A 576,716-nucleotide genomic window follows, 5' to 3' on the forward strand; every position below is an offset into this window, starting at 1 on the left:
ATGTCCTAGTACATTTATTGCTGTCTGTAATATATCTGGAAACTGTCTTAGACCTGATATAAGTTTCTCTCGATTTTACAGGAGTAAAGTTATTGGTTTCACTGACTGAGTTCTCTGTATCAGCCTGAGGCCTGTAGCATCTTGTTACTGAACAAAGGCACTCATACTGTCTTCTTCTCTAGCTCCCCAATTTGTGGGACATTATCTTAGAATTTTTATCATTGAATTGTCTCCATTTTACACCAGGAATTCTCTCTCAGATCTGAATTGTGATGTGCCACAGGAATGAAGAGTAGTGTTTAGGTATGTTAAAGCGGGATTGTGGGGGAGGGTTTGGAGCAGAACACATTTTAACAACCAGTTCCCATATCAGGTCTGTCTCTTTCACATTTCTTGATCTTTTTATGTAGCTGAACAGTAGTTATATTTGGCAGCTACTTTATATATAAAAACTCATCTTACCATTAGTGGGAGAGAGTGATCCTATTTGTTCTTTGTTGACAAACAGTGCTTGTATATAGAAAAGCTTTTTTGCTCTGCAGTAGTTGTAGTATAAGAATGTGTGTATTCTTATATCTAAAATTACATCCAGGTAGTGATAAGTGTCTCAGAGACAGGAAATTCAGTGTTATAGTTAAATGAGTGTGCTGGACAAAAAGTTTTCCACTTCCAGACCATTGTGTGTTGGGCCAGTATTTATGTTTTACTGATGGAAATACTGCATATGTTGAAAATTGTCAATGGAAAGTGTAGATTCTGGATAGCACTATACCTGCAATCACAAAAATAATGTTGTACTATATAGTTATCAGGTATAATTATTTATTTTGATATATGAGTAAAGTATCTGGTGTTTAACAGAGCTTGATGGCTAAAGATAAATATCTTGACTCTTTATGGGGTTTTTTTAAGGTCATTGGCAATTAGTTTATGCCAAAATTGGGAGAATGCAACTGGCAACATTGCCTGTATAATAAATATCTGCATGACTAAAAAATTCACTCCTCATTTGTTACCAATATAGGTTTCTTTGTTATTTTAAAAAGCCAGTGTTTTTACTTAGTTTTTGTTTTTTTTTGTAAGACTCTTTGACTCATTTTGTACTGCTGGAAACTCAAGAAATCTATATACTCTGTCTCCAAAGCTGTGCTCACTTCTGTCGATGTTGTTTCCCTTATTTTTGGTCATCAAAATCATCACCCATCATTCAGATAAAATTTTCAAAAGTTTGGTTATCCCATTTTTTGGATGCCAAATTTTAAATAACCATAGCTTTCATTGACTTCAGTTTGAGTTGTGGGGGAACTGGTCAGATTCGGCTCTTAGCAATACTTTTATAAATCCAGAATAACTTCATTGACTTCAGCAGAGTGAATGAGATCAGAATCCAGCCTTAAGCCAAACACACAAAGTTAAACAAGTTACATTAGGTGTATTGTATTACATTAGAAAACAGAAAGAATCTATATGTAAAAAATGGTTCCTCACTTTTTGCCCCGACAACAGTGCAGTATTTTTCATAGCAATATATATAGCTATAAATGCACAGTAAATACCAAATTGCTAGTAATTTATATCTACGGGGTTTCACTTTGACTTGCCTACCAATTGCTACAACTGAGTTAAATTTTTTTTTTTTTTTTTTTTTGGTCTGGTTGGTTGGCTGAAGCTCCTTACAGCTGAGAGATCCCTCAGCCTTATGTTACCTGTTGAAATCTCAGGGATGATTCAACACATTCCATGCATGACACATATCATTCATTTTCAATATGTCCGACTGTCAAGGCTATAATAATATTTATCAGTTCAATCACATCTGAAAACACTCCCAGACCTTGATTTAAACTACATTCTGTTTCAGAGATAGCTGCACTTCAGGAGTAGGTGAGTATTGCTTCAATGGGGCCTGATCCTCTGCAGTACTGAGGTGAGAGTGGTCAGCACTGTGACACCGCACCCCGTATTCTTCACAGTGATGTCATTATGATATGATTATGACGTAGTTATGATGCATCTTATGCAAGATAAGTCATGTAAGATGTCATTGGAAAGGTTATGATTTGCTGAATATGATTATCCTATTTGTATGCATGTATCATTTTTGTATCCGAAGTTATGACTATTGACTATGTATCTATTTCACATGTAGCTATTCCTGGGCTACGCTCACTAGACAAAAGGCTCAGGCTAGATGGCTGGCTGGCAAGGGCCCATTCAAGTTAATGAGCCAGTAGAGAGAAAAATAGGCCTTAGGAGAGCCTGGGGAGCCTTCCTCAGGACGCTACAGACGGCCTCCGAGTAATGGCTGCTGTGACGCTACAGGGACATGAGACCAAGTCACCTGGTGCTGGACTCCAAAAGCTATAAAAGGCAAGGGAGTGGCATCATCGTGGTTCTTCACTGACTCCCCCACCCAAGAAGACTCCTGGAAACACCTAAGGAACAAAGACTGAACTGGGGGAAATGCTGGACCCAAGCTAAAGGGAAATTTAGCCTGTGAATGGGACACCTGAGGATTCCAAGCTGTAATCAAGTACAGCTTGCCCCTTAATAATCTGCAGCCTGCTTGTATCATCATTTAGGGTGAGAATTTGCTATTCATATCCAATCTATGTAGTATATATTAAGCTTAGTTTGAGTTTTTTGTTTATTTGCTGGGTAATCTGCTTTGATCTGTTTGCTCTCCCTTATAATCACTTAAAATCTATCTTTTGTAGTTAATAAACTTGGTTTTGCTTTTCTACAACCAGTGTGTGGGAGTCATAACTCGGGGCAGAAAGCTGTTATATATTCCTCTCCACATTGAGGGAGAGGTGAATTTCAGGAGCTTAGACTGTACAGTTCTCTGTGCAGCGCAAGATAGTATAATTTTGGGTTTACACTCCAGAGGGGGTGCATGCCTGAGTAGCTGGGAAGTACCCTAGCTGGAGCCTTCCCATGCAGCAGCTGGTCAGAGCATCTGAATGTAACTGCTGCTGGGTGTGTCCCTACCTATATTTGTTCTGGTGAAAGTGCAAGCTGGTGCCAGGAGAGAGCTTGTCAGCTTGTCACAGCAGTACAGTGTAAATGGGAGTCCAGGCTGGTGGGACGAGGGGCTCAGTGGTACCCCAGTTCCAGTTGGCACCCAGGGGGAACCCATCACAAGCACCTCCCAGGACCAGGTCCCCTATGACTGGCTAAATTCTGCTCTCATTAACCCTGTGGAATCCCATAGTCTTAAAATTGTGCACAGAGTCAATTAAAGTTCTTTGGATGGGGGTCATAGAGGATCACAAGCTAAATATGAGTCAACCATGTAACACTATTGCAAAAAACATGAACAGCATTCCGAGATGTATTAGCAGGAGTGTTGTACGCAAGACATGAGAAGAAATTCTTCTGCTCTACTCTGCACTGATTAGGCCTCAACTGGAGTATTGTGTCCCGTTCTGTGAGCCACAATTCAGGAAAGTTGTGGACAAATTGGAGAATGTCCAGAGAAGAGCAACAAAAATGATGAAAGATCTAGAAAACATGACCTATGAGGGAACATTGAAAAAATTGTTTAGTCTGGAGAAGAGAAGCCTGAGGGGGACATGATAACAGTTTTCAAGTACATAAAAGGTTGTTACAAGGAGGAGGGAGAAAAATTGTTCTTCTTAACCTATGAGGGTAGGAAAAGAAGCAATGGGCTTAAATTGCAACAAGGGCAGTTTAGGTTGGACATTAGGAAAAATTTCCTAATTGTCAGGGTAGTTAAGCACTGGAATAAATTGCCTCAAGTGGTTGTGGAATCTCCATCATTGGAGATTTTTAAGAGCAGGTTAGACAAACACCTGTCAGGGATGGTAGAGATAATACTTAGTCCTGCCATGAGTGCAGGGGACTGGACTAGATGCCCTCTCGAGATCCTTTCCAGTCCTACGAGTCTATGAAATCTTCAGGATGAAAGGTGCAATAGAAATATAAAATAATTGTATCACTATTTTCATGTTACTTAGTACAATTTATGCATACACTGGACACCGAAGGATATACTTTCATATATGCTCCACACAGAGTGCAGTACAAGGAAGCTCCAGAATGCCAAACACTTTCTAAGTGACAAGCTGATGTTATTGTGCTCTGCTTGGGAGGCTTTTTGTTAAGTCTGTTTTTAATATAATATCCATTGGGGCTGCTTTCCAGAAAAACTCATTCACTTCTAACCTTTAAACCTGAACTCTTATTTAAAAATCTTTAAATGGTTTAATCTGTGCTGATTGCCATCAGCGATACACAGCTGCTCTTAACCCCTTGCTCCTACCACAAACTACTGGCATCCAGAGCTATGTCCAAACTTCCCACATAACAAATCTTGAAATCACAGCCTTGGACCCAGGGCGACGGACCTGTCTGGTTTTAAGATTAAGTTAGATAAATTTATGGAGGGAATGGTTTAATGGTAAAACATAGTAGTCAAGGAAAACCAAGAAATGGTAGGTAAATTGTATAATGGCTGACAGGGGTCAGGCTGGAGACGCTTGCCTATATGCTCGGGGTCTTACTGATCGCCATATTTGGGGTCGGGAAGGAATTTTCCTCCAGGGCAGATTGGCTGAGCCTCTGGAGGTTTTTCGCCTTCCTCCGCAGCATGGGGCAGGGATCTCTAGCAGGAGGGTTTCTGCCAATTGAAGTCACCTAAAACAGGATTGGGGACTTCAGCAGCAGAGTCCAGGGAAGGGGTAGGGACGGTTTTATGGCCTGCAGCATGCAGGGGGTCAGACCAGATGATCATAATGGTCCCTTCTGACCTTAAAGTCTATGAGTCTATAAAATCTCAGGGAGGCAAAGCAGTATGGAGAGATCAACAACCTATATTTTCTCTAGTAGAACAAATATTATTCACTCTCTGAAGATGATTTTTTAGTTTAAGATCATGAATAATATGTTGCTTATAAAATATTCGCATCTAGTACATGCCAATAGGATGGTCGGTGCTGTACAAGACATAAGAGAAGACTCTATCCATGTTTGAAGGAGCTTACAATTTCAGTAGGTGTTTACAATGGAAAAAATTGTCTCAGTCAATAAGAACACAAGAATGCTGTGCAGTGCTTGACTCATAACCATACACTTGACCTTCAGAGTAAATCAAAAAGCCCATCTTTCTGAGCACATGTTTAGGGTAGGTTAAGTGACTAGGTGGGAGTGCAGGGCTTTTGTGGAAATTCTGAGACCTGGAGAGATTTTGTTTGGCAGTGTTTTCCAACTTGACTCATTATTTTATGTGAGTGGGGTTTGCTGCTGTTTTGTTTTTTATTGTTATGAACTGTGTTTTTGATGATGGCAGAGCACCTGAAGCCTGGGAATAGGTTTGTTTTATTTTGTTTCAGTTTAAGTACCTAGAAGTGAATAATTCCCAATTATGAAATTCCCTTCACTCTAAATAGCTGAGTCTTTATGATTTACTTGATAACTATGACTATTTCTCAATAACCATACAGCATTCAAATACCTATACTTTGTCTGATGGCCATTAAAATCAACTCAAAGCAGAGGGATTTGTATACTCTTTTTTCTGTGCTGTGATGGAGTGCTGCGCTCCATACAACCAAAACAAACTTTGCTGCTTTAACTTCCGACTCCCTCTAACCAATGGTTTTCAACCAGAGGTATGTGTAACCCTGTGGGTACGCAGAGGTCTTACAGGGGGTACATCAACTCATCTAAATATTTACTAGTGTTACAACAGGCTACATAAAGCACCAGCAAATTCAGTACAAATTAAAATTTCATATAGACAAAATGAGAGAGTATGCAATTTTTCAGTAATAGTGTCCTGTGACACTTTTGTATTTTTATGTCATTTTTAAGTAAGGTGAAAGTTGGGGTATGCAAAAGACACATCTGACTCTTGAAAGGGGTACAGTAGTCTGGAAAGGTTGAGAACCACTGCTCTAAATCCTTTCACTCTGCCTAGCACTAGATACTGTTGCACCTCGGCTGAGTTCTGGCCAATTTTGGCGCTTTGCAGCAGGTAATTTGCCATTGTTGGAGAGAAACTGAGTCAGGTTACCATGTGATTTGTTTGCTTATACTATGTACAAGTTTTTATCTATACTCTGTAACTGAGCCATGTTACTCCTCAACAAAGATAAACCCAACAGCACGCAGGCAACTTGGTAAATCCCAGCTCAGTCACCATGAACCATCACCAGGAACAGCTGCCCTTATACTGTTCAAATGCCATGGAACCTTCCCTTCCTGGCTGCCCTCTCACTCACCAGTCAAGAACGGAAGAGCAGCAGCAGATTCACCACACTGCCCCTGCTGACCTATTACCACTCAGTGGATTCATTACAATGTTAAATATTATTTAATTACAAACTTTCTCTCAGCTGCAGGAGGGGTCTTCCTCAAGGGAATCAATAAGGGGAAAGTCTTGTGATTCAGACAAATTAGAATGGAACTCATGAGATCTGAGTTCAATTCCTTGCTCTACCACAGACTTCCTATGTGACCTGAAGAAAAATTGCTCAATCTCCCTGTGCCTGAGCTTCCTATCTGTAAAATAGGGGTATTATTTATTTATTTAGAAATATTCTTTCTTTCTCCCTTTGTATGTCTTGTTTATTTAGATGGTAAGCTCTTTGGGAAAGGAACTCTCTCTTACTATCCGTATGTACAGCACAAAGCGGTCACAATCTCAGCGGAGACATCTGGGCACTTATTCATACAAACAATTCATAAAAAAGGGTCAGGAAGAGCAGGAAGAGATATTGAGAAGGCTGGAGTTAGGTTAGTGACAAGGTGAGGAAGATGTCAGAAGCTGAGGAAGCGATCTTTGTTGTGGGCATACAGACGGGGATTTCTGGAAGCTGTAGTTATTCAGAAAAAAGGGATTTATAGCAGCCAGTTATACCAAAGGGATTAGAGGAGGAGGAGCCCATTTCAGTTTAATCCTAACTCTGTTATATTGGTGATCATCACACCTTGGGCTAATGAACTTTTTGGATATCAGCCTTGAATTTTATTTAGCTCAGGCTATGGTTACCAATTCATAAACTCAGGTTATTACTTAGGTATATTGTAGTTATAACCCTAAAACAGGAATAATTTTAGCATTGCTCTTTTGTTTCATGCACTCAGACCATCAACTTTGTGTCACTTCTTTATTTCCTATTGTAACTACACCTCTACCCCGATATAATGCTGTCCTCGGGAGCCAAAAAATCTTACCATGTTATAGGTGAAACCGCGTTATATCGAACTTGCTTTGATCCAAAGGAGTGCACAGCCCCGCCCCCCTGGAGCACTGCTTTACTACGTTATATCTGAATTCATGTTATATCAGGTCGCGTTATATCGGGGTAGAGGTGTACTGACGTCTGGAGTGTGTAGATCACCAGCAAGGCTAGCTTTAAAACGGAGACAGACTCCTTTGCAGCACAATGCAAAGATGCCAGAAAAAACACCCTCACATCTTGGGGAAATATATAAAAGCTGGAAACCAACTTAGGATGTGATTCACTTCAATGGCAGATAAGAGTGCTCAGTACAACTAGTTCTGTTTTGTTTATTTTTAAATTTTCGTCCTGATTCTGCTACCTTTGTCACATTGAATAAAGCCTTACTCAGCAAATAGTCCCACTGAAATGTGACTATCCATGCACTGAGCAAGGTATGACCCAGCGTGAGTAAGGGTGGCAGAATGGAAACATGCATTAATTGATATGGTACCAATGATTAAAAAAATGGTTAAATAAACTAGCACCAGTAGGCAACTCATGGAGGAAAAAAAAAAAGCTAAATGGGCTCAAAACCCCCCAAAAAATCTAGAAAGAAAGAAGCTGTTCAAACTGGGGGAGAAATTGGTCCACGGAGGAACTGACCAAAATAGGCACAGAGCCTAGAACAGTGTTTTTCAAACTGGGATCGCCGCTTGTGTAGGGAAAGCCCCTGGTGGGCCGGGCCGGTTTGTTTACCTGCCCCGTCCGCAGGTTTGGCCGATCGCGGCTCCCACTTGCCGCGGTTCACTGCCCCGGGCCAATGGAGGCTGCTGGAAGTGGCAGCCAGTAAGTCACTCGGCCCGCGCCGCTTCCAGCAACTCCCATTGGCCTGGAGCAGCGAACTGCGGCCAGTGGGAGCCGTGATCGGCTGAACCTGTGGATGGAGCAGGTAAACAAATCGGCCCGGCCTGCCACGGGCTTCCCTACACAAGTGGCGACCCCAGTTTGAGAAACACTGGCCTAGAGGACAACAACTGAGGGACTCTGGTGACAAGGTTAATTCTTAATCACAATGAAACTGGCAGATCCTTGGGCCCTGTATTCCATGCCAACTCTGCAATTTATAGGCTAGACCTGCCTCACTCTCCGCGGGACAAGAGCGGAAGGCAACTCATGGCCTGATTCCCTCTCTTCTGGAAACTTGAGGTTCCGCTTTTACATGGTGCCTTGTAAATCATTGTCCAGTCTAGTGAGTGTAGCAGGGCAGGTTGTTCCCAACATTCAAAGCTTACAGATTTAAAATGGACAGTGGAATTTTACACCCTGCCACCACCACCCAAATAAAAAAGTCATTTTTGAAAATTATTTCTTGCCAACAAATTTACTTCCAATAGTTTGTAGTAGTCAAGCAACCAAAAGTTATGAATATAAATAGCATTTAATATTTATTGTTTTGGCCATTAAGTAAAATATTGTCATTGCAATAATATTTTAGAAGACTATTTATCAAATAGCTAATAGATTTTTCATATGTGTTTTATGTCCTCCAGCTTTGGGAAGTGCAGTTTGACAGCAAAAATACTTGGCTTCAGAGTCTCACAAAAACTTCCCTTCAACAGGGAATGGCATAAAAACAGTAAGTAAAATATTTTAATTAGAGATATGTGGGTTATAAAATAATCTACTCTAACTATACTACTAGAATAAATACTTTGTAAACACCCTCAAATACCCTTAATTCAGACTAGGTTGGTTGTCTCAGTTTTTCTGCTGTCCAGCCCTAATTTCATGAGGTGTAAATTAAAAAGACTCAGCAATTATCTGCAGCTGCATCATAACATATACTTTTAACAGGTGTACAAAGACATAAGATTAAAATAATAATACACACCATTTATATAGCACTTTACTTCTAGGAAGTGCTGTGCAAACATTAATTCATACAAACAACACCCTTGTGACAAAGGCAAATATATTACTATCCCTTTTCTGCAGATTTGAAAGCAGTAATAGAGAGAGAATAAAGCCAACATTTTAAAACTTTGGGTGACCAAGGTTATGCAGCCAAATAAGTGGCCCAATTTTCTGAGGCAATGAATATACACAGGTGTCCATTGACTTTTAGTAGGAGTGGCTGGCGCTTAGCACCTTGGAAAAATCAGATCACTTATTTTTGGTACCTATATATGTATTTAAATGCCTCTCCATAGATACCTTCATTTGAAAATGTTCACCTAAATGACTTGCCTAGCAAGTAAAGCAGTGTCAGGGATTTGGATTAGAACTTTGTAATTTTTTGCTTTTAGGCCTCTGTACAGTCTACTAGACAACATTACTCTCTCAAACAATTCTGAGGTGGACTTGCTGGATGTAACGTAACAGTGTGAAAATAATTATAATTCTTACTTACTATATACTTAGCCTTTTCATCTGAGGATTTCAAAGTGCCTTACAAACTAATTACAAATTAATTCTCATTGTTCCATTACATCATAAGTAAGTATTATGATCCCTAATTTACAAATGGCAAAACTGATGCAGAAAATATGATCTCCTGAGGTCCTTCGAACCCTGATATTCTATGATTCACTTAAATTAAGTGATTTACCTCAAGTCACACAGTAAGCCAATAACAGAGGTGGGAATAGAACCAGAGGTTCTGACTATTAGTTCCTGCTTTTACTGTTAGAACATATTTAATTCTTTCACAACTGTAGCTCAAGTAAACCAATGATGTTGACATAAAATAGTTTAGTCTGCTGAAGACTGTAATACTTTGGTCTAATTCTGGTTGTTGCTGGGTGGTGGTTAGTGGCTTGTGATATGCAGAAGGTCAGACTGGATGATCTGATGGTTCCTTCTGGTTTTGAACTGTATGGCTCTATGTTGGAATTGTGTGAGAGCCTGCTGGAGATGAGCCCAAGGGGTATATAAAAGAACTCCAATAATTTGAATAAACAGTCTACCATCGAATCTTTATACAGGATCCCTCCCAAAAATATTGTCTACTCTCTCACTGAAGTGCCTACATGTTGTGCCAAAGCAGCTCTGAAGAAGTCAACACCCTCTGTCAACAAGTGAGGGAGAAAAACTGTACTGAGTCCAGTTACAGAACTTCCTCGTTAACTGTACTGAAGTACTATTCCAGTTGAACTTCATTACTGAGATATAGTAGTGAGATGTGAAATGAGAGAGAACAGAATTGACGGAACATAAAAAGGACAACTAGGGAAAAAAGAGACAAAGGGAAACATACACTGGGATGGTGGAGAGACACTATTCCTTGATATTTAGTGTCTGGCATTTATCTCCCCCAGCACACACTTCACAAAAGAACCACACCATGTTGCTTGGGACAAAGGCCATGTGTACATAAAGGGCTATGCAAATTTATGGTTCAACATAAGAAATAGTAATATAGTTAAAAATACATTCAGCTTCCCCTCTAGACGTCAAAACTGCAACGAAACAGTCTGCATAAGCTTCTGTCAAACAAAGCAGTTGTTTAATTTTAAACACATAAGTAGTCCTACTGACAGCATGTCACATACTTAAGTGATTTGCTGAACTGGGCTGAAGCGGGGCATACGTGCTGAATCTGGTCTACAAGAAAGCAGTCCCTTTGTTTTGATAATCAGCACTTTTCTATACAAATCTGTCATGTAGAGCAGGTCACCTACCTCATATACATGATTAGTGGTAAAAATACCATTTTCCCTTCATGACATTTTTACAATAGCATGAAACATTTTTTAAAAGTCATATTTGCTGAATGTCTGAAAAGGTTTACCATTAAGTGCCAGATGTGTATATGGGAAGTACAGAAGCATTCAGTATTGTTTCTATTTAATGCAACGCAAAATGAAAATTAAACAGAATTGGCCAGAACCAGCAGAAAAGCAACAAGAACTTATAAATGTTGTATAGAGTCAGGAATAAAATGATCACCCTCCTCTTAATTACACAACAAGCCTGAATATAGAGGTGATAGTCCTTTGGAAGGCCTGGAAAATAGGAAGAAACCAGTCATGATGCAGTGACAATATAATAGTGAATTTATAATCCATACTAGAGATTATTTCTGTAATCCAGAGAACAAAATAACCCACTCCAGAGCTCTGGATAGGCTGAGAGTTCAGAGTATAAGCAACCAAGACAGCAGTGGTTTTGTAGGTTCTTCACAGAAGTTTAATTATCACCTCAGCTACTGTCTTATTTCATTTGTTAAAAAAAAAAAACAAGGGGGGAACCCTATAGCCATAATAGAAAAATATAATTAGATACACATTTTCAGAATGGTACATGGGTGTTTAGATTGCTCTGTTCACTGATCTGAGGGGGGTTTCCACATCTAAAACCCAATGTACCACTTAGAAAAATGACCCTTTAGTGTTTAATACGGAGTGGAGTTTAAGCAGTAGTAACAGGAACATTTACTAGGCTAAGGTATAGCCATTACTAACTGACTGTGCTCCTATACTATTGGCCTGATTAATCAACTTGTAATTCATGCAATGTCTCCATGTAAAGGTCAATATCTGATAGCATATACCACACAGTCACCACAATTATTTCCTATTCTAAATGGATTAGGTACCTGGATGGATAGATAGGGTGGATAGGAAACTGTGATGGTATCTGTTGGAAAATACGGACATCTTAATGGTAATTGGAGAAGTCAAAGTACATTTTAAAAAGGAAAATACTATGTTAAACAAAATAGAAAATAAGTTAAAGATAAGGAGGGAAGGCAGAGGCAATGTCAGAACACAAATCAAAAGGGAAGGATAACAATTTTGAAGCCCTTCAGAGACTAATAAACAAATGCTTATGAGAAAAAAACTCCATCAGAGAGTGTAGGGATCACAGACAGCAGCCTGGTAAAGTAACCACTGCTTCCAAGAAAACTATAATTGTCATAGTAAATACTGATCTTTATTCTAACCTTGCCTTGTTAAGTTAGAATCCGGATCAGGTGTTTGATGAATAGTTCAGTGGGTTCTTTGCAGCAGGAGTCCTGAAGAGCAATCAGATATAAGTTATTCCCTCTCAGACCTTTCCGGGGCTGAGGAAAAACACCTGATCTTTAGTAGCTGACTCAGTCAGGCCAGGAGACTTCATTACTTTAAAATAAGCCTATTTAAGGGTAATCATACAAGAAGGTCTTGAATTAGAAAGGGCTATTGAAGAAGACAGGCGGGAGATACTGTCTAGTTCATTGTTGTAGGATGTATATTAGGGAGACTACTGTCTGGAATCCAAAAATGTGGTGACTGTGCTATTTTCATTACAGCCACTAGAAAAGTGACATACCAATCCCAGGAAGGGGCTTTTTCTTTCACCCATTGTGTCTGTTCTCCTGTGCTGACTCCAGGTTTTCCTCAAGTTAGGGAAAAAAGTATATGCCCTCTTGATCCTTTCAGGTGGCACATCCAGGTATGATATATGGTCATTATAAATTATATAGAATAAGAAACACAAATATTTATTTTTATTTAGTTAATGTAAATACCCAACAACAATAATCCCTGTGATTGATACTTGGAACCAATTATTTGGTATTGCTGAGTGGTCGATGGGGGGGCGGAGAAGCTCCCCAGTTTTGTTCAAGACCTCAGCTATCTCCTATGTCTTGTTCTTCTTTCAGGTGTTGCTCTCCACTCTAATTTACTTTTAAAGATAAACATACTTATTATGTCCTAAATCAATGGTGACAGGCTACTTTGATTTCCAAATTCTGAAGTAGACTTTAATAATTCAATGCCTACTAAATTCTTTCAACACTGTTTGCATTCATTTTCAGGGATGTTAGCTATTCCACATCAGCTGTGGTCTCTGTTTAGGAACAAAGTTAATGCTGGTTATGAAACTCTTTATGTTGGCTTGTAGGCAGCTCAGGAACACAAAACTGAGCTTTACCAGGTGTGGCCACGGTCTTCTCTTCAGCTTCTAAAAGGCCAGTAAGCTTTGCCTGGGGCCAATTTCAGAATGACAAGCAAAGTGTTCCTGGGTCATTTCACTGGGTGAGTAGTAACAACTTAGCAGATGAATTAACACTCTACAGGATACCAAGCGTGATAACTGCATGTTTTACCTTTTAGCTAGGAAGAGAAGGTGCCAGATCAGTAGCAGCTGGTACAAAAGATGTGACTTGTGAAGCAGCTAAAGAGAGGGGCTGTCAACACCTCAGGCAGAGTGTGATGGCTCGATTAACAGTCTTGTTACAAAAACTTTGTGACATGCTGCCATTATCTGCTGCAGGGAAAACAAAACTAGTCCTCTATCTTCCTACTGTTCAGTGTCCAACCCAGAGAAAGGATGTACTCAACATTATCTGTAAAGTATGGGTCAACTAAAGTTGCCTGTTCCAAAATTTTTTATAGCAATCTATTCTCTGCTAGTCTAACATTACTACTATCAATGGGCTCTTCAAATGCTCTCTTGCTACCATCAAAATAATTGCATAGAAATCTAATCAGAATGCCTGTGGGACTAGACTTGCACTTACTGATGTTGTGTGTGACAATTTCAAAGATTTTCAGTAAGATGATTATTGTGCTTATTTAGATTTCAGCTACTAGAAATGAACAATAATTTGCCAGTCTGATATTGTGTATATAATAGTCATTTCCAGCTTTATTTTTAAATGCATATATATTTTGCTGGTCCAGAATTCAAAAATATCATTCTAGGATTTTCAAGCATTGTTTATGGCCTAATAAATGGCATGGCCACTGTGACCTTTTTAGATATTTTTAGGCTTTTCCTGGGTAGCTTCAGAGCTGATTAATATTGCATGCCAGGCCTACTAGATATTCTGTATTCATCTTAATTTTGTCACAAGAAATAAAGGAACAGTTTCAGAGAGAGATGAAACATGATGACATTTGCTATCCTTGATAGGTTTTGACTAAAAACTTATTGCAAACTGGGATCAAACAATAGTTTTTGTGCTGGAGTAATAGTAATGGCTATAAACTATTGGCTGTTTTGTAATCAGCATGGTGTACAAAATATTCTGCTCCCTATACTTGTTAACATTAGGCAAAAGCTATAACCATGTGCTCTATAGATTCTTGAAGATCCAGGTTTCTTTATGTATAGGCCTCAATCTCCATTTAGCAGTTGGGTCCAGTTTACATTAAGCGTAGACTCAACAGGGAACAATTGGTCCTGTTGAGAGGACCTCAAAAATAGGCTAACTCAGGGTGACTAGATGTCCCAATTTTATGGGGACAGTCCCAATATTCTGGGCTTTGTCTTATATAGGCACCTATTACCCCCTACCCCAATTTTTCACACTTGTTGTCTGGTCACCCTAGGCTAACCAATAGTTAACCACTATAAATGAGAGAGCTTTCAGTTGCACACAGTTAATGGAGGGCCTCAAATGCTCATTTTAGAGAAGAGAAATTGATTATATTTATGTATGACTTGTATTACAGTAGTGCCTAGAGGGACCAACTGAGATCAGCCTCCATTATGGCAGTTGCTATACAAACACAATCTAAAACAGCCTTTGCCTTGAATACTTTATACTCTAAATAGACGAGATGGAAGAATGGTGAGGGAAAGAATATAGTAGATTAAGTGACACTGAAGTTCACAAAGAAAACCTGATGCAGAGTAAGGAATTGTTCCCAGATCTCTTGAGTCCTAGTCCAGTGTCTTAGCCACGTAACCATCCATCCTTTCTAGCAACACTGCCACAAAGATTTTCTAGGGTACAGCATTTACTAGCTCTATGTGCACAGAATCAGGTTTATTTTTCCTCCCTTTTGTTTCTGTATCTAAAGAAAATGTCATTATTTTGGAGTAGCTCTTGGGGAGTTGGAAATAACTAAGGGGCAGCATTCTGGGCTTGTTAATTTTTCTTTGTTCAAGCCCTGTAGCCTGAAGCCCCTAGAGCAGAGGTTGGCAAACTACAGCCCGCAGGACCCTCCTGCCCAGCCCCTGAGCTCGTGGCCCGGGAGGCTAGCCCCCAGCCCCTCCCCTGCTGTTCCTCCATCCCCCGCAGTCTCAGTTCACTGCGCCACTGGTGCAATGCTCTGGCTGACGGGGCTGCGAGCTCTTGCTGGGCACCGCAGCTGCAGAGCCGCGGCCTGACCCGGTGCTCTGTGACCAATGAACTGCACTCAATGTGCCTGGGTTGAGGGGTCACCTTGACCAAGCCACAATCTGACACAGTTGGATAAGAGAACCTAGATAAGGCAAGAGGGATTTTTACCTTCTGCTAGGAGTGCCTTCCTAGTGGCAAGGGCTCTGTTAGAGGTTTAGCATAAAGGTCAGGCAGCTGAGGGGCTGGATGGTGCAGATGTGTCTTTGAGGTCATAGACAGGATGGAGGGAGCACTAAGATGGCTAGAGAACAGCAGCCTCGCTGAAGGAAGTCTGGTGAGGCCTGCCCTACCCAGCATGAAAGCTATAATCACTTCAGCTGGGACTGGTGGTAGACCCCCTCAAGCAGACGAGACAGTACTTCCTTTAGAGGCTGGACATGGACTTGCCCAAATTTTGGATTCTGCATAACAAACTGTGAGTGGGAAGCAGGGAAGTGGCTAATACTAGAACACATTCCCTCTTGAGCTGCTCACAACCAAGAGAGGATGACTGAGGTTAAGACTATTGCTGAGACAATCTGGGTGGTGTGGGAGACTCACCTAATAAATATTGCTGATTTTATTCATTGCTGGCTTTTCCTGTGTTTATTTTGTGTCACCTTCTTCTTTTCCCACCACTCCCTTAAAGCTGTCTTGGTTTTAAACCCTTGGACTCAGTGATTATGAGTGGGGAAATATTGCCTATCCAGTGTGAATCTGGAACTTAATGTTAAGAGCTTTAAAAATGATCTTGTCAGTAAGATATCTTGTCTTGCAAGCTCTCGCGTCATTGCAAAACTGTATTTAAGTACTGTATTAAATCAGTCCCCAATGCCTTGGTACCATCTACAAGTGAAGACCACCTGTCAGTAATCTACTTCGACAGAAAGACTATATCAAGCTCCGTCAAACACATCAACCCAGTAATGTGCTTGTAATGAGAAGTTTGAAGCCAAAAAAAACCTAAACATGTCCTCATTGCATGTAGATATTCCAGGTTAAGCTACCAATTTCATAATGTATATTTCTGCCATATTTTCTATCCACGACTTTGTTTAAAACTTTATTATTCCTGTTGGGAAACTACTGCAGGCAGTAGGAATCTTGCCATTGACTTTAATGGGAGCAGGATCAGGGCCTAACCCTGCCCTCTGCAGTGGGCAATGCCACTCATTTAGCCTGAAAACCTCAAGAACAAGCTTTGATAAGGATTCAGTGGTACAACTGTTCATTAGAATGAACATGAGTTCAGATGGGCCTCCTGTCAAACTCTCTGTCAAGTACATATTTACATACATCATGATGAATATACAAGTAAAGTTTGTCCACATGAATACCCTGGAATTTGCTCTCACTTGTGGTCTGCCCAATCTTGATTTTTGCAACTCCAGGACACAGTCCAACAGAGAGCTGTTTTCTCTGTGTTTAGATGGCAGAGAATCTGCTGTTAGCAGGAAAAGATGAAGAACACTTCAATTTTATGGCCAAATCTTCTGGTCATTGTTTTTGTTAGTATTTTTTTAAACTGATATATGTGACCAGATACCATGATAAATATTCATTATTCATGCAATAAATCAATACAGTATGTAAGTTAAAAATAAACAGCTCTCTGTATCTTACAATGAATTTTTAGATTTCTAAAATTCTCTTCAGTTAATTTCTTGTGATTGCCAGGGTAGTGACTGTCAGTCTATGGGGATGTCTTACACTACCACTGGAAAGTGGACTGGGGCTGAGCGCGTGCGCGCACACACACACGTCAACTGGAAGCCAGCACCTGTGCTCAAATGAGTTGTCACTCAAAATGTGGGATATTTGAGAAGTATGAGGAGGATAGCCTATATTTGCATTATTATATCAATCCCAGTATTCTAATGTGGGCTGAAGGAAATAGATCATGTTAAATTATCGGTTTTGGTGACCATAGGTCACTTTTATTATGAGAAGAGCCCATCTGTTCACTGTCTTAGAAAGCTAAACAATGTTCTGGCAGAACTTCCATGAAATGGATTATTTACTTTGGCAACTCGTACTATTGTTTCTTTCTAAGCATTAAAGATTCCCATTTTTGGCATCCAAATGGAAGTATTTCTCTTCTTTGACATCATGTGAGCACTGTGCTATTATTCATGTGCATTTAAATGGGACATTTCATTAGTGGACAATCAGAGAAGCCCCAATATGGAAGTAATATTACATCCAGCAACTTACATGCAGCACAGTTTGTTCAGCATTCTGATTGCTTTACTTGCTAACAGTTGCAAAGCAAATTTCTCTTTCCCATTTTTTTTCTCTTCAAGGCAAATATTTTGCAACTAATCTTTTTGGTTCAAATGTGTCAAAACTGATGGAAGAGAGTGCTGTAGGCTATGTGATTTAAAGAGGCTCTTGATTCATTTATGTACTTCTTATAAAGTTTCTATTTTTAATCATGATGAGTATGTTTTGCCACTCTTGTCATACCAGCTCAGAGCTCTAGTTGAACTTTTCCCCTTTCATGGCTTTTTCTTCTGAAATATCTGTGAGCATATTAGGTTTTTTGTTTTTAAAACCCTAGTGTATGTTCAAGTACACATTTAGATTAATGCATTATGACTGTAGCACGTTGTTCACTGTCCTCAACTTTTATCAGCCATGTTCTGCTCTTGGTTACACCGAAGTATAATTCCATTGACTTTGTAACTGAGAAGAATTCTGGCACATTTTCACTTATGTGCTTGTACTCTTACAACTTATTGACCCTATCTTTGGTTGCTGGGTACAGTAATAGACACCTAGCTTCTAAAAGAGCCCTTATATTGAACTTAGAAGAACCAATAATTACGACTTCTGCTTCGTATTCACTGAAAACAGCTGATTGATCAGCACTGCTGGAAAAAAAAAAAATCAAGCCCCTTATTTAGTTTCCATAAATATGGATTTGGAAGCCTAACTTTAGATTCTTGTTTTTGACAATCTTGGGCTAAGATTCACGTTCCTCTGAAGGACATGCTTAAGTTAAGGGTAAAATCCTGATCGAGGTGAACTTGGTGGTAAAAATTCCTATGGACTTCAACAAAACCAGGATTTGGGCCTCAAATTCTGAGCTTGTGTTCATGCAGTAGTAGGAAGCGTGTGTGTGTATATTGCAGCTCACTTTATGGCTTACTTTCCTTTTTAGATATACGGTAACTTCACAACTCCTGCTGTTTCCCCATCATTTCATCTCTGGATAACATGTTTATAGTGCAAATGCTTAGAACTGCATTTTGCCTCAAGATTAATGAGACTGGATAGCATATAATAAATGCCTGTCTGATACTGCAGCAGGAAGCATCCCTTATGTTTGCTGTATAGATTTGACTTTCAGTTGTATAGAGTGGAGACCATATTCAATAACACATTTGGATATAAATGTTTTTTTCATGGAACATTTAGTAGTACATTCAGAAAGGCTTTGCCTCCTTTTTAACTTTCAAAATTGGAGAATGTATATGAACTTGGGGAAATAAATCTACCAGGTACAGTAATGTGCATTCTCTTTCCCACAGCTATAGAACTTCCCTCTCACCCTAACTTTTAACCAATTACATGCCCTCCGACTACAGACTGACTCAGTCCCTTCAAACCAATAAAAAGGCTACCACACATCACATAATCCTATTTTCCAATCTCCATTTGAAGCAAAACTCATGTGGAAAAATTCAGTTTGGTTTGAGTAAGGATTTCATTTAAAATAATTTCAAAAAAATAAAGTCAGCTTGAAAGCAAATGCTACCTACTATCGATAGCAGTATTATAGAAACTTGAAATATCTTTTCCTCTGAAAATAGTGTGTAATGCTAAGGTTTACTGTCAGACATAGTAAATAATGTAGTTTCTTTTTCTACAAATGACTGGGCCTAGTCTGCATTCTTTTAATCCTTAAGCAAAACTCCCACTAACTTCAATGGATTTGGATGACTATCTTCTCAAAACATTAATGGCATAAAAATAGAGAAGCAGACCTATTTTCAATGGGACTCAAACCATCTTTTTGTTCTGTATGACCAATCAGTTGCATGAGCAGATGAGCAAAGAGGATAGATGTGAAGAAATGGGTAAGCTAACTACCTGACTAGCATGCTCAAAATAATGTTTCAAATGCTATAATTCACTTTATTTTTTCCATCCAAACTACGGCCTTGTGTTCAGCCATGGTAGTGATGTTTCCATTGATGCTCTTATTTCACCCATCACTGTCATGTCTGAGTGCTTTGCACGCATTACATCTTCCTGTTTCTTGTCACTAATAATAGACAGAGTTTGGCAGACGGAGAGCTTATTCTGCAATGAATTTTTACAGCAAATGCATCCAGATGTTAGCTTTTTTAAAAAACTTCTTTACTTGTCCTTCATAACATTTTGTTTTGTTCCACTTTTGGCTTTGCTGACAGCTGTGTTTATGGCAGTAGCCTCATGCAAGGACTTCAATATTGATGCAATAGCCCTCTGACTTGCTGAATAACATCTTCCTTTCACTCATATATGATTATGAAGAATGTGCTGTCATCCTGAGGTTTAGATCATAAATCCGTCAAGAGGGGAAAGTGCTTGGCCTATTTCAGGCCTAACAAAAGGTCAATTTTTGGGGGGGATGCATTCTCTTTACTGGTGTACATAAAAAGGCAGCTTATATACCAGTATAGATCCCAATTGTAAATCATATTTTATAAACAGAGGTCAGTAATTGCAAATGAATATTTAACACAGTGACAGCCTTCAGCCCATGCAAATTGTGTGGTTGCACAGAGCCCCTATCACATGCTATAATATAGCTCTTCCCTAACCTGCAGCTTCATTCTAAAATCCTCACTGGTCCTTTCTTCAGCTGTTTGCCATCTGTCTGTTCCAAAGAATTCCAGTCATAGCTCCCCTGCTTGGTTGCACTCCTGATCCCCCTTTGTACCCAACAGGATTTTCAGTCATCAAGGCTGCTTAAATATAATCATGGAGGCTGGTTGCCATGCTAGGGCAAAGCAAATAAGGAATCAGCCAGATGCCAAAATCAGGGGAGGTATTCTGCATTTACACTGGTGTAACAGAGCAAAATGTAGCCCATTTCAATGCTCAAAGATGACAGAGGGAAGGTGGTGTGGGCAACCTTTTTCTTTGTGCCTTTTATAGAGGTAGATGGAATCCAGTGTGTGAGAGTGAATGGGCTGTAATAGGAGGTGACGAGATTGTCCATTTCAGCAACTGTGGGGTTGCCAAGATTAAAGGTATGTGTGTTAATGGGGAATATTGGGGCATTGCTGCATATTGGTGCACTGCTGCAAGAGCAAAATGAAGGTTGTCTATGCAACCTTAACTGTGCATTTCCTGGTTTTGTGAAGGTTGAGTTTTGCTCATCTCAGTGTCCTGCAATGGGATGACGAACTACCCAGCAACAACTCTGCATTAATGTAGCTTTTGCCAGTGAAGTTCCTATTTTTTTTTTAACATGAAAAAATATGTTGTTGGTAAGAATTAGTAGTCATGTAGACATCTCATGTCTCTAAATTTGCATACCAAGCCTGCCAGTCTTCTCCCCACCCCACATCTCCCCATTAGGAAGCCTGTTGTACTAATTTAGATGAACCAGCTGGACCAAAAGCGTTAAAGCAGTTAACATAACCCTGTTACTGTCCAAGTTTAGATAGCTTTAAACAAGGTTCAGAGTTTGATATACAGAGAGCTCAGCTTGGTTAGTACCATGGTAAACACACCATTAAACATCCTTTTAACCCTTTATTAAAGATACAGAAAAGGAGGAAAAACAGTTAAAGCATTTGAAATGTAAAGCACTAAGTAAGGCTTTCATTTTCACAACACCCCTTGTTCCCTTCCATTTTAGCTGGAGAGAGTTTTTAGAAGGAGGGGGGAAAAGACACCCCTAGTCTCTTAGATGGTATCTAAGATGGTGATAACTGCCCATTTTGAGGAAAAAAGTTAGTTGAGATAGTAATAGCAGTTCCAGCCTATTATTGTTAAAATCTGCTCCCATTTCCTATGACGACAAAACAAGATGCACACAAAAGGGGAAAGAATAGAATAGCAAAAGCAACTTCTGTCTCTGGTATAGACTCTCACTTGCAGCCTCACTGCTTTGGGAGGACGGGGGGGGGGAGAAGAGGCCCACCACATGGTCTTATCAGCTACCATGACACCTGACAAAGTTGTACCAACAGCAGACTGTTTAGGGCATTGCTTTTTAGCTGCCTCTTTCTGTTTGCAGGCTTACCGCAGCATTGCTTTCTCAGTTCCGTACTGCTGGACTGTGTGTGTATATCTTTGGAAACACATTAATCTGCCCCAAGATCAGAAGTTGCCACTTGCCCAGGCCCACCCCACCCCTCTCCTAGAGCTAGTAAAATACAGATTTCTCAAATAACCAATACACAGTACCCTTCCTCACTTCCCACCCCATCGGCAGACAACCCCTCCCCCTGTTCCTTTGTCCCTCCATCCCTGTTTCCACTTCCCCTCACACAGTCTTCTGTCTCCAGCTCCTCGCCATCCAGCTGCTGACTATTCTGCTGTGTTCACAATAAACGTATCAATAAAATAAAAACATTATAACAGACTACTTATTCAAGCTTCAGATCATCACGACGGTCCCTTCTGGCCTTAGTCTGATCTTCTGCACATTGCAGGCCATAGAACCTAACTCACCCCATCCTCTAATAGACCCCTAATCTCTGAGTTACTGAAGTCCTCAAATCATGATTTAAACACTTCAAGTTAGAGAATCCACCATTTACATTAATTTAAACCTGCAAATGACCCGTGCCTCATGCTGCAGAGGAAAGGGCGGGGGGAACCTCACAAACAAGCAGGATCTCTGCTAATCTGACCTGAGGAAAATTTCTTCCCAACCCCAAATATGGTGATCAGTTACATCCTGAGCATGTGGGCAAGACCCAGCAGCCAGATAGCTGGGAAAGAATTCTCTGTTGTAACTCAGAGCCTTTCCCATCTAGGTCCCATCACCGCCTGTTGGAGATATTTGCTGCAAGCAGTTGCAGATCAGTCTCATTAGACCATCCCCTAATTTCAAGTCTAAACTTGATGGCCAGTTTATATTCATTTGTTCTTTTGTCCACATTAGTGCTTAAATTAAATAACTCCTCTCCCTCCCTGGTATTTATAGCTCTGATCTATTTATAGAGTGCAATTATATCTCCCCTCAGTCTTCTTTTGGATGGACTAAACAAGCCAATCTTTGAGTCTTCTCTCATAAGGTAGGTTTTCTATTCTTATCCTAGTAGCCCTTCTCTGCACCTGTTCCAGTTTGAGTTCATCTTTTTTTAAACATGGGAGGTCAGAACTGCACACAGTACTCCAAATGCGGTCTTACCAGTGCCTTGTATAAGGCCTTGTCTACACTACGAGAGTAGTTCGATTTTACTTAAATCGAATATTTGGAATCGATATTGCAAAGTCGAACGTGTGTGTCCACACTAAGGACAGTAATTCGACTTTGTGAGTCCACACTAACGGGGAAAGCGTCGACATTGGAAGCGGTGCACTGAGGGCAGCTATCCCACAGTTCCCGGAGTCCCCGCCGCCCATTGGAATTCTGGGTGGAGCCGCAAATGCCTTCTGGGTAAAAAAAAAAAGGGGCCAGGGTGCTTTTGGGTAACTGTCGTCATCCGTCCATCACTCCCGCCCTCCCTCCCTCCCTGAAAGCGCCGGCGGGAAATCATTTCGCGCACTTTTCAAGTCATTGACAGCGCGGACGCCACAGCACTGTGAGCATGGAGCCCACTGCAACCATCGCTGCAGTTGTGGCCGCTCTCAACGCCTCGCAGCTTATCATACAGGTTGCCCTGAGGCAGATGCAGAAAAGTCAGGCGAGGAGGCTACGTCAACGCGGTGATGACCTGAAGTCTGAGAGTAGCACAGACCTCTCAGAAAGCAGGGGACCCAGCGCCGAGGACATCACGGTGGCAATGGGTCATGTTGATGCTGTGAAACGGCGATTCTGGGCACGGGAAACAAGCACTGAGTGGTGGGACCGCATAGTGCTGCAGGTCTGGGATGAATCACAGTGGCTGCGAAACTTCCGCATGCGGAAGGGAACTTTCCTTGAACTTTGTGAGTTGCTGTCCCCTGCCCTGAAGCGCAATGACACCCGGATGCGACCAGCCCTGACTGTCCAGAAGCGAGTGGCCATAGCCCTCTGGAAGCTTGCAACGCCTGACAGCTACCGGTCAGTCGCGAGCCAGTTTGGGGTGGGCAAATCTACCGTGGGGGTTGTTGTGATGCAAGTAGCCAAGGCAATCGTTGATGTACTGCTGCCAAAGGTAGTGACCCTGGGAAACTTGGAGGCGATCATAGATGGCTTCGCAGCGATGGGATTCCCAAACTGCGGTGGGGCCATAGATGGAACTCACATCCCTATCCTGGCACCGGACCACCAGGCCAGCCAGTACATTAACAGAAAGGGCTACTTTTCCATGGTGCTGCAAGCACTGGTGGACCACAGGGGACGTTTTACCAACATCAATGTCGGATGGCCGGGCAAGGTTCATGACGCTCGTGTTTTCAGGAACTCTGGTCTGTTTAGACGGCTGCAGCAAGGTATTTACTTCCCGGACCACAAAATAACTGTTGGGGATGTGGAGATGCCTATAGTCATCCTCGGGGACCCAGCCTACCCGCTAATGCCCTGGCTCATGAAGCCCTATACAGGTGCCCTGGACACTGAAAAAGAACTCTTCAACTACCGGCTGAGCAAGTGCAGAATGGTGGTGGAGTGTGCTTTTGGACGTCTCAAGGGGAGATGGAGAAGCTTGCTGACTCGCTGTGATCTCAGCGAAACCAATATCCCCATTGTTATAGCAGCTTGCTGTGTGCTCCACAATCTCTGTGAGAGCAAGGGGGAGACCTTTATGGCGGGGTGGGAGGTTGAGGAAATTAGCCTGGCTGCTGATTACTCACAGCCAGACAGCCGGGCGATTAGAAGAGACCAGCGGGAAGCGCTGTGCATCCGGGAGGCTTTGAAAGCAAAGTTCCTGAGTGAGCAGGGTAACCTGTGACTTTCTAATTTTGTGTACAGAGAAGCCTTCACCCCACTTCCAACACACGTTTCAAAATAAAAATAGTTCTACTTTGTTAAAGCACACCGTTTTCTTTAATACTGTTTTCGCGGGAATTTTTTAAAACTGGGACGCAGACTGTGGTGCGGAGCGGGTGTAGTGTAGTCGCGCGAATGCAGCTTCTAAACTCAAGGACTGACAGGCTCCGCTGCGGTGGGATGGTTCTTTCAACGGAGCCTGTCACCCCTCCTGATACGGACTGTGTGTATGGGGGGTCTATGTGAGTTTGTGGCAGGGGTGGGACGGTTACAGATCCCCTGCTGTGTGGCTCTGTGATCCTGCCTAAGGACCGCCGCTTAAGATCTCTAACTGCCCTCCCCTGACACAAAGTCACAGAGCAACCCACCCCCCACCACATAACATGAAAAGAACCTCCCAGACTAACCAGGGTAAGTAGTCACTGCATCACTGCACTATGTATGTGCCCTGCTGCTGTGCCTGCCCCCTACTATGTACCCTGCCAAAGGTGACTGTCCTGTCCAATTACCAACCCCCTTTCCCCCCCCTCCTCCAAAAGAACATGATGGAAACAGTAGTTAACAGAAACATATTTTTTATTATCAACTACACATGGGACTGGGAAGTGAAACTTGGACGGGGGCTTGTGTCAGGCGGGAAGGAAAGAACTTGTCAAACTTTGGGGAATGAGAGCCTTCTGCTGCTCGAGCTCTCTGCAGGGGTGGAGTGAGAGTTAGCAGGGACTCTGCCGCCTCTCCTTCTGTGCACTTTGGGTGAAGGGAGTATGGGACTTGGTGGCGGGGGAGGGCGGTTAGAGATGGACTGCAGCGGGGCTCTGTCCTCCTGCCTCCGTTCCTGCAGAACATCCACAAGGCGCCGGAGCGTGTCCGTTTGCTCCCTCAGTAGTCCAAGCAGGGTTTGAGTCGCCTGCTGGTCTTCCTGACGCCACCTCTCCTCCCGATCCATGTTGGCTTGGTGCATTTGGGACAAGTTCTCCCGCCACTGGGTCTGCTGTGCTGCCTGGGCTCGGGAGCAGGCTATAAGCTCTGAGAACATGTCCTCCCGTGTCCTCTTCTTCTTATGCCTAATCCTCCCTAGCCTCTGGGAGTGTGATGACAGGCTAGGTTGTGAGACAGTCGCAGATGGGGCTGTGGGAATGGGAAAAAGGGAGTGAATTCCTCAGAAAGATAAATGTAGTTGTGAACAAAGAACATAGTCTTTCTCTGTGAACAGGACCATGCACAGCACCTATCACATGCGCACTCAGCACAAGGTCGAATTCTCGGCCTTCGCATTCAGTGTCTGGGGTTTTGCAGAGCACTTTTGAGAACCCTGTCAGGACAACGGAATTGCTCTTGCACGCAGACATGGTAAGCCGTAGATTCGTGGCAGCTTAAAACTTTAATATTAGCAATGGCCTCATTTCACATTGAAATCAATGTCGGTCCCTGCTGCCAGCAATCCGGCAAGCAGGAAGTCTGCTCCTGTCCCACACCCTCACGGCTGTCCCCGGGAACGATCCCTTTCGGCTGACCCTCTCCCGCCTCCACCGCGTGGCTGCAAACCAGCGGTTACAGTTCTGTAAAGGAACGGTAAAGCAGTCCCAACACTAACATTCCCCTACCTCATTCAAAGCAGGTCATCATGAGCGACATCACCCTCATGAGGATCTCTGAGAGCGACAGACAGAGAATGCTCCGGGAAAGCCTTCAAAGACCAGGGCCGTATGCCGCCATGCTGTGCCAAGCAATGATTCCAGAGTACTTGCTAGTCTCGTGGCGCGGCAACGTGTCCTACTACGGAGGACCCAATAAGGCCGCTCTCCCCAAGAACCTAATGCAGCGGATTTCAAATTACCTGCAGGAGAGCTTCCTTGAGATGTCCCAGGAGGATTTCTGCTCCATCCCCGGACATATAGACCGCATCTTACTGTAGCTGCAGTAGCAGGGACTAAACAGTAGAGCGGCTTGGGCAGGACAATCATGCAAAACCGGACATTGCTAGATTTTTTTCAAATAGTTGCACTGCCCATGACTGAACCGTTAAGTTAATCAAACTAATCATGAGAAACCCATTTTTTAAATTGTTAATAATCATGTTCTGTTACAAATAAATGTTTAGATGTTTACAACACTTACTGGATGATCCTTCACCAGATTCTGTGTCTGGGGTAACGGCTGGGGAGGGTTGGTAGGGGATCTCTGTAAGGGTGATGAAGAGATCCTGGCTGTCGGGGAAATCAGCGTTGTGAGCGCTGTCGACTGCCTCGTCCTCCTCATCTCCTTCCTCATCTTCCCCGTCCGCTAACATGTCCGAGGATCCGGCCGTGGACACTATCCCATCCTCAGAGTCCACAGTCAGTGGTGGGGTAGTGGTGGCGGCCGCACCGAGGATGGAATGCAGTGCCTCGTAGAAACGGGATGTCTGGGGATGGGATCCGGAGCGTCCGTTTGCCTCTTTGGTCTTCTGGTAGCCTTGCCTCAGCTCCTTGATTTTCACGCGGCACTGCGTTACATCCCGGCTGTATCCTCTCTCTGCCATGTCTTTAGAGATCTTCTCATAGATCTTTGCATTCCGTCTTTTGGATCGCAGCTCGGAAAGCACGGACTCATCGCCCCACACAGCGATGAGATCCAAGACTTCCCGATCAGTCCATGCTGGGGCCCTCTTTCTATTCTGAGATTGCACTGCCATCAGTGCTGGAGAGCTCTGCATCGTTGCCAGTGCTGCTGAGCTCGCCACGATGTCCAGACAGGAAATGAGATTCAAACTGGCCAGACAGGAAAAGGAATTCAAATTCAAATTTTCCCGGGGCTTTTCCTGTGTGGCAGTTCAGAACATCCGAGCTCTTACTGCTGTCCAGAGCGTCAACAGAGTGGTGCAGTGTGGGATAGCTCCTGGAGCTATTAGCGTCGATTTCCATCCACACCTAGCCTAATTCGACATGGCCATGTCGAATTTAGCGCTACTCCCCTCGTCGGGGAGGAGTACAGAAGTCGAATTAAAGAGACCTCTATGTCGAACTAAATACCTTCGCGGTGTGGACGGGTGCAGGGTTAATTCGATGTAACGGCGCTAACTTCGACATAAACGCCTAGTGTAGACCAGGCCTAATAGTACTACACTTCTGTCTCTACGGGAAATACTTCATCTGATGAATCCTAGCACTGCATTAGCCTTTTTCCTAGCACATCACATTTGTGGCTCATAGGTCTTGTGATTAACCAATACACCCAGGTCTTTCTCCTCTGTCTCTTCCAATTGATAAGTCTCCAGATTAGAGACTAACAACAAGAATTTTTGCTATATGTGCATGACTTTGCACTATTAAATTTCATCCCATGTCTATTACTCCAGTTTTCAAAGTCATCCAGATCTTCCTGTGTAATATTCTGGTCCTCCTCTGTATTGGCAATACCTCCCAACTTTAACACATTTGCACATTTTATTAGCACACTCCCACCTTTTGAGCCAAGGTCATTAATAAAAATGTTAATGAAGATTGGTCCCATGACCAGTCCCTGAGGAACTCCACTAGTAACCTGCCTCCAGCCTGACAGTTCACTTTTCAGTATGACCTGTTGTAGTCCCCCTTTTTAACCAGTTCCTTATCCACCTTTTAATTCTCATATTAATCCCCATGTTCTCCAATGTAACTAATTTTCCCATATGGAATTGTATCAGATGCCTTACTGAAATCCAGGTAGATTAGATCTACTGCATTTCTTTTGTCTAAAAAGAATGAGATCTGGTTAGTCTGGCATGATCTACCTTTTGTACCATGTTGTATTTTATCCCAATTCCTATTTACCTCTATGTCCTTAACTGCTTTCTCTTTCAAAATTTGTTCTAAGACCTTGCATGCAACTGAGGTCAAACTATCACCTTTTTCCCCTTTCTTAAAAATCAAAACTATATTAGCAATTCTCCAGTTGTAGGGTATGACTCATTTATGGATTCATTAAAAATCCTAGCTATTGGGCTTTCAATTTCATGTGCCAATTCCTTTAATATTCATTGATGGAGATTATCTGGGGCCCCCAGTTTAGTCTAATTAAGCTGTTTGTTTCAGTTTCACTGCCACCTCAGGTGTGGTAATTTCTACTTCCATGTGCTCACTCATTAGCCACCCTGCCACTACCCTAAACTCTTCCTTAGCCTTGTTAAAAACAGATCTCTAATCTCTACTCCATCCTCAGTGTTTAGCAGTCCCACTTCTTTCCTTGTTCTCTATTTAATATGGCTATAGAACTTTTACTTTTGGTATGGATTTCCTTTGCAAGATCCAACTCTGCTTGGCTTTTCACAGTTCTCATTTTTCCTACACTTTGACCTCCAAGCAGTAACTTTCCATCCCATCTTCTATTCTTTGTAGGCCCTCTGCTTTCTCTTAGTAAGCAGTTTGAGATTCTCATCTAATCTGGTTTGCAATCCTTCCCTGCAATTTTTCCCCCCCTTGCTTCGGGAGTAGGCAGAGGCAATGTTGGGGGAATGGGGGACAGCATGTGTTGCTTTGTTTGTACTGAGCCTGCTCAGTACAATCTGCTGAAGTCACTGCCTTCATTGTGCCCCTCCCCACTATCAGCAGCTAGAGGTCATCTCTGGAGCAGGCTTCAGATAGCTTCTGCTACTTTGATTTAAAGTAATTAGAAGCCTCCTCCCTATTGAGAGCCTTGAGTTCTGAAGTCCAGTCCAGTCCCCTCATTCCCTTAATTTTTGAAGGTTTGCCTTTTTGAAATCATGGACCCTAGTTGCAGATCTATTTTTCTTTATCCTTCCATTTAGTTTAAATTGAATTAGATCATGATCACTCAAACCAAGGCTGTCCACTACAAGCAGTTCTTCTAGGAGGTCCTTCCTACTAACTAATACTAAATCTAAAGTGTCATCACCTCTTGTTGGTTCAGTGACTATTTGGTGAAGAAATCTGTCAGCTATCACCTTCTGGAATATCTGGGCCGTATCTTTATTAGTAGCACTTGTTCTCCAAGTTGGATCTGGGAAATTGAAGTCTGCCATAATCTCACAATTACCAGTATTTATTTCACTCAGAACATTAGAAGTCTCTTTCATATCCAGATTAGATTATGGGCATCTGTAGCGGATCCCAAGCAGTAGCCCAGTGGAGCCTCAGTTATCTTTCTTCCCAAAGAGATGCTGTTTTATCCATTCCATCACTTCTAATTTCTTTAGAGTCTACCTCATCATTAAAACAACAGAGAGTCTGGTGGCACCTTAAAGACTAACAGATTTATTTGGGCATAAGCTTTCGTGAGTAAAAACCTCACTTCTTCGGATGCATCATTAGTATACAATGTACTCCACTACCCTTATCTTTATTTGTCTTTCCTGAACAAAAAAGTGTACCCTTCAATGCCTGAGTTCCAGTCAGGACAACATACATGGTAGAATAGTAATTTTAATATCTGGTTTTACTTCTTGCACTAATAGTTCTAGTTCACCCATTTTTTTACCCTTGGATCTTCACATTGGTGTACAGACATTTTAGTTTCTTCTCAGTTTCACCCAGATTCCTTGCCCAATTAGGTACAGTCATTCTACTGCCAGTATCACTTACTTGACTATTAGTGTCATTGGCACTTTCTCCTGCCTTCTGTTCCTTTCTCCATTACTGTATCTAATTTGATTTTTCTTCTCCATGCCTGTTTCTAACACTGAGCAGATTAGATGAGCATCTGTCTCCCTGAACTCCTAATTTAAAGCTCTTTTAAGGTGTTGTGACAAGCTGCTTACCAGAAGTCTCTTTCTCTCCCTACTCAGGGAGAGTCCAATTCATGAGAACAGTCCTGTTTGTGAATGCCTCCCAATCATCAGATCTCAAAGCCTTCCTTATGGCTCAGGCAGTGGTGCTATCTTGTCTCACCTTCACTCTCCTCCTCTAGGAGGAAGTAGAATTCTACTGAAGATCACCTGAGTCTTTGTTTAAGCATCTTCCCCAGCCTGGCATAGTCTCCCTTGATGTGTTCCAGGGAGAATCTAGCTCTATCATTTGTTCCCATGTGAAGGGCAATCAGTGGATTCTTTCCTGCTCCCATTAGGATCCTCTTCAACCTCAGGTCCACATCCTGTATCTTAGTACCCTGCAGACAACATAGCCTTCTGCTCTCTGGATCAGGTTTGTTGACTGGTCTGTCTATTCTTCTTAGTAGGGAGTCACCAATCACAGACCTGTCTTTTCCTGGGGTTGGTGAGAATCTTTGATCTCACTTGCAATCTGCTGCCAGTCATCCTCTAGCCTCCTGGGGCTCTGAACTCTGACTTTCTTGTAGAACTAGCTTCTCTACTGCCTTGCCCTCCCACCTGTTGCAGCCCACTGTACCTCCTCTTCATTTCTCTACTTGGCAGACCTGTTCCTGAGCTCTATTTCTCCTTCACTAGCTTGTCTTTTCCTCTGCCTGGTTTTCCTAGTCACATGCTTCTACTGGCCACTTCCCTCACCCAGCAGCCTTCCCTCTGAGTTCTTCAATCCACTTGCATCTGCGAGACTTGAGTTTTCCCTTCAGCCTCCTCTTGCCTTCTTTCCATCATCTGCTTGAACCCCCTCCAAAACTAAACCTTAGTTTCTACCTGCATCTCCCATCCTCCGATCTTCTCTTCCATCAGGCAGCACTTCATACAAATTAAACTTTTCAGGTACCCACTCCAGGATAATGTACATGCTGCAGCTTCCACACCCAGTCATCTTCATAGTCTCTGCCATTCCTTGAGTCACTACTTCTGCTGCCTCTGTAGCAGTCAGCCTGCCTTCTTAAGTGCCTGTTGGGGGAGAGAGAAGAGCTAGGACAAGAAACCCACATATAAACTAAACAAGAACAGCACACACTCCCTCCCCTGAGCTCCCTGTACAAACTCCCACTCAAACTCCTGTTTCCAGCTCTGTTTGCTGGCCTCCTGTGCCATAGCAAGCAATGACAGTTAAATCTTTATTGCACAGGTGTACAGAGATTGAAACTAGAAGTGTCAGAAGCAGGTATTCACCAGGACAATGGCATAGGCACAGTCTCTTGAACTATCCAGGCAACCATAAAATGGCTGCCTAGAAACCATCTCACAGCAGTAAAGAAAAAATAATAAATGCACTGTAATCCTTCCAGATTACACATTTACACAAATTAAATAAACAGTTCTTAAATGTGGTTTTCCATTTCAGTTCCCCAAAAGGCTTAGTGGGAGCCATGCACTAGTTTGGGTAACACTCAGATTGAGACAGTTTTGACCTATATCATAATAATTTGATCCCTACTGCTACACACAAAAAAAACAGCCACCTGGAAACTTTTGAAAATGGTACTTGGGGGGGGGGGACAGGGGGTTATATCTATGCAACACCCAGCTCAAATGACCCAAAAAGTTTGGTATACTAACCCTGCCCTGCACCCTCTTGAGGCACACCACATTTCAAAAGAATCTGACTAAACAGGTCACATTTAGAGGACTTCAAAAAGTTCCACCATAAAATAGAAGTCATGACATAACTTCAGTTATAGTGGACCTGCTGCCCCACTATATGTTTCTAGCCCTGCACTGTCTATGGCAGAGACTAAGTGAATTTTGTCTTTTTCAAAGGAGACCATAGGGACAGATTCTCAGGTCTGGCCAAGTTGCTTTAAGCTATCTTTGTGGTTCACCAATCCTGGGGCTAGCTGGGGATTGATCCATTTCTCTGTATAACTTGAAACAGCTTCAGGGCTGCTGTGCATTATTCCTGGCTGCCTACAGCCCCAAGAAGCTGTTCTGGCAACAGAATTGCTAGAGTGCAAAGGCACCATGGTGACATCTCCTTTTTCCAGTTAGGCTCCCTAAGCTATAGGCTGTGAAGAGAGGCAGTGTGCAGCCACTTTCATTCCTGTCCCTCATATGGATTTCTTATGAAGCTGAAGGAACCTCATGTAGCCATTTAAATTGGTTTTCCAGCTGCTGTATTCTAGTATAGAGCAAAGCCAGGGTGTAGATCTGGCCCTACATGCTATAGGCAGCTTTAATTGCTTTATATCCAAATACAATTAATAGGTGATCTTAGCACCAAAGTTCAGATCCAGATTCAAATTTCCCAAAATGCAGGGGTGTTTGAATCCAGGATTTTGGTTTGGGCAGATGGCTAAAATAAGTGACAATTCTAAAAGAGGAGGGGGTGAGGGAATGAAGACTTGTAGAGGGTTATTTCTTTAAAAAGCTTCTTCCCCCCCCCCCCCCATTTCATGAATTGCTGATTCTATGAGAGATATATTCAGATAAAACTCAATTGAAGTCTGTGTAAGGATAGAGGAATAAGCAGAGTAAGAACTTCAATATTTGACACATAGTGAAGTAGAATGAAAGAACCTGGATGGTTTCTGTGAATTGAAATTTTGGTTATAGGACCAAATGAAGCCTTCAGTTATGTATGCACAACTTATGCTAGTGACATGTAACCAATGGCAGAATTCAACAGTGATGTTTTTGGAGGAAGACTGTTTTAGTTATAAAATTCCAGTATAAACACAGCATTCAGTTACATACACTGTTGTACTGAAGAGGTGAGATGAAGTAGAAACCACAAACTATGACAGAGCACTCATCAGAACTCCTAGTTTACAAAAGCAAAACTGAGATACAAGTAAAAGAATGCTGTAACAGATAGGGACAAACCAATAGGAATGGCAGTTGAGAGAAGCAGATGCTCAATAGTGGACCAACAAAAGGGCTATTGTGTTTTTATTGCATTGTCTTATTTCTTAGAGTACCGTACATCTTGAAGGCATATTTAGTTGCCAGTGTATTACTTTAGTTTGTTACATGCAGAATGCAAAACTTGTAAATTGTTATACTTACGCTAAGTGTTGCATAACTCATCTGTATAGGTCAATGTTAGCTGTAAATAAACATTGCTTTTGACAGATGAGCTATTGTGACAGAATGAATTTGAGTGATGTGGTGATTGCAGGCCATATCATTAATAATACAAAACACAGTAGTCCATTAAAGAAGCAGTTTCCCTGATGGTATCCACATTTCCTCAAGTGATTGTCACTCGTATTTTTAGTTCCTGCATAGTCAGTTTTGTTGTAAAGAAATGGACATTGAAAACACTAGATTTTCAAAATAAGTTTCTTCATTACACTCGCAGCTAAATTAAAAAAGAAATGGGTAACATTCAGTACTGGAATTAGCTATCCTGGTAAGGCTTAATGAATATATGCAGATGATTTCTTTTGAACAGTAGAGACATTTGAGAACCAAAATCAGTTTATAGGTCTAGTTAGGAAAAACCTGCCATGAATTCCCACTGATTTTGTAAAATATAAAACTTCCAATCACACCACAATTTTAAACACCAAACATTCATATAGGAAATGCATTATTAATTCTGCCTACATCAGTTTCCTTTGCTATGGCTGAGGTGTCCGGTTTTATCCTAAGAAAAAAGTTTTATATTACATGCAACTCATTTTCTCCATTTACTAGAATTGTAGACTGAAAGTACAAGTGGCAATATCTATGTATTTTCTCTCATTTACCAAAGTCTATGACAGGCTAGAAAAATGTTCTCACTTATAAAAAGGAGGTAAGTTGATTTTACAGTGCAAGATTAAATGGGAAAGCTCTAGCTAAATGGTAAAGTATCTGAATCTTGCTGTTTAAACTGAAATGAGGGAACTTTTACCCTGATCCTAAAAGCAAACAATTAATTGGAATACACTAAAATACTAGTATGTACTATACTAACAAATAGCTCAGTTCATCACAAATCAAAAACCCAAATCCCCTTATTCTCCACTGAAATACAACCCCCTTATGGTGTTAAACATGGTCTCTGGAAGACAAACACTAAAAAACATTTTATGATGGGAAGTGAATTAACACAGCAGAGGCAATTAACATAGGCAGAATATAACTACCCAAACTGGAATTGGGAAGCCAATGAAATCACAGCCCAAGTTGGGTATAGCTGCAAAATGGACAGGATAGCAACACTTGCCAGAAGTTGTCTGACAAGAACTAACCCACAAACCTCTGAAAGAAACATCTCTTGTCCCATAAAAAGGCTTTTAAAGAGCTATTGGAGACCTGACACTTCCCCATCCACACAAAGGGGATCCCCACACAAAATTCTTCTTTACGTCAATAATCCAGCAAGTCCTTTCAGGCAGAGATTTTCAGACAGATTCTTTACACAGCTCTGGCCCTTTTGTGCCACTCAAGTAACTCCCCTCCTCCTCTACAGTGCCAAGCAGAGCTCTGCTGCAGGACAGAATCTCATTCATAAATTTTCAAGTTCTTAAACTGTGCTCAGTTCTCAAAGTCAAAGGATAGATTTTTAGAAGCTTCACATAGTTCACCTCTCTGTAGGAGGATCTAAAGTGACTGGGCTGAAAAGCATGCGTGAGCCTGTGTTGGAGAGAGAGCATACAGGATCAGATTATGATCATGAGGCTGCCATGGAGCACTGAAGCTGCCAAGAAGTACACAAGTGCACATGAGCCCTGCCAGTGTTAACTAGCACTTTAGTCCAGTGCAAGGACTCAATATTAGGCCAGTTACCAGTTCTAAAGAACTGGTGTCATGTTCCACTAAATTCACCTTTGAGAAACATGAGGCTGAGTGGTTCCTTCTCACACAGTCTCAGCCATAGAAGCACTTGTTGAGTCATGGATGGGGCTGCTTGTCTGGTCCTCCTCCAATTTCTTCCTCACTGGCAGTATCCCAACAGGGAGAGGTGAGCATGTTTATAAAATGAAGGAGATTAATGTGCTGTAGCTGTGACAAATTATTGCTATCCTTCAAGAGACAAATCAAGGAGATTATATCAAAATGTAATTATAGCTCTATTTTGCAAGCACTTTGGCTTCTGATACGAAGCCACTTTTAAAACAAAATGATTTTGGAATTGCTTTTCTGTGTAACTTGCTAATAGGAACAAAACATTCTCTGATTTGCTAAATTTGGAGGATTTGTTTCCAGCCTGGAAGATTGGCCTGACTAATGTAAAAATTAAAAATATCTAAACAAGTACTTCTGCCCATTGCAATAAGTCCATGATACCTCATAGTTTGAGATCATGGTCTTTAAATATTCATAGAGATGGGCTTTATTCCTGATTCTTTCAAGTGTAATGGTCAGTAGAGAGAATGACTTGACAGAGTACTCCCAGGGAGACAAAGCCATAAAATTGATGAACTAGAAAATACTTGTTCTCTAGATGGAAATTGAGCCAAGACGCTCAGTTTAGATTTAGATACAGAGACAATCTTCCCCAAATCTTGAGGTAGTCTAGAACTGGGGTTTTAGTTTGGGTCCGACTGTTAGCATTTTTCAGGGTGCATGAACACGAGTTTGGTGTTTTCCTTTAACTTAGTTGGGGATCTTTAACTTGACCCTCTTGTGACATTTCTTTAAGATGTATTATAAAAATGTAGAACAATCTTCTATGAGAAATGTATGGTGGAGAATCATCTGGTATTTGCAGGGAGATTAACTAGATCAGTGGTTCTTAACCTTATTTTGATTGGGCCCCTTCTTTGGGTCTAATCATTTATGCCTCCCCCTCCCCCCCCCCCCCCCCCAATCGGACATGTACTACCACCCAGCTCTGAAGGCAGAGCAGAGAGCAGCAGCTCCTGGCCAGGCACCCAGCTCTGAAGGCAGTGCCATGCCAGCAGCAGCACAGAAGTAAGGTTGACAAAGTGATCATCAATATCACTTTTCACAGCAGACTTAGCACCCCATTGCCATCCTTACTTCTGCGCTGCTGCTGCCACCTCAGGATGGACAGCCAGAGTCCCACCACCTCCAGGGCGGGAGGGGGTGGGGGGGCAAAAGAGCCTGAGCCCAGGTGGTGGGACTCCAGGTGTCCCCTTTATCCCCACCTCCCAGGTGGGCACAGCCATTTTGCATGAGCCCCAGCCACCCACAGCTCAAAAAAAAAAACCCACCACACACAGCTCACGCCTCCCTTGGGAGGCCCACCCCATAGTTTGAGAATCACTGAAGTAGAGGATTTAACAGGTCTTTTCCATCTTGAGAAACAGGCCCAATCCTCAAAGGCCACATCTACATCTGAGAGTTCTCGATTATATTTCGAGTTAGTTATTTGGTTGTAGCCAACATGAGTCAGTGCATCCAAGCATGATACCTACACATGTTTAGCAGATTTGCTGTTATACCCCACATCCAGGCTATACTTCATCAGTGTCTTCTGGGCATGCATCTCAGACTTCCTGAAGCGGATTTCTGGGTTTGACGTGTCCCATAGTTGGAGGTTCAATCCATTATAAAGATAGGCTCAGTCATGAAATTCAGATTTACAATTTGCTCCAAAGTTCCCTAAATGTAAGATGTTCAGATCCTTAGGTTAGCTACATTTATACTAATTCCTCAGCTTCTTTTCTGTGAATCCAAGAAAACTAAATAAAAGATCACACTAACTTTGAGGGCTCTGAAATATGACAATGTCATGTGATCTGGCAGTGGCCATCTTTAAGACATCAGAAAGATAGGACATAGTAGTCCAGGAGCTCCTATAAACACTGCAAGTATTATATGTTAATATGATAAATAACTAGAGATACAGCTCATGCAAAAAGGCCATGGCTGCAAGAACATATTTTGGATACCTAGAAGCTCAACTATATACACTATATCACTTCATAATCCTTAGAGGAGACAAAAGGGTTATTTGATACAGTGTAACTTAAAAATTAAACATTTGCTTTTGCTAGTCTGTAGATTCAAAACCCAACAGATGGGAGGGACCAAAAACAAAAGCCATGATTCCAAAGTATTTCTCCAGCCCCTCCCTATCATGTTCAAGTATATTATGTGTAGCTTTGAAGTGTCATCTGGACTTTACTGGGGAGGAGAGGGATTGTCTTGTTTCATGGTAGATAAAGTTTTAAAAAGTCACTAATTTTTAAACTACTATTTTAAAAAAATGGTCTTGGAAATTCTAGCTCCATGTCACAACTACCAGTACTGTGTAATTTCTATACAGTGCTGGACACATGGGATCAGGACTATACAGGATAATGAAGGAACTGGCTACATGACCAAATGACTGCTTGATATAGAATGCAAAAGCCCTTTTGCAAATTGGGACCCTGACCCAGCAATGGAATCCACTACCATGGACACTTACTGGATTCTAGTTAGGCAGCCAGCATCTGTGTTGTCAGATCCCATTGCAGGATTGGGAATTTAATGCTTAAATCATGACCATTAGGCCATTGCATAACTATGAAGTGAATTGCAAAAATGTGTGAAGGACTTATTTTTTTCAAATTAAAACACCAAAACCCTACATGTTCTTACTAGTTGGTTCATGTCCACTATGGATTGTGTAGTGAACTAAGCATCCAGCTTGTAATATGTAGGCTCCCTGGAACCAGAGATTCAGATTTGGCCAGGCCAGAGGCAACTCAGCTTTTTATTCTTTTGAAGCAAAAAATGTATGCATTTTAGTTACTGACAGAGCCTAAATCCCTTAACTCCCACACTTTACCCACTAGATTATGCTGCCACCTCATTAGATTTTCAATAGCTACTAGTTACTAAGAGTGACTATGAAAACAAGTACAGCAACTATGTGTGGGCAGTAGAACTTGTTTTATGAAGAGACGTATTCTTGGCTAGAAGACCATCAATCCTGCTCTTGCTGGAAAAGAGCCTAGGCTTCTTTAACATTCACCTAACAAACCTCCAAGACTTTGTTTTATTCTCATTTGAAGATCATCTGGACCACTAATACTTGCCCACAGGAACTGCACAGCCAGTATCAGCTTTGGGTGTCCAGTCCGGTAGCCTCAATTTGCATATAGGTGCATCAGTGTGTTACATGAGCAACAATTGCAACATCAAGCCTTTAGATAGAAGTCCATGGAAAGCTGAACTCTTGTTCCTTTGGCTCAATACCATTAGTGCCACCAAAAAATATAATGATGAGTAAATTTTATATTGGAATTGCATTTCTCTGTAATAACTGGTGGTGTTCAGTCTGAGAATATGTTCCACTACAGAATATGGGCCAGGAGGTAGATATTAATTCTGCTTAAGGATTTACTATCTTACATAAATGGTCTGATTAAACAGCTCATCAACTACATGGCAAGAGATAAGCTTTATAAATGGTCTTTATCCTACTAATTCAGGCCAGTGTTGTCAATTGAGTGTGAGAGATTTACAGTACTGTGTTTGGAGGCTGATTTAACCTGACCCAAACAGTTAAGATGAGCAAGTAAAAACTGAGTTAAGAAACAAAATTGCAAATTATATTAGTGACAAAGTTCCTCCTCTATCTTGGTGGGTCCTGCGCTTATTGGCCAATTTTCTTGCCTCAGAGATTCACCATGTGGGTTGGGGAACAGCCCAGAGACCTTCCCCTCTGGAAGAAGGCACAGTCCAGGTCAATTGGGAGGTTTGGGGGGAACCCGGGCCCACCCTCTACTCCTGGTTCCAGCCCAGGGCCCTGGGGACTGCAGCTGTCTATAGTGCCTCCTGTACCAGCTGCATGACAACTACAACTCCCTGGGATACTTCCCCATGGCCTCCTCCAAACACCTTCCTTATTCTCACCACAGGATCTTCCTCCTGGTGTCTGATAACGCTTGTGCTCCTCAGTCCTCTAGCAGCACACCCTCTCACTCTCAGTTCCTTGGGCCTCTTGCTCCCAGCTCCTCACACACACACCACAAACTGAAATGAGCTCCTTTTAAAACCCAGGTGCCCTGATTAGCCTGCCTTAATAGATTCTAGCAGCTTCTTAATTGGCTCCAGGTGTCCTAATTAGCCAGCCTGAACTGGTTCTAGCAGGTTCCTGATTACTCTAGTGCAGCCCCTGCTCTGGTCACTCAGGGAACAAAACTACTCATCCAGTGACCAAAATATTTGCCCTCTACCAGACTCCTGTACCCCACTGGTCTGGGACCTATATTTTTTTACTTTACACTATAGTACTAATGATGTAAATGTTAATTCTGAGGCACCAATGCTTTAAGGCCTGTAGGCAGCTCAATAGAAAGAAAATTGTATGCACAAGTCACCTTTTAAAATAAAATATCCTATCAATAATAGCCCAAGATCCTAGCTCACAAAACTTGTACATCCCACCTACAAGAAACAAACCCCATAAACAATAAAATGAAAGGAAACAAGCCAATGAGTCTAAACTAAAAATAAGGGTACAGCCATCAATATCCTTTACATGTTTATATATTTATAATACTTTGTACTTCCATAGTGCCTTCCTTTCAAAGATCTCAAAGTGCAGTGTTTACATTAAGTTCATAGCAGCCCTGTGTAGTAGTATTATCTCTATTTTACAAATGGGAAACTAAGGCATAGCTAGGATAAGTGATATGCCTATTGTCACAAAGTGACTAAGTGGCCAAAACAGAATCGAGGAGTCCTGACTCTCTGGCCCTTGCTCTATTTATTAGTGTCATAACTATAAAGGGAAGGGTAACAGCTCCCCTGTTTACAGTACTATAAAATCCCTCCTGGCCAGAGACTCCAAAATCCTTTTCCCTGTAAAGGGTTAAGAAGCTCAGGCTGGCTGACACCTGACTCAAAGGACCAAGAAGGGGACAAGATACTTTCAAATCTTGTGGGGGGAGGGGGAGAGAAGAGAGAAAGGAGGCTTTTGTTTGTGTTCTTTGTTTGGGAAGTTGTTCGCTCTTGGGACTGAGAGGGACCAGACATCAATCCAGGTTCTCCAAATCTTTCTGAACAAGTCTCTCATATTTCAAACTTGTAAGTAAACAGCCAGGCAAGGAGAGTTAGTTTATCTTTGTTTTCTCAACTTGTAACTGTACCTTTTACTAGAGTGTTTATCTTTGTTTGCTATACTTTGAACCTGAGGCTAGAGGGAGGTCCTCTGAGCTCTTTAAGTTTGATTACCCTGTAAAGTAATTTTTCCATCCTGATTTTACAGAGAGGATTTTTACTTTTTTCCTTTAATTAAAAGCCTGCTCTTTAAGAACCTGATTGATTTCTCCTTGTTTTTAGATCCAAGGGGTTTGGATCTTGATCCACCAGGGAATTGGTGAAGGTCTCTCAAGGCTACCCAGGGAAGGGAATTAGCTTTGGGATGGTGGCAGCAGACCAGATCTAAGCTGGTAGTTAAGCTTAGAAGTTTTCATGCAGGCCCCCACATTTGTACTCTAAAGTTCAAAGTGGAAAAGCAACCTTGACAATTAGACACACAGCTGATTTCTTATAGTGTTTATATAGCTGCCTTATTGTATTTAAATCAGATCAGTTTTTTCATATGGCTCAGTATGATGGTGCACACTCACCTCTTGTGAGCACCTCCTGTCAGGTATACACCTGCACACTCACTCTCTGCTCCTGGCACCCCCAGTCAGCTGTTAACCTCATCAGGCAGGTCTTCAGTGGCTCAGCCCTCCAGTCTAGTCACAAACTGTCTAAACATATGAATGAAACCTTTTCAGGGTAAAAGGTCCAACAATGACCCCAAAGAGGGAAACTTTCAGCCTCATCTCAAGGCCTGTTTAAATTCTAGTCCCTTTCTTGGGCTTTTAGTATGAAGTTTTATCATCTTCTGGGGTCTTAGGCCACTTCCCCAGTGAAGGGACCCAGACCCACCCACTACTCCAGGTCCCAGCCCAGGGACCCTACAAAAAGCCACATGCTGAGTCCTTTAACTCCATTGATGCTTCTATTCCCTGGGCTACTTCCCACATAGCCCCTTTTCTTAACTTTTACCTCAGGGTTCTCTGTCTTTTCCCTGCTTGAGCAAGGTCTCTCCCAAGCCTCTTTACCTGTGGTGTTTCACAGCCATCTGGTCCTTTCTCCCCCTTCTGGTCCCAATCAACAAGTGAGCTGCTTAACCCCTGCAGCGCCTTTTAACTAAGCCTGCTGAGCTCTGACTGGCTGCTTCCATGCAGCCTTTCTAGGCAGGGCTGGAGGACCCACCTTTACTGCTCCTTTTCTGAGGCAGGGTGTGGTAGGACCATGACGTTTTCACCCCTGCACTCAGACATCCTCTGCCGCTGAGCCTCCCAGCACTGAAACTCCCACCCCAATGAGCCTCATTCCCCTGCACATGCACCCTGACAAGCCCCTCACACCCAGACCTCCACCCCACTGAGCTCCAACAAGCTGCATCTGGACCTGCACCCCACCAAGTCCCACTCCCCCAACTCCTGGATCCCCCACTCACATACCCCCTGCTGAGCCCTGTCCCCTGACACTCAGACCCCCTCCCTCCCCACCAATGAACCCCAACCACCTTCACCTGGACTCACCTGCAGAGTCCCATTCCCCCTGCACCCAGAACCCCCCAAAGAGCCCCTGTACATCCAGATCCCCCCTCACCTGGACCCCCCCCACTGAGCCACGCACACCCAGATTGCCCCACACAGGACCCTCTCACCCCACAACTGGATCCCGCCACACTAAGCCCCTCCACACTTGGATCCTGCCAGGCTGAGCCTGCTTACCCCATACCTGGATCAGGGGCCAGGCCTGGGCATGCGTGCGAAACTCTGTCGCTCTCTTTTGCTATCTTGGTGCACCTAGCATGGAGGGGAAGAGGCCTGGGGTGTTTCTAGGGCAGGCCCAGCCCTTGCACTGAGTCAGAGTTGGGTGCAGCCTCAATAAGTCTGTGTCCTGGGGGGAGGGGGCTGCGGGTGATATCCACTTTACTGACAAATAAAATATGCCACATTTTAAAATTTTGTGTGCAGAATTTTTAGTTTTTTTGGGGGGGAGTAGATTTCTTTTTATTTTTGGTGCAAAATTACCTCAGAAGTAGATTGTATGGCTACAGCAGCTTCGTGCCTTTGGCCTGGTCCCCACTAAGTCCCCACTTCGGACTAAGGTACGCAAATTCAGCTACGTTAATAACGTAGCTGAATTCGAAGTACCTTAGTCTGAACTTACCGCGGTCCAGATGCGGCAGGAAGTCTCCCCCCGTCGATGCTGTGTACTCCTCTCGGCGAGCTGGAGTACCGGCGCCGACGGCGAGCACTTCCGGGATCGATCCGGGATCGATTTATCACGTCTTAACCAGACACGATAAATCAATCCCAGAACATCGATTGCCTGCCGCCGGACCCTCCAGTAAGTGAAGACAAGGCCTAAATCCTGTTACTCTAGTATTTTTTAAGAAGACATTATATAATTAGTTGCTCCTGAAATGTTGGGCTAACGTGTTAATAATAATTCATTCCCATAGCAATGCTGGTAGTACCTGTGTAAAAATGCACATGTATACTGTAGGTGGTGCAAGTAGCAATATCTGTAGTTAAGGTTGCTTGACACTTTTTCCATTATAATATCCTGGTTTTGGTTGCTTATAACTTTACTAAAATTTAACAATTTGTAGTGAAATTTTCCATGCTGAGTGTTTGCCTCACGCTGAAATTAAAAAAAAAAAAAAAATCAGCAAAACCAGCTTAACTGTTTCTCTGAATGAGGTTAAGGGAAAATATGCTTTTCTGCCTATCATGTTTTCTAGCCTGGTTAGGCAGCTAAGAGCATTTTCCTCATGTGTACACTGCAACCGTCAGGCTTCAGGAACCAGAGTGAGACCAGGGATATAAAGTTTAAACCAGAACTCTCTATTAGTTACACGACAAGATAGCTTCTACCAGGGCCATCCTTAGGATTTATGGGGCCCTATGCAGTATTATTAAACTGGTGCCCCTATACCCAACGGCAGCCCGGGCTCATATGTGTATTTTAGATAAGGGTGGTCTTTTGAAGGATTTATTTAAAAAAACTGCACCTCTACCCCGATATAACGCTGTCCTCGGGAGCCAAAAAATCTTACTGCGTTATAGGTGAAACCACATTATATCGAACTTGCTTTGATCCGCCAGAGTGCGCTGCCCCGCCCTCCCCAGAGCGCTGCTTTACCGCATTATATCTGAATTCATGTTATATCGGGTCGTGTTATATTGGGGTAGAGGTGTATATGTCTGAAGATCCAAGCATTTAAGGCTAAAGATGAATACTCAGATTGTGCAACTAAAAATCTATGCAAGGATTTTTTAGAGATGTGATTTTATAATCTTCAGCAAAACACTAAATATTTTTAAAGCAAATTTTACACTAAGGTCCTGTAGACTGACATGTTCTGAGTAAATATTACAGTTATGCACAACTGTTTTTGTCAGTAAATTCGGAAACTGACAGTATATACCTGGGGGTTGGCAAATGCCTGTTAAATGGCTTCATTACCACTTGAATGGCTCTTTAACAGTTTCAGTGTTGTGCTAATAGGTCTGGCAGGCTGGAAGGCTTGTTCACTTTTAATTACTAGATCACCTCAGGAGGAAGACTCATCAGGCTGCAGCAGCTAGCTGTGGTGGGAGTCTGCAGGAAGGGTCAGAACAGGGATAGGAAGAGGTGGGAAGGTGAACACTAAGACCCCGGGATGCCCCAAGTTTTCAGGTGCCCTACGCAGCTGGGTATGCTGCTTATGACTAAGGACGGCCCTGGCTTCTACAGACTCTGAGCATGCAGACCCTGAAAGTATATCTATACTTATGGTGGCATATAAAGTACAAGCACTGCATGACCAGCAACAGGTATGAATAACAGCATATGTGGTGAGGCATAGCTTATGTGACTAGAGTAGAATGCTGTACATGCCTGAACCTTAGAGTACATAGGTGCTGACTCCGTGGGTGCTCCAGGGCTGGAGCGTGCCCGGGAAAATAGTAGGTACTCAGCACCCACCAGCAGCCCCACAGATTAGCTCCTTCCCCTCCCCCCCCCCCAGCGCTTCCGGCACGCTACAATCAGCTGCTCAGCGGCGTGCAGGAGGCACTGGGGGAGGAGCGGGGGAAGGAAGAGGTGAGGGGAGGGGGCAGAACAGGGCGGGAAGAGGCGGACTTGAGAGAAGAGATGGAGTGGGGGCGGGGCCTGGGGCGGAGCGGAGTGGGGATCCAGCACTCCTGGGGAAATCCCAAAGTTGGCACCTCTGTTAGAGCATATACCAGGGGTCTCAAAATCAAATGACCATGAGGGCCACAATAGGACTAGTGCATTGGCCCGAGGGCCACATCACTGACACCCCCCTCGCTGCCCCTGGCTCCGTCCCCGCTCCACCCCTTCCGTGAGGCCCCTCCCCTGCCCCGTCTCTTCTCCACGTCCTCCTCCAAGCAGTTTTAATAAAATATATACACTCAGTAAAGCTCCCCCCCCCCGCCCACTGCACTGGGTTGCACCACCACTCCACCCCTGCTCTGCCTCTTCCAGGGGTGGTAGGTTTGTAGAAATGTTGGTGGTGCCCACAACCTGCCCCCCCCAAACTCCACCCCACCTGCCTAAGGCTCTGGGAGGGAGTTTGGATGGGGGAGGGGGTCTGGGGTGCAGACTCTGGGAGGAAGTTTGGGTGCTGGATGCAGGCTCCGGGCTGGGATAGGGGGTGGGGGTACAGGCTCTGGGATGGAGTTTGAGGATAGGACGGGGTGCAGGGATGAGGGCTGTGGGGCTGAGGATGAGGGGTTTAAGGCATTGGAGAGGCTCAGGACTAGGGCAGAAGAGCAGGGGAAGGGCAGCCTGCCCTGGCCCTAGTGGAGGGGGGAACTAGGACCCTGCGGCAGCAAGTGATGCCAGAAGCCGGCAGAGCGGAGCGGAGTCAGCATGAGCTGCAGGCTCTGGCAGGCAGGGCCGGGGAACAGACCCAGCCCCAAACGTTAGGGAGCAGCACGCGGGGAGCTTAGCTGCCACATAAAATAACTGGGGGGAGGAGGGGAGGTTGAGGGGAGTTTGGCGGTGACAGAAAGTAACGGGGCGGGGGCACGGGGAGCTTGGCGGGCCACAGGGAAATGTTCTGCGGGCCGCTTGTGGCCCGTGGGCCGCGTGTTTGAGACCCCTGGCATATACCCTACATGGCTCTCTACACACCCAAGCAGTGCCTCCCATATCTACACTGCTATGTTTAGCAATGTAATGTCCCGCTGCTTCCCTACTGCAAGACCCTTTCCCTGCTACTGCCCCCTGCTGGAGCCTTTCCCCTCTTCCTTCCAGCTGCCGGAGCCTTTCGCTGCCATGTGTAGTTACTCACGGCAGTGACAAGCATGGACACAGTCTGCATTTCACTGCGACGTATACCTACACATTTCCTACACACCACTGCAAGGCTTGAGTGTGTCTGCTTCATGTGAGAAACCCCTCCCCGTTGGAGGCCTTCTGGTGACTAATTTTAAGGAGACTGTATCATAATATACTACAGTGCTCATGTTAAAAAACTGTTTCATTGAGAAGCACTGGAGCAGGGACTGAAAATTTGCAGAGGGGAGGGAAGGAGGAGGCGCCTTTGTCAGGGAGGTGTCTTTTTCCATCCCTGTAAAAATTTGCCCAAATTTAGCCAAATTATAAGCCTCTGAACATCCGTTTCCACATGCTCGGTAGAGGCGTGTTAAAGTTTGGCATCTAAATTCTCTAAATATTCTATCTGCACTGCTCCTATGTGCCAACAAAACTGCACATGTGCCGTCCTCTTGAGCAACTGAGCGTGTTCCATCCCTGAGCTGCGGGAGCTGAGCAGCATTTTCCCTGCAATTGCACCTTGTGGGTGCCAGGGGGTGGTGCTTGGCTCTGAAGTGAGAGCAGGGAGCCTGCCTCTCCTATTCTGCTGGTGTTCCCCCTACTGGGGCCCAGAGAGCAAGGAGGAGAAGCCAGAGGAAGGTTGACTGGCGAATCAGGTTGCAGAGTTTTAAGCTATATGAAGCTCCACATCTGCTGCTCTACAGAGAGAGTCTAGGATGGAGTAATTCCTGCCCCATATTCCTTGATGAGAAAACTAGAGTTTAAAGGCCTTCGGTGATTGTATAGATCCTCCTGCAGAAAGATGGAATTTGGGACTTCAGATCTATTATGTAAAAAATGAGCCAGAAATAGCTTTAATAAAATTGTTGATGAGGATAGCTTTACAAATCAGAAAGAAACACAAATGTGTTTTTTAAATTCCATTCAATCTTTAATAAATGCAGGTCAGTATTTTCTACTCAAATTGAAATTATGAGTATGGAAAATCCAAAAAGGTTTGGGATTTAACCAGACCCCTTGTCTGCCCTATGTGCTATGGCTAGAGCAGGGCAAAAAATAAATCATATTTTCCTTTCGTTGCACCTCTTTCTGAGCACCTCTTTCTGGTCTATGAGTAGATGACAGTTTTTGAAGGTATTATGAGCAATTCTTGCACAGCAAATTATTCAAAAGCAGCTTGTTGTGAATATTTGTTTTATGAGCTGTTTGGCTTTATTGGGCACATAAGTCATTTGGTTTGTTTCTTTTTCCTGGGTGTCCTGTGTCATGTTTGCAATTACAAATTAAAGATTCACTTTAATAATGAGTAAACTTATCATCTGAGGCCCCTATTCAGGAAAGCACATATGCATGTGCTAATTCTAGTCCCTGTTCAGGAAAGCACTTAAGCATATGCTTTAAGTTAAGCATCTGTTTGTCTCACCATTCCATGGGCTTCAATGGGACTTTGTGCTTAAGTCCTTTCCTGCCTATTGAGCTATCCTAATCAGAATAGTCACAAAATGCAAACATAATAGCGGCGAGAGCACTACTTAAGCAAATTCATGTAAAATTCAAATATTAATGGGAAAAAATGTTGCAGTGGTTGCCCAGCTTGACACTGTGCCATAAAACTCTGCATATTGTAAAACCCAGCCTAAATCAGTCCAATGTAGCTCTACAGGAAGCCCAAATTCACTTGAAATGTCACCGAATTTAGTCGAGGCTTGCCTAAAGGTTTGCAGCCCTGTTAATGAACATAGCTTGAATTTGGAGCTAGTATCACAATCCAAAACAAAATGAGTGTCATGTGGTTTGGGGATTTGTAAGGAAAGCTTGGCACAGCTCTTCAAAGGAATTGCTTTGTATTTTAACTGCAGAAGTGCAAAACTTGGACACACTTAGTTACAACAGAAGAACCTATTCAGGAAAATCTTTCTTGTCCAAAACTTGCCATGAATTCAACCCAGGAATATTGATCAAAAGCCCAGCAAACAATTAATTGTTTTTTTCAGGACCAAGATACCTCACAGGTTTATTTAATACTACAGATCTTTATAATTGTTAATAATAATTATTATTAATTATTATGCTAAGCTCTTTGAGGTAAACTATCTCTTTCTGTGCATGTTCAGCACCTGGCATGGTAGGCACCAGTCTCGGTGGGGGTCTTAGTCTTACTGTATTACAAATGTTTCATAATAATTCCTGAGGGTTCTGCACACTAGATTTTTCCCAGGAAATTTGGAATTCAAAAGGTGATAGGAACTGAATAAGATGATCAGACACGTACTGTGTGACTTGAAAGAAATACTTAATTTATTCAATAAAATTTCAGATTATTATTCCACCATCTCGCTGAGTTTTTATTTACCAAAGATTCATTCTTTCTGTCTGCCATTTGAATGGATTTGCAATTAAGGCCTTTGTTTAATTTCCTTAAAAGATCATTCCTGTTTATACATCCTCTGCAGTTCCGTTTTTAAATGTAATTGCTTCTAAATCCCAGAGGATATTAATAGTAGCCTTCACTGAAACCTTTTAGTACTAAGAATCGTGATTTAAACTAGCAAAGTAAAAATTGAACAAGGAAAGTTAGACATAAGTCCAACTGATCTGAGGGCTGATTCTTTTTTCTTGCTCTATTTATACCACTTAAATCTGCAAATAGGGTCCATTTCCAGCAAAATGCCTCCATGACCTTATAGCTGCAAAAGGTGATGTAGCCTGGCACCATAGACATTATGGGGACAGCACTGAAAGGACTCTCTCTGCAGTAAGTAGGTACAGAATTAATTAGGGGGAAAGTTATAGGTAACCTCTCTTTTTCTGATACTCCACATCCCTGGACTTCTTGTATGCTCCTCCTTACCCTACGTAAGCTGTTTAGACTGAGGGAGTTATTTACATCCTCAGGGCTAGAAGTACTTCTGTATATAGCGCCCCTCAATGGGGAGATAAATGATTTTTTTCTTCAATGCCTGCTGTTTGAGGGGCGGGGGAGTTCTCCTAGGCACAACAGCTGGAAAATTGAGATAGAAGGTTCTTTTCCTCCTTATTGAGAGGCCATGGAACCCGCATTTACTGTTTTCCTCTGAGATAGATGAAAGAAGTGGTAGTCTTTGGCTTATTGAGAGGCACAACGTTCTCTGTTAGGGAGAAGTGACATCGGCTACACGTACCCTTTACATTTCCTTTCCAGTTGCCTGAGGGCTTGTCTACACTTGAAATGCTACAGTGGCACAGCTCCACAGCTGCAGCTGCGCTGCTGTAGCATTTCAAGTGTAGACACTACCTATGCTGACAGGAGGGATTCTCCCATTGGCGTAGGTAATCTACATCCATGAGAGGTGGTATTAGATCGATAGAACGACCTATTGCTGTCTACACTGGAGGTTAGGTCAACTTAACTACACTGTTCAGGGGCGTGGATTTTTCACACCCCTGAGCAACACAGTTAAGCTGACTTAATTTTGTAGCGTAGACCAGGCCTGAATGTCGGTCAGACAGGGAAGAGCCCACTTCCTCATTTCGGGCATATGGGAATGCATACTCATTGCCTCCATCCACACAATTTCCATGGGCCTCTCTGGAGGGGGTAGTAGCCTTGGTGGTTCCAGTTTTCAGGACTTTTTGTGAACCTCCTCTTCCATTCTGATTCATGTGGAATTATCCCCTGTAATCTTTTGTGGAAATAAACCTAGGTACACAGAGATACAGCAGTAATGCTATTTAATAACAGAACTCCAGCAATCCTTTCTATACTCTAATTCCAGCAGCACTTCTCTAATTACAGTAAAGGGGCACCTCATTGCATCTTCCCTCCAATACTTTATGCATCCACCAAGAGCTAATAAGCATAAACCTCTGTAGATTTGTTCTTAGTTCTCATATATTATTATAGTCCTGTTCTTATAGTTGTTATAGTCCTGATCTTCTTGATTGGAAGACAGTCCCATGAAAACACTGCTTATCCCTTTATATCTGAAATCGTGTTAAAGAGTTACGATAGTCAAAAGTTTCTAATGAACTACCATGACATAGTGTTGTTTTACCATATTGTGCTACGCTGAAGTCTTCGTGGCTTTGTGCAACATTTTTTCTCCATAAAGAACTTGCTTTTGTCATTTTCTGGTGGCTTTGAATGTCCCAGAATGAAGGGCAGGACATATTTATCTTCCCTGTCTCTGCCTTTGCTCTGCTACACTGGAAAGATACATCCAGACTTCTTCCAACAGCTTTTTATTTTGTTTTTCCTGATCTTCTCTTGCATTTTGAGGCCCAGAGCCTGGGCCACACCAGAGCAGCATTTAGAGTAGCTCAAAAGGATGGGGTGGCTTTCAGCCCCTTTATACTCCCAAATTCTGGCCTGTCTCCATGTTCAGCCAGGCCCCTGGCACAGCTTAGAGCAGCAAAAGCTACTCAGTGTTACATGAGGCTTCCTATGGCCCCAAGGAACCATTCTGGCAGCCAGGGATCATTGATGGGGCATTTCAGCTACTTCCCTTTCCTCTGGACAAACCTCCTGTTTTGGAGGCTCAGAAAATAAGATTTTTCTTTATGCAAGGGGTTTGTTTAAGCTGGCTTTTCAACTGCTTTGTCCTGCCCAAGTCAGCTAACACATAGGGGAGAATGGGGGTCCTAGTCTCTGCCTATTTTAGTATCTTTTACCCTTTCCTTTTTGAAGCCTCTCTGTAGTTCTTTTCCAAGCACTTTCTTTTCAGTCTGGGAATGCTTGTAGACTCTGCCATGTCATAACTTCTTCACTTTGCCTTCTGGCTTCTTTTTCACAGCATCGCTTTTTATGCTTTGTACTCTTGCATAAACATATTCCAGATGGTCTTGAGAGACCTTTTTCCTCTTCCAATTCTGTTATGCCAAACTGTCAGGTTCATCTTTCTCGAGTTAGCATAATCTTCTCCTATGGCCATTTTCTGATCCATCTGGACTTATTACACATTGGCTGTACATCTGCAAATGCACTTCCCTTCTCCTGTGTTGGATTCTGTCACTTGAGATGGCCTGTGTTCCACAAAATGGGGTTTTGTTTGATTTTTTTGTTTTTGTTTGTTTGCTTCTTTGTTTTTTGGCTGTGTTTACAGCATTCTTTTCCAAACACCGTCATCTTCTGCAAGGTTATTTTTTGAGACTTAAACTGCTTGGACTCTAGTCTTGCTTGTTCATAGCATACACACAGGCTGGTCATGGCGTTCCATGCTCTGGGCCTCTAGCTTTGCTAATTCCATAGCTCATCCAATGTCCAGTTTGGGGTCACTAAGAGCTGTCCTACGATTAATGAACAAATTGCATAATTTTTATCTTTACCTCGCAATCTGTGTAGACTACATGGAGCTACACAGGTGGTGAATTATAGCTAGGGCTATGATTTAGTCATGGAGGTTGCGGAACTCATAGAATCCGTGATTTCCAGAGACCTCCGTGACTTCAGGGGTGGGGAGTTTCAGGGTCCCCCATCACCCATGGGGCCAAGAGCTGCAGGATACCTCCGCCGCCTCTGGTGGCGGCTGCAGCTCCCGGCCACCAGGTGAGGCGGGGGAACCTCTGAGCTCCCGGCCTCCAGGGGGCAGCAGGGTAACCCCTGAGCTCACAGCCACTGGGGGCAGCAGGGGAACCCCTAATCTCATGGGCAGCGGCGGCAGGGGAACTCCTGAGCTCCTGGCAGCTGGGGGCGGAGGGGAACCCCTGAGCTCCAGGCCGCCATGGGCCCCAGAGCTGTGGTTAGTGGGGGTACCCCACAGCTCCTGGCTGATATGGGAGTCAAGGACACCTCACAGCTCCCGGCCCACATGGGAGCTGCAGGCGGCAGGGGTACCACCACCACCCCGCAGCTTCCAGCTGCTACAGGCAGCTCCTAGCCCCTGTGCAGCTGCCCTCCTTCAGGTGGTGTAGGGATCCTCAGATCCCCATTTTGTCCTGGATATTTTTAGTAAAACTCACGGCCTGGTCACGCCGTCTGTGAATTTTTCTTTTTTGCCCATGACCTGTCCGTGACTTTTACTAAAAATATCCGGGACAAAATCTTAACCTTATTTATAGCTATGAAATTTGCTAGTGCAGAGACAGCACTGCCTGCTCCAAATAACAGCTCAGTCCCTAGACTGATAGACTCGCTGTGCTGGAGTTTTCTGGTAGTGTGGGCTTTCAATGGCCTCAAAGGGACACATTGTTGCACACGCCTCTGAGTTCCTTTTAAATTTGAGGATTGAATTAAGGTAAAAACTGAAACAAAAAGCCATTTGAAACCAAAAGGAAGATAAGTGGCGAGCAAATATTGACTTCCTTTTTCCCCCATATACCTGATATTTTCTTCACTTAACTTCATTGGGACATTGTAGCTAGGCTTAAATGTGTATGAGTTGGAAACAGGAACTACGCCGTGTCGCCAACCTCCGAGCCTCTCACATTTTGTTGAGAGAGCAGAACAGCTGAGGGCCAGATAATACGTTTTAGTTTTTTGAAACTAGTGAGACACTTTACATAATTAGCATTCTGAGACAACAAAAATGCTGAAAAAATATAACTATGAAATGCCCACCCTTTAAAGTCAGGTCACTGTGATTTCTGTTTTATTTCTTTTCCCCTTTCTTCAATTCCAGCATGATTTTAGCAACAAATCATTTAGCTGATTTTTAATTAGATATTATGATTCCAATTATCATTCAGATAAGGCTGGAAAGAAGACTTTGTACCTTTATACAGATATATTTCCACAATTTTAAAAGCCATTGACTCCATTCACCTCATCAGGATACAACATTCAATTGTGCCTTGAACAGATGTCAAAATGGCAACAACTGGAAACAATATGAAATGAAATGGGGTAAGAATGGGCAAATGGGTTATCTAAGTGATTTGCATGTTTGCAGTATCACTAACACAGTGGCTCTCAACCTTTCCAGACTACTATACCCCTTTCAGGAGTCTGATTTGTCTTGAATACTCCCAAGTTTCACCTCACCTAAAAACTACTTGCTTACAAAATCAGACATAAAAATACAAAAGTGTCACAGCTGAAAAATTGCTGACTTTATCATTTTTACCATATAATTATAAAATAAATCAATTGGAATATAAATATTGTACAGTACTTACATTTCCGAGTATAGTATATAAAGCAGGATAAACAATTTATTGTATGAAATGTTAGTTTATACTGACTTTGCTACTGCTTTTTATGGAGCCTGTTGTAAAATGAGACAAATATCTAGATGAGTTGATGTACCCCCTGGAAGACCTTTGCGTACCCCCAGGGGTACATGTACCCCTAGTTGAGAACCACTGCTTAACCAGCTAGTTAGAAAAAAACGTGAATAGATGGGATTCCTACTTTGCAGTTGCATTAGGATTCCTGGTGGCTCGAGAGATGTTATACCTTGAAATGGTCACTGACCCTCTAGGACCTGGCAAAAATATAGTGCATTTCCCAGCAAAGCTAGGATGCTTTCAGCATCTCAGGTATCCTGGGTCTGTCTGTCACACTCCTGATTCTCTCTACTGTGTTTTAACCACAAAGATAGTTCATTTTCCTTTTACAGACTACTGTATAAAATTGACTTTAAAAGATTACAAGCAACCCATTACTTCTATTACCTTCCTTCTGTTTATAGTTGTTCTAGGAATCCTGGCTAAAGCATTGACCACATAAAGTATAGTTCACCAGAGTAAAGAGGCAAGAGTAAACTGTGACAAGACTAAAAAGAACAAAGGGGCAGAGAGTATTTAGAATAGCCAATACTCAATATTTAGCTGAGGATAATGTATGTCTCATCTGTATCTTTCTTCCCTTTTAACCAGTTCCATTATTGCATACAATTAACTTTTCTTTTCTTAAATGTTTCTTTTTAGCTTGTAACCTTCTCATTTGGAGATAGACATTGCTCTTCATCCTAATTCTCTGAGTCCCTCTTAGCCTGAGAATGTGCTCCATCTTGCACTCCAATGGGCAGATAATTTATTCGGTGGAATCCGTCTTACTCTAAGTGTTCTGATTCAGCAGGTCCACCTCCAAAGCAAGAGACAAACATTTTAATTCTCTACAGCCTCCTAAATTTGGCTGGGATTGTTCATAGAATTAATTCAGGGATGATTTATGTAATTGCATTTGAGGGCAGCAGACAGAACTCACTTTTTTATAGTCTCAAGAAATAGAGACTATAAAATGTTTGAATTTGCTTTTTTGTTTTCCAAACTCTATACTCAGAAAATCAGTATCAAATGATAATTCTGCACTTTACACACCAGTCTTGTTTGTTTTAAAACGTAGTCATTCCTTACTTAGTCCACAACTACATATCCAGAGACTTCCCAGATGCAGTATGTGAATTACAGAAAGCTGCTGATGCTAACTTCATGGCAGACAACTACAATCAGCAGGAAAGTTTGTGTGGAATCACACAGAGGTGCATCCAGGGAAACTGCAGAGCTGCCCAGAGAAGTTGCCTCCCTCCTATGTCTCAATGCTCCCTATTCTTTCAGACAAATCTTTCCTTCTGGGCCACACAATGCACTTTATCATTGGTGCTATTTTTCATGGCACTTTGGGTTTCAAATGTCACAGTTCTCAGGGTAGCTGCACCTCTGACTCCTCCTGGTCTCTAAGTGTACCCCCATTCAGGTCTCAAGCCCTGAGCTGTCACCTCTCTCATGGTTAAATCACACAGTTCTTCTGCTCTCAGACTAAGCTTTGAGCTGCAGTCCCCTGGTACACCTGAGCAGGTCTGACATTGGTTCAATACCTGCAGTTCTGCTGCTCCCTCTGGCAGCTATGATCAGTGGTATCCAGTGACCGGACAGCCTTCTTAAGGTGAAGTATTACTTATTTAGATCCAAAGCATTTCACAGAAAAGTATCTTAAGACAATAAACAGATTATATAGGCATGTCTAGCTTACCAGATGTCTATCCAACTTCCACTTGGGGATTTTGGTACGACTAAGCTTCCTACAGACACCCAAAGACCTCTAGCGTCTGGTGCCATAATCCTCTCCTTAAACTCACAAACCAGTTCCCTCTTGCTATCTTGGGCAGTGTGAATTTTAAAAGCTGCTCAGTCTTTTTATCATCCCCCTTCACAGCAATCAAGTCATTCTTTAACTGTTACAGTGCTCTGATCTTTTAGCTCTCAGCATTGGCAAAATATGGCTTGCAGCTTAGTTGGCGATAGGCTGCAGGATACTCAACGCTGATATCTCTCCCCATTGTCTCTCAAGTATGTGCAGTGATGTTCTGATCTGGGAGCTATTGTCTTCTTCCTGGTGACAGTGTCCATTGATTTAAAGTAATATAGGCACATAAAACCTGCCACTCACTCTAATATAGTTATATAGTCTATCTCAATAACTAGGGCTTTTTTATATGAACACTTTAGGTTATTAAACTTTGTTGTGGCACAGAGGGTTCCCCCCACATCTGTAGTCCGACCTGCCCCAATTATCCTTAGTTAGTTATAGCAGGGAGATCATCTTTGTGGGCAAATGGCCCCTTATTTTCTTTCCTTGACTGATCTACAAAACAGATCTGTCAGCCAGAGAGATGCCAGTTATCTTCAGCCCATAATCCCTTTAAAATCTTTCCCAGTTCACTGGCACTCACTCAGCCTTCATTCCCAAAAGACTAATAGCTATGTTTAGTACGTTAACTTTTTTATATATGAAGCCCTTTTCCTCAGCATCCGGATGTCTTGCACAAGATAAAAAAAAAAACCTTCATAAAAAATTACAATGGATTGGTTTCTAAGAGCAAGACACAAAGGGCCAAATTCTGCCCTAAACCATATATTAATGGGAATGTATATTCTTTGTGCGTACCTGGGGGCAGAATAGCAATAGCCCCATATAATACAGTATCACGATTGCATAGTGTAGAGTTACTATTACTGTACAATTCTATAAGGAGATCTTAAGACAGCCTCTAATTTTGCACCCAAAATCAGTTGCTGGCTCAATTAGACTTCAAACTGCCTGATTATGCACATGAATCAGATAAATATCTAAATACCACCTTTGTGCACGCAAGTGATTGTAGTGCAAACTTGGAGCATGTTTAAGAAAAAAATTGGCTGAGACACAGCAGTAGAAGCAGTGTTTGAGGAGAAACAGCAGTCAGAGGAATCTGGTAGGGAACTTGCACACAAAACTATTTTGCTGGCTGGCGTTTTGCAAGTGATGTGCACCATCTGTGAGATACATATCAGCTGCACTTTGCTTTTTCCAGCCAACATCCCTAATCAAGAGCTTACGTATTTCTAAATAAATTAGACTGGGAATATAGCAATATGTGTCAACTCATTGCTATTCCAACGAGGAAAAAGCCAATCCTGGAGGCCAGATATTTGTGCTCTCTAGGAGTCCAGGACAAGATTATGCAAAACTGTTTCTGGCTCATCCCTACTGCAGTGCTAGGCTTGCAGAAGGAAGCCAATGGCCATAAATGAATATCAAATCTAGGTATTAGTAGGTGCTGCTGTTGTGTTGCTATTTTTTTAAGGTACCGTACCGTATCTCAATGGGCTTGCATGCTACCTTCACCACTAATGAATAAATAACTATTAATTTGATAAACAAACCTAATGGTGGGCAAAATGGTGTAATACGGAGATATTTGCCAAATGCTATTTGAACATTGACTGTAGTTCCTATCGGTGCATTTGTTTTGACATTTTGTTCAATGAGAACTGACATACTTATTAAAAAACAATCAAATATCACTGAGCATCAAGCTGAATCCAAAATAGCTGCATTCTCTCTAGAGAATGGTCAAATACAGTTGGAAAGAGTCGGGTATCTCACACATCATGTTCAGAGGCCTGTGCATATTTCGGGGTTTTTTGCACTTAACATGCATTGGCTTTAAGATTTTGGAATGTCTCAACAAAGAGAGTCTTTGGGGCTTGTTGTATTAATTTAGATGGAATATATGGGTCTAAATTGTTAACATGACCCTGTACCTGTCCAATCATTCAACAATTTTAAACAAGGGTCAGGATTTAGAATACAGAGACCTCAGCTTGCTTAGTACCATGGCAAACAGCATTAAAAAAAATGTTTGAACTTTTTTATTAAAGATACAGGAAAAAGAAGGGAAAACAGTTAAAGCATTTGAAATGTAAAGTATTAAGTAAAGCTTTAATTTAAAAAACATCCCTTGTTTCCTTTCCCTTCAGCTGGAGAGAGTTTTCTGAAAGAAACTCCCACTGTCTGACAGTCTCTTAGATGGTATTAAAGACGGTAATAACTGTCCTTTTAGGGGACAGGAGAAGTAATTAGTCAAGCAGGGCTGGAGATATTGTTAAAATCTGATTGTTCTTCTTCTAAGACAAAACAAGACAAACATACACAGAAGGGGAGAGAAAAGAACACCAAAGAGAAAATACAACTTCTGTGTCTGGTGTTGACTTTTACTTGCAACCTTACTGCTGGAGAAACACAGGCATGGCACACAATTGTATCAGCTAATCTGAGATTTGGCAAACTTGTTCTAGCATCGGGCTCTTTGTGGCATTGCTTTTAACTGCCTCTGGTCATAGGTGACATCGGTGTTGCAGGATATTGAAGTCTTAGCCAAATCACCCAGACTCTTATTAAACAAATAACCCAGACTCTTAAGGCAAAAGGAGAGAGATACGAAAGAGAAGAAATAAGGTGGGGAAGGTAAAAGGACACATGGAGGAGGGGGGTGATAAAGTCTCACATCCCAGATGGTGGTTGGGACTTAGCCAAAGCCGGTGGAAGTCATCTGGATCCCTCTCTCTGGCCCGGCCTAGTCAGGATGTCTCTCAGGGTTAGGATGATGAAGGCCCAGCAGTGTTACGACAGAATCAAGGAGACGACGCGGTGGTTAAGCTTGCTCCTTTCTGTTCTTTCAGTCAGCCAGCATCCCCCTACACATCTTCCATATTTTCCCCCCTCCCCAAAGTCTTTTTTTAGGGACCCCGGAATAGAGTGATGGGTGGAATAGCACATCCCCTCACTATTGTGGCCACCAATAGGCCTAATTTCTGACACTCCAATTTTGGTTCATTGACTTCTGAGTCCACACTTCTTTTGTTTACCAGGCATGATTTTAACACAGGTCTTGAATTACACCTCTACCCCGATATAACGCTGTCCTCGGGAGCCAAAAAATCTTACTGCATTATAGGTGAAACTGCATTATATCAAACTTGGTTTGATCAGCCAGAGTGCATAGCCCCGTCCCCCCAGAGAGCTGCTTTATCGTGTTGTACCCGAATCCGTGTTATATCAGGTCATGTTATATCTGGGTAGAGGTGTATATCAGTAGGTGTCACGTTGACTGGAGTGGCTCGTGACCGAGAGTGCCAACCTCAGAGCAGACTGTCAAAAGCACGGCAAATACCCCAAACTCGTGGTATGTTCTAATAATGAGATTTCATCAACCCAGTAATAAATGCAAACTCCTGGATCACTGTAACAATCTTACTGTGGAGTCATAGACAGTCCCCTTGGGCTCTCTAGTCTATCTTGCAACCCAGGCAAACTGGATTTAGTCATACGTGGTCAATTATACCAAAAATCACAAAATATTCAGGTTGCTTCCTATCCCAAAAGACCAGTTACTTACCCCTGATCAATTTGTACCTTAGTTCTCACACCAAAGATAACGCCAATCCTATAGTAAATTAAATAAGGATTTATTAACTAGGAAAAAGAAATGAGAGAGTTATTTACAGCTTAAAACAGACAACATATGTACATAAATGAGTTTAGTGTATGGTTCCAAAAGGTAACAGAGATGTAGCAATCTGTCAGCAATGATTGTCCTTTTAGGACTAACCCACATTGACTCTGGGGATCTCTGCCTTTTTGTTTCTCAGCTTCAGCCCTTATAAGAGTTCAAACAGCAAAGAAATGAAAAATCTTCATGTCAGCTATCTTTATTTCCCTTTTCCAGAATTCAAATTGATGGGACGTGCTTTCTCTAACCTAGCACCTTCATGGCAGTAAGAGGCCATTAAACCAGCTTTTGTGCTGTGATGTTCCACAATGGCCCACTTAATTTTGATAGTTCTTCTGGATAGGCGGGGGAACAACTTTTCCTGCCTATGTTCACAAGTTCAGAGCAGGCATTTTTACAATTATAAAGCAAAACTTACTTATTACCTTATAGCACAGTTTACAGAGATTACAAGTAAGATTAATGCATGCAGCAATTTACAAGCGTTTCATAGAGTCTAAACACATTCTTAAACGTTCAACGCCTATCTTAAACAATGCTAACACATGGGTGAGCTGGTCTGGTTTCCAGCTATGAATTTGTCAGTGCTTGGCAAGAGCTGACATCTGGTTTACAGGTGTCATAGTAAGCCTTTTTGTTTAAGCTAATACAGTCTTTCAGTCTCCCTTTTGTACCTTCTCCCATCAACATTTATTATGAGATTTTATAAACTTTTATTCACTTTCCCACAGTTAGGCTCATAAGATGGGTAAAATTGTAGGCCCAGTTATTACAACAGGCCACATAACCACATTGTCACCTTCACCCCATGAAGCTGTGTCATAGATAGTCATACTGAGAAAAACTGATCCCTAGTGAAACTTCTCTGAAATCAGAGGAGTCAAACCCAGGATGAATTTGGCTCATTGGCCAAGGTTTCCAAGACAGCCAGTGACTTTAAGTGCTCCAGTTTTTGTGTGCCCAACTTTTGGAGCTTTAGCACTATGTAGGAAGCCAACAATTATGAACTTTGAGAGGAAGGGTGGTTGGAAGCCAATTCTGAATCTGGATACAAATTTGCAATTGGCTATTTCTATAATGAGCTGGCTCAAAAGACAAGGTATGGACATCCTCAAACTTTGATGTTCAAAATTAGGATCTGGAACCAAATTTTGCAGTTTGTGGTTATCTCTGATTGTATCTGCATTTCATTAGGATGATAAGACATGAATGTGCAATGCCATCAGGTTGGTGCTATTCGGATACAATAATACAACATTGCAATGCCTATAATAAATTTGGGGTGCCTTTTCACTGCAAATGGAACAGACCTGTGAAAATTAGGACTGCCTGTAAAGTTTTGGAATGGTGGTAGCTGAACTATAATTACCTCTCACACTTACAGATGTTGCAGGAGCCTAAAGTAGACCTTGCATCTTCCTGGTATAGATGTCATTATTATTTTTGGGATCATTCATAATGCTAAAAAGGTCCAAAGCTAAGATAAAGCTGTAGCTAGGGGGACATAGAGAAGAAGGCTTAAGAATTTCTTGGACTTCCCTCATACAGGTCTCTAAGTTTAGACTTGAGGCATTATCCTTGGTTTGATATTGAGTGGTTGTATAGACAATATATGAGAAAACTGATGTCATTAGATGAAATAGTGCCTGAAGAACTATTTAGATTTTGAGCCAGATCCTCAGCTGGCATAAATCAGCATAGCTCCATTGAAGTCAACCAAGTTATGCCAGTATACACCACCTGGCCCAGTGGTTTTATTTTAGGTGTTTAATATGAAATGTACTATATTTTTAAATTTTTAGCGCACCCTGACTGTTTCTATTAGGAAGGGAAGCTAATAAATGGGATTATATTATCTATTTTAGAGGTAAATACAAATGTGAAGGTATAATAGAAGCAAATATATGGAGTGGTCATATCGGGGGTAAGGCTGTGTGTGAAAGAAAACATATAATAGGTTTAACTTGCTGCACTTACCACCTTTCATGTAGTTCCTTTAAAATCAGATGATGAAGATGAGAAAGAGGATTTGAAGTGGCTTGATCCAGTAAGGTAATTCTCTACTGTATTCAACCATTCTCATAACAGTTTAAGAACCTTTGCATCTCTTTAATAAATAAGTCTGTTTGTAAGATATACCATATTACAGAGGGGGAAATGCTAATTATTTAATAGTGTGTAATAATAGTGCTGCTTCCAGTAGCCCCACATTAATTATTAGTCATCTTTTTTTTCATTTTTTTTTTTTCATGAATTATACTATGCTGTTTTGAACAGAGATTGCTTCCTCTTTTGGATTTCACAGCTCTCCAGGGTACAGTAGAGAGTGAATCAGTTATGCCCAGCATGCAAACATTAAACAAACAAGAGAGCCATAGAAGTTATTTTGGTATTCTCTTGATTGATGGCATCATTTCAGCAAAATATCCCATGTGGCGAGTGCAAAACTCATCTGTGCATCAGGTTTTAAATTGGACCTATTGTAAAAGACAGTAGGTATGTCACACATACAATTTTGTTGCAGGGTATTGATTTGTGTTGGGAAAGGATGTCAAAGATTTTATGTGACTCAAAAAATACTGAGGAAAAGAAAAAGGAAAATAATAATAGTACTTGTCGCATATCATCCAAAGTTCTCAAGGTGCATTAATGAAGTTTCACAATACTCCTATGATATAGATAAGTATTACCCTCCTCATTTACCTAGCTGGACACTCAGGATAAAGAGACTTGCCCAAAGTAATGCTACCTGTGAATGCCAGAGCTGGTAGCATATACTAGCGGTCCATACTTCTGTTCCTATGATCTAATCCAGTGGTTCTCAAACTTTTTTTCCATGGACCACTTGAAAATTGCTGAGGGTCTCGGTGGACAACTTAATGATCTTTCCAAATGTCTTTTGTACCGTTAGCTAACTATTGTAAAACACTTTGGATAAAAACGCTATATAAAAAAAACCTTAATAATAATAAACTTTTTTTGTTTTACAAATAAAAGCACACAACTCTTATTTTAATATCAGTAGTCTCACCTTTCTAATGCAATAGATGTGCCCTCTCTCCCACACCACAGCAGCCTCCAAGCTGGGGCTGGGAAGAAAGTGGGGGGAGGCTAGGAAGGAGGGCCGTCTCTTCCTGGCAGCCGCAGCCCTGGAAGTGGGGAAAGTCGCCTCTTTCTCTGGCCACCACAGCCCTGCATGTCCCAAATTCCCCCCACCCCTTCTCACCCCACTGCCTCCTCCCACCTACCCCCTATTGCCCCCCCCAAGGCCACCACCTCACCTTACCTTCTCCAGGGTCCAGGCACCTAATTAGAGGAGCCACACCTGTGCGGTTCCACTAATTAGGTGGGTGGCCCTTCATTCTCTTGTGTGCAGCCGCCCAGGTGCGCACCTTAGAGGGAACTATCTGCAGACCGCCTGAATGGAGCTCATGGACCACTGGTGGTCCGTGGACCACAGTTTGAGGACCTCTAGACTAATCCATTGGTTCTCTACCTTTTTGAGCTCAGGACTCATTTGTAATAATTGATGGCCTTTCAGGACCCAGTAAATAGTCTGGGGGTGGAGGCTCGGGCTAGTTTCAGTTGTATCCTGCCACATGGGGGTGGGGGGGATGCTGCCTGGCATTCACCACACAGCTACAGCTCCTGTGCTGTGGGGTTGGCAGGGCTTGGCTCTCCATTCTGGGTGGAGCACTCTGGGGTTGCAGCGCTGCTCAGGTTTGGCCATGCACCCCTGACTCGACCAAATTTGTGTGAGTGGAGTTGTGACCTGGCTTATGGGATTGCAGGGCCTCGCACTCAAATTTGGTGTATCTGGTCTCCTGCTATCATGATGGCTGGGCTAAACCTGAGTGGCACTGGGACCCCAGTGGTTGCAGTGTCTGCAGCAGGAGGCGAGCCTAGTCAACAGTGCCGTAACTAGGCATTTTAGTGCCCGGGGTGAGCAAGCATATTTGTGCCCCCTACGAGAGCCCTGCATGGGACTATTTTTTTAATTCTGATCCCGTCTTGCCCCACAGAACCCACTCGCTACTGCTCCTGCATTGTTTGTTATATTTTTATCCAGCTCCCGCTATTATGGCAGCGGGTCCTGGCTGGACAGCGGCGACTGCTGGCCAGGTGCCCAGCTCTGAAGGTAGTACCGCCAGCAGTAGCAGCGTAGAAGTAAGGGTGGCAATACCATGCCTGCTCCAGGGCTCTACCCCCTACCATTTTTTGTCATTTTTCCACCACATTTTTCCACACTCCCACATGACTTTGCACCCTTGGTGGCTGCCCTGCTCACTCAGCCTTGCTAGCCACGTTATGGCCTTGCCAGCCAGCCATGTGGGACAGAAGCCACAGGAGCTGCCCTATGACCCTTTGAAACATTCTGGCAATCTAATTTTGAGTCCCAGCCTACAGGCTGAGAAAGCCTGATCTAATCAACAGTCTTTCATAAATGTTAACACAGCCTTTAACTTCCTGTACACTCTTGGGATACTTTCCCTTCTGTAGTAATGAGAATTATTGAAAATGATTAGATCTATATTAACATCTTAGAGTGTACATGAACTTTTTGATGATCAGTCCCTCGTCAGAAATAAAAATGACTCAGAGCAGATAAACCACGGACGCATTCAACCTTCACATATATTTCATCTTAAAATGCAATATATGATTCTGAATAAGAATGACCATATTGGACTTTCTTTAATTCTATTTTTTAATTTTATAAGATGACTAACTGTTGCCAAATTGCTTTTCTCTATTGATACTTCTTCAGTTTGGGATAATGGCTCTTTTTCTGCTGGCTCTAAAATAGAAAAATCTTTATGAAATCTAATGAAGACCTTTAAACAGATCTACAATATCTGCCTATAATGAATCTAGCAATGGTGGTGTTACTCATAGATCAGTTATACTTGTTTTATAATAATCTCAGTGACCTTGAAAGTTCAGCTCTGTGCCTGATCCATTGTGTGCTCTGACTAAAACCAGCCATTAAATATTTAATGTCACTACGCCTTTCTGAAATGATCAATTGTTATATCAGTTATCTTTTTCTCCATGTGTAAATTATATGTGGCATTACCCAAGATACAATCTGGACACACGGACAGCTGTGTCCCCTCAATTCCCCAAACTGGGGTGCCTTTTACACTGCTTTGCTGTGAAAGCAACCACATCTGGTCTGCTCACACCCAGCCTCCAGCATGTAAATCACTCCCAGCTATACTGTATGAGTGCTATAGCCAGCCACTTATGAATTACACTGCAGGGCAACACCAGCAAATGTGTGTCTTGTACTGCCCAGCACGTTCCTGGCACATATAAAGTCCATCATTTATCAATAGAAAATGATATGCACAAATCTTATCCCAAATGGAGTTTCCCAAACACTTCAATCCAAACACACTGGTTTAGGTAAAACAACAAAACACATTTATTAATTTCAGAAAGATAGATTTTCAGTGATTGCAAGTAATGAGGCATACAAGTCAGAATTGGTTTCAAGGAAATAAAAGGTAAACGCAACACCTAATTTAACAATCTAAGTGAATACAAAGTAAAGGTCTCTCTGACCACATGTTCCAGCAGTCTTACTGCAGGAACCTCTTTCGGTCAGATCTCCCCCATCCCCAGTCCAATGCTGCTGCCTTTGTTCTTAAGGTGTTGATAGGGTTGCCAACCCTCCAGGATTGTCCTGGAGTCTCCAGGAATTAAAGGTTAATTTTTAATTAAAGATTATGTCATGTGATGGAATCTCCAGGAATACGTCCAACCAACATTGGCAACCCTAGGTGTTGATGATGCTATGGGTAGAGAACAAGGGAGAGATGATTTGGGGTGTCTGTCCTCTCCTCTTATTGTCCTTTCTCTTTGCAAGAATCATCTCCAGCTGATGTTCAGGAGACAGAAAATCTGTGTGGCCAGGAAACTTAAACTGCTTCTTTGTCAAAATGTAGATTTTCTGCCCACACCCTCTCTCATGATGAAGAGTGGCCACTTACTCTGGTGATGGTCCATTTGATCTCGTTAACACCTGGCTGAGGCATCGGCTAGCCTTTTGGAACTGCCCTCCAGAACATGTTGGAACATGTCTTGGTAAATTACACAGTGGAATCCTATATCTTTACAATGCTGCCACACATATTTTACCAGGACCATAATAATCAGCAACTCATGAGTTTTCAAAAGATACTTAACACAGTATGCTTTGTACACAAGTTAACATTATCTTGTAAAAGGGGTGAACATAGGGGTACAAACTGTCACAACATAATATCAATCTAATATTAGTGAAAACTATTATATATAACCATCAAGCTAAGTGGTATACATATTATAGCTGGAGCTGCTAGAACCACCTATTATTGATGTTGACACTTCCCATTATAAAACCCTGGTTTTCAGTTGCTTATAACTTCAGCCAAAATGTTTCAGCTATTTTGGAGAATAAGGCTCATGCAAATATGTTGTTTTGCCTATGTTAAAAAATTCTAGCACCCCCATGTGTTGGAGCAGGGACTTGAAATTTGGTAGAGGGTGGCCTGTGTATCAGGGATGAGGCCTTTTGCCATCCCTGTGAAGATCTGTCCTAATCTGGACAAGTTATATCTCTTTGGAAAATCTCAGTTCTCACATGCTCAGTAGAGACTTCATAGAATGTCACAGCTAAAAACTCTGACAATTCCATCATCACTGAGCATGCTCCAGCTCAGAACTGTAGGAGGCTGGACAGAATTTCCTCTGCAATTGCAGTTCTTAGCTACAGCAAGCCAGGACGGAGATGGGCACCAGAAGTAACAGTAGTATTTCTGTCTCTTCTGGGCTCTCAATGACCCCCTTTCGGTATCCAGGCAACAGGAAAGAAGTAGTTGCCTGATTCAAAAGCAGAGGGTACAAGATCCAGAGTGGGGAGAGCAAAAGGAGTAGATTGGACAGGGATCCCAGGGGTGGGAACACCTCACTGGGACTGGAGACTGGCACTGGCTGGCAAGGAGACTGTGACTGGGAGCTGGGGATGGAAATGGGAGGGGAGAATGGGAGCCGATGAGTAAGGCAGGAGGAAAGACTGAGATCACATGAGGAGCTGGCAGGGGAGACTAGGACTGGCTGGGCAATGAGTCTGGGACTGGGAATGACTGATGTGTGGGGAAAGGAGACAGATCTGATGATGAGCCTGTGGGCAGGCGGACAACTGGGACTGTCTGGGCAAAGAGCTGTGACAAAGAGCTGGGGAAGATGATTGGACAAGGAGCTCAAGAAGGGAGACTGGGACTGGATGTCAGTGGGCATGGAGAAAATGGAGGGGAGGAGAAACAAAAATGGACGAGGCACTGGAATGGGGGGAACTGGGATTGAGTGGGCAAGGAAACTGCAGACAATGAGATGGGAGGGACTGGGAATGGCTCGGCAAAGAAACGTGGACTGGGATCAGTGGACGTAAGACTAGAATTGGGAGCTGGGGGGATGGATTGGAGGGATTAGGGGAGCCGATGGGGCAAAAGGAGTCATATTTATAAGGCGAATGGACAGAAGAATCTGCGTTCACTGGAGAACACTCCCCTGCAGAGCCAGGAATGGAAATCCTAGTTTCTGAATTTCACCATTCCTCTGCTGTCAGTCAATACCTAAGAAACCCATTAACTTAAGTGACAGAGGTCTCTGCAGTGGATTTAAAAGTGCCAATGCTTCTTATGAACCATGTGGCTATCAATATGCTGCTGTATGATGGAATTTCTGTTTTCCAATTTGCTATTTTTAAAACCTAGAAAATTACACAGAAAAAAACCATCTTAAAAGAACATTATTAACATTAAGGCACAACCTTAATTCAACCCCTTGTGAGTATGCATTATGATACAGTCTTCAATTACATGATCACATACTCTTTTTTTCCCCACAGGCCCCCTGCCAGTGGCTGCAGTAATAGCAAAACTGTTGGTTAGGTAGTATGCAAATAAAAGAACCAAAGAAAAATGAGGAGGGAATCAGTGCTCCTATATAGGCAGCATAATTAGTTATTCTGTAGCAGCACATTTACCAGAATCTTATACCTTTCCAAACTGGCATGCAGTTTTTGAAGCAGCAGACGTATAGATCCTCCTCCTATTCTAAAAGCAGAGGCAGCTCTCTATTTGATTTCTCTCATGCCTGTTCTCTCCAGCGCTTCATCAGAGGTCACCAGATGGTTTAAGTTGCTGTTGTTCACTCTTCCCTGTTTCAGCAGGGATGAGAAGAGCTACTGATAACAGGTGGGGAAGGAATAACATAGAAGGAAAGCAAGGTATTTGGGATGAGGAAATGGGATTAGGGTTGACCAGTTGAAGTATCGTACTTAGACAGATGCTTGGAGACCTGAGAGTAGGACACAGGATTAAAATGGGACACAGTAGGCAGTGGAGAAGGAGGGGAGCTGTGGAGGGAGAGGTCTTATTGGACCCTGTCTATTTTGCCTTTAAATAAGTTAGGGTTACCATATTTAAAAAATAAAAAAAAGAGGACACTCCACGGGCCCTAGCCCCGCCCCTTCCCTGGCCCCACCCCAACTCCGCCCTCTCCCCGCCCCTTCCCCAAAGTCCCCACCCTAACTCCCCCTCCTCCCTCCCAGCCACGCGAAAAGGGCTGCCCAAGCGCTACTGGCTTCATGGTTTGCCGGGCAGCCTCCAGACCCTGCGCCCCCGGCCAGCGCTTCCCCAGCGCAGCTGGAGCCCGGGAGGGGAAGCGCCCAGCCGGGGGTGCAGGATCTGGAGGCTGCCCGGCAAACCATGAAGCCGGTAGCACTCGGGCTTCGGGCAGCCCCTATGCCTACGGACCCTGCGCCCCCGGCCGGGCACTTCTCCTCCCCGGCTCCAGCTGCTCTGCTCCTCCCCAGACTCAGACTTTGGCTCTGTTTAAGAGCCAAGCTGCCCGAGCCAGCGCTACCGGCTTCGGGCAGCCCCCTTGACTCCGGACCCCAGCCGCCGGCTGGGCACTTCTCCTCTCCGGCTCCAGCTGCTCTGCTCCGGCGGCGCAGGGTCCGGAGGCAAGGGGGGCTGCCTGAAGCCGGTAGCGCTGGCTTGGGCAGCTTGGCTCTTAAACAGAGCCGAAGTCTGTGTCCAGGAAGGAGCAGAGCAGCCGCAGGAGAGGAAGTGCCCGGCCGATATTTTTCCCGGACATGTTCGGCTTTTTGGCAATTCCCCCCGGATGGGGGTTTGATTGCCGAAAAGCCGGACATGTCCGGGAAAAACCGGATGTATGGTAACCCTAAATAAGTTAGCAAGGCCCTGACCAGGGAGAAAGAGAAAGCAACAGGAGTGGAAGGCAGGGCCGGCTCTAGGCACCAGCTTCTCAAGCAGGTGCTTGGGGCGGCCGCTCCGGAGAGGGGCGGCAGGTCCAGGTATTCGGCAGCAATTCGGCGGACGGTCTCTCACTCCGCCTGGGAGTGAAGGACCTCGCGCCGAATTGCTGCCGCAGATCGCGATCGCGGCTTTTTTCAGATTGCGATAGCGGCTTTTTTGTTTGTTTGTTTTTTTGTTTTGTTTTGGCTGCTTGGGGCAGCCAAAACCCTGGAGCCGGCCCTGGTGGAAGGGGAAGAAAGTTCAAGTTGGAGAGCCAGATATGGCTCAGAGCTGTCAAGAAACAGTATCATGATAGTGGATAAGAGAGGGGAAGGAGGATAAGGTCAGGAACAGGGCAGAGCTGAAGAAAGAAAGGACAGTGTTTATCATAAAGGAAGTTGGCATGGCAATAGGATTTCCTGCAGAAAATCAGAGCACAGCAAGAGCAAAAGCGGAGGTGAAGAAGGCAAATTCAGGGCTAAAGCTGGCCTTAGTGGGGAAGACAAAGAGATATGTGATAGGAGCAAAGTAGTCTGGTGTAGAAGACAGGTAGTAACCAAGGGATTAAACAGGTGGAGGATGCATAGGGAAGTGAAGAAAGATTCACGGCAGCAGAGAAATCATAGCAGCTGAAAGCAACAGAGGAAGACCAAGTCAAAAGAGTGACCGTAATGATGAGCAGGAGAGTTGGCACATATTGCCTTTGATGGTCTCGCAATCAGTATTACAAAATGGAAACTTACTAGAAAAATATGAACATTGGTATGACAGTTCCTCATCATGACTCCATGTCAGCAAAATACGTACAACCTGCTTACATTCCATGGGGCTAAAACATGTTTGTAATATTAAGCACTTGCTTAGAGGCTTGATATTCAAAAGTACCTAGTAGTGTTAGGTGTCTAGTCCCCATAGGCACCTTACTCTGCTAGTCACATTTGGAAATCTCCTGAATAGGAACAGTTTGTTGATCAGGGCCTATCTACTGACTTTGAAATGGGCCTTTTAACTGAATTTTCTCATTTTTTGCTTTATCCACCTTTAAGCTCGAGCTCTCGCCAGTTCCCGTGTGCTCCAACCTTTATGGCATTTCAGTTAATTATGTGTTTTTGGTATCCATGCAAACTTTGCAAATGCAAATGATTTACACAAAAGGCTCTGAATAGCTCTTTTGGAACCATTGTAGACGATTGTATAAATCTGCACCTTTTTCAAAGTGATATTTTGACACAGTGGATTTCAGCAGCTGCTCCAGAGCCTCTGTGGTGTATTGTGCGAAACCTGCCTGCTGTACTTCATGCCTCATTTGCTTTCATTTGGCATTGTGTATATTTGTGGAATAATCAGTAAAAACATATCGTGGTTAAAAATGTTTACAGTTCTGTCCTCGGGGGGATAGCAATAAGAGAGTCAGGGCAAAAAACAGGTCATTTAACACCAAAAATGGCACAAGAATGCCCTTCAACCAGGCCTTGTGAGGACCTACGAGAAACATGCTGTTGAGAAACAATTTGGCTTCTGGCAGATTTTCATTTTTGTTTTGTTCCTAATTTTTATACGGGATTTTTTTATATACTGGATATTTGCATGAAGACAAGCGGCCAACTTCTGCTCTCATTTACACTAGCATAAATCTGGAATTCAGCAGAGTAACTGTGAATGAAAGACAGTGTAAGAAAGAGCAGAATTTTGCCCCCTATCTATGTTTCTTCAGGATTCATCTAATACCTGCTGTTTATTCCTTACCTGAAATCCCAGTATCCCAGACTGGATTCCTGGATGTATTTCAAAGTGGTTGTCCTGGGTGTTAGAGTGAATTTCACCCATCATACATTGCACATTGACTGTGGAAGCAGCCTGGTTTGCACTGACCTTTAATGGAAACTCCTATAGTAACTTTTTTAGGAAATGGAGGAAGCAGAGTTCATTCAGAAGAACATGGTTCATTCCCAAGTTCTGCAACAGATTTCCTGTTGATACTGAGCAAACCACTTAAACCTTTCGGTAGGTATGCCACCTAGATCACAGAGGTGTTGTGAACTGAAAAGAGCTGTGGTTAGAAGGTATTACTGAAATGCAAAGTGTCGTTATTTGAGAAACAGCAAAAGAGATTCCAGTTTTTTATCCAGACCATCAGAGTAGACAAAACAAGTTGGTACAATATGCTTTTGCAGCATGTAATTTTTTTAAGAATGTGCTATATGAGATGCTGTTGTTACCATGGTTACAGTATCCATCTAGGGAAATGTATGCCCTAAAATGCCATTATGAAATAAAGAAAATATAACTAATAGCCTAAAAATACAATGGCATGTGTTTTTTAGCATGGCAGGATTTGATTTAGTTTTTTGTCGTTTTGTGACTCTTAATACTTACGAAAGTGATAGACTGAAAGAACTAGCTAAAAAATGCTAGTGTGACCGGATAGTGTTTGGATGACCTCTAATGAACATCTAAATGCTTCTGGACATGGTGTGGTAATTCAATAGATGACATTCTTCCCTAGGTGTCACAACGGAACCTGTGGACCAGCATGGGTTCTGGAGTACTGCACTGCTGGAAGAGAAATCAAACCAAAGCCCTTTCCACAAGAATGGGAATATTAAATCCCAGTGTCCTGGCCGCTAGGTGAAATCCCGCCCCCCTCCCAACCTACAGGCAGGGGACATGGCGGCAGTACAGCCTTTCTACACAATTGCATGGGGTGAATAGGTCAATGGATCCACATAATCATGAATTCTGTGATGGTGATGGTATGGTTATTTATTAATTATTTACATAGCAGCAGCACTTAGAGACCTCAGTCAGGGATCAGGGCCTTGCTCTCATAGGCATTGTATATACATAAAGCAAAAAGATGATGCCTCTAGCTTGCCTGCATCACTGTTCCCCTTGTCTTCCTACTCAATTCCATTGTTGGTCACAGGTGGTGTCAAGAGCCTTGCACTGGTCTTCAGCACTAGGGTGAATTTCTCCCTTTTGTGAATAAACACCAGGATTTCAAGCCGATGTGGGGACTGTGCTTGACTTCTTGTTAGGTAAACTTGAATGTGTAACATGAGCATTTGTTTTTTATAGCAATGAGAGGTGCACATGCTGGAAGAACATGTATTTGCAATATATACATCAGAAAGAAATTGGGGTAGAAGCCACATGTCTCTAAAGATCTCCTATGCTACCTACAAGCTTGTACCTGGCATGATGACACTTTGGAGACGGTCAGTATTTGATAGTTCAAGCTAAACAATTTTTTAAAAGGGGAATACGCCCAAAATATGTAATAATGATCATCAAAACTTAGGAAAAAATCATAAGCTGGAAGCCCTAATTGTATTTGTCAACTTGCTTCTGTTATCTGAACACATTATAACATAAGCAAAGAATTTAACTCAAAGAAACTCTGCCAGTTTCATTTACCAGCCCTATAAATTACACAACCAACGAAATGCAATGAGATCAAAGACTCTGAACTATTTTCTCACACATGAGTGAGTGGCTGCTGAGCACATTGATGACACAACAGTGTTGAATAATTAGGACAATATAGAATTCTAGAAATGTGGCACAGCTGACAATACTGGAGAGAGGAACCAGTGAACATTCCATGGGTTTATTTTACAATGGAAAGCGCATGTATGTATAAATCCATATTTTGTAAGTGCGCTAATGAATTTGCTTTATAACCCTATCAACGTCAAGAACCTGGGGGCTAATTTGTTCATGTCTCTCATTTTTAAAATCTGTAGCATCTCTGTAAACTGAAAGCTAGTCACGGCACTGGGCTATAATCGAAAAATTTCTAAACTACTCTATATATCCGCGATAGCTAGCACAACCACATTACTAATAGAAGTGGTCAAAATAAAATTGTTAAGTAGTTTACTGTATTAATATGATTTTTGACTGAAACTATTCAAATTTACTTTCCATTAATCATCTAGCTTATAGAATAGGGTGAGTATTTTGCAAATATCCACTCGTATCTATGTATACTAATTTCAAAATAATTTTTGAATAAATATTTGACTTTTTTTTTCATGGTGGGCCTGATCCAAAACTCATTGGGGAATCTTTCCTTTGACATCAGTGGGCTTTGGATCTGCCTGTAGTTGCGCAGCTCTGTTTTCTAAAATAGACTTCCCATGCACTCTTATCAACAATGATATGTCAACATGGCTCTGTGCACACGGAGATTGTCAAAATACAAAGTAATGGCAAGATTGAAATGTTTATATTTAAAGCAAATATCCATGGGCAACATCATAGCTCACCATACATCCCTGGGTTGTGGAGTAAAGGTGCAAGCTTTCCCCTGCCTGGACAACACACATTGCAGCCCTTTATGGGGCTGTTACTCCTTCTGAGTGGACAGGGCTGGGGACTGCAGAGAGTTTGGGCTCTATGCATTTCATGTGCCAGCCTGCACAGCTGAGTCAATGCAGAGGGTGTCAGTCTATTATTGCGATAGGTCCAGAAGCAGGCTTGTTCCCTCCTGCAGTAAGGACAGTAATTGAGAATCACAATTCCCTCCCCCTCCTTGGTCTGCACAACTATACATTGCCCCTTATTTATGACAGATATAAACTGACAATCTACCCCCATGTTTTCACTTCAGACTCGTTGACTTTCGTGCCATGTTTCTTTAAACATATAAACAAGGATATATATTCTGCTAGGCAGACTGTTGGACAGCATGAAAATGACATGTTGAACTAGTTTTTTAATATATAGCATTTTAATTCACATAGTAGATCACATGGGATGGCTTAGTTTAATTAATACCAGCATTTTTATAGTTCATTGAACTTACCAAGTGTTATATCATTGCTAGGTATTACGACTAGCATTGGGCGAATAATGCATGATGAATTATCTGTTTGACATATGTCACCCTTTTTGTTTGTGAATTGTCATTGAAAAGATTGTGATTTTTCTCAGATTTTTCAAAACTACTCATTGAATAACTTCTGTCAGTGATTCTTAGTTTGCCACTTATTTGTGAGCTTTGAGTGTTTGATACTGGCAATTGTAGCTGTTTTGACAGTCATGTAGGTCACACGTTATGATGGATGAGTATAACTCGTAGATTATACTGCAACATAGCCTGGTCTCAGACTCAGGCTCAAACCCCCCTTCTATCTACACACAATACTGTCTGACTCAGGCCTGGGCCCCAGGACCCTGCAGGGGTGCAGGGTTGGAGCCCGGGTCTCATGGGGGCTTGGGCCCAAATGCCATTGTTTTGCAGTATGGATGTGGCTTGGGCCCTGAGAATCCACCAATACTATCCCACCGTCCCATGGGCTAGTGTTCTTTGACTACTCTTCAGATAGGACAATCAACTCCCAGGACACCCCTTGTTCAAGTTTGACTCTTCCATTTCATTCTGACTGCTGATCTGGAAGCACATTGAACCTTCTCCTGCATTTTCAATGGCTACCGGCCAGAAGTACTTTGCCAAACACGCTGCTTCCTGGGCACGGGAGCACTGCCAGATTTTGGTGAATCTCAGATTCAAGGCGAGCAAACTATTTTAGAAGAAATAATTCCAGGGATAACCATGAGTTTCAGGAAATAGCGAAGGAGCTGGCAGTATTGAGGATTCACCAGACCAGTCACCAGGGCAGGGAGAGGATTAAGCAACTCCAGACTGACTACTGGAAAGCCTCAGATCAGAACCGCACCTCTGTGAACTCATCATCCTCCTGCCTCTATTACTAGGAGTTTGACTGGGGTTTGGGTACTGTGACAAGAACAGAGCCACTAGAACGTCACAACAGCCTGGTCAGCCAGGATGGCAACCTTCTAACCCCTGAATCCAGCATAGGATTGGAGGGAAGCCAGCAGGCGCCAGATGAGGCTACCATAGTGACTGCTGCTGAAACAGATCCCTGAGGGGCTTTGCCATGGGAGCAGCTGCAGCACATCCTGGGTCCCTAGTCAGAGGAGCTTTCTGATGCCCTCTGGAGAAGCAGCCTGTTGCAGAACCAGCAGCGGAAATAGAAGAGGCAGAAGTTGCCCCGGAGCCTGATACATTTCTGGCTCCGTGTTTGTTTTTATTAATGTAGTAACGGGAGTGATTTCTGATTTATGAACCAATGCAAAGTTATAACCAGCCAAAGGTACCAGCATTTATCCGCTAATGGTAGATTCCCCATCAGTGGCTGAGGGTCACCATCACCATCACAGCCACCGCATGGAATTCAAAATGGAGATTGGGAAGCGCAACCAGGGAAACAGGCATTTTAAAATAAAAGTTTTAATAGAAACTCACACATTATTGCTGTGACGTGCCTGGGTGTTAAAAATATGAACCTTATATTGCCTTCCCTGTTACTTCGCTGCTCAGCATCAGTCCAATGGTTTAATGAGCTACCTGTATACAGGGAACTGTACGGGGAGGAGTAGGAAATGTTGTTGTCCTTTTACAAATGCAGTCCATTCAGGCTAAATGTAGTCTACAGGTGATGAAATCATTTGTCTGAAATACAGCTGGGAGGAGAGGTGTTGTATGCAATCCAGAAATGTGCCGGGGGGTGGGGAAAGAGTGGGGTTGTGAAGTTATTTGCGAGTATTATTTGGCAGCTCGGGCACACTCCAGCAGAACCCTGGGTCTCCTTACAGTCATGGATCATTCAAAGAGGAAGTAAAAAGCAACAAAGAGTCCTGTGGCACATGCATCTGACGAAGTGGGCATTCACCCACAAAAGCTTATGCTCCAATACATCTTTAGTCTTTAAGGTGCCACAGGACATTTTGTTGCTTTTTACAGATCCAGACTAACACAGCTACCCCTCTGATACTGAAAGAGGAAGTGTTTCCGTGATGAATTTATGGTTGACATTCTGGCCAGAGCCAACAGGAAGCGGAAAGGCACAGGCAGGCTGCAGAGCTTGAGGACAGAATTGCAGCATGGAAGCAGACACTTGCATTGCAGTTCCTGGAACCAGAGTGTCGTTTGAGGTAGGAAGACAAAGCACAGCAGAAAGACCTGTTTCACTGCAGTCTCCTGCTCCACGGCCCGAGTCCCCTCCTTGGTACCGTGCGCTGCAAACCAGTAACTCTTCAGACAATTCCATGTTTGGGTGGCCCATGCAATTGAGACTGAACAGCAGCTGGACAGGGCAAATCGACCCCCTGCTGTCCTCCACCCCCATCCAGGATCCTTCTACTCTGCATACCCCTGTGATGACCACTTCCCCCCTGCATGCTTTCACATGCATGCAGCAGTGCCAAGTGCATGCTAAACACACAAGAAAGGGAAAAGAGAACATGCCAGACAACACACAAAATTAGGGGATTGTTTTGATGGCATTGGTTTCACTGTTTGCACTGTTCAATGTCTGGTCTATATACTTCTTTATTACTAGTTTTGATGTTGGTTTATGAGTGTTGTTTCAGTGTTCCAGTGGCAGCTGGACTGCCTGGCAATGCTTGAATATTGTTTTTCTTTTTTGTAATTCATCCATGTTTCACGAATAAAGGCTTTTATTTAATTTAGACCGTTTATTGCTGTCACTACATCACATCATACAATTGTGTATTTCAAATAATAAAGATAAACACATGTTAAGGCACAATGGGGAAGTTGTATCCAAACACAATCTCATAATCCCTCAATATATCTATGTACAACTATCCATCATGTAAATGAATAGCCTCCTCTTCGTAGACCATCATCTCAGCCATAAGAAAAATTAATAATCAAACCCTGCCCCACAATCACTATGTGACAATACCCTCATTTCATTCCGTGATGTGATAGTACCTCATGTTCTGTAAGCATTGCTATACAAAAACTCAGAAAGGTACTGTTCTCCCTCTTCCATTGGCCCATGAAAGTCAGCATCCCTGATTTCTGTTGCACTGGTGCTTCCTGCTCCAGCTGAGATAGGTGCACTTTCTGGCTGAGTGTACCAGTTCATCAGTCCATTCCTGTCAGGGTCCATTCAGAAGAAAATGGCTCACCTTTGGATTCACAAAGATTGTGAAGTGCACAGCAATAAAGTGAACACCATTGATGACACTGGAATCTAAATGGGTCTGTAGACAGCACCAGTGAAATTTCAATCTGCCAAACACACATTCAACCACCATTTTACACATACTGACTGTGTAGTTAAATCTTCTTTTGCCAGATCCTCTGAGATCAGGGTATGGTTTCAAAGGCCAAGGCAAAATGGGGTGTGTGGCATCCCACAGAATAACAATGAGGACAGTAACTCAGTTTATCACAATGTCATTTGGTGGTAGTAGTGTCCCAGCCTGTCCATGACTCAATCAACAAAAAAACATGTCATCATGAAATTTTCCAAAGCAGCCCATGTTGGCATCATCGATCGGCCTACATGGTCCACAAAGGCCTGCATAATAATGGAGTCATACCTTTTGCAGTTTGTGTACTCGTGCTCCTTGAGGAGGGCACACTATGAGTACATGAGTCCTATCAATGGCCCCGAAGCAGTTTAGAAATCCCATTCTCTCAAAACAGGCAGCTGCTTCAGGGATATTGTTTATGCCTACCACCTTTGGATAAATCACATACCTGCTTGCCTCAGAAACCTCTGCCACCACTTTGCCTACAGTTAACTTTCCAAAGCCAAAGTGATTGGCAGTGGACCTTTAGCAGTCTGAGATAACCATCTGGAAGCTGGCTATAGCAACCTGCTTCTGGACCAATCTGGCAGTCCTCAAACATGTGTTGTGAAACTAGGTGGTAAGTATGGTAGTGTCCTGGCCAAACTGTAAATGGTGTAATTACATACCTCCTCCCTAAATTCTCTATGGAGTTTCAAATTGAAAAGAATGCAGCTTTCTTTATGTGAAAGTTCTGGACCCACTGCTGGTCATCCCATGTCTGCATGATGATGTGATCTCACCAGTCTATGTTTGTAGCCCTGCTCCAGGGTTTACAAGGGGGGGAACAGTGGCTATACTGTTCAAATCTGCCATGTCTGTATTGTCCTCTTCCACCTGCTCCATTAGGTGCTATGGTGGGTCAGAAAATGTTGCAAAAATGTCCACCAGGGTCTCATGGACGTTCTGCCCTATTCATGAAACAGGAGTGAAAGAACAAGCAAGAGAAGCTCTTGAAATGGTGAATCCTCCATGTTGCTGGCTCCAGTTGCCAAGAGCATGCAGATCAAAAGGACTGCTCAGCAGCATGTGTTGGTGGGTTGTGACAACTTCCTCTGACATTGCACCACAAACAAAAGGCTGGAATGACCAAATTTCAGGAGGGCGCTAAGAACTCTGGGATATGGTTCGTTGAACTTGTGACTGCTGTGACAAAGCTCCTCCTCTATCTTGGTGGGTCCTGCGCTTATTGGTGGATTTTCTTGCCTCAGAGATTCACCATGTGGGTTGGGGAACAGCGCAGAGACCTTCCCCTCTGGAAGAATCCACAGTCCAGGTCAATTGGGAGGTTTGGGGGGAACCCGAGCCCGCCCTCTACTCCGGGTTCCAGCCCAGGGCCCTGTGGATTGCAGCTGTCTATAGTGCCTCCTGTAACAGCTGCATGACAGCTACAACTCCCTGGGCTACTTCCCCATGGCCTCCTCCAAACACCTTCCTTATTCTCACCACAGGACCTTCCTCTTGGTGTCTGATAACACTTGTGCTCCTCAGTCCTCCAGCAGCACACCCTCTCACTCTCAGCTCCTTGCGCCTCTTGCTCCCAGCTACTCACACTCACACCACAAACTGAAGTGAGCTCCTTTTAAAACCCAGGTGCCCTCATTAGCCTGCCTTAATTGATTCTAGCACCTTCTTCTTCATTGGCTCCAGGTGTCCTAATTAGCCTGCCTGCCTTAACTGGTTTTAGCAGGTTCCTGATTACTCTAGTGCAGCCCCTGCTCTGGTCACTCAGGGAACAGAAAACTACTCATCCAGTGACCAGTATATTTGCCCTCTACCAGACTCCTGTATCCCACTGGTCTGGGTCTGTCACATATCCCTCCCCCCTGCTCAACACCAAGGGGTTGGGAAGCTTGGGACGCCAGACAGTGCACACGTGACAAGCCATCGGCGTTGCCATGACGGCTCCCTGCTCTGTGTTGCACACAGAACTGGAAAGGTTGGAGGGATAAGTACCATCTGGTCACCCTTGTATTCTTCTCCTTGTTCTGCTGCATCCATTGAAGAGGGGCCTGATCGGTCACGAGGACAAATCTGCGCCCAAGCAGGTAGTAGCGCAATGTTTCCATGGCCCATTTTACAGCGAGGCATTCTCTCTCCACCACTGCATATTTTTGTTCCCTTGGAAGGAGTTTCCGACTGAGGTATAGAATTGGGTGTTCCTCCTCCCCGACCATCTGTGATAGAACGGCCCCCAACCCTACTTCCGATGCATCCGTCTGCAGGATAAACTCCTTGGTGAAATCAGGGGCTATCAGTACGGGGTTACTGCAGAGGGCAGTCCGTAGGTCTGTGAATGCTTCCTCTGCTGCGTCAGACCACCTCACCAGATCAGGTCCATGGACTTTCACTAGGTCTGTCAGGGGGCTTGCCCTTGTGGCAAAGTGGGGGATAAATCATCGGTAATACCCCACTACACCTAGGAACGCCCGGACTTGTTTCTTGCGACTTGGTCGGGGCCAATTTTGGATGGCCTCTAACTTGTTCACTTGGGGTTTTACCAAACCTTTTCCCACAATGTAGCCAAGATATTTGGCCTCTGTAAACCCTACAGCACACTTGGCAGGGTTTGCTGTAAGGCCAGCTCGCCTGAAGGTATCGAGGACTGCCTCCACCTTCTCCAGGTGGGTTTCCCAGTCTGGGGTATGAATGACCACATCGTCCAAGTAGGCAGCAGCATAACTGTTATGTGGGCGTAATAGATTGTCCATGAGGCGCTGGAGAAGGTAGCTGGGGCCCTATGTAGTCCAAAAGGGAGGACAGTATATTGAAAAAGACCCTCTAGTGTAGAAAACGCAGTCTTTTCCTTTGCGTCTTTGGCAAGGGGAATCTGCCAGTACCCCTTTGTCAAGTCTAGGGTAGTCAAGTACTGGGCATTACCCAGATGGTCCACGAGCTCATCTATGCGAGGTATGAGGTACGCGTCGAACTGGGATACGTCGTTTAGTCGCCGGAAGTCATTGCAAAATCTTGTGGTGCCATCAGGTTTGGGCACCAGCACAATTGGGCTGGACCACTGAATGTGGGATTCTTCGATGATCCCCAACTCCAGCATTTTTTTTACTTCTGCTTTTATTTCCTGCCTTTTTGCTGCTGGCACCAGATAGGGCCTCATTGTTACTCTGGCCCCAGGGTTCGTGACGATGTGGTGATATGTCTCGGTTGTTCAACCCGGTTTTGTCGAGAACACATCTTGGTTCTGGAAGATCATCTCAGACACCTCATTCTTCTGGTCTGGTGTTAAATCGGGAGAAACTCTCACCTGTTTGGAAGGCTTGTTTTCCTGGGTTAGGTCTTTTTGGACCGTTGTGCATGCTTCTTGTGCATGCCAGGGTTTCAGAAGGTTAACGTGATAAATCTGTTCTTGTTTTCTGCGTCCTGGCTGCCGCACCTAGTAGGTTATTTCCCCCACGGGTTCAACCACCTCATAGGGCCCCTGCCATTGGGCCAGAAGCTCCGAAGTTCTCAGGGTATATATATGGAGCAGCGTACAGAGGTCCTTCATTAGCTTCAACATAAATGGGGTTCCTTGATCGGTTAATATCTCCTTCGGTAGCCCCATTCAGGCAAAGATCCCCACCAGCTCTTTGGCTATAGTTTTAGAGGCCGTGTTCCACAGGGGGACGGCTTCTGGGCAGCGAGTAGCATAGTCCAAAACAACAAGTATATATTGGTGGCCCTGAGCTGTCTTCTCCAGGGGTCCCACTAGGTCCATGGCTATTCACTCGAAGGGGACCTCTATGATGGGAAGGGGTACTAAAGTTGCCCTCAAGTGGGGACGGAGACTGTGCAGCTGACACTCTGAGCAGGAGACACAGTACCTCCACACTTCTTCATGTACTCCGGGCCAGAAGAACTGTCGTAGGACTCGTGCCAGGGTCTTTTCTAACCCCAAATGCCCACCAAAAAGATGACTCTGAGCAAGACTTAATACAGCATTCTGGTGTTTTTGAGGTACTAGAATCTGCTGTACCTTCTGCCCCTGTACTGGTGCAACCCGGTATAAGAGATCCTTCTTCATTATGAAGTAGGGTCCTGGTCCCTGGGTTTTCCCTTCCACGGGGACCCCATCTATTTCAGTCACCTCCTTCCTAATGTTGTCATACCTTGGGTCTTCTGCCTGGTCCCGTCCAAAATTTCCTCTCCCGGGGCTAATCTGCCCAAGATCTAGGGGCCCAGTCTCTGTTGCCTCTACTGGTTCAGAAGCATTAGGGTGGGGGTCAGACTCAGGTGCTTCTCCCTCCTGCGTGGCTTCCTTTTCAGCTGCGCAGGTCCGCCTACCTACGAGAGTGACCTTCTGGCTTAGAGTCAGTATTCGGGTTCCCAAGGCCTTAGCTGCCCTTCTTTCCCTTTTTGTCTTTCTACCCTATCTGGGAATGGAGAACAAATCTGGGGATATTTCAGAAAAGATTGGGGGTTGACAGTCAGCTGTGGATGCCTCACCAATTTTAGGGTCCCCATCTTTCTCCAATCCCCCTACTGGGAGTAAGTTTCCAAACCCTGGGAAGTCCCTCCCTATGAGCGCCAGGTATGGGAGTTAAGATCTACACCTGCTGTTACCTCAGTAGTGTTCCCTTGGATCTCGATTTTTACTGGGATGGTGGGGTAGTAACTAACTGTCCCCTGGATACATGTTATCCCCGTACGTTTAGCCTGCAGCAGCTGACTACGCTTCATGAGCTTCCCTGAGATAAGCGTGTTAGCACTCCCCGAATCAACCAGTGCCGTGGTCCCTACCCCATTTAGTTTCACTGGTCTGGTATACATATGTGGGGTTAGTGAGACCCCAACAAGGTGGATTAGGGAGCATGGATCTGCCCAGTTCCCCAGGTTACACTGCATAGGCTCCTCAGCATTGGGACACTGTGCAGCTATGTGTCCCCACTCCCCGCACGCATAACATCTGTATGGAGCCCTAGGCGTTCCCCGGTCTCTTGGTTTGGGCAGTCTAACATCACGATCCTCTTCTCCCTCAGTGCTCCGACTCTTTGTAGCCTCTGATGGGCCTTCAGCCTCTCTCTTTTTCCACCTGGGCCCTCCTGGTGGCCCAGTCACCCGAACTGTAGGGCTTGGTGCTGCTAGTTTAACCCGGGGTGCCTCTTCCTTAACTGGTCGGGTCAGCTCCCTCGCTGTCCTTCGCCTCTCTACCAGGGTGACAACCTCGTCATAGATGGAGGGTTCGTTCTGGCTTACCCAGGCACGAAGGTCTGGTGGTAGTCCCCTCGTGTATCGGTCGATGACCAGAACCATTAGTATCTCTTCCGGACTCCAGGGCTCTGTTTGCAACCACTTTCCTGCAAGATGGATGAGGTCATACAATTGGGACCGCGGGGTTTTGTCTTCCTGGTACCTCCAACCGTGATACTGCTGGCCCCGCACTGCTGTCGTTACCCCAGATCTGGCCAGGATCTTTCCTTTCAGCTGGGGGTAGTCTGCTGCAGCCTCTTCAGGCAGATCATGGTAGGCCTTCTAGGCCTCCCCACACAGGAATGGGGCAAGGATGCCAGACCACTGATCTCGAGGCCAAGCCTCCCGTAGGGCTGTCCTCTCAAAGGCCAGAAGGTATGCCTCTACATCATCCTCCCATGTCATTTTCTACAGCCAATGGCTGGCCTGTATGAGCCGCGTCCCATCATGGCCGCGATTCAGCTCTGTAAGGGACTTTACCTGATTTACCAGTTCCTGCAGCATAGCACGGTCTTGAGCAGCCTGGTCCATCAGCAGGCGATTAGTCTCTTGCTGCAGCCGCACTGCCTCCTGTTGGGCGGCTGCCTGGACACGGATAGCCTCCTGCTGGGCCACCATAGCTTGTATCAGTGCCCGCACTATGTCATCCATTGTGGTGAAAAAAAAATAAACCCTCTGTTTTCTTTTTGTTTGTTTGTTTATAAAATCACCCTCCTTCTTCCGCCGCGCTGTGCACCCCAAGATCCCACTACTGACACCAGTGTGACAAAGTTCCTCCACTATATTGGTGGGTCCTGCACTTATTGGTGGATTTTCTTGCCTCAGAGATTCACCATGTGGATTGGGGAACAGCCCAGAGACCTTCCCCTCTGGAAGAACCCACAGTCCAGGTCAAATGGGAAGTTTTGGGGGGAACCCGGGCCAGCTCTCTACTCCGGGTTCCAGCCCAGGGCCCTGTGGACTGCAGCTGTCTATAGTGCCTCCTGTAACAGCTACATGACAGCTACAATTCCCTGGGCTACTTCCTCATGGCCTCCTCCAAACACCTTCCTTATTCTCACCACAGGACCTTCCTCTTGGTGTCTGATAACGCTTGTACTCCTCAGTCCTCCAGCAGCACACCCTCACCCTCTCACTCTCAGCTCCTTGCGCCTCTTGCTCCCAGCTCCTCACACTGGCACCACAAACTGAAGTGAGCTCCTTTTAAAAACCCAGGTGCCATGATTAGTCTGCCTTAATTGATTCTGGCAGCTCCTTCTTAATTGGCTCCAGGTGTCCTAATTAGCCTGTCTGTCTTAACTAGTTCTAGCAGGTTCCTGATCACTCTAGTGCAGCCCCTTCTCTGGTCACTCAGGGAACAGAAAACTACTCATCCAGTGACCAGTATATTGCCCTCTACCAGACTCCTGTACCCCACTGGTCTGGGTCTGTCACACTGCATACTGCAGTGTGGAGTCTAGAGCCCCGGTGTGGAGCCTGGACTCAAAAATTGTTAACCTTGGGGTCATCAAACAGTGTGGACAGTCAAGCTCTGGGCTTTCAAACCCAGAGTTGGCGGACTCAAGTCCCACTAACCCTGGCCTTACATTGCAATGTAGACATTCACCTAGAATCATGTTTCCGATAGAGATGCTCACTATTACAAATTTTACATTTGCTTTCCACAGATATTCTGTAACATTTGCTTTAATAACATTTGCTTGTGACCTTATTATGCTAGGTACTGTATAGATGTGGAGCAAATGACAGTCCCTGCCTGAAGGAGTTTACTGTATAAATGAATATGGCTGATTTGGCAAACATTCTTGTAAGTGAACACAAAGAGAGAGTAAATACAATCCGAGCAAATTTGTTTAAAAATATAAATGAAAATTCCTGGAAATGTTTTGCAATATGCATCCAGTCTTATTTATCAAATATACATTGCAGTAACCCAGTGTTATGCACATACATGTAAAATATACATTAATATGCATTGCAAAGTATATTGAAATTATGCTAAATGGACAATATATGGAGATATCTTTTTTTTAAAAAATCTTTTATGTGGGGAAATTAAAACGTGAACAAGGAAGGAGAAGGGAGAAGGGCACTTGACTTCTGCAGCATTGTGCGGCCACGTTGGTCCATATCAATAGCATATCCCAAGATGTGTCAGTCAGCATAGGAAATCAACTGAAAAGTGAAGGTAAATCCAATCTTAAAACAAATTTCACTTTTGAGGTTTCTAAAGTGTTATCAGTAAAATCTGGCAAGGGCTAGAAATTATTATTAACGGGAGAGTTTTCCTTTAAGGAAAGAAATGATAGCTGCTAGGTAACTAATTACTGCTGGCTAGGCTGCAAATAGGCCAGGAGATTATGGAGGATCTGATGAGTTGGATACCTTAGGTTTCCTGCACTCTGATTAACTATCATATCCCTCCATCTTGGAGCCCCCAGGAATGGAGTACAATTTCTGGTGGTTCAGAATTTCTCTCCAAGAAAAGCACCTGTACCTGAGTGGGTGTGGATGTGAGAGTGGGAGATAAATGTACTCTCCTTACCTTGAAGTGTATCACAAACCAAACAGCCAGCTGTGGCCTACCTACAGCTGTTTCCCTGCAAAGACTTTTAGAATAATATGTGCAATTTCTAACCCTTTCTTGGTCTGCGCCAATGCATTGTTGGTGTCAGTACAGAGAAGACTTAAGTCTGGGGTAGCAGAGCTCTATGAGACATTGGTATCCTTCCCACTATTGTAGAAGGAGGAAAAATAATGTTTCACTTGTGTGCTCTTGCAGTGGGAGGTGTGGGGATATCTGTTGCAATTCACTGGGGATCATCACTGCAGAAGTTACAACACAGCAGTTCAGATGAGGATACAGAGGCACATACAAAAAAGGCAATGAAGCTTGAAAACCTTCAATACATGTATCAGTGAAAAAATACATACTGAATTTTAACAGGAACATGGAAAATGACAGGAAATGTAGCATTTTGATTTGGATGAAAAAGATTCTTCCCTGGAACGACAATAACTCAGTGCTATTGAGTGGAATTCACTCCACGGGGCAAGTGAAGCTTTAAGGCTCCAGGACTGTCCGTCCATGCAGAGGAAACAAACATGAACTCTTGCTCTACAGATTTTGGGCCTGGTCCAGTTCCCATGAAGTCAATGGCAAAACACCCGTTGACTTCAGCGGAAGTAGGGCCAGGAGCCTGGTTAAGACCAGCATAAAGCTTACATTAATCTATAACCCAGCCTACTGCCTGGCCTATTTTATTCATCCTGTATGACAATGTAAAAGAAGTATTTATATGTATTACGATGATTAACTTCACTTACAAGAATGAAAAGATTTTTCTTTTAAAAAAATCCATTTCCCTAAGTGTCTGAAGTTTCAATTTCCAAGGGGATGTAACAATATAAAATACTGAACCAAAAGAGTTCAAAGCCTTATTCTGCCCTGATTTACACACAGTGCAATTCAAATGACTTCACTGTGGTTGCACAGATGTACGTCAAGGCAGTTATGACAAAAGTATCTAATTGTTGTGTATGTTCTAGTATAGTTTGCAGATGCCATGTCGGTGTGTATGAAACGTGCACACACATAGTAACAACACATTAGTGTCTCATCATTACATCTTAAGATAGATAAAGAAATAAAATATTGAAATGCTATACATTAAAATACCAATTATTCTGTTACAGCAATAATGAAGCACTTATAATGGTCTAGCTTATATAGTTGTCTAGATATGGCACTGACTCTAATAATGGAAGCAAAAAAATTATTATCCTTCCAGCAACTGTATTAACCTCTCAGCAAAAGTATTAACCTCCTAGCAATTGTACTCCTAGTTTTAGCTATTTTTTTATTAAATATTTGGGGGAGGGCAGGCAGAATACCATCAATGGATTAAGGAAAAATTATGAAGGTAAGTACAGAATAAAACCATCTCATTACATTTGTTCATTGTTTTATGTCATAAGAAAACTGGAAAAGAGAAACAAGAAACAAGGTATAGGAAACAAGGGGAAAATGGCACACAGAGCATAACATGTCACACAGAAGAAATACCAGGCAGAGTCAGGGACTTGCCATCATACATAATACAGTCTCCAGCAGTGTTCCATCACTCCCTTTAATAAAGCCCCTTTTATTTATCATCGTTCCATAGTTTCTGTCAGTCTAGCAACTGTACAAATAGAGATCAAATGTAATCAACTTTATGATTTTCTTCCCTTCTTTTCTATGCTAGTCTTTCAAGACCTGCCAATCTAGCTTTTTGTCTTGGGAGAAGTAGGTGATTTCCAGTCTTGTAGTAGAAGATATTTGTCAGTACCAATGAAGAATCCATATGATAGCAGCAAAATGTCAGGAATAGATAAAAGGAAACATTCAGTCATTGTTAAAACTTGCTTTAAAAGTCAGATGATTGGTTCCTGTAGAATTCTTGTGCCTGTGACCTTGAAAAGGGGGTAATTGAGTAACAATTAATTCCAGCCCAGAGCCATCTAATCCGGTTGCAACAGATTAATCAGGTATCATTGTCAAAAAGAAAGAAGAAAATAGTTTTTAGAACCGTCAGAAGGTAGCACCTTCAAGAGAAGCTGACTCGTTTGGTCAGGAGGTTGTCCAGCAGAGTGGAAAGGTGAGAAACTGAAGAAAGAGGTTCAAGAGGACAGAGGCTTGTCACAGACAAAGAGCAAGACTTCAAGAGAAACAGACTGGCTATAGAATATGGAGAAGAAAAGGTCTACATTGGTGACAGAACAAGTTGCAACACTGGAGAAGGAGACTCTTCCATATATCTGAGGTACTTATATTATAGTGCCTGAGCACCTCTTAGTCATTAATGTATTTAACCTCCTATCATCCAGATGGGGAGCTAAGACACAGAGAGACTAAGAGACTTGCCCGAGGTCACATAGGAAGCCTGTGGTGGAGCCAAGAATTGAATCCGTGTCTCTTGAGTCCCAGCTACTGCCCTATACGCTAGAGCATCTTCCCTTTCTATTGGGAACAAAGCAGAAACTACTGGGGGGGGGTCTGTGGCCTGTACAGTTCTATACAGAAGGTCAGTCTAGATGATCATAAAGGTCTCTTATAGTCTTAAAATTGATGAGCTAGATTCTCCAGTCTGCCAAGTCTCCTTTGTGGTGCTCACCTGGCTCAAAATGGCTGTAAAATGGCCAGAAATGGCCAGTGGAGAATTCTCACTGCACAAGGGAACTCTGTGCTGATGGAGGCAGCTTAGCCTCCTCTAGCAATAGCTGCTTCCACCATCCCCTGGTGTATGGAGAGGGAAAGAGCGTGTGGGGGAAGCATGACAAAGCCGTAGAAAGCGCCACTACACCCAATCCTCCATTGTTGGAAGGTCACTGAGGGTACGTCTACACAGCAAAGAAAAACCTGCAGCAGGCCTGTGACAGCTGATTTGGGCTTGCAGGACTCAGGCTGCAGGGCTATTTCATTGCTATGTTGACTTCCGGCTCAGGCTGGACCCTGAGCTCTGGGACCCGCTGCGGGGTCCTAGAATCCAGGCTCCAGCCCAAGCTCAGAAGTCTGCATAGCAATGAAACCACCCTGCAGCCCAAGCCCTGTGAGCCCAAGTCAGCTGTCACAGGCCAACCACAGGATTTTCTTTGCTGTGTAGACGTACCCTGAGGGATCTTCAGAGGCAGGAATTAGAGATGCCACTGTCTAAATTAAATTGTAGCTGGGTAGCACAGGTTCAAGAAGTCACAGGTGGCTTCCTACAGCACTCTTCTTATACGGAAGCCAAGCAGAGATCAGACAGGGTGGAGAATCCCACTCTTTGAATCCATGGAAATTATGCAGAGAACAACTTCCAGTTAAGGCAGACTTAGTACAGCTCCTAAGGGAGGAGCTCCATTTTGGCTCATCTGGTAGAACTGCTGTGCTTACATCATAAGAGTCCTACTTTACTTCTTGGCTCTGGTCATGTGTAGGAAACAAATCCACTTCACATCCAGCATCAGACTGGTGGGAGATCCCACTGAAGGATAAAGTCTGCTCTAATGTCAAGGCATCTGCTGGTAAACACAACAGAGTGAGGGATGGGATGTGGTCCTAAATGATGTGGCAGGTTGTGAAATCAGAGAGAAAGCTAAGACCTTGACAAGGAATACAGTATCAGCTGGATAACAGGTTGAGAACTTCAACACAGCCCATGAGAGTTACGTGCCCAATTCTCAGTGGAATTCAATGGGAGCAGAGTGTCCAATCCCCATATTTTCCTTGGGAAATCCTAGCCAGAGAGTGCTTGCAGGAGGAAAAGAAAGAAGATAGAAGTCTTGGGTGTATTGTAGTTCCCCATTATGATATATTTTACAAATAAAAATATTGAAGATCTAAAATACGTCCTGAAGCATCTATAGAACTTGTGAACAGTTCTACCTACAGAGCACCTCCTGGGGTGCTCCCAACCATTCAGAAAAGGGAGAGGTGTAGGGCACAACTGGCTAGCAACAGTGATCTATAACATTACAAAATCATGGCACGTTTGCTGCTTTGAACTCAATTTTTAAATATTCTTTATCATAGTCATATCTTTAATTATCAAGTGACAGATATCAAGGAGATGGTTTCGTTACAATAGAGGTATCCGGTCTTCCTTCATCATTTAAAAAAAATGAAATCATAGACAGATCATTAAATGTAATAATACAGCAATGAAAAAGATAAAGGGGAGGACATCTGTCTCATGAAAGATTTATATTTAGTCCTTAACAGTGGCTTTTTCCCCCCTATAGTTCTGCAGATCAGGTCATCAGAGAAGGAAAGGATTACATGAACATTTGCAGTAGGATGTGCTGTTATTTAGGTTTGAAACTGATGAAATGTGAAACATTGATGAAGATGAATACAGATGATGAGTACTACAAATCACTGCTGTTTGAACCCTTTTTGATCACAGTCAGCAGCTAACAATTCCAAAAGAAACTGGTTACTTTCTAGAATATTACAGGTTGGCATGGAAGTGCTTTCTGTGAACTCACTCCAGCTCTTGTAAATGATAATCATTAGAAATTGACCTGACCTAAAACTCGAGATTCTGACAGTCCTGAATTTAGGAGAGTCCAGGTCCGGATTCAAACTTTGCAGCTCAGGCCCATGTCTAATAATAATAAATAGTTAAAATTAATATAGAGCCTTTCACCACAAAGGGCCTGTTAATGCTTTAGAAAATGAACCTACTTTAGTACAAATTATATGGAGAGATCCCTTCATCCACACTGAAACACAGCCACCTTTGGATTAAAATTATAACATCATACAGCAGCCCTATACAACAGTTTATGATAAGAAGTGAAGAATACCTTTTACAACTGAAACAGCAATCGAAATATTAAATAGGCCCAATGTAATTATTTGATATGTCAGTTGGAAAACATCAAGGTTAAGCAAACTAAACCTACCCCTCCAGACTATTCTGCATCTTATTTACTGGTAGTCTGAATGATGACGAGTCCGTTCACACAGACGTTCTAATCACTTCTCAGAATATGCAAAAAATGCACACAGAGCAGTATGCATTCCTCATTCCTAAATTATTTCTTCACATAATCTCAATACAGTTACTACCTGCCAGGCGTCCCCGGATGCTGACGTCCAGCCTACATTGTAGCCTGGCATGGCTAACTCAACTGCACTTGACATGCAGCAGAGTCTGGGCTTGTTAAATGCTCTACCCTTGCCCACTGTGCCCACTCTCCCCCCAGCTTGTGGCACTGCTGTTACAGCAAGAAGATAAGACTTCGTGTGTGTCTGTGTTCTGTTCTGTTTGGTTAACTATGAGGTAGTGTTGGGAATGGAGATGCATGGATGGGACCTAGAAAGGGGATTTAAAGGTGCCTCGATGTTTTGTCATGTTAATTCGTGAGAATTAGGGTTAAGATGATGGTTTAACTTTGAGAGAGAGTTTCATAGTTGCGGGATTTGGATACTTTATAGGCCCTATAAAAAAAATCTATTGATGATTCAGGTGGCAGCTGGCAGGCATTGCCCCTTATATGCGATGAGAAACAGATGGGTGCATTATTTCTTTTCAATAAGTCTTTTAGTGATACTTATAGGTTATCAGAAGGAATGGCTCAGAGGTTGGGGACCCATAATGTATTTAGTATGTGTGAGAATATGTGCCTACGGATGCTTTGACTAGAGCCCCTTGGCACTACTGTAATACAAACAATACATAATAGTAATAATAATCTATCCCTTTGAGATACAAATCTCTCTTGAATGGTCATCTTACACTCCGTATATTGTGAGAGATGGGTTGGGAATAGTATGTAATTAAGTGTGATAAGAGTGGATACCCATGTAAAGATGAGAGACTCAGGAAGAGTGCTTGCTGCTTAGGGCTGCTAATGAAGGAGGTGATAATTTCAAGATGACTTTTGAAAGTTTAGGTTCTGGAAGATCCTGTTTTCAGTAATGTATTTGAGAGGTGGCACAGATCGATGAGTGCAGGATTACAATGGTGATGATAATGGGTGGGAGATAGAATTGGTAGTGAATTTTTCAAATGAGGAGAGTGCTGTGTTGGCCCCTAAATTCCCTCATTTATTGCTTTGCCTTTACATCATGGTTTACAGAAGATCTGTGGTGGATTAAACTAATTGGGAGACAGCTAGCAAACTGATACCAGAAGACTCACTTTGACAAGTTAGGTTTCAGAGTAGCAGCCGTGTTAGTCTGTATCCGCAAAAAGAACAAGAGTACTTGTGGCACCTTAGAGACTAACAAATGTATTTGAGCATAAGGTTTTGTGGGCTACAGCCCACTTCTTCAGATGTTACAAACTTAAAGAATTTTGAAGCTTTACATGGTGGCTGTGTGGACATAAAGAAAAATTACCTCCACCATCATATGCGCTATTTGAGGATTCGTGGGACTTGAATCCAGGTCTGCAGGGTTCTAGGTAGGCAGTACTTCCTCCGCACTGCCGACAGCCTTGGCATAGGTGTGGGCACCCTGGGAGATCAGTCACTGGGAGACCAATCACTGATAGAGATGATGGGCACCCTCTCCCAAGATTTCTGAATGGCTCAGGCCTACTATTTATGTCTGGAGGGAGTAGCAGGAAATTGTACAACAAGGCAGATCTTTGACCTCCTACTGAGATAGACTTTGCCTTGTTCTCGCCTTCTTGCTCTGCCCTTCTGGTTGCTAGCTTTTGACTCTGGCCTGATTCTTGGCTCTTGTTCCTGGCTATTGACTTTGGCTTGACCCCTCAGGCCTGACTGCCTATGGCTCTAACAAAGAACTGACTGCCCTGGTTCCTGACACACTGGTATTTATTATTTAGTAGTCATTCGTTACTATGTTGTTCGTTTCTGGTTTTAGTGTCATGAATTTATATTTAAATGTGAATTTTAAAATATCATTTGGGCGTTCAGCACTCTGGATAGGCAGTTTTTGACTGTTACAAAGTGAAATAAAGAAAGACATATATGGGCCTGGTCCAAAGCTAAGCAAAACAGCTAGGAGCCTTTCAACTGACTTCAATGGGCTTTGCAGGAAACCCTAAATGGATAGCAGTAAATCTGTAAAGAGATATGAGGATAATGATCCTTATCATAGAGTGAAGTTGTCCTTTTTGCTTTCAGGCTCTGTTTATATTTCCTTTTTTACTCCCCCCCCCCCACTCCCCCCGCATTGATTTCTGCGTCCGAAATCAGGCTTGTTGTCATTCCATAGGCTGTGGCACCAACCAGAATTTACCGAGCTCATTTCCATTGCTAGACATAAACATTTAAGACCTCTGAACTGATGTTTACTTTTGAGCTTTTAAAAATGCAAATGATTTACAGGAGCTAAGTTAAGCTGTAACACTCAATTCAGATTGTGTAATATTGTATTTGCAGGCAAACAAGAGTGAGTCCATCTCCTTTACAGGCGTTTTGAGATCAGAGTTACTGCTCAGCCTTAAGGGCTTGTCACTGTAAACCTTCATTAAAAATGAAAGGATGTCTTATTCAAAATGGCTGATTTGTCAGCCAGCCTTCAGAAATCTACTAAAAGCTTCAAACCGTGGCATCTTGGCATAGCGTCATACTTTGGCACTTTATTCTCTCTGGCTATGTGCCAAACTCCCATTAATGCCAATGAGAACTCAGCTGGGCACTCATCAAGAAGAACATTAGGGCCAGATCATGCCATCCTTATTCAGGCTTAGTGCTTTATGCCATAAGTGACCCCAGTAAAGTCAATGGGAGTCCATCAGGGCCTCTGTGCTCATTTTCAGGATGTGTTAGGGTAGCATTGTCTCACGGTCTGAACAGAGGAAAAACTTTCCAGAGAAGTAACCTGGTCTTACTGCCCTATCCCAACTTGCATAACTTTGTCTGCCTAAAATCAAAAACCAAAAAATGTTGGAGTTTTTAGGTTTTTGGCAATGGAAAACAGAATCTTTTTAACCTAAACCAAAAACATTTGCAGCTTTTGGACAAAATTATTGTTTTTTCTTGTCAAAAATCAAAACAATGTCAGTCTGTGGTTTTTTTAGTAAACCCCCCCAAAAAAAAACTTTAAAGAAAAATTTTGATGAAGGTAAAACAATTCATTGTTATCAACATTGTGTGTAGGGAGAAGAGGCAGTAAGAGAGAAATGTCCTGACCAGCTCACCTGATTTCCCATAGGAACTTCTGCCTAAAATCTGATAGTCCAATAGGGCCTCTTACATATAGTGCTGTGTGCTGTTAGCAGGCTTTTACATAAGCTTTCAAATGGCAGTGTTGAGATTATTAGCACCCTATCAAGGTAACTGTTGAGGTAAAGTAGCCTTGGGTGGTACAGGTTATTTTAATTTTATGGGTCAAATCCTCTGATTTGCAGTAGCTGAAGATCTGGCCCTGTGTCCATAAATAATGTGAAGCATCTAGAGGGTACAAAGATGAGCTCCGTGTATATAAATTAATAAATTTTGCTGAGTTTCACACAAGCTGTAGCTGCCTTTCAGTGATAAGTAAAATGATCCCTATATGTGGTTTGTACAGACAATGGACCACACCCTCACCTGCTGAAATTGAGTGTCATTGGAGTTATGCCAGTTTACACTACTGAGGAAGCTGAGGATCTGGCCCAGATATGTCAGCTTATGTTTATAAAGACCTTTGGAGGAAGGTGCTATTTAAATCTATTCTATTATGATTTATCATAGAAGATGACATTAGTAATACCTATGGCATTAGGGTTACAGGACACCCTTGTTAAATACAACCAAAAGAACACTTCTACATTTGTCATAATGTCTCACCTGCCCTTCCTTTTAGTACCTCAGTAAAGTAAATACCTCCTCCTTTTCCCTCTGTTGCTGCCAAGGGAATAGGAACAGCCATTCATTATTAGCCATCAGAACACACTGACAACAGGGCAGTTATTGGAACTTATCCGTCAAGAGGTTGTGCATGCTAACTCCAGTTTTATCCGTGGCTATTTTATCCGTGGCTTGGTTTAATTTGAATTGATGATGCTAATCAAAGCAATTCAAATGTCAAATACTTTTATGATTAACTGCTCACAAATAGCTGCAGAGGCATACAAGTTATTCATAGAAGTTGACTAGGCCAAGATTTTTAAAAATGATTAGTGAGTTCTATATGCCTTAATATTTGGGTGCCCAACTTGAGACACTGTAAAGCTATGAAGCGACTTGATTTCCAGCAAGTGCTGAATACCACCCTTTAACTCAGGGCTACTTAGGGTGTCTCTATTGGGACACCCAAAAACTAAAGTGTTCAAAAACAGCTAGTCACATCTGAAAATCATGGCTTTGATTAATCATTTTAAATGAGTAACATTCCAGAAAATCATCTTCTTGCGGGCAATTTGCGAAGGCTGGGAGGCAATAAACATTCATATAAATTATTAGAAATGATTTGAGCAGCTCTACTTGCTGAAATTCGAAATTGATTACAATGTCAACTTCAGCTTTCTGTCTCAAGTGTTCTCCAGTATAAATGCTATTTGATAGTTAATAACCAGAATGTGTCTTGGTTACACCCTGAAGGGCTGTATGAAGGCAATAATTTTCACTAGAAAAAAAATCAACATTTTCTAATAATTACCACTCAGTATTAACAAAGATATTGCACTTGTCCCTGTACTTAGATAAAGAAATAATTGCAGTGAGGTATCTCTGATCTCCCCATAGAGTAAACACTAGCAACACTTTCACACACACCACTACAACAAAGAGCCATCAAAGTTGAACAAATATGTAATACATTTCTTGAAATCTCAGCACTTATACACTAGGGCTAGATTTAGCCCAGCAACTAAGGGTATGTCTACACTATGAAATTAGGTCGAATTTATAGAAGCCGGTTTTATAGAAATCGGTTGTGTACAGTCGATTGTGTGTGTCCCCACATAAAATACTCTAAGTGGATGAAGTCGGCGGACCGCGTCCACAGTACCGAGGCTAGCGTCGACTTCCAGAGTGTTGCACTGTGGGTAGCTATCCCACAGTTCCCGCAGTCTCCGCCGCCCATTGGAATTCTGGGTTGAGATCCCAATGCCTGAATGATGCAAAACAGTGTCGCGGGGGGTTCTGGGTACATGTCGTCAGGCACCTCCCCCTCCGTCAGAGCAACGGCAGACAATCGATTCACGCCTTTTTACCTGGGTTACCTGTGCAGGCAACATACCACGCCAAGCATGGGGCCATCTCAGCTCAGCTCACCGTCACCATATATCATCTGGGTGCCGGCAGACATGGTACTGCATTGCTACACAGCAGCAGCTAATTGCCTTTTGGCAGTAGACGGTGCAGTATGACTGGTAGCCTTCATCGGCGATCTGGGTGCTGGCAGACGTGGGGCTGCACTGCACACAACAGCAGCCCCTTGCCTTTTGGTAGACGATGGTATATTACAACTGGTATCCGTCGTTGTCGTACTGCAGTGGCTGTCAATCATGGGCACCTGGGCAGTCTCGATGATGATGGCTATCAGTTGTAGTATGCTATTTTCTGCCAAGCGCCCAGTATTTTCTGCCAAGCACCCAGAAGATGCCGAAGGCTATCAGTCATGCTGCACCGTCGTCTGCCAGCTTACGATGTAAAAAATAGATTTGTTCTGTATTCATTTGCTTCCCCCTCCCTCCGTCAAATCAACGGCCTGCTAAACCCAGGGTTTTGAGTTTAATCTTTTGGGGGGCCATTCTGTGTGACAGTTGTTTGTGTTTCTCCCTGATGCACAGCCACCTTTCTTGATTTTAATTCCCTGTACCTGTACGCCATGTCGTCACTCAGCCCTCCCTCCCTCCTTCCCCTGGTCCGTCAGATACTAGTTTCGCGCCTTTTTTCAGACCAGGCGCCATAGCTAGCACTGGGATCATGGAGCCCACTCAGATCACCGCGGCAATTATGAGCACTATGAACACTACACGCATTGTCTTGGAGTATATGCAGAGCCAGGACATGCCAAAGCAAAACCAGGACCAGCCGAGGAGGCGATTGCAGCGCGGCGATGAGAGTGATGAGGAAATTGACATGGACATAGACCTCTCACAAGTCACAGGCCCCAGCAATGTGGAAATCATGGTGTTACTGGGGCAGGTTCATGCTGTGGAACGTCGATTCTGGGGCTTGGAAACAAGCACAGACTGGTGGGACCGCATCGTGCTGCAGGTGTGGGACGATTCCCAGTGGCTGCGAAACTTTCGCATGCGTAAGGGCACTTTCATGGAACTTTGTGACTTGCTTTCCCCTGCCCTGAAGCGCCAGAATACCAGGATGAGAGCAGCCCTCACAGTTGAGAAGCAAGTGGCGATAGCCCTGTGGAAGCTTGCAATGCCAGACAGCTACCGGGTCAGTTGGGAATCAATTTGGAGTGGGCAAATCTACTGTGGGGGCTGCTGTGATCCAAGTTGCCAGGGCAATGAAAGACCTGGTGATATCAAGGGTAGTGACTCTGGGAAACGTGCAGTCATACTGGATGGCTTTGTTGCAATGGGATTCCCAAACTGTGGTGGGGCCATAGACAGAACCCATATCCCTATCTTGGCACCGGAGCACCAAGCCACCGAGTACATAAACCGCAAGGGGTACTTTTCAATGCTGCTGCAAGCCCTGGTGGATCACAAGGGACGTTTCACCAACATCAACGTGGGATGGCCGGGAAAAGTACATGATGCTCGCGTCTTCAGGCACTCTGCTCTGTTTCGAAAGCTGGAGGAAGGGACTTTCTTCCCGGACCAGAAAGTAACCGTTGGGGATGTTGAAATGCCTATCGTGATCCTTGGGGACCCAGCCTACCCCTTAATGCCATGGCTCATGAAGCCGTACACAGGCAGCCTGGACAGGAGTCAGGACCTGTTCAACTACAGGCTGAGCAAGTGCCGAATGGTGGTGGAATGTGCATTTGGACATTTAAAAGTGCGCTGGCGCAGCTTACTGACTCGCTCAGACCTCAGCGAAAAGAATATCCCCATTGTTATTGCTGCTTGCTGTGCGCTCCACAATATCTGTGAGAGTAAGGGGGAGACATTTATGGTGGGGTGGGAGGTTGAGGCAAATCGCCTGGCCACTGATTATGTGCAGCCAGACACCAGGGCGGTTAGAGGAGCACAGCAGGGTGCGGTGCGCATCAGAGAAGCTTTGAAAATGAGTTTTGTGACTGGCCAGGCTACGATGTGAAACTTCTGTTTGTTTCTCCTTGATGAACCCTCCGCCCCCCCACCTGGTTCACTCTACTTCCCTGTAAACCAACCACCCCACCCTCCCCTCCCCACTTCGAGCACCGCTTGCAGAGGCAATAAAGTCATTGTTACTTCACATTCATGCATTCTTTATTAATTCATCACACAACTAGGGGGATAATTGCAAAGGTAGCCCGGGATGGGTGGGGGAGGAGGGAAGGAAAAGGACACACTGCAGTTTAAAACTTTAACTCTTATTGAAGGCCAGCCTCCTGATGCTCAGGCAATCATCTGGGGTGGAGTGACTGGGTGGCCGGAGGCCCCCCCACCGTGTTCTTGGGCGTCTGGGTGAGGAGGCTATGGAACTTGGGGAGGACTGTTGGTTACACAGGGGCTGTAGCGGCGGTCTCTGCTCCTGCTGCCTTTCCTGCAGCTCAACCATATGCTGGAGCATATCAGTTTGATGCTCCAGCAGTCGGAGCATCGACTCTTGCCTTCTGTCTGCAAGCTGACGCCACCTATCCTCTTCAGCCCGCCACTTGCTCTGTTCATCCCACGAGTCAATCCACCACCTCTGATCTCGTTCATATTGTGCTTTTCTGAAGTCTGACATTGACTGCCTCCACGCATTCTGCTGTGCTCTTTCAGCGTGGGAGGACATCTGGAGCTTCGTGAACATATCGTCCCGCGTCCTCCATTTTCTCTTTCTAATCTTCACTAGCCTCTGTGAAGGAGAAACATTTGCAGCTGGTGGAGGAGAAGGGAGAGGTGGTTAAAAAAGACACATTTTAGAGAACAATGGGTACACTTTTTCATGTTAAATTTTGCTGTTCACATTACACAGCACATGTGCTTTCGTTACAAGGTCGCATTTTTCCTCTTATAGTGAGGGCCTGCCGGTTTCATGTGAGAGATCACTCACGCAGTGCCAGGCAACAGATTTCGGCTTGCAGGCAGCCATGGTAAGCCACAGTCTTTTGGCTTTTTTAACCTTCTTAACATGTGGGAATGGTTTCAAACAGCAGCGCCCTCATTTCCCATATCAAGCATGAATTGGGTTGGCCATTTAAAATGGGTTTGCAATGTAAAAGGAGGGGCTGCGGTTTCTGGGTTAACATGCAGCACAAACCCAACTAACCCCCCCTTCCCCCCACACCCAATTCTCTGGGATGATGACTTCACCCCTCCTCTCATCGTGTGGCTAACAGCGGGGAACATTTCTGTTCAGTAGAGCAGGAACGGGCACCTCTGAATGTGCCCTTAATAAAATCGTCCCATTTCAACCAGGTGACCGTGAATGATATCACTCTCCTGAGGATAACAAAGAGCGATAAGGAATGGATGTTGTCTGCATGCCAGCAAACACCGGGACCATACGCTACAATGCTTTGTTATGCAATGATTCCAGACTACGTGCTACTGGCCTGGTGTGGTAAAGTGTCCTACCATGGCGGACGGGATAAGGCAGCCCTTCCCAGAAATCTTTTGCAAAGGCTTTGGGAGTACATGAAGGAGAGCTTTCTGGAGATGTCCCTGGAGGATTTCCGCTCCATCCCCATACACATTAACAGACTTTTCCAGTAGCTGTACTGGCCGCGATTGCCAGGGCAAATTAATCATTAATCATTAAACACGCTTGCTTTTAAACCATGTGTAATATTTACAAAGGTACACTCACCAGAGGTCCCCTGTGTGCCCTCAGGGTCTGGAAGCACGCCTTGGGTGAGTTCGGGGGTTACTGGTTCCAGGTCCAGGGTGATAAACATATCCTGGCTGTTGGGGAAACCGGTTTCTCCACTTGCTTGCTGCGGTGAGCTATCTACATTACCTCCATCCTCATCTTCCTCGTACCCCGAACCCTCTTCCCTGTGTGTTTCTCCAGTGAGGGAGTCATAGCACACGGTTGGGGTAGTGGTGGCTGCACCCCCTAGAATGGCATGCAGCTCCGCGTAGAAGCGGCAAGTTTGCGGCTCTGCCCCGGACCTTCCGTTTGCTTCTCTGGCTTTGTGGTAGGCTTGCCGTAGCTCCTTAATTTTCATGCGGCACTGCTGTGCATCCCTGTTATGGCCTCTGTCCTTCATGGCCTTGGAGACCTTTTCTAATATTTTGCCATTTCGTTTACTGCTTCGGAGTTCAGCTAGCACTGATTCATCTCCCCATATGGCGAGCAGATCCCGTACCTCCCGTTCGGTCCATGATGGAGCTCTTTTGCAATCCTGGGACTCCATCACGGTTACCTGTGCTGATGAGCTCTGTGTGGTCACCTGTGCTCTCCACGCTGAGCAAACAGGAAATGAAATTCAAATGTTCGCGGGCCTTTTCCTGTCTACCTGGTCAGTGCATCTGAGTTGAGAGTGCTGTCCAGAGCGGTCACAATGAAGCACTGTGGGATAGCTCCCGGAGGCCAATAACGTCGAATTCCGTCCACACTACCCCAATTCCGACCCGCAAAGGCCGATTTTATCGCTAATCCCCTCGTCGGAGGTGGAGTAAAGAAACCAGTTTAAAGGTCCCTTTAAGTCGAAAGAAAGGGCTTCGTCATGTGAACATGTCCAGGCTTAATTCGATTTAACGCTGCTAAAGTCGACCTAAACTCGTAGTGTAGACCAGGCCTAAGAAAGGCTGTGCTATAGCATAGAACAACTATATGATTTCATTACTGTGTAGCTTCCAGTACTTGTTGCAGTGTAAACATTGTGTGGAACTTGTTTGAAAGCTATGATAGCAATTAAATTCTTTTGTAACTTTAGAATGCCAGGATCCTCACATCACCAAGGAAAAGTGCCACAACCACCCACAGAAAGATGGCATTGAACAGAAACACACAAAAAAAGAAGGTGTGATAGACTTGTATTTTGATTTCTAGTATAATAATTCTGCTGAAATTTCTTTGAGTTGATTGCAAATAGTCCCAACTTTAAGTGCTTTCTCCTTCAGATGTTACTGTAAGGTAGTATGTGACCTTTTAGGTTATTTATGATGTGAACTGAACTATCTTTAAAATTGTAATCTTTCAACTGTCAGCACATCCTTGCAAAGTTCAACAGATTCATAAATAATGGAAGCTAATATTCCCCTGCAATATTTATGTAAATTGTAAAGGCAGATATATGTGAGCTGGAAATAAAAACATGATATTTTTTCCATTAGTATTACTTAAGGTTCAGGGGAGACCAAATTTCAGGAGTCATATTTAGAAAAACTTTATATTTCCCACTATTAATAACCTATTTCTTTATTTTAAGAAAGTGCTTGCAGCTCAGGTTGAGCACTGAAAAATGCCAGAAATGTCTACATTGCTGTTTTTAGCACCATAGCATGAGCCTGAGTCTATAGACTTGGGCTCTGAGACTCACTGCTACACAGTAAAAAGCAACAGAGAGTCCTGTGGCACCTGATATCTGACTTGTGTCCATTTATCCTTTTATGTAGTCACTGTCCAGTTTGGCCAATGTACATAGCAGAGGGGCATTGCTGGCACATGATGGCATATATAACATTGGTGGACGTGCAGGTGAATAAACCGGTGATGTTGTAGCTGATCTGGTTAGGTCCTGTGATGGTGTTGTTGGTGTAGATATGTGGGCAGAGTTGGCATCAAGGTTTGTTGCATGGATTGGTTCCTGAGTTAGAGTTGTTATGGTGCGGTGTGTGGTTGCTGGTGAGAATATGCTTAAGGTTGGCAGGTTGTCTGTGGGCGAGGACTGGCCTGCCTCCCAAGGTCTGTGAAAGTGAGGGATCGTTGTCCAGGATGGGTTGTAGATCACTGATGATGCATTGGAGAAGTTTAAGCTGAGGACTGTAGGTGATGGCCAGTCGAGTTCTGTTGGTTTCTTTCTTGGGCTTGTCTTGTAGCAGGAGGCTTCTGGGTACACATCTGGCTCTGTTGATTTGTTTCCTTATTTCCTTGTGCGGGTATCGTAGTTTTGAGAATGCTTGGTGAAGATTTTGTAGGTGTTGGTCTCTGTCTGAGGGGTTGGAGCAGATGCGGTTGTACCTCAGTGCTTGGCTGTAGATGATGGATCGTGTGATGTGTCCGGGGTGGAAGCTGGAGGCATGAAGGTAGGCATAGCGGTCGGTGGGTTTTCGTGGCCATCACTTATTTGTACTGTGGTGTCTAGGAATATCAGGAATGGCAATATACAAAAACCTGTAGGAGAACACTTCAACCTCCCTGGCCACACAATAGCAGATGTAAAGGTAGCCATCTTACAGCAAAAAAACTTCAAGACTAGACTCCAAAGAGAAACTGCTGAGCTTCAGTTCATTTGCAAATTTGACACCATCAGATCAGGATTAAACAAAGACTGTGAATGGCTATCCAACTACAGAAGCAGTTTCTCCTCCCTTGGTGTTCACACTTCAACTGCTAGCAGAGGACCTCACCCTCCCTGATTGAACTAACCTCATTATCTCCAGACTGATTCTTGCCAGCATGTTTATACCTGCCCCTGGAAATTTCCATTACATGCATCCGACGAAGTGGGTATTCACCCATGAAAGCTTATGCTCCAATACATCTGTTAGTCTTAAAGGTGCCACAGGACTCTCTGTTGCTTTTTACAGATCCAGACTAACACGGCTACCCCTCTGATACTGCTACACAGTGTAGACATACCCAGAGAGGCTAAATGACTTGCTAAAGCTGACACAGGAAATGTGTGGCAGAGTAGGGACTTGAACCTGAGTCTCCTAGGTCCCCACCTAATTCCCAAACCACTAGACCTTCCTTCCTCTGAAGTTCACAACATGATCACCAGTTATAAATTGCACGGTGCATTTGCATTTAAATGTTTTTTTTAAACTACAGTTGTCACTTCAAATCCAGTGCTAGGGCAGCCAGATTGCTGAAAGGTGATTTCTGTGAGTCACAATGGCAACATGACAGCTCAGCATAAGAAGCACTGAGCTCATTTTAAAACTGTTGTGATAAAGGTTTAACAGTTATTAAATGTGCCAATATTTTAAATATTGAGCATGCATGTTTTTCTTCTGGGGTTGAAATCAATATTAAAGCAAGTTGAAAATTAGATAGTGTCACATGGCGTGGCAGGAAGAGAATAGCCCACAGCTCTGTATGCTCATTTCAGGGAAATTCCACAATGGAAAGCATGGCTGGGATCACCTGTAGTAAATTAAGTAATTCCTTTGGCCCATTTATCAGAGGTTGGTGCTCCGTGGAGCACCAAAGTTAACTAGCACTGGTAGTTAGTCATGCTTTGTGGGAAGGCGGAAAAGCTAACTGAAAAACTAACTGAAAAACCCCCTCTTCTTGATTGGCTTCCTGGGTTACTCAAAGCAATGTTTTTAGTTAAGTTCATTCAGAAACCAGCCTGGAGTAAACCTTTTGAACTCTTCATTTTGAAGCTCCCGCCATAAGAAGGTTTAGGGTTGTTTTGACTGAGTATTGCTCAATGGACTTTCCAACCCTGGGGCTGTTGGTCCCACACTCAGTCATGGCTTTCCTGATTCTGTTACATGTTCCCACACTAGTTTTTTCACAGTCATCCATTTTCAATAAAATGGCCAGCTCCAGTGCTAGGCTCAGAAATACCAACTGCAATTAAAATCTTCTTTAAGCAAATATATTTGTAACTTTTCCTCTGGTGAACTTTCAGACCACTGGGCTGAGCAAAGTGGGCACCATTTTCCTTTCGGGTCAAACAATTGAAGAAAGCTAATGTCTGCTGTTGTGAGAGGCTACCGGTGTGGTGCTTCTGCTTTCTCCTGTTGATATCACTCGGCTGCGTGCGTGTGTTCCCTCTGTGTGCTGCCCCAGCTCTGCGCAGATAGCTGACACAGCAGACCCGACGAGAATCCCCAATAACCACAGAGTCTACTAAGATACAAAGGCACCTCGGCCAGGTTTATTGCAATCTCGGACACAATTGCAGTTCCCCGTAGATTACTTAGTCTACCGGGCATACTACTAATAGATGTCTCTTGGCAAGGACCCGGCTCAGTGGCGGGACTTTCCACTGCCCCCGTGGCCGGACAAAGACACCACCCCAGGGACACATTCTTATACACAAGTACAAACAAGTTACACATCACTCCTGATGTATTGAGGTGCAACCCCTCTACGTAGCAAGGTACAACCCCTCTATGCAGTAAGGGGCCGCCTCGCACCTTGTACCTGTTGGTTCGATCAAAACATCTCTATCCATCATTTTACCCTTTTGCCCCTGTCATTGGGATGGGTCGGTCTGTTCCATGTTATCTGTGGAATGTTCCCGTATGGTATGTCTTGGTACCATGTTTATACTATAACTATGCTAAATGAATATGTATTTCTGCAACATCAGCCCTTTCCTTGCCAACTTCTGTGAGCAGGGCCTGCCTTTTGCTCACAGCTTAACTTTGCTTTCTATGCTAGCAAAGCCTTGACCATTACTTTAGTTTGGTTCAGGCCTCATACTGGGCCTTCATTAGGCCTTTACTATGTTGCCTTCACTTACTACATCTGCTGCTTCCGGACTCTCCTATAAGTTGCCATACTTTTTCACTTTCTTAGCTTTAATGTGTGCCTGTTAACAATATGCTGTTGAAGTCCCGTTACCTGAAATCACTCACTGATCTTGAACCTGCTTCACAAGGGCAATTGTTCAAAAATCAATCCTCTAACATTTCTAAAACAGAACAAGACTGGCAAAATAACAAATGTTAATGGAACTAGCTACAGACCTGAATTTGTCTTCCAAAGTAATGAACGAATACCAAATCTGGTTAGACTTGTAATCTTTTAATGTTACTGCTACATAAGATATTGCCAGTAAGTTTGTTTGTTTGTTATATTGGAGTGTACAGAGCAATCAATCATCATATACTGGGAATGGGCGACAGGGGATGGATCACTTGATGATTACCTGTTCTGTTCATTCCCTCTGGGGCACCTGGCATTGGTCACTGTCAGAAGACAGGATACTGGGCTAAATGGACCTTTGGTCTGACCCAGTGTGGCCGTTCTTATGTTCACATTGAAGAACAGTTAGGATTCCAAGCAATAAAGAAATATAATTATGTAGGGGCAATTATATCCTCAAGAACTTTCGTAAGAAAGGTAAGGAATGAGAAATTTTACAATCTTTTTTTACGAGGACTTGATTTTTTTTATTTTGACGCCATTTGAAGAGTGCAAAGTTTCACTTACGTTTTGATTCAGTCATTTGGTGTTGTGAGTGCTCAGTACTTCTGAAAATCAGGCCTTATGTCTCAAGATGATGACCTTTTTGAAAGTTCAGTCTCAGCCTTTAGATGCCCCAGTTTACCTATGTGTAAAATATTGCCTACCTCAGAAGTGTGTGAGGCTTAATGTTTATAAAGCTCGTTGAGATGCTCAAATGAAAATGTTACAGAAGTGTCAACCTTCTCTCCAGAACTGCAAAAAAAAGTTCGATCTGCTCTGAAAAAGAGGAAATCCAAAACATTTGCTCGCTTTCAGATGGTTATATGGGTGAATGGCTCCCTGAAAGGAGACGTGCTGGAACTAATACATAATGACTGACCTCAGGTACGAGAGTCTTCAATGATTGCTTACTAATACCATGACTCTTATTTTCGTTTTGTTGCCCTGACCTTGTTTGAGACCTCATAATATGCTCAGAGTGTGATTTCATCTTGCTTTTCACAGTTGTCAGTTATCAGTATCTATGGCCCTGTTATGTCACTGTCAAATAATCTTATCATTTTTACACTCTTTGTGGTACCATTACAAGGTCTCCTGCTAACTCTCACTGTCCTCCACGTACTTATAGATGCTTATTTCCTTTCAGCTTTACTCTTCTGTTGGCCTGATAAGTGTTTTTATTTGATTTACCAAACTAAGTCCACAGCTAACACTTTGATAGAAATGGTTCTGTTATGAAATGATGATCAGTCTGCACACCTTAAAAAAGAGGTGGATAAATATCTTCCATGGGTAAACTCCCTTCATCATAAAGTCTAAAACTGATAGTATTTCTTTCATATCCAAGCAGTGCAAAACAATTGAAAAGCATGGGTCAGATTGTGTCCGGCACTTGCATGGGTGCATATGAGGAAGGACCCAAAAAGCCCAAAGGAGACTGAAAGGGACACACAGCAAAGAGTTAACATTAGCATCCTAAATAAATCCCTACTTGGATAACACTCCTTCTCTCATGAAAGGCACTATGGTATTTGTAATGAATATTAATGGTCAAAATCTCAGTTTTGTGGGTCAGCTTTGAAGTGTCAGAGTACCCTCTAACATCACATTGCAGCCTTGGTTTGGTATAATAAACAGAGCCTGTGTCCTCTTTGTTTTTTCCTTCTGTTCCTCCTTCTGGGGGCCAGGAGGAGGTAAGGGGAGGAGGGAGTGAAAAATGACCTTGATGCAGATGGTGGAGATGTTGTTGTCTTGGCAGGTTGCCAGACACTTTGTTCAGAGTCTTAAGATTCTGTCCTATTTAAAATGGCCTCTGTCACCTGACAGTGGTTGGTGTCAACTGACTCCTGTGGCTATTCTTGTATTATTCAACAGGCCAAACCTTACTTAGCTGGAGAAAGCCAATAAGATCACAGTCCAAGATAGTATGGCTGCAGAATATACTTTTATCCAAATCACATTTGCATTTAGAAAATGCCTACTTTTCTTTGTTTGGAATCCCACATCATAGATCAACCTCTTTCACAAAATGAAACCATATTCAAAAGCTTCTTTCATGTGAAGGCCTGAGTCTTCTCTCAGACCAGTGTGAACAGGCATAACTCACTTGAAGTATTGGTATCCCCCAAATCAGGCCTAAAGGCTTAACTTCATTTAGGGTTGCCAACTTTCTAATTGCACAAAACTGAACACCCTAGCCCTGCCCCTTCCCCAATGCCATGCCCCCTGCCCCTTTCCTGAGGCCCTGCTCACTACATTCCCCTCCAGCAGTGGCTCGCTCTCCCCCACCCTCACTCACTTTCACGGGGCTGGGGCAGGGGGTTAGGGTGTGGGAGGGGGTGATGGCGCTAACTGGGAATGCGGACTCCAGGTTGGGGCCAGAAATGAGGAGTTCAGGGTGCGGGAGGAGGCTCTGGGCTGTGGCAGGGGGTTGGGGTGTGGGAGGGGGTGAGGGCTCCGGATGGGGGTGCAGGCTCTGGGATGGGGCCGGGGATGAGGGGTTTGGGATGCAGGAGGGAACTCCGGATTGGGGAGGGGCTCAGGGCTGGGACAGGAGGTTGGGGCTCGGGATTGGGGCTCAGGCTTACCTCTGGTGGCTCCTGGTCAGCGACACAGTGGGGGGCTAAGGCAGGCTTACTGCCTGTCCTGACACCACGCTGTGCCCCAAAAGTGGCCAGCAGGTCGGCTTCTAGGCGGAGGCACAGCAGGCTGCTCTGCGCGCTGCTCTCGCCCACAGGCACCGCCCCCGCAGCTCCCATTGGCCACAGTTCCCAGCCAATGGGAATGAAGAGCCAGTGCTAAGGACGTGGGCAGAACACAGAGCCCCATGTCCCCCCACCACCACCACCTAGGAGCCAGACCTACTGGCTGCTTCTGGGGCGCAGCATGGAGCCAGGACAGGTAGGGACCAGCCAGCCTTAGCTCCACAGCATCGCCAAACAGACTTTTAACGGCCCAGTCGACAGTGCTGACCAGAGCCGCCAGAGTTCTTTTTCGACCAGGTGTTCCAGTTGAAAACCAGGCACCTGGTAACCCTAACTTCATTGTGCATCTTGAGTGTTGTACATTTGTATCTTATTTTTAAATCTATAGTTTCACTGTTTGAAAGAGGCTCACACAAAGATGAATTACAGTAAACAAACAATAACCCATGTCTCTTTCCTCAAGATCATTCCTGTATTCAGAAATTAAATTGTTGATTTCATGCAATTATTCTTGAACCCTTGCATTTAAGTATAACACTCTGTTGCAAATCTCAAAGCACAATTATCATCATTCTTCCAAGATTTATTTTCTTGTGCAACGAATAAATTAAAGAAATCAATATTTTAAATGAAAAATCTGGCTGCAAATATATTTTAATTTAAACTTTTGCATATCCAAGAAGCTCTTTAGTCCTTGCTAACTTATGGTTTCTTTCAGTTAGAAAAGAAATGATACAACTTCTGTGCAATATGTTGCAAATCTCTGAAAAGCTGACATTTTTTAAATTGAATCTGCCCTTTAGTTCCTAGAAATAAATGCTATAATCCCCTCTCCTTCCCTTGGCTGAATATAGACAGAAAAGACTTAGGCTGTGTCTATACTTCGAACACTACAGTGGCACAGCTGCAGCTATACCAATCTAGTGCTGTAGCGTAGATGCTTCCTACAGCAATAGAAGAGGTTTTCCCAACACTGTAGTTCAGGGGTCTCAAACAGGCGGGTGGCCCACGGAGTTATTTGCTGAGGCCCACCAAGCTTCCCGCCCCCCTGGAGCTATTTCCTGGGGCCGCCAAGCTCCCCTGACCCGCCGCACCCTCAGCGCACCACATCCCCACTCCTCTGCCTACCTCCAGACATTTCCCGCCGCCAAACAGCTGCTTGACGGCGCTTAGCGCTTTCCAGGAGGGAGGGGGAGGAGCGGGGAGCCGTGCACTCAGGGGAGGAGGCAGAGAAGAGGCGGGGCAGGGGCGGGGATTTGGGGAAGGAGTTGGAATAGGGGTAAAAGGGGGCAGAGTTGGGGTCAGGACTTTGGGGAAAGGGTTGGAATGGGGGCGGGGAAGGGGTTTAAAGAAGTGGGGCAGGGGCGGGCCCTCATGGAAGGGATAGATTGGGGGCGGGGCTGGGGGGGTTGTATCTTTAAATGAAAAGGTGTCAGTGATGGGGCCATTGGGCCAATGTACTCATCCTCGTGTGGCCCTCGTGGTGATTTGAGTTTGAGATCCCTGCGTAGTTAATCCATCTCTCCAAGAGGCAATAGCTAGTTTGCTGGAAGAATTCTGTTGACTTAGCTGCCTCTACACTGGGGGCTGGGTCGGCTTCACTCCGTCGCTCAGGGATCTGAATTTTTCACACTGCTGAGTGACATAGCTAGGTGAATCTAAATTTTAAGTGTAAATCAGGCTTTAGAGTGAGATTCTCCATTCCTTCGAGTCTGGGTTCAGCACAAGAACAGGAAGTTGAAGGGGTAAAGCTGGCTTTAAATCATTATTGTACCCCCTGTATTCTCAGCACTGCTTTGGGCCAGCATAGCCCCTGGGGTAAATCAGAGCAGCCTTAGAGCAGGTCTAACTTCCATACTAGGGGCTATTGAATAGCCACAGCTCTTCATCACTCAGGAAATCCCTTTATGTTAGGGGTAATCCCAGGGGCAGTTTCCACCAACTTTCAAGACAAAGGGGGCAGAATATGACATAGGGTTATATTCTCCATCTGAAATATGAGTTTGGGGGGTTTATTTGTTGTTTTCCTGGAAATTTTTTTGTTTCCATTTACTCTGGTATAAATCAATGGAGGTACAGCAGTGTGAAAGAGAGAAGTAAAGTACTGTTAAACTACAGGCTGAGAGAGACATACTGACACTGATAATCCCAGCTCCTTAGATCAGGGACTCTCAAATACTATAAATTTGCACAGTGCCTAGCATGAGGGTTTACTCTATACCTTTCCTTTAAAAAGGGTGGAGGATCTCTAAGACCTGGATGGAGTCCTCCATTTCAGCCTCACTTTAACTCTCCTCACTTCCGCATCATATCCACCATACTGCCTCCCTAGGGAAATGGGTCTGCCAAGTATATGTTTTTTGTATTAAAAAGAGGAGAAGGTTGTAGTTGAGGGAACGAGTGGAGGCATGAGGCAGCAGGGAAAGGATCACAGAATCACATTTTCATTGCGGATCACAGAATTACATTTACAAAGTAAAGATAATGCTCAGTGATTATCACAACCAACACTGCCATGGAGATGATTAGTTAGTTCACCTCAGATAGGGGTGACTAGAATATCAAGCTCAACAAAACGGGGCTGGGCTGCATGAAAAGGTTTTGGACCATCCCTGACTCTGGTTTGACATGGAGATGATGGGAGGAAGGACTCACCTGGCAGTCTCATGGGGGCAAAGGGCAGGGTGTCAACTGACACAATATATGGCATAAGTCTTTTTTTTTCAACAGGAAGGGTTTATTACAGAAAATAGCTAACACCATGTATACAAACAAATAGGTTTCCACAAAGATTGAGTGCCAGCATTGTCTCCTTTGTTTACTGGGTGTCACAACCAGGATGAGGGCAGTCAGATCTAGTGGTTGGAGCAGGTGACAGGCAGAGTCAGGTTACTGGTGAGTCATAGTCCAAGATAGGCCAGAGGGTGAACAGTCAGGTGTCGGGAGTGCTGGCTGAGATCAGGTTACCAGCGACTGGGGACATGCACCAGGTTACAGACTGCAATCTGATAGCAAAGTTGAGGACAAAACAGGGTTGGAAGTCAGAGTCTCTAGAGCCTATTGCAAGCAGGGTCTGGAGCAGAGGCAGGCAGGCAGTCTGTTGCTCAGACTGCTCCCCTTCATGGCGGATGTGATTGCAGAGCCATTGGCCATTATCTTTGAAAACTCAAGGTGATCGGGGAAAGTCCCGGATGACTGGCTAACGTAGTGCCCATCTTTTAAAAAAGGGAAAAAGGAGGCTCCGGGGAACTACAGGCCTGTCAGCCTCTCCTCAGTCCCTGGAAAAATCATGGAGCAGGTCCTCAAGGAATCAATTTTGAAGCACTTAGAGGAAAGGAAAGTGATCAGGAACAATCAGCATGGATTCACCAAGGGCAAGTCATGCCTGACTAACCTAATTGCCTTTTATGATGAGATACCTGGCTCTGTGGATGAGGGGAATGCATGTTATTCCTTGACTTTAGCAAAGCTTTTGATACGGTCTCCCACAGTATTCTTGCCAGCAAGTTAAAGAAGTATGGGCTTGATGAAAGGACTATAAGGTTGATAGAAAGCTGGCTAGATCATCGGGTAGTGATCAATGGCTCCATGTCTAGTTGGCAGCCAGTATCAAGCAAAGTGCCCCAAGGGTCGGTCCTGGGGCCAGTTTTGTTCAATATCTTCATTAATGATCTGGAGGATGCCGTGGATTGCACCCTCAGCAAGTTTTCAGATGACACTAAACTGGGAGGAGTGGTAGATATGCTGGAGGGTAGGGATCGGATACAGAGGGACCTAGACAAATTAGAGGATTGGGCCAAAAGAAACCTGATGAGGTTCAGCAAGGACAAGTGCAGAGTTCTGCACTTAGGACAGAAGAATCCCATACACTACTACAGACTAGGGACTGAGTGGTTAGGCAGCAGCTCTGCAGAAAAGGACCTAGGGGTTACAGTGGACGAGAAGCTGGATATGAGTCAACAGTGTGCCCTTGTTGCCAAGAAGGCTAACGGCATTTTGGGCTGTATAAGTAGGAGCATTGCCAGCAGATCGAGGGATGTGATCATTCCTCTCTATTCGGCATTGGTGAGGCCTCATCTAGAGTACTGTGTCCAGTTTTGGGCCCCACACTACAAGAAGGATGTGGAAAAATTGGAAAGAGTCCAGCGGAGGGCAACAAAAATGTTTAGGGGGCTGGAGCACATGACTTATGAGGAGAGGCTGAGGGAACTGGGATTATTTAGTCTGAAGAAGAGAAGAATGAGGGGGGATTTGATAGCTGCTTTCAACTACCTGAAAGGGGGGTTCCAAAGAGGATGGATCTAGACTGTTCTCAGTGGTACCAGATGACAGAACAAAGAGTAATGGTCTTAAATTGCAGGGGGGAAGGTCTAGATTGGATATTAGGAAAAACTTTTTCACTAGGAGGGTGGTGAAACACTGGAATGGGTTACCTAGGGAGGTGGTGGAATCTCCTTCCTTAGAGGTTTTTAAGGTTAGGCGTGACAAAGCCTTTGCTGGGAAGATTAACTGGGGATTGGTCCTGCTTTAAGCAGGGGGTTGGACTAGATGACCTCCTGAGGTCTCTTCCAACCTTGATATTCTATGACTCTATGATTCTACTAGCCCCACCTTACTCTGGTCTGTGGGGTACGCTCATGGGTGGAGCAGGAAGAGCAGCCTGCATTGGTTCAGGAAACCCCATAATTTCTAATGAACCCTGTCAAACCGTGGGGGCTGGTTCTGATGATGCATGGTCTATATGGGCATGTAGTGTCACTGCTTCTCCCTGTGAGCATGCGAGTTGCTCACATAGGGTCTGTGAGCTGCACCACCTGAGCCCCCACTTTTGCTCACTCACTTCCATCCTCGTGGAGGGGTTCGATGGATTTGTGAAGGGCCAAAGATGGTCTAAGTAAACTCTCAAGACCGGGACAAAGGCAGTCAGACAAGGAGTCAGTCCAAGTCAGGTACCAGTAGATCAGAATCCAAGACAGGCCAAAAGGCGAACAGACATACATCAGGAGGCAGGCTGGGGTCAGGTTACCAGGAAATCAGGTTATGCACCAGGTTACAGACAGCAATCTAATAGTGAAATCAAGGACAAACCAGGGTTGGAAGTCAGTCTAGGGTCTATTGCAATCAGGGGTCTGGAGCAGAGGAGCTGTTGTTGCTCAGACAGCTCCCCTTCATGGCTTCCTGGTTTAAGTACTGGTATCGACCAATCTGGGGTTCTGAGGGGCTGCCACTGAAGTCCTGCTGGGTGGTACTTCCTGCTGAGCCTAGTCTTTCAGGGTCCTCTCATAGGAGCCCAGTCTGACCCTCCTATCATGATGTGGGGTCATCAGCAGCCCAGAAGTCCAGTGATCCCAGGTCCCATACTGGGGGGGTCACACCCTGCATGAAAATCTTTAAAGCATATAGAGACCCTGAATGCAAGTAAACATATCATTATATCACCAGGTGACAGGCCTCTTGATGGAGTTTGGAGAATAAAGGAATTTATCTTAAGACGTATATATCCTCAACTAGTCCAGTATTGCCAACTCTTTCAACTTCATCTCAAGTGACAGGATATAGAGTGTTCTGGAGCTCATCTTGCAATGACATGAGATGCTCCAGCCCCTTTGTGAAGTTCAGCCCTGCTGGAAGCCAGCAATCTCTCCCTTCCACTTGCCGTTCTCATAGCAGGGGAAGAGGGTAGCAAAGAGCCCAGCATGACTCCACTCACTTCTCCCTACCCCTGAGAAACAACAGACAGGATGGCACTTCTGCTCCTCCCCACTGCAGCATCCAGTCTGGGAAGGGACAGGAGGGTGATGAGCCCCTGGAGCCAACCCTACTGGTTTGAGATAGAGGACATGAAAGGAGATCCCACTGTAACTGCCTAGCCTGTGGGGTGAGGTGAAGAACTCTAAGAGGAGCAGAGGTGAGGTTGGCAGGACTGAATTGGGCGGTTGGGCTCTGATGGGGTTGGGAGAGCTGAACTGATAGAGGGGTGGGGGTGGGGGTGCTCCCAGGTCCTGGGAAGAGAAGCCCCAGGGGTTGCAGGAGGTAATTAAGAGTAATTAAAATAAAAATGAATTATTTTTAGCAATTTGGACAATTAATTGAGACTCTTTTAAAAAAAATAATTTACTGGGTAATGTACATATTTATGTAGTTATTACACAAAAGAATGATTTAAAATTACTTTTGAAACACTTTGTGACTGAATTGACTATTTAAAAAAAATTAGGGATTAGAAAAATAATTACTGTGCTGAAATATAGAAAGCACTGAAAGGTGGTTGATGTTGTAAAGATATTCTTGCGTGTAAAAATCTTTGCACCTCACATTAATCTTTACTGAAAAATAATTGGAAAACTTGATACATCAAGAGAGCTTTGTGTTTTTTGGATGTTCTTTTTCCAGCTTCATTTTGTAGGCCTTGTACCATATATTTCTATATATGTGTGAATTAGGTTTTTCCATCATATTATAACTTCATCACATGATAGAGCTTGCCATTGAGTACTTATGTTATACACCTTTACAAGTACTTAACTTAAGTACTCCCCCTTTATATTTAAAAAAAAAAAAAAAAAAAGTGCAGGTTATAAAGGTTTTTATAAAGGTGCAGGAGCGCCCTCTACAGGCCGGTGTCTCACCTTGCCGCTGGCCCCCATGTCCCTCCCAGACCCCGGTGCCCCTTCTCTCAGGGTTCTGCCCCCTGCAGTACCCCACAGCCTCTCAGGGTCTCCCCTCCCCAGTGAACCCCAAACCCCCTACCCCACCTCGCCTCAGTCTTTGGCTACTGCCAATCTCCATCTAGCCTCTGCTCACTGGGGCAGACTACAGTGTAATTGCCACTCATCATCAGCAAGGAGGGTTTGGACTTGCTGCCTTTGCCTAACCCTGGGCTGCACCTCTGCAACCCCAGCATCTGCTCTAGGCCTTCAACAAGGCCTGCAGCCTGGGGGTTTCTCAGGCTGGAGCTCCCCAGCTCCTCTGGCCTTTCCCCAGCCCTGCTCCACTTTACGCCAGGTACCTGTCTCAGCTCCCAGACAGCCCAGTCCTTCTCTCTCTCCAGCAAGAGAGACTCTAACTCAGCCTTTGGCTCACAGCCTTTTATAGGGGCAGCTGTGGCTTGATTGGGGCATGGCCCCAGCTGTGGCTGCTTCCCCAATCAGCCCTGTCTTCAGGTTCCCTGGGGCAGCTCTTTCCCAGGGCTGTTTTAACCCCTTCAGGGCCAGAGCGGGTGACCACCCGCTACAGTCCCCCACAGATTTATTTGCTTCCCTGCAGAAAAATGACTTTCTGACAGGGAAGCTGCAAGAGCAGTCACACACCACTCCTTAGCAGTGCAGGTACAATGTTTCAGGTACCCAGAGCAGCCAGCAGAGAGGTAAATCACCACAGGGCTGGGGACACCCCAGCCAGTGGCTCCTACCCTGAGCCAGGATCAGCTGCTAGTCCCGGCTGGGTTGGGGGCAGGAGAGTACAGGACTTCCTCTTCCCCTGCAAGGTGTGGCTGGGGCTGTGTCAGACCCACCCCTAGAAACCTCCCCCAGCTGCAGGCAGCTCAGCATCCTTCTCTGCTTCCTGCCCCCATCACTCCTCAGCTGTGGGGGGAGAGGTCACTGTACGGGGAGTTGCTTCTCCATCCACCCAACCCCTGTGCATCCGGACCTCCCATATCCAGACATCCCTGCCAAGCCTCGCCCGGTACATCCAGAACCCCCATAGTCCTCCATACCCAAACCCCACCCCACTGAACCTCAACCCCTGCATCTGGAGCCCCTCTGTGCCCAGACCCCCTGCCTCCAGATCTGCACCCCTGGACCCAGACCACCCCCACTGAGCTCCCTGCACTCAAACCCCACCCTGAGTCCCCACCCCCTGCACCACCCTGAGTCCCCACCTCCAGACCCCCATGCCACTGACCACCAACTAGCTGCACCCAGATCCCCCCACCCCCAAACTTCTCCACTGAGCCCCAACAACCTTCACCTGGTATTAGGTTATTGACATAATCTGTAACCATATTGATCATTGTTGCAACCACTGTTATACATTTGCAGCAAATATTGTACAAAGGTTGTCGTGTGAGGTGTCTATGGGAAGGTTATGATTTGCTGGTCATGATTATACTGTCTGTATGTGTGTATCATTTTTGTAGTTAAAAGTTATGAATATTGGCTATGTACTTGTCAATGTGTTTTGATGCCAAGAAGCCTTACTAAAGCATTTGGCCAGCTTCTTGAGAAAGGAATCTGCAAGCTAGGGCCCAGTCAAGAAACACTTAACTGACAATAGACCTTGGGAGACCACAATCCACATAAGAAGTCTTCCTGGGGATGTTCAAGATAGCATGTGGGCAATGGCTGCCGCCTGTAAAGAACTAAGGCTATGGCTACACTGGCGCTTTACAGCACTGCAACTTTCTCACTCGGGGTGTGAAAAAACACCCCCCTGAGCGCAGCAAGTTACAGCGCTGTAAAGCGCCAGTGTAAACGGTGCCCCAGCACTGGGAGCCGTGCTCCCAGCGCTGTAAACAAATCCCCTCGTGGAGGTGGAGTACCTGAAGCGCTGGGAGAGCTCTCTCACAACCCACACTCGCACTTCAAAGCGCTGCCGCCGGAGCGCTCCCATGGCAGTGCTTTGAAGTTTCAAGTGTAGCCAAGGCCTAAGTGATGCATGGACATGTAACTTGCCCGTGTGACTACAAACTCCATTTTGTGGTAATTTTCCACAGTAAGAACAAATAGGTTTTCTTAACCTGGAAGAGACTTTAAAAGGCAGCTGCCTCATCTCCATCAGGTCTTCAATCCTGCTTCATACCTCTGGAGGGATTATGCTACAAACTGAAGCTTTGAACAAAGGACTGAATGGCCCATCCCAGCTGTGGATGTACTCCGGAGACTTGATTTGAACCTGCAGTTTATTCTATCACTGCTGCAAGCCTGAACCATGAACTTTGCTTTTACTGTCTGTAATTGATTCCATTTAACCAGTTCTAGCTCTCATCTATATCTTTTTCCCTTTATGAATAAACCTTTAGATTTTTAGATTCTAAAGGATTGGCAACAGCATGATTTGTGAGTAAGATCTCATTTGTATATTTACCTAGGTCTGGGACTTGGTCCTTTGGGATTGGAGAACCTTTTTTCTTTTACTGGAGCTTTGGTTTTCATAACCATTCATCCCCATAACGAGTGGCACTGGTGGTGATACTGGGAAACTGGAGTGTCTAGGAGAATTGCTTGTGTGACTTGTGGTTAGCCAGTGGGACAAAACCGAAGTCTTCACTGTTTGGCTGGTTTGGTTTGCCTTATTAGTAAAGAAGCTCCAGCCTTGGGCTGTAACTGCCCTGCTTTAAGCAATTTGTCCTGAATTGGCACTCTCAGTTGGGTCCCACCAGAACCAGGATTGTTACACCTGGAAGCCCCTGCAGAGTCCCATTGCCCCGGCACCTGGAACCCCCTGTAGCGGGGTAGTCAACCCGCTCCTGCCCGGAGGGGTTAAGAACAGCCCTACAGAGGGCTGTGGCTGGGGAAAGACTGATTGGGGAAGCAGCCTCAGCTGGGGCCATGCCCCAATTAGGCCACAGCTGGCCCTAGAAAGGGGCTGCTAGGCTGGAGCTAAGTCAGTCTCTCTCTAGAAATTGAGAGGGATGGGCCTGGCTGCTGGGATCTGAGCAAGGTACTCAGAGTGGAGCAGGGCTGGGGGAAGGCCAAAGGAGCTGGGGAGCTCCAGCCTGGAAACCCCCCAGGCTGCAGGGCTTGCTAAAGGCCAGAAAAAGTACTGGGGTTGCAGAGGGCAGCCCAACGGTAGGCAGAGGCAGCAGGTCCAAACCCTCCTCACCGATGATGAGTGGCAATTATACTGCGGTCCGCCCCAGTGAGTGGGGGCTAGACGGTGACTAGCAGTAGCCAAAGACTGAGGCGAGGTGGGGATAGGGGTTGGGGGTTCCCTGGGGAGGGGAGACCCAGAGAGACTGCAGGGTACTGCAGGGGGCAGAACCCCAAGAGAAGAGACACCGGGGTCCAGGAGGGACACTGGGGCCAGTAGCAAGTGAGACATCAGCCTGCAGAGGGCACTCCTGAGTGGACAGAGCTAATTCCCAGAACGACCAGCACTAGGCGCCGCACCGATGAGTCTGTGCATCGCTACACCCCCCAGTGAGCCTTTGTGCATCCAGATCCCCCCACTGAGCTACCTGCACCCAGATTGTCCCACAAAAAATCCTCTCACCCCACACCTGGATCCCCCCCACACTGAGCCCCTCCAGGATCCTGCCTGGTTGAGCCTATCTGCCCCACACCTGTACACCTGGTGCAAAGGGGCATGGCCCCAGGTTGTTTGTTGGACAGGCCCAGATCTTGTGCTGGGTCAGGTGCAGCCTCACTGCTGAGTCTGTGTCCTGGGGTGGAGGAGCTGCAGGGTGATCTTCCACCTTCGTGCAGCAAGTGGCCTCTGCTCTCCACTGCCATGCTGGAGCCTCTGCATTTATTTATTGACAAATAAAAGGTGCAGAATTTTAAAATACTATGTGCAGAATTTTTAAATTTTTGATGCAGAATTTTAATTTTTTTGGCACAGAATGCCCTCAGGAGTGCCACTTAACCCCTAAAATGGGTGAAACGGCATCTCCATTTGAGCAGCCAGGGAGAGGCATGTGTTCCTTACAGGCTGACTTTTCAACCTAAAATTATCCCACTCATATTCTGGAAGAGTAGAGGGGAGTTCAAGTCAAAAGACTAAAATTGATGATTTGATATTGTTAAATATCCTGATTTGTGGGGCCAATAATGATTTTAAAAATCTGACTCATGATTTGTGATCCCTTGAGGCTGGCAATAATACTGCTTGTCTAATACCACTGCCACAAGCTCTGTTGGAAAATCTGCAGGATTTGGGAGGTTATTTTTTGAATCGTTATTTTCAATAAGGGACAATATACTGAGTTGTAAAACCAGCAGGGGGACTAGGAAAATATTCTAGGGACAGTCTCAGTTTTCAGAGACATGTGATCACCCAGTCTGTAGACCAGAAGAGCCTACTGTCTGCATATGGGTAAAAGATTGCTGCGAAATCAGCCTGTGTTGGCCTGCACCCTGAAAGGAATGATTCTGAGAAGCTGAAAATGAAAGAAAGGCTAAATGCCTTGAGTTTAGATTAATCAAACAAAGAAAAACAAATTTGATACTTCCTCTCAAGGGCAAAGTACACGTCTCACTCTATTACAGGTTAGAACTGAGTCTGAGAATAAAATGATTATTGTGGTCTGCGCACAAGGCACATATTTGAAAATAAAAGGCAAAACAGTTATGTAACAACATGCAGCACTGAATTTAAAATAAGGATGCCTAGACTTCTGCTTTGGGCTTATTTGCACACTTAGAAATGGAAAGAAAAACTGAAAATGGTAAAGATGTACCATATGTTATCTTGGTCAATGTGACAGGATTTACTAAACCCTTTGAGGCCCTCCGGAAGGTCCTGTGGTCCTGCCACACCCTGTTCCATAGAAGAGCAAAAGAGAAGTCCTCCAAGCTGCCTAATGTGGTTGCGGGGAAACAGTCAATGACAAGTGCAGAGTCCTGCACTTAGGACGGAAGAATGCCATGCACTGCTACAGACTAGGGACCGAATGGCTAGGCAGCAGTTCTGCAGAAAAGGACCTAGGGGTTACAGTGGACAAGAAGCTGGATCTGAGTCAACAGTGTGCCCTTGTTGCCAAGAAGGCTAATGGCATTTTGGGCTGTATAAGTAGGGGCATTGCCAGCAGATCGAGGGACATGATCATTCCCCTCTATTCGACATTGATGAGGCCTCATCTGGAGTACAGTGTCCAGTTTTGGGTCCCACACTACAAGAAAGATGTGGAAAAATTGAAAAGTCCAGCGGAGGGCAACAAAAATGATTAGGGTGCTGGAACACGTGACTTATGAGGAGAGGCTGAGAGAACTGGGATTGTTTAGTCTGCAGAAGAGAAGAATGAGGGGGGACTTGATAGCTGCTTTCAACTACCTGAAAGGGGAGTTCCAAAGAGGATGGATCTAGACTGTTCTCAGTGGTACCAGATGACAGAATAAGGAGTAATGGTCTCAAGTTTCAGTGGGGGAGGTTTAGGTTGGATATTAGGAAAAAAATTTTCACTAGGAGGGTGGTGAGACACTGGAATGGATTACCTAGGGAGGTGGTGGAATCTCCTTTCTTAGAGGTTTTTAAGGTCAGGCTTGACAAAGCTCTGGCTGGTATGATTTAGTTGGGAATTGGTCCTGCTTTGGGCAGAGGGTTCGACTAGATAACCTCCTGAGGTCCCTTCCAACCCTGATATTCTGTGAGCATGAATTGTGTGCCTGGCTGAGGGAGCTACAGGACCTTGGACAGAGCAGTGCTAGCAGAGACCGCAAGGAGCAAGAAGCAGCTCCAGGATGGCTGCTGGACTCAACCAGAACAAGGCCTTGGGGTAAGGGTGAAGAATGTGCTGAGGCCATGGGGACATGGCCCAGGGAAGCATAGCAGAGATGCAGTTTAGTTAAAGTGATGTGGCGGACAACTGCTATTGATTCTACAGGATCCCTGGGCTGGTCCCGGAGTAGTAGGCGGGCCTGGGTCTCCTCTTTTCCCCATTAGCCATGGGGAAGTGGCCTGGACCTTCATGTACCCCAGAAGGGGAACTGAACTCTTTTAGTGGCCCAGCGGGAGAGCTGGGGCCCAAAAGGTCCAGAGAGGGTGAGGATATTGCCTCTGGGGGGAAGCCCTGGACTATGGCTTGATAACAGGGCCAAGATCATTGATACTGTGGGACTAATTAAGGACCTGAGCCCAAGGAAGGCTACAGGGAGAGAAGGTGCAGGCACATGCACTCTGCCAAGAGGGCACTTGTGAGATATGAGTGCCACCCTGTTACAGTCACTAATACAATTCTATTTGAACAGACTAGAATAAATGTCATGTATTTCTATTCTCTGTAGCATCTTTCATACAAATGTATATTCCAAAAGTGGTCTGCAGAGTTACCCTACTATTATGTAACTGGAAATTTTAGTATGATGACACTATAGAATGTGGAATTTAATCATAAATAGTAATTTTATGCATATCAATGATTCTTAGACTTGAATTTCTATAGATGTGAAGCAACAAACTTTCTGTGTGTCACACATAGGAGACTTATATTGTGTAACTAATGGCTAACTAGGTAATACAGTAGAATCTCAGTTACAAACACCAGAGTTACAAAGTGACCAGAAGTACACCTCATTTGGAACCAGAAGCAAACAATCAAGCAACAGCAGAGACAAAAAAAAAAACAGTAACAGTACAATATTGTTAAACATAAACTACTAAAAAGAAAGGGAAAGCAGCATTTTTTTCTTTTGCATAGTAAAGTTTCAAAGCTGCATTAAGTCAATGTTCAGTTGTAAACTTTCGAAAACAACCATAAAGTTTTGTTCAGAGTTATGAACAACTTCCATTCCCGAGGTCTTCGTAACTCTGAGGTTCTACCATATAGGCAAATTTGCAGCTAAAGTGTAATTTTTGTCTTCATTTCTCTTAGCTCATGTGTTCAGTAATGTATAATACATATTAATAAAGTTATCTGTGATACAATGTTGAGGAAGTAAATAGTCTCTTAATGGGGAGAGAGAAAGTGATTAAATGTAGGGAATTAGAGAGTTAAAGTTCTCAAACACGATCTATAACAGATTCCTTCAGACTGAGGAAGTTCTGTTGTCAAGGCAACTGTAATCACACTATTAGAGTAGTTTGGTCAAGGGTGTCTATTTTAAATGTGATCAATGAACATAAATAGCCTATATCTATTTGACAATTAACAGAAGTACAACAAGGCATTTGTTTTATATCCAATAAGATGATGTATTTTGTCAGTATGCTGAAAAGCCAATGTGAAATGATGATCTTCAAGGAGAATCAAAATATTATGAGACCCAAGTGTTCACAAGGCATGATTAACTGGTAGTTAGCAGTTATAAAGAAAGCATAGCATATTCAAGTGACTTTAACCTAACTATTGAAATAAATGGTTAACTATATCATACTATTAGTGGTTTAAAATCAAGCAGATGAATCGAGTGATTTATTGTTGCAAAATTAACTCAAAACTAGCTTTGCATCAAAGCCTTTTGCATGAAGTATATATACGAACTTTAAAATGGACATGTTGCAAAAGAATACAGTGCTGAAAAAAAATGCAATTGAAGGGATAAATGGAGATGTGCCAAATAAGCCAAGGACAACACTTACAAGAGGCCAATGCTGGAGTAGATTTTTGACGGTACTCTGAACTTGCAGATTTCTTTTTTAAAAAACAAAAACAAAAAAACCCCACCCTAAATGCAGAATAGATATGGCCCAAGATGTTTTGCATACATTGACTTTAAAACCCATAAAGGAGATGTTTTGTTTTATTGTTGCTTGGTGAGAACTGCACACAACTTGCATTCTGGGTGGGTAATATCAGATCTTCATAAGAAGAATTGTCTCCACATTAGCTTTTGTAATGAGACCAGTTCCCTGGACCACACCAACTCTTCATCAGAAGTGCGGGTTGCTTTCTGATTGGCCTGATTCTGCTTTGCCAAGAAGAACCAGCCTGCACCATCCATGAGAAACTAAATGCCTTGAGGACTTCTTCACTTGTGGATCAAAACTGGAGCTGATTGGAGATTAACACTCATATATGGAAAACTTTTTTTTAAAAATCAGTTCTTTTCAAAATTTCCCACTTATTTTTTCTATGTAAAACTAAAATCTGAAATTTTCAGTTGTTTTTATTTAAACAGTTTTTGGTAAAGTTTTAGTTATGATTTTTTGGCTTTGTCATAATGGGAAATTTCAGACAAAAAAACATTTTCTTCAGAAATTTTTGTTTTGGTTGAATAGCCATGTCTTGTCATCGATGTTTTGACAAAAGAATTTCAATCAGCTTTTGCCAAAACTCCTAGATCAAAGGGACTGATAAGAGAGGGTGCCCCCTGTGGAATAACAATGAAAATCTTGTTATGGACATGCACCATATTTACTTTGTTTTTTTTTTTTAATATTCTTAGGGAGAATGCTGCAAAATCCAGGAAGAACAAGAATATAAATGTTATAATATTTAAAGCGATCTAAACTGAATTTTCTATCTGTCTTGGGAAACAAGTCACTGCCAATGTCAAGCTGAGCTGGAGAACACACTTTCACCTCAGTTCAAATTGTTAAGTAACAAGGTTTTTTTTTAACACAAGACTCTGTTATTTTTCAAGCGTAATGCTGCTCGTAAAGTATGCACCTAAATTACAGTTCTGCAAATGATTTAAGTGTAAGACTTCTGTTGGTGAGACAGAAAAGCATTTGAATGACACAGGCCCTCTTCTTCAGTAGCTTGAAAGCTTTCTTCTCTCATCACAGAAGTTGGTCCAATAAAAGATATTATATCACCCACCTTGTCTCTCTAATATCTTGGGACCAACATGACTACAACAACACTGCAAACATGCATTTTCATTGACAAAATCTTAAAATAAAAGGAGAAAGAGGTCTGACTTGCTTTGTAAGCTAAGGACTTTTACCACTGTTTGGACAATTGTTAAAGTGGCATAACAGCCTGCAGTACTTGTATATATCAGAATTAGAATAACTTTAAATTATGTTTGGGGTTCTGTGGGGGGGGGTGTGAGATAGTGATATCTGTATATATAAGGGGAAGTCTTGCTATGATTTACAAGTTCATTTTTAGTAATTAACTGTATATAGAATTTAGACCTTTCTAAATTCTAACTTTAGAGTTATATTTGGTTGAACTGTGTCACTACAGACCATAATTTGTCTGGCATATAAATCTTAGCTGAAAAATTGATAAGGACTGAATATTGAAGGATCTGTTTTTGTTCTGGTACCAAAAACACTTGCATCTGTTGAACTAGGATAGATTTACCTATGTAATATGTCTGTGCAATAAGACTGATTAAATGATCTGACACTATCTCATGATATTTAATTTAACATGGGATGTTAATACTTTTGAGCTATTGTAACACATTGCTTTGTGTAATTTCTTGGATTTAATTCTATTTTGGCTAATGGAATTCTACACATGATCATTCTCACGTCTGGATCTTTACTAAGTAGTAGAGATGCAAAGAACTAAAAAACATGATGTGGATACTTAGTTCATATTTAACTAGTTTGTATTTTATATCATATTCTCACAGTAATGAGTTGGAAGAAAAAGCGGAAACAATGTGTGCAGACTTAAAAATGCAACTATATTTTAAAGCCAAGTATTTGAAAATTAGTTCCTCCAGCATTTACCGGCTAAAACTTGGATTCAGGTTTCTGTGTTTCCTGTCCAAGAATTGATGGCATTGTCAACATGCAGAATAGTGCCAGGTGAGGAATAGAGACAGTGCAGAGAAACCAACTAAAAATGCTTCAGTATTATTACTAGTACATAGTTACATATGGCCAGGGGTAGCATGGCGTGAAGAGGGATAAAAAAGCCTTGATGGCATGAAAAATGTGGGCTGGCTATGCAAAAGAATAAAGCCTTTCAAGCTGTCTGAAAGCATTACATGGCTCTACGTTGTTATGGCATCATAGTGGACAAGTCTGCAGAACAGAATTCGTGAAGTGAAAACAAAACCTAGGTCTTGCTCCTGCTGTAGTGAGAGCCTTGTTACTCCTGATTTATTTCCTTATAAAAGCTTCAAGGCACTCTTGGGAAGTGAGCCAATGTACAATAATAGGGTGACACTCGGGGTCTAACCTGCTCTCTAGTTTTGTGGCTAACTTAAAGCAGAGACATTTAAGCAGAATCTTTCAGCGTAGAAAACACAGTGCAGCGCTACATGCTATGTGTACTAATAGGGAAAAAATGTGTAGTAACTTGCTTGAACATGTGCAGCTGTAATAGCATAGCATTTCAAAGTATTATTCCTTCAGATTTGTTATGTTTAATGTAGAAATTGGTCCTGAGCTGCAAAGTTCTTTAATTTCCCAGAGTTAGGGGTGATTTTGGTTTAGGCTCAGCAAAGGCTTTATAGAACAGCACTCTATTGACACTGCAGGGTAACAAACATACTCTGTTCCCTAGAACCCGATCACCACATAGATCCATTCTGAGCCTTGAACAAAATTTCCACCCAGTCAGTGGACTATGTAGGAAAAGAGGTAAGGCCACAGGGTGGGAATCACAGAATATTAGGGTTGGAAGAGACCTCAGGAGGTCATCTAGTCCAATTGCCTGCTCAAAGCAGGACCAACACAAACTAAATCATCCCAGCCAATGCTTTATCAAGCCTGGTCTTAAAAACCTCTAAGAATGGAGATTCCTAGCTAGGTAACCCATTCCAGTGCTTCACCACCCTCCTAGTGAAATAGTGTTTCCTAATATCCAAACTAGATGTCCCCCACTGCAACTTGAGACATTTGCTTCTTGTTCTGTCATCTGCCACCACTGAGAATAGCCTAACTCCATCCTTTTTGGAACCCCCCTTCAGGTAGTTGAAGGTTGGACTTCCCTCACTCATCTCTTCTGCAGACTAAATAACCCCAGTTCCCTCAGCCTCTCCACGTAAGTCATGTGCCCCAGCCCCCTAATTATTTTTGTTGCCCTTCGCTGGACTCTGTCCAATTTGTCCACACCCCTTCTGTAGTGGGGGGACCAAAACTGGACACAACACTCCAGGTGTGGCCTCACCAGTGTCGAATGGAGGGAAATAATCACTTCCCTCGATCTGCTGGCAATGCTCCTACTTATACAACCCAATATGCAATTGGCCTTCTTGGCAATGAGGGCACACTGCTGACTCATATCCAGCTTCTCATGCACTGTAATCCACAGGTCCTTTTCTGCAGAGCTGCTGCCTAGCCACTCAGTCCCTAGTCTGTAGCAGTGCATGGGATCCTTTCTTCCTAAGTGCAGGACTCTGCACTTGACCTTGTTGAACCTCACCAGATTTCCTTTGGCCCAATCCTCCAATTTGTCTAGATCTGAACCCTATTCCTACCCTGCAGCATATCTACCTCTCCCCCCATTTTAGTGTCATCTGTGAACTTGCTGAGGGTGAAATTAATCCCATCATCCAAATCATTAATAAAGATGTTGAACAAAACTGACCCCTGGGACACTCTGCTTGATACCGGCTGCCAACTAGACATCAAGCCATTGATCACTACCAATTGAGCCTGATAATCTAGCCAGCTTTCTATCCACCTTATAGTCCATTCATCCAATCCATACTTTTTTAATTTGCTGGCAATAATACTGTGGGAGACCGTATCAAAAGCTTTGCTAAAGTCAAGATATATCACATCCACCGCCTTCCCCTTATCCACAGAGCCATCATAGAAGGCAATCAGGTTGGTCAGGCATGACTTGCCCTTGCTGAATCCATGTTGACTATTCCTGATCACCTTCCTTTCCTCCAAGTGCTTCAAAATGGATTCCTTGAGTACCTGCTCCATGATTTTGCTGGGGACTGAAGTGAGGCTGACCGGTCTGTAGTTCCCCAGGTTCTCTTTCTTCCCATTTTTAAATATGGGCACTATATTTGCCTTTTTCCAGTCGTCCGGAACATCCCCTGATCGCCACAAATTTTCAAAGATAATGGCCAATGGTTCTGCAATCACATCAGCCAACTCCCTCAGCATCCTTGGATGCATTAGATCTGGACTCATGCACTTGTGCACGTCCAGCTTTTCTAAATAGACCTTAACCTGTTCTTTCACCATTGAGCAGGGTCGGCTCCAGGCACCAGCTTCTCAAGCAGGTGCTTGGGGCGGCCGTTCCGGACAGGGGCGGCAGTTCCAGGTATTCGGCGGCAATTCGGCGGACGGTCCCTCACTCCGCCTGGGAGTGAAGGACCTCCCGCCGAATTGCCGCCGCAGATCGCGATCACGGCTTTTTTTAGATCGTGATCGTGGCTTTTTTTTTTTTTTTTTTTGGTTTTGGCTGCTTGGGGCGGCCAAAACCCTGGAGCCGGCCCTGCCACTGAGGGCTGCTCACTTCCTCCCCATACTCTGTTGCCCAGTGCAGCAGTTTGGGAGCTGACCTTGTCTGTGAAGACCAAGGCAAAAAAAGCATTGACTACTTCAGCTTTTTTCACATCATCTGTCACTATGTTGCCTCCCTCATCCAGTAAGGGTCCCACACTTTCCCTGACCTTCTTCTTGTTGCTAACATACCTGAAGAAACCCTTCTTGTTAACCTTCACATCCCTTGCTAGCTGCAACTCAAATTGTGCCTTGGCCTTCCTGATTACACCCCTGCATGCTCTAGGAATATTTTTATACTCCTCCCTAGTCATCTGTCCAAATTTCCACTTCTAGAAAAGTTGGATGACGAAATAATAAAATATTATACACTTGCTGGAAATCAGGGATTTGTTTGACATGGCCCTGGTGACTTCTACCAAATGTGTGATTGATCTCTTAACTTACATTAATCAATATGCCTGGTAAAGTTTCAATATTGGGAGCAGACAGCTCAAATTGGAAGATGCCAACCCTACCCAGCAAATCTCTTCCATTCCTGCAGGCCACAAAGCAGCAATGGCATTTCTGACAACTTTTTCTGTTGCAAATGATGGCGGGGGGATTTGTGTATGTACATAGAATTCTTTTTCTACCTCACAGCACTTCTTAGAAAAGGGGTGAGCAAACTGCTAGATCCGGCCCATGAGCCGTTTTAAGCCAGCCCGCAAGCCGCACCATGGGGCTTGGTCCCACTCCAGCCAGGGCGTAGGGTCAGGGCCACACCACGTGGCTCCCAGAAGCCACGGCATGGCCCTACTCTGGCTCCTACGCACTCCGATGGGAGCTGCAGAGGTGGTGCCTGCGGAAGGGGCAGCATGCAGAGTCACCTGGCCATGCCTCCACGTAGGAGCGGGAGAAGGGACATGCCACTGCTTCCAGGAGCCACTTGAGGTAAGCACTGCTCAGAGCCTACATCCCCTGAGCCAATCCTCAAGCTCCAACCTCCTGCCCCAGCCCTGATCCCCTTCCCACTATCCAAACCCCTCGATCCCAGCCTGGAGCACCCTCCTGCACCCCAAACCTCTCATCCCCAGCCCCACTCCAGAGCCCCCAATGGATGGCTAGGAGTCTTTATGGAAAGGCAACTCATGCCCCACCTCTCCCCCCAAAATTTCCTAGCCTTTGGCCTTTGATTTCAATGGCAGCATTGTCTGGGTGAAGACTGCAGAATCAAACTCAGTGTTATTTGTCCATATAATATGGTTTCTCTTTGTACTGTGAAATGTGAAGTTTGCCTTGTAAAGAGCCTTTAAACTTCTAGTCTCCGTGTGCTTGTGGACACGTTCTTGTACTCCTGCCTCTTATTGTCAGCTTTTTGTGTCACTTCACTTGAGAATGAAAATTCTAAGTGTATCTTACTGCTAATGAGGCAGAATACTGCGCTTCTGATCCCTATTGGTTTTGCTTTCTAACTATCTAAATAAACCAGGCAGGCCTAATAAATTGGATAAAGGGCATTGATCATGTCCCTGGTTTTGTGGTAAAAAGAACAGTCAACTAATCTGCATACTAGAGTTGCTTGTACCTTTAGGAAAGCAATGACTTGGGAAGGGAGGGGGTAAAACTAAAGCAAAGGATTTTCTTTCAGCAATTGAGTCTATTATCTAGGAATTGTTCATAAGATTTTTATTTAGTTATATTTCTAAATATTAAGCAACAGTATTAAAGCTGCAGAGAGTAGATTCTGGTCCCCTTACTCTACCTGCAGGGGAAAGTTGCCAAATAGCTTAGTAGCAATCCAGGAAATCATCTTTCATAAGAGCCAATGATATGGATTATTGTGAATAGAAATATTTATAGGGTTAGGGTTTTTTTTTTTATTATTTCTTAAATGAAAATGGGGACATGGAAGGGTGAAGGGAAGGGTTGGGCAGTCGTATGGAATTACCATTTTCTGTACAACCTAAACATCTAAAGATTGTGCTAGTGCACAGGAAGCAGTAAGTGACATGGACTAGTCTGGTTTCATTGTCAGCACTGAAAAAAAGTGCAAAAAACCCAGCAGAAATGGTGAAAAGTTCATTAGATTTCAAGCTGTTTTAATAATCTAAGGCATTAACACGGGTGTAAACCATTCTGCCAGTTGGAGTCAGCAGCAACAAGGACTGGGTTCAATATCTAGGGGGTCCTTTTCAATGATGAAACAAAGAGGTGGCTTAAGCCCCCGGCCCAGTAAATTGGAACAGTTACGCACCACCCCGGGCACCTTTAAGAGGCAATACTTGCCCTCTCTCCTGAACGTAGAAACTTTTATTAAAAGGAGGGAAGGAACCTGGCATTAATTTGGGGAAATGCCACAAGCAGGATTCATAAACATAAAACCATGAGCAAAACACCCACCCCAGAATACCTTGGGCAGTGTCTTTTGCCTCAGGTTCTTAAGTCCAGCAAGCAAAAGTTCCTTTAACATGCCCTCCCTGCTCCCTCCACCACCCCCCGCTCACAGTGGTTGTCCTGGGTCAGTGAAGACCCAGAGTTCAGAGGTGCATCAGCATGAGCTCACCTCCCACCCCAGTAAGGGGGAGGGCCCACATTGCTTGCTGGCCGCTCGCTGCCTGCCACTCTGCACCCTCTGGGATGCCTTGAGGTCCCACTACTTAACACAGCTCTCAGTGATTTCAGCTCTGTGATTTTAGCTCTCAATGATTTCAGCTGTTAGTGGGGAAGCCTCAGTGCTCGTGCAGGCTGGGGAGTCTCTTGCATCAAAGACACTGTCCCAAAGCAGGCCTAAGGCTTAGGCCTGGTTCTCAGTGATTTCAGCTCTATTGGTCTACAAGACTCTCAAGTGACTCTTAGATTCATAGATTCATAGTCAGCTCTTATTACACAGTGGAGGGAGAAAGAGTTAAATGGTGTTTAGGGCCCTTTGGCAGGTGCCACACCACCAGATACAAGTACCCATCCCCACCTTCTCTCACCTCCACTGGCCTTTGGCACCCAGGAGCAGCGCCAGGGTTTTTGGCGCCCTAGGCAGGGGTCCTTCCGCGCTCCCGGTTGTCGGCGGCAATTCTGCGGCGGGGGGGTACTTCTGCACTCCCGGACTTCGGGGCACTTCAGCAGCGGGTCCCAGAGCGAGAGAAGGACCCGCCGCAGAATTGCCGCCGAAGACCCAGAGCACGGAAGGACCCCCCGCCGCCGAATTGCCGCCCCCCCCAAATCCTGGTGCCCTAGGCAACCTAAATGGAAGTGCCGGCCCTGTTGGCATCCTTGTCCCCTGCCTAGCAAGTGCAGTTTATTTGAGGGTGAACCCCTCAATCAGGGCATACCAAGCACAGTTCTGTTGCCCTTGAGTCAACCAACAAGGATAACAACCCTTTAGTACCTCACCCGCAATAACTGAGTGATTTGTGATCCAACACCAGCCAAAAGTGATCATTTGGGCAGAGCAGCCCCATCATGCTGAGCACTTAGACAGGGTGGGTGTGCCCATGCAAACAAGGTCGGCTCCTGAAGTCCTCTTCCCCAGCTCCTCACTAGATGTCAGGGGAGAGCTCATTCAGACCCTGCTTATACAGGTAAGGAAATTTAGTTTGATTATTTTTAAATGTTTAATCTTTGTAGAGAGGAAAGATGGCCCAGTGGCTAGTGTACCAAGCCTGGCAGCATTGCAGAGATGTGCATTGCCAGCTGGCAGGAGAGCGCCACAAACTCATAGAGGTGACAAGTGGGAGGGCACCCAAATTTCTCCCTGCTTCCTCCCCATGGCAGAATGTGGGGGGAAGGGGTGAGCGGTGATGCACAGATACTGCTCATCCCCCCCTCAAGGAGCACCAAAATACAATTTTTCCCAGAGCGCCATTTTTCCCTAAGGCCGGCCCTGCCTCTCTCTCTCTCTGGTAAATCCTCAAAGTTAATTAACTCCTGTTTATTTCAATGGGAGCTAGGAGCCAAAGCATCTTTGAAGATCTGGGTCTTAGTCTCTGTGTCTTAGTTCCTCATCTGTACAATGGGGAAAAGAGCCCTTCCATACCTCACAGGGATGTTGTGAGGATAAATACATTAACAATTGTGAGGTGAACAGATACTACAATAATGGGGAAATATAAGTACCAAAAATAGCTAGCTAGATTGTATGCCTACAAAAAACCTCCACAATAATTACCTCATCTTATCATGGTGATCATAATCATCTCTGTTACCTTGTACTTCCCCCTTGTTTGTCTTTCAGCTTATGATTGTAAGTTGGTTTTGTTGTTGTTGTTGTGGATTTTTTTTTATGCAAGGACTATCTCTTCTATATATATTTGCATAGTGGCTAGCACAATGGGGCACCAGTCAAATGCAATACAAATCTCTTTGTAAAGTGTTTTTGAGATGGAGTGATGGAAAAACTGCTATATGAGCTCTATTATAATTCTGTTCCTTGAGCAGCAAAATCTCACAGAAGAAAATAAGTTCTGGTTAGGCAAAGAATACAGGATTGGGCCCATTATTTTTAACCTGCTTATTCTTATGTGATTTATAACCCTTTGTATCCTTTTAAAGGAATCTGATCATTAGTGCTTTACTATATGTTTGTTTAACTTCCTTTCTCACTTCTATAGGTATAAAGCTATAGCTATACTATAAACTAGGGCAGTGATTTCCCCGCTAGTGCACACATACTCACTCAGTGAGAGCTAGCATGAGTATATCTGTGTAGCCGCAGTAGCACTGAAAACAGTGGGTATGTACTTGGCATGGCTGAATCACACCTCTGCTGCTGCTACCCATTCTACCACAGCTACACTGCTATTTATACCCACACTAGCTCGATGGGCACTAGAATGAGTATGTGTACCCAAGCAGGGGAATCACAGCTCTAGCTTGTAGTGTAGACATAGCCTAGTGTACTCTGAAGCAAATTTAAACTGCTAGTCGTGCAATAAATATTATTGTTTTAAACATAATCTTACAGCTGGATTGTCAAAGACAAAAAAAAATGTCTTAACCTTCAGCTGAAAAGGAGCTATGAAACCGCTGACACAAGCGTCTGCACCATACTTCTCTGTAAAATCTTTTTTAAAAAAGAGCCTCTCTCCAGCTCTGAAGGCCTTCTGAAATATCCAAGACTAAAAGAAGACTCTGCTCCTGACAACATTAAAAATTATGACTTTTTTCAGTCAAGGGAGTATTTCTAAAATCCTTTTAAATATTAAAACAATTTTAAGTATCAAAGACACTGTATTTTGTCACTGAAAACAAGCGCAAAACAGTGAGGGAAAAGGTCAGTTTTCTCCACATTTTGTTACAGCAAACAGAATGGTGGAAGGGAAAGGTCATTAGCAAAATGTTAAGTTTGTTTTAAAATTACTTTTCTTTTAATAATATCCCATGTGTAAACCTAGGGCCAAATTCTGCTCTGTGACATGGATGTAATCCTCTTCGACTATGGTATAAATCATTTCACATCTCCCATGGAAGTCTCTGGACTAAATTCCGCATTGATGTAAATGGTAATGCAAGCGCAATATGAGTTCAATAAATAGGTAGAAAGGCGTCTGTAGGAGAAAAGCAACTAAAGCAAGGGCTATTTTATCTTACATCTCTTATTAGTTGGTTTTTTTCTACTACAAACCAACTTTCCACCTTTGAGGTGTGTAAATTTCACTCATTTGCACACCCATATAATCAGATCAATGAAGGTTACACGGATTCACTGCTTCATCCATTGACTGACATGTTACACCTCACATGTAACAACTTCATTTACATCACTGCTGCAAGCACAATCACCTGCCAAATTATATTCTGGCATCCCTAAAAGGCACATGCGTTTTGAGCACTGGTAACCATAAATATAGGAGGCACTGCTATCTAGTAGATAGGGCATCCAGCTCGGAGTCAGGAGACCTGGGTTCTGTTCTTGGATGTGTGAACTTGGGCAAGTTGCTTCACCTCCTTGTGCATACCCACCTTCTGTCTGTTTTGATCCTGGCGCTTCAAAAATATGTACAGTACGTGCTTAACTGTATGAACTGTGAATTGACTTCAATGGGACTACTCCCAGTGCATAAAGTAAGCATATACATTAAAGCTATGCAAGATCAGAGCCTTAGATTGAAAATTCTTTGGGGCCTGGACTCTCTCATTCTGTTTCTGTACAGTGCCTAGCACCATATGGCCCCAAACTTGGTTGGGATTTCTAGGCTCTACTGTAAAACAATGATAAAATAACCAGGTTCAAAACAAAATCAATCCCACTTCACTCTATGCTCCACATACTCTTATTTTCCCCTGCAAAACCTCATTTTGCATCTTTGTCACACATTTTAATGTTCATTCATTATCACACTTTTGGGCTTGGAGGGTTGATGATGATGGTGATGGCAAAAATATAGTTTTGGTTTCAGGTTACTCCATTTATAATCTGGGATTGTTATGCTTGTGTTGTCCGACAAAAGAAAACATAAGATATTTAAAACAGATTTTTTTTTTGTTTTGGTTGAAACATATTTTGCTGTCCCGCTGATGGGAAGCCAGCCCTCTCAAATAGGCAAACATTGCCAATTGCAAAATCCAGATGCTCTAGAAGTCTAAAGCTCCATACTTTCATTCAGTAATGCAACTTGCTTGTCTTGATGTTTGTTTTTGCACACATGCATACACACACCTTTTTATATATAATATAATCAGTGTAACTGAAAGTAGTAGTGACATATCTAGTACATTAGATATATGAGAGAAAGTGTGCTTCCTTTTTATTTTTAAAGGCTATAAAACATACAAAAATGATTATAAGAAACAAGAGCAAACAGAAAATATATCCCACAGATAAGACATCAGAGTTTGTCTCTGATATAGCACTGAAAGACTAGAGAATTTTGAGCTGCTCCTGTGTAATAAAGCTGACATTTTAAAAACAAAGCTAAGCAGTGGATTAGTTCTTCCATCTTCGTTTTCCCTGATGTCTCACATATGCCCTGTAACAAACATTACTAAGCTACAAAAGAGAAAACCTGTCAAAAGAAGCCACACTAGGTGGGGGCTTAAAGAGAAAGCTAGTAGGTTAAAACAAAACAAAATCTGAGAGCATTTACACAGGGTTCTGGTGGGATTGTACTCAGGATGGTTAGCGTAGTGGTTGTGCTGCTGCCCATGTTACCATGGCTACACTACTACTTTTAGTCTGAGAGCTCAGTTGAGAGCTAGCACCAGTATGTCTACATGAGCTGGGACTCACACCCCAGCTCATAGTGTAGATGTCTAAGCTTCACACCCATGTTATTTGCTTATAAAACTATGCTGTGGGGTTCTTCCCCCACATTTACTATGCAGAGATCCTTCTAAGGATTAGTCTCACCTCTCTCACATGGAGAAGGGTCAGACACCTCTATTCCACTTTTTCTCCCTATTCCTCAACCATATGGAGCACCTTCTGTGGGTCTGGGTTTCTGCGTCTGGGGATAGGGAGATCAGGGCTTGGCACTCCATGTGGATTCCCCGAAAAGGTAATACATAGCCCTTAACATCTCCAAGGGCAGGAGTTCTAGGGGCTGTCCATAAATTACATAATGCGTTTTTTCAAGACCCACCCATCCCTTGTAACACTGACACAAGCATGCAAAATTAAGGATGTACCCACCCCCCAATGCATTATGTAATTTATAGCTAGCCCCTTAGCAGTGTGGCTCGAAAGCAGCTGCACTTCCAGGGAATGGGGAAAAGCAGTATGACACAATGCCCTGCCCTGTCCTGCCTTCCAATAGGCCTCCAGAAATCTTGAGGGATCCATGGAGCTTCAGAACTAGACCTCCACCCCTTTCCATAGAGCAAATCTTGCCCTCTCAGAAGAAGATTTTGAAAGAAACTCTGCCTCCTTTTGGCTCTTTCCCGTAGATTTTATCTTGGGAGTGCACAATCCAGCCCTTAATTCATTAATTTAAAAAAAATTATATCACACATATCCTCCAATTAGGGCTCCCCTGCCTGCTAAACTGCTTTTCATTTGTTTCATAACAGTGTGATGAACGGAAATATTATGGTGCAGGAGTCGGGAGGTATCTGTGTCTGTCAGATGTGATGCAAAGAAGAGAAACCAGTGTTCTTTCAGAAGTGCCAGCTTTTGTTTGTTGTTTTTGAAGCTCTGAAATAATAGTTTATTTGCAGGAGAAAGAGTTGTTCTATTTATTATGGTGAAGCTTTAGAATGCAAGATTTAGGAATGCCTAATCCTTTAGAACAAGATTAACTCACCTGTGAGCTAAAGAAAAGTCGCTTTGATGAAGTGAGCACAGTGTCATGGGAATAGGTTTATAACTAAGGCCCTACTTGAATTGTGAGGTGATTGTCAAATAATTGCGTCTGAATTGCCGCCAAGACATGGAAAATTGTGGAAAAGTAATAATGGACCTTTATTAATTGCAGTAATTTGGAAAAAGCCAGAGAAGACCTATTTGTTTAAGAAAAATTTGCTGTAACAATATAAACGCTCAAGTATTATGCTTTGCCTGCTATTTTTTTTTTTTTTTTTTTTTTTTTGATAACCAGACATTTTGCTGCAACTATATTGCAGTCATTAATGACCCAGCCACTGTCAGCTCAGCTAAATGGGGTTCTTCTGCACTAATGGGGGGGAAAGTGTGAGGTGCATACCTCAAAATGTATGCAAAATTGTGGTGGGGAAAGCACATTGAAATCAAAATTATGGTGGAGGCCTAATAGTGCGGGAGCCACAATATCACAAATTAAGTAGGGCCTTTATTTATAACAGACCAAATCCTCAGCTGGTGTAAATCTGAATAGTTCCATTGATTTAAATGTTGATCTATATTAGCTGAGTATCTGGACAATTGTTACGTTTACCTACACATCTCATTCCAAAGGATCCCCGCTTGTTTTACAAACTATATGCATAACTGGCTTCACCATTGAAAAGCAGTCACTTCTGGGGTGGATGGCAGCAGCCAGATGTTCAGCTAATGGCAGGGGTTACAGGGAGTAGAAATTTGTTAAGGATAAATCCTTACTCTAACAAATTATCATGGGCTCCTAATGTCCAGTAGTAAAGTAGAACTTAGCTTTCAGGGTCTCATGTGAAAGACCCACACAGAGTAAACTGCATGGAACTCCATTTCTGTGGCTCAGAAACAAACGGTTGAGCGGATCCTGTCAGGTCCGAAGAGTTGGGATATTTTAAACTTGATGTTTAGACTATGAAACTATTCCCTGTGGGGACTGAGTTAATCTTTTGATTTTAATTGCAAAAAAAATTGCAAGGTTATCCTGAGGAATGAAACGTAGTACTTGTCATCATTGTGCTTTACTGACCTCCTAAGAGCTAATAGGACTTAACCTCTCTATCACAGAGGGCAAAACTGGACCCTAGCAGTCCCACTAATACAGCCTGTCACTGGGTGTATATACCACATCCTGGCCCAGCAACCAAGGCATTAATGCAGGTACTGCCAGCCCATGCTGATTGGCAGCCTCACAGCAGCTGGGAGGACAACAGAGCTGGAAAGCAGAAGGGGTGGGCAGCTGCCAGAGGAGCAAGCAAGGCTGGAACTCCTGTCAGCAAGCTGTTGAGATGCTGTCTGTTCCCTTCTCAGAGTGATAACAGGCTGAGAAGCCTACAGAAACCAAGGGAGATAGGAAGAAGCTCAGGGCGCAGCTGGAGTTGTGGAGTCCTGATTCTGCCTGTCTAACTTAAGGGTGCTGCACTGGAATCTGGTGGAGTGGGTGTTCCTGGGCTCCCCTACCAAGTCCCTGAGAGACTTAAGAACTGAGGGGGTTTCCAGACCCCCTGGTCACCAGGAGCAACTGACCCCACCAGGAATAAGGAAAGGAAGAAAATCCACACAGTTCAGTGGGACTCAGGAGTGAGGGACCAGAGCAAGTGAACTCTGGTGCAATGCTGTGCCTGGACAGAGGGGGCACTATTGTATTGACACCCCAACTCACACAGCACTTTGAAAAGTGCTTCTGAAGAAAACTGCAGAAGACTAACAATTAGTAGTTATATCAGGCTAATTAAAACTAGGGGTGTGCACATCAGTCCGTTAAAAATTAGTAAATTACTTCAATCAAACTGAACTCAAACTTCTGTGTCCAGAAGTTTCAGAGCATTCTTGGTGAATTGAAGGCTAGGACTATAACAGCGTTTAAAAGAGAGGTTAAGTCCATTAATGGCTATTAGCCAGGATGGGTAAGGAATGGTGTCCCTAGCCTCTGTTTGTCAGAGGGTGGAGATGGATGGCAGGAGAGAAATCACTTGATCATTACCTGTTAGGTTCACTCCCTCTGGGGCACCTGGCATTGGCCACGGTCGGTAGAGTGGATACTGGGCTAGATGGACCTTTGGTCTGACCCAGTACGGCTGTTCTTATGTTCTTTCACCAGGCCCTTCTCTCACAGTGAAAATGATGGGGGTGAGTACCCCATATAAGCTCTGAAGGGGTTAATGTGGGCCTAACAGGCCAATTAACATACCTGGCAGCACCTGTGTGAAAGTGAAAGCCAGGCTTACTTGATGATGAAGCCCAACTGAGTGGTGGTGATAGAGCCAGGAAGTTTGTAGCAGAAAGCAGCTGTAGGGAGAGAGTCTACAGTTGCTCTTTGTGGGGTTAGAGGTAGGAAATGGTCCAAGGAGGCAGCAAAGAATCTGAGGAAGTAGGCATTGGCTGCCAGCTATGGGGTTGCTGGGCTGGAACCCAGAGTAGATGGAGGGCCTTGGTTTCCCTACTAGTCACCAAGGAAGGTGGGGTAAAATCCCTGAGGTAAGGGGCATGAGGACCCAGAGCCTGGAGACAAATGGAAGACTTGCTTTACGGTCACTGTACCATAGTTTGGTTGGACTTTATTACCACGGAAGGGGTAGATCTAGCAGGAAGGCCAAATTATGAAAAGAGAGACGACCACAGCAATGGAGTGACCATCAGCAGGGTGTGCCATAAGGGAAGACAGTCACTATGCCACGCCTGGTCACAAGACTTCTGCCTTGACTGAACCCCCTTTACAGTGACACACACTTCCCTGCCCACAACATTCTATATATGGTGATCCACCTTGGTCAGCTGGTTGCCTGTGGTTACTTCTGAAGGGGTTACTGCTCTGTTTTGGAGACTGGGGGATCTTGTGAGATTTCCTGCAATTCTTTTGTGGGTAGTTGGCTTCAGATAAATATCTGAAATTTTGAGTTCTTAGCAAATCTTCCTTTTGAAGCTCGCTTATCAGTAATGACAGCCACATGGTAAACTTCTACCAATAATATGGAGAGAGAACATAAGAATGGCGATACTGGATCAGAGCATCTAGCCCAGTATCCTGTCTTCCCACAGTGGCTGGTGCCAGATGCTTCAGAGGGAATGAACAAAACAGCAATTATCAAGTGATCCATCCCCTGTCGTCCAGTTCCAGCTTCTGGCAGTCAGAGGCTTAGGGATATGTGGAACATGGGTTGCATCTTATTGACTCCCCTCAAAGAATTCTAATAGACTGGTAAGGTATGATTTCCTTTTACAAAAAGACATGTTGACTCACCCCCAACTTATCATGTTCATCTATGTGTCTGATCATTCTGTTCTTTACTGTAGTTTCTACCAATTTGCCTGGTATTGAAGGTAGGCTGACAGGCCTGTAATTGCGAGGATTGCTTTATAACACCAACATTTTTTTAAATGCTCCTCTTAGCTATCCTCCAGTCATCTGGCACAGAGGCTGATTTAAATGATAGGTTACATACCACACTTAGTAGTTCTGCAGTTTCATATTTGAGTTCCTTCAGAACTCTTGGGAGAAGAGTCCTCTGGTCCTGGTGACTTATGACTGCTTAATTAATCAATTTGTTCCAGAAACTCCTCTCCTGACACCTCAGTCTGGGACAGTTGCTCAGATTTGTCACCTAGAAATGATGGCTCAGATGTGGGAATCACCCTCACAGCCTCTGTAGTGAAGACCAATGCAAAGAATTCACTTAGCTTCTCCACAATAGCCTTGTCTTCCTTTAATGCTTTTTAGCACCTCGATTGTCCAATAATCCCGCTGATTGTCTGGCAGGCTTCCTGCTTCTCATGTACTAAAATAAACTTTTTGCTGTTAGTTTTTATGATTTTGGTAGTTGTTCAAATTATTTTTTGGCCTGCGGATTATGCTTGATTTGCCAGAGTTTATGCTCCTTTCTATGTTATTCAGTAGGATTTGACTTCCAGTTTATAAAGGATGAGGGTTTTTTTCTCTATCTCTTTTACTCTGTTTAGCCAAGGTGGCACTTTTTGGGTTCTTACTGGCTTGCTTTGTTTTGTTTGGGGCATACATTTAGGTTGGACCTCTATTATGGATTTTTTAATTAACTTCCATGCAACTTGCAGGCATTTTACTCTTGTGACTCTTCCTTTTAATTTCCATTTAACTAGCTTCCTCATTTTTTGTATAGTCCCTCTTCTTGAAGTTAAATGCTACTGTGGTAGGTTTCTTTGGTATTTCACCCCCTGCAAGGATGTTTAATTTAATTACATTATTACCAAGCCATTCAGCTATATTCACTTCTTGGACCAGATCCTGCGCTCCACTTCAGACTAAATCAAGAATTGCCTCTCCCTTTGTGGGTTCCAGGATTAGCTGTTCCAAGAAGCAGTCATTAATGATGACTAGAAACATTATCTCTGCATCCCACCCTGAGGTGACACATACCCAGTCAATATGGGGATAGTTGACCTCTCCCATTATTACTGGGTTTTCTGGTTTTTGTACCTCTCTCATCTCCCTGAGCATTTTACAAGCACCATCACCATCCTGGTCAGGTGGTAGGTAGTATATTCCTACTGCTAGGCTCTTATTATTCAAGCATGGAATTTCTATCTATAGAGATTCTATGGTACAGTTTGAGTCATTTCTACTATATTTAAGTAAAGTAAGATTAAGATTTTTATTATAGCTGATTATATGCTTTTTTTCACATATAGTACCACTCCCCCACCAGCGCAACCTACTCTATCATTCCTATGTATATTTGTACCCTGGTATTACTGTCCCCGTGGTTATCTTCATTCCATATTTAAGATTGTAACCGCTTTCCATTGTATACCTGATTAACATGCATAAACATTAACACCTGATTAATATGGTACAGTGCTGTTGTTAATGCTGAAGGTACCCCACAAAATCATTAAGCAAGTGTTAAGCTTTTGTGGGGTGAGTGTGGTCAGGGAGAGTTACAGTTATTTGAAGTACATTCCGCCATATATTTTTGAAGTGCTGTTTTCTTTTGAAAAATGATACTTCTGAAATGGCATCATAAGGTTCCTTGATTGTTGTCTCTGACTCCAGATAAACATCCACAAAGCTACCTCACTATCTTCCGTCCAATTCCTCCTGAAAACTCTCTTTGCCATGATGCCTATAAAATTTTTTGACAACGTTTAGACTGCTGATGTGCTGAGACCATTGACTATCATGATGACCAATGTTGTCACCTCTATCTGGCTGTGATATGTACCTCACCTTGCCACTAAAAGGGTTAACCGGAGCTGTAGAGGTCAATTAAGGCACCTGGCTGCACCTGGAGGGTGGGCCAGGCCCAATTAAAGATGAGCCTATTGCCGGCCCAGAGGGGGGCAACAGGGTTCGTTGCCCAGTGTGCACCGCACCAATAGACACACCAGGGTAGAGAAGCAAACCAAGTTTATTCGAGATCTCGAAAAGGCACTAGGAGACCAGCATGTCTCAAATCAAGCGCAGCACAGACAAGCAAGTTTTCCCTTTCATATTCCAAGCTGTTTGTGTGTAAGCCTTTGTTCTGTTACTTCCTCTTTATCCCTCCCTCCTCGAGCAGTTACAGTTAGAAAGGTTCCCGTTCGCATGCTTATCTTTGACCTTGCAAGCTCTACGCACTAGGCCCTTCCCTCCCCCTTTTCCCCCGCATTATCACTAAAAGTTTTGCTAGTGTGAACGAAACTGCAGCTGTCTGCTAGAAAAAGCTGACCATTACATTTCTGCTCCGGCCTGCTTCAGCATTAGGCTGTTAGCATGTAGGTAGGTTAAAGTTCACAAGATGGAGTTACCATGGCTCACTTAGACCCAGAGCAGGGAGGTTTCATCGGCACTTATGGCCTTCCATCCCCCCCGAGTTACCTGGTAGCTATGCCTAGTGACACCAACAATCCCTCCTTTGAGAACACTCAACAAACCTTTGGCAGAGTTTTCTCATACTCTAAAGACAAAATGCGATTAAGCTCCATGCAATTGGGATCATCAATGAGAGAGTATAAAGGAACCTCTGGGGAATGGGAGGTACAAATCTTATGTATGAGCACTTTACAGCAAGCGAGCAAAAGGAAAAGGACAAAACATATCACAACACCTGTAAGCAAGATGCGAACAATGCCTCCCCCTAGTCCTCCTAGACTAGGTAACCAACCCCAAAGGGAATCAAAAATAGTGGGTTCCCCTTCCTGGGCCTTCCACTGGTTCAAGGTCTGTTCAGCTGATAAGATATGCTTGTTAATATCCTGTAAAAACTCTGGGACATAGGTACAACATTCTTTTCCAATAAGGGCACAGACCCCGCCCCGTGAGGCTAACACATAATCTAGGGCCTGGTGGTTTTGTAGGGCTAGCAATCAAAGCTGGTACAGCTCAGAACTTATGCTTTTCTCTATGGCCAGGGTATCATTGGCAAACTGGTTGAGAAATTTAGATAGTCTCCTGTAGAGTTGGGCTAGCCGTCCCACCCCATAGGTAGGGAGGAATATCATCCCAAACCTGTCTCCTTCTCCGATGGGTTCAATGGTAGCTCTCAAGGACCGATAGTATCTAGGGCAACCTGAGGGAGCCTGGGTTAGAACACGGAGGGGAGAAGCGAGATAGCCTTTGTAACAGCTACCATGCCAACCATGAGGAAGCCATTTATAGGCACTATTACCACAAACCCAGAATGCTTCACCATAACTAGCCTTTCCATTGTTACCTTGTAGGTCCCGTAGGGTGGCTTGTGGATAGGGCAAACAATGCAGTGCCGATTTGCCAACCGGTGGCATTTAGTAAAGGAACAGTGAGACTTATACCAGGACCAATATAAAATCTACATGTACTAATGCCTGCAAACCAGGTATGATTACTTGTACTGGCTTGCTGAAAACATATGAGACCAGTGGGTGGAGAGCGTAAACGAATGGGCTGGGGCTTAAGAGTGTTACTATAGTGGGAAGTCCAAGAGCCATTGTGTAGGCCATAAGGAGCTTCCGCAGTACAGTTAGATCGCAAACTTAAATTGTCAGAGGTGCTGCTGCTGGTAACCATCCACCTTTGACAAAAGTCTGACCAATTTTGGGGAACTACTCTCCAGGGCAATCCAGCCGAATGGTGGGGAGTCTGGGCACATATCCAACAGTGGGAGAGACTGAACTCACGGGAAAAGGCAGTTTTCAGGGCCTCATAGGTATTGGTAACCATATCTGCAGGGATGGCTCCCCATCCTGCATGCGATGTGGGTGAAACAGTAGGTAACAGAAGGATTGCTTCTGTGACAAAAAGGAATGTTGTGAGAGACCCTAAACCTGAACCCATAGTATAATTATTATAACCCAAATGCCCAGAAGATAAGAATTATTGATACCAAACAAATCAAGAAATAAAAGGACCAGGACCATAGGCTAGGTCGGCCTACTGTGAATAGATAGAACCAATGCTCAGGGTTTTTGCGGAGAATGCGCTGTGGCTGTTCAGAGAGATCACCAGGCATTCCCAGCTACCCTTACTGTTTTTTGAATAACAGCTTAAGTCCCAAATCATCGCTGGCAGTCTTCTCTGCAGGCTGAACAGTCCACTGTTCAGGAGTGGGTACTGCTTTCAGTCGAGAGTGATGAATCCAGTTCTTGTGCCCTTCGACCTTTGCTGCCATGTGGGAGACAAGCAGGACGGTGTGGGGTCCCTTCCACTTCTCTTGGAGAGGTTTGTCCTTCCAGGTCCGAACAAGAACAGAGTCACCAGGTTGCAGGGAGTGGACAGGGGCATCCAGCAGAAGAGGCTGTGAATCTTTGGTGTATCCGTGAAGAGAAGAAAGAACAGCAGACAGAGAGCACATGTACTGAGACAAAAAAACACACCCCATTTCCCACTCTCCTGCCAGAATCAGTGTATCATTCAGAGGCCATGCCCTTCCAAACATAATCTCAAAGGGACTAAGCCCTAACCTGCCCTTGGGGAGAGCACGAATGCAGAGTAACATAAGGGGCAAAGCATCAGGCCACCTAAGCGAGGCCTCCTGACAGACCTTTGAGAGGTGTCGCTTGAGTGTCTGATTTGTGCGTTCCACTACTCCACTGGCTTGTGGTCGCCATAGTGTGTGGAGCTTCCAGGGGATTTGCAGAGCACTTGATATCTTTTGAACAACTTGAGATGTGAAGTGTGTTCCGTTATCAGATTCCATCCACTGGGGGAGGCCGAAGCGAGGAATGATCTCCTTGACAAACTTAAGAGCCACCGTTTTGGCAGTGTTGTTACGACATGGGAAGGCTTCAGGCCATCCACTGAATCGATCCATCAAGACGAGGAGGTACCTGTACCCTTGGGTCCTGGGAAACTCAGTAAAGTCTATTTGTCACACCAATCCTGGGCCTGGGGTAGATTCCAGAGTGGCTGGCAACACTGCTACTCCTGGTTGAGGGTTATTCTTTTGGCAGATTAAACATTCAGCCTGTACCTGTGATGCTAGGGGTTTAAGTCCAGAGGTTAAAAATATTTATTCATAAGCTGGGTAAGAGCCTCTCTGCCTGCGTGGGTGGTTTGATGCAGTTTTTGCAACACTGGTTGGATCAGGCCCTTGGGCAGGAGGATTTTTCCCTCCGTGGAATAAAGCCATCCCTCCTTTTCCTGGAGACTGAGACTGTCAGCCAGGTTTCTGTCATCATGGGAGTACTGAGGAGCTGCAAGCTCACCTACTGATGGGATGAGGGCATGCATTTGGGCATTCTCCTCGTTGGTGATTTCAGGATAGCAGCGCGCTTGGCTTCCCTGTCTGCTCTGGCATTGCCCTTGGTTACATCTTGATCTTCCCTTTGATGGGCTTTGCAATGTACCACTGCTACTGCTGAGGGGAGTTGTACTGCCTCTAACAGCTGGAGAATTTGAGACCCATGCTTAACCGGAGAGCCTTGGGCTGTTAACATCCCTCTTTGCTTCCACAGACCAGCGTGAGCATGCAATACCCCAAAAGCATACTTTGAATCAGTAAAGATATTAACCCATTTGTCTTTTGCCAGCTTGAGTGCATGAGTCAGGGCCACTAGTTCAGCAAGTTGGGCAGATGTCCCAGCAGGTAAACTTTCAGCTTCCACGGTATTATGAAGTGTCACAACAGCATAACCCACTCTCCTTTGCCCATCTACAACAGTACTACTGCCATCAGTATACCATTCCAAGTCAGCATTTGGAAGTGGTTGATCTTTTAAATCTGGGCGGCTAGAGTATTGTGCATCTATGATTTCCAGACAGTCATGTTCCTGCTTTTCTGTCTCTGGTAGCAGGGTAGCTGGATTAAGGGAGGGACAGGTTTGCAGGGTAACTTCAGGATTCTTTAACAGTTTTGCCTGGTATCGAGCAACCCGAGCCTGTGTGAGCCAAAGACCACCCTTAGTATCCAGCCAGGCTTGGACCATACGGGGAATATACACTTGCACAGTTCCTCCCAGTGTCAGTTTTTCAGCTTCCCCAAGCACTAGGGCAGTGGCTGCGACCGCCCTCAAGCATGCTGGCCACCCCTTTGCAACTTGATCCAGTTGTTTAGAGAAATATGCCGCAGGACGTTTCCAGGCACCTAATAACTAAGTAAGCACTCCCAGGGCCATCCCTTTCCTTTCATGCACATACAGTTGGAATGGCTTAGAGAGATCTGGCAGACCTAGGACTGGGGCTTCCATCAACTTCCTTTTCAAGATTTTAAATGCCCTGTCCGCTTCTGGGGACCAGCGAAAGGGGTCATGATCCGCTCCCTTAACACATTCATTCAGAGGTTTAGCCCACAGTCCATACTCTGGGATCCATATTCTGCAAAAGCCTGCCATGCCCAAAAATGCCCTGAGCCATTTGCGGTTGCTAGGGATAGGAACTTGGCAGATAGCCTCCTTTCTGTCATTTGAGAGCTGCCTCTCTCCCTGCCTTATGTGAAATCCCAGATACTGTACTTCTGAAAGTGCAATTTGAGCCTTGCTTCGAGCTACCCTGTATCCTTGGAGTCCAACAAAGTTCAGGAGACTCACAGTAGCTTTGAGACAAGGGATTAGACCCACAGCAGCAATTAGCAAGTTATCTACATATTGCAGGAGCAGGACTCTGTCCAAATTATTCCACTCCTCCAAGTCTCTGGCCAGAGCCTGGCCGAACAGAGTGGGGGAATTTTTAAATCCCTGGGCCAATACTGTCCAGCAAAGCTGCTTTTTAACCCTTCTGTTGTCCTCCCACTCGAAGGAGAATATCTCCTGAGATTGGGCGTTGACTGGAATTGTGAAAAAAGCGTCTTTTAAATCTAGGACCGAGAAATGAGTATACTGTCCCCCTATAAAGGCCAACTGTGTATACGGGTCAGGAACCAGGGGGTGCAGAGTCTTAACCCGTTCATTGACTGCCCTGAGGTCCTGTACCAGCCAATACGTGCCATTGGGCTTTTGCACGGGTAGAATGGGGGTGTTCCAAGCTGACTGGCATTCTCGTAGTACACCGTACTCTAGGAACCAATCTATAGTCTCTTGCAGTCCCTCTCTGGCTTCCCTCTCTAAGGGTATAAGCCCTATTTGCAGTCTCCAAAATCTGAGCCATAGACATTCCCATTAAATCCTCCTTTTTCTGCAGTTTCCTTTTAATATCAGGGGCTGCACGGCTGGTAAAGATACCCTTTATAATTGCCTCAGTTGCCTGATCATCTGGGTCTGCATTAGTAGTTTGCCTGATGGTATCCCAAATACGCTGCAGGAAAGCCACTGGACTCTCTTTTGATTCCTGGATTAACTCATAAGGCTTTGCCCAATTGTTATGTCTGACAGCTGAGTGCCGGAGCCAAACATAAGCAGCTCCTTATAGGAATTAAGCATCCTCAAATCCCTCTCCTCATTTGGATTCCACCAGGGGTCCGCTATGGGGACAGTGATCTCAGGCAGGGGCTTGCCTTCTCTGTCCTCATTATGCCTTTTCTGTGCCTCTTCCCTAGCCTTGGCTATAACCTGATTCCACTCCATCTCAGACAACAAGGTTCTCATCAGTATATTGCAATCATCCCAGTCAGGCTTATGGCTTGCTAGACACCCTTCAAAGATTGAAATAAAGGTGCTTGGATTCGTGGAGAATTCCCCTGCTTCTGCCTTAAAGGCAGCTAGGTGCACTGGGTTAAAAGGAACACGAGAGTACACTGGCACAATCTGGGCTGCGCGATCCTGTGTTCCTGGACGGGCTACCACACTCTCAGTAATCAACTGATACAATCCCACCAAGGGGGTACTCTCTGGAGCCTGTGGGGGTGCTGGAGCCGAAGGGGACACCGATTCTGCCATTACAACTGTGGGAGGGTTCTAGGGATTAGCAGCAGGTACTACCGAGCCTGTCGGAGTCAAATGGCACTTGTGCAAAATATCAGGCCTATTTCTTAACATCATAAACGTATACACATAGAGATGTTCATTCCATTTACCTGTTCGCTGACAAAACAAAAGTAACTGAAGGATTGTGTTGTAATTAAGTGATCCTTCCGGTGGCCACCTTTCCTGGCATTCTAGCTGATCCTAAGGCCAGTCTACTGTACAGAATCTTTTTAATTTACTTCTAATCAACAGATCCGATCCAAACACTTTCCAGTTCACCAGAATGCATTCTAAGGGTGTACACCTTGCTCTGCCTAGAGTACTCTGTCCCTGCACCATACTCTAGGGAGACACTGGGCGTCCCCAGGTCAAAACAGGTAAAGTCCCAAGTGGACTGTTCCTACCTTATCCAAGGGTCCGGTTCCTCACCGTCACCCGCAACTGCTTCTCCACTATCCGTGTGCATTGCACCGTTGTGCCCTCCAGGGTCGATCACACCACATCTCAGCCGAGGCCCCCGATGAAGTCACCGGTGCGCGCTGGGCGTCGGTCGTCGCCGTAATCTGTCGGCCGCCAGGAGGGATCCGGGCAAGGCTAAATTTCAGCCTCGAGCCCCACGTTGGGCGCCAAAACTGTTGCCGGCCCAGAGGGCCCCGAGGGGGGCAACAGGGTTCGTTGCCCGGTGTGCGCTGCACCAATAGACACACCAGGGTGGAGAAGCAAACCAAGTTTATTCGAGATCTCGAAAAGGCACTGGGAGACCAGCATGTCTCAAATCAAGCACAGCACAGACAAGCAAGTTTTCCCTTTCATATTCCAAGCTGTTTGTGTGTAAGCCTTTGTTCTGTTACTTCCTCTTTACCCCTCCCTCCTCGAGCAGTTACAGTTAGAAAGGTTCCCGTTTGCATGCTTATATTTGACCTTGCAAGCTCTACGCACTAGGCCTTTCCCTCCCCCTTTTCCCCGCATTATCACTAAAAGTTTTGCTAGTGTGAACAAAACTGCAGCTGTCTGCTAGAAAAAGCTGACCATTACATTTCTGCTCCGGCCTGCTTCAGCATTAGGCTGCTAGTATATAGGTAGGTTAAAGTTCACAAGATGGAGTTACTGTGGCTCACTTAGACCCAGAGCAGGGAGGTTTCATCGGCACTTATGGCCTTCCATCCCCCTCCGTGTTACCTGGTAGCTATGCCTAGTGACACCAACAAGCCCAAGCTGGGAGATTAGTATAAAGAGAGGAAGCCCAAACTTGAAGGAGGGTTGCAGAGGGAGAGGGAAAGAACTCTTCTCTCCAGTGCCAAAAGAACTGCAGAGAGACCAGCAAAGTCAAACAGGAAGCTTAGGGAGAGAACGGGGCCTGGGACCCACTCTTCAGTAGAGAACTCTGGGAAAAGCTCAGGAAAGGGATGGAGAAGCCACTGTGGTGGAGCAAGATGTGGTGATGAGCCTTGACAAATGGGTCGGACCTAATCCTCTAGAGACGAATCCCAGGGAAGCATTCAGATGAAAAAAGGCACAAAGATGAAACTTAAGAGGAATGAAAATTTGAGCCTGAGGAGGGCAGAAGTTGGTTTAAGTTTGTATTCTTCTTCGAGTGCTTGCTCATGTCAAGTTCCTATTAGGTGTGCGGCGTGCGCCACGTGCACTGCTACCAGAGATTTTTTCCCCTAGTGCTATCTCTAGGGGCCAGTCCTAGCGCCCCCTGGAGCCCTGTTCTTATGCGTCGGCATAAGGGGAGCTGCCAGCCCAGCGCCCTCTCAGTTCCTTCTTACCACCCGTGATGGTTGATGGAACATCTCTTGCAATTGAAAGCTTCCTAGTGGTTATTGGACTTATTCTTGACTTATTCTCTTGTATATAGTTCAGACTTAGCTGTAATTACTTAGATAGATAGGTGTCCCATTTTGGGATGACATCCCAGGGATGGGGCATGCCCCAGTCCCTGGGTTTCAAACTGTGCTGCCTGGCATAAGCCCTTGCCAGTTAGCAACCCACATACAAGCTGCTTAAAGTGCCTCGGGGAAGCTCACATCAAGGACAGGTGCAAGATCTGCAAGGGCTTCAGGCCATGCACAATTAAGGACAGGGACATTCATTGGAAGGCCCTGTTCACGGAAGTGGCTCTTATGCCAGCCTTGGAGCTGGGTCTCTCCAAGTGTTGTGTATTTGGTTGTCGTGGTAATAGAATCTTGTTGTTGCTATGAGTTAAATTATTAGGGGATAGCCCGGCCAGTTCTGGCTGGTTTTTGGTTAGTTCAGTGTGTGGCAATAAATGACTGCTTTTAAGGTTAACAGGTCTCTGTGTCTCCAGTGATTTCTTCCTAAAACTGTTGCCCCCAAGGATACAACTACGTGGTGACAAGGATGGGATGTCTGTGCTGCCCCAGCAACAGAAGGAAGTAGAAGTTATAGTACAAAAAAATGCCTTTTTGCTGCTGGAAGGGGGTGAGAACTGGCTTGTTTGCACTGAGAGTGCAAACTGAAACTAAAACCATGGCTACGCTTACAGGGCCAGTGGAACCTTTTGAGGAGACTATAGTGCAATGGCATGTATATACTGAGCATTTTGATCTTTTTGTTATTGCAAATGACATTACAGAAGAGAAAAAAGTGCTAATATTCTTGCATCAGAATGCTGGCCTAAGGACCTGGTGTGTCGACACTGTGGCAAAAAGGGAAATATTGAGTGTGCCTGTAAACAAAAGAAAAAGAGGCCTGTGTTCTGGCCGACCAAAAAGGGAAATCTGCATACTGTAGAGCCAACCGAGGATGACCAAGGAGACACCTCATCACAAGAAGAAGAGCCACTCCACATTTTGTCTTTGGCAGTGGGCGCACATGAATGCTGGGTAACCCCGTTGTTGGACGGCAAACCTATATACTGTGACAAAGTTCCTCCTCTATCTTGGTGGGTCCTGCGCTTATTGGCGGATTTTCTTGCCTCAGAGATTCACCATATGGGTTGGGGAATAGCCCAGAGACCTTCCCCTCTGGAAGAACCCACAGTCCAGGTCAATTGGGAGGTTTGGGGGGAACCCAGGCCCGCCCTCTACTCCGGGTTCCTGCCCAGGGCTCTGTGGACTGCAGCTGTCTATAGTGCCTCCTGTAACAGCTGCATGACAACTACAACTCCCTGGGCTACTTCCCCATGGCCTCCTCCAAACACCTTCTTTATTCTCACCACAGGACCTTCCTCCTGGTGTCTGATAACGCTTGTGCTCCTCAGTCCTCCAGCAGCACACCCTCTCACTCTCAGCTCCTTGCGCCTCTTGCTCCCAGCTCCTCACAGTTGCACCACAAACTGAAGTGAGCTCCTTTTAAAACCCAGGTGCCCTGATTAGCCTGCCTTAATTGATTCTAGCAGCTTCTTCTTAATTGGCTCCAGGTGTCCTAATTAGCCTGCCTGCCTTAACTGGTTCTAGCAGGTTCCTGGTTACTCTAGTGCCGCCCCTTCTCTGGTCACTCAGGGAACAGAAAACTACTCATCCAGTGACCAGTATATTTGCCCTCTACCAGACTCCTATACCCCACTGGTCTGGGTCTGTCACAACACATGGAACTGGACACTGGTGCAGCCGTCTCACTGGCCTCTGAGACTGTGTATAAAGAAAAGCTACAGCATCTTCCGCTTAAAGCAACAAAAACAATGCTGAAGACATATACAGGAGAACCTGTGCCCATGTTGGGCACTACTGATGTTAAGGTGGAGCTCAATGAACAGGCTGCTAAATTGCCACTGTTTGTGGTGAGAAGTAATTACTCAGCCTTAATGGGTAGGTCTTGGCTTAAGAAGATCTAGCTTAACTGGGCAGAAGTGCACTGAATGGCTAAAGAAGCAACCAGTCTGCCCGCTATACTAAGGAAACATGCTGCTGTTTTTGGAGAGAATCTGGGAAGTATGAAGGGAATCACTGTAACATTGAACATTAAACCTGACAGTCAACCAAAATATCTGAAAGCCAGAACTGTGCCATATGCCATCAGGCCGAAGGCTGAAGAGGACCTGGAGCGCCTGGTCACAAATGGAGTCCTAATACCAGTTACCCATAGCCCATGGGCAACTCCTATTGTTCCAATAGTGAAGAAAGATGGCTTCCTCCGGATTTGCGGTGATTTTAAAGTCACTGTCAACCCGGTGTTGTGTGTAGAGCAATACCTGCTTCCCCGCATCGATGACCTCTTTGCAGGCCTGACTGGGGGACAAAAATTCAGTAAGCTTGATCTGAGTCAAGCGTATTTACAGATGCACGTTGATTGAAAAGTCCCAAGAGCTGTCGACTATTGTGATGCATAAGGGGCTTTTTCAATACTGTCGCCTACCCTTCGGAATAACATCTGCTCCTGCCCTGTTCCAGAGGGCTATGGACCAGATCTTGTGTGGCTTACCAGGAGTCCAGTGCTATCTGGATGACATCCTGGTCACTGGAAGGAATGAGGAGGATCACATAAAGAATTTAGAGGCTACCCTACAAAGACTGGAAGAGTATGGCCTACGAGTCTGCAAAGACAAGTGTGAATTCTTCCAGCCCTCTGTTGAATATTTGGGACACATCATTGATGCTACGGGTCTTCGTAAGATCCCGGCAAAAGTTAAGGCTATTGTGGAGGCTCCCCCTCCTTGAAATGTTAGCCAGCTTCGCTCGTTTCTAGGACTATTGAACTATTATGGAAAGTTCATCTCACAGTTAGCCACACTGCTAAAACCACTTCACAAACTCCTTGGGCAGAACAAGGCCTGGAAGTGGACTGAAGGCTGTGATGTTGCATTTAACAAAGCTAAGGGTGCATTCCTAAATTCTGAAGTTCTGACGCACTTTGATCCCTCCTTACCCCTACAGTTGGCCTGCAATGCATCCCCTTATAGAGTGGGAGCAGTTGTGTCACACATTATGCCTTCGGGAGAACAGAGACCTATTACTTTTGCTTCATGCACTCTAAGCAAAGCAGAAACTAACTATGCCCAAATCGAACATGAGGCATTGGGAATCATTTTCAGAATTCAGAAGTTTCATCAGTACCTGTTCGGATGGAAGTTCACTCTTCTCACAAACCATCAATCCCTAACTTCCATTTTTGGACCCCACACAGGCATTCCCCCATTAGCTGCTAGTCATATGCAACATTGGGCATTGTTGCTTTCCACGCACACATATGAAATCAAATATCGGAAATCCACTCTGCACGGCAATGCTGATGGTCTCTCAAGACTGCCTTTGCCAGTCAAACTTCAAGATATTGCCCAGAAGGAAATCTTTTACTTTGAACAGGTAGAAAATACACCCATCACCGCTACTCAGGTAAAGAAAGCAACTCGAGTTGACCCAGTATTGTCCCAAGTTATAGACCTGGTGATGTACGGAACATCTTGACGAACCTCTCCGGTCTCACCCGACCTTGTTACCTACATGTCCAGGAGGACAGAGTTATCGATCCAGTCTGATTGTTTGTTATGTGGAAGACGTGTCATTATCCCAGCACCACTGAGTTCACAGATGTTAGAACAGTTACATTCCGGTCACTGTGGAATAGTGCACATGAAGGAAATTGTACGAAGCTATTTTTGGTGGCCTGGATTAAACAGTGCTATTGAAGAGAAGGCAAGAGCTTGTATGTCATGTCAGGGTGTGAGGAATGCACCCCAGTGGGCACCCCTACACCCATGGGACTGGCCTGAAAACCCATGGCAACATATTCACGTTGACTTCACTGGCCCCCTTGAAGGAAGCATGTTCTTGCTGGTGGTAGATGCCCATTCTAAATGGCCAGAAGTCTCTATAATACAGTCCACTACTGCAGAGAGTACTATCCAAAAACTACGAGGACTCTTTTTGGCGTTTTGGTCTGCCAGAACAACTTGTGAGTGACAACGGACCGCAGTTCGTCTCTCAGGAGTTTCAAAATTTTATGAAGGCAAATGGGATACACCACATCACTTCAGCACCATATCATCCATCCACCAATGGATTAGCTGAAACATTTATGCAGACAATGAAACAAGCTTTGAAATCGGCAAGGGGACAATTATCCATTCAAAAGCATCTGGACACCTTCTTACTATCCTACAGAAACACACCTCATGCTACAACCACGGCATCCCCAGCCTTTCTAATGATGGGACGACAGCTGCACACTTGCTTTGATCTGCTGAAACCTTCTGAACCCCAACAAATTGTGCAACATCAGCAGCAAGATCAAGTTCTCAGGCATGCACCCAGAGCAAAAGACTAAACCTTTAGCCCAGGACAGCCAGTTTTGGCTCGGAATTATACTTCTGGAGCTAAATGGGTCCCTGCCACTGTCATCGCTCAAACAGGGCCTGTTTCCTACATATTCCAGACTGCAGAGGAGCTCACCTGGCAGCGACATGTAGATCAGCTGCTGCCAGGTCATACCAGTCCTCAGGACACATCTTCAGTTGAGTTGCCTGACTTCACCACTTCCAGCGAGACACTGAATCAAGAGTCATCTGTTCCTGACTTTTCCCCTCCATTATTGCCAGCAACAGAGATACCCGTCTGCCCGGAATGAGCTGATACTACATCCTCACCCATTCGCCCGACGAACCCTGAGCCCATTGCCAGGCCTGCACCCAAGACACTTTCGGGTGCAACAACACCAGAAGTCCACCATAATCCACCTAGAGACAGAAGGCCTCCTCAATGGCTGGATCTTTAGCTAGGGCGAACCCATGGTTATGGGGCAAAATAATCCCTGGGGTTTAGCCGGGAATGGAGGCAGTCTACCCTCCTTCTCTAGTTTAGTGTTTGTTTATCTAGGGAACGTTCTTATTAAGGGGGGAGAAATATGTTGTGTATTTGGTTGTCATGGTAATAGAAACTTGTTTTGCTATGGCAACTGAGATTATTAGGGGATAGCCCAGCCAGTTCTGGTTGGTTTTTGCTTAGTTCAGTGTGTGGCAATAAATGGCTGCTCTCTGTGTCTCCAGTGATTGCTTCCTAAAACTGTTGCCCCCAAGGATACAACACCGAGCACATCACCCTCGGTGTAGAGCGCTCCCCCAACACAATGTCCTTCCTGGTTCCACTCTCCATCCCTGTGCTGACAAAAAGGCACAAGAAACAGTGTGCTGAAAGAGGGCACTCTCCAGTGCCTCAGAGGGATAATTGGGGGAAGGCTGACAAGGTGAGACCCATGTTGGGCCATTTGTTCTCCCCAAAGCTGTGGGTGGCAGTGGCGGCACCACCTAGGATGCTGAGCCTGGTTCAAGACCAACCACCAACTCCTGGGAGCAATTGGGGCATCCACCTATGAGCCCTATCAACAATGGAGGCTTTAGAGGTGGCGAGGAACATAATATATCTCCTGATGCACCCTACATCCCAGGAACCTCAACCAGCTCCCTTGGAATTGTCAATAGTGGCCCCCCATGGTCTCTGACCCGACAAAGGTCTCCAGCTTCACCGCCCCGGTCTCTGGCTTCATGTCATCAATCTTCACATCCATGGCAGCAATTGCCAGCTTCCCAGTCGCCAGCTTCCCAGTCACCAGCTTCCCAGCACCAGTCCCCAGAGCCACAATGCATATCTTCGGTAGCATGGCAGTGGTCATCTGCTCTATGGCACCAGTGTCTGTTCTGATGCCATTCCCTAGCTCAGGGCTGGCTCTAGGCACCAGCAAAGCAAGCAGTTGCTTTGGGCAGCAAATTTGCAGGGGCGCAAGATTCCAGCATGGGAGCTGAGAACCAACAGGGGGCCCTGGGAGCTGTAGTTACTTGGTTAGCTCCCTGCCTATAGAACCAGCCCTGGAGCAGGGAAAGAACTACATTTCCCAGCATTCCCTTGGCCTCAATTAACAGGAAAGGGGGGGGGAAGGACTGTGGAACTGAAACCTCATGCTGCAGCTTGCTGTGAATGGTAGGGACAGAGCCAGCTCTTGCTTTTCTGCTGCCCCCCACCCCAGCCCTGGGCTCCCCCTGCACGCCTGTGTTGCCCCAGCCCTGGACTCTCCCCCCCTCCCCTGCTGCCCCAGTTCTGGGCCCCACCGGCACCCTCCTGCTGCCCCAGCCCTGGGCTCTCCCCACACCCGCACCTCCTGCCTCCCCAGCCCTGGGCTCTTCCCCCTCCCCCGCATCCCCTGCCACCCCAGCTCTGGCCCCCATCCGCACCTCCTGCCGCCCCAGCCCTGGGCTCTCCCCCCATCCGCATCTCCTGCCACCCCAGCCCTGGGCTCTTCTTCTCGCCCCAGCTCTGGCCCCCACCTGCACCTCCTGATGCCCCAGCCATGGGCTCTCCCCCAAAGAAAGAATTGGGTGGACTAAATGGACAGTGCACCTCTCTATCTGAAGCCTAGCAAGGGAGTTCCCACTAGAATTTAAAATGAAAAGTAAGGGAGGGGAGGTTCTACTGGGACCTGGGCAGCTTTAGATACAGTACCAGGCACGTAGGAGGATTTACACATCTGAGCCATGGAAGCAGAAATTGACTTTTCTTTTCCAGATTTAGCTAATATTCAGAAAGGGAATCTAGCACCTGCCTTCCAGATTTGAACACCCTCAAAATTCATGAGTGCTCAAGCTCAATTTGGGCAGCTGTTACTTCATTTCTCCCAAATCCAATATACGGATCCACGGTAACTTGCTGTAGAAAAAGTAGAATGAATTGAGCAAGAAATGCTTCCCAGTGGTTATTAGGACTGGAATTGCTATTTTCAACAGCCATTGCTTTTTTTTGTTTGTTTTAGTTTTAGTTTTATTTGTTTAAAAGGAAGACAGTGATATTGGATTGGCAAATTCCCCATAGAAACAAAGAATGGAACAAAAGAATAATAAAGACACCTCAACTTTTCCTCATTTATGTAGGACAGTCTTATAATATGCATCCAGATATCCTTCAATCACACAAGCTAAAAATTGTTCCACTTTACTGCAGTTCTGTAACCATATGGGAACCAATCCTGTCTGTGTTCTGTGCACATCCAAAATTCCTGCTGAATGACCTGCCCTGGGAGCGAGTTACCAGTGACCCAGGGCTGGGGAAGCAGGAGGATGCAGTTGAGGGGGAGGGGGAGAGAGCCCAGGGCTGGGGTGGGGGGCAGCCAAAAATTTTTTTGCTTGGGGCAGCAAAAAACCTAGAGCCGGCCCTGCCCTAGCTCCCCATCACAACCAACAAGTGGACATGGCAACAGCTCCACCATGGTCTCCGAGGGAGGAATCCTTATCAGAGTCCGGGAGCGAATCTGTCCCTCCCTTGAGGAGGTTCTGGCATCAGCTTTATGCGCTGGACTTCAGTGTGGGTCTGTCTCTGGACGGTTGGCCACCAAGGCCAGTGCATTGGCAATACTGGAATCTGTGGGGGTTCCCTTTGATGCCAGGACTTTACTCCCAGATGTGATCCTTGGTGGTCTCAGAGAGGCAAACCCCAGTGCTGCCCCAGCTGGTACCGGACCCCAGTAAGGACTCTGAACCTGGTATTGAGACCCCAGTGGTCCCAATGGATGCAGCCCCATCAATGGAGGAGGAACCAGCCCCGCCTGCGGTGGTGGCCTCTTCCTTCATCCCCAGACAAGGCAGTTGCAGGGCCCACCAACCCACTAGCACTGGATGACTTCAGGGCTCACCAGGACCTCCTCAAGCAGGTCACTGCAAATTTGGAGGTAGAGGCGGAGGAGCTCAAGGAGTCCATGGACAGCCTGTTTGACATTTTAGCTGCAGCGGCCCTCTCCAAGATGCCCCTACCAGTACACAAGGGAGTATTGAAACTGATTAGGGCACTTTGGCAGACCCCATTTTTCCTGCCCCCAACCTCAAAAAGGGTGGAGAAAAAATACTATGTCCTGTCCAAGGGATTTGAATACATGTACTCTCACCTTCCCCCAGGATCCCTGGTGGTTTCAGCTGCCAATGAGCAGGACAGATGGACAAGCAAGTGCGATCCCCAAAAATAAGGATGCAAAGAGACTCAATTTGTTTGGTAGGAAAGTATATTCGACAGCGAGCCTACAACTTTGAATCTGCAACCAGCAGGCATTGCTGGGGAAATACAACTTTAATATTTGGGAGTCCATGGCCAGGTTTAATGACTCCCTGCCTTAGAAATCGAAGCAGGAATGCTTGGCCATCCTGGAGTAAGGCAAGACAGTGGCCAGAGCCTCGCTTCAGGCTGCCTTAGACACAGCCAATTTGGTAGCCACATCTGTGGCATCAGCAGTGTCTGTGCAGCGCAGGTCGTGGCTGCAATCTTTGGGCCTCTCTCATGAGGTGCAGCAATCAGTCCAAGACCTCCCCTTTCAGGTCAATGACTTGTTCTTGGAGCAGACGGATACTAAGCTGCATGGCTTGAAGGACTCTAGGGCCACGCTGTGCTCTTTGGGCCTGTACATGCTCCAGGCCTCTAGAAGACACTTCCAACTGCAATCACCTCCCCAGGTGGGAGATGCCTACTGACAGGCTGAGGCAGTAAGAAGTCCAGAGAGATAGCAAGGGATGGATCTGCTCACTATAGGGTCACTGGGCTGGAACCTAGACCCAGAGACGATAAAGGGTCTGGATTCCTTTATCAACCACCAGAGAAGGTAATATGAAGCCCCCTGACACAAGGGGATAAGGATTTTGAAAGCCCTGAGGAGAGGTTGAAAGGACCAGAGTTGAGGCCCAGCATTTGGACCAAAGACATTTTGTAAGGACAATGAACTCTCTGTTGCCTCAGAAGGGGTGGAACTCAAACATGACTTGGCTGGAGCACTGAGTCATAAGATGAGGCTGACCACCTCAGGGCTGGAGCAGCTGTTGGCAGGGGGCACTAGGGGAGGAGAGCCTCCTATATCACAAGGGAGGTGGCAGGGCGCTAGCATAGAGGCCAGTCTTCTATAGTCTCTATCTATTGTCTCTTATTTTATATTAGACTGTAAACTCTTTGGGGCAGGGACTGTCATTTGTACAGCAGCGAGCACAATGGAGTCCTGGTCCATGGCTAGGGCTGAATGAAGTAGCAACTGTCTTCTGCAGTAGGTACTGTTTCTTCAATAACTGTTTTCTCAAAAGAGCAGAAGGCTTATGCCAATTAAACAGAACTGAGTACCTACATAATTTAATTTTGTTTATGTCAAATGTCATCCCAAAAATACTGTCAGAGCTATGTACTAAATTCTGCCTTTGCAGACACCTCTGCAATCCCACTGAAATAAAACTCCTGTGCAGTCATTAAATATTGTTATATTTATTTCCCAGAGGAGATGGGAAACTGTAAAGCTAAATAACTTGCCCAAGGAATTGAGTGAGTCAGTAACACACCTGGGAATGGAATTACCAGTAAACAATTACTCCTATTTTCCTGTAATATTCACTAGACCACACTGAAAACTTAACTTCTCCTCTGCTGATTCATCTGCAGTCAGTGTATATATAAAGGTGTGGCCTCAGTATGTCATAGAGGTCATTCTATACACAATGCTGATTCACTCTTCTTCTTTGGGCTTAGTCAGTATATAGATCCAGAAAAGAGTGCCAGAGCCGCTCAGAGTGATGGCACTGATTCAGACTGAACTATAATGCTGTTGCCACTAGGCACTGTAGTCTATTGGTTAACGAATGGATATTGACTTCCTTTGAAATCCGCTTCAAATGTATTTACTTTAAGGCACAGCAATCTTTGATGATGATAAAACACAACTCAAGAGATGTATATCACAAACATTCTATCTCAAAAGATAATTCACTTTGACATGGTTTTTAATAGCTAATTTTGAAGTCTGACCTTTTTTTTTTTTTTTTTACTGAGTGTAGGTCAACAATTTTTAGGAAGACTGGATGGCTCAGGAGGGTGGTAATGGGATATAAAGACTTTTATGTTAAGGACACTGGTTCCAGTCCAACCTAGGGTGCATCCTGCAAAGATGTATACATGAAAGGAGTTGGGACATGATCCTACAAAGACTTGCTTGCTCTAAACTAAAAAGTTAGGTCAACCCAGCTATGTTGGTCAGTGGTGTGAAAAACCCACACCTCTCAGCAACAGAGAGAAGCCGATCTAACACGCAGTGTAGACAATGCCATGTCAAGAGAAGAAGTCTTCCATTTACTAACTACCACTTCTTGAGCAGGTGGATTACCCTGTGCCAACAGTAGAACCCCTCCTGCTGGTGTAGGTAGTGGCTGCACTTGAAGCACTACAGTGGCGCAACTTAATTTAGCTATGGCTTCAGGACCACATATTGCACATAATGTGACTACTCACAGTGTCTTAAGTTAGGCATGTGTATAAGTCTCTGACAGGTCAGGGCCTATGTCAGAAAGGACCAGAGCTGGCAAAAATAGGGGGGGGGAAATATAAATATTCTGGCAAATAAAACCAGCCAATTTACGTCATTGTTAATGACACCTTTTTAAATCATCAGTCTATGTACATCTAGGTGAGCAAAATGTTGTTCACAAGAATGCTTGTTGAAAGCAGTGTTACAAATACTAGTCCGAATAAATATTTGAGAGGGATTTCACACCATATGGGTTCCTCTGGCTATTATGAAAAGCTGTTCTTTATATTCACAGAGATTTATTGACAAATTCTGGGTAGTGAACAAATGTGGAAAAACCATCACTCTTTGTCTGTCTACTCCAGGAGGTAAAGGGAAAAGATGGGATAGTTTCAAAGGGACATTTAGTGTCTGAAAATATACACACTTGATCCATGGCAAATCCAAATGCAGGAGGTGCCAGTAGGCTCCTAGCAATAAGAATGGTTCTGGTCATTGCAATAGCAGTAGTCAGATCCCTAAGAAGAAACTAAAGAGTGCTAGCGTCAGTGTGTGTCTGATGCATTCATCATGGGTCTTGGCACAATCTTGTATGCACGATTTGGGGTGAAAACTTGCATTGATTCTGCAGCACACATACAAACATCGTGCTCCAGGATCCAAAACAGCCCAATGATGCTGACCATGATTGTCAGGCAGCTTATGAACAAGAGGTGCCAACTGGTGTGCGCTGCGGAGCAGATCAGAGTAACCTGGAGTAACACACTGATAGGTTTGGCTGGTAGACATTGCTGCTTATCAAAGAGTGGGGTCATGTATGTTTGTCTCACCCATGATGAGTCTGCTGTTCTGGAGCTCTGGAATAGAAAGCTTGTTTCTGTTACAAATGCTGTGGCACCATCCATCCATTGCTCCATACAACTCCTGTATCCTGGCTCTCTTTCCCTCTACATACATGCACCCAGCCCACTCACCTAAGGCAATAGGTCAGAGCTCCTCTCTTCAGGCATTACCCTGTATTGCTCCCTGGCTCAGTTTCCTAATACCACAGTCTGACATGTGTATGTACTCCTCACCTCTGTTTTCTCCTTGCAGGACAGAAACATTCAAAGCAAGCAAGAGGAGCCTCATGACAGTGACCAGGAGTTCCCCTAGTCCCCTGCCTGACTATGTATTGTGCCCAGAGATGCGTTGTGTTGATCACCATATCACTTTTGGGTGTCTGTGTTCAAGGCAGTAAGGACTGAATGTTGCCATGCAATTTGATCTGTGTATGACATTCTCACTGTGGTGGCTCATGGGTTTGGGAGTATTTTTGTTTGGTTGGTTGTTTTGTTTTCCATTTTGTGTTTAAAATCTTGGTGTTGTGGCCTTAATTTTTATTGGGTTTTGTTTCCTTATCCAGGTCTGTTTCCAACAGGCCATCAGGCCTCTCCATGAAGCCCAACAAATTCCTTCCTTCTCCCACTTCTTTCAGTGGAGCCCCCATAGGCTCTTCTCGGAAAGCATGACTGCTGGATGCTAGAGCAATAAGGAAGAGGTAAGTATTTCCTGGGGGCTGTTTTGGGTGGGATGGGAGGGCCTATACCATATTTCCCTGATATCCCTGTTTAGTCTTTTCAGCTTTCTGGATAGCTGGAGATCCTCCACCAGAGAGGCCCAGAAAGCTCAGGCAACTCATAATTAGGTGAGAGTGCACATGCTGTGTTTGTGTCTTGGAAAACAAACTGAAAAATACAGTCTTTATTTACTCTTCTATCTTACAGATGTTATCTATTGTGCAGATAAATTAACATTTGTCATCATCATCATCATGTTCCCATTATGCCCCTGGTGTTTAGGGCAGGAACGAAGCTCCTCCACTCCTGTCTGTTTGCGGCAAGTCTTTCAATGGTTCCCCAGCTGTGCCCCAGGTTTTTGAGCTCGGCTTCCACAGCTCTTCGCCATGTTGTTTTCAAGTAGCCTCATTTTTACTTGCTTTCGTATGTCCATCTTATTGCCTTTCTGATGATGGAACCAGTTTCCGTCCGAAGCACATGACCAATCCATCTCCAACACCTCCTGGCAATGCTGGTGCTCAGATCTTTTTGGCTGCACTGTGTCAATAGATCTTGGTTTGAGATTATTCTGGGCCAAAAGATACGGAGGATTTTTCTGAGGCAGGTTGTATGGAATGAAGACAGTTTGGACATGCCATACTTTCTCATTCCCCAGCATTCTGCACTATAAAGTAATGTTGAAAGTACGCAGCTCTGATAAATCTTGAGTTTGATTTTGGTGTTGTATTTTGATGATTTCCAGACTGTATTTAAGCTCCTGAAGGTGTTCCTGGCTTTATTGATTTTGTTTTGGATGTCCTGGCCTGTTCCACCATCCTGGCTGATGGTGCTGCCCAAGTATGTGAATATTTCTACATTGGTGAGAACATAATCCTCTATCCGTACTGGTGATGGTGCAACTGTCTTATTGCAATTGATTTTGAGTCCAATTCGCTGGCTGAATGTGTTGTCTAGTTGTTTTTTCTTGTATATGGTGTTAGGTATGTGATAGGAGAGCGAGATCATCTGCAAAGTCCAGGTCTTCAAGGGATGGGAAGGGTGTCCATTTAATGCCTCTTGGCATGTCTTCTGTTGTACGCCGCATTACCCAGTCAATGGCAATGCTGAAGAGGATTGCAGACATGACACACCCTTGACGTACTCCTGTTTTGACTTCAAACGTTTGTGAGGTACTTTAATATTAAAGTGATTAGGGCCATATCAGAAACTAGACAGGGAACCCTTTGTCTAGCATGACTGCTTTGGGGAAATAGGGTTTGTGGGGGAAGAGGGTTGAGCTGGCGGACGCAAGCCATTGTTAGTGTCTGCCTCGAGTGGGGTTGGGGTAGATAAGCAGAGATGACCCGCCTTACACTTGCTGAGCTAGCTCTGCCTGTACCTTTGAAAATCCCAAATGAGTAACTACACTCTTAGCCATGCCCCTGTTCTGGGAGAACTGTGGGAGAAGGCTACATACCTTCGCTAGGAAGAGGAGGGTGAGTGCCTCTGCTGTTAGGACAGGAGCGGAAGTTGTGCTCTCCCCCATTCTAACCTCTGCTCATTTAACAATGGAGATGATATTGTCTACATGCCTCACAGGGGTGTTTTTGTGGATCAATGTTGGTAAAGCACTTTAAAGATGATCTATAAAACAAAAGAGGAGCGCAAGTGAAATAGTGGCATCACCAGAGCCATGAGAGAGGAAGGAATATTTATTCAAGAATATTTAAAATATTTTGTTTAACTTCAATAACCGACTAACATATTGGAGAAAAGAAGCCTTTATTAAAGTTTCAACAGCCTCAATCTTTCAATGCATGTCAGAGCTCAAAATAAACATTCCTGAGACCTCCCAGAGTACATCCATCAAAACCTGGAAAAACTTGATATTGTTCATATATTTCTAAGCTTAAAAAAATCATAAGGAAAACATTTTATTTGAGAACTTTTTGACTGCCTTTGTACATCATAAAGAAGCGAAAAAAAGATCACAAGCCCAATTTTGAACCGAACTTTTTAGGTTACATTTGACGTTGCACATCACTTGTCACAGTGATATCCGCTTAGCATAATAAAGCAGATCCAGGAGAGATTTGTCATCTGGGCTTAGCCTCTCCTCCCTGACCATTAACTGCTGATTCTTCCATTGCTTAACTGGACAATTTTAGAAGTCTCTTCATGTCACTGCCATTCTATTATCCTAGCCCCCTGCTGAGCTGATCCATTTACTGTACTTGCAGATGCAGAGCTGCCTCCTCTCAGGTACTGAGTTCATGAACTGGAGCCAGCATGAGACCAGAAACAGAAAAGTGATAGAGTTTTAAAAGGATGTAAAAGGGGGGCAAGCTGAAGGTGGAGGGAGGATAGAAAGGTGAATGTTTGACAGGTTTTTAACAAAGAATAACAATAAAGATCTGAAGAGAGAGAGTATAGAAGGGACAAGGAAAAAAGGCTGGCAGATAGCCATGGCTTCAGGGTGGCAATTAAGAATCAAGAACAATGGGGCAGAGAAGAGGAGGGAACAGAAATGAGGGGTATAAATGAACAGATATATTAGCTACTAGCAATTGTGCATTACAGGTGAAATCCTGCAGTAGGTTCTTAGTCTGATTCTCCTTTCACACTTGCTTTAGACCAGTGTAATTCCAGTCTTCGCTCTGCCAGAGCAGACTACAGGATCTGACCGTGAGTGCATTATATAGACCTTCTGCTTATGAGATCTGAAGACTACCTAGCTGAGATTGTGATATGCTGAGACACTTAGTTGGATTACAGCAAAGGTTATGGGTCATGGAGTGGGAAGGGGGAGTAGTTTTCAAATGCTTGATTTTTTCATACCTAAAATAAGGTGTAGTATTTAGAGTAAGAGATATAGGATGGGTTTTATTTTTTGTTCACCTTAACCTGTGAGGAGTTTCTTGATGGTCTGAGTCCATTCTCTTATACCAGACTCTCACGATCAGTGTCTTTAAGTTGGCGACATGGAAGGTGCTGAAACACCACCCACTATTTTACATCCAGAGGGCTCTTTGTAGTGCACATAATGGATCAAATCATGCCTTCAGTTAAACTGGAATAAACCTTTAGTAACTCCACTGGAGCAAACGGGCTTACTCTGATTTTAATTATTGTAAAGACAGCAGAATTTGGCTTACTCCGTATAATAATAAGGTATGAAATTAACAGCCTAACAAGTGGATGCAAGCAGTGTGGGCATGTTAACATTACCATGAGAATCTTCACTTAAGCATTTCCTAACTTCTTTCTGACTAAAAATTTGCAGTGTACGCAGTGCGTTAACATAGGGCAATGATCCCAAACTGGGGTTCGTAAAATGTTACAGTGGTTTCTCGGGGAAAAAATTCCCTAATGGCAGATAGAGCTGTCCCTAGGAACCCCAGACACCATGGGGCCAGCAGCCCGGAGCCCCTGGACTTCCAAGAGCTAAGCAGATCAAAGCAAGCACATCTATCACACTGGGGAGATTTAAACTTCAAGACTCCTTATAAGAAATGGAAAGGGAGGTGGATATTTTTTGCTGTTTTTAAAATTAAATAGGCAGCTAGTATTGTTTTTTAAATTATTATGAAGCTTTGTTGTAACGTGCGTTGTTTGCCTGGACCGCTCAAGACCTGAATGCTTGTGTAGGAGGAACTCTTTAAGTTGGCTTCTTAAATACCTTCATGCTTGTTTCACATCTGATACTCCTTGATGAAACATAGGAGCCTTGTCTTATAACAGGCTTATTCAAAGTGATACTAGCTATGAAAGTGAGATCTTGGAAGAGTGTTGCCATTTTCATAATGTAATAAAAATACTGTAATGATAAATAATAATTAATAATAAATAGTGTGTAATAAGCATGACATAAAAACAAATTTTATATTTCCAAGATCACTGCTTTTATAATTTATACTCAGGTAAAGGAGAAAATCCCTGGAAATATTCATTTTTAGGAGGGGGTTTGCGAAACTTGACATTTTAGTGAAAGGGGTTCACAGGTTGTTAAAGTTTGGGAACCACTGACATAGGGTGTCCTCTTCTTCCCCCCTCCCACCAGTAAGAGCAGTTGAACAGGTGGAGGCATTCACACTCTGAGGAGGACACGTCTCAGTCACCTTCACTGATTAGAGCACCAAGGGAGGGCAGCTTTAAACTCTCACCAAGGCACGATAGGAGCCCTGCTAGTGGAGGTTTCCCAAGTGATCTGGGCTCAGTTCTTGGCTCTACCACACACCTCCTGTGTGATCTTGAGCAAATCATATTAATTTCTGTCTTTAGTCTCCATCTGTTAAAATGGGGATAATGCCTCCCTTCCTCGAGTGTTTTGAGGATAAATACATGAATGCTTCTGGGGTGCTCAGATACCCTGCTGAAGGGGCCCATGTGCAAATTGCTGCATCTCCTGGGAGCCCTAATCCCTTTTTGTAGGATGCACCAGCTGGCTCTGAACCCTCTCAGTAGAGCATGGATTGTGAGTAGCTTGTGCTCATTCCCCTCATACAGTGGACTTTCTGCAAACAGCACCCCGTATCCCAGGTTCCTTCAGTAAACTCCAAGCAATCAATCAAATGCACTGTGTTGAGACTGGCACACTTAGAGAGACAGAAGAATCCCCATTTCTCCAGTCAGGACAGTAACCATTTAAGTGTACAGTGTTAGGAGGGTATATACACCAAGAAGGGAGTCGAATTGTTAGGGCCCTCCAAGAGGATATAAAGAGTAATGGAATGAAACAACCAAGGGGAAATGTAAACTTCCCATTGGTGAGATTTGTTATACTAGGGAAATAGTGGAAACCTCATAGCTGAGCCATTTCAAAGGAGTCTGCAGGCTATTCTGCACTGAACACTCCTGCAAGTGCTCTGGGATGGCTTATGTTGACTCCTAGATCTCTTCCCTCTCTGTGTTCTAATCAAGCCCCCTCCTCCTATATCCCTGTGGCAAGGTCTGTGGAATAATCCACATCAGCACAATCACTTATTTGGCTTTCTTCAGCCTATATAGATAAAGCAGTTCATTTTGTAAGATTACCAGCAGGATTAATGTCCCGTTATATGAACACAGCAAACAAAAGTATAATAAAAATATTAATTTAAAACTTTCAGCTCACACTTGAAAGCATTTCATTATGTGGATTTTTCCCCTCTACATATGTTGAAAGCCTATTCCATAATTTTATACATAAATTCGTGCCTGTTTTGGCAAATCTTAGTTAACTTTAGGCAGAACAAGTTCTTCATTACTCAAGAGCCATAGTATTCACTTATTGTAATCTTAGCATGGATATTTTTAGTTTAAACAAATTGCAGGATTTTTGCTGGATACACTGAACAGCTTTTGGGGGGCATAGAGCACATCTCCCAAATGGAACCTCTGCATAAAAGACAAGGTATTGAGGTGCTTGGCTCAATTGGCACATTCATGGAAAGGCAGCACTTGATATAACAACTCCCCAGTTGCATTTCCAGAGATTAGGGGAAAAACAGGGACCCACAACATAGCTAAACATGTGATGTGGGGCTTGCTGTTTGGCAGAGACCACAGGAAATGCCACATCAAGCACTTGGAAAAGACAGGAATGTGGCCAGCTAACACTGCTAGGGTGACCAGACAGCAATTGTGAAAAATCGGGATGGGGTTGGGGAGTAATAGGCGCCTATATAAAACAAAGCCCCAAATATCGGGACATCTGGTCACCCTAAACACTGCTCTAATATTTGGAATGGTTTTGGGAGCCTAACTCTAGGCTTTTATTTTTGATAATCTTAGCCATTGTTTGTTTTTTATTCGGATCTTTGTTTCCGAGGGAAAACATGGATGTGGAGATATAGATGAGGGTGACCAATCCATTTCACAGATTGGAACACCAAAATGAACAAGTAAGAACAAAGCAACAGAGGGTCCTGTGGCACCTTTGAGACTAACAGAAGTATTGGGAGCATAAGCTTTCGTGGGTAAGAACCTCACTTCTTCAGATGCAAGTAATGGAAATCTCTAGAGGCAGGTATATATCAGTGTGGAGATAACGAGGTTAGTTCAATCAGGGAGGGTGAGGTGCTCTGCTAGCAGTTGAGGTGTGAACACCAAGGGAGGAGAAACTGTTTCTGTAGTTGGATAGAACAAGGTTGTTTTACTTATAAGCGATGGTACAGTAGTAGTTTCCTGACCAATGCAGCACATTCACACTGTCTTATAATACAATAACAATACTTTGTTGAGAGTTTTGGATAAATGTGTCTTACCAACACTAAGGAAGACTTATCTTGCTGGGGTGTGGTATTGTTCCGATTGCACAACTTACTAAAGTGAGGCACAAAGACTTGTCCAAGGCCATGCAACCAATAATCGCAGAGTCAGGAATGAAACCCAGGGGATAGGTCTCCTATTTCTCTGCTGTAACCACTACGACTGGGATTTTCAAAGGAGCCAAAGTAAGTTAAGCAACTAAATCCAATTGACTTTCAATGGGAGCCGAATACTCATTTGTGCCTTTGAAAATCTTCTTCTAGGTTATTATATTTCCTCTGAGCAATCTCACTTCCTCAGGAAGAAGAGTCCCAAGAATATTGGAAACACAATACTTTTGAAGATTTTTATGTATTTGGTTCAATCAGTGACAAAGCCCATTTTTAGACTGGTACAACCAACTGTACAAAAATCCATTAAGCCCTTAAACCAAATGTGAGTTGGTTTCATTATGTTCAGATGTGTTGTGGATTCAAACAGTGTCAGAATGCTGATTTTTGTGCTTATGTCTTTCAATTTCCAAGACTTACTGTAAGTATCTGAAAATGTGGACTTAAATACTTCAGCTAATTCCTTTGTACAGTGACTACCATTATTGCATGATGATCTCTCTTCGCTGTCCCTGTTGAAGAATCAGCTAGAGAAGAGTACTTGAACCATGACAAGTGGTAATTATTAGGGTCCCTAGGCCAATTTTGTATCTGCCAATTTGTCTATAGTAGCAGTTGTCCTCTGAATGTAACTTGTAATATTTCTGATGGAATTTATAGATTGTCTTTCATAAACTGAATTAATAATTCCTGGAATTCTTTGCTAGGATTAATATATTTAGTTTTATGTACCTTTGTATAGAATATTACCAGTATCTGGGATTGTGACTCTTTTCATGTCACTTACGTTATGCTGAGTGCAAGGAAAGCATCCCAAAATAAGGGGGTCCAATTTACAATTTTAATTAACATTAAAGCTAATTTCTAGTGCAAGACAAACCAAAAACACATATAGTTACAGAGAACAGACTATCAATAAAGCTAAACATCACCTTTCTGAAAATAGTCTGCTTCCTTGTGAAATTTGCATTCAGTGTCACCCACAGGTGTGGCCATATGAAAAAATGTAACATCTGAAGTAAAACTAACAATATGAAAACACTCTAGTCAGTATGTATGAAATTATTAAAGGATGGTTTTGTAAAAGCCAAGAGCTTTCAGGAGCCGCTAGGTAACAATGTCCATCTGTTCATATTGTGAATTTTTATATGATCTCTTCTACTTAGCTAGTTGAGATTTTTAGCACCTGCTCTACCAATAGGAGAGTTTCACTGGAACTGGAGTTAGTTTTACAATGCTTATGCAGTTTCAGTTTAGCAGCTGAATGTAGCACTGTAACAGGGCAGGACTCACCCCTGTGGCTCCTCCTGCTGGTTGTCCAGGGAATTAACATTTCCAGATCAGGAGCGCTCTCTGCAGGCCAGTGTCCCACTTGCAGCTGGGCCTGAGTCCCTCCTGGACCCTGGTGCCCCTTCCAGGCCAGGGTGCTGCCCCCTAGCAGTACCACCCACAGATCTGGGTCTCCCCTCCCCGGGGAACCCCCACCCTCTATCCCCACCTCGCCTCAGTCTATGGCTACTGACAGTCTCAATCTAGCCCCCATTCACTGTGGCAGACTGCAGTGTAAATGCCATTCATCACCGGCAAGGGGGGTTTGGACCTGCTGCCTATGCCTACCCTTGGGCTGTCCCTCTGCAACCTTTCTGGCCTTTAACAAGGCTTGCAGCCTGGGGGGGGGGGTTCCAGGCTGGAGCTCCCCCAGCTCCTCTAGCCTTCCCCCAGCCCTGCTCCACTTTAGGTACTCTTTCTCAGCTCCCAGGCAGTCAGGCCTTTCTCCCTCAAGAACTAGAGGGAGAGTCCTTCTCAGCTCCTGGCTTCACTGGCTTTTATAGGGCCAGCTGCAGTCTGATTGGGGCGTGGCCCAGCTGTGGCTGCTTCCCCAATCAGCGAGCCGTTAGCTCGCAGCCCCAGCCCTCTCCCAGGGCTGGCTTCAAGCCATTTCAGAGCAGGAGCAGGTGACCACCCTGCTACAAGCACGAACACCAATAATTGCTTTTCTAACTTGTCCCTGGACTCTTTTCAAAATGCCAAGAGATGATCAAACCCATACCTCCTTCCACTTACCCAAAGCATTTACAACAAGGTCAGCCCTGTCATGGAAAAGTATAGGGGAAGGTGTTCTGTAGGAGGAGGTAGTCAGAAGAACTCCCTTGTGGAGTTCCTCCCTGATAATTCTGTCAGGGGAGCAGGAATTGTTTCCCTCACCACCATCACATAGGCTGTGCGTTTGCCCTCCAAACATGTGAGTGTGGGGGAGGGAGAATCAAAATGAGGCCAAGGCCATATCGGTAAATACCATGTGCCTTTCATCCTCGACATATACCTGGAGCCATTCTACCAGGCACTCCTTTTGGCCCAGGCTGCCTTCAGAAGACAGAAGGCTGCCTGGAGAAGACTGTATACAGACAAGAAGAACAGGAGTATTTGCGGCACCTTAGAGACTAACAAATTTATTTGAGCATAAGCTTTCGTGGGTTACAGCCCACTTCTTCGGATGCATAGAATGGAACATATATTGAGGAGATATATATACAGAGAGCATGAAAAAGTGGGAGTTGTCTTACCAACTCTGAGAGGCCAATTAAATAAGAGAAAAAGCTTTTGAAGTGAGAATCAAGATAGTCTAGTACAGACAGTTTGATAAGAAGTGTGAGAATACTTACATGGGGAGATAGATTCAATGTTTGTAATGGCTCAGCCATTCCCAGTCTCTATTCAAGCCTAAGTTAATTGTATTTAGTTTGCATATCAATTGAAGTTCAGCAATTTCTCATTGGAGTCTGTTTTTGAAGCTTTTCTGTTACAAAATTGCCACCCTCAGGTCTGTTACTGAGTGACCAGACAGGTTAAAGTGTTCTCCCACTGGTTTTTGAATGTTGTGATTCCTGATGTTAGATTTGTGTCCATTTATTCTTTTGCGGAGAGACTGTCCGGTTTGGCCAATGTACATGGCAGAGGGGCATGGCTGGCACATGATGGCATGTAGCACATTGGTAGATGTGCAGGTGAACGAACCCCTGATGGCATGGCTGATGTGATTAGGTCCTATAATGATGTCACTTGAATAGATATGTGGACAAAGTTGGCATCGGGCTTTGTTGCAAGGATAGATTCCTGGGTCAGTGTTTTTGTTCAGTGGTGTGTGATAAGTATTTGCTTCAGGTCCATTACAATCTACATATCATACAGACTATGCTGAGAGACTGTGTCACACACTCTCAAAGAAAATGCGAAACCACCTGACCAGCATCCGATTCAGCAAACAGGGAAAGATTAAGAATGAGCTCTCAAAACTGGATACTCTCATAAAAAACCAACCTTCCACACAAACTTCCTCATGGATAGACTTTACAAAAACTAGACAAGCCATTTACAACACAAACTTTGCCTCTCTACAAAGGAAAAAGGACACTAAACTATCTAAACTGCTACATGCCACAAGGAGCCACAACAGTAGTTCCCTTAACCCACCCAACAATATTGTTAATCTTTCCAGCTATACTCTTAGCCCAGCAGAAGAGTCTGTCCTATCTCGGGGCCTCTCCTTTTGTCCCTTCTGATCCACGAACATGATACAGTTCTGCGGTGACCTAGAATCCTACATTCGACGTCTCCGACTCAAAGAATATTTCCAACATACTCCAGAACAGCATACTAACCCACAGAATCCTCCCTACCAGCACTACAAAAAAAGGATTCTGCATGGACTCCTCCAGATGGTCGAAACAACAGACTGGACTTCTATATAGATTGCTTCCATCAACATGCAAAGGCTGAAATTCTGGAAAAGCAATATCACTTGCCCCATAACCTCAGCCATGCTGAACACAACGCCATCTACAGCCTCAGGAACAACTCTGACATCATAATCAAAAAGGCTGACAAAGGAGGTGCTGTCGTCATCATGAATAAATTGGAATATGACCAAGAGGCTGCTAGACAGCTCTCTAACACCACATTCTACAGACCATTATCCTCTGATCCCACTGAGGATTACCTAAAGAAACTACACCATCTGCTAAAAAAAACTCACTGACAAAGCACAGGAACAAATCTGTACAGGCACATGCCTAGAACCCCAACCAGGGGTATTCTATTTGCTACCCAAGATCCATAAACCTGGAAATCCTGGACGCCCCATCATCTCAGGCATTGACACCCTAACATCAGGATTGTCTGGCTATGTGGACTCTCTCCTCAGGCCCTACACTACCAGCACTACCAGCTATCTTCGAGACACCACTGACTTCCTGAGGAAACTACAATCCATCAGTGATCTTCCAGAAAAAAAACAACCTGGCCACTATGGATGTAGAAGCCCTCTACACCAATATTCCACACAAAGATGGACTACAAGCTATCAGGAACAGTATCCCCAATAATGTCACAGCTAACCTGGTGGCTGAACTTTGTGACTTTGTCCTCACCCACAACTATTTCACATTTGGGGACAATATATGCTTTCAAGTCAGCAGCACTGCTATGGGTACCCGCATGGCCCACACTATGCCAACATTTTTGTGGCTGACTTAGAACAATGCTTCCTTAGCTCTCGTCCCCTAAAGCCCCTACTCTACTTGCGCTGCATTGATGACATCTTCATCATCTGGACCCATGGAAAAGAAGCCCTTGAGGAATTCCATCATGATTTCAATAATTTCCATCCCACCATCAACCTCAGCCTAGCTCAATCCACACAAGCGGTCCATTTCCTGGACACTACTGTGCTGATAAGCGATGGTCACATAAATACCACCCTATACCAGAAACCTACTGACCTCTATACTTACCTTCATGCCTCCAGATTCCATCCAGGACACACCACACGATCCATTGTCTACAGCTAAGCTCTAAGATACAACTGCATTTGCTCCAATCCCTCAGACAGAGACAAGCACCTACAAGATCTCTATCAAGCATTCTTAAAACTACAGTACCCACCTGCTGAAATGAAAAAACAGATTGACAGAGCCAGATGAGTACCCAGAAGTCACCTCCTACAAGACAGGCCCAACAAAGAAAATAACAGAACACCACTAGCTGTCACCTTCAGCCCCCGACTAAAACCTCTCCAGCGCATCATCAGAGATCTACAACCTATCCTGAAAGATGATCCCTCACTCTCACATATCTTGGGAGACAGACCTGTCCTCGCTTACAGACATCCCCCCAACCTGAAGCAAATACTCACCAGCAACCACACACCACTGAACAAAAACACTGACCCAGGAACCTATCCTTACAACAAAGCCCGATGACAACTCTGTCCACATATCTATTCCAGTGGCATCATCATAGAACCTAATCACATCAGCCATGCCATCAGGGGTTCGTTCACCTGCACATCTACCACTATGATATATGCCATCATGTGCCAGCAATGCCCCTTTGCCATGTACATTGGCCAAACCGGACAGTCTCTACGCAAAAGAATAAATGGACATAAATCTGACATCAGGTATCATAACATTCAAACACCAGTAGGAGAACACTTTAACCTGTCTGGTCGCTCAGTAACAGACTTAAAGGTGGCAATCTTGCAACACAAAAGCTTCAAAAACAGACTCCAATGAGAAACTGCTGAACTTCAATTGATATGCAAACTAGATACAATCAATTTAGGCTTGAATAGAGACTGGGAATGGCTGAGCCATTACAAACATTGAATCTATCTCCCCATGTAAGTATTCTCATACTTCTTATCAAACTGTCTGTACTGGGCTATCTTGATTATCACTTCAAAAGTTTTTTCTCTTATTTAATTGGCCTCTCAGAGTTAGTAAGACAACTCCCACCTTTTCATGTTCTCTGTATGTGTATATATATCTCCTTACTATATGTTCCATTCTATGCATCCGATGAAGTGGGCTGTAGCCCTCGAAAGCTTATGCTCAAATAAATTTGTTAGTCTCTAAGGTGCCACAAGTACTCCTGTTCTTTTTGCGGATACAGACTAACACGGCTGCTACTCTGAAACCTGTCACATTTGAAATATCCCCTCCAATCACAGATTTGGTTTTGGGGAAGGAACAGGGAGAAACCCACCTTTACGGATTGATCCACAGCTCACAGAAGTCAATGGGAGTTTTGCTGTTGATTTAAATGGGCTTGGGACCAGGCCGTTAGTGAAGATTGTTTGTTTGTTTGTTTATTTTGTTTTTAACATGTCTTGATTATCTTTCCACTCAACTTTAGGCTTAGACTACCAATCACTTGATAAGAACAAGTTTTACTTACTACAAACTGGGCTAGATTTCTGTTTTGCCTTACACCTTGTGCAGGTAGAAATTCATTTTATTTCAGAAATTCCTAGGTCCTGGAGTTACTTTTCTAAGTAGACATTGATTGCAAATTACATACACTAGGCTCCCATGTTCTCCTTTTACTTCCAGTACATACAGTAGCTGATTGTGATTAAAGTTAAAAGCCTGATTAAAATGAAATCTTGCCCAGCATTGAGATTGATGCTTTCAGTGACTAAAAATTGAAGTAATAGAAACCAGGATTCAAGCACTAACTGCTTCAGGGTTTGGGGAAATAATAGCTGTCTTTGCAATTGAAGGTTTCTCAATCCTGTGAGGGTTTACAGCACCAGCCCCTATAACTCTGCTTTCACGTTAAAGAAATCAAAATGTTGTTCTCCAGCATCAGCGTGTGCAATCTTCTGTGTATCCAATTGTACTTCCTACAAGAACTGAACAAAAAACAAATATTTGTAAAGATGACTAACAGTTCAGCGTGATTAACCTAAACAAGCCTTTCAGGAGATCTATATGAAACCACTTAAATTTACCTGCTGTGTATATATATGCTGGATGTGTGCTTAAGTCAATGTATTACTGTTACTTATTGTTTCCAGTGGCACAATATGCTAGGTGCTTTCTAAACATGAAGAAGGCACAGTGCTTTCACTGTACTGTTTACAATCTAAGAAAAACCATATAATGCAGATATGATACATTATTTGTCACTTATTGAACTTTTCATTTATCAGGCATGCCTTTTAGTTTTCATACTTACTCCCCAGACCAGAAAAGCATTTATATACATGTACAATGTTAATCAGCATATGCTTCAAGTTCAGCAGATGGTTCAGTGTTTCACTGGGTCAAGACATTAGAAATCGCTTGGATAAGCCAATTTTCTCCAGTCCATTAGGCTAGATAAAGCTAAAAGATCTCAAAAACACATCTGCAATGGAAAAGTCATAGAGTTTCATTCACCATTGCTCTCTACAAGGAGCGGTCATTTATAGCCGTGTAAAGGGGATGTAAAATGTTACCTAATCATAATGGCAGCATTTTATACCCACTTTGTACTGGAGTACACGATTGCACAAGGTAGAGAGCCATAATAAATCAGCCTCATACTGTACAACAAAGGGTAAAGGATCAGAACACAAATGCATGTGGGAATACATTGAGTAATATAATTTAAAATGAGTTCCTAAATATTTACATAGAGTGTCTCCAGAAACTCCTTCCTCCCGTTCATGATCACATCCCATTCCTGTGGCATCTACATCAGTTGTTTATGTGGAAAATGAACATGTCAACAACATATATAATATACAATATTTGTAATTGTCACAGGATACTTATTTATTGCTAAGGTGAAAGGAGGTCATCAGTGTAATTGCCACCTGGCTTCCCACTTGCAATCTCAAGCAAAGTTATATTTAAACTAATTTCAACCTAGAAACTACGTTTTGGTGAGCATCCTCTTTGTATACCTGTTTATCCCGTTCTTCTGTATACAAATGTTGTTTTTATACTGTAACAGAGTTGCCTCATTTCTAGGATCCACCCCAGACCACTACGATGAAATATCCTCTCCCATTTATGGTACAGACACACCATTCTGATGAGAAATTAATTATCACCAAAGAGTACCTCCCATATTTGTCACATATGTTTTAAAATTAAACCATATATTTGCAGATTTCACAAAACTTGTTTCTAGTAAATATAGTGAGGGGGAAAGGGCTGATAGAGAGCCTTGGAACTATTTGAACCTACACCTGCTGGCAGTGTTCCCTAAGGAACCGCACATCAACTAGTGATGGTTGGAGCTCAGTGCACTCAGATGACAACCCTGACACTGACCCATTCCCTATTCTGGGAATGATACAAGAGCCAGATATCAAAGTTCTGCACCTCCTGAAAGCTCCCCAGCAACGGGAATTTTCACCAGCCAAATGTAGGTATTTTCTGACTCCTTTAGGCTAACAGAATAGTACAAAGAAACAGGGCTGGCCTTACCATGAGGCGAACTGAGGCGGCCCCCTCAGGTGCCAGACTGAGGGGGTGGGGGCGCCACTAGGACCCAGAATGTAGAAAATTGTGTCTTCTGCTAGTGCATATGTATTCTCTCTGCTCTAGATGCACAGAGATGATGGAGTGCTGTGCTGGAGGAAGGAGGGCACAAGAGACATAACAGGCAGGCAGGAGAAAAGGTGAGAGGGAATAACAGAAAGCAGCAGGAGCTGCAGGGGGAGAGAGGAGGAGGAACCTCTTATGTACCTCTCTAGAACCCCCAGGAGCCTGGACTGATTAACACCAGCTTCTCAGGGAACTTCCTGTTTCCTGCTGCCTCCCTGAACCCACTTGAGGAGAACAGGCAGTCAACTGAAGTAGTAAGAGCCAGTTAAGCCCTTAAAGATGCTGATATCTTCCCTCACTCAGGCCCTGCTACCAGCCTGCTTATTTGTCCCCTTCAATTGAGTGTTGAGAGCCACTATAGCTGGCACAAAACAGCAGTCATGATTGAAAGAAGAAAATGCCCCTCTGGGGCAGCATTCAAAAAAAGAAAGAAAGCAAAGGAAGCTTTTCTATCTAAGCAGGAAGGAGCTCTCCTGAGATACACAGACACAAATGTTCACGGTGAGCCTTCCAGACCCAGTGAGGATGTGAGTGGTGAGGAGATGCCTGATCTTCCAGTTAGTCAGAGTTCGGGTGACCTGGCAGCTACTGCAGCATCCATATCTCCATCTCAAATGGATGTAACCATGCACATTCCTGAAGAAAAGTGTAGATCAGAGAAGAGTGTGGTGGAGGCACAAGAAACAGCTGCTGCTGAGTTTAGTTCCTTAAGTCTAGATGATCCAGGACTGTGGACCCACTTGAGCAGTAGCCTGAGGGACTTCTTTGTACTGCATGGGCCACAACAAGTGAAAAACTTCATGTTCCCCAAAGACAATGAAAATAGAAGTTTCCATCACATTACTGGCATGAAATCCCCAACGATGACAAAGTGGAGAGGCCATGGCGCAAAAACCCAGAATGCTACATACTGTTTTTGTTGCAAATTCTTCCAGTTTAACGTTCCAGCCACATTGGGTTCTACATGAACAAAGGACTGGAAAAATCTGGTTAGAAATCTGGCATGCCATGAGAAGGCAGCAAATCACCAGAGAGCATTCCATAGGTAGAAAGAGCTTGAGAGGAGACTAAAGTTAAAGGCCACCATAGATGATCAGCATCAAGAGAAGATTGAATCAGAGTCTCTTTACTGGCAAAATTTTCTGAAAAGGCTTATTGCCATTGTGAGAATGCTTGCTACCCAAAACCTAGCCTTGCGTGGCACTTCAGATCAGCTGTATATGCCAAACAAAGGTAACTTCCTTAAAATTGTGGAGCTGATGGCTGAGTTTGATGCTGTACTCCAGGAGCATCTAAGAAGAGTCACCACCCAAGAAATGTACACACACCACTACCTTGGAAAAACAATTCAAAATGAGATCATACAGTTACTGGCAACAAAAGTCAAACAGAAGATTGTGGCAGATCTGAAGTCAGCAAGATATTAGTCTGTTATTCTGGACTGCACCCCTGACATCAGCCATACAGAACAAATTACTTTAATGGTGCATATTCACAGAACCTAGTGAAAATGTCCCTCCAATGATGACTGTCAGAGACCATTTCCTAGAATTTATTGACATTGATGATACTACAGGAGCTGGTATGACAAATGTGCTTCTTAAAAAGCTGGAAGATACGGGAATTGCGATAGCTGACATGTGAGGTCAGGGCTACGATAATGGTGCCAACATGAGAGGAAAGAAGAGAGGAGTGCAGACACAGATTTGAGAGTTAAACCCTGGAGCTTTTTTTTGTCCCATGCAGTTCTCATTCATTGAACTTGGTGGTCAGTGATGCAGCCTCAGCTTCTAGTGAGGCTGCTGAATTTTTTAATGTAATTCAAAGCATCTATGTATTTTTCTCTGCATCAACTCATCGATGGCAAATTTTGAAGCAACATCTGGGAACATCCTTTCTGACACTAAAACCTCTGAGTGCCACACAATGGGAAAGTCGAGTGGAGGCGATAAAGTCTATCAAACACCAAATTGGGAAGATAGATGATTGCGGAGTTGCCATTATGGAGGATAATGCTATGACAGGAACTGTTCGTGGTAGAACAGTGGCAGAGAGAAATGGAATCACCAGAAACATACATAACTTCAAATTTCTGTGTGGTTTAGTGTTGTGGCATGACATACTGTTTGAAATAAATGTAAGCAAAATACTCCAAGGTGTTGACCTTGATATATCTGGAGCAATGGAACAACTGGACAAAGCAAAGTCATACCTACAGTCTTACCGGTCAGATGAGGGATTTCAAAACATTCTGAAGAGTGCACAGAAGTTGGCAGAGGAACTTCACACTGAAGCTATTTTCCCACCCATTCAAGAATACAAGAGTCACCGAAGAAGAAGACATTTTGATTACGAGGCATGGAATAATCCCATAAGAGACCCCAAACAACAATTCAAAGTTGAATTCTTAAACCAGGTGCTAGACTGTGCAATACAGTCAGCTGAAGAATGTTTCATGCAGCTCAAGGAACACAGCAGTATATTTGGGATATTGTATGATATTCCAAAACTCCTCACTATACCTGAAGAAGACCTACACCAGCAATGCAGGGCACTAGAGACAGTGTTGACACATGATGACATGCGCGATATTGATGCAAGTAATTTATGTGATGAACTGAAAGCCCTTTCAAGATACATTTCAGCAGGTTCAATTCCAAAGACTGTTCTGGAATATATATGCACAAATAAGATGACCACCCTCTTTCCAAATGCTTTTGTTGCTCTGCGCATACTTCTAACACTTCCTGTAACAGTTGCCAGTGGAGAATGCAGCTTCTCCAAGCTCAAGTTAATAAAAACACATCTACGCTCCACAATGACACAGGAGAGGCTGGTCGGCCTTGCAACCATCTAAATAGAGCATGAGCTGGCCCAGACCGTGGACCTTCAGGAAGCAATTCAAATCTTTGCAACCAAGAAGGCACGGAAAGCACCACTTTGATTATTCAAACAGATAAAAATGCCAGTGTTTACTATGCAGACAAGGAAAGTTACATTTGCTGTTCAGGCGTTTGAAAGTTAAGTGTTACTTAAAATTTTTGAACAAGGCATTTTAAGTTGTTAGTTCTTCTTTATTGAGGTAGGTAGCAGAGCAGTACCATGAGAGGAGTAGAACAGGAAGAAGGCAGAATTGAGACCTTTCAAAGTTTTGGCCGAAGCGAGAGGGCATCATTTGAGCTTCCTGCCTCAGGTGCCAAAGTGTTGTGGGCCGGCCCTGCAAAGAGAATAAGAGGCACCAGAGAATCAGACAAAAAAATTTAAACAGTGATGACTAACGTATCTTTCCTTCTCAATTACACTATTTTTACTCTTCTGACGGTGTCATTTCACTAGCTCTCCTGTCCGGCAGCCTAGGCTGGACACAAATTTTTAATGTAAAAAACAGGCAGAAAATAAAATACTTAGAAAAAAATTCATCCACATCTTCATAATACTTTTTTAAAGAAGCAACAAGACCTTTCTTCCCCTCTTTCATTTGCAGGTCATTTGCAAGCAGGGCTCTCCTTCCAGGCTGATGGATGGTCAATCTGACTTTAAAATTGCTATGGCCAGGGGCTTTAAGATGAGTGACACTTCCTGTGTGCCTCTATTCGACAATACTGATAGAGGTATTAACAGTTAGATCCTTATTCAGGGTGGGGTTTGGGGTTTTTTTATGGGGTTTGCCACAGAAGGGGTTGAGTTAAAAATGGAATGAAACCCTCAGGATTTGGCATAATATGTTTGTTGGGTACAGGCAAAATTAACTAATTTAATCAGCACTATGTGTTATATATAGATATACTAACATTTTTTGTCTGTATGTAGCACCTTTCATTTGAACATCTCAAAGCAGCTTACAAATGCTAATTAATACAACACTCCTCCCATGAGATAGGCATTATTATTTGTTATGACACTGTTTGCAGATGGATAAACTCAGGTAAAAAGCAACAATACTTGCCCAAAGTCATTCAGTGAAGACTTAATCCTGCTGCGGGAAGAGCCAAGAACAGAAGTAAGGAGTCCTGACGCCCAGTCACCTGTTATGACTATTGGACACACTGCCTCCCTCCTTCCTTTACTTGATATGGTCTACTTCATATGTCCCTAATAATAAGCGGTGAGGCTAAAGATGCCCAAAGGAAGCATCTCCCATTTACAAAAACTAAATAATAGAGCAGAATGACAATCTTGCAGAGAGCGCTGGAATGTCAAAGGGAAATAAATTAATTCTTAACTATGCTAATATTACTAGGCAATGTTCAGAGACACTGGGCTTTTAACATTGAATAGATTATACAGCATTATCAACAAAAATGTCTTACATGGGTGAATTTCTGCTTTAATTATATTTCCCTCTTTTATTCTCTTTGTTTTCCTGTAGTTTGTCTGTCTGTCATATGTACATATACCCACACTGTAGGTTTTTTGTTTGAAACTTCCTAGGTTTAAAAAAAAAAAAAGGCAGTAAGCACATATAATTAGAACTAGAACTTTTTGGTCACACATGCATGGTAGAATGTTCTGTCCCATGCATTGTAGGAGGTCCCCAAGAGAGAGATCTTCTCCTGCATACCTTAGAAGCTATAGAACTCCTGCTACATCTACACTACAGCCAGTATCGACATTCTGAGATCGATCCACTGGCAGTTGATTTAGCGGGTCTAGTGAAGACCCAACAGACTGACAACAGATCGCTCCCCAGTCAACCCCTGTACTCTACTGCCAAGGAGAAGAGTAAGGTAAGTCGATGGAAGAGTTTCTCCCGTCAACCCCCCGCGGTGTAGATCCTGCGGTAACTCGACCTAAGATACGTCGACTCAGCTACTTATTTACACAGCTGGAGTTGCGTAGCATATGTCGACTTACCGCAATAGTGTAGACATAGCCAAATACATCACTACTGTGAACCTTACCAAGTCCCTAAGAACCTCACTGCTTCTGCAATCGTTGTTATATCTGTGCAGAGTGTCATAAAATCAGAGGCGTTTCTCATGTGTACAAGAGTCTGAAATGCACATCCAATTGCAGGATTGAAGACTACAGCCCTAATCTTATGCAAATTCATGCAAGTATTCCCTCAGTGGGAACTTAGTCTTCTTTGGAGAAAACAAACATGTCAAAGAAAGACACTAAAAACATAAAAATGTGAATGTTACCCACCTCCCCATCACCCAATCCTTTCCATGCAAATAGGGATATGAGCAGCAACTAGTGGCAGCTGTTTCAATGAGCACAGATGCCCTATATAATGAAGAGGCAATGTTTATCCAAAGATGGTAAAAGCACCTTCACTTATGTCTCAGTCCCAGCACACCACAGACTGCCCATGAACATAGCAATTGGTTCAGATACAAAAGATCTCTATTATGCATAGCACAGATGTAGTGACAGCTGATGGCATCAGCAGAGGCAGGCAGACAGATAGCACAATTGTAAAATAAGTGGATAATAGGAACGCAGCTCAGGATCCCAGGAGAGAGCGAGAATTCATGACTACTGAGGTGTACAGAAGGAGAAGAAATGTTTACCTGCTTTGAAGGTTACAGGAGATTTAAACAGGATTGGGAGCTCTCTCACTGCACTAACCAAGGAAGGGGGGAGCTGATGGGGAGCACTACTTACCAAAGCCAGGAAGGGGAAGGTCTCCCTCTAATTTTTAGCAGAGGAGGGAAGAGCTGCATTCTCCCTACTACCTTTACTTTAATACCTTCCTGACATGGCAATGCTTATGGATAGGCAGCACTGTGATGTATCATTTCTAAGAGTGGCACGTAATGTACCTGTGCATGCCTTCCAGCTCTGGAATAATTCTCTCTGATGCACATGCTGTTAAAAGTGCAATATGCAGATTTCATTCAATCACAAAAATTGGGAACACAGTAAAACAAACAGGGATCCTATCCATAGCAGACATCTAACACTTTCAGACACTGTTTATGTGGGCACCATTCCCCAACCTTCAGTTATGCTTGAACAATAAACAGGACACATGCCAGTGCACACAAGTTCCAGTAGATGCAGAATGTCAGTATGATGTCAGTAGGGTACCCCTGTCACAAAGTATTCATATTATGTTTGTCACTAATCCATCTTCCATATACATATGGTCTCACAAGGACCAAAGGCCACCAATACCAATACATATTCCACATCTATGTGCAAAGTGAAAAGGATACAAGCTAAATCTGGTTTTGGCAGCTTTAACTTGCTTCTCTTTTTAATGCTGCTGCTGGAGAGAAGCATATTCAGGTCTCAGTCCTAAGTCAGTTAAATCAATGGGAGTCTTTCCGTTTACCTCAGTGTGGGCTTTGAATTAGGCCCTGAAAGAAGGGATTTGATCCTAACCACACCATCTTCTTTGAGGTCTTCAACCACTTTTTTGACAGAGAAAACAAAAAATGAGCAATCCCTGTACATTGAATTTTGGCCCTTCCATCTCCCTACTCTCTTTTTCTCTCTCTCTCACACACACACACACACACCCCTTCGCCCCCTTGGGAGTACAGGGTGGCCTTTCTTTGAGAGGATTGCACGTAACTTGCACCCATGTACCACATGAGGCTTTTGGGCCTATACTGTACAATCATTTGCCAGACTTTACAAAGGTGCAGATAGACCAGAATATCTTTTTCATTCCTGAATTATTACTGGCTCAAATGTCCTGAATAGAGATTAGAAATACCTGATTACATTAACCTAGGGAAAGACTAGAATCAAAATCTGTATTCATATTTCAGAAGAATATTCCTCATGAAAAAGCAAAAACTCTCTCTTGCTCATATCCAGCAAGTACTGGGGGAGAGGGGGAGGGAGGGAGGGAATTAAACCCAAATTGGGGATCTTTGAATCCAATTTAATGTCGGTTCTATTTGAAACATTATGTAGTCATCTAGGACTCATCTCCTAGGACAGCAATACACTTGCCTCATTGCCAGGCATAAACACATAACATGACTACTTTTAATGTTTGCTCTGTTCCCTTTAAAATGCTAATAATCTCTGATTAAATTCCAGCATATTGAAACTCAGTTCATATTACCTACAGATTACCTGAATTCAGATACAATTGAGGATAGTCATTCATTGGCCTTATTTAAAGATCAAGGAGGGTTGTCCTTCAAATCTGTCCCGCAACATGCAAATGCATCATTAAAAATGTCTTAACATTTCTAAGTAGATTATAACTTGAGGGTGCTTCCTGCTGCTGAAGTAATATGTCATTGTATCTGGGACTTAATAAACTCCATAGGTCTGATCCTACAAACACTCTGTGACCAGAATTTCCACTGCAATCAGTGACTGTTTATCCTAGTCTTTTTGGCAAAAAGAAAAATCCCATTGTTTCTACTTCAGTCCAAGTCCAACAGCAGTAGCAATGCTGGAAGCACTAGAGTAGTCAAGGCTCCCATAGTTCATCAAAGTCATATACACCTGTTTATCAAGTTGTTGTGATTATGAAACATGCTTGACCACCTAACACATCTCTATGTGACCGGATCCAGAGGCTTGACTTTTTTCCTGGCAAGTAGAGAACTAATTCACTGCTTAGGTTTTGTCTTCACAGCTGAACAGATGAGGATAATTACAGTGAGTTAACTACCGCCAGATTCTTATCTCCCTGTAAAATAGTAGTAGAGACAAACTCCTGTGAGGTAACTAAGTGAAGTCAGCACTGTACCCCCTGCCTGTGGTTGACCTTGCCTAGTTTACCTCACAGTAAAACTACAGTGCCTTGTCTTTACTAAGATTTTACAGCAACATAACGAACATACATTAGTTATCCAGCAGAAAAACACACCTTTTTTCTAGCAGTGAAGACAATACCTTACACGCCTCTCACAGGTGTACAAAGCAGATTAAGAGACAGGACTGGAGAATGAAAGGACAGTCAAGTTTATCCATAAGAACAGCTAATTGGTAAGCAGAAGAAGAGAATGCAAATCTCCATATTAAGTGTTTATACATAGAGTTGGCTGAATATTTGTTGCATATGTAGCCCTCTTTTCTGTTCATGAATCATTTGTGAACCAATCCAGATTTCTTCAAATATATTCATTATTCATAAACTGAAAGGCTTAAGGAGGGCTGCTGAAAATGCAAATATTGTTAGAGGTGATACAAGAAGTTGGGAATTTGGTTTATTTACGGTGCTACTGGTTATTTCATATTATTATATAAATGGGGCAACTGTTTCTTTTGTGATTTATTGTCTTTTTAAACATTTGTCAATGTGCCTGGAATGCTCATATGAATGCCTTTTGTTGATTAAATCTAAATAAATATTTGTCAACTAGTTCATGCGGCATATGATCGGTGTCGGTCCACCTACCCGCTAGGGGCGGTGGGGAGCTACAATGTCAGTGGCCGGCCTCGGTCACACCTCTGCCACTGGGGAATTAGCGGTGGGAAGGACGCCAGCTAGTGTCTGTAGCACACCCCTCAGGCAGGGGAGCGCCAGCAAAGGTCCCGGCGTGGGTTGGCCGGGTAGGGGAACGCAGGCCCACCCTACACCACTGCGTTCCAGCCCAGGGCCCTGACAGTGGCAGAACGAGGGTCCCGCCACTGGGTCAGCGGGGTCCTCCCGCTACATAGACTCACCATTGTGCAGCTCTGTCCCTGGGCTACTTCCTACCCAATTGCTCGTCCGAATCCCTCTGGTTCTGCCAGGGCATCAGGGTAGTCCGCTGTTGGCAGCTCCAGCTCCCCCTTGGGCTCAGGCTCCTCCAGCTCCTCCTGGTACTCGACTGCTCCCAGCTCCAGCTCCCCCTCTGGCTCCTCCAGTCCCTCTGGGTACTCAGCAGCGGGCAGTCCTGGCAGCCCCAGTCCTTCCTCCAGGTGAGGTTCCCACTGTCCAGGGCCTCCCCTGGCATGGAAGCAGGGTCTGAAGGGAGCGGCCCACGGTCTGCGTCTACCTCCCTTCCTGGTGCTGCCCTGACTGAGCTAAGGCCCCGCCCTTTATACTTCCTGTTCCACCCCTCCCCTTCCGGGGGGTGGAGCAAGCTTGGCCTGGCCCCACCCATTCAGGCTGAGAGAGCGGCCATTTACCCTCAGGTTCGGAGGGCAGCCACCCTGGCTCCCTACAGGGAGGGATCAGTTGCTGGAGCTCTCTCTGCTCCCTTCTCCCTCCGTCCTTCCCTGGCCCTCCCCTGATGCTGCTTGCTGCTCTCCTTGTTGCTGCCGCTGCCGCTGCTGCTGCGTGAGTGAGTGAGTGAGTGCGGAGGGGGGGCCTTGCCGACCTGCCCCCCCCCCCTCGCCCTCGCCTCCGGAGGGAGAAGCATCGGCCCCCCAACACCAACACCGATACCATCTGGGGGCCCGCCTGCCTGCTTGCTTGCCTGCCTGGCCGGTTGCCCGGCCGGCTGACTGCCGCTCGCTGCTGCTGTTGTTCCTGTGTGGGAGCCGCTGCCTCCGTCGCGGAGAGCGAAGAGACTGCGTCCCTGGTTCGAGAGATTATGGAGGGGGTTGTTTGAGAACTGTGTTTCGAGTGACTTTGCCATCTTTGCTCCTGGGGTGGTGGTGCCCCCGGTCGCGTTAGGAGTGCGGACGGACCTGAGCCTCTCGCTCGTGATTCCTCGGAGTGGAAGCCGTCGCTTGCCAGAAAACTCCGAGGTCGACTTGGGAGCCTGCTGTCCCGTCCCCCATAGCGGACTGTTGAAGGGAGCGCGGGGGGGGTGTGCGGTGCCCCCCCCTTCGTCCATCTGCTCCCCCTTTGCCACCACCCCCACCGCCGACAGCTGCCGACGACCCCTCCACCGCCCCGCGTGCCACCTGGACCTGCTTTTCGCCCCTCGGCGGGGCTGTTTGCTCCCCCCGCCTCTTCCATCGTCCGGGACTGTTTACTTGCAGCAGTGAACGGCAGAGCCTGCGCTTCGCGAGCGCTGTGGGTGCACCTTTTCCCCCGCCCTGGACTTCTCCTGCCCCCCAACTGCGTTTAGCTGGTGGGATCCCCTCCCTGTAGCCCCCTCTGTATTGGTTGGCCCTACCCTACCCCCCTCCTTTTAAGCCCCTTCGGTTTATTTTTTTGGTGCCCATTTCCCCCCCCCTCAGTTCCTAGCCTGCTGGCTGTGTTCCCGGCCCTGTCCTTGGGCTGCGGCTGGCTGGAGTTTTTCCTCCTACCCCTCCTTGTCCTTGGGCTGCAGCTGGCTGGACATTCCATTCTGTTTCTGAGCCGCTGCTCCGGTGCGCCCCCCCCCTTTCGCCCCCCCGCGCGCGCTTGTGCCCCCGTTTTGTTGCCCCCCTTTTTTTGCACTGTTCACCACCCCCTTTATTGTTGTTGTAGTCCCCCCCCGCCCCAGTGCAGCCGGGGGAGCCGGCTTTCTTTTTTGGCACTTGTGCCCCACCCCTCTCTTTTCGCTCCTGTGTGCCCTCTCCATTGGCACCCTCCTCCCCAGTCTGCAGTCTAGCGGGGAGGAGTGGTTGCTTTTCCCCCGTTCCCCCATTACCCACCCCGGGGGCGCCCTCCTCCCCTTCCTGTAGTTTTCTAGGAGGGAGTGGTTAGCCCCCTCCCCCTTCTTCCCCGCTTTCCCTGGCCCGTTTGCTGGACCCTCCTCCTCTGTCCTTTGCTTAGAGGGGCGGAGCAGCTGCAGGTTGTAATGGCAGGGGACTCTGCCCCTGTCCCTTCCCCTGCCCCTGCCCCTGCCCCTGAACCCCCGTCTGCCCCAGTGGCCGGCCCCTCGGCTGGCCCTGTCCTGGACACCGCCGCTGCCATGGCTGCCCCCTCCACCGGCAGGAAGGGCCAAGGGAGGAAGAAGGGCAAGGGCCCCGCCCGTGGAGCCAAGCCTCCTGCGGGCGGGGCTGCAATCCCCGCCGCGGCCCCGACACCGGCCGCGGCCCCTCCCTCTCCTGCCGTCCCTTCCACCAGCTCTGGTGGCGCTCCACCTCCGGCCCCCAGAGCATACGCCCAGGTGGCCGCCGCCTCTTTGCGTGCCGCCTCACCGTCCGCCCCGACCACCGCCTCCGGACCCATCCCTGGTGACCGCGGCCCCTTCCCCTCGCTGACGAGGAGGCACGGCGTCCGTTGCCACTTGGTGCCTGCCTCGCCCCACATTGAAACGTATGTGCGGGCGTTGGCGAGGGTGGTGGGGCCTACGGCCATCGTGGCGGCCTCCAAAATGTATGGGAAGGCCGTGTTCTTCCTGGCGTCGGAGGCCGCCGCGCAGGAGGCGGTGGAAAGAGGCCTGGCGGTGGGGGGCGTGTTTGTCCCCTTGGAGCCCCTGGAGGACCTGGGCGTACGGGTGCTCTTGACCTCCGTCCCGCCCTACCTCCCCAACGCCGCTCTGTTGCCTGCCCTCTCCACCCTGGGGAAGCCCATTTCCATTCTGAGCCCTCTCTCGTTGGGCTGTAAGGACCCCGCCCTCCGGCATATCCTGTCTTTCCGCCGGCAGGTCCAGCTCCAGCTGCCGCCGGCGGCGGGTGCCGGAGTGGCGCTCGAGGGGTCCTTCCTGGTGCCCTACCGGGGGGCCCATTATCGGGTCCACTATTCAACGGGGGAGGCCCGGTGCTTCCTCTGCCGGGCGCAGGGGCATGTCCGGAGGGACTGTCCCCTGGCCCGGCATGGAGGGGCGTCCGAGACCCCCGGGGCCCGGGAGGGTGCCGGCCCTGTCATCGCCGGCAACCCTAGCGGTTCGGACACTGCTGCTGCCGCCGCCCCTCCTCCTTCTGCCGCGGTTCCCGCTCTGGCCGCGGAGACGGCCGAGCGGGCGGGCCTTGCCGTCGCCGACCCTGGATCGGCGGGGCATGTGGAGGAGGGGGCGGGGCGGCTTCCGCCGGCCGCGGGGAAGGGCCCGCCCCAGGGGGAGGTTTCCCTCCCCTCTGCTGTCCCTCCGCCCCTGCCGCCCCGAGCCCCGAAGCCATCGCCCTTGCCCTCTGGCCCCGCCCCTGCTGACCGGCCCTCCACCTCCTCTTCCACCTTGGGGGGCTGGGTGACCGTCCGGGGGAAGCGCGGCGCCCGCAGGTCGCGGGCTCTCTCCCTCCCCTCTGATGAGGAGGGAGAGCAGGCCCCCCGAAAGATGCCGCGGGGGGCCGACGTTGTTAGTTCTGTTTCCGCGCCCCCGGACGGTGCCCAGCAGGAGGTGCCGGCCATGGAGACCGTGGATGCCGTGGCAGCGGCTGGGGAAACTTCTGTCCCTTTTGTTGGGCCCACGCCTGAGGAGGCTTCAGCAGCGGTTCTCCCGGCCCTTGCTCCGTCTGTGCCCCCCGCCGCCGCCGCCGATGTCGGGGCGGCCTTTGTCCCTGTGACTGGCGGGGAGGTGGCCGGGGCCGAGGGGACCGCTTTCGCCTCCATTTTCGATGAGATCGAGGCCCTGGGTCTGACCCCGGTTACCCAGGGGGAGGACGACCCTCCGCCAGCGGGCCCCGATCCGGGTGCTGGCTTAGTCCCGCCCCCTTCTCCTGCTCCCGGTTCCTCGCCCCACTCTGCCGCTCCCGACTTAGTCCTGGGAGAACCCTTAGCCCTACCTGCCAGCCCGGCCGCGACTACCATCTCGTGCACGGCCGCCGAGCCCCTCGGGGCGACAGCCGTTGCTGAGCGGCCGGTTCCTGCCCCCGATCCTGCCCCTTCCATCGTTCCTGCCCATGAGGCTTCCCCTGTCCCTGCTGCCTCCGTCCCCTCGGATGCTGACCTTGGCCGAGGGGAGCCGCAGTCTAGCGGCTTGGCAGCGGGAGATGAGGAGCCCGTTCCCGCTCCCGTCCCTGATCCTGTCCCCTCTCCTGCCCAAGTCCCTGTTCTCGCCTCGAGCCCCGCCCCTACTCCCGCCCTTGCCCCAGATCCTGTCCCCGAGGTGTCTCTTTCTGCCACCTCTGGTGTTACTGCCGCCCCCGGGGTTGTCGCATTTCCGTTGTCTGCAGACAACCCTCAGGGGGCGGTTTTCGTGTCTCCCCTTCCTGCCACTGTGGGGGCTGTGTTGTTCCCTCAGCCGCCCTCTCCTTTGCCGGGGATGGGGACGGGCTGCCCGGCGCAGCAGCGCCGGAACTCGGCCCCTTGTATGTCCGTCACTGTGGGCTGCGAGGACCCTTCAGGGGCCCCGCCGGAGGATGGCGGCGGCTTTGCCGCTGCCTCCCCCTCCGCGCTGCGGGATGAGCTGCGCCTCTTTCTATCGGATTCCCGTGGTTCCCAGGGTAAGGTGCAGCTCGCCCTTCAGCGCTGGGGGGACTTCCATCTCGTCCTCCGGGCCGTGCAGGCGCTTTTGGGGGAGGGGCGGGGGTCCGGTCGGCGGGACATCGCGGCCTATCGGCGGGCCCGCAGATTCCGCGACTCCCTTTTGACCTTAGGAGTCGAAACCGGGATCTTGCGAGGCCCGCTGGGGGCCGATGGTCCCTCCGCCCGTGAGGATCTGCCCCAGCCCTCCGCATGACAGTTACCACCTTTGCATCGCTGAACACTCGGGGCTGTAGGGTGGGTCTCCGCAGGAGCCAGGTGCTCTCCTTCCTTCGGGAGGGGGGGTACTCTGTGATTTTCCTGCAGGAGACCCACACGGCTCCGGCCGTCGAGGCTAGCTGGCGGCTGGAGTGGGGAGACGGGGTTTATTTTAGCCACCTCAGCGCCCATTCGGCTGGGGTGGCCACCCTGTTCTCCCCGGGGCTGCGGCCTGAGGTACTGGGGGTCGCCGAGGTCGTGCCGGGCCGCCTGCTGCACGTCCGGGCCCGTGTGGAGGGGCTGGTTCTGAACTTGGTCAACGTTTATGCCCCGAACGCGGGCCTGGAACGAGTGCCTTTCTATCAGCGGGCGGCGGCCTTCCTCGGCACTCTGGATTCTCGCGAGTGCCTGGTCCTGGGCGGGGACTTTAACACCACCCTCGAGGACCGGGACTGCTCCGGGCTTGAAAATTCCCAGGCAGCCGCGGGCGTCCTCAGGGAGATCGTAGACCATCACTCCCTGGTGGACGTCTGGCGCGAACACCACCCGGACGACGACACCACCTTCACCTATGTCCGGGTGGAGGACGACCGGTCGCGCCACTCCCGGTTGGACCGGATCTATCTGTCACGCTTTTATCTGGCGCGGGCCCATGCCTCCAGCGTCCGGCCGGCCCCGTTCTCGGATCACCATCTGGTGACCGTGATGGCTTCTCTCAGTTCCGAGCGGCCGGGGCCGGCCTATTGGCATTTTAATAATAGTTTGCTGGAGGACGTGGGCTTCGTGGCATCCTTCCGGGAGTTCTGGCTGGCCTGGCGGGGGCAGCGGCGCGCCTTTCCCTCGGTGCGGCGGTGGTGGGACGTGGGGAAGGTCCGCGCGCGGCTCTTCTGCCGGAACTACGCCCGGGGCGCCAGCCGGCGGCGAGATGCGCTGATAGGGCAATTGGAGCGGGAGGTCTTGGAGCTGGAGAGGCGTCTGGCCTCCGGCCCCGAGGATTCACCCCTCTGCGCGGCGTACCGGGAGAAGCGGGAGGAGCTCCGGGCCCTGGAAGACCACTGGGCCCGGGGCGCGTTTGTTCGATCCCGCATCCGTCTCCTTCGGGAGATGGATCGCGGCTCCCGCTTCTTCTACGCCCTGGAGAAACGGAGGGGGACCAAAAAGCATGTCACCTGCCTCCTGGCGGAGGACGGCGTCCCCCTCACGGATCCGGAGGAGATGCGTGACAGGGCCAGAGCCTTCTACGCCGCTCTTTTCTCCCCGGATCCGACCGACGCCGAGGCCCGCAGGGTGCTCTGGACCGAGCTCCCGACGGTCAGCGCGGGCGACCGAGACCGGCTGGAGCTGCCTCTTTCTCTGGCCGAGTTCTCGGCAGCCCTCCGGCTCATGCCCACTAACAAATCTCCGGGCATGGACGGGCTGACCGTGGAGTTCTACCGCGTGTTCTGGGACGTCCTCGGCCCAGACCTCGTCACCGTCTGGGCCGAGTCCTTGCAGGGCGGGGTCCTCCCTCTCTCGTGCAGGCGAGCCGTGCTCGCCCTGTTGCCGAAGAAGGGGGACCTCCGCGATTTACGAAATTGGCGTCCCGTCTCGCTCCTCAGCACAGACTATAAGGTCGTAGCGAAGGCCATCTCGCTGCGGCTGGGGTCCGTGCTGGCGGACATGGTCCACCCCGACCAGACCTACACCGTCCCGGGCCGGAGCATCTTTAACAACCTGTACTTGGCCCGGGACCTGTTGGAGCTGGGACGTAGGGATGGTCTGTCGTTCGCCCTCCTGTCTCTGGACCAGGAGAAGGCGTTCGACAGGATGGACCACGGGTATCTCCTGGGCACTCTGCGGGCGTTCGGTTTCGGGCCCCAGTTTGTGGGCTTTCTCCAGGTGCTGTACGCTGAGGCGGAGTGTCTGGTCAAGCTCAACTGGACCCTGACCGAGCCGGTCAGCTTCGGGCGGGGAGGACGGCAAGGGTGCCCCCTCTCGGGCCAGCTGTACGCTCTGGCGATCGAGCCCTTCCTCTGCCTCCTCCTTCGGAGGTTGGCAGGGTTGGTGCTCCGGGAGCCGGAGCTGCGGCTGGTCCTGTCGGCGTACGCCAACGACGTGCTCCTCGTGGTCCAGGACCCAGCGGATCTGGTGCGGGTGGAGGCCTGCCAGGCCGTTTATTCGGCCGCCTCCTCCGCCCGGGTCAACTGGGTCAAGAGCTCTGGCCTGGTGGTCGGGGACGGTTGGCAGGCGGGCTCCCTCCCACCCGCGCTTCAAGCCATTCGGTGGAGCGCGGGTCCGCTGCTCTATCTAGGCGTTTATCTTTCCGCCACGCATCCTTCTCCGTCGGAGAACTGGCTGGATTTGGAGGCCAGGGTGCGTGGGCGGTTGCGGAGATGGACGGGACTACTCCGGTGTCTCTCCCTGCGGGGGAGGGCGCTGGTGCTGAACCAGCTCGTCCTGTCCATGCTCTGGCACCGGCTCAACACCCTGAGCCCGGCCCCGGAACTCCTAGCCAGGCTCCAGAGGATAGCCCTGGAGTTCTTCTGGCCTGGACTGCACTGGGTCTCTGCAGGGGTTCTGAGTCTTCCCCTGGAGGAGGGGGGACAGGGCCTGGTCTGCCTTCGTAGCCAGGTCCATGTCTTCCGCCTCCAGGCCCTGCAGAGGCTCCTTTACGGTGCGGGTAGTCCGGCATGGGGCACGTTAGCGCACGCCTTTCTCCGCCGCCTCCGAGGACTCCGATACGACCGGCAGCTCCTTTTTCTTCACCCGAGAGGTCTTCCGCGAGACCTCTCGGAGCTGCCGGTCTTCTACCAGGACCTTCTCCGGACCTGGAAGCTTTTCTCGGCGACCAGGTCCACTGTGGCCACCGAGGGTGTAGATCTCCTCGCGGAGCCCCTGCTGCACAATCCCGATCTCCGTGTGCAGGCGGCGGAGTCGCCCTCGGTGAGCCGGAGGTTGGTCCTGGCGGAAACCACCAGGGTCGGAGACCTCCTGGACTACACCAGAGGGGACTGGGTGGATCCCCGCGTGCTTGGTCGGCGCATGGGGCTCTCCACCCTCGCGACCCCTCTGCGTGTACTTCAGGAGGTGGGCGCTGCATTGTCACCTCTTGCTCTCGGCTTCCTGTGGCGGGCCCTGCGGGAGGGCGCTCCCCGCCCACCCCTCACCCCGGGCCCTCCGGACCTTTTTCTCGGGCCCTTGTTCCGTGAGCCCCCCCGGCTCCCCCGTTCCCATAATCCGAGCCGGCTGCACACTTTGCAGCCGGTCCGGTTTCGGACCGCATCCAGAGACCACCTGTACACGCTCGTGCTCCACACGTTGCATCACCTCACCCTCGTGTCCCGCCCCGACACCAAGTGGAGGGACTATCTGCTACCTGTGGAGGGTGAGGAGCCCCGGTGGGCCAGCCTTTATTCCACCTTAGTTCCAAGGCCCGCCGGGGACATTGGTTGGCGGCTCCTTCATGGGGCCGTGAGCACGGGCGTGTACTTGGCGCGGTTCACCCCTATTCCTGAGGCCTGCCCATTTTGCGGCATTAGGGAGACCCTGGCGCACGCTTACCTTGAGTGCGCCAGGCTGCAGCCCCTTTTCCGGCTTCTCCAGAACCTCTTGTTGAGGTTTGGCTACACTTTTCCCCGCACTTGTTTATTTATGCGCACCCTGTCCGTGGCCCCACTAAGTCGCGGGACCTCCTCGTCAACCTCTTCCTGGCCCTGGCCAAACTCACCATCTATAATACCAGGGAGAAGATGTTGGACGAGGGGGTGCTCTGCGACTGTGGGGCCTACTTTCATACCTCTTTGGTCTCACGTCTCCGGGCGGAGTTCCACTGGGCAGCGTCCGCTGGCTCCCTTGCCACCTTCGAGGAGCAGTGGGCGCTGTCCGGGGTTCTCTGCTCGGTGTCCCCATCTGGTTCCCTGATTTTGAACCTATGACCGTCACCTCGCTCCCTGTTTTTTTTATTAGTTGTCCCACGTAATCATTTGGTACTGGGTCCAGTGGTCCCTCCCGCTAGGCTGAGGGAGGGGCCTTTCGTAGTGGGCGGCTGAGCCCGCCCACTTCCCGGTTCGCCAATACGGCTCCCTACAGGGGGAAATTAATAATTTGCAAACATCTAATTTTGAGTATTTATAAGGTCACATAGTATTGTTTCTGCTTCATGACTGGATGGCTAAAACATTTTTAATAGCAGAATAATAAATTACAATAGTGAATAATGTGTCTCTAAATAAACATTTGGCCCAAAATTTTGGAAACATTCAGGTTTTGTGAATAGTTTCATAAATACTCAGCAGCTAACCAAATAATTGTGAACAACAAATAATGTGACTGCATAAATAACAGCAAAACAAACTTGCCACTCTTACCCATGAAGATATGTAAAAATCACTTACTTATTATGATAAACCAGCAGTAATGACAGGACCTTGTTGTATTCCAAAATGGAATGTTTCCTTGCTTATTTTTCCCATCGTGTTTGACTACTTGATTTTCTTGTTGAATAACTTGCAGACTGAGAGCATTTGCTACCATACCTACAGATTTCACATTTAGGCCCCAATCCTGCAAACACATGTTTAACGTAAGTAGTACCATTTATTTCCAATGGGACTACTCACAAAAGCAAAACTAAATACATGCATATGTGTTTGCAGGATCAGGGCCTCTATTTTTATCTTTTTCCTGGCAAAAATCCCAGTGGTTTCATTAGGAGCAGGTTTAGACTAAGACATGATAGATAAATTGAGTGATTTTAGTGTTTGTTTATGTGGCTGTTTAATGTTTTTTCATCAGTCATTTCTGCTGCCAGCATAGTTATGGAAATAAGGTTGATCAGCTAAGTGCTGATGAACCAGCAGAGGGAATAAAAAAAAATATTACTTTTACCTAACAGAGGTCCTTAATAAAAATACAGATTTTTTAAAAAATATAATTATAGGTGTCAAAAGGATACATTTTAAAATGAAATGTGAAAACCATATACTTTCGACAATAAACATTTTACTGCAGAAGTGCCACTGATTTTAAACTAACAATAAGGTCAGGATGTGCCAAGAACATTCAACATTACAAAAGATACAATTCTACTCAATATACCTGTTGTGTAGGTTTGATAACATTTAATTGGCTATGGTATGTAGAGAACTTAAGTCAAATTTTACACCTAATTTGACACTAAGCCTATCAACCTTTTATTTGTTTTCCAAATATCAATCAAACTTTTGTCAAAATAATGAATTACAGTCTGAAAGAAGAGTTAAGCTCAATATATAAAAATAACAAAAATGCTGTATAATGCAGAAAGTATTTTTTCACTCTCCTCGTTCTTGAATATGATTTGCTCTGTAATTTTCATATAAATTACTTTCCTGAATTCTGTTTGTCTGGCACACATTGTACTAGAAGATGCTACACACATGTGCAGCTAAAAATGTTTAAATAAAAAGAAGTAGGATCAGAGCTGGTCAAAAAAGGAAAATATAATTTTTGTAAAACCAAAAAACCCTCATTTCTGATAAACAAAACATTTCTATAACCATTTGGATAACGTTTTTGAAGTAAAAGTTTTTGAAGTAAAAGGCATAGTTTTTAGCAACAAACAAAAATGTTGACAGTGACAACTGTGCATGATAAATTTGGCTTTCAAAAATGGATCTTTTTTATTAAACAGCTTTTCATTGATCCAGTTCTATTATTTGACAAACAGTATTTGATCATGTATTTAAACTGTATTGTAATGTGTACTGTATACCTTAATTGGGGCACTTCCTGACTTTTGAGTACCAATACCAAAAGCTTAATTTTTCTCTAACTGTAGTTTTTTGTTTGAAACTTCCTAGGTTAAAAAACAAAAAGGCAGTAAGCATATATTTATTAGAACTAGAACTTTTGGCCAGACACTTGTAGAATTCCCTGTCCCATGCATTGTTGGAGGTCCCCAAAAGAGAGACCTTCTGCAAACATTAGAAGCTACAATACTCCTAAATACATCACTACCGTGAACCTTACCAAGTCCCTAAGAACCTTACTTCTTCTACAATTGTTGTTATATCTATGCAGAGTGTCATAAAATCAGAGGGGCTTCACATATGCACAAGAATCTGATATGCACATCCAATTGCAGGATTGAAGACTATAGCCCTAATCTTATGAAAATTTATGCAAGTATTCCCTCAGTGGGACTAAATTGGACTACTCACATGCATAATAATAATCATGTTTGTCAGTGTTTTCAGGATTGGGGCCTAAGTGGGTATCAGGAAAACAGGCAATTATTTTTAAAGGATTACTTTTAAATGTTCTTTGTTTTTTTAAAAAAAGGTAGTAAAGATTTTACTTATTACATAGAAAATTCAGTTCTTTGAAGTTATTGCACCAATTTTGGAGATTAAATTCACTTATGGAAATGTGAAACAGAATTTTAGTCCTGTTGTAAGGGGTATCTCAGCATGACCTTAACTACAGTCACTTTCAATACTGACATAATAAGCCAGCTATACTTCTCCTTTAGTCACAATCAACCCCCCAACATAAAGCTATTAGAAATAATCAAACTTAAGAAAAATAAGTCAGAATAGAAGTAGTACATTTGTTTGACCATGCCAACTACAATAGAGAGCCTATGCCACTAGTGTAGACACATCACATGTTGACAGAAGGATTTTTTCTGCTGCCATAGTAACACCACTTCCCTGAACAATGGGTTCACCTGTTTGTCACAGGGTAACTGACTGGTAAAGCCCTGATTTACCGGGGCTTGTTTCATCTTGCTGAATGAGTCCAGGCATAGCCAGTACCATCAATGTATAGAATGATCTTACCCTGAAGCCTGACTTCAATGCTGACCAGCAGAGAAGGAACCCAGACCCCTAGCACAGCACCAGATGTTTTCCCCACAGGGAGAAGGGAATTTGTTTTATGCTTTAGTCAAACAAGTTATTGGGCTTGCTTCACACCCCGAGCAAGAAAGTTGCAGCGCTGTAAATTGCCAGTGTAGACAAGCCCTTAGATTCTTTTGCAAGAGGAAGTTGCCAAAAGCCTGCTATGTCATCTCACTCTGAGGATATTTTGGCCTCTGATACAAAGGTCATTTCTGGCCAACTATAGGAAGCAAGTGGAACATCTTCTTATTAGGTTGTATGAACCCAAAACAAATGCCATTGATCTTTTACACTGCAACCTTTCCCGCATATCAGTCAGGGATTTTCTGGAAATAACTTTTTTTTTTAGGAGTTTGGACTGTCCCCAACAATGTTGAGGAACTGAGAGACGAAGTGAGTTGCAGATGACACCACTCTTATTTTGTTCAAGTTTCCTAACTCTGTGAAGACCTGTGGAGTACATCTCTTGTATATAGCTCACCTGTTATCAATGTGTAAGGGGATCGTTGGCCCCTTACTGAAACTTAGTGGGCTTTTTTGCTTGGCCATCACCCAGTACCCAAAGAAAGGGAAAGGGCCAATGAGAAATCAGAATCCTGAGACTGACAGTCCCCAAGGGCAATGGGGAAAGGCCCATGCTCCAGGTCAGCCTGACTGACAGGGCAGGCAGGTCAGTGAGGGAGTCAGGAGGCCAGGGGTCCCATTTTCTCGCCTCGCTCTGGGGATTGACCTCTCTGTGCCATGCTCCATCGTCCCCACAAATATGTTTGGCGCAAGGCCCACAAAAGGTTAATCTGGCCCTGCACAGGAGAGGGGAAGGGGAGTCCTCAAGGTCAGGCGGGCCTCAGGGTAAAGGGAATTGGAGCGAGGACTCAGACCCTTTCTCTAGCCAATTCCACTGGGGTAGCGTATAAGCCAAAAAAGTTTCCCACAATAGCGGGACCATTCTCCAGCTTACAAATGCAATCAAATCTTTCTACTAGATGTAGCCCTTGCACTACTGGCTTTAGATGGAGTGCTGAATCCTTGTATTTTTCATACTATTTGTTGGAGAATTTTCTTTTCTTTCTCCAGTTTCCCTTAGGAACTGGCTACAGACATCCTATGTTGTGTTACTGGGTGTATGTGTAATGCCAATATACCCCAGTTGTCGGCGGGTGGGATCGAACCTGGGACCTCAGGAGCTTAGTGCATGAGCCTCTACTGCATGAGCTAAAAGTCACATGGCCGTTAGCTAAGGCTGTCTGTCTCTCTCTCTCACACACACACACACACACACACACACACACACACACACACACACACACCCCACCCCACCCCACCCCACCCCACCCCCGAGGTGTGTGGATTTCACATGCAGAATCTAATCAAGTCTTTTCAGATGTCACTGGAAAATGTGTACATTTCGGAGGGGGGTGAGCAATGAAAATTGCCGAATCATCTACCCTTCATACATTTAGATTGATCTTTGTCTGCTGTAGTGGTGTTTGTTCCATTGAGGCTACTTCCCATAGGAATATAGACTCATCTGCCAATATCACTCCTCCCCTTTATTATTGCCAGTATTTTTAGTCACCATGCTATTACAGCAATAGCCTATATTATAGCGTCTTCTCCATTTGGGCTCTTTTGCTGGACATGGCTTCCAACTGTGCGTTGTCTCCCACAGCTTTTTTATTCCTTCCCTTTTGATCTACTGGTACTTATAGTGTGAGCATGGCCCCACTTCTCTTTTCAGATTTATTTTTCTCAACTTCATGGTGTAATTTTTATCTGGCATCATGTCTCTTCTGCTGCTAGCATAAAAATTGTATTGCTGATGCTTTATTGCACTCTGACGTGAGTTTTAGCTTTCACTAGTGAGAGAGCTGGGTCTAAATGAAGAAGCTCTGACAACTCACTGTCTCTTAGAACATATTGGTTCTTACTTTAAGGCCACATATATATTATATATAATTGCTGAACAGAAATGTTGTTATAAAAGTCTCTGCTGTTTCTCCCTTGTTCTTGGCATCACCTACTAAATTTGGGCCTTTCATAGGTAGTATGTCTGGTTATTAAATGGGTATCAAATGCCTCTTTCACACTGGTGTAAACTTTCTTTTCTGTATCACAAGGGTAAAACACATAGAATAGCCTCTTAGTATCACCTCTGCAAATGTTAGGGCATGTATCTGATATTCTTATGGCTTATGTATTACATTAGAAGCCATCCAGAATCTTTCAACTATTTTGGATCCAATTAACTCATCTGCCAGAGTTTCCATAATCAGTCTTCTCTAGCATAAGCATTTAGATTATTGGCTCTGTTGTTACAGCTGTTGTGAAACACCAGTAGTTTCTGGGCCTTTCAGGCTGCTGCTATCTTGTGTTTGCTATGGAGATGAGTCTCTCCCTTTTTCCATACTGTTTAGTCAGCTCTACAATTTTCTTCATTACAGTTTCTGTTTAGGATCCTTTTGCAGCCTTCATCCTTGATCTCTGACTTTTTCTTACCAGTTCCTACAGTCTTTTTCTTTCCTCTCTTCAGCTAGATTCCTCCCAGTTATCTTTTCTTGTATCCAAACTTTTCCTACTAACTCGCCCCTTCTGGCAGTCTGAGGTTTTCTTTTCTGTTTTCCCTTGTTGGAAAAAGGGATTCAGACCCTTCTCACAACATGGTTTGGAGGCAGAGAACGTAAGACACAGATGCTATGCTTTGAGGAGAGAACACTTGAGATTACGTACGCCTTACAACACTAGCTGGCCTTTTTTGCAAACTGGAAGATCAAGAGTGTTATGGTTTTAACATAATTTAATTGACTGAGCTGATGGAGGGAGGGAAAAGTAGGCTGTGAGCAGCAGAGACGCCAAGGATGCTGATGGATGGGAAATCCCAGGAAGGTTGGGTATAGGGATGGCAGGTGAGAGTGTGATGTTGAAGATGATGAGGTGGTCAGAGAGGGAGCAGTACTTAATTAAAACAGGAACAAGAGAATGTCTATTTTGAGGTATGAGGGAGTTGATCTAGATTTGCAGATCAAACAAGGAGGTGAGGGTGAGGAGGTGGGCAAATAAGGAGATGGATGGACATCAACATGGAAGCTGAAGTCACAGAGATGAGAGTGGAAGATTGAGAAGAGCAAAATGAAAGCTCAGAGTCTATTTCAGAGGAAGATAGAGGGTTTGTCATTAAGGGGCATGGTAGATGACAGTTATACATAGGTGGAGAGGAAGAAGAATGTTATGGAGATCTGAGAAGGGAAATAAGTGGAAGGCAGAAGGGGGAAGTCCTGGATGCAGCAGGGGCTGGAGAGAAGTGAAGCCTATCTATCCCCTCTCCCACTAATAAACCTGTGATGTTATACCCCATATTATTCATATAAATATTGTTATAATATGAATATGGCATAACTAATTTATGCTTTATGCAAGATGGGTCAGGTGAGGTATCATTGGAAAAGTTATGATTTACTGAATGTGTTTATCCAATTTGTATGCCTATATTATTTCTGTATCTGAAGTTAGGAATATTGTCTTTGTAACAATTACAACTGTGTGGGTATGAGCTTGGGAAATGCCCACCAGACAGTAAGCAATTAGCCTTAATGGGCCATTAGGAAAAGACAATGAATCTTCAAAGATGTGGATCCCCCATCTCCCCCAGAGTTCCTTCCTGTGGACCTTGCAAATAAACCTTGTCTTATGATTGCCCTGACACTGCAAGGTCATGTGATAGTGTCACTGTTGTGGGGTGGTCACCCGCTCTGGCTGTAAATGGCTTAACCCCCAAACCCCCCTTGCCTGTGATGAGTGGCTTGTACACTGCAGTCTGCCCCAGTGAATGGGGACTAGATGGTGACTGGCAATAGCCTGATACTGAGGTGAGGTGGGAATAGTGGGTGGGGGTCCCCTGGGTGAGGAAACCCAGAAACTGTGGGAGGTACTGCCAAGGAGCAGCCCCAAGAGAAAGGGGCACTGGGGTCCGTGAGGGACATGGGGCCAGCGAAAGTCGAGACACCCCCCAACAGAGGGCACTCCAAGCCTGGAGAGCTAATTCCCATACCGGACCAGCAGGAGGCACCACAGCGGTGAGTCTTGCTGTGTTACAGTCACCTGGTACAAAATATCACCTTGGACGCTGCTGGTACTTTTCCGCTGGAAACAAAGGAGTCCCACCTTATGTGAATTCTATTTAAGGATGGGAAGCAAGGCAATCGGGGCTCTCCATTTGCCTCCTGACCCGAGAAGGAAGACTGCTGAAAGCTCCTGAAGAAACCAAGGAACTAAGCTAGGGGAAGGAAAGGGCTGAGTCCAGGCTGAGAACAGGGGTCTAACCTGTAAAGAGACATAACTGGAACTCTGAGCTGCAGAAACTCTACAACCTGCCTAAGCAACATTTAGGGTGAGCAATTACTGTGTGTAACCTGTTTCTTTAGTGTATTAAGCTTAGTTTGTGTGTTTTGTTTTATTTGCTCAGTAATCTGCTTTGTTCTGTTTGCTATCCCTTATAATCACTTAAAATTTACCTTTTGTAGTTAATAAACTTATTTCTTGTTTATTTCAAAACCCAGTTTACCCATTCATATGCACAGTTCCCCCCCCCCCCCAGATATCTCTCCACATTGAGGGAGAGGGTGAATTTTTGTCCGCTTGCACTGTGTAAATCCTTCTATACAGTGCAAGACAATATTTGGGGTTTATACCCCAAAAGAGGTGTGCACATGCATGCTGGGCAGTCCCCAAGCTGATCTCAGTGTCTCTGTGTCCATTTGCAGCTGGGTGTGTCCCTCCCAGTGTGTGTGTGCGTGCCGGAGAAGGCTTGAAGGCCTGGCACAGCTAGGACAGGGTGAGGAAACCCAGGCTTGTGGAATAGGTGGAATGAGTGGGACCCCAGCACATCAGATGGCATCCTGAACGGGGAGAAAGGGTCCAACCCATCACAAAATCAACATGATCTTTTGAAGAAAACTTGAAGGCAAAGGATATAAGAGAAGGCAAGGTTACTGTAGAGAGGGCAGGTGCAGAAACGGTCAAAATAGAGGATCCAGTTTCAGTGAGAACAAAGAATAAGCAAAAGATTAAGATGACATGGATGGTAGTTACCTGCATGGAAGTGATGTAGGCACTCCTTGGAGGAGGCAAAAGTTTAATGAGGGAGATGGATCTGAGGTTAGAGGGGAAGGCCTGGAGGGGCAAAGGTGATGGTGGGGAAGGGTGTGAGAGAATGATGGGGGGCAGGGATGAAGGGAGGACCAGCATCAGGACAGCTGTCACTGGATGTGAGCAAAAGGAGGAAACAAAAGTACAGATGAGAAGAGAGGGAGAAAGGGCTGGTGGGAGTAGTAGAAGGGAATAGGGAAGAAGCAATAACAGAGGAAGGCAGTAATGGTAAGCCATGATGAAGGCTCAAATCAGAGAGTCAGGTGGAAGAATGATTAAATAGTTGATAACTGATTAAGAGGAAAGTTAGTAGTGAGTCAGAAGTCTGTAACTAAGCAGATAATCTCATACTCAGCTAATTATACAATTATCTGGGTAGATAAATATTCATTTTATTGCTTCTAAATGTCAGTAAAAACACACATGTATTACATAAGATCAGATTTAAGTTTACATTTCTAAAATTAATACCATCTGGAGCTGAGTTAATAACTGATTTTTTGGTTCCATGGTTGAATCCCCAAAATAGATTTGGGGTTAAACTACACATTTTGTTTGACCCAAAACACAATTTTGTTTTGACTTTTCATTTTGTTACAATTCTGGATGGTATTTTTACCTTTACAAAAAATCTAGCTAAATTTTTAAATATCATTTCCAAGCAAAGTCAAAACATTTTGTTCCAAAAATGTCAAAAGGAACAGTTTAGACTTTTTTTATTTTTATTTGACCAAAACTATTCACTGAATTAAACCTGAATTCATGAATAATCTGTTTGACCAAAATTGCAATTTTTTTTGGTGAATACACTATTTGCCAAAAAAAGAATCACCGATCTCTAGTATTACTTTTAATTTAAGGGCTGTGTTATTTTAAGTTTTTTCCAACATCATATACTATAAGGCCCTGATCTAGACTGTTGCCTCTGAGGGTTATGGCAGTAAAGATGATGATGATGATGATGATGATGATGATGTCTTTGGTCTCATATTAGGGAGAAGTATAAAATGAAAGGTTGGATTATTTTTCATTTATAATTTATTGTATTCAAAAATCCCTTCTAAATTTTTTTTATCCAGGTTAAATAATCCCAAAATTTCTCATAAGTAAATGTCAACACACTGTACTGTACCTCTTGGATCAGTTCCCAATTTATAGATAAAGAGACAATGTAAACCAGTTTCGGGTGCCAAATTTAGATTTAAAAAAGCAAGTGTGGGGAAATGGTTATTATGGTTAACATTAATCTGGGTGGAACAGGGTGGCCTGGCCCTTTAAGCATTGGGAGGCCTGGAGCCAGCCAGACCTGTTCTGAGGTGGAGCCCTATTAAGAACTGGTTGCAAGAAGTTAGGTAATTGCCTGGTGAGTATCTGATTCCTATAAAAGCTGCACAAGCTCAGTAGAGAAAGAGAGCTACAGATTGGTCCCTGTGGCAGGTTGGCTCCCAGCCAGATACCCTGTAGGACAGTGGTCCCCAAACTTTTCACAGTCATGTCCCCCCACCCCTGTCTGTGTCTTCCCGCTGGAGCCGGGAGTGGTGCTGCGGCCAGGGACAGCTCCAGCTGTTTTGCAGCCCCAAGCGGAGGAAAAAAAAGGGGGGGGGAACCAATTGAGCTGTGGCCGAAGTGCCACCGAAGAGGAAGGGAGTGAGTGAAGCAATAAGGGATGGAGTGCCGCCCCTTTCTATTGGCTGTCCCAGGCACCTCCTTCCTTAGCTGGTGTCTGGAGCGGGCCCTGGCTGCGGCTCCTGGGACAGGAGGCCAAGGGGGCTGAGGCTGTGGCCACAACTGGGGGCGGTCTGGGGCCAGGAATGGAGCCATGACTGGGAACAGAGTTGTTGTCAGGGACTGAGGCTGGGCCTGGGAATGGAACTGAAGCCAGGGGCTGGGGCTGCAACCAGAGTCGTGGCTGGGGCCGGGAGCAAAGCTGCGGCTAGGAGCCAGGTCATGGTAAGCTGGGGGCAGAGCAGGGATGGGTTGCGCTCTATCCCCCCAGGTGGGGGCTGGCCTGGGCTCTGTTGCACTCCCACCCCCCCCAATGTTCCTCCATGTCCCTCTAGGGGGGCATGCCCCACAGTTTGGGGACCACTGCTGTAGGAGGACTGGTGAAGAGCTTCCAGGAGCAGGGAGACTCTGGGAAGGAAGCCCTTGGTCAGGGGAAGTGACCTGACTTAGCTGTTAAATTCATATCAAATTGTTTATTTTGGGGTTTTTGATGAAGATTGTCAATGTCACAAGTAAATGAAGCCCTGAGGAAAAAGACCTGTTCCAGACTCTGGGTGTGGTGTCAGTCCTTTCTGGGCTGGGGAAACAGGCCAGCAGCCCACATTCATATATATGACATATGAGATAGGGTTAATCAGCTCTCAACTTGCTAAATAAGCGTCCTGTCCTCAGGATTGCATTGATCAGTTAATAAGTCCTTGTGATGTGTTTTAGCTGAAGAGGTGTTGTCATGGTGTACTCTGCTGGGAGAGTTGTGTGGGTGGAGTTTCTCTGAATTCATTCAGAACTGGAGTTACTGCTCTCCTGCTGGCAGATTTGAATTAATCTTACTTAATAAGCAGTTTCCATTTGGGATTACTTGCCGCTGGAAGTTTAAATATTCTTCCAAACGTGACAATGAGCAGAGGTGTGTCCATGATTATATTTTGGTTAGTGTCAATAAGCTTTTATTTATGCACACCTGTGCAGTTTTGTGAACCTAAACATGAGTACTATATTAAAATGATCCTGCAGACAGGTGGATCTACTTAACCCTAAGCATGTGATTACTCTTATTGATTTCAGGGGGACTGTTCACCTGCTTAGAGTTAAGTAGATACTTAAGTATTTACGGGATGGAGGGTCCAGTTCATGCAATGGTGGGCAAACGATAGCCCATGGGACACATCCGGCCCTCGAGCTCCTGCTGGGGATGGGGGTCGAGGGCTTGCCCCGCTCCGCATGTGCCGTGGCTCCGTGCAGCTCCCGGAAGCAGCGGCATGTCCCCCCTCCGGCTCCTACGCATGGGGCAGTCTGGGGGCTCCGCACGCTGCCCCCGCCCCAAGCGCTGGCTCTGCAGCTCCCATTGGCTGGATGGATGAAAGGAAAGATACTCCACCACATTAGGTGGTGAGGAGGACACATGTGAGGGCATGCTCTTCTCCCTGGCTGCTAGAGATGAATGGGCAGAGGCAGATTAAGATTAGTGGAGTCCTAGGTACAAAGAACATTTGGGCTCCACCCCTGCTCCTCCCTTCCCTCCAAGGCCCTGCCCCTTGGCCTGCCCAGAAGAGATGTCCAGGGAGCTCAAACCACTGTGGAGAGCCCTGGACCCTCCACCTGCCCTGGGTGGTACAGCCTGGGGGGCTGGGACATGGACCAGGGGCTGCTCTCGCCCCCTTTGACCCATGGCATGTGTAGGGTCTGGGGCTCCCCACAGTTGCCCAGGCTCCCTGGGTGACTCTTACCACAGCCTAGGGCAGTGGTCTCCAAACTGTGGGGCACAGAGGAACGTTTGGGGGGCGTGGTTGGATCTGGGTTAGCCCCCTGGGGGTGGGGAGGGAGCACCACCCAACCCTGCTCTGTCCCCAGCTCAGCTCCAGCCCCACCCCTGCCCCAGCTGTGTCTCTGTGTCTCTGCTCCCAGCCACAGCTCCAGCCCTGCTCCTGACCCCCAACCGTGGCCTCTGGCTCCCACTTCTGGCTCCCAGGGGAAGTGGACTGGGTAAGCGGGGGTGGGAGGGAGTTAAGGTTTGGTGACCCCCCTGGCCTAGAGATAACATGTGTCCCATTTTAGCCCTGGACATCCCGATTTTGGGGGCAAAACTGGGCATTTGTCCCATTTTCTCTTGTCAACTGCTGATCACTTGGCAAGAGCAAATGGAACAAATCCCCAGTTTTGCCAAAAAGGGTCTTGGGGGGAGAGGGAGCGAGTGGGGGGCTCAGAGGGGGCGGGAGTGGCAGGGCTTGGACCAACTCTGTGCAGAGGAGGGGGCTTGCGTGAGTGGCTTGGGCCAGCTCCGTGTGGGGAGAGGGGAAAGGGCCAAGTACGCACAGGGGAGGAGAAGGGAGTGGGGAGGAATATGGTCACCCTACTGCAGGCTCCAGCTTCCAGCCTGGCCAGGGGGCAGGGCTTCAGGAGAAGAGGAGAAGCAGGGCAGCAGATGAGGGAGAAGAGGAGCAGAGGGTGGGGCCAGAGTTCCAGCGCTCCTGAGGGCCCCCCAAATTGGCCAGGGCCACTGGGAACAGGTGGTAATCCACCACTCTGAATGGCGTGCTTTCTCCATAAAGCTCAATAACTTGCAGACCAAGAGCTTGCACCCGGTGGCCAAGAGCTGTCTAGCTGGAGATTTCGGGAGGGTCCTGGTTCGGGAGGAGCCCTGCTCTGGTAGGGGAGGTTTGGGTGGAGAGTGGTCAGTTCATAGAGGGGTCTGATCTGATTTGGTCTAGGGAAGCTTGTGTGTGTTGGTTCTGGTAAGGGATGTGAGTCTGGTCTGATTTGGAGGGTTGGTCTGTTTTTTGGGGGGGCACGGTAGGTCCTGATCCTTGTTTCTGTATCTCTCTGCCTGCAAGGAAGGACAAGCAAGATTAGTATGAATAATGATGCTATAAATAAAATGTATTGAAGTTCTTTGTAATTTTTATTTTTAAAATGTGTTAAAGTTTTAATCCACCCCAATTTCATACAGAAATGTAATTCAAGTCCTGGTAGTATGAGAAATATGAAGGTTGAGTGTGAAGGTTCCTTTTTAGTGGGGAACATGGCTTTTGTTAGCTTTTTTTTACCCACCGTTTATTTTTTTTATATATATATAATTTTACGTACACTTGTGTGTATTTTCTTTGCTCTGGGGCTACCATTGCAGGTACCCTAGTGGCAGCTACCTCCATCTGCAACTTAAACTTGTTAAATTTGTAAATCTGTGCAGCTCTTACAATCATTCCCCATGGGGGCCCACAAATATGTTTGTAGGGGAAAAACTTCTGTGTTTAACATCATCTGTGCGCCATCTTTGAATGCCCAAACAACAACTAAGAATCCATCTTGGCTGCCCTTCTCCCCCCTCCTCGGGTATGGTTTCCTGCCCTTTCTACCGAAAGGCGGGAAACCAAGCAATCATGTGACTTGTGATCTGCCCAGTAACAGCAGGGCATATAAGGGCTAGCACATATAAGTGACTGCCCTTTTGAGAGGCAGAGTTTGGAGGTGCTGCTGTTGCAACTGTTGGAGAGCACAGCAGACATCTCAGCTCTCCAGGTTGCCTCAGAGGAGTACGCTGAACACTGTGCTCATTCATCGGAGTGCGGGAGGGTAATTCTGATTTGCATGCAGAGAGTGTCACCAGCTGCCACTCTTTCACTGAGGACAAACACACACCCATGATGTCGCAGGGGGAGTACAAGCCAAGTCATCACTGGGGCAGAGCTGTCATCACCTGATCCTGAGGTCCACTCCTTACCTGTGGGTTCCACCTACCTGGATGGAGTCCGGAGCTGTCCTGTTGTCGTGAGGGTCCTCAGAGCAGCAAGACATGGTAGTGGTCCATTGATCCTCCATCCTGTTACCTGGGTCCCGTCCTAGGGGAGGGAACTTATCCTCAGTCACAGTCAGCATACTACCAGTCCTTTACTTACCTTTATATCACCTGTTGTGGGGATCCTGTTGATTGTTTAATGAATACCTTGGTTGTTTACACCCACATATCCTAGTTGGTTTATTTTTTTAAGGGGCTAACAACAAACCCCGATGATAGATGTGGGTAGGGGGACGTTCCTTTAGACTGGTTCTCTGTCAACCTTACTAACCAGTCAACATGTTTGGTGGCGGGACCACAAAAGGTTAATTTGGTTCTGTGGCCAGCAGGTGCGTGCTCTAGGAGCTGCTCTGAGGGAGCTAGGTAGAATGCCCAATTCCTTCCTGCCTCCTTTGGGCCCTGGGGCTGTGCAGCACTTCTGTATCCCACTAAGAGTCCAACAGGCACCCACAGTAGCCTTCAGATATTGATGGGAAATGGGACAATGTACCTTGGTGCTAAGAAGGATGCATGTATCCTCATTTTGCCACTATGTCAGCATCAGTATAGTAGTTACCTCAGGACCCTAAAAGTACATCATCTCCCACTCTGTTGCTGCTCTCAGGGGAAGATTGAGAAAAAGTTGTTCAGCCTACTGTGGGTACTCCACAAATGTGTGGCCACAAACAGTCACTTGTCCTAACTGTGCTTTAGACCATTCCTTTAAAGAATAGATCATTTAAACCTATTTTGTATTTAACCTATTTGTATATATTCATATGAGGATGTATATAAAACACAGCAAGTCTTTGCATACACTGGGTACTCAAATATAAGGAAAAAAATAGGAAGTATGGCAAGAGACCACCTTGGCTTAACCAGGAGATCTTCAATGATCTAAAACTCAAAAAAGAGTCCTACAAAAAGTGGAAACTTGGTCAAATTACAAAGGATGAATATAAACAACACAAATTAGAAAAACCAAGGCACAAAATGAGATCAAACTAGCTAGGGACATAAAAGGTAACAAGAAAACATTCTACAAATACTTAGAAGCAAGAGGAAGAGAGAGACAGAGTAGGCCCATTACTCAATGAGGGGGGGAAAGACAATAACAGAAACAGAGGTGCTTAATTACTACTTTGTTTTGGTTTTCACCAAGAAGATTGAGGCGATTGGCTGTCTAACATAGTGAATGCCAGTGAAAATGAGGTAGGATCAGAGTCTAAAATAGGGAAAGAACAAGTCAAAAATTACTTAGGCCTGGTCTACACTACGGGTTTAGGTCGACTTTAGCAGCGTTAAATCCAATTAAGTCTGGACACGTTCACACGATGAAGCCATTTCTTTTGACTTAAAGGGCCCTTTAAACCGGTTTCTTTACACCACCTTCGACGAGGGGATTAGCGATAAAATCGGCCTTTGCGGGTCGGAATTGGGGTAGTGTGGACAGAATTCGATGTTATTGGCCTCCGGGAGCTATCCCACAGTGCTTCATTGTGACCGTTCTGGACAGCACTCTCAACTCAGATGCACTGACCAGGTAGACAGGAAAAGACCCGCGAACGTTTGAATTTCATTTCCTGTTTGCTCAGCGTGGAGAGCACAGGTGACCACGCAGAGCTCATCAGCACAGGTAACCGTGATGGAGTCCCAGGATCGCAAAAGAGCTCCAGCATGGACCGAACGGAAGGTACGGGATCTGCTCACCATATGGGGAGATGAATCAGTGCTAGCTGAACTCCGTAGCAGTAAAAGAAATGGCAAAGTATTAGAAAAGGTCTCCAAGGCCATGAAGGACCGAGGCCATAACAGGGACACACAGCAGTGCCGCGTGAAAATTAAGGAGCTACGGCAAGCCTACCACAAAGCCAGAGAAGCAAACGGAAGGTCCGGGGCAGAGCTGCAAACTTGCCGCTTCTACGCGGAGCTGCATGCGATCCTAGGGGGTGCAGCCACCACTACCCCAACCGTGTGCTATGACTCCATCAATGGAGAAACACACAGGGAAGAGGTTTCGGGGAACGAGGAAGATGAGGATGGAGGTAATGTAGGTAGCTCACAGCAGCAAGGAAGCGGAGAAACCGGTTTCCCCAACAGCCAGGATATGTTTCTCACCCTGGACCTGGAACCAGTAACCCCTGAACTCATCCAAGACCCTGAGGGCACACAGGAGACCTCTGGTGAGTGTACCTTTGTAAATATTACACATGGTTTAAAAGCAAGCGTGTTTAATGATTAATTTGCCCTGGCAATCGTGGCCAGTACAGCTACTGGAAACGTCTGTTAACGTGTATGGGGATGAAGCGGAAATCCTCCAGGGACATCTCCAGAAAGCTCTCCTTCATGTACTCCCAAAGCCTTTGCAAAAGGTTTCTGGGGAGGGCTGCCTTATCCCGTCCGCCATGGTAGGACACTTTATCACGCCAGGCCAGTAGCACGTAGTCTGGAATCATTGCATAACAAAGCATGGCAGCGTATGGTCCCGGTGTTTGCTGGCATGCAGACAACATCCATTCCTTATCTCTCTTTGTTATCCTCAGGAGAGTGATATCATTCACGGTCATCTGGTTGAAATGGGGTGATTTTATTAAGGGGACATTCAGAGGTGCCCGTTCCTGCACTTCTGAACAGAAATGTTCCCCGCTGTTAACCACGCGGTGGGGGGAAGGCCTGAAGTGATCATCCCAGAGAATTGGGTGTGTGTGTGTAGGGAGGGGGGGAGGCGTGGTTTACTTGGGTTTGTGCTGCATGTTAACCCAGAAACCGCAGCCCCGCCTCCTTTTACATTGAAAACCCATTTTAAATGGCCAACCCAATTCATCCTTGATATGGGAAATGCGCTGCCCATTCCCACATGTTAAGAAGGTTAAAAAAGCCAAAAGACTGTGGCTTACCATGGCTGCCTGCAAGCTGAAATCTGTTGCCTGGCACTGCGTGAGTGATCTCTCATACCAAACCGGCAGGCAGAGGAAAAATGCAACCTTGTAATAGAAGAGTGTATCCATTGTTCTCTAAAATGTCTTTTTTAACCACCTCCCCCTTCTCCTCTACCAGCTGCAAATGTTTCTCCTTCGCAGAGGCTAGTGAACATTAGAAAGAGAAAACGGAGGACGCGGGACGATATGTTCACGGAGCTCCAGATGTCCTCCCACGCTGATAGAGCACAGCAGAATGCGTGGAGGCAGTCAATGTCAGACATGAGAAAAGCACAATATGAACGAGAGGAGAGGTGGTGGGCTGAATGGCGGGATGAAAAGAGCAAGTGGCGGGCTGAAGATGATAGGTGGCGTCAGCTTGCAGACAGAAGGCAAGAGTCAATGCTCCGTCTGCTGGAGCATCAAACTGATATGTTCCAGCGTATGGTTGAGCTGCAGGAAAGGCAGCAGGAGCAGAGACCGCCGCTACAGCCCCTGTGTAACCAACAGCCCTCCTCCCCAAGTTCCATAGCCTCCTCACCCAGACGCCCAAGAACACGGTGGGGGGGCCTCCGGCCACCCAGTCACTCCACCCCAGACGATTGCCTAAGTATCAGAAGGCTGGCCTTCAATAAGAGTTAAAGTTTTAAACTGCAGTGTGTCCTTTTCCTTCCCTCCTCCCCCACCCATCCCAGGCTACCTTGGCAATTATCCCCCTACTTGTGTGAGGAATTAATAAAGAATGCATGAATGTGAAATAGCAATGACTTTATTGCCTCTGCAAGCGGTGCTCGAAGTGGGGAGGGGAGGGTGGGGGTGGTTGGTTTACAGGGAAGTAGAGTGAACCGGGTGGGGGGGTGGAGGGTTCATCAAGGAGAAACAAAACAGAAGTTTCACACCGTAGCCTGGCCAGTCACAAAACTCGTTTTCAAAGCTTCTCTGATGCGCACCGCGCCCTGCTGTGCTCCTCTAACCGCCCTGGTGTCTGGCTGCGCATAATCAGCGGCCAGGCGAGTTGCCTCAACCTCCCACCCCGCCATAAATGTCTCCCCCTTACTCTCACAGATATTGTGGAGCGCACAGCAAGCAGCAATAACAATGGGGATATCCTTTTCGCTGAGGTCTGAGTGAGTCAGTAAGCTGCGCCAGCGTGCTTTTAAACGTCCAAATGCACATTCCACAACCATTCGGCACTTGCTCAGCCTGTAGTTGAACAGGTCCTGACTCCTGTCCAGGCTGCCTGTTTACGGCTTCATGAGCCATGGCATTTAGGGGTAGGCTGGGTCCCCAAGGATCACGATAGGCATTTGAACATCCTCAACGGTTACTTTCTGGTCCGGGAAGAAAGTCCCTTCCTCCAGCTTTCGAAACAGACCAGAGTGCCTGAAGACATGAGCATTATGTACCTTTCCCGGCCATCCCACGTTGATGTTGGTGAAACGTCCCTTGTGATCCACCAGGGCTTGCAGCAGCATTGAAAAGTACCCCTTGCGGTTTATGTACTCGGTGGCTTGGTGCTCCGGTGCCAAGATAGGGATATGCGTTCCGTCTATGGCCCCACCACAGTTTGGGAATCCCATCTCAGCAAAACCATCCACTATTGCCTGCACGTTGCCCAGAGTCACTACCCTTGATATCACAAGGTCTTTCATTGCCCTGGCAACTTGGATCACAGCAGCCCCCACAGTAGATTTGCCCACTTCAAATTGATTCCCGACTGACCGGTAGCTGTCTGGTGTTGCAAGTTTCCACAGGGCTATCGCCACTCGCTTCTCAACTGTGAGGGCTGCTCTCATCCTGGTATTCTGGCGCTTCAGGGCAGCGGAAAGCAAGTCACAAAGTTCCATGAAAGTGCCCTTACTCATGCAAAAGTTTCGCAGCCACTGGGAATCGCCCCACACCTGCAGCACGATGCGGTCCCACCAGTCTGTGCTTGTTTCCCGGGCCCAGAATCGGTGTTCCACACCATGAACCATGAACCCAGTAACACCATGATTTCCACATTGCTGGGGCCTGTGCCTTGTGAGAGGTCTATGTCCATGTCAATTTCCTCATCACTCTCTTCGCCGCGCTGCAATCGCCTCCTCGGCTGGTCCGGGTTTCGCCTTGGCATGTCCTGGCTCTGCATATACTCCAGGACAATGCGTGTGGTGTTCATAGTGCTCATAATTGCCGCGGTGATCTGAGCAGGCTCCATGATCCCAGTGCTAGCTATGGCGCCTGGTCTGAAAAAAAGGCACGAAACTAGTATCTGATGGACCAGGGGAAGGAGGGAGGGAGGGCGGGCCGAGTGACAACATGACGTACAGGTACAGGGAATTAAAATCAAGAAAGGTGGCTGTGCATCAGGGAGAAACACAAACAACTGTCACACAGAATGGTCCCCCCAAAGATTAAACTGAAAACCATGGGTTTAGCAGGCCGTTGATTTGACGGAGGGAGGGGGAAGCAAATGAATACAGAACAAATCTATTTTTTACATCTTAAGACAACGGTGCAGCATGACTGATAGCCCTCGGCATCTTCTGGGTTCTTGGCAGCAAATACTGGGCGCTTGGCAGTTAGTGTACTATGATGGCCTTCAGGCCTATTGCACGATCTGCTGCTCAGGGAAGACTCTGCTAATGTGCGATGATCCAACTTGTAATAGGACGGTTACCAGTCGTAATACACCATCTACTGGCAAAAGGCCAGGGGCTGGTGCAATGCAGCCCTACGGCTGCCAGCCCCACAGCTGCCAGCACCCAGATTGCCGATGAAGGCTACCAGTCATGCTGCAACATCTACCGCCAAAAGGCAGTTAGCTGCTGCTGTTGTGTAGCAATGCAGTCCCACGTCTGCCGGCCCCCAGATGACATATGGTGACGGTGAGCTGAGCGGGCTCCATGTTTGCCGTGGTATGTTGTCTGCACAGGTAACCCAGGTAAAAAGGCGCGAATCTATTGTCTGCCGTTGCTCTGACGGAGGGGGAGGGGCCTGATGACATGTACCCAGAACCTCCCGCGACTCTGTTTTGCATCATCCGGGCATTGGGATCTCAACCCAGAATTCCAATGGGCGGCGGAGACTGCGGGAACTGTGGGATAGCTACCCATAGTGCAATGCTCCGGAAGTCGACACTAGCCTCGGTACTGTGGATGCGGTCCGCCGACTAGAGCACTTAGAGCATTTTATGTGGGGACACACACAATCGGCTGTATACAACCGATTTCTATAAAACCGGCTTCTATTAATTCGACCTAATTTCATAGTGTAGACATACCCTTACACAAGTTAGATGTTTTCAAATCATCAGGGCCTGATGAAATGCATCCTAGAATAGTCAAGGAGCTGACTGAGGAAATATCTGAGCCATTAGTAATTATCTTTGAAAAGTCATGGAAAACAGGAGACATTTCAGAAGACAGGAAAAGGGCAAATATAGTGCCCATCTATAAAAAGGGAAATAAGGACAACCAGGGGAATTACAGACCAGTCAGCTTAACTTCTGTACCTGGAATGATAATGGAGCAAATAATTAAGCAATCAATTAGCAAACACCTAGAAGATAATAAGGTAATAAATAATAGTCAGTATGGATTTGTCAAGAACAAATCGTGTCAAACCAACCTGATAGCTTTCTTTGACAAGATAACAAGCCTTGTGGATGGGCGGGGAGCGGTAGATGTGATATATCTTGACTTTAGTAAGGCTTTTGATACTGTCTCACATGACCTTCTCATAAACAAACTAGGGAAATACAACCTAGATGGAGCTACTATAAGGGGGATGCATAACTGGTTGGAAAATCATTCCCAGAGAGTAATCATCAGTGGTTCACAGTCATGCTGGAAGGGTATAACGAATGGGGTCCCACAGGGATCGGTTCTGGGTCCAGTTCTGTTTAATATCTTCATCAATGATTTAGATAATGGCATAGAGAGTACACTTAAAGTTTCCAGATGATACCAAGCTGAGAGGGATTGCAAGTGCTTTGGAGGATAGAATTAAAATTCAAAATGATCTAGATAAACTGGAGAAATAGTCTTAAGTAAATAGGATGAAATTCAATAAGGACAAGTGCAAAGTACTCCACTTAGGAAGGAACAATCAGTTGCACACATATAAAATGGGGAATGACTGCCTAGGAAGGAGTACTGTGGAAAGGGATCTGGGGGTCATAGTGGATCACAAACTAAATACGATTCAACAGTGTAACAGTGTTGCAAAAAAAGCAAACATCATTCTGGGACATATTAGCAGGAGTATTGTAAGCAAGACGCAAGAAGTAATTCCGTGCTGATTAGGCCTCAGCTGGAGTATTGTGTCTAATTTTGGGCGCCACATTTCAGGAAAAATGTAGACAAAATTGGAGAAAGTCCAAAGAGCAACAAAAATGATTAAAGGTCTAGAAAACATGACCTAAGAGGGAAGATTGAAAAAATTGGGTTTAGTCTGGAGAAGAGAAGACTGAGAGGGGTATGTGATAACAGTTTTCAAGTACATAAAAGGTTGTTACAAGGAGGAGGGAGAAAAATTGTTCTTCTTAACCTCTGAGGATAGGACAAGAAGCAATGGGCTTAAATTGCAGCAAGGGCGGTTTAGGTTGGACATTAGGGGTATGTCTACACTACGAAATTAAGTCGAATTTATAGAAGTCGATTTTTTAGAAATCGATTTTATACAGTTGATTTGTGTGTGTCCCCACTTAAGACCATTAACTTGGCGGAGTGCGTCCACAGTACCAAGGCTAGCGTTGACTTTTGGAGCGTGGCACTGTGGGTAGCTATCCCACAGTTCCCGCAGTCTCCACCGCCCATTGGGATTCTGGGTTGAGCTCCCAATGCCTGATGGGGCAAAAACTTTGTTGCGGGTGGTTCTGGGTACATGTCAGCGCCCTCCCCCTGGCCCCCCGTGAAAGCAACGGCAGACAATCGTTTCGTGCCTTTTTCCTGGGGTCCCGTCCACCGGATCCGCTCAGCCCGCTGCCTGCCTGGATGATCGGAACCCCAGGCAGGCAGTGGGCTGAGCGGGTCGGCCCGCTGCCGGTCTGGGGCTCCGTCTGCTGGCTCCTGCCAGCCGGGGTCCCGCTCAGCCCCGCTCAGCTGGCAAACCTCAGTGAGGTCGATCAGGGGTGCCTGGACAGACATGGCTATCCTCCTCTTAGAGCACCGAATGGGAGTGACTCCAGGTCATTCTCTTCTTTAAATTTTGTCTCATAGAGATTCAGTCCTGCCTGGAATATCATGCGAGCTGGAGGCTTCTGCCTCAGGCTGCTCTCCCAGCCGGCATTACCACGCAGTCGCACCTACCCCTGCCTGCCCCTTGTTCCCATGGCTCATGAAGCCTGGACAGTAGTAAGGAGCAGTTCAACTTGTGGAATGACAAATCCAGAATGAAGGATTGCACTCTATGGGCCACGTTAAGATTATTTCAGAGTCCTAGATAGCATTAGTCCCGCTAAAAGACTTCATGAAAATTTCCCCCCGCCCCTAACTAAAATGTTAATTTATCAGAGCAGCTGAAAGGGTAAGGAACCCAGGACTATAACTGAGAGAGAGCTTCCATATTATTTAACTCATAATTGATATAATTCAAAGTAAAATTTCACAGCGCGGTCTGTTCCAAGACTATAAATGCAGGAGGGGAGTCAGAAAAAGGAACAGTGACCTGTTTCAACCAGTAACATTTTTTGTGTTAGGTGAACGTGATCACCACTACACTACAGGGCTTTCATGTGTTAGGTGAATGTGATAACCACTACACTACGGGGCTTCTCTTTTTTTGCCACACACGTTGCCAAATGCACAGGAATGTTTTCTCTAGCTACAGAAGCAACCTAATGCAATGTCTATATCTATGGACTTCCTGCTCACAAAGCGATCATGCCCCCGCCCAAGGATGACACAGCGACCTGGCTCGGGCAGGATTGCTAGTGAGGCATAATACTTTTGCCGTTAAGCAAACACAGCAATACTTTCCTGGCCTCTGCCACTGAATGCCTCCATGCATTACGCTGTGCCCTATCAGTGCAGGAGGACTGCATGAGCTTGGAAAACATGTCATTGCAAGTGTATTTTTTTCACCGCCTAATCTGCGATAACCTCAGGGATGGAGATGATAGGGGGAACGTAGACACATTCTGAGGAGACTGCATTGTCACCTGTGCTGCTGAGTGCTGCTGAGTTCGCCACGTTGGCCAAACAGGAAATGAAATTCAAAACTTCCCGGGGCTTTTCCTGTGTACCTGGCTAGTGCATCTGAGTTCAAAGTGCTATCCAGAGCGGTCACAATGGAGCACTGTGGGATAGCTCCTGGAGGCCAATACCATCAAATTGCGTCCACACTACCCCAAATTCAACTTGGCAATGTCGATTTCAGCACTAATCCCTTCATCAGGGGAAGAGTACAGAAATCAATTTTAAGAGCCCTTTAAATAAAAAAAAAAAAAAAGGCTTCGTCGTGTGGACGAGTGCAGGGTTAAATCGATGTAACGCTGCTAAATTCGACCTAAACTCGTAGTGTAGACCAGGGCTAGGAAAAACTTCTGAACTGTCAGAGTGGTTAAGCACTGGAATAAATTGCCTAGGGTGGTTGTGGAATCTCCATCATTGGGGATTTTTAACAGCAGGTTGGACAAACACCTGTCAGGGATGGTCTAGAGATAATACTTAGTCCTGCCATGAGTGCAGAGGACTGGACTAGATGACCTCTCAAAGTCCCTTCCAGTTCTGTGATAACAAGCAGATTTAACAATAGGTGTGCTATCTGTCTATCCTCTCCTCCCCTCCACCCTACCTCCTTTGGAGGTCACCACAGCTGGGGACCCTGTCCCTCCTCCAAACCCTCCATCCCTGCCAGGTATGTGTGTCTGGAGGAAGGGGGGAGGAAATAGGCGGGGGGGGGGGGGGGGGGGGAAACTTCACACAAGTGAAAAAGCCTTCAAGAAACTTAGTAGCAGATCACTGAAACTGTTAAAGGGCTATTCAAATTGTAATGAAGCCATTTAACAGGCATTTGCCAATGCTCAGGAAGCCTTTGGCTACATTCAGCTGGCTTTTATATTGTAGGAAAATATGTTGTTGGGGTTAAAAACAGTTTCCAAAGGACCCATCCCTTATTCTCTGAAACGAGCAGAAGTACTTTTGACTGACCTGGTTCAAGGAGGAGCTGACATAGCCATCAAGAAACAAACTCACTGGCTATTTTACAACAGAAAATCTTCAAAAACAGACTCCAATAAGAGACTACTGAGCTGGAATTGATATGCAAACTAGATACAATCAACTTATGCTTGAATAAGGACTGGGAATGGCTGAGCCATTACGAACATTGAATCTATCTCCCCTTGTAAGTATTCTCACACTTCTTATCATACTGTCTGTACTGGGCTATCTTGATTATCACTTCAAAAGTTTTTTCTCTTACTTAACTGGCCTCTCAGAGTTGGTAAGACAACTCCCACCTGTTCATGCTCTCTGTATGTGTGTATATATATCTCCTCAATATGTTCCATTCTATGCATCCGAAGAAGTGGGCTATAGCCCACGAAAGCTTATGCTCTAATAAATTTGTTAGTCTTTAAGGTGCCACAAGTACTCCTGTTCTTTTTGCGGATACAGACTAACACGGCTGCTACTCTGAAACCTGTCTTGATCTAGTCGTTTTATTCAAGCCCAGTTTAAGCAAACAAATCTGGCAGGGAATTCTGTGTAAGAAAGGTTATTAAACTACTGCCTTAATGCAGGCTGCTAATGACAGACACTTTTCAAAAGGAGAGATTAGGCCTCAGTTTGGCACAGGTAGCCTGGCTTTTCATCTCTCTATACAGTATACCCAGAACTCCTGACCACGCAGAGGAGAATTGATCTATAGCTGTTGCTTGTTCAGTTCACTTGAGGAATATTATTAGTGCTTTAGGTGAAAAGGGAAGAGGGTCTTGCAGGGGAGGGGGCAGCAGGGTGAGGAGGTGAGCAGTGAAACAGCTGCACAGCAGGTGGGGGGGATCTAGCGGGGGGAGGAGGAGGAGGAGGAGAGGAGAAGGTGGGTGAGTCGCAGGCGGGCAGGGGATGAGGTGATCGGAGGGGAAGACCTCAAGGTGTGTGTGAGAAGAGGTGAATGGTGAGTCAGTGTTGGGTGGGGCTTGGGGCAGAGCAGGGGTGAAGTGTGGGTTGGCCTGTTGGCTGAAGGGGTGGGACAAGGAGCTAGCCTCCCACAGGGGAAGTTTCACCAACCACCCATGATTACAAGAGTGGACGGGTGGCTGAGGTTCTGTGGCCTGCAATGTGCAGGAGGTCAGACTAGACCAGGGGTCTGCGATCTTTCAGAAGTGGTGTGCCAAGTCTTCATTTATTCACTCTAATTTAAGGTTTCACGTGCCAGTAATACATTTTAATGTTTTTAGAAGGTCTCTTTCTATAAGTCTATAATATATAACTAAGCAATTGTTGTATGCAAAGTAAATAAAGTTTTTAAAACGTTTAAGAAGGTTCATTTAAAATTAAATTAAAATGCAGAGCCTCTGGACCGGTGACCAGGGCAGTGTGAGTGCCACTGAAAATCAGCTTGTGTGCCGCCTTTGGCACACGTGCCATAGGTTGCCTACCCCTGGACTAAACTATTATGATGGTCCCTTCTGATAGTAGTCTATAAGTCTGAGTCTATGAACAGGGAGGATTCTTTTACTTGTACTTTGATTCTTTAAGGCATTTTACAGGGACATAAGCTATGATCTACTCATAGGTTTCCATTCTTCATGGTCTGAAAAATCCAGTCTACAGTACAAAATCACACTTAGAAGTTTTTTAAAACTTGGCTGTAGTTCAACTGTGTCCTAACACTTTGACCACAATGTCTGGGCAGAGTGAAGTAATGTCAGAACTATGTTTAGAAAACATGCTTTGTCTTAACTTGTCAAAAGTTGCTTAGGGAGGGACAGACTTAAGGTGGTTAATTTCCAATTCATTTTTGGATACAGGGATTTAAAATATTTCAATGTACCCTTCATGAGAAAATCAGGATCTGCTAACTTATTTTAAAAAACAAAAACCTCCAGTGTAAGGGTTCTCTTGAGTATTTTCATTAATTGCTTATACTTCCTTAGTTTTAAGTGCAAGAGTGTATGTAGATGAATATAAATATACATACTACAGTGGGGTTATTCACATGAGTAAAGCTAGGTAGGTGCCTCCATTCCTCCCCCCCCCCAAGATTGGAGTCTTTGTTACCCAAGTTTCAGAGTAGCAGCCGTGTTAGTCTGTATCCGTAAAAAGAACAGGAGTACTTGTGGCACCTTAGAGACTAACACATTTATTAGAGCATAAGCTTTCGTGGACTACAGCCCACTTCTTCGGATGCCTACAGAGTGGAATAAATATTGAGGAGATATATATACACACATACAGAGAGCATAAACAGGTGGGAGTTNGAAAATCAGGATCTGCTAACTTATTTTAAAAAACAAAAACCTCCAGTGTAAGGGTTCTCTTGAGTATTTTCATTAATTGCTTATACTTCCTTAGTTTTAAGTGCAAGAGTGTATGTAGATGAATATAAATATACATACTACAGTGGGGTTATTCACATGAGTAAAGCTAGGTAGGTGCCTCCATTCCTCCCCCCCCCCAAGATTGGAGTCTTTGTTACCCAAGTTTCAGAGTAGCAGCCGTGTTAGTCTGTATCCGTAAAAAGAACAGGAGTACTTGTGGCACCTTAGAGACTAACACATTTATTAGAGCATAAGCTTTCGTGGACTACAGCCCACTTCTTCGGATGCCTACAGAGTGGAATAAATATTGAGGAGATATATATACACACATACAGAGAGCATAAACAGGTGGGAAACTGTTTATAAACTCCCACCTGTTTATGCTCTCTGTATGTGTGTATATATAACTCCTCAATATTTATTCCACTCTGTAGGCATCCGAAGAAGTGGTCTGTAGTCCACGAAAGCTTATGCTCTAATAAATGTGTTAGTCTCTAAGGTGCCACAAGTACTCCTGTTCTTTTTTGTTACCCAAATTACTACTAATACCTTAAGCACTGATCCTGGGGCCACCTTACTGTGCACCATACCTCTCAAATGCTCCTCATTTTAAGGAACACTACTCATTTTATTCTCCAAGTTCCACACAAATTAGGGGTCTCCTCTCTTTTACTGGTGAAAGCTGTTTATATAGGACATCTTGTATCTCAGATTAAACCAAGTTGTGTCCAGTGCAGGGAAAGCCAACCCTTTGAGTTTCCTGCAGGGATAATTGTTGGTATTCATTCAATCTCGACATACTGTATCCCACATTTGGGCCTTAGAAGTTGGAGGGAGGTGATGCATGTGAACTAGTATGACCAGACAGCAAGTGTGAAAAATCGGGACAGGGGGTGGGAGTTAATAGGAGCCTATATAAGAAAAAGACCCCAAAATCGGGAGTGTCCCTGTCCCCCACCCCATCTAGTCACCCTAATCATGTGAACAACTTTAGGGAGGAAAGCTGGTGTCACAGTTTCAGGTTAATTGCGCCTTTAACTCCCTGCTGGGGTTTTCTCAAGGGCTGCCCCCGCTGGCCTGGAGCCTGCTCCGCTCCCGGGGCAGGAGTTCAGCCTGCAGCTGCACCGGGCTCATCCCCACGCAGGTGAGGCTGCGTGACCCAGTGCGCTGCTCGGTCTCTAAGGACGCGCTCTCGCTGGCCGTGTTGTTGGCCAGGGCCCACCCCGCGCTCCCAAAGCGGCCGGGGTTAGTTTAAGGGCCGAGGCGGCACCCACGGAAAGTACCGGCAGGGAAACGCCTCGGCACTAGCCCCGCGACAGGCCCCCTGCAGGACGCGGACCCATTCCGCTCCAGGGCGCCCCGTGCGCAGCGGCGCCGGGCGCGTCCCCGCGGCGGCAGGGGCGGGGCCGGGCGGTTGGTGCGGTTTCCTCTCTCCCCTATAGGTGTTGGCGGCGGCGGTGACGCGCTCGCGCTCGTGGCCGCGCGTACCCCCCTCCCCGGCTGCGCTGGTGGCGGCGGCGGCGGCTCGGCTATGGCGGACCTGAGCGCGGAGCGGCTGTGCTCGCTGCCCGGCAACTGGAGCTACGGGATCAGCCAGGGCGGCCGCCTCTTCTTCATCAAGTGAGTGCGGGGCCGGGCCGGGCGGGGCGCGGGGCGTTGGCGGGGCTGGCGCTGACTGACCCGGTGTCTGTGTCCCCCCCGCAGCGAGGAGGCGAAGAGCACGACCTGGCTGCACCCGCACACCGGAGAGGCCGTGATCACCGGGCACCGCCGCAGCGCAGGTAACGGCCCCGCCCGCCCCCCGCCGGGCAGCGACCGCCTGGGGAGCCGCCGCTGCCTGCGAGTGCAGCCCCCCAGCGCCCTTCCCTCCTGAGCCTTCGCCTCCCCCCTGCCCCAGCCATTTCCTCACCCCCACCCCACCCTTCTCTTCACCCCACACCCGCCGCTGGCACCACCCCCTGGAGCTGCCTCACCCCCCTGCTCTGTTCCCCCCAGGCCCTTTTTTCCCCCCCCCCCCCCTCCCCCCCCCCACCGCTGCCTCCTCCCCCGTCAGAGCCCTCACAGCTGCATCCTCGCCCCCAGACCCACCTAACCTCCCCCCCCCAGCAGCGCTGCTTCCTTGTCCCTCCTTTGGAGACCTTGGCACCTAAAGAGAATTACGATAGGTGTATTAGACATGCCTAGGGAGAGCCCACTAACTATAGTCATCTAGAAACCCCCCCCCCCGCCTTTTTCCAAGCTAGGCTGAGAGCGTGTGCGTGTTTCTAAGTGACAGAGAGTGGCATGGGTAGGAGGAAAAGGGGCTGAAGCATGAGGAGTAATTTGGGGGTGGAATCCGTCTCCTCTGTGGCTGCTGTTTGCTCCTTTCGGGAGAAACAGCAGCAGAAGGAGGTGCTGGAGGAGGATTTTCAGCAGACGCTTTCGGAGACCCAGAGCCGAACTCTCTCTCTGCTGGAACTGTACGCAGGCTGCAAATGCCATTGGGAGGCTGTGTGTGTTTATAAATGCAGTTTTCGTTCGTGTAAACTATGGGGGAGAGAAGAGGAGAATCTGCAACTGAGCAAGTTATTGGAGTATTCCTCTTTCATGTTTGCATTCAAGAGGTTCTTTATTTTAAAATATCACCCAGGATTATTGAAAAACATTGACTGTGCTCCCTCCCTTTCTTCTTTTCCTATGAGTTGGGACCAGTTGGGGGAGTGGGTTTCTTATTTTAAATCTCCCTACACTTTTATCTGCAGTGAATAGTTGTGAGTTATAACCATGAGCCTTTGAAATGCAGGAAGTAGAACCATTGGTTTCATGCTCTTCCCCTGTGTAATTAGCATTCATATTAACTGAGAAATTATCTTAAATCCACTATGAAGGGGTAAAGCGGCATATGTACATGAGGTACATTTGCTGTTGGACATTGCTACTAGTCACACATGAATTCCTTGTTAAATAACTATTAATGGCTCTATTGAATCATTGATGTTTTATCCTAATCACTTAAATGCTTGATTTTTATTTCTACTTTCTTGTTTGCCATTATCCTCTTTTAGAGGAAACAGTTTTGTTATGCAGTGTTCAGGTATTGATCTAACAGGAGAGTTATTGGCAGGTAAACTTAAATTTTCTTTTAACATTAGTGTAAAGTATTTTCTGTGTCATATCATGTACATATGATAACAGATGCAGTATCATGTACAAAACAAACCTCTATCTGTATTTTCCGTTTTAATGTGCATGTGTTCATTCATTTTCCGTATGTAGACAGAATTTTGTAACTTATTTTGGCTGATTTTGGTTTTGTAACCTAAATTGAAGTCTCTGTCTTAAGGAGGGATTGTGACCAAATAACCGATGTACATGTACTTTTGCAAAAAAATAACATCATTCAAATATTTCACACTGTTAGCAGGGGATTGTCTTCTTTAAGAGTTGAGGTAGTATCTACTTTGTGAGAGCACCAGTTATGAGAGACTTGTTCTTTCTCCATGTGATGGCCATTCCTATTTACACTGGAGAGGCATCCTGTTGGTCCATACTTTCCCCTAGTCTTTTATAAAAAGACTCTAGATTTTCTCTCTCTCCTCCCCCCGCAGAGACTGCAATATATCATGGAGTGAAAAAGCAGACTAGAGGGATAAAGAAAACAGACACATTAGACTGGATAGTTTTGTCTTAGCTTTGAAAATGAATTGTTTAAAAAACCCAAAGCATCTTTAAATAGTCTTTATTCCCTTAAGTCCACACAAAATCCCCACCTTTTACAGGCTCGGGGGCAGATATTAAAAGGCATTTAAGCACCTAACATGTAGGTAGAGGGACTTTCAGGTATCTAATACCTTTAAAAATCTGTCCCTCAAGTTATTCTATCAAGATTTTACTTCTCTAGATGGGGCTTCTGCCTTGTTGACTCTTTTGCTTAGGAAAGTGATACTCAACAGAGGGAAAAAATAAGTCACCTCTTTTCCCCCCTAGATGTGAGGTAAATGTATTTTCATGCAGTGTCGAACAGAGTTGTAAGCGCTGCAAGAAAGTTGATGTGTGTGTCTTAGAGTCAGTATTTAGTGATGTACCTATGCTAATATAAAATATTTTCTGTTGTGTATTTTAAGAGGATATCATGCTTGTTAGGGTGCATGTGACTTGTGCGCACTGCAGAAGTTTGTAAATTGATTTGCTTATATCTTTACCTTATCAAGTAATTTGGAACTACTACTTTTTAAGATTAGGCCTGCAACAATTCTAATTATTGTTTAAAGAGAAGGAACACTTCTGGGTTTACATCTGTCCTTACCTGAATTACTACTTCTGAAAATGCTAATCTAATTTCACCATTTATATTGCTTGCACACTACAGGGAATGGTTTAAGCCCAGACAATTTTTTTGTTGACTCTTTTTATATAATCTTTAACAGTTTGAATTTTGTTTCTCTGTGTAGACAAAGGTACATATTGGCCAGGTATGCACATTGCTGTAACTCTGTACTACTAGTCTAGCCTATAAAACTTATGATGTATCACTTCTTGTTTTCTAGACTTACCCACAGGTTGGGAAGAAGCATATACTTTTGAAGGTGCAAGATACTACGTAAAGTGAGTTGAATGATAGTTTGTCAAGATATTAAAATTTGAAATTTCCTAAGTGTGGCTGTATATTATTCGTAGTGAGTACATTTTAAATCAGGATTAAATACAATGCTGTGAATAATCACTTTAAAAGGAGTGTGCACTGTACTATAGCAGAGATCAATTTTATTTAGTTTATTCGACATTGTGACAGTAATGATTTCTTGAACTTAGTGTCTAGATTTTTTTTTTTTTTTTGAGCATTTCAGGTGCAGATGGAAACCATCATATGTTATGATAGCAAGAAATGGCTGGGCAATTCAAGATATAGCCTGAGTGTTTGTCCCTCTTCCCCCCCCCCCCCACTTTTTTTTTTTAAAGTCCAAAGTAGGTGTTAGATCTGTGCAAACTTCTTAAAACCTTTTCAGTGTGAAGTGAACAGAATATTTTACATTGCACCCCCCTCACAACAAAAACAAAAAAACACAACAACCTAAAATATAGAGGAGTGTTTCCTCCTCTTCTGTTCAAGCTTAGGCACTCCAACAAATTGTAAACATCTTCAGACTTATGAAAGCACTTCTTAGTATGCTGTGGTCTCATATACGTTCCTTACTTGCATTAGTAATGTATAAATGGGACAACTCTTATGAGTAAGCACCACTAATGTAAGAATGGTAGGCTACTGCCCATTTTTCTACTATTCTTTGCAGTTTTCTGCCATGAATGTTGGGGAAGGTGATATTTAAGTTGTGCCAGATGGCAAGTGATGGGTACAATATAAATGCTTGTATTGATTTGACCCACTGTATACATCTTTTAGAACCGATTTTGAGTTTTCTGATTTTGATTGTAATACCAAAACTTGCAATTGAAATCTGTATCAACCTATATTAAAAGGCCTAATTGTTGATGGACTGTGACTTGTATTTCTAAGCAGCTTGATTGTCAATATTAAAATCTTCTTTCCAAAGGCTACTCTACTATAATGCATTCATGCAACTTTAGGTAGAAATGCTATAAAATGACGTGATAAAGAAATAAAATGTTTAAAATTGCTCTGAACTGTGTCAGGAACCTGCTAATTAAGAACCATGCTGTTCATAGTGAGAAGCACATTTTTGCAAATGTTCAGACTTACAGCTCTTGTGGCACAGGATGTTGTTAGAAATGTTATCCGAAGTACACATTGCTGATAGTACTTCCAACACCAAACAGTTAAATATTATACTTACTGCATCTCTGAGAACATATGCTTCATTTTACTGCAATGTGCTTGACATGTTATAGCAGTATAGTAGTGTATCAGCTTGTACTTTAAAATGTGAGGGATGAAGAATGATGTTCTTGGCTTTAGTTTGTGTTCATTGTTTGTAAATGGAATATTTGAGGCTATTTACACTTTTACACTACAATTTTCCTACCATTCAGCTCCACCAGCGTTAGCAACTATGAGTAGTAGAGTAGACAGGGTACCTTAACCAGTCTTGTCTAACTTGTGCAGTGCAAGTCTGGATATGTTATAATGTGGCTGTCTGAGCCCAAACTATACTTGTGCTCCCACAATTGGTGGAGAATAGGGGTTGTTAGGTGGGGAAGGGAGGTGCTAGTATGGACAAGATCATAATGTGAGGCAGTTTTCACTGTAACACTGCTCATGTGAATATTTTATGTGGATACATTGTTTTGATACTCTAAAATGAACTAATCATCTTAATGACTATTTAACACTTAGAACAATAGTAGAAAATAAAATATTAGAATCTTGTGAATTATTATTAAATAAGAAAATAGGAAAAAGACAATTTATTCCACCTTTGTTCCCAGTTAAAGGTTGTAAAAGAGAAGATGATTCTAAGTTATATTTAAACAGGGAGTAGATGGAAGTTAGTGGAAGCTCTGTGTTGGTGTTTTTAGCCATGCACTTGTGTAAATTTTCTCTATGGTATGCTATAATGTATTCCAAGAGAAAATAGGTGAAAATATTATTTCTGTGTTAGGAAACTTGAATGTAACTTTTGAAATGTGATTTCAAATATAGTGGTTGAGTTAGAACAGAGGTGGGCAAACTTTTTGGCCTGAGGGCCACGGTTCCCCATTCCCGGCCAATGGGAGCTGTGGGGGATGGTGCCTGCAGGCAAGGGCAGCGCACGGAGCCTTCTCGCCCGCCCACAGGGGCTGCAGGGATGTGGTGCCGGCCGCTTCTAGAGTGGCATGGGGCCAGGGCAGGCAGGGAGCCTGCCTGAGCCCCGCTGCGCCACGGGCTGGATTGAAAGCCTTATGATGAGCCGAATCAAGCCGTAGTTTGCCCTCCCCTGCGTTAGAATATTGAATGAATTTTTTTGGAAATACTGTGTAATCAAATTGAGGTAATATAGAGGAGAATACGCATCAAGCAAATCTTAACTACGTGCTTTAGGACTGGCATTAAACAAATGTCTCAGATTACATTCTGTATTGAAATGTGATTATTCAAAGAACATTTTTTGTTGGGGTGCATATTTTCATTTTCAGAATTAGTAAAGTTTGTTCCATTTCTATTTTAGATTTTCTGCTTGGCTTTGGATCTATGCTAATTTTAAAGAACAGATAGGTAAATAGAGTTCTGTTTGCTCTGGGTAATGAGGTTCTGTCTGAAGAATTTGAATAAGATTTATTTAATGAGTTGGGAGTAGGACTTTGAACTGTCTTGCAATTTGGGTTAGTAGAAGAAATCTAATACTGAAACTAAGTAGCATGGTAGAGGTAGAGGCTGTCTCTTTTTACTGTGGAATGTCAATGGCCAGAGCTCATTGCTAACTGAAAATAATGTTTTTCCAATCTCTTAAGTATTTTATTAGTCTACTTCATTTATCAGTTTGTTGTGTACTTCACTTATTTAGAACAGCTATCGTGGCACTCCACGAGTGTGTTGAATCACATGTCTTTTTCATGCATGTATTCTTTTTTCCTGAATAGACTTTACGTACTTATGTACATAAAAGTTGTAAAATTAGATATGTATGCAGTCAGCTCTGCTTCCTAGTTAAAGAAAACTGAACTGTTAAGTAATTATGAAGTGAGACATGGCTTGCATGTAAACTACAGTTTGCCTTATTCTTTTTAGTAATTGTACACTTCTCTCTGAAAAACACTTTCACATGTAACAATTGTTTGTAGAATTAATACTTCCAACTATAACTTGGATTTCATTTAAATTATCTCACTTGTTAGGTAAATACTTTCACATGGTATGTTCAAACAAGTTAAGATTAAGCTAGTATGGAGAAATTTAATTTGCATAAATGAGCTCAAATTGTGGCAGTGAGTGCCATAAAATACCAGTAAATTTAGGGATGGGGAAGCAAAATTATTGATTGAGCTAGTTGTATATCTTTGTTAAGAGCTGATTACAGCGCTGGAAAGTGAAATGTTCTAGAATAGGTAGTGGCAGTGCAAGCTTAGATATTACAATGCTCATACAGATAACTGCCAATATGCCTCGATATTCCAAAACAAAATAAGGTTTACTTTTAGGGATGCAAGGGATGTTCAGTCTGTCTCAATTCATTCTTGATTGTGTGCTGCTGAGACATCTATCTATACCAATTTGGGTAGTGTAAGGTGTCAGTCTTCCCTTGCTGAGAAATGCAGGTGCCTGTACGTTAGAATTTGATCTGAGTCTGCTAACTTATTTTATATGACCTCCAATTCCTCCAAATACCATCAAATGTGACTTCCAGAGAGAATAAAACTTGAGTTTCCTTTAAAATCTGAGAGGCTTGCAAAAATTCCAGAATTTCATCAGAAAGTTTTTTTTATCTCACTCTTGGACTTGAGTGTTAGATGTCTTAAGATTTGAGATTCGGCATATTGCAGAAACATTAAAGTTTTGGTGTTAAGCTACAGAAGTGCATATTATGTGTAATGCTTCAGGGATGGTAAACTGCATGGGTCTGTGCTAAGAGTTGCGTTGCTGCAGTAATCCCAGTAGCTGAAATCATAGGGTAGGTAAGTGCTGAGGACTTGTCTACACTTTTATAGCACTTCAGTGTAAGCACTACCTATGCCAACAGGAGGGATTCTCCCATTGCCATAGGTAATCTATGTCCATGAGAGGTAGCAGCTAGGTTGACAGAAGAATTCTTACATCAGACCTAGCACTGTCTACCGGGACTTAAGGCAGCTTAACTGTGCTGCTCAAGGGTGTGGATTTTTCACACTCCTGAGTGTACTTATGCAGAGCTAATTTTCTAGTGTAGACCAGGCCTGAGTTTTCATAGACTTCTAAGTAAACACCATTAAGATGAGTGAGAATTTTAGTGATGGTAGAATAGTATGGCTTGTAGACTCACAAGACAACAGTGCATTAGTTTCTGTTACCACTGCTATAATTGCAGATGAAAACTCTGTGATGCAGCTGGACCTTTGATAGTTGCAACCGGTTAGAACTTGCCTGAACTACACCTCTACCCTGATATAACGTGACTCGATATAACACTAATTCGGATATAACACGGTAAAGGGGGGGCTGCGCACTCCGGCGGATCAAAGCAAGTTCGATATAACACGGTTTCACCTATAACACGGTAAGGTTTTTTGGCTTCTGAGGACAGCATTATATCTGGGTAGAGGTGTATTTTCTTTGACCTTGTCTAAACACAGACATGCACTGGTTCAAGAATAGTGCTTTTTAAAAAAAGGTTTAGTTAAACCAGAGCAGAAATCCTGTGTGGGTATACTTAAACTGATTTTAAATCTCATTTATATAATTTAGCTTGCATTGGTAAGTACATCTCTGTAAGCAAAGTTTAAAATCAGTTTAACAATGTGCACACAAGGCTTTGCACTAGTTTAACTAAACTGTTTTTTAAAGAAACCTCTTTAGGCAAACTGGTGCAAGCTTCATGTAGACAGGGCCTTAAATTTGCCTGTCTTTTCTGTAACCCTCCTGCAGTTCTAGCGGCAATAGACTGGGTGGGAGCACTAGTATGCACTAAATCAGGGATTCTCAACCTTTTTCTCTCTGAGGCCCCCCTCAATGTGCTATAAAAACTCCAGGTCCAGCGGTGGATGGCTTAGGGCAGGGGCCTTGGGCATAGGCGTAGTTTGACTTCTATTTTGGGGGTGGGGGGCAGGGGCCAGCAGTCCAGGGAGGGAGTGCCACTTCCACCTTATCAGGCCATCTGCCTGTCTGGATTGGGGGGGGGAGGGGAGGGGAGGGTGGGCTGCAACCAAAAATTGTAACTCAAAGATGGGGAGCTTAGCTAGAAAAGTTTGAAAACAGCTTAGGGTGCAGGGTGGAGGTGGCTAGGGGTTGTGTGAGGGCAGGGGGTTAGCTCCGGGCGCAGGGAGGGGGTAGGGGCTGTGTGCGCACAAGGGGTAGCTCAAGGTGGGGAGAAGGTAGCTGGGGGTATGTGCATACAGGGTGGCTGTGGGTGCAGGGAGGGGGTGGATGTTACTGTGTGCGGGCAGAGGGGTAGTAGCTCAGGGTGTAGGGAGAGGGGTACTAGGGGCTGTGTGCTTGGAGGGCTCCCCTGCGGTCCCTGTTCCCGGAGGGGTCTGCCAGCCACGGAACCGGGTCTTCCAACCTGGGTGGAAAGGGGGCTGGGGCTGAGGAGCAGCTACAACCCAGCGCACCAGCAGGAGAGGGAGGAGGGAATGCTGCGGCTGCCTGCTCCATGGCACCTGCAAGAGCAGCAGCTGCCCCGCACTGCTTGGTGTAACAGCAAAAACAGCAGCCAGCACATTTTCCCACCAATAGCAGTTACCTGCTGAGCCTGCTCAGTTCGGGTGAGCATGCTCAGTACAACCTAGATAGGAAGTTCTGCCAGGGAGCTGTTTGCCACTACATTGACTCTGGCTTCCCGCCTCCAACCTGGCCAGGGGGTGGGGGGGAAGGTGTGGCGCTGCCCCTGGGACTGCCGTGCTCTTGTGCTGTAGTTTTTTTTGGGGGGGGCAGTGTCCTCTATGCCCCCAACTCTGCCCATGGGCTCATGGCTTTTACCCCACAGGGAGCAGCAGGGCTCAGGGCTTCAGCCCTGTGCCTCCTGGCTTGAACCCCGCAGGGGGCGCTAGAGCTTGGGGTCTGGATTTCAGCCACGGGGCCCTGTGGATCCCTTGAAAGGGCTCGTGGAGCCCCAGGGGGCCGCGGACCACGGTTTGAGAACCGCTGCATTAAGTGGTAAGGGTGCATCGCACAACTTGGAGCTCAATGTGACTTGTAAGGAATTGCTCTAATTAAGCAATTAATGGCCAATCACTGATTTGACTGCATTGGTGTTTACCCCGGTGTAGATAGGCAAGATATTATAATCCCAAGTTGGACAGAGAAGTTGTACCAGTGCAAACTGAAACATGTAGAGATTTTGCATGTCTGTGCTTAGGGTTTGTACCATACAGGTACATTGGTGGGTACAATCCCCAGAGTAGATGGATACTAAAATTCAGAAGGATAAGGGACTATAAGTAAAAAGGATTGTCCTGTATGAAGCCTAGTCTGCTCTTAAAAATTGGATCCATTTAGTTACATTACTCAGGGCTGTGAAAAATTTCACGCCCCGAGCACTATACTTTAGGTCAGGGATCGGCAACCTTTGTCACGTGGCCTGCCAGGGTAAGCCCCCTGGCAGGCTGGGCTGGTTTGTTTACCTGCTGCGTCCGCAGGTTTGGCTGATTGCAACTCCCACTGGCCGGGGTTCACCACTTCAGGCCAATGGGGGATTCGGGAAGTGGCACGGGCTGAGGGATGTGTTGGGGGGGAAATGGAAGAAGGCTCAGGGCTATATGGTTTGACAGGGAAGTTTTAAAATTAAAACAGAAACTGTGCTAGTTTGTAACTGATGGAGCTTACTACTGTTCCCCTTCCTGTCCCAGCTTCGCTTTGCTTCTTAAGTTCAGTCTCTGTCTACATTGTGACAATTAGCCATGTTAATTAGAACACTTCAGTTAATGAGACCATGCTACCCGTGTGTGTACAATATCTAGTGTATTACGGTCTAGATTGGTGGCCTTGACCACTACTAAATATATTAAAAAAACAAACTACCCAACAATTAATATTCAAACATACCTCAGAGATATTCCTTGGTTCTTTCTCTAGTGGGTGGAGTAATGAACATGAAAATCAAGAAAATAGTTGTACTCTGGCCTTCGCTATACTTGTGAGTTACAGCGCTGTAAAGCTGCCCACAGCGCTGTAACTCACTGACCGGTTACACTGGCAAGGTACGTACAGCACTGTATCTCCCTGGATACACTGCTGCAGGTCCTCCACGTCCCCGAGAAGCATAAGAGATACAGCGGAGTGGCTACGACTCTCCCCTGTGAGTGTGTACCAGGAATCAACCTGCAGCGCTGTACTGATCACCTTGTCAAGTGGCCAAAATCCTCTCCATTGTTGTGACTGGCTGCAGGAATGTGGAAGTGCCGGTTTCAAAGCTCGTACCACAGAGAAAAAGCACACAGTTTGCGGTTTGCTTTGACTGAGTGAATGAATGAGCAGGGGGACGGAACTTGCAAAACAGAGTGCTGACACACTCCAAAAAGCACACTCTCTCTCTCCACACTCTGTCACACTCAACCCCCTTCCCCCTCTCCCCCATTTTGAAAAGCACATTGCAGCCACATGAATGCTGGGATAGCTGCCCATAATGCACCGCTCCCAGCACAGCTGCAAACGTTGCAATTGTGGCCACGCCACTGCGCTGGCAGCTGTCAGTGTGGACAGACTGCAGCGCTTTCTCTACTCAGCTGTACGAAGACAGGTTTACCTCACAGCGCTGTACAGCTGTAAGTGTAGCCAAGCCCCCTATGTACACTGTGTGACGTAAAATGTCTTATTCATAGTAAGGATTGCCTTGAAAATTATATGAAGAAAATAAACTAAATACCTGCTGCTATTTCTTATTTGCGTGTAAAAATGCAGTATTCAGTATAATCACATGTGCTGTAAAAGCTAAACTTCTCTCTATAGCATATTAAATTCACTGTCTTCTTAATATGAGATTAAAATTAAATTAAATTAATTGAGAAGATGCTTAAGATACTGAAGGCTGCATTCTATTAGCCAATTAATAATCTCATTTAATCAAGTTTAAATGGCTCAGTAGTTTTTGTAAACGGTGATACTTCAGTCTCAACCTCAGTCTTAGCTGTTTTTGAATTGGTAATGAGGAGGGTGAATATGCTTTGTTTTCAGGTGCCCTTTTTGTTTTGGTATTACATCTAAAAGGAGGATAAACAGTGAAGCAAATACTGATCATAACTTTGTGTGGGTGGCTAGTGCAGTTGTTATGACCACAGTGATGCATTGATTTTTCCATTAGAAAAATATAAATCTGGACTAATTTGCACACCAGTATTTCTGTTGAAGACCGAGAACAGGAAACTAAAAGGGAAGAAAAACCTCTTTGGTGCTTAACTAGTATTGTCAACTTTTTCCCTAGTTTTCCAGTCAGTTCTTTCAGGACCTTTCTTCCCCTTTTCCCCCAGCCTCCATGCCTCTCTGGAAATCTCGGTAAATTTTTCTTACTGAAATGAAGTACTAAAAGAGCTGAATTGGCAGTCCAGAAACTTTGGAATGTTTTAGAGTAGAAAAATATTTGATGTAGTTACTCTTCAGTGAAAACTTTTCAGATCCAAATGTTAGCCTTCATCCGAATGCACACTTTAAATTTTTCACTTTAAAAGCATTTATTGCTTTCTAATCTGAGTGTTATGTTTATTTATTGCATTGGGTCAGAAACCAGAATCTGTCCTGGTGCTGTGATAAGCCTGCTTTTCCTGCATGTGTTCTACAGTGTGTTAGCTCTTGTTATAATGAATTAATGTCCGTTATACCAGAGGCACAGTTTGGTTCAGGCTAAACTGCCGCGTCTGTCTGTGTGAGCACCAGTGAAATACAGGGATAGTACCTAGCTGGAAAATGAGCCCCCAAACCCTAGCTGTTGAGATTCCTGCCACGGTGCTGTCTGTATGTGATTATCTGTTGTTGTGTTTTTTGTATCCTTTGTCAAGTAAGTGTCTAAGTTTGAATATTGTTTGCTCTTCTTCCCTCACTGTCTCCTTCAGAAAGGAGGTGAGGGGGGATGGGGGGAAGAAACAGCGTATTCTCACTCTCCACCCCAAAGAGTTGGAGGGAAGGTGGTGATGAGGTGCAAAGGCACTAGTTATTTGTGGACTGGGGGAAGGAAGCACTGCATCAGTTCAAATCTGTGAGGTTATCTTTGATACCTAAAAAATGAAAGTTTAGATTAATAGAAAATTGAAAGCTTAAACACCCCAACCAAATTGCCAGGGAAGACTTGCCAATAGGAGTAGGTCAGTAGATTTTTTTTTTCCAAGCCCTTTTAAAATATTGCTCTATTATGTTGTGAACCCAACCAGTATTGGCTTAAGTGCAGGAGAACCGGGAAATTAAATCATTGTCCACTTTTAAAGTGAGTGAAATGCAAAAAAAAAAAAGCAAACTACAGTGTAAATGTACATTTACTTCAAAAATAACATTTATTTCAGTTAGCATACGCATATTTCAATGTTTGTACATTGTTCTTTAGGGATCAAGGTAGTTAAGTCGACTTACATTATATGAATTTTGTTTTTGAATCTGAGTGTACTGAGCAGTTTTTCCTTTGTAATATCTTAACATCAGGGTATCACAAGGATAATTTAAAAATATATGTAACTCAAGCAAATGCTAGCTAGCACAAATCCCTACAAATAAGATGTCTTTAGATTGTGTTAAACCTACATCCTTTGGGCATATAAAATTGTCCAAGTGTTCCATTCAAACCCAGGAAGTCCCTTACTGGAAAAAGGATAATTTTTAAAACAAGATTTTGAAAACTTGTATGGCAAACATCCATTTTTAGTAATGGTAAAGGAGTTTGTGAAAAAAAGTTCCAAAATACTTATGATTAAAGATACTTTAGTCACTCTTTATATGGATTATTTTGTCTAGAACTACTTGAGGATTATTGGTAGGCAGAGATACTTTATCCAGCAATCCACCCTTAATAAGTTAGCTTATTGCAGAATCCATTTACTACCAGAGTTAGCAGAAAGAAGCACTTAATGACTATAATTTTGTATGTTAGCTGAAAACATTGCAGTATGTCAAACAGCACAGGAAATATCTTGATATTCAAAGATATTTGAATATCAAATAACCAAGAAAAATATTCAATAAATATTTTGATTTAAAATACCATCTTCAAAACCTTTTGAGTAAATAATTTTAAAGCAGAAATATTCATTTAAGATTTTCTTGTATGCTTTGCCATGTATTTGACTAAGTAGAACCACTAAAAATTGTGCTGTATTTCTTGCACAATCAGAACATAATTTCTGATACTTTAGCTGGTAGTTCAACCCAGATGAAACATTATTCTGTAGCTCATCTTGTTGCAAATATTTTTTGTCCATAGATTTTTACATGTATTAAATGCAGTATGGGTCCAGGAATTTTTATTTGTTTAAAATGGTCTTGGAGAATAGAATGTCTTTCTGAACGTATTCATAAAAAAAAAAAAAGTAGCAACTAACTTTCCTGTGCATCTGATTTAGAGGAAGAAAGTGTATAGACCAAAGTATAATGCAATACATTATATACCAGAGGTAGTCGATAGGCGGACCATGGGGCAAATCTTGATCGCCAGATGCTTTTGAACGGATTGCAAAAGCTTTTTATTTACTCGTGTTTTTTATATTTTCTCTGGAATCTGGACCTTGACTATACATTGACAAAGAAATTTGGATCTTGACAAAAATAGATTACCCCTGTTATATATGAAACACCAAGCAGTGTTGTTTTTAAAATCCATTAACTTAAAAAATGAAGAAGGGTCTGTTGTGGTTAAGATAGATGTGGTTTTTTTTTTTTTTTTTTTTTTTTCCGGGTAGCGAGGCCCAAAACTAATGTTTGTTGCTGTTAGTTTTGCTGACATTTAAAAATTTATTTTAGGAGAAGTTATAAAGAGAGAGAGAGAGAGATAATACAGTTCCACTAAACACTAAAATTTCTTGGTTCTGACCCTTAGTGGAGACAGATACGGAAGGTAGTTATAGAGAACCACCAACAAAAATATATATTTGAGCCATCATTTTCATAATTCAGAATAAGTTTAATAGCTTTCTTAACAGCATAAAGATAAAATAGGTTAAATGCATATATAACTTTTTTTTTTATGGTAAACATCCAATAGGGAAAAAATTCATTAGCCTCCATATTACCTTCTAACCTGATTTGAGAAGCAGTTCTTACAGAAACTGATGAAGATTCTAACTATGTCCAATTATCTATACTTGAATTATTAATTGATCAGTGTTTGAGAAAATGAACATGTTTTTACACTGAATGTTCAGAGAGGATTTGGCATTCAAATTAGAATCCTCTTGTTTATATGATAGAAATAACTGTTCAAAAGGCTTGTTGAATCAAATATCTAAGAATATTTTCTTAGTGTCATAATTAACTATTGTATTCAATATCTACATTACAAAATCCAGCCTTGACAATGGGAAAAAACGTAATTAAAATTTGTACCTGTAGAGATTTGAACTGGTTTGGAGTCTTATAAACTTAAGCTAGTTGTCTAAGGCACTACTACCACTTTTACAAAATTTAACACTTACCTCAACTTTCTTTTTCAAGGTTCTGTTTTATCCAACTATCTCTAACTTCTCCTGTTTCCTCCTTCATTGAATTTCAAGGACAAGATGTGACCAAAGAAATGTTACGTGGTTGATCCACTTAAGGCAGTACCGGTTTCTTGAGATGATGGTCCATTATACATAAAACTGACTTGCCATTGATCTTCCTGTCTTCTTCTGCCATAATGCATAAAACCCAGGAAAAAGCGTATGATTGACCCTTCTTGCTTAGCAGTCCTGGCACAGACTCTCTCTCTCTCTCTCTCATTCCCCCCCCCCCCCCCCGAGAGAAAATGTTCCTTTACCTCTGCTTCAGACTGTCTGAGTACAGAATTAGGCTGGCAGCTCAGAACCACAGAGGTTCCACTGCAAAGTGGCTGTGGTGCTCAGACAGGGAGGCTACTCTGCCATGTAACCTAGCTGAGAAAAGGTGACCAGATCTTCTCCTTCAGTCTCATCCTTTTATGCTGTTCTTGTATTCAGCAAATCTAATATTTAATTGAAGGGATTTCAGGAAATTTAAAACAAACTCTTCAGCAAATTTTACATTTTCTTACAATGTTTGCAACCCAAAGATTGCAAAATATTGAATGTATTTAGAGAATCAGCAGATGAAACTGACCAGAAACAAAAATGAATTCTGTATTGTGTTCAGCTTGGACAATAATACCAGATAGTGAACAAACAGCTTAAAAAGTGAAAAATGCAGTAGACTTGAAATTTTCAGTTTTAATAGTATCTGGCATTAGGAGTACTGCAGGTAAAATGACTTATTTCTGTCCGATTAGTCCTCTGGTACCTGTGCATCCTTTCATTTCCAGCAGTGGTTTAGTGCTGTGCTGGGAGAACATGTATTAAGAGGTGTTGAACTGTCTCATATGAACATTGTTGTGTATCTTTTTTCACCAACCCCCAAATTACATGGAATTGGGTGGTATAATTTTATGCATTGTAACTTAACCTGAGGTCTCTTCCAACCCTGATATTCTGTGATGCTATGAATCACTGTTTAAAATCAGAACAAAAATTAGTCTTTCATACCCTATAGGAAAAAAATAGTGAAGGTTTCCAGATGGTGTCCTTGAGTCCCATATCTTGGAAACCTCCTGAGCAGTAAACTAGAGTTTCCAGTTGCTTTGTTGGCAATAAAAAAAAATTAGGGTGAGATCCAACATATTTCAGGTGAGTGTCAGACCTGTCTAACTAGAAATGCAAGCTTTCCAATGCCTTTGAGCATTCCCATTGTGCTTTGGACAACAAAAAGTCCTCCTGGATTAAAACACTAGTACTTTCCACCGCCCTTTGAATTTCTGGTTTGGGTCCTTAGTTTTGGTCGCTGCAAATAAATTCATGCTGATGAGCTCACAATTTAGAATTGCAGCTGGAAAAGAATTCTTTTGTGATTTTATAGGCAGGAGTTTTTGTTCATCACAAGAATTTTGTGAACAGTAAAGGGGATCAGAAGAATTCTGTTGAACCAAGCAGTGGCTTCCTGTGAGTTTCCAGGTGGAGCTTAAGTTTAATATGTAAAGCCCTAAGTGGTTTGATCTTCAGCTGAGTGTGCACACCTGCTGCAGTATGACCTAGGGAAAGAGTCAGTTGGCTGGAGAGCTTGGGCTAATAGCCTTCTGGTTTAAACAAGAGGGAGTTAGGGCCAGGAGGGTGTGGGCTCGGTGAGGGATCCTCTGCGCTATAATTTAGTTTACCCCTTCTCTTATCATTCAAAAGAAGTGGGATTTGTTAACCTTTAGGGCAGGCTGAAAAGCACATGTACGTACCTAAGCTTTTTAATGATAGGGGAGAATGTCATTTGGTATAAATATTTTAATCCGACTTGATTTTTATATGGTAGCTCATTGCACAGCTTCTACATTCTTATTGTAGGTTTTATTTTATTAATGAAAATAATGCTCAGAGAAGTTGAGAATAGACCCTTTAATGAAATCCAGATAATCCAGAATTAGGGCTTTCATTTAATGCTTCATGCAGTGTTGTAGCTGTGTTGGTCCCAGGATATTATTGAGACAGAGTGGGTGAGGTAATAACTTGTATTGGATCAACCTCTGCTGGTGAGAGACAAGCTTTTGTGCTTACACAGAACTCTTCTTCAGATCTGGGCAGTGTACTCGGTGTGTCACAGCTAAATAAAGTGTGGAACAGACTGTTTAGGTGAGTGGCTCTCAACCTTTCCAGATTACTGTACCCTTTTCAGGAGTCTGATTTCTCTTATGTACCCCCAAATTACACCTCACTTAAACTACTTGCTCACAAAATCAGACATAAAAATACAAGTGTCACAGCGCACTGTTACTGAAAAATTGCTTACTTTCTCAATTTTACCATATAATTATAAAATAAATCAATTGGAAATAAATATTGCACTTAAATTTCAGTGTATAGTATATAGAGCAGTATAAAAGTAATTGTATGACATTTTAGTTTGTACTGATTTTGCTAGTGCTTTTTATGTAGCCTGTTGTAAAACTACGCAAATATCTAGATGAGTTGATGTATCCCCTGGAAGACCTTTGTGTACCCCAGGGTACATTTACCCCTGGTTGAGAACCACTGGCATAAGACATTAACACATTTCAAGAGACAATTCAAGATAAAGTGGTCTGTTAACACCACTTCAGTCATAGTAGGGAAAGGAGAGAAGAAGAAAAAGCTTTGGGGGGGCAGGAGAGAAGTTGTTATGGATTGTTGCAATAAACTGTAAGTTCAGTGTATTCAGCCCATGATTTTTAGTATCTAGCAGAGTTATGAATTTAGGATCCCAGGCTCGTCTTTTGGAAGTGTTGTGTCCTCAAAGGAAACCTGCACAATGCCTAAAGTCATAAGCCCCACTCCTCTCAGTTTCTAGGTGGACATTTTCTTTGCACAGACCTAGAGAGCAAATTGTTTCTGTGATGTGGGTCAACAATTTAAATCAGTCAGTTTTTACCCAGGGTAGTGCGTGGCACCCGCTAAGTCTTTGGGAGACCCAAATTGTGAATGGTTTTTAAGAAAATGTTCACTTCGCTTGTGTAGGTATGCAGTCTGGAAGGATTACAGTGCACTTTGCCCAGTAAAGGAAAAGGAGGGTTTCTATGCAGCCACTTAATGCTTGTCTGGATACTTTGAGGGAATGTGCCAATGCTATTGCCCCTGGTGAATGTCCCACTGCAAACGTTTCTAGTCTAAACCTTTGTACGCTATGCCGGGGTGGCCAACCTGTGGCTCCGGAGCCACATGCAGCTCTTCAGAAGTTTAATATGCGGCTCCTCGTATAGGCACTGACTCCAGGGCTGGAGTTACAGGCGCCAACTTTCTAAGGGGCCGGGGGATGCTCACTGCTCAACCCCTGGCTCTGCCACAGGCTCTGCCCCCACTCCACTCTTTCCCGGCCCCTCCCCTGAGCCTGCTGTCCCCTCACTCCTTTCCAACCCCCCCCCCAGCCTCCTGCATGCCACGATACGGGGGTGCTGGGAGGAGGGGGAGGCGCTGATTGGTGGGGCTGCTGGTGGGTGGGAGATGCTGGGGGGCTGCTGACATATTACTGTGGCTCTTTGACAATGTACGTTGGTAAATTCTGGCTCCTCAGGCTCAGGTTGGCCACCCCGCACTATGCAATAAAGATTGTCTAAGTTATAATATGTTTTTATTTTATTGTAGAGTGGATAAAAATCAATGATTTAAAAAAAATAAAAAATCTTTTTTTTTATTTAAATCAGTTTTTTTTGATAAAATGCTTTTTGAGGGAAAAAAAATCTAAAGATAGATGCATTTATAGCTCAAAGATATCTCATCATGGCATAGGGATTATAATTCTGATTCTATAGTATGAGACAATATGTTCATGTAATGTTTAAGAAAAGTTTTATAAATGAGTTCCAATAGTTCATGGATTCGGGACCCTTATGGAGTTAAATTACAAGCATTAAAAAAATGAACTGGACAAGCACTATCTCCAGCTCATTTTCTTGCAGATATTCTCAATACTTGGTTCAAGGGTCAAACCTTAACTGCTGAATAAGAGGAGTTGGCTATGACATGGACATCCAGCAATCATCCCTCTGTAATGTCAACTGTAATAAGCTTCAGAGCTAAGGATGAACCATTCAAGAAATGTATGTTTGCTGCTGATGTTTTAAAGAAAGTCACACCAGCGAGCTGGTGGAAGTCACTTAAGCACTTGGATGCAGAGACTGTTGAAGTGATATCACCTTTAACAGCATTAGCTTCTTCTGCCGGTGTATTTTATTCCTTTGGACTAATTCATTCCAAATTGAGATATCGTTTGGTACCTGAAAAAGCAGGAAAGCTTGTTTTTCTTTTCCAGATTATGAACAAACAGAAAAATGAAGATGACTGAGTTAGCTGCAGAAGCCAATATTTTAAGTTTCTCATGTTGACCTGGCTGACATAGTCCATTTAATTTTTGGTTTTGTTTTTTAAAAATTCATTTAACTATTTTAGTTAATTTTAACAAAAACAAACCTGATTTAAAAAAAAACTTGAATGTTTAACTAAATTCAAAAAGTCATATGCTTGTTTTGATAAAATATTATGTTTGCTGTTGGAAAAAAAATCCTCCAAATATTAATGATTAACCTGTTGAATTGGAGATAGTTCACCTCCCAATGACTTCATAAATATCTGCTTCAGTTTCCTTTGGTAAATGAAATAACCAAACAATCATTCATTTTCTGATATAGCTGTAAAACTAATCTGAAAAGTTTTCAAAATAAATTACTTTAAAAATGTATAGCGTGTACCTTCTAAAAATGAAACCTACATCTCTGAGTTGTGAAGAATATCTATTAAGGTTATAACAACCAACAAGAATGCACTTTTATGTAGAAATCCATGATTAAATCAAGTCTTCCTGACTAGTGATTTAAATCAAATCCACCCTGTTTTATTGTGAACACAGCAGAGTAGTCATCAGCTGGTGTAACCAACATTTTTATCAGGTAATGAGGACTGAGAGGGAGGGGTAGGATAGGAATGGTGAGAGGGGTTATGGCTGTGGAAGGGGCAGGAAATTGGGGTAATAGGCAAGCCTTGGATTGGTTGTTTGAGAACTTGTATTTTATTAGCTCCTTTTAATAGTGTCAGACAGAATCTTTGAGTGAGAATGAATGGGTTGTAAAAGGAGATGAAGAGCAGCTTGTATGTTTCAGCAACTGTGGGATTGGCAGAGTAAAGGTATGTGTGTTAATGGGGCATTTTAAAGCATTCCTGAAAGAGGGCAGAACCTTTCTGCATTTCCTGGTTTTGAGAAGTTTGTTTTGCTCAGTATAATGTTCTTCGGGGGGATAACATACAACCAAGCAATGTTGATCCCAGGTAACATAGCTTTTTGCCATGGAATAGCTTTATTATTGTAAACCATTAGCATAGACTCAATTTACACTTGAATTTTTTTACACTGGTTTCAAACCAGGTAAATTGCAATGGGACAAATCATGCTTCATTTGTGTAAATTTTGTCTGATGGGGTTTTGTACCAGTCAAATAGCTACACCAGCCACCAGAAACCCAGGGCAGACAGAGCCTCAGCTAGTGGTCCATCAGTGCTTTTGAATAGGGTTCATTCTTCTAATATACTTGGCTTTCTTACTTGACTCAAATGGTTTGGCCCTTCTTTATCATTTCTCTGTTTCAAAGTCTGAATCTGCTTTTCTGAGCACTTGCTACTACATAAACAAGGTTTTCTATTTTTCACAGGAAATGTTAATGTCTGCCACTTTTCTGTTCCTTTCCTCTTTGACCTTCTCTCTCCTTCTTAATATATGCTCTGGGAACTCCTTCCTCCCATTTCACCGTTACTTCTGTTTGCTTCTAGCTCTAGTAACAAAACTAGCATTAGACATGATTTCCCTCAATTGGACAGCATGCCAAGCTTTCCTAAGGGGGAATTGTAAATACTGTGAGGTCAGTTCAGTAGTATTGTGCCTGTGGCAAAATCCTGCAGCCTAGAATGAAACTTGCAGTATGTTCTGCTGTTCTAATTTAGAAATGGCTCAGCAGACACTGTTAAATATTGCTAGTTCAGGATTCTAGCTTGCTCACTAAACTCACTCTAAGAAATTGATGAACTTAATGGAGGCAAGAATAATTAGCTAATAAATAAACAAACAGATGTAGATACAAATTTGTTCATATATTTGGAAGAGCTCCAATTCTTGTATGATACATGACTTTAGACTGGAAGTTTCTTAGGGCAGCGACTGGGTCTGTCAGCATGATGTCTAGTATGGCTTCATCACAATATAAATATGTAGTAATAGACAACCTGCATCCCCAACTTCCCTCTCTCCCCCAAAAAGAGAGGAATTCTATTTATGCAAGAGTCCTTCATCCACTTAATTTAAAAACAATATTTTCTAGTCCCATGTGCTTCATACAAAACCCTTGAGGACCATACCACTCCCATCTCAGCCTATGGCAGCCATTCTTCTGAAGATCATACAGAACTAATCACTGTTGCTTTTTAATTGGCCAAATGATCCTGCAGATATAAGTTAATCATATCCTGCTAGGGGCTAACTTGGTGCTTTTTTCTAGCTTTATGGAGAGATGAACTAGGGTTTGGTAATTGACCTTGGTCTTCCACTTTGTGGTATACCATGAGATTGGCTTAGTTCAAGGATATATTTTATTTGAATTTTAGTCTTGTAGAATTTGGAAGTCAGAGTGCCCAGTTCTTCTTTAACTTTCATAGTTGCATCTCTGTTGTTCTTGCAGCTGAATCCATGTAGCAGAGTAAATTGGGCCTGATCTTTAAGTGCTGTCTGTCCTCTAGAATGGTGATTGAACAAGTGGGAGAGGCTTAAGTGTTCATGTTCTGTTGTCCAGTACATTAACAGACCGAGTTGCACTCTTGCCTGTTATCTCCAAAAGTGTAAGATGATGTGATAATGACAGTGGGAGAAGTGCATAAAATTATGACTTTAATATCTGAACAGTTGTTGCACTGTTTTTAAATTGAAAATAAGCTGTTTTTTTTTTTTTTTAAAGCCAGAAGAAAGGTAAATGCAATGTTTATGCTTCCAGGAGGTAAATGTGCAATACTTTATTGGAAATATTGCAATATACTCCAGGTCTCTCCCAACATGCCTGTAGCTTTTTCTCTGCAGTTTTGTGAGAGACTTCTATGATCTTAAGATGAAGAAATATGATTATCAGATGGTGGGTTTCAATTTTCTTAATGGATTAAAGTATTGAACTCCTCTATAACAGGCTAATGGGATGGGAAGGGATTAGTGCAGAACTAGAACTAAAACAGTTTTTAAATATATGTGGAATAAATCATTTTAGTGAAATTTATCAGACTTGGACATACATGGCCAAAGGTTCAAAGGCGTGGGCTTATACATAATAATTACCTTCTAAAGGTGGCGTGTTTAAGGCTGGAATTAAAACTTTGTAAAGTAGACAGCTCATTCTGAAGCAAGGGATAAGTGTATTCTATACAGGAAACCACCAGGGTACAGAATAAATATCAAACACATTAAAAATTGTATTAAGAGTTTTACTACTTCTGAGCTGCATGCCGTTGAACTGCATATTTTGGTCTTCCCATGTCTGTGTGCATGCAGACTAGGTTCCTTTTGGGTTCAATTTTTAAATGAACAGATGAATTGTAAAAATAAAAACGTTGTCCTAGTAGCATCAGTAAAACAAGAGGAAATAAAACAGTAGAAGGTAAATGTTATTAAATCAGATGAACAGCTCTACTCCCAGCTGTCTATTAATCTGTTATCCAAAATAGTCAAATTTTAGCAAATAAGCTTTTCTTAAAAAAGTTATCCCATGGCTGTATGTATTGCCATTTGGTTGTGATGGGAGTTAAATGTGCTTGACATCAGAAAAGATTTACAGTGTGTGGTTCATGATTGATTGTCTTTTCCTTTACACTGCCTTGTAATAGATCAGTTGAGTTACTTGAGCATCAGTCTTTTTTGTGAAAGCTATAGTTTTAGGGTCTGATACTGTAAATATTGATGGATGTGCATAACTTCAATCAGTGGGACTGCTTGAGTGAATGATGTTATGGACATGCATAAGTATTTGCAGGATGAAGCTCTAAATGTAAATTCTGCCATTGAATGTTCTAAGAATTGTCAATAATGCTGTGATTGGGAAATTTGCAAACAGATTGTAGTTATGTTCTATGAAATATAAATAATTTGTGGAGGCTCTTTTGAAAAAGCAGGGACTTCTAATCCAACTTGTATCCTTTGCATCATTATAACCTTTTAAAGGAATGCTGATGCAGTTAAATTTTTCACTTAGGAAGAATGGTGCAGAGCTGCTGTTTAACTTGTAGTCTGAAAAATTGTTGCCTGGATTTTCTGTCTTCTGTATGATATGCAACTAAATGCCTGTCAAAACACTAAACTTAGATGAACTGAAGGAGAAAATGACTTGAGGGTAGGGTTTTCTGAAGACAAAGTGACTATTGTTCTCCAGATCTTAAATTGTATTTAATGGAGGTATATTTATAAGTGTAATCAAACTAAAGAGCATAACTGATAAAGATGTAGTTTTGTGTATCTTTATGTATGTGCGTAATACAGCTGTATTCACCTATATCATCAGTTCTCAACCATGGTTCCAGGGCCCTCTGGGGGACTGCAAGCAGTTTTCAGCGAGTCCACTAAGCAGGGCTGGCATTAGTCTCTAGGGCCTGGGGCAGAAAGCCGAAGCCATGCTGCTTGGTGCTGAAGCCTGAGAGCAGCTTACCTGCACTGGGCCCCCTGTGGGTAGGACCCCACACAATTGCCCTGCTTGCTAACCGCTATTGCCTGCCCTGGCTTTTATATGCAGAAAAACAGTTGTGGGACAGGTGGGCTATAAATTTTTTTATAGCATGTTGGGGGAGGGCGGGCTCAGAGAAAAAGGTTGAGGACCCATGACCTAAATAAAATTAGTGTCTGACAAATTATCAAGGAGGTCAGCTGTATATTTTTTTTTACTCATTTAATGTAATTTTGGAGATTAACATATTCACACTTGGTGTGGATTAAATAGTTCTTATAGGCTTATAGATCTATGAAGATTAGCTAACCAAAGTTTTACTGACCCTCAGGTATAACTGTTGACAAGAAGACAAGGCTGTTGTGAGCCGTTCATGTTCTCAAAGTGCAACCCAAAATGGGAATTAATTTTTATATTTTATTCTTTAAACTAGTCTAAAGTTATGAGGGAATGATTGGTGTAAAAATGAAAGTGGAACATGTTGGGGAAATTATTTTTATCCATAAACAAAATGTCTTTTTGTATATAGAGAAAATAAACCAGAAGTGAGATGTCTAAAATCAGTCATAAAGAAACTAGAAAAATGTGGGATATCTAGACAAGTACCTGTCATATTGTTAAATTAGTGTTACAGGAAATAACTGATTTTTCCACAGAAATAATCTTTCTTTATTCCCACAGGCACTAACATTATTCTGAACCGAAATGCATGCTTTTCCGAAAAGGATCGTTGTTTAAAAAAAATAAAAAATAAAATCTAGGGCCACTAGCCATTGGTCTTAGAGATATTGAGTTTTGTTGGCTGCATTCCAAATTGCAGGGTATTGAAATTGTAAGAAAAGATGCATCAAGAAAACGAGGTTAGTTTGTTGGCTTGATGCATTTTCAAATAGCTTCAGCTACTCTAAGACTGTGTAAAAAATATGAAAAATATTTTAATCTCTTACTTCACAGAACTTGTTAATAACCTAGCAGGTTGGCTTTTGTCTTTATAGAAATACAAAACTTTTTTTGAACTTGCATCCAGGGCCATATTCTCTTCACTTCATCTTTGGAAGGGTTAGTCTCATGCCTTAGGTTGTACGTTCTCTTTTTTTGTACAAAAATGTCATGCAGAAATATTTATGGTTCTTGCAGCTTGTTTCCTCTGTGGAACATCTTTTGAGAGGTCCCTTTCTTTACTACCCAACTGCCCAATCTTTTTCAGATCATTCTGTTCTTATGTTCTGTGGAGCACCGGAAAGAGCTTTTCCAGACCATTTTATACCATAATTTGAGAACCACTGAAATAAAGAATGAGTACATGTATTCCATACTGATTTGCTCAAGATGTACTCTGACTAAATGGGTATAAGCATCAGATCTGACATACTTAAACTCTTCAAAGTTACAATTTTAATTCTAGCCAGGATCAGCTCAGCTCTTCATCCAAATAAAGATAGCTGAAATGAAGTACAGTGCACTTAAGTTTCTTTCAGATGACCTCTTTAAAAAAAAAAAAAAAAAAACAGGTCCTATCTGACATGTGAAGTCAGATCCTATAATTCTTCACATTAGAATAACAGCCTGCTCTGCTATCTTTAGTCAATTTGTGTCTTCCCTGTGCTCCATGCTGTTGTGAGCTGGCTGTCACTTAGCTGCCACTAAAAGGAAAGCTTTGTTGCTTTGGAATAAGAGGTGTACAGGTATAAAATGTTTAATATATTAACAAGTAACCTTCTGTGGTGTTTAGATGCTGCATGTGATTATTAGAACTAGGAGCACTGGCTGTTGGGAGTCTGAACAGACAGGAAACAAGAAGGAGGGGGGAGGAGTGGAGGAGGCTGGGAGAGTTAGAGTGTGCAGCTATACAGCTTGGAAAAGAGACTTCCACTGTAAAGTTCTGTTGAAGTTGTTAATACTTTGCTTGGTGGATACAACACCTTCCTCCTCTTTTGAGATAGGATAACTGGTTGTGGGAAAGGAAATGTGACACATTTTGTGTTAGTATTACAGAGGCTACTTAAATTATCCAGATTAACATATGAATTTCATATTTGTAATAGTGAACTGCTTATCTGTCTGGTTTGGAATTCAGGCATAATATCACTTGCTCACTAGATGGGAAAACCTGATCCCATACTGAAATCTTAAAAATCAACAGTGAATTGAATAGTAACTAATGCTGTTTTTGATTCACTCTTAGAGTATCACAAAGTAAAGACAAGACTTCCTGAAGGCCCTGACAATAATATAGAGAGAGCTAAAGAAATATAGAATTAAAGACAATTTACTAAAGAACTTTTTAAAGAAAAAGAACTAATTAAAAGATAACTTTCATGGAACTAGTAGATGTGTATCACAGCTGAGATAACTAAATTGTTTTGGAATAGGAGTTCTTTGTGGGCGAACCACTCCAGTAAATAAGCAGGGGGTAGAGGAGATGGGGAGATCATGTCTGAGAGAAAACAACTTCTTGAGGGGGGGAAAAATAGATTTTAATGAAAGACTGACGTTGGTGTCTTTCCAAATATTCAGAGGAGGATTGGCCTGCTGTGCCAACAGTCAGAGGGGATGGGTAATATGTGAAGGGAGATCAGGGATTTACAAATATTTAAACCCATGTGGTTGCTTTACTAGGTTCAGAGAGAGACAACTCGTTAGAGAAGTAGTTCTCAAACTTTTGTACTGGTGACCTCTTTCAAATAGCAAGCCTCTGAGTGTGATGACCCTCCCCAATAAATTAAAAACTTTTTTTATATTTAACACTATTACAAATGCTGGATGAAAAGCAGGGTTTGGGGTGCAGGCTGACAGCTTGTGACCCCCTGAGGGTTCCTGACCCCCAGTTTGAGAATCCCTGTGATAGAGAGCCAGTTTGGGCTTTAGTAGAGAATATACTGTAGCAGTTTGCTGTAGCTTTATCAGATGTTTCCAGGACTAAATAACATGGTTAATGTTAAACATTTTATATTCTGTATGTTTCCCCTTCTGTACCTTTTACATTTTTTATCTAACATGGATTTGATCAGACTTCCTCTTTGTAAGAGATCTTGTTATTACAAAGGGGGCTTTATAGGTTTTTGTTATGGAAAAAAGGACTAATAAATGAAGAGATCTGAGGCCAGTGGACCAGTTACAAATATTTTCCTATTATCTCCTAAAGTAGTTTGGCACCAAAAGGGAGCAAGGATAATAAGACCAGATAAGCATTTAAAGATAATTCACTTGAATGGATGGATTGATTTCCTTTTTCTATAAGGTGTAAATATTGGCATTCTTTTTCTAGATTTTAAAGCATTTGCCTGGGCTTTTGGTAAAAGTTAATAGGAAAAAAAAAAAAGGGGGGGGGGGGAGAGAGGAGGAAGTCTTCACCTGATACTAACAGTATTGCAGGGGAATCTGAATTTTTTTTGACTTCATGTTCTGTTCATTCTTTACACACTGCAGCTACTGCAAAAGTATTGAACTTTTGCTGGCTGGTTGAAAACAAGCATAACCATTTATTTACACTTGCATATTTGAGTTTCTTTGCAAAATCTGCTGTTGCATTCTCAATTTTTTTTTAAAATAGTGCAATATTGTCAGCTTTGAAAACTGCTTGCACTCTTTATTGAGTGACAGTGTCCCACATGGGCTGCAGTAGTACAAGTTTCCACACTTTCCTACTAGTGTGCCTTACCCAAAGAGGAGATATCTAAGTATATGACTGTATAATGGAGCTGGAAGTATACACATAACTTGGGCAGCTCTGATTAAGCTAGCATGCTAAAGTTCAGGTGTAGCCATGGAGGGATGGGCTAGTCACCCCAAGTATGATTCTGTCTGAAACCGTAGTATGTACTCAAGTGGCTAACCCATGCTGCTGCTGCTGTGTCTATTTTTAGCATGCTAGCTTAGGGTTACCATATTTCAGGTCCCAAAAAGAGGACACTGCTGGGGGGAGGGGAAGCTGTATGGAGAGGGGGGCGAACTGGGAGGGATATCTACTGTGGGGATACTCAGTGGAGGTGAGGGGCAATGTTGCTCCCTGTCACAGTGGGAGGGCAGCTGGTGCAAGCCTAGGATGTAGCGCCAGCTGTCAGTCAGCTCCTCCCTGTGAGAGCCCTCCCCAGGGCTGAAAGTGGGGGCCTGGGTGAGTGGGATTCAGCAGCTGTGGCTTGCGGGGCAATAGACCAATTAAATGCAGAGGAACCACCAATCGGGAAGCAGACCAATTGGGGCTCTTGCTGAACTGCAACTTGTCTGCTCTGCAAAAATGTTGGACGTTTCCTGTTTTTAAAATTCCTCTCCCTTCCTCCTCTCCTCCCTCCCCCCCCCCCCGACTGAGAGGTGGCTTAAAAAATATGCTGTGGCTGGGAAAACCTGGATGTCTGGTAACCCTATGATAGCTTGATCATAGTTAATACAGGTATGTCTACCTGAGCGGGAAATTAAACCTCCAGGTTCAGTGTAGACATACTGTAAGTCAAGGTAGAGAGATCAGTATAGTCAGCATGTCCATTCAAACCAGTCTTCGGAACCTTCCAAACTACTGCCAATTAGTATGAATTGTACTGTGTATTTTCATGTGCACACTTGGTTAGGACTGCCAACTTCCTTTCACATACACCACTGAATATTAGTAGTTGTTGGTCACTCAAAATCGATGTGTGCTAGCTTGTTAGAGGTAATGGCATCTATCACCTTTCTATGGAGCTTCCAGTCCAATAATTGTAGTGGTTTCTTTATAAAACTGCTTGTTTTAAGAAGTGTGGGGTTTTTTTTTTAGGAAGAATGTAAGAACTACTCTTCTTTGTATTTCCTTCTAAAACGAATATGTCTGGGGAATTAGTACTTTTACAGTTTTATTGGGGGAGTTACATTTTTGTTAATGAATATATTAAGTGCAAACTGTTTTATATTCTATCACTTTGTGTCATTCTCACTAGAGAAATGAGAATATATATCAGTAGTTACCAACGATGACTAACATGGTCTCTTCACTGGGGAGGTGGATAGTATGTGTATGTTCATTATGGTAACCCCGCCCTGTAATAGATGCTCTACAAATCTACAGAATGCCACAGAGTTTCTGCTTCAAAGATCTTACATTGTAAAGATGCAAGATATGGCAAAGGATCAGGAAAAAGGATTAAAAAATATACATGCAATTTATGTATGTAATCTATTCCCAACTGCCCCTCAACTTTAACCATTATTAGTTGGCTCATTTTACCCACTGTGGCAAGTGGGTAAAGAGGGATCTGAGTGAGTAGCTTTGTGAATTGGCTCATGGAGGCTGTTATAGATATAAGGGACAAATGTTGGAGAAAGTATGAAGACAGTTGTGTGGGGAAAATGGGCAAACAAGGCATCAAGGCTGGTATCATTTAATAGAGCATAGAGGATCCAGTGGGGGACATTGGAGGGTAAATAAGGAGAAACAGAATTGTGCAGATCTTTAAATGCGGGAGTAGGAAGCATGAATGTTGAAGGAAAACTATTGGCTTTAAAATACATTTTAAACCAAATACAGATACTTTCAGTTATTAAAACTGTCTGTTTAAAAACCTAATCTAAGTTTCACTGTTTGCATTTGTCATCTTGAAAATACAATATAAGTTTCACTACTGTTTCTAATCAGCTTCTGATTGCCTGTTAGGATCTTCTAGTGCAATATTGCAATGTGAAAATGGTAAATATTTCAGGGAAATGCTTAAAAAACCAGCTAAACTGGAATATAAAATAAATGTTTGGGTTTTGTAAGCTGGAGGAATTCTAGAAGTAATAGGACTAAACCATTAGAACACTTTCTGGAAAACATTCTAGACCCAAAAGGAAGAAGTTAAATATTTAAGTGCTTTCGACTGATTGTGGTATTAGTTTTAAAGTTTTGACACATTCATGTAACGCTCTTCAATCTGTAACACCGTTGCTGTTGACTGGTTCAAATAAAAATGTCTAATTCTTTTAAAATTACTGCTTTCTAAAACTGGATGTTCATCTTGTGATGGTGGATTCGTATAGTGACAATGTCTTATCTTCTAGGTAAAATGTATTCTAAGTATCAAACAAGGGATTACATTTTTTCTTACGGCAGTACCATTTAGTAATTATAAGATCCAACCTCACTGCACAATGGAAAACACAGGCTTTTTAAGTTGATCTTCAGCCAAAGAAGTCACACACATGTAAAGGCTTAATACATTAAGTAATGTTGCATAAGTAGATATGTCCTAGATATTCTCCAGAAAAGGTTGTAGTGCTATTGAGCATGGCTGGTGAGGCAAAGGCACAATTAGTATAAGGAACTAGCTTTAAATCAAGAGGAACAATGCTATTCTTTAAGAAATGGATGGACTTGTCTAGGTCAATAATGCCTGCATTTAATTACCCCAACGACCATGGATAGATATGCAGATCCTGATAGGAGGTGGGTGATTGGTATCCTGTTGCTAGAGCTGTGATAGCTAAGACAAAACAGCAGGAGGAAATTCTCATTGCTTTAAATAAAGATTTGACGCATCTTTAGTCTGTTGAAAGGTAAGTCTTAATCTCTCAAAAATGAAGTATGTAAATATAAATGAGCAGGCTGTGCTGTTGGGCAAGATGTCCATACTGCTCATTATTACTTAAGATCCCTTTTCCCCTCAGCATTGAGAGAGTAGAATATGGAATGGGATTGATGTAATTGAACTTTCCTGCCTGGAAAGAACAGAGAACTTGTTGAAAGGCTAGAGGGTGGGAGTACCTGGCAAAAAAAATCAAAGCTAAGGCCTTGGCTACACTGGCACTGTACAGCGCTGCAACTTGCTGTGCTCAGGGGTGTGAAAATGCACCCCCCCCCGAATGCAGCGCTGTAAAGCACCAGTGTACTTAGCGCCTGCAGTGCTGCACACTCGCTCGCAGCGCTGCAAGCTGTTCCCCTTGGAGAGGTGGAGTACTTACAGCTGGCTGCGCGACTACACTCGCACTTCACAGCGCTGCCGCGGCAGCGCTGTTAATCCCCAAGTGTAGCCAAGGCCTTAAGTGTGCTCCCTTAATAGCAAGAGGCGCCAGGGAATAAAGTGGTATGTGCTTTCAGTGACATTGTGATGAAACCCCCATAAGAGGGAGTCATAATGCAAATGAACCTTGGGAAGATCAGGAGTGGGTGTCAAGAGTGTCATATTAGTATGGGTTTGGTTTTGCTTTACGAAACAAACGTCAATTTCCTGAGCAGAGAAATCATGCACATGCCCTCCCTCCTCCACCTCTTGAATGTTTCCTTTCCAACCCCAATTTCCTATCTCTAGATCAGGAAATAACTACCCTTCAAATGGTGGTCATCCGTCAAGTTGTTCCATTGCCTTAGACTAGTGTGTTGTGGAACTCAGCTGTCCTCTTCCAATTAAGGGGCAAGTCCTATGGAAATGATCACAAAAGGACTATCTGCTTTGGAAAGGGCTTTCACCACCATTCAGATCACTTTTATTTCTCTAAAATTAGAATGATCTTTTCACTGGCCAAAGAAGACTAAATGTAGGAAGTCAGAGCTTATGTGCTTTTTGAAGCTATTGCATACCAAAATACTAGAATATTTGTTTTGAAAACCCAAAAATTCAGTGAATTTGAGAACTCATAACTAACACTGAACTTCAAATATCTATTAGCTATATACATACCTTGCCTTATGTTCAGACTTCAGTGAATAATAGACTTTACAGCCCTACCCAATGTCTTGCATTCATAAATATATGGACTGTCTACTCTTTAATACAGTTGTTGTAGCTTGTATACAACTCTTAAAAAATTGACACAACTTTTGTTTTCTAACAAAGCTTTTCCTTGTGGAAACAATTACCCTTTGTCATGACTAAATTTGTGTCATTGCTCCTCAACAGCTTGAAGTAATGACTTACTGTAATGATTCACAGCGGTACTTTTTGTTGTAGACTAGCATTTATCAAAATACTCTTATGCATTCTTTTGGAAGGTTCATCATATGAGACCATTTCCAAACATATCTGTGAATAGCTTTAAAATGAAAATATTAGACTTTATTATGTGAAATTACTTTTCCTCCCAGAAAATAACCATGTTATTTATTTGAAGTTCTGTTCAAATGGTATGTTTGCTTTCTTATTCTTGAAGGCAGGATTCACATGTCCCCAACACTTAAAATCGAAGGCTGAAGGGCTAGTATAAATATGAGACCACAAATGCTTCAACATACTGGAGCAGACTAAAAAATTACATCTGTGGGTAAAAGGCAAAATATGAAGCCCAATGGATGTATGTGGTAGACATCACTTGTATCTTTCAGCTTTATCTTTCTGTCTTGCTTTTGGTGGGATGAAGGAGAGGGAAAGAATAAAGTAATAGAATGACCAGTATAGTTGCAAAATACTTTCTCGTAGACCAGTGGCCTCCAAACTTTTTTGATTGCACACCCCTATCAGTAAAAAAATTTTTTGAGTACGCACCCCCTGCTGCGCCGGCTCTACCATTTTTGCCGACGAGGGGGAAAAAAAGCCGCTCAGATGAAGCGCCCCCCAAAAAAGCACTCCTCCTGCTGCGCACCCCCAAGGATCCTCTTGCGCACCCCACTTTGGAGACCACTGTCTTAGAAGAGTAAGGGAACTATGTAAGGGCCAAAAAATATTGGAAATTTGGCATTTCATTCAAGTCTTTGGTGTTCGTTTCCCACCCTTCAGCTATGGATCACCAAACAGAATTAAGCATTGCACCAGTGTCTTGCTAGTAATCCAATAAAACTTTTGAATAAGGGTATTCAGTCATTTGTGTACAGGATTTGTCTTTCTCTCAACAGAAAGATAAGAGTTCCTATAAAGATACATTCAGGAATAGTTAGGTACATTTTAATCACAGAACTGTGGATAGAGGAACTTGATATGCTTTCCAGTTTTCAGGTTCTTGTATGTATCTTGGTCTGTCTTGCAATCAAGTGCTCGTGCTGCTCCTCCTCCTCCTCCTACTTCACCCAAGAAGTTGGCTTGTATCCCAGACTACAATAGAAGAATTGTTTGGCAGAGAAGTCAGCAACCAGTATCTTGGCACTAACTTCAGTTTTTGAGGCCAGGTTACTGAGAACAAAAATAAGCATAAGTACTGCTTTGCAAAATATTTAGCCTTCCAAAAATGAACCAAGTGAAAGAAATGGTATCATTTGGTTAAGAACACATCTTGTACCTACCTGCCAAGGTCATTCTGATGTATCCGCTTTTTACCTCCAGAATGCAGAATGGAACCATTTGGATCTCTTGGGCACCAATTCACATTTCATAGATTTTTATATTTGCAATCATTAAGGGCTATTGACGGACTCAAGAACAACTTTTATAAAGCATTTTGTTTAGAAACAACTTCATGTTACTGTTGGTTCATTTTGTATATAAATTGGTTATTTAATACAAAATACAAGTTATTCAGTTATTGCAGTTAGTTCCTTACTTCACTTACAATCCATTTGATACTATTCCCGCATCAAAAAATCAAGTTGAAAACCAGTGATTTGCCACTTCATTTGTTTCTAATTCTTGTTCCCCACTAGCAACTTCTAATATCCAGTTTTCACATAAATAACTTTTGTAATAACTAAAGGAAAGTAAATCCTATGAAGAGTTCTCCTGAGGTCAATTTCAAAGACTTACACAAGTTGTGATTGGTCTCTGTCATCATTATTGTTGTGTAGCCTTTTTAAAATAGGCTTAACCCAATTGACTCTGTATCAGTACTTGAACACCAGCTTGGATATAGGTGTATGCTTAAGCATTAACAGAAGCCTCCTTTAATTATGTCAGGCATTTGTCATGGAGTGCAGTGCCCTTGTTAGCCATAACTGCTATTAGATAAGGGGAGAGGAGAAAACAATAACTGGTAATCTTCACTCTTTCTATAAAACCACTTCCTGTTGATTTCATTAACGTGGTAACCTTCTTTCATTTCTGTTCTGAACCTGAGCTGATCTTAACAAATGCGTTAAGGAATTCTACAAGGTGGGCCCTGCTGGTAGAGAACTAAGTGTACTGCAGCAAAACTACATGTGGTATAATTTAGATATGGCCCAAAAACTAAATGAATACTTTGCCTCAGATTTCAGTAACTATGATAATTTGCACGTGGGTATGAAGGCAGGATGGATGATGGAAATGAGTATATAGAAATGGAAATTGTCACATCTAAGGTGCGTTTTTTTTTGGTTTGCTTCCTCAGAAGCATCAGAGGTGGCCATGGCTGGAGATGGGACACTGGGTGGGGTGAGTCAGTGCTCCTGAGGTGGCAGTGAACATTCTCTCACATGCTTAGCTGGCTGGTTCTTACTCACGTGCTCAGGGTCTAACTGATTGCAGTGTGTGGGGTTGGGAAGGAATTTCACCAGTTCAGTTTGGCAGTGACCTGGGGGGTGCAGTGGTGTTGTGTCTTTCTGTAGCATGGAGTACAGGTCACTTGCCAGGATTATCTGGGTATATCTCACTTAAATAATTCCTTGCCATTGAAGGTGCCTCAGGCATTTGTGCTCTTCAGTCCCTCCTATTCTCTGCCTGTGGGATATAATAGTTTAATCTCCTGTAGGCTGTAATGCTATGGTCCAATTTTGGTGGTTGGGTTTAGTGTGTGGGTGCTGAGGTGGTGTTCATGGCCTGTGGTGTACAGGAGCTGTAGACTAGATGATCTGATGGTCCTGGCAGACTTCAGATTCTATGACTCTCTTGTGTGTTGTAAGATGCCCACTGAACAGTTCCAATTAGTATTTATTGATTTGGATCCATAATTTCAAGGTGCATTCTATTATGGAAATAGCTGCTGTCTAGTTGTTCCCAGAGATATCTAGTTGACCACCGGAGCCTCTTGCTTAGATATTCAGATTCCAATACAGAAAAATGCCTTGAAATCTGACAGTTCTTTAAAAAGCACCCTAGTGGTCTTTATGGCCACCATGAATAGCAGTCGTTGTCAAATAGAGTGGAAAATATCATCCATGGGACCACTGTTCCATCTGTTGATGTGTGCCTTAGGGTACGTCCATACCTAAGTTCCCTGTAAGCTGCGCGGCCGCGCAGCAGCCTTCTTAGTGCTGTGCAGGCACTCAGGGAACCTGCCCGGGGACTAGCTGGGGGAGGGGCGCTCCTAGCCCAGTCCCCAACCTGCTGCGGCTGGTGCAACCCCGCCCTGGCCCCAACTCTGCTGGGGTGACCCAGCCATGACCTGGACTTGCCGGGGGAGGGGCACCTATCCTGCGGCCCCAGCCCCGAAGCTGCTGTGCGGGGAGAGGCACCTCTCCCCCCCAGCCCAGGTGCTGCTGTGGGGGGAGAGAGCTGTAGCCCCGGAGCACCCCCTTGCACTCCAAACCCCTCATCCTTGGCCCCACCTCAGAGCCTGCACCCCCAGCCGGAGCCCTCACACCCCTGTGCCCCAGCCCTCAGCCCCCTCCTACGCTCCGAACCCCTTGGCTCCACCCCACCACATGAATTTTGTTATGTGCACCAATATGAAGGTGATGTGTCACACATGACCACCTTATTGGTGCACATAATAAAATTCGTTCTGCACCTGGATAGGAAATATTAGAGGGAACACTGGATACTGCAAAAAGCCCTGCAGCAATGAGTCTCAGCCCCAATCAATTGGCTTGGACTTGTGCTACAGGGCTAAAATAGTTGGGACTCTGCGTTCTGAAACCCATAGGAGGGTCTTAAGACCTAGGCTGCTATTTTTAGTTCTGTATGAGAGCCTGAGTCAGTTGACCTGGGCCCTGAGACTCAGTTTTTCAGTGTAGAGAGGTATCCTTAGATTTCACCTTAGAACTTCTTCGTAAGATTGCTTATTGACTTCACTTGTCCCAAGACAGAAAGAGGTTGAACGTGAGATTTGTGAAGAGAAACATATAAGCTAGGCCTTGTAGTCAGTCTTTAAAGGTAGAGCTTCTGCACCATTTCGTTTCTCAAGACCCCGTTTTTACAGCATTGGCTTAGTGAGGACTTTGGAAGAAAAGTTCCTGTTATGTTGAGAAGTCTTTTGGAATTATGGTCAGGTAATATTTATAGAATCCCTTTTTCTCCTGGAAAAAATGCAAATATGTTAAAACACACACACACTAACTGATACCTATATTTCAAAGAACACCATTGAAATACTGCCACTTCTGGGGTGGAATATGGCAGATGTTAAGCATCATGCAGTAACAATACACAGGAATTTGGAGAAGAATACCATGGTATCTAATAAAATGTATGGGGAGGTTAATCAGGTAAAATGTAATTACCTAAATAGGAATTATCTGGAGACCAGGGTTAATACTGCTAATCTTGCAGTGTGCCATGGGATCTTTAACCACAAGTGTTCAGGATCTCAATTTTAATTCTTCTGGTGGTTAAATCACTTATGCAGTGTGCGAGTCCTTGAAAGTTCTAATATATCAATTTAAGTTTTAAAGGTGATCTACAAAGAGAAAAGAATTGGGTTTGTCCTTTTGTGCTTCTGTATGATGTAAAAGAAGACCTGAAAGATTTTTGTCGGTTTCTTTTCAGTTTGTTTATACATTTGAAATTCAGGTCTTCAGCCTAGAAGATTTGATGGCAACTAGAGAAATATTGAAATTGACATCAGAAAATGGAAGCTGAGTAATAGAAAAATCTGTTCTTTCAATCACATGTTTAAAACTTTCTAAAACACTAGTGCCCAATGAACACTTTGAGAGGGGGGATATATCTGCTAGTCATGGGCGTGCGCAAGAGTGGGCAAGCAAGAGCACAGCCCAGACATAATCAGTGGGGGCACAGAATTCCCGTGGGGCTGGAGTGGGGAGAGCGCGCTCCTCCAGCCCTGGGGCCGCGTGGGGGAAGGGGGCAGAACCAGGTCCTCTGGCACAGGGGAGAGCCAGCTCCTTCAGCCGGGGAAGGGGGAAAAGTGAGCTAGCTCCTCTGGCTGCGGGGGGCACAGAGGCCAAATTTTTATTCCTGTGCATGCCCCTGGTTAATCAAGAAAGTTGTCCCTCCAATATTCATTTGAGATCTCCAGTAGTTCTTCCAGCAAAAGCAGGGAAAACCAGACTTGATATACCTGGTATCTCCAAAGTACAATGAACAATGAAGGAAGAAAATGCATTTAAGGCTTCATTATTATCAGAAGCAAACTGAATCATCCAGTTCTAACTTAATTTGCAGATTACCTTAAATAGTTTATACTATTTATTTGTACTCCAAAGTAACAAAACAAATTTACCATTTTATACAAATTAAAACAATGTTTAATCTTAAAAATGAACGCTAAGAAAAGGCTTTGCCTGCAATATTGACACATTAATTATATGTCAGGATAACTTCATAATTTTGTTGTGGGGGTACAAATTAAATAACAAGGGGAATGGATTTTTCATTTATTACATGATTGTGCATCCACAAAAAATATAGTTAGTAAATATCAAAATTGGGTATGGGAACTACTTACACTCAAGTCACATGTTGAATGTAATTATCTTACTGCTAGAATGAGCTATAGATTATTTCTATTTTGGACCAATACTTGTGTTAGGTGCTGTACAGAAGCAGAGCAAGAGGATGGTCCTTGCCCCAAATTGCTTACAATTTAAGTAACACGAGACAGGTGGATGCAGATGGAGGCGCACAAGCAAACACTGACAATATTGGTCATGATAGGAAGTGGGCTTGGCACACCAGCTGTCCAATCTTGGTTTGAGTGACAGGGAGGATAATGGTGTTGTGCAGTGTGATTGAGAAACAAAGCAGGAGGACTTAAAGTGGAAGATTAGAAGTGATATTTGGTCCAAGTTAAACTGAAACTGACACCTGGAGATGTTGGAAATGGACAGATTTAAGTTTGGATAAAATAAGATAGGTCTGATTAGACAGGTAGATCTGAGAGTCAGTTGCTTAAAGATTGTAGTTGAATTTGTGTTTGGGAATGAGATTCCATAGAAACAACGTGTAAAAGGGAAATAGTAGGGATCAGGAATGGAGTTCTATGGAATCCATAACAGAAAGTTGGAAGGTGGGTAAAGAGGACTCTAATAGCTGAAGGAGTGATTAGAGTAGTAGGAGGACAACCTGAAAAGGACTGAGTAAGTAGTCAGACTAATGGGCCCATAGCAGTGGTGTGTGTTGGTTAGTTTCAGATGCTGAATTGGGAGATCAGTGATAAAAGGTTGATGTCAGCTGTCACAGAGGGAAGTGTATGAAGGAAAGTTTGAATGTCCAGGTCTTGAACACTATTAAAGGCAGCAAAGCTATGAAGGTATGAACCCCCAACTGGGTAGCTGCAGTACCCACCCAGAGAGCACACAGGAGAAGATGGTAGCTGGACTTTGTCACTGGGAGGATTTGGGACCCTAAGATGGGAGTGTCTCATTGGGGCTGGCAGGTCCGCTGCTAGGCAAATGGAGTAGTTTGTCCCACCTGGTATGGAGGGGGGAGTATCTACTATTTTTGGTTTTAGAATGTCCTATCCATCTCAGGTATATGTTGTACTTTGCACAGTCTATTTAACTCCAATATTCAATTTACTCACATAAGGATTGTTTATACTTCATTACATCAAATTTTCCTTAAATTTAATTGATGTTTGAAATCAGATCCACAGTAACAGGTCAAAGTCAGCATTGCCTAGTCCAGTTTTTATATTAGGTAAAAGTTCTGAAGCATATAGATTTTCAAGATATATGGATATAGTAAAATAAATCCCAGTTGATTTATTTATTAATACTTAAAATAAGTTACTCATTCAGATATTGCTTCGGGTTATGGTATCTTAAAAGTATTTCTGGGTTAAAATGAGGGATTTTTTTTGTCTGCGGCTGATAAAAATTTAATTAAAAGATTGAAAAAGGACAATGGTTATTTCAAATTAGGAAAAAGTTATCAAAGGAAGTGCTCATTTGCTGTTTTGTAACAGGAAATTTTGTCAATGTAAAATTGAAGCAATGGGTTGTGTAAAATAGGAAAGCTACCTTATTTTAATATTTTGAGTTCTAACATTAATTGTGGCTTAATTCTATTCAGAGAAACTCTAATTACTTCATATTGTGGTCCATCTAGATTATGTGGAAAAATCTCAGAGAAACTTGGCTTTCCTTAAAGTTAGAACAGATACTCTAGTATGGGGTTCATCTCCTAGGGCAGTGGTTCTCAACCTTTCCAGGCTACTGTATCCCTTTCAGGAGTCTGAAGCCCAAGCCTTACTGCCTGGGGTTGAAGCATGTAACTTAGCCTTGTGGGCCTCCCTAAACCTGTCCCATGATCCCCCAGGTTGAGAAACACTGATCTAGATGAGTTGATATATCCCCTGGAAGACATCTGCGAACCCCCCAGGGTATGTGTACCGATGGTTGAGAGCCACTGTCCTAGGCGATTAAACCCCTGGAGCAAAACCTTAAGAATTAAAAATTCAGGTATTGCCACATTTTTCTTATTTTTTTTCTTTTCTCGAAACATACATCAAAATGCTGAAAAGAAGGGTGGCCGAGTGAGTAGGATCCTAGATTGGGACTGAAGGAACCTGGATTCAATTTAGCCACAGACTTCCTTGTGATCTTGGTGTATGTTACGTTATTTGCCCATCTCTGTTCTCTGTTTTTACAATGGGGATATGGGTATTTCCCCATCTCACATGAGTGTTGAGGATAAAATCCATTAATGATTATGAAATGCTTGAATAGTGATGCGGAATAGTTAAAAACTGTTTAGATTGTATTATAGCAATAGTCTTCTCTTCTCTGCCAGATTGCTGCTGAAGGCTTGAAGTCTGGTATAAGGGAGTGCTTATAAAATTTAGCTGAATCATGAAAGGCTTTTAGATTTTGCTCTGTGAATTTGTTTGGTGTTACAGATGTGTGCTGACTGAAACTGTCACTTGCTGCTCTCGCATTTGCTATCACTGTGATTGTAGCTTATGAGAGTGGTTCTCAACAAGGGGTCCGTGGCCTTGTGGGGCACCACGTGTTGGTTTCAGGGAGTTGGTGAGCTCTGGTACCCTGCAGAGCAGAAGCCTTGAACCCCTTGGTGGAGTTGGGGGATCACACAGTGATGTTGCCCCCAAACAACTGCAGTTCCAGAGTCTAAGGGGCAGCTCCAGATACACTGACCCTGGCCAGGTTGGAGGTGGGAAGCTAGTGCCAGGCAGTGCGGGGTGGATGCATCCGAAGAAGTGGACTGTAGTCCATGAAAGCTTATGCTCTAATAAATTTGTTAGTCTCTAAGGTGCCACAAGTACTCCTGTTCTTTTTATGTTAAGTCAGTTGGCAAAGCTGGGTTCATGACCAAATCATTGCTGACAGTAGACCCTCAAATAACGACCTACACCAAAAGCATCTTTCACCTCAAGCTAGCAAGCTTGGCTTTCTGAATGGTGATCTGGCTCTGGATAAAAAGTTGTTAACCTACAGCCTATGCATAACACAGGAATCAAGATTTACATCTACTGCTTCTCCCCATCCACCCTGTCAAAAAAAACTATTAGGTTGGTTTGACATGACTTGTTCTTGACAAATCCATGCTGACTGTTACTTATCTTATTATCTTCTCTGTGTTTGCAAATTGATTGCCTAATTATTTGTGCCATTTATCTTTCTGGATACTGAAGTTAAGATGACTGGTCTGTAATTCCCCGGGTTGTCCTTATTCTCCTTCTTACAGATGAGCACAATATTTGCCTTTTTCCAGTCCTCTGGGATCTCTCCTGTCTGCCATGATTTTTTTTCGACGATAATCACAAATGGCTTAGTTATCTCTGCAGTCAGCTCTTTGAGTATTCTAGGATGGTGGCTTGAAGACCTCTACCTTGTCTAAGTAATTTTTAACTTGTTTCCCTATTTTAGTCTCTGATTCACTGGCATTCACTGTTAGATGTCCAATTGCTACTAAACTTTTTAGTGAAAACTGAAAAACGTCCTTTAGCACTTGTGCCATCTCCTCTCTTCCCCCCCCCCCCCCAAAAAAAAAATTGAGTAATGGGCCAGCCCTGTCCTTGGTTTTCCTCTTCTAATGTATTTGTAGAATGTTTTCTTCGTCTTCATCTTGCTTAATCTCATTTTGGCCTTGGCCTTCCTGATTTTGTCTTACATGCTTGTGTTGTTTATATTCAGCCTTTGTAATTTGACCTAGTTTCCACTTGTAGGACTATGTAGGACTTTTTCTTGTGTGTTTCAGATCATTGAAGATCTCCTGGTTAAGTCATGGTGGTCTCTTGCCATACTTCCTGTCTTTCCTACGCAGTGGGATAGTTTGCTCTCGTGCCCTTAATGTCGCTTTGGAAAAACTGCCAATTCTCTTGAACTGTTTTTTCCCCCCTCCTTAGACTAGCTTCTCATGGGATCTTACCAACCACTCCCTGAGTTTGTTAAAGTATGCCGCCTTGAAATCTATTTTTATTTTATACCCATATTTTAATTCATATTGCGCATAATGCTCTAAAATTTCAAGAAATTATTTCTAGAGCATAAATGTAAAATGTAGTAACTGGAGCAAGGGAATGATAAGCTGCACCATACATTTCACATGGGTAGCTAATGGTTTACTTAAGTTTGTCAAGTTTTTATTCATTTATATTCTCAGTATAGATGTGTATACGCTAATAGACTCTGTTGAGTGAAAATGAAAAGAGCTCTGCTCTCTAGCATTTATAACACAATCCAGATCAGAATCACCTTAACTCACACGGTAGGTGAGGAATCTTGTCCTGTCCTTTCTAGACTTTGCATTTTAAATCACCTTTGTCCATCCCTACACGAACGCAAGTCGATGACATACCATATGCATTTTAAATACAGTTCTGTAGAAGGACTCGGTCGGGGCTCGTCCCTCTGCGGGGCTGTGGGACACCACACAGCCTCGCTACACTGTTTCTGCTGGGTTGGGGAACCCCCTGTCATTGGCCCAGACCTCCAGGCAGGGCGGTGTAAGGAGTACTATATAAGCCCTTGCCCTGGGTTAGGGCGGGGCAGCAAACAAATAGTCAGAGGCCCAGGCCCTCAGGCAGTGACTGAGCCAATAGTTCAATAGCAAACCCCAGGCTCCTGTTGGGTGGCAGGGGGGACGCAGGCCCACTCACTCCACTGTGTACCAGCCTGGAACCCTAGCAGCTGCAGAAGACCTGCTGCTGTGTCAGTGGGGATCCTGACCGCAACACACTGACATTGATTCTGGCAAGGCTGCCACCAGACTAGGGTTGGCTGCCCCCGGGCAACTTCCGGACTCCCCCTTGTAAGGTACCTGGGTTAGAGCGGTGTCCTCAGAGATTTCCAGCGCCATCGGCTTCTCTGGGTAGCTGGCGAGGGGTAGGCTTGGCTGGCCCATCCATTCCTCGGGTTGGCTGCGGCCTACCAGCATCTCCCAATCGGAGCTAGGCCACAGGCGTTTGGCCTCTCCGGCAGCTGTGGTCCAAGTGAGCTCTGGGATTGGGCTTTTATACTTCCCGTCCTGTGCCGTGACCTCTGGGGGGCGAGTGCAGGATCCACTGGCTCCGCCCACGTTGGTGTCAGGGGAAGTTCTTCCCTCTGCGGAGCTGTGGGGCAACATATCACCTCGCTACAAGTTCAAATTACAAGTTTAGGTTTGTAGGCATTACTGGCTTTTATACAATTAATATAACTCTCCAACATTGTTGTGCTAAATATGTAGGTTGTTTTGTGTTATGGGGCACAATTTTTTTTGCTATATTCACACTGTTTCTTAACCTTATAGGATCTAGTGGGCTTTACAACAATGGTATTATCCTGTGGCTGTGGTTTATATCATCCTTTCTGAAAAAGCAAACTTGCCTTTTTAATTATACAATGTAGCTCAAAACATCTACCTGTAAATAATGTGAGGACTTTGTTGCTGAACTGATGCATTTGACCTTATTTGTACCTCGTGTTTTTTCTTGGGGACCAGTATTGCTATAAACGCTTCATACTGTGGAAGTATAATTAATTTTATATTCACGCAGTTTTGTTTTGCTAATTAGTTTCTTCTTTTGTTAGAAAAAGTACAGTATTTCAGTGCTTTGCAAGATGTCTTTTTTTTTCCCCCCAAAGGAGGATGTATTTGGGGATCATGTGTGCTGAGAGTCAGGGGGATTTGATTATTGTACCTGCTGTGCAGGGGGCTTCTGGTGTCTGGTTCATGACAGACTCAGTATAATTTGTGGGAATGGAAGGACCAGTCTACTATGGCATTTAATTATAAAAATAATAAAAATGCCAACAGTGGGACAAGTTGTTTGTATTGCAAAACAAACAAATATAATGCAAAAAATGTTTAACTTGGCATAAACAACTTCCTCTTCCTGCTTTTCCTATCCTCAAGTAGTCAGGGGAATAGAACCTTGGTAATTCAGCTCCAAACCAAACCACTGCTTAAAGCTAAAAGGAGTGAATCTTACAGCAGTTACAGGCTGTCATCTTCTGTGTGTAATGCCCACTTAGCCATGTGTTACATACTCCCGCTGGCAGTGGGAGCATGTATCTCCAGCATTAAAGAGCCACATGAACGTCAAATTCCCATATGGGGTGACCATTTTGTAACTACTTCCCCCACCATGGGTCAGGAGCAAAGAATGAACCTGGTACCTTGAGCACTTTTTTTTTTAAATGATAAATCTGAGGATTGAGATGTCATTAGAGGAGGTTTTGGAACAAATTGAATAATTGAACAGTAACAAGTCACCAGGACCAGATGGTATTCACCCAAGAGTTCTGAAGGAACTCAAATGTGAAATTGAAGAACTGTGGTATTGAACCTATCTTTTAAATCCACCTCTGTACCAGATGACTGGAGGATAGGTCTGTGACACCAATTTTTAAAAAAGGCTACAGAGGCAATCCAGGCAATTACAGGCCGATAAGCCTGACTTTGGTACCGGGCAAACTGGTTGAAACTATAGTAAAGAACAGAATTATTAGGCACATAGCTGAACATGATTTGTTTTGGGGAAGAGTTTTTGTAAAGGGAGCTCATGCCTCACCAATCTACTAGAATTCGTTGAGGGCATCAATAAGCATGTGGACAAGGGTGATCCAGTGGATATAGTGTACTTAGATTTTCAGAAAGCATTTGACAAGGTGCCTCATCAAAGGCTCTTAAGCAAAATAAGCTGTCATGGGTTAAGAGGGAAGGTCCTCTCATGGATTGGTAACTGCCTAAAAGATAGGAAACAAAGGGTAGGAATAAATGGTCAGTTTTCAGAATGGAGAGAGGTAAATAGTAGTGTCCCCCAGGGGTCTGTACTGGAACCAGTCCTATTCAACATATTCATAAATGATCTGGAAAAAGGGGTAAACAATGAGGTGGCAAAATTTGCGGATGATACAAAATTATTCAAGATAATTAAGTCCCCGGCAGACTGCAAAGAGTTACAAGGGGATTTCACAAAACTGGGTGACTGGACAACAAACAAAATGGCGGGTGAAATTCAATGTTGATAAATGCAAAGTAGTGCACGTTGGAAAACATAATCCCAACTATACATATAAAATGATAGTCTAAACTAGCTGTTATCACTCAAGAGAGAGATCTTGGCGTTATTGTGGATAATTCTCTGAAACATCTACTCAATGTGCAGTAGCAGTCAAAAAAGCTAACAGTGTTGGGAATCATTAGAAAAGGGATAGATAATAAGACGAAAAAATCATATTGCCTCTATGTAAATCCATGGTACACCCACACCTTTAATATTGCGTGCAGATGTGGTTGCCCCTTCTCAAAAAAGATGATGGAATTGGAATTGGAAAAGGTTCAGAGAAGGGCAACGAAAATGATTAGGGGTATGGCATTGCTTCCATATGAGGAGAGATTAATCAAGATTGGGACTTTTCAGTTTGGAAAAAGTCTAAGCGGGGGCGTTCCTTGCTTCTGTTTGCCAGAAGCTGGGAATGGACAATGGGATGGATCATTTGATTACCGGTTCTGTTCATTCCCTCTGGGGCACCTGGCATTGGCCACTGTTGGAATGACCCAGTATGGCTGTTCTTATGTTATTACCTTCAAAGTCAAATGTGCACAGGTATGTCTTCATTGCTGAGTTAACTAGAATTATAACTCAAGCCCTTAAAATCACTATCCCACCTGAGTTAATTTATGTTGTCTGACCTGAAAGTGAGTATAGGATCCAACTGAAATTTGTGCAACCTGTTAACTGCTAACAGTCATTCTGTGCTGCTAATCCAGTTACTCTGCAGCTTGAATGTTGGGCTGGTCCACATGGGAAAACTGACCAGCATAGCTATAACAAGATAATTATTACTTCAATGTCCATGGGTAGACAAGCCCTGATTTTGTTTTTGGTTTGGTTGCTCTCTCTGGAGCTAGGCTAACTAGAGGAGATAGTTTGAGTGTATATGTAGCCTACCATTTGAACTAAAGGGGCCATTCACTAGAAGCAGTTCTAAGCTGTTACCTTGCTTGTAGACTGGCATCCACCGGAGCATGCAATACACTTGATATGTTATGTAAACTTTTTTGAAAGAAATTGTTTCCATTTCCTCACCCTATACACAACTCAAATTGTGATTTTTCTACTTAGTACAGCTGCTTGTGTTACTTTAATCCCCATCTCTTCCTTTTTGTGAGTTATGGATCATTGTGAAACCATGTACCCAAGAGGTGGATTTGACACTTTCCTGTTAAGTATGAACACCCACCTACAATAGTTTGGTCAGGGCAACTTTGGTTGTATATTGTGTAGTCAGTCTCATGATGGGAGTGGAAAATAAATACTCAACAGGACTACTAAAATTATTTGCTTTGCTCCATCTAAATGTAGCTGAAACTTAAATATTCAGTGTCAGTGAAGAGTAATATCTTTTTAAGGTAAACATTTGAGCTACAGTTTGGTGTACTTTTGGTTCTGAATGTCTTGGATATTCTAAACAGCTTCAGTTCTTATCACACCACATCATCATGCAGATACTTAAACCCCATTATTTTCTTGCTTCTGTAGCAAACAAGTAACAGGCTTGGCACGCTTTTTCTGATTTTACTGCTCCTGCAAATAGGAATAAAAACCATAGCAGAGGGGGACAGTGACCTCCCATGTCTTGAATGACACTTTTTATTAATATATCCCCAACTGCACCCCATTGTTAACTCTTACTCAACTTCTGATTCACTATAACACCCAGATCCTTTTCAGCAGTGCTATCCCCTTGGCAGTTATTCCTATTTTGTAGTTGTGCATTTGATTTTTGCTTCCTAAGTGTAGTTCTTCGCACTTTGTCTTCATTGAATGCCACTGAACAGCTGATAGAGGCGGGCAGGAGGCGCTGGGGGGGGGGGGGGGGCTGATCAGCGGGGCTGTTGGTGGATGCTGAGCACCCACTATTTTTTTTTCTGTGGGTGCTCTAGCTCCGGAGCACCCACGGAGTCAGCACCAAAGCCCTGTATTTCCTAGCTCTGGATCCAGAGATTTATATGAATCTGAAAATGTAATGAGTAGTTCATGTGAATAGGGTTTCTGATACACAACCCACTGACCAAATGTTCCTGCAATTTTCTTTCCTTTGGTTGCATTAATTTCCCTTATTCAGGAACACTGTGAAAAGTAAAAGTTGTTTATATACTTCATTACCTAAAGTTCTTGTATCTTTTATATCTTCCCTCTATTTAATGCTGGTTTCCTTGACAGTACTTCTAAAGTAAATCATAGTCTGCATGTGGTTTTAGAGCTCTTCAAAATATTACTCTTAAACTAGAAACTTTGGTCTCAGGACAAAATTTCCAAAAGGAGACCCTGCAGAATGCAGGCACTGAACAAGGAACATGCATTCTCTAAAACCGGCCAGGGCTCAGAATTCCAGTGCATGGGTGTTGCTCAGGCTCAGTGACCATCTGTACTGCCTTGCTACCGGTGAGCATTTTGAATAAGCGTAGCCTGAGCTGACCTGAAATTTCAAACATCACCCTTATTTTTTTTATTCTCCAGAGGGGCAGTAGATGACACACTCTAGCGGAGACTAAATCCTGTGCTGTTACAGCCGTGCTGCTAAAAGGCGCACAGTGTAGCTGCTCTTTGTCAGCAGGGGAGCGCTCTCCTGCCAACAATAAACTTCCACCCCACACAAGCGGCAGTGGGTTTGTCAGCAGGGCGCTATTCACATCTACACTTTTCGTCAGTAAAACTTTTGTTGTTGTTAACACCCTTGAATGACAAAAGTTTTGCTGACGAAGTGCCGGTGTAGACAAAGCCTAACTGTGTAGATCCATTTGAGGAGGATTAGAGACATAGTTTGAACTTCAGGTGCGTGCAAAAAAAATTAGACTAACCGAATGATTTGTAAACAGCTAAATTTTTTTACGTATGGCTCTATCTTGGGAAACCTTTGTTCAAATGATTCCAAATTTGGCCCACCAACCCTATTCTCCACCTCATGACGCACAACAAATTTAGACAATCTGAGTAAGTATGTAGATTTCAAGCACTTTTAATAATAGCCTATTTAAACCAGGGGTAGGCAACCTATGGCATGCATGCCAAAGGCAGCATGCGAGCTGATTTTTAGTGGCACTCGCACTGCCCGAGTCCTGGCCACCGGTCCAGGGGGCTCTGCATTTTAAATTAATTTTAAATGAAGCTTCTTAAACATTTTAAAAACCTTATTTACTTTACATGCAACAATAGTTTAGTTATAGACTATAGACTTATAGAAAGAGACCTTCTAAAAACGTTAAAATGTATTACTGGCATGTGAAACCTTAAATTAGAGTGAATAAATGAAGACTTGGCACACCACTTCTGAAAGGTTGCTGACCCCTGTTTTAAACAGACAGTGATGCTCAGCCTTAATTATAGCAGAATTGGTGCTCTATGTCCAAAACAGTGAGGGACAAGTTTGATTTTGTTTTTAAAGCTTTCAAGCAGGCTGGAGCAAGTTAAATCAAAGTGGTATAAATCATTGATTTCAAGTAGGGTTGCCACCACTGAGATGAAGAATAATTGGCCACCCACCACCCCATCCCAAATAAAGGGTCCTAGTACTGACCATGCAAACCTCATGTCCATCTTGCTTCCCAAAGTCCTCAAGGAGGCACTCCCTGCTGTCCCCTCCTAGGAGCCCTGCTTCTTACCCTCTCCCTGCTGGTGAGTCTCAGGTTGGTCCTACTTCCTGGTTTCTGGCTCTGAGAGGAGCTGCCTTGGTTTTAGCAGGTGAGGGCTCAGCTCAGAGTGGAACCTGCTTGCTGGCAGCTCTCCCTACAGAGATGTGCATGGCTGGTATTACAGGATTGTTGCATGCACAGCCAAAAAGGCACACTATATCTTTTGAGATGTAGCCCAGGTAAAAATCAGCCGAGTGGCAATCCTAATTTTAAGCATGATTTAAATCAGCAAGCACAAAATTATATTTTATCTTTGATTTACTCTTGTTTTGCCTTCGTATTTTTTAGCTATTTTCCTAAAGAAAGGTTGATTGTTGTTGGTTGGTGACCAATTAAGCTTTTACACTAAATTTGGTGGTACTTTTTGCTAACCAGGAAAATATTGTGTATATATACATTTATTTAAGATGACACATAGCTTAACAGACATTTATTCAGATTCTTCATTTTTTACTTTGTTAAATGGTGAATGATGCATTTCTCATTTGCTAGATTAATTTTTTACTTGTGACTTATGTGAAGTTAGATTTTGATGGAAATTCAAATTCAATTAATGTGCAAAACCAGCTTTTAAAATTCTTTATTAAATAAAACTACCTTAAATGTGCTGGCTCCATTTTGGGGGGGAGAGGATCAAAACCTGTTTTGCAGGTTAGACTGATTTATTAAAGGAAGTATCAAGTATCTAGTTCAAAAATAAGAACTAGATAAATTCATGGAAGATATGTCCATTAATGGCTATTAGGCAGGATGGTGTCCCTAGCCTCTGTTTGCCAGAAGCTGGGAATGGGCGACAGGAGATGGATCACTTGATGCTTACCTGTTCTGTTCATTCCCTGTGGGGCACCTGGCATTGGCCACTGTTTGGAAGACAGGATACTGGGCTAGATGGACCTTTGGTCTGACCCAGTACGGCCGTTCTTATGCATCTGTAGTTACTGTACTGAACCGATTGTTTATGGTCACCATATCCTTCATGATTTTAGGATTAGTAGGTCTCATTCTGACGCCTAGTTTTTATTAATGAATTGGAAGAGGGAAAACAAGTTTTCTTGCATTTTCAACTTATTCATTTTCTCAAGTTAGAATGACTTAGTCATTGAACTGAGTAAGTTGAATAAACTAAAATGGAGGAAGTATTCTCTGCACCTTGAGGAGAAGCTACTCGGTCAAAAGCTGGATTAGTGCTTCAGCAAATTCAAGTTGCAAGTATTTAGGCAGTGATGGTCACCAGTTCAGTGGTTTGACTTTCTTTAAAACTTTGGCAGCAAACATATACTGTGATTATTTTATTTAATTAATTGGTTTTAATAGGTTATGGTAAGCTTAGGCCTAAAACTTGAAATTGGTGTTCTATATTAACTTGAAATAGATTAAGTTCAAAAAAGAAAAAAATATTTAAACAATTACATTGTAAAATGGCAGAAACTTTCTGATAGTGACATCTCTCCGTTTATTATGTTATGATTCAGTTTCCCTTTCAGTGAATAACAGAATGCACTCTGGAACCAAGTGTAATATTTCATTGGTTTTAATTGCTTCATTTTATTTTATCAGTCAGACAATGCAGTGTATAACTCTGAAAAATAAGATTACTGTCAGACTTGAAGCTTTATTTGTTGCTACTGCATTCAGTTGCACAGTGGAGCTACAGGGAGTTGCCCCTCAAGGGTCAAAGGTACAGTCGCTGGTAAGATTATTTACCTATTGCACAATTTGCTGTGTGCATGAAGTAGAGTTTCCGGGGGCAGATCCTTAGCTGTTGTAAATTGTCATAGCTCCACTGAAGTCAGAGCTGTACCAGTTGAGGATCTCTGCCCCTTAAAGTATATAGCAATATAATAGAGTATTCCAGTCAAACATTGTCAGATTGGATAACTAGTTGAATGCTTCTTTTGCTGTATTCTGATACTTGATTCAGATTTTAACACATCTTTAGCTTTTTACTGCTATTTATTCCTCTTCTCCATACTTAAGATGCATGAACAATGTTGAAATAAACTTCTAGTCTATGAAAATAATATTATTTAAACTATTTGGCTGTTTGAGAATCATCTTTATTTAGCCTGTAAATGGACACAGGGATCAGCACAGAAAGAAAATATAAACATCCTTGTTGTTCACCATTACTTAGCAAATGTGTATACTTCCTTGCTAAGCCATACGTTTTTATGGCTTGTGTGTCCAACAGGAATAACTTGTTTTTTAAGCCTAAAGGAGTATCCGATAATATAGCGATGAAGCTTTGCTTTTTCTTCCTAGCATGTTTATTTTGATCTGTCTGGGGTTATGCAAACTGTACTGATGGTATTTGTTTACCTTTTGGTTTCTTGAGAAGTAATGCATTTCTCTAGAACTGTGTGAGTGAAGGGGGATGGGAGGGCAGTACTATGGTGCTTAACAGCATTGCCAAGGATCTTCTATCTCAGACTTGCATTGCTCCAGACCCAAAGTAGAGTGAATTCCTTATTGTGAGACTTGATTTGAATCTTCTTTTAAAGAGTGATTTAGGAGGGGTCGGATACTAGGAACTTGTTTATGTACAAGGACAATGGGCAGATGCTTTTAACTTTGTACCATTTTTAGAAATGCTTCCTTTCACTTGTTCATATATAAGTAGGAAATGTGTCTTGACTTTAATATGTAGCCTATCTAAAGAAGGAAATAGGTGAAGTCTGTGTAGGTTGGTCATTGCTACAGTGAGCAGATTGAAGAATACAGCAATTTAAAAAAGAGGCACAGCATGGTGTTTAAACATGTCTAGATTTGTGTTTTGCAAGAAATCCTTTTCATTCATCTTCGTGGTCAAGACAGGGAAATTAGGGAGGTTCAACTAGGAATAAGGTGCTTCTTGAGAGACACCATTGCATAAAGCACAAGGTTCAGCCTTCTGAGCTTTGTGGCTGCATACTTCCATTTGTACTTTTGTGATTATATACCTTCTGTTTTCAGCACAAACAAAGGATAGTATTGACAAATTTCATTAACCAGTTTACATTGAAAAGCTTTATAAAGGCCATCTCAGGCCAAATAGTATATTAGAATGGGTCAGGGTGAGGGATGCAGGGTCTTAAAATTGGCACTACTTTTTAGTAATCCTTACCACTGTCAAATCAGTGTTCCTTTGCAGTGTTGAGGTTTGTACTTGGGCTGGTTCTAGGCTGTTTCTTCTCACTATGCAGTTCACTTTCAGAATTAACTATATTATTGTTTCATGTGTGTGGATGAGGCATAATTCTTGAGGTTCCCAAACAGTTTTTGGGATTAGGAAAGAATCAAACTAAGTCTTGGGTCGTCCACACAAACGTTTGGTTATGGCTAGACTGAGGTGTGAATCTACTCTGCCTGAGCTGGCTGCACCCTAACTTTCCCATGGACTCCGCCCTTGCACATTATTTGTTCCTGTGTTTTTGATCTTGTCACATTTCAGAGCGGATTAGATCAGAGTCCACTAACAAACTGTTTAATGTGTGTCAGCTGAGCCCACATGGCCAATTAGTGCAAGGTAGATTCACAGCCCAGCTTGCGCGGAGTTAGGTGTTCATATAGACAAGCCCCTAGTATCCAACAGATTTTTAAAAACTGTTCCAAAAGAGTCAACTTTGCAGGGTAGAAAGTGCCTAAATCAGATGACTTTCAGAAAAATCTGTCATGCTAGAGATTCCCGTTGTATCCAGTCAGTATTCATAAGAACGGCCATACTGAGTCAGACCAAAGGTCCATCTAGCCCAGTATTCTGTCTTCCAACAGTGGCCAATGCCAGGTGCCCCAGGGGGAATGAACAGAACAGGTAATCATCAAGTGATCCATCCCCTGTTGCCCATTCCCAGCTTCTGGCAAACAGAGGCTAGGGACACCATCCTGCCCATCCTGGCTAATAGCCATTGATGGACTATCCTCCATGAACTTAACTAGTTCTTTTTGAACCCAGTTATAGATTGGCCTTCACAACATCCCCTGGCAAGGAGTTCCACAGGTTGACTGTGTGTTGTGGGAAAAGATGGACCACCGCTAGCCCTAATTAATTTAGAAAAGTATGAGGGCAGGCGTAGGGAGGGTCCAAAAGGGGGAAGATAGGAGAAGAGAAGGTAGTTACAGTAGAACCTCAGTTATGAACACCAGAGTTAATCACACACCTCATTTGGAACTGGAAGTATGCAATCTGGCAGCAGCAGAGACTTAAAAACCCCCAAACAGTACAGTACTATTAAACTTAAACTATTAAAACAGAGGAAAGCAGCATATTTATTCAGCACTGTAATGTTTCAAAGCTGTATTAAGTCAATGTTCAGCTGTAAACTTTTGAAAGAACAACCATAAAGTTTTGTTCAGAGTTATGAACATTTCAGAGTTATGAACAACCTCCATTCCACTCATAACACTGAGGTTCTACTAAACCAGGGGTGGGTGAACTTTTTGGCCCAAGGGCCACATCGGGGTTGTGCAACTGTATGGAGGGCCGGGTAGGGAAGGCTGTGCCTCCCCAAACAGCCTGACATCTGCTCCCTACCACTTCCCGCCCCCCCCCACCCCCCACCCCTCCCACCCCCCCCCCCCCCCGCTCCTTGTCCCCTGACTGCCCCCCTCCTGGGAGTCCCAAACCCCCACCCCCGACAGCCCTCCCAGGACTCCCACCCGCTATCCAACCGCCCTCTGCTCCTCATCCCCTGACCACTCCCTCCCAGAACCCTCTGCCCCTAACTGCCCCCCCCCCTTAGCCAACTCCCTGTCCCCTGACTGCCCTCCCGACCCCTATCCACATCCCCGCCCCTTGACAGACCCCCGGGACTCCGACTCCCAACCCACCCTGTCCCCATCCCCTAACCCCCCTCCCCCCGAACCTTCGCCCCATCCAACCGCCCCCTCCTCTTTGACTGCCCCACAGGACTCTCCACTCCCTTACCCAACCCTCCTGCCCCTTTACCAGCAACAGGAGCTCAGAGCTGCGACGCCCGGCCAGAGCCAGCTGCACTCCCCATGTTGCCTAGCGGGAGCGGCGGGCCAGAGCATGGCGGCATGGTTGCGGGGGAGGGCCCAGGGACTAGGCTCCCCGGCCAGGAGCTCAGGGGCCTGGCAGGATGGTGCCCGCGGGCTTGATGTGGCCCGTGGGCCATAGTTTGCCTATGTCTGTACTAAACATTCATGTATGAAGCGTCAGAGGGACACTATTGAGATGAACAGAACAGGTGGAATGGGGAAGAGTGGGAATGTAGGAAGGGCTGCAGTTTTAAAAGGATGTTAACATAAAGCACTTCAGTGCAAATGATGCTTCCACTCTACCCAAGTATTCCCAAAGGAGATGTTAAACCTGAACATGGTAGACATGCATATTTCATATATCTTCTCTAGTCATGTTTGTCTATTTTTAGACAACTAATTATTTAATTCTATTAATATTTTAGTACAAATCTGTAATTACCTGAAATTAACCTGTTAATAGCTAATGCATGAACTTCTTGTCTTTCAGAGGCAAAGCAATGAAAGAAAGTTATTAGTATGCCTCTACAGTAATTTCAAATGCTGAAAATATATTTAAGATTCTTACTTTAACAGTTTGTAAGCTACAGTAGGCTATGACTGTGAGACAAACTGGCTACTTGTCAATCTTCTCAAATATGTTTTAAGGTTGCCTGTCAGTTGACTGGTCCTCTGGTTTAATTTATAATATACAAGCTGAAGTTCCTGATAAATGCATGCAAACTGTTTTACTGCAATTAACTTTCAGCACTTTTTTTTTTCTTTTTTCTACGAACCCAAGTTATGGAGCTTCTCTGTCATGGTAGTTCAGAGTCCTGGATTGTCAGTCTCTTTGAAATTCTCACTCATTCCTAAAGGTAGTTGGCAGTCAAGCTCTTGGCTGGAATAGCTCTCTTATGGAATCACAAGGAAGGATGGATTTAGCTTGGGGGAGGACAGGGGGAAGCCACTAACTTCAGTTGTATTTAAGCATATTTGTAGCTAGCACAGTCCTTTTACACATGGTATGCAGAGCAAAAATATGAAATAGCTGTATATTTTGGGTGTCAAAGGAGCCCGTTCTCCCAGCGCCAACATAGAGATACCAGATTGATGCAATATATCATGTTTCAATATTTACTAGCAAAACTGACTCAATCATTGCTTTGAAATAGGATAGTGTTTTTATTAAAAATATAAGCTGCATTTAAGCAAAAAAGCAAACACAAGTTCTGGCAACTCAATCTTTGAAAAATATGGGTTCAATCCCCTGCTTCCCTGAAGCAGAGCTAGGTACAGTTGAAGAGCAGGGAGGCTAAAGTGGCATAATTTGTTAGTCTCTAAGGTGCCACAAGTACTCCTGTTCTTAAAGTGGCATAAGCCACTGCTTCTTTTGTTCTTGTCTCTGACCAGGAACCAAACCAGCCCTTGGTGCAAATTATAACTTTTGCAAGGTTACTGTAACTTAAACCAGTTTGTAATGATTCTCTAGGAGCCATTATACTATCAAGGATCACTAAAATGCAGTATGGTTTGCTCTGCACTTGACACATCCCTTTGGACAGTTTTATGTTAGAAAATTTCTCTATGCCAGAGGAATCCCCATCTGCCGCCAACAGCAAGTGAACAGAATGCCTTCAAAATAGGGTACTAAGCTTTTTTCTTCCTTTGCTTGAAAACTTCATGTTCCCATTCTAAAAACGATTTGCAATTGTATTTCCAGCCTGCTGTATGTTAAATGAAATAGATCCATAACTAAAGCTGCTGCTATTATCTTTTGGCCTATAGTGTTGGCTTTTGACAACATTTATCTCCATATTTTGCTTTTGCTAAATAGTCCTCATTAGTTGGTTTTCCCTATTAATACTTCAAAATATATGGGTTCCCTAGCTATTTTTGTATGAGAACAGTGCCATATTTTAATGTTCACCAAAAGTCTAACTTCTAAAACAGTAGCTAAAAACTTACTAAATGTATACAAACAGGCCTATTTTGTCAATGAACTTTTTGTCAGAGATGAAAAGACATTAATATTACTGTATTCAGAAGTGTGTGCCAAACATTCAAGGACAAGGTACATATTAGAACTGAACATATTAGTCTGTAAACTTTCTGCACAGTAATTAGAACAGGTATTTTGACACCAGTGATATGTTTTAACATTATTTACTGGAATTGGTGCTTTTCCTTGAATAAACTTATTAAAACGTGGATATAAAACGTGCGAAGTACTTGGAAAATTCATCCTTGTTTTTGTAGCCTTATATTGTTGTCTTTTTCTTCCTGAAAATAAACTCTTTAATTAAAGAAGCTTGCATTTTTTCTTCCTATGGACATAAACTTATATATACACTACACACTTTTTCCTGCATTAATGTTAACACTTTATAGATTCAGAGGACAGTGGGAAGTGATGAGATTTAAGGACTTTCTGCAGTTCTTTGTAAGAGCTTACCTTAATAAGGGTTCAATTATTACTATTAAGTGTATGTATGTATTTGATACGCTATATTGTATGCACATGAGTTAAGTAGTAATTTATATAAAAATGTCAATTAAAAGTTTAATTCCAAATTTGATAACATTTTTGTTGGCAGATAAAATTGTTATACAGAAGTCTCAATTTGGTGGCCATGCTTTTCTGTTTCAGAATCTTGGATGAAGATGGACTGACACAGTTGAAAGCTTCGTTTTATTTAGGGGTGAATTTGCAAAGGTGTTTATGTAGTGGGGAGGCAACTCTGGTTCATTCTTACAAGTATAAATGGAAAATATGTAGCAACATATAAATTTAGCCACTTCTAGTCATCTTGAACATTTGAAATGCTTTTTGGGTAGTTTTTGCTTTGAAGTACTTTTTTCCCAGCGCTATTTCTCTTTTAACTAATGAGAAAATGTTTCTTGAATACCTACTTGCATGAGGTCCAAATGAAATAATATCCAGAGAACCTCTTTAGCATGCTGTCTCTTGAGTGACTATTTCAGCAATGAACTTTGAAATAATTAATTTCTAGCATAATGGTTAAATTTTTCAGGAAACAGGATTGTTCAGTTTACTGACTAAACATTTTCTGGCATCAGGGAAACAGTGTTTAATTCTCCTAACATTTTTGTCCCTCGTGTGTCAGTCTGTCCACTGCTACTCAAGGATCACTGTGGATTTCCTCCCCCGCCCCCTGAATTTTGCTGATCCTCTTACCAGCTGAGTACCAGTGAATGTAATTCTCCCTCCTGTAACCTGCCTCTTGCACCAGATTAATGTAACACCTGGGCTGGCCAGAGAGATGCCACTCAAGACTTTACTGCTCTCAGTATCTTGCCTCAATTTTCCAGCCTTGGAGTCAATGATAATCTTAGGCTTGGATTCCCCCATGTGGAATTGTGGTGCACTACTGCTTGTTACTAGGTCTTCCTGCTTTCCTATTTTATCATATGCACTTAACTGAGTGTATTTCTAATCAGTCCCTTTAGTGTGTTCAAGTACTTCACTTGCACAAGATAATGGATTTTAGATTTCATCAGAACATTATAGTTTGTAACTGAATGAAATTCTGAATATAATTAGAATTTAAGATCTGAACAGGGCATAGTCTTTTTATTTATAAAGTAACATGAGCATTTATGGTTCTGTAGAAATTATAACCTAGAAGTGATGGTCTTTGGACCATTAACATTTGCTTCAGAAACTGGCTGTAAATATATCTGTACTGATCAACACTTAGTTTAAAAAATGTTATGAGAAGAATCTTTTCTAATTGATTTTGTTTGCAAAATGTAAAATATTTCATCAAATATTAATTTGGAAAACCAACTTCAAGCAAATAAAAATTTTAATTAGTTATTAGTATGCTATCACCTATTCTCCAAGGATGTTACTTCAAAATGACAAACATTTTATTTGTGGAAACCTTGGTTCAAATCTAATTCACCACCGTTGCTGTGGCAAAATTACAGTCAGCAGATGTATTCTGCATAATAAAGAAACTAATCAACCCAGGCTGCATAATCTAAAAACTGAACTCCAGCATTGACTGCTGTCAAGCTTTCATCATACTTTGCTGAAAAGTTCAAATGAACATGAAATCAGGTAAGCAAACTCTACCTTTGGCTGGATTGCACTACTTGCAGTACAATTATTGCTATCACTCTAGAAAACCTCTCACCCTAAAGTTGATGCTTGAAACTTTTATAATTGCAAGAGACTAAGCATCCGCCCACATCAGGTGTATGTATTTTACTGTTGAACGTGTTCCAATTAAAAGACTAATAATAAAAAATATTCATCGGGTAAGAAATCCTCAGGCTAACAGGAAGTTGTCCTGCAGTAGTGCATCGAGTAACATTCCATATAATGATTACTTGAGCCTTTGTAGTTAATTGACTTTCAGAAATGTCATGAGAACTTCCTTGCAAACAGTTTGCCTAAACTGCTGATTGATTCACTATTGATAATTTGCTAATTTTATGTCCTTGAAGTAGCTCTGTCTTGTTAGTATTCACACTTGCCTTTGAATTGATCTCCCTGAATAAAACTTGTAACTGGATCCCTAAGCATTGCCATATCCATATCCTTTTGTCTTATTGTGAGAGTACTGAACAGACCTATCCTGGCTGGAAACTTTTGTTGTAGGTGACCTTTAAATAGAACTAACAATTCCATAGTATTCAGCAGTATGTGATGGAAGCCCCCACTATAAGGTATATTGGCCAAAGTAAATGGTAGGCCACATGGCACTCAATCCTGTTGTGGCTAGCCAACTTCCATTCTCCTATTTATTATTTTTCTGATGCCACTTGTGCATTATGCTGCTGTTGGAAGATCTGCTAAAATTCTGGGTGTCCCAAGAACCTATCCTATAAGAATTGACAGTTTTTTGTATGTTTGCAAAGTCACTGCTTTTCTATCCCAAATAGTTTATTTTTTAAATTCTCATTTTTATTGTTAGTTTATTAAAAAACACTTTGTTCTTCCGTAGGCAAGCTCAGTGAAATCAAAATCATGAATTCCATGATTTCACCAATTTGGGGAATTTTGTATGGTTAAAGCCAATTATCTGCATCTCTAATTTATTGGAGGTGGATGCTGTGGGTTATAAAATGGGGAGGGAGCTAGAAATGTTTGCAGTAACTAAAGTATAGAATATTCTACTTTGTTCAGTAGTCATTTGATATGTACTGCTAAAGGTGATGAAGGTTAATGAAGTACTGCTTACTGGGATGATAGCATAAACAATTTCTCATGCTTCTGTGCACCTCTCAGTCAATTAAATACTTTATTAAATCTAAATATACATCTGAAAGCTACTAAGACACCTAAACAATGATACATGGTTACAGAAATGTAGAATTTGCTTGGTCCGGTTAGGGATAAAATCAGGATAATGGATTAAATAGATCTAAGTGACACCAGTATTTAATGCTTTTTTTACCTTTGTCATTTGTTATAATGGTAAAGTATGAAAGTGAAGGGCTATATAAAGTCCTTCCTCATATCTCCAGAACCCTTAGCTTTTGGTTTGAAGCAAGAGGCTGGATTGCCCTTTTTAACATTTCCATCCTGAAAAGCCACAAGTATTACCTTTCTGTTTACAGTGATAGACAGTCAAATTAGCTTTTAATAGTTTTTAAATAAAGTTTTTAATAGTTTTTCAGGAGAGCAGTCTTTATGCCTTAGTTGGCAAATGTTTGACAATTTCACAAAGATGACTTAGTTACTAGACTGATTTGCCTTAGTTTGTGCTATGTACTTGCCTGAAGTTTATAAATTCTTCAGGCTAGAAGGGGCCATTGTGATCATCTAGTCCTGCGGTTCTCAAACTGTGGGTTGGGACCCCATTTTAATGGGGTCATCAGGGCTGATTTAGACTTGTTGGGGCCCAGGGCCAAAGCCTGAGCCCCACTGCCTGGGGCTGAAGCGTCAGCTCTGTGTGGTGGGGCTCAGGTTACAGGCCCCGGGGCGGAGGGGCTCGATTTTGCTCAGGATTCAATCCCCCATCTTGGGGTCATGTAGTAATTTTTGTTGTCAGAAGGGAGTCGCGGTGCAATGAAGTTTGAGAACCTCTGATCTAGTCTGATCTCCTTATAACATAGGCCACAGAACTTCCTCAGAATAATTCCTAGAGCATGTATGTTAAACTAAGTTAAATATCAGAGGGGTAGCAATGTTAGTCTGGATCTGTAAAAAGCGACAAAGAGCCCTGTGGCACCTTATAGACTAACAGACGTATTGGAGCATAAGCTTTTGTGTATGCATCCGACGAAGTGGATATTCACCCACAAAAGCTTATGCTCCAATACATCTGTTAGTCTATAAGGTGCCACGAAACTAATGTTAATTGGTATTTTTGGTCTGACAAGACTTTGAAGCATCATATTACATTCTGAGTTTGACAGTTAAGATTGTAGTGCACATAATCACCCTATTCATTGAGCTGTATCAATGTCAGTTCCTCCCTTCTCCCCTCCCAAATTAATCCAAATGTTAGTTTGATTACTTTCTCTAAGGGATCTTGAGTCTTTTGGTGACCTTGCAGCCCAAGTTGTCTGGCTAACATAGCGTGGGGGAAAGACAACTCTGCAGGTTTCTTGCCTTCAAACTCTCATGTGTTTAGGTGGCAATAGGGGCAGTGGCAGTTTATTAGTTACAAATTAGGGACAATGATGATGTATTTTTTCTATACTTTGAAGTGGGTTATCCATCTCATTGAGTTTCAGCAATTATGTACAGTAGAACTTCAGAGTTCCGAACACCTTGGGAATGGAGGTTGTAACGCTGAAATGTTCATAATTTTGAACAAATCATTACTGTTCTTTCAGAAGTTTACAACTGACTTAATACAGCTTTGAAACTTTACTATGCAGAAATGTAATGCTGCTTTTTTTTCAGTAGTGTACTTTCAACACAATTAATTGTGTTAACTTTTTTGGTCTCTGCTGCTGCCTGATTGTATTTACGTTTTCAAATGTTGTGCGGTTGGTTGACTGGTCATTTGTAACTCTGGTGTTCATAACTCTAAGGTTCTACTGTATGTCTTTCTTTGTCCTCTTCTGTTTGTTCTTGGCTTCCTTCAGCAGTTATGTAGTATGTGCAGTTCATAACATACTATAAAATGGTTTTGAGGGGAAAAAATCCTGTTAAGCAGAAATTGACATGCAGTCAAAAAAATCCCTGTGCCTGTGTATGACTAGGTCTTCGTTACAGTTTTCGCTCTTCAGAGGTTTATGGCTAAATCAGGACTGATATTGTAAAGAATGGTTCATGTCTATTAACTTGCTATTCACCATATTAAAGAATCTGCCTTCAGAAAACTCTAATGTTCAAAAAGGTATTGCGCACATGATGGGGAGCTACATGCCTGACTTCTGTTTAAGCTTTTGCGCATAAAAACTGGGTAACTGGATGCAGTATTCTGCAGGTATACCTATTATGCTTTGAGTTGGAAATCTGGAAAAATTGAAACATATAAAATGTTCTCTAAGTTCTTTCTTCTGAGATCTGTGTGGCAATGAGCTGAGTACATGTTTCTTGAATCATTTTGCACGCTGTGGTTTAGGGTGCTCTTGGGCTTGATAACACTTGTTGCTACTCCAGTAGTAGCCTGTGCTTTCTCCAATGGCTGACTGCCAAACAACATCTTCATAGAAGGCCTGGTCATATCCCTTTGGACTATATCATGCTCTTTTTCCTATGTGCAGCAGTTCACTCTTTTTTTGAAGCCTCGCATACTGTCAGTAAATACCTGTTGTCCCACTCTGCAGAAGTAAGATTTAGTTCTAAAATTTGGCTATTTCAGCAAGTTCCTTTCAGAATTCAGAGTCCAGTTCAGTTAGCATAAGAGGAATGACCCCTGATGTATCAATGTGCTGTGATTTCAAGATGTGAAAATATAACATACTACAGTTTAACTTTCAGATAGTTATCCTTCTGAAAAAAAGCCCAGTTTTCAAATATTTATTTAGGTAGATAGGGTTATACTGTAATCCCAAATACTCTATCTAGTGTATTGATACCTATGCTTTTTGAGTTTAACTAAGTTAAGGATTGTCTCAAGGTGTTTAGCAAGAAGGGACCTCTATCCTAAATTGTATTAGACAATAGATGTTCAGAGCCCAGAATATAGCTGTGCTGCTACAGGCATGTCACTAAAAGGTGCACAATGTAGCAGCTTTTTGTTGGCAGGTGAAAGTTCTCCCACTGACTGACTCTCGCCCCCCCCCCCCCAAAATCCACTCCAATGAGCGACAGTAGCCTTGTTAGCAGGAGAGCTCTCCTGCTGACAAAGCGCTGTTCACATGGGTGCTTTTCGTCAGTAAAACTTTTATCGTTCGGGGGTGTGTGGTTCTCCCCCCCCACCACCTCTGAATGACAAAAGTTTTACCAATGAAAGTCCAGTGTAGACAAAGCCTAAGGTTTGTTGTTGGCCATGGACATTGCCAATATATCCAGTCCTACCTTTTTGGTCTTTCAGCACAGCAGAGAGTATTTTAAAAAGGTATTAGCAACTTCTTTCAAGACTTGGGTCTAAAAATCATCACTGAGTAGTACATCCTAATACTGTTCATTGGAGCATTTCTTCTAAAGGACAGATATGAGAACATCTCATCACTGAACTCACAAATACAGTCACGGCCCACCACCACAGCAAGGACATGCCTGGCCCTATTGGGGCATATAGCATCTTGTGCCCTTGTGATGCTTCCTGGTAGACTACACCTTTGATGCATGCATGCATGCCTGGCTGAGGTCAGCATCCACCCTGAGCAAACACCCCCTGGATATGACTCTTACAATGTCCTAGTTTAGTCCTCTTGCGTCAGTCATAGTGCAAAGACCAAGGAAACTTTTGCAAGGGTGTTCTCTTCACACCTCCTTCCTCCTGTGTCAAACAGTCAGACTGTGGAACTGGTCAATAAAACATCACACTTCCTTCTCAGCTGTCCACTTACCTGACTTACAGAACTCCCTCACAGACAATCTGAGCAGACACTTCCTGTTTAATCATGAGTGCAAGATCAAGGACCCCATTTGTCATCACTTTCCCAAGGAATGGGGGCCACTGGCTTATAGATCTGCTTTGAACTTGACACAACAAGAAGTGCCAAGCTTTTTACTCCAGAGGAGGTCTGAGCCCAGGTTCCCTGACAGATGCTTTTCTGATTCTATGGACAAGGGATATTGTAAGTCTTCCATCCCATTCTTCTAGTTCTTCTACTTCTCAAGGTCAGACAGGAATTTGCCAAACTGATATGGATAGCTCTGGCCTGGCTGAGGCAGTTTTGGTTCCCAAATGTCCTAAGGCTGTCCAAGGTCCAATCCAATACTATGTCCCTTGTACTGGATCTGCTATCACACTCCAGCAGGAAGATGCTGTACCCAGACCTTTCTCTCTCCATATCACAGTGGCTGCTGGGTGTGTCTCTAATCTACAATGTTCCTGCTCTTCTCAAGTTAGGGATTTTTTTGGTCAATAACAGGAAAGATTCCACCAGACATACTTGTGACATGGATCATATTCTTCACCAGGTCTTGCTCAAGGTCATTCCTGCCTCATGAAGTGCCTATACTAATAATCTCGGAGTACCTGTTAGAACTGAAATGATCTAATGTCTCTCTCCAAACTCAGTGAGAATTCACATGATGGCAGTCTCAGCCCATCAGCTGCCTGCTGCTTGCTAGTCTGTCTTCACTCATCAGACAGTTCTGAGATTCATAGGGTTTGACAAGAGTTTTTGCACTTTTTAAGGGCCACTTTTCCTTTTGGGAAACTTAATCTAGTTCTTTCTGTGCCTATGGGACCTCCATTCGGACTTATGCTGTTAGGCTTCCTTCTATATCTTTCAATTTTTAGCAGTCATCAACTCTGCAAGATAAGTATGAGAAATTCTCCACCTCCACCTCCATTCAAAGTTTTTACCTAATGTGGTCACAGAATTCCACTGAAGTCAGCAAATACACTATCTGTATTCTTTCCTAAGTCTTGTATGTCTAAGATGGAAGTGGCCCACCACAGTTGTGATGTCAGAAGAGCCCTAGCATTTTATTTATGACGAGCAAAACAATTCCATTCTTTCCAAGGCTCTTTGTAGCTGTAACTGATCGAATAAAATGCAAGGACATATCTTCACAACTCCTTCACATATTCAGAAATATATTTCAAGAATTTTGACATAGCGAAGAGACCCTCCTGCAGGGATGAAGGCTTATTTCAGATAGCCTCATTAGCTCACATGAACAATGTATCAATCCTAGACTTTTGGAAGACGGTCATCTGGAGCTCTGTTCATACATTTACCAAGCGCTACATCTTACAGAAGCCTTTAGGTCAGATGCTTGTTTTGGTAATGTCATTCTCCAGTCCCTTCTTTCATAGACTCCAAGCTCCTATCTCCAATTTTACGGTCCACTTTCTGGAGTCAGCAGTAGTGGAATGGTTCGTATATCTCCCAATAGCGGGGTGGGAGGAATCCCCCCGGGAGCAAGATGCTTGGATTGTCCAAATTTATCCAATAGTGGGGTGGGTGTCTCACTTTGGAGCAGTATCCCTTGTTCACTTTTGTACGCAAAAGTGGCTTTTTTGATGGTAGTTAATATAGGAAACAATATTTAAAAACACTTTCCTAGATTTTTCAAATCTGTTCTACATTTTGTCTCTCCAAAAATTACTTCTGCATGACTTAAAGCATACCTTCCCCCATCCCTCCAACACAATCAAACTTGAGATAGGAAGTGGTGTGACTAGCAGGAATCATGCAGTGAGAAGCAGATTGATATTTCCTTCAGGGTGGACATACCATGTTATGCTGCTCAGATTTGAATTGTCTTATTTACGTTGTGACACAGTAGATTTATGCAGACAGAAGACTCCAATTTTTTTCATTTATGGCTAACAGTAGAAGCTGCCCTGAATTGGCAGTGGCAGCTGCGGTGGTTTTTAAGGAAGCTTTTTAAATGGCACGTGAATACATTCTAGCTTTAATTATTGCAGAAGTGACTTTATTTAATTAATTAGAGCAAGTAACACTATATTCTATAAATATGCCCCATGATTAAAGGCGTTATTGACAACTTGTCAAATTAGGCATATACCTTATTAGTTGGTGAAATCAGTCTGGATTGCTTGCACTTCTGAGCATTTTGGAAAGCTTTCTTTGATCTGTTACAGTAGTGCTTGATTATTTTCAATCTCAGACTGTTGTTGAAAAATCCATAACCTGTGATTCAAGAAATTCGTTAACTGGGGCGAAGCAAATGCTTAAGTATGACCATATTTTTTCTAATGGTTATCGGTCTAGTTTGGAAACTTTATCTGAAGCACCAGTGGATTTATATAAACAATGTGCATGTTCTTATTATCAAAAGGGACAACCTTCATAAATATACATGTGACTTTCGTAATTGTGCAGAAATGTGCTCTGCAAATGTAGCTGATTTATCAGTTCACACCACTTTTTCTACAAAAATACATCTCTACCCCAATATAACGCTGTCCTCGGGAGCCAAAAAATCTTTCTGCGTTATATGTGAAACCGCGTTATATCGAACTTGTTTTGATCCACTGGAGTGCACAGCCCCGCCCCCCGGAGCGCTGCTTTACCGTGTTGTATCCGAATTAGTGTTATATCGGGTCGCGTTATATCTGGGTAGAGGTGTATTTCTACTCAGTAATCATGTCTCCTGCTTATTGCAATACTGTTTTTGTCATGAGTGTATAAGATGCTGTTTAGAATGATAGTATAGCTTCTTCAGTCTCTACCCCTAAATTTACTCAACTGTACTGCTGATGTGATCAGCTAAATAGACAGAAATATTAATGTTCTAGAAAAGCCTCATTATAAGGGACAACATTAATGTTGTGCATAGTAATTCACTGACATAAAAGAGCAGGTCCTGGTCTGAGGAATTTACCATTGAAACCGAGCAAGTCCTTAATTGTCTAGGAGGCCTAGGGACTGTGGTTAGTGCTACTCTAGCAATATCTAAATATGGATGATAAGGTGATAAGTTGGTGGATTAAGTCAGGGGAGGAGACAACACTTGTATTTCTTATTGTCCAAATAAAGTTTATTGAACTGAAGACAAGAAAAGGTAATTGTGTGTGTTGTAGAGGAGAATGTTTATTAGTGAAATCAGTGTAATCTTCCATCTCCTGCCTCTTCCCCCTCTATTCCCCCATATTGAATAAATGCCTTAGACAAAATTATAAAGGGTATTGTATCAGGAAGTGGTACACATGTTCTAATTCCATGGTGCAAGGGCAAACTCGCTATTTTGTATTAAACTAAATTTTAAAAGTTAATGATTTTCTGTAGGGAATGCATCAACATAATGGAAATCTCAAAGGAACTGTCGTACAAAAGAAAATGTGAGACACTTTTCCAAATCAATTCACTTTGTGTTCCCATCTCCATTATTTAAGATGTTTGTCGCTGGAGTAAGAGTTCTCAGCCCTTGCTTCTCCTATTGCCCAATTTTGCAGTGGTGTATGAGACTCAGCATAATGTGAGCAGGCTATTTTATACTAGAGGTTTTAGTCTTATCAGTAGAAACCAAATGTTTGGTATGAAGAATTACCACTGAAAATCTTGAATTCGTGGTATTAATTTACATTGCAGATGAAGCGTCTTTCAGGAACGTCTATGCATAAGTTATGTATGTTCCACATTAAAATTTTAATCTGGAAGATATTTAACTCCTTGGCATAAGAAGTTGCATTTTCCAGGTGAAATGTCTTCAGGCAGCAGCAGTCAGTCTTTCTTTGGTACTGCAATTCCTGGAATAACACTAGTGGTGTTATTCCTTGGTATGCTCATCATTCTTTGATTATTGCATCATTCTCATGACTGTAATCAAACATGGAAAAGTCAGTTTTAAAAATTATATGTTACGCTAATATGAATAACTTAAGGAGTACAGATTAGTTCTGGGGCAGTGGACACAAAGCTAGCCTTTTTAGCAGAGTTGGGATGAGATTTTTAGTAGTAAAGGGGAGCAACAAGAGTTAAAGTTGGTAAAATACCTATAAGGACAGATTGGTCTGAAACGAATATAAAAATTTGACACCTTGGGTGCACTTCATGTGATAAGAGGTATGAAATGTCTAAAGTTCATTTGATAGTGGTAAAGTATCTGAGTGATTAAAGTATCTTGATTATCACTTCAAAAGTTTTTTTCTCTTACTTAATTGGCCTCTCAGAGTTGGTAAGACAACTCCCAGCTGTTCATGCTCTCTGTATGTGTGTGTATATATATCTCCTCAATATATGTTTCACTCTATATGCATCCGAAGAAGTGGGCTGTAGTCCACGAAAGCTTATGCTCTAATAAATTTATTAGTCTCTAAGGTGCCACAAGTACTCCTGTTCTTTTTGCGGATACAGACTAACACGGCTGCTACTCTGAAACCTATCTGAAGGGGGAAACCAGTGTGTTGGCTCTGCTCCCAAAAGCTCCTCAGTAAGTTGAAAAAATAAAAAGCAAAATATTTTTGGGTGATTTTTTTTTCTTTGTACTTTGGGCAGCATGCCAATGAATTTGAAAGCACGGAAGTGTCTGGAGATGGTAAGCTAATGATAAACATGGCAGCATTTGGATTTATTTTGAGTATCTACTGTTTGGGCCCAAAAGAGCTGAGCTGGTGAATTTAGTCTTTAAGTCATACAAAGTTTGAGTTTTAAATTTCTTACTCTGAAGGACTAGGTCAAACAATGATAATCAAGGGCAGTCTCATTCTCAGAATCTTTGCAGACCCAGCAGTTAATCAGAATCCCCATCAGTCAATCTTTAGAATGAGTTACTTTCGGAATGCAAGCACAAGAAATCCAGAACTATTCCTATAAATGCTGATATGAAGGTGGATGTGTATGATAGTCATGACTAATCTTAAACCAGTACAAGGACTATTTCCTTAGTAAGTAAGGGAAGGGGAACTGTCTTGCTTGGATGAATAAACAAAAGGAAAGGTCATATTTGGAAAGTAAAATTGGTAGTAATTTTGGATTGTAATAATCTTAGTCTAAAGTATTACATACAGGCAACCAATTTTTAGTTCAAATATATAGGGCTGCGGAGCGTGGAGCAGCTCCGGAGCAGTGGAGCTGCAGGTTTTTGCCTGGAGCTGTAGCGGAGCTGGAGCACAGCTCCAAAGCCCTGCAAATATATACTTCAGCAAATTTGCAATAGTCTTTGGTTGACAATACCCATATTCTTGATGATTTGTAAATAGACTGGCATTACAGCATTCCTAATCATTTTAACAGAAGCTTGTTTGTTTGTTTTTGTTTGTTTTTTTTTTAAAAAGCAGTCTAAAGAAAAAAAATTAAAGGTGAGGATTTGATTCCTGGTCTTTCGTCCCCGATTTTAGTCTTTATAATATATTGTTTAGTAATCTTAATTACAAGGTTTAAACCTAGATAAGGAATCTGACACCTTAAGTTACAAAAGAATTGGACAACTTTGCAGTTCTAAGATTGAGGGCTTTTTTTCTTTTAATGTACTTGAATGAAAAGAAATACAGTAGAACCTCAGTTATGAACATTAGAGTTACGAACTGACCAGTCAAACACATACCTCATTTGGAACTGGAAGTACTCAATCTGGCGGCAGCAGAGACCAATTTAAAAAAAGCAAATACAGTACAGTATTGCGTTAAATGTAAATTACTAAAAAAAGAAAAGCAGCATTTTTCTTCTGCCTAGTAAAGTTTCAAAGCTGTATTAAGTCAGTGTTCAGTTGTAAGCTTTTGAAAGAACAACCATAACATTTTGTTCAGAGTTACGAATATTTCAGTTACAACCAACCTCCATTCCCAAGGTAGTTCGTAACTCTGAGGTTCTACTGTACTACAAGTTGGGATGCTAAATCAGGTCTCTCATTCTAAGAAGTGCAGAGAACCCAGCGATTGTGAAGACAATGGGAATTACTGAGTGCTCTACATCTGTGAACCTCAGGGGGCTTATTTAGGATCCTAATTATAGGCTCCTGGTTGGGATTTTAGACTAAGATTTTCAAATTGGTTAGGAAGACAAGCAAGTAAATGGCTTCACTGTGCACTTCAAAAGTTGGGAGAAATATAGGAGTTTGAGAGACTAGTTTTTAAATCCTGTCACTTTTCCGTGCACTCCTAAAGAAACACATGCTCTGTACATTTAGAAAGTGTTCTTAAAAGAAGTATCAACTTTGTGTATTCTTGAAAATTATATTGAATTGCACCTGGAAATATGTGCATCAGGTGTTTTTTTTTTTTCTTCTTCTTCCTGATACACCTCTACCCCGATATAACGCGGCCCGATATAACATGATTTCAGATATAAAGCAGTAAAGCAGCGCTCCGTGGGGGTGGGGCTGCGCACTCCAGCGGATCAAAGCAAGTTCGATATAACGCGGTTTCACTATAACGCGATAAGATTTTTTTTTTTTGGCTCCTGAGGACAGTGTTATATCGAGGTAGAGGTGTATGTGGGGAAATTGAAAGAGCAGTCTTTAATTCCCATGTTGTAATATTTAGATCTGTTTCATGCTGCTGCCTCATCATTTGTCTTTGTGCATAAAACATTCTCCTAATAGCTGCTAATGGAAAATTTTCAGAATAATTTGAACATGCAGAATTTAATAGTTAAACATTTGTAGTTGTATTTGTTTTCTTCAAGGATGATATCAAAATCTGTTTACCAGTGACATTTCTTACGATAGTTCAAGACAGTTGCCAGTACAGAACAATTGAAAGACGGGGCTTGTCTTCACTGTGGCGTTAAATCGGCACTGATGCAGCGGTGCTGACTTAGTGCATCTGGTGCAGATGCATTATGTCGATGGGAGAGCGCTCTCCTGTCAATGTAATTACCCCATCTCAGTGAGAGGTGGGAGCTATGTATGCAGGAGAGCATCTCCTGCCAACATAGCACCATATAGACACTGCTTAAGTTGATGTAACTTACATTGGTTAGAGGGGTGGTTTTTTCACATCCCTGAGCGATGCAGTTTACATCAGCTTAAGTGGTGGTGTAGCCAAGGCCACAGTAAAATTATGCATTTTATGATTTACCTCCACCTGATGACCAATAACAGTTTATAATTCTCTGTAGTGGTATTAAACTTTTACTTGCATTTTTAATAAGATCAGTGTTTAGAAGCTATTCCACAGAGAAAATAATCTGTATTTGAAGTACAGTATATGATTATATTTCATTAAAAAGTCACTTATTTCTGTGTAAATTGCTTCATAGTATTTGACTCAAATGAGTTTCTTTAGAGGCGTCTGTGCCTGTGACAAGAATTGGTGCAGTAAAAATGTTGACATTTTATTTAGCCAGATGAGGGCACTTTATCTTTACATTTCTAGAGTTTCAGTGTATCATAAGGTATAGCAGGCATATTCTGATGTGATTTCCTGATTACTGTCTTGTCTGGACAGAATAGACAGCTATGGAGTGACGTTCTGTTTTTACAATTATTTAATATGATTATTTTTTTTTTTTGCGCTACTCTTGTTTTTTCTGTTTATACTATTGCCTCATTGCAGGAAAGTATATATTACAAAGATTTGCAGCAAAATCCATCAACACAGGGTTGGCCTCTGCAAAATGGCATACACAGCATATGGCATTTGGGGATTAAATCTGAAACTGCATTTATTATCTTTAGATGGTTTTATAATACATGAATGGCCAACATAGTTGCTCTGGGATGAGAAATTTCCAGGCGAGTGGAAGGTTAAATGTTGTCTCAAGTTGTGCTTGTTTGTTGTTTATACAGCAGTAGTATGACATGTCTTAACTTCTTGGGGAAAATGCAGTATTTATTTAAAAACTAATAAATCTAGCAGTTATAGCCATTCAGCTGTTGCATATTTTTCCATGTCCTCAGTTCTGACACAAGACTAACATCATTTACACCATTTTTTGGTTTGAAATTACATAGAGGTGTTGTAGGCATCACACACTTGCAGGAGTGTGTTTGAGAGTTTCCTTTGAAGTTTTCAAAGTGTCTGTTTGGTTCTAAATTGTAAAACTTACATTTCTGTGGAAGATCTTAAGCATAAGCAAAGCCTCCTCTTAGCAGTAGAATCAAAAGAAGCACCTGAGCTATGGAAGGAGGCAACACGTAATCTAATCCTCCCTTCAAATAGTGGAGGACCCTATAGATTGTAAGGCTGTTCTTGTATATCATATGTGTTGGAAATAATTGCCATGTCTGATGTTAAATATACTTTATTATTGCACATGTATTTTTGTTCAAATTAATATACTGTTAGGGGTTATGGCAGTAGTAAAGCTAGAGTTCTAGTCTTTTTTTTAATAAGGGGGAGGGAGGATGGTTCCAGTACGACTTTTAGTTCTGCAAATAAACTTAGGTAAGAACTCAATATTTTAAAACATCAAACCAAAGTGAGACGTTGAATTGCTGAAGCAATTGCTAGTAGGATATAGGCATATCTGGGGCAGGCAGTTCAAATATGGGGTCTAGTTTTTATTGACTGAAAGGTAAACTGTATGAAGGTGTGTGTTCAGCTCTGAGGGGATAGCTATGACCCAAACCATTGCTGAAGCAGGCAGTACTGGTACTCTTTTTGGCAACCTCAACTGAGAATCCAAGAGGTGAATCTGACTGGACACTGAGGGACCTATGAGCCATGATTATGGAGCACTGAAGTGGGACTTGCATTGCTACTGTGTGGCATGTATCTGTTTGGATGGGTAGAAAAGTTCCAATACCTGTGGTATTAATCTGACACTTCACTTCATGAACACTACATAAATGAATTGAAAGTTGGCAGCCTTTTCCTCATTCAGAGTAAGGGCCCCATTTGCATGGGTTCTGAAATCTATTCCTTGCTCTAGAATCTAAGCTGTGCTTTATTTAAAAAAAAAAAAAAAAAAAATCTAGCCCTCTTCTTCTTGAAAATCTTGAGTTAGACTATAACCTTTAGTGCTGGCTACCTGAGCCTACAGGTGGGTTGACACAGTTTTGAATGATGCTTCCATAATATTTTCACTTTACCAACCCATCAGTGTCCTACCTTGTTCATCAGTTGGTCTTCTGCTCTCTTTTGGACTAATTGGGTCTCTTCTGCTATAAAGATGGAGTTAATTTCAGTATGTGACCAAGCTAATTCCTGGTTTCCATTGGGAAAAATTAATTTGTTTTTGAATATTTCATAACTCATCACATTCTCATTTTCATGCAACAAATAAAATGGAAAACATTTCACATGTTAATATTTGTAAGTTTGTAACAGTAATAGCATATTTATAATGTACCATTCTATCGTATAGGCTGAGTGTGTATATGTGTGTGCCCTTGTGTGTATATGTAGATGACCATTTTAAGAAAAGGTTAAATAGTTAACAAAATATGTCTTGGGTTTACTTGGCCATTTACTAATATCTAGCAGCCTGCATCTGGGGATTCTCAGTTGGAGAGCAGAGAAACCAAGTTAGCCTAAATTATTGACTGAAGTATTTTCTAGTTGACTTGGGTTCATGTGAACCTCTTTATGATCAGTGTCTTCAAAAATGTTGAGAGCATATTGAGAAATAATTGGCAAAATAAGGTAGAATTTCTGAACAGTGGGCTGTATAGTCCTTTTAAAAAAACCGTTTATTACTCTTAAAAATAAAGTTCATCATGCTATTCTAGTTCATACTGCGAATTATAGCCTCTTTGAGATAGGAGAAAAATTGCTCAAAACAAAAACAAAAACCTGCACCAATTCAGTTGAATCAGTTAGAATTTGTTAGTCTTTTCCACTTCACCATTCTATCTTCTGAATTGATTGTTGCCATCATTTTGATTTCACTTACTTTCAGTAGGTTTCACTAAAATGTTTTTTACCATTTTTTTTCACTTTCAGTAGGTTTTACTAAAATGTGGTAAAAATGTCTGGGGGGCAGCAGCTTTACGTACACGTGGACCTTTTTGGTGCTAGCATAAATTCAGTTGAGTTGGGGACAGCCACAACCAAAGGTAAGACAAGGGTGTTGAGTTTGCTGCAGGATTAGACACTAAATCTGATGATGTATCTTTACTTTATTTGGTTCTTACAGTTTAACAGTAGTTCATGGAGGGTGGGAGAGGTTACCTGATTACTACCTGGAAGAAAATAAGGTGATAGGTAGCAGACATGGATTTGTCAAGAATGTATCAAACTAACCCAATATCCTTCACTGACAGGGTAACAAACCTTGAGGATGTGGGGAAGCAATAGATGTGATACACCTCTACCTCGATATAACGCTGTCCTCGGGAGCCAAAAAATCTTACAGTGTTCTAGGTGAAACCGCGTTATATTGTACTTGCTTTGATCCACCGTAGTGCGCAGCGCCCCCCCCCCCCCCCGAGCACTGATTTACCACGTTATATCTGAATTGATGTTCTATCAGGTTGCGTTATATTGAAGTAGCGGTGTATGTCTTGACTTGAGTAAGGATTTTGATACTGTTTCCTGTGACCTTCTCAGAAAGAGAAATATAGCCTAGAAAAACTTACTGTAAGGTAGTTATCAATGGTTCACAATCAAACAAGAATGGCATATTGAGTAGGATCCTGCAGGTATCTTTCATGGGTCCAGTTCTATTCAGTAACTTCATAAATGATTTGGGATAATGGCATAGAGAACACATGTATAAAGTTTGCAGGTATTACCAAGGTGGGGATGGGGTTTGCAGGCACTTTGGAGTACTGGATTAGAATTCAAAATGATCATGATAGGGAGAAATTCCATAATGACAAATGCAGAGTACTACATTTAGGAAGGAATAGTCAGTTGCACAAATACAAAATGTGAAATGACTCCCTCGGAAGGAGTACCGTAGAATCTCAGAATTACAAATACCTCCGGAATGGAGGTTGTTTGTAACTCTGAAATGGTCATAATTCTGAACAAAACGTTATGGTGGTTCTTTCAGAAGTTTACAACTGAACATTGATTTAATACATCTTTGAAACTTTACTATGCAGAAGAAAAATGCTGCTTTCCCTTTATTTTTTTAGTAGTTTGTTTAACACAGTACTGTACTATATTTGCTTTTTTGTCCGCTGCTGCCTGATTGTGTACTTCCAGTTCCAAATGAGGTGTGTAGTTAACTGGTCAGTTCAGAACTCTGTTGTTCTACTGTACTGCAGAAAGGGATCTGGGCATCATAGTGGATCACAAATTAAATATGAATCAATATAATGTTGTTGCCAAAAAAACTAAACTTATTCTGAGAGTGTCTTAAGCAAGACATAAGAAATGATTAGCACTGGTAAGGCATCAAGTGGAGTACTGTGTCCAGTTCTGGGCACCGCACTTTGGGATAGATGTGGACAAATTCAAGGAAGTCCAGAGGAGTTAAAGGTCTAGAAAACGTGACCTATGAGAGAAAATTGGGTTTGTTTAGTTTGGAGAAAGAATGAGGAGTGGACCTAAGTTTTCAAGGACACAAAATATTATTATAAAGGTGATAAATTGTTCTCCTGATCTTAGTGGTTATGGGCTTAAATTGCAGCAAGGGAGATTTAGGTGACACATTGGGAAAAACTTCCTAACTATAAGGTCTGGTCTATACTACCTGTCTGAATCGGCGGGTAGAAATGGACCTCTCGGGGATCGATTTATCGAGTCCTGTCGGGACGCGACAATCGATCCCTGAATCGGCGCTCTAACTCCACCAGCGGAGGTGGTAGTAAGCGCCGCCGACAAAAAGCCGCAGAAGTCGATTTTGCCGCCGTCCTCACAACGGGGTAAGTCGGCTGCAATACGTCGAATTCAGCTACGTTATTCACGTAGCTGAATTTGCGTATCTTAAATCGACTCCCCGCTGTAGTGTAGATGTACCCTAAGGGTAGTTAAGCACTGGGGCATATTATCTAGAGGTGGTAGAATCTGTGTCATTGGAGGTTTTTAAGAACAGGTTAGACAAACACTTGTCAGGGATAGTCTAGACCAGTGGCTCTCAATCTTTCCAGACTACTTTCAGGAGTCCTTGTATTGCATACCCCCACATTTCACCTCACTTAACTACCATACTCACTTTTGTATTTTTATGTCTGATTTTGTAAGCATCACAGCACACTATTACTAAAAATTTCTCCTTTTTACCATATAAGATGAATCAATTGGAATATAAATATTGTACTTACATTTCAGTGTATAGTATATAGAGCAGTATAAATAAGTCATTGTATGAAATTGTAGTTTGTGCTGACTTCGATAGTGCTTTTTATGTAGCCTGTTATAAAACTAGGCAGGTATCTAGATGAGTTGATGTACCCCCAGGAATCTCTGTACCCCTGGTTGAGAACGACTGGTCTAGACCAGAGATTCTCAAGCTGCCAGGCAAGTCACCCTCGGAGGGTGCAAATGTATTCTGGCAGGGGCATGAGACGCTTTAGGGGGGAAAACTTACTGTGCATGTTTTATGCACAGCAATGAAAAACTAGCAAATCTGATTTCTCCAGACATATCAGGTCCTCAGATGGTGCTATGCTTTTTGGTGGGTATCTGTTTAAGCTTGCATAGTATTATAAAAAGTCACTTCCATCTGTATATTAATACATTTGCTAGGATGTGGTGTGCACATTTAATTGTAAGCATGACCACAATTGCAGCTTTGTTTTTGCTCTTATTACACTGGATCATTCTTTCTGTTTGAATTAATGCTTTGCTGGTCTTAATAGTTAATGAGAGTTGCATATTATTTTTTATCAGTATATGTACTTGTGTGGCGTGGTGGAAACTATTACAGACACAAAGAAGGGGGGCATGATCCAATGAATTTTGAGACCCACTGGTCTAGAACAGCGATTCTCAATGTTTTTGGGCTCTTTACCCATTTGTAAATGTTCATAGCTTGTCCCAACGCACTAAATAGGATGAAATTCACTAAGGACAAATGCAAAGGAACACTTAGGAAGGAACAATCAATTACACACATACAAAATTGGAAATTACTGCTTAGGAAGGAGTACTGTGGAAAGAGACCTGGGTGTCATAGTGGATCACAAGCTAAATATGAGTCAGTATAACACTGTTGCAAAAAAAGCCAACATCTCTCTGCAGTGTATTAGCAGGAGTGTTGTAAGCAAGACATGAGAAGTAATTCTTCCACTCTACTCCGTGGTGATTAGGCCTCAAATGGAATATTCTAGTTCCTAGTTCTGGGCACCACATTTCAGGAAAGATGCGGACAAATTTGAGAGGCTGGAGGAGAGCAACAACAATGACAAAAGGTCTTGAAAACATGACCTATGAGGAAAGAGTGAAAAAAAAATTTGGTTTGTTTAGTCTAGAGAAGATGAGACTGAGGGGGGACATAACAGTTTTAAGTCCAAAAAAGGTTGATACAAGGAGGGGGGAGAAAAACTCTGAGAATAGGACAAGAAGCAATGGGCTTAAATTGAAGCAAGGGAGGTTTAGGTTGGACATTAGGAAAAGCTTCTTAAGCAGTGGAATAAATTGTCTAGGGAGGTTGTGAAATCTGTCATTGGAGGTCTTTCATAGCAGGATAAACTCCAAATGTCAGGTAATACTTAATCCTGCCTTGAGTGTTGAGTGGACTAGAAGACTTCTCATGGTCCCTTTTAGTCCTGCAATTCAATTCTGTGAATCCATGGGGCATGTTTACAAGTTTAAACTACTGTAAATGGTGGATTCTCTGTAACTTAGTCTATTTAAATCATGATTTGTGAACTTCAGTAACTCAGGCAGAGGTTATGGGTTTATTAGAGTGGGAGGGCGAGGTTCTGTGGCCTGCAATGTGTAGGTCAGTCTAGATGATCATGATGGTCCCTTCTGGCCTTAGACTCTAACTGCCAAATTTAGGGTAAAGGTTAGAATTAGTTCCAAAGAATATGTTTTAATGGTTACAAACAAATGAGAATAACCTTTCTTTAGGAAAATAACTGACATAAAAATGCAAAACAATACTTAAAATGAATTAAAGCAGTGATTTATACCAATTCACTCTGGTATTTTCTTGACGTTTTATATCTATTTTTTCATTTTTCAAAATATTTCCACATTTTATTTTTCTTCCATTTCATTTTCTCCTTCAGTATTTGTGCCTTCCCTTAAATTCCTTTTTGGAATTCCCCAATTCTTTACACATCACTGAGTCCAGTCCCTTTCCATAGTGTATTGATCATGGGTCAGGAATAAGAAGCAGTTGTTGGGTTTTACATAGTAGCAGTGAAAGCAACTCAAAACAGCAGAAGAATAAACTTCAGGGAAAAGAGTTTTCGCTTTCTGCATCCCCAAAGAATGCATGTTTCAATTGAATGAGGTAACATGAAGCAAAAGGATGAATGATAGGACTAGGAACAGACATATAAACTATACAGTGAAATAATGTCTGTCCTTTCATGTAAGCTTTCACTATATGCTTTGTTCTGATTTATCAAACAGTTAATGCTAGAAGCTTACACTGTAAATAACGTGCAGTAACCCTCCCAACAGCCCACAGAATTTGGCATGTTCAAGTCCTAACCTCAGGAAAGCCTGAAGAAAATTAGTACCCCCTGCAGCATGCCATCAACAAATTTGGGCTGCATATGGCCAGCCCAGAGGACATTCAGAGCTAAGGGACCTTCCCAGAAGATGTCCTGCATCTAGCCTCTTGAATTTGAATCTGGAGGATATATGCTCAAGAAATTGACTTTCACATGACGTGGCACCAGAAGGCATGTGAGACAGCAGGGCTCAGTGGATAGGTCACTGGGCTGGGACTAAGACTATCTAGGTTCTATTTTCAGTTCATCACTGACCTGCCATTGGACCTTGGGTCAGTCACATCTTTATGCCTCCTTACCCCTTTCCCACCCTTTTATGTCTTGCCCAAAGACAGGTTTCAGAGTAGCAGCCGTGTTAGTCTGTATCCGCAAAAAGAACAGGAGTACTTGTGGCACCTTAGAGACTAACAAATTTATTAGCGCATAAGCTTTCGTGGACTACAGCCCACTTCTATATGCATCCGAAGAAGTGGGCTGTAGTCCACGAAAGCTTATGCTCTAATAAATTTGTTAGTCTCTAAGGTGCCACAAGTACTCCTGTTCTTTTTGCCCAAAGAGTTTACAGCATAAGCACGTGGATTCTTTTTTACCATGTTCAGTGTTAATGATCTCAGTTGGGGCCTCTAAGTACCATAGTACCATCACCGCCGACACCATGGAAAGAAAGGCAGTCTAATCTAAGGTAGCAAAGTACTGAAGTCCATTTAGGGTTTTATGAGTTAAACAACTTGAACTTCACCTGGAAACGAGTTGGAAGCCACTGCAAGTTACACAGCACACACCATCCTCATTAAGAAATTCTGCAAAGCTGTTTATGCACATTGTGTTTGTACAGTGGCCAGAAAAATGGAGCCCGGTGTCACAGTTAAGGGCAGCTGCATCTGTATTTCCCCTTCCATGGTCCAGCAAGAGCATCCACTGTTAGGCTTCTGTGTCTCCAGCTGTCATGTCATCTCTCGTGGCAGAGACGCATGCCTCTTCCCATCCTGACTAGGGTATTTCTAGGCTGCACAGTTCCCTGCCTACAGTGTGTTACTCCCCAGAAAGGCAGACTGCTATACAGGCCTACAAGTGTGCTTTGCTTACATGTTTTTGCCTTAAATGAGTAATTACCATAGTTTTATAAATGTGCTTGCTTAGAAAGATGTGTGGCAGTTTATTCTTAAGGTAAAAGCTTTGAGAGGAAAGCTATTAAAAACAAGAACTACACGCAGGATAAGCTTACTAGGGATCACCCTCCCTTTCCCCCACAATTCTGACAAGGGGTCTGGCCAATGAGCAGTCCTGACAACCTTTTTATGGGGTTATTCTGTGATTAAAGGTTCATAACTGCTTTTGGCTCAGAACATGCATCCTATGAATCAATTATTCTTTTGTTGTGTTTTGACCTTTTTTAAAAATCTGTCCTCATGTAACAGGTGATTCAGAGACAAAATGTCCCTTTCCTCCTGACAAAGCGCCAAAGGCTGAGTTCTTGCATATCAGGATGAGTTTCTATTTGCATATAACTCTTCTTATAGACCTCCTGGGAAACCCACTTAACTTTAAAAAGCTCATTGTTTCAAATAATCTTTGATGCTTATAACACTTCCCAGGTTTTACATTAGTCAGGTCTCCTCAGAGATGTTATGAACTATTCCACAATTACATATAAACATTCGAACTTTTCGTACAATAAACTTCTAAGATACTTAACCTGATTTTGGTAAATTTTAACTTAATTCAATAAGATATGGCAGGAAAGCACCATATCTGTTATATCCTGATCTTGATATAAATAAATATTGATGATAGATGGGTTTGAGTGTGTTTAAGGTGTAGACTGTATTGCCCTCATCCAATATAGAAGTGATTTGCAAGTCTGGTATCAGAAATTATTTTACACCCACGTCAAATTCTGTTTATAACCAGGAGGATATAGTATATCCACACACACACACACACACACACACACACTTAATTTAAGCAGTTAATATAGCGTAACATACATTTTATTCAGATTCCTACTTTTTTTATGTTGGAAAATGGTGAACTGATACATTGCTTATTTATTAGGTTAATTTTTTATTCATTTGTGTCAAACTGCATTTAGCTGGAAATGTAAATGGAGTTAAATTCACAATCAAGATTTTAAAGTTTTTTAATCAAATAAAACTTACTTTCAGTGTGCTGGATATGTAAGAGAATGTTCATCAAAATGTGCTTTGCACTTCGTTTATTAAAGTATTATCTGTGGTTAATGAATTGAACTGATTGTTGCTAGCCACCATGTCCTTCATGGTTTTAGAGCTAGTTTATTGCAACCTGTGACATGAGGCTTTTATTCATAGACTGGAAAAAGAAAAGCTTTCCTGTTTTTTTTCAACTTTTTCAATTTTGAATTAACTAGTATTCAACTAATTCAGTTCAACTATAGTGAAATGAAGAAAATATTCTCTGCACCTGCACAAAAGGCTATTGCTATCAAGTTAGTTTAGCACTTGAATAAACTCTGGTTTGAGATGCTTAGCTAGTGACTTGAACTAGTTCAAGGGGTTTGACTTTCTTTAAAACTTCAGCAAACGTACTGTTTGAATACTTTTTATTTCAATGATTTTATTAGATTATAGTAAGTTTAGGCCTTGTAGTCATAATTTTAAATTCATTTTAAATAGGTTTATTTATAAAAAAAAATCCATTTAAAATCATTATCCTCCCGCAGAAAAACAGACCCCATCTAGCTATGTTTAAATATTATGGTAATTGACACACTAGGAACAAGCCATCTAAGTTATGAATAGAAAGGAGAGAACATGACTGATGCATTACATGAAAAGGTGAAAGTAACATCTTTACATTTTATACATATACACATCCACCCTTGTAAATTTTTCTGCTTCCCTTCCATGGTGCCACAGACCCTGCACATACATGCTTTGGACTAGCTGTAAACACGATCTTCATACGACTTCAGTAGATTCATTCTTGTCACAAACATCCAAGTGTGAGGGCACAAGTGCAGGAGAGAGGCAGCCAGCAAGTGGGAGCACAGGTGATAAGTGGTAGAGTGACCAAGTGGAAACAAAATACAGATAGGGAGAAGTGGGGACCCGAGAATCTCTCATTTCTGGAGGGTCTGGCCTCAAAATCTTATTGGTGGGCGAAGCGGGCAGAGGAATTAGCTTTTGCAATGTGTTGCTTGAGGCTACAGAAACAAGAATTGGCACAGTGAAACATATTCAAGAAACATGCTTGTGTGTTGGTATACACCAAAACAGAGAAAAGAGGGACAAAAAACCAGGTGATGCATATGACCGTAGAATCTGTTTTGGTCACTAAAACCATATTTGGTACACCTTTAAACTGTATTGAGGATCCTTCTATCATGCTTGATTAAAACATTAGTCATGTAAATAAAAATGCTTTAACAAATTCCATCCAAAATAGGGCATAAACTTGCAGACAAATGATATATTTCATTCAAGAGTGTAGGGGAGTTTTCTGTTTAGACTTAAAATTAAACAACATAGCACACTGGTCTTGCTAAAATGAACACCTCTGCTGTCAGAACATATTGTTGAAGGTGTTTGTATGTGAACTGTTGCATTGTTGTTAAGAGGTTTTTAAAAGGGAGTAACAGTACTTCAAGGATTGTGCCTGATATTCCTGCTAAAGTTTAAAAAAAAAAAATATTAAACCCTCAGGCATTAAATATTAGCCATTGTGCCTTCTAATTCCATGCTGAGTTTCAGTGAAAACCTTTTTTTCCTATTTCTAGAACATTATTCTATACCTCTTCAGACTCATCACCCTCTATACTTGCAGAAGTCTGGTTATAACATTATAATGTTTTGCTTGATTTCAAGATCTTACTGAGGAAGCTTTTTGAGAAACACAATTAAGTGCCTCCCTCTAATTTTAAACTTTATTGTGCTCTGGCGATGGCAGAATTTACCAGTAGGCACATGATCACTTTCTAGAAACTGTGTATGCAAGGGTCCTATTTTCCATCTAGTTCTTATTTTTTGAGAGCTCTTTATTGAATTGCATATTAAATTGTGATTTTTTTAAAATATTTTTTCCCAAATTTGATCCTAAATGTATAAAACAAGTCTTTTAAAGGACAGTTTTAACTTTGTTTCACTTTTCTCTGAAAGCATTTTACTTTTTTGAAAGGAACACCTAAGATTATTGTAGGTGGAACAGAATTTTTTTCACTCTTTGTGCATTTGATCCTACTTTGTTTTGGTCATTTTCACTGTTTTTCTTGGTGTGAGTCTTTCACATAACAGCAGAGATATTAAAAGTTGATTTGTAAAACTGCAAAAATTGGAGGAGAGACTGGCATGTGTAATGCCTGGAATTGCTTTTAATTCCTTTTCAAAAAGGGTCACAAATTTGAAATCTAGTCAGTTTGAACTGCAGGGGTGCTCCCAGAGTTGCCTTTATTTTAAATTTGGAGACCTTTGTACAGGATTATATTAAATTAAATATAAGAGATGATTTGTTTGACTGGAAAATCATCTAGCCCAGTGGTTCTCAAACTGTGAGTCGACAGGGCTGGCTTAGACTTGCTGGGGCTCGGTGCTGAAGCCCGAGCCCCACAGCCCTAAATGGGGGGGCTCAGGTTACAGGTCCCCTGGTTGCGGCTGAAGCCCTTGGGTTTGGGCTTTGACCCCTTCCCCATCTGGGGTTGTGAGGCTCAGGCTTTGTCCCCCTAGCCGGGGAGGTGGGACTTGAGCGGAGTCAGGCTTCGGTCCTCCCTGCTGGGGTTGTGTAGTAATTTTTGTTGTCAGAAGGGGGTTGCAGTGCAATGAAGCTTGAGAACCCCTGATCTAGCCTAAAGAAGATTTAATGAATGATTTGTGTTCAAAACGTTGGGATGTTGGGAGGCAAAGGGGGCTATGTCTCTAAGATAAGTGAGTGATTAATTTCTTAATTTCTCCTTGGTTTTCCAGATCCCTTTTTCAACTCTTATACCTCAGATTTTGGAATTAATGACCAATAGATAGCTGTACTAATCCATATCTTGCTGTTATGGGGATTTTCCTAAAATCGATGTAGATTAAAGGGATTAATCACTGAGTTTATCATTATTGGCCCAATATGGATGATGCCATTATTTGGCCTTTCTTACTCCAAGAACCACTTGTTTTAAAGAACAGCTGTTCTTGTTTTGACCAACTTGTGGGTTTTTTAGAAAATTCTTTACACTTCACCAATCAAAACACAAGTTGGAGAAAATTCAGGGATGAACAAAAGTTCTTTGGTTTGGAAAATAAATCCTAGTGAGGAAAGTTTGAGATGAGAATTCATCTTAGAGAAGAAACTTAAACTTGTGACCTTTTAAATTATTTTTAAAGAAGACAGTGACCTATTTTTTTCTCATTAGTTTGTAGGACAATACCCAGGTCCTCACTGTGCCACAACCTTTCTTCCTCAGGCTAATGGCAGATGAGAATGCTGATTCAAGAATATTGCCACGTGGCCAACCTTTTACAGGATTTTAATGTATATTGATGTAAGAAAAACACATACTAGCCTAGTGGGTATTGAAAATCAAATGTTTGCAGTTAATATTTCATCCTTACCATTAATCTTTTATAGTGCTGTAACTTACTCATGTGGAAGCAGAAATGAGTGCATTAGCTGGTCATGCAAATCAGGTTTTACTATAGCACTAGGTCCTTTGTGCATCCTGATTTCAGGGTTAATGCCTTCCAGGAATTTGTAGAATAAAAGTACAATCTATCATTTTGTGCAAGTTTAGAGTCAAATGGCAAGGATGAACATTAAAATAATTACCTTTAATAACAAATATTGTTCTTTATGCCAAAAGAGTTTTTGTAAATATGTTGACAGAATTCTCAAATCTCAGACTGTTACCGTTTTCAGATTACTTACAATGGAAGCTGCAGGTTCTCATATGAAATAAGATTTTTTTTGCATGAATCCTGAAATTCGTAGCTAATTATTAACAGTAATTGGACTTGAGAATGAAATCTTGCTTTTCTCTTGACTAGTGTACCAGTCTTCGACGGCTATGTTACAAGCCAGGAACTTGATGTACTCCTCCTGTGGCAAAGCCTTTACTGATAGGGGATTTGCAGTAGCACAAGACACCACAGCCCCTCCACCCTCACTCAGCAGATGTGGAAGTGGCCAGAGCAGGCTCAAAAGTCAGGGGTGCTGTTGTCGAGGGGCTGTAATTGGAGTGCCTAGGAAATTATATGATTCAGTATATCTAAGCGAGAAGCTTTGTTGGCCATTTGGCCAAACCCTTTGCCCATCCTTTCAGGGTAGGGAGAACTCTGCTTGCCTCCTGCCCTCCATTATCACTTCCACTACAGCAGTCTGGCCCAATTGTGTATGAAGGCAGGAAGCAGAGAGTAGGCAGTGGTCCCTGCCTTGTTTCACTTCAAGCTCCTGTGAAAAACAGGGAAAAACACAAATTAGGAGATTGCTTAAACCTGCAATGCTGCTTCTGTGATCCCATGAGAATGAAGAGGTAGCAATGGTGGGTAGGATGAGTTTAGAGAGACAGCTACAACAGTTTAAAGGGGTGGTTTTGACACTTCAGTTAAACCAGTGTCAACCATTGTGTGGACACTTATTTCAGTTTAAATTTGACTTATTGGTTTAATTTGCTTCATTAAATTTCCAGGTGTAAAATAAACCAGTGTAATCAGTAGATTAATTTGATTTTTGTGAAAATTTTCACAAAAATCAAACTAATCTACTTTAGTTAAATTGGTGCACCTCCTATGTGTAGACAAGACCTAAGATGAAAAGGAGTGGGAAAAAATCACTGGAGAAAGGGGGGGGTGAGCAAAAGTAATTGTGGGTTTTAAAAGACAAATACAATAGTACCAAATAGATTATTCCTTCCATGCATACTCTGTTTTGTAAAATCAGAGTCCTGCTAGATTATGAGGAATCAGCAATCCCTTGTGTATTTATTTAAATTATATTTTCAAAGAAATAAAAACAGAAAAATAGGAAGAAACAGCCAAATACACTGGGAAAGATAAAAGGTGGAGTAGAATGAACAAAACAAGAGATGAAAAGTGTCAGACCACCGCAGTGGTAAGTCTACTCTTAAGTCTGAGTGTTCTTGTGGTACAGATAGATAGGTATGTCCTAGCATGGCTAAAAATATCAGTGTAGATGAGGCAGGATAGGCTTCCACACAGCTTAGTGATGTGAGTACATACTTAGGATCTCTGATCTCCTTGTACAGCCTGTGCTGCTGCATTTATTTATTTATTTATTTTAACTAGTGCTGCAGTCAAGCCTCTTATTGTGGTTTAGACACACCCAGTGTGAGGAGTACAAGCAAGGGTGGGCAAGGTATGGACTATCAAATGGTGGACTTCAGTTCAAAAAGGTTGTGAACTGCTAAACAAAGCTATTGAATCACTTCAGTTTAAAACTAATTAATGTACCCATGTCATGGCATGCCCTACTTTATCAACTCCAAATAAAATATCAGCTGTTTTTGTTTAGAACTTCTTTTTGAGAAGCAGGTGTATATTGCTAATTCAATAGTCAGGGATTTTTGGGAGTTAAAGTAGTGGGTAGAAGGGAGGTTTGTGAAAGTGAGGAAAATGAAGTCAGTTTCAAATACATAGAGATGATTAGCGCTTCTACATTCAAATTATATTAGGCATATGGCATAATTCCTCCTTACTCAAATACCTGATTTCTAAAAAAAACTTAATATAATTATATGATATATGCAGAACATACGAAAGATACATGCAAATGCTTTTGCTTGTCTTGTGCTGTGTGCGTGTGGAGAAAACGCGCTACAAAACACAATGCACTAGTTTAATTCAGAAAGCAATTGATTTAATTTCATGTCAAAATAATTGATGAATCTGAGATTTAGAGAAGTGGTAATGTAGTCCCTGATGTGTGTGTTTTTTTTTTTTTTTTTAAAGGTAAAACATAAGTAGAACTCACCACTTAATGCATTGTTTTACTTGGATTAGAGGAAATTGAACAAATGTGGTTTTCCACAGACAAGTTATGAACTGCTTTTAAGGTTTTGAGGTCATGTGTTGATCTGGTAAGTTTCCATTCTGGTAAACTAGCATTGTGTAGGTATGCTGACACGTGGTGATGGCGTTCAAGCCTGAGGATATGTTTCAGTAAAACAGTGCAAATAATTGTTTGTACACACAGTCAGATGAACAACCCAAAAAGAGGAAAAATCAATATTTCTCAGTGGTTCAGATTTATTTATTGGAGTTAATGATTTTAGATTTGATTTGCAGCTGAGTTTGTTTGGAAGTAGGGCATCACATGCTGAGATAAAGCATCAGGCTGTTTTAAATTAGATACGGAGCATGCTCATATCAAGTACCTACTCTTAGGATTGCAGTTTGTCTCAGGTCTCTGTTAGTAGAGCTGTCACTGAATTGAAGAGGAAGAGAGTGCAGCATGCCCATTTTTTTATCATATCAGAGAACATATGATTTATCTTTGGAAACTGGAGGCTGAAGATGGAGATAAGCTTCACTGTTAAGACATCAGCATTCAACTACAGGGTTTTTTTTGGTGAGTTGATGTTAGTTTCTTTTCAGATTATTTTAAGAGGTTTCGCTGACAAAGCTGGGTGTAGTGTTCACTTCCCCCTCACCCCCCAGTTGTCATGCCATATACATTTTAATGTATTAAACTGAAGCTTTATATAGGCAATAATAAAGAAATTTTAGCTGTTGTGATATGTGGATGTTCATGGAAGAATTTTCATTAAGTGAAAGGTTAATGTTTTCTAAAAAGAATGCTAGGTTAATATTTGGGTCAGAAAAGTCCATAAAAACTGTGGGATATATTTTCGTTATGTAACCTGCAGTTTACTTCTGGTAGAATTCTGCAACAAAAATGTCTGCGCACAATATTTTAAAATTCTGCATATTTTGTCAAAATAACACAATATAACCACACCAGTTTCAATTATTTTTGGTCATTTATTTCAAAATACTGGTCAGCAAGTATGTCTGTAACAATACAGATGACAAAAAAGATTCAAGAAATGAAATGTTTTTTGACAAAGAGATTCCTTACTAGACATATTAATACAGAACTCTGAGCAATTTTAAACTACAATATTTAAATATTTAAACTACAATACAGAGACGTATTTCCCACACCTTTTAGAAGCAGTGCAAAGGCTTGGGGGAATCAGGGGTAATGAAGGGAAGTAAATTGCTGGGAAGGAGCCTGGGTGTGGAACAGGTTTTTTGTGGGGAGGGGATTGTTAGGGAGCTTCCCCCATGCAGACCCTGACTGACCCCCTAGCCTCTCCCATTCAGTGAGGCACATCCGCCTCTGTCCCCATGTCTCTGCCCTCACCCAGCCGCTCCCCTGTCCCCATGTAGCTCTGCTCCCCCTCCCCTGCCTCCATGTGTGTCTGTGCCTTCACCCAGCCACTCCCCTGTCCCTATGTAGCTCTGCCCCACCTCCCCCTATGTGTCTGCATCTCCCTACCCCCCCGGCCCTGTGCCCCCCCACTCCCATTCAGCCTCTGTCCTCCCCCACTAGCCCTCGTGATCCCATCTGACACCCCCGGGTCTTCTGACTAGGCCTGACAAGAGCTGCGAAAGCAGCTAGCTCTCTATCTTCCCTCACTGGTGGGGAGCTGCAACTTTATTCTATTGCCACAGCGCCCTCTGGTGGACAAAAGGCAGAACTGCAGAAGTTATTTTCTGATGGGAGCTGCTGCTGTTCTTGTGCCACAGCACTCTCTGATGGGCTAATGATGGAACTGCAACAACATTTTGGTAGAAGCTTTTCTGTGCAAAAAATTAGAACTTTGCGGGGCTCATTAAATATGTGCGCACACAGTGGCGCAGAATTCCCTCAGGAGTAACGGTTGCGAAACTATACTAAGTAATAACTACTGCTATAAGATATGGTGATTTCTCTTCCTTTTTCATGCTCTGAATATGCCACAGTTAAACGTTTTGATTATCTGTTTAGTGAATATATGTTGCATTATAGAGGGAGCTCACAAATGTAGTTTCTAAAAGGGAATTTTATTTTGATATTTAAGACTTGTATTAATATATAGAATGATGTTGAAAGACATCTATTGTACTTGGCTTCAACAGGAATTGCAATTTAATAAGCAGCATAATATAATGAGATCTAACTCAAAAAACTGTGTTTTTAAGTAATCTTGGCTATAAACATGTTAGTGAAATGTGTTTACTATTTTCTATCAACTAAGAAATTTAGGAGGGAATCCTTTAAAATTGCTGTTATGACTACCGGTTCTTATGGCAACTTATGAATTTGCATTATTCCTTTGGTAGTGAATGAGCTATGTAACAAGAATTTTGAAAAATATTAAAGGTGCTGTTTTTAGCTAGTGCTTATAGTTCTCATTTCAAGTTTTATCGATTTATATTGAGTAACCCTTGAAAAGCAGTATTTACAAAGCAGAATTACTTTTGTCCAATGCTGGTAATTTCTTACAACCATGAATAGTTCTTCCTTCCCTCCAGTGAGATTTAGTACACTTCTTGAAGATTTTCTTGTCCTCAATATGCCTCATTTTGAATGACAGCAAACAATTCTGTTAATATTGTATAGTCTACAATATACAAATTAGGACTCCAAGAGGAGTAATGATTGAATTGCAAAAAAAAAAAATTTTTTTTGGGCGTGGATAAAGTTGATGTTAATGGTTTCAGCTATTTAATTGGACTATGTATGTGTTTTGATTCAAATATAGCATGATGGAAATGCCTGTTTAAAATTCAATTAATCACTGGGTTAGGATTTGAGCATCAGCTAGAAGGGTGGAGGAGTTTTGTGGCAAGAGCATGTCCTCCCTTTATACTGTTTGACCAGGAGAAGGTACTACTAGGAATAATCTTGTCTAATGTATTCTTTAACATCCTTTGAATGAAGAGATGTTTCTGGCTAATTCCCTTTCCTGAGCAGAGTTATTTGGTGCTGGATATAAAGGATAACTACAGTTTTACACAAAGGATGCACTCTGCAGTCTTTCTTAGTATCCTGACCAGTTTGCTTTAGCACGTTGCATTTGGTTGTATGTTCAGTGCAGTAGTAAATTTCTGAACACCATGTTTTTTCTCTGAATGAAGGGATTGCTGTGCCTGGAGGTATAATCTGGGGGCGCAGAACATCTAATATTTACCTGTAAATCTTCTTTTCTCCATCTGAAATGCCCATATTCTCAACCTATTTATGAAATGGTCTGTGCATTTTCTCTTTTTGAGACCTTGGTTATGTGGGCTATTGCAACAATTACCTATGGAGATCTAATCTAGTAAGAGAGTGGGTTTTAAAGATGTTCTGGACATCATGAGTGAATGGTTAGTGTTCAAACTAGTAGGGTGGATTTTTTAGGCTGTGTATGGAGGTGTGATGGATGGAGTTTTAGAGGAGTTGTATGGCTTTTTTGTTTTTGGTAGCATTGAGAATGTGCTCCGTCCTGTGACTGGCAATATAAAACATCTCTTTACTACTAAAATGTAGATTGGTTTGCGAAGGGTGAAAAAAGTTAATGGATTTTTCCCTGTGGAGAGAGGATTGCTGACTTATTCAGTGCTGTTTTCAATAGGGAAGCTGTACTTTGAAGAGTGCAGCAAAATTTGAATGACCTTACTGCACTGTTCAGAGTTGCAGTACCTCAAAATCTGTTTCATAAATGATACTGTAGATTTATAAGAATATATTGTCCAAGAGAAGGTGCTGAAATAATTTAATGTTTTTAGCAATACTTCAGTCTTCTGCATGTTGATTTGGAATAGAAAAGGCCTGTAAAGTCTCATTTGGACTGTATCTCTAGGGTAATAGCTTAACACCTGTACCCTACAGCACAGATATGTCTCTGAATAGCCAGCAGTTATGTGGCGTATAAAACAAAAAGCAAAACATGGAAAATTAGTTATATCTATTTGTGTTTTATGTGAATTATAATTTTTATATACAAATGGTATAATATTTAAGCTGTCTGTCAGCTTTTCAGTGACTGAAATCCTTTGGACAGCAAAGGCTCATTCTTTTTCATAGAAGTAGATTTATAAATGAGAACATTTACTACTAGCACACATAGAAAGCTTAACAATTTTAAACTAAAGTTTATTTTGAAGAAACCTTGTTAACATTTTGTTTCAAACCTTCCTGACCAATTTTAGACAGTTTGCTAGAATCTGATGCTTACAATGGGAAAATGCGTCGTATTTGAGTTAGTCTTCTCACACAGTGTGTGTGGGGGGGACGGACTTATTTTTTCACTACTGGGAGGTGAATTTAATATCTAATTTTTCCAAACAAAAAAGAAACTGCACTGCACAACACTACTTGGTACTGAGTTGGCTGTAGTATCTCAAATGTTTTTGATACAAATAAAAATATAATAAGAAAAAAAGGGTAAATTATTACATAACTCATTCTACAGGGAATTGGCATAAATTGGAAGGAAAATGTTTTGAATTTTTTTTTAAAGCAACCACATGCCCCATTATAACTGAGTTATTCCTACTCCTGGAGGAATTCTGCACCAAAAAATTAAAAATTCTGCATACAGTATTTGAAAATTCTGCATATTTTATTTGTCAAAATAACAATATCATGCCCGTTTCAATTATTTTGGTAACTTATTTCAAAATATCTGTCAGCAAGTATGTCTGTAACAATACAGACCAAAAACAGATTTCGGTAATTTTTTTTGACAAATTCCTTACTAGGCATATTAATACAGAACTTTGTGCAATTCATTTAAATTACAATAGAGAACTGTATTTCCTGCAGCTTTCAGAAGCAGTGCAAAGGTTTGGGTGAGTTAGGGGTAATAGAGGAGTTGAGGGAGAGGGAAGGAGCCTAGGAGTGAACCTGGAGGGTGTTGGGTGTGGGTGGGAGAAGGTTTTTGGGCAGGGATGGGGGATTGTTAGGGAGTTGGGAAGCCTCCTCCATGTAGACCCTGGCTGACCCCACGCTTCTCCCATTCAATCAGGCACGTCTACCCCTGTCGCTGCACCCCGCCCCATCCCCAGGCTCAACACTGTCCCCCTACTGGCTCCTGAGCCTATGCACAAGTCTGTCCCCTCCCCACTAGTCATTCTGATCCCAGTCTCTAACTTTGCCCCCTCCCCCAGCAGCCCTGTGTGCCCCACTCTGTCCTAACCTGGCTCCGCAGGGGAATTCTGCAGCACTGGCAATAGAATTTTGTATTTTCCTGCATAAAATACATTTTGCCTAAGTGCTGGAGTTGTCACCAGAACAGCTGGCATGAACACAGGGCTGTTCTGGTGCCACAGCAGCCTCTGGTGGACAAAAGGCGGAACTGTAGCACTTCCTAGGCAAAATGTTTTTTTATGCGGGGGAAATGCAAAATAATGCAAGACAGAGGAATTCTGCATGTCCACAGATGCGCGGAATTTCCCTAGTAGTATTCATCTTCACCTTCCAATCATGGATGTCCCAGTGTGGATTATTTTGAGTCTTTCTAGCTTTGCATATTAGTGCCAGCAGGTGGAGCTGTTGAAGATTGGTCTTCTGGCTGCATGAGCCTAGAATCTCTAGAATTGAGTTTTTCTACTTTCAGTATCTCCAGGGTTTGAAATTAATGTTGGACTGAGTTCTGTTGAATTTGATAGATGTTATCATAGTATATTAGTCTTGTATAGTTAAATTACAGCTATGGATTTGGAGAGAAGGCATGGTGGAAACCTAATAAATAGTCAGTCATTTTTCTTTGCTTCATCAAATGACAACTTTTGGCATTTACAAAATAAGTTTGCAATTTAAAAAATACAAAAAACCTTCGAATATGAAAAATGAAATTCTGACAGTGGCATGTGGAGACTGAGGCTTTGTATTTCCCACACTAGGAAATGAGCTAGTTGTTCATGGCAGGGACCTGTTTGGGGCTCCAAGGGTTACAGCTGATTTTAGCCAGCAGCAGGTGAATATTATGTACAGAGTAACTTTAGCAGCTGTCATCGAGGTGACTAATCACTTTTCATAGCCAGAGGGTGATGCTAACAAGTGCTATTCCTGTATCTCGTACTGTGCAGAAGACAATGGAAGCCTGAGAATAAAGGGTTGAAGATTTTCTAAAACTGAAACTTGTCAAGGACTATCTTGACAACATTACCTGGATGAGGTGGGAGGAGAAACCTTTCATTGAGTATCCATGTGTGATCCTCTAGCAATGCAGCTTAGACCAAAAAAGTGGAAATATTTCCCCCCTTTTTGGTGGTGGTAGAAAGACTGAATAAATGTTTGCAGCATATTCAGCGACATGCTTTGCCAAAAGGTATTTAAAAAATCTTTCCACCTTCTATATGGTTTCTTTGCTTCTGCATGTCCACAGTTGTCTAGAGGAACTAGGAACCTCCCTACTGCTCTAATGAATATGAACATTTAAAATATTATGTGTAGGGGGCATTTACAGTTTAGTGCACATTTCAGTTCAACAGAAGAAAATGGCTTTATTTAAGCATTTAGTTCAACTGAGAATCAGGTTTTGCATCACATGTTCTTGAAAGGAATTTAAATGTATAGAAGCATACACAATGGAAGGACTGACTCATTTTTGTTTCTTGCTAAATTGTTGCTGTAGCAAACTATCTTCTGATATTCAGGAGTAAAAAGCCAATATTTCAGAGTCTTGTAGAAAATTTGGGGGACTTGAATGCATTTAATATGCCAATGTGTGAAAATACTAATACGTTTTTTACTAAAGATTAACAGGTCTTTGTTTTTCTCCTACTTGGACACAGTCAACTCAAATTTATTATTTTTAATCTGTATTTAGGAATCTGTGACCCTGAGAGCACCTCAGTGCCAGTGGGCACACTGTTGTCGTCATGGTAGACGGAAGATGGCATGTAATATGTCTTTGGAAAACTAATTGATCATTGATATTCTTGAGTGCTCTTTGTATAGTAAACCCACAGAAGGACTTCATAGATTTATGCAGCAAATATGTGCTTAAAATGTATTTTGCAAGCAGTGCCTAAGCCCCACCTGTTCTGGATACAGGAATGGGTTCCACCTGCTTGACTGTATCTCTGATGTAAATTGCACAAGATGTGACCAAGGACAAAGAAAAGCACATTTACATGTGAGGTAAACAAACCCATCAGGATAGCAAGTGGGAGATAACTACTTAAGTCTCAATGGATGATGGAGACTGCATCCCAGAAGCCTGCATGCTTCTTGAAGCAGGGTCAGTGAACTTCAGGAAGACAGCATGGTGTCCGCATGCCAGCAGGAGAGAGCAGCTTTGTCTGGGCTTACTTTTCAAAGAATACATTTCAAAGGTTTAGTAGACCATAAAAAGAATGGGGAGAGAACCCCAGAGTGATCCATCACTCGATGGATTAAAGAAGCCAGAGCTCTTGAAACCTCAGAATGTTGGATCCTGTAACACTGCTCTACAGCCAAAATGCTTCTGAAATAAATGTAGTCAAACTTTACTAATTCTGGGTCACTGAGAACGAAAATGATGCTTAAAATTGTTGATTGGCTCTAGTTTTCAAGATATGCTATTGGGTCAATATATACGACCCTTGACTTGGGAATGGCATAGGATAAGTGAGTTATAAAGGGAAGGGATCTCAATTTAAATCAGAAATGACTAAAATACATCTTTGACTGGATCTATGAATAAATCTATAACTGGGTTTGAACAGTACTTGCTTTTTAGGCAAAACAATGGATGATGCAATCTGAAGCTGGTATTGCGTCATACATGATATGAATTGCATCATGTTATTCCTAGAAGTCATGGATGATGCAATCATAACGAAGCTTACATCACTCTGCTTAACAAATTGCCCTAGAAATCAGTGTCGTGCTCTTATTTGTCAGTGTCTGATTTTGCAAAGGGACACATTTCTGTTTAGCCAAAGTGAGCAGAGATGCCTCGTATTTGTGTGAACAGTGCAGATAACTTCTGTTATGTTTGTGGTGAAGTGACTTTTGCATCACAAAAGCACAGTATAACCACTGTGATTAAGAAAGCCTATCGCCTTTATTTTGGCTGCAAAATTGGAGATCAGGACAAGAGGTGGGCCCCACACATATGCTGCAACACTTGTGCAACAAATCTTCGCCAGTGGTTGAACAGGAAAAGGAAATCTATGCCTTTTGCAGTGCCAATGATTTGGAGAGAGCCAACAGATCATAGCAGCAATTGTTACTTCTGCATGGTGCCTGCAGTTGGGAAAGGTGTGTCAAAGAAGAAAAAGTGGACTGTGCATTATCCAAACATTCCATCAGCTATACGCCCAGTACCCCACGGAGAAAGACTGCCGGTTCCTGATGCACCAGAATCATTCTCACTTGAGTCAGACGAGGAAGAGGAAGAAGATGAAACTTCTGGTCCTGAACCATCAATGTCACAGGACCCACATTTTCTCCTATCCTCCTCCTCTGAACCACACCTCATAACACAAGGTGAACTGAATGACCTTGTCAGGGATTTGGAACTACCCAAGAGTAAGGCAGAGCTTTTGGGCTCCAGACTACAGCAGTGGAATCTCCTGGCAGGTGATGTTAGGGTTTCCATGTTCCGTGACCGTCAAAAAGATCTTGTCCCATTCTTCTTCATGGAAGGTGATCTTGTAGCCTGCAACAACATCGATGGTGCGATGGCAGCCCTCAACATCGTTCACGATCCAGATGAGTGGAAACTGTTCATTGATTCATCGAAGACGAGTCTTAAAGCTGTTTTACTGCATAATGGCACTGTTTTGCCATCAATTCCAGTTGGTCATGCAGTCCATATGAAGGAAACCTATGACAACATGAAACAACTTTTGAGGTGCATAAACTATGACCAACATCAGTGGCAGCTTTGGCGATTTGAAGGTTGTTGCTCTCTTGCTTGGTCTGCAGACTGGATACACAAAGTACTGCTGTTTTCTCTGCGAATGGGATAGTCGTGCAAGAGATTCCCATTACATCAAGAAAGATTGGCCACTCCGACAGTTATTGGAGCCTGGGAGGAAAAGTGTTCAGCATCCACCACTTGTTGAATCAAGGAAGATTTTGTTACCAACCTTACACATCAAGCTGGGTCTGATGAAGAACTTTGTCAAGGCCATTGACAAAACACAAGCAGCTTTCAAGTACCTCCGTGGAAAATTTCCAAGGTTAAGTGAAGCTAAGATGAAGGAAGGTGTCTGTGTTGGTCCTCAGATTCGTGAACTTCTTCGAGATGATGCAATTGACCATGCACTGCGTGGCAAGGAAAAGACGGCATGAAAATCCTTCCAGTTAGTGGCAATAAATTTTCTGGGAAACAACAAGGCAGACAACTACCGGTTGTTGGTGGCAAACCTCCTCAAGGCATACAAAAGCCTTGGTTGCAACATGTCACTAAAGATAAATTTTTTGCACTCTCATCTAGATTTTTTTTCCCACCGAACTGCGGAGCAGTGAGCGATGAGCACGGCGAGCGATTTCACCAGGACATTGCAACAATGGAGAAATGCTATCAGGGCAAATGGAGCCCATCAGTGCTTGCAGACTATTGCTGGACAGTGACAAGAGATGCTCCATTTAATGAATACAAGAGACAAGCCAAGAAGCTCTGAGTAGACACTGAATAGGACTAAGCTATGTACATGATAGTTTTTTGCCTTTTGTTTCATAATAAATTTTATTTAGATAACCCTTTTGCTGATTTTTAAAGTGTTACATAAACAGGACAGGTGAAATATTATCATGTAAAGCAACCATAAACACATGAAGAGACCTAGGTTTACAATTTATGATTAAAACTCTACTATCTACACAATATACATAGACATAAAATGTAAAAACTTAAATATCTTAGAAACAGTAGCCAATCAGTTGTTTTAATTGTCATATTTGAATTCAGCACATCCAAATACATAATAAATAGCACATTCTATCTCTGAAGCAGACTTCTCAAAAATTGTAGACCAGTGTAACCAAAGGGGTTGAAGTTTCTGAGACCCGAGTACAGGTGAGAAATAGTAGACGTAAGCAAAGAATTTCAGCAAGTTTCTATACATTTTAGTCTTAGCGAATTTTTACTTTTTTTTGTTTAACCATTTCTGTTCTTACTCAGTCTACTTGATAGCACTTAAATCTATGACATTTGTTAAATATACTATAAAACAGTTCAGTGCATTGATTGAAATTAGGTGTTTAACCCCAGTTAAGGTAATAAGCTTTGGAGCTGCAAACGTAAGTTCTGTAAGTGTTCAGCAAGAGATCTGATGCTACAGGCTGATGGTTTGGGGGAAATTTGGGACTGGAGAGGTGTTGGGTCACCTAGCAAAAAGTAACTGGATGGTGGAAGCCAGGGTGTGACCTGCATGCTTGTGTGCTGGCTGTTGGTGTCAGCTATGTGAACCATGGCAACATAGCATTGAAGGTACCCAGATTTGCAGGGCAGGTGGTGACAGTATCTTACTGGTGTGGGTTGAACCCCAAAGCGTTCTGTCTCATTAGCCATTGTTAAGGCTACAATTTAGTCGTGGGTAACTTTAGTAAAAGTCATGGACAGGTCACAGGCAATAAACAAAAATTCATGGACCTGTGACCTGTCCATGACTTGTACTATATACACCTGACTAAATCTTGGGTATTCTCGGGGGGGCTCCAGGGATGCAGCTGCTGCTCTGGGGTGGCTGCCAGTGCTCGGGATGGTGGTGGTGTGGCTGGCCCTGGGACGGCCCGGACTGCTCTGGGGGCCCTGGGTTCAGTTGTACCTGCTGGCTGCAGAAGTCATGGAGGTCCCGGAAAATCATGGCATCCATGACCTCCATAACAGACTCGAAGCCTTAGCCATTGCCTATATTTACACTCATTCACAGGTTTAATACAGATTTGAATGATTGCTCCCTTTGCATCTTGTACCTTCAGATAAAATAGAGCATGTATATGGATTCTAGAGCAGCATATGAGCATAACATAGCCATGCTCATATATATCAACAAAGTCCCCTGTCTTTGTAGAACTAACATGTGAATAATTGAAGTTCAATCAGTACTCAGTGGAAACAAATACTACATGGAGATTTCTAAGGTGTAAAGTAACTTTTTAATTAGCTAAGCGTTATTAAACAGCTGTCTTGCTAATGAGAAATTTGAGCCAAGAAGTTAATTTTCATTGTTGGTCTAAATGTAAATGTGTTTTTGTTTAAATTTTGTTTGGGAGTTGGTTTGTATCTTTTTCCCTAGAGAAAATAGTCTAAGAAATCTCAGGCTGTCATACCCTAAGCTTAGAAGGAAAATGTATTCTTTTCAGAGTTCATTTTCTGCAACAGTTAATGGTCTTTTCATCCCTGAGGTCCAATACTTCAGAAAGGCTTCTGATTTCTATCTCAACAAAGCAAAGACCTATTTCTTTAGGATCTGTCATGCTGAGACTGTCAGAATAAGTGTTTTAGTGCCTTCCTAGTACTTTATATAATATAAAGGTTATATAAATAGCCTATATTTATTGTAGGGACCAGTTCAGTTACCTCTGGTGAAATATGGCAGCTGTTGAACAGCACAGAAGCACAAGAGTTTAGGGCAGGAAATATATAAATAGAAACTCCAGGGGGAGGTGGTGTAGGTAGTCATCACACCAGATGGAATTTGTCTAGAAGTTAAATCTCCTCATCTGCTGAAAAATACCCCCATTGAACCATTCTCGGGGCATGGATCGATAAAGAAGAGTGCCATCTACTGAATCACCAATACCACTTCCTGCATTCATACAGTCCAGGAACAGCAAAAATGAATGGTTGCTTTTAAGAGTGTGAAGTCAGCTTTTGTCAAATTTAATTTTTGTACCGTCCTGCTAAGCAGGGAATTGAGCCCTTATCTCCCAAGTCACCAGCCAGCACCTTAACTGCTGGACCATACTTCCTGTCTGATTGTTCCTTAGCACTTCTTTCATTTCTTACAGCATGCATCTGTTTTTGTTCTATTGAAATCACTAGGTATAGCCCCGAATTCCTATTTAATGTCGTGCAAGGACAAAGTATATTTTCTGAAATAGAGAAAAATGGATACTAGTTTAGAATTTCTTTAACTGCATTCAATACATACATTTTGTCTTTGGTTGCAAAAAGAAATATCTACTATGGAGCTCTGTTTGACCAGAATAAAATAATCAAGAAATGAATACTGTATTATCTTAATTACATTATTAACTGAATTGATTGAGGAAAGAGGTCACCTGTGAAAAACTGTTGTGTTGAAATGGTTAGGAATTTCACTACAACCCTATTTTCACATGTACAAGTTTCTGAAAATCTTGTGGAGCTAAAACTCTGTGCTTTGTCTCACTAGTAGTTCACAAAATGTCTAACTAAAGTAACCCCAGTCTTTGTACATATAAGGGAAATATAGGATTTTTCTGTGGGTTCGAGTCTTGGAAATAGTATTTATGATTCCAGAGCACTTGATAATTGCTGTCATTAATTTTCTTCCTGTTCCCCAAAGTGAAGCACTCCAAAAATCAAAAACTCTGAAATAACCTTTGCATAGCATAGAAAAATCAGTAATCAGATCCGAAGCCGCCTACTGAGATGATTTTAGCAGAAATTAAGAAAATTTGTGTACCATGATATCCCCCAGGATTTTACTGTGAATTGTGGTCTGTTTTTTTGCAAGACTGGTGTCAAAAGTATCTAATTTTCCACTGCTATTCTTTATGTGAAGAGGACTTTGTCCTGCTCTTAGTTGTGACTGTTCCTACCAATATTTTGCAGAGGTTTCCTGGTCAATTGGATTTTTAATTATCACAGAGGGTTAGGAACTCTGCATTACTCATTTAAGAGACCATCTCTTCAGCAGCACTGTATGTTGTAATACGCAGGGGCATTCATGCAATACAATACAAGGTGTTGCTGCAAACAAGCGTCTAAGAGCAATTGCTGCTTACAAGCAACATTTCCCCTCGGGACGTCTTCCCTACCATGAATTGTCCACTTGGTAACAGCAACATAGCTGCTGCATAAGAGCAACGTTTGTGAAGTTGTGACATCATATGCAGGGACAGAGATTGGGGAGGGGCATGTAGGGGTGTTGACCCCCTTCCTCCCCTCCCAACTACATCTTTCCACTTTCTTCCTTCCTGACCCTAGCCCAGTGGTTCTCAAACTTTTGTACTGGTGACCCCTTTCACATAGTTAGCCTCTGAATGCGACCACCCCCTAATACATTAAAAACACTTTGTAATATATTCAACACCATTATAAATGCTGGAGGCAAAGCGCGGTTTGGGATGGAGGCTGACAGCTCGCAACCCCCCATGTGATAACCTCGCGATCCCCTGAGGGGTCTCGACCCCCAGTTTGAGAACCCCTGCCCTAACCCTTCAGCGCAGCTACAGGGCGCATAGCTCCATTCCACTTGTCCAGCCTCACAAGCCTGTGTAGAGCAGGGGCAGGCAATCTATGGCACGCGTGTTGAAGGCGGCACATGAACTGATTTTCAGTGGCACTCAGACTGTCTGGGTCCTGGCCACCGGTCCGGCGGGCTCTGCATTTTAATTGAATTTTAAATGAAGCTTCTTAAACATTTTAAAAATCTTATTTACTTTACATACATCAGTAGTTTAGTTATATATTATAGACTTATAGAAAGAGACCTAAAAACATTAAAATGTATTACTGGCACATGAAACCTTAAATTAGAGTGAATAAATGAAGACTCAGCACATCACTTCTGAAAGGTTGCCGACCCCTGGCGTGGAGGTTTGGAGAAGGATTTTTGTGGGGCGGGGAAGATTGGGTTGGGGGAGCAGCAGGAGTGCAACTAGGAGGTTTCCACTTCCCTTCCTCAGTGTCCAGCTTGCAGGCAGTGTGTGTGTGTGTGTGTGTGGGGAGGGTTGCTATTTTGCGGTGAGGAATATTACTCACTAAGCTTTGTCCCCTACATCTTGGTTGCTGGTGGCAAGATGAAGGTGTGCTGTTTTGCACTGACCTGTCCCTTCTCTCACCCCACAGTCTCTGCTGTCCATGCTAGAAGCCCCCACATCCATTGCGGGCTGCGCACTGTGCCCCAGCCTGCCATCCTCTGCCAGGGTGGAGTGTGAAGCTGCGAGCGTGAGCATCCTCAGCCAGTCCCCCATAACCTCACTAGTTAGTCTGTTGTAGTTAGGAAGCTTTTCCTAGTCTCTGACTATAATCTTTCTTGCTGAAAATTCAGGTGATTTCTTCTCCTACTCTTGGTGGACATGGAGAACAATTGATCCTTGTCCTTTATGACAAACTTTTACATATTTAAAGACTTCTCTAGACTAAACACGTTAACTTTTTCAGTCATTTCTCATAAGTCATGTTTTTAAAATTTTATCTTTTTTGTTTCTCTTCTGAACTCTCCAATTTGTCCAAGTTGTTAAAGTGTGGTGCCTGAAACTGGACACAGGACTTAGGCTGAGCCCTCATCTGTGCTTAGTAGAGCAGAATAGTTACTTCCTGTGTCTTCTATACATGCCAGTTAATATATCAGAGAATGTTTGCCTTTTTCGCAACAGCATCACATTGTTGACTCAATATGATGAGCGCTGACAGTGTTTTTGGTATAAAACGGAGGAAAAGATCTTGCTCAGTGGAACTCCTGTGTTCGTCTGATAGTGGGTGCCGTCTCCACATGTGGTATTTTGTGAAGTTTTTAGTTTCAATATTAAATTAGTTTTATTTGATTTCTGTTAAATTGCTGACATAGAGATTAAAAAAATGTATTTGAGGAAGTTATTGCTATATAGGGTTAATAAATCAGGCATCTTGTTTGTGGCACTGTTTACACTGGTGCTTTACAGCGCTGTAACTTGCTGCGCTCGGGGGGGGTGTTTTCACACCCCGAGTGAGAAAGTTGCAGCGCTGTAAAGCACCAGTGTAGCCATAGCCTAAGTGAAGAAATTTGCCCTTTGTTTTCTTTTTTTTTCTTTTTTAATTTCATTGAATTTAGTTTTATTGATTTCAGAGTAATTCTATAATTTGGCAAGGTTGTTTTGAATTCTAATCCTGTCCTCCCAAATTTCTGCAACCCTTCCCAACTTGGTGTCATCTGCAGATTTTAAAAGCATACTCTCCACTCCATTATCCAAATCATGAATGAAAATATTGAATAGTACTGGACCCGGGACTGACCCCTGTGAAACCCCACTAGATGTGTTTTCCTAGTGTGAGAGTGAACCATTGATAACTACTCTGATTATGGTCTTTCAATCAGTTGTGCATCCACCAAGCTAATTATATCTAGATTGCGTTTCCCTAGTTTGCTTTTGAGAATGTCATGTTGGGATTAGGCTGTAACCCTATCAAAGAAGAAAATTAGGTTGGCTTGGCATGATTTGTTCTTGATAAATCCATGCTGGCTATTCTTTGTAACCCTATTGTCCTGTAAGTGCTTATTAATTGATTGTTTAATAATTTGTTCCAGTATCTTTCCAGGTATTGAAAATAAAAATATAAAACAATACATGTCTGACACCTCAGAGATCCTCCAGCAAAACCAAAACACAAAACTTGACATGACTGATATTTCTGTGGTGGTAATTGTGTATTTAAAAAAAAATCACTACCCACAAACACATTACAAAAAGTCGTCCTTCAGAATCCACCAAAAGGACAAAAAGACATAATCCCAATTTTTAAAAAAAACTTGAGTCACTGCTACATCCTTCAAATTAGGAATGATTAAATTGGCAGGAATAAAGTCATTCCCCAGGTAAATTTACAATTTTATGTACTTATTCAAAAAGCCTATAATAAATGAAATAGTTGTAACTAGGATGATAGAATGTCAAGAATAACACAGTTCTCCTTTAGTTTGATAATTCTACTCTGCTAGTTTCTATTAATTTGTTTTCAAATTGTCAGCTACTTGTTCTCCATTCTTTAGGGTACATAAGTCTAATTTATTATAGGTAGGGCCCTACCAAATTCGTGGTCCATTTTGGTCAATTTCACGGACATAGGATTTCAAAAATAGTAAATTTGATTTCAGATATTTACATCAGAAATTTCATGGTGTTGTAACTGTAGGGGTTCTGGTTAAAAGAGGGTTGGGGCGGGGGGTTGTAGTATTGCCACCCTTACTTCTCCACTGCTGCTGGAGGCAGCGATGCCTTCAGAGCTGGTCGGGCAGAGAGTGGCAGCAGTTGTCTCGGAGCCCAGCTCTGAAGACAGCGCTGCTAGCAGCAGCGCAGAAGTAAGGGTGGCAATACTGCGATCCCTGCATAATAATCTCATGACCCTCCTGCCGCTTTTGGGTCAGGACCCCCAATTTGAGAAATGCTGGTCTCCCCCATGATACCTATAGTATAGGGTAAAAGTACACAAAAGACCACATTTCATGTCTGCAACACGTTTTTCACAGCCGTGAATTTGGAAGGGCCCTAATAGGTCTTTATAAGCAAGGATGATTTGTGCTTCCACTGAGAATGTTTTAACTCTTGTATTTCATATAACGAGAGGTCCAGTATCCAGTTTTTGTAGGCAGTGCCTATAGTTTAGTTTGCCTAATGCTTTCCATTGTAAGACTGTTTTGAGTTGCTTCTAACTTTGCTGCACTTCAACTGTTCAGGTTGAAATTTTCCATGCTTGCTGTCTGCCTCTTGCTTAATTTTGTATGTCAGTTTCACTGAAAATGTAGGGGTGTGTGTGTGTTTATGTATGTATGTACGTATGTGTATATGTATGTACATAAAATAGAGAGAGAGAGCTGTTTCTTTGGAGAGCTCTAACACGTCTGTACTTTTGGAGCATGAACTTGAAATTTAGAGGAAAGCCCTGGTGTCAGAGGTGTCTTCTACTTTTCCCCCAACTATCACCCAGTTTTGGCTTAGTCATAAACCTCTGAAAATTGCAGCTTGCACATGCTCAGTAGAGCTGGTTAGAAACTTGCTGCTTAAATATACAGACATACCAACTCCACTGAGCATGCTTCCATCCCCCAATGAACTGCTTAGGTGGTAAGAGCTAGAGATTCAGATGGAGAGTACAACAGCAGCAGTTAGCCTCCACCTCTTTTGGCCTATGAGACGACGGACTGGATAGGGAGCCAGGAGATCATGTGTGTTAGTCTCTGCTCTATTCTGTTCACTTCACAACTGTTGGAAGCTGGCAAGTAGCTTTCATCCATTTTTACAAATACAATAACTGAGAAATACCAGAAAATGTCTTCTGGCAAAGCTGGGAATGGAACTCCCAAGTTTCTAGTATGACAAGGCTTATCACCTTAGCTACTTAGCCTTTCAGAATGAATGTGTTAAATCTATGGTCATCACTGTGCTGTTTGTGACCACTACATCACATTCCTATCTAGATCCAGATAGGGTGACAAGATATCCCAATTTTATAGGGACAGTCCTGATTTTGAGGTCTTTTTCTTATATAGGCTCCTATTACCCCCTACCCGCTGTCCCGATTTTTCACACTTGCTGTCTGGTCACCCTAGATCCAGATATAGAACCCAGGACCCCTAATACCCTGCATTCCTTTGTCTAACAAATGAGCTGTTCCCCACTAGTGGCTGGCTACTTAGGGTATGTCTATACTACCCGCCGGATCAGCAGGTAGTGATCGGTCTATCGGGGATCGATTTATTGCGTCTACACTAGATGCAATAAATCAATCCCCGATGGCTCTGCTGTAGACTCCGGAACTCCTCCACGGTGAGAGGCGGAAGCGGAGTCGACGGGGGAGTGGCGGCCGTCGATCCCGCGCTGCAAGGACATGAAGTAAGTAATTTTAAGTCGATCTAAGATATGTCGACTTCAGCTACGCTATTCTAGTAGCTGAAGTTGCGTATCTTAGATTGATTCCCCTTCTCTCCCCCCCTTCCCCCAGTGTAGACCAGGCCTTAGAGACTAACAGCCTACTATCTCAGTCAGTTACCCCTTTGTTAGTGTTAGAGCTCTGTTATAGATCTAAGTGGCCAAGGTTCCACTTCATGCTGGGTGTCACTATGGTTACATGTGGTGGAATCTGTGTTCCCCCCCCCCCCCTTTGGTTTATGAAAAACCTAGGAAACTGCATACACACAATACATTAAAAGAACAGTCATTGCAAAGTCAAATATTTAGAAGTTAAGAAATACCACATTAAGGTTTCCCATGCCTTGTGTATGTTTTATGATATTTAGTTATGTGTGGCCGCCTTAATTGTAGCATTTTCTAACTTGAGCATTTTACTTTGAAACCTTTATCATTCTAGTATCATAGGTATTTGTGCACAGTGGATTGGTATTAACCAAGTATTATGGAAAAAAAGTTGAAGACCGTTAGGCTCAAATTTGGTTCAAAAGTGGCAAAACACTAATTTAAGATCTAGCCTGTAAATACTTTACATGGTTAACTTTTTTTTAAAAAGTTAATATAAAAAGTAGACCTATAACTTGCAGTAGACTGCTACACTAATAACAGACTATTTGCAAATAGTATTATTCAATGCTCCTTGCTTTTTAGAGTATTTTGAATTTAGCGTGTTTCTGTGATGTCTCAAGGCTGCAAAGGATTTCATTGTCACATTAGCTGAACAAACACATAGTAAGAGTGCCTACCCTGAAGAGCTTACAATCTAAATGGACAAGATAGACAAATGGCGGGGAGGGAAACCGGTGCGGAAAGGTGCTCAATGTCTTCTTACTCCGACTAGTATCCTAGCCACTGGAACACACTGCTTCTAAATGTACAAAAGGTTTGTATCTTTATCCTTTAAAACTTAAGCTGTAGGAAGGAAACTGGCATCTTAAAACAGCGAGAAACATTTTTATATTACGTACACGTTTCAGTACAAGTAAACATGAGATTGCCAGTTGACAGTTATTAAATATATTAGCAAGTAATTGTGATGCCCTTTCTTATTCTGGAGGTGACAAAATGACCTGTTTGTATTTGTGTCCTGTGTTTCTGGTGAAGTACTTGAGAACTCCTACATATAACAGCAACTTTGAGTGCTTACTTCATGTGGGATTTTTTTTTTTAAGAGCATATAGCACTCAGAATCATAGGGTTGGAAGAGCTCTCAGGAGGTCACCTAGTCCAACCCCCTGCAGGACCAATCCCCAGACAAATTTTTACCTCAGTTCCCTAAATGGGTCCCTCAAGGATTGAACTCACAACCCTGGGTTTAGCAGGCCAATGCTCAGACCACTGAGCTATCCCTTCCCCTTGCCCATAAAGCCACTTGTATGGTTAGGATGATTTTATTTATTAGTTGGTTCTAGGTGTTCATTGTTTTAATAATAGACAAAGCTATCTGAGGAACTTACAAGTTGAAGAGGAGCAGAGGCTTCTTTATAATAGCTCAAGGATCTGGGGATTGATAGCATTACAGGGAAAAAAAGGACATTAAATCCCAAATAATACATGGTAAATGGATTTTTTTTAAATAAATAATAAATATTTAAGAGTAAGGAAAGAAGTCAGGTTAGTGATTCATGGGGCTACAGAAAAATCCTAACCTAAAACTTCTGAGAGGTTCCAGCCAAAATCCTGATAGTTAGAACTTTCTTCTGTGCTATGTTATGTATAAACAATTTCATGTTCTTGTAAAATTATAGTATACCTATCAAATTGTAATAGATTTAAATGTTTTTTGAAACAAGTACAGAATTAGTTTTTCAATTGGTACTTTATAGTCGATACATTAGTCTACTGCCTGCAGAAACAAACATTTAGAGGCTTTAAGGTTTTTGTTTTTTTTAAGATTAGATGTACTGAGCTGTACCACGTCTGAATTGGTCCAGTCAGGCCTACAGAAAATGCTTTTCTTACATACAATATAAAGGATTTAGCGCAAGGTCCTGGACATGGGAATATGGTGTCTTCCTTTCATGTATCGGGGGGGGGAGGGGAGGATCCACAAAGGTTCTTGCTTAGAAGTTAAAAAAATCTTTGAAAAAGTCTTCTCTTATGTTCCACTTAATTCTGGGCCAACCTTTTTCATGTTGTTCTTCAGCTTGTACAGTAACTCCTCACTTAAAGTTGTCCCGGTTAAGGTTGTTATGTTGCTGATCAATTAGGGAACATGCTCATTTAAAGTTGTGCAATGCTCCCTTCGAATGTCATTTGGCAGCCGCCTGCTTTGTCCCCTGCTTGCAGGAAGAGCAGCCCGTTGCAGCTAGCTGGTGGGGGCTTGTAACCAGGGTTGACCGGCAGCCCCCCATCAGCTCCCCCTATCAGCTCCCCACTCCCCTAAGTTCCCTGTGCTGCAGCCGCCCAGCAGGCTAGCAATCAGCAGTTCAGCTGTCCCTGCCCCCACTGCCATGTGCTGCTCCTGCCTTGGAGCTGCTCCCCAAGCCAACTGCTTGCTGTGAAGGGGGAGGGGACTAATGTCAGGGTGTCCTCCTCCCCCCTGCTCCTGCACCCCACTTACCCCTTCTCCATATAGAGCAGCGAGGGGACACGGACAGAGAACAGAGAGCGCTTGGGGCAGCAGCTGCTGTCTGGACTTCCTGATCCACTTAAAAAGACAATGCACTTAAGAGTGGGTCAGCTTACTTAAAGGGGCAGTATGCATCTCTCTCTCTCTCTCCCACACACAAGGTGTGTGTCTGTCTCTGTCTGCTATGCTTTCTCCCCTCCCCTCCATTCCTGCTGCCTTAGTGTGAGAGGCTATGTTAACAACTGTTAACCCTGGAGGGCTCAGCCCGAGTGCTAGTTTATTCCCTGGGAAATATCCCACCCTTTTCCACCCTCTAACTTCACCACCTCAACCAAGCTTCACAATCATAGCTGTGAACAGTATTAAATTGTTTGTTTAAAACTTCTACTGCGTATATATCTATATAATATATAGTTTTGTCTGGTGAAAAAAATTCCCTAGAACCTACCCCCCCCCATTTACATTAATTCTTATGGGGAAATTGGATTCGCTTAACATCGTTTCGCTTAAAGTTGCATTTTTCAGGAACATAAATACAACGTTAAGCGAGGAGTTACTGTACCTAATATATAACCATACTCCTCCGGAATACTCAGTCAAGCCATAGACTTGATCCAGTCTTACCACTCTCCTTACTGAATATCAAGGCAACTAGAACTGACATACACTGTGACTTCGATGAATGTGGGTTTGTGCCAACAGTTTATTTTGTTGAAAAGTTTAATTTGGAATTTCTGGTTTGAATAATCCCACACTCAACCAAAACTCTTTTCATATGGTTTTTCACTCTATATGGCACAATTATACCAAAAGACTTGCAAGAAAGGGTGAATCTGGCAGTGCTTTTCATCAGCTCTTTGATCTTTGTTTGCTTGTTGATGAGGAAATTTTCCCTTTAAAACTGGTACTGACTTTGTGATGTTGGGCACTTCTGTTGCTTTACTTTATTCTTCTGTTGTGACAATCTCAAATGTAAATATACTGTTAATTCTCTCGCAGTTAAGTGTAATGCTTTTAGATTACTATTAGTCTTGATGGGTTGAGCAGCTGTCACATTCCTAGGCCTTTTTAAAGATTGAGCTCAGTGATCCTCAGCTTTTTAATTTTTGATGCTTTTCTAAACGATGAATTAGTTGCATCATCAAGTTAAACAACACATGAGTGTCACAAATATAAACAAGAAAAGAAAAATGTCACATACACAATATAATGTTTAGCAATCCTTTTAGGTATAGTAAGCCACTAACTATTTTTGAGTAATATTGTCAGTCATAAACCCAATATAGTTAATTTAAAAGAGATTTGAATATTCTTATCTGAAAAAACAAACAAACCCTGAACTCTTTTGACTCAGCCTGCATTATGGTAGTTTCAAATCATCCTTCTGAAGCTTCTGGCACAGACACTGTCAGAGAATGCCAAGCAAGGTGGACTAATGGTCTGCTGGTTTTGAATCTGAAAATTCACAAGATAAGCACTTTGTCCTGTGAATTATTGATTATCAGTTTTTAAAACATAAATTTACAATTGATATTTCCAAGCCTACTAGTTGTGGTGGCCACATTGTTGCAAGTTTACTTAATGTGACAGTCCTAATTGGAAATTGTAGATCAGGGGTCGGCAACCTTTCAGAAAGTCATGTGCCAAGTCTTCATTTATTCACTCTAATTTAAGTATTCATGTGCCAATAATACATTTTAACGTTTTTAGAAGGTCTCTCTCTGTAAGTCTATATTATATAACTAAACTATTGTTGTAGTAAAGTAAACAAGGTTTTTAAAACGTTTAAGAAGCTTCATTTAAAATTAAATTAAAATGCAGAGCCCCCTGGACTGGTGGCCAGGACCCGGGCAGTGTGAGTGCCACTGAAAATTAGCTCGCCTGCCGCCTTTGGCACGTGTGCCATAGGTTGCCTACCCCGTTGTAGATCATATTCAAATCTGGTTTCAGTACTAGATTAGAAAGAAAAAGATGCATCACTGTGTAATATACAGATCTTTCTCTGACCTTTTTATGATTCATTTGATAAAAGGCTGGATGTCAGGTGAATAGTCACATTGATTTAAACGGGACTGCTTTTCAGAGAGGCTTTGCAGGATCAAACCCTTCTTTATATAAGGAACAGGATGAGTTCTGTTGAAAAGAAGTTAAACAGTAGTGATTCCTCAGAACGATACTTTATAAGCAACAGTGAAGCATGCATAATTGCATTACATTATCTCCTCATGGAGTATGGATTAAGCTTTTTTCCACCACTTGGGGGGAGCAGAAGCCTGTGATGGAGAAGTAATGGGCGCACTTTTGTCTCCTGCCTCACGATTGTCCTTGGTTCTGAGCAGCAAGAGACTGTGGAGGCTTTGCTATTCGCATTTGCCTGAAAACCTATTTTGTGGTGAAATAAAACACTTAGAAAATCAATTAAGTTTCATGATTGCTTCTTGAAAAGACAGCCGCAGTCCATATTTATGGTTGGATTAAAAGTCATGAAGGATGCTTTAGAAAAGGAAGGGAGGGAAATAGCTCATATGTTTGTGTTACTCTGAAGAGTAGATCGTGGCTTCTGGAGTCATAAGTAGGAACCTTAAAAAAAAAAAAAAAAAAAAACAACACCCTTCTGTTTCCTACTCAACAGCTGTAGTTGATGGCAAGCTATCTTTCTATGACTGCAGTGTTAGATTTACCATCAGTGCTGAGGGGGTCTGTAGCTTCTCTGTTTGTCTTGCTGAATGTAAATGCAATAGGTTATATAAAAAATGAATGGCCAGCTAGTCACTGATTTAGCTGCAGAGATTTGAAAATCCCCTCCTCCAATCTTACTCCTTGTCTCATTTTTTCCCATGTATTTAACTTAAAAATGGTTTATAACTTTCACCAGAGGTGAAGGGAGAACCCAGTTTCATTCCTGTTTTCCTCAGATGACATTTCCCCTTCCCTTTAACTACATCTTTCTACTTTTGTCTCTCTGTACTTTGCTATGAAAATAATGTAATACTGCAGTTAAAAGCTCTGGAAACCGAAGTCCTGCATTTATCTATAGAAGTGGCAAACTGGTATATGTAGCATTTGTGTAAGCTTCCCAGGCATTGTCTACATTCTAGCCTCATCATGGGGTAAGATGTCTTTGTGCCCATTCAGTGCTAACCTCAGCATGGATGGCAATCAGCAAGGATGTCAGTAGGCAGCTTCTAAAGTGGATCTCCAGCCTATGTGCTGTTTTAGGGCAGAATACCAGCAGGGACTAGGCTTCTCCTTTAGAAGAGTTCCCCAGTTCTGCTCACTCATCTTCTGAATTCCTTAAATTATTGTGGTCACAACATTCAATTTCTTTAAGCACTTTGATAATCTGTATTAATTTAGCATTTTTGGTTGAGGGAGTAGTGTTAGTGAGGTGGCTTGTTTATTTCTCTGCCCTCTTAGGACTGCTCTCTTTCCTGCAGCAGCATGGGGGTATTTCTTTATGGCAGATGGGTAGACCATTTAAAAAAATAAATAAATAAAAAAGCTTTTACGCTTCTATTCTTATCAGATGCTTTGTAAGGGAGTCCCTATCTTGCAATAGGACCTTGTGGTATCCACATCTTCCCAGACCAGGAAGTTGTCCTTACTCTGGATCTGAAGGGAAGTTAGGACAGGCAGGGAGCATACTCAGAAACAAATCTCAGCAATTCTATCAAGTGCAAATCAGCAATCCAAGGCTTTATCTATACTGGCAAATTACGTAGTCTTTGAACGTTTATTAACTAATGACATAAGATTACATTAAATACAATTTAACACTCTGTATTGAAAAGGCTGTTGTGTGTTAACATCATGCTAGCTGGTGGTGGGTTAACATAGGTTATCTCCACCCACCCATGTGAGCTTTTTAGGGTATGTCTACACTTCAAATGCTACAGCGGTGCAGCTTGTGGCACTTCAGTGTAGACACTACCTATGCTGATGGGAGGGATTCTCCCATTGATGTAGGTAATCCACCTCCTTGAGAGGTGGTAGCTAGTTTGTCAAAAGAATTCTTCCATCAACCTACTGCTGTCTACACTGAAGATTAAGTCAGCTTAAGTACACTACTTAAGGGTGTGGATTTTTCACATCCCTGAGCAATAGAGCTAAGTAGACTTAATTTTCTTGGGTAGACCAGGCCTCAGAAGAGACTTTTGTAAGTTGCTGATAAGCTTTTTTTTTTTTTTTTTTCCTAATATAGGACTTTTCCTTTGGGAATATTCATGGTCCCAAAAGTTCATCAGTTTGGGTAAGCTTCAGATACTGGTGCAAAGACTATAACATAGTTAGCTCTGTCACAAACCCCAATCCTGGAATTGCTTCAAGATGATCTGACCAATGGAAGTATTGATATGTATACTGAAGGGCCATAACTAGGCCATTTTCAGCATGTTAGGAATTACATTGACAAAATCCTACTGAACTCATAAAGATTCTTCAGAGTGGCAGATAGAATTAGCTCACCTCCACATATTACCCTTAAGTACATAGGATGCCCATCCCCCTGAGTAACTTCAGTAAAACCTTTGAAAGAGGTGCTCTTTTGCTGCCTGTCTTAAAAGTAGTGACCTAATTGCACTGGTGTCTGTATGAAAAAATATGTAAGGCTACTGTATGGTTTTCTGTTCTTCACAAAATACTACATGATAGATACAGGTAGTAGTTTATTTGGGGGTAGGAAAGTGGATCCTACCTGTCAGTAGCTCATGAGTGCAAAATGTCACACTTTTCTGTAGTTGCTCATTGCTCTTTGTCCTGCGGAATTTTATCCCCTGATGACATGACATGATGCTAATAGAATTTCCTTGTCAGAGCTATATGTATGCTTGACTGAAGAACAGAATAATTATTTTCTATTATGTGGAAATGCTTTCTTTATATTATATGACCCTTCTTGAATCAGCAGAGCGAGATCTTCAAAATCCATTGGAAGAATAGGGATTGATGGCTCGAAGGTCTGATCGTTACGTTTTAGCATTAATCCTTAACTGTCATGTTACATTTTTATCATATAGAACTAACGGTTAGGCTAAAGTTTTGCTTCAGCTTTGGAAGCTAACTCAATTGGCAAGTTTTTCAGAAACAGGAAGCTAGTCCTTGTCAGTGACTAAATATCCTTACATAAAGAAGAGATGTATTTACTTAAAAGTAGAAAACCGTAAGAGTATTACCGTGATGGGCCATGCTGGTCTGGTTGCGGACTGAGCCCAGGGAGGGTTGCTGAAAAGGACACCAGCTGAGGGTACCGAGAGGGCCCCGGCTGGGTGGTCAAAGAAGGCAGTGCCTCGGGGGAGAAGCCTTCGTGCTGTGGCTCCATCCCAGAGACAAAAAAAACCTTTGCGTACCCTGGAAGGTGGGACAGTTTGCGCAGCTTGGCCAGAGGGCTGAGCTGCCGAAGACCAGCCGAGAGAGCTAGCAGCCGGGCGGTGTGTGCGCTCTTGCGAGAGGCAGGTGCCACCCTGATCTAAGACCAAAAAAGAAAAACAGGCTCTCACCTAACAGAGAGAAAGGGGGACATCCACAAGAGGTGGGTGCCTCCGTGGGAAACAACTATTTGCAGGCACTATTGGCCAGAGAAAAGGGAGCGCTCGTGAGAGGTGGGTGCTGACCCCATTACAGAGTAATGATTTGTTTTATAGTAATTGCTATTAGAGTGATTTGACATCTTCAATCTCTTTTAAAATTATGTACTTTCAGGAGTGATTTCTTTTTATAGAAAAGTCTAAAATCTGTTGGTGTATTTTGATTAAAAATTTCAGACCTTTATTGCCTCGTTTTGTGGGGAAAATGGAATATGAATCACTGCTTACTGCAATATACAAAACATAGTTACTGTATTCAGTGAGTTTCTTCCTCTGCATCCCTAAGTAAGGATGAAATTTCAAAATGAGTCTGTATTTTATGAGCAATTCAAGCTGCATATAGAAACCCAGTCTCATAAGTGAAAGTAAAGTAAAAGATTTGCTGTTTGTGTAACATAATTTGACACTGTTTTTTAAAGTAATTGGACTTCAGTATTTTGCCCCTGCAAGCTGTAATGTTTAAAATCTATACTCTTGGTTTCAGTTTTTGTTGAAAATAGCTTTTATTGCTCAATACGTCTTGTTTCATAACACTTATTGGTAACAATTTCTTATTGGAGAGAACTGAGTTAGCGATTTGGAGCTGCAATAACATTAGAGAAGCAGGGTGACATCACTCTGGTATCAGTTTTCTAGTGAGGCTTGGAACCCTGACAGCTAGAGGATGGTTTTTTCGCCGTGTCAGGGCTGTGCAGTGCTCATTGGGGAGCAGCTTCAAAGACAAAAAGAGCTGTGCCTCACATCGTTTCCAAGTGTTGTTTTTGTTGTTTGTGTTAAGCTTTTGGTAGAGAATGAATTTTCCTGAAGACTGGTGAGTAATTCTTGTGTTTTGTATACATTTCATCAGCTAATGACTGTAAGTGATGGGCTTTTCTTGCTTTCTTGGGGAAAAAACAAGTTTTGCTTTGTATGAATTTGGATATATAATGAATTTGAGGTGCCTTAGAGAGTGTATAATCTACATTAGAAGTTAAAAGTTGAGAACTCAGTTTGAACTTGAAACAATAGCTACTTATTTCAGATTGCTATCAGTACGTGTATATAGCTTGAAGAGTTAGCATTTTTAAATATAACTTCAATATTACTTTTTTTTACCTTTACTATATATCTTTTTTAATTAACTGCTACTAGAGGAAACTTGCATACTGCATGTAAAGTGATTTAAATGACTACTACCAAAATCATTTATATGAAAACTGCAGCCACCCAGAGTGCTTGTCTGTGGTTTTAATATTTTCATAGATATAATATACAATGCATAATTACTGCTGTTAAGTTCTATAGCTCATTGTGAGTTTTCAAGCATTGTTTTAAATTAGTGTGCAACAATGGGAATACCTCAAAATAAGTAGCTTCAGGTGTATCACAGAACATAATACAGGTAGTGCTAGGAACTGACCGTATAACACACATTACATATGCTGAAGTAGGAGTGTTTGGGACAAATATACAGAACGGAAGAGGAAAATCTGATCCATTCTCAAATAAGCTATATCAATGGAGACTGCAACCTTGTACTTTGAGCTGTGAAACCTGTCATAAAGTGAACCATGTTGTATTGTATGGCAAACTCTGCATGTTTTTTTGCAGCTTTTCAGGCATGAGATATCTGAAGTATATTTAACAAATTCCTACATCATACAAACGGATTTTTTTCTTATTACAAAGGTAACATAGGATGTCTCGCTTTCATTTTCCAGGCACTGGACAAAACCCTTGAAGGGAAGCCTTCTAATGGTAGCTTGCTGTCAACACTTTACATTCCAAAAACCCTCGAGCAGATTCAAATATTAAGAAAATTATTTTAAAAACCTGTTAAGTGTTCTCTTTTTAAGGACAGGAAATTCTACATAAATACATGAACAGGTATATTTTATGAAAAACAGCCTGCATATTTATCACAATAAGGATATCCAGTCTTGATGGATAAATAAACCTAAACCCATCTAATCCAATTTTCTGGAGTTCCTAGAGAGTAATGAAACTAATCTTTGTAGATGTTAGATTCCAGCAAAGTAGTAAGTTCAGGATCAAATATGTATGGTCAAAATCAGTTCTTTATGTAGCTAGATGAATGTAATATTCTTAGCTTTCAGAAGCTGACTCTGTTCATGTGTGCCATCACTGACTCACTGTTTCTGGTATAATACTTGGTGATACTGTATTGTTATAGAATTAGTATCGGGTTAGTGATGATATAATTTGACTGGTTGCTATTGCAGCAACCTTTTTTGTAGTTCTGGTTTTCACTTGCGGTGAATTTCCAGCCAGATGATAATTAATTTAAAAAATAATTAATTGAAGGAAATATGTAATTTCTTTAATACACCGATACAAATATATGCATTTGTAATCTTTTTTGTTAAGCGTTCTAGAATGAGTTTAAATGTTCCTACTGCATGTTTTTTATATCTGTTTATCTTTTTAATTTGGTAATCCACTGGATTATTCTATTGCTGATTGGTTTCTGCCCAATAAACCCTATAAATATTTCCATATTAGAGGTGCTGCTTAAATGTTATAGCAGATGAAGTGGGGCGGGGGAGTGAAATTTAGTATCAGTTTGGTGTAGATATCAAGTTGTGTATAAAGTGGTAAGAGGATAGCAAATAATTATTTTAAATCATTGAAGGATCATAAGGTCAATTTTCACACAAGTCAGATGCAAAAACAAAGCAATGTTCCCAGTGCTAAGCTAACTGGATATCAGGGGACTGGATGTGTCTCTCTTCTCCCCCTTCTCACCCCACCCCCACCCCCCTTTGTATTTTGCATGCATGTCAGTTGTGCTTTTATTTACAAGAGCAAAGAGACCGGTTTTCCTCTGAAATTAGAAAAGATAATGTTGCTCTAATTTCTAGTAAAAGAAAAGCAACTGAAATGATGAGAAAAGGCTTTCTTAAACAGTTAGATCCAGCCATTTTATTTCTACCACCTTCAGTAGTAACAGCCTTGTTCACGAGGAAAAAAAGATGCAATATATATGTGGGCTCTGAAAAGCAACTACTAAACTATTTAATAAGTCTGAGCAAATGCTTTTAAATAATCTTCTGAAATCTAACTTGATTGAAACGCCCTGATATTTTTAATGTAATACTCTGAACTGAGGGGTGAAAACATTATCACTGCTGGAATTGTTTCTGGGAATGTTAAAGGATTAAAATAGTGTACTTCACTTGATAAATGACTTTTAAAGTATTCTTAGTGATTTTAAGTTTTATGTGATTTAATTGAACCTGTTGTGGTATCAGCATGACTCTTTCATGAGGAATGTGTTTCATCTTCTGTTGAAACCACTATTGCATTAAAATAATTTGATCCCTGTTGAAATCATGTGCTTCACGAACACAGTGCAGAGTGTGGAAGCATGATAGAACTTGTAGATAATCAGAGATGTGAACACTTGATGGGATTTTTGATTTCCTCTCTACTTGCATACAGAACCAAGTTTCATCTGTAGCCATGTTCACAAGAAAGAACTTTGTGCGCACGCAAGCAGATCTCAGTAGTTCTGAGTTTATTTGATAGTGTGGGTTTTAATTTTCCTGTATTGAAATACCAACATGAATTTTTCATACCTTGATACCGTGGGCAAAGTAAAAACAAGTAAAATTTCTTGATCTTGCAAAAGTAAGTGCACACATTCTTTGGAGCTGAGCAAATAAAAGTTTCTTAAAATGTTTCTATTTGCTAAAATATATTTAGGCAAGTGAAGCTCCCAATTTGGTACAGAGATTTTTTTTTTTCTCCAGCTTTTACTTTTATCACTACATGTGTTTTTATTTTCTGTTTGTTAAAAATTGAGATGACATCTCAGCAGTAAATTTATTTTGTGTATAATTTATTAGTGTTAGTCTTCTGGAATCTACTTTTTACTTTGTTACCCAAAACATTTATTTTCGTGAAATACATACATACAGAAATGTTAAGTTTAGTTTTAATGTAACATCAACAAAGTCCTCAAATATCACTGATTTATATTGCTCATATGTACGGACAATACTGATAGGTTTTGTTCAGGTTAAAAATATTCTAAGCCAAAGAGATTTTTTTTTTCTTATTACAGGCAATCTACAAAGAATTTTAAGTTGGGCTTGTGCTGCTGTTCTGCTTTAAAATACATAGCCTGAATTTTTAAATGTATTTTAATTTTTTTATTTAGTGATATTTTTAAGGAAAAATAAAACTGTCAAGCTTGTTCTTGGTTATGTTGGAAGACCTGTGAGAGGTCTCTGGAACATTTCGTTGTGAGCTCCAATGCTTTAATTAGAATACTGAGGATGTTGGCTCTTCATTAAAGATGCCATTTCTCCAAAATGTTACTTTACCATTGTGCTAACAAACAAAACGTGCTTTTAAGCAGTCTCATTGAAAATGCCTTTGTCAGTTGCTCAACTTTCACTCTTTTTACTTTTGTGATATTAACATTTTGCTAGTTCTTAAATCGTGAAAGCCCAACAAGACCTAAATTCCTAATGATAAAAAGCACAAAAGAAACCACTTTAAATAACAAAACAAAAAATCCTTTCAGACCTTCTTTATGCATCACAGAAGCAAGAGGGGGAAACAAACCCATTTTTTTCAGGTCACCTTTATGCATGAATTTTGTGACTAAATTATAAAAAATTTCAGGCCTTTCTTTATACATAAAATAAATGTAAAATGGCACAAGTCCAGTGTTTTCTTCCCTTTCCAGATAATCTTTTAAAGGTTTACAATCAGAAGATTAGTTTTCCCATTGGTGTTGGAGACCTTTGGATGGGACAAAAAAGTAAGAGCATTATCAGTAACCATAAATAGATGCTGATTGTGAGTGGAGGGATAGATTGCAGGTTTGTTTTTTGAAGTTTGCTGCTATTTATGGTGCTTTAATACTGGTTGCATTGTCACAGTCCTAACAGGATGGTAAGAAATTGTTTCCAAAAGCAGCACTAAGACTTATTTTCTTACAACTTCCCACTGTTGGTAGCAGTAGCATAGATGCGGCTGTAGGCAGCTGCCAGTATTTTAAACATCGTATCACATGACTGATCAGAGCAGGTCTGTACAAGCCAGAGGTTAAAATGCCAGCAACTGCGTAGGTCTGGTCTGTAGTAGTAACACTCCCCTTATTGTTGCTGCCTACTCCCCTTATTGTTGCTGCCTTGTAGTGCCTGGAATCCCAGTGATACCAAGAGTTGTTTCTTACCAAAGAAATTTAATAAGGTGATTGGGAAGCACTGCAACAACAACTAAAAGTTGGACTGCATGACATCAGTAGACTTGAAGGATGCCTATTTCCATATCCCAGTTCAGCAGTCTCACAGATGCTTTCTAAACTTTGCTCTGGGAGCACTACCAATACAGGCCCTTTGGTTTAGCAGTGGGACAGTGAATGTTTACAGAAGTTTTAGTAGAGCGACATTCTCCAAGAGCAGCCTAACATCGGTTCTTCCCAAAGAATACTTCTGCAATCTGGAAGAAAAAACGGAGGCAAGGAGGTCTTCATTTTTGTGTCCCTAGGGAAAGTTAGTGATTCAGAAATCTTTTCCGTCTGTACATGTTTTCTAGTGGTGAAATGAGTAATGCAACATATGGTAAACTGTAGTTAATTTTTCCTGTTGCAAGCGAGTTACTAATTGCTTAGATCTCTAATAAAACCAGTTTTGACAAAACTTAAAACTAGTTTTAACAAAATGTATGCAGTTCTTTAAGAATTTAGCAAGAATTAAGCTTCCAAACATGTGGGAATGCAGCAACCAGGTCACTACCATGCTTTTGTTTTCTAAAACGTATGCACTTTGACAGATACAGACTCTAAGTGGTCCACACTATCGAAGTTTCCTTTTATCCCTGTTACCTTACTGCTTTATTACATCCATAAAGAAAGCTCTGCTATTATGTAAGTGACTTCATACTGAAGGCTTGTCTAAGCTGGGATGTTTTGTACATACGTAGTTAACACCAGAACAAACCGCTAGTGTAGATGTGCTGTTCTACCATAAGTGACTTCACCAGTATGATACTAAGACCTTGTCTACACAGGGAGAAGTTGACAAGCACAGTAATTCCAGATTGCCCATTCCTCTATAGCTGCGATGATATAATTTATCTATTCTAAAGTAACCCCCATGTGGACACTGTGTTCTTGAATAAGTGATTTTATTCTGAAATAATTACTCAAAATAAAGTAAGTATTCCGGAATAAAGTAACTTTTTAAAAATTTCTGAATAGTGTGCTCACATAGGGGAGTTATTTTGGACTAGTTTTTATTTGTAATGAGGTCCACAGATCCATGATGTTGAGTTTCTGCTCTATGCAGCCTTTAAGGCAGACCAAACTTGTCAATTAGTAGCAGGAGAGGTTGGCCCCAGTTCTGAGAAACTGCCAGTACAAGTATCATCTGCCTCTTGAGCTGCAGGCAGGCAGACTGTCTCTTCCCTGCTGCAGAGCAAAATTTAAAGAAAGGGGTGGGGGGAGTCTTCCCTGAGGAAGAGGAGAAATCAGGGCATGCAGACAGCCATCCTAGATCTTCTGAGAATGGGAGCAATAGATCCTGTCCCTTGCCACAGAGGAAACAAGGCCTTTACTCCATATAGTTCCTAGAAAAAAAAATCAGAAGGCTATAGAATAGTTCTCTACTGCAAATATCCCAACAGATTCGTGAAGAAATCAAAACTCAAGGCGGAGACCTTAAAATTCACACTAGCTGCCATTAGTGAACGGGACTGCATAACATCAGTAGACTTGAAGGATGCCTATCTCCATCCCAGTTCAGCAATCTCACAGATGCTTTCTAAGCTTTGCTCTGGGAGCACAACAATACCAATTCAGGTCCTTTGGTTTAGCAACAAGACTGTTAAGTGTTTACAAAAGTTTTGGTAGTGTTTAATAGCAGCCCTCAGACATGAGGACATCTGTGTCTACCCTTTCCTATGTGACCCTCTTATCCAAAGCATCATCCAGAGTAAGTCATACATGTTACCTAGCTTAAAAGGATGCCGCAGAGTCACAGGTCTGTGAAAATCAGTTCAATACAATCTAAGCCAGTGGTTTTCAAATTCTGGGTTGCGACCCAGAACTGGGTCGCAGAATGGAAGGAACTGGGTCGTGGCGGCTCTGGTCAGCACCGCTGACCGGGCTGTTAAAAGTTCTGTCGGCGGTGCTGTAGAGCTAAGGTAGGCTAGTCCCTACCTGTTCCCACACCGTGCTGCGCCCCTGGAAGTGGCCAGCAGGTCCGGCTCCACGCTCCCATTGGCTGGGAACAAGGTAGCCACTTCCGGGGCGCAGCGCAGTCCACAGTGTCAGGACAAGTGGGAAGCCTGCCTCTGCACAGTGGCTGTGCTGCTGACCGGGAGCTGCCAGAAGTAAGCCTGCGCCCCAACCCTGAGCCCCAATCCCCTGCCCCAGCTCTGAGCCCCCCCCAAACCCGGAGCCCCTTCCTGCATTCCAAACCCTTCATCCCTGGCCCCACGGCTGAGCCTGCATCCCCAGCCCAGAGCTCTGACCCCCTCCTGCACCCCAACCCCTTGCCCCAGCCCAGAGCACTCTTCTTACACCCTGACCCACCCATTCCTGACCCCCTCCTGCACCCCAACCCCTTGCCCCAGCCCAGAGCACTCTTCTTACACCCTAAACCCCTCACCTATAGCTTTGTTGGGTCACGGGCATCAACAATTTTCTTCAACTGGGTTGCCAGAAAAAAGTTTGAAAACCACTGATCTAAGCAGATTCCCTATCTGTGTGTGGAGACACACTGTCTACAGTGTTCCTTATTGCAGGAAAGACAGGAGAAACTGAGGGATGTTATTAAAACAGTCAACCTCTCAAGGGAAGTACCCATACATATGCTTCTGTCTCTGTTGGGATCAGTGGTCTCCTCTGTGGATATTCTTTGTGGCTCTGTACTCACATGAGGCCACTACTGGGCTGCTCAAAAATACATGTCGAAATATTAGTTTGATTTTAATGGTGTTTACTTTGTATAAGTTCTCACAACACTTTTCTGTATCTGCCTGTAAATTTAGATTATCGATGGGAATATTTTACATCTGTATGTGGGGTAAAATCAGCATTTCCCAATAAATCTAGTCCTTCCAAGCCTAGCTATTTAAAACAAAATGAATGAGAGCTTTGTTTTTGATTTAGTTCCTGAAAACAGTCCCTCTCATGAATCTTATTTTTGTTATTTAGACTTAATTGGATAATATTAAGAAAAGGTCATGTTCCTTCCTATGACTTTACTATGTCAGTGTCACCAGTTGCCTATGTACTGTGTTAATAGCAATACTGTCATGAGGCAGTTATGGTTGAACTCATTTACATCAGAAAATCGCAGACCTTGGCAACAGGTTAACACCCAACATTGGTTGGTTATTGCTCAATAAACTAATTCTTTATGATGAATTAATCTCAATTTAAGAACAGTATATAGAGATGGCTGCTGTCAATTAAGATATTGAAGTGTGATCCTATAACTAGGTTTCTCATGTAGCAGTGAAACCTGCAGTTTGAGTTGCTATGCTAGCTAACCCCTTATTTTGTAAATAAACTAAATGCATTCCCTTTTATTTATGGGGAAGATGCACAACGCAGAAAAAGCTGAACAGATGTTGAAAACTGTGTAGATGTGAAAATATAGGAAGAGACAGCCAATAAATGGTTTCATCTAGCAGAAATTTCCAAAGCTTGTGTATCCATTGGTTTGAGCATATTGAATAAATTGTTTCAAGGATTTGTGATTCAATGCAGCAGATATGCAAATAAACCAGTGCTTTGATATAACTTGCCTTTTCACCTCACCCAGTACCACTCAGATAATGTGTTTTGCTGCTGATCTAATGTCATGGTAGCGACTTCAGCATTTTTAAAGGAAATATGGTTCTAATGTATTTTACACAGAATGAGATATGGGGACATCAAAGAACAAAATCATCCAGGTTTCCAACTGTGAACAGCCAGCAGACTCCAGAATGCCCAGGAATTATTATTAAGCATTGGGCAATTGATGCAGACTTTTAATCAGATTTTATGCTAAAATTTCATAATTAAGATTCTGGGAAAATGAATAACATAACCTGTTACCTGAATGACCTTGCTGTAATAGCAGCTCTTATTGTGCTGCTTTGACCAAGCAACCTTTTGAAATACCTGACTGAATGCATTATGTCACACTCAAGTGATTCTAAGCCGTTAGCAATACATTTGTTTTCCAGTATAGCACGGATCATTGCTGCTTTTAAAACTTAATGTGCTTTTAGTAGTTTGTCTGCTTTTATTACATGAATGTATCTGTGCAGTTAAAGAAAAAGGAATGCTGCGTATAAAAGGCTTAAAAGTAATTACTGTTCATAGTTACAAAAATATTGTATTTCCCATTTATTCAGGAAAGCCATCTCTCTTCCATCCCTCGATCTTAATAACAAGGAACCAGTGATGATGTTTAGGAAAATCATAGATTACTTCGGTTTCTTCCATTTGTCCCACTGTGATGTGTACCGTTTGTGCAAGTCATTTTGGACTGTGACAAGTAAATTCAGAATTGAAATTATTGAAACACTATGTGAAGGAAAATAATGTCTCTGTTTCCGGGTTGATTTGTGCTATTCTGTTACAGTATGGCTGGCCCTAAAATCACTGGATTTTACCCTAATCATCTGGAAATGTGATAGTCTTGTTTGAACTGTGGAGGCATCCTTAAGTATGTTTACTTATTCAGAATCCTACTTAGTGCATAGATCTGTGATTATACTGGTTTTGAATTTTTAGGCATATGAAATTTGACACAGCTAGAAATTAGGTATCTGGGGAGAAATGCTCAGAAATGCTGAGATTTGATAACTCACTCCAGCCTTACTTGATGGTTGTTTTTTTTGTTTTGTTATATGGTGGCAGACTGCTATCCTGTCAGCTGCCAATCCAGCCCTTACATTAATTGCAGAGGCAAATCCAAACATGGCTACTGAAAGAGGGTGTACTCTTCAGCTCATCCCATGAGTCCTATTGGACTGTAATTACTTCAGCCTGACACAGCGGCCACTAGCCAATCATGTTCTGACTGCTGAACTCCTTGTAGTATGCCACTGTAGAGTGTTTATTTCTGGCATTGAAGATAGGCAGTCCTTTGTGTGATTTCTCTGGAGTCTATACACCCTTTTCTGTCTTGAAATGACCATGCTTCCGCTACTTTTTTGACCATTCACAAGGGAGCCAGGAGTTGACTCTGAACAGAATGAACTTATTTGCTAGCCACATTCAGTGTCAAGGAAGAGATTGCATAGTTTGTGGTAAACTTGAAATTTACAGTGATTGAATCCTAGTAGTGTTAAATTGCCTAAAACATGGCAGAGACTGCATAAAAACATAGATGTGTAGTTCTTTAATTATCGTTGGCAAGACTTCTTAGGATTTATTTTAATGCCAATAATTACTGAAGTTTACTTATAATTAAGAACAGTGAGGTCCAAAGATCCATGATATTGGGTACTCTGCTCTATTCAGCCTTGAAGGGGGATCAAACCTGTCAATCTGAGGTAGGAGAGGTGTGGCTCCATCTCAGAGAAATGGCCAGATTTCATCTGCCTCTTCGGCTGAAGGCAGGCAGACCAGCTCCTGCCTGCAGCAGAGCAAATTTTAAAAAGGAAAAAAGAAAAAAAAAAACCCTCAATCTCCAGACTGTCAGGAGTCTGCCTTTATGGGCGGGAAGCATGTCCTTTCTCCTAAGTTGCTGGGACTCTCCATGCCCCTTGCTCACCCATGACACAGAGCTGAAAGGGGAAACCAGATGTCTGTTGCCCTTCCCTGCTGTTCAAGTGTCTGCATGAAATCTGTGCCTGTTCTGTAGAGCCTCAGGCCTTTCCAGTGCTCAAACAGGGGCAGGGTTTCCATCAGCCTCCCTCCCCAAATGAGAGCTCCCAGGAAAAAGTAGCAGCAAAATCACTCAGGCCTAGCACAGGTGACAGCAGCAGCTCTGGGACAAGCAAATAGAAGCTCCTTTCTACCTCTTATACATGCAGTGGCATAGTAGGTTGAAGCACAGTATCAAAGGAGTAGCGAAGCTTCCTGCCCAGTCTCTGGAGCCTACACTCTCAGCCCAGTGTTTACCTCAGGAATTGAAGTGTGTGTGTGTGTGTGTGTGCGTGTGCGCAAATTTACAAGGGTGGTGTGGCGACACCATCAGAGGACCCAGTCACACCACACATACGGGCTCATTCACCTGCACATCTACTAATGTTATATATTCCACCATCATGTCCCAGCAATGCCCCTCTGCCATGTACATTGGCCAAAATGGACAGTCCCTAGGTAAAAAGAATAAATGGACACAAATTGGGCATCAGGAATAGTAACATACAAAAGCTAGTAGGAGAACACTTCAATCTTCCTGGACATTCTATAACAGATTGAAAAGTAGCTATACTTTACAAAAAAACTTCAGAAACAGACTTCAAAGAGAAACAGCAGAACTAAAATTCATTTGCAAATTTAACACCATTAACTTGGGCTCGAATAGGGACTGGGAGTGGCTGGCTCATTACAAAAGCAGCTTTGCCTCTCTTGGAATTGACACCTCGTCATCCATTATTGGGAGTGGACTACATCCACCTGATTGAATTGGCCCTGTAAACACTGGTTCTCCATTTGTGAGGTAACTCCCTTCTCTTCATGTGTCATTATATCATGCCTGCATCTATAATTTTCACTCCATACATCTGAAGAAGTGGTTTTTTACCCATGAAAGCTTATGCCCAAATAAATCTGTTAGCCTTTAAGGTGCCACCAGTCTCCTTGTTGTTTTTGTGGATAAAGACTGACCCGGCTACCCCTGATACTTGAAGCCTGCTATAAAGCATAACATTTGGTGTAATTTTGCACAACTCTGTTAATAAACTTCTCGAATGCAGTACATTCATCTTTGGTGGCATCTCATGTGTCCCGTGTTTCCAGTCCATGATATGCTCATGATAAGACAGAAAGCAACTTCTTTCTGAACTCACAATTCTATTCAATGAGGAAAAAGAATGTTCAACTCTAGCTGTTGAAGTAGCAAGAGATGAATTTCCACTTCTTTCATCACAGGAAACATAGCATAAAGTTTGGGTAGAATCACTAGTGGCAATAAAGAAGAAGTTGAAGTCAAATCTTCATTCGTTCGTCTCATGATATTCCACCGTGTGTTCAAATTTTCTGTTCTGTCCTGATCGATAGCCGCCCCACTGCAGGTAGTGCCTCACTCTACTCAACTGTTGGTGTTTTATAAGACAGGCATCTGTAAAAGCTACATAGAGGTTGAGTAGAATCCAGAAGTCACTGTTGTAGATTTGTAAGAATCAAGTCCGTGTACTTCTTCAGCTGGCTTAACAAACACTTCTCGTCCTCTTCACATAAGGACTCAATATAAGTGCCTTCATTAGTCAACTTCTGGGCTGAAGTCTTTGTTTCTTCCGGTACGTTTTCAATGAATATCTCCCTGATCCAAGTATACCTTCTATTGCCGGACAAAGATCTACTTTTGTAGCAGATGCCTGGATGGCATTGTTTAATGACCCAAGTGGTTTCAACAGTACATTTACAAGAGAGAGAATGGCGATTTATTTTATTTGTTTCATTAAGTGACCACTAGAGCCGAAATCACTAATAATCAGGTCTAAGTGCTTAGACCTGCTGTGGGGGACAGTTTCTGTGCAAGAGACAGCGAGCCTGCACTAGCTGTGACGTTCCCCCCACTCTGAGAGCTGAAATCATACAGCTAGGTGGACCCTCAAGAGACTGACTTGCAGAGGTCGCAGTGGCAGCAGAAGGTGATGGCACAGGGCCATCGGTGACAGAGCATTGGAGTGAATGGTGGCAGGACAAACAGCGGTCAAGTGAGCAACTGGAGCAAATGGTGAGCAGCTGGAGGAACGAGCAAGGTGCCTTCTCCCTTCCCCCACATCAGGGTGGGAGGTGAACTCACACGAAAGCACCTCTGAACTCTGGGTCTCCACTGACGGACAACTATGAGTGGGACACGGTGGAGGGAGAAGGAAGGGGCACGTTAAAGGAACATTTGTTGGTTGGACTATGTTTTAGTGCCTTTGCTCCAGAATGCTAAATTGTGACAGAGAAGTTTATTTAAATATACATTTCCCAATAGGCCAAGATTTTTAGTATGCACTATTTGCCATGGTTATCTCACATTGTCGCTACCTCAAGAGGTTATCTTGGGAAGCTTCTCTACTAAACATTTTTTTATAATTAATTTTTTACATAAGAATTTTGCAGAAGTTTTAGGTTTTTGGTGCAGAATTCCCTCAGGAGTAGGATTTGCAGAACACTCAGTCTGGGAAAGGGAACATCCTCTAACAAATATTTTTGACCTCCTCCAAGACCTGTAACCTTAACAATGAAACTTTATAGCTCTAAACATTCCAGGAAAAGCTATGAAGTTTCAAAATCTGAATTATAAAATCACTATACCTTTATTTTTTTTAAAAAAACATGGTAATAGTTGATCAAAAGGGACTTAACATAATTTAGCTTTGTGCGGAAAATTTTTCTTCCGCATGGTATTGAATTGGAGGTAGACAGTTCGCATCAGAGCTGTCAAAGAGAGACATGACTCAAAAGACAAATAGGATTGCGATTTTCAAGACTTCTGCAACTGAAGCAGGGTGGAACTTCATAGATATTAAAATCAGCCACACTGGACATATTTGCTATGATTGCATGTTTGTTAGGAGCTCATCCACTTTATGCAATTTGTCCTAGACATCTTCAGCCATGTCGGTAATACAATGAGATATTGTGTTAGTTGATGCTGCTTCAGGCCCTGTAACTTTTGGAACTGTTGACTGTGCAGGAAAGGATGGTTTTCTTAAACTGTATGTGCCTTACTCTGTTATGTGATTAATGGCTATACCAAACAACAAGATACTTAAAAGATGTTAGTTTGGACATGGCACAGTTGCACACCCTTCCATTCTGCACTAGTCTATTCTGGACTAATGACTAGTGCTATCCAGTCAAAATGATAGCTTTAAAGAGAGACACCATTAGAATATTTGTGGTGATCATTCATCACTTGAAAGTTTTGCAAAAAAATAATTCAGCACATTTAAAGTTTGAGTAGGACCCACTCTTTCCTCCAGAATGGGGGGGTTGTGATCCACAGCATGGGAAGCAGTGTACTATAGAATTTGTTTTAAGCGCTGTAGCACAATTGAAAATCAGTGTGTGGGGCAGTAGGAAAATGGAAGTAGAGACACTTCTGATACTTTTCTGTCTCAAACTTTGTCAAAAGAAAATAAATCTTTCTTAAAAATGAATAAATTATTCACTTTGCAGAAATTAGTAAAACAGTGCCCCTCTTTTCTTTCACTCAGAAGACTGAGTGTGTGTGACTTGCTGTGACTAATGTACCTGATGCAGTAGAATGAATGTGTGCACTACTTTTTAAAAGCTTGTCAAAGTAATTAACTAGCAACCTGTTCAAATGCTAGGAAACAAATTGTTGTATAAGAGAACTGGGGTTAAGGAGCCATGTTGCCTATTGGGCCATTGTGGGGTGATCAAGTGCTCACGGAAGTGTGATGTACTTGGGCTCTTGTGGAAGGTGGGGAAAAACTGACAGCATATGTTGCATTCCTACAGCATGTTTTGTTGGCTGAGGGATGTAAACAGGATTTGCATCAGAGGAAACAAATAGATGTTTGTTTAACTAAACTAGGTGGATGGCAATTGCCAATACTGTCAGATGAGATAAGAGAAACATGTCTCCTGAAAAGATATAAAGGAGAAAACTGTTATTAGTAAAGAGTATATTTATTAATAAGTATCAGATTTCTGTTACTGATGTACTTAGCTAAGTATTTCAGACTTTGCAATGAAATTCTTCCAGATCATAATTCCCTCTACTACTATGTTCTCTCTATGCTAGAAAAGCCCACCATTTAAGTTGAGTCAATAATTTATTTAAATAAACCCTTAAAAATATATTCAACTAAATAATATTGGACAGTTAGATGTACATCTTTTCCCCAGTGTGCAACAATGCTTTAATGGACAGTGTTATGCTGTAGAGCTTTTGTATGATGATTGTTTTTTAAGCGATATCCCTGCCTTAAAGAGTTTGTTGCATAAATTAGACAAAAGTGCGACATGAAAGCAGTAGAAGGCAGGAACTAGGGAAATACCAGGGTTAAAATCACGAGTGAATCATATTTCACAGCAAACAAATAAGTAGTGACCCCGGGGCTGCTGCTGACTATAGTCCGGAGCTGCAACTGCAGGCCCTGGTGCCGCTGCGGGGCTGAAGCTGGGAGCTACAAACCATAGCCCTGTGCCCCTACTTTCCTGTACCCCCACTTCTGCCCTTCAAACAGCTTTACAACCGCATCATCAGGAAGCAAGCTCCCCACAGACCAGGATACACCAACTCAAAGCTGCACCAGACTCCTGCCAGAACAACAGATATAAAACCTGCATACATATTCCGCTGCTATGATGATCAACGCCCCTTTCAAGATCCATGGGTCCTACACGTGTCCTACCACCAGGCGGAGTGGTGCTCCCTCCCCAGATCCTGCTGTGCAGAGCTGGCTTGATCCACGCCAGCTCTTGTCCTCCCCTCCCCCGGATATAGAAGTAAAACTATGCTTATGCCCAAGGGTCCTCACCCTGCCGTGGAGCCGCGAGTTCCTGCCGCTGGGCTCTGGTGTTTTTATAGCATGTTGAGGGGGACCTCAGCAAGAAAAAGATTAAGAACCCCTGCTATATCTGACCTATCAGTCCTCATCCTCAAAGGAAACCTGCAGAACTCTGTCAAAAGATGAGCTCGGGAGCTTAAATTCATAAGAAGAACAGGAGTACTTGTGACACCTTAGAGACTAATTTATTAGACCATAAGCTTTCGTGGGCTACTGCCCACTTCTTCATACTCCTGTTCTTTTTGCGGATACAGACTAACACGGCTGCTACTCTAAATTCATAAGGGTGCTCAGCACCAAAAATCAGGGACTGAACAGAGACACTGGATTTATGGCTTATTACAGCAATCTGCAACTCACTTAACCCCCTGTTTAGTCCTGTGACTACATAGGTGTGAATGGCCCCTTATCATATGTGCTAACTACTTACACTAAACAATCTGCTCCCCCTTGCATTTTGCTGTAGGGCTGGGAGTTCCTTTCCCAGACTTGAACAGCGCTATGTGACGCTGAAGCTGGGAGCTGCGGGGCTGAAGCCCTGGTGCGGCTGTGAGCTGTAGGCTGGAGTTGCAGCCCCAGTCCCAGTGCTGCTGCAGTCTTCAAGCCCCGAGATACAGTGCTGTCCCTGGTGCAGCTGTAGCCAGGAGTTGAGGGGTTGAAGCCCAAGCCCCAGTGTACCTGCAGGGTTGAAGCCAGGAACTGTAGGGCTGAATCCCCGAGCCCCTGTGCCGCAATGGCGCTGAAGCCCTGAACCCTGGTGCAGCCGTGAGCTGTAGTCATGAGCTGCGGGGCTGAATCCCTGAGCTCTGGTGCTGCCAGTAGCTGCAACCCTGAACCCCGGTGCCACCGCAGGGCTGAAGCCGGGAACTGCAACGCCGAGCCCTGGTGGTGTCGGGGTGGCAGCCGGGAGCTGCAGTGTTGAAGCCCTGAGCCACGGTGGCATCGCCGGGCTGGGAGCTGCGTGGGTGAAGCTCTGAACCTCATTGCTGCCGTGAGGCTGAATCACAGAGCCCAACTGCCCCCCAGGGGTAAAGCTGGGTGCTGCAGGGCTGGTGCCGCCGTGGGGTAAAGTCATGAACCACAGTGTCCCACAGGCTTAAGCAGGGAGCCGGAGTGCTGAAGCAAGAACTGGGAGCTGAAGCCCAGATCTGTGGTGTGCCCTGTGGGCTGAAGCCCCTTCCCCCACTGGGCGGAAGCCAAAGCCTATGCCATGGCTTCATCCTCAGGATGTCAGGCTCAGACTTATGAGTCAACCACTGGGGCATGGGCCTCCCAGCCTGTAGGTCAGCCTCAATGTCTTCTGGTCCAGTGCTTGTTCTGCTCCTAGACTCCAAGAGACCTGGCATGTGAGAGCTCAATCCTTGCTTTCTGCCCCGGGCCCAGTGAGTCTAACGCCAGCCTTGCAGGTTTCGGTGCAGCTCTATTTACTGGGTGGAAAGGAGCTATTTCAGTGGGAGAAGGACAAGTTACACAGCACAGGGAAAATTGGTGTAAACGTAAACAATACATATCAGTTACGGATAAAATTTTAATTCAGTTATCAGCTTCAAAACAACAAAACGCAGAGATCAGAGATACCGACCTTCCTTCAGCAAGTTCAATCACCGTAAGGGCTGAAGAATACTGAGGTGGTGGTGTGAGTAAAAAACATAAAGCCGTTATTAACCTTGCAAAAATTAGGAAATACGAAAATCGCTATCTGAATTTTAATTTTATTTGTTATGGAAGTGGAGATCTACCTCAACCTCAGTGTGTAATTTGTGCATAAGTACTGTCTAATGAACGTTTAAAACCCTCCAAATTATAGACATTTAATTACAAAGAATGAAATCTATAAGGATAAGCACTGTTTTTTTTTTTTTTTTTTTTTTTTTTTTTTTTAAGCAAAAGGCCAAGGAGCTGCTGGGTACTAAAGCAGTAATGAAATCTACAACTACTGCGGGTAAAAACGCTTTTAAGATCATTATACATAGCGGCACAGAAAACTGCTAAAACAAAAAAATCACACACAGTTGCTGAGACTTTGTTAATGCCTTGTGTTGAAATAATGAAGTGTTTGGAGAGGATAAGGCCAAGGCACTGACAAAAATACTAATGTCAAACGACAGATCATTTCTATGTCAGAAGACAGTTTCTCAGTGTATTGATTGGCTGCGTGACAATGATTTTGCTATACAACTAGATGAATCCATAGACATTTAGAAAATTTCCCATTTACTTGCCTATGTTCCTTATGTGTAGAATAAGGAAATAAAGGAAGACTTTTGCGAAGAGCTGGAGACAACAACAAAGTCGGATGGCATTTTCAAACTGTCAGATTTTATGATTTCAGTAGAAATCAGCTGGACTAATAGCATTGAGGTCTGCACTGATGGACCCACAATGACTTGGAAAGCATTCTGGTTTTGTGCAAAAAATAAAAGCCGTTGCACCTTGCACTATTTGGACACACTGCTTTTTAGACCAAGAGGCTCTTGCTGCAAAAGATATTGAACCAGGTCTTCACAGTGATCTGAACACAGCGGTAACGCTTGTTAATTTTATTAAATCTACAGCAACAAACTCCAGGTGTTTTGCTGAACTTTGTGAGGAGGTGAGTACAGACCACCATTCCTTGCTCATGCATACAGAGGTGAAATGGCTGTCCTGAGGCAGAATGCTTGCCCGTTTATTTAATCTCAAGGAAAAGTTTTATGTACTTAACTGATAAGAACCCTGAATGTGCAGCAGAAGTGCTGAAAGATGTGTGGCTGTCAAAGCTGGGTTACCTTGTCGACATATTCAGTGACATGAATAAGCTGAATAAAACTGTGGAAAGGCAGGAACACTAATTTTATTGCCCAGTGTGAAAGAATTGAGGCATTCAAAAGAAAACTGGTTTCAGAGTAACAGCCGTGTTAGTCTGTATCCGCAAAAAGAACAGGAGTACTTGTGGCACCTTAGAGACTAATAAATTTATTAGAGCATAAGCTTTTGTGGACTACATGCATCCGAAGAAGTGGGCTGTAGTCCACGAAAGCTTATGCTCTAATAAATTTGTTAGTCTCTAAGGTGCCACAAGTACTCCTGTTCTTCTTTTTGCAAAAGAAAACTACAACTCTGGAAAATTCGTGTCTGTCAGGGAACTACTGATATGTTTCGAGCTTTTACGTTCTTTCATTCAGGAACGAAATATTGACTTCGATGTAATTAAACATCTGCTAGCAGCACATCTGCCTGGTCTGCTTAACAGATTTAATGCATATATTCTTGAACTCACAACAGAACAAACGTCTATCATGTGGACTACAAACCCCTTCACTGAGAAGCAAAATTTCCATCCCTTGTCCCATCAAAACTGTTAGAAGAGCTCATTGACATTTCATCAGACAGCTCCCTCAGAACCAGGTTCAAAGAAATGCTGCTGGAAACATTTTGGTGTGAGTATTCTGATGAATACAGCACTGCTTCTTCTGCAGCGCGGAAAGTTTTGATCCCCTTCGATACCACCTACTAATGTGAAGCCGGATTTTCTGCCATGACATCAATGAAAACAAAGTACTGAACCACGATGAATATTGACCATGACATGCGTGTGTGCTTGTCAAAGATACCCCCACTTCTTGACAGGATTGTTGATCAGCACCAGCAACAAGTTTCACACTGAGTAAATAAACAAAAATTAGTTAAATTTTGTACATATCTATCTATCTAACCTTGTGTGTGTGTTTCTGTATAACAATCCATTTAATACAATTTTTAATCTACTGGATATGCAGAAAAAGCAGTTCTGGCACAGGTGGGCCATGGAATTTTTTATAGCATTTGGGGTGGGGGGCACTCAAAGAAAGACTTGAGAACCCCTGCTATAGGACATACTACCATTTCAGGGTGTCTGCCCTGCTCATGACAGTCTGCCCCAAAGTAGACACTCAGGGTTGTGAGCCCCTCCAGATAGCATGATACATGATCATTTAGAATAAATGTTGGGTAAATATTTAATAAGAATGTATTAATAACATCAAGTTAGTAGCAGGAGTTTTCTATTTAAATTAAACTCCAGACTTTCAGGCAGATTTAAATTGGCTTTTTGATTAAGAAAGGTCTTGTAGAAATGAAAGCTTGCAATTTCAAAAGTACTGGATGCAGCAGAAGCAATCATATGCTTTCTAGAACGATCTTTGAGAATAAGTATAGTGAAAGAACTGAGAACAATGATCTATGTAAAAATGAAATAGGAAGGTAACGGGACATCAGTAAGAGGGAAACAATCTTTTTGTACATTGGCAATCCTGTTTTGAATTAATTTTTTTTTAAAAGCATCAGGAGAATAGGGTCCTAGGAAATACATTCTCGCTTGATCAAGAGTGGTGACAGCAACAGCCCTAAAATAAGTTATGTCATTGTCTGCCAAACAGATAGAAAAATGTGGTGTGCACACATACTAAAATATGTGGCCGCATGAAGGGAAACAAATTAATTCCAAACACTGATGTTTTTCACAGTTTAATGTGAGTGGCAGTGTGCACACACGCTGGAAGCATGGATTGTCTTTTTTACTCTGTCTCGCTGACAGTAAAACTTTTGATATTCATCTGTTTTCTAGTGCAGCCATGCAATATGGTTCCCAAATTTTTTGTTCAAAACCCGTTAATTGAAAAAAGGCTCATAATAGATGGGTATTTGAGTACCGACTGGAAAATGCTTGCATGTGCTATTTACTATGCCATGTGGCATTGCATTTTTAGTAAAATGGAAGGAGTTGAACAACCACAGACCACATCCTTGCTAACAGTTATACATGGGGGCTGCGTTTACTTATATTTTTTCCAAATTCAAATAACTTTATATTAGGTAACCATAAGTTCCTGCATTTATTTCAATTAGAAATGAAAAGTACTTCTTAGGCTGGAAAGCAAAAATGAGGCAGAAGTTGCTGACATACTTTTTTCCTGTTCAGATCTGAAACACCAGTTCAGAAGTAGAACAGAGCTTGATCAGACTTGCTCTGCTTGTCTCCAGTTTAATTTTATGTCTGTGCAGAAACCTAATGCATTTATAAAGAGGGCACGGATGCATCTGCCCCATAACTTTTTCTGGAATTTGTTTGCAATTTTTAAATGTAAGTAAGTGGTGGTAGAATTTTGCTTTTCTTGCAAAATGAGGATAATTTTTAAAGTGAGTATTGCTGAATAAATAATGTGATACATGAATTACATTTGCTAAATAAGGATTTGGTTAATAAATCAAGAGTTTGGTAAATCACAAAGTCTTCACATTTACTCTTCCCCCTTAGTATTTGTTAGGCTACTTGTCTTGATATAATAACTCCTTAAGCATTCACTTATTAAAATAAAGTGTCTTTTTAAATTAAGATATGGCTTTTAGTTCATAACATCATGTTTTTGTTAGTCTTTTTGCAGTGAAGCATTATTCAGCTTTTGCTTTGTTAGTCTTATTGGAAATGAGCAAATAAGAAGGCTCAAGTCTATGTAACATATAATATGTGCAAAGGTAAGGTTCTATGGAAGTACTGAAGTAGACTTCAATTTTAGTTTCAATGGGAGAAAGCCAGATGTCACTGTGAGTTCTGGCTGAGCTCCATTTCTTATAGGGCAAGGAAATCAAACAAATGTGTTTTTTATTAGCGAGAGCCCAAAACCAAATGTCCCAGCCCTGATCTTTTGATCCCTCTTGTTACTTCTGACTGAATTGCTCTATTCCAGATGAAAGCTGTTCTTAGCCCTCATTTTAACCTGGTCTTCTATCCTGCTGTACAACTGCTCTGTGTACCCTTCATTCTGTTCCATCTACTCTACCTGAGTTGCTCACCTCCTCCAAACAAAAACCACAGAAAATATTAGTGTTGGAAGAGACCTCAGGAGGTCATCTAGTCCAATCCCCTGCTCAACGCAGGACCAACACCAACTAAATCACCCCAGCCAGTGCTGTGTCAAGCCTGGCCTTAAAAACCTCTAAGGATGGAGATTCCACCACCTCCCTAGTTAACCTATTCCAGTGCTTCACCACACTCCTAGTGAAATAGTGTTTCCCAATATCCAACCTAGACTTCCCCCATTGCAACTTGAGACCATTGCTTCTTATTCTGTCATCTGCCACCACTGAGAACAGCCTAGCTCCATCCTCTTCGGAACCCCCTTCAGGTAGTTGAAGGCTGCTATCAAATTCCCCCTCACTCTTCTTTTCTGCAGACTAAATAACCCCAGTTCCCTCAGCCTCTCATCGTAAGCCCCCTAATCATTTTTGTTGCCCTTCGCTGGACTCTCTCCAATTTGTCCACATCCCTTCTGTAGTGGGAGGATCAAAACTGGACACAGTACTCCAGGTGTGGCCTCACCAGTGCCGAATAGAGGGGAATAATCACTTCCCTTGATCTGCTGGCAATGCTCCTGCTAATGCAGGTTATGGGAAGTACTACCTTCAGAATTGTTGAATAACATGTAGTATTAGGCTGTTTAGACCTGGTCTACACTAGAGGTAAGTAGACATAAGATAGCTTATATACACCTAATTATTTCAGTATACACACTACAGCCTTGTCCCACTGATGTAAGTACCCTACTATGCAGACATAATAATTCCATCTCCACAAGAGGCATAGGACATACGTTGGTGTAGTTAGTGCGACGCAGTGTCTGTGTAGACACATCGTTACTTATATCCGCTGTTGGCTGTCTTGTCACTTTCAGGGCTCCATGCTAGAGCTTTGGCTGCCCCCAGGTCCCTGCTCTGATCTGGGCTGCACCTGCCCGACTCCCAGCTCTCTGGCTGGGAAACAAGAGGCAAGAAGCCCAGGAGGCTGGCCCCCACTCCACATGGGGAGCTGAGCCCTGGCTGCCAGCCTTCCCCCGCACTGCCCCTCTTCAGTCAGTGAAAGCACTCCTGATGAGGATGCACACCACTGACAGAAGGAACGTAGTGTGGTCATCAGGTCGATTGTAAGTCTGTACTGTAGATGTGCTCTTAGGAGGAGAGAAAAGTGTCTGAAACTTTCTATATGAAGCTTTTTTTAGCCTCACTTTGAGTCTTTGTTCCATATTTGGCCCCAGTTAATTTGATTCAGTATTCTTTATGTAGTATTAGGGCTTGTTTACACTTACCGAGCTGCAGCGCTTAGTGAAAACACTCCCAATGCTGACAGGAAAGCTTCTCCCATCAGCATAGGTACCCCACCTCGCCAAGAGGCAATAGCTATGTCAATGGGAAAAGTCCTCCTGTTGACACTGTGCTCTCTACACCTTGGGTTGGGTTAGTTATAACTACATCACTTGGAGGGGTGGAAAATCGACACCCCTGAGCTATATAGTTACACTGACATAAGTTTGTAGTGTAAACCAGGGCTTAGAGCAGGTTAGCAACAAATGTGTTTGGAGAGAAGAAGGATGTGAAAGTGTGTGATAGTTAGCTTGTAGCACACCTTGTAAACAGAGCCTAACATTCTTTCAGAGCAATGAAGGGGAGGGAAGCAGAGGCTAGAGGGCAACAGCATGAGTGGAATGTAAAAATGGATAATACTGAAGTTGTCACCATGAAAGATGGCTTCCCATGGGGAAAAAACTGTTTTGTTGGCTCTTCCCAAAGAAGTACCAGATCCTGTACTGTTGGGATGGGAAAAAAATAAAACTCTTGTTTTCCGAAATCACATGGAACAAGCTAAATTGTGTTGTTACAGTGAATTGTTGGGTTACACCATGTAGTTGAGAACAGAATTTGTCCCCAAGGTATTATGAAACCAAATTGAAATTTTGACCCACTTTTTAACAGGTGACCATTGATGGACCTTAGTGGAACTAAGAACGAAATAAGATCCATGATGCAGGCAAAAAATAGTTTATTTTCTACTGAATGCATATATGAAATGTCATCTTAGCCAGCTATACCTGCTTCTGGAGTTCTATATACCCCAGTGCAGTGATACTCAGACCTCAGTGGTTCAGGAGCCAAATTACCATTCAACATTACCCAAAAGAGCTACAGTAGTGTGAATTCATTGTTTCATTTTATATAGAGAGATGTATTATTCTCACAGCAAAATGACTGACCAAGTATTTTATCAACTACAATTGGATAATAACATAGTAAAAGCATCCTGATTGGTTGTTAATTAAGTGTTTTAATATCATGTGCTGCAAGGAGCCACAAGAGGCACATTAAAGAGCCTCAGTTTGAGTATCACTGCCCCAGTGGCATATATAACAGCCAACTGTATGTATTGAGTTAGGGAACGTCTTGTCATGAATATTAATAAAAATATCCAAGGAAGTTTTGATTTTTGATTTTGGCTCTAGACATGATCATATTGTTGAGATAGCCCAGCTCCTGGAATTAAAATAGAGCCAATTCCTGAGTGGTGTTAATGGAAATACTCTGTTTATAATGGTGTAACCAAGAACAGAATTTGGACCTCCATTTTGAGAAGTTTTACTGCTGTGCATGTATTCACAAGGATGCTATATTTCTGCCTAAGGGAAAGGAAAGAATGAGTTAAAATACCTTGGCTTCTAACTGTTTTTAAACCCACTGCAATACAATCCTTACCACACAGTACAAGTACAGACACAGAAAGATGCAACACTGTAATTTTGAAGTGCGGTTTTGGCACTGTGGAAACTGGGAAATGAATGTGCTGAAATATTAAAGGGAAAAATTTGGCTTAATTTCCATTGAGTTGTATTAATTAGATGCATATTATCATAATGAAATATACAAAATACTGTGCTTTTGTAGAGACCTAGAGTGGAATTTTGTGCGTCACTGACTGATGCCTAAATTGAACACAATGGAAATTGTGCCTAGTATGTGGTAGCTTTTAATAAAATTTTCAATGAACTACAAGAGATGAAGCCCACAAATAAATGCCATGGGGCTACTGTTCTATAGAAGGGACACAGAAATTATCTAGGGACAGTATTTCTTACATAAGTATTTTGAGAAATCTAGGTAAATGTTGGTAATCTAAGTTAAAATAGTGCTGAAACCCAGCTATTTGGGGTCAGAAATGAGAATCCGCTGTTTTTAAAAGAAAATATTTGGGTTTTAGTCAACAAATCACATTTCTTTACATAAAGCATTTTTTATTACTAGAACAAGTTGACATTCATTGTTAGCTGCAATGCATGTTCATTCACATGACTTCATTTGGGAGTCTGGGCTTAGGAGAGATGGGAAGAGGAGTGTTCCTTGCCCATTTAAGTGGTAGAGATCTCTAAACAAGGAAGGGAAATGGCTCCTTGCTTCACAATGTACTTTTACAATGTCCATGCCAACTTTCCAGGCCCCCTTTCTACCAGATACTCATTATTGGGCCAGGTTTTCAACTTCAGACATGCTGTCTGTTTATCACATATCAGTTTGAATGAGGGGGAGAAAGGTGGTGTCTCTTCTTTTTTCTAGGTTTAGTCCTAAAATTATTGACCTAACAGTTGTCCTCAACTGGCTTTTGTGTAGTCATCTGGGATTGCTCCCCTCTCTCCAATGTTTTCCGTTTATTCTTGCCATTTAGATGACCTTTCCTTTAGTAAGGAGGAGTGAACACAGCTTCTTATTTTCCTAGGCAGTGCCAGTGTGTGCAAGTTGTTCCCTCCCACCAAAAGAGGGAATATTCTACTTGGCAGCCTTTTGGGATGCCAGTTGATGACCAGATGTATTAAATTGTCAAGGTTAAACATTAGAGCAGTCTACATCACTATAACCTAACTGAATGACACCCTTTTTTGACTTAGTGTGGGATTTAAAAAAAAGCCTGAATTAGAAGCACAAGTCTCATGGGAAGTCGGTGTAACTTGTGCTCCTCAGGCACTTTTAAAAATCCCACCATTTATGGCCAACTTAGTTGGTTGCGGCTTAATGTTGTCCACCAAGCCACATGGGAAAAAAAAGTTGAAAATAATTATATTATGATGATAAAAGTTCAATTCATGCCCTGTATTCCATAATCTCAAGTGCTGTGGATACAATTCTCCAGCCTTTCTCAAGAGATCAAGAAAGTGAGTGTTGAATTGGAGGAAAAATATCCATCTAAAAATGGATGTTGTGCAGTGATGTTTGTAACTTAGTTTTCTTTTTCTCTGAGCCACTTTATCTTCCTCAGGGAACATAGAATCATAACAATTTAGGATGGCAAGGACTTAGCGGATCAGAATCTATCTCATGGCCCTTCAAAGGTTATGGATGTACTTTCCCAATAGAATCTTTTCAGAGGTTAACCTGATTATAGTTGTTGTAAAAAGGTAGAGAATGATGTACTTTGTCATTATTAGCCCCAAATATCCACAACTTGCTTTAAACTAAACTCTGTGACATAAGAAAAAATGGTACAAAGAAATGGGTTACATTTTTACCTCTGTTTGTTTGCATATTATATCCAATACAACTTAAACATGAAAGAAGCTTTAATTTTTTTACTGTAGATTTTTGTGTGAAAGGGGACTTGTGACTAGAGCATGACTGTGAAACTGCAAAGTGATCAAGATCTAAGCTTTTTAATATAAGCACCAGCCAGGGAAATGCTAAGATTCCTCTCAGGAGTGGTCTAGTTATTAGATAGTCCTACCTTGAGTGCAGGGGACTGGGCTAGATGACCTCTTGAGGTCCCTTCCAGTCCTACACTTCTCTGATTATCTTGCTGAAGTTAAGACTTCGGGGCGTGGGGAGCAAGGTTTACAAAGTAAACAGTATTTTGTATAGTTAAAATGTTAGTGTCTATAACCAAAGGTTATCCTTAAAGTGCCGTAAGTTTTCATTCTGGACTAGTGTTAAGATTTTTGTAATTTTTTTTTAAAGTTTCATTGGAAGGCTGATGTTTTCCAGGTTTGTTACCTGTCTACGTGTAAAATTTTTGGGGAAGTTGGTGCAGAAATACCTTTATTTCCCTTATACAAAGAGAGAGCTGTGTCTCTTATCAGTACTTCTGGGTAAATAGATTTCAAAGCAAAAATCAATGTTATAATTTTAAATCTACCAAATAAAAAGTAGAAAAGAAAAAAGGAAATATTGGCAAAAATTTTCTAATGTTTACTCCAAATTTATTGAACTTGCCTAAATACAAACAAGCTCTCTGAAAATGAAAAACCTCATTTAAGATAGGCAATTAATATTGCAAAACATTTGCTATTGGATGTACTGTATTGCATTGATTATAGATATTATGGTTTGAGATTACGTATAACAGTTTAGTATGATATGACAGACTTTCGAAGTATCTGAAAACTTTATAGTGGGATCTTCTGTTATTTCAGTTAATAGGCTTTATGTTTCCATACAAATCCCTTTGACATTTTCCTGTATCAGCTGCAACAGTAGTGGCAACAACGAATACTCTCTGGTAGCTTACATGACCTTCATGATTCTAGTATCTGAGTGCCACACAGACATGAATGTACATATCCTCTCAACATCCCTGTGAGACAGGGAAGCATAACGCCTATTTTACAGATAAGGCACTGAGGAATAGAGAAATTAAGTGACTTGGGCAAGGTTACACAGGATCTGAAGTGTGTGGCAGATTGAACCCAAAGATCCAGCATCCCAGTCCAGTGCCTTAACAACAAGACCATTGTTTATCGCTGTGCTTTTGCCTAAACAACTAAGTGTATGTTCTGTTTCACACCGAACTTGGAACAAAACCAACAATGGCTGCTTGTTTTTGTATTTTTGGCACCTGCTGGTTAGTCTGTCTTCAAAGACTTGAAATTGTAAAACTTTAGATGAAGTCTGATTCTGGTGAGAGAGAATGTCTAAGTTGAAACTCTACTTTGATTTTATTTTAGCTTCATTTTATGTTTACCTCTTGCAATATACTTCTGATTTTTATTCTTGTGGCCTTCAACTTTTGTCTCACTTGAAGCCTCTCCCTTGATAATTCTCCTTCTCAGTTCAGCTCCTTCCACAAAATTAGTATGAAGATGCTACTTAAAGTTACTATGTGCAGAGGTAGGTAAGGGCCAGACGAGCATAGGGACATTTAACATCTCCTGCTTCTAAGATAACCATCTCCCAGGTCTGTAACTCTATTTAGAATTTCTTCAATACGCTATTTTTAGAAAGGCCCCATCTTAAGACCTGCTGCAACTCTTAGTTTGTAACATCAGGTTTTTACCCTCTTGCCAGGAGGAGGAGGAGATCAAAAATATTTCCAGTGTAGGCAATCTTAAAAAATTACCAATGCACTGGAGAGTTTGATGGTATCGACTGTTGCCTGAAAAGTAACAAAATAGAAGAGATGGCAGCAGTATTCCAAGGAATGTCCAATATAGAAATATGTTTGACAATCTGTATCTGCTGGAAGGAGGGTAGAAAACCCAGTATTATAGAATGCTTCAAGCCATTTTCCAACTGAAGCCCCAAGGAAGCTCTTGTGAGGATAAAACAATCTAGCTCATCTCCATTTTCTGCCTCCCAGAATCTGCTTGAGTTGCATTGGGATCACATGCACACATGATACTTTCATATGAAGCAGACTCACTTTTGGGAATACAGCACTTTTTTTGTATAGACGAAACAGGTGTATTGATACTTTTTACATGCTTCTGGTGTAGTGACCAAATGAACCCCATTCTTATGTCCATGGTATCATTATTCAAAATTAACCTACTTAGAAAGGTTACAACCTTTCATATGTTAGCTTATCCCTATGAAATTTCCTCCTCCTTCCACTCACTTAGCATTGACCTTAGTCTGCCTGTCTTCCACAAAATCTTGATATTGCTGGTGGAAGAACCTTCTCTTATAGAGTTCCTGCTGTTTTGAACTGACTTTCTATATATATCGGTCTTAGTGACTGTTTCTTTTCAAATCTAAGGTAAAAGCATACATTTTCTCTCTTATCCCTTTTTAATTTCTCCCTCCTTCTGTTGTTAAATTACATGAAGGATCCTGGGATACAGGTTCTATTAAATACCTCATGCAAAATACATTTGTACCATAGTAAATATACTGAATGTTACACTACTCCAGATTATTCCAGGTTTAAATGTCACTTTCAACTTGGAGAAAATCAAAAAATCTGATTTAATTTTGAACTGCTTCTTCAATTTTGTGCCAAATGTTATAAAGTCATATGTCTTCCCCACAGTGATGGGAAGAATTTAGGACATTGTTACAAAACCATTGATTTTAATATAGTCTCTTGTTGCATGAATTTATTGTGCCTGACTAATACTTATGACATTTGCATTCATTATGATGCCATAAACAATATGCAGGGGTAATATAACCATGAAATGTAATTTATTTGTGCTTGATTAAGTTAAAATGAAACATGGGTTTTATCTTGTGTATATATCTATCTGTAATCTTCTCTTTTTTTGGCTCTTACAAGTTCATAATGTTTCTTTATGACTCATGGCATTTTACTTGCAAGTTTTAAATGAAAAATGCCAAACTCCAGAATAGAAATCATTAGCTTTTTTTATCCCTAGAGCAGTGTTAAAAGCTCAAATATTTTATTTTCCTCTCTAAATTGTTAGAAAATGTTTACCATAAGGGTTTCAATCATATTGTGAATGAAGCAATATTAGCATCCATTTTAAAAATAAACTGATTGCATGGTTTCAACTGTAGCATGGATAAGGGCACAACATGCAAAGACACACAAATGTTTTACACCTGTAGTTGCCAGGAGTTAAGTTCCAGACATCACAATGAACTCTTCGTGGAACCGTCCAGTTATTTTCCTTGTATTTGGACCTTACACTAGATCCTTAAAATAATTTTACAGAAAACTACAAAATACATAACTTTATAAATGCCTGTCTCTCTTCTCCACAGCCATAATGAACGGAAAGTGACCTGCAAGCATCCAGTAACAGGACAGCCATCACAGGATAACTGTATTTTTGTTGTGAATGAACGGTAAGTGAAATGTGCTTTGCACAATATAAAATACATGCATTCTTAATTCATAAATTTCACAATGAGCTCCAATCAATATAGAAATTGATTTCTTTTATAATTTAATTCTTCTGTACTCTGCTAATCCAAGACCAAAGGAGCACAGTAAAACAATTAAAAAGAAAAAAAAACTAGCCCAAATAGGGTTTTCTATGTTTTAATGAGGTGTTGGGACCATTATTTCACTGTTCACTTCAGTTACCCTACCCAATTTGCATGCAGAGTAAACTAAAAGATTTTTAGCAGGATAGTCCAGTAGGCTACCATAAGGTACATTTTTGATCCATTTGAATTGCTCTGGAATATGTTGGCATTCCATATCTCCTGTAGCAGCTAGGACTCCTTTTCCATTTAATATTGTTATTCCATTTCCCTGTCAAGAAGTTTTCTGAGCAGGTGGATGATAGATTTGTTGACTACTATTTCATTACTCTTGCAGCATAAATCATGAATGACATGATTTCCTTAGACCTTCCTGAAGGTTTAGGGGAATCAAGAATTTATGTGCAGTAGTAATTCCCTATCTCTGGTTGTGAAGTGGCTGAGTCTTGTGTATCTAATCAAATTACCAGACTGAACTTTAATAATACTTAAAAGTCTCATATTTTCACTAACATGAGATTGGTGTACAGCATTCTCTTACTAACTGTGCTGTGTGGTAAACCATAAATTTGAATTAGTTTAAAGCAACGTTTAGAATTTCCTATAGTAGAACAAAGTTTGTCTTTGCTATACAATTTAATAACCCTTTTAATACTTGGTGCAGATAATTTTCTCTTGAAATCTGAATTGCTTCAAAATTGGAAAAGTAGGACACAGCCACTATTAGAGAACATCTTAGGGACACGTTTAATATCAGTCTGCACACACAGGAGGTTCTGGTGTTATTGAATATTCTGATTTCAGGACTGCTGCAACCATGACATCTGAAGAAAAGAAAGAACGAACAGTAAGCACAATAAGTGACGCTTCCAACTACAATTTGACATCAGATTATGCTGTGCATCCAGTGAGCCCTGTGGGCAGAGTAAGTCACTGTATCTGTTCGTTTATTAATGTAAAATTATTCAATTATTCCATAAGATAGCGAACAGAGTCCTATAATTAAAGAGAAACTTTGTAATTAATATTCCATTTTAAAAAAGAAACAAAGCATATGTATATCTCAGGCCACTTGATAACCTGAATGTTTTTATTTGGAAGCTGAGGTGTCTGAAATAACTTATCACTAAAGCTGTAATTTTTGTCACAGGCTTCTTGGCTCTTATGACTTTCACGTTCTGAAATTTTCTTTGGTATTAGACACCTTTCTTTTTTTGTATATGAGCAACTGTGTGTTTGAGTGGGCAAATAGGTAAGTGTGCATGTGGACAATTGCACTATGTTTTGAAAGATTTGACCAAACATCCTCATGGCAGGAGCAGGGGAGGCTCCAGGCACCAGTGCAGCAAGTGCGTGCCTGGGGCAGCAAGCCGCGAGGGGCGGCCTGCCAGTCGCTGTGGGGGCGGCAGTCAGGGAGCCTTCGGCAGCAGGTCCACCAGTGCTGTGGCTTTGGCGGTGGGTACACCGAAGCCGTGGGACAGGCGGACCTCCCACAGGCATGAATCCGCGTTACCAGCGGACCTCCCGCAGGTGCGCTGCCAAAAGCTGCCTGGCTGTGATGCTTGAGGCGGCAAAATACATAGAGCCGGCCTGGGTAGGAGTATGGAATTATAGCAATTAGTAAGGGATTGGTTGCAGCCCTTGAAAGCAGTTATGGGAACAGACCAACAGACCATATGGCAAAGGTTACATTTTAACTAGCAACTGCCAGTACTAGAATTTCAGTGCAGCTAGGTAGGAAAATTGCTCAGTAGCCCATGAAATCATAAGCAGTCTTCCTTGTTTTGTAGTCTGGTCTTGTGGTTAAAGCACAGGACTGGAAGTGAGGAAGCTTGAATTCTGTTCCCGGCCTTGCCTTATTTCTGGGATCTTGGATAAATCAACTTAACTACGTTGTGCCTCAGTTTCCCTATCTGTAATGCGAGATACTTCCCTGCTTCTCAGAGATGTTATGAAGCAAAAAGCTTTAGAGATCCTTGGATAAAAGGCAGTATAGAACTACAAGTTTCGTTTTGTTTTTCAATTAGAGGCCACTTTGTAGAAGGACAGTTCACTTACTACAAAACTGTAAATTTTCATTGGGTTTTGCCAGGATAGATTTATTATCTTCAGAGAAAAGTTAGACAGATGACATCTTGGTTAGTGATGAGATAAGCAGTGCCGTCTGTCTTCTAGTCAACAGTTAACATTTCTTCTTGAGTATTTTTACATTCTCAGTTGCAAACAAAAAAACCTGTTGAATTAGGCACTGAAGGACTGTACCCAGCAAAGTGGTTCTCCTGCAAATGAATCAGATTTGTAACATATGTACTTTGAATTATTAGTGTTAACTGAGCAATTTCTTTAATTTCAACAAGTTTGGATTGAAACACTGTTTATTTTCTCTGTGGAAAAAATAAACATTTTACGATTGCCCATAAAATAAGATATTTTGAGCATGTTGGAGACTGCTATTAAAGCAGCTTTTGTTTTAAATGGACACAATCAAATTGTCAGGCAAAAACTTGACCTACATTAAAACCATTATCTACTGAGAAGAGACTTCCAGATTCTAGAAAATGCCTTAATCTAACAGTATTGCTGAGAAAATAGTAGCAGTGTTGATTTATTAAAAAATGCTACTGTTAAGCATGACCTTACAATAGTTGCTAAGCCCCTGCAGGGACAGCCATCAAAAAAGCACAATATAATCTTTTTCTCAGGACCGTGCTGACGACATCAGTGATGCTGATGCAAAATTATTACAACAGAGCTATGTTAGAGTTCGTTATGTGGGGTGAAATGTGGATGAAGGGAAGGGGAAATATGTTCACTTCCATTTGGGAGGCAATCAGGAAATTAGTTTAGGGCTTTTGCAGACAAAATTAAAATAAACTACTTATTGTATTTCGTTGACAATGTACTGGAAAGAAATGGAGATTGCCATTGGCTATTGAATTATAGGCATTTGTCTAAATTGTTAAGTTAGAGGCTTTGACTGTTTTGTTGAATGGGATTTATTGAGCTACTTTTTAGAGAAATCAGATTTTTGCTTTTATACTAAAAGCTGTGCCCATTATCCTTTTTTCAATTACTAAATTAACTACTTACAATGTTCATGTGAATGCTATTCAAGTTACTTTAAACACAGTTATCAAAAATAAACCTGCTTGCATTATTGTACCATTTTTGATAGTCCAGTCTCAGAAGACAAGTGTCTGCAACATAGAAACTATAGTTGACACTAATCAGCCTCTTCGGCAGTTTCAGAGGGCCCATGGATTGAATGCATTTAAGACTGTTATTCCCTTGTGCTTAGAAGTGACCCGTCAGTGATAGTATTGAGGAACTTTAGCCCAACCATGAGGAGATTTGTGCTATTAGTTTTGATGTCTACCTCTATCTATGAATAGAGGACTTGAGGTGCCGGGGCTGCCTTACCAACACTAGTCTCTCACAGTCTGTCTTAAAAATAGTATTACAGTACATGAGAAAGAGAAAATAGTTGGGAGAGTAGTTATTTAGGTTCTCCATACACTAGGGAAAGAGAGAAAAAGCTACATTTGGCTACTTCTATGACAAGCAAAAATATTGGTGGCAATTTATTAAAGTTGTTTGTAAACTCAACCATTTTCAGGGATGACTAATGAAAATTGCTAATGGGTTTATCTAATTAGTTGGGGAGATCATGAATTTCATATTGGGAACAGCTCAGTTGAGATAAAGGACTGTTTCAAGGCTCTTGTTAGTACAATGCTGTTCCTTTTATTAATATAAAACCATCCAGAATTAACATAACAATATTTGTAGAAGATTCTGTTTGCAGTTTTGTTCAAAAAAGGCTGACTAGAGTCTAAAGCCACTGTTCAGTAGCTGATACAAAAAATGAGGTGAGCTGAGTGAGACCAAACTGAAAGGGGCTTGATTTGACACTCAAGCCTCCTTCTCTTGCTCCCTTCCTCTCTCCACCCAAAAATAAAATAAAATGCTGACAAAGGAGAGAGTGGAGATTCATACCAGAGTGGTGTTAAATGCTCCATCTTTCCAGTCAGCCTCAAGTATGTTCTAACTTCAAAGCCACCTGTCCAACTTCCTGATTTCTGGAAAGGAAAAGGTGCTCTTTTTACTTCCCATCCTAGACCAAAACCTACAGAAGATGGTGTGGATAGAGCCTAGCACTCTCCCTCCATAGCCTCCTGGCTGCTAAAAGGTGGAGTGGTGGGAGGGTTTTTCCATTATTCTACCCTTCCTCCAGCCTCTCTTTCTAAGTTGCTATCCTCCATGTAGTCTGCAGATGGTATTAAAATCTTTATAAAAGCCTTTGTGAATGATATGATTGAACCCCTATAGCACATACAGGGAATATTGCTTAATAACATGGCATGTACTTGCACAGGCAAAATTGGACTGGTCTCATGGTGATCTCTGTGGCTCCAATGTCTACCTCTGCAGTTCTTCATAGCTTTCCCAAACATTAGCAGACATTGGGTTGGGAAACTGACATGGTCCTTGTTAGGTTCATTGTTGCCCACAAACTTCTGCATAATAGCAGTACTGCCCAATCTTCTCAATTTCCCTGCCAGTGCTTGGAAGACTGAAGCAGCATTGATGCTAGAGCTGCCTACGGAATTAAGAAGGCAACACTGCATTGGTTCATATTTGGAAAGTTATCTTATCAATCATAAGGATTAGAAACTTATTTGTAAACAAAAAATTAAATTTGGCAGAAATTGATCGCTTAGATGCACCTCTTCACAACCCACACGCATCACAAGGGAAAGCTTCCAATTTGTTACTGACATTTCCAAGCCTTGTTTTAAAATACTTAAGCAATAGTTTTGCTTCTGTGTTCTTTAGATAAACTAATCTACAAGGTGACAACATGCTTTTATTGTAGTATTTAAGTAATACAGTAGCTTCACACAGTGTTTAAAGCGTGCAGGGTCAAAAAGGTTGCAGATCCAGGGAATATCTATAACTGGAGCTGGCTTGCTGAGAGGCACACATTTTAGTCCTACTTGTGGGGAGAGTGTGGGAGAGGAATTCCCTGTGATTGGCATCTTTCCCCCCCACTAGCCTACCTTCTGGGGAAGATCCAATCAGGGTTGTTGCATTAGGCAGGCAGAGCTCTCTCCCCAGGAGCAGACACTGACCATTCACACAGGAGAGGAGCAGGGAACAGAAATAGCCAAGGTGCTCAGGTCAGCTCTGCTCCCTCCTCCTCCGTCCTTTGAGCATCCAGATGGGTCCTGTGCTCCTCTCCCTTGCCTTTAACACCCATCCTGGGAATGGGGAGAGGGGGGACCCTGCTGAAACCCCCCAGGCCTGGGGAAGGAGGATGAAGAACCCCAGAGAGATTTGGGAAGGGGGGCAAAACTGATGGGCGAATGAAGGGGACAGAATAATGGGTGATCCACCCCCACACACTTTTTTCACTAAGAACTGGCTTGACTATAATATTTATACTATTCTAAGGTTTTAAAATACAGTCTTGAGATCTTTAGAACACGTTGTGTGTGAGTTGAGATTCTCATTATACACTATAAGATAAAATAATTGACAAGTGTCTAGTTTTCTGTTTATTAACTAATATTAGAAAACTCAAGCAGTGCCCTGTTAACCTAAGTAGATATTTGCAGCTGGTGAAATGTGTGAGCCTGTAAAGGTTCACTTCTGAGCTCCATGAGCTTTGTGTGAAAGTGTGCATGTACTTGGTTACCAAACCAAAGAGATGCGCATTTAAATTACCTGAATCTGCTAGAGGAGTTGAAATTATTATTTGTTTTTTTGGCAGCACCACCTGGATGCATTAACCATTTTGCAAACAAAAAGGGATTTGTTGGCCTTGCATTGGGGAGTTTACACCCTTTCATACCAAATGATAGCATGGGCATGAATATTGCATCACTGGTTCTTAGAACATGCAAAGACCATTTTGTTTGTATATTGCATGGTAGAAAATGTTGAAGGATTTTGATGAGTATTAGTAGTGCTGTTTTTTTGTTTGGGGGAAAAAATTCAACCAGAAACCAACAACTCTTTATTAAAAAAAACAAAACAAAAAAATTATTTAAAACAAGTGGACATATTTTGTTTCAGGTCAAACAAAACATTTTTTTTCATTTTCAGTCATCCTTTTTTAAAAGGAAAGGAGATGAAGGGCTAGATTCACAAATGGTTGCTGGCGGTAATCGAGTTGCTTCCTCATTTTCAGCCTTTAGACCAGGAGTTAGGGCATTGACTTATGATATGGGAGACGCAGGTTTAATTCCCCTATCTGCCTGATGTGGGGCAGGGATTTTAACTTGTTTCTCACATTGCAGGAGAATGCCCTATTCATTGGACTATAGGGTATTCTGGGCAAGTCTTCCTCTCTCCTGTTGAAACTGTTCATAAATAGTAATTGGAGCAGGGACTTGTCTCCAAGGCGAATGCCCTAGCCACCCGCGCCTCCCCTCCAAGTCTGTAGTGTCGTTCTTACTCTTGCTCGCCTGGGGATTAATCAAGTATTTTATACAGAATGGAATAGCTTCAAAAAGGAGGGATTGAGACTACCCTATTACCCACTGGTTGAGACACTTTCTGGCTGTCTTGTGAATGACAGCTAAGTCTCATGAATTTTTTTTTTTTTTGGACAAACTATTTGGCAAACTTGTATCAAGTTTTCAAGTAGTTTAGGTCGATCAAAACTGCATTTTTAGTCAAAAATAACTTATTTTGGTGAAAAATTGCACCCAGCTTTAGTAGGAGATAGGGAAATGTCTTTAAAAACAATTATGAAAATCTATGAAAAAAACAAAAACAAACCTAAACATAATAGTTTGAATGTAATTTGTCACAACAGCTTCCAAGTTTTGGAATCTTAATGTATAGTTGTCAGACCTGATCTTTAATTTATTCTGTCTGAATAGTTTTGTCTTCCACATTCTTCCCTCTGCTTCTTATAAAGCAGCAATTGCTGACTTCTCCTGAACATGGACTGAGTTTCCCAAACCAAAATGATGTTGAGCTTTAGAACAGTTTTGACTTTTGTTTTGAATTGTGTGTGTTTTAAATTGCTTAAGTTTTTTTCCCTAAACCAAATTTTGTTTAGCTGCCTTACTTCCAAATAAACATAAAACAGCCTCTTCACCCTTGCTTTTCATCTTGTGAGCTTAAGTCAACCCCTTAATAAAGATTTTGGATTGTAAACCTCTTTTTTATTTTAAGACCTTATGCTGCCGTTCACAGAAAATATTGTTCACAAAAGCTGCATATTATTATTAAGGTAAAATATATTATGCAGTGTTACATGTGCTACTATATTATGAAAAGTCCCTTTGAAACCTAATCTAAATGTCCTGTTCATTTCAACAAGGCTGTTCAATAAAAGTACACTCTGACACTACAAAATTTTTAATAATCTATGCTTTGCAAACTTAGTAGAGAAATATATTAGCATGCTTCCAAGAGAATACAAACAAATCAGAATTTCCGAAAAATATATGATATAGTCTTCCTTTTGAATTTTGTATTAAAAATTAAAAATCTTTATCTTTGTCTTCCTCATCTCCTGTGTTGCCAGTGCTAGGGTCTTACTATTGTCTGCTACATATATGGAAAATACTCCATTACACGCAGAGTCGAAATTCAACATGGTCACACTAAAATGTTTGTTCATCTGAAAATCAATTCCCACTGAAATCTTGTTTATCTATTATTGTATTGTTTTCTAATCTGAGATATACCTCTATGCTCTGTTGTTGTTTTATAACATCTAAATGGTGACCATGCTCCCACTGCTTAATTTATGCAATCAAAGAGCTGTCCTATGCATGGGTTACTAAGATAGCCAGTTGTTTATCTGAGAGCAAAGCCATAATTGTCCATGTTCAGCATTTGTGTTGGCTGTATCATGTCTTTGTACACTTTTCAAATTTGTCATTCCCTCATAACTTGTGGAATTATTTCTCTAAATTAGAGGCTTTGTAGACCACAGCTCAGTGTCTAAATCCAAATTTAGAAAGCACCTCCACAAAGCAACCCCATATCCAGGCAATAATTTTTGGAACACAAGTTTGTAGATACGAGAAGCAATAACAGTATTTTTCACATTTATAAGGACTTTTCATCGGAGTATCTTAACAAACATCAGTTAAGGCCTTAAAAGTCCCCTTTGAGGTACCAGAGGGTAGCCGTGTTTCAGCAAGAACAACGAGGAGTCTTGTGGCACCTTAAAGACTAACACATTTATTACAGCGTAAGCTTTCGTGGGCTATGACCCACTTCAGATGTATGGAGTGAAAATTACAGTAGGCAGGCATAAATATACAGCACAGGAAAAGATGGGAGTTACCTTACCAAGTGTGGGGTCAGTGATTCAATCAGGGTGGATGTGTCCCATTCCCAACAGATGACAAGAAGGTGTGAATGTCAACAGAGTAAAAATTACTTTTTGTAGTGCAAACGATGCCAATTCCATCAGGGTGGATATTTCATCGGTGTTGGATTAAACTGAGGTGCAGAAATTATGTGACTTGTCCAAAGTCAAGCAGTAAGTCTGTAGCAGAGCCAGGAACAGAACCTAGGATTCTTGTTTCCTAGTACCCTGCTCTTGATGAAAGGGAAACTATCCTTGTCAATGCATCAGCCTCTAAGCCATTCATTTCTATGGAGTTTAAGCTTTTAATATTAAAAAATAGGTTTCCATCCTTTGTTTGCAACGGTAACTTTCCAAATAAAAACTAAATGTAAACCAATGCAGAGCAGTATTCAAGACACGGTGAATCCCTCCAGTGTCTCTGCTGCTGCTTATTGCTTTATGAGGCAGAAGAAGAGTGGGGGAAAAAAGGACTCTTGTTAGTTTCACAGCCGCTCTCCTAAACTGTCAAGAATCCCTTTAATTTAATTCTGTAAAAAGCTATAAGCAGCATGAGAGCTGGATGCTGGAGTTACAGGGGAAGAAGAACCAAAACAGCTGTTGGAGCAAGTAGAGTAGTGAAGATATTCTCCCTTTTGTAGCAGTCAAGAGAAAGTGAATGGGAAGATTGTGAGGGGCGAACAGACAGAATAAAAGCTAATTCACCAGAGGACGATATGAAAGGCTCAATCAGAAGCCAGAGATTGCACCCTTGTAGCAATCTGACCTCTTTCCCAGTTATTGGGGTTGTGCTGGGAACAGAAGAAAGCTTGGCTTTTCTCACCAAGGTGTTTCTCTGGAGCACCTTTTTCATTATTACTGCCATCTGTCATAGTTTTAGTTCTCTTACTAGTTCTTGTATTGTCTTGTAAGTGTTCTTCAAGCCCTGTCTTAGCATAAAGTCAGCTATATTTTTGTTTTTTAAAAATTATATTTAATCTGTATTTAAAATGTTTTGATCCTGTAATGCTCTGGGATTTCTCTTTTTCACTGCAGAAAATTTAGAGAAATTCTGGAGCCAGCAGAAACAGCATGGCAATTACCGTACTTATTTGTCTAAAAAGGAACAAAGCAATATCCTGCAATTCTCAAGGGGAAACACGGGTAGAGAACAAAAATCTGAGGAAAGAAATGTATGACAATTTCCTAGAGTTAACAGACACTGATGGTGCATTTTCTAACATGTTCATTCCATTTAGACGTCACGGTCTTCAAAGAAGGTTCATAATTTTGGAAAGAGATCAAACTCAATAAAGAGGAATCCTAATGCACCGGTCATCAGACGGGGGTGGCTTTACAAGCAGGTATTCATATTTTTCTTGTTTATTATTGTATGCAGGACAGTAGTTTATGTGAAACCTAATGCTAGAAACATTGGAGTGAAGATGACAATCTCTTCTGGTGCATGTCTGTTGCCTTTTATTAACTCATATCACCTACCGAATAAAATACACAATGAAAAATAAAGGCAGCCAGGAAGTACAGAATAGCGGTTTACTTGTTGTATTCCTTTGAGAAGCATAAGAGGAGAAAGGTACAATGTTATAAATTCAGGGACTTGTTATATCTGAAGGATTTGGGGGATGGGTGTCTGGAAAATACATATTGGGGATGGAAGACTAAGTTAATAAATCATAACTGGGAAGAGGGGACAAGAATGAGTGGCCAAATGTTTTGCTATTTATTATTCTGGGATGGCTACTGGGGGATATTTTTTGCCTTGAACATTGGTTATATGTTCAAATACTGGGAGTGTGTTTGTTTTGAAATTAGATTTTTTTTTTGTCACTAATGTACATTAAGGGAAAGATTTTTAAAAGTATAAATAGCAATTAGGCACCCAACTCGCATTGAAAGTCAATGGCTTACCTTCCTTTTTTACTTTTGAAAATCTCTCTCTAACTGGTTGTACTTTCTTGCAATCAATAGTTCAGGACTATTAGATCTTAGGGCAAGAACACTTCTTTTTCTAGCATGTTGTGGGTGCTACTGGAAAACAAACTGATGTTTTTAGGTGAAAATAGAGGCAGGGGGAGGGGGCATGTATGTATGTATTGGACCCACAATTTCCAGGCATAGTCCAGTTAACTATAATGCAAACAGATGACCTAAAATAGCTTTTTCTCAACCTTTTTTTTAGGTAGATAATTAAAAACATTGATCATTTAACTACATTAAGCACTGGCTGATATTCACTTGGGAGTGGCAGTGGGTTTCCTCCCCCATATTTAGATTCTTCTCCTGGCCCATGGTTTTATCCAGCCATTGCCAGCTAAAAGACCATAAGGTTGGGTTATGTGGGCTTCCTCTTTGGTTACTTTATGGCTTGAAAAGAAGCTGCTTTTGAATTTCTGTTGTAATTTCACTTCTTAATTTATGTCCAGTTAACATATTAGTTTGAATAAAAAAATATTGGACTGAAAAAAAATGTGGTGGAATGAATAGCGCAACTCCTATACAAAATGTTCAAACCAACGGATACGTTCTATACTAAAAAATAAAAATTATTTGTAAGAAAATACTTCTTATTTGCCCCATGAACCAAATTGTTTAATGAATTCTAATAAATGAGATGGTTAGTTATCCTAATTTAAATCCATAAATACAATAATTTTGTACAGGTAGCAGCAGCATAATTTGGCCAGCAGAATTCTTACGGTTAGTGGTGGGCAAGAAGGAAAAAACGCCATTTGGATTTTCAAATTCCAGTTTGAATTGGGAAGGATGGCAGAGGAAAAACATCTTTTTCTGCTGCACTTTAACCCACTGACATAAATGATGTATTTCTCTAACTAGTGTAATGGGGGGCAGTAGAGCTCAAGCCCTTCTTCTTGCACCTCAGCTTAGCTCCAGGCAAGACGACAGTTCTGTCTTTTCATGACTTCTCAAAAATCAATACACAGAGTTAAACCTTGGGGCTATTGTATGTAAAACCCTGACAAGTGGATGTTAATAGTTCCCAGTCAATTTCGAAGAGTACACCATATGTTGTGTTAGTAAAACATTTAATGGACACAACACACTGTAAATAGTATAAAATATTGTAAATACTATGAATAACTTCTAAACAAATGTTGTTAGACAATAAATCTGTTAGTGTTCCTTTTGTTTGTTACAAACATTCAAATATAAGGTTTAAATATAACATTTTCTGACTTCATTGCACACATCAAAACATATTCCTCTCTGATTTTCTCTCAAAGATGATTTCTCATCTTTATAGTGTAACCATAGTATGTAGTGCTTGTTACCTGTAAGATGCAGTTTTTTTAACAATGAGTAATTAACCATTGGAATAATTTACCCATGGGGGATTCTGATAAATTTTAAATCAAGATTGGATTTTTTTTTTTTCTAAAAGATGTTCTCTAGGAATTATTTTAGGGAAGTTCTATGGTCTTTGTTACACAGGATATTGGATGAGATTATCACAATGGTCCTTTTTGGCCTTGAAATCTGAATCTTCAGAGCTTGAGAAATGTCAGCATCTCAGTCCTGTCAAACACTTCAGAACCCAGTACACAAACAAACAGTCTGGGGATCTCCACAGCTAGCATCATTCCAGCTGTTGTGTTAATAGCTGACTGGTCCTCTCAGTTGCTGGTGAAACAGAAGTCTGTATCCAAAGTGTTACAGGGATTGGGATCACATATAAAATATCCATTTCCTTGATCGCTCTAGAGCACAGTCTTCTCCCTATAAGCACAGCTAAATCAGGCAAGAATTCACAAACCGTCACCTCACTAAGTAGTGCCTCATTCTCTTTCTGAAACAGAATCCCAGTTTAAAGCACTTAGCTGATAGCTAAGTATATGTTCTACAGGCTCTGTAGCTGCTAGAGGTGACACATACTTCTCCCACCTGTCCCTCTAGGTCCATAAAACATATTGTGGTGGACCAAATATTATCCTAATGGAGGGCTTCCTTAGCCAGTAAAGCTGAAGTTGCTCTCACTTGTATCCAAAGATAGAGGTATTGGGACCTAGGCCTCACAGCAGACACAGTTCTTGGTTCTGCATCGATCAGCTGTTGAGTCCACAGGGTTGTTCTTAACTCCTTTATTAAAATCCCTACTCTCTTTTGCTCTCTGTTTGGCACAGCTCTCAGAACGTGACTAGGGTGTAACCTGCCAGATGGGTTGTCCACAATAAAAACTTTATATACAGCCCAGAACATCTACTAAATATGTCTGGTAACTACCACCTTATTCTGGAAGTTTCTGGGTCTTTAACTGAGTTGCCCTGCCCTGCTGTCTGCACATGTGCTGAGAGAGAGAGTATCCAGCTAAGATCCATGTCTCCTCCCCACTGTTTCTCTCCCACTTATGTGGAGGAACGAAGTTATATACTGCAGTATAAAGCATAAGGTTTACATTAGCACGATGCAAAGCCTGTGGATCTTGTTTAGTACCATCATTTTACAAGCAATATTTAAAATTGTCCTTTTTTTAGATCTACATATAATCTCCCTTTTTATAACAAAAGTTCATTGCTTTCCATTCATCAGACAACTCTTTGTCCTATTCTGGATAATGGACAGTTTTGTGCTGTGATATAGAAGGACTTCTCATGAGTGTGTGGACCTGAGGCAAAAAACTCTTGATCAATAACATTTCTATCATTAGATTGTTTTACACAAACATTTTTGATCATTGTCTGAAGATTTAGACAATTTTAAATTCAAGACACTGAATGTATCTTAATACTAGTAAAGTCATTTTAGAGGTCTGAATGTCTTTGCCAGTGTCTGTTGCTGTGATTGTTTGCTCTTGGCTGTCAAGATAGTTACATTTTTTAAGAAGCGTTCTTTTAGAATCAGCTCCTCCCTAAGAAAAATGAGTGCTAAGCAGCGCTGCTTAAGATAGCTTGTAATCCGAATCATCAGTATAGTGATGACTTTTTTGGATGGCAGACGTCTTCCTTTGATGCTCTGTAACTTCACATTTTGGGCTATGTGCTGCTAAATTGCAAATGTTTCCTTCAGGGGTGCCACAAGTACTCCTGTTCTTTTTACTGTCATCAAAGGTCTTCACATTTGGGCCACAAGTCATCATGGGTTCGCACTCCAGGAAGTGGACACCTAATAACTTGAGAGACACAAATGCAAACAGTGATTATTAAAAAATGTTATGTAAGGAGCAAATCTATATCAGCAGGATGATAAACTAGATGACCTAATAGGTATTTTCTAACTCTAGTTTCTGTTAATCTATCAAGATACTGGAAGCTCTGTTTGAAAAGGAGGGATGTATATAGGGATGTAAATATACATATTGTGTGCAAAGGTAGGATTTGATTTTCATAAAGAAAGCCTTGAGGCTTTCTGTGCACATTGGCATGCCTATAATTTGTGACAAAGTCAGGCTGGATGGCTGCAAGAGGGTCCTGGAAGGCCAATATATTAGCCCTAGAATGTTGAAGGCCCTTTTTCCTACAAGCTGAGATGGGGTTACCTCAGATCAATTAGGGACACCAGAATCCAATTAAGGGCTGCCTGAAGCCTTTAAAAAATACTCCTTTCGGGAGAACAAAAAAGGAGCGAGAGACAAGCTGCTGCCAGGCTAGTGGCAGCAGGAAAATAGGCTGTTCCAGGGTGAGAGGCTGTGCTCCTTCCCATAAGGCAGTGTTTCCCAAACTTGGGAAGACGCTTGTTTAGGGAAAGCACCCGGTGGGCCAGGCCGGTTTGTTTACCTGCCGCGTCCGCAGGTCCGGCCGATCGTGGCTCCCACTGGCCGCGGTTCGCCGCTCCAGGCTGATGGGAGCTGCTGGAAGCAGTGGCCAGTACGTCCCTCGGCCCACGCCGCTTCCAGCAGCTCCCATCGGCCTGGAGTGGTGAACCGCGGCCAGTGAGAGCCGCGATCGGCCGGACCTGCAGACGCAGCAGGTAAACAAACCGGCCTGGCCCGCCGGGGCTTTCCCTACACAAGCGTCTTCCCAAGATTGGGGAACACTGCCGTAGGGGAAACAGCCAAACCTGAGTGCCTGCTAGGGGAAGGACTGACACCCCAGGGCAACCAGCTGGATGACACCTTGGCCAAGCGAGGGGGGCAGCGAAAGGTATCTCCCTGGGTTTTTGTTTGAGAATGTTTCCTTTTGTTTGGTGGAGGATCACCCCTTAGGCCGCCCCTCAGGCCTACCCTGAAAATATGACCAAGGGAGCACAGAAGGGGGAAGGCAGTGAGTCCGCGCCTCCTTATATATCCTGAAAAGGAGTGAGTATTATGGAGAGGAATATGAGGGAAGTAAATTCAATTTCTGAAATGAGAGATTACCCCACAGACTACATCTGGGTGCACTGTTCTTTGAACCATCTTGTTATGTATTTACCCCTCATGGTAGTGAAATTCATCAAACACATAATGCATGATTTTCCTTCCCTCACATTCCTCTCCATAATATTCACTCCTTTGAGTATATTTCCACCACAGGATGTGCGCTCACTTGCGCCCTCTCAACTGGAGGTTGCAAAAAGCAGCGTCCATAGGGCCGCACCTGTGAGAGCAGTGCCTCGTGCTCTCAGGCCAGGACATATAAAGAGGTGCGGGCCCACTGCCACTCCAGTTCCTTCTCAGTTCCTGTGGCTTGAGACAGAACAATTGCGGTATCTGCTGCTTTCATCTACTTCCTGCCTTTTCTTTCTTTCCTTGTTTTTGTTTATGTAGTTAGTTTGCATTTTGCCTAGTTATTTTCTTCTTAGTGGTAGCACAACTTGTGCTCAGAGGGTTCCTGAGCCCCTGACCCCCAACTTCTTGCAGTCCCTATTGTGGTATATGGCACTTCTCCGTTTTATGCCTAAGACCCTTGGGTTCAAGCCCGGCCAGACCTGCCCTAGGTCTTTCTTCCACAGTTACAGGCAAGCTATTTTGAGTGTCTCAGAAAAACTCATGTCCCATTGTGATGTACAGTCCACATGAGTTTAAAGGCAGATCCTGCAAAGAGAGAGGCTAGATCAGCGGTTCTCAACCTGTGGCCCACATGCGACCCAATTAGCACACAGCTGTAGCCTAGTTGTGTGCTAAAAAAAAAATTCAAAATTTGCTGCTCTGGTCTGCAAGGGGGCAGGGCTGGCTGAGGGGGAGACAGCATCTGGCAGCCTGCTGGAGTGCTCCTGGCAGCATGGGACTGGTGAGTGCCACAGGGTACTGGAGAGTGGGTCTCTGGGCGGGTTTTTTTTTTAATGGAGATATCCTATCTCCTAGAACTGGAAGGGACCTTGAAAGGTCATCGAGTCCAGCCCCCTGTCTTCACTAGCAGGACCAAGTACTGATTTTGCCCCACATCCCTAAGTGGCCCCCTCAAGGATTGAACTCACAACCCTGGGTTTAGCAGGCCAATGCTCAAACCACTGAGCTATCTCTGCCCTGCCCCCCCCCCCCTGGGCGGTGGAGGCACTCTGGGCAGTGAGGGATGTTGGGGTGTATGGGTGCTGCAGCACCCCCAGGTTTTAGGCTGCATGGTCCCACACGGCAGGGTCCGGCCCCGTGCCCAGGGTGCCGCTCGTGGCCCCATTCTGTGGAGGGGTCTCTGGGCAGGGGGTGCTGGGCATAGGGGACTGTGGAGGGGTTGGTGGTGGGGGTGCTATGGTTCTCAACCTAAAGCCCTTGTAACACATTGTGGGCCACAATGATAAATAGGTTACACCTTTCCATATTTGTACAACTGGCACCTCAGAGGCCACTCTTCCCAAGAGGCTCAATTAGCAACCATCTATAACCCTATATCAGTCTCTGGGCCTCTGTGTTAATATAAAAAAAGTTTAATACCATTCCAGCAATAGACTTAATCGGGTCTACGCCAAACTCCCTAACCACTTGGGCTTACCTTCCCAATGACAGATACTTCACTATGTCCAGACTGACCTTTACAGCATAGTCCCCAATAACTGCAAGAATCTGCCTGCAACTGCTGGGCTACATTTTGGTCTCCTTGTTCATTACACGGCATGCAAGATTGCACTTCAGTTGTCTTCAGGCATGGCTAAGGACTAGGTACACCCTAAACAGACAGTCTTTCCAAACAAATCACCATGCCTATGTAAGTAGTAGACTCTTTCGGGTGGTGGAAAGTCCCACTAAAGATCTTTATGGGAACTCCATTTTCACATCCACCACTTCTGAAACAGCTCATTATGGACACTTCTTTCCTGATTTGGGGGGGGACGCATCTGAGGTGCCACAGCACAAGACAATGGTCCTCACAAGAGACATTGCTTCACATTAACATCCTGGAACTAAGGGCAGTCTGTGTGTTAGCACTTCCTCTGTGATACCGAGGGGCACACTCTAAGGGTAATGTGAGACAACAGTGTAGTTTGTAGCTGTGTAGTACAAAAACTGACAAGTGAGAACAAGATCCTAGTCCTTAAGCACAGAATTGCTAAGGCTGTGGGACTGATACTTTTTACATCACACAGAAATCTCCATGATTTATCAGCCAGGCCTTCAGAACAGGGATGGCTATCGGGACCACACATGGGAAGCTCGGTGACTCCATTTTCCACAGCATCTGCCAGATCTGAGGCCTCGTCAAGGTAGACTTCTTCACAGCTTCAAGCAATGTAAAATGTCATCTCTTCTGCTCCAGAAGAACATATGGCCACAATTCCTTGGAAGATTCCTCACTAGAATCTTGACCCCACTTCCTGCTCTATGCTTACCTGCCCGTTCCTCTAATCATCAAGACTTTGCTTCAGATTGAGATAAGAGCGGGTGAGGGCTATCATGATAGCACCATTGTGGCTGAGGCAAGTGTGGTACTTTGTTTTCTGGCAGTGCCTCTCCGCCTTACCCTCAGGAAAGATCTCCTGTCATAAAGCTCAGGTACTCTGACCTATCCCAACCTCCTAGTCTCTGGACCTGACAACTTGGCTCCTAGATGGTTCTCGGGCACAGAGTTCACAGCTCAGCCAATGTTCAGTCAGTCCTTCTGTCTATCAAGAAACCTGCTACACGTAAGACTTACTTCCAAAATGGAAATGCTTCCATTCCTGGTGTTTTCACCACTCTGCAATCCTCTCCACTCTAGGGATCAGAAGCTCCACTCTAGGGATTCTACATGGCCTATTGGACTTAGACATGAGGTCTTTCAGTGAGCTGAGTTAGAGTACACCTGGCCACCTTTATGGCCTTCCACTTACCTATAGAAGGGGTTTCACTCTTTGCCTATCGAACCACCACCAGATTCCCTAAGGATTTATACAAGTTATTCCCTCTTGTCTGAAACCACGCTTCTCCATGGAACCTTAATCTGGTCCTCAGTGTCTTGAGCAGCTCCCCATTTGAGCTGAAGGCTACCTGGTCCTTCTCACGTCTCCCTTGAGGCTTCATTTCTGATATCCTTCTGGCTGAGGTAATGGCTAGGAGAACTTGGGGCACTCATGTCAGAACCATAGTAAGCTATTTCCTACTATGACAGGGCCATGCTATGCCTCCATCTTCAATTCATCCATAAAGTATCATTGGAATCTCACATCAACCAAGAGATCCATTTATTATATCCTAAGTTCCATACCCCGAGGGAGGAAATTAGTCTCCATACATTAGATGTCAGAAGTGCCTTGGCTTTCTACCTTGGCAGAACTAAGACTTCAGGGCTTCTCCCAGACTCTGTATCCTTTGCCAAAAGGATGAAGGGACAGCTAGTTTCCACTCAACTACTGAAGTGGTTTGGGTTGTATCTTGACCTTCTGAGAAGCTGCTGGGGTACATCCCCCTCACAGAGTGACAGCTGACTCCACTAGGGCCCAGTGATGAGACTGATTGGGAATCTGCTACAGTGAAGCATCCATAGATATATATATATATATTTGAAGAACCAGTTACTTACCTGTACAGTAACTTGAGATCTTTTGTCCCCTATGGATGCCCCACCTCCTGTTCACTTTTTCTTCTACTGTGGAGTCTTCCAGGCTTCGTGGTTAAGAAGGAATTGGATTGGTGGTGGGTCCTCATCTCCCTATATGACCTTACGTGGGAGCACAAGGCACACCTCTGAGATTGTGGCCTTTCACAATCTCCAGTTGAGAGTACACGAACATGCATATATCTTACAATGAAGCATCCACAGAGGCAGAACATTTTGAAGGACTCAAGTTATTGTACTGGTGAGTAACCTCTCCCTTTTTATCCTGAGCTGTGTCTTTGTAATTTGTTTTTATAGGAAGATATACTTCTGTTGCTAAAACAACTTGATACTTTCTTTATTGGAATGCTCAGGAGGAGGGGAGAGTTCCTCTTACATATTACTCATTTCTTAAGGGATATATAATATCTTGTCCGATTAGTATATCATGGTAGTGCTGAAATATTCAAGAACGAAAGACTTACTATGGGAGAAGGAGTAAATTAAGGTAGAGAGCTATGCTATTTTTGTAAAGGTTGTATTCTTATTGCTATATACTAATATTCAAACCCCTTTTAGAATGGTTTCAGAGTAGCAGCCATGTTAGTCTGTATCCGCAAAAAGAACAGGAGTACTTGTGGCACCTTAGAGACTAACAAATTTATTAGAGCATAAGCTTTCGTGGACTACAGCCCACTTCAACTCCCACCTGTTTATGCTCTCTGTATGTGTGTATATATATCTCCTCAATATATGTTCCATTCTATATGCATCCGAAGAAGTGGGCTGTAGTCCATGAAAGCTTATGCTCTAATAAATTTGTTAGTCTCTAAGGTGCCACAAGTACTCCTGTTCCCTTTTAGAATGTAATTCCTATCTTGTTTCACTAATGAAAAGACTACAGCAGATAGATTTTCAGGTAAACTTGGCTGGAGCGGGCGTACAGACTCAGTTATTCTCTTAAAATTTGAATGGTGGTTTCAGATAGGAAGGGAATGCTGTAACTTACTGTGCTGTGTAAGTATTTACAATGACAGTGACACAAGTCAGCTGATGTAAGAGCGTTATCTGGATATATGTCTTTCAGAGAGCTACAGTTAAAGTACATACAGCTTTCTTTCTCTAATAAGTTATCTAGTAATAATATTCCTACTATATTTAATTATAGAGAACAGTAATTTGAGTCTCAGGATGTGTAAACTCATTACACACAACATCATTCTGTATCAGGGTTGGGCAAACTTTTTGGCCCAAGGGCCACATCGCAGAATAGAAATTTTGTGGAAGGCCATGAATGCTCACAAAATTGGGATTGGGGTGCAAGCTCTGGGATGGGGCTGGGGATGAGGAGTTTGGGATGTCGGAGGGTGCTCTGGGCTGGGATCGAGGGGTTTGGAGAGTGGGAGGGAGATCTGGGCTGGGATCGAGGGGTTTGGAGAGTGGGTAGAGGCTCAGGGGGATGCAGGCTCCGAGTGGCGCTTACCTCAAGCAACTCCCAGAAGCAGTGTCCCTTCTCCGCCTCCTACGTGGAGGCGCAGCCAGGCGGTTCTGCTCGCTGCCGCATCCATAGGCACCGCCCCTGCAGTCCCATTGGAGCATGTAGGAGCTGGAGCAGGGCCATGCTGCTTCTGGGAGCCGTATGGTGCGGCCCCGACCCAGCGCCTTGGCCGGAGCGGGGCCAAGCCACTGATGCAGCCCCTGACACAGTGCCCCGGCCGGAGCGAGCCGCGTGGTGTGGCCCTGGCCAGAATGCCAGAGGGGGGCCGAGCCGCTGGTGTTGCCCCGACCCAGTGCCCTGGCCGTAGCGGGGCCAAGCCCCTGGTGCAGCTCCGACCCAGCGCCTTAGCCGGAGTGCCTAAGTGGGGCGGAGTCGCTGGTGCATGGGCCAGCTTAAAACTGCTCATGGGGTGGATGCGGCCTGCAGGCCGTAGTTTGCCCACCCCGTTCTATATTCTTTCTACCAAATCTGAGTCTAGAACCAATTCTTAGTTTTCTCATATATTGAAAACACTGTCCAATTGCTGTGTAATGACACTCAACAAAAAGAAAACAAATAGCTTGCACATACACCATATACAAATGTATTCACTTTACTGGAGGATTTGCCATACCGGAACCATCAACTCAACTCTTCTGCATCTTGGCCTCATGATTCAAAGGAAAGCAAAAAATAAAATCCATAATATTTGAGTAGTGGTGCAGTTATGGGCGTGATTTGGGGAATCTTCTTGATCCCTGTAGATATCAGTTGAGGTCCTTGAGTAAGAGAATGTCTGTTGTGTTGGATGGTTCAATTAAACAACCTCTTAAATAGTCTTTCACAGGTTAAAAGAATGCTTTAGATTCAAAAAAAGCTTTTAGAAGCATTTCAAGTCTTTAAAATTAATGCTCTTGTGGCTAAAGCACAGTCCTGGGAGTCAAGTTCCCTGCTTTCTAGTCCCAGTTCCACTGCTGAGGTAGTGTATGACCTAGGTAGGGCAAGTCATTTGACCTTTATGTTCTTGTTTCCTGATCTGTGAAATAGGAAAACCAGAGACATTGTTGAGACTAAAATCATTAATGTTTTGTAAAGCGTTTTGAGATCCTCTGATGCAAGTTTCCATAAAATGCCAAATATTCTAATTATGAAAACTTTCAGTGGCAGAGGGTTTGCTAAGTATAGATAAAATTATTCAGAAAAAGTAGGTTTTACACTCTGGGTAATATTTGTTTTTTACCTAGGGAGCAAAGCTTGAAAAGAGAGGTCCCAAAATTTGATGACTCTTAATTTTTTTATAACATACTCTCTCCTTATTTGAGTGTATATAAAGGGTTTTAGGGTTTTACTATAGTGCCATCCTTGAATATCACTTTAAACCCCATTCAGTACAAGAATACTTTTAAAATTCACACATACCTTTCTTTTTGGAGTAGATTAACATATTTATTAAATCTTATTTTACCAGGATGTGCACACTGCAAAGCTTAATCTTTCTTACACTGCAGTAGTGGTGGCAGTCCTTCATTCTGAGAAATGTATTGCAAATTGGTTACATACATAAAAGCAAATGAAATTGGTTTAGAAATAATTGTTTTTATGTTGGAGAGAAATTTGCTTTAGGTGTATGAATACTGGTGGAGCAGGGAGTTTGGCACACACTTGATATGAAAGACAACAAAGGATAAGGATAGCTTTTTAAATATTGGCTCACACAGTTCCTCTAAAAAAGCATAATGTTTATTTCCTTCTTCCCATTGTTGTCTCTAAGTTCCTAAAATAATGGACTTGTATTTCATTTAATCTTAAATCAGATCAGCTGTATGCTTTCTGCTAATCAGCTTGGTATTTAAAGTGAGGGCTGTGTTAAGAAATCAAATGTGCATAAAACATGCTCTTAAACAAGAAAATCAATGGATGGCATAAAATCACTGCAAACCAGGGGATCTGTTTTTCAGTATGAGGCATTAATTGTTGTTAGTCTGACAAATGCTTACTTGAACATTTTGATTTAATGTAGGATAGTACTGGTATGAAGCTGTGGAAGAAACGATGGTTTGTGCTTTCTGATCTGTGCCTCTTCTATTACAGAGGTAAGTTTTCTTTAGAAAGGTTTGTTTTTGTTTTACTTTGGAAACAGGAAAATCTTACTGTCTTTTTAAAAAAAAAAAAAAAAAAAAAGTTTGTAAGAATTGTTGACATAAACTGTTCTTCCCCCACCCTTCTGTCCCTTGCCCACTACAATTGAGCCTTTAAAATAAAGCTAATCCTGTCTTCTAATTGGTGAAAGGGTGCAAAGAGCTGTTGGTTAACTTGACATGTAAAATCAGCACACTAGTAGAACTAGCTGCACCTCCCAGGTCAGAACCAACTGCTGAGATTGTGTGTTTGTGTGGCTATGCCAGAAGGAGGACAGGAGGCACTGGATGTGGTTTAATTAGGCTGCAGCTTTATTGTTAAATATCTGGGAGTATGTGGCAGATAGACTAGTACAGTGCAAATAATTCCATAACCCTTGCCATATACTCGGGGACTGTCCCCTTACCCATGCTGGTCCCAGCCAATCCACTGTTGGGACCCAGCCACCCCCCCTCATATGAGGGTTGTACAGGGGAAGGCTATAACGAAGGGGGTTGACCCCACCACCACCTACCCACCATACCAGTTGTAGGAACCCCAGATCCCCTTTCTCTGTTCTTTTTAAAATTCTTTACCAATCCATTTTATGAGATCAACATATCCATTCCCTGTGGAGTACCTGCACTGGACATCCACCACAAGGTTGCCTGGTCCAGATAAAAGGGGGCTTTTCTGGCACAGCTCTCAGTATAAATACCCCCCCCCAACTGGGGGGGGGGGGAGTGAGGGCAAGTCACCATGCTGACTTGGTCTGCCTTTCCTTGCTTCCTACATGGAGTGGGAAAACCTTTGGGGGAGGGGGTCTTAAAGTGGCGATGACCACTTTCCTACCAGCCCAGCCACACTTGCAATTAAAAGGGTAATTCCTCTTCTCTGTTTAAAACAAAGGGCCCCACCCTTTAATATGTACTGGGGGCATTCTTCCTTTCTTATTTGTTTGTCTCAAAGCCTTCTTTGCCAGGCAGAGCAAAATATTGTGTAAATAATTGACGCCTCTAATATTTCACCACCTTGCTGGCAGTTTTTTAAAATTTATTATGTTAGTGAGTAGATATGCCAAGGTAAATTTGACTTCAGCTGCAAAAATGATAAACTGATTATGGGGAAGTTGACTCCTAGAGACAGATAGGGAGGGCAAAAACAGTGATGTTTGTGATGATGGAGAGGGGCGGGGAAAAAGATATTTCTCCGATCTACCCAGCTGTCTTGGATACTCATCAGGTGTCTGAAATGATAGAAATGTCATATGTGGTGGTCCCAATCTCCACTTTTGATGCTGTTGCTGAAACTGGGAGCAGTGGGTGATGAAACAAAAATACCATGACATATAATTCATGATCTCTCATGAGAGAGGAGGTGCAAGCCATAATTTAGATATTCAAAGCTAATCAGTAGTTTTGGACTTTGGCAGAGGTGTATGACATTTTGAGTTTATTTTGAAGAATCATAGAATCATAGAATATCAGGGTTGGAAGGGACCTCAGGAGGTCATCTAGTCCAACCCCCTGCTCAAAGCAGGACCAATCCCCAACTAAATCATCCCAGCCGGGGCTTTGTCAAGCCTGACCTTAAAAACCTCTAAGGAAGGAGATTCCACCACCTCCCTAGGTAACCAATTGCAGTGCATCACCACCCTCCTAGTGAAAAAGTTTTTCCTAATATCCAACCTAAACCTCCCCCACTGCAACCTGAGACCATTACTCCTTGTTCTGTCATGAGCTACCACTGAGAACAGTCTAGATCCATCCTCTTTGGGAACCCCCTTTCAGGTAGTTGAAAGCAGGTATCAAATCTCCCACTCTTTCTTCTTTTCTGCAGACTAAGTAATCCCAGTTCCCTCAGCCTCTCCTCATAAATCATGTGCTCCAGCCCCCTCATCATTTTTGTTGCCCTCCGCTGGACTCTTTCCAATTTTTCCACATCCTCCTTGTAGTGTGGGGCCCAAAACTGGACACAGTACCCAGATGAGGCCTCACCAATGCCAAATAGAGGGGAATGATCATGTCCCTCGATCTGCTGGCAGTGCTCCTACTTATACAGCCCAAAATGCCGTTAGCCTAGTAAACGGTGAAAATGATTGTACTTGTTTGAAAAATGTGCAGCACATTTCTATGCTAATCAAGGTAAACTAAGTCTCAAAGCAGAAAAGCTTTCCTTGTAATTCTGGTTAGTTCAAATTCTAAATTATTGGAATGCAGTCATCATGCTTGCAGTCAGCACTTGAGATTACATGTTGTTGGATAAACCACTGCTGAGTCAAAATTAGTCTACTCAGTAGGACTGTAATTTAGACATGGAGACATTGGTTGAGCTTCAGTTATTTCATTTAGTTAAATGGCCAATGCATATTTTGTGTTTTTCCTGGTAACGTTTGCCTACTTTTCGGAAGTCCTTTAAGGGTATGTCTGCACAGCCCATGGAAGTTTCATTTGTTTAATATTCTAGGTTGGTTGAATCTCTGATTTGTTTTTCTCCCTAATGCAATGGAGAGCTTGTTTTGTTTTGGAAACCTAAAAGTCTAAGGGTATGTCTACCCAGCCTGCAGCAGCAAGCCTCCCAGCCCAGATCAATGGACTTTGGCTAGCTGGGCTCACACTAGCACTCTTAAGAATAGCTGTGTAGATGGTACTTTAAAGTCATAGTTTGAGCTCTGAAGCATATGTAGCTGTCCATTCAGCTATTAAACATAAATAAAACTATGTGTTCAGAGGTCTGTGTCCAATTTCCCATTTGTTCTATGCTTGATTAAGGTGTTAATCGTAGGCTAGATAAGAGACACCGAAATAAAAGCAGTTGTCTAATCTGTATAAAGTAAGAAGCTGAAGTTTCAGACAGCTATTTTAGCTATCGTTTCATTACTGAGACATATTTAAATCAAAAAGTGTTTCAACAATGGTTTACAGTTACTAGAAATGGTTATTAAAACAAAACAAGCAGACAAATTCTAAACCCTATCCTTTTGAAGTTGTTTATGCTAGGTTAATGCTATCTCGTTCAGGGATTTAGATGAAAAGGGGAAAATGTGCACTTGCTCTTCAATTGCAAACAATATTTCTGGTTGTCTATCTGACTGTAACACCAGTTTTAAAAGTTTGATAAGGTTTAGTCCAAAATTTTACCATGTTAAAATCCAATGCGAAGTCTTGATTTAAGGGTAGAAAGAAAACTGATTTCATTGTAATTTTTAAATGCTTAGAGTATTATGTTTATCTGTTTTCACTGGGGAATAAGACTGACTGCTTTCACATAGAAAAGATATTGCTTGCAACAACAAAAAATCTTATAGAACAGCATAAGAAGATTCTCTCCGATTTGAATGAAGATGGATGTAGTGGGCAGAGTAACCTAGATAACAGCTCAGATGATGGGAAACAGATTTTTAAAAATTTGGAAACTAAGCATAGTGTGTTTTCAGAACACACTAGTTTATTTGGAGGAGAAAATGCCATGTTGCCTTTTCAAGATTTTTTTTCATATTCTGGACTAGAGAAGAAAAAATGATACACAACATCTCGTAGTCTACATAGCACTTTGGAGAACGCGGGATCGAGCCTTCCAGCCCGGGTTGACAGACTTGGGGTAGCGGGACTTGTGCTAGTGTTCTAAAAATAGCTGTGTAGACAGCTCTTTGAAGTTGCAGCTCAGACTGCAGCTCGGACTCTGTAGCTTCACCACCTCTGTAGGTTTCAGAGCCAAGCTCCAGGCCAAGCCACAACTTCAAAGAACTGTCTACACAGCTGTTTTTAGAGCGCTAAAGCCAGCCCCACTAGCCGAAGTCTGTTCCCTCCCCGCCCCCGACTGGGAGGCTAGCTCCAAGACACTGTGTATGTCTACACTGCAGTTCAAGCCTAACCCCCGTTGCATCCACACACCAGTCGGGCTAACCTAGGCTTCTAAAACCTGCAGGGCTGAAGGGTCTGAGCCTTACTGCTTTTCTGCTTGACTCAGGTCCCAGAAGTCCTCCAGATGTTTCCCAGAGTTCCTAGCAGCAGAGGAGTAGCGCTTCAGGCAGTAAGCCTGGCAGCCAGAAGTGCCATTACTGTCTGGCTGAGCCTGCTCCCACTTCCTGCTCTGTTTACTCCTTGCTGCTACGCAGAGATTACCCAGAGCAGGGAGCAAAGCTGACGTGCGCGAAGCAGCTCCTGGCTGCCAGGATGTTGCAGGTCACATCCCTGCCCGGGCATTGCTGAGTCCGGAGCTTTGTCACGCTGTGTCCCTGCAGGAAAACTGCTTAATACTCGCTCTGCTGTATGGCCCTTGCTCCCGGACCTCCCCTGCCCTCTCTGGGGCACCCAGACATGGTACACTGTCAGGGCAGTGAGTGGGAGCCAGCCCCCAAACCACCTATAGCCTTCCATGACTCCAGCTTCATCTTCTCCTTGCTATGGGGCAGCTAGGGGCTGGCTCCCATGACATATAGCTAAAATGTCAGATTTTCACTACTCGGTGCTTTTGTGGTATAAATCTAAAATTCTGTAGAAACTTTAAATAGTTCAGGATATGGCAAAATGTATGATTTGTAGTGTCTATATTGTAGGTCTTCAAATCAGTTAAAATGCTAGAGAAGGAGTGTAAATATATTAAGGAGCATAAACTGTTGTCATATGGGATTTAAAACATTCAGTCTTGTAATTCAATATGCCCGACTTCAGTCAGTAATTGGAAAGGATGCGCAAATTGGCTCAGAGGCCAACATTTTTAAAAACTATTTTGAAATCTTTCTGCTCTCTCATGTATTAGCAAGTTGTAATGAATAAACAGTGGGATGCAAGTGGTTCTTTTGTCACTGTCTTTTGCCTTACACTTTCTCAAAGATGAGGAGCATAAGGTAGTATATTTGATTGGACCAACTTCTTCTGGTGAAAGCGACAAGCTTTTGAACTACAGAGCTCATCTTCAGGTGTACTACTTCCACACCTTTTTCAGTCATTTACATGTGTGCAAAGTGGTGCAAAAGACAATTATTCTAATTGGAAAGCATTTTACACTTATTGTGCACTTTAGTCCTTGATCTGCAAAAGATATATGCACATGAGTAAGTCTCATTGGCATCACTGAGATTACTCATAGGCGGCATGTATAAGAGGCTTGGGGAGATTTAGCATCCCCCATAATGGCTGGCCATGCAAGGGGCAAGACATGCTGGCTGCGGCGCAGATCACCTCCCTTTGGAGGCATGCTGGCCAAGTACCCTTGGAGCACCACCATCAGAAGCTCCCTAGAAGTGGGGAATCCACTGGCACCTGGATTGACCCCGCCCTCGCTCTGCCTCTTCTCCCTGAGGCGCCCTGCCCTCGCTTGCCCTTAAGACATGAAAAAAGTGGGCAGATATAGCCCTCCCACTTTTAAAAGTGACAAGAACACACTCCTTCCAGTGTCCCTTAGCTGAGTTGCTCTGGCATGAGCATGCACAACCTCTCACTGGCTGGCCCAGCTATAGGACGATGACTCCTGCTGTGCATGCTAATGCTGGAGCAACTCAGCTAAGGGGCGCAGGAATGTAGGGCAGGTGGGGGCCATGCTCCCATCACTTTTATGGATCTTCCACTGCTTCTGTAAACCTCCCCAAACGAAAGTCATGTGACATCTGTGGGATTACTCAGTTGCATAAACCTTTGCAGGCTCAGGGCTTGACTTCACAGTTCTAAAAAAGAAAAATAGAGGACAACTAAAAATAATCGGTTCCCTTCCTTGTTTTGCACCTTTTAATGTGATATTTAGGCATTCACGTTTATTCTGTGGGTTGTTGATATAGTGCAGGGCTCGGCAACCTTTGGCACGAGGTTCGCCAGGGTAAGCACTCTGGCAGGCCAGGCCAGTTTGTTTACCTGCCATGTCGGCAGGTTCGGCCGATCGCGGCTCCCACTGGCCGCGGTTCGCTGCTCCAGGCCAAATGGGGGCTGAGGGAAGCAGCGCGGGACAAGGGATGTGCTGGCCCCCATTGGCCTGGAGCGGTGAACCGCAGCCAGTGGGAGCCACGATCAGCCGAACTGCCGACATGGCAGGTAAACAAACCGGCCTGGCCCGCCAGAGTGCTTACCCTGGCGAGCCACATGCCAAAGGTTGCTGATTCCTGGTACAGTGAAATACTCTCACTATATTAAAATCTTTATCCCCAAAGTAGTAATATGAAGAAGTTAACCTTGCCTATTGTGAAAAGATTTATATTTGTACATTAATGGCATAGCTCTTCTATTATAGTTTTCTTTGTAGGCTGCGTGCTCAGTTTGGAAAAATGCTATCATTGTGCTTCATAGCTGTCAGAGGCAGGTATCCAGTACACTTTATGAACAAATTGTGTCATCTGTGGAAGCGTATCTTAAGGTATATTAAGGCTAGACATGCACTGTCTGTGAAATACAGCATTCACCCAGTAATTTGTGAGTTGCAGATTCTTTGGCTTTCGTGTTTCTCCAGTAGTCACAATGTGTCTCTACTGGGGGGGCGTTATTAGTGACTCCTTAGTTAAGCTTATGTTGAGCGATTCAGTTAAAGCAGGATTAAAAATCCTATTTTCCACTTCAGTGAATGAATTTAGTATCTGATGCAAGTCTTTAGAGGACAATTGAATTTTCCATAATATTTGATTAGTAAAATATTTATGGTTTTCACAGGAAACATTTTAAAATGAACCTCCTGTGGCTATCCAGACAGGAGCCTTAGTATGACTATCTAACTTTAGCAAGGCTGCTGGGGCACTCACTCCTGTGGCATTATATCCCAGAGAGGCTGAGTGAGGACATGAATGTGGGGCACAATGAGGAGGTGGAAGAATTGTCAGTGGGACTGTCTGCCAACCCCTTAGTATCACCCACTCCCAGACCCCTACCTAACCCAGTTCCCGGGCTGGCCCCAATGCCCGATGAACTGTTTGGTTCCAAGGCCACATTCTATCTCTTTCTCTTTACCTCAGTAACTTCTTACCACTGTCCTGTGCCATGAAAAGCTTATATGTTAAACAATCAATCTAGTATCAAAGTAAAATACTCCTGGTGTTCTCTCTGGAGGCTGGCCATCTACTGAAATCCATCCTCAAACACTGAATACAGTCAAATTCTCAGATTTTCAATAAATGAAAAACATATCCAGGGGAAAGGGAGTGTAAATGTATGTACTCTGTGCTTATAAGGATTGTTCTAATCAAATATTATATTTTAGATGAAAAAGAAGAGGGAATATTGGGGAGCATACTTCTACCTAGTTTTCAGATATTGATGCTTTCTTCTGAGGATCATATTAATCGCAAATATGCTTTTAAGGTGAGGGCATTCATTTTCAGTTTAAACAAATATAGAGTGCAGAACACTTTTCACTGTGTCTTTATGCAAGATAGGATAAACAAACTGCCTCTGAGATTGATTATGCATAATACTATATGCAGATGATCCAAACAATGTAGTCTAATATGCAAATGAATTTGTTGTAGATATAGACAGATAATTGCTAAACTTGATGAAGGAGCTAACCAGACGTATTTCATCATTTTGCAGTTCCTTTGTTTTTAATTCACATCTCTTAATAAGCACACCTTGGTGGCTTGGAATTGCGGTCTCCATACTGGGCTAGTCTATATCTACATGGCCCTGCAGTTTCAACTGCAGGAGTGTGAATCACAGCATGCACTAGCGTGCTGCACTGTAATTCCCCTGTGTGGACAGTGTGGGCATGAACTAAAAGGTCCCTTGTTGGCGTTAACTTAGTCCTAATTAAAGAGGATTAAGTTAATGCCAACTAAGGTTATGTCTACACTAGAGACCTTACAGCAGCACAGCTGTACTGATGCAGCTGCACTACTGTAAGATCTCTCGAGTAGCCGCTCTGTGTTGACTGGAGAGAGCTTTCCCATTGACATAATTATACCATCCCCAACAAGCGGCAGTAATTATGTCAGTGGGAGAAGCTCTCCCACCAACATAGCGCTGTGCATACTACCACTTAATGCCAGCGAAACTTATGTTGCTTAAGGGTGGGTTTTTTCCCACCCCTGAGTGACATAAGTTTTGCTGACATAAGTGGTAGCGTAGACATGGCCTTAAATACCTTTTACTTCACATCCGCAGCATTCACATGGGGGAGTTGCATTTCAGCACACTAGTATGTGCTGCCTTTTTAACCCCCTTAGTCTGAAATGCGGGGCCGCATATATAAGCCCTAAGATGTATTTTCCTCTATTGTGCACATTATGTTTGTGAAACTGGGATTGCTAATTAGTGCACATCATGCTCTCTCTCTTTTTAATTTTGGGAAAAAACACATAAGGCATTTACTATGATGTGAATGGATAAAAGAAAAAAATTTGAGTTTAGCGCTTACATCTCAGTATTAGACAAACTATTTTGTGTTTAAATATTTATTTTAGTTGGTATATTCTTTAATCATGAGTAAAGTAATCACTTGCATATTCTCTCCTAACATGGAATTTCATTTCTTGGCTTTGAGTTCCTTTTTGGCTGTCCTTAATGACTGTTGAGCTGTACACCACTGAAAGTTACAATGGTGAGTACAAACTAAAACTTACTGAATTGTTCAGGCTGCAAAAAATGTATAATTTAGTATTTATATTAAGTTAATGTTTTATGAACATCGGTATAGGATTTTTGATGGCAGAAAAATATAAATCATTTCAGCAGGGTACATTCACAGAGAAGCAACAATTAAACTTTCAAGCTAATTCTTTTATTAATCTAATTGCACTGAAAAAAAGCATAACAGTGAATGATATTGTACAAAATGTTTTCTATAAATTATTTGTAGTGTTTTCATAAACCTAACAACAATGGAGTAAGAAAACAATAACATTATTTGCCTTTTTTTTTTTTCTTTTACAGAAATCTTGTCTTTTTATTACAATGACCTTGTCATTTCCAATCAGGCAGCTCATCCAAACATGAGGACCTATTATTTCTGCACAGATACAGGGAAGGAAATGGAGCTATGGATGAAAGCCATGATAGATGCAGCACTTGTACAGACAGAACCTGTGAAAAGGTAATGCAGTTTGGCAAACCAGTAGAACAAGGAGTTAATTTCCAATCGTGGGTTTGAGTTTGTTTACTTAAAATGTAAGGTAATTCAGCTGTGCTTCAGCCCCACCAGTGATAGCAATAATGAGAGCACTTATGGGGTATGTCTTCACTGCAATTAGATACCCGTAGCTGGCCGATGCTAGCTGACTGAGGCTCAGTGGCTATTTAGTTGTGGTGTAGACATTTGGACTTGCACTGCAGCCCAAGCTCTGGGACCCTGCCACCTCACAGGATCCTAGATCCCAGGCTTCACCACGAGCCTGAACATCTACACCACAATTAAACAGCCCCTTAGCCTGGTCCCTGCTAGCCTGAGTCAGTTGGAATGTGTCAGCCACAGGTTTTTAATTGCAGTGTAGACATACCCATGTTTGTTGAGAATTTAAAGCCTCTAACCTTCCTCAGAATGACATGGTAGTTAAAATACTAATGGCAGCTAGCAGCTTTTTCACATTTGTGCGCCCATTGTTGCTACTATGATTTGATCTGAACCACTGGTAGTAATGGTGGTACATTTCAAAAGGAAAAAAAATTCCTATGAACGTGGACACAATGAAGAAAAAAGGGCAAAAAGGTATGAAATCAAGCCCACCTCATAATTTGTAAAGCTCAAGAAAAACATTTGCACACTACACACTGTATGCAGATCCTCCAAACCTCAGACCAAGAAGGAGCGGGACATTCAGCTCCGAGCCATTTTTATGTAGTTGGCCCTGACCCCGACACTGCTCCAAGTTGGCACTGAGCACCATGGCATCAGTGCGCAGCGACTCAGAGGTGCCCTCCACCAGTCGGCATCACTCCCCGTCCACGAGACACTCTAAAAAGGTGAAGAAGAGGTCTTCCCCGCCAAGGCACCGGAGCAAGACTGGGAGAGAGACTAGACCCGCATTGGGCAGCTCTCAGTTCCCATCGGCTTTGTGGCCTCCAACTCAAGTTGAGCCGAGTAGCCCGGCCCACTCCGAGCCAACCTCCCCAGACACCAGTGGCCACATTTGGGTGCCCTCCACACTGGAGGCACTGCAGGTGGCTCGAGACGTTATGTCTTTACCAGTATCACCGCCGTTGTCGGCTCCCCAGTCCAGAGGTAAGCCACTGCTCGGACCCCCACAGTCACCGCCTGGACGGTACCGCTTACGGTCAAAGGAAGGTTCCCGATGCCATTCCCTGCTCAGTGACAGCCCCGTGCGCAGTCCCCGCCGGTCCCCATTGATCCCCACCAGGTTGTCTGGCTGGGTACCAACCGGCAGGGGTTCCAGGCACCACTCTGCCTCAAGGGAACGTAGACCTTGCAAGGAGAGCGTGCCCTGCCAAGACCGGGACAGATGGCACTGGAGGTCGTTGTCTCCGAGAAGGTACTGTAGCCCCTTGCGGTATGGACATCATCACTGTTCCCATTCCTCATCTCGCTCGAGGTCCCCACCGCGACACCGCTCCCGCAGTCCCAGGCATCGATCACTGGCACCTCGCTGTCACGGATCCGCACGTCAGAGCCGGTCACGGAACAGCCGCTACCGGCAGTACTACTGCTCTTCCACACCGCGATCATGGTCACACGTTCAGCACCGCTCCTGATGCCGCCACTCGTCGCAGTCCCGGGATAGCGGTCGATCGTATGCCAGCCCAGCCTTCCTTCGGAATCATCAGTCGATGGGCCAGGCTACTCAGGCTGGACAGTCCGCTCCGCCAGTGCCACAGCAGGTGCAGTGGCACCGGGCTCCTTGACCAGTGCCAGGGTACCAATGGGCCCCGTGGGCCCCGACACAGCCCCTGGTGGTGGCTTACTCGGTGGCTGGAGCCTCGGAAAGACCATCTGCCTCCCTCTCTCGGCCTCCCAGAAAGGAGTCAGTGGAGCGCTCATCCCCGGTCCTGCACTCAGAAGTGGTGGGACCTGTGGCACCCGTGGGGACGCAGAGTACTGCACCCCCATCCTCATCCTCCCCAGATGAGGCAATCACGGCCCCTCCTCCACCAGTCCCGCAGGAGGACACGAAAGCCCACCAAGAGCTGTTGAAAAGGGTGGCATCAAGCCTCAACCTACAAGCTGAGGAAGTGGAGGAACCCTTGGACTCCCTCTTCAACGTCCTCTCGGCACAGGCCAGGGTGTCTCTCCCACTCCATGAAGGGGTAGCAAAGATCTCAAATCTCAAATGCCTTGTTGGACACCCCGTGTTCCTTGCCCCCCATTTCTAAGAGGGCAGAACGGAAGTATTTCGTGCCCACCTGTATACCCATCCTGCCCCCAACTCTCTAGTGGTCAAGTCGGTCAACCATAAGGAGCAGCAATGTCAACTCGCTCCTACTTCTAAAAATAAGGACTCGAGGAGACTAGATCTATTTGATAGAAAGATTTATTCATCCTCAAGCTTCCAACTGAGGGTTGCGAATAACGAAGCCCTGCTGGGTAGATACGATTTCAGTTTGTGGCGCTCCCTGTCCAAATTTGCAGACTCCCTCCAGGAGCGTGTTAAGAAAGAGTTCAAGGCTCTGGTTGAGAAGGGCATGGCTGCCGCCAGGGCGGTCCTTCAGGCAGCCTCAAATGACGCGGCTATGGCTGTAAGGTCTATGGCCTCCGCAGTGTCCATGAGGAGAGCATTGTGGCTCCTTCTGTGCCTCGCTGAACAACCCAGACAGAACTCCTTACAGGACCTTCCGTTTGATGGCAAGGCCCTGTTTGCGGAACAAACCGATGTGAAGTTACACAGTCTGAAGGACTCCCGCATGACATTAAAGACCCTTGGCCTCTGTGTCCTGGTCCTGGCCAGGACCATGTTCAAACCACAGCAGGCTCCCACTTAGGCCACCCACTCCAGATATGAGCCCCCTTATAAAAAGTCAAGGGACTATAAAAAGCACCCACAAAGGCAATCACGGCCTGCGCCCCAGCCTGGGCCCTCTAAGGGTAAACAGGCGGGAAAGCTCCAGTTTTGACCGGACGCCCAGAGGCAACTTACTAAGGATCCACCCACAATAAAACTTCCCTTCTCCAACCGGTTGTGTGCTTTTCTCCCGGAGTGGTCGCAGCTAACCTCAGACCGATGGGTCCTCAACATTATCTCCCGGGGCTATACCCTCCAGTTTATTTCTACCTCACACACCTACCCTCCATCCCCATCCCTCTTCAGGGACCCCTCTCACGAGAGCCTACTCGAGCAGGAGGTGAGGCGATTCCTTGGCTTAGGAGCGGTGGAGGTGGTGCCAGTGGAGTTCAGATGCAAGGGGTTCTACTTCCGCTATTTCCTTATCCCAAAGGCCAAAGGGGGGCTCAGGCCCATCCTGGACCTGCGAGGCCTGAACCAGTGCATGGCAAAGCTCAAGTTTCGCATGGTCTCTTTGGCCTCCATCATCCCCTCCCTGGATCCTTGGCACTGGTATGCCGCCCTATATCTACAGGATGCGTACTTCCACATTCATATATTCGAGGGACACAGGCATTTCCTCCGCTTCCCAGTTAGGCAGGAGCACTGCCAGTTCACTGTCCTCCCGTTTGGCCTATCCACAGCTCCCAGGTTCTTCACAAAGTGTATGTCTGTGGTAGCAGACTACCTCAGACATCGGGGTGTCCAGATCTTTCCCTACCTCGATGACTGGCTGGTCAAGGGCAGCTCCAGGTCACAGGTACAGGATCACGTAACACTTCTCTTGTCCACATGCACCACACTGGGCCTGTTGGTAAATGACACCAAGTCCACGTTGGTTCCAGTGCAGCGCATAGAGTTCATTGGGGCAATTCTGGACACAACGTCAGCCAGAGCTTCCCTCCCAGCGGACAGATTGGAAACCCTAAGGGAGCTCATCAGCACAGTCACAAGGTTCCCGGTGACAACAGCCAGAACGTGCCTCCAACTCCTGCGTCATATGTCGGCGTGCACGTATGTGATTCGCCATGCCAGACTCAGGATGCGGCCCCTCCAGCTCTGGTTGGCCTCGGTATTCTCCCAGTCCAGAGACAGGATGGACAAAGTCCTCACTGTGCCCAAACCAGTGATAGCCTCCCTGTGCTGGTGGACCTTCCCAGGGAACATGCTCCAAGGGGTCCCGTTCAGGGGCCCACCCCCGTCTGTGGAATTGGTGTCTGATGTGTCGGACCTGAGGTGGGGAGCCCATGCAGGGGACGTTCTGACCCAAGGTCTGTGGTCCACACAGGACCTTGCCCTGCATATAAATGTCAAGGAGCGCAGGGCAGTCTGTCTGGCATGCGTGGCCTTCCACTCACACCTGGTGGTCAGGGTTCTCACGAACAACACGGCCTCTATGTTCTACATCAACAGGCAAGGTGGGACCCAATCCTCAGCCCTCTGCCAGGAAGCCCTCAGACTGTGGGACTTCTGCATAGCCCATGATATTTACCTGGAAGCCCACCACTTACTGGGCGTCTGGAACTCTCGGACAGATCTGCTGAGCCAGGACTTCTCCTCTCCGCACAAGTGGTCTCTGCACCCAGAAGCGGTGCACAGGATTTTCCAAACGTGGGCACTCCCCAAGTGGACCTGTTCGTGACCCGGCAGACCCGCCTGTGTCCCCACTTCTGCTCCAGGGGAGGGTTGGGTGTGGGCACGATCTCAGACGCCTTCCTTCTGTCCTAGTCGGGCCAATTTTTCTGTGCCTTCCCCTGATTCCACTGATCGGCAAGGTCTTAAAAAAGATAAAAACGGACAGGGCCGGGTCCTCCTGATCGCCCAAGCAACATTGGTATGGGACTCTCACGAGCCTGGCAGTTGCCCTGCTGTTGCCGTTGCCATCCCGCCCGGACCTGCTCTCCTCTGTCCATGGTTGCCTCCTCCACCCCAACCTAGCGGCACTCCATCTCACGGCGTGGCTGCTCAATGGTTAGGCCAGGGGGAGAGGACTTGCTCGGAAGGGGTTCAGCGCATCCTCGTGGAGAGCAGGCAGCCCTCCGTGCGTCAGGCCTACCTGCCGAAATGGTCTTGGTTTTCCCGGTGGGACACTGGTCAGGGTGTCTCGCCTGTGGCTGCTCCGATCCAGCTTATACTAGACTACCTCTTTCATCTTAGAGCCCAGGGCCTAGCACCCTCATCCGTCAAGGTACACTTGGCAGGCATATCGGCCTTCCACCCGCCAGTGCAGGGTCACACGATATTCTCCTATGCCATGGCTGGCCAATTTCTTAAGAGTTTGGACCGCCTCTTCCCATATGTTAGGCCCCTAGTGGGACCTGAACTTGGTGCTGGCCAGGTTAACTGGACCTCCATTTGAACCGTTAGATACATGCTTCTGGTCACACCTCTCGTGGAAGATAGCATTCCTGGTGGCGATCACATCCGCTAGACAGGTCTCGGAGCTCTGGGCCCTGACCTCCAACCTCCCGTACATGGTGTTCCATAAGGATAAGGTCCAGCTTCGACCACATTCTTAGTTCCTCCATAAGGTGGTTTCTGCCTACCATATGCGCTACGACATTTTCCTGCCGGTGCTCTCTCCCAAACCCCACGCATCCAGTGAGGAGCGCCGCCTCCCCATGCTGGATGTGAGACGGGCTCTGGTTTTCTTCCTGGAACATACAAAACTGTTTAGGAAGTTTTCGCAACTGGTCATCACCTCGGCCAAACGCATGAGAGGCCTTCTGATCTCCACTCAGCAGCTTTCCAACCGGAGCACCTTGTGTATCCATACTTGTTACAACCTGGCAGGAGTTCCCTCACCGCTGATTGTGAGGGCACACTCGACTAGGGTACAAGCCTCGTCTGCTGCCTTTCTGGCCCTTGTCCCTATTCAGGACATCTGTAGGGCTGCCACATGGTCATCCGTTCACACGTGCACCTCACATTATGCTATTGTCTCCCAAACCAGGGAGGATGCTGGGTTCGGCAGGGCTGTGCTCCATCCCGAGTGTCTGAACTCCTACCCACCTCCAATAGATATAGCTTGGAATCACCTATTGTGGAATGCACATGAGCAATCACTCAAAGAAGAAAAGATAGTTACCTTTTCCGTAACTGGTGTTCTTCGAGATGTGTTGCTCATATCTATTCCCCATCCCGCCCTCCTTCCCCACTGTTGGAATGGTCTGGCAAGAAGGAACTGAGGGTGGGGGGAGTGCACAGCGCCCCTTATACCATGCCATGGTGGCGCCACTCCAGGGGTCGCTAGGGGTGCTCCCCTACGGGTACTGCTAGGGGAAAAACTTCCGGCACCAGTGCACATGGTAAGCACGCACACCTATTGTGGATTGGACATGAGCAACACATCTCGAAGAATACCAGTTACGGAAAAGGTAACTGCCTTTTTTTTACACTACTTCCTGTTTGTGTTAATGAAATTTAATATGTACAGTATTTTAAAGGTTAAACCTTTTGAAGATCAATGAAAATGTATTCTGTGTGTATTGAAAAATATCAAACTGCTCCTATACATCTCATTGGGGTGTCAGTTCTTAAGATTTAAGATTTGTTATAATTTGACTTAATGATTTCTTAATGATTTAATGATTTCTGATCATTTCATCAAAATCATGTAAACTAATATTCTCTGAATGTAGTGTGGTAATCTTTGGGATCTGGGGCAGCTTTTTTCTGTCAAGGGTGGCTGGAGTACAGAACAAGGAATTCAGGTCTCCTCACTCCATATTTTAAGTCCACCATCCCCTACACAAAAGGGGTGGGAAGAAGTGCGCATTCTCTTACCAGTACTAAAGGCCTCCTCTGTCAAGTGGTCCCCATGCCTGCTGTCCAGTTTTTCTGTGACGGCTTCTGCAGTCTAATTATATTTAATACCAAAATCTAGAGCACATTGAACATGAAAATGTCTAGGAATAGCGTAAAATAAATTTTAATTTAATATCCGATAAATAACACCAGGAATACTGCAGTAATTATAGCATTCCATTTTCATATTTAATTCACTGGAAAGCTTCATTTTCAAACTTGCATAACTTTTACAGACTTTTCACTTTGTTGCATCAGAGCACCTCAGAAACTACCTAGAAGGTACTTGTCACAAGTTTTAGGTCCAGCTTACCTAAACCTGGACCTTATTCCTAAGATACTTTAGAGTGGGACCGCCTTTCTATGGATCCTGTGCTTGGGAGAAACGGCAAATCATGGACAAACCTACGAGGCCAATTCTGTCTACTTTAGCAGCTGAATATTGGAAAACAATGTCTTTAAAATGTTAGTGGTTGAAGGGATTGGTGGTAGTGAACAGAGAATCTAGGACTTTTGACCACCCAGATTTCCCTCTTCTGTACGCTCTTTAGTTTCTCCATGCAATAGTCCTTATGTTGTTATAGTAGCAGTAGATTGAGGGATGAGGTGAAGACTGAGGAAGGGAGGGATGTGTGAGTGCTGCAGAAATCTGTGATCTGTCTCAAATAATGGGTTTGCGTATTTTATATGGGGTCTTGGTTATCTTAAGCTATGTCTGTGCTGCACTGCAATGCGGACTATGGAGGTGTAAACTGAAAGAGAAGAAAAGTTGATGTGAACTAGGTACCTTTATAGTTCATGACAGCAGCTTCCATGCAGAGCAGTTAGGTCACAACAATTCACACCCAGTGTAGTCTGCAGCAACATGTAGATATGCCATTAGTCGTATCAGGGTTGTAGGATTTAGCCTTAGGTTTGTGAATATATTTTAAGGGGTTGATACTGCAGTCCTTGTTGCATGCAAAACTAAAATCAGTCCCCTTGAAAGTCACAATAATAGTCTTGAAAGAATTAATTGAACAGATACTTTTCAAGAGTAGCATAGTCTCTTAGGCTTTTGTATCTGTTAGCTATAACCGGGGGGAGCAGACATCTGTTTCTGGTGAATCAATCTTTTGGCTATAAAATCAATCTTTAAAAATAAACTTTTTTAGCAGGATATGATCTTATACACATACTGTAAAATAAGTATTCTTAGATCCCCAGGCAAATCTGTTAAATATTATATCTATTACCTCATCCTTAAGTAACCTGATGTTTTGGCATTCCCGTAACACATGGGATAAAGTGCTCTTGATTGTATTATATAATCAGCAAATGCTTTTGTCTCTTTATTTTAATTTTTTTCTTATTGCTAGGAGTTGTGTATCCTAAATATAATTTTCCTATTGTTTTACTTCAGGTACAATAGGCAGGCTTGTTAAGAGAACAGATACTCTCCCTGTATTCATCTATACTGATGCTCAGCACTTTACTGCCATACCTTTTTGTTTTCTGAAGTTAAATTACCGATTAGTAAAATGATTTATTTAAATGTAGAAGTTCTGCTATTTCATGAACGATGGCATTCCTGGAACTCCCTTGTACCTAAGTCTAACAGTTCGTTAAATTGTGCATTTCAGCTTTTAAAAATTCCAGCCTCCAATTTTTCTGTCTTTTGTGGGTATGAGAATACTTATTCTTTTTCTGATGAAAGCATTCCTTTTTATCCAGTTTTGCTGTAAAGTGATTTTTATCTCCCCTGTTTAAAGCCTGCTTAAAATAAAACAAAGTTTGAGGTGAGGAAACAGTTACTTTATTTCCTTCTTGGATAATTGATCTTGAATGATTAATAGTTTCAGTCGAGGGCATGAGCTCTGGTGAAAAATCCTATTGAGAGCTAATATGAGAGGAGAAACTTCGATAAATTCCTCTTGAAAGCCAAAACTGGTCCTTATCGCCATTCTTATTTGTTGTCCAGTGAATAATTTGGTGAGTCTTCCGGATAATTCTTATAAATTCAATGGAAAAAAATGTGACTAGTATGTTTGAGTGAAATGACAATTATGGCTTCTTTCCCTCTATCCCAAATATTTTAAAAAATTGAAATAAAGTAAGCATTTTTGTTACTTCCATAGGTACAACACTGAGTGTATATAATATTGTAAGGTGCATATTTATTATAATTGAATTTATTTTGCCCCATAGGCTTAATTGTAATTGCTTTTACTCAGTAAGTCTAGCTTTATTTTCTTAAATGGTAGATCCAAGTTTAACCAGGTCCTCAGGGTCCTATTGTAAGTAACTAATCTCAAATACTTTAATCTATCAAGAGTCCACTTAAACCTTTCATTCATAAAACGTGACCTGAAACAACCTCTTGAAATTGGCAAAACATCAGATTATTTCCAAATTAGATCATCACCAGTTTAGTGATAAACGATAGCAATGTAGGGTTTTTTGGTCTGCTCTAGTGATATGTTATCAGTGTACTACTATGTCATTTTCTTTTGCTGATCACCTAGTGCAGTACACTATTTACCCATGATTGCTGTGGCTTGTTCCACAGCCAGGTCAGAAAGTAAGAAGTGACAAATCTAACACGTGTCTTCACTTTTCCATTTTAAGGGCTAGAGTCTGCCATATTAATGTACACTGAGTAGTCATTTATTTCTTGAATATCAGGGTATTTCCCCGTCGGTATTTCCCCGGATATGTCAGGTTTTTTTGTTTTTAAATAGCTGTCCGGGAGGAATTGGTAATAAGGTAGAAAGGTCACGGCTGATAGGGCAGCTGGGCCTGATTGAGCCGCTCCCATTGGCCTCCAGGAGCCAGAGCCCCTCCCCCCGCCTCAGCACTCTGCGGGGGTGGGGCTGTGCGCTCGGCAGCCTGTTTGGTTTGGCCCATGTGGAGCCAGCGGCATGGTGGTAAGGAGAGTCCCGGGGGGCAGTCAGGGAGCAGGGGGAGGGTTGGATGAGTTGGGAGTTCTGGGGGGGCTGTTGGGGCGGGGTGTGGAGAGGGATCAGAGCAGACAGGGAGCAGGGGGGTTGGATGGGTCGGGGGTTCTGTGGGGGGGCTATCGGGTGAGGGTGTGGAGAGGGATTGGAGCAGTCAGGGGACAGGGAGCAGAGGGGGTTGGATGGGCCGGGAGTTCTGGGGGTCTTGTCAGGGGGCAGGGAGCGGTTGGATGGGGCGTGGGAGTCCTGAGGGTCTGTCTTGGGGCGGGGGGTGTGGATAAGGGTTGGGGCAGCCAGGGGACAGGTGGGGGGTAGGGTCCTAGGGGGGCAGTTAGGGTGGGGGGGTCTCAGGAGGGGGCAATCGGGATAAGAAGCAGGGAGGCTTAGGTAGGGAGTGGGGTCATGGGGGGCAGTTAGGGGACAAGGGGCAGGGGTTGGGAGTTCTGAGGTGGGTTCTGAGTTCTGAGTGGAAGAGAGTCCTCTTTTTTGATTGTAGGACTAAGGTACTACTCAGTGTTTGTATAGGTGGCAAAATCAACCCCTAGATGGCTTGGACACAAGCATTTATAGCAATGTAAGTGTTAACAGTGCTATGCAGTTGTGAAATTTGTTTCTGAATTTGCAAAGATGACCTTAATTTTGACATTTTCAAATTTTTGAGTGCTGATCTTTTGAAACTTTTAACATTCAATTTTTCGTATCTGTAATTATCAGTGCTCTACCTATTATTATCTGTTAGAGGTCTTTGGCAGAACCTGTCATCCATTTTCTCTTTTGGGTTGAATTGTATTAGAGAGCACATTTTTTGGAAAAAATAATTTCACAAAATACTTGCTTAGGCAAAAATACTGGTATGTTAATATTCCAAGAAAGATAAGTGTCAGCCCCGTGGGAATGTGCTCTATTCTGTTACCAAAAAATCCATTGAAATTCCAATGAAAAAATCCTCAGAAGACTTAAAGTTGCCAGATGTCATGTTGACCTGCTAGCAGAAAACATCAGATGGATCAAACATGGGAATCCACCAACACCGTGCAAGAAACAGTACATTGTCCTGATGGGTAACATGTCGATGCGAGCAGCCAGAGATGCACGAATGGATATAAACTGGCCGTGGGGAAGTTCAGGCTTGAAATTAGACGAAGGTTTCTGACCGTCAGAGGGGTGAAATATTGGAACAGCCTTCCGAGGGAAACGGTGGGGGCGACGGACCTGTCTGGTTTTAAGATTAAGTTAGATAAATTTATGGAGGGAATGGTTTAATGGTAAAACATAGTAGTCAAGGAAAACCAAGCAATGGTAGGTAAATTGTATAATGGCTGACAGGGGTCAGGCTGGAGACTCTTGCCTATATGCTCGGGGTCTTACTGATCGCCATATTTGGGGTCGGGAAGGAATTTTCCTCCAGGGCAGATTGGCTGAGCCTCTGGAGGTTTTTCGCCTTCCTCCGCAGCATGAGGCAGGGATCTCTAGCAGGAGGGTTTCTGCCAATTGAAGTCACCTAAAACAGGATTGGGGACTTCAACAGCAGAGTCCAGGGAAGGGGTAGGGATGGTTTTATGGCCTGCAGCATGCAGGGGGTCAGACCAGATGATCATAATGGTCCCTTCTGACCTTAAAGTCTATGAGTCTATGAGTCTTGAGTATTGGTTTACATGTTTCTCAAGTGCCTTTCAACCTGTACGTTTTCTGCCTCTAACAGCTGGCCTCCTGTGCACGATGAACATTGCTATTTCTGGCTGAGATACATTAAATACACTCTTTTGTAAAAGTCAAACTTTTTTTCATACTTCACAGAGGGGTGAACGTAGGGCTATATGTGTGAAGTCAGCAAGGTGTTATTGTATTCCTTTACTTCTCAGAGATTTCATCAGAGAATTCACAGCAAAGTAGGACTAGGTGTCTTGCATAGCTTTAACCAGTGGCTTGCCCACATGAACACTAAGGGTATTCATGTTTACACTGCAAAAAAGACTCTCAGCAGCAACTCTCAGAACCCAGATCAACTGACTCGGGATCACAGGGCTCTCTCTATGGGGCTGAAAATAGCAGTAGAATCATAGAATATCAGGGTTGGAAGGGACCTCAGGAGGTCATCTAGTCCAACCCCCTGCTCAAAGCAGGACCAAATCCCAACTAAATCTTCCCAGCCAGGGCTTTGTCAAGCATGACCTAAAAAACCTCTAAGGAAGGAGATTCCACCACCTCCCTAGGTAACCCATTCCAGTGCTTCACCACCCTCCTAGTGAAAGTTTTTCCTAATATCCAACCTAAACCTCCCCAGCTGCAACTTGAGACCATTACTCCTTGTTCTGTCATCAGGTACCACTGAGTACAGTCTAGATCCATCCTCTTTGGAACCCCCTTTCAGGTAGTTGAAAGCAGCTATCAAATCCCCCCTCATTCTTCTCCTCTGCAGACTAAACAATCCCAGTTCCCTCAGCCTCACCGCATAACTCATGTGCTCCAGCCCCCTAATCGTTTTTGTTGCCCTCCGCTGGACTCCTTCCAATTTTTCCACATCCTTCTTGTAGTGTGGGGCCCAAAACTGGACACAGTACTCCAGATGAGGCCTCACCAATGTCGAATAGAGGGGAATGATCACGTCCCTTGATCTGCTGGCAATGCCCCTACTTATACAGCCCAAAATGCCGGTAGCCTTCTTGGCAACAAGGGCACACTGTTGACTCATATCCAGCTTCTCGTCCACTTTTCTGGTGGTCCTTTTCTGCAGAACTGCTTCCTAGCCATTCGGTCCCTAGTCTGTAGCAGTGCATGGGATTCTTTCGTCTTAAGTGCAGGACTCTGCACTTGTCCTTGTTGAACCTCATCAGGTTTCTTTTGGCCCAATCCTCTAATTTGTCTAGGTCCCTCTGTATCCTATCCCTACCCTCCAGCGTATCTACCACTCCTCCCAGTTTAGTGTCCTCTGCAAACTTGCTGAGGGTGCAGTCCACGCCATCTTCCAGATCATTAATGAAGATATTGAACAAAACCGGTGTAGATGTTCAGGCTCAGGCTGGAGCCTGGGGTCTGAAACCTGGCAAGGGGAGTGAGTCTCGAAGTCTGAACTCCTCCAAAAGACAACTAGATCAAAGCACATTAATGAACTATTAATGTATGTATGTCAGCAGGGTCCTCATAGACTCTTAGAGTGCAGTAAGGCTAGTGCAGGGTAGATTCACACCCCAGCTTGCTGCAAACTAAGGGCAGGTCTACACTAACCCCCCAATTCGAACTAAGGTACGCAACTTCAGCTACGTGAATAACGTAGCTGAAGTTCGAAGTAGCTTAGTTCGAACCTACCTTGGTCCAGACGCGGCAGGCAGGCTCCCCCGTCAACTTCACGGTACTCCTCTCGCTGAGCTGGAGTACCGCAGTCGACGGCGAGCACTTCCGGGTTCGACTATCTTGTCCAGACAAGATGCGATAAGTCGAACCCAAAAGTTCGATTTGCTTGCCGCCGAACTACCGGGTAGTGTAGACCTGCCCTTAATGTTTGTATAGACAAGCCCTTATAACTGCTCTGTGAGTTTGAGTATTTTAACTTGTTTTTGGGAAGGAGATACAGTGAAGGAAGAGTTAAAGTATATCCTACCAATTTGGTATATGCATACTTATACAGAATTGCCTTAATCTTTCATTAATTCTCATAACTGCCTGTGTAGTTTTAGAGTGGTAGCTGTGTTAGTCTGTATCAGCAAAAACAACGAGGAATCCTTGTGACACCTTAAAGACTAACAAATGTATTTGGGCATAAGCTTTTGTGGGCTAGAACCCATGCATCTGATGAAGTGAGTTCTAGCCCACGAAAGCTTATGCCCAAATACATTTGTTAGTCTCTAAGGTGCCACAAGGACTCCTCATTGTTTTTGTGTAGTTTTAGTAAGTTTTGCTATGTTAACGGTCTTGAACCAAGAGAAATGTATGTACAAAAAAGGCTCAGCTCCACTCTAAAACTACACTGCATAAATGCTTTATTTTCATCATTTGTAACTAGTTAGTCTAGTTGAGCTAGCACTTGTGGGTGGGATAGGAGTTTGTGTCAGTCTAAGAAATTCCTTGTAAAAATATTTAAACTAGTTCATATATCTGTAATCCATCTGTGTAGGAGTTGGTAAGGAATTCTATTAATATGTTCTAACAACTGCTTGGTATTAAAAGGCATGATTCTACTTAATGTATAAGCATTTCACCGGTGGAGCATTTGAAAATAAATGTCCAGAATTCTTGAAGAAACTATAGGAATAATGGGTAAAACTTTCAAAAGGGAATTAGGTTTCTCAGTCCTTTAGGTGCTTACGAAAATTATACCCAACATGATTTGCTTGTGAAAATACTCTTAAAGAATTTCTGGTTTAAATAAACTCCTGGAATGATGCTTAATATTTGTCAGACATTTAGGCCTAATGCTCAGAATTCAAGTGGACGTAAATCAGTGTGCATTTGCATATGAAATTACTTAGATTGCATGGAAATAGACACAATGGGCTGCTTGCACTGGTAAATACTATAATTGGTGATATGCATCTCAAAGTACTATTTGCACATACAATTGTCAGTTGTGATACAAATTAGGCACACAGTTGGAAACTTGGGGCTCAAATGTCCCAGTGTTGAAGCACCCTTGACTCCTTGAAACACTAGAATTTAAAAAGAAAATAATTAAGCTCTGGAGGTATACATTTCTATAACTTGTGTAATATAAGTACTGTATAGCAGTTACTGTTTGGTTCTAAAAATATATATAATTATTTTGTGCCACAGTTCCATAGTCAGCAGATATTTTCCTCCTAAAATTAAGGAAGCCACAAGCATTTCCCACAAAATATACAATAGCTGAAATGACAACATACCAGAGAAAGCTAATTGATGTCAGTGACCATATAAAGTTTAAAATATAGAATAATGTGCCCATTATATGTTGAAATGACTAGCATAGTGAATTATGAGCTAGACAGGAACATAATATGCTGCCATCTCAAACACTTTGGTTTGAAGTCAGTCTGGATTTTAAGCTGTTTGCATTCCAGAGGCTTTGATTCCTGAGAATTGCCACGGAGTATGTGCAGTTCCAGCATCCTGTCCTTTGGGAAATTAATATCTGCTCTTCCAGTTTCTCTAGCTTGATGTCAACCTGTTTACTGGCCACTTACCATGATGGTATAACTTGGAGTTTGGCTTGGTATGGATGATTCTAAAATAGAAAGAAGTGGAGGGGAATTCTTTAACAAACAAACAAAAAACCCTACTACTGACCATTTAAAACTTTGGGATTATTCTCCCAAAGACAAGCTGTTATAGCTTATTGGTTAGACAATGGTCTCTTAGAACAACCTGGAACCCATAATAATGAAGGGGTGTTTTTTCAAAAGCAAATACTTCAGCTATTACAGTTTGTTTGTAGTTATGTTGTTATGCCATTTTCTTCTCTTTTCAGAGTAGAGAAGATGACTGAAAACACACCACCTCGAGAAGTGAATAACATTTCGAACCACAGGGTGTTAATTAAACCAGAGGCACAGAATAATCAAAAAAACAAAGAAGTAAGCAAAAATGAAGAGAAGGCGGCTTTGGAAGCTGAAAAATATGGATTTCAGAAAATTGGACAAGATAAACCCTTAACTAAAATTAATAGTGTAAAGCTAAATTCAGAATACAGAACCTTACCAGTGAGCGCACTTCAGGCTGGACTCTACAGGCCAGTTCATTTAAATGGGTCTGAGAATAAAGCTGTCAATATTGTGGCGGACACTGGAGATGGAGGACAGCACAATGCAGTTCACTCACATATGGAATCTGAACGAGTCATACAGAGAACTAATTCAATGCTTCAGTTGGAGCAGTGGATTAGAATTCAGAGAGGAAAGGGGCAAGATGAGGAAACAAGAGGGTAAGCAATTTGATTATTCTTTTAATTTAGATTTTCTGTCACAATATCTTAGATTCTTTTTCAGGTGTGTAATTAACTTAATATTACATTCCTGTAAAGTCCAGTTTTTGGCTTAAAGAGGTTGTCTTGCATTATTGTGCATGCTGGTTATCTAGATAGTATCTACTTAGATTGTGTAAGAGACACTCTCAAACAGTCACTTAGCCTCGGTAAAAGTTGTTTTATTTAAATGGGCGCAGCCAGCTAGTTTTTAGGCACAAAATTTAGGTTGGGGAAGAACACATGTAAGAGATGTGGGAGTGTTGTTTGGGGTTTGTTTGTTTGTTTAAATTTGGTGTTGCTGGTGACTTTAACATTCCTTGGTAGTATTGTGTGCTTAAATATTTATTAATGCATGAAAACAAATTGAAAGCATTTGGAAACAATTACGTAGATCAATTTTTTTCATTCAAATTGAATGAAATCCAAAGAGTAAACAGCCTCCATAAATGATGAAGAGTAAATTAGTTATTAAAACAAAATGTTTGCTAAATTCAATCTTTGACTTCAAGGAAATAAGACAGATGTAAACTAAAAAAAATGCATATTAAACACAAACAAACATTGCGTATTCCTGTTAAAACATTGGCATGGGGGTTGTGTGCTTCCTTAAGAAGGAAATGTGCGGATAAGTAGATTCTTGTATTGTCAATTTAGGTGAAATGCACGGCTTGTTAGAAATGTGATTTTGCCTTCTCCTCTGCCCCTTCCTTTCCTTCTCTCTTGTTCACTCCCCTCTCCGATTGGTGGGGGCTCTGACATCAGAGGGAAATCATCCCTCTTTCTCCCCTGTCTTGTCTCTGTGTTCTTCCCTCAGTTACCATCATGCTAGGATCAGTTAATTGGTGAGTAGTGGATTTGAACAAAGGTGGTAGGTAATGTATGTGGTTAAATGAGAGGGGAAGCACTGACAAAGATGCATACACCATATGAGGAATATTGAAAGTAGCATTAAATATCTGAGTTGCATATGAAAGCTGGTCAAAATTCCCTCTGAGTGAACTTCGCCTCTACTACAGTGAAAACTTCACATGTAATATACCTGGGGGAATTCTGTGCCAAAAAAAATGAAAAATTCTGTACCCGGTATTTTAAAATTCTGCATATTTTGTCAAAATAACACTCTGTAATCATGCCCGTTTCAATTATTTTGGTAATTTATTTCAAAATACCGATCAACAACTACATCTGTAAAGTACAAACACAAAAAAATTCCTCCAGGAGTAGAGAGTTAAGGAAATACTTATAACAACCCAGTTCCTGTTTGTCCCCTCACCCCTGAGCCCAGTAGGGCTACAGACACCCACACCCCTCCCTCCTAGAGCGCAGCTGTGAGCCCCCTGCCCAGACACTCGCACTTCCTCCCTCCCAGAGAAACAGCCTCATGCTGGTCCCAGGCTTGTGTGGAGCTTCCTGCACGCTGCCGCCTTCCTTCAAGGCATGCTGAGAAGCTTTCACCCTCGCCCCCGCTCCCATCTCTCTCCCCACCCCCCCGCAGTGTCTTCTACTTATGAGCTTTTTTCTGCCGGGTACAGTGGCCTCTAGTGGCAGCGCTGCAGCCCATTTCTGTGGAGGAAAAGGAAATTCTGTGCAAAAAACTAATTTCTGTGCAAATTCTGCATGCACAGAGGTGCAGAATTCCCCCAGGAGTAATGTAGTTAAGGATTTCCCATTCCAGCACAGACTTTAAAACACTTTTAAAGTGATTCTTTAAAACACTTTTAAGCACTTCATGAGGAAAAGTCCCTGTTCGGGAAATTGCCTCAGGACTGTTTTTATTAATAGATTTTGCTATCAAAATGCTTTTATTTAAAACTCTTACTATAGAAAGATTCTATGCTATTTTTAAAAAAAAATAAGTTAAAAAGATAGAAAAGTATATCCTAAATGTTATCATTTGAAGTTTGTCATGCAAATTCATCTAAATTCATGTTAATCGCTTTCTTTTCTACATATAATCATGCTTATGGCATAGCACCTCCAAAGTCTAACGGTGCATTCCAGTGATTAATCGGAAAACTTTAAAGTTCCTCTATGAATCATTGACATTATTAAATCTTGCTGTGTTGTTAGCAATTTTTCTGCATCACGGAAGCATAGGGATGTCTCTTCCAGGATGTCTACCAGGCAACTGCATTGTATGGCACACTAAACATGAGTTTATAATATTTATTTCTCAAACCTCTATTAAAATTTTTTGCTTTCAATTAAACTTTTATGGGAATGTCACTGCAGGAGGAATTTGGAGAGTGTGAAATTATGCCCTTCACATTGTAGGGAGGAGGTAGGTTGACCTGAATAATCTTCTTTGCTGGAATGTTCTTAAGATCTGTTTCTTGCAAAGCTGTGAAAGTTTACTCTTACTCTGACTCAATTGCTAAAGCTCTATAACAGACCCATCATTAAATATAATTGGTATTGAGGGTCATATAGTATTCCTGATATATTTGTGTTGCCAGTTGATCAATTTTTAATTTTAATTTGTACTACACGGAGTGACTATTAAACCTTGACATTTATCACATTATGTATGCTTGGGCAATGAGAACTTAACACAGTTTTGTGATGTAATTATATTTTTAAATTTAGAATTTAAAAAATTGTGTAACTTGCATCCAGACAGTGATAGTTGAATAGATGTTGTTTTTCAATTATGAACAAGGATAAAACCTCCAAGTCTTTTCAGTTTGGATTTCTCTTATCATTGCTCCAGTATTATGTTGGCTGTATTCCAAAACACACTGATTCCATTGTGGGAGATGTATAGTGGAAAACATTAACAAAACATTAACTGGCAGAACAGAATCTCCTTAAGTATAGAGATCATTTCTTATTTAAATATAGATGAAATTGGTAGCACAAACAATATACTTAAAAATGAAGCTTGATGTAAAGCTGATCAGCAAAGTGGAATTAAAATTGGACTTGTGCCCTTCTTTGCCTTTTTGGGATACATAAAGGTAGCCTGAAGCTTTTGTTGCTGCTGCTGCTGCTGTTTTAAGAAAAGGGTTTATAATGCTGCTTTTTTACACTAGAAATTCAGGTTTTGTCTAGACTAGAAAATTCTGATTTGGACAACTAGTGAAAAGGTAACATCACAAGAGAATGAAAGTTGAGCTATTGAGAGGGGAAGGAAGTTTTAATGATAAAACTGTTTTTTTTTTGTTTTTCAGTAAGGTTGGGTTTTGTTGTCTTTCAATAAGATGTATTTAACTTCCATGACTAAATTTTGGAGAAGGGGCAGCCTTTGTTTAAAGACTCAGCATCCTCAACTCTTTTTACTAAGGTTCTTTCAATAAAGCATCCATGAGACCTCCCAGAGTTTTCCAGCTAAAGCAGGGAAGACAAAACTTGATATTACTGTACTAAGATTTCTAAGGTTAAAAAAAAGTCTTAAAGCTTTATATATATCAGAGCCAAAGGCACAAGCCCAATTTATTTAAAACAAAAAACAACCCCTTACAGACCACCTCTACAAACTGCCTTACAGATAAAATTTAGAATTTCAGGGCTTTGGGGTGTTTGTAATGTTTGTTAGTTTCATTAGCTTATCATAACAATAAGCATCTGAAGAATTACTTTTTAGGAATGCTTTTAAAGAGTAGGGTGACCAGATGTCCTGATTTTTATAGGTACAGTCCCGATTTTTGGGTCTTTTTCTTATATAGTCTCCTATTGCCCCCCCCCCCCCCATCCTGTCCTGATTTTTCATACTTGCTGTCTGGTCACCCTATTAAAGAAGAGCGCATACTCCACCATTAGAGTTCTAAATAGCCCAAAGCACTTCAAGGGCAGAAATAATAGCACGACTATTAATCCCTGAAATTTTCTCCCCCTCGCCCTAATAGTCTCTCCCCACTCCCACCCCACCCCACCCCCGGCTGTCCTTTCTGCATTCATACTTGGTTCAAACTAAAATCAGTAGATTGGGAGAGATCAGTAATTTTTCCATAGGACAGTTTGTGCAAACCAGTGGATGTCCCATAAAATAGCTCATGTACATAATTTTTTTTTTGTAAAAACACATTTCTCCAAAGAATATATTATAATGGACGTCTAGGCATTAAGGAATAAGTTGGAAGGTGGTCTTGGGTACTGCTGTTTGTTTTCTTTTTCTCACTTGCTGTGTGAGAGATGTACACAGCGGGGGGGGGGGAGAACGTGACTATTCAAGACAATCAGGAAGACTTTTAAATAGTAAGTTTTGTCAAATAATCATCTGAAAACTGAAGGTGTCCAGTCTTCTGTTACATTAGTTGTAGGTGTTAAAAGTAACAGTAGTAGGTAAACATTTTCAACAGAAGTGTGATTCAGCTAACTGTTCTTACAGGTGTGAGAAATGTGTGTGCCAAATATCTGCATATTTGTGGTCTTTGTTACAGAGTACACTGAGCATATTCTTAACCAGAAGATTGGTCCCATACATAGTTTTGGATTCCTCTACCCTATATTTTGAAGAGATGACTTAACTTTCCTCCATTTTGCCATTTTCCTCTATACTCTCATACGAGGCAGTCTAAGGAAACCCTTAATTGTACTCTTTATGATGGAGGGGCATTTTTAGCCTTGAGTTTGTAAGGTGCTTCTCTCTGTGCCTATAGGACTGAGAGATCTCCGCATGTCACAGGATTGAGCACATAGAAAGCATATCAGCAAGCTCGCTCCCCCTTTAGAGTAAGTGAGTTAACTTCCAGATTGGAACAAATCTTAGAGCCCAGCAATAATCACATGCAGTGGGGACATTCCCGAAGTTTTAAAGAGGTATTTTTTATCTTGCAGAAGTTTTTCTGTAAGTTGAAGATCTTGTGGGTTATTTATAAAGCCAGCCATAGAACTGTTACTGCAGCTCAGCAGCTTACCTGATGGATTACTGTCCCGCTGCTGCACACGAGGTATCTTGCGTTTAGTAGAGGTTTTGTGTGTGATTTAGGATTTGGTTAGGTCAGTCTTGCTGGTACCCTCATAACACTGACAACCCAGCTTTGGGTTTAATCACTGGATTGAAAGCCAGGGCATCATTTAAGGCTTGCTTTTTTTTTTCTAGTGCTAGTAATTAGTAAGAGGTGTTGGGTGTTTAAATCTTAAGTTCCAGAACTTAAGACCAAATAGTTTTTAAATTAAAATTTTTCATACATTAAAAATGCAAAGAATTTCCCCCCCCAAATTAGCTTGGATTTTCAAAGAAGCTTAAAGGAGACAACTGCCCAACTCCCACTGAATGAAATTTGAAATTCAATGGGAGATGAACATCTAGCTCCCTGGGATTCCTTTGGAAAATCTTAACTTTTAAAATCATAAACATTACATATAGCTAAAAATTAATTTGACAAATCCACTGGAAAGTCTAGGAAAGGGGAATTTGGATGTGTTGTATTGAAATACAAGGAAAAAAATCTTCAAGTGCTTGCTCACGTCCATTGCATGCTAGGTGTGCGCATGCCACGTGCAGAGATGCGGGAGATTTTTTTCCCTTAGTGGTATCCATAGTAATTGGCCCTAGCACCTTCTGGAGCCCCTCACACATGCTCTGTTATAAGGGGCGCTGCCGACTCCGCACCTCTCAATTCCTTCTTACCACCTGTGACGGTTACTTGGAACCACCTTCTTGCTCTCTTGCAAGGCTTTCCCAATGGTTTGGACTCTGTAGTCTATTGTATATAGTTTTTGCAGTTCGTGTATTTAGTAATCAATCAGTACTAGTGTATAGAGTGTAAATAGTGGTCCCAGTCGTCGAGGGACATCGTCCCAAGGACTGGGGATGCTCCCATCCCCAGGTTTCAAGCCATGTACCTCCTGCGGCAAGCCCAGACCAGTGAGCAACCCGCATTTGAGCAGTTTTAAGTCACTCAGGGAAGCTCATGTTAAGAAGAAAAATCTCTGGCAGCTGTGCATGTGGCACGTTCACACCTAGCATAGAATGGGCATGAGCAACACATCTCCAAGAACAACAGTTATGAAAGGTTGGTAACTGTTTTTTATCGTCTTTTTCATAATTACGGCAGTGCAAATGCACAGAGTTGGGTGAACGGAAACAGGATGGTTTGAGAAGACTTGTGTGGAAAAACTAACATTTTTATATATGATTGATTAATTTTCCTATCTACAAAATGCCTTACAGATAATACTTCTGGGAGGTTGTGTGGATTGATTCATTAGTATATGTAAAGCACTTTAAAGCAGTTTCCATCTGTGGTTCTTGCAAAGCATTATAGGTAATAGTAAATGTTCAAAAATTAATTATTTAGCTTAACATTTTTATTTTGCATGACTGAAAGATAGTTGCTACAAACAATTTTTGTAATACTTATTTTGTAAGGCGCTAATTACACTTCGGTTAACTCTGTTTTTAAATGTGCCCTTTTCCGTAACTCACTAATTTTCAGTTCCAGGGCCACAGTTAGTGATGATTCAAACAGTTTAAATAGCTCTGGTAATGAGATGTTTAGTGCCTTTCACCTCTATGCTGTCAGTTTGAATTTAGCCTAGTTTACATGTGACTGGAATCTACCAGCTCATGCCTGTTTCATGCTCTGTGTGAAATGAGTTAGGTGTTGTTCTCCTTCTCGCTAGAAAAGTGTCAACATCCAAAAATCGCCATTACAAATAGCATTAAATGGAAAACATCATGACAGGTCAGACTCTTTGGTCCAAGACTAACGTCTCACTTCCCTCCAGTCACAGTTGAGGCATATTGATGGTTCATTAGGGAAAACTTCGCATTGCCACCTGATCTGTCACTGAAGGACTTCAGTTTTCAGAACTGTTAATCTGGTATCCAATTAAAGAAGAGTTTTAAATTCACACAAAAATTAAAGAGTAAAAAATAGCATTAAAATTATGTTGTCTTGTAATACAAAGAAATAATTTGCTGTTTGTTCTGCTTGGGCTGATTTACGTGAATGGTTTATCTAAAATTGCAGAATATAATTGCATTAGATAGTTACCATTTTTTCTGTCTTATTCTAGCCATAATTAATAAATGGTTTTGATATCATTTTGCAATTATCTGCTTTTATAGACAAATAGTCCGCTTTTGCCTGTTCATGAATTTATATTGGAACAAACAATATAAGCCTTAATTTTAAAAGTTTGACACTAAACTATTCACCTTGCAGGTTTGAGCTGAAATAAAAACAAAATAAAAGATCATAGGGCTACGTATCCCAAGTATCTGAAACATCTATAGGAAGTTGTAGGTGCACCTCTCAGGAACTGACCCAGAAATGGGTAATAAATAAACTGATGTGAAGATTGGATTGGTATGAAATATTGGGTTGAATAATTAATCCAGTCAGTAAAAAGATCCAGTTGCATCATATGTAATATATTCATTTGGCATACTTGATTTTTTCAGTAGCCTTTACTGTTTCCTTCATATGATGGAGAGCATAGATCTTTTAAAATGTGATGCCCGTAGATCAGAACAGATTATAAAGTATTATATCTAACAAGCGTGGAAAAGAAATTAGATAACTTTGTATTCCCATAATAGCAGTATTCTTGACTATTAATGGAAACTCTTGTTTCAGCATAATTTCATATCAGACACTACCAAGAAATATGCCAAGCCACCGACCCCAAGTTGCACCCCGTTACCCAGAAGGCTATAGAACCCTGCCAAGGAACAGCAAAACGAGGCCAGAGAGTGTTTGTAGTGTGACACCATCAGTTTATGACAGGACCATAGGACCAGTAACAGCTGAAGAAAAGCGGAGATCCATGCGGGATGACACAATGTGGCAACTCTATGAATGGCAACAACGTCAATTTTACAATAAGCAAACAACTCTTACTCGACATAGTACTTTAAGTAGTCCAAAAACCATGATCAATATTTCTGATCAGGTGATGCATTCCATTCCCACATCACCTTCCCATGGTTCCATAGCTGGTTACCAAGGATATTCCCCTCAACGGACATACAGATCAGAAGTGTCATCACCGGTGCAAAGAGCAGATGTAACAATTGACCGCAGACATAGAACGCATCATGCTAAGGTGAATACTTTCCTTTTACATAGTTAATAGACCAACTTATTTCCAGTTTTCTTCTTTAAATAGAATGGTTCCAGGTAACAGAACACTGACTTTCCATGTTACTTTGGAAAGTTCTGCTGTTGTAGGCATAGTTACATGCCACTGTTTTTATGAAAAAATTATTACTATATTAAATGTTTGTTTCAAAGAAAAAAATGACTTTATAAAGTCAGGTGTAGCCTGTGTAAGTGATGGGAGAAGTTAATTTCTTTTAGAGGATGGAGAAGTGTTCTCTTAATGGTTTTAAATTTAACCTTGTATAGCATACTCTACATTGCTGTGAGAGCCAGAAAGCAAGTCGGTGTTCCCATTAGTCTCCAGAGTATCTTAAGGGAGTGCAAACAGGTTTCTGAAGAAAAAGGGCATTTAGAATTTCTGGGCTTGTAATCAAGGTCCAATATGATTTTTGGAAATTATAGTAATCTTAGCTTCTCTTCAGAGCACTCCAGGTCCTTGCCTTTTTATTTTTCTCACCTTCAGCTACAAGTCAGACTAACTTTCTAGTTACTGTTAAATTATCCAGTGAGATCACTAAGGAACAGCAGAACCACATGCATATGACCTCAGTGACCCTCCATAAGTCTGCTAGCCCTTGCCAGCTTGGGTCAGAGGGAATAAGCTAGAATCATAAACCTAGATCCCCAACATGCTTTTGGTAGACTCGTTAAATTATGCTATGCACATTGTTTCTGCAGCTGAGAGCTCCTTTTAAAAAATCGTGCTGTTGTAAGTAGGATGTAAAACTAACAATTTTCCTGCCCTACACTACATAAGGTGCTCAAGGATTTCATTGAAGCTGTTCCTTGAACTCTGACCCAGGATTCTTTATGAAATGTTGTGGCTTCCTGCAATATTGAAGCATGGAAAAGCTTTAAAAAAAACCTTTAAAGATCTTTAAATTGCTTTGTGTGTTTTCCCCTTCGGGGTTGAAATACCTCCAACCAACAAAAGAGCAGTTTCTTTCTGTTTTGAAGTCCATTGCCCATTACTGCTTTGGAAATTTAACTCAACATTTTATGCAGCCCTAAAAAAGAGCATCATAGTCAAGTGTGCACAGGACATATACTATATCTTATATAACGGTGTCTAAACTGAGTTTTCAGTTTACTTGTATAATACATTTTACTAGTATTATATATACAATTCTTTTTAGCCAAGTTAATCTAGAAAGTGCCATTCATTGTCATTACTGATTTTAGGTTTTCAGGTTATTTATTTTGTACTTTTTAACATTAAGCTAAGTTTATTCATAAAACCTTGAACACATTGCTAATTCCTTTTTTTAAAATGTACAAGTTAGGGGACTGAATGGTTTAGGATTGATAGTGCTGAAATACTAGATTGAATCCATGTCAGCCTGATAGAGATCAAAGGCTATTTGAACAAAAGCCTTGAAATATTTCATGACCTAGATCAAATGATTCAGTGATCTGTTTAGTTCTCAACAAAAATTGTTTCATTAAAAAATACCACAACGCTTGGTCCCAATTTATTCTTGCTGGAACTCTTAAGTGGAAGGGCCATGAACTGAAAGAGCCATGAAGACTGAAGTACTTTCTCAAGTTTAGAAGTGGTCCTTCCAGGGCATGGATTCAGGCACGCCAGAGGATTTGAGTTGCTTTTGAATATATTTTGTAGACCAACAGAGGACTTCGTTATCTAGTGCTGTCATTCTGGGTATGTCTATACTGCAATTAGACACCTGCGGCTGGCCCATGCCAGCTGATTCGGATCTCATGTTGTGGGGCTGTTTCATTGCAGCATAGACTTCTGGGCTTGGGCCGAAGCTCAGGCTCTAAGACCCTGTGAGATGTGGGAGAGTCCCTGAGCTTGGGCTGCAGCCTGAGCCCAAATGTTTACACTGCAGTGAAACAGCCCCACACCCGGAGCCCTGCAAGCCCAAGTCAGCTGGCATGGGCCAGCCATGGGTTTTTATTTGTGGTGTAGACATACCTCTGGCACGTTTCATAAGAATGAAATTGACTTGTAAAATTATATTAAATTCCTATTTAACCCTCAATGCAAAAAACTTTGTCAGACAACCATGGATTATAATATGCAGTCTTGTTTTTCCATAGCACATCTTCATGCCTGAAAGAAGGTCGATGCCAGCAGGTCTGACTTTACAGCCTGTTACTCCTCAGAGCCTCCAAGGCAAAACGGTGAGTGGCACTTTTATTTAGTACATCATTTTTTTTTATTTAAGAACAATCCATAAAATAAAATATGCAACACTGCAACATTTCTGTTTGTAGAGCTTGTATTAAATGCAGTCTTCAATTACCAAAGATTTCCAAACCAAACAAGTTGATTCTGTTTGATAACATTGAGGATTTGCAAGAATAGAAGTTTTAGTTAAAATTTTCTGCCAACAAATACAATTCTCTTTCTGGAAATAACTTTCATTTACACATTGAGTATCTTATTTTGGAAACATATAGGACAGCATCAAGTTTTCTATTTTAGGATTTTTCCAACATGCATTTGACAAAAAAGTTGTCTCTTCTGAATTTTTAAGAATAGTACAGTAAAATAATGTGCTCTTATTCACCTGTATAGAGCATGTGTCTTTGTAACAGAATTAAGACTTCTCTTTCATTAGATATTTTCCATTAATGGTGATGGGTCAATGTAGTATTGCCAACTCCAAGAGCCTAAAACTCAAGATTTTTAAAGTATGTTTGAACTCCCCTTCCCTATTCCCAAAGCTTGAAAATTACAGGTTGAAATTTGTACCTTATATTCATATGTAATGTCCCCATGTACAATGCAGGCCCCATTCCCCGTTTGCACTTGCTCTCTGACTCCATTATTGCCCTCCTACTGCCCAGAGACCTCCCTGCTTCTTGCAGCCCTCCACACCAACCCTAGTAGGATGCTGGAGCTGCTTCTTTCTTTCCTTGGGCTCTGATCACCAATAACTTCCTCTTCTTACACTGTCGTGCTGGGGTGAGGCTGCTGAGCTGGGTGGGAAGTAAAGGGTTGTTCTTTCTGCACTTGTTCCAAGGCTTTGCCTGCTATGGGCAGCCAAGGGGTACTGTAGGCAGCTGCCAAAGGGAAAAACTGTAGGTGACTCTGGCAAAATTCCTGCGCTGCCTGTATTATCACAAGAGCCCCCAGAATCTGTCCGATTTACAGCAGTCACAGAATGTTGCAAGGATTGGCAACACTATCACTAGCTGATATTGGGAGTTGGAGCAATCTATTATGCATTGTGCTTCTCTGTGATAGGACAAGTATGCACACAAACCAAGGATTTTAATTAATATACCATAAAAATAATTTACTTTTAATTTGGAAATTAAGTTATGTTCATGCAAGACTTCTCAAAGAAAATGTTTTCATCCCTGAAAATATCAATTTCTTATGCATTTACCATACAGAGATGTTACTATCTTCAATTTATTTCTGTGAATGTGGTCATGCAAAGAAATTAGTTCTGTTTAAAATTTAATTTTTTACGTGAAATCCTGTCCATTTTCATTGGGAACACATTTTAAAATATATTGTAGTGACCTAAATCCTTATTACATATTTTCTGGAAATAATACTCCAGTTGGTACTGAAATGAACAGTTAGAAAGTGCAAGATTACCCATTATGGAACTTGATTCTTATGTTGTGTTTTTCAGTGAAAGCTAGATGGGATTGACAACTGAAGTTATAGTAAAATTTGCTCCCTCTAGTGGACTTCTACAGTATATGCCCACAGTTGTACTGATGTGTATTTTGTTTGTGGTTAGATCAAGAAACACATGAGTTTGTTCTCAGACTCTTGTTCTGTGTTTCAGGTAGGGTGACCAGATGTCCCGATTTTATAGGGACAGTCCTGATATTTGGGGCTTTTTCTTATATAGGCTCCTATTACCCCCTCACCCCCATCCCGACTTTTCACACTTGCTGTCTGGTCACCCTAGTTTCAGCAAATGGATAGTAATTGTTTTTCAATACTATAACCTCGTTCTACATTTTTCCTCCCCACTTCTTGATTTGGAAATTTTATGAAAACAGAGTAAAAGTTAATCTACTGTATTCCTGTATGGTTTATCCTACTTGAATTCAATAACTGTGACAACAAAGTCAGTTGCTGTGGAAATAATTGACCGTTCATTAGACTTACTTTAGGTGGTGAATAAGCAACAGGAGCAAGTGAGCCATTTACAAAACAAAATCTGAGTATTCTTTGTTTTGTTTTTTTGTTGTTTTTTTTGCCAGTATTGCAAATAAGAAAAGAGAGGATCCTCAGAAAATTGTACAGGCAGAGATGTTCCTAAAAATAAGGCTGTTTGAAATTATGCGGTGATAATAGTTGCACATGACTATTCTTTCCAAATAATCTCTATTTTTAAATGTTTAGTGAGAGCCTAACCTATAAATTGCCGGTGGCTGTAAAGGTACAGTATTAAGGTATTTATAGATTAGTTTTTTTATTATAAATCCTTGAGGAGGTGAAAGGGACAAATTCTCTTTCCTGCTTCTGACACTTTCTTCCATGCCATATGCTTGTTTTGATGGTCTTTGGTTAGTCTCGTTATTTGGTAAAACAAAAGGGCTTTGAAATATGTCCTGGCCAAAAAAACCCACACATGCAGAAGATTACCAAGGACTTTTTAAACAGATAAAAGAGAAAGTAGGTCACATTCTGAGCCTACCAACCTTGACAATGTTTCTTTTAAAATAGTTTTATTCAGTAAAGGGTAAACTTCAATATTTCCTCCCCATTCCTTTTGCTGTTGTATAGACAATATTTTCCTGGGGGTTGGAATATCTGGCTAGTGTGTCTTGCCCACATGCTCAGGGTCTAGTTGATTGCCATATTTGGGATCGTGAAGGAATTTCCCCCCTGGTCAGATTGGCAGAGACCATGGGTTTTTTTTTGCCTTCCTCTGCAGCATGGGACACAGGTCAGTTGTCACTTGCAGGTTTAAACTAGTATAAATGGTGGATTGTCTGTAACTTGATGTATTTAAAACATGATTGAGAACTTCCCTAACCTCTGGCTGGGTTACTGGTCTATAACAGGAGTGGGTGAGTGAGTTTCTGTGGTCTGCAAAGTACAGGAGGTCAGACTAGATAATGATGCCTAGTCCCTTCTGACCTTGGATTCTGTCTTCCTCCTCTCTTATTGATATGGATGACACTTGTAACCTCCACCGTTGTAGTGACCACACAGATTTCTTTTTTCTCCTGCAAGCTCCTAATCTTTGTGCCCCTTTGTACACAAAATTTCAATTTCTACCATTTGAGGTTCAAGTGCTTTGAATTCTTATAAATCTTATGTTGACCTTTTGTTCTAAGTTCTAGGGAAGCGGTTTGGGGAAAATATTATACTACAAGTTTTTTAAAGGAATTTAACATGTGTTTGGCATACTAACAGTTAACCTTGAGACGATGCCTGTAGTTTAATTAAGTGTTGTTCAGGACACCAGTTAACCTATTCTCCACTCTTTGGCTTCTCACACTGCACTCCTTCAGCCAGAGGAGCTCACGCTGCTGCTAATAAAGCTGAGACGGCAGCAAGCTGAACTGAGTAGTATCCGGGAACACACACTAGCACAGCTCATGCAACTAAAACTTGAGGCCAACAGCCCAAAGGTCAGCTATGAAGTAATGTGTGCTATGTACCATCCTCACTAGCTCTGAGCCATTCATTAATCAAAGTTTGCGTTATGCCATTAGTGCAAAGTTCTCTGGTTAGCCATGGATGTAGATTAGAATACCATTGTTGCCTTGCATATGTGATGTTCAGCTATTAACCCTTTGAGTTCTTAACACAAAGCTTGAGAGTACATTACTGAATCAAAATAGGGGTAGGAACACTTCCAAATGTATTGTTTCCACAAAACTGGAAGCAAAATTACAGGCTCTGTACATTGATCAGGTGAAATATACTAAAATAAGTAATAATTGCCGTAAACATAAATAATGCCATTAAAAAATGTATTATGGTAGATGATAAAGTGAATTTATTTTGATTATTTGCCTCATCTCAGGTGTGATTTGTTTTCTATAATTTGTTCAAAACTAGGTCATTCATTAAAGCACATAAACTTATCAAAGGGTTTATAGTTGCTATGTAGTCATGTATAGAAAATCCACATGCACGTACTGGTTTTCTGTGTGTATTAAGAAAATTGTTACTAAATTCACATGAATAAAGAAATGAAATTGCAAGTTAATACCTCATCAGACAAAGGTATACCTTTTTCTGTATCTTCCTGCTTCCTTGTCTAATTGAATATACTTGGCTTTTTAAAAATTTACTCTAGTAGTTCATAGTGATATTTGTAGGAAATTTTAATTATCCATTTTCTCTTGAGCTCAAAGCAGTTTATGTAAAAATGTATAGAAATGTAACGTTCGTTTTTAATTAGATTGAAAGATCACTGGCTAGTTTAACTCTTTCCAAACTGACCTTTTCATACATTCTGCACCTTCTGTCCCTTTCCTTTATCTTCTTGACTGCTGCCTGCTAGAATGAGATTCTTTCACATCACCTTCAAAGGAATGCCATATATTTGGATCATCAGGTGGGATTAGCAGCTTTTTCTTTGTTTGTCTCTGTGTGTGTTGCATGCTTTTTCCAAATTTAAAGATGCCAGATATTTAAAGATGTTTTCTATGAACTGGAGTTCAGTATTTTATATATTACCTTATTTGCAGATCACAAAAAAAAAAAAATTTTATTGAAAATTGGATATAATGAAATAATAAGAATCTGAGCATTAAATTTATACCAGTACGTAGTTTTAATTCTCAGGTTCCAGTTTATTCCTGCAGTTCATTGCTTTCCTGTAACTACCTAAAATTTCCTCAACTTTTTATCAACATAACCAAACTCATCAGAGATTTCCAAACTGACAAGTTTGACAAGCATACTATTCATAGAGAACAGCTAATTCTGATTATTTCAATGTGTTCAGAACAAAGAAAACTGAGATCAAACTTCAAAATACATTTTAAACAAAAGGCAACTTACCTAATTTTGTGTTTTGCTAAGCTATTTGGTCATGAGTTATGAATGAATAAGACTTTACTCCTTCATAACTCAGATTTTTCTTCTGCTGGATTTCAGAGTGAGAGCATAATAATTTGACATCAAAATCTGTTGATAAAGAAACAATTGGGATGTCATATTCAGCTTTTTGTTTCAAGCCAGGATCAAATGAAATTTGCAAATGGGTTCTGCAAGAGAGCTTTTTAAATGGAATGATGAGACCTTTGACAGAAATAGAGAAAATCATAACAAGTACTTGAAAGGAAATATAGGCAAATTGATGTTTAACTATCGTTTTCTTACGTGAAAATCTCAAAACTGATTTTCAAACACTGCATGCTGAATTTTACATCTTAAACATTACACTTAATGCAAACAATTTCCTGATTGTTTTTGCACCTGGACATCCTATGCATTGCTGCAGTAGGCAGGACTTCATTGAATTGTTTATTTAAAAAAAAAAAAAAAAAACCCTTTCTGGCTTGATTTTTCTATCACCTTGCACTTTGGGTGGTCACTTATAAATGCAAATTGAGTGCAAGGTTGCGTTCAAGATGAAATGCTACCATTCTGATTTGGTTGTGATTTACATTCATCTTGCGATCAGTTTGCACTGATGTATGTTGGTAAATGACTAACCAAGGTGTAAGGCAGTGGACAATCAGAAACTGTTAGTTGTGTTAGACCAAAGTATTTCATCCAGCTCAAACATTTCCAGCTTTGATTTTTTTATTGCTTATACAAGATGTTAAACTACTACTTATGTTCCATTTTTTAATATTATTGGTTGGTTACAGGGTTTGTTCAGTGATCTGTCTGTGATATTCTGATTTAAATAAAGGAAATGGCATTTATTGTTTGAGAGGTAGTAAAGCAGTTTTTTACTTGCATAGTACATCAGATAAAAACTGATTATTAGAATTCCAGAACAAATGTAATTATATCTTGTAAAGTTGAGGATTGCAGAAATACGTACTTCTGCATTTGTTGAGTTTTATAAATTCATTTAATGCTGGCATTTAAAAATATAAACCAAGTCTCTGCAGTAGATCAAGGAAATGGCTAAACTTCACATACAGTAAAAAAGAGGCAGTTAGTTTAAAATGAGATTCCCAGTCATAAAATCATAGGGCATAAGGTTGGAATAAATGTTCTGGGTCATCTGCGCCATTCTTCTCTGCGCCCTCTCCCTTTGCACTAGAACAGGATTGTCCCATATACTATATAAATTCCGTAAGAGATTGTAATCTTCTTGAACACCTCTGGAGCTGGTGTTTCAACTACTTCCCTTAGCAAATTAGTCCATTATCAAATTGACCTTATTTTTAGGAGAAAAAAATCCTACTGCATAGCCTAAATTTTTCCTAGTCTAATTTCAGGCCAATGCTCCTTCTTTACAGCATCTTTAATCACCTTGAATAATCCTTTGTCCTCTTTGGGTTGCTTCATTTCAACTTGATATATAAATTATACATTTCCTTTTTTTGACTAGTTTGTAATTTCTGTAAATAAAATTCCCTAAACCTCTCTCCATGGTGTGTGTAGCTGCACTCCAATCCTTTTATCTTGGTCACCCACCTTTTGGATTGTGAGGAACTCAGAACGGTACACATTGCCTACTGCCTCCTAACCAAGGCTGCATTGCACTCCACTCTTCTCAGTACTACATGCAAAACCTTATGTATAAAGTAACCTATAGTGATTGCTGAGCTCTCTCAATGAAATATTGCCTGTGATTAAGATTAGTTTCACAAAGCCCAAGAAATCATAGGAACTTTTTTTTTTTTTTTTACTAGAGGGCAGTTCTTTATACTGCGGTTTTCCTTCGAGATGCTTATGATTTGTTACATTTTGGATTTTTGTTTTCTGTAGTTTTAGGTACATAAGGACAGTGCAGCACAAAATTGTCTCTAGACAATAGGTTTCCTTGAAATCTCATGGCCACCAGGAGTTTAGATCACCAATCAAACACCACCTCTTTTAAGAGGAGTTGAACCACTCTTGTGGCTGTGGTATTCAGGAAACATCAGAGGAGCCAGATGTGTTTGCTGTCTTTTTCACAAGTGCCCATTTGGGACACCAACAGTGATCATAGGCATAGACTATTTGCTTGCCCAGTGCATGCTCTTTTATGAGGACAGTAGTATAAATGTAATCATAGCATTATATGAATCCAAAAGATTAGTTATCTAAGTGTACTACTAAATCCATTTCCAATGGCCTCTTTATTGCCCTTTTTTCCTGACCATGCTCACACTGAGAAGTAGTAGTAACCACAAATGGAAACATCAAAATTTCAAATAAAGACTGTGTCCACAACACTTAAATGTTTTATTTCACCCATAAATGGATGTTTTATTAGAACCTGCACCCATTATCAGAGGGCAATTCCGTAAACAGGTCTTAGAACTTAATTGTAATTTTGTTACTGATGATGAAAATCTCCAATAATAACCAGCTATACTTTTCAGTGAGATTGAGTTATGTATTTTAGGGTTTGGTGCTGGGTCTCATCACCAGAGTATATGAGCACCTCCCAGATTAATTAGATTGGCATAGTGACGTACCTGTTGGATTGCATGAAGTCTTCTGTCTTCTTCCTTCTCTGATGGTAGGAATTTCTGCGTGAGGTAGAGATTTTTCTGGGGCAGGAGACAATATTTCACCTCTAGTCAGCCCTGGATCAAGGAATCTGATAAAGAAAGTATCTTTTATTCAATATGCATCTGTTCTTTTATGGTTTTCAGTACTGAAGCTTTTTACGGTATACATTTTTTTTAAAACCTCAGGAAAAGTCAGAAATTGAATAATAGAAGAGAACTTCCTACATGAAGAGTCTCTGCTCTCTAGCTGATCATAGTTGTAATGCAATCAGCATAGTGGATGCTGTGAAGTTTCATCTGTACAGAAAGATGTCAGTCACAGGGAAGAATACCTGATTAACTTACAAATGTGTGGGGCAATGGAGAGGAAAGAGGGAAAGAGAAGGGAAATGAACATCTTTTTGGTAAAACTCCACTAAGAGTTTTTTCTTGGATGTTCAGCAGATTTTAGATTGGCTTATAATGTTGCTCTGTATTCTTTGGTGTTATGGCATCTGAGTATAATATACTCACAGATTTTAAATGCTAACTATTAAATGTATTCAGCTGCTTTTATGTATGTCTTGTTTAGGGAGAAATGTTGTTTCTCACTCGTATACCACACTGAGTATAAAAAAGCATAGCAAAGACAGACATCAGTTTTGGGGACTGCTTAGTGATCTACAGGAAACAGCAGGCATATATCTAAGCTAGGTTTCTTGAATTCTATTCAGAGTTCTGCTACTGACTTGCTTTGTGGCATCAGGCATTTCCTTAAACCATTTTGTACTTTAGCTGGCTTGTGTAATACTTTTGTGACCGGGGTCCCGGGGAAGGGGGTCATGCTGAGGTTGCTCAATTAGGGCAAATTGCAAAGAATGGGGCAGACAGTCCCCAGAACTAGTGGTTATTCCAACACTTAGATTCACCCAGCCAGCACCAAAACAGCTCTACTGGTTACACAGAAGCCAAAACACAATTCCCTTAAAGCAACCCAGCCTTGGGCACCCTTCTAGACACCAAAGTCAAATATGATGGGGATTACTGAAAATCTTGTTCATCATATAAAAAGTTATATCAATCCTAAAGGATCGGACACATTACCTCCCAAGTTAATGAATACTTTAGATAGTACCCAAATATACACTTACAGCCAGTTCTTATTAACTAAACTAAAATGTATTAAAGAAAAGAGAATGTATTGGTTAAAAGATCAGTATACATACAGACATGAATACAGTTCTGAGATCAGTTTCATAGTAGAGATGATGAGCTTTGGAGTTGCATAGAGTTGTTTGGACTAAACCTATGGACTAATTCTATGTCCAATACCAGGGTGATCCAAATAAATTTGGAGACCTCAGTATTGAAGCTCAGTGCTTCCCCTGATAAAACATGAGCAGATTTGAGATGAAAGGATCAGGTCCCAAGAGTCCTTTATACAGTTCCTGGGCAGCATGCAGTCCTTGGGTGAACAATGGGCTTTTGAAGTAACCTTTTGTTTCCTAACCATCACCAGTAATTAACTATATGGATTAACATAAGGTAATTATCCATTAAGCAGTTTATAGACAGTTTACCACAAACTTTAAAGAGACACATAGACAATGACATTATTTCACCCAAGTTCCATCTAAATGTTATTTACGATATAGCCCTAGACAGAAACCTTTTGGTTACATTGTCCCCCTCTAACAAGACGGGGTAAACATAGACTACTACAATGACTATCTTCTTCCAATTCTTTAACAATACAAGTTTACATTTTAAAGCTGTAGCCTATCTAACATGGAATGGCCCTAATTATATTTACATATTTTTTCTAACATGTCTCTAAAGGTTGAATCTAGGTCAATTAGCCTGCAAGTTACTGTACTTAACCCTTTTTGGCCATGTGTCACAATTTTAATTTAAGTTTGTAAAAAGAACTTTGTATCTTCAGATAAGACAACTATTTAAATGCACTATTATTACTGTGTTATGGTGCAGCTGTTTGTAAAATTTTGTTTTCCTAGCACTCATAATATAATTTGGATCTGGTTTTATGTTAGTACTGTGACTAAGTTTTTGTCTTACTCAGTTTAGGTTCCATTTTGCTCTACCACTTCTGTTCAGATAATTGTACTGCATATCTGTGGGTTAGTATTTATAAAAAATGGTAGAGTGAAATTGAATAAATTGAATATATATTGTATCACCTCTTGACAAATATTGAACATTTAACAGTCTGTCATAGGGATATAAAAATAGTTTGGTTTCTGCTGGCATGGCCTTTTGGTCAGCACTTTGCAATGTTTTATACAGAGGATTGATTCCCAATTGTTGACCCTCCACGGTATTTAGGGACTGGGATTGCTGTTGAGCAGTGACCTTTCCAGTCAAAATTATGAAGTGCTGTTAACCTCCTCTAGTAAAAATGGAGGAGGAGGTCCCCCAAGATACAATAAAAGTTGTGTTATCTGTCACTTTACCATCTGGAAAGCTCTAGAAACGGGCATTTTAGGATGCCAGATCCGGGCGGCACTCCCCTTGGGCAGCTCCCCGCAAGCTGGTTTTTAGTAGTTTCCTATTTACTGCATATTATGGGGAACCTCACTGTTGTAGATACAGTATTTTCCTTCAACACAGGCCAGTTTAAGATTTGGTCACATGACTCAAAAATTGCCCTCTTAGTGTATGCTAAGAATGCTACTGATCTGCTGACAGGTAGTTATCAGCTGAGACGAACTTGTGTAAAGAAGCTAGAGCAGCAAGTAACTCTCGTTGCAAAGTAGCACAAAAACAGAGCTTTGAGATTTTTAAACATAGTGAACACTTAAGTGTTTCATATGTGACTATTACCTTATTCTGCTTCTCTTTAGGTTTGTCAACAATTTACTATAGGAATAGGGAGGGGAAAGAAATCTTGCTAGAAAAATGGTACTGAAATAAATATTTTCAAATGTTCCCTGTGGCGTAAGGATCTTTACCTAGTGGGATTGGAATAAAAATGGACAAATGTAAAGAAGTGAGGAAAAATTCACTTTAATCCAAGATGAGCCTGCTTTTGCCTCTCAAACTCTACTGTTGTCTATAACGGGGATGTCTTAATTTACAGGACAATATAACTGTCTCATTTGAGGCACAGTATGAAATAAATTCCTCACATATACTGGAACCTCAGTTTTTCCCACTAATACCTGGTAACCCATTGTGAATTAATGAATGGTGCAGATGAGTGAATAAATAAATGCACAATAAAGCAAAGAATGTATCACAATATACTTCATTTAGTAACTGTATCTTTATTTGTAATTCAAATTTGATTCTTCATAGTATACTAGAAGTATTTGCTTTTTAAATGTAATGATTATAATTTTACTAAGAATGGGAGAGAAAACAGTTGTTTTTGTACAAATTATGGGGTCCTTAGCCAGTGCAAATTAGTAAGGTACCACTGATAAAGAAGGTTGGGACTCTTCCTTAAAACCACACAAAGATTGGAGTTTTCAGTTTATGGGGAAATTGTTGTCACTTGGGTTGGAAAAAGCAGCTTGTTGTCTGTCACATCAAATTGGTGAGACAATAGTTAGTCCGTATAAAAATCCACTGTGTATACAGTTACGTGGTGAGAGAGATCACACACATACGTCCTCTATAGCTGGATGTAAAATTGATGTAGCGCAAGAACTGGTTGAAATTTTTATTCAAAGGGTCTTTCTACAAAAAATGGCATATCAAACTGGACATTTCTAAAGTAAATATCCATTTTTGATATTTTTTTCAATTTTTGTTGGGAAAACAGAATTTTTCACCCCTAAGACTGAAAATTACGGTTTTTGGTTTTTCAACAAAGTCTAAAAACGTCTGAAGAAAATTTTTGACAAATTTTTTTACTTTATATTGATTTTTGACAGGAACAAAAATATTTCTTAACCAGCTCTACCTAACACAATATTCAAAATCTTATAAAACGTAAGAATTCTCACCAGCATGCTGGCATAAGACAGCCATTTGCTCTATACATTGCTTGGATTTTTTTTGAATGCCTAATTCTATAAATTTTTTTCATAAATGATCACAGAATCTGTTTTAAAAATTGCACTTTTGGCAGTAAATATAAATGATTTGTTCTGCAAATATGGCAGCACATATGTCTAATCTAGCTTGAAATGTGCAGCAGATGGTTTCATAGCCATATATGGGTAAATGCAATAACTAATATAATTGACTACTTTTGTATATATAAAAAGTGCTGAATAAAAATTGCTGCAATGTTGATTGTGAAGTACTAGTGTAGATCATTGTAAACTTGATCTTAGTATTCAGTTCCAGAAGGGCTCAAATAACTGTAACATACTGAAGATGCAATCTACATTTTAATGTATGGGGGACTATTTTATGAGATGGTTCTCGGATAAGAATTTGGATGTTTCTTACTGCATATTTAAATTACTGTATTTGTATTTTAAATTACTTCAAACCTAGCTGGCTTATTTCTAAGTAATATCGTGGTTTGGCTACTCAGTATTTTATCCAGTCGTTCCTGATGTTTTACCTATTATAACTTGAGTTTATCGGTGAAACATTTGAAGTAATTAGACTTACTAGTAACATGAACCACAGTGGAAATGATGCAGCTTTTATGAAATATTAATATAGTAACACATTCTTTTGTATATGGGAAACATGAGTTTGATATTTATCACTTATGTTTTTCAAATATTTACTTTTTCTAAATGATGGAATCTTTAAAGGAATTGGTTAAAATTTAAACTGCTGCATTATTAGAAAAAATATTGAAGTAGAGGCTATATTTACAGTGTCGTCTTTCAAATCTAGCTATGGTGTAAACTGATGTTTGCTGTATGCTCCTCCTGATTTGAAATAGATGAAAGAGAATGAACCTTTAATCACCATGGTTCACACTATGATTGAGAACTCGGCGCTAAGACCACAACTGTACCAGCAAGTAAGGTCTTGGATAGTGAATGAAATTGCTTTATCATCTGCGAAAATTTTCCTCAGTGACAGTTTTTGGTTGTTCTTCAGATTTACTCATAACATCAGTGTTTCTCTTATTTGTTTTGAAAAACCACAAATCACTCATGCTTTATAAAATGCTGCGATATTATTAGCATGGCTTTTGCTGAACGCTTTTGTTGTTGAGTATATTAAGTGTACCCTTTTGGATAACTTTTTCTGTCTAGAATGTTTGATCATTTGGTATCATATGCAGGTGTCCAGTAAACTCATAAAATTTCCAACAAGCTTCCAATATTTGTCTTAACGTGGTCCTATGCACAACTAGCTTTCACAGGTGCTTCTTTTTGTTCAACACAAAAGCATGCCATTGGTGTTTACCTGGTCATATCTGGCAACTTTCTTCATTTTAGGAGATGGATTTCTAGATCTTTTGTTGTTGTTGTTGTTTGCACCTAGTTAGTTCTTAGCCTTGGAGAAAAATGGATCAAAATAACTTAGATCTGGAGATTGTAGATCCAGGGGGCAATGTTTTATTAATCAAGTCATAGCAAACCTACCAGAGTACACATTTCTAGACTATATAGTCATGGCTGCAACTCTGCTGAGACATTAAGAGGGGGAAAATGTGCTGAATGGAAATATGTCTTTGGCTTGAGACCTGCATTAACTTACAAGCATGGCCAATACAAATCTGTAAGCGCAGTAGTTCCTTAGACACATGAATTTTGCTGCACAAAATACTGTATTTCAAACATCAAAGTTTTAAAGAAGCCTAAGCATTCTTATTTAAGTGATTGCTGTATTTTGCAGCTAATTGAGCTATGAAAATCTCTGGCTGCCAAACAGAATAAATATTCGACCTGTTCCCTTCAAATTCAGGGATTACTCCAAACGGGGAAGAGTGGCAAACAAAGTTTCATGGCTAGAAGGGAGGGATAGTTCAGTGGTTTGAGCATTAGCCTGCTAAACCCAGGGTTGTGAGTTCAATCCTTGAGGGGGCTATTTAGGGATCGGGGGCAAAAATCTCTCTGGGAATTGGTCCTGCTTTGAGCATGGGGTTAGACTAGATGACCTCCTGAGGTCCCTTCCAACCCTGATATTCTAGTGATTCTAGGAAGGGAGTAAGACAAATTCTGCTTTGAAAAACGCTCATTGATGGTGATGAAATTTTTTGCTATGCCACTGTAATACAGCTCCCATGCAATTTTTGACCTTTATATTACTATATCACAGTGTAGAATATTTCTAAATGTTTAGGAAAACAGCCAGGTATCTTGAGATAAAGGGGAAGTGCTTTGAATCTCTAGTTTCTTCTTGGACTGAAACAGTGGCTTGCATTAACAGATTTTCCTGGAACCAATCTCCCACTCTTGTGTGCCAAAAGACAAGCTGTTTTCAGACACAACTTTGAAGGGTTAGGGGTGCAATGGGAGAGCGAAGGTTCCTCCAGACCCAAACTAAATAAGATTTTTATATGTTTAAAAGCTGTCTGACTCACTGCTGAAATTTTTTGAAAAATACCATCAATTTTTAGAATATTTTTAGCTGCTTAAAATAATCCATGTACGTATTAAAGTCTGTTTTATGGTAGAGATAACTTCATTTTATATTTGACACTGAAATAGCACCACCTTGACAACCTTGTCAGAGACCATGAATCTGAAGGGTCATGAAGACTGAATTACCCTCTCTCCCCTAGAGAGATGGTCCCTCTAGATTGGTGTTTTGAGATGCATTGGCAGGATAGTGCAGGGGAAAGTGTGTGCTGCATAAATAAGGGACTGTCATTTTTAGTCAGTCATTGTTCTTTCACAGCTCTAAATTTCTATATTTAAAAAAAAAAAGGGAAAAAAAAGCAGGAGCCCAAATATAGCTATTCATAGTAATTATTGGGTTAAAAAGAAATTTAGGTCACCAAAAATAAAAGATCACCCATTCTTCCAGACCACCTTGAACAAATTTTCTTCTACATTCTTAGCAGATGCCCTCTCTTAGCTACTGTGAATTTATCCCTAGGAAATATCAAAGTGACTATTTGTTGTGGGTAACAGCTGAGATTACTCAATTTAGATAGTTGTTCCTGGGTCCTGATTTGAAACCATAATGAGGTAAGTAGTAATGTAAACAACATAAAGATCCTGTTGTGACAGACCCAGACTAGTGGGGTACAGGAGTCTGGTAGAGGGCAAATATACTGGTCACTGGATGAGTAGTTTTCTGTTCCCTGAGTGACCAGAGCAGGGGCTGCACTTGAGTAATCAGGAACCTGCTAGAACCAGTTAAGGCAGGCAGGCTAATTAGGACACATGGAGCCAATTAAGAAGCTGCTAGAATCAATTAAGGCAGGCTAATCAGGGCACCTGAGTTTTAAAAGGAGCTCACTTCAGTTTGTGGTGTGAGTGTGAGGAGCTGGGAGCAAGAGGTGCAAGGAGCTGAGAGTGAGAGGGTGTGCTGCTGGAGGACTGAGGAGCACAAGCGTTATCAGACACCAGGAGGAAGGTCCTGTGGTGAGAATAAGGAAGGTGTTGGGAGGAGGCCATGGGGAAGTAGCCCAGGGAGTTGTAGCTGTCATGCAGCTGTTGCAGGAGGCACTATAGACAGCTGCAGTCCACAGGGCCCTGGGCTAGAACCCGGAGTAGAGGGCGGGCCCGGGTTCCCCCCAAACCTTCCAATTGACCTGGACTGTGGGTTCTTCCAGAGGGGAAGGTCTCTGGGCTGTTCCCCAACCCACATGGTGAATCTCTGAGGCAAGAAAATCCGCCAATAAGCGCAGGACCCACCAAGATAGAGGAGAAACTTTGTCACACTGTATTTTCAGTATTTACATGTCAAACATTTTATTGTGAGATCTGGATATGGGGCAACTCAATCTATACTTTCAACCACATTTGAGGAGTAGAGCCTGGAACAAAAGATTTAATTTCCAAGAAATGTACAGTTTTTTGAATGAAAAAATATTAAGAAAACAGCCCAAATGAAAAGATGGGAGAGGGATTTAGGCAAATAAATTGATCTGGCTGAGATGGGAAAGGCAATATAAACCCTCAATTTGTGTAGCTCATAAAGAAATTCCTGGTAAGATCCATCATATTTTTGGAACTAGGAAGGCACTTTGTTTGAAGGATTACAGGAAAAGGGAAACATACTTGCACATGTGGTGGTTCTGTCCAGGAATTAGGGCTTGTCAACACATGGACATCAGGAAAATTAATCCGAATTAACTAAAGGTGTGAATTTTCAGTTTTAAATTTTAAGCCACATTAAGCCACTGTGGGAATACCCATTCAGAATTTAAAGTTTAGCTTGGATCATTTCCAAAGTGAATTAAACTAAACCAAATTAAGGCCACTTTAATTATGAATAAGTGTTCACACAGATTTAATACAGTAAAATTCATCCACTGAAATTAACTTTTTATTCATATTGAAGAAATGTAGTAATCAGCTACCTATCCTCTTTGGCTAGCTCTGCTGGACACATTCAGGTACAATTAGATGAGCCTGAACCAGTACCTAACAGTACGAACAGTAAATTGGAGAAAACTTAGATTGTCCCTTTGCAACATCTCTAGACAATCTGTCCTTTTCTCAGTGTTAAGTGAGGTATATTAATGTTATATGAAGGGGATTCTATTGGTGCAAATTCACGAATACGCCTAAACTAAGGCTTAAAATTTGAGACAACTTCCTGTACTGTGTTGACTTTTCTTATTTTAAAGATCACACAGGATTTTAACGTGAATGAGTTAGAATATTGTGTGTATAAAGCACACTGACACTGAAAAGACAAGATTAAAATCTGGTTAGAACAAGATGACATGCATGCCTAATGTCAGCATGTTTATGCCCAAGAAATTGGAAAACCATTTAAGAGCAGATCGAAGCCCCATACTTCAATCTAGGACAGCAAGATGTTGAGTTGTCATACACTGTTCACCAGTTGCACAAGTTGTTGATGGGCTATTAGCTTATGATCCTGATGTTTAGAAATATTTTCTAAGCTTTGTTTTTGAATTTGTTCAACATTCTTATTTGGCCTACATCCTCTTTTCCTGCATTTCTTGTCCCTATTTGAAATTCTGCATGTTGTATTATGCGAAATGCAGTTTTCACATATGATACATAATACATTCAAACCACAGTATATTCTTACTACTAAAGACATATTCTTTCAGCTAAATTACATGAAAGTATCACTGAGTGTTGAATAGGTCCATGTATTCATACTAATGGGTGAAAAGGGCCTTTTAAAAAATGCTACTAGAATCTTAAAGAATATCTCACCCTCCACACAAAAGCCCCAACTTTTTGTTTAATTTCCTCACTAGAACAATCTCCCAAAAGATGTTAAACATGCCATCAGTTGTGAAATTCCATGCCACAAGACTTTGAGGCAACAAGCTTAGTGTAATTTTAAAAAGTTTTAGAAATGTGTATTAATATCTGCACTTACACTGGCTAAAATAAAAACACGAGGATACAAGCCCTCATGCTTCAGGAAATAAACCCTCCAATAGTTGTCTTAGGTTAGGAAAAAACTTCCCCTGTGAACATCTTACATAATGTCCATTTTCATGGTTTTATACCTTGCTGTGATTCAGCAGATATTGCCCATTGTCTAAGATGCGATGGACTATGTTGGACTATGGACTGTTTCTGTAACTTCTGAAATCTCTACTTGCTAAATTCTTCTTTGTAGATATACGTATTGTGCACAAGACTTAATTCACAGATAGGTAGAGAGATATTTTCAGCAGTACACATGGACATTACACATTTCTCATTGAATGCAATGGCAGTTGTGTAACACCATTGTAACTGCACACAGAAATATTTGCCCCAACTATACATGTAGCTTACACTAGCAGCAAGCAATAAATAATACTTCAGGAGTATTTACAATGCTATTAATTCCTCTGCCCTCATACAGTGTGATTTCACTTCATATTTCAATGTTAGCAGAGATAGGCTATGTCAGTACTTGGATAGGAAGTCTTCAAGGAAAACTCACAAGTCTGTGGGAAGTGATGTGGCAGTGCAGTAGATGGCACTCTTCCTCTTAAATCAGTGCCCTGGCAGGGTGTAAAAAGGAACTGTCACTGGAGGCGGTTCCACTGGATGCAACATAAAAACAGGCTCATGGCCCATTGGTCACTAAATATCCCGTAGCATACTCCAAGAGGTAGTGTAAGCTACCTCAGTTCCTCCTGTAATTCCAATAGAATATGATGGTGTTCTTCACATCTTGCGCTAAACCATCTAGTAGATTTGCTGTACATTATTAAGCAGCTGCTGCATTGACAGGGATGGGCAAAGTAGTTCATATAATTTTGAGATTTTCTGTGTTAAATGAATGTAAAATGTTATTTTACAATATTCTCTATTGTGTGGAGGTGAAGTGCTTCTGTAGAAGATTCTGCCTGTTGTGTATTACAGATAAAACTAAAAGAATAGAAACATTTCAGTGGCTATTATGGACTGTAAAAAAGTACGCTCACTGCAGACATGCCCCTTAGCAGCTCTCTTGTCATTTAACATGCCCCGCCATCAGCTGCTCAGGCCCTGTGGTGGTCTCTCTTGTGACGTGGCCCTCTGGCCAGGTCATTTAAGTCTCTCCCCTTCTGATGTGTTAGTGTCCCACATGACACTGGGCATCAGTATGACATCTGCCACTCCTCCAGGGCCCCTCTTCTGTTCCACTCTATTAGAGCCAAGGGCCCCAGGACTTCAAGCTATAAAAGGAAAATTATAAGCCACAACAAAAGCAACTTTGGCCCCTTCTCCAGGCTTGAACTTTTAAATTATCCTGAGTCATCCTCAGCTCTGTTTTTCTACAGAATTCTGACTCAGAGACTACCTTGGTGGAATCTTTCCCTTGTCTGAATCCTCAACTTTCTGCCTGTGATTGGCTTTCACTCAGGTGCACTAGCAGTGTCCCCTGCACCTCTGTTAGCCTATTCCATCAAGCCCAGGTTGTAAAATCTGCCCTGAAGCTCCTCTGCTCTCTACTACCCAGAGAGGGACTATGAGGTTCTTTCCCTTTCTCCCTGCAGCCCTTTTCTACTCTTAGGGTATGTCTATACTACGAAATTAGGTCAAATTTATAGAAGTCGATTTTTTAGGAAGCGATTTTATACAGTTGATTGTGTGTGTCCCCACTAAGCACATTAACGGAGTGCGTCCACAGTACCATGGCTAGCATCGACTTTCGGAGCGTTGCACTGTGGGTAACTATCCCGCAGTCTCCACCGCCCATTGGAATTTTGGGTTGAGCTCGCAATGCCTGATTGGACAAAAACATTGTTTTGGGTACATGTCTTCAGTCGCCCCTTCCTCCATGAAAGCAATGGCAGGCAATTGTTTTGCACCTTTTTTCTGTGCAGATGCCATATTGCTTTCAGCAGATGGTGCAGTAGGACTACTAACCGTCGTCATCGAACAACTGCTTCTGCTGCCTCTCTGCTCTCCTGCTCTGGCCACAGACGGAGCAATGAGTCGGGAAAAACTGGCATTCCAACCACCGCTTCCGCTGCCACTCTGCTCTCCTGTCTCGATAGCAAATTTCTCCATGTTGGCTGTCATGGGCTCCCACTTCCGCTGCAACTCTGCTCTCCTGCTCTCATGAATCCATCTCGCAGGTTCTCTCGTCATTCTCTATAAATATCTATTCTTATGGCATCTCTCTATAAATATCTATTCCATCATCCACCGCTTCCGCTGCTCTCCTGCAGGCGCCATACCACGGCAAGCATGGAGCCCGCTCAGATCACCGCGGCAGTTATAAACACTGTTGTAAACACCACGCGCATTATCCTGCAGTATATGCAGAACCAGAACCTGCAAAAGCAGGCGAGGAGGTGATGAGAACATGGACACAGACTTCTCTCAAAGCATGGGCCCTGGCAATGGGGACATTATGGTGGTAATGGGGCAGGTTCATGCCATGGAACGCCGATTCTGGGCTCAGGAAACAAGCACAGACTGGTAGGACTGCATAGCGTTGCAGGTCTGGGATGAATCCCAGTGGCTGCGAAACTTTCGCATGCATAAGGGCACTTTCATGGAACTTTGATTTGCTTTCCCTTGCCCTGAAGCGCAAGAAAACCAAGATGAGAGCAGCCCTCACCGTTCACAAGCAAGTGGCGATAGCCCTCTGGAAGCTTGCAACACCAGACAGCTATCGGTGAGTCGGGAACCATACGCCGGAGCATATCAATTTGATCCTCCAGTAGCCTCAGCATTGCCTCCTGCCTCCTCTCATCACGCTGCTGCCACCTCTACTCTTGCTCCAGCTATCTATCCTCTCTCCTCACATTCATTTTGTGCTTTCCTGGACTCTGACATTGTCTGCCTCCACACATTTTGCTGGGCTCTTTCAGTGCGGGAGGACTGCATGAGCTCAGAGAACATTTCATCGTGAGGGTGTTTTTTTCACCGCCTTATCTGCGCTAGCCTCTGGGATGGAGATGATAGGGGGAGCGTCGAAATATTTGCAGCTGCGGTAGGGAAAAAAAAAGGGAGAGTAGTATTTAAAAAGACACATTTTAGAGTACAAGGTTGCATTTTGCCTCTTATATTGAGGGGCTGCCGGTTTGGTGTGAGAGATCTCACACGTAGGGCCGGGCAACAGAATTCGGCTTGCAGGCAGCCATGGTAAGCCACAGTCTTTTGGCTTCTTTAAGTCTTCAGGGCAAATTAATCATTAAATACGCTTGCTTTTAAACCATGTATTGTATTTACAAAGGTACACTCACCAGAGGTCCCTTCTCCACATTCAAGGTCCGGGAGCCCGCCTTGGGAGGGTATTGGCTCCATGGTGATAAACCGTTCCTGGCTGTCAGGGAGAACGGTTTCTCCGCTTGTGTGCTGTGCGCTATCCTCATCTTCCTCGTCCCCAAAATCCTCATCCCCATTGCATGAGACTCGCCCTTTGCAGGTGTCCATGGACAGGGGTGGCGTAGTGGTAGGGGGGTCCCCTAGAATTGCATGCAGCTCATCATAGAAGCGGGATGTCTGGGGCTCTGACCTGGAGCGGCCGTTTGCCTCTTTGGTTTTTTTGGTAGGCTTGCCTGAGCTCCTTAAGTTTCATGTGGCACTGCTGCGGGTCCCTGTTATAGCCTCTGTACTTCATGCCCTTGGAGTTTTTTTTTCAAATATTTTGGCATTTCGTCTTTTGGAACAGAGTTCGGATAGCACAGATTCATTTCCCCATACAACAATCAGATCCAGTACCTCCTGTTCGGTCCATGCAGGAGCTCTTTTGCGATTCTGGGACTCCATGGTCACCTGTGCTGATCAGCTTGCCATACTGAACAAACAGGAAATGAAATTCAAAAGTTCCCGGGGCTTTTTCTGTGTACCTGGCCAGTGCATCTGAGTTGAAAGTGCTGTCCAGAGCAGTCACAATGGAGCCCTCTGGGATAGCTCCCGGAGACCAATACCATTGTGGATGCAAAGAATTGCGTCCACACTACCCCAAATTCGACCCGGCGATGTCGATTTCAGCGCTAATCCCCTCGTCAGGGAGGAGTGTAGAAATCGATTTTAAGTGCCCTTTAAGTCGACAAAAATGGCTTCGTCGTATGGACGGGTGCAGGGTTAAATTGATCTAAGGCTGCTAAATTCAACCTAAACGCGTAGTGTAGACCAGGGTAGCTCCTCCCCCAGCTGTACTCATCTTTTAATTGAGTCTGGCCCGCCCTCCAAGTGCAACCAGCTGTTAATGGGCCCATGTTAACCATTTCATTGCCTATGTGGGGTAAACACAAACTCAAACTTAATACTATTTGAATCAAAGTATTTTACAAGTAATTATTAAATTTGTTTTAATACTTGTGGAAGTTCTGTACCTATCTCATTAAAAGTGCATTTAGATTTTCTAAATAATTATGGAATAATAGGAATAGGTGTGAATGATAGAGCATCAGCCTATTTTAAGCTATGCTATAATTAAGATTGGGCTTCTGAGAACACAAATTAGTGACTTTTTAAAAAGCTAATTTAACTTGAAAAGATTTACTTTGTATATCACTATCCAAGGAAGCTGCATAATATCTAAGTGTGTTCTGGAAAGATAAATTTGGGGTCTTGAAAAGCTACATAATGTCCCTGTTGAGTTAAACAGAAATCAGTGTAAGGTTTTAACCATATTTTTGGGAGTCTGGGCCAGATTTATATTGACCATGCTTATGAGCACACTCTTAAAATATTTCCATTCCTAAGTTCTTTCTTTAGTTTGGAAGGAGGGTTTTTAAAATATATATATTGTTTCTACACTATTAGAGGTTTAAATAGATTTTTGTTAAAAAATAATCTTAATGAAGTGCAAAAGTGCTGTGGCTTTTTCATATTCTGATACTCATTTTCATTAAATATTCATTTCAAAGAAATTTACTATGTGGTTTTAATACACTATACATACTTTTAAATTGTCACCAGATGCATTTGCATGAGGTATGTGGAAATAATGTCTTGAAATGAAACACTTAAGTCTTTTAAAGGTTTATTGTATGTTTGGAATGCTTGTATGTTTAACTCTCCCCAATCCTTGCATTTATAAACCTCCTTTGGACTTGTGTTTCTATAGTCTCTTTTTTGCACAATTGATTTAAAAATGTTCCAGTTAAATAACATGCTATGGAGGGGAAATGTATATGTTAGGAATGAATATGCATATATTTTTATGTATTAACTAAAATGGGATATAAAAAGTTTGGCACAAATGGGTATCTATATATGTTAGCCCGTTTTAAGTATTTTAAAATATATCGCTAGCAGTCAGTCTAGAGATGAAAAGAAGTAAAAAGTTAATATGTTGAGCATTCACTCATATCAAATCAGAGTCTGAGGATCCCTTCTACTGCTGAGTAAGATGGCAGTCATAACCTTAGTAAAAAGAGTTTGCATATCTCAGCACAAGAAATAGAATTGTATCCATTTACAGTAATTGCTGTAGAATGGAGTACCGTATCTAAAAGAAAGCTGAGGAAAAAGTGCACTTTTTTTTTTAAAATTCCACCTACCTGCCAAAAAAGTGTGTATATCTGTATTTCTTACACACACTGTATACACAAAGAGCCAATTCTGTTCTTAGTTACTCTGGTGTACATTTGTAACTACACTTGAACACACTGGAATTTCTATACACTGCCATTAACATAAAAGAGCAGAATAAGGTTCTGTATTTAGAATGCACACATGAAAATTAACATAGTGATATATAATTGTGTGTGGGGATCTAATCAGAATGTAATTTTATCTCCTACACAGTCTAGATTTGATGGAATTTTTATATTGCAACTATAGCACTCAACATTTTTCTGAAGAATTCTGCATGCCTAATAAACTTAACATAATTCCACAGTTTGTTTTAATTAGCAAGATTTAATAGTTTGAGAAAATAACTGTGATATACCTTTCTCCTTCTGATAATCCCTATTTGACATTCCATTAGGTACATTAAGTAACTGAGATTTAAATATTGTTTATTGATTCAAACTATATAGTCATACATTAAATGTTTGGCATTCAAATGGAATCTGATTTTGGTGTATTAAAATTTTAACTCTAAGATGAACATCATTTTCATGCTTCTGGTGGGAAGTTATTTTATGAGAATATTATTCTTCCTTATAGTTGACACAAGAAGAATGTAGGGGTACACTATACAAATATAGATCTGAAGAATTGGATATAGATGTAAGTATTTGGTTTTAGCTTACTGTGTTGATATTCTGATGTAGAAGTTTCTACCCTGGTCATAAAATTTAGATGCAAAAACTGCTTAATATAAAACTAGTAGCAATTGCTTTAGAAGTTGGGGGAAATATTCCTGGATGTTTGAGCAAAATATCCCATAGCTGGTTTTGAATTTATTGGTGTTGGGGAGATACTAGTACAGTAAGTGAATTTGTAGGTGTGTGTGTGTGTGTATGTGTATATCTGTGTATATCTATATATATGTGTATATATATCTATATATATCTATATATATTTGTGTGTGTGTGTGTTTGAAAAAAAAATCCCTTGAATCGCAAGAGACTTACAATACTTATTTATGTAAGTCTCCTGAATCAACAAGTCTACACTAAGGGCTTGTCTACATTACCCGCTGGATCGACGGGCAGTGATTGATCCAGCGGGGGTTGATTTATCACGTCTAGTCTAGATGCAATAAATCGACCGCCAAGCGCTCTCCCGTCGACTCCGGTACTCCACCAGGGTGAGAGGTGCAGGCGGGGTCGACGGGAGAGCGTCAACTGTTGACTTAGCTTAGTGAAGACACCCCGGTAAGTAGATGTAAGTACATCAACTTCAGTTACATTATTCACGTAGCTGAAGTTGCGTAACTTAAATCAATCCCTCCTCTCCCCTGCCCCCTGTATAGACCAGGCCTTAGATGCACTGTTTGTAGACCTGTAGGCCTTTTCTAAAGTACATGTTCCACATGCAGTTTTAAAATGGGTAAGTTTGTGAAATCAATTACTTTAAAGCTATTAAACGCATATAGTCCTTTTTCATGACTACTGTCCATGTCAAATTTCAGTTTTTTAAAGCTTCAGCCACTATAAAGAGATTACAGGAAAAATTAACATTACATTTACACATGGTTTGTTCTCATTTTAGTTAAACATGCACAAAACTGGCTCAGCTGGTTTCTGTGAGTGACAGAAATGGAAGGTTACGTATTCACTGAATATAGTATGTGAGATAAGGCATGTTAGTTGAGGCTAAATATTACAACATGAATGTGTCCTGTCCAACTGAGCCATGTACATTAATTGTAGAAGGTTTTGCAGATGCTTTATTGCCTAAACTCAGGCCATAGAAGAAAGTATTTTCTAAGGGTATGTCTACACTGGCAAGTTTCAGCACCTCAAGTTGTACCACTTTTATTAAAACGCTGGGATTAAACAATGTTGCATGTCCATACTGTGCTCCTTGTGACACTGGAGCACATCCACATTAGCAGCCCTTGCAGTGGCAAAGACAGCAGTGCATTGTGGTAGCTATCAAGCTGTGCAACTGGCCGCAGGGTGCTTTGGGAAGGGTTTGCAATGCCTCATGGGGCATGCAGAGCATCACATAATGCAGATTTCTCAATCCCATTGTTCCTTGGGCATCCTACTACACTGCCAGATGATTTTCAACAAGTTGGGGGAGGGGGGGGAGAATGTGTGTGATAGGGAGTGTGTGTGTATGGGGCGGGGGAGAGACTGTGTTTTGGGGGACGGTGTGTCAGCATGCTGTCTTGTAAGTTCAGACAGTGGCAGGAAGTAACCAGTCTTGGGGAAGGGGAAACCCTGCCTCCCTCCCTGGGCTCTCTGCACAGCGTGCGGTGCTTTGGAAGGGAAGGGGTGCATGTCTCCAGGGCAGCAGAGTTCAAAACAGTGAGCAGAGTGGTCACTTGAGGCATTATGGGACAGCTCCGGAGGCCAATTGGAGCTCAGAAAGCAATCGAGTGTCTACACTGGCAATAGAGTGCTGGAGCCTCTGCACAAATAGCCTTACGACTCTCGTCGAGGTGGGTTTTTTTGCAGTGCTGCAACTGAGGAGTTTCTGCGCACAAAGTGGCTTAGCAGTGTGTACACGTTTGCAGTTTGAGTGCAAAAAGCTGCTTTACTGCACAGAAGCTTGCCAGTGTAGACAAGCCCTAAATGTTTCACCACTTGAGTCTAACACAAAAGACAGGTGGGTACAATGCCTTACTTGACTTGTTATGTTAAATACAAGTATTTTACCTTTTCCTTTCATTTGATGATAACTCACTTTACTTTCTAAGTCTAATATAGTAAAAGGTAAAAAGCTGTTTTATAAGTTTACATTTGAGATTTAGAAAAAAGAAACTGTATTTAATATGTAAACAAAAATGGCAGAGAGCAGATTTGAGTGTTTCAGAAAGCAAAATAAAAGGTCAGTGCAACCTCACAACATAACTCAGTATATATTTGATACCACTGTGTGTTAATATGCCTAAAAGGGAGGCTGAAAATGGACATCTCCGGATTCTCTACAGCTTTTCTTAAATTAAAGCCATTTCCATTTGTTGGTGCAGAGACCATTTGCTTCATCTGGTCTTTCTGTAAGTAATTTGGGCCTGGTTCACCCTACTAGCACAAAGGGAGGCAAATTGCACCTCCAGGCCAGCAGGGCTGTTTGATCCCTAGGGAAGATCAGTCAGTCTGTTTATACCTCCCTGGGGAGTTAGCCTTACCCTCCAGCTGTTGAAAGCTTGTCCACAAGATATTCTAATTAAGTGTATTGCTGGGCGTCCTGAGCAGCGCCCCAGTGCAGTAAATGTTGCTGGTACCTTATGCTGCTCTGACCTTCAGGTGGACTTCTGATTGGATGTATGCCAGCAGAATGAGTCAAGCTAATGTCTCTGAATTAGTTAAATTCTAGCAGTATGTGTGTAAAGTTTTATTTGACTGTAAAATCCATTACATTTCATTACAGGAAATGTGAGAATCTTTATATACCCTATGTACGCTGATGGGAATAAAACCCATAACTGACAACAGATTTTATTTTTGCCTATGCTGGAATCTCTTTGTCAGTGTAATGGAAGCCTATACTACTGATGAGTTCTTCAGAAGAATTCTGGCCCTTAAAATAAAACTTGCAATGGAAAACTTTTTTAGAGAAACCATTGCCTCCGCAGAACACATCAGCAGCTGAAATTCAGATGTCTGTGTGTTTTAGCAATTGGATAGTACTTAGTACTGTGTAAAGTAAAAGACTTGGTGCTGCCCGTCATCTTCAAGCTGATGGCATTGCAAAACAAATAATCTATCACCAGAGTAGTCACACATACGTGTTTAACAGAAGGGTGTGAAAATAGAACCACACAGGGCTCCCACAAGATTGCTTTCGGCTTTGGTGCATAATTGCTCAAAACAACCTTCTGTAATACAGGATAGAAAAGAATGGGTCTACTTAATATGTACCCCAACCAAGGCCTGCAGGTGGGTCAAAATAGTGTGATCAGCTGTAGTAAAAGCTGCTGTGAAATCTAGAAGACTTAGCTGTAGAATAACTAGTTACTACATTAGACCCATGCTGTTTGAAATTACAGTAATACTCTAGTTTATAGGGCCTTTTTCAGAGTCTTAGGCTGCTTTGACAATTCAGTATTCAACTTTACAGCATTTAAAGTTAAATATATAGTAATAACAAAACTTTAATACTCATGAAATGATTTGGTACTGTGTTAATATAGATGATATGCAGAATAATAAATACTAATTACAACCATCTTCTCTTAAACTAGACTAAGCTTAGCCGGTTATGTGAACAAGATAAAGTGGTACAAGCACTGGAAGAGAAACTTCAGCAGCTACACAAGGAGAAAGTAGGACAATTATATTTATTACCTAAAATGGATGTTATTTTACATGGCTATTATCACAACACTGATAACTAAAGTAAAAAGAAAATCAACCCAATGATGCAGAACATTAAAAATTAATTCTTTTTATTATAACAGTACACGCTTGAGCAAGCTTTGCTATCAGCCAGTCAAGAGATAGAAATGAATGCAGATAACCCAGCTGCCATACAGAATGTAGTCTTACAGCGAGATGACTTACAGAACGGACTGCTTAGCACTTGTCGAGAAGTGTCTCGAGCTACTGCAGTAAGTAATAGATTTTTTTGCCAGTAAAACCCAATGAGGTGGTAAGCGATTTTTCTTCATGTTGGTACTTTTAATTGAGTTGTCTACGGGTTCTTTCTTCATTATATCCCAGCATCTTTAAATTGTCTTTCATTTACCTCAAGCTTCTGGTGAGGCAGATAGAAAAATGTTCTTTTTAATCCAGTCAACAGGTGAAATCTTTTGCCTTAAATTACTTTTAAAAGGACAAATGCATACAAACTTTAATTGATTTGGCAACTTTTTTCTGTGAGATGAAGAGTTGATTATAGAGTGAGTTATATAATACCAATAAACCATATCTTATTGAGAAGTTCTGCTAACTTAAGATGCTGCATTTAATTTTCCAAAAATGTATTGGTTCCTTTGTAAATATGTTAATATACAATAGAAGCAACCACCGAGGGGTCGTATTCTCCTGTTAAGTTTACTGTATGTTCTTAGAGTAGATGTAGCAGTGTATTCCACTTAGGTATGTGTGCGCCCACAATGCCAGAGCTGGAGAATTTTCCCTAGTAGTACATGTATAGGGGCTGTGCTTGCACCTCATGGCCATAGTTCCTCCCCTAGATATGAGGCAGCACTGCCCCGAGCCCTCTCAGTTCTTTCTTACCACCCATGGCTGGAGTCAGAGCTGTGTGTGGTTTTCATCTCACAATCCCACTATTTTAGTGACTTTTCTAGTTGTATATAATTAATTATTATCCATAGTATAGCGTTAGTTAGATTTAGTGTTAGTTAGCTGTAGTTTAAGTGTTTCCCTGGTGATGCCCTCACCAGGATTGATGTTTTTTAAGGAAGCAATCCCCTTCAATGATCCACACGTGGTGCTTGCTGTGCCTAGGTGAAGCCCATGTCAAGGAGCAGATCATTCACCAAATGGACTTAGGTGGCGAGGGATCTTCAGCTGTTGCTCAAACAGGCCTGCTTCAGCACCAAGGCCATAGTCATCATGGAGCTGGTGCTTCTCCAGAGACACAGAGGAGTTGTTCCTTGTCAAGTGCGTCAAGGAAAAGGTCACATAAGACTGACCAAGGTTGCTCCTGGCCCTGTGGGAACTTGTCTTCCTCCTCCAGAAGAAGCGCAGATCGGCACCAGATGAATGCCAATGCACGGGATGGCGCATGACCTGTCAACCACTTCCCAGTATACTATGTAAGGAGGGTTGGAGACACCATGCCCTTGACTCCAGTTCTGGCCATGGGGTGTCCACTGAGTCCGGTACTGACGAGGATGATGCTGACACCAGCTGTTTCTAAGCCAGCGATTAATCAGGAGCCAATGGACCTCCTCTGCCTTTCGGTTCCTACCTCGCCCTTGGTCCAGGACTTTGCAGGCCTGCATCTTTTATAGCCCCATTGGCTGGGCAGGCTGCTGAAGCTGAGAGTTTGTCTGCATGGTGCCCTGAGATCTCTTTCGCAGTCAGTGGAAGTAGGGCTGGTGCTGGGCTCAACACACATTTGGGAAGCCTTTCCCTCCCTGGAGACAGCAGGACTACCCCAGAAAGGGTCATAGGTACCATAGGAGAAAGCAGTCTGGTCTGGGGTTCGGATAATCCACATGCCCTCTCTTAGTGCCTCCCAAGCCTCTCGTTTGACTCCATTGGTCCACAGCAGTGTTCCAGTCATCTCTCCTTTCTCCCCACTTCCTCCATTTGGGAACAGGCTGACCCACTTTCATAATGCTTGGTACTCAATCACCACTGTTGGGCTGTGTCATCCAGTTCCTTTCCATCCTTCCTCCTTCTGTCCTTCTTCAGGGACCCCTCTCAGGAAGCAGGTTTGCTCTTTACTGGCTTTGGGAGCAGCGGAGGAGGTGCCGCTGGAACATCAGGGTCATAGTTTCTATTCCCAGTATTTTCTGGTGTCCAAATCCAAGGTAGAGGTGAGACCCATTCTTGAGCTTCATGGCTTCAACAATTCTATTGGATAAATGACATTCCGAATGGTCATTCTATCGACTGTCCACCCTGCGTTGTCTCAGAATGGCTGGTTTACTGCTCTGGACCTTCAGTATACCTACTTCCATGTGGTGATTTTGCCAGGCCACAGAAAATTCTTTCGATTTGTTGTGGCAGTGTCATTTTCAGTACACGCTGCTTCCATTTGACTTGTCTTCTGCCATTTACCAAATGCATGGTCATTGTGATGGCATATTTCATGAAGAAAGGAACCCATATCTTTCTGTATCTGGGTGACTGGTTACTGAGGGGCAGGTTCAAAAAGAAAGTTCTTGCTCACATCGACAGTACTCTGCATTTGCTCAACCATCTGGTTCTCATCCTAAATACTGGAAAGTCAACTTCAGTTGCCGCTCAGAAAATTGAGTTTGTTAGGGCCTTAGTAAATTCTACACGTTCAGGAACATTTCTGCCGACCAGAAGTTTTCAGGCAATTTGCCATCTTTGTCTCAGTCTGCAGTCTCAGCTTTCCACGTCAGTGTCCCAGAAGCTCTTTGTGCATATGTCCACTTGCATGCAGGTAGTCCAATTTGCAAGGTTACACACACACACACACACACACACACACACACTCTCTCTCTCTCTCTCTCTCTCTCTCTCTCAACTCACACTCACACTCACACTCACACACATTCATTCCCTTTTCTGCCCCTTGCCAACCAGGTCTGTTGTCACTGACACATCCCTGATGGGTTGGGGAGCACACCTGGGGTCACTGAAAGTCCAAGGTCTGTGGTGGGAGCAGGAGGCCTCACTGCATATCAACGTGCTGGAGCTTGGGGACACCTACAATGTATGTCATTGTGGATGGACTATTGGGCTCAGTGGTTCACATACTTACTGAAAATACTGACAAGATGTATTATGTGAACAAGCAAGGGGGAGCAGAGCACACATCTCCAGTCTTCTCATACTGTCGGTTCAGCATCCCCATATTGCTTCCTCTCCATCCTGAACTACTCACTCAGAATGATGTTTGCATCCTCTATCCTACACTCAGTTCCCTGCATCTCATGACATGGCTGCTGCATGGCTAAACGAGGAGGAAGAGCGGTGTTCAGCAGCTGTTAAACAGGTACTCCTCAACAGAAGAAAGCCATCTACCAGAATGGGCTATTCATCTAAATGGAAGAAGTTTTCAGTGTGGTCACTGGGCTATGGAATTCAACTGATGCTGGCTTCTATCTAGGACATCTTGGAGTATCTTGCTGCACCTTCAGTGATTGGGACTTGCACTTAGTTCAATGAAAGTGCATCTGGTGGTGATATCAGCCTTTTATTTCCCCACATTCAGAAAAGATCAGTCTTCTCCAATGCCATGGTAGCAAGATTCTTAAAAGGGCTTCATCTCCTTTTTCCGGTCTGAGAGCCAGTTCCTCCGTGGAACTGTAACACTGTCCTAGTGGCTTTAATGTGACCTCTGTTCGAACCCCTGGTATTTTGTTCCTTTTTGGTTTTGTGTCAGTAAACTGCATTCCTGGTAACGATAACATCGCCAAGGAGAGTCTGAGTGCAGTCTCTGATGGCAGAGCCTCCTTATACACAGCTCTCCAAGGTCAGAGTGACTTTACAACCACACCCCAACTTTTTATCTAAAGTGTTTTCACAGTTTCATTTGAAGCAGGCAGTATATTTACCTGTGTTCTTTCCTAAGTCATTCATCTCTGGAGGAGCAGTGTCTCCACACGTTAAATGTCAGGCAATGGCTAGCCTTCTTTCTGGACAGGATTAAACAGTTACGTGCTTTGCCTTGCCTGTTTGTGTCACATGCAGATCGTATGAAGTGTCAGACGATCTCTTCAGATGATCTCCAAATGAATAACCTCCTATATCAAGACTGTATGATCTAGCTTCAGCTATGCCTCCTCCGCGAGTGCAAGTTCATTCTACAAGAGCTCAAGCAACATTAATAGCGTTCCTCGGTGATGTCCCAATATTGGACATTTGCAGGGCTGCTACATGGTCATCCGTACATATGTTTATTAAACCATTATGCCATCATCGCATCTTTCAGGATGCAAGTTTTGGTAGGGCGGCCCTGCCATTTTTGTTTAGATAGACTCCAGCCCTGCCTTCTGGGGGGGTACTGCTAAGTGAGTGAGTGAGTCAGCTAAGTGGAATAATTTGCTGCATCTACTTGAAGAAGAAAGGTAGTTACTGTAACTGTAGTTCTTCAAAATGTGATGCAGAAGTGTATTCCACAACCCCCTCTTCATCTTCTCTGCATTGGAGTCTTGTCTCATGATATTCAGTGTGAAAGGACAGAATGGGGTCGGGGTGGTACTACCTCATATAGCCGGGGAAAGGCTACGGTCACAAGGCAGGAGCATCACCCCTCTGTGGGTACTGCTAGGCAAAATTCTCTGGCTCCAGCGCACTGAGTGCGCACACACCTAAGTGGAGTACACGTTTGCACCACATCTTGAAGAGCCACAGTTACTATAAGTAAACTTTTCTAATTGTTGGTTGCTGCTGTGCACAGTGGAAACATACATTGGAATGCTCTCATTTATTCTTCAGAGCTTTGGTAATTTATGAAGGGAGACCCTCTACTGATGTAAAGTTAAGTGGACTCCCTTATTTCGCACACTAGTGTAAGCTGTTTCAAAAGGATAATTTTGTTCAAGTACTTGATTTTTGCTGGGGGAAAATTGGTTATCAGTTTGGATGGGTAATAGTATTGGACTAGATTTATGCTCTGATTTGTGCCTAATACAATCCCAGTGAAGTCAGTGGGGCCACACAGAATGCAGAATTTGACTCTTTGACGTCAGGAAATACTTCAGTAATATGCGTGTGATATAGTATCAAGGAATTGAATTTAAGTAAAACTTTAGTTGAAAAGTGAAATACACAGAATGGCACCTGTGGAATACTAAAGGTTGTAAAAAGAAACTTCATCCACTTGGCATAGCCCAGCAGAGTTTATATAAGAATCACCACTTGTTGCCATGCAACAGAAGCAGGGTGGGAGTGTAAAGGGGCATTCACCTCTTGAGCACCTCCCAGCAGCTGGGTATGGTACCACAGTCCTTTTCTCACCTCTGGTGCCCCTTGCAGGCTGTCAGCAGACCTTTGTTAGTCTTCAGTGGCTTGGCACTCATTGAGTCTCAAAATCCAAATGAACGCCCTAATAACGTATTGGAGTCCAACAAATAAGCAATCTATTTCCCCTCTCTAGGATTTTCATCCCTAGCTATGGGCACTCAAAATTCAGCTCCTTGTTCAGGCCCACACACTACTCTGGATTCCAACCCCAGGACTCTACACACAGTAGCCACGTACTGCTTACTCCAGTCCCGGCCCTCTTCTTACTGGCGATCTCAGGGCTAGCATCCTCAGGTTCTTCTCCCTCTTCAGTCTGCATGTAAGTTCAGACCGCCATAAACTCTGATACTTTTTGGGCTGCTTTTAGTCAGAGAGAGAACCCTTCTTTGCTCTTCCGGTCCCAGCCAAGAACTGACCTGCTAAGCCCCTGCAGCTTCTTTTACCTCAGCCTTGCTTCGGTAAGGTCTCCCTAAGCAGGCCTGGAGGACCCACCTTCACTGCTTCTGGAACAGGGTGTAGTAGGACCACAAGGCCTCCTGTAGGGAACTGCAAAGGCCAGATACACCCTGTCAGAGGGACCCTCGTATATAAAACTGTACACTAGCTCCCAACCTGTTTTAATGTTTAACAGTGAAAAAAACTTAAACAGTCGCATTTTAAAATATTTTTCTCCATCACAGATGACTATTAAAACAGGTTGGAATGTGATTTATAGTGTAGCGGTGTCTCAAATAACATTTTAGCAAGATGGATGCCTCATCACTAGGCTCAGAAGCTTTGATTAATAGCCCTGCCTACAGTTGAATAAATGGAACATTTCTGCACTCTGCAAATGTTGTGTTCCCTTCATCTTCCACTGTTTTAATGGTGGATTTTTCTCTGTCCTTGTGGTCAGAGGCTGACTAGACATTATGTCATGGCTAGGGAATAGGATTGCCCGTATTGAAAACCTTTGTTAGTTTTCTCTGCTTCCAGAATGGTGCAAAAGGCAGGCTACAGACCTCCATTTGTGACAGTCATCTTGTTTCTAAATTTAAACACTTTCTTCATCCTGTGTCATTTGAAACTTTTATTCTCTCAATGGGCTTCTTTACTCAAGAGAAATACATTTTTTAGACATAGTATTCAATACTCTTGTCTAGAAAAGATTTATTATATTTAATATTATGTCAGCTGGTTAGGATTAATGACAAAGTGGGACTGCCCAGGGTTCACCATGACACAGCTGATACAAAACTAGGTACAACGGTCCAATTATACTTAGTGATTAATGTTAGTTAAACACATATTCCCTAGGAGAATCCAGACCCATGAAGCAGAGTTGGCCACTGCCACCTTCTGCCCACTTTTCACAGGAACTCTGGGGAAGATTGCCAGTTCCAACTATGTTTGGAAGTGTGTCGCACAGAGCTGATTGATCAGTTACCAGATCTGGAACTGGACTGAAAACAGGAAGGAACAGCGGAAGCAATGTGGCTGTTCTACTCATTAGCAAAGCAGAACCTGAGAACAGCATTACTGCTTCTTCTATCCCCTGCAGCTCTTGATTCTCTTAAGTGGCTTCTCAGGTCACAGTGGTCCTGCTGCTAATGTGCTCCCTGCCTCAGACTTGTTGCAAAGAGTGACAGCACTGTTGCATCATTGAGACACTCCCATCCTCCTTCTCCTCCATCACCCCCTCCCCTCCTACAGTCAGCTAGCCAGTTAGCTAGGGTGCCAACAAATATAATACCGTGGCTGTTTGCCTGGGGAAGCAGACAGGTTATGTTCCTTTCCCTGGACAAGGCATGGCCCCTCCACACTCAGACCATTTCTGTAGGTGGAAAATACTATTCCTGCTGTAGCTCCCTGTCCCTGCCCAAGGCTCTCAGCCTGATCCCCAAATATAAATCAGTTGGGACAGACTCTTAAAAGGATCAAGACAAAATAAACAGAAGTCTTGGTCTTACCCCTGAAAATAAACATAAAAAGGAGACATCCTGGCTATAACTCTGACCCCTGCCCAGAGTCCATCAATATCTTACATTAAACATCAACAAGATAGATGGAAGGGTGGGGAACCTAAAGAAGGGAAAGTTAATCCTGATTCTCTTTGATGGGACAATGTCTGTCTCACAAGCCTTGCACTTTCAAAGCCCAAAAAAGGCACAATCACGTCACCCTCCAACTTGTCACCATTCCAGGATTGTAAGAGAGACAAGGCAAAGAATCTTAAAAGGAAGAAAATAATCTTGGTCACTTAGTTAATGGTCTCCAGAGGAAGGGCATCTGTCCCAATTGGATGGAGAAGAAAGAAACTCAAGACAGATACCTTTCAAGGTTATGTTAAATAAACTTTTTTCAGAACTCCAGCTTGAGCAACCAGAAGAACAGGAAGTGACAGACAAAATCCCAGAACAAAAATCTTGCCCTTTAAATTCTAAGGAGGAGCTTTGTGTCCCCATCCATCCATCCATGATTCGGAGATTCAGAAATGCAGAATGAGCATTACCTGGCCAGTCTAGATGACCCAATTGGCAACTCCACAGGTTTTACTTGCTATTGAAGGACAAGCTGGGCTTGAGTTATTCTGCCATAGGTGGAAGCAGCAGCCTCTTCAAACAATGTCCTCAGAGAAGGGTGAGAAAGATAATCCACTCTAAGGCATGATTCTGGACTTGGCCTGAAGGCATCTGTAAAACTCAGAGGAAAGACTATTAAAAATCTTAATTCTGAATTAGACACCGTACTTTTGTCCTGTTAAATAATAATAAAAAAATCTACCAATGCATCCTGTGGGGGAAAATTGACAAAATGTAGTCTGCTGCAGTGGGTGATAAGTGAAAGTCTTGTTTGTCTTCAGACGTGTTTGGAGTATGAGGGAGGAATTAAGACAAAGGGTCCAAGAAGGAAATTCTGAGGTGCAAGCAAATTTTTTCCCCTTCTTTATCTTGTTGCCCACAGAAGAAAATAGATGAAACACCAATTGAAAGTGAAAAACTATTTTTAAACAGGATCAAAATGAATTTCTTAATTTGTTCTTGAGAGGTACTGCTGAACTTGCATCTGCTGGGCTGAGAAAAAAATGGTGCAAGTTTTTTAAACTGCTAACATATCTCTTTTTAACTTGTCAACACCTAACGTGAGATCTCAATACTACTTTTCTTCTAAATTAAGGAACTGGAAAGAGCATGGAGGGAGTATGACAAATTAGAATATGATGTAACAATTACAAGGAACCATATGCAGGAGCAGCTGGACCGACTTGGGGAAGTTCAGGTATAGAAGAATTGTAATATGATTTTAAATCTGTTTTAAAATACAAAGTTAAAATAAACAACCTCTTTATTTCATGCCTTTTTGATTCTTCCTGAAAGATCAATAAAAGGAAGAGGAGGGGAAAATGAGATTGTCCTTTGCTGCTTTTTTGGTATTATTTTTTTATTATTATTTGTATTACTGTAATGGCCAAAATGGTAGTTTGGGTTTTTTTGCTTTTCTGGGGAGAAGGGGGGGGGGAATATTATGGATTTCATTTTTGCCCTGTTTTATTACTTTGGAAATATGAGGCATATCATGTCTAGTCTTCCTTATTTTTTCTTAATATGCCCTTGAAGGAGCCACAGAAATGGAAATGTTTCAAGTCTTAATTGGAGGAGCAGATGTGTTAAATTTGTAACACAGAAATTCTTCTTCCTAAGTGACTATCAAGCAGCTGAGTTAAATCAGTGGTAGCAAAGCCAAGCAAAAAATAGTTGAACAGTCTGAATAAAAATTCCTTCTTCTCTTAATTAGGTTTTACACTTTGGTACTCTGCATGTCTACCTTGGTATTCCTGGAAGACACTGTAGGTACCTAGCATGATGACAAGTCTTAAATTTCTAATACAATAAGTCAGTGGTTCCCAAACTTGTTCCGCCTCTTTTTTGCAGGGAAAGCCCCTGGCGGGCCGGGCCGGTTTGTGTACCTGCCGCGTCCACAGGTTCGACCAATCGCGGCTCCCAGTGGCCGCGGTTCGCTGCTTGGCCTGGAGCAGCAAACCACAGCCACTGGGAGCCGCAATCAGCCGAACCTGCGGACGCGGCAGGTACAGAAACCGGTCCGGCCCACCGGGGCTTTCCCTGCAGAAGCGGCGGAACAAGTTTGGGAACCACTGCAATAAGTTGGGGGGGAGGGGAGAGGGAGTGTAGGGAACCCTGTGCAGAGGAGCGCCACAAGCCATGCATGCTACAGATTGGCTTTCCACACACAACCATGGAAGGGATATTGCATAGAGTGGCAGGAGTAGGGAAATAAGTACACAGCAGACCCATTGGCACAAATTTTGAATGGTTATGGGGGCACACATTGGCCCATAGTTTATTCATCAGTGTAGAATAGTTCATTCAGGACAGAGACAAACTCAATTCCACACTGTCAGTCATGCTGCTTTCATGTTGATTGGATCCACCTACGAGTCTGTACTGATGGTATTCTCTTTTGGCCAATGCAAAACATACAAACAGCTCAACATATGAAGAATCATTCCACAGAGCAGAGCTGTGGTAATGTGTACAGTGGTGAATTCCCTTGTTTCCATTCTCCTTTGTAGATTGAGACATTGTGGCCTCCTGTGTCACTAGTGAAATGCTCTACTGTCAAATTGCTTAATTTTCATTTTGGAAGATGAGATTTGCAAAGCTGCTGAATCAAGCAGCTGTAATGTGTGAAAGTCAATTGTTGTGATGGTGGCTACTTCACTAACCACCCTGGAGAGGATACACGAACCTCCAGATAGTATGAACATTGTATCAGTGTGGATGGGGAGTGTCCATTATCAGATTGCTTCCTAAATCCTGGTTCCTTTCACTAAGGAGAGAAATTTGTGTACTGTCTACAGACAGTAAAATCGTTTGTTCTTCCACCATATTATACGTGCTGTCCCATGTCTCTTTACCGGCAGACTGAGTCAGCAGGTATACAGCGTGCTCAGATTCAGAAGGAACTTTGGAGAATTCAAGATGTCATGGAAGGTTTGAGTAAACATAAACAACAAAGAAGTTCTACAGAGGCAGGTAAATGGGCCTCTTTTATTAAACCACATTGTACTTCTAGGAAATAAACTTTAATTGCTTTTTTGCTTGACTGAAAACTCTTTGATATCATAGTTGCTGGAAACAAGTGTAACTGAAATTATTTACCAGTTGAAATTAGAGTGTTTAAGCCTTTCGGTCAATACAGAGGCGCCAGGCTTTTGTTCTAGTTCATAAATAGTTATTTATTGTAAACCGATTTTCATGTTTTTTTAAACAGGTACCATGGGATCAAAGTCTTTTTCAGCTATTAAGTGTAAAAATGAGGTATGATTTTAGTAGTTTTATATTTCAGCATCAATGAATTTCTGAATTAAAAATTATTGGCTGACTAAAATTATTTCTGAACTCTTCTAATGGTATCAGAAATGTGTATTCAGTATATTTAAATTGGCAGATCCGTTACTGAATTATTGGATTACTTTTGAAGGTTAAAGTCCCATATAGTAATTCTAAATTTTTCATTTCTTCTGTGACTTCATATTCTTACCAATTCATGATTCTGTGTCCCCATTCCTCACCCTTTTTTGTTCCCAGGCCTCTACCCCAAAAGTGTAAATCCTGATTTTTTTCCCCACACACACACATCATGGAGAGAACAATTATATTGTTTTACATCTCTCTTCATATAGAAAGCCTGGTTCGCAGATGTGCCGAGCACCCCAACAACAGATTAAATCGATGGCAGCTCCAAGTGTTCAACCCATCTGGAAATCAGGCCCATAATGTCTAGAAATCATAGCTTTAAAGGGACACTGTCAGCGTTGTGTTACACCCAATATTTAAGCTTGGTTTATAAAGGTTATAGAAAATCTAATATGCACCAAAATCTTTTAATAATATTGAATTTCAATTAAAACGGTGGGGTAACAAAATCAGTATGCTTAGTCACAAGAGAAGCATGTCCGTGCATGAGAGGCAGAAAGTACAACAGATAGAAATGAAAGCATAACTAGCTGAGTGAGATGCAGAAAGTAAATGGTGAAAATGAGATTTAAAAGAGAAGTATTTCAATCTCTGAATCTAGATGGTGTTAGTAAAACAATGTTGCTTGTTAATATATCTTTTTAGTATGACAGTGTCCCTTTAATTCCAAAACACAAAGCTTGTATAGCTACAGTAATATACTTTGTAAAAGTTATAAATAATTGTAAAAGGTGTGCATATCTAAATAAGGTGACTATTCTACAATCTTTAGGAAGAGGAAGTAGTCCCACCTCGTCCTCCACTCCCTCGGTCCTATGACTTTACAGAGCATCCTCCCATAATCCCCTCTCTGCCCAGTGATAGCAGCTCCTTGCTCTGTTATAGTAGGGGCCCAGTACATCTGCTGGAAGAAAAGAAGATTCACCAAGTTCAAGGATATCAGAGAAATGGATCTTACTGTGTAAGTGGCTAAAATTGCCACAATGTACGTCAAGCATTTCCCCCCATCCACTGCACAGTCACTTTTATTTTGACATCTGGCTACTTTTGTGCTGTGTAATTTGTTTTTGGCTAATTAGTTTTATTTCTAGCTGCATCATTTGCATCTGACATTTTTTCATCAGATATACCATGCTTATAAACGTGTTTTAAGAATCAAACATCAAAACAAGACTCTCACGGTGATTCGATACATTTTAATCACTTTTTTTCAAAATCAGGTTTTTCTGAACTCTTGTTATACTACACAAACCCCAGTCCTGGCAATCATGTATCTGTTGAAGCCTTTTATAGTTAGTGAAACTAGTTCTGTCTTTGTTTCTTGGGGTCAGTGTTGTATAATAACGGTAAACTTTCTCCTTCACATCAGCCAGACTCAGTTTATATAACTTTTGAAAGTCGGTGGCAGTTTGTTTCATGTTAATTGCAAAATGAATATCGCTACACCAGCCCCTGAACAATGGAGCATTGGCTTACAAAAATAACATATTTAAATGAGAGCAAAATCAGCCGCAAGATTACATTGTTTGATTCTTAAGATACTAACATTTAAATGATAAATCAGTGTTCGTTACCTTTTACTATTATCATCTTCTAGGGTCCAGATTATAGACTTTATAAGAGTGAGCCAGAGTTAACAACAGTGGCAGAAGTTGATGAATCTAATGGTGAAGAAAAGACAGAACTAGTTTCAGAGTCAGAAACTTCTACAACTAAAGGTTAGTGCCAAGCATGTTGATTTCCAGCCTGTTTTTCAGTCTTTCACAAGGAGTACAGAATATTATAAGTGCCTTGTAGAAACTGTTATTTTGTGTGTGTGTGTGTGTGTGTGTGTATTTGTGTGTGTGTGTGTATAATATTTATTTCACAAATAGCGTGTCTATTGCTTGATGCAAATGAAACAGCTCCCACAATAAAATGCTTTAGTTATACAACAAGAGGATTTCAGTCAATCAAACCACAGAGAAATGAAACATTACACTTAACAACAACCCTGAAATCCTTATTGACACTGTCAAATCATATCATTCATGTCCCACACACATCACTCCCTTGAACAATTACCCATTTTCTGTCCTTGCCCTTATGTGTTTTTTTAGTCCAACTCGCAACAGTATGTTTTAGAATGTCCAAAAAGGCAGCATCACAGAATTCTCAGTCTCTCTCAAGACAAGGAAATAATGTGTTTTGGTTTTTTTTTAATCTTGTAATTGTTGAATTGCCCTCTGTCTTGTGATACAGTAGAATTAATGTTATTGCCCTTGGAATATACTCATAATAAAGGTCTGTGCTGTTGCTGAATGCCTCAGTTTCTCTTCTTCATATAGTCCCCATAAAAGCTATTAATTACTTGGTAGATTCCTTCACCGTGAACACTCACTTAAGGAATCGAATACTTCTTGTTAAAACATGTAAAATAGCTTTTTAAAAGTTGTGTTTGGAAAAGGCAGTTGTCAAAATCCCCTCACTTTAACAATATGTGCTGCACCCCCATTAGCCAAATTGAAAGAACATTCAAGAATGATGTCTTAAAATCAGCCTCTTTCCACCCCTTTAGTACCTGCAATGTTCAGTGCCAGTCAGGTCACTTGGCTTCTGTTCTGATGTGATGACTCAGCATGCACATGAGATGCTGGTGTTATGGGACTTGGCTGAATGTGGTCTAAAGGGATTTCATTAGTTAACTTGTAGTTTTATGTTGTATAGTTTTGAAGAGTTGAAAATGCATTTAATCCCTGTGGATTACCTCACTCACCTTATCGCTCATAAATAATTTTGTCTGTCTGAGAAAACAGGCCTCACTTAAGAAAAGCAGATAATAAGCTGCCTATCTTATATAGATGGCACTTAAAAAAAAATAGCTGCAACCTCAGTGTGGCAAATGAATGGGAGATTCTTCTTCTTACCAGTAGATTGAGATAATTTTATTGTAGCTCTTACTGTTTATTCCACCCAATGAGCACTTAGTCTTCTAATGCACTTAATTTAGTCTAGTTCTCTTTACTCAAAAAATCCCACTGGCATGAGGGAGAATATAAGCAGTCAGTTTTTCTTAATTGTCTACATGCAGTAACAACATATTGCTTATACTTGTATTTGTATTGTTTCAGTTAACCTTTCCATACCTTCGTATCCCAAACAATTTCAGCAGAGCTGAACTTAAAAATCACACATCTAAAATTGTATTTTTACAATTTTAACAAACCACATCTAAGGGCTTGTCTACATGATGGTGTAACACACACTAAGTGTGATTTCTATAGTGCACTAAGGTGTTATACATTAATTGGTCCATATAGACCCTGCTTGTGGGATCGAAAGGTTTACAGTGCGCTTTAACCCAGCACTATGTTAAAGCACACTGGGAACCTTTAGTGCACATCAGCAGGGTCTGACGAACTAATTAATGTGCAACACCTTAGTGTGTTTTAGAAATCCTGTCACAGTAGTGTGTATAGCCTTAACATGTAGACCAGCCATAAGATGACTATAGCCACATGTAGTGGTTGCTACTGCAATAAAATAATAAGAGATTGGAAGGGAACATTTTATTTCATTTTTTATTTGTTTGTTTTGTGCACTTTACAGCACTAGTTATTTTTAATGTTTCCCTCTGTCAATTATTTTCCTTTCATTTGTCCTTCGCCCTCCCGGAAAGAAAAAACATTTTAAAAATAGGAATTTGTGATTGTAAAACTCTAGAAATTGGAGACCAGTGACCTGCAAAGGAGAAGAAAAATAGGCTTGTGCCCTTTCTTTTACTGTTTTGATGACTAAAGAAGGCCTGAAGGGTTTATTGAAATGCGTTTGTGTTGGTCAGATGCTCAGCATTCCTTGTGCAGTACAAGTTCAGGTCCTATCTAGTCTATTTTGTTTTAAAAAAGAAAAAATGTCCATGACTAATTAATATTTTGGATAAAGGAAGCTTTAGTTAAAGATGCATCCACCCACCTCTCCAATTATGACAGTAGCAATCTGCTGAGATCTACCAGAGTTCTTCTAGCCAAACCAAAGACCACAGCTGACATTCCAGATATTTTCAAGGGAAAAAAACTTGCAAAGGGACAAAAAATTGTGAAAGCCCAAACAAATCTTTTGGGTTTTCTTTATGTATCATGAAGAAGCAAAACAGAAGCAAGCCTAATTTTTAAACAAATCCTTTGCTGGTCACATTTAACATACTGGTTAAATACTGACTAGATTTCAGTTTGACTGGTTTATTTACATAAAAAAAAATGCAGATATACTAGTTAGGCATCATGACTTATGGTAAATACAAGAGTGGTAGCCTATCAATTAATGACTTCACATCCTAACATGTTTTCATTGGAAAACAATACAGTATTGTATGTGCCATTTTGCATAACACTTAAGACGCTGTTTTATTACTTTATAGGTTCACATTTTCCTGTTGGAGTTGTCCCTCCCAGAACCAAATCACCAACTCCAGAATCGTCAACAATAGCCTCTTATGTCACTTTAAGGAAAAACAAGAAGATAGATCTAAGAATGGTATTTAAAAATAATTTGCAAGCATCGAGATTTACAACAGTGTATTTGTTTTCCAAGTTTAATTTCTGGATCTTTAGTTACTTTAAAAGCTTTATCTTTCATTTATTTTAAAACATCCCACTGGCTTAAAAAGTACAATAAAATGTATTACCTTAGTGCATTCAGTTCATAAGTAAGGAATGACAGCATTTTAAAATTCACTTATGCCAGAACCCCCATAGACTTCATTACATTTGAATTGGTAAAGTGCTAAATGTTTGTGATAAAAGCTACTGAATAATTGAGGACTTAAAATCAGGCTCTTTGATTTTTCTAGTGGTCGCCAGTATTATTGCTAAACTAGTTTTGAATCTATTGCCAGTGGGTCATCCCCAATACTGAATTAAAAGTACATAAAGTCCTGCCTTTTAGGCTTGGGTTTTCAAAGTGCCTTTCTTGTTGTGGGGCAAAGGGACAGCATATTATTAACCTGTGTTGGTAAATAGTTTATTTTTGGGTTGAGAAAATAAATTTTTTTGAGACATCTGAAATGATCAGAACAGTTGAGAATACAGTGCATAGTACTGAACCTCTTGTGATTTTCAGATGAGATGTCAGGTAGTGTGGAATAAAGGAAGAAGACAAAATGACTAAGATAGGAAAAGGGAGCAGAGAATAGAGAAGACAGAAGGGAAAACTGACAGAGGATTTTAGGAATGAGGATGGAGGCAGAAGCAAGACAATAACAAGTGTGAGTTCAGAGAAGAGATTACTACCACTTTTGAAAAGACAGTATCCAGACTTTTTGTGCATGTTTGGGAAATCAGAGTCCACGACGACAACCGTACTCTAGTCTTCAACCTTGTCTGTAGTATGAACATTTTCTATTACTACTTAATACAGTTTAACTGTAATCATAGAACAAGGTGAACCAAGTCCAGAACCATTCTGAAAACAGCTTAAAACCTTTAAATGCAGTTGCAGAAATGGTGCTGAACATAGTTTGTCTTGGTCTATGCTTGCAGTTAAATTGTGTCCTGCTGTACCCATTCATAGAGTTTAAGGCCAGACGGGATAATTAGATTATCTCATCTGACCTACTGTATATCTCAGGCCATTAAATTTGAGCTACCCCTGTACTGAGCCCAATAACTTGTGTTTGGCTAAAGCTTATCTTCCAGAAAGATATCTTGTCTTGATCTGAAGGCTTCAAGAGATGGAGAGTACGCCAGTTCCCTTGGTAGTTTGTTCCAATGTTTAATCACCCTCGCTGTTGAAAACTTTTGCCTAATTACTAATTTGAATTTGTCTGGGTTCAGCTACCAGGGGTGGCTTTTGTTTTGTCTTTCTCTGCTGGATTAAAGAGCCCTTTAGTGCTCAGTTTCTCACGGTGAGTACATATACATTGTAATCAAGTCATCTGTCCATCTTCCTTTTGATAAGGTAAACAGATTGAGATCTAAATGTCTCACTGTAAGGCATTTCCCCCTCCCCACCCCCAGCTTTTGAATAATTTTTTGTGGCTCTTTTCTTTACCACCTCCAGTCTTTCAACTTTTTTTTAAAATGTGGACATCAGAACTGTATGCAGTATTCTAGTAGTCTCATCAAGGCTATGTATAGAGGTAAAAACACCACCCTACTCCTACTTACTCCCCATCCCTCTAGGTGTATACGTCCAAGGATCACGTTAGTCCTTTTTTGCCACATTGTTGCTCTAGAAGCTCAGACTGAGTTGCTTGTCCACTGCTCAACATGAGTTCCCAATGTGATGCTGTGGAGAAAAAGGCTAATGTGTTGCTGACACCTGTTGTCAGCAATGGGTAATTTTTCTAGTATAGACAAAAGTTACTGATACTTTTTAGCTCATTTGACAGCAGATTAGCAACTACGGTGTTGGTATATTTTAGGAATAAATTAGGTGTGAGGAAACAACATATGGATGCCAAATGTATGATGGTTCTTCGAGGAATGTCCCCGTAGGTGCTCCACTTTAGGTGTTCATGCGCCCTGTGCTTATAATCGGAGATTTGTGGTAGCAGTGCCTAGTTTGGTTGTGCACGCGTCATCACCGTCTCACACTGCTCCAGGCAGTTACATAGTACTGTGCAACCAACTGTCCCTCAGTTCCTTCTCTACTGCCTTTTGCCTTGAGTCAGAGCGATTAGCAGTGCCCTCACTTACCTTTAAATAAGATATATTTTATAGTATACTTAGTAATTAGTTTATCATTGTTACTCTTTATGCTTATTTTATTTAAAAAAAAAAGTCTCCCTTATTCCCCTCAGTAGGAAAATTAAGTTTAGGCTTCCCTAGAGTTACTGCTCCCTTCTTATTTGGGACAGAACCTCTCCACGTGCCCGGATTGCCGAGATTCAAACACTGCCTGACTTGCAGACTGTCAATCCCTATCTCTGATAGACATGCACAGTGTGTCTGCTGTCTTGGCAAGACACACATTCCTCAAAAGTGTCCACATTGCTGTGATCTCATGGCCAGAACAAGAAAAGTTATGGATCTTCAACTTAAGCTCCTTATGATGGAGAAATCTCTGATACCGGCCTCAAACTCTGAGTCGAGGACCCCTCTGGACCGACAGTCGCCATCATCAGCCCCTAGAAAGAGACTTTACCTAAGAAGTTACTAAAAAGCAGGCTCAAACTTCATCACAACTGGAATTAGCTACGAAAAAGCGATCCCCTACCTCCAAGACTACCTCGGTACCGATGGCACTGAGCCAAGACCGTCCAGTACCACAAGTTTTCAGAGAGCCAAAGACCCTAAGTGGGCAAGCTCAAACAGAGGCTCACAGGGCAAAGTGAAACCCTCCACCTCGGTACCCACAGAGCTGAAAAGGCGCTCCACACCACCTGCGGTACTTACACAGCAGAGCACAAGATCCTTGGCACTGGCAGCTACTACTCACACTCTCGTACCACCAGCAATGCCAACATTGATACTGATGCTCACGGTACCACACCAATTCCTGAAACATACAGACCTTCTGGTCTCCTCAACACTGGAATCTCCGCTACTCGGTACCGATGGTATCCATCTCGATTGGTACCAAGCTGGCTGACCACTCCACCTAGGTCAGCTCCCCCTCACTCTAGTGATGATGATGACGAGGATGAAGGGGTGATGCATACAACTCATCACTCCTCACCCAAACTTGGACCAACCCACCGACCAGAGTACCACTCATCCTCAGAGGCACATCGCTGGTATGGACACCTGTGGGCACAAACACACGCCATGCCATTCCCACCAAACTGGCCCAGTTGGGATCAGTGGACAGTATACAGGGCCCAACATCATAGCCCACCAAGATCAAGAGCACCATGGTCACCTATCCCAGCAGCATCAAAAACACAAGAGGGGGTGACTGAGGAAACCTCAGACCAGGAAGCATTACCAAGAGTGAACCTGTCTTCTTCATCATCAGATGGAAGTATAATGCCCCCACCACAGGGGATGACTTCAAGCAATTCCAGGAACTCTTCAAAAGGTGGCATAGACCTTGGGCATATCACTAGAAGAGGTACCTGAATCACAGCATAAACTACTAGACATACTTCAAACATCTACCTCGGCAAAGGTAGCATTTCTGATCAACGATGCTATTATGGAGCCTGCCAAAACCATCTGGCAGACACCAGCAACAGCACCCCCATCATGCATAAGATCAGTCAAGAAATACCGTGTGCCATCTAAAGGAGTTGAATTCTTATTTAAACACCCCATACCAAACTCACTAGCAGTGGAAGCAGTAAATGGCTAAAACAACCCGTATGACAGAGATTGGAATAAGTTAGATCTCTTCAGCCACAAGGTGTATTCATTTGCAACACTGCAGTTTCGCATAGCTAATTACGAGGCCCTACTGTCCAAATATACATAAATTTTTTTTGAAAATTTCAGAATTTATTGAAGAGAAAAAAGAACAGTTAAAACTAATATCGCCAAAGGTCATCTCATTGTCAGGACAGCGCTGCAGGCCTTTCTTGACTCCACAGACATGGACGTATGCTCCATCACAATATCTGTGGTAATGCGCCATGCATCATGGCTTCATCTCTCGGGGTTCCCCAGGGAGATCCAGTCAACAGACGAGGATCTGCCGTTTTAAGGCCCAAAGTTATTCACTGCCAAAACAGACGAGTCACTCCATACCCTTAAGGACTGAAGGGCAACATTAAAATCCCTGGGCATTTATACACCTGCAAATAAAAAGAAATGGCTGGTATTCTACCCAGAGATTCTGCTTGCCGTCGTACATGCAACTGCACAGGCAATATGACCAACGCTGCAAACAAAGACAAATCAGATGTCGACAAAACCAAAACGAACCTTCGACATCCCAGCAATCTACCTCGAGACAGCAATTTTGAAGGTGTGGTCAAGGACATGAGACAACCACATGCTCTAACACTGGAAACTGAGACTATCTCCCGAACATTCTGAGATCACCTGTCACCAAGTACCAAGTCTGGAACACCATCACTACAAATAAATGGGTTTTTAGAAATTATCCAACAGGATTATTCCATCCCACCTACCCACCCCCCTTCCCTGGTCCTCTTCAGTGACCACTCTCATGAAAGTACCTTCCACAACAGGAAATAAACCACCTCATACACCTAGATGCAGTGGAACCATTACCAATGCAGCACAGGGGGAAAGGTTTTTACTCTCACTATTTTCTAACCCAGAAAAAGATGGGCGGGTGGAGACCCATTCTGGATCTAAGAAAACTCAAGTTCATAAAAACACAATGTTTCAAAGTGCTGACACTTAACAACTATAATTCCAGCATTAGAGAAGGGGGACTGGCTCTTAGCCCTCGACCTGCAAGATGCATATTTTCACTTTACCATCCATCCATCACACAGAAGATTCCTAAGGTTCACCCTGGGAAAACGACGTTTCCAATACAAAGTATTATCTTTCAGCTTGTCAACTGCCCCAAGGATTTTCTCCAAAGTTTTAGCACTGGTGGCAGCGCACCTCTGCAGACAGTCATGATATTTCCATATCTGGATGACTGCCTCATAAGGGCACCAACATAACATGAAGCAATAAGTGTCACACAGAATACGATAATCCTTTTCACAAACTTAGGATTACAATTAAACCTGCTTTAAAAGTCAACATTGATTCCTGTCCAGAAACTGGAATTCATCGGAGCTTGTCTTGACTGTTCAACCACGACAGCAACACTACCTCAGCAACGCTTCATCACACTCGTCAACTTAATTTCGACAGTGACGGACAGTCCACAAACATCTGCCAGAACATGCTTACAACTACTTGGACAGGTCAGCAACGTCATTTGTCGTCAAACACGTCAGACTTCACATGAGATCCCTGCAGGTTGGCCTTAAACAGCGTACACACCTCACAGACACAGCCTACACAGACATCTCACAATGCCAAACAAGGTAAAGGACTCATTTAAGATGGTGGACACAATCAAAGAAAGTCTGTACAGGAGTCCCATTTCTACAAAGGACTCCAACAATGACAGTCACCACGGATGCCTTCCTAATAGTCTGGGGAATGCATTTACTCAACAACATACTACAAGGTCAATGGTCCCAATCAGAGTCCAGAATGCACAGAAATTTGTTGGAACTAAGAGCAATTCGCAACACATGCAACCACTTTCTATCACAAACAAAAAACCAAAGCCATCAGGATGCACAGACATCGTACCGTACATGTTTTACATAAATCACCAAGGGGGGTGCACAATCACACTCCCTGTGCACAGAGGTGATACTGCTCTGGAACTGATGCATCAGTCACAACATTGACACATCAGAATCCTACCTTCCAGGATGTCAAAACACAACAGAAGATGCACTAAGCAGAGATTTCTCACAAAATCGTGAGTGGGAAATGGACCCTGGAGTTCTACATATGATATTCAGACTATGGGGATTCTCTACCATAGACCTCTTTGCAAAAGCACAGAACACCAAGTGCCCACAATATTGCTCCAGAGCCGTATTGGGACCCTGTTCCCTAGGCAACACTCTCCTCTTCAAATGGGATGCACCGTTAATGTATGCATTCCCCAATCACTCTCTTAACCTGGGTCATACACAAGATCAAGAGGGACAAATCCAAAGTCGTCCTAATAGCACCTACATGGCCAGACAGACATGGTTCCCATACCTGCTAAAGATGGTGGTACGCTAACCTTGAAACCTTCCCCAATACCTCACCTCCTTGCACAAGATGTGAGACACATCTACCATCCCAGCCTCTCAATACTCCACCTCAGGGCCTGGCTACTCCATGGCTGAGAGGAATTGAAATGGCCTGTTTGGAGGAAGTAAAAAACATATTACTGAATTGCTGTAGAACAAATACAAGAAAGACACATGTCCATAAGTGGAAATGGTTCAACATTTAGTGCCAAGATGAGTAGATCTTACCAACATCCTCCCACTTAACAAGGGTACTGGATTACATATTAGAACTAAAAACACTGGGTTCTTCATAAGCTCTGTCAAGGTACACTTGGCCGCTATCACAGCTTTCTATGATAAGGTGAACGAGGTCAGCATATTTGCCTACCTAACAACTAAACGTTTCCTCAAGAGCATTGAGAACACCTACCTCAAAATAAGGAACCCCCTCCTATGTGTGACCTCAACCTCGTCTTATGCAGATTTATGGGAAAATCATTTGAGCTGCTTGCCACATGCTCGCTACTCCACCTATCTATGAAGGTGGCTTTCCTCATCACCATCATGTCTGCCAGATGGGTGAGGGAACTAGATGCCCTAATGCATGCGCGCGCACACACACACACCCCATACACAACTTTCTTTAAAGACAGTGTTGCCTTAAGGCCAAACCCCAAATTACTACCCAAGATTGCATCCCTCTTTCATTTGAACCAACCCATTTACTTACCTATGTTTTTTCCAAAACCAGATGCAGATGAAAAAGAGGAACCACACACTGGACGTTCAAAGAGCATTAGCGTTCTACATTGAAAGAACAAAAACATTTAGAAAATCATCGAGACTATTTGTCTCTGTAACAGAATGTTCAACAGGGGAAACCATCTCAAAGCAGAGACTATCCAAGTGGATATTGGGATCCGTCCACCTTTGTTATCAAATGCTTCATTTACAAGCCCCAGTGGGAATCTGCACACACTCTACCAGAGCACTTTCAGCACCCATAGCGTTTCTCAACAATTATCATTATCAACATTTGCAGAGCAGCAGCTTGGGCATCAGTCCACACATTCACAAAGCATTATGCTATAGAGCAACAATCATAATCGGATGCTCAATTTGGACTCACGGTTTTATCCACCATCAATAACGCAAATCCGAAGCCCTTCCGCTGAGGGGCAATGCTCAACACTCACAAAAGTGGAGCCCCCACAGGGCTATCCTCAAAGAAGAAGAGAGGGTTGTACAGTAACTGAGCTTCTTTGAGATGGTTGTCCCTGTGGGTGTTCACTACCCTTCCTCCTCCCCTCTACTTCAGAGTTTCATGTAGATTCTCTGCGGTAGAGAAGGAATCGAGGGATGGTTGGTCACGCAGTACTACGTAACCCCCTGGAGCGGTGTGAGATAGCAACGTTGCATGCACAACCCAACTAGGCACTGCTACCACAAATCTCCAATTATAAGCGCAGGGCGCATAAACACCTAAAGTGGAGCACCCACAGGGACAACCATCTCAAAGAACCTGTGACTGCACAAGGTGAGTAATCCTCACTTTGACTGGACCAAAAAGACACAGTAGTCCATCATGAGGTGTGTGATATGTAAAAGATAATCATTCCTAATAGAAATAGAATTTGGTAACAGCATATAATTTTGCAGGGATTCTCTCCCTCAAGAAACAGTAACTGTGTTTTCAGGTCTTGTAATAAACGACCTCATAACCTTGTGGGTTTTCTAGCAAATTTTTCCTGGAAATTCAGTGCTCAGGAAAGTGAAAAATAGTAATAACTGGATTCACATCTAATCCAGGGTGTGCTGTGTAAGACGCTGCAGTAGAGTCCTGACTTGCTGCACCATGCATATATAAGTCGTGGGCCACTCCTGCATAAAGCCTTATATTTATGTCAAGCTGTGGGGCAATTTTATGATGTGGATTTGGAACTAATAAGGATTGTAATATAGCTCTCCAGAGAGGGCTAGTGGACTTAGACACTAAATAACCTAGTCTCAGGTCTTTTATATTGCTAGTAACGTCACTTACAACAGAACATCTTATTTTATATGTACTAATAATCTTGCTTCTATACAAGATGTTCTTTGAGTAATTTATATGAGTACTTGCAAAGTGCTAAAGAAAATGGAGTTCGGGTAACATTTAGACTTTCTGTATTTGATCATCAGGAAAAAACTCTTCAAGAAATTATTTGAAACCCACAAAATTATTTTCAGTTAAAGGTGACTGCACAGCTAAGTTTTCTTTCCAAATACAATAGAGTATAATTTACAAAAACCATCAGAAGTAACTATAAATATATGCATTTTAAGGCAGCTGTCACTGTAAGATCAAGGTGCCATTTCTTGAATTCAGAAGTAAATCACAGCCCTTAATAAAGAGGAACAAGGCCCAGAAAAGGAAAACACCAATGCATTTGCTTCCCAGTACACATCTCTCTGGTCATTCTGCAACTTAGGAGAGAGTTTGCAAACAGAAAGCCAGGTAGCCATCTACCATAAAGATGGCAAGATTTGGGATCAGCCTGGTCACTAGTGATGGTAAACTCCATAAAGCAAGACCCTCCATTTAGATTACTCTGCATTGTAATCTAATAGTTAGTAATGAGGTTTTTTTTAATTGACTACTTTTTAAAGAATCCAAGACTTTACGGCCCCCAAACCCACATCCGACTCTGCATGGGCTCCTAGGTCTACCCACCTGGATCCAGGGTTGAGGATCCAAGTTACAATATTTCCATGTCTATCTCTGTATCCCCCATTATTAAAATATTGATTTGAATTCTTATGCATTTGTTCATTACTCTATACAGTTTTCAAAATCTCTTCAAAATTGTGCTGTCACTGACATTTTATGCTGTCCTCTTAATTTATTGTTTCAGGTAATGTTTTCATATACACCTCTACCCCGATATAACGTGACCTGGTTCGCATACAGCGTGGCAAAGTTCTGACACGCTGCTCTGAGCAGCATGTTAAGGTTGCCGGTCCGGGGCTGAGGGGTTGGATAAGGGGCAGAGGGTCTCGGGGGGCAGTCAGGGGCTCCCCCCCCAGGGTCTAGGAGGCAGGAGCTTGGGGGGGGGGCAATTTTGGGGGCCCCGCAGTCTGAGTGGCCTGGGGGATTAGTGGGGGGCCGGGAGCAGCCCACTCTGCTTCCTTTGCCCCGGCCCCAGCTGTGTTGCTTGGGGAGGGGGCTTGGGGGAAGGGATCCTCCCTCCACCCCCCCACGCTCACCGGCAGCGGTGGAAGCGGAGCAGCCCGGCCCCAGCCCACTCCACAAAACCAGCTCCTAGCTGTGGTGCTCTGTTTCCTGCCGCAGGTGAGTGCGGGACCTTTCCCCAACCACCCCCCACTCCCCCAGTGATGGGGCAGGGGCAAGGAAAGCAGAGCGGGCTGGGGCCGCATTGCTCCTCTTCCCGCTGCCGGTGAGTGTGGAGGGCGTCCTTTCCCCAACCTCCCCGCACTCATCGGCAGTGGGAAGCGGAGCAGCCCGGCCCCAGCCCGCTCCACTCCGCCAGCTCCCAGCCGCGGCGCTTCGCTTCCCACCGCAGGTGAGTGCGTGACCTTTCTCTCTCTCTCTCTCTCTCTCTCTCTCTCTCACACACACACACACACACACACACACACACACACACACACACACACACACACACACCCAGCTACACGGCTGGGGCCGGGGCAAGGAAAGCAGAGTGGGCTGGGGCCTCGTCGCTCCGCTTCCTGCCGCAGGTGAGTGCGGGGGGCATCCTTTCCCCAACCTCCCCGCACTCACCGGTGCTCTGCTTCCCGCTGCTGCCAGATAGGGGTCGGAACAGTCAGGGGATAGGGAGCAGGGGGGTTGGGTAAGGGGTGGGGTCCTGGGGGTGATTAGGGACGGGGCCTCTGGAGGGGGCGGTCAGGGAGCAAGGAACGGGGGGGGGGGGCCAAAAAGTTTGATATAACATGGTCTCACCTATAACGCGGTGAGATTTTTTGTCTCCCGAGGACCGCGTTATATCGGGGTAGAGGTGTAGTCACTCTATTAGGTGAAACAACTTTATATAAATTTAAACAACCATTTCATTGGAAAACAAACTATAGTGGGCACTATTGTGCAGTGTAGGCAAAGACTGTCATGTTTTTGTTCTGTGTTTGTACAGCGCCAGTTTGTATTGGTCCATGACTGAGATTCTTAGGTGCTTGAATAATTATAAAGTTGAACTCCGTATCAGCTGGTCATGGTAACCACTTCTTATTAACTGACCAGCTCTTATTTACCTTAGGGCAGGTCTACACTACCACTTACGTCGATGTAACTTCAATCTCTCAGGGGTATGTGAAAAAGCCAACTCCTGAGCGACGCAACTTACAACAACCTAAGCGTTGTCCACAGGTGGAGTAATTATGCCTTCAGCCTAGGGCGTCTTCACCAGATATGGCGCAGCGGCATCTAGTGTTTCTAGTGTAGCCTAACCCTAAGTAAGTGCAAAAGAAGAACAAAGGCAGCTGAATCTATTAACCCCAACCCAACTGTAACCACAATCAGCTGACACATTAAACATGCCAGTCTTTATCTACACTGAGTGCTCATATTTAATATTAAAACATGTTCTACCATGATGTAATTTTCTAGTGCAGATAAATCTTGTCCCTAAAACTTCGTCTGGTACTTGACATATTGACCAGTCTTAATATAGGGGATACCAGAGTTAGGCCAAATGCAGGTGTGCAGAACAAGCTTTTTTAAGTGAACACCCACATTATATGTTCACAACATTGCTTCAAAGAGTGCTCTTTAATAAAGTATGTTCCTTTCTTTTAAGGAAAGGCCGAGAAGTGCAGTGGAGCAGTTATGTCTGGCAGAAAACACTCGGCCTCGAATGACTGTGGAGGAGCAGATGGAAAGAATAAAGAGACACCAACAAGCTTGTCTGAGAGAGAAGAAAAAGGGGCTAAATATTATTGGCATTTCAGATCTGTCTCCTTCACAGAGCTCATCCTTTGTTAGGGATAATCCATTTAAGCTGTCTCAGGTATGCCAAAAGTTCCTTGGTGTGTACACAGTAATATGTTAGAGCAAAAAAAAAAAAATACATGTGTTTTTTGCGGGGGGAGGAAGTTGCAAAGTCAAGTGCTGCTGCTTTGGTGGCGGCATGGGCCTTGCACTTCAGAATGTCCATTTATAGCAGGCTGCCAAAATTGGCCTTAGGAATGCAAGCAGGAGAAAGGGAAATAGAGTTTTTTAACAGTTTATAACTCAGCTAAACCTAAATGGAATTTCCTGGGATAAAGAAAAGGCACTCCTGTAGCCTGAGGTTACCAAATTTCAATGGCCTGCTGCAAACAATGGGGGTATTAGCGCTTCTCAAAAAAGGTGGTAAGGTTTTTTTTCATAATGGAAAATGTTAGGCAGCCTAAATTTAAGAATTACTACCAGCACCCCATACTTTATGCAGTTAGCCATAAATTTTATATCTGCTATAAGCAACAAATTGTTCCTGACTTATTACAGTTGGATGTTTTAATTACACAAAAGTCAGAATATTTAAAGTTAAGATTTCAAAAGCAATTTTAACTCTTACCTATTGCATTAAAATAACATGCCACATCTATGAGGAAATGGGCGGTAAACTTTTGAATTGAGGTCAAGCAGTCTAAAGTTTTTTTCATAACTTTTAGCAATGTTTGAGAGGACATAATGGAAGTCTCAGCATAACAATAGGAAAAGAGTATGCAGTAATACCACTGGATTTTTATTGCGAGTATCTCCATATATCACATTTGTTCTACAGAATCGAAGAAAGGACGATATGGTATCCAGTAACATTAGGGAATTAGAGAATGCCATAAGAGAGAATGATTTGGAACAAAATCATGAAACTCCTGCAGAAGAAATAACACAACTGAATGCTAGATCAGAAGAGCATAATGCAAATTTTACTAACGAGGTAATAAGTTATATTTAGAGTGTTCAATCCTACCTCAGAAGTAACTTCTTCCACAAATACTGAGCACATCTGTAAGTAACATCACTTGCCAGTTCAGAAACTCTTCTAGATGAATTCAACTCGGGTCTTCCAGTGCATTTTGTGACTGAGGTTTCCTCCTCAGACCAGGGACCTTTTTCTTCCTTTTTTGATTTGTATAGCACCCGGCACATCACATTGCTTAACAAATAAATAAGAGGAGATACAATAATTTACACGGCATGGAGTTGGGCAATAATTATGACTTGTGCTGATCATCAAAGTGGTATTTCTCTCAGATTTATCTTGCATCTCACCCAATTGTACCCTATTTTAAAATATCCTAATTGCTGTTCATGATGATTTACAGGTGGAGCTAAAGGCTGTCAGAACCACTTCCACACAATCATGCCTCCTTGTAATGTAACACTTTTAAATCTACGTATGCAGAATTTCTTCTTCCCTTTTTTTGCCCATATTCTTTCATTAATCCCCTTTTTTTTGCTGCTGCCTCTCATTTCCTCTCCTTTACCTTTACCATTTTATCAAATTTCCACAGAGTAACAATATAAAATCAAGTTATTAAAACTGACCATTTTTTTCTTAACACTTTTACTTGAAGCCTTTTTGAGCCTTTTGAAAGAGTGCTACTTCACACACAGATAATGACTGTATCTAATCAGAACTTCTAAAGCATTCACACTGAGTAATGTGTCCAAAAGTTGTGCATTGTATTCATTTTGGATGGTGGTGGAGGTATGAAAACAATACAGAAACTGCAATCCAGATTCTAGATAGTTCCCTGATAGTTCTAGGTCACTCTCAGAATTCATTGGGCCAAATTTTGCACATTTCTTCCTGTATTGCTCTTCAGGTAATGGTATTGATGTAAATTACATAAACCTAATTCTTTATTATACCTATATAACTGAGGCCAAAATTTGGCTCTGTTGACAAAGCTTACTTCCTGAAAATCAATTCTCTGCCCACCATTCAGTATGTGCTCACAGTGTGTACCTACAGATTTTTCTTAAAACTTCACCTTTTCTTTTTAAAGTTGACAAAAAGTGATGACCCACTGTTACCAGACATGTGTGTTATAGCTGATCCAAAAGAAGGGAATGCTGAAGGAGGAGTAGAAAAACAAAAGAAATTGGGAAAAACACATAATGTAGATATCAGGTAAAAATAAATACATTAAAAATAAGATAATTGCATATTGAACTAGTCCAACAGTTAATTACAGTTTAATAATGAATATTTTAGTTTTTTACCTTTGGAAGCTTGATTCACTGTTTTACGCAACTCCAAAGGGGAAGTGTGGGTAGTATGGGGCTGCATGTAAACAAATATGTTTATTTTCTCTATAAAAGTATAAAGAATATGAATGGTTAGGTGGTATGAAAAATGGAAAAATTGATTTAAGCATGGACAGGTTGTTCATTACAAGATGGTTTTTGTGTTAAGATCTGATTGCATAATATAATCATATAAAGAAATAGCACATATTTGACCCAGTCCTGCATTCATTGTCAGAGGCAGGTATAGGATCAGGCCATGAACTGTTTACAGATGGGCTTTAAACTTTGTGATTCATGGAAATAAATTCTTCAGGTTTGAATAATATTATCAAAGTTATTCTGCTCATTAATTTCACTCTTAGATTCTCTCTTTGTAGATATTGAGAAAACTAAAATACTCAAAATTTTTCTCCCTACCCCTGTTCTCCTACTTCCAGACAAATTCAGAGTCCATTCTACTTAGGGGCTCCAACACAGACTTCACTCTTCTGAGAAGTAGAACGCAACACACCTATGGAACGAAATATAAAAATATAACCTATTCTGAATGCAGCTTAGTTTTTCTTCCTATTCATAGCAAACTCGTTATACTTAGTCATGATTCATTTCTAGTCACCTATTGAAATCAGAAATTCCCTGAGTTCACCCACCATGGATTGGTAACAAGGAAGGAACCTGGTCAACACTGGTTCTTAGATCAAACTTGGGGCAAAAGAAATAACAAGTAATTGTGAAATAGCTTGGAGTCAGGTATCCTCCCTAGACTAATTTCTGGGTTAGGTTTTGTTTTTGTTTTTTCCTTTTTCTGTGTTGCTGTTTTTGCTCAGAACTAATATGTGGGAAGTTTCAAATACATTTATGAGCATACGTTCATCATGGACAAACACAATTTGTGGTTTGCTTTGGGATGCAAGATCTAGTCAATAATTTTATCTCACGATGAGGGCTTAATAGCTTTTCTTGCCTCATCAAAGCTTTCCATAAGATTCTTGTTAAAAGCCTCACCTGAAGGCTCCAATGGCAAGTTTTTTATTGGAGTCCATTGTACTGTGTATGGAAGCCATCCGCTCAGGAGCAGTCTGGACTTTTGACCCCTTAGGGCAGTTGTTCTTAACCTTTCCAGACTATCTTACCCTTTTTAGGAGTCTGATTTGTCTTCTGTACCCCAAGTTTCACCTCACTTAAAAACTGCAAAAGTGTCACAGCACACAATTACTGAAAAATTGCTTACTTTCTCATTTTTACCTTATAAAATAAAACTATTGGAATATAAATATTGTGCTTACATTTCAGTGTATCCTATATAGAGCTGTATAAAACAAGTCATTGTATGAAATTTTAGTTTGTACTGACTTGGTGAGTGCTTTTTATGTAGCCTGTTGTAAAACTAGGCAAATATCTAGATAAGCTGATGTACCTCCAAGGGTATGCATACCTGTGGTTGAGAACCACTGCCTTAGGGTACTTCACCTTGGAGGGTTTCCATTAACTCCATGATTTCAGAGTTAGAGTAGTACTGGAGTTTTGGTGCACCTCTTAAATAGTTCTTGCCTGACTGGAAGCTAGACACATGTGTCTTACTATCAATGTAGAGTGAGGCCCTCTCAGATGGTCATAACATTCTCATGAGACACTGTATCTTCCCTACGGCCTTGAATTTGGTATCTATTTCAGTGTATAAGTATGAAAAAGGAAAAAAAAAAACCTCAAGTTCCCAGTTTAAAGTTCTTTTTACTCTAGAATGAATTTTATAAGATTGAAACAAAACTACCTTTTTTCTTTGATTCAGGGTTTCAACACTCTACTATAGGTTCCAGAAATATGTATCTGATTTAAACAACATAATCTTGTAAATTGGAGGGTTTTGTGTTAAGAGAAAAAAATTAAGTGCTGGAACTCCAGTTGCACGTAAATATTGGTTAACACCTGAAATTAAATTAAATGAACTCTAAAAATAGCAACTTTTTTTAACTAGTCTGCAGAACATGGCCCCAGTTGCAAACCACAAACATGAAACCAGTCCAAAAGAGAGTGAAGCAGCCAGTGTTCAAGAGCAAGAAGGGATTATTTCTTCTTTTGCGTTAGCAGTACAATCTTCAAGAGAAAATCAAACAGCAGGTATGGAAAAGAGACTGTCAGTTACACAGATATACATTGGGAATTAAATGTTACATATGTAATATACATTCTGATGAATTTCAGAGCATCAGAAAACATTGTGTAGTGAAAAGAAATCTAAACTAATCTGGGTCTTGCATGTATATTTTTTTCACCTGTTGGGGAGGGATGGACAGAGACCCAGCCAATTTCCCAATGGACGAATCTCAGAAACACACAGTTTTCAGAGGTTTAAATGCAGATCTTTTGGAGGCAACTAGTTCAAGGAAGAGAGAGGGTTCCCAGAAGTTTCTCTTGGCTGGAGCAAATCGTTCCCTGTCTCCCTCCAGAACACCCTCCTCCTGAATCCTCTGCACATGTTCAGTGCTGTCTACCTCCTTTCTACTGGTTCCAGTCAGCTCCATGACTTTCTCCTGTAGGTCATTTCACCAAAGGCATCTATTCTAAACACACACTTTCCTGCTGTTGATCCCCTTTCCTGATCCTTGCAGGTATGAGCTCCTTGACTGGAGCATAGATACTACCGTGATGAGGGCAATATTAACACTAGATAGTTCCCAATTTAGGCATTCGATTATGAACCAGCAAAATAACAGAGCGGTTGGTGTGTGTCTCCCCAGAGGTCAGGAGGGATGCCAGAAGTGGAAAAGACAGGGTGGTTGCGAATAGCTTAATGACGCACTTTGCACGAAAATCAGAGTGCTGGGGGACGGACAAGTTGCTTATGAAATGGGCAGATGGAATGATCACTACTTGAGGTGATCAGGAGTTGTTTGGTGCCAGGGAGGAATAAGGAAGTGCAGATGTGATGTAAGGATAAATAAACAAGGCAAACGGCACAGTCCTTTCCATGACTGCTTAGTTCAGGCCAGGACTAGGAAAGATCCTTTGTGGTGATATCATAGGGAAGGTTTAGTTACTCTTAGCTAGGGAGCATAACAGGGTTATGGCTGTGTCTAGTAAACTCAATAAAGAATTCTCTTCATATTCATTAACCATCAGTCCTGTATCCATTGTACTATGTGACACTACAACTGTCTGTTCTGCAGAGGTACAATTACTTGTGTGAGCAAATATCTTCCTTAAGAACAATGTAAATTCTTCTCTTTAAATAGCATTATTTTCACTATATAATGTTGATTTTAAAAAGTTTCTTCTGATTATTTTAACCTTTACTTGCATAACACCTTGCTCACAAATTTCATGCTGCTTGAAATATTTTCAATTTGTTTAACTTTTGCCTTCTGTGATATTTATTTTTTAATTTCTCTTTTCAGGAAAAAATCTGCCCTCTTCACCAGAGTCCCCACCATCACCAGCTCTATCAACGCAACCACAGCTCACAGAAGGATCACATTTCATGTGTGTATAGTCTCAGAGAAGTACGTCTGCTTTTCAGTCATGCTATTTTTCTGGGTATACTGTAGTTTTCTTTGAGAAACACACACAGACAATTTTATTAAGTAGGGTGAAGGTAGCTGAAATGTATATATCACTCAAACAAAACAGGAATGTATTGATTCTTTGAGTAGGTGCAGCTGCATATTCAACTGAGGTGCATTCGCACCTAGCACACTGGAGCTGGAGAATTTGGCCGAGCAGTACCGTTAGAAGGTCACCGCTCGCAGTTTGTGGCCATAGCCCCTCCTCTGGCTATATGAGGTAGCACTCCCCTAACCTCTGTCTGTTCCTTCTCACCACCCGTGGCTGGAGTCAGAGCTCTGTGTGGTTCCTAACCTCACAACCTCTCTCTTTCTTAGATGCCCCTGGCGTCTTGTCCCTTTCCACTTTTGTCTCAGAAGACTACGTTCCTGATAGCAGTAGCATCCACAGGAGAGTCTGTTGCAGTCTGTGATGGCAGAGCCTCCTTACATACAAACCTCTAAAGACAAACTGACTTTATGACCACATCTCAACATTTTATCTGAAGTGGTTTTTCAGCTTCATTTGAACTAGGCGGTATATTTACCTGTGTTTTTTCCTAAGTTGCATTCATCACTGGAAGAGCAGCATTTCCACACGTCAGATGTCAGGCAATGTCTAGGCTTTCTATTTGGACCGGACTAAACTGTTTTGTGCTTCACCATGCCTGTTCACGTCACATACAGATCATATGAAGGGTCCGGTGGTCTTTTCACAGTCTCTAAATGAATAACCTCCTTTATCATGACTTCATATGAAATAGCTTCAACTACGCCTCCTTCAGCGGATGCGAGCTAGTTTTATGAGAGTGCAAACAACATCAGTAGCATTCTTCAGTGCATTTCAGTATTGTACATTTTCAGGGCTGCTACATGCAAACCATCCAGTCATTACTGCATCTTCCAGGGTGGATGCTTGTTTCAATGGATGGTCCTGCGTCATTGTTTATGTAGACTCTGAGCCCCGCCTCCTGGGGCTACTGCTTGTGGGCCAGTGAAGTGGAATACATGGCTGCATCTACTTGAGGAAGAAGAAACCTTTTCTTACTGTAACTGTGGTTCTTTGAGATGTGATGCAGATGTGTATTCCACGACCCACCTCTGTCCCTTCTGCGTCACAGTTTCTGTGGGCACTCAGTGTGAAGGAACTGAGGGAGTTCGGGACTGCACTACCTTATATAGCCAGGGGAGGGGCTGCAGCCAGGAGGCACAAGTATTTTCCCTCTACAGGTACTACTAGGTAAAATTCTCTGGTTCCCATGCACTGGGCACATGGACACACCTAAGTGGAATACACATCTGCATCACATTTCAAAGAACCGCAGTTAAAGTAACCGTTCCTTACATGCATATAATCCATACAGTATTCAGATAAGGTAGCAGTAGTTACAAATGGAAAGGACCAATTAGCTCATCAAGCATATTTGTTTGTAATGGTAGAATAACAGTCCCTTGATAAGAGATATTAAATTGTAATGAAACACATGCTTATGCAGTCAAGGTAAAAATGTATCAGTATTTGTGTGTTGTAACACCCAAAGGCTCCAGTCAGGATCATAGCCCAGTTGAACTATGAATTGTACATACCGTATATTCCTAAGAGTTTAGAATCTAATTGAAGACAAATAAGTGTGACTTGATAAATAGTAGGAGGGAAAAGGATGGGAGGAAAAGGAGAGCAATAATAAAAACACGCAGTTAGGCTCACTGTGTGTGTAGAATTGATGGTTCTTTATATTTGTAGGAATCAAGGTAGAAATCATTAGCTTGGTCAGAAGAAATGCTCTTATTCTATATGATATGATGGTCTATTATGATATAGATAGGTATCACGTTATGATATACAGACAATGGAACAATGATCAAACAATCAGTTTGTAACCACCTAGAAGACAATAAGGTGATCAGTAACAGTTAACATGGATTTATATCCTTCTTTCACAGGGTAACAAGCCTTGTGGATAGGGGGCAGCAGTAGATGTGATATATCTCAACTTTAGTAAGGTTTTGATACGGTCTCACATGACCGTCTCATAAGCAAACTAGGGAAATACAGCCTAATATGAACCTCCTATAAGGAAGGTGCGCAACTGGTTGGAAAAGCATACTCAGAGAATAGTTACCAGTGGTTCTCTGTCAAGCTGAAAAGGCATATTGAATGATGTATCGCAGGGATCTGTCCTGGGTGCTGTACTCTTCAATATCTTCATAAATTATTTAGATAATGGCAGAGAGAATACAGGTATAAAGTTTGTAGGTGATACCAAGCTGGGAGAGGTTGCAAGCGCTTGAATTAGAATTCAAAATGATCTTGACAAACTGGAGAAGTGGCCTGAAATAAATAGGATGAAATTCAATAAGAACTAATGCAGTACACTACTAATGTAATACACTAAGGAAGGAATAATCAATTGCAGAAATACACAATGAGAAATGATTGCCTAGGAAAAAGTAATTGCAGAACGGCTCTGGGGGTTATAGTGGATCACAAACTAAATATGAGTAAACAATGTAATACTGTTGCAAAATAAAGCAATCATTCTGGGATGTATTACCAGAAGTGTTGTAAGCAAAACATGAAATTCTTCCACTCTACTCAGCAACGATAAGGCATCAGCTGGAGTACTGTGTCCAATTCTGGGCACCACATTTTGGGGAAAATGTGGACTTATTGGAGCAAGGCCAGAGGAGAGGAACAAAATGATTGAAGGTCTAGAAAGCGACTTACAAGAAAAGATTGAAAAAAATGGGTTTGTTTAGTTTGGAGAAGAGGAGACTGAAGGGGGGTATAAGTCTTCAAGTACGTAAATGATTGATTTTTATAAAGAAGAGTATGATAAGTTGTTCTCCTTATCCACGGAGGACAGGACAAGGAGCAATGGGCTTAAATTGCAGCGAGGGAGATTTAGGTGAGACATTAAGAAAAACTTCCTAGCTGTTAGGGTAGTTAAGCACTGGAAGAAATTACCTAGGGAGATTGTGGAATCTCTATCATTGGAGGTTTTAAGAACAAGTTAGACAAACATCTGTCAGGGATGGTCTAGATAATACATAGTCCTGCCTCAGTGAAAGGGATTGGGCTCGATGACCTATCTAGGTCCCTTCCAGTCCTACATTTGTATGGTTCTGAGAGTTCCTGTTTGTTGAACGTGAGTGAAAATAGAAGTCAGCTGGTTTGTTTATAAAGGTATTTAAAGAAACTAAGGGATACAGGTCAGAACGTTTTAACACTTTTACCAGCACTTTAATTAGTCAAAACTTCTACATTGTCAGGGAATATCTTTTAAAATAAGCCTTCAAGAAAAGGCAATCAAAAGAATATGCCTTGTTTCATTGGTCCTGTAAGGCCATCTAACTAGGAAAGGAGAACTTTGTCAGTTTTTAAAAGATGCTTCCTTAGTGAAGTTTAAAAACGCATAACCTAGTTCATATAGGGCACCTGTTTTGTTTTAACAAAGTCATAATAATTGCATGCAATGTGATACTTTCTTGTATTAGTAATAGGCAGAAAGAGGTATTACCTCTTTGTTAAAGTGAAATGGTTTTCATCTCTTCTTTCTTGTCCATACAAAAACATCACATGCAGCCTTTGTTGCTATTGATTTTCATGAACAGTATATAGCAAGTCATGTTCAGATTCAGGTTGTTTCAAACTTAATATTATAGTAAAAATATTTCAAATGGTAAAGCATGATATGCACTTTGAGAATGTAGAAATAGAGCTGTTTATATACAAATCAAATAGCGTATATATAAATACACACGAACATTGGAGCGGTGTATGTATATATTCTGGGCCTTTAAGTAGGGCTGTCATTACCCAACCAACCTTTTCTTTTACATAGTTTCAATTCAGTGGACTGACTGGAGCTAGACTCTACTGGTTATAGCTCTGTTAGCTTCCCCCACACGGATCAATCTCTGTGTCTGCCCTAAAGGGGAACAACCTGGCATTCTTCTTCGAGTGATGGTCCCTATATGTATTCCAAACACTGGTGCCCATTTGCCGGAGCTGGAAGTTTTTCAGCAGCAGTGTCTGTTGACCTGCACGGCCACCTTATGTTGCCACATGCTCCAAATGAGGTCATAAGAGGCCTTGTGGGGCAACATGCCCTTGGTTCCCTCTTACCGCATGGTTGGAGTTGGAATCCTCTTTATGCTCATACCCTCTATGAGAACAACTGTATGTTGTAAATAGTTAGCTCTGTTTTCTTTCTCTTCATACTTCTGTACATATGTTAGTTTAGTTAGTGTATATAGCTCCTCATGGGGCCTCACCCGACCCCGTCAGGGGATTATGCCCTGTGTTCCGGGGTTCAAGAATTGTACTTCGTGCTCTCGCTCGTTCTTCGTGAGTGATGAGCACATGCGTGCTCTCGCCTGCCTGGGCAAGACAACCCTTGTCACTCACTGCAATATATGCAAATCCTTCCCCTCAAGGACCTGCAACACTTGACTTCAGCCCATCTGCAAGTTTCTCATTGTGAAAGTGCTGCTCTGGCCCCAGGCGGAGTCAGATCCTGTGCCGGTGATGCACCGACGCTCACTGCCGGTGATGGTCGGTGCGTCTCGCCCTTGGCTTCACCTCTGGGCCATCAGCACTGCCAAGATGTGAGAAGGTACATAAGAACAGTCACAAGCGCTCTCACGCCGCAGCAGGTCCCCATCGTGGACCATTGTGCAAAACTGCGTTTCTTCCCCCATCTGGGTTCGGTCGGGTGAGACATCGCATGGTGATCCTGCAGGGCGATCACCTAAGGCGGGGCAAGGTGCAGCAGAAGCAAGACCTGCCAGTTCCCACAGGGACTGAGGGTCCCGACCGCCCACCATTGCGCACTACTCAGCTGTCGCAAGACACTCTGGGCTCCACTCTGCATACCCCTCCTCAGAGCGACAGACAGCGGGATGTGCCCTGGACACCGGGCCAGCTGGATCTGCTGGTCTCCCACCTCAAGCTGTTGTACCCACCTTTGCTGCTTCTCTCAGCCACTCCACCCCCCCCGTCCACCTTCACTGGTGGATGAGCCACTCCTCCTCAGTCACAGCCCACCCACACTGGTTGCAGTACTGCCCAAACTGATGACTCGTCCACTTCCAGAGGTTTTTTCGGACTAGGAGGGCTTCTCAGCGGACAACCCGTCCTTCTCCCTGGTCTTGCGGCATAGTGTGGACTCCTGGGCTTGCCCACCATTTCTGACCCCCCATGCTCTGGGCCTTCCTCCCAATGGCCCACTTCACCATCCTCATAGCCCTTGTGAATGCCCTGTGCTGCAACCCACGCATGAGGGTGCGCCGTCATCTCTGCCTCCTTGGCCACATGGTGGCCTTTACCTATGTCAACAGTGCACATACATCTCACCAGGACCATGGCAGGGTTTGCCACCCTAACCAAAACCCTCTCCAATTGATGGCCTGGTTTTTGGATGGGGCTCAGGTGTAGAGAACGCCTGTTCATCACCTGTCCACTGTATTCTCTCACACAGTAGGCGAGAGTCTACAAGGACATGCTACACCACAAAATGGATGCGCGTCACCTCCTGGGCACAGCGCTGACACCTCCCCCTCTACAGTGTCTCCATGCCTGTCATCCAAGACCACCTCCTAGAGCTCAAGACCTCAGGTTTTGCAATTAGGTCAGAGACACACACCTCCCCCGCCCCGTGGACAGACAGTTGATATTTACACACCCTACCACTACCCAGTTTCTGAGGAGCCTGACAAACTGTTTCCCACCAGTCCTTACCCCACTCCCCTTGGAACTTCAACTTTGTCCTGTCTGTGCTCACCTGACCTCCATTCAAACCACTGACTACATGCTCCCTGGCCTACCTAGCCATGAAGGTCCTCTTCCTGATGGCTATCACCTCTGCTGAGTCAGCAAACTGGCGACCATGGTAGCTGACACCTCATATACAGTTTTCCATAGATACAGTCTCCCTGTACCTCCACTCAAAAGTTATCTATAAGTTTAATCTCAATCAGTCCATCCATCTTCCTATCTTCCACCCTAAACCACATGCCACTCCCACAGACAGTACGCTACACTCCCTGGATCTCGGCAGGGCACTGGCTTTCTACCTGGACAGAACTCATGCATTCTGCGCCTCATCATGCCTCTTCGTAGACATAGGTGAAGCACGTCCATTGTGGAACAGTCCAGAGGGCAGCCCCTTTCCTCACAGCGTATATCCAATTGGATCTTGAAGTGCATTACAGAATGCTACACGCGCTCCAACGAGACACCATCTGGCAGGCTCCACCTCCGCCTCCTTGGCATGAGATCTGCCATGCAGCAACATGGCACTCTGTTCACACCTAAACAGTGCACTATGCCATCGACCAGTAGGCAGCCAATGGGCAGATGCCACTATAGGTCATGCCACTGCAGCAGGTCTTGCCCATTGTGTCATTGCTCCCCTGCCTCTGAGTTGATCACTGCTCCGTACTCACCTGCGTTTGGAATACATGTAAGGACCATCACTTGAAGAGAAGGTTGCTACCTGTATCTGGAGGTTCTTCGAGATGTGTGGTCTCTATTTGAATTCCAATACCCATCCACCTTCCTCTCTGCTGCAGACTCATTATACTGCAGTAAGAGGGAGACTGAGGGCGTGTCGCCCTGCACGTCTCCTGTAATGTCACATGGAGCACATGGCAACATAAGGTGGCCATGTGGACCAATGGACACTGCTGCTGAAAAATTGGGGGCGCATGGTGTGCTGCGCACCTGTGTTTGGGATACCTATAGAGACCGTACATCTCGAAAAACCTCCAATTACAGGTAAGGAACCTCTTCTTCTCTTGAGCAGATACTACCAATTGTGTCCAATTGCATTTGGCTCTGTCATGTGCATCAACGATGAGCTCTCCAAAGCCATTTTCTTTAAGTATTTATGCTACAATATGAATTCAGGTCTGCAGATGTGAAAGGCTGGTAATCTCTTTTGCTGCCTAAGACACTAACCCCAACATCCTACACAGTTGTGTATGTGAAGGTGGTGATGTGTCCATAATATTGCCACCTTAGATATGCTTCCTCAAGTAACACTGACCTGCTGAGGACAAAATAATATATTCCTAGATGGTACTTCTAAAATGGACTCTGTCTCTAATTCCCTAGTTTTAGTAAAGCCAGGGATATTAGAGCCTAAAAATAGTTTCCCTCTGTTCAGTATCTGAATTTAGTTGGAGACATTAGTCCATTTCCTAATATATATATCTCATATCTGCACTTGACACACTGGTTAGCAGTCTCATGAGAGCCCCAATATTGAATGGTCATTGTATAGCTGGTTTCATATCAGGGTTAATTCTAGGCCTGGAAAACAAGAATTCCATGTCACGAAAAAGATTTTGACATTTGGCTTTGTTCTACGTGGCGATGAAACCTAGACCTTCTGAAAGGTTTTTGCAAAAAAATTAGAGGGAGACTCTCATGAAGGTTCAAGTCCCTGCCATGCATGATTTGGAGCAGGGACTTGAACCCAGGTCTTGGGCTAAGCCTACTCGGGAGGAGGAGGTGTCGACCTAAGATACGGAACTTCAGCTACGCGAATAGCGTAGCTGAAGTTGGCGTATCTTAGGTTGATTTACCTGGCCGTGAGGACGGCGGCGAGTCAACCGCTGCCGTTCCCCCATCGACTCCGCTTCCACCTCTCACCGCGGTGGAGTTCCGGAGTCAACGGCAGAGTGATCGGGGATCGACTTTATCACGTCTACAATAGACGCGATAAATCAATCCCCGATAGATCGATCACTACCCACCAATCCAGCGGGTAGTGTAGACATACCCTTGCTCATCCCAGAAGATTGCACTAGCCACTCTGCTATTTGACTGTTCTTGGGTGGGCCTTTTCTTCCCCCACTCCCATTGAAAACAATACATTTCCACAAAAAGTTTCAGTTTCAGTAAATCAGCATTTTCCAACTAAAAAAATGTTTTGTCAAAAAATTCCTGACCCATTTTAGTTGAAACACAATGAAGCACAGTGTGTGGGAGCCTGCACTGCTGCTGCCCACAATATACTTCTCTGACTAAAGGTCTTTCACCAGGGCTGTCAATCAAACACCTTTCTTAAGCACTATCCAATGCATTTAAAATGTTTGTGGAATGTGAGGAGCATTGCTGTTACCCATGACTAATTTAAGAGCTGTAATTTCCCAAATGAAACAGCAAACATACCAGGCTGTGCACAAGTTTCCTGTCCTGTAGGAGGAGTTTAATTTTTTAAAGCAGGAACTTATTTACTCAGTGGGATGCAAACTATAGGGCAAGAAATCCTCTGCAATAGAGAGAATTTATAAGTTGGGGGGTGCATTTCAATTCATAGGCCAGTTTTTAAGACCAGGTCTGGGAGATGCATGATGGGTTTCAATAAGGCAGTGGAATTTGGAAAAGGAAAGTGGTGCTATGTGGTATCATAGGACTAAGGAGAGAGCTTATTCTATATCACAAGTATATTGTTACATTTTAAGCATGCTGATATATGCTTAAATACAGTTTAATAGAGTGATGATGACATTTATTTAGAATCTTTCATCCCAAACACTGCATTACATCATAGCAAGTGAAGAGTACTGTGTCCTGTTCCTAATCTTGCCAGTCCTTTGGTACAGCATTTAGGGGCTTTGCTACAAATTTTACATGGAAAGCACTTAGTTACTGTATTGATGGTGGCAGTATAAAACCCTAAAATGGTTCTTTGTACAAAAAAACCCTGTTTGTTTCAGTTTATTTGTGAATTGCTGTCAAAATAGCTTTAATGCCTAAAAAAATAGGTTGTGGAAACTAATTTTTTCTTAGATTCTCTTTAATATAATTTAATTTACTTTGCGGATAGCCAGAGTGAGGTCAGAATCTCCCCATCATGCCTAATCCTAAGAGGTACTTTATGCAGTGTTTTGGTAAAATACAGTAACTTGATCCATGTCTGTCTTTCAGCTCTTAACAGATTCTGTTGAAACCATTCATGGCCGAGGAGTACGGACCTATGGAAATATAAGAAGATATTGTAGAGTATATTTTAAATCTATGAAATTCATAGTTCTGATGCTTTTGGCCACAGAGCATCATTTTATAACTTCCTGGAAAATGTTTATTCCAAGACAGCTTTAAATGGCCCATATGTACACTCAACAGTCTGAAAATTGTTCTTCCGATACCAGCTTGCTGCTATGATTTCCATGCACATAAAGATTCTTTTTCATATGCAGCCTAAAGTCAGAATCTTAGTTGATGTTTTACAGAATTTAATGTTTTTAATTATGCAGTCATTTAAGTTTGCATTTTTGCTTCTTTTAGGTACATAACAGATCAGTTTCTTTTACATATCACCACTAAACCTTGTTTTACATTTTTTAAATACTAGTGTATTTTGACATTTGATTTGTAAAATTTTTATATATATTTAAAATGTGCCATTTTTATTATTGCTGAGTAAAGTATGTCCTGTTTCTGCTGTAATTATTTCTTGGTCAGGTTGCAGCATCAGCAGTTACTGCCACACTGTTATCACATATACATGAATGTTTGTGCTTACTTTTTCTTAAACAAAATGAAGTGTAGGTATTTTGAGGTACTGGGCTCTTACTTTGTTGGAATAGGGTGTGTACAGCAATAAGCAGGCTTTCAATTCCAGTACTTAGTTTGTGTACAAATGTAATTATGTTCATTGTGTATATATTATACAATGAGCACATCCAATGTAAGTATAAGAAGCCACTTACTATTGTTCAAATGCAAATGTTCATATCTCATTTCTTTTTTATCATGTTAAATAAATGTTAATGTTCTTAAGTTGTGTGGGTAGTATTTCTTTCAGCAAGCAGTGTACTCATCATGACTCTGTGTGGGAAGCACATCTTAATAAGGGTTATGGGCCTATTACAGCAGTGGTTCTCAACCAGTGGTCCAAGGTCCCCCAAGGGGGCCTGCAAGCAGGTTTCAGGGGGGCTGCCAAGCATTAGACTCCCTGGGGCCCAGGGCAGAAAGCCAAAGCCATGCCATGTAGAGTTGAAGCCTGGGTCCTGAGCACTGCCACCTGAGGCTGAATCCGGAGCTTGAGCAATGTAGCTTTGTGGGGGCTCCTGTGGCATGAGGCCCAAGGCAATTGCCCTGTTGCTACCCCCTAACGCTGGCCCTGGCTTTTATATGCAGAAAACCTGTTATAGTAACACAGGTGGGTCTTGGAGTTTTTATAGCATGTTGGGGGAGGCCCGGAAAGCAAAAGGTTGAGAACCCCTATATTACAGGATTAGTTGGAGGAGGGTCTGTGATGTGCAGGAGATCAAACTGCATGATAATGATGGTCTCTTCTGCCTTAAACTGAGGCTATGTCTACACTAGAGAGCTTACAGCGGCACAGCCGTATCAATGCAGTTGCACTACTGTAAGATCTCTCGTGGAGCTGCTCCCAGGCCGATGGGAGAGAACTCTGTCGACATAATTAATCCACCCCCACGGCGGGAGACGCTCTCATGCCAACATAATGCTGTGCACACTACTACTTATGCTGGTGAAACTTATGTTGCTCAGGGTAGTGGAATATTCACACCCCTGAGTGACAAGTTTTACTGACATAATACGTGATAGTGTAGACATAGCCTTAGTGACATCACCTCCACACAAGAGCAGCACTGGTAGACACTTAAGGGATTCCACCTTGCCCAGCCCATAGCACAGAGCAAAAAGACAGCCTTGTGGCTGGTACTCGGGAAGAAATTTGGGTTCCGTTCCTGGCTCTGCCACGCTTTCCCCTGTGACCTTGGGCACGTCACTTTGTTGCTTTTTGCTTCAGTTCCAAATCTGTTTATGTAAAATTGTTCATCTCCTAAGGATGCTGAGAGGATTAAATTATAATTTTTAAAAGGCATTAAGACATTAGAGTGAACTCCATGTATGGTAGGGGTGAGAAGAGGAATGAGATGATTCCTCAGTGCTCTGATGTTTGCACATCATCTTCCAGGAACCAAAAAGCAAACGTAAAATCATTTGTCGTGCGTGTCATCTTATTACACACACTACTGGTTTCACTTCTCTATCCCCCACTGCTGTCTGAACTGGTGTGAGTAGAGACTGATTGTGCACATTTTTAGAAAAGAATAATGAAAAGTAGATTTGAAAGAAAATCATTTGGATCCCAACTGCAAAGAACTGAAATCTTTTTTTGTTTGTTTGTTTGAAACTTCAATACATTTTCACTTCTGGGAGAAGGCAGTCAGACTGTCAGAGCTGTTTTTAAACCCGAACAGCAATGTTTGCTGAAGACATCATTCAACTTCTCACTGACTTACCTATTCATTCAGTATCTTGGGCCAAACCCACATAGAAGTCGTTGAATCCCCAGTGGTGCAGCACATACTTAAGATAAGGGTCTAAAATATGGGTTTCACTTCACTGTGGGTGTGTTTAAATTGCGCACCAAGTTCTGTGGTTGTTTAAATGCAGAGAAGTGAGGAAAGGGAAAGGCACCACGGGGCTGTTCTCTTGGCACTAGCCAAAGAGCGAATATGATTAGTGATCTGGAACCTTCTTGGGCCTTGTCTTCACGTAAAAGGTTTGCTGGTATAGCTATACCAGCAGACCCTCATAGTGTAGATGCAGTTTATACCTGGAAAAAAGTCCTTTTGCTGGTAAAGCTTATATCTATTCCCTGAACAAAATAAGCTATGTCTGCAAAAGAGAGTTTTTGCCAGTATAATGGTCTACACTAGTTTTTGCTGACACAGCTATGTTAGCAAATAATCACATCCTTCTAATCAACACAGGTATGCCAGTGTGTCAGGCCTCAGAATTTCCTCTGCATTTGCACTGAAGATTTGAAGTACAATTGGGTGCTTGAAACTATTTTCAACTGTGTTTGGAAAAGTAAATTGATTAAAAAAGCAGCTACTTCCCTTTCTCCTGCCTCATCAGAATTTCTCTGTTGCACTTATCTTTTAACTCTCCGCCCACTGGTCATGCTTTTGAAATGTTCACTGCTAAACAAGTGAATCCCTAGATTATCAGCCTGGAAATAGCTATATTTTAAGTCTGTGTCTAGGTTATTTTTTAAATTTCTGATTGATTGCTTCATTGGCTACTGTGCTGACATTTGTACATAGTTTGCTTTTTTCCTCAAAAGCAGGGTCTCTTAGGAATATACGACAGACACATGCTCTACAGATGTTCATGCTCTTCAAAACCAATTACATCTCCTTCCGTCTGGAGCTTTTGTTCACCACTTGCATTGTTCCAAGAAGACTAAGGAATGTGGTCCTTTCAAATTCCTGAATAAAGTAACATCACTAGAAAAGCTGTATTTTATGTCCTGGGAATTTCTTGTGCAAACTGGTCTGGGCCAGTTCAGGGAGTAGATAGATCATCCAGCAGTTAAAACCCGACTCTGATTCGATGTCATGATGGGGGGGAGGGGGAACTTTCTATTCAAATCATCTTTTTTTTTTTTTTGTAAAACATAAAGGAACTTGACAAAAACACAGATGATTTTTTCAAAAAATCAAAACTACTTTTTTTCTTCATACCTAAATTAATGTGCATTAATCAAGTTGAAAGTAAACTTGCAGTTCCACTGGACATAACTATGGTTACATATAAGAAATGTTTGTAATATTAGCTGCTATTCTACTGCCCAGTGAAGTAATTTGGAGTCACTTTTGTCACTGGTGTTAAGCAATAGATTAGATGAAATCCTAGGGTGAAGTGTAACAAAAGATCCTGATTAATGCAGAAGACTGGACTGGATGGTCCAAGAAGTTCTTTCCCCTCCCTCCTAACTTTTGTTGCTCTGTAAACAGAGGTACAATTTTGGTTTGGTACAATGATCTGTGAAGCATCAAGTGAATGGCATGGAATCATGGGACTCAAGATTAAGAACCAGATCACTGTGTTTTTTCCTCACCGGTGTCTTGTGTTTTGGATCCTGTGCACACTTACTCCAGAGTTGGATTCTGCTATCCCCTTACTTATATTTTGTAATGTTCCGGGGTAGTCTAGCTAATTTCAATAAGAATATTCAAAGTATTCAACATGTGGAATCTGGCCCATCATGTAGAAAGATGACACTTTACATTGACTTGACCATATTAAAAAAATGCATAACTGCTGGTAAATCTGAGGAATAAACTATTGAACTAATTTTCCCAAGCATGTGCATGCAGGGTATACCATAGCAAATCTGGCCTTCATCAAACTGAATTACATTAAGGTGTTAAAGTACGAAGCTAGTCTTCACCGCAATCACACACAGCTAGCATCAGTAGGATTACATGGTTAGTTTTCCAACCCTAGTATAGATAAAGTTTGAGAGTGGTACTTAGACTGGATTGATTTATGCTTGGAGTAAAGAAAACTATTCAGAGGAGACTATTATGGACTTTAAAGGATTACAATAGTTGGACTTGGAGCAATGCTCTTACTAACCTCTTTGCTATTCTTCCTGTCCCTAATATACAAAATTAAATGCCCCACCAGCACTGTCCAGGGGAGTGTGCAACAGAATGGTAACACTTCAAAGAATGATGGTGTTAACTTTTTGGTCACGATAGTTTTTTATTGAATTCAGTGTGGGTGAAAGTTGCTGCCCCTGGCGACTGAAGTTCCTCTTTAGCCACAGAACAAGCACAACCCTTCAGGCTTGCCCCACACTGCTCTCCATTGGGAGTTTGAAAACAAACAGTACCTCGATCCTTAAATTTGCAAACAGATTTTAAAAAAAAATTCTCTGAGTTATGGAAGAGCCTTTTACATCACAATTAAATAACTCCTGGGGTTGTGTACTTGAAGCGATGTTCATGTGCTCCAGAGTGGAAAGTCACTATGCATTTCACCATTAGTTCAACAAGGCCCCGCAAGATTAAGGTCCCATGCAGGTGTAGGGGTTCGTATTTCGGGGTAGATGTTACGAAGGCCCTTAAGAAAACATTTAGTGGTTGGGTGAGCAAAAATGGATAACTCACCCACCTTATGATGGAATGCTGTAATAGCTGCAAGGTGTACTCTGATGGAACTCATTAGAGCCCAATTCCTTGAGTTCTAATATATAATCCAGTACATAAGGTAGACGGCTGTGATTTGTCTATTTTGGCACCATATAGTGAATCATCTCCATTTGTGCAGGTATGTTTGTTGGGTAGTTGGTCTATGACTATTTAACAGAATGTCCTGTACTTCCTCTGAGCAGGTCATTTCAGTTTCTTGGAGCCATGGAGTAGCCACACTTTGAGATGGAGTCTTGTGAGGTCGGGATGGTGAAGCTGGCCCACATTTTGTGAGAGGAGATGAGGCAGAAGAGGGAGAGAGCAGGTGGACACGCAGACATCTTTAGGAGGTAAGGAAACCAGGCTTGCCAGGGCTATTAGGATGACTTTGCAATTCTCTGTTCTGATTTTGTGTATCGGGGGGAAGGCGTAGAGCAAAGGTGTGTCCCATTTGATGAGAAAGGCATCGCTCAGGGATCATGGACCCAATCCTGCTCTGGTGCAGAACTGAGGACATTTGGCATTTTGTGTCGTCACAAAGAGGTCTATGGTTGGAAACCCCAACTGTATGTATATATTCCTTAGTACTAGAGGGTCCATTTCCCACTCATGGTCCTGGGAGAATTTTCTGCTTACTGCATCTGCGGTGGTGTGTTCTGACATCCTGGTAGATATGAGGCTGAGATGTGGATGTTTTGACTGATGCACCAGGTCCAAAGTAGCATGGCCCCCGTGCATAGGGAGCGTGAGTGTGCCCACCCATTGTCGGTTTATATAAAATATGCAGGCAACATTGTGGGTCTCTGTCTTTGTGGTTCGTATTACCTTTGAGGTTGTGGGTAAGGCACTGATCGAGCTCTATGTGCTACGTAGTATTTGCCCTGTTTTTTCTTGTTCATAGGCATATAGATGCCCAAGGACTTCAGTGTCACTCTGGGTCTGGAGTCCTTCAGCATATGAAGAGATTCATCCATTTTGCCAATGAATAACTTTGGACCCTCAAACAGGAGGTCATCTACGGTCGTTTGTACTTCTCTGGAAAAACCAGATAGGTGCAGCCGAGATATTCGTCGCATGACTACGGCTGTGGCTAATGATCAGGCCACAGTGTCTGCGAAATCCAATGCCGCTTGCAACGCTGTTCTGGCAATAAAATTCCCTTCTGAAATCATGGCTCCAAATTGTTCTTTCTTTTCATCTGGGAGTAATTCCATAAATTCTGAATGTTTTTTGAATAATTTTGTGAAGTCATACTTAGCTAGTAGTGACTGATAGGAATCTCTTCCAGTCCCTGTCATACAGGGTATTTCTGGAGTAGTGCCAGGGTGGCTAAAAATCAATGATTTTTTTAAAAAATCAAAAAAATCTGTTTTTCTTTAGATCAAATTTTTTTGATAATGCTTTTTGAGGAAAAAAACTACCTAAAGATCATTTTAATTAAAGTACAGTATAGGTCAAAGATATCTCATCATGGAATAGGGATTATAAATTCTAATTCCAGAGTATGAGACAATATATTCATGTAATGTTTAAGAAAAGTTTTATAAATGAGTTCCAATAGTTCATGGATTAGGAACCCAATCTTACAGGGTTCCACAGGCTCATGTATAGATTATTAAGGTTAATCTTTCTATCTACCCAACGGGACTCAGTGCTCAGTCTAGAAGATACCATCAGAGATGCTTAGTTTTGCAGTTCTCAAACTGTGGATTTGTGTCTCTAGAGGTAACATGCTTGTTAACAGCAAAAATGTTTTTAAATAAATAAAATAATATAGAGAGGTGAGAAATAGGCCTCAACTCTATTGTCCCTCTGCAAATTTGTGTACACAGAGTCAATCCCTTACCTCTCTCTAAAGTGCAAAGTTTCAAAAAATTCAATGAATAGAAGATTGTTGGGGGCAGAATAGATCTGGACAAGGAGAAGAAGTCTGGAGATAAATGTGAGATTCGAGGGACATGTGCTTGTTTTGTTAAAGTATTATAAGTTTGCTGTTGAAGAAAAAAATCCAGACTACATGATGATGTTGTTGTAGTTAAATAAAACAATTTACATGTCTGTCTGGTGATGTTCTCCTAATACAGCCTGGCAAGAAAATCCTCCAAATATTAATGATTAACCTGTTGAATTGGAGATAGTTCACCTCCCAACCGCTTCATAAATATCTGCTTCAATTACCTTTGGTAAATGAAATAACCAAACAATCATTTATTTTCTGATATAGCTGTAAAACTAATCTGAAAAGTTTTCAAAATAAATCACTGTTTAAAAATGTATTGTGCGTACCTTCTAAAAATGAAACCGACATCTGTCTCTGAGTTGTGAAGAATATGTATTAAGGTTATAACAACCAACAAGAATGCACTTTTATGTTGAAAACCATAATTAAATCAATTTGACTTAGCACTACTCTGAGTGGATTTGATTTATCTGCCCCATTCGCTCACTGCCTCCATCATCTGGGTGCAGGGTGCAAAAAAAGGAATTCAATTTCCCTAGAGAGCACATATTATTTTTTATCTGACCTTTTACAAGTGGGTGCTGTTGTTGCCAGAGTCTGCCGGATAGTTTTTGCTGGTTCCACGAGGGCATCGTTAATTGGTAAGGCAATTTTGGAGGAGGTTGAGGTATGTAAGGTGTCCAATAGCTTATGTTGGGATTCGGCCACTTCCTTTAAAGATGTGCCCAGTGAGTCCACTACCCTTTTAAAGAGCTCTTGAAACTTGTTTAAAATCATCCCCCATGGTGAGAGGTGGAGGCATGACACTCTTGTCTGGAGGAGAAGATGAAAAATTGGCTGCAGGGGCATCTTTCTGGTCTGACAGCTCCCCAGATTCATCAACAGCCTCTTGTGGAAGTTCTGCTGGTCTCTGTTCTGACAGTGAAGGGGAATGTTGTGGCCTCACCCTGGGTGGACAGGGAGGCTTGTGATGGTGTGGGGGGTATGCAGCCCCTGGCCTCCAGTAAGGCCAATGTGGTGGTATAGACATTAGTGGCATTCCTGGGTGCCTGTACCAGGTCTGAAGTTCAGGCCCCGTGTAGTGTTTCCTTTGCTGTGATGTGCCCAGTCTGGCAGAAGTGAGGGGGGGAAGAGTGGTGGGAAGAATAGATTTCTCCTTCATCAGCATCCTCCTTATTACTCGAGAAAGGAGGAGCAAATTTGGGTGGTGTGGGAAAGTGGCTTGGAACCGACTGAGCGGAAGTGATATCAGTACTGAGAAGATTCTGGCACTTTGGAGACCAGCAAATCTTTCTGCCATAGGAATTGTTGCAGTACTGGGAGTCTCAGTGCCGCTGAAGATGTTGTCAGTATCAACGGCTGTTGCACAGTTGTTAGTGCTGTGGATCGCATTGTATGGGTTTTGTAGGTAGCACCATAGTGTGACTGGTTCGGTCACAGGGATCCCCTAGGGACTGTCACCTAATGTGTTGAAATTACCTCCAAGCCCATTTTCCCTGCCAGCTTGGGACTCCAGAACTCTGCCTTGTTGAGCCAGACATGCTAGCCTGCTGCAACACAGACCCAGGGTCTGGGCCACGCCCCCAAAGCTGCAGACTTGAACTAAAAATAGATCAGCAGATTACCTGTCTCCAGCACCCAGACACCCAGCTCCCAATGGGATCCAAACCCCAAATAAATCCGTTTTACTCTGTATAAAGTTTATACAGGGTACATTCGTAAATTGTTCTCCCTCTATATCACAGATAGCAAGATATGCACAGCTCTTTGCTCCCCCAGGTATTAATCACTCTGGGTTTATTAATAAACAAAAGTGATTTTATTAAGTATAAAAAGTAGGATTTAAGTGGTTTCAAGTAATAACAGCCAGAACAAAGTAAGTCACAAAGCAAAATAAAACAAAACATGCAAGTCTAAGCCTAATACATTAAGAAACTGATTACAGGTAATATCTCACCCTCAAAGATGTTCCAATAAGCTTCTTTCACAGACTAGACTCCTTCCTAGTCTGGGCCCAATCCTTTACCCGGTACAGTCTTTGTTAGATCCAGCAGACATCTCAGGTGGTAAGTAGCGGTTTTCTCATGACTGGCCAGCCCTTTTGTCCTGCTCTTCCCCCCTCCCTCGCACACCCTTATAGCTTTGGCACAAGGCGGGAATCTTTTGTCTGTGTTTGTCTCCATTCCAGCCCATCAATGGAAAAAATACAAGGATTAAGATGGATTCCAGTATCATGTGACATGGTCATATGTCCCTGTAAGACCCCTAGTCTCCATTCTTCCTGGGTTGGCGCACATGTACACAGGAAGGCATGCAGGTAAATAAACCTTTTACAACCAATTGTCCTAGTCAATGGGAGCCATCAGGATTCTAAACCACCATTAATGGCCCACACTTTGCATAATTACAGTAGGACCTCAGAGTTATACTTCATATTTCTAGCTTCAGATACAAGAATGATACATGCATACAAATAGGAGGAATATATTCAGTAAGTTACAACCTCTGTTATGATACCTAACAAGAGACCTTTTGCATAACGCATATTCCAGTTACATCATATTCACACTCATAAGCATATTTCCATAAAACATATGTGGAGTGCAACATCACACATAGTCTGTGGTGATATCGAGCTGCTCAGTGCCAAGAATCTTGTCGACTCCAGTGGTGCCGAGGCAGAGGGTTTCAATGTCTTCTTGCTGCCCTTGTCTGAGCTAGCCTGCTTGAGTTATTTTGCTCTTGTGGTACAGGATGGTCCCACTATCTTGGCGGTGGTAGGCCCGGGTGCGGTCAGTACTGACAGAGTATGTTGAGTTGGGGAATGCCTTTTCTTGGCATATTCCGAGGAGGAGATGATGAAGCTGTGACGAACTGGGCCTGTTCTCACTGTGGTCTGTGAATGCTGACAGGGGAGTGTGACTAGGATGGTCTGCATTGCAGGATGGGATCTGCCCGAGGGCGCATACCTGAGTGTGTAACATGAGAACCCAGGAAGGGGTTGAAGGGGAGGCGACTCCTGAGCCCGGGAAACTGAACAAAGGCTGTGGGAGGGGTCGCTGAAGGCAGAGTGCTGGAAGCAGGCAGGGAGAGAGGGCTGGGGGGCAGAGATGGCTCTGACCTCCCAAGGGGGGCTGGGCTGGGATGCCCGGGGACCCCAAGATGGACCTAACTGAGGGGGTCCCTGTTGTCTGTGCCTGCAAGACCTGTCTTGGACTGTATTCCTGTCATCCAAATAAACCTTCTGCCTTACTGGCTGGCTGAGAGTCATGGTGAATCGCAGGAAGCCGGGGGTGCAGGGCCCTGAGTCCCCCAATACTCCGTGACAGAAGCCCACTTCTTAGTCGCCTTCTTGACACTGTTTTTCTTTTGCTTGAGACATCCTGGGAGAGCCTCTGTCAGAGGCTGTCGTGGGAGACAGTTGTCCAGGAGAAGTCCGTGATTTGTGCTCGGACATCAGGCGCAGAGACTTTTCCATCATAAGTTTCAACTACAAATCTCTTGCCATCCTGGTGCGGGCTTTAAGTTTATGGCAGTGTGAGCTTTTCTGCAGTATGTGCATTTTGCCCAGGCACAGAACAGACTGCGAATGCCAATCCAAGACAGGAATAGATAATCTGCACGTCAGGCAGAGTTTGAAACTTGGGGAGCCGGGCATGCTCCTCAGAGAGGGGCTTTCTCCCTCAAGGTAGAAGAACTCTATTCCAAGGGGTCACTAACAACTGAAGCTTAATCTAAGTAAAATAAACCAGGAAGATAGGCTATAGTCTAAATAAACGCTAACTATTAACAGCAAGAACTATACTAAGTAGGTTAGGTACAGAGGCACCGCTAAGTGGTCCGATTCAAGCCAAAGGCGGAAGAGAAGGAACTGACGGGTGGTTGGCCACCCGGTGCTATATAACCTCCTCGGGCAGTGCGAGGCGGGGACAGCGCATGCTCAGCCCAACCAGGTATTACTACAGCAAATCTCCGATTTACAAGCGCAGGGGTGCCTGAACACCTAAAGTGGAGCACCCAGAGGGACACTCCTCAAAGAACAACAACGGCTATTGCCCACAGGTGGTTGTAGGAATCAGCCTCTCAGCCCCATTTAACAAACTGCGTCAAGGAAGGAGAATTTGTGGAGACAAATTAGAGCACTGGGGGAAAACACAGCTGCTTACGTAATCTAAACCCTTGAGGGCTTCTTTACTCTGATCTCATTGAATTCACTGTCAACTGCTCTACCTGAGTCATTCAAGAGGAATATGGAAGTGAGGCCCGCTTCACATAGCACATTGTCACGATCTACTAAACGTGACCTAGCAGAGCTGCTTATTTGGCACCTTAACCAGGCTTAAGGACAGAAGCTATCTAGTAGCTGGATCAATATTCAATCAGTAAATCCAGGCAATCTAAAAATCTGGAATAGCTATGATCTCTTGACAAAACAAAATCCTTCACAATAGGAGGATGACTATACGAAAGAACAGACTCAGCATTTCAGATAAATTCCGTAATTAACACGAAGGTGCTGTCTCTACTGCATTCAAACAGAGATACAAACTCTGGAGTTTTGCTCTGATATACAAAAGGCCCCTTCTAAAACCGCTAGGAGAATCTGCTGTTCATGTACATTCATTGAAAGGGGCCCCAAAGAGCTGGATCTGTGCTGGAAACTCCTGATGGCAATCAAAATTACTGCTCCAGGAAGTTTTCTCCCACACCTTCCCTTCTCCTGCCACTTGCTGCTTTCAACAGGCACTGAATCTCTGGGTTGTGTCATAAAAGCAAAGTTATTACCTCTTGGCTCTGCTGACGCACAAGCAATTAATTCAAACTAATTTCCAGTTTCTGCACTGGGGAGACTAGCTGTGTTACAAGTCGAAGCAGAAGATGAAGGGCACACACATTCTCAGTTCAAGTTCAAGTATTCTACCGGAAGGGCCCCTAAAGAACAAAGTTAGCTCAGCTGCCGCTGCTTTCCCACTGCAGTTTTCCTCCTTTTGCCTCTCTCCCTGTGCTTTTGTCCTCCTGGCAGGGCTACTATTGTCTAGCAGTTATAAGGAATGAAAGCAAATAATTGCTATGGGGTGATACGATAGTACCTTTCATGGGAATGTAGATTGATTCCAATGGTGAGCAATGTAGTACGCCAGAAAAAACAAGTGGCAATAACACGACAGAGTTAAAATGATTCAGGCATGAGTATAACTGACAGACGAAAGAAACTGTTGTTATACAAGTCTCAACATGTGTAGAAAGGTTTAATATTGACTCAAAGCTCAATTTAAAAAATACATAAGGGGCTGTCAAAATCTTGAGGCCTGGGATCATTGTCTAGGATTTAATCCATCCAGAGGCACAATGAGCCATAACAGACTTGTCATTTTAAAGATTCTTTAGAAAATATCCAGTTCTGTTCTGGTTTTCCTTGTATCTGGGTGCTGAGCATGCGCAAGAAATCTGCAAACTTCCAAACTTGTCTCAACTTTTCACTGGAAGACATTAGCATGCATGTGCAGCAGCTTGTATGTAAACGATGCTATCTGAGCTGTTTTACATGTAGGGTTTCAGGATAAGAAAGATTATTCAATTGTGCAAACTAATTACCTGTAGGGAAAAAATAGCTCCTTTTTAGTTAGTGTAAGATTCTGTTTTATTAACCTCTTTACCAGAATGGTCCAATGTTTTACTTTCATTATGTATTTTCAATTATTAAGGGCTCAATCCTGCAGCCTTACTGGCAAGAGAAATCCTGGACTGAAATAAGCTTCTGCATAGAACTGTAGCCAAAACTGTAATAAATTTCACAGGCCTCATATGATATAAATATAGGGATTACTACACCCACCACTAAAATAGCTTTTGAAATAGAATGCTGTAGCTATTTAATAGTACACAGCAACAGTATACAGCCGTTTAGGACAGGAAGTGAAGAATTATTATATCAAACTGGAATTATAGTGTGAATGGAAGCAGGAGTAATGCATTTATCAGAAGTCAAATTTGACCAAGACAACAAGGTTAACGTTCCTATAATGGGCGCCCCAGTTCTGCGAGGGACTTCAGCACACTGACTTCAATGGGGCAACTTGCATGATTAAAAGTTAGGCACATGCTGAAGTCCTTGCCCATTTCATCTGAAATACTGCACAGTGAGCCTTAACGCTGTATTTCGCTACATAATGAGGGAACAGATTTTCAAATACTTTGTTTTAATGGATATCGATTTAAAATTATACATGTTCTGTTAATATTGATTTGGGATGGCAACTGTGACAGATGTGGGGCCAGTCTGTATGAATTTATGAATATTGGATGTGATTGTGTTATCAGAATGTTTACTGCATGACAGTATTGGGTTAATTTACTGTATGTATATGTAGGTTAAGTTTAATAGCCTGTTGAAAACAGCCAGGAAGGCCAGCCAATGGTTTTGGATAAAACAATACCTCGTGAACAGGTCAGAAGGTTAAGAGAGAATATCTGAGTTACTAGCTGTGAAGATGCTACTTCTAGGCTCCAGCCAAAGTTAGACAGCTCTTTTGTCAACTCTTGGGGTGGGGGCAGGGATCCGATCAAAAGGATTATAAACAGTTAAAAACTTGCTGTGTCCAGAGGTGCAGGGCAGTTATCAGTGAGTGGTTTGCAGGGAACAGACTGACATACACTTACTTAGGCCTATGAAAAGGTTAGGCCTTCCTAGGCTTTAAGGGGGTAAGCTTCAGGTAAGATAGAGATGCATATAAACTGTTCCATTGTTTTAAAATCCTTTTCTCTTATGCTTTTCAGGGTTCCTACTGTTAAGATTAAACAATACTTTGGTAGTGCATTTGGCGCTGTATTCGTTCTGGTCGCAGACTCCTTAAGGGCAGAACTGCAGTTGTCAAACTCAGTCAGATCTGCTGGGTGAGCACAGCAGATAGAGAGTACTGTAGCCCAGGCCCTGGTCTAAGGATCGTGGGATTTCACCCTGAGAGAGGTGAAGACATGAGGGCTCAAACCTGAGAGGGTGCACTCAGAGACCAGGGAGGAGTCAGAAATACAGCTAGCCATATAAAGAGACAGTGACCATTACATTTTAAAATCATGTTGTTTGGTTTTGTTGTTGTTTTTAATATAAAGGATAAGATGCTACTGAAATCATACTTAGGCTAGGTCTACACCACGGGGGAGGGGGGGGATCGACCTAAGATATGCAACTTCAGCTACGTGAATAGTGTAGCTGAAGTTGCGTATTTTAGGTCGACTTACCTGGCTGTTAGGACGGCGGCGAGTCGACCGCTGCCGCGCCACCGTCGACTCCGCTTCCGCCTCTTGCCGGGGAGGATTTCCGGAGTCGACGGCAGAGCCATCGGGGATCGATATTATCGCGTCTTCACTAGATGCGATAAGTCGATCCCCAATAGATAGATTGCTACCCGCCGATCCGGCGGGTAGTGAAGACGTGCCCTTGGAGTGGTAAGTATAGTTTTCATGTAACAAGCACATTAGTATAACACAGTGCAAAGGGGAATCTATCACATGATACAAAAGGCTAAGGCCTACAGATCTGAATAGCCCGCCATTCAAAAGCTAGGCCCTTTATAAATTCATAATCAAATAATAATAAATGGTTAACTCCACAGCTTCCACTTTAGCACTGTCCAACAGCACTAAAACAGGAACATCATGGAATTCCCATACTTGTCTCCACGTTACTCTGGCCACTTTATCAACCCCTTGGTCAGCAGAAGATGATGAAAGAAAGACTGGGAATGACAGAGTTGAGGAAAATTTGTGTGGGTATGTCTACAGTACAAGGTAAACCCAGACTCAGATTCAAGCCCAAACCCCCCTTCTATTTACACACACATCTCTCAAACTCCGGATCAGACCCAGGATCCTAGGACTCTGCAAGGGTGGAGGGTCTGAGTCCAAGTCAAGTCGGGACCCAACATTCGAGCCCTATCGTTTTGAAATGTAGACAAAGTGCCCTCCCACCCCCCCCAGACTGAGGTCCTTAAAATGTACCAATAGGGTTGGAAATCACTGTAGATGCTCAAGCCCTGGGTTCTCAAACTGAGGGTCTGCTGACTTGACTCCCACTAACCTTGGGCTTACATTGCAGTGTAGACATACCCTGGGAAGTCAGAAAAGCCATTGAAGCTTGTGAGGGCTCAAGGTAGCAGTGAGGACCTAAGAAGCCCTGGCCAATAACCTAGTTGAGGCACAAAGAGTCTACTTATGAAAGAACAGTATAGACGTAGGTTATGGTTCCTTAAGCAAATCTTACTGACTTAAAATGATTTTTCAATGAATGACCTATTCTTACTGTACTGTACAGTACCTGTTCTTTGCGTTTCCTCACAGACTAGCACAGTGTAAATCAAAATGTTATTTTTCTGCAGATTAGACAAGTTTGGTAGAATGAACTGGGTTACAATATGATACAGTATATCTAAAAATAGACCTTTTCACGTAACTCTAGAGCACATTACAGTAAAAATGCCTCTTATTATCTGGACTGAAATTTAAATGACTGACTAGAAATCCAGACATGAAGATCATTGCTGTAACAAATGACTAGCTCAAGACATTTCAAGATTAACATACACAAAGTTCCAACCTCAGAAACAATTTAATAGCTACCTAGTAATAATTTCACACCAGATTTTCATTCTGCATTTCAACACGCACTGAAAGCTATTTTTAGGTACTGAACTGTTTAGGAGAAGATGTGTTGGAGGGTAATAGGATACATATCTAAATGTTTCAATAGGTGAAAATTATTACTGAAGTTTATCATCTGCTAATTTTTTTTTTGCCGAAACAAGAAATTAGAAAAGGGTGAACAGTACAAAATGTGTTTGTAAATAAAAGTATGCCCAGCTTTAGTGAGAATACTTTGTGTTGTGTGTATGTAGGGGGAGATTTTGGCAAACAGGTAGAGTGCCTGAAACCACTATGGCTTATTGTTAAAAGCAGCCTATTCAGCAGTCTCAGCTTGACCAAGGCAGGAGGGGTTTTTTGGGTGCCAGAGAAAGGGGAGTTTGACCCCACATCCTTCCTGATAAGAATTGTGTTGAAGTTGCTGATACATGCATTTTAGAAGAGGAGGAATTTCCATTGGGGCTTTAAGGCTGCAAACTCTGGGAAAACCCCACACCTGGTTAATCAATAATCAGAAGGAAGCCTCTTGCTTGACCATTGAAACTATTTGCTTAACAAGTTTTCTTTATGGCGTTCTATTACTAATGTATAAATAAGGGGGAAAAGTTTGTGGTAGGGGGACTCTTCAGGACTGGACTCTCCCACTGGATGCATCTTGTGTTCCCCACCAGCACATGGGCTGCCGCTGTGCCACTCGAGAGCCATACTCAGCTTTGGTAATTATCAAGGGTTGGTGTTTTACTAACTTATTGCGGACATGTGTAAGTGCTTGAGACTAAAGTTAGCTTTAAGTGAAAGCACTTTCGTGTTGTCCTGTTTGTGCCAGCCATCTATCGGTTGGATGGCCACATCTCCCCGGATTTATTTCCTGACACCACCTCGCATAGAGTAAAAGTTACTAAGAGCTTTGGGCTGAAAGAACCCCGGGTAACATGTATATATGGTAATAACTTTCACTGAATGGTTTCAAAGCACTAGACCAAATGATGCCCCTACTCCATTTGTTAAACTTTCGAATACCTTATTTTTTATTGCATTTGTAGCCCATTTCACAACGTCAAGTCTTAAAATACAAGTACATTTCACAATTAAAATAAGGTTCACAATATTGCAGCTGGGCTCTCACTTCACGTTGTTCTTATATCTCACTGACTGACTGGTGATGCACCGCCCCTTATATACCTGCGAAGTATATACCTAGGAGGTTCAAGGAAAATTTTGTTCTCAAAGGCTGGGAGGTTCTATGAGATTCTATGGAGGTTAGTAGAAAAAATGAATCCACCTACAGAATACCTGAAACATTTTACTTCAAACATTCTATTTCCCTTTTGTCGCTAACAACAAAAACAGCCCCTCTGGGCTTGGTGCCCCCCAAGCCCAGCACTCCAGGCAATTGCCTGCCCCTAAATCCAACCCTGGATCTGATAATAGATTTCAGGGGTGAGATTCTCTTAGAGGCACAGCATAGCGCTTAGTGGTGTGGTGTGAGGGGCATCGTGGTAGCTTTAAGCCACCTGTGTGTCCTCACAATTCTGGGAAGCTCTGCAGTCTCCAGTATAATGGGGGGCCTGTTTAACTTATGGCAGCTGCTATAGCCCAGACTCTTCACAGTGCTACCTCCTGTGGTCTCCCCTCTGATTTGATCCTCCAGCCCTCAGCCATCCCCAGCACACACTACCTACACCAAGGCTTGCTAGGAATCCTCTGAGGGAAAACCTGCAGTTGACATCCTCAGTTCCTGTTCTAGGGCAATCTTCTGAGAGCCCAATCTAGGTGTGAAATCCTAGCCCCACTGAAGTCAATGGGAGTTTCACCCCTTTGCATTATTCCTGCTCGTCTACTGGACACAAAGGTGCTAGACTGGAGGTGAGAATCTCATCCCAGGACCCCTTATTGCCAATCTCTTGCTCTACTAGATTTAATCCATATTAGTGTAATTGTTGTGGCTATACAAATTTTCAAAGTTTATATTTTTCACCACATTTAATGAACAAGTATTGAAATTCAGCCAATCTACATATAGCAAAACCTTTTTTCTACAATACAAAATTCCCAGCCATGCATCATATCATTCTGTCGCTTCTGTAAAACAAAAGCTTCATTGAAACAGTAACAGTCTCATATGTCCCCAAAAGTGATGTGACTTGCAGTGATCACACCATGCCAGTTGACATGGGGGCAGGCTTCCCAACTGCAGGCTAAAAGAAAATAATTTTGTCTGCCCAAGGAATGGCCAGAATTGGCCAGATAGGATCTAAGGCTTGTCAGAACAGCATCCCAAGCAAGTGATGCTCCCACAAAAGTCTCTTATTTTTAATTCCCATTGCAATACTATAGTAGTTACCAATAACCGGAAAAAAATTGGAGTCAAGATTGTAAAATGTGCAACTGTGACTCAGATTGCAGACCATTGTAGTATTTTTAATAAGGTTTTCAATAGCCTTGAGTTGCTTTTTGGTACAATGCAATTTTGCCAGAAGAGGAAGGTAACAAGCAGTGGAGGAGCAGAATAAGGCATTTTTTCCTTGTTAAAAAGCAAAAAATAGCTGTCTGAAAAAGGCAGCATTTTTGCAAAATTACCAAATCCCAGGTTTGGGCTACAGGAAAGTTAGAAGAATGAAATTGGAGAGGTTCGAGGAATTGGCATTTCCCCGTAGTTGTCAGAATGCAGACTGGCAGTGGCAGTGTGATTCCATTGGCATAGAATTGCTGCAGTGAGCTGATGAAGAGCTTTTCAGTCCCCTGGCTTCCCAGTGCTGTCATGACAACAGTCACTTTCTCAATCCTGTTGAAGCCCTTTTCACATTCAGTGAATGCCACGCACAGAAAAGTAGGTTGTTCTCATCAATCTCTCTCTTCTCTGAGATTTGATTGAATGAAATAGTGAGCAGTACTGTATGTCTCTGAAGCTAAGCAGAATCTATCAGGTTCATTTAGTTTCAATATACGTGATAGGTCCTTGAGCAGAGGAAAGGTGATAAGAGTTACAAATTGGAAACAACATGGTCTATAGCAGTGGTTCCCAAACTTTAACAACCTGTGAACCCCTTTCACTAAAATGTCAAGTCTCGTGAACCCCCTCCTAAAAATGAATATCCAGGGATTTTCTCCCTTACCTCAGCATAAATTATAAAAGCAGTGATCTTGGAAATATAAAATTTGGTTTTATGATATGCTTATTACACACTATTTATTAATTATCATTAGTGTTTTTATTACATTATGAAAACGGCAACACTCTTCCAAGATCTCACTTTTATAACTTGTATCACTTTTGATTAAGCCTGTTATAAGATAAGGCTCCTATCAGAGGCACCAACAGAAAAAAGGGGTGCGGGGCAAAGCCCCCGTGTACTCTGGGCCCCGGGGGGGCACTGCCAGAAAAGTGGGGGGGCCTGTGGGGCCTGCCAGAAAAAAAGGATGAGGGCTCATCATCCCTCACCCTCCCCCCGTACTGGTGCCTCTGGCTCCTATCTTTTATCAAGGAGTATCAGACGTGAGACAGCATGAAGGTATTTAAGAAGCCAACTCAGAGTTCCTCTACACAAGCATTCAGGTCTTGCGCAGTCCAGGCAAACAATGCACATTACAACAAAGCTTAAACTTGTTCTTCATAATAATGTAAAAACAACACTAGCAGCCTATTTAATTTTAAAAACAGTAAAAAATATCCACCTCCCTTTCTATTTCATATAAGGAGTCTTGAAGTTTAAATCTCCTCAGTGTGATAGATATGCTTGCTTTGAGCTATTTAGCTCTTGGTAGTTCCCAAGGCTGCTGGCCCCGTACTCCTGATGAACAGCTCTGTCAGTCATTAGGGAATTTTTTCCCGAGAATCCCCTGTAACATTTTGTGAACCCCCAAGGGTTTTCGAACCCCAGTTTGGGAACTACTGGTCTATTGGCTAAGATAAATGTATGATCCATAATCTCCTGTATTATGTTTTAATGGCACATGATAGTGAAATTGTCTGCTGTTTGTGTTCTTACTAGGAAACTCATTTGACTTACTTGAAATATGACCTATTTATACAAGTAGATAAAGACTCTCTTATTGTATAGAGAGTTGATACCCTAATAAAGAGAGGCTTCAATGCAGATCTGAACTTCTTCGAAGTTCAAGAGGGTTTGGATCTCATATTCTGCACCATGAAATTCAGGTCTTAGGATGTCTATGCTGCAGTTAAAAACCTGTGGTTGGCCTGTGCCAATTGACTTGGGCTCACAGGACTCAATTGTAGTGTAGACGTTGGGCCTAGGGATGCAGCCTGAGCTCTGGGACCCTCCCACTTTGCAGGGTCCTAGAGCCAGGGCTCCAGCGCAAGCCCCGAACATCTACACCTCAATTAAACAGCCTCTTAGCCTGTGCCCCGCGAGCCTGAATCAGTTGGCATGGGCCAGCCACAGGTTTTTAATTGCAGTGAAAACATACCATTAATCACAAAGAGGGATATCGGTTGGCTCTGGAGGCCATGTTCAAGCCCATCACTAAGTATTATTTAATATGTATATACAATAGTGCCTTATATATAAAATTGCCTCACAAACTAGATTTTCAATTGACCTTAATTTTTTTCTCCATTTGTGAGTGCAAATTGTGCACTTGGATCTTGATTCTGCAACTTTATGCAGGTGAATAGTCACACTGAGTTAGTCTCTTGATATTATGTTTCTGTACCCACAGTCTATTATTATTGAGAGATTATAGAAACAAACTTTATACGGTTTCTCTCAGACTATTATATCTCAAAATGCTATATAGATTTAAGTTACAAAATTGGTTGTTACCAATAATCACAGAATGAAACATTGCAATCACAAAATAGTGGGACAGAAAAAGAAGAAAGGAAAAATTGTCCAGGAGTTAGGGAACTAGTTGAGGACTTGGGAGACTTTGATTCAAGTTCCTGTTCTGCCACAGACTTCCTGTGTGATTTGGGCATGTATCTTAGTGCCTCTGTGCCTCAGTTCCTCATCTGTACAATGGGGATAATAGCACTTCCCTGAGGGTTCTGAGAATAAATAAATAAAATACTGTGCGGTGCTCAGACACTACAAAATGGAGGCCACGTATGTACCTTACATAGAAAGTGTGTCAAAGGAAAGGGAAATTTTCAAATGAGAATTTAGAAGCGGGAGAGAGACAAGAAGCCTATCCTAAATTACTTGGGTGGTAGAGGAAAAGGGTCTTGCACCAGAATGGCCATAGTGTGGAGAGAGAGAGAGAAAGAAGTAATTAAAAAAAAATGAAAAATACACACACTTGAACAGAGTTTTGTACTGTCATCAGCATTTTGGTTTTACAAAATGTACACATAGTTTTGAAAAAAAAAATAGGTCTTTTCAAACAAAAATTTCTCAATCTGGACTACCATGAAGCACGCAGTAAGTTCTCTGAAGGGTGTTTTAAAGTGATTCTACAATTGTACACAATATCTATAGTACAGCTGTGCTCTTCCAGAGTTGTGTATTATTTCATTAGTATCATTGTTTATTTCTGCTGGACTTTAATGTTTTCATACTGGTTTTGCAGCATGCAAGGTCTTGATTAGTTTTCTCTTTGGGTAAGTCTATACTTACCTCTGGGTCCGGCGGCAAGTAATCTATTTTCTGGGATCAATCCCAGAAGTGCTCGCCGTTGACGCCGGTACTCCTGCTCGGCGAGAGGAGTACTCGGAGTCGATGGGGGAGCCTGCCTGCCACGTGTGGACCCACGGTAAGTTCGAACTAAGATAGTTTGACTTCAGCTACATGAATAACGTAGCTGAAGTTGTGTATCTTAGTTCGAAGTGGGGGGTTAGTGTGGACCAGCCCCAAGTCTTTGAAAAGGTAATCCTTTAAATCTAGTAAAGGAAGAGTAAGACTCCCTCATAGGCCGTTAAGTTTGAAGTATAATTTCTTAAACTATGGAGATTTACTGGCTAGTGTGCATGTGCAAAATTGCCCCATCCGCTGGATGGTCTACTCACGTTTTTATTTTATAACTCTCCTGACAGGCCTGTGAGAGGAACTAATGGAGGTGTCAGTAGCAGTTTCATAATTAAGGACAGATTCAGTTTCTCACTTACAGCAGGGATTTGTGTCTCTGTTTGGTATAAAGAATACATTGTATTTTCCATAAATATACAACATGTATAGTTTAAATTTTCCATTAGCAGGCCATACCTCTTAGGTGGAAAGTGCTCTCTTTCTTCATCAGATGCCCAACAAAGCAGGGAAGGATCCCCTATATATTCAGTAATGGTCCCCTCATTTCATCCTTATGAGTCTCAAACAGTCAAGAGTCTCATACATGCCTAGATTGTACAGGGGTATAAAAGTAGACATGTGCCCTGCTCCTGGTACTCTTCTCCCTGAGCTTCGGGCGCTGTTCCATATAACATTTCCTCATGGCCTTACTCTGGGGTCTTCACAAACAAGGTACTATGTTTCTGCACCATCTTCCAGGGTAAGAACCTCTTCTCCTTCACCTTCCCAGGGAGCTAAGATATCTCAGCTTGCAGTCCATGAATCTGAGCCCCCTGAGGAATTATCTGCAAAGGAACACCCCCAGACAGAAGATGAGTCAAAGCCAGCTGCTGTATTAACTTCATCCTTTGATAAGGCAGTGGTCCCATCTACACTGTCTCACCCAGACAACTAGAAGAGCTTTCAGGATCTGCTCAGATATATCACTGATTCTTTTGCGATACTGGTGGAGACCGCACAAGAAAGCTCACACAAGTTCTTGGACATTCTCTGTGCTTCCATACCCGGTTGCTCATCAACAAAGCATATCTGGCAAACAACTTCATCAGAACCTCCAACCTCTAAAAAGGCAGGTAAGTGGTACAGGTACCGTCCACCAGGTCTGAATATCTACACTCACCTATACCTTACTCACTAGTGGTTATGGTAGCTAATGAAACAAGCACACAGCAACAGACAAAGATAACTTCCAGAGATTTATTCAGATGTAAGAGTTATTCATCTGCCAGCCAGCAATTCTATATTGCTAATTATCAGGTGTTACTGTTGATGACTTTTTAAATTACATTACATTTTCAGATTTTACAAACAATGTACCCCTGGGGAACAGAGTTTCAATCTTTGACTGCTGATGAACAGCTAATAGCCAGGATGTCCCTCCAGGCAGCAATGGATGCCTCTGAATACAGCCTCTCATTCAATGACACTGTCTATCATTAAGAGGAGGGCACCCTGGTTCTGGCATCCAATGGGAGGTGCAGTTGATGGTGAAAGATTTTCCCTCCCCTCGCCCTTTTTATCCACTTCTTCCACCCAAGACCTTAGTGATAGACATGGAATCATAGGACTGGAAGGGACCTCGAGAGGTCATCTAATCCAGTCCCCTGCACTCATGAAAGGACATGTCCCTTCTGAAATGGGGAGCATATCTGGCCCATCATCAGGCTTCAGGTCTACAGACCCATGAGGATACTTGACTACACGTAAATGTATTAGGGCCCAAAGTGGTTCGTAGAACCTGTGTTGCATTCCTACCAATTATCAATGGACTGACAGTCCAAGTTATGGCTGACAACACGACAACCACGTTTTATATAAACAGGCAGGAAAGGAACCCTTTGATGTCTGGAAGGAGGTTAACTATGGAACTGATGTTTCAGCACTAAGTAAGCTCTCATAGCAATACATATCCTAGATCAGCAGAATGCTCTAGAAGATATTTTTGTCAAGCCATGAGTGGATGATCAAGGATTCTGTTATCCATCACATTTTCCACGTGTGGTGTCATCCTTCTGTAGACCTATTTGCAACCGCCCAAGAACATTAAATGTATCAATTTCTGCTCCAAAGGAGGTCTAAGCCTAGAATTCCTGTCTGATACATTCCTCACTTAGTAGTTGCCAGGGATGATGTATGCTTACCCTCACATCCCTCTGATTCACAGGATGCTCAAAAAGATCAGACAAGATGCTGCCACAGTCATTATGATAGCAGCTGCCTGGCTGAGGTCATTTTGGTATATGGAGCTGATGCTGTTCTCATTTCATCCACTGAAAACCTTTTTAATTCTACCAGAAGTAATATCTCAAAACACTGGGAACATCTTACCTCTAAATCCAGTCTCCCTCCATCTGACAGCTTGGCTACTTACTGAATGTCCAGAACATTTTGATCCAAAGTAGAAAAGATTCCTGCCTAACATAGGCTTTTAAGTGGAAAATATTCCGGATTTGATGTGAACGATGTTAATTACAACCTATTGATTCCCAGTTCCCTAATTCTTGGACTACTTGCACTCTCCAAAGGCTTGTCTACACTACCTGCTGGATCGGCAGGCAGCGATCGATCCAGCCAGGGTCGATTTATCAGTCTCGTATAGACGCGATAAATCAACCCCTGAGCGCTCTCCCATCGACTCCGGTACTCTAACAGAACTAGGAGAGCAAGCAGAGTTGACAGGAGAGCGTCAGCTGTCGACTTACCGCAGTGAAGACATTGCAGTAAGTAGATCTAAGTACATTGACTTCAGCTATTCTATTCACGTAGCTGAAGTTGTGCATCTTAGATCGAACCCATGCGATAGTGTAGACAAGCCCTTAGAGTGTTCCTGGGAGCAATATTGCCACATCCCGGCTATTCCTCCCCCCTTTCAATGCTATAGTTTTTTTCCCCCACCTACTATGATTAAATTTCTTAAGGGCCTTATACATGTTTTTTCCACTAGTAAGGGAACCTCCATCTCCATTGGCCTTTAATGTTGTGCTGGCAGGTAAGCCACATCCACTCCATCCATTTAAGCACCTAGCAAACTGCTCCCTGTTGCATTTATCTACAAAAACATCCTTAGTAGTGGCAATTACATCAGCCAGAAGATTTGGGGAAATGCAAGCTGTCATAGCTGGCCCTTCCTGTACAATATTTCTTCTGGGTAAGGCATCACTCAGCTCCCACTCTGAGTTTCTGCCCAAGTAGCAATGGGTTTCCATTTGAACCAAATAACTCTTTTATTGGTATTTTCCCCAAAACACTTGCTTTCCCCTGGTTAGTTAGGGTGCACATTTCAAGTTCACAGGGCCTCATCTTTTTATTCAGTAAGAGCCTAACCTTTCACAGTTTCCACAAGATGATTTGTACCATTTGCTGACAGAGAGGAAGGTCAAGCAGTATGTTCTCAGAGACTACCCAAGTGGGTGTTGGGATGCATTCGGGTCTGTTATGTGTTAGCTAGTTTAAACCCCTCTGGCTCAGATTAGGGCTCACACCCACTTGGGGTTCTTCAGCCCGTATGTCTGTTGAGCATTATACTCTGGCAGAAGCATCCCCATCTTCTTTTGGCGGAGCTATGCTGCCATCTTTCCGACACCGTGGGGCACCCTCTATGCACACGGTGGGGCACAGTGAGTGCAGTGCTAAGAGTGGGACGGATTCGCACAAGCACTCGAAGAAGTAAAAAAAGTTACTTCTCTGAGCGGGGTGGGAGTTTGGGCAATTCATTACCCGCCGCTGTAGCACGACCTACCCTCCGTGCCAGCTCCCTGCCAGCGCCTGGAGGGGGATGGAGCAAAGGCAACGAGGGTCCTTGTTCTCTTTGGAGGGGCCTGACTGGAGAGTCAACAGCGCGAAGCCTGGAGCCCTGACTCCTGCCCCAACCACTTAGGGCCGCCCAGCCTCGCGTCCCCCTCACAGCTGCCAGCTGCTCCTGCCTCCCAGTGCCTTCCCTCCCCGCCGCATTTGGTTCTGCCCATTCTCTCCCCCGCCCCGCCCACTTGGTTCTGCCCGCTTCCAAGCAGCCTCGCGTCCTCGAGTCCTTTCCCCTCCCGGCGCCACCCTCCCCGCTCGGTGTTTTGTCCCCAGGCGGGTTCCGTAGCGCGTGCAGCGGCCCCGCCCCTCTGCGGCTCGCTCGCTCTGCTGCGCGATTGTGCGGGCGAGAGGCGGCGGCGGCGGAGGGAGCGAGCGAGCGACACAGGCGGCAGCAGCTCGGCGGCGCCATGGCGGCCGCTCTCAGCGACATGGCGGAGCCGGAGGGGCTGTTCCCCGGCGAGGCGGCGGCGGCCGAGGAGGAGGAAGAGGCCGGGGCGGCGGCGGCGGCGGAGTCCGAGGCGCTGCTGCTGCTGAGCGGCGAGGCCGAGAGCATGTCGGAGCCGAGCCCGGAGAGCGCCAGCCAGGCCGGGGACGGGGAGGACGAGGAGGAGGAAGAGGAGGGCGGCGAGGAGAGCAGCCTGGTGGGGAGTAGCAGCACCAGCAGCGGCTGCTGCAGCGACGAGACCCGCTCGCTCAGCCCGGGCGGCAGCAGCGAGGCCGACGCGAAGGAGGAGCCCAAGGGCCCCCGGGGCAGCCAGGAGGACGGGCTGGGCCGCGGCGGCGGCAGTAGCAGCAGCAGCAGCAGCAGCGTGTCCAGCGGCGGAGACGAAGGCTACGGCACCGGCGGAGGGGGCGGCAGCAGCGGCAGCAGCAGCTGTAGCGCCACGTCGGGGGGCCGGCGGGGCAGCCTGGAGATGTCCTCGGACGGGGAGCCCCTGAGCCGGATGGACTCGGAGGACAGGTCAGTGCAGCCCCCGCGTCTCGGCAGGCTGGGGCCGGCCGCAGCCCTGCGGTCGCTCCCCCGGTCGGGGATTGGGGGGGACGTCGGCCCTGCAGCTCTTCCCTCAGCCGGGGGAGGCCGCCAGGGAGGCTGGGGCAGGTTCAGCCTTGAAATCCCTCACGAGATGGGGGCCCTGAGACGCCATCTCCTGGGCCTCTTTGCACACAGCGGCCCCATGGAAATCACCTCCCCCCCGGCCCAGAGGCACACACAGCCCGCACACGGAGCAGCCCCAACCCCAAACCACCGCCACCCACACTCCTGCCCCCGGCCATCTCCCAGCCAGGGGCAGAGGGCAGCTAGGGCAGGAAGAAGGGATGGGTGGGGATTGTCATTCCTAGAACCGAGAACAAGGGCTAGGGGCCACCAGGTGCGTTGTGTTTTCCTCTTGTACTTACCCAGCAGAAGGAAGAGAGGCCTCAATATTTTTATTTGCATATTGAGCTTTTGCATGGTTAGTGCTCTCTCCTGAATGATTCTGCTCTTACTAGGCTTAATGATAGCAGAAAAATCGCCGACTTCGGTACTTTCAGTAATCTACTTTGTCCTTAGGTTTTCATTTTCTTCCTGGAGGTTTGTTTTTTTTTTCCTAAAAAAATCTCTCGTCAGGTGAGAGTGGAGTTCTTGAAGTATAGAAATCATTAACTGGCTGTTTTGATAGCCACTCAATTTGGTTCCTTCTTGTTTGATGTGCAGAAGGTCCGTATTTAAATAGTAAAGTTTAACGACTGTTTTCCTGGGATGCCAATGCCTCTTTCATAAAACAGTGTCAAGTGCCTTTGTAGTTGTATTTTGTGTTAAAATGCAATCAGTATGACCTAAAGTTCAAAGATGAAGTGTTAAAGGTGTTGGTCGGTGTATTCTGCCTATACCAGTGCAGGTGTTTGTGTATTACAGAGAGAAGCAACCTGTCTGTAACTATTGAGGGGGGATTTTAGTTTACTTGATCAGCATAGGTTGCTATCTGGTATGTGGAAAGGCCTTGTCATGTACCAACCTTTTCTCTGACCATAAAATACTTTTCTTTGTTTAAAACAAACACAGATTAATAATCAATGTGGTTGACCGACAAGGTAGGTGAGGTAATATTGTTTATTGGGCCAACTTCTGTTGGTGTAGTTGTCATCTTTAGGATGTTTTTTAAGTATTAAAATTGAATAGAATATTTATGTAATTGAATCCAATAAAAGATAAACATATGATTTCTATATATTATATATTTATCTTTTACACTATGTTTTTAGTTATTTCCTTCTTGCAAATGAGCAATGAACTTGGTGTGCAGTACTGAATATACTTATAAAATATTGTTTTTGTTGTGATTTAAGCTGTTCAAAAACACGTGATGTACTGAGTGACTCTTGTTTTTGTGTGCTAATATTAACAATCAAACTAAATGATAGGACAAATAAATAGAATAAGAAATGATGTTAAATTATTTACTTGTCACTTTACTAGTCCAACTCTATTCTAGATCTAGTTATTGAGTTTTAAAATGGCTTAAGAAATTCTGTAACTTTGATCATAAATGGTGCTTTGTGTCCTTGACAAATCTAATAGATCATGGCCCATTATGATTTTTACATAAATGTTTTTGTAAGTTTTACTTCCATTAAATGGAGAAATCTAGTTAATGTATTTGTTCATGTAGAGGAACAAATGCCAAAACAGTCAGGTTCTTAGTAGCTTTTGAAAAATTACTTATTTACATTTCTGAATGGCATTTTTGCAATACAGTGAGTGGTGTTTTATCACCCCTAACAGTACATGATAGTGTGGGAAAAAATTTTTTTTGTTAAAGTCTAGTTGGACAAAAAGTTTAAAATAGTCCATTCAAATATTGCAGAACTGTAGCAGATGAGATTGATGTCAGTATATTTGAGTATTGACAACCCCAAGTGTTCAAAAACCCTGAATCAGCCCCCCTTCCCCCTCACTCCAAATCATAGAATTTGCTTGAAAATCATGATGATTTAAAAAACTATACATTTTGGGTGCTTTGTATTTGCCATCTGTATCATGTGCCTTTAGCGTGCACTGGGATCATGTTTTCATACCTTTCTCCACTGTTGAGTGCTAGACATTTCTTTTAAATGAAAGTTGGGATTATCATGAAATGACATGAAATCTGGGAGTTGGAGCTTTAAAAAGAACACCAAATATTGCTAGACATTGCATTAAAATTGAGAGGATTGGCAATACTGATTTTTTTTCTTCATATTTTAATCTAATATAAACCACTTCATGTGTTTGAGTGACTATCTCAGGGCTTTATAGATACTGGAACACAGATGAGAGCTAGCTAGCACGGTGAGAGTGAGACTCAACCCAGATAAGTAGCTGAGTTAGGGGAGCAGTGGAAAGAAATGGTGGAGTTTCTCTTTTTGTAATTTATTTACTGTATAATAGAATTCATAATTTTCCTCTACCCTTCCTTTGATATGTTCATGCTTGGCAAGCAAGTTTGAAAACTTTTTTTTTTTTTTTTTTTTTTTTTGGATCAATGCCTTGTTACAGTGTTTGCATCTAGATTGTAGTATTAATGATGTCTACATGGGGATGCATTTTCCAAATGATTTTAAGGTGTTACAATAGCATCCTGCTCATTGACTGGTGAATTACGTAGAGAACGTTACACCCATGCTCTGTGATCTTCACTATCTGTTGATTTCTGAGTGAAGGCTAAGTTTCTGGTTTTCACCTGATGCTCTGAGAGGCTTGAATTAATAGCCCCCTTGTTTAAAGGAGGAAGGGGGGTTAGTGGAAGGGCATTGTTGGTGAGGAATCCTTTGCGAAGATCTGCCACGGCCTAGGTCTGGTAACATTAAGATTACCATTCAAGGCTTGTTTTCCCAAACTTTTTCTCTGTTGGTTTGACCGGGTGGGAGGGAGTTGTGAGAGGGTCAGAATTTCAGGTGAGTGTTAGCATACTGATTAGTTTAATGCATCTGGATTTTATTACTGTTGCCTACAATAATAGAAAAACGCCAAAATAGTTAATTTGCTTACCTTTTGACAGAGAATAAATGTGCTAGTATGAAAGTATTCTAAAATAAGACCGTCCATATATTAGAGGTTATGTAAGATTTTCATATTTAATTGAAATCTTTCTCCTAAGAAGCAGTAGGTACATGGTTTATTTATAGAATATGATTCCAGGATTGTCACCTGTCTGTATGTCATGCTGAAGCCTGGAATATCTGAGGCAGTGTGAAGCAATGGAAACACCTACATGCATGGTTTGGGACCCTTTTTTTCAGAATATTACCACATTCAGTTACCACTGAGATTTACTGTATGTTACCATCTAGTTTCTAAGTTTTCAGCCATTTTGACTTTATGAATTACACCTGTGCGACAGCGACCTGAGCCCAAGGCTGTTGTGATAGCTGTGGTAACTCAGCCAATCACCACCCTCATTCTGCAGCTAATTTGCATGCAACAATTTCATTGGCTGTATGAGGGCAACATGGTGGATTACTTGGCCCAACTGCCACATCCATGTAACACAAAATACTCCAAATATAAATAGTTCCTCACCTGCACAACTCAGCACAACTCTCAGAGTTGGTAAGACAACTCCCACCTGTTTATGCTCTCTGTATGTGTGTATATATATCTCCTCAATATTTATTCCACTCTATATGCATCCGAAGAAGTGGGCTGTAGTCCACGAAAGCATATGCTCTTATAAATTTGTTAGTCTCTAAGGTGCCACAAGTACTCCTGTTCTTTTCTCCTGGTACAGTAACTCACAGTAAGCCCAAATGCAGCCCCATACCACAACAAGCACACCTCATTTGCCACCTGCACAAATCAACACAAAATCTCCCAGCACAAAACACACACTCTAGCCTACCCTGACTCAGGCTTACCATAAATTTGAGCAGCAACGCTACAGGTCACCACAAATAAAAATTATTAATCTATTGTTACCGTTTTTGAGTGGATCTTGATAAAACTCTGAGGGTCAAAAAAATTTATTTCCTACAGCAGAAGCCAGGAAATTTTAAATGTTAGAAGTACTGTGTAGAAAATAGACACATGACATTGAGGCTGAATTTGACTCAGAGGATTTTACCCATTTACTCCCAAGTTTGAAATAACATCCTGAAAGTAACTCATATGCACCACTTGGTTTCTTAGACCTGTTTATCCAATTAATAAATTGCCATGTATGAGAACTTCTTTCAGCTTTAAAGTATTTCTAGTGGTTGACTTTCAGTGCCACTAATGTTTGAGAAGTTGTACAGCACTAACTTGCTGATATCAATCTTGAAAAAACATCTTAAGCTGATTCTCCTCAAAGGATGAAATAGATATAGACAGCTAGTAAATGAATCATCCTGGGTATCTCTTCACTGCAGAGTTAAGTTGGGCTTTTACTCAGGTGTTGTCCCTAACCTTCCCATCCCCACGCACAAACTTCTGATCTTTAGTTTGGTTCTGTCAGCTTGGGCTAGTTGGCTTGTCTGAGGCCACAGGCTAAAGCCTGGATGCTGCTTTCAGTTGGACTGATATCCCATTTCAGTGAAGATGCAGGCCAAACCATTCGGGAGCTGATTGTCCTCCAGTGCCTCCCACAATTTCCCTGTGTACACAGGAGGACAGACAAGTTCTCCCACAACTCACTTCAAAAGATTCAGAGTGGTTTACCTGACTGCAGTACAAAGAACCATGGGATATGCCTGCAGAAGTACAAGCGGCACTCAGTGTGTACCCAGTAACTTGGAAATGACTGTGGAGTGTGGCTACTCATACCCAGGTGCTTACACTGGAGTGCTGATTACCCAGGTTAACTCTGAGGCAAAGACATACCCTCAGAATACTGTGAAGGACATTTTTAGACAAATGCATTTCAGAAATTATTTTTCAAGGGTTTACTTTTAAACCTTAGATTAAATTGTTCCTTTCTAAATTTTTACTCTCAAAATGAGAATATGGCAGCACTAGGAATGAAAATCCTGATTTCCTTTTTTTTGGTGCCCAGGACTCTTTGCTCCTTTTTTTGTGTGATTTGAAATGGGGGTCTCCTTAATCTTTAGTTGTGTGTACTGCCTTTTTTTTTGGGGGGGGGGGGGGGATTTGGCTTATTAGACCTCCTAAAGGCTTAGTGTCAAGGTTGCCCATATTTGACCTACTTTTTTTAAACGGTGAGTTGTAAAACTTAGTCGTCTTCTAAATTGACCACTTTGGAGTGACATTTGTGACTGTATTATGAATGATAAGAGCGACATTTATGAAAGCAGAACAGCAATCTAAAATACAATAAAAAGGCAAGCGGTACTAGTGCAGATGCTTCATTTCTGTGATGTGTTCATGTGACCAGATTGCAAAATGCTTCAGGCCTCTTTTATGTATGCATTCTCATTCGTGAAGGCTGCACATCCTATCCAGGAAGTGAAGATCATCCATTTTGCACCTATAATAGGGTGCTTAAGGAGATTGAATTTAATATAATTTGTTCTAGTTCTTATGTAATACTGACAAACTTCGGTTGACAATTGGCTATACAGGCCGTTATTTATAGTTCAGGGATTCTGTTGAAAATAACTTTACCATTGGTTCTTTAAAAGGTGTTCCTGACACCTTTTTGCAATTGCTTTCAGATTCAGAAGTAATACATGGAACGGGAAAAATAAATTCTAAGTTCTTGTTCCCATAACGTTATGTTCAAGTCTTTATGGCACTGGAAAAAAAGGTTTATTGGAAGACCAAACTGCCCAGATGTTTTATAAGAAGGCTAGTAACATCTCTTGCTATAAAACCTGCTGCTAGTTTTAATTAAGCATGGATAACATAAAGGCGTTTTGTGGGATTAGTTGAAAGAACTTGATCACCTGTACTGAATGTTAATATAGGATTATTGCAGTGATATCTAAAACTTATCTAGAATCCAAGCTTAATACTCTTGCCACCCAATGAAACAAATGAGTGATATAATTAATTGTGTGAATTATACAACTTATGTAAAAATATATTTGGGATTCATGATAAAAATACTGGCCTTCATTTCCAGATTTTAATCACACACCTACAAACTACAGATGCTTCCCGACTTGTGTATACCCGACAATTAGGTGCGTGTCCAAAAAAAAAAAAAAGCTTATGGAAAAAGTTGCGTAAGTGTGGATTTGCGTAAGTCGGGTTTGCGTAACCTGGGGAGCATCTGTAAATTTGTTAGCTACTCTGGGGGGTTAAGGATTTTTAAATGATATTTTTGAGTTTTCAGATACTTCAAACTGCTTCCTTTTGAACTTTCAGTGGTCTTAGTTGTTGATGTCAAGTGTTTTGTCATGTATACCTAGAGTGTAAGCAGCATGTTCAAAGAAATTGTTTTGAAAGAATGTTATAAAAACATTCTGTATTTCACATATTAGTTTACAGTGCACAGAGATGTAGTGTTCTAAAGTCTCAGCAGCAAGTTATGACTTTACAAAACTGGAAAATACATCCCATTTCATGAAATTGGTATAAAGCATCCTGCCACTTCCTACTCAAGTCTTCCACGGCCAGTTCTTGCTTAGCTTTTCTTTCATGCCAATAGGATCCAAAAAGATGTATCCTGAGACTTGTGATTTCAAATTTTAATTTTCTATGTAGGACTCTCTTTGTGCTAGCATTTAAGAGCCTACCGGTATGTTTACACAGGGATAAAACACCTGTGACTGTCTGGGTGTGTGGGCTTGCGGGGCTCAGGCTCCAGGGCTAAAAAGTCAATGTGTAGACCTTCGGGCTTGGGCTGGAGCCTAAACCCTGGGACCCTGTGAGGGTGGAAGGTCCCAGAGGATGGGGTCCAACCCGAGCCTGGACATCTACACAGTGATTTTTAGCCCCATGAGCCTGAGCCCTGTGAGCCAGATTCAGCTGACATAGGCTATCTGCAGCTGTGCCCTGGGTTGTTTATCCCATGGCAAATGTAGCCGTACCCTAAATCTTTTTCTAAACTTTATCATTTGCTTCGTTTCAGTGGGCAACTTCTCCAACTGTAAGTTCTGAAAGGCATATGTAAAAATACCCTGTGTATTAGTAATGAAATGGAATCCATGCTGACCGAGTTTGACTGCCAGACATGTTGTTAACCTATTGAATGTTGTCCAACACTTGGCAGTCTAAATACTGCGATTGATATAATGGGGGCCAAGACAGTTTAGGAAGTTTGTTTGGGTATTAGCCATTTTTAAAAGTCCGAATTACTGGCAGTTACCATGAATTTCCTTTATAATTTGGATATATTTAGCCAAATAAGGCCATGAGGTAATGGATCTGTGATTAATGTTAGTCCCAACACTGCTCAGCATTTTACAGGATGCAAAAGACAGAGGGCTTGGTTATCTGTTGCTCTTTTTAGTCTGCTCCTGTGGTGTAAAGGGGGCTTAAACACAGTGGGGCAGATCCTTAGCTGGTGTTCAATGGTCCCTATAACAAATTAAGTGGATTTTCTTGCCATTGTAGAGTTGCTAGACTGTATTTGCACTGGCCACCCTGACACAGAGGCCAGAGCCCTGTGTGTGTTGAAAGGAGGGAGCATTCCAAGAGAAAAGAAGAGGTGGGATCAAAGTTCACTAGACACTGATTATTCTATGCTTCGCATAGCCCACAGAATATATTTAATTCATGAATTAATTTTCTTGATTTTCTTTAAGGTGTACCTATTGTTTTATACAATTTTTGGCTCTTTTAAAAGGGAACAAGGAAAGAAAATGTCAAAATTGACGAGCAGTTGTACACAAAAAAGTGTGATATGGTAATTGGGCTGCAGTGGAAACTTGTAATAAAAATGTGAAGATTTTCTAACTTTCAGATTAATTTAACGATAGTGATCTAGTCAGTCTTTCAGTTCTAGAAATTGATCAGATAATCAATCACTTGTCAGAAACCCAGAGTAAGAATTTTTCAGAAAACTAAAATTGAAATTTAGATGCACTATCATGTATAAAAATAGGTACTGAGCAATAATCATTATTTAACTATGAGTGATAGGTATTCAAGAACTGTAAATTCAAAAAAATCTAGTAGCTTAAGGCCTGAAAAACTTAAAACTTTGCTTATCTTTGTGCACTATGAGAGCAGAAAAGTTAAATATTTTTTGATTGAAATTCCTTTTGTAAAGTATTAGCAGATTTCTTTGTTACTTTGTATGTCAAGTTATGGCCTGAAAGATTTGTATGAAGAATTGCAGGGTGGATTTGATTTAAATCAAATTGATTTATATCCTGACTTCAATCACTAGTCAGGAAGACTCGATTTAATCATGGATTTCTACATAAAAGTGCATTCTTGTTGGCTGTTATAACCTTAATACGTATTCTTCACAACTCAGAGATAGATGTAGGTTTCATTTGTAAAAGGTACGCACTATACATTTTAAAATTGATTTATTTTGAAAACTTTTCAGATTAGATTTACAGCTATATCAGAAAATGAATGATTGTTTGGTTATTTCATTTACCAAAAAAGGTAATTGAAGCAGATATTTATGAAGTCGTTGGGAGGTGAACTATCTCCAGTTCAACAGGTTAATCATTAATATTTGGAGGATTTTCTTGCCATGCGGTATTAGGGGGAGAACATCACCAGACAGACATTTAAATTGTTTTTTTTAACTAAAACAACGTCATGTATTCTGGATTTTTTTCTTCAACAGCAAACTGAGACTATTTTAACAAAACAAGCATGAATTTTTGAATTTAGTTAAACATTCAAGTGTTTTAAAATCAGGTTTGTTTTTGTTTGTTTTTAACTAAAATAGTTAAATGAAATAGTCAATTTAATTTTTTTTTAATGTGTCAGCCAGGTCAACATGAGAAACTTAAAATACTGGCTTCTGCAGGTAACTCAGTTGTCTTCACCTTCATTTTCCTGTTTGTTCATAATCTGGAAAAGAAAAACAAGCTTTCCTCCTTTTTCAGGTCCCAAACTGAACATTGAGTTAGTACAGCTTTATTTTTTTAGTAGTTTACATTTAACGCAGTATGGTACTGTATTTTGCTTTTTTTTCCTGCTCTCTTTCTCTCTCGCTGCCTGATTGTGTACTTCCGTTTCCACAGGAGGTGTGTGGTTGACTGGTCAGTTCATAATTCTGGTGTTCGTAACTTTGAGTTTCTACTGTACCATCAACTCCTGTCTTTGTGGGTTTTTTTGGCCTACTTTTAAATGACACTTAAGATGACTATAGCTGAAAGATTAGAAAGAATATTGGTTTTCTTTGTGCATTTGACAGCACTTTGTGTATAGTCAGTTTAATGGCTTTTCTTGTTTAGTGTGTTTCCTCAGTTTTGTGGGTCTTACATACAGCAACAGGGAAACATATTTTCAAAGAATACAAAAAATGGGATTGTGAAACCACAGAAATTGGCAGGAATACTTAAGTAGGTGTAGTACCTGAAACTATTTTAAATTTTTCTTATGTTGACTGTTCTTCATGTTGATGGTGTCCCTTTAAATACAACTCATGATTTCTTAAATATTTATTATTGGCGTTCTAGAAGTATTGTTCAAATGTAGAATAATTTGTTTTTTCAACAACATGTTAATTGTCTTAATAAAGATATACATATTTAGCTCTTTAATCTTTCCTCATAAATTCAATCTCCTCCAAAACCCGCTGACCATTTGTTTCTGTTCCCTGAACTCCCAGGAAAACAGACAAGTTGAAGCTAATGTGGTCCCTGGAAGTAAACCTAAAATTCATGGTGTCTTTGCGCCAGAGCCATCTACAGACGCTTTTCTTGATCCATGTGATAATTTTGCATATGTTGGCCAAAACTGTGGCCAGAGTTGGAAAAATTGATGATTTGAAAAAAATATATATATAAAAAAGATTTTTTTAATTTAAATTGGATGTTTTATTTAGAGTGAATACAGGTTTATTTAGGAAAAAAACTATTTAATTTTAAATTTGAAACCCATAGTCTTTGTTAAGGCCTACACTTATTATAATCTACTGAAATAATTTAAACCAATTACAAAAAATATTAAGTAGTGCATGTTTTCTGCTAAGTTGAAAGAATATCCTCCCACTGAACTGGTAGAAGTCACTGGCTGAGCACCTGGAACCAGAGTTTGCCGAAGTGCTAAATCAGTTTTGACAGCAGTAATTTCTTCTTCAGTTGCAGAGTGTTTTTTTTTCATATTCGTATTCAATTAGTTAAGTTCAATGACTAGTGTATAAGAAACAAGTCTTGTTTTCCTCTTCCAATTTATGAATAAAATCTAGGTATGAGAGAATCAGATCTACTGGTTCTAAAATCTTGTAGGCCGTGTCTAGAAAAAATTAGTTCTCTTCATAACTACAGATAATACTTCCTTTGTTTAATTAATCAGTAAGTTTTAAATGCAAAACATGCTTTGATAAACTTTTTTCTTATGCATCTAACACATTTAAGTAGTTTTATTCAATAAAAAAATTTAAATGCTGTTTGTCCTTTTTAATTGAATTTCCATGCAAATGAGCTTGACTTAAATCACAAGTAAAAATATAAGTATCATCTAGTAAATAAGAAATGCATCATTCACTATTTTCTAACATAAAATAAGTAAGAATCTGAATAAATGTAAGTTAAACTATACAATTGCTTAAATGTGTTGAGGCATAGTCTAATTAAGAAAAAAGCACCAAATTTAGTGTGAAGGCTGTATTTAGTTTTCAGTGTGTTTTAATAATAAAAGAGGCTCAACCTTTTTTTAAGGAAAGTAACCTAAAAAGTTTAATGCAAAACATGATTAAAATAGATGATCTAAGTCAAGGTTTCCTACTTGCTAATTTAAATCATGATTAAAATTGGTTATTTAAATCCAGCCACTCTGACTCCATTATCCTCTTTTTTGGGTTGTCACATTGCATGCTTGTTTAACTTGCTCTTCATTCTTGCTGCTGTATCTGTTTCACTATAACTGCTTTCCTGGTTTCTCTTTCCTGTTAATTTATTATTTGCATTACCGTAACACCCAGGGACCCCAATCAAGATCAGGGTCCCACTGTGTTATCTGCTCTACAAACTCATAATAAGAGTTCTTGCTTTGAAGATCTTGCGATGTACACAGTCAGGGTAGACAAAGCATTAAGGCACAGAGAGGTGGTGATTCAGAATATATCTTATTTTGTTTTCTGTCCATGTTTCTTATCTCTCTAGGTCCCTTTGTATTATTTCTCTTGTCCTCACTGATTTTTGTAAATCCTCCCAATGTAATGTCAACAAACTTTAGTAATATGATGTTTCCCTCCATTTCTAGGGATTAAAAATGTGTGGCATAACCCATCTAGATACGGCTTCACAATTATCTACTTCTAAAAAGTACTTTTTAAAACCAGATTTAGTGCTGGCATGGCAACTCACTTTTAAAATGATCTCTCATTGATTTGTGTCTGTTCATTTTCCACTCTTGATTTCTCAGCATTCAAATTACATTATAAAAATACAAATAGTTGGTTCTTATGTTTATTTTTGATAGTTTGTAATTGTAAAGCCTTTCTTGTTTATTTCACATGGTTTTAGTTATCATGGCTTCATCTGGGTATGGTTTAAGTGTGATTTTCAAAAATGCCTGTGTGATCTAGGACCACAAACAAACACTTTCAATTAGACTTGTGCACCTAAATCACTTAGGCTTGGTCTACACTAAACCCCCAAATTGAACTAAGGTGCGCAACTTCAGCTACATGAATAACGTAGCTGAAGTCGACGTACCTTAGTTCGAACTTACCGCCGTCCAGACCCGGCAGGCAGGCTCCCCCGTCGACTCCGCGTACTCCTCGTGGCGAGCAGGATTACCGGAGTCGATGGGGAGCACTTCTGAGTTCGATTTATCGCGTCCAGACAAGACGCGATAAATCGAACCCAGAAGTTCGATTGCCTGCCGCCGAACCAGCGCGGTAAGTATAGACAAGCCCTTAGATGATTTGAAAGTCACACCCAGTATTGTTTATCATAAAGTTTTGTCTTCATTTAGGACTTTTCACTTAAATAGCAATACTTAGTAGGGTGGTGGTTGTTGAGCACCTAAAAGTGTCCTGGGCTCTTTAGACACATAAGGGTTCTGTCCTGTCTAAAGAGCTTTACATGTAAGTAGGCAACGCACACAAGAGTGGGAAAAGGTTGTAGTGAAAGTCAGTTTGTATTGATTCTTAATTTAATTATTTACCCATTCTTAGCCTATATTTAGGTTATAGGAGTTATTTACTCATTCTTTTATCCCTTCCATCACTTTCACATACTGATTTATCATCCCAGGTTTCTCTCCGTACCTCCCTCTCCATTTTTGTAATTTTTTCTTTCCTTTCTGGAAGACCCTTCCTCTGTATAAGTCAGCAGTTGCATTTTGTGGATATTTCTGCTCTTGCTGCTGCTAGATAGGAGTTTCTGCCTCTGCTCCCCATGATTTCTATGTTACTGCTTGAATCCTGACATTCTGGCCTGTTCCCTTTTCTCCCTGATGCGCATTGGGTGTTCTGTGGTCCATTATTCTATGGTGGTGATACTCTCTACTCTGTACATTTTACTGATTATCAGTGGAATTTCCTCAGTCAGGTACCAGATTATCTTCTGCGCCACTGAAGGAACTCAGATAGGTCCCATGTAATTCAGGGCAAATGGCTGTCCTAGGAAGCTCATCAGAACAACTTCTTAGAATAGAAAGAAGTTTGTTTTCTCTCTACTCTTAAGATTCACTTTGTGTTACTTGCCATTCACATGACAAGTAGGACCACTGTGGCATATTGGCACTTGCAGGTTGGAACAAGAAAGAACAAGTTAAAAATCCAAAATTAAGCAAGGGAAATTCTTTTGTTCCTGAAACAGGAATATTTTTGATAATTGGGAAAACTTGTAGAGTAGAGATGCATCACCAGTATGGAGTTAAAGGATCACAGAGCACCATTTGACCACTTCAGAGAAGAAAACACATGTGTAGGTAAGTAAATTTTATCTTTTCAGCTTCTGTTGCTGGCCATGTGTCTATCTCCTGGGGAATCTTATTTAATAATACCTCATATTTTTCAGAATGTGTACTTAATCTTTCCACAGATCTATATTACCCGGTCTTTACATTGATATAACTAGTACTTGAAGAGCATTGGTTTAGATTCCATTAAATCTGTACTTGGGCAAGTGATAATTGCAGTCATTAACTCTGCATTTTATCCTATTTCAGTACCCAGAATGTTGGTCTTAAAACTATCAAATACTAACATTGTAAGAAGTCGGTATTAAAACCAGCTTCATATTCACAGATGATCAAGGTAACCATGCAATATGTTTATAGTAACATATTCAACTATATACTTAAATTCTGTCTTTGTCTGTTACAAGTTTTTAACTGAGCAGCAGTCCTGTGGTCTAATTCCTCCATCTTTGAAACTTATAAGAGTCAGGCAATGGAAGGAACAGTGTGTCACTCCCAGGAGCGTGACTGTATGTTTCAGTTCAGAACAAGTTTGGTTTGTAATTTCTGTTCCTAAGTGAGAGAGCAAGCAGTGAGTCAGATTCTCATTATTACTACATAGCAACTAGACACCCACAGCTGACCTGTGCCAGCCAACTTGGGCTCGGTTTCTGGGGCTGTTTCATTGCTGTGTAGACATCTGGGCTCAGGCTGGAGCCTGGGCGCTGGCATGGGCCAGCTCTGGGTTTTTCTTTGCTGTATAGACATACCCTTAGAGTGTTTCTAGTATCTGAGCCCTAGTTTACAAGTGATGAATGCTGCATCAAAGCAGAAAGGATCGTAACCTTGCATGCTGCTCAGGACACATCCTTCAGATGGAAAAAGCTTACTGCAAAAGCAAGTGCTCACAGAGTTCATCTGATTGTGTCATTTTCAGACTTTGTAAGTATTTATCCTGACAAACTGTTACACTTGTGTGGAGTCCCAGTTAGAGGTGATTAGGAATTTTTCAGCAGTGTTTTTTGTTGGAAAATGCTGATGTGTCAGAACAAAAATTTGCAGGTACGGATCAGTTTTGACAGGTTTTTTACTTGACTTTTTTTGATTCATTTTGACGTTTTTATAATGGAAAAACTTTTTTTCTAGTTCAAAACAACTTTGTTTCAAAATTTCGTTTAATTTGTGGTAAAAAAAAAGTAGTCTAAATAAAACAGAAAACTTTGACTCAAATTGAATTTTTTTTTTTCAGATTTTCAGTTTGAAAATTTCTGAGATTTTGACTTTTTGCCGTGATTCAGGGAATTTTTTTTTTTTAACTATCTCAGATTTTCTTAGGATGGAAAAACTGTTTCCTGCCAGTCTCTAGTCCTTCTGAAGTTAGTAGGACTCAATCCATAAATCCTTTAGTTGAATTGGGGTCTTAGTGGGTATTTTATGTGGAGGTAATCCATTGCCTCAGGCTGTACTCTCTAGCATTGTATCTGTTTTCCTCTTGAAAAGGAGTGTAATGCATAGGAAAACCTGTAAACTAACTTTTCAGGTGCTTTACTTTTCACTTTGATGTAAATTAGTGAAGTGGCCAGATAATTACCTTCTCACAGAATTCACTGGGTTATGTTTGTTTTAACTCCCAACCTGAGCTGAGTGATTGGAATTTCTCTTCAGTTCTTTCCTTTTTTTTTTTTTGGGGGGGGGGGGGGGAATAAGAACGGCCATACTGGGTCAGACCAAAGGTCCATCTAGCCCAGTATCTTCTGATAGTAGCCAATGCCAGGTGCTTCATAGAGAATGAACAGAACAGATAATCATCAAGTGATCCATCCCATGTCGCCCATTCCCAGGTCTTGCAAACAGAGACTAGGGAACGATAACGAACGAGACTCTGGCATGCTAACTAGTTATGCGACCCCCGAGCGGTCGGCGTCCAACTTCTTAGAGGGACAAGTGGCGTTCAGCCACCCGAGATTGAGCAATAACAGGTCTGTGATGCCCTTAGATGTCCGGGGCTGCACGCGCGCTACACTGAGAGACTAGGGATGTTTCAGAGTATGTTTTGCATCCCTGCCCATCCTGGCTAATAGCCATTGATGGACCTATCCTCCATGAATGTATCTAGTTCTTTTTTGAACCCTGTTATAGTCTTAGCCTTCTCAACGTCCTCTAGCAGAGTTCCACGGGTTGACTGTGTATTATGTGAAGAAATATTTCCTTTTGTTTGTTTTAAACCTGATGCCTATTAATTTCATTTGGTGACCTCTAGTTCTTGTGTAATGAAAAGGAGTAAATAACAGGTCCTTATTTACTTTCTCTAAACCACTCATGATTTTATAGACCTCTATCATATCCTCCATTATTCATCTCTTTTCCAAGCTGAAAAGTCTCAGTCTTACTAATCTCTCCTCCTGTGGAAGCTGTTCCATACTCATTAATTTTCTTGCCCCTTCCTTTATCTTTTCCAATTCCAATATATCTTTTTTTGAGATGGGGTGACCAGATTGGCATACAGTATTCAAGATGTGGGGGTACCATGGATTTACATAGAGAAATATGATATTTTCTGTCTTTTTATCTGTGCCTTTCCTAATGATTCCCAACATTTTGTTAGATTCCCTCAGTAGTGGTTTTGGACAATTGCTTATCTGCCTTGATGGATATGTGGGGCCACTGGGGGAGGTAAAGAAATGTGGATGACATGCAGTTCTAAGTCTTCCTTATGTCTGATCTTGATAGTAGTCTCCCTTTTCTGTTGTCTGGCAGAGATAGATTAGATGGGAGTGATGTAGTTAAAGCTCAAACCAGATAAAACAAGATGTGTAAGCCTTTGGAAGTATCTAGAGAGTATGGAAGGGGTATTTTCCACCTCTGTTCGCAGGCTCTTGGTCTCTAGCCAGTGGTTCTCAAACTTTTGTACTGGTGACCCCTTTTACATAGCAAGCCTCTGAGTGCGACCCCCCCCCCTTATAAATTAAAAACACTTTTTATATATTTAAAACCATCATAAATGCTTAGAGGCAAAGCAGGGTTTGGGGTGGAGGCTGACAGCTCATGACCCCCCCCCCATGTAATAACCTCGTGATCCCTTGAGGGGTCCCAACCCCTAGTTTGAGAACCCCTGCTCTAGACAGTGATCAACAGTAGTGCTGCCTTCCTATTCTCTGGTTAGATACTTGCTTTCACCAGTTATCCACGTATTTGTCACCTTCAGAAGCTATTCTTAAGGATCTCTCAGAAGTTATATCTAGTATAGAATGAGGCTGCCTGCTTATTTAGCAGTGTTGACTACAGCGATCATGTTTCCTGAAATCTGTACTGACATCAAGTTGTGGACAAACCAGTGGCGGTATACACACTACAAAGTTACTTTTGGTAGCAAAACAAAACCACCTTGATGAGAGGCAAAGCTTTTTGCCGTAAAATTAGAGTGACAAAGCATTGGTGTAGACGCTGCCATACGTTATTTTGACATAACTGGCCTCCCCCAGCATCCCACAATGCTGGCTGTGACCACCCTGCTCACTATTTCGAACTTGGCTACCTTGCAGGCATTCACCCTCCCCTTTCAAAGCTCCGGGAAGCTTTCATTATTCCTCAGTGTGGAGAGTGCACAGAGCTACTGAGGATGACTCTCCCAGTATGGGAGAACTCAGAGGGAGTTACAGAATCCTTAATGTGAAATTGGCAGGCTGGCAGAGCAGGCTGCTGCTATTGGGGAGGAGGGGGGAACTGCTGTGCTCTGCAGAGCTGGGGGATGATGTGGGGGGTGTCCCCCCCCTCCCCCAGGGTTGGTTGCTCAGGCTGCTGTCTGAACTTAGAGACAGCATGCCTACACTCTCTCTCTCTTCTCCCACCCCCTCTGCACACCCCATTCCCTCTCACACAATCTCCCTCTCCTCCCCCTACACTTCAGTTAATAAGCAGCTGGCAATCTAGTAGGATGCCCGTGGGATGATGGGATTGAGAAACCTGCATCATGTGAGGCATTGCAAACCCTTCCCAAAGCACCCTGCAGCCTGTTTCACAGTGGGATAGCTATCCACATTGCACTGCTCTCCGTGTCAGTGCAAGAGCTGCTAGTGTGGATGTGCTCTGCCAACACAAGGAGCATAGTGTGGACATGCAAGAGTGGTTTAATTAAAGCGGCATAACTTTTGTTAACAAAATTCTATAGTGTAGACAAGGCCCTAGATTTGAGCATCTTGAAGGCTGGGTATTCTTAGTGGAGGGACAGTAACTCTGAAATGTTTTCCTTTTGATCAGACTGAACTAAAGTTTGTTGATCTTCAAGAGCTCTCATAAGGCCCATCTGTTAGGTTTGAATTTTGCCTGGGGGAAGATTGCACCAGTTAAACTCCTGAGGGGAGAACAGTTAGATCTAGAAAACATGGTTGTAAATTTTACAGGGTTTGGTATGTACCTTTTTATTCAGTGTCTGGCTCTGAAGTAGACTTTATGTAAGTTGACTGTGGCAAGTAATGATGTGTTTATAGAAAGGTAGAACAGAATTATGCTGTTCTTGTTTTTTTTTTTTAATATTCGTTCTAAGCCCTTATGCTGTCTTCAGTTATGAAAGACTGACAAAGATTAATTTTGAGATAACAGTGCTTTCAATAAATTGGCCAGAAGGGATTACTTGCAATAGTGATGAAATCAGCCTCTTTGGAGAACTGAACTGTGTGTCAAGAGTGTTATGTGCTTACATCATTTTCTTTAATGAAATAAAATATATGTTCAATATATTTTCATTCATATTTCTTTATTTTATCATGCATTTTTCAAACTTGCACAGCCGTTAGGTCTTAAGAATGTATGTAATCAGTTTAAAATGTCAAAACAAAGCATTTTACAGTTTTTCTTTAATTTTCTAATTAAAAGGAAAAGTAGAATCTATAGATCAGATGATGCTTGAGGAATTTCAGTCCGGAAGAAAAACGTTTGCATTTTAAAAACAGAAATTAGTGGTTTAAAATTGAATGATCTTTTCAACCTTTATTTTATGAGTGTTTTTTTCACTTTTCCTTTGACCGATATTAAATTCAGCCCCATAGGCCAGATCCAACCTTCTTGATGGATTTATATGGCCCACAAAGCACATTCAGAGTCTACAGAGGGTAAGCTGTAATTTTAAAACATAACTTCCTAGCCCTCATAAAGATTGTGAAGATAACTTTCCAACTCTGAATCAAATGTAGACCAGTTGAGCATTGTCATCCTGAAACAATGGTTCTGAAGTGTGAACTTCCCTACCTAGGCCTAATGTTCATTTTTTGCCTCATTAAGTTTCTCCAAATGTCAGCATTAACTATTTAATTGGTGATCATTTTAGTGAATGAAATGGGTGGGAATAAAGTCTATGAGGTTGGGTTTTGGGAGATAGTGCCAAGAAGGAAATGGAGAGGGATGAAAGGAGATGCCCAAAAACAAAAAGAGGGGCAAATACAGGAGAAGAAGGAAGGAAGAGAAACAAAGGGCAAAGATGGCAGCAGTTTTAAAAGTATTTTCCCACTGTTGAGTGTGAGTGTAATAGGAAGGTATTTAGGTTTGGAAGGATTAGGTTTTTATTGGTAACTATTGGAAAATTTTGTATTGTACACACAAACTGATGAGAAAATATTTCTATTGATGGTGACTGAAATTTACAGCTAGGGAAAGTAAGAAAAATGCTGTTTGAGACCTTACTAGAGTTTGATTTAAGGGTATTTACTTCGTATTTTGACATGTGGTGTTGACCATTTGCATGTTAACTGTTAGAAACTTTTAACTTTTTGAATCTCAGCATCTACTGTCATAAATAATTATCTAAGGCTCCCCTTATTTCCTGCAACTTTGAAAATTTAAATAGATACATATTGAAAAAATGCTTAAAACCCATAATTCTGCTCAACTGTGAATTTAAATCAGTAATTAAAAATGCTTAAAAATAACCAATATTATCCGTCAGTTATAAAAGTAAAAATTGATTTTTGCTAAGCCTTAAGATATTGAACAAATAATTACCGGTAAGTTTATTTAATATATAGAAGCTATTGTCTACCTTCAATCTTTTATTAAATCTACTGTTGGATATCAGTGGGAGACAATACGGAGAACAGAGATAATTTGAACATCGGATTGCTATACTTGATCGTACCATTAGTCTTTTGAGTCAGATATCATGCTTCCAGAAATTACCAATACATGGATGCGTCAGAGGTATGTTTGAAAATCCCACCATGCAGTGTGCAAGACTGCAAGGAAAAAATCTCCCTCCTGACCTTAATACAGTTAGGCCTGAATCATGAATTGGTTAGTAAGCGCATCTACAAGCATTTTTTGATTAAAAATATCACAGTGCAATGTACTATAGACTCAGAATAATTTGGCCAGATCGATGTGGTTTACTCTGTTGTTTGTACATTTGGACCTACTTAAGCATACAAAGCCCTCGAGAGACAGGAAAATTTGCTTAGCAAATAGTTGCATATGATGGAGTTTCTGTCAAGTGAACAGGCAGGGAACTACAGGAAGAAAGAATGAACGTGTGCTTAATATAATGGACTTGAACCCAAAATAACTGAGTTCTCTCTCTGCCACAATTCTTATTTGCTGTTGGGCAAGTCACTTAAACAAGAATTTTTGATGATAACTAATTTTGTCTTTTATCTCTGCTTCAATAATTGAGACGTGATTTGAGAATACAGTAATTCCTCACTTAAAGTCGTCCCAGATAATGTTGTTTCGTTGTTACGTTGCTGATCAATTAGGGAATATGCTTATTTAAAGTTGTGCAGTGCTCCCTTCTAACGTGTTTGGCAGCTGCTTGCAGGAAGAGCAGCCCGTTGCAGCTAGCTGGTGGGGGCTTGGAACCAGGGTGGACCGGCAGCCCCCCATCAGCTCCCTGCTCCCCTAAGTTCCCTGTGCTGCAGCCGCCCAAAAGGCTATCCATTGCCGGCAGTTCAGCTGTCCCTCCCCCAACCACCATGTGCTGCTCCTGCCCTCTGCCTTGGAGCTGCTCCCAGAGACTCCTGCTTGCTGTGCAGGGGGAGGTGGGGGGCTAATGTCAGGGTGTCCCCCTGCTCCTGCACCCCGCTTACCCCTTCTCCATATAGAGCAGGGAGGGGACACAGACAGAGAGAGAGCGCGCTTGGGGCAGCAGCTGCTGTCTCAACTTCCTGATCCACTTAAAAGACAATGCACTTAAGAACGGGTCAGCTTACTTAAAGGGGCAGTGTGCATTTCTCTCTCTCTCCCTCCCACGAGGTGCATGTCTGTCTCTGTCTGCTGTGCTGTCTCCCCTCCCTCGTGTTCGTGCTGCCTTGTGTGAGAGGCTACATTAGCGTGTTAATCCTTGAGGGCTCAGCCGAGTGCTAGTTCATCATTTAGCAGCAAGGCATTCCCTGGGAAATATCCCTCCCTCTTCCACCCTCTAACTTCACCACCTCCACCAAGCTTCACAATCATTATAGCTGTGAACAGTATTAAATTGTTTGTTTAAAACGTATACTGTGTGTATATCTCTCTAATATGTAGTTTTTTGTCTGGTGAAAAAAAATTTCCCTGGAACCTAACCCTCCCATTTACATTAATTCTTATGGGGAAAATTGGATTCGCTTAACATTTTCGCTTAAAGTTGCATTTTTCAGGAACATAACTACAACATTAAGAGAGGAGTTACTGTACTGGACACAGCACAGACACTACTAAATGTTCCAGCACTGGCAAAGGACCTTGGAGCCAAGGACCTTGCTCCTGCTGCCACCTCTCAAACACACGTCACAAGGGTCTCCAGGACTGGGTGGGGACAGAAAATGCAGACCATGTGGACAGCGTGTGGTGGGGTGGGGCTGGAGGGAGCCATTATGTTTCTGGAGAGTCCATTCACAAAACCCAGCCCCTGAGACCTAAAAGAGGCCCTTGAATAAGAAAATCCACAATAAATCCAGCTTCTTTGAGGGCAACAAGAACCCTGATTACCTGAAATGTATATTCTCTTATCTCCTGTGCCTCTGAAATAATCAACATATTTCTTTCTGCAGTATCACTAGAGAAGTTACCAACTCAAATATGTTTCAGTAAGACTGAAGTCCAAAGCCATTTGAAACAAAAAGTGAGATGACAGCAGGCTACTTGTCTGCTAGGAGTTCTGGGGGACTAACACAAAAATAGGGAGAGGCATCCACATATTTATTCTGAGAGTAATGGATTCTTGTTGAGTAGCTTCTGCTGATTATCAGTCATGCTAATAAGCAAAATGTAGCTATTTCCACAATAGGAAGATGTAACAATACTTGTGAAATGTTCATCTTACCTCCCCCTGTAAATCATTTTGAGATCTACTGATGAAAAGCACTATATGAGAGCTAGGTATAGTTAGTGGTATTCTCAATATTTTAATGTCTTGCATAAAGATATGCTAGATAGGAAAATGGGGACAGAAATGAAAAAAATATGCTGGCAACAGCTCAGCTGGGAATGACAGTTTATTTATTCTTTATCTCTAGGGCATATATCAAATGGATTGCAGAAATCCAGACAGATAAAGCACTTTATCCAAAATACCCAAGGAATCCCCAAAACTCATTTCAAGTGCAAGTTGGCTATTAAGTGACATTTCCCAGGATTCTGTTGAGTAGGAACTGACACTGGCTTGTTGTACTAGCTTTGAGAGTCCTATAGCTTGAGCAATGGAATGGGGACTTCACAGATGAAATGGTGTTCATGCAGTGCCTATTCAGTTGCAAACTGGACTGGTTCTTATCCATCAAAAAATTAAAGCAGATGTGGAGCACAGATGATCCAGATATGAACTATCTACCCTGGGTTCCAATTTTTGGAGTTCTAAACTTCAGTTTAAACACACACTAGGTCCTTATCAAACACTTTTTCCAGCAGTTATAACCAGTCAAAATTCTAGGGGTTATTGTTCTCCCATTTTATTAATAGGCCTGGCCCTCATAACAAAAGGATTCTTAGCATCTTCCCACAGCCTTAAGGTTACTGGTTTCAGCCTTTCCCATATTTTTTCCTTAGAGGAAAGAATTTTCTGAAAGCAGTCCAGTATCTACAGAAAGCTCAATCTATTTGCAGAGTCCCGAGGCTTCAGAAAGTCGCTGAGATTTGTGACGTTGTATCCAAAAGAAGTAAGCTAGTGCACACTCCAAGGTTTAAATATAGATATCCATTCTATTCCCCATTGTCTAGAGAGATTTTTCAACTTCTGTAGACTTGAAGATAACACATATATATTATATGATATAAATCCCAGTAACCATAAATCAGCCGTAATTCCTAAATTGCATACTCTATTCATCATGTCCAATACTGCTCTCCTCTCCTACTATTTTGATCTGACAGTAGGGTTGCCTTTTAACAGCATCTTTTTGTACAGTACCTAGCACGGTAAGGTCCTGATCCATAACCAGGGTTCCTAGGTTCCAAATAATAATATGGAACCTGGGTGAAGTAACCATCCCTGCTCCCACCCTCTCTACCTATTGTACTTGTGATAGTTTTTTGACTCCCCTATGCCTGCCAGTAATCCATTGTGGTCTGGCTGTAGCAACCTTCTCTCCCCTTCGCCCCATGCACACCTGGTGGTTTGGCATATGGGGGCCATTCTATGTGGACTTGAAAGCAAGGAAATAAGGCCTTAAGTCGCATAGGCCTAAACCTGCCACGTTTTTGTAACAACCTTCCCATCACGCTTTCACAAAATCATGGTAGTGGTAGCAATTGCCGCCCATAAGAGTTATTTATGTGATGTCTGGCTCACTGGCACTTGAGAGCTATATCTTTTCAGAAAACACAGTGTAATCTTCAGGGAAAGACCAGTATTCCATTCTTTGTGTGTTAGTATCTGAGGAAAAAACTCTTGGGGATGGAGCAAAGACCCCTTCTCCTGGGTGTTTGATAGATTATCTGATGTGATGGCTAGAAGGAATGTCTGCTGCAGGAAAGACAGCAGATGCTTGATCAATGGCTAAGGATATAGTCAATGCTAGAAATATCAAGATAAATTCCTTTAACCCATTAGATGTAATCTACAAGGTCTCTGGACAACGTATCTGATAAATCTAGTGCTATGTGGATGGGAGAGGAGACTTGAAATAAACTTGAGTTAATACTTCCCCAAACTGAAACATTTGCTTTGAGATAGGAAACCTGAGCCCTTGGTGAATCTTGGTAATGAATCCTGATTTTCTCACAAGGCAAACCATATCGTCCAGGTCCAGTGATGTTCCCTCAAGGTAGAGGCATCAAGAATACTGCTAGATACTGCCAGTAATGGTATGGCAGTAAGCTTAGAGTTTCAGGTTCTAAGCTCTCGTGTAGCTCAGGAGAGTCTGATGTAGTAGTGCTTTGAATGGGCCTGTCTGTAGTTAGAGTAGTCCAAGGTTCTGACACACATTCTTTCCTGGTAAGAGAAATATAGCTTCTGAACCACTCCAGTGTCATTAAAAGTCATTGATGCATTGTCTCATTTTTGTGAGCTACTTTTACTAGTAGTGGAAAAGGATGTATTTCAAACTTGTGCTCCTGAATGAAATGCACAATTTTTTCATGCTTTCAGGTGCCTGTGCCAGATTTAAAAAAAAAAAAACAGAAAACCCCCAGTAAGACAGCCAGTTGTAAGTGTCCTAGGGAGAATTCTTTTTAATCAGCTTAGCCATAGTGTCCTAGGGAGAATTCTTTTTAATCAGCTTAGCCATGTTTGTTGCACCCCAGGTGAGTGAGTGCAAAACTCATGAGGAGCTCAACTTCTACAAGTGTGAAAGACTTGTCTTTCAATTTGACTTTTTGCTGTTGGCTGACACCCTGCTGGTTGCTCTGTGCAATCAATGTAGGTGTAGTGGTCGTCTTTGTACAGGTTGGAGATCTCTAGGATTGTGGGAAGAAGGGCTCTGATGATAGTCTCAACCACCTGCAACTTCAAAAGGCCTACGTTTTGAGTTTCTCTCTAAACACACACATAGTCCAAAGCCATTTGAGCTTTCCAGCCAGAGAGGCGGGCATTCTTGGTGATTTTTTTTGAATAATAGCTATTTCCCTGTTTTCTGTAAGATATTCACCATTGCAGAGATTTTTGTACTGATCATGGAATGACCTGTAGCCTGTCAGAGCTATCATATAGTAACAAAAAAAGGGCCTGAGGTATATTTGGAAACGGTAAAGTTTGCTTAATATAACCTTCTTCTGTGAAGGTCTCTGCCTTTCTGTGCGTGGATATATGCCTTGAAAAGCCATGACCATTTGGGAGTGCATGAGAATTCTCGTTTGAGGGTGATATCATCATCCTACTAAGGGAGTGCACGCTCCCAACTGCCTCACTTCCTTTGCTGGCATCACAGAGAAGAAATGGAACTTGCTTTTGGTCTTCAGGACTAGACTTACTTTTTGCCTATCTTGAGACCTTATTGTAAATAGTTTAGAGTATTTTATAGTAATTTCTGGGAGCCCTTGGCTTCTTACTGGGACTACTAATAGCTGAAAGCCTGTGCTGTTGCACAGGTGTAATTCATAAAGTCATGTACAGTATGTAAAAAAATAAATAATAGGGGCTTGTTTCCATGCACTGTGTTGTAGTAAGCAGTGTTGCTGTTTATACATGTTCCCCAAAGTTTGTGTGCAGAGTAATATTCTAAACGAAAAGCGCACTCAGCCATGCTTGTAGTTGTTTCCATTGCTTCACACTGAGTCAACAGTCATTCTAGGCATCAGAGTGACATACAGATAGCGATAATCCTAGAATCTTGTTATACAGTTGTCTGACCCTGAGCCTGTAAGGGCTTCAAGAAGCGTTCACCTCTTGCTTGCTGATCAGACCAGAGATGGATGCCCACGTTCATCTTGCTACTAGTCTTTTTTTACCCAGTCTCTGGGTTTTTAAGGGCATAATAAATGGTCCACCCATTAGGAAGCCCTGTCTTTGAGATCTAAACCTTGTCCTGATAAAGCTGATGGGTTCTCCTTATAAGCCTCTTACTTCCTCTGTCATTTATCATTGAAAACAGCTTTCCTGATAGCTATCACATCTGCTGAGAGGGTGAGGGAGCTCAGTCCTTAGATGACCATTCCACATTACACTGTGGTCTACAATGAGAGAATCACCATGAGGGTGCATTCTACCTTCATGCCCAAGATGGTGTCATATTTCCATCTACTTCAGTGCATTTCACCACTCTGTATCTTTTCCAGATCCTCACTCCCATCCAAGGGAACTTCTTCTCCGTGCCCTAGGTGTAAAAAGGTCACTGCTTGCAAAGGACCAAGTCATTTAGACAGTCTCATAGGTTATTTGTAGCCTATTGGGAGAGTGTCAGGAAAACCTGTAACCAAACAGACTTTCACTCTGGATTAGTAGATTGCCACATATTAGCCAGGAAGCCAGTATTCTCTGGTTTAAAGATCCAGTCCATGAGAATTACCACAGCTTCAGTGACATGTTTTAGACAAGTTCCTGTGGTGGAGATGTGCAAATCAACAACTTGCAGTTCAGTACAGACATTCACAGAGTGCTACTTTTGGACTTGGCTTTGTGCTTCAATGCTGGGTTTGGCAGAACAGTGCTGCCATCCAGGTTTAGCTAAGAACTTGTCCATCATCCTCTTGGTGGAATGTTGTTTACTAATCTCCCACGGGTAGCAAATATACAAAGGCCCTTGAAGAAGTAAGGTGATATGCATCCGAAGAAGTGGGCTGTAGTCCACGAAAGCTTATGCTCTAATAAATTTGTTAGTCTCTAAGGTGCCACAAGTACTCCTGTTCTTTTTGCGAATACAGACTAACACGGCTGCTACTCTGAAACCTTTTTAGTGACTGTTGTCCATGCTACCCGGCCACCTTCCCCTCTACCTCAGTTCTGTATAATATCAAACCTGCAGTTTCAGAGAAGGAACTGAGGGTAATGGGGTGTGTGTGTGGGGGGATCCTAATATAGAGTAGGGTGATGACCTCACTCTTCTGACCTAAGGACATGGCTTTTTCAAGGCGTTTCTGCAGCTGAGCATCAGGGGAACCTTATTCTTCAAGTGTGAATACATGAGTGCCATTCTTGAAGAGCATTAGTTACTGATAAGTAGCTTCTCTTAAAAAACAAGGTGTATTATTAGGTTGTATTGGGGATTGGATTTTATTAGTTGACTGTTAGAGATGTGAGACCTTTTATCTCTAGATATGGCCCGTGTAAAGACTGCAAAGCTTATAATATGACAGCACTTCAGCTTGTTAGGGTTCAGTTTTGATTATTGATGAACAAGACATCAGATAACTCAGCTCAATCAGTTTATTAAACATAGACAAATCAGCGCAGATAGAGAAGTTCATACTTTATTAACTCTGGGGCTTGCAGTGATCACAGCTTACATCTTTCATCTGTGTCTGTTCCAAAATTAACCCAACTTGACTTATACCTGTATTTATATTGTACTGGTTTACAAAACACAGAAAATTAATACACCTTGCTCCCTCTTTCTTACCTAGTTTTATACAGTGCCATTCTGGATGTTAGTAGACCGTAGAGGACAGATAACATTAGGAATGAGAGATCTACGCTAATAATATCTGGTGCACAGTTCATATTTGGCAAACCTCAGTAGAACATGCATTGTGTTTTTGACAACTCAGTAGAACATACATTTTATTTCTAATAAAGTCTACACATACAAGAAATCAAACTAAAAGTCAGATGTTCATTATCAAGTGTTTGCCATGTTAACCTGCACCCAGGAATAACATTCTCTTTTTTTCTTTGTAGCATAAGCAGCACTATAATGGACGTAGACAGCACAATTTCCAGTGGGCGTTCGACTCCAGTTATGATGAACGGCCAAGGAGTTACTGCTTCATCGGCAAAAAGTATTGCTTATAACTGTTGTTGGGACCAGTGCCATGCTTGCTTCAACTCCAGCCCGGATCTGGCAGATCACATTCGCTCCATACATGTAGATGGTCAGCGAGGAGGGGTTGGTTTTATTTCTTCTTTGCTGTCCTATCTCTATGCATTAATATTTTGTAGCACTTTCATGAAGTCATGTCAACAGTTCTGCATTTTCAGATAACTGTCTTTACCTGCATATGTTTGTTGAATGATAAAATTAGATGCCAGCTATTGCAGCTTTATTTGAAACTCTTGCAGGTTGGTGTATGTCATCACAGATTTCTTTGAGTAGATAAAATAGCCCATGTTAGGAAATGCAGCGTCTGAAGGAAATGGGGGCTGGATGATTTATACTAGTCATTCTGCTTAGGACTTTTTTAAAAAAATGGATTCCTAAAGTTAGACTCCATTGTAAATCTGACCTGATAATTCAAAAGTTCTAAGCTCCAAATTTTAAATCAAATTCAGAAAAAAAAGCCAATATTTTAAGTTGATTTGTGTATGTGATGGATTTTTTTCACAGCAGTTTGGCCATAATGGCAGTTGTCACAGGTACAATGGAAGATAAAGCATGTATGTTGTGTTTTGATTTAGATTATTGTGGGTACCTTAACATTCAACCCTTTCTTGCCACTAATTTTAAAAAAAATCCTTTAATAACTTTTGTATACTTTTTTTTTTTTGGTTTTGTTTTGTCCTCTCCCCCCCCGTGCTCTGTTTCCGGTTCCAAGTGTTATCGTTTGAGTTGCAATTACATAGTTTTAAAACTGAATAGTTAACTTTTGGAACCCTGTGCTTCCTCATAAGCTCTTCATTGTTGTTATGCATTGATACATTTTTTTTGTAAGTGAGGAAAGGATTTGTTGTTTGCAGTGTTGGTCCTAGGATACTGGAGACCAGGTGGGTGCGGTAATATCTGTTATCGTACCAACTTCTGTCGGTGAAAGAGACAAGCTTACATAGTGCTCTTCAAGAAAAGACCTCAAAGAATTTGTCCATAGAGATGATGGTTATTTGGGTGCTGAAGCTGTTAGTATCTCTTTTAATTATCCATAGTTGGAGCTTGTTTTGTAATGGTTTCTAGAGTACATATTACTTCATACAGCTCAGATAAAAGCTACATTTGACCATTTTAAGAGTGTAACATGTCTTTGGCTTGGCACTGAATATGTAATAGTGTTGGCTGGCATTGGTCCAGTTCATCCTGAGAATGCAGGATCTCATAGTTACAACAGTATTTGTAGTTTGACAGTTCTCTACAAGATGTACCCTCAAAAGATGTGTTTTTGTATTTTCAGGCTGTGCATAGTCTTAGGCCTTGTTAATACTTGGGGTTTTATTAAAAAAAAAAAAAAAAGATAACATGCTCTGAAAGCTTCTGGCTTCTTTATGCCAGTGTAAATTTAAAGCTACATCACGAGTTAAGTATTAAGAAGCCCACTGTGTTATAGAGCATTAATCTGGTCCCTTATTCTCATAGAAATCTGTCTGAGTTTCTTACAATGATGTAGTTTAAAAAAATAAATTGAAAGCCAAAGAATTAACTTGGTGTCAGTGATGTCATTGCAAAGTAAACTGGCTTTGGATTAGGTATAAATACTAGAGACCCATCCAATTTCTATATCATGTAAAATGCATTAGATTGCGTGGTGTCAGTCACTCATCCTAAATTCCTTGGACAGGTATCATTACTTAAATTTGTCTGTGATCAGTATTTCTCAGTTTCTTCATGCCTGTTTTGACAAGGATCTTCCCTACAAATAGGAGTTAATAACTTCTAATGCCCTATCTGGAGTAGAATTTAGAGTTGTCAAGTTTGGGATTTAATAACTCAGTCTGTTATTAAGGGAGACTTCATGGTATGACTGTATCTTGTTAATGTTATTCCTTAGCAGGACTTAATCTTCCTGTTAGATGTTAGGTAATATTCAGTTGCAGGCATTGCAGTGCAGTTGGCCAGTCTCAGACATTTTACCATATGCAAAATATACAGAGTTGCCATGTGAAGATCTGCATATGTTCACCAACTGTTATGCATGGAATGTGGATTACAACAATAAAACTGCTAGTCCACATCAGTATTCTGCCAGCTTTCACACACTCCACTCTTTCAGGCTTTTTTAAAGTTGGATTTGGTTTTTTGAAGGTTTCATGTTTCTTTAATGTTTGCAGATTTCTCTGTATTTTGATATTCTTGGAGTTTTTAGTTTACAAAATGTGCTCTGAGATAGACTGTACTTTGTTTTCAGAAAGAGATGTTTGCGTGAAGCTCTGAGCGTCTGAATTGCAATCTGTCTACACTTGTCCATTTGTGTGCCCTGCTGTAGTTTGGAATTTGTTGTTAAAAATTAAATTCTTTGATTTGGCAAGAAAGAGACTGACAGTTACTGTCAGGTTTGTTTTACAAGAGTAGGTGTATGTGCACCACCTGCAGGTGAGGTGGTTGAATAGCTCATGGCTTTACTGTGGAGTTTTCAAGCCTACTTATGCACAATGACTGTAGCTTGTAGAGAACAAGAATTATAGGCAAGGGAACAATGAGAGACATTCAACATAGTATGGATTAAATGTACAGGCTGTGTGTGTGTGTGTGTGTGTGTGTGTGTGTGTGTGTATGTATATATATATATATATATATATATATATATATATATATATATATATATATAAAGAACTAATACTCAAACTACCTGTAGGACTTTTCCAATGTGGGCACCAAATGGCACATGTGGCTGGGGGTAATATAAACCTGAGGGTGAGTGTGAAGGCCATCCTACGTCTATACCTCAGGCCTGTTAAAGGACCCTGATGGAAGCCAGAATCCCATCCCACTCCCTTTCCTGAGGTAGGAGAGAGTAATGGTCTCAAGTTGCAGTGGGGAGGTTTAGGTTGGATTTTGGGAAAAACTTTTTCACTTGGAAGGTGGTGAAGCACTGGAATGGGTTACCTAGGGAGGTGGTGGAATCCCCTTCCTTAGAGGTTTTTAAGGTCAGGCTTGACAAAGCCCTGGCTGGGATGATTTAGTGAGGGAGTGGTCCTTCCTTGAGCAGGGGGTTGGACTAGATGATCTCCTGAGTTCCCTTCCAACCCTGATATTCGATGATTCTATGAGGGAAGCCACAAGGTACATGGAACAGAGGCATACCCCCCCATCATGAGCTGCTGTGTCCAGGACCAGTCCCTGGGCAGCCCATTGAGTTATATGGACCTCAGTCAAACACTTCTAACTCACCAGCCACACTGGAACCTTCCAAAGTTGGAACAATTATAATTGAAACACCGAAAACCAGATGTCCAGCATGCCAGATGAAAAGTGGCAGTTTGACAGTTTTGCCATTGTGTAAAAATCCCTTCCAGATTCCCAAATGATGATCAGTCTAGCCCCTGCCATCAAAGGAGATCCAACATACTAGTTTAAGGGTAGGTCTGAAACAGGGAGCCTAAAATGGCTGTTTGCCTATGCAGCAAACCATTGCAGCCTTCTTCCTCCTCCAGGCAGGAGCCAATCACCCTGTCCCATTGCCACCCTCACCATCCAATGGTAGCAGTGGTGAGTGGGACAGGCTCTGGAGCTAGTATGCAGCATGCAATACCCCCACCCCCTGTAGCACAAGGGGAGGGTGAAGGGGAAAAGGAAGCAGCCCACCCTTTCCTCCAGTTATAAAGGAAAAGGAGAGAGGGAAGCAGCAGCACATGGAATACAGCCCTAGTTGCTCCTGGTTGAGATCTCTCTCTCCTCCTCCTTCCCCCACCCCCCATGTCAGTGCTTCCTGCCCCATCAAAGCTGCCAACAAAGTGATCATTTTCTTTTTACTCACAGACATGAAATTAGCAAATACCTTGGAAAATTAATTAAAAGAGATGCTATCAATTTAAAGACTCTTCTGTATGATAATTTTTTACTTCATTGTTTTGCAATTAATATGTTTGGATAGAATAGGATAGCACAAAACATGTAAAATCACAAAAATTGGCCTGGGAGATTGGGGGTGGATGTATATATAAAATGACTTTTAAATCTTTTTAAATTGCCAAAATATGAAGGTGTCCCTTTAATGCACTGCTTTTACTTTTTTATCTGCTTGGGTTTTTTGCTCCAAAGTCCAGAGAACTCAGATCCTCTTCTTTTTTTTTAAAGCAAAATAGAACTGTGTGCGCAGGGGCAAGTGATAAAAAAAAATTACAGAAAGAATTATTTCAGGTTGATGGTATATACATGATGTTTGTTGAAAGCCATACTTAGGGTGATTAAAGACAATAACCTCAAATTCAGCAGCTCTGTCTTTTGAAAGTGTATTTAAAAAACATGCTTTTTAAAATTACTTGAATGTAGCTGCTTATGGCATCAGTTAATCTTTGGAATATGATGAATAACAAAAGCCTCGTTAAAGTTTATGTTGGAGGATATTTTTTTGCTGCTGTTGTTTTTTGTCATCAGCATTTTGAACCCATGGGAGAATGTGGAGAGAGAACTCAGGAAGTAGAAGTTTGAGTTTTATGGGAGGAAAGAAATGGACATAGAAATAATTGGCACCTTAAAAGGAGTGTTAATCCATATGTGTATCTAGAAATAAATTCCTTTTCCTCCATCATCCAGAAGCAGTTAGATTCCATGGTGATAAATGCCCTAGAAAAACCCAGTTTCCTAAGATAGGAGTTAAAAATCATACTAGGCAAGGATATCTTTTCATCCCACAATAAATGTCTGGATGTATGCTGTGATGGGAATAATGTGAATATGTGGTTTAGTTTAGAGTGTCCAAAAATTCACTGTTGTTGAACAGTTATTTAAATACTTTTTAGTACCTTGAAACAAAGTTTTAACTTGATTCCCTCATATAGAGGAAATGGACTGTTGCTTTTATATGAGAGTAAACCATTTTGTCCTTTTCTCTTATGAGAAGAATGTAAAGGTGATTAGTCAGTTTGGATCTTTCTTTTCCTTTCTTAGTACATATTAATCATTAGAGGATTTCAAGATTTGGAAGATATTTCTAGGGTTTATGGTGTAGCTCCTGAACTTATTTATAGGGGGCAAGCACTTGGGCACCAAAATTTTGTTCCTGAGAACTGCTGTTATGAATGCCTGTGGGCCCTTATTTCTTTCCCAAAATTCTGGGCAAGTTGGTATGAGAAAGCAAATAATTTTTATTTATTTATTCAGGGTCTAAACACTTTTTGTGTATCCTTTGAACCAACGTGTTTTGTATTCATAACATAATCAAATAATGTTTTTAGACTTCTATAAGAATTAATTACATATTTTTCCTTTATTAGGTATTTGTTTGCTTGTGGAAAGGTTGCAAAGTATATAATACACCTTCAACAAGTCAAAGTTGGTTACAGAGGCATATGCTGACACACAGTGGGGACAAACCTTTCAAGGTAAGCTGTTTTTATAAGAAATCATGTTTTGTATGTTGAAAATGATAAACAATTCTACTTTTTATGTTTGGGCTACATTTTTAACACAGGAGGATTTTCTAAAAGTATCGAGAGAGACAAACTTGGCCAATTGCACTTCATTAATCATTTATATTATTATAGCACGTGAAGGCTCCATCATGGTACGAACACAGATGAAGACACAGTCTCTGCCCCACAGAGATTGTACATTTATTCCCAATGCCTTTATCCAAAGTGGTATGGGAGTCTTAAATTTAACTGTCTTTCCTGAAGCTCAGCTTCCAGTTTAACCTATCTGTTTATGTTGAAAACAGGTGGAAGCATGACTCTTATGTTTTAAACGTCCACTCTTGGTGAATAAAAACGCATGTGAATCCTGCATCTAGATTACAGCCATTTTTGCAAACAAAATTTAATTAGTGAGCGATATTTATGATCAACATATTTCTTCTTAATGTAGTAAGGAAATGTGAGTCAGGAATAGAGGTCCATATAGCTGACTATATTTCTTGCATAGCATTTTCTAACTTTCTCTCTCTCTTTCTCCCCCCCTAATCTGTACCTGTGATTCTAGGTATAGTAGTGTTTATCATTCCCATATCCACCTATCCGTTATTAATGGGTTGCTTCATCCTCTTATGGATACAGTGGGGCAGTTCATAGCTGTCAATCCTGGATCACTTGATGGTAAGTCCCACCCACACTATTTCCAGTCTGAAGTTCTCCCTCCATGCAGGGTTCATCATTTTGATGAAACATCAATTTGGGCTTTTCTTCCTCTTTGATAACTTACCTAGGTAGTACTTTTTCTCTCTAAAAAGTAGTACTATTTTTTTTCCTGGCTACTCTATTGCGTTTTCTTTTTTTAAGACATTTATATTTCTCAAATAGAATTTTTTGTTATAATGACCTCTGCCAGATGTTATTTCTCTGCAGAGCTCATATTTGCATCATGGCAGAAAAAGAGAAGCTACGGTCAAAGTCTGAGATGAAAAAATGCAATCCATCTCTCCAACCTTGTATGAAAACTAAAGTATCGTTTTTCATTGCAAACTACGTAACATAATATGAGGATTTCTGACTGAGAGGATGAATGACAAAAGGGCAATTCAGTACCAGCCCTCAAGCTTGTTCAGGGGAATTAAATTGGCATGGAGGTGATGGCTCTTATTTTTTAGAAGCTCAACGGATGGGTCAGAGATCCTTAACACCTCCAGATATGATTATTCCAGTAACTAATCCAGTGCTTACTGCTAGTCCTGGAAACAATTTTGAAAGTTATTGATCAGATGAAACTTCTCCTTTAATTCCCCCGCACTTTGAGATTTAAAATGGGTATTTTCTGCTTTATAAATAGAGACAAGTGGTGGTGATTGTTCTGAAAGATCATCTCTTCCTGTAGCTTTCTGGTAGCATGCAAACTTGTATTGGGCCTAATCCTGATTAGATAGGCCTGTCCTAATTGTCCTTATGCAGCAGTTAGAGATGTGAGATATATTTTTTTATCATCAATCTGCCTAGACCAGCAAGATTATTCCTGTCAAAGTTTTAAGTTTTAGTATGGTATAAACAAGCAGTCGAAAGTCATAGGCATTCAACCAAGGCATTACTATAAATCAGGGAAGCTTAGCCCATGAAAGATTAGATAAAGAATCCAATTTTAGAGACATTTGCCTTTGAAAATGTAGGCTTTTTAGGGGATACACCCAACAATGGATGATGAATTATTTCATCTTCAGTTACAGTTGCCATAGTTAGTTACCTAGCAAAAGACAGAAGCTTCTGAAAAGATCCCAGACCCAGTAGACGCCAGCTTTTAGGTTAATGCATTTGCATTGGTGAGAACTCGTACATCTAAACTTCCAAGCAGTTTGTCCTAGATGAAGGCATCTTATGTTACATGTGCTGATATTGCTAATCTGTTCCCAGTACTTTCTGGCTAAGGTTGATGAAAGAACTCTCTAAAGACTACAGCTATTGGTCAATAGTGCTCATCATGGCTCTGTCCGAGTAATTTCAGCATTTCATCCTATTATCCTCTAATTCTTTGTGTATCTGGTGTATTTTCCTTAAACTCTACTGATTTTTTTTTTTAAACACCACCTGTGGTAGCTGTGACTCTGGGGGAAGTTTGCATCTTCAGTGGAGCTTACTGTCATCTTTTTTTTTTTTTTTGGTTCCTTTCAGAGAATCTAGCACCAGAAATCAGACTGAAGTAATCAAAGCACCCATGTGCCATGATTTCCAGGTATTGGGGAGTAGACTGTTCCCACATATATATGGGGGCAGAGTCTTTAATGTCTGTACTTGAATGGATGGAGAATATGGTATGGCCAGTGCCAAGACTGGTTGAACTAACATTATGGGTGCCTGTCTCTGATCTAATGCACTGGATGCTCTTTATTAAGGTTTTCTGGACCACAATGCTAATGGCTTACATTGGTAACCACTTGTCTTTCATTTGGAAAATGCCATTTTGAGCAATGGAAGAGAGTTTTCACCTTCTGTTCTTCAAGAACATGATTAGTGAGGGAGTGCATTCAGATATCAGGTGCAGTCATCCTTTGCCTGTTGTATGGCAGAAAGGGTAGATAGCATTGATGGATACAGACACACATGGCTGTAATTATCTGGCCTTCATATAGTATTCATTAAAGGCTCAAAGATCTACCATATCACAAGAAAATCTCTTTGATGAAAGGTAGTGTCTAGTCTCACTAAGGCCAAAGAGAATGTGCTGCCCCCCTCTCATCATCCTTCATCTACAGCAGGAAAAAGTTTTTTCAAGAGGCCGACTTCTGGGTCTGAATTCAGGAGTTCCCAAAGTCAAATTGCTCAGCGACATAGCAGAAGCCAAAGTATTCTGAGTCCTATTTACACACTCAGCAACTCCTACTTTCAGCAAAGTGCTGTGTTTGCTACAAGTTAGCACATAGCTAATCCTGGTCAGTATCTGCTTCTCAGAAACGTCTTGTCATGTTGACTAGGACTTTTTGTTCCTGATGACCCCAGTCAGCTCAAACACAGGATCCTCAGCAATACCCAGCTACAAAATCTACTTCAGAGAAATCCCTCCAAATGATCCCCTTTGAGAATGCATTTGAGTTCAGTCATACCAGCAAGAGACATTGCAGGAAATCTGATCCCATCAAACCTGAGATATCTGGCAAAAGTTGGGAAGGGTTGTAATTTCAAGGAGGGCTTCCTGATACCCAGAAAGCCAGAAGAATTCAATCCTAACATGAATTCCTGAGAAGCCAAACTTCACCCGGTTAAGAAAAATTTCATAATATCTCTGGGTGCTAGTCATTAGTTTTCATGATTGATTACCCAACATTCTGTCTTGTCCTCACAAAGATCACTGAAATACATAGAAGTCCTACATGATTCACCTCAAAGCCTTCCTTCCCCCATGATGGGATCCAGAACATTGTGGATTTGGTAGGATTTGCCAGAGTAGGCATCAACGAGAGCTGTGCTACTAATGTCACTGCTGAAGGCCAAAACAATGTATGGATTAGTCACGACACAAATGTGTATACTGGAGGACTATTCATGTGGCCACAGAACCTTGTAGGGCATTGAAGAAATGGACAACTTCCTAGCCTCGCTGGCTTGGTGGCAGATCAAGGGTCAGACTGAAATTAGGCATGGATTTCCCCTAATCTCTAGTTACTTTGGTGGGATTGTGAACCCATGCAGAGACTGCACAATTCAAGTACTTGGTCTCTTCAGGTATTGCAGCAGCTTCATATTAATGTTATGGAGATGAGAGCTGCTTGAAAGCACAGTGGACTTTCAGAGAACTGACATTTGAGCCACTTTGTCTTGTATAAGTGCTAAAACAGAAAAAAAGAATTTCACTTCCTTTATTAGGAAGCCTTTCACATGTGAGATTGAGCTGTCCCCCACAGGACATTGCTAGTTGCCATTTACCTAGCACAAAAGGAAAATAAGATTGCAGACATGCTTAGTAAATGGGTAATGGACCTGCCAAAATTAAGGAATGAGGATAGTTAGTGGATGAGAGCTTTTTTGGGTGGGGAACACCAGAGAGATCTATTAGGAACCCTCCAGAAGAATGAGCTACCAATATTCTGTAGACGGCACTGGGAAGAAATGCATTTCCACAGATTTTTGTCATAGCAAAGGTTCTGATCAAACTCAAGAGATTGAGGAATTCCACAACCCTCCCAATGCTTTGGTTTCACGTGGGTCTCAATCCCGTTAATGATAGTAGTGGCTAATCCCATCAGCATGAGAATTTGGCCATATTTTATCACATAGAACTTGGGCACCTCTGTACATCCCAGTTTAAAGTTTCTTTACTTGTTGGCATGGGTCTTACAGTTCAAGAGCTAAGTACTATTATGGTGGAAAGTAAGATGATGTTTCTCTGAGTCCAGATTCAAATTCTTTTAGCTTTCTGAAGGCATCTCTCATAAGGATGAAGAATAAGGGCATTGTGGAGATAACTGATTTTTGTATCAGTCTTCACTACAGAAGATACTGTATGGGATGGAATGTGTCTAACTCTGGACCTTCACATTTTTAGCTAATAAAGATGAGGCACTGTCAGACTGAGATGGCAAGAAGACTTGCTGGAACAAAAAAAATACTGCAGTTTAAAAAGACCTAATGGTACACATCCAAGAATGTAATGGCTGAGTTGCAAACAAAAATTTAGTCTAATTAAAATCGCCTGGGCTCCTATAGCAGGACTGGAAGGGTAGTCAGAGTTGTGCCTATCTTTATAAAAGGCAATAGGATTGATCCTAGGAGTTAGACCTTGGAGGTTTTTTTTTTCAAGTCCAGGAAAACTGGTTGAAAAGAGTCAGAGAATTATAAAACATATAGCAGAATGTGTGATAGGAACCAACTACCAGGGCTTTTATAACAGAAAATTGTGCCTGTAGTCTACTAAAAGTAATTGAATGTGTCTGTAAAACAGCGCTTAAAAAAGAACTGGTAGATATAAATTGTTTGGATTTTCGAAAATCCTTAAACTTAGTTGCTTTGTAAACTAATATGGAGTAAGAGGCAAAGTTTTATCTTGGATTAGAAACTGTCTAGGAGAAAACAAGGAACTGAAAAAATGGTCAGTTCTAACTTGGCAAAAGATTAAATGGAAGATTGAGGAACTTCAGAGGAGCAGATCAGAGTTAAGCCATATGTCTTGTTGACAAATGTAAGATAATGCATACTGGAAGGAATAGTTTGAACTGATCATACATATTATTGGGTTCTAAATTAGCTACAGACTTGTCAGGAAAAAGAAATGGATGTATTGGGTATGTGTACACTGCATGCTAAGCTTGGGCTCTGAGTCAGGTTTGAGCCCACCCCCACCCTCCTCTGTCCACACACGTGGGTATGACTCAGGGTAAGCAAGCACTCAGAAGCCTCCTAGTGCTTCTGGTAGGTCAGAGCCAAGTCCCGGTGTGTCTTGTGTTCATGTCCCATGTCATTTTGCAGTGTGGACTCAGTTCCAGCTGCAGATTCAAGTCAGAAGGTCTGTGTAGTGCAGTATGGATGCATCTGAGACTTGGGTCCAGCAATTGTAAACCCAGCTTTACAATGCAGTGACACACTAAAGCGCGCAGGCTTGGAAACAGAGTCCATAATTCTAGGTCCCACAGGCCTGTGTTTACAATGTAGTGTAGACATCCATTGTGGACAGCTCAATGAAAATCTCTACTTGTGAAGCAGTGCTCAAAAAAAAAGGGTGGGGTGAGGGGGGATACACATGGTGTTAGGATTTTAAAGCATGGGAAAGAAAATAATGAAACTATAACAGTATATAGATCAATGGTACAGATTTAACTGGAAAACTTCAATTCTGGTTGGTCAGTTTCAAAAAGGGTAGAGTAAAAAAGAGGGAAGAAGAGCTATGTTGATTAGAAAGATTTCTTATGTGGAGGATGAAATGACTGACTGTTTAGAGAGGAGACTGATCAAGTGTAAAGAAGGTAAAGTGGGTACTCCTCTGCACCTTTTCTTCTAGTACAAGAGAAAGATGCGTTCATTAAATTGAAAGATAAGCTTAAAAGTGTGTGTGTGTGTGTGTGTGTGTGTGAATGAATCAAACTCTTAAAAAACTAGTCTGGAATGTATTGCAATAGATATCACTGAGTCATTCAGATGTGTTGGATTAGAAAAGGCGTCAGCATTTACGTGGTGAATGAGAACATGCACCATTACATTAAATAGGATTAAAATATATATTTTTAAGAAATATGTAAACCTTCATGCCAACCACTGAAGGTTTATCTGCACTGCGATAGGGTAGCATGACTGCAGCGCCAATAGGCATACTCAAGCCAGCTTTGATGGAGCTAGTTATTAACAATAGCAATGTAGCCACGATGGCATGGGCTAGTCACCTGAATACAGTCCTGCTCAGGACTGTGGATCTGTCATTGGGTGTCTAGCTTACATGTTGTTGTTCCCCAAAGATACACTGTATGTTTGAATGAATTCTTATTAGTACACCACTTTCCCCACAGAGTTGAGGATTATGTAAATTATGGGTATTTCGGTTATGAAAGTGTTTTTGCCCCTCTTACGAAGGAACTGATGGAAGACTATGGCCAGCCTAGCTACATTATGAGTAGCATGAGATGCTTCCTTGAGTCAAATGACTTAGATCTTTTGGGCTGTGGTAGTCCACTCACACACGGAACCAAGGGTGGTAATTTGTTGCAGTCTTCTCTTCAGAGAACTATAATTACATATAACTGATTACCTCTTCCAGAAGAGAGAATGTCTCCCTTATACTTCCTTGGACTGTCCTGTTACTTGTTTATCACAGACACGATTAATATTGAACTTTTAATGATCTCAGCCAGCCTGATTGTTCCCCAAAGTGGATTGTAGTGCTTATGAGACTGACTTGCAGTATCCCTTATTATGCCATATCCTGATAAAGCAAACAGAGAAAGGAAGTTGACCTGATTAAGCTGTTAGATGTACTAAACACACTCTTCAAAAACAGTTTCCTCAACAAAGTCAACAGGAATTTGACACTTGCTGAAAGGATTCATATGTTGGGAGAAATGATAGGTTCAAGGCAAGGTGCAACAATTAATTATTGACCTAGAAAGAATTCAGTGAGATTTAATCTGGGGAAATTATAACCCTGAATAGAAATATCCCTGCATGCAAGACTCCATATTGAGGACATTGTAGCTGTTTCTTCCCAGCTAAAATTATTCCAGTGGGTGTATTCTGAGTTTCTTACATCTCTCTTGCAGGGTTTGCTTCTACAGTGGTTAGTATTTAAAGTAATAACTTATGTCAACATGGACACTTGTCAGAGGCTCTGGTATGGGAACTCTGGTCAGCAGTAAAAGAGAGAGCATTAAATAACTGAGTGGTCCTGCCAGCACCGGTCACTTCCAGAACTTATTAAAGGATGAGCACAGTTGATATGCTTGATAATGGAATGACAGTTGCATAGCCCAGCAAACAGGATCAAGACGCTCCAGTCTTTATTTTGAATTCTGTCAGTCATTCTTCTGGCAAAGTACCCTCTTCATCAGAGCACTGCACACGAAGGATGTATAAAATATTAAGGCAGATTGTCTAAGCAGACTGATAATTGAGCAATAACAATGTTCAAATCTGTAGGACTTATGCAGATGACAGATGTTTGAAACATCAAGATTGGATTTATTTGCAAAATTTCACATTTGTTACTGTCAAAAAGAGACATAATTTCTTTGAATCCAGTAGAAATACAAAGGCAACATAACTTCTTTTCAGACCATGATTAGGAGTCTCTTCTTTATTTCTTAGAGTCCCATCAAATTTAAATGTTGAACCAACATGTCAGCTTTTTACTTGCTAAAGCCTATAGGTGTAATGTTCCATGATTTCATCTTCCAGAATTGAATATGTCAATACCCAAGGGTTGGATTTTCAGAAGTGCTTAGCTTTAGACTAACTCTGTACCCTTGGAGTCAGAATTTAGGCCAGTGCTGAATGCTTCTTAAAATCCCACCCTAAGCAGCATAGGCATTGTGGCACTTAGAATTATTTTAGGATTTAATAATGTCCCCTCAAAATAAATACCATGACTGAATTAAGTTTGGATTTTTAAATTTGGAGAAAAAAAAGTTTTGTCTTTAAAACCTGACCATAGAAAGTAAGGTCTGGCTAAAATAAAAGCTCTGGTGTGCAAAGAGAGAACTTTTTATTCTTGACATAGTGTATTCTGTGAATCTGTAGGGGAATATTAAAAAGTATATTTTACAGATTTCAGTATAATTAGAATGGTTAACAGCTAAATGTTATACTCCCATCCACATGCTGCTAGATATTAGAGGGGATCACATCTTGTTAGTCCACAGTAAATTGAGAAGTTCTGAAAGAAGGAACCGGAACTGAATGTTTGAGATAAGATCGAACTTGTGAAGTTATTTTATCTGTTAAGTTGGCATTATTATAAAGGATAAAAAGTGCACATTTTAACCAAAAACAAATAGCGTAATGAAAGCTTTTAAAGCTGCTATTTTAGTGGATCAGGTGCTGGAATATTTACAAGTGTCACCTATGGTTAAAACCTTTGTTTAACACATCAGTGAGAACAACTGTATGGTCAGAAAGAGTGCAGATTTCTTAAGAGGAATCTATGGTAGAGTGTCTAGATAAAGCTTTTCAAAATGTAAGTTGGCACTGAGAGTTTGTATAGATACATCCTTTCTTATATAGCACAAGCTATAATTCCAAAATAGCATTTATATTTAAAAGGGGATTATAGCAGATCTTTTGTTTTACTTCTTTACTACCTATTTCTTGCTTTTCCCTACCTATTCTGTAAATTAAATTCAATGTTGATTACTGTCCATTAGTAATGGTGGGTATGGGTACACTAGAGAAATTAAACTTCTTACATGTTAACTTATTTTCTCTTGAAGTAACATATCCACCAATCCGGACCCACCCTATGGTATTAACAAACCAAACCAAAAACACCTTAGATCTGAGTTTCTGAAAGAGAGAGGTTTAAAGTTATGCATAATAGTTGAGTTTGATTTATCAGAGGTCTTCTAAAGCTGTATAAATATTTGGTGGGAAGCTGATTGGATGGGATTTAAAGTCCAGAGATCCTGAAATGACAGCCCGAACTGCTCCTATATCTTTGGAGAGGAAGAGACATAACCCATTAGTAACGGATTGCTGGATATATTATTTTAGAGAAAAAAAGAAAAGAACAGGTAAGACATTTTTCTCTTCTATTTCCTCTTGACTACAAAGTATTCTGTAGCATCTGTGGTATACTACACTTCTTTTAATTAGCTGTAATAATATAACCAACTATTGTCAAACTATGTTGCACATGAAGACACAGTAAAATAAATGGTCCTTATAAATAAATACTTTTGTATCTTGGTTGCAGGCTCAGTTGCTTAACTTTATAACTAATAATTTTTTTGGGTGCTTTTTAGATGTAAACTGCACCTACTTGAGTATGTAAGTATGCTGTGTCAGTAATGACCTGGAAAAGAGCTCAGTTTTGGATAGAGCAAGTGCTGATTTTTGTGGTGAATCTCTTGAATATCTTGTGTATGGTTGGAGAACAATGAAGTTTTGACCAGCTGTGTAATCCACCCAGACAGACTAGAAACACCACTGTGTCTTATGAACCTGCCTTCCAGAAACATGTCTGGTATACATTTACCTGGCTATATTTGTAGAATGTATTACTGTTTCACTTTCATTTAATAAGTCTGTAATGTTGTCACACTTATGATATTCCATTTTTTTTCTGGGACTATTTTCTGAGCTCTAGCACACATTGCTAAGAGTTTAAATTTTGCAAGGAGTGTGGTTCTACTTAGGGTCAGGTTTTTTGCTTTGTTCAAATCTTGTCAGAGCTAATGGAGCTAGGAAGATTTTGAAGTGAAAGTTAAGAAGGCTGGGTAACAACTTAAGTAGAGAACCCTATTTTTTTTATAAAGGCTAAATAGTAGAGAACCTCAAGTTTTATTTTAGTGACTTTCAATTTCATTTCATGAAACCATCTTGTGTTCATGTAGAAGTCACCAGCTTCTAATGATTTCAGAACTACAGAAGAAACAATTTTTGCTAGAAATTATGCTTTCAGATAGTAGTTTTCATCCTTACTTCTGCTGGCACAAGTTTGATATTTTTTTTTTTTACATGATTAAGCTCAGATTCTTATTTCACATCACTATGAATTCAGAGTAATTGAAGTCACATTGGTGTCACTCCAGCTTTACAGTTGTGTAAATGATACTAGAATCCTGGACCACTGTATTTAATTTGTCCACAGATGCACTTTTAGGTGCTTATATGTGAGTCACAGGTTCCAAAGCACAAAGGGAGGATTGTGCTCATCTAGTCTGACCTCCTGTATATAACAAGTGTCTATAGAACTTTCACTAAATAATTCCTGAAGCATATTTTATAGAAAAATATCCAATCTTGATTTAAAAATTGTTAGTGATGGATAATCCACCATGACCCTTAGTAAATTGTTCCAGTGGCTGGTTACTCACCGTTAAAAATGTATGCCTGATTTCCAGTCTGAATTTGTCTACCTTCAACTTCTAGCCATTGGGTCATGTTATACCTTTCTCTGCTAGCTTGAAGAGCCCAGTATTAGGTATTTGTTCCTGATGTAGATACTTACAGATTGTAATCAAGTCACCCCTCAACCTTCTCTTTGTTAAAATAAATAGATTGAGCTCCTTGAATCTGTCACTGGGAGGCATGTTTTTTAATCCTCTGATCATTCTTGTGGCTCTTCTGAGAGCCCTCTCCAAATTATCAACATCCTTCTTGAATTGTGAGCACCAGAAGTGGACACAGTATTCTAATAGCAGTCATAGCAGTACCAAATAGAGAAATAAAATGTCCTTTCCTATTCAAAATTCCCTTGTCTATCCATCCCAGGATCATGTTAGCTGATTACCCAAATCTTTTTCAGAGTCACTGCTTCCCAGGATAGAGTTGCCCATTGTGTAATCATGGCCTACATTCTCTATTCCGCAGCTCAGAATGGCTCAGTTGGGAATGAGGGAGCAGAATATGCTAAGTGACAGCCCCATTTCCTCCCTTCATTCAGCCCAATTTGCAAGGTCAGGATATGTGAGGAAGAGGTTTGTGGTTTTATTTCTTGGTCTGCACATGGATGTCATTACCTGCAGAGTTACAGCCTCCCACACTCCTCCAGCCGCTGCAGTGCCTGACTATCAAGTGAGTTTTCATAAGTGAGATGGGAAATAAGAGGATGCTGGCCAAACTCAAACAACAAAGTGATAATAGGGAGGGAGAGAGAAATAAGAGCACATTGTTTCATTTTTGGGCAGTGATATTTTAGTTCCTTTCGGCTACTAGTCCAGTTAACTATTACTGTTACTTGGAAAGGGAGCTGAAAAAATTAATATTACATTCACACACACATCCATTCTTATCCCAGAATGATCGTCATAATCCATTTTCCCTGTCTTCCATTTTCAAGTGTCTGGCCCTGGAGGGAAGATTTCCCTCCCCAGCTCCTAATCAAAGTGAAATTAAAATATTTTGTTTATGAACTAAAACTAAGTAAAACCAAGACACACATTGAATTTTGTGCATTGTTGAAACATTGTTTTATGATTTACCATTTGTCTAATAACCAGATATGAGAACACTGACTATATCTGTAATTCTTTTGTTTATGACCAGGAGATTTCTTGGTCTCGTCTTGTTTTTCTGTTTTGTTTTCTGTCATTATCTTTTGATTACGCATTTTCTCAAAAAAATTTCTAAGGTAACCTTACCAGGCCAAAATAACTGAGGTACTTCAAATTTGTAAAATATGTATTACAATATCTTTTAAAAATAAGCATCCTTTATTAATAGTATAGTACTTCACAGTAAGTGTTAAGCTCAAAAAGTACTTTTTAAAAGCAATCTCAAACAATGAATTGTCACAAGGAAGGGCAGAAGAGGTAGATGTAAGAACATTATATTTGATAGGTAAATAAGGTTGTAAAGTAACTGCAGAGTAGAGCTAGTTCATGAATGGAGGGTTTTGAAAATGGGTAAGTTTGAATTGACGGGAAATGTCATTGAGGATGAGAGTGAATGGATCTGCTTCTTGCAGCAAGAGCTGTAGGTACAGTGTCTAAGGTTTTTCTCTGAGCTTTGAGAACTTTTTTTTGTGCTGTACAGTAATCTGTTTCACTGGAAAAATATGTGACACAAGTTAGGATGGGAATTTGTATCACAGTTTTTCTGTTCTTGCATAGAATTTCATGCACTTTGAGAACTTGAATTGATTGCTTCTAATTTGCTGGAATTCAAGTAAGAAAAGGTAATCTGAAAAAACCTAAAATATAACAAATCAATTCTCTGCAGACTATCTGCCACTTGAATGAATGCCACAGATCATCCCCAATATTCTCTTGTCATTTTGTTTCCCCTTTAGTGTGTGGTTGGTGGGTGCAATGCCAGTTTTGCATCTCAGGGAGGGCTGGCTCGTCATGTGCCCACGCACTTCAGCCAGCAGAACTCTTCAAAAGTTGCCAGCCAGCCAAAGGCCAAAGAGGAATCTCCTTCTAAAGCTGGAATGAACAAAAGAAGGAAGTTAAAGAACAAAAGACGACGCTCATTACGTAAGTGTATGAGTTGTACTGATTTTTTTTTTCCTCCATTGACAGTATTCTCTTATTTTTCCCCTTTTCCTTCCACCGTGTCATCTCCATGCTCCCAACTGCATATTTGAGATCCCTTTCCAGTGAAACTCAGAGACGGCTAGGATATATTTGCCAGGCAGCAATAAGCATCATTGTGCAGAGGGGCTGTTGGGAAAGGTTTTTCTGATACAAATATTAACGTGTTATATGTAGACATTGGGGGGGGAGAAAAAAACAGTTTTATGAAGTGATCTATAAAACCTTACTAAGTTTAAATTCACTTGTTGAAATGACAACTGATCACTTTTACCACATAAAAATAAAGGCTGAAAATCAAAGGAAATCACTTTGAATAACAGAATCTCCATTATTTCTGGTTTGAAGAACGAGTTCAGCACAAAACTAAAAAGAATAATAATGTTTTCAGCATTTGGTCTGAAAATACTGATGGCTCCAAGGTCCAGTATGAAAATGTGGTGTAAAGGACTTGATCAGCTGCAAATCAAAACAGATGTTTTCTTTCTGCTATGTAGTGTGTCTAATTTGCATTTGAAACACTTCCATCCAATGAAGACTTAACAGGAGCTTCTGGAGCTTGCCAAAACTTGCATGACTAAAGCTAGGCATCTCAAAATAAATGACTGCACTTTCAGAGATGCTGAGATTTGAAGTCAAAATATGATTTAGATGGCTGATTTTAAGTATCCAAATTGGAAAATATTGACTCTTGTGTCCAAAAAAACTATTCCAAATTGGCGGTATGCAGTTCTTATTTATATTTAATTGAACGTGATTGAGTCATAAGAGTCAAGTCAGAGCTTCCTCAATTAAAGCTATGACACAGCTCTTTGCCAGCATCAAGTTATCTACATCCTTCAAGATTTACACAGCTATAATATGAATATATTGTTGAATTTTTCTACAGATACTCTCTAAAGAATACATACTGTGTATATAATGGGGAAGTAAATGGAAAAATCTGTAAAAAGTTGTAGGTGGTGATAGGAGTTACAAACACATCGTGCAAAGTGACCTAGAGAGATTAATGTGTGTGGAAGATGATAAAATGAGATTATCTTGGAAAAATGCAAGATAATAAATCTAAAGTAAAAGAATCTGATGCAGATTTAATCAGGAAGGAGAAACCAGGAATGGACAGTAAGGAACAGTACTCGCTGGGAGATGGACTAGATGACCCAATAGGTCTTTTAATTTTTCTAAATTCTATGATTCAAAATCTGATTCTCTTCCTTTTTATCTTGTGTATCTGTGTTGCTTGGATAATTTGTTAATATGCCATTTTGTCTAACGTTTCATAGACAATGTGTGGAACAACTAATTTACTTTTTTTTCCCTCTTGACATTGTTTGAGAAATTCTTTCTTACAGGACTTCACGTAAGGTATTGTTCTGTTGGAGTTCTCTTCAACATGCTGACATCCTGTAGCTCATTAATCTCGATACATGTGGCTTCATGAGTAATTTTTTCTTTTAAAGCAAATAATATTCACAGCTCCAAATGTTTGGTTACATATCTGTCTCTTATTACATTGTAATTTGCTTCACTTTACTTCCAAAAGGAAGTTCTATATAGAAAGAGAACTGACAGTTGCCAGGAGCACTTGCAGTTTTCTTGCCCCATGCAACAAAGCTGTCTGAATGACTTTACCTTAAGGCAAAATTCCCATCTAACTGAGTTGAGGATAGACTCCTGTAATGTACTTTTCCCAAGGCCGTGTGACTAAAACGTTTATCCAAAGCTGATAACACTTTCACAAAATGCTATGTATAGATAGCTTGTCTTAAAACTTTCTCCATGGGTTGCAAATCTTGTTAGGCTCTGAAATCAGACTCCTTAACGGTCTCATAATTCTGTTGGTCTTTGTTTCTTCAAAAGTAGTGGGCCTAAAGTTAGGCATCTAAGGCAGTGATACTTACTCCTCAGTGGTTTAGGAGTCAAATTAGTGCTCAGCATTACCCAAAAGAGCCACAGTAGTGTGAATTCATTGTTTCATTTACTATTTGTATATGTAGTAAAATTTGGCTCCTGAACTGCTGAGGTCTGAGTATCACTGCTTTAGATGCCTAACTTTAGGTACACTACTTTTGAAGAAACAGAAAGGCAAGTGACTGACCAGGCATTCTGCAGTTTAATAACATAGTAAAAGAATCCTGATTGGTTAATAACTTAGATCGGTTAATAATTAAATCAGTGTTTTTAATATGTGCTGCCAAGAGCCACAGGAGACACATTAAAGAGCCACCTGCGACTCCCGAGCCTCAGTCCGAGTATCGCTGATCTAAGGTCTAGTCTCGCTTAAAAATTAGGTCGACATAGCTATTGCAGTCCTGGGTTTGGATTTTTCACTCCTCTGAGTTCCGTAGTTAAGCTGATCTAACCCCCAGTGTAGATGTGGTAGGTGGGCAGAAGGATTCTTTCATCGAACTAGCTACAGCTGCTTCGTTTTCTACATCAAAGGAAAAACCCCTTTAATCGCTGGAGAAAGAGTCTACGCTATGGTGCTACTGTGGCACAGTTGCAGCAGTGTTATCATGCTGCTGTAGTGCCCATGATGTAGACATTGCTCAGATCTGTATTTAAGTACTTGGGTGAGTGGCCTGACTTTCAGAGGTACTGAGCAGCTCAGGTTAGAATAAGTTATTGATCAAACAAATTCTGAAATACCATAACATACCATTTGTTAAAATCATTCAGAAAAAATAAATTCCTAAAGTTTGTCACCTCCCCACCAAACTTCCAACTTCCTTTTTCATTAACTGAAGAAAGTACTCCCTTCTCCCTTTGAGGAGGGAATTCTGTGCACCTGGTTACAGTTTATAACTCAGGCAATTATTTTTTGTTATTTAGAAGTATAAGTGTCTAACGAAAATACTAGCTATTGATTGTTTATACATGATTACACTGAAAATATCCTCGTTTTTTTTATATATAAATAAAAGTCAAAGAGAGCTGATTCTTTGCTCAAACCCAAGGTTCTCAGTGGAACTATTAACACAAAATAGTTTACCATGAATGTTTAGGTGACAAAAGCAAGATCTTACTTACTTTACTGGAATATGAACAGTTTATTCTTCATGTTGATATTTTGCTGGTCTTAAACTAGTTTGTATTTTGTCTTCCTGTTCATAAACACTGTGTATATTTTTTCAGTTGCTTGTTATAGGCGTATATGGGTTTAAAAATAATTGGTAATGAAAGATTAGATATTGTGTGAAGTTGAATCTAGTATTTTTTGACAATGTGATTTTTTTTCTTTTTCTCTTGCTGTAGACACCTTCCTAGCTGATTACATAAGCAGTCAGATGGCAACTTGCTGACCTTGTTACTATAAGTGCTATCAAAATTGACACTCATGCTCACAGTCATAATATCTCTGCTACTGAATTCTGTTCTGTATAGCCTCAGATAGATTCTCTGTTCCTAATACATTTGGAGGCATCCATCCAAACTTATTGAAAGTGATTCTCAACTTTGTACCATGACCCTAAAGTGTGTCTTCATATTTGCTACAGAATCTAAGCTTCTTCAGTTGCTTGTCTATATGTTTTCTGCTCGTGATGTGCCTACACCCCATGCACTCAATTGGAATATTTGGGCCAGCAGTGCCTGTTGGGACCATGCCTATACCAGGGAGAGCCCCCACCCCTTCCAAAGGTATAAAGGGTGGAGCAGGGCTAGCCATCCCTCAGTTCCTTCTGATTACCTGTGACTGAGAGAGCAGTTTCCCTGTCTCTTACACTTGTGGTCCTTAAACCGGAATTTTTGTATGTAGTTACCTTCTTAGGGCTTGTCTACACGGTGTAATGAATTCTACAAGGGTGTGATTTCTAAAGCGCACTAACATATTGTGCATTAATTGTTCCGTGTAGTCCCTGCTGGCATGCCTTAATATAGTGCTGTTTGAAACAGTAATTTGAAACAGGCCTGGTCTACACTAAAAAGTTAGTTTTGACCCAATCCCGTGGTTCAGGGAAGTGAAAAATCCATACTTCTGAGTGGCGTAGGTAAGATGACCTAACCCTTGGTGTAGACAGCACTATATTGACAAGAATTATTCAGTCAATCTAGCTACCATCTCTTGGGGAGGTGAATTATCTGTGCTGATGGGAGAACCCTTCCCATTGGCGTAGGTAGTGTCTACACTGTAGTGTTTCAAGTGTAGACAAGTCCTAAAGCACACAAATAAATCTTTAGTGCTCATCAGCAGGGACTACGTGGAGCAACTAATGTGCAACACATTAATGCACTTTAGAAATCAGACCTCCATAGTGCATTACCCCACTAATATTAGACAAGTCCCTAATAATACTTTAGTAGTTAGGATAGTATTTTTATTAGGTTTTAGTTTGAGTTAACTATTTCTAGCTATTTGTTTACCAGTACCCAGGTGGTCAACTTCATAGCTGACCAAAAATCTCCTGGTTTTAAATATTGCTGTTTGTGTGGCACAGCTATACTACTCAGTGATTGACATTATTTTTTTCTTTGTGAGGGACATATCACTGAGAAATGCTTTGTTTTTCAGTTGTTCTCCAGATGAACCCTAATAGCCTGGGGTGCATGTGTGACATACCCAGGGTACAATCTGATGAACAGCTGTGTCACCTCAGCCCTCTTTCCTGGGGTGCCCTTTACACTTCTTTGTGCTGTAGCTACCACTCCTGGTCTGCTCTCACACAGCCTCCAGCATGTAAGTCACTCCCAGCCACGTTGTATGAGTTCTGCAGCCAGCCACTCTTGAACCACACTGTAGGGTGACAACAGCATGCTACCAATCCCAGACTTTCCCCTGAAATGTGTATCTTGTACTGCCCAGCTTTCTCCTGGACAATACAGGCTCATATGAAGTCCATCATTTTATTAATAGAAAATGATATGCACAAATCCTGTTATCCCAAATGGAGTTTCCCAAACACTTCAATTCAAACACACTGATAAAGATAAAACAATAAAACAAGTTTATTAACTACAGAGAGATTTTAAATGAATACAAGTAGTGAGGCATGAAAGTCAGAATTGTTTACAAGAAAAATAAGTGACCAACTAGAGTAAATTCAAAGCAAAGTCTCTCACCACTTGTTTCAGCAGTCCTACTGGCTGAACTTCTTTCAGTCAAGATACCTTCTCCAGTCCAGTGTTGTTTTCTTTGTTCTTCAAGTGTTGTGAATGCTGTGGGCAGAGAAAAAGGGAGAAATCTTTCCTTTTATAGTTCTCTCCTTCCTGTGAGAGGCTTCTCCAGCGGGGAGCAGGATGCCAGGCAGTCCTCATTGTCAGGAACTCTGTGCTGTTTCTTTGCTAAGATGTAGACTTTCATCCATATCCCTTTTCCTGCCAATGAATGGCCATGTAAGCAGGTGATGGCCTATTTGGCCTTGTTTACACCTGACTGAGCTGTCAGTTTGCCCATTGTCTCTGCGAAAGTAGTTTGGCCACTCCCAGAATTTGAATATGTTTCAGTAACACCATACAGTGGAATATCACACACATTTTGCCAGGACAGCATTGACCAGCGAGTTATGGGTTTTCAAATAAGACCTCCCAAGGCATACTTTGTACCAAGATTATTATAATAGTGTGGAAGAGGTGAATACAGGGATACAGACCATCACAGAGTGCTTGAACATGATTCTTTTAGATAAATAAATGAGACCTTCCTTGGATAAGGGCAGACAAGAATCTTCTGGCTCCGAGCAGTCCTCTTCTGAAAGTACCTCGGTAGGCACTGGCTCTTCAAGTTTCGAGGCTCCTGCTTCTTCACTGAAGCATTCCTAGGCTGTTCCAGCTGTCACGTCTTCCTCAGGAGTTGAAAAGGGTAGGACACAGCACCACTCCCCTAAGAAGCACAGAAGTTGTCCCAGGGATCTAGCAAAAGAGCGAGGGGAAAATCTCATCTTTCCTTTCAGATGAGGGTTACTTGAGGCCTGACCAAGGTCCCTTGGGCACCCATAGAAATCTCAATATCTGTGCTCTGGTACCATTTAAGAGTTCATCTCTAGCTGCTGTCAGTATGGAGTCTGTAGTACCACCATCTACTGTGGTGCTGGCAACGTCTTATTATTGTTAGTACCACAGCTTATGTAATGGGGAATTTAACTGTATCAGCACTGCCAGAGTCACCTTTATTGTCTTCCATAGTGAAAATACCTGCCACAATACCAACTGCTGTGGTACCAGGGCCGTCTTTGGCGCTAGTAAAGAATCTTCTTTCCTTAGGCCCACAGACTTCTGCTAGCTCTGTTCCTCTACTACATGTGGAGGACTTGTACCACTTCTCTCTCGGAACATCGTGGTGGGGAGTCATCACATACTCACCGAGGCAATAATCTTATGACTCCTACTTTTCAGATGGGGATTCCAGAGCTAAGAGTCATAGTAGGCATATGGAATTTAGGGAGAGACCCACTTCTTGGTATCCCTCACTTTGGTTACCCACTTATTACCCGTATGGTTCTCATTCCCGGCCATATTCGGCACCTTGAGCATGTGTCATATCAGGAAGCCCTTTTCCTCTTTTCGATCCAAATCCAGATCCCTCTTGACAGAAATCCAGGTACAACAGCAACCACCTCCCAACTCTCCTGTATAGAACTTAAGAATTCACATATTTATGAAGAGAAGCAGCATTATTCTACTAAAGTTGCTCCTGTAGGCATATCTTCATCACCAAGTGAAGCTGACATATCTTTATACTTCTGCCCCTGTTGTATATAAGATTTTTTTCCTAAATCTTCTTTGTAGGGTGGCAGAGGTGCTGGAAATACCAACAGAGGTTGTGCGAGAAAAGGCACACAACATTTTTGGACATATTGCACTCCTCTTTGCCTGAAACTTGGCTGTGCCTGTGAATGAAGGTCATCATACGTCAACCGCTATTCTACCATCTTTTAAAAAAGCCGATGCAATATACAAAGTCCATTCTTCAGACTTAGGATTTCTGCGGGCACCCAACACCTGGGTCACGGATGGTTGCTGCAGCTCAGGAAAAGATAGAGCAGCATTCAAAATCTACACCAAAAGAGAAGGAGCTGAAGCACATATCTCTCTTTGGCAGAAAAAGTTATTAATGTGCTAGTCTTAGAAAGGAGAGCCTGATAATTAGTATGCAAGTGGGCAGAAAGTGTCTGACTTCCTTGATAAGGTACCACCACAAGACTCCAAAAAAAGGATGAAAATATCTAACTTCAGAAGGACAGCTCATTGCGTGCACCTCTTTATAAGCAGCAATCAATGCTTCAGATGCTGCAGCTAAGTCAGTGGCAATAGCTATTCCTATGAGGCATGCCATGGCTATAATCTTCTGGGATTCTCAGAAAAGTTCAGAATGCAATAGATTTTCTTTTTGGTGGAAATTAAATTGCAGCACCCAAACTGATAATGGTCTACTTTCACTAAATGATTTTAGGGCTGTGCTCAGATCCTGGGCATTTACAGCTTTCTGCCCAGGAAGAAGCAGTTTAGGTACAAACCTTATTCAAGACAAGCTCCTGCTTCCTCCTGTCAGTCATACCACTGAACTGCCTGGAAGGAAATAAAAGTTTCATAGGAGAAGACCCTCCTCTGCTGCTACTGTGACTTCATTGAGTCACATGCCAGCTTAAAAACAGTTTTCCATCCAGAGCAGTTGGGAACTTCATCTGAAGTTTCGTTTACGCTGCAAGTCACTTGTGGCGGTGTGTAGTGTATGTGTAGTTCGCAGAAAAGCAGGTTGCATCCACACTGCAGTGTGCAGCTACACATGTCAATGAAAGGTGGTGACTGAGCGGATGCAGCTCGGAAAGGTTCAGCAGTGGGTATCTGCCAGAACCTTTCTCTGCTGCCTTCCCCCCTGCCAAAGCCTTTCCCTGCTGCTGGAGCCTTTCACTGTGGTGGGGAAAGGCTCTGGCAGCTCCCTCCAATGGGGAAAGGCTCTGGCAGCAGGACATTACGCTGCTGAAAACAGCAGCATAGACAGGGGCAGGATGAGGTACTGTTTGGGTGAGTAAAGAGTACAGGTTTCAGGCATATCTGTAACTCTGCTTGCCTAAGCAGTGCTTTACTGTCCATACTGCTATTTATATCCTTGTTAAGGAAGCGTGTAGTGTATGTATTGTATATGTTGCCAAAAGGGGTGTGGAATGTAGATATACCTTAAAACATCCCTATTTCCAGTTCAAAAGCAGTTGATTTTATTTTCAAGAAGCTTGGAACAATGTTACCACAATTCAGTGAGTCCTAGAAATTGTAATTGAAAAAGGTTACTCAACTCAGTTTCAAGCAGTTCTAAAACCCACCAATCTTCCCTCTCCCTTTTCAGGGACCTTTCTCATCAGAGATTGTTGAATCAAGAGATGAAACCCTTTCTTACACTGGGAACAATAGAAGGAGTTCATCTTCTGTTTAGAGTGAAGGGTTTTTATTCCCATTAATTTATTCCCTAAGAAGAGAGTAGGGTGGTGGCATATATGCATTTGAGAGAGCCCAATATCGTCATTTGTTGGTTCAGCTTCAGTGTGGCCACTCTGGCCTCAGTTATCCCTATGTTAGATTCTCAGGATTGTACTGTAGCTCTTGGAGATGTGGCAGTTGAGATTCCACAAGAAATGCTATCATATTTAAATTGGTGGAAGAACCTAGATCAAGTTTGCAAGGGCATTCCATTTTCTCCACTTTTACCCCCAAAGATGATAGTAGTAGATGCTTCTTGTGTGTGATGGGGAGCTCATCTTTTCTATCACAGGATCTGTGGTCATGTGCACAGATTCACTTGTACATCCCACATATTAGAACTCAGAGTGATCAGCTTGGCACATATGATACTTTTTCCTTTCTTTCAAGGCAAGACAGTTCATGATAGTCAGTACCACGACAGTGGTTTATGTAAACAGACAGTGAGGAGCTGCTTGGCTGTGGAACTGGTACACTGAACACCAAGTTATAATCATTGCTCTCTGCCGGGATTACAGAATACATTGGCAGATAGCCTGAGCAGGTATTTTTCTTACAAACACTCATGATCAGTTAAGGATTCCCTCATTCAAAGAGTATTCCAGTGCTGGGATAAGCCAGACATAGACTTGTTGGTCACAGAAAATAACACAGCGTCAAACCTACTGTTTGAGTGGATCAGAACCCAGGATTCCAACCAGAAACCTTTTTCATACATGGACTGGGGAGTGATATATGCACACCCACCTTCATTTATTTATTTATTTATTTATTTAACAAGGCTTTTGAGAAAAATCAAATGAGAGTCTTGGTAATAGAGTTGGACAGGAAACAGTTTCCCCTCCCATGATGATATTTGAGTTTTTAAAAAAATAAATTCCCATCCTGAAACAGGACAAAAAGTCAATGTCAAAAGTGTTCGTGAACCAAAAATAAATAAAATAGAAAAATGGTTTGGGTTAATCAAAATGTTTTCTTGATTTTTCACCATTTTTTGTTTGTAATTAGCTTAAATTTTTAATCTGCTTAAAATGACTGCTTGAAATTTTTTGTTTAGAAAATGATTTAAAAATGTTGCAACGAAACATTTTGGCAGCTTCAGATTGGGAAAAAATGTAGAAAAAATAATTGAAACCAACCTTTTCCTGCAAATAATTTGTTTTGACAAATCCACATTTTCCAGTGGAAAAAATGCTTTGTCAAAATATTCCCGACCAGCTCTATGCACTACTGATTTTATTAGCACCAGCAAGGCCCAGACAGTACTGATACACAGACTGGTTGAAACTTTCCAGACATCCTCCAGAAACGTTGTCAGTGTCTATGAACATGATTTCCCAGGACAGTTGGAAGAGTCTTCATTCAGACATGGCATCTCTTCATCTTGTGGCTTGGACGCTGAGTGGCTAACTGATTCTGAGAAACGTAGCCTCGGAGATGTACAAAACATTTTAATATGAATTAGAAAAGTTTCAGAAACATCGAATATACCATTAGAATTTGTGTTATCCTGTAGCTGCTATGGACTGGTCCCATTGCTGTAGAGATGCTTTATGGGAGCAGAGGGTCCTGCCCAGGCGTTGGAGGAAATTCCTAAAACAGAACATGGTTGTTCAGGCTATGCACTGGGACCATGATTTAGGCTTCAAGTGTAGCTTACAAACCTTGTTTCATGCTACTTCCAGATTCAGGAAGGGGACTGCATTGGTTTATGTTTGAGTCACAGTTGGAAAAGGTGTCTTTGTAACTCAAAAGCTCAAAATTCAACTTTTTAAGAATGAAAGCTTAGATTCCGTAGAGACTGTTAAGCCACCCCATTCACCACAGAAAGTCTTACTCACCACTGGTGAGTGGATTTGTCAAGTACTGAATTACAACTTTTTCAATGTGATGGAATTATTGCTTATATCTATTTGGATAGTAGCATCATATGGCACAATGAACTTTAAAAAACTATATATGACAGCATTTGGATCATTTGAGTAACGGATCCAAGATATTGGATCAGAGAAGAAAGAAGCTGGTGGTTTGAGGTTATGGATGGAAAAAGGTTGAGAATCCCTGCAGTTGTGGAAGCTTCAAGTATTATGCCAAATCAGGCTTTCATAGTGCTAATACAAATACCACACTTGCCTTAGAGTATTATTGTACATGTTTTATTCGTACAAAAATATCTTTATGGTTGTATTGTGAACAAGGAAAATTAGTATTAAAGCTGTTTGGTGTACAAGGCCATGGCTTTGTGTTAAAACAAAGGTACATTTTGCAGCCATTACAGCTTTGACAGAATAAAGTCTCAGTATAAAAAATGGTAGCTTCAGTAGCCTCTTGTGACCTGGCCTACAATTTTAGGTTATCTGATTTCAGCAGGAGAGCATTTACAACTGAGATGATTGCCTAATTTGCAGTATTGATTTCTGAGAGAATAAGGCACATTATGTGAAAACCAACGTCTAAGCAGTAATTGGTCCTAAGAGTGTAGAAAATAGTTTTTTTTCCAGTAGAATTTTCAGAATTGTTCTTAAATATTTGATAACTAAACTTTTTTTTTTTTTTTGAGGGGGGGAAAGAGTAGAAGTTGTTTAAAAACTTAAATAATTTTCAATTTGTATGGTGATATAGCCCATGATATAATATTTGCTTTTCTTATGAGCTAACCTTTACTTTATCTTTCAGTAGAGATTAAATGCAGGGTTAAACTGTTAAAATTTGTCACATGAAATTAAAGGATTATTTTAAATTGTCCTTACTACAGCAAAACTTAACATTATGTACTTTAATATGACATTCATGTATGCTAGGTAAAGCCTAAAATATTTTTAACAGAGTAAGATGAGAATATGTATTTTTAACTGCAAATACCTTTTAACTAGATGCAATTTTCTGCTTTTCTTAATAATAGCTTAGATCTGACAAATTTCCTTTAAACCCCCCCAAATCATTTACTATAGCAGCCTCTTACTCATAGTTCTTGAAGTGTTTGCCAGTAAGGTCCACCTTTAGCCAAAAAACAAACAAATGTCTTTAACACCTGAGACAAATCAGTTCTGTTAGTTCACCAACCTTCAGCTCACCCAACCAATGACTGTACAGTACCAGAAGGATGTTAATACCACTTCACCTAAAACTGTAAGTTAAAACTTAAGGTCTGATGGAATGGTTGGAGCACAATTGGCAAGTGTTCATTTTTGTTTTAATATCAACAGTTTGTTTATTATCAAACAATAGAAAATGAAGTACTGCACAATGTATACATAGAGGGTAGGATAGTACTAGAGTTTAAAACTGGCTTTAAAAAAAAACCAAAAACTTAGTTGATAGCCAGTACACCAATATTAATTTTGCTTTAGTCCTTTGTGCTTTGATTTAAAAGCATGTGATAAATACGTGGATTTTTAAAAAATATATACCCTCAGTCAACTTTTAGACATAATGATCCACAGATAAACCCTCTGGTTTGGGAGTCAGAATTTCTTGTCATTTACTGATTTTCTTACCCTGTCAGTATAGTTGAAGTGCTGTTTAAACTTGATGTATGTTCCTCTGCAGCACTAAAAAAGATTGACTGAAACAACACTCCATATAGAATAGCATAGTCAGTCTGTCTTTGAAACAATTGGCGTAACAGTGGATAAACTTTAGTTGTAATTTAGTTAGGCCTCTAGTGAGATTCCACTTCCTGGATTTCCCTGGGTCTGCTGGAGTATCATGCAGTTTGTCTACCATTGCTATTTAGTATGTTGTAAGTATGAGGAGTTCCCTTTTTAAATACTACTTTGAATTAAGTAATAGCAGCAGTAGTGAAACTAGTTGGACAGCACTTCAGGGTGGTTTGGAGAATTAGGTTTGCAAATATATTCATTGCAGTGCTGGGAAGCATTCCAATATTTCTTTTGCCATACATTTGGATTCCCAGTTGTTAAAAAGGAGTTGATCTGTTTTGAGTTTGAGCAGTAGAACTACATTTTTTTTTTTTTAAGAAGAGTGCAGTACTTCTGGGGAAGCTGCATTCTTCAGTAAATCCATCCTGAAATCCTTATTCTTAATACTGAAGGTTAAAAAAGAATAGTATGTACTCCAGCAGTGTAAAAGCAAAAGGATTTACAGTGAGGTTTAGTGCACATATTGATGCTGTGCTGGGATTTAAAGTGAAAGCTTTAAAAATAAATGTTTCTGAGCAAACTTGAAAGACAGGCAGGTGAGAGCCAGTTTTATGAGTCAGTCCCCCCCCCCCCCTTTTTTTTTTCCAAAATAATCTTTAGATCATATTGACAAGATACGATGCTCACTACCAATATAAATAACTGACTTATTAATTACACTTCACAGCCTTTTGGTGTAAATATAAAGTACTTGCAGGTATTTGAATGCTTGCGATGTCTTGGAGTTTAACAGTAAGGATTTTTTTTTTCCAGCAAGACCACATGACTTCTTTGATGCACAAACACTGGATGCCATACGACATCGAGCCATCTGCTTCAACCTCTCAGCTCATATAGAAAGTTTAGGAAAAGGCCATAGTGTTGTATTTCATAGTACTGTAAGTATTATGTTGTTTCCTCCTTCATATTTGCATTTGTGTATCTAAAAGTGTAATGGCTACAGTGAAGATCTTGTTCTTAATGATGTTCCACGTGCAAAAATATTAATAGGGAATTTTCGCTTATTATTAAAAACAAGAAAATCAAGGAATTTAATTTTTAAGATATGTTGGCAGTTATTTCCAGTAATCCCAGTTTTGTGTCCTAGGTTTGGACGATATCTTAACAGTAGATATGTAGTGATGAACAATTTAATTTCAAGGTCTCTTCTCAATCAAAACTCATTTCATTGGCTTTGTAGTCTGAGTTCATGTTAGTATCATAATGTGGAATTTTTAGGGTTTACTATTAAAAAATAAAAAATAAAAAAAGGATACTAGAATGAGAATAGTTGAAAATATATTTATCAAGAGAGATTAACAAAGTCCTATAAAGTACGTATGCTTGTTTATGTGTGGTCCTATTGGTGGACTGATGGGGGATGTCCAACCATGATCTACATCAAGGTCTTTTCTCCATTATAAAAGTTATGACCAAGATAAATATCTTAATCAAAATTCACTGTTATCCAGTTCCCATCAGCATACCACCAAAATACTAGGCAAGTAGCTGCTGATGAACTCAATTTCAGTTCCTTTTACGTGTAATATTTTTAGTATTGTATTTTAGGTTTCCTATTAAGAATATGTAGATGGACAGGACTGATATTAATATACACTGATGCAGAGATCAGCATGGTTCACTTAAAAAAATTGTGTGATAGTATTCCATCAGTGATGAAATATAGGAATTTCAAAAAGTGTCGCATCCCAATTTTCCTTCCTAGGTCAGGTGATTTGGATATGCAAGAGAATGTAGACACAGCCATATTGATGAATTTTAAGCAACCGGCCACTAATTCATTAACTTTTAACAAAACTGTTGGGAGGGAAGGGAATTGTGGTCCGCTGAACTACCAGCATTTAATTGGGTTCAGTGGAGGGTTAACTGATTTTAAGGCATACAACTGCTAGAAAGGAAGGAGGGCTATCCTTGGCCTAACCCTCCATACCCAAGAACAGGACTCAGCCCAGCTGTTGTATCCAGCCCATGGGAAGGGTGCATTAAGCTTAAGACTTCAATCCCATCCCATGCACCACAGGATACAGGCCTATTGACTTACGTGTCCGGTGCTGGAGTTTTACTTCAGCTGGCGAACTCATAAGTCCTTTTACCCACAGTGCACATGAGCTGTAAGTAGCGACCACGGATGCTCCATTTATTGCTATTATTGTATTTTAATTGTTATCCTCCCATGTTTTTCTAATTAAACACGCCTCCAGGATGCTGCGAGGAAAGTGAAAATTCCTATAACTCGTCTGTCTTAGTTGGAGGGGAAAATTCTTTCCTTATCCCCAAAAAGGCTATCTGGCCAGATTCTCAGCAAGTGTGGAAGCTCAGCTCTGGCAACATGAGTAAGGAAGTGTGACCAGGTCAAAGATTGTGCTCTAAAAGTAGGCCCTAAATGCAGTTTTGTGGACTCTTTCCCCTTGTCCTCCATTTCCCCCCCCCCCTCCCCCCCGGTTGGTACAAACTGACTTTTTGGAGGCGGGGGCTTCCTTCTCTTCCTCATGTCCACCACTCATGAGATGGTGGGTAGATGGGGCACTGACTAGATCTCAAGACCATTAGTCACTTAGGTACTTGGGTCATAGTCAACTTAAATACCCCTAGATATTAGCCTAGCTCTCATCAACACCAAATTTCAGATTTGTCACATGCAGTTTGGCAAATAGTGCTACAGCTACAGCCCACATGTATAGGACATCTTCAAATAGGGGTGGGAATGGGAATTGTAATCTGTGAGAGCCTTTTACACCAAAGGAAGAAAAAATCCAAAAGAAAATGGACTTGGTTGCTGGAAACTAGGTGGAACAAAATGGAGTCAGCACAATACAGTATTGTATATGATGGATGTCTCTGCATTGAGAGAAAGTTAAAAGTCTTTACTAGGGAGAAAAATCTGGGAATAGTAATTATAGATTTGATGTCTCACCCCTTACCGAAGGCACTCCTTTTGTACGTTTTTGATCCTATTCCTCTATAAGCAGGATAATTTAGACAGTTGGGGTACTGTTTCATTAATAAGACTACATACTAAAGTTTTTGTGTAGTATATAATAAATTCTTGTCAAATATGAGATGGTTTGCTTTGAATATCACTGTTAACTCATACAGTTTATTTCAAATGTTAGATTCTTGGTGATATAACTTTATCAAAATTGAATTCTTTGAGCAAGATTTTTGTGATAGGTAAAGTTTTATCTTCTTATCTGACTAGGATATTTGACTGTAGTAGTTGCTGCTTACTTTGACTAGATGCCTGCATGTTTACATTCTTCCTATTTTTTTCTTGACTATACTCAGAATTGGTTGACTTACTGTAATCTTTGTTGTTGGCATTTGGAGTGTCTTCATACTTGAGCTAAGTAGAAAACATGAGACATCACATTCTATTTAGCTGCCAGTGACCAATTCTAATCTCCGTTCAAACTTGCAATTTGTAGTTTGTCTGCCTCAGATGTTGCTTTCTCAAGATGATACTTTCTATTTATGATTCGCTTTGAAATTGACAGGGTTACTTTCTTTTGGAATATTTCAAGGCTGACCCACTTCTCCCACAAGAGAGATTTCTGGCTTCCAATAGACTTTTCAACTAAAGCTTTGTGAAACTTCCCCTTTGAACACCACCATATATATACACTATTTTCCCATCTCTTTAGGTATTTTTATTTTCACTGCAGGCAAGTTAGAAGTATAAAAATGTTTACTATATCTTATTCTGGGTTTATTTCAGAATTCTGTTTCTTGCCAGTTCCACTTATGAGAGACCATTCCAAATATGTTTATTGATATCACATTTTTAATGTAGTTGCTATAGAATACAGGAAGTTAAGTTGTTGCCAATTTTTTTTGTTTTTGAAGGTGGGGTTTTTCTGCTTTCCAGAAGAGGTCAGCAGATTACCGTTTATCTATAATTAACCTTTCTGATTCCTAATTAGAAAGACTATCAGATGATCAGTGCTGTAAAAGTAGATGTACTGTGATTCAGTTTCCCTCTGCAACTAGATTCCTGTATACGGTGTAAGTATTTTATAAGAAAGGTATATGACTTTTTAAAAAGAAATAGTACTATACATAACTCACCCACTTAAAATTATCATCTCGTACCTAATAAAATGTTTTATTTTACAACAGGGTGAACTGTACACTTAAAAATAAAATATTTCACATGAGTGGAATAAATTTAGTTTTAAAAATAATGCCTTTTTTAGAGGACCTTTGAGTCTTCACAGCAGTATGGTGACAGCAAAGCTAGCTTCTACTATTTCAGTTATATTGTGGCTTTTGCAAACAGAGGCCATAATATTCTAGTTGCTAATATTACAGTGGCTGGTTTGCATACTGACTGTCCATGTATTTATGGTTTTCACCATGAAATGAGCACTACTTGTGACTCTGGTCCTCTCCAAATTAGATCCACGGGAGAGTCAGAATTACTAACTACTAGTGCAGCACTATTTCTGATAGATGAGGTTCTGTAGCTGTTTGGATAATCTATTTTAACTTGACTTTTCAAAATTTTAGAGGTTTGTCTTTCAGGGAAAGAGTTCTGGTCAGTTTAGTGTGTAAATTTAGGGGACAAAAGTGTTCTTACTTAGTGTGACTACAGAATCCGTCATCCCTGTCAAACTAGTTATTCAGTTCTCTTTTTAGGGTACCAAGTAATCCATGTTCTGTAAGGGTAAGAGAAGCTAATGATACAAGTTACAAGAAAAAAAAAAATTAGAGTGAATTGGATTTAGAATTTCTGTCTAGGAAAACCCATAAAATATACCTTTCATAAGTATATATCTAATTGCATGCTATAACTATGTACTAACCTGTAATGGTTAGTCATTATTAACTTCTCCATTATAAAATAATTAGCAACTCAACCTTGAGCCTATTCAGTTGAAGTTGCTGTTAATTCTAGAGGGGTACTTATTTCCTCTGTTTAGGTCCTGGTTTCTTGCGCTGATCACTTCTGTTCACGTGCAATTCTGACTAGAGTTGATCCTCTGTTCCTTAAAGGCTTCCACTTTAAAAATAAACAAACAGGCTTTGTCATGACCTGCCCCTTCCTCGGTGCACACCCTTATTAAGCACCTGTGCAACATCAGTGCATCCTTTTTGCCCATCTAATCTTCTTAGGGAAGATTTGGAGAGAAGGGCAGTTGACAGGAAAGGATGGCAAATGTGGGTAGCAGCAAAGCATGGGATGGACTAAGGTCTGAGGTAATCTCAGGAACTTGCCTGTAAATATCGAGCCTTGCTGGCTGCTTTTCTTAACTCTTTTGAGGAGCCTGCAGATCTCTTCAAAGCTCACTGATAGACTACACCTGCAATCCCTGGGTTTGACAAAACACAAAACTTATTTAACAAGAGTAAACATAATACTAACAAAACAACAACATTCAGTAACCTTTCTACTTCATACTCCACTGAGGACAGCCTAAGCTTATAAAAACCCATCAGTGCTGCTTCTCCTCACAGGAGCTAACTCACTAACCTTCTTCCTTTTCCCAGGGGCTAGCTGCTGATCCTTCAAATTCAACCCCTGATGTTCTGAATGAGTTGTCTGTGTGGAGCTTCTGTCCAGAAGTCCAAGCCTTTGTTTCTGTGCACCCAGTGGCATATGTACTTTTTGCTTTGTTCCCTAACATACCTCTTGTAAGCCTGCGTGGTTGTCCGTCCTGGTCTTTCTCTGAGGCTGTTGAGCCCTTAGCATTGCAATCAATTAGTGGGTATTAACAGTCTTTAGAGCTCAGTCTGCTTGATCCGGGCAGGGCAATGGCGAGTCTATGAACCCTGGCCCTCAGGCAGGGCATGGCACCAACAATTAGGGGCTCCAATGTGCAATCAGGACACAGTAACACAGTCTGTAAGCCCAGACCCTGGGGCAGGGCAGCAAGCAGTTAGGGGCTCTGGCCTGCAACCAGGACAGAGTGGTAAGGCAGTCTCAGGGCTCAGGCAGGGGTGAGCACCAAATATTGGCCTCCTGGCCTAATGCGGGGAGGCTGCCACCCCAGGAGTGGGGTTGCAGGGGGACCCTTCCCCACCCTACTCCACCAGTCCCAGCCCAGGGCCCTAACAGTGGCCGAGTGGTCCACAATTGGATCAGCAGGGATCCACCCGCAACATGCCCACCTAGTATTAGGCCAAGGTCCAACCAGACTGTCGTCTAGTTTCCCCAGGCTACTTCCAAATGCTGGGGAGGTAGGTACCTCTGTGCTGTAGGTGTCCTCCATCTCCCTAGGATCGGTGATCAGCGGTAACTCGAGCCGCTTGTCGATGCCTTGGTCGGCCAGCAGCCCTGGGAGCTTTAGCCAGTCATCGGGGCAGCCCCTTGGCATCTGTCAGGTGCCAGCCTTGGGAACTCTGGCCAGTCTTCAGGCAGCAGCCTTGGGAGCTCCTCCTCAACGTCCCACTCTGGAGGCAGGGGAGAAGCTTCTGTCTCTCTTGGCAGCTCCAGCCCAACTGAGCTGCAGGGCTTGCCTTTTGTACTTCCTCTTCCTGTCCCGCCCCTCAGCTTCCGGCGGGGTAGGCATGGCTTTCCTGGCTCTGCAGCCCAAGGGGCGGGTTGTGGTCCTTCCTGGTCCTTCTCTGAGGGAGACCACACTTCCTCGCTATGCACCACCATACAGTTTTGCTAAACATTTATCTTCTGACAGCATCTACTGTCAAACAATTTTCAAATCAACGTGGTTCCTTCTCAGAGAGACAAGGTGGATGAAGTAATATCTTTTATTGGACCTACTTCCTCCTGCCATGGGCAGGAAGCCTAACGTTCGCGTTCCCTCCGATTCTGCCCATCAGCAAGGTCCTAGCGAAAATCAAGAGAGACGAGGCTCAGGTTATCATGATCGCCCCGGTGTGGCCAGCAGTGGTTTGGGACTCTGTCAAGCCTAGCAGCGATCCTTCGGTGGCCCCTGCTGAACTGACCGGACCTGCTGTCACAGGATCACGGCCACCTCTTGCACCCCAACCTCGCGTCCCTCCACCTCATGGCTTGGATGTTGCGTGGCTAAATCCTGAGGAATGGGCCTGTTTGGAAGTGGTCCAGAAGATCCTCCTTGAGAGTAGAAAGCCCTCGACTAGACAGATTTACCTAGCAAAGTGGTGGATGAGGTTCTCCCACTGGGCGGCCAAATGGGACATCTCCCCTTCGCATTCTTTGGTGCAGTCGATCTTAGACTCCCTGCTTCATTTGAGGAATCAGGGCCTGGCGCACTTCTCTATCAGGATGCATCTGCTGGCCATGTTCACCTTTCATCTGCCAATCCAGGGGCAGACAGTGGTCTCCTATGACATGACGGTCAGGTTCCTCAGAGGTCTTTAGAGACTTTTTCCACAAGTTCGATCCCCGGTCCCTCATTGGGATCTCAATTTTGGCTCTGTCCAGGCTCACAGGTCCGCCCTTTGAGCCTTTGGCCTCATGCTCCCTGTCTCGCCTATCGTGGAAGGTAGCTTTCCTGGTGGCAGTGACGTCGGTGAGGCGAGTTGCCGAGCTGCGAGCCCTGACCTCAGAACCACTGTACACGGTCTTCTATAAGGACAAGGTTCAGCTCTGGCCCCACCCGATCTTCCTTCCCAAGGTGGTGTCTATTTTCCACGTGAGCCAGGACACCTTTTTTCCAGTCTTCTGCCCCAAACGCCATGAACCTGGTGAAGAGAGGCACCTTCACGCTTTGGACTTAAGAAGGGCCCTGGCTTTCTACCTAGATGGGACAAAGCCTTTCCGTAAGTTGACTCAGCTTTTCATCTCTACAGCTGATAGAATGAAGGGCTGAGGATTTCTAACTGGATCACCTCTTGCATTTGCACCTGCTTTGAGTTGGTGGGAGTCCCTCCACCGCCGAGCTCACTTGACCAGAACGCAGGCATCTTCGGCGGCCTTCCTGGCACACTTCCTGATCCAGGATATCTGTCAAGCCACAACGTGGTCCTCGGTGCACATGTTAATGCCCTCTCCTGAGCCATCACTCAGCAGGCCTGGGACGATGCTAGGTTCGGCAGAGCTGTGTTGCAAGCTACATGTCTGTGAACTGTCGCTGCCATGTAGACCAGGCCTCGGTATAGTTAAATTTAGTTTTATCTATAATTTGTATGATGGGCTTTTCTTTTGGTAAATGAAATCACCCCGTTTTGTCTTCTGTCTTTAAATGTCCATTGATAACTTAAAAGCAAGCATAATTAAAGAGTAGACTTCTTTTTTTATATAACAAAATTATACAGAAAAGCTTTGCCTGGCAAGAAGACTAATTCCTGTTTTGTAGTGAAGGTGAAATCTAATTAAATCAATTCAAGTGACAGGTAACTGTCAGTGTTCTTATCCACGGATAAGCACCATGTCATCAGCCTAAGTGTACTAGAAGAAAACAGTTCAAGCTTATTCTGAAAGTGTGCTTGCTTTCTGTCAAATCAGCTTAAAGGAAAGGGGATATGAAACTGAATCAAGTCAGTCTTTTCTTATGAACCTGACTGCAAATGCCTGGGAGTATAGGCATATCTGGAGACTTGATTACTCTGTCATTTTTTTTCCCTGTTCTGTTGCTGGCATGATATTGATGAATGAGTCAGTCCTATTACTTTCTAGAATGGCTGCATATAGACCACTCAAAAGGTAGGTCAGTTCTCTGAATTCATAGTGTCAGCAGGATTGTAACAGAATCCTAGTGTCTGGGTCTCCACTTCCAAATGTATTCCCGGTGATTTGCATGAAGTGAAAAATAGTTGTCATTTGAAAGGTTCAGTATCAAAGAAAGTGGAATTTTTCAAGTAGCAAATTAACCTTTCTTGTGCCTGCTCATTCCTTAGTGTCTGAAAACATGCAAAATTGTTACATAACAGTATCAATTAAGTAAACAAATTTCTATCAATAGTTTTGATTTCAACAAGCAGGGCTTATTTGGGACAGGAAGATCACTTCAATGGAAGTTAATGGCCTGTGCTGGATGGTTGTCCCTGTGCAATTTTGTAGCTGCAGAATTCTGACATGTATGCTTGCATCTGCAACCAGCAATTTCTATGTACTTCTGCTGTCTGCCACAATGAAAACAATCTTTTCTTTGATTTGTTTCATTTTGTTACTCTGTGTGACTCTTCCTGTCTTGCAAAGTGATTAAAAGAAGTTTAGCATCAATGTCTGGGTGATTAGTAACATCTTCCACTGTGGTGAATACTGGCTTAATTGCACAATTTTTGTATCCAAGAATACAAAGGATTTAGTCTCCCATTAAGAGAAGATGCCATTCTCTCTATAGTTGTCACAATTAACTTTCAGTCCTGAAACTGATTTTCCCCCTCATTGCCTCACTTCTATATTATTTTTTAAGAAATTCTTTTGTCCTTCAGATTATTTATGAGGTCTTTGAGCAAAGGCAGATCTTTTTTTTATTAGATTCCAGGGGCATTTGACAAGTCATGTGAAATGAGACACTTCCAAAATAGTGTTTCGATTTTTTAAAATGTTTTGGTCAGGTCATATTTTTTCAGGTATCTTGGCCTACAGACATCAAACTTATTTTATTATAGAGTCCTGGAAAATATGTCATGGATAGGGCTAGTTTGGAGAGGATAGTTGGGCATTCGTTGCTTGGATATGGTAACATGGGAAGGGCTTCAGTTCTGTCACAGCTTATGAACATCCTCCTCAAACATCTACGTAACTTCTTGACATTAGAGTTTAGTCCTGCACATTTTGCAAAAGTCATTTGCAGAACAAATGCATTTACCTTTAAAAGCTCAGCAGTAATCTGTGGATCTGACATACTCTGAATTGGCAGTGTTACGGGCTTTATAGTCCCTATCATGGATTTGATGGACTGCCATGCATTCACAGAGGTACAGGAGTTGTTAGGATTAATGTTTGTACAGCTCTTTGACAGTGTGTGCGTGCGCAATATATAAGTGTTAGGTCCAGCATTGGAGAGCCAAAGAATAGTCCAGTACATGGGAAAGCAAGCAGCCCACCCTGGATTGTAGGTTATTCGAAAGTTTAATGTGAGTATGAACACATCGGTGTTAAGGAAAATACACTACATATGTAAACTAACTGTATTAACTTGTATTTTATGTAGCTTTTTCAATGCTTAGATTTCACTATGTTTCAATGCTTAGATTTCACTATGTTCACTTGGCTTTGTTGCCAAGAAGGCTAACGGCATTTTGGGCTGCATAAGTAGGGGCATTGCCAGCAGATCGAGGAACGTGATCGTTCCCCTTTATTCGACATTGGTGAGGCCTCATCTGGAATACTGTGTCCAGTTTTGGGCCCCACACTACAAGAAGGATGTGGAAAAATTGGAAAGAGTCCAGCGGAGGGCAACAAAAATGATTAGGGGTCTGGAGCACATGACTTATGAGGAGAGGCTGAGAGAACTGGGATTGTTTAGTCTCCAGAAGAGAAGAATGAGGGGGGATTTGATAGCAGCCTTCAACTACCTGAAGGGGGGTTCCAAAGAGGATGGAGCTCGGCTGTTCTCAGTGGTGGCAGATGACAGAACAAGGAGCAATGGTCTCAAGTTGCAGTGGGGGAGGTCCAGGTTGGATATCAGGAAAAACTATTTCACTAGGAGGGTGGTGAAACACTGGAATGCGTTACCTAGGGAGGTGGTGGAGTCTCCTTCCTTGGAGGTTTTTAAGGCCCGGCTTGACAAAGCCCTGGCTGGGATGATTTAGCTGGGAATTGGTCCTGCTTTGAGCAGGGGGTTGGACTAGATGACCTCTTGAGGTCCCTTCCAACTCTGATATTCTATGATTCTATGATTCTATGATTTAAATCTTGGCCAAGACTTAGAAGCCTAGGTATAGGATCCCATATTTAAAAATCTGGCCCTTGACTGTAAGGATTTATTTTGTGGGAATAGATTTGCAAGTGCTCTCCAGTACCAGCAGAATAGAGAATGGTTTGTTTGCAAATAATTAATTTTATGATCCTCTGTAGAACAGTGAGTCAATTGAATTTCTTCCAAGAATTTGTGGTATGCTGTCATACTGTAAGTTAGTCTAAATTTAAAAACGCAGTTTCATTTTCTCCTAAAAACCCATTGTGGGGAGAAACATTTTCTGTTTTAATATTTCTGTTCCATGTCTTCCACATTTGAAATGTCTTGGGTGTTACTATTGGGGGAGCTGGCACCCTGTGCAACCTTAATTTGTGTATATACATTTTTGTGTTTGTGTACGTGTGTGTGTGTGTGTGTGTGTGTGTGTGTATACACTATATATATATATATAGAGAGAGAGAGAGAGAGAGCCTTTAATCACATGAATCATACACTGTTTTTACACTATGGGGCCCCTTTCTCATTCAGAGAACACTTTACTCCTGGGGGGCATTCTGCGCCCAAAAAATAAAAATTGTGTGCCCAAAAAATTAAAAATTCTGCAAATGTTATTTGTCAAACTAACTCTACATAGTCACGCCCATTTCAATATTTTGGTAATTTATTTCAAAATACCTGTCAGTAAGTATGTCTGTAACAATACAGACAGACGCGCACAAATTCCCCCAAGAGTAGAGAGTTAAAGAAAGCCCTATGACAACCTGATTCCTGTTTCTCTGGCCCCTTCCATCCCCCACCCCCACTCCCACTCTAGCTGGGAGGGGGTCAGATACCCACAACCCCTCCACACACCCCCAAGCCCACCTGGAGGGGCCCCTCCAACCAATACACCCAAACTCCATCCTCCCCAGACCCCAACTGTGGGACCCCCCAGCGCAGATACCCACACCTCCTCACCCTCCGCAGAGCCTAGCTGCAGGGTACACCTTTGCAATGGAGTTTCCTATGTGCCGCCTTCTCCTTCCTTCAGGGCATGCTGGGAACTGCATGGCCAGGAACCCTCTAGCTCAGGGGTTCTCAGACTAGGGGTTGGGAGTCGGGACCCCTCAGGGGGTTACGAAGTTATTACATGGGGGGGTCATGAGCTGTCAGCCTCCATCCCAAACACTGCTTTGCCTCCAGCATTTATAATGGTGTTAAATATATAAAAAAGTGTTTTTAATTTACAAAGGGGATCTCTCAGAGGCTTGCTACGTGGAGGGGTCACCAGTACAGAAGTTTGAGAACCACTGCTTTAGCTCCCTTTCCCCCAGCATTGTCTTCTATTGCAAGCTGGGCCCTGCAGAGTCCAGTGGCCCCTAGTGGCGGCTAGCAGCACTGCAGCCCATTTCTGTGGGGGAAAGGAAATTCTGCACACACGTTAATTTCTGCAAAATTCTGAATTGCACAATGGCTCAGAATTCCCCCAGGAGTAACAGTTTGTATGTACAAGGGGGAAGAATTAAGATTGCACAGGCATCCATAAATGTAGCATTTCCTAACTTTTGAGTGATTTATTCTGCAATCTAAATACATTAAAGGAACATTAGGTTTTGGATGTAATATTTATTAGAATGAGATTGTAAGATCCATCAGACAGTAACTTTGTCTCCTTAGGTATTTCATAAAGCATCACATGCATATTTGTAACTATACATAAAATTCGTGGATCTTATTCAATAATTTCAGTTTTGAAATAACTTTTCAAAATCTTGACTGATTTTTAAAAAAATCTTTAAAAAAAAATAAATTTCAAGATGCATCTGAATTTTCATTCAGTGATTATTGGATATGTCAAATATGAAATATTAAGGGAAATTTAAATGAAAGGGTTACAACCTTACTAAGAACTATTTGAGCAGTTCTATACATGGATTTCTTATGCGTATAATTATCACTGTCTTTGATGAAACAATTTTTATTTCCTAAGTAGTTGTTTCAATTGAGATAAAACCTAGCAAGGGAATGTAAATGTGAGCAAATATTCTGCAGATGTGATTTTTAAATAATGTTTATTTTAACTGTTAATGTCAGGTAATAGCTAAAAGAAAAGAGGAGTCTGGAAAAATAAAACTCTTGCTTCACTGGACACCAGAAGACATGTGAGTACATACATTGTCAATTATAACATTTGCATGTGGAAGTGTTTACAATCCAGTTAATGTGCTGTCCTTTATTATTCTTTGAATATTTAACCGTACATTTTCTGTATTAAATATTGGGTTTTTTAAAGTAACCTGGGTGTTTGGAACAAAAGAGTCAATAACTTTTTCCTTTGTCTAGTTGATTTTTTTCAGTTGCCAAGTCATTGAGATGATCCATTATTACTGTCTATGTAAATGACTTATGGAAAAACAGAGTATTTTTTAAAAGCAGGTGTACGTGCTATATTAGGCCAGAGTAAATGTTAATAGCCAGAGCCGTTAATCATTGAAAT

General features: G+C 42.3%; 2 protein-coding genes across 18 annotated transcripts in view; both read left to right on the forward strand.

The window, feature by feature from the left end:
• The first annotated feature begins 216,361 nt into the window (after nt 1-216,361).
• Nucleotides 216,362-481,272, forward strand: PLEKHA5 (pleckstrin homology domain containing A5). 15 transcript variants are annotated; one of them, XM_034782050.1, is made up of 30 exons: nt 216,362-216,508; nt 216,593-216,669; nt 219,415-219,472; nt 355,660-355,743; nt 356,689-356,809; nt 365,461-365,565; nt 377,598-377,670; nt 384,875-384,975; nt 386,589-386,704; nt 401,784-402,236; nt 409,805-410,273; nt 412,391-412,474; nt 415,787-415,906; nt 416,788-416,841; nt 424,761-424,841; nt 435,490-435,552; nt 439,124-439,204; nt 439,340-439,489; nt 447,672-447,773; nt 449,437-449,548; nt 449,787-449,833; nt 450,765-450,953; nt 451,590-451,710; nt 454,389-454,504; nt 465,494-465,703; nt 466,463-466,618; nt 467,694-467,818; nt 469,913-470,055; nt 471,333-471,437; nt 480,418-481,272. In XM_034782050.1, the coding sequence occupies exons 1-29, from the start codon at nt 216,420-216,422 to the stop codon at nt 471,425-471,427; spliced, it is 3,795 nt and encodes a 1,264-aa protein (XP_034637941.1). In that variant the 5' UTR covers nt 216,362-216,419; the 3' UTR covers nt 471,428-471,437; nt 480,418-481,272. The 15 variants fall into 15 exon arrangements, with proteins under 15 accessions (XP_034637941.1, XP_034637950.1, XP_034637976.1 ...); XM_034782059.1 differs by having other exon boundaries at nt 471,333-471,417; XM_034782085.1 differs by lacking the exon at nt 450,765-450,953.
• A 24,576-nt stretch (nt 481,273-505,848) lies between these two features.
• Nucleotides 505,849-576,716, forward strand: part of AEBP2 (AE binding protein 2) — an 84,244-nt gene continuing 13,376 nt past the window's right edge. The window contains exons 1-6 of one of the 3 annotated variants that reach the window (XM_034782192.1): nt 505,849-506,559; nt 533,210-533,417; nt 538,610-538,717; nt 551,178-551,364; nt 564,246-564,370; nt 576,314-576,381. In XM_034782192.1, coding sequence (XP_034638083.1) covers nt 506,006-506,559; nt 533,210-533,417; nt 538,610-538,717; nt 551,178-551,364; nt 564,246-564,370; nt 576,314-576,381 — 1,250 coding nt within the window. In that variant the 5' untranslated portion in view covers nt 505,849-506,005. The remainder of the gene's footprint in view (nt 506,560-533,209; nt 533,418-538,609; nt 538,718-551,177; nt 551,365-564,245; nt 564,371-576,313; nt 576,382-576,716) is intronic. The other 2 variants (XM_034782183.1, XM_034782200.1) reach the window with 2 other exon arrangements.

This window comes from Trachemys scripta, chromosome 1 (genome assembly GCF_013100865.1).
Source record: "Trachemys scripta elegans isolate TJP31775 chromosome 1, CAS_Tse_1.0, whole genome shotgun sequence".
NCBI classification, from domain to species: Eukaryota; Metazoa; Chordata; order Testudines; family Emydidae; genus Trachemys; species Trachemys scripta.

Bases quoted from the DNA above. Each gene is read 5' to 3' on its own strand.
- PLEKHA5 (XM_034782050.1), top strand. From the start codon at position 216,420: ATGGCGGACCTGAGCGCGGAGCGGCTGTGCTCGCTGCCCGGCAACTGG. The intron at 365,566-377,597 runs GTATTCATATTT...GATTTAATGTAG, and splicing joins GGGGGTGGCTTTACAAGCAG to GATAGTACTGGTATGAAGCT. The intron at 450,954-451,589 runs GTAAGTGGCTAA...ATCATCTTCTAG, and splicing joins AGAGAAATGGATCTTACTGT to GGTCCAGATTATAGACTTTA.